This window comes from Oryctolagus cuniculus, chromosome 18, assembly GCF_964237555.1.
Source record: "Oryctolagus cuniculus chromosome 18, mOryCun1.1, whole genome shotgun sequence".
Taxonomy (NCBI): Eukaryota; Metazoa; Chordata; class Mammalia; order Lagomorpha; family Leporidae; genus Oryctolagus; species Oryctolagus cuniculus.
The window spans coordinates 67,580,434-68,120,433 of NC_091449.1; the positions used below are offsets into that span (position 1 = coordinate 67,580,434).

General features: G+C 62.8%; 6 protein-coding genes, 4 long non-coding RNA genes and 2 other non-coding genes across 43 annotated transcripts in view; 5 read left to right on the forward strand and 7 right to left on the reverse strand.

Annotated features, from left to right (window-relative positions):
• LOC138846376 (uncharacterized) overlaps positions 1–28,885 on the reverse strand; it is a 72,486-nt gene extending 43,601 nt beyond the window's left edge. For all 5 annotated transcript variants that reach the window (XR_011383860.1, XR_011383861.1, XR_011383862.1 and 2 more), the window contains exon 1: positions 28,251–28,885. This is a non-coding gene — a long non-coding RNA (uncharacterized lncRNA). The remainder of the gene's footprint in view (positions 1–28,250) is intronic.
• Positions 28,886–65,075: 36,190 nt separating this feature from the next.
• LOC138846377 (uncharacterized) lies at positions 65,076–71,103 on the reverse strand. Of its 2 annotated transcripts, XR_011383865.1 has the most exons (4): positions 70,736–71,103; positions 69,139–69,306; positions 66,999–67,237; positions 65,076–66,841 (listed from the first exon to the last, which is right to left on the reverse strand). It is a non-coding gene; the product is annotated as an uncharacterized lncRNA (long non-coding RNA). The 2 variants fall into 2 exon arrangements; XR_011383864.1 differs by lacking the exon at positions 70,736–71,103 and having other exon boundaries at positions 69,139–69,822.
• A 43,364-nt stretch (positions 71,104–114,467) lies between these two features.
• Positions 114,468–252,574, reverse strand: C18H16orf95 (chromosome 18 C16orf95 homolog). Of its 16 annotated transcripts, none has more exons than XM_051840319.2 (9): positions 252,323–252,535; positions 252,063–252,178; positions 248,213–248,270; positions 246,075–246,215; positions 242,520–242,666; positions 241,793–241,829; positions 236,854–237,043; positions 235,771–236,158; positions 234,544–234,773 (listed from the first exon to the last, which is right to left on the reverse strand). In XM_051840319.2, the coding sequence occupies exons 1-8, from the start codon at positions 252,518–252,520 to the stop codon at positions 236,101–236,103; spliced, it is 945 nt and encodes a 314-aa protein (XP_051696279.2). In that variant the 5' UTR covers positions 252,521–252,535; the 3' UTR covers positions 234,544–234,773; positions 235,771–236,100. The 16 variants fall into 16 exon arrangements, with proteins under 16 accessions (XP_069917982.1, XP_069917975.1, XP_069917976.1 ...); XM_051840324.2 differs by having other exon boundaries at positions 236,854–237,092; XM_051840329.2 differs by adding an exon at positions 246,952–247,045 and having other exon boundaries at positions 234,635–234,773; positions 252,063–252,392.
• A 2-nt stretch (positions 252,575–252,576) lies between these two features.
• On the forward strand, positions 252,577–255,437 carry LOC127489213 (uncharacterized). The gene is made up of 3 exons (XR_007917148.2): positions 252,577–253,149; positions 253,475–253,663; positions 255,164–255,437. It is a non-coding gene; the product is annotated as an uncharacterized lncRNA (long non-coding RNA).
• A 5,265-nt stretch (positions 255,438–260,702) lies between these two features.
• On the reverse strand, positions 260,703–307,165 carry FBXO31 (F-box protein 31). 3 transcript variants are annotated; one of them, XM_070061883.1, is made up of 10 exons: positions 306,381–307,165; positions 292,338–292,409; positions 290,280–290,366; positions 280,428–280,504; positions 275,340–275,507; positions 273,016–273,090; positions 266,654–266,763; positions 265,299–265,452; positions 264,124–264,464; positions 260,703–263,039 (listed from the first exon to the last, which is right to left on the reverse strand). In XM_070061883.1, the coding sequence occupies exons 1-10, from the start codon at positions 306,982–306,984 to the stop codon at positions 262,817–262,819; spliced, it is 1,911 nt and encodes a 636-aa protein (XP_069917984.1). In that variant the 5' UTR covers positions 306,985–307,165; the 3' UTR covers positions 260,703–262,816. The 3 variants fall into 3 exon arrangements, with proteins under 3 accessions (XP_069917984.1, XP_069917985.1, XP_069917986.1); XM_070061885.1 differs by having other exon boundaries at positions 262,823–263,039; positions 264,333–264,464; XM_070061884.1 differs by lacking the exon at positions 290,280–290,366.
• MAP1LC3B (microtubule associated protein 1 light chain 3 beta) lies at positions 301,800–327,407 on the forward strand. Of its 3 annotated transcripts, XM_070061887.1 has the most exons (5): positions 301,800–301,804; positions 314,780–314,840; positions 319,680–319,735; positions 325,062–325,168; positions 325,936–327,407. In XM_070061887.1, exons 2-5 carry the CDS (start codon positions 314,801–314,803, stop codon positions 326,114–326,116), a joined length of 384 nt encoding a protein of 127 aa, XP_069917988.1. In that variant the 5' UTR covers positions 301,800–301,804; positions 314,780–314,800; the 3' UTR covers positions 326,117–327,407. The 3 variants fall into 3 exon arrangements, with proteins under 3 accessions (XP_069917988.1, XP_051696272.1, XP_069917987.1); XM_051840312.2 differs by lacking the exon at positions 301,800–301,804 and having other exon boundaries at positions 314,628–314,840; XM_070061886.1 differs by lacking the exon at positions 301,800–301,804 and having other exon boundaries at positions 314,713–314,840; positions 319,581–319,735.
• Positions 307,133–307,205, reverse strand: TRNAM-CAU (transfer RNA methionine (anticodon CAU)). The gene has a single exon. It is a non-coding gene; the product is annotated as a tRNA-Met (tRNA).
• Positions 327,408–328,403: 996 nt separating the features above from the next.
• On the reverse strand, positions 328,404–395,125 carry ZCCHC14 (zinc finger CCHC-type containing 14). Of its 6 annotated transcripts, XR_007917147.2 has the most exons (16): positions 394,125–394,734; positions 364,671–364,794; positions 353,134–353,265; positions 349,411–349,560; positions 349,144–349,217; positions 341,221–341,292; positions 338,321–338,430; positions 337,654–337,748; positions 337,520–337,574; positions 336,131–336,416; positions 335,210–335,301; positions 334,861–334,988; positions 334,024–334,164; positions 332,479–333,942; positions 330,073–331,638; positions 328,404–329,977 (listed from the first exon to the last, which is right to left on the reverse strand). XR_007917147.2 is itself a non-coding variant. In XM_051840306.2 (15 exons), exons 1-15 carry the CDS (start codon positions 394,665–394,667, stop codon positions 331,583–331,585), a joined length of 3,522 nt encoding a protein of 1,173 aa, XP_051696266.2. In that variant the 5' UTR covers positions 394,668–394,734; the 3' UTR covers positions 328,404–331,582. The 6 variants fall into 6 exon arrangements, 5 of the variants coding, with proteins under 5 accessions (XP_051696266.2, XP_051696267.2, XP_051696268.2 ...); XM_051840306.2 differs by having other exon boundaries at positions 328,404–331,638; XM_051840307.2 differs by lacking the exon at positions 341,221–341,292 and having other exon boundaries at positions 328,404–331,638; positions 394,125–394,735.
• Positions 380,379–380,485, forward strand: LOC127489215 (U6 spliceosomal RNA). Its single transcript, XR_007917149.1, has one exon. It is a non-coding gene; the product is annotated as a U6 spliceosomal RNA (small nuclear RNA).
• A 39,782-nt stretch (positions 395,126–434,907) lies between the features above and the next one.
• Positions 434,908–436,235, forward strand: LOC138846378 (uncharacterized). Its single transcript, XR_011383866.1, has 2 exons — positions 434,908–435,270; positions 435,502–436,235. It is a non-coding gene; the product is annotated as an uncharacterized lncRNA (long non-coding RNA).
• Positions 436,236–450,784: 14,549 nt separating this feature from the next.
• JPH3 (junctophilin 3) lies at positions 450,785–509,508 on the forward strand. The gene is made up of 5 exons (XM_070061888.1): positions 450,785–451,532; positions 469,769–470,546; positions 500,309–500,433; positions 504,634–505,487; positions 508,409–509,508. Exons 1-5 carry the CDS (start codon positions 451,151–451,153, stop codon positions 508,487–508,489), a joined length of 2,220 nt encoding a protein of 739 aa, XP_069917989.1. The 5' UTR covers positions 450,785–451,150; the 3' UTR covers positions 508,490–509,508.
• Positions 509,509–515,579: 6,071 nt separating this feature from the next.
• The window catches only part of KLHDC4 (kelch domain containing 4), a 41,579-nt gene continuing 17,158 nt past the window's right edge, over positions 515,580–540,000 (reverse strand). For all 3 annotated transcript variants that reach the window (XM_070061890.1, XM_070061889.1, XM_070061891.1), the window contains 7 exons: positions 534,586–534,678; positions 529,063–529,222; positions 521,227–521,302; positions 519,232–519,440; positions 517,944–518,352; positions 517,186–517,296; positions 515,580–515,915 (listed from right to left, as the gene is read on the reverse strand). In XM_070061890.1, the coding sequence (XP_069917991.1) occupies positions 515,815–515,915; positions 517,186–517,296; positions 517,944–518,352; positions 519,232–519,440; positions 521,227–521,302; positions 529,063–529,222; positions 534,586–534,678 (1,159 nt within the window). In that variant the 3' untranslated portion in view covers positions 515,580–515,814. The remainder of the gene's footprint in view (positions 515,916–517,185; positions 517,297–517,943; positions 518,353–519,231; positions 519,441–521,226; positions 521,303–529,062; positions 529,223–534,585; positions 534,679–540,000) is intronic.

Here is a 540,000-nt window from a genome sequence, read left to right on the forward strand (position 1 = left end):
CCCGCTAAGCCGGGCCCCTGGACCCTGTGGCCCTGGCAGGCGCTGCTGTGAGGAGACGCAGGGCTGCAGGGCCCGGGGCCTCGAGGGTCGCCTTGGGTCAGTTCAGGGCGTGTCTTCCGGAAGTGGGGGCAGCAGGGGAGGACGAGCGTTGCTCCAGGTGCAGCGGTTCGGGCAGAGCAGTAGCCCTGTGGGTGCCCAGGACCCTCTCGGCTCTCATCACCATGGTCCTCAGTGCTGGGCACTGCAGGGCCCTCCCAGTCTGCAAGAGGAGCCTCAGGGGTCAGAACGCGCTGCCCAGGGCCTGGCCGCCAGCTCCAGAGCCCGATTCGCTCGGGTTTGTCTGTGCTGCATTCCTGGGTGGGAGGCAGGAGAGGGGAGGGGCCCATGCTCCTGAACCTGACCAGTGACCGCACAAGTGCACCGCCCAAGCAGCTGGCAACGCACCCTGGAGGTGCCACAGGACACAGCAGAAGGGGGCATCATGCCCCGGGCTCGGAGGGGGCGCCGTCAGGCCCGGGCTGGAGCCGGGGACACGCTTCCTCGCTGGGAAACGCGGCACCACACCCCCAAGGGGGCGGGCACACACCTGGGGAAGCCAGCGCGGGACGGAAGCTTCCAGAAGAGCTGCTGCTCCGATGACAAAGCTCACTGCAGACCCCTCATGGTGTGCACCTGCAGGCCGCCCTCCCGAGCCTGCGCCTTGGGAGGCCGGGCAGCCAGGTGTCCCTGCGCTACCTGGAGCGCGCTGGGCCTGACCCCACGCCAGCCACACCAGCTCCCTGCGCCCCCCGGGAGGCTTCCCCAGGCCAAGCCGAGTGGGCCATCACCTGGCCTGGAAGATGCGAGAGAGCGCAAAACGCTGACGGCAGGCGGGCTTCCTCGGGGTGCAGGTGGCCTGGGCGGAGATGGGGTCCAGCACAGGCCCCCGGCCGGCCGGCCTAGACGCAGCCAGGCGGCTGTGAAGGGCCCCTAGGACGCTGTGGACAGTGCCTTGAGGTAACGGACTGGGACGAGCGCGGGGACACAGCCGCTGCAAATTCAGGCCGCGCTCAGCCTTGGCTCCACCGTGAGCCACAGGCCAGGGAAACGGCTTCCCAGGGCACCCAGAGGGAGCAGGGACGCCAGCACTGGCTTGGGAGAGCCCTGGCCTGCCGTGCCCGGGTGGCCGCCCAGGGGAAACACACACGCAGTACAGGGCAGGGCCCCTGCCCGCCCTCTGCCCCCGCCTCGGGGTCTCGCACGCAGCAGCCCCTCAGCCGGGAGCTCCTGCTCCAGGTCCTTCCTGTTTGTATCGCTTTTATCTCAAAAGTCACCTGCTCCGGCAAGGCGCCCTGACAGCACCCCCACACACACACACATGTGCACACAGACATGTGCACACACCCACCTGTACACTCACAAGCTCACAGGCACACACATGCACAGTCATGCATAAGCACGCACACACTCTCATTTACATGTACACAGCTGTGCACACACGTGCCCCTGGGCCCATGTGTGCACACCGTGTACCATGGGGGTCGGAGATGGGCTTCAGTGCACACCAGCCTTGGCCACGTGACCCGGGCTCGCTTCCTCCGGCCCCTCCTCCCTGCCAAACCAGATTGTGTGCTTGCTGGCCCAGAGGCCTGGACACTTCTCCGTTCCACGTGGCCAGTTCTGGGTCCCCACTCAGGGTCCCCGATGCCTGGGATGAGGGAGGGTGCCCGTGATGCCCAGCCCCCCCCCCCCTGCTCACCCAAACCCTCTGCCTGGGCCGCCTCCCTGGCACATGCGCTTCTTCCCTGCGAATGCTCCCTGGGCGCTGGCTGTGGCCAGGCTTTGTTCTTGATACTTGACACGTGAACCCACAGCCACCCCTCGCCACCCACAGCCACCCCTCGCCACCCACAGCCACCCCTCGCCACCCACAGCGGGGACACGGAGCCAGCTGCTTGCTTCCTCGACCACAGTGGCCCCCCTGCAGCACAGGTGGCGCCGGCCAGGTCACGCACTTCTGTGGGGAAGCCCCCCGGGGGCGAGGGCAGCCCCACATTAGTCAGCCCTGGTGCAAGCGCTGAGCCTGTCCCCTCCCGGCACCTGCAGGTTCTAGCAAGTGCCTGGCATTGACATGAAAGCACGCCAGACGCAGCACGGTCCCCAAGGGACGGCTCACCTGCCCCCATCGCCCCTGTGGGCTCCCCGCCAGCCTCTGGCCCTGGCATGAGATCCCTCAGGGCAGGTAATGGCCTTCCCGGGGCTGAGTCCACAGGCCCAGCTCCTTCCCTCAGCCTCCCTGGCGGGAGTGGTGCAGATGGCGGCCCCACCCCTCCCCACGCTGGCAGCCTCTGTGCCCCCTGCACGGCACTACCTGGAGCTGCTGAAGAAGACACAGCGACGGCGACGGCAGCGACCGTTCAGGGGTGCACCTGCGCCCTGCAACACTTCTGTCTCCTGGGAACGCGACGCACGTTAGGGGGACCTGGAAATCCCAGGTGACCACACGCACACGCGTGTGCAGGTGCGTATGTGTCAGCAGGCACACACACGAGCCCCTGCCCCACGTGCACAAGCCCTCTCTGCCCGCGGCCTTGGGTGAATCACCCACCCACTGGGGGCTTCTTGCCAAACCATGGCAAGGACCCTGCAATGCACTGTCTTCAAGGTGCATGGAGGGAGGGAGGAAGGGTGGGAGAGAGGGAGTGAGGAAAGGTGGGAGGGTGGGAGGGAGGGAGAGAGGAGAGAGGGAGGGAGGGGGGAGGGAGGGAGGGAGGGGGGAAGGAGGGAGGGAGGGAGGAGAGAGGCGAGAAAGAGGACAAACCCCCGCTATGCCATGAAGCATCTCCAAGACGCCGTGAGCTACGTCCAATCTGTAAAACGTCCGAATGTCAGTGGTGCAGTTACTCCGCCCATGTCCCATGTCAGAAGGCCTGGGGGTCACACCCAGCTCTAGCCGCTGACTCCGGCTTCCTGCCAGCGCAGACCCTGGGAGATAGCAGGCAGCAGCTCAAGTACTGGGGTTCCTGCCCCCCGAGAGGGAGGCCTGGACTGAGCTCCCGGCCCAGCCCAGCCCAGCCCAGCCTCAGCCGTTGCTGGCGCTTGCGAGCGAACACCACTGGGAACATTCTCTGTCTATCTGCTTTATCTCTGTCTGTCTAACACTTGTAGAGCACTTTAGAGCGAGCATTTCTTATCCGTGGAACAACGCACTGCCTCTTCCTTTGGGGGGGTGAATGAGTCACGGCCTGGGGTGCAGGGCAGGAGCCCGCCAGCGTGGGCCACGACCAGCATCACCCGGCTGCCCCGCCCCACCCTGCCCAGCCCAGCCCTGCCCAGCCCTGCCCATCATCACCCGGCTGCCCCGCCCTGCCCCGCCCTGCCCCGCCGTGCTCAGAGGCCGCCTCACCCACCTCTGTGGTTCTCACTCGGCCCTCTCCCATGGACACTGGTCACTGGGCCCAGCCAGGAACCCAGGACCACGGCACCTGGACACCCTGCACCCGACCACTCCTGCAGAGGTCCCGGCTCCCACCAGGTTACCTGCGGGGGGAGGGCCTGACGGTCCCTCGGGGGCCACCCCTGGGAAAGGAGAAGGGGACTGGGGCAGGGGTGAGCACCCCTCCCAGCTCCGCCTCGTCCTGACCTGGGCTCCTGGCGCCGACCCTGTCCTCAGGGAGAGGGACAGAGAAGGCAGAGCGAGGGCTGGGGCGGGGGTGAGCACCCCTCCCAGCTCCGCCTCGTCCTGACCTGGGCTCCTGGCGCCGACCCTGACCTCAGGGAGAGGGACAGAGAAGGCAGAGCGAGGGCTGGGGCAGCGCCCTTGGGGAGTGTCTGAGGAGCAGCCAGGGGCTGCGTGGCTGGAGGGAGGAGACGCAGGAGGTGGGGTCAGGGATATGGCTGGGGGCCTGACCACACGGGGGCTGGGCCCCTCGATCTCCTGGGAGTGGAAGCAGATGGCAGGTTTCTGGGAAGAAGCAGCGCGGCTGGGGGAATCTTGGGAGCCCTGCGGATGCTGTGGGGAGGGGCTCCCAGCAGGTGGGGCGGAAAGCTCCAGACAGGGCTCTAGTCTTCCTTCTGGGCCAAGACCGTTCTTCCTCTCGGTTCTCTCAGCCATGAAATGGGGCAGGGAGCAGGGCTCTGAACCGGAGCACCAAGCCCACCTGGGTCCAGACCGCTCTGCCCACCCCAGCCGGAGCCCACCTGCCCTGCCCTGCCCTGCCGAGGCCGCCACAACCACAGCTGTGTCGAGACGCCGCCAGGCCACGCCCAGCCAGGAAACCCCGTGCTGGGGTCACACGTAGGCCTGCGTTCGCCATCACCCTCTCGGGGCTGCCCCAGGCCCCTCGATGCCTCCTGGGCTGGGGTGAGGAGAGGCAGCCATGGGCTTGGACCCACTGGGCCAGGCGCCAGGACTCACCTGGGAGCCCCCTCCTCACTCCCAGAGCGGCAGGTGAGGGTCACGGGCACCACCTGCCCCCTCTGAGGCTGCGCCCCTGGCCTGGCTGCCTCCTGCTGCGTCCCACTGCTCTCTGAGACGCCCTTGCTGTTCCTCGGCGGTGTCCGGTGTTTGACCGGGAGTGGCCGGTGGGCGGCGGCCGGGCTCTGAGGGTTGGCCAGGAACGACAGGCAGACCTGTTTGCGCTGCCTTATCGGAGTGCTCTGCACCAGCAGCACGTGCCTGCGTCCCTGGATCCCTCGATGGGGGTCAGCAGCTGCCACCCACGCTTCCGCTCCACAGGCGAGGCCCTGCAGGGGGCCATGCCCACGCCCACCGCCTGTGCCCGGGACCAAGGGCTGGAGCCCTGCTCCTCTGGACAGAGACCACCCCCCTTCACATCAGCTCTGTCCCCACGGCATCGGATCCAGGACTTCAGAGCGGAGCCGGGAGCCCGAGACCGCCTCTCTCTAGCCGGCAGCACACAAATCCACCATGCAGGAGCCCCGGGCACTGTACCCCTGCAGCCCGAGACCAGACGGCTCAACACCCGGAGCCGAGCGCCTCACGGCTGCAGGCCAAAGCCCGAGACCAAGGCATGAGTGGGGCTGGCTCCCAAGGGCCCTGGGCAGCCTGTGCCCCTGCCTCTACCCATCCCTGTTGGGGGAGGGAGGACGAGGCCCCCGCAGCTCCCCTGGGCTGACCTTGTAAATCAGGCTCCGAACCTGCGCTCCAGGCTAGGGTCCGGCCGTGCAACCCCAGGAGGAGCGTGGGCCGAGCTGTCCCATTCTCTCCAGGGGGAGTCCAGGCCCAGACAGGTGAGCAGGCAGGGTGGGAGTGGATGGGAGGAAGGAGTCCAACCCGCCGCCTGGTGAGAACCCCACACGACACGTGTCCTGATGGACGGTGAGGACGGCGCTCCTCGGGGGGACGGGGACCCTTTGTGAGGACGTACAGAGTGGCGGCTGACCCGCAGTGCAAGCCACGTTCTCCCTCTGTGGCTCAGGGCCCCCACGTGAGGGAGGGGGACCTGCCCTGTGGCCTGGGAAGGGTCAGCGGTCACTCATTCTCCAGGGCACTTCAGCTCCGGCAGAGGCTGTGCTCAGCTCTCCCGCAGGGCTCGCTCGCTCCTAATTCATGTTTGAGCTGTGCCCTCGTCCCTGTCCCTACTCATCTGTACACACACACACCCCCACTTACTGGACACCTGACAGCTTACCGACAGCCCCAGCCCGCCCGCCTCCTGCCCGGCCCGAGCCATTGTGTCTGTGTCCAGCCGTGAACTCAAAGCCCAGCCTGGACCACAGTCATGGGCATCTGCACCCCACACCGCCTCATCTGATTGGAAGCCAGTTCCTGCAGTTCCCGCCAGGGCCCCAGGGGAGAGTCTTACAAAAAAGCAGCTTTGCTGATTCTAATCTGGAGCAGACCCCCGGAACCGGCAACGTGCAGCAGAGGGGCCGGGTGTGAGCTGGAGTTGGCACCGCCGGAGCCGGCAAAGGGGGAGACAGAGGTGAGTGGGTGCAGACGCATGTGTGGGCCTAGCTCTGCCAGGGCCCCCACGTGGGGCTGGCATTCCTGTCCCGTTCCTCTGACAGGACGGCCCCAGGCAGGCGGCAGGCTCCAGGTACGGCTTACTCCGGGTTCAAAGTCTCCAGATGCTACCTCCATCTCTCTCGGCTGCACCCCCTGGCCCCCTCTCCCCTGCCTCTGGCCTCGGCAGGTGGTCAGCAGGTGCTGCCAGCAGCTCCCGCACAGCCTTGCTCCCGGGTCAGCCAACCAAGCGTTTTCGCCCTGAACCTCCGCCCGGGGACGCTGTTTGCTGGGCTCGGACGAGGTCGAGCTCTGCGGCCTTGGTGGTCTGGGAGCTGCAGGGCCCACACAAAGAGGACGAGTGCACCCCCGGGCTGGGTGCTGGAGGCGGGAGCGGCAGGAAGGCCGAGGCAGCCGCTGCTCGTCACCTGCCAGGAACTGCGCCCTGCAAGTCCTGTCACGGTCCCGAGCGGCACACACGCCGCCCTCCCAGCTCGCAGAGGGCAACAGCGGGGCCGAGTGCACCTGCCACGCTCACGGCGCCCCCACACGATGCTGACCTGGAGGTCAAGGCTGTGCTGGAGACACACGATGGGAGCCGTGTGCTCGCGTTATGTGAGCTCCCGGGGGCTGCTGGGACACATTAGCCCAGCCTGGGGCTCGGAACAACGCGAATCTCCTCTCCCAGTCGGAGGCGGGCGTCAGCAGGGCTGGGCTCCCTCTGGAGGTTCTGGGGGAGGACCCCTGTGCCTCTTCCAGCCTCCAGGGGCTCCAGGTGTCCCTGCGCCCCCCATAGCTCAGCCTCAGCCACCTCCCTCCCTGCTGCATCTGTGTCCCGAGCCCCCCGCCGCCTCTTCCTCACGGTTCCGGCAGCCCTGAGGGTCCCGGCTGCAAAGGCCCCTTTTCCAGCCAAACTGTGCCCACAGGCTCCCAGGACCTGCCCTGCTGCGTGGGAGTGGACGGGACATGTGCTGCCTGCTCCAGGGGAGGACATGAGGGCTCTACCCGGAGCACCTCCCGCCCCGAGGAGCAGCACGTGTGGGCTCAGAGCACCCAGTGGGTGCCGGCCATGAGCCGCTCCGGCCCTCCCACCTGGCCGCAGCCCCGTGTGCCTGACAAAGGCACTACGGCTCCGAGAACTAACCTGCGCGTCCCAAGGCAGAGCAGGGGCCGAGCCAACGTCGCCCGACTGCAGAGCCTGGGTTCTCCCCGGCACCCCCGACTGCTCTCGTGTTGGGAAACCCGTCAGCGGGGGACGAACTGCTGGCCATGCCACACGTTACCGGCCCTGGGTGCCTGCACCTGCAGGGGAGGGATGGGAGCGCCAGCTCGTGTCCTTGGGAGTGACGTGCCAGCAGCATGAGCTGCTGCAGCAAACCCCCCACGTCACCGGCTGTCACCTCCTCTCAGGTCAGGGCCAGCTCGGCCAGGTGCCGCCGAGGGCCCCTGTATGTGGTTGGCCGCCATCCGGCCGTGTCCTCGTACGGCTTCTCACCTGTGTGCTCACGGGAGAGACCGGGGAGGCAGCTACTCTCTTCCTCTCCTTGGAGGGCCACTAATCTAACCGTGGGGCCCCCACCCCCAGGATGTCTCTGAGCCCCAGGACCCCACCTCTAGACCCCTCCCCGCTGTGGGGTTAGGGCTTTGGCAGAGGGATCCGGCAGGGGCACGGTTCGGCGCACGGGAAGCGGACGGCACTGTCCTGACGCAAACCCACGGATGTGCACGGAGGGAAGAGGAGGCGCCAGCGGCTCCCCAGGCAGGGCTCGGGCGGGGGAGCAGGAACGCTGCGCGCTGCGGTGACGGTGGGCGTGCCTGGAGCTGTCTTCTCCATCAAACAGCCCCTACCAGGTGGCCCCTCGCAAATGGCTTTTCCACTCAGCACCGACGGAGGAGGGGGCCAGACGTGGACAATTACGGGAGCCTTCAGAGGAGCCGACTGGAATCCCCACCGCTGAAGCCACCAGCCACCCTGTGACTGACAGGCCGACACGTGGTCCCATCCATCACGCGGGCCCGACTCGGGGAAGACAAATCGCTGGTTGAGCTGAAACAGATGTCGGGCGAGTGGGAGGGGTTGAAGGGGGTGCAGGGAGCGAGCCCCGGGCCCGGGGCTCAGCGCAGGCCCTGGCATGCGCACACAGGGCTCTCCCAGGCAGCCACTTAGCTCTGCGGGTCCCATGCTCAAAACCAGCGCCTGAAAGCCGAAATGGCCCGGCATCCAGCAGCGCTAAGAAATAAATCCAAACTCTGCAGAGAAAGGAGAGATGGAGTCTTTGTCGTCCAGGTATCTGGGGTCCTTTACCATGGCAACGGAGCTCACGCACCCCCAGCAAGCCTGGCGACTTCTCTCCTGAGCCTCAGAGGGGACCCGCAGCCAGGACACCGAAATGCCAGCCGCCTGGGGAGCCCGGGCCCACGTCCCTGCAGCGGTGCCGTGGGGTGCCCAGGCCACGTCCATAGGCCTGGAAAGCCAACTTTGGGTTTTCAAGGCAAAGCGTCCATCGCACGGAAATCCCATATGGGCAGCCATGCCTCAGCTCGGGACGTGGGGTGGACGGCCATCGGCCCTGCAGGTCAGGAGGCTCCTAGAGGCGTCACCCACAGGCTGAGACTACCACCCTGAGACTGGAAGCTTCGGCGCTGCCGGGACACGCCCACTTTCATGGCAGCACGGCCAGGCCCCGCCCAGCCACAGCTCCAGGGCTCCAGCTCGGCACCCCTGGAGCAGGTGGGGACCAGCCATCTGCTCTCCTCTTTGTTTAAAATGTCTACTTGCAAGGCAGAGTGACAGAGAGAGATTTTCCATCCACTGGCTCACCCCTCACAGGCCTACAATGGCCACGGCTGGGCCAGGCCAACGCCAGCAGTCCACAACCCTGCCCGGTCTCCCGTGTGAGTGGCAGGCAGGGACTCTGGTACTTGGGCCATCTTCTGTGCCGCCCGGGGCCTAGATCACTGGGGAGCTGGATCAGGGGTGCAGCACACGGGACTCGACATGGATAGGGCCACCCGAGCAGCGGCTCACCCGCAGTGCCACGACTCCAGCCCCGTCTGTATTGTCCACATGCTCTCTGGTTGGGACGGACATCCAGGTGGGCAACCTGAACCCGGCCCACCGGCCTGACCTCAGATGGGGACGGGCACAGGGAGCACCCACTGGCTGTGGGTGGTCCAGGCCCACAGAGCACAGAGAGAACCCTGGAGGTGTCTGGACACCCAGAGGACCCGTAGCCCCTCACTCCCCTCCACGCTTGGCAAAGCCATTGAGTGGGATGAGCAGAGAGAGAGAGAGAGAGAGATCTATGTTGGGGTCCCAGCCCCGGCGCCTGCGACTGTTTTTGTTAACAGGATCTGCGCAGACGTCACTGGGTGGTGGACCCCCAGAGAGCTCACCTGGGCTCAGCGGAGAAGAGAAACGGACCGGCCACAGACACTGAGGAGGAGGCGCTCGGAGACACGCAGGACCTGGGAGATGCGGCCATGAGCCGGGCGTGCCCGGAGCCACCAGGAGCCGGCGGAAGGCGAGGGGTCCGCCCCGGAGGCGCCGATTCCAGCCTGCAGCCTCTGCTGCTTCCTGGCCCCAGCCACGGCAGTCACCCCCTCCCCACCTCCGAGAGACCACATAGGCTCCCCCGCCCACCGCCCGCCCTGGATCTGAGGACACAGGAGGCTTCAACACGGCGGGGAGGGGCTTTGACAGGCGCTACCTCCCACCGTGGGTACAGTGAGACCCTCATGCACACACCTGGACTGGGCACCATCTGGGAGACGCCTGGGCAGGCTGGCTTGGTTGTCTCCACCACAGGCCTCTCTGCGCAGGAGCCCCCCCCACCATGGCCCCCGGGCTGTGAGGGTGCTAGGGATCAATGCAGAAGGACCAGGCCAACGTCTCCTCCTCCTGCACACTTGCTGTCCTCACCCGCGGGGGTCCCAGGCCCCAGGCAGACCACTGCCTCCACTGAGAGGCACCGTGTGACAGTCACAAGCCAGGGCCCAAGGCCACAGCCTCCACCTCCACCCAGGGGCGGAAACCCCACCAGGCCCTGCCACCTGCATGGGCACCCAGGGGGCCGGGGCACTCGTTCAGCTCCCGGGGGCTGGGTCCCCTGATCCTCTGCTCCTAACGCTCACTGCTTGCCTGAGCGCCACATGCTCACTGCAGCAGAGCTGTGGCACGGTCACGGTCATTCCTGGCGCTGGTCTCCCTCGGCCACGGCCCAGGTGTCTGGCTGCCTCTGGGCAGTTTGGACAGAGGACAAAAGGCCTTTGGAAGCTCCGCGGAAGCAGGAAGCAGGAAACGGGCAGCAGGCTGAAGAGAGAGGCCTCAGAAGGGGGCCTGCGCCCGGCCACTGAGCAGCCAGCAGCCAGCCGGGCAGGAGCACCTGCTGCTCAGGCCAGAGGGAGCAGCGAGGAGGACTGAGGTCCTTGGGGCCCCACTGCGAGCCCCTAAACCTATCTCAGAGGGCCCCGGCCTGCTCTGCCCTGCTCCCCCCAAACCCCACGCTCGGATGGCCCAGGCCCGAGCTTCTGCACACTTGTCTGCCACTGCCCGCCCCCGACTTGGCCTCTAGGCCGCAGCGCGGACGCCCCAACCCCGGAGCCTTCCCCCTTCCTCTCTGTTCCTGTGGCTCAGGGCTCGGCCCAGCGCCTGGTCACAGCAGGTACTCAGTGAGCGAGTGCAACGGCTGGATTTAATTACGCTGAACCACAAATTCCTCCGGGTGCCTCCTGTGGCCCAGGCTGCTATACGGGGTCCCCTGTGTGGCATGGCAGTGGGTGAAGGGCGGATCCAAGTGCGCTCAGGGCCAGGACAGCAGAAGTGGGAAGGGACACGTGGAGCGCTGGGGCCTGGGGAGCTATCATCCTGCGGAGTGGACCAGGAAGGGCCTCGCTGAGACAGCGGCGTCCGCGTACAAACCTGAAACAGGCAGACGGGCGGATGAACCAACGGGTGGAGACAGGCGGATGGATGGACGGACGGACAGAGGGGCAGATGGACAGATGGAGGATGAGTGGCAGGGGATGTGACAACCCCTGAGGACGGGAGTAGGTAAGCTGGGCTGTGCTAGGCTCAGGAAGGTGCCCCGGGGCCACCCCCACGTGCACGAGTGGCCACAGAGCAGTGTCACGACCCCAGCCCAGGCTACCCCACCAACCCCTGCCCTGGTACAGCACACGAGCCTAGCACCTTCTTTACATAACTGAGCGATTTCAAGAGGAGCAAAACAGAGAGTAGTTCCCGACGTGTACAGTACCTGAGTTCAGATCTCAGCGTCCACACAGCCAGGCTCCACTGCTGGCTTCTCATCTACACAGCTGAGCGGACCCAGCAGAGACCCAGGTCCCCCAGGCTGAGTGGTTTCCAGTGGGTCCCTTTCGGAAGCACTGTGTGTGCGCAGGCTCTGCTCGGGGGCAAGTCCTCTTGCTGGACTGGACAGCCAGGGACTGTTCCAAACTGACCAGCGTGGAGACAGCCCTGGGCACCTGCCTAAGTTCCTCAATCTCTGTGATACAGTCTGTTCCTCCAAGTCGTAAGCACAGCGGCAGCGCCTCACGGTTGTTCCCCAGCCTAGCGTCCACACAGCAGGGGACCAGCTGTTTCGGGCAGGGGTCGGTGACGCTGGTCAATGCACAGGGCTGTGCGACCCCCTAGTCTCGAACATCCGCATCTCCCAGAAGGAGCCTCGCCCCTCGGGCCCTGTCTGCCCAGCCCAGCCCAGCCCGGGGAGCTGCGCCTTCAGCTCTGAGAACAGCTCTGCCCTCGACGCATCTTTCAGGAAGCTGCCTCCAAACCGCTCCCGGCAAGCCTCTCTGGCCCTCGGCAGGTGAGGCCTGCACTCCCGCCCCAGCCACCCCTGAGCCCAGGCCCAGTGCACACGTGACGCTGTCCCCCAAGCATGGGCCCCGCGGGGCCGTTCCCTCCGAGGGTCGGCTGAGCCCAGAAAAACTACATTTCCCAGCATCCTCCGCACGAGATGTCATGTGACTGCTTTCCAGCCAATGAGAAACGGTGGATGCAACTCCTGGGACAGATCCTTCACAGGGAGGGGCTGTGGAGGGTGACCAGGAGCTGGCGTGGTCCCTCCCACACCTCGACGGCAAGGCCAGCTCCCGGGGCCCTTGGCACCTGTGCCCATCTGGCTCAAACCACAGTCATGCTGAGGCCGGAGCTCTGTCCCCAGCAAAAGACCCCAGCTCAGGTGGACAGGCACCTCCTGACACACGTCAGCTTACTCACAGCTCTGAGAAGTGGCCACACTGCCCGTGAGCCAGATCCCAAAACACCTGTGCCTTTCGTGGCTGCTCATGTAACAACACGCATGTGCACGCACACACACACACTCGCGGGAGAAACTCGGGACTTCCCATCCGACACACAGAAACGCTGCACATAGGTCAAAAAAAAAAAAAAACACAACAACAACAACAACAAAAAACAAAGGGCTGGGGAGCTACTGATCTGCTGCGAGGGAGGACCCAGGACCAGGGTCCCGGGGGTCCTGCAGGCGGTGGTCCCACACCCCCTCCCAGGAACACGCGTCAATCTGCAGCTCCTGGGCAGCCGCCTTCCCCCAAGAGAGAAGCCACAACCGTGCGCTCGCCTCCCGTGCTGCAGGAGCTTCTGGGTCCTAAACAGAATCCCGCGCTGGACGTTCGGCCGGGGGTGTCTGGACCTCGGCTGCCCGGCTTTCCCGCGGCGCGACAGCGAACCCAGTAGCCACTCTGCTTCTCGCGTTCGGCGTTCCAGTGGTACCCGGTAGATGACGGGGACGCAGGCTCTGTGTGCTGGGCACTTTGCCCTGAGCACGGTCAAGGCAGTTCGGCTCAGCCCAGCTGTGGTGTCCGGCAGGTTTAGCTAGGGGAGCGTGAAGCGGGTTTGTGGCTTTACTGCGGGTTTACCAGGACACAGCCAAGAGCCCTGCAGGACGTCAGAGGGAGGCCTTGTGGTTGGCTCCACGCCTGTTTTATCTACACTTACCCACCTGCACCAAGCTGCCCCGTCCCACGGCCTCGGAGTCGCTGAGCCGACATGACCCGGGAGTGCAGAACCTATCTCTCCTTTCCTCCTACGAGAGAGGGCTGTGTGCTCAGAGACTGACCCCTGCGTGGGAGGAAGTGGTGACTTCAAGATACAGATCGCGGCTCTCAGAGCGGGAGTGACCCGCGCCTCACCTCTAAGTGGGGGCAGCGTGTCAGTCCAGGGTCGTGAGGTGGCTGCGAGTTCAAGTCTGCGTCTGGAGTCTCCCCAGCTCGGGACAGTGCACCGCGGCCACACAGCACCATCAGGGGCTCGGGTCCCTGAGAGCTTGTGAACAACGGGAGTGGTACCAGTCACACCCAGGCTCGCAGGCCGGGTGAAGCGGGCCCACGGCCGGCCCTGCCCCCCAGCCCTCGCTCTCCTGCCTGCGAGCGCAGAAGACGTGGGAATGGAGCCCGTCCAACACCCAGGTACCACGTGTTCAGACAGCAGCACCCCGTAGCAGATGAGCCAGCCGTGTGACGGTCACCCGACGGCGGAGCGAACGCAGTGAGAAGGGACAGAGCATTGCCATGGAAACAACTAGGAGACTCCCACCCCAGCACAGGCGAGCAGCACCCAGCCCCAGGCTGACCAGCCTGTGCTCCCCCGGAACCATGTGTGTGCCCCACTGGAACCCCACGTGTGCTCCACGGGAACCATGTGTGTGCTCCACTGGAACCATGTGTGTGCGTGTGTGTGCTCTCCTGGAACCACACGTGTTCTCCATGGGAACCACGCGTGTGAACTACAGGAACCATGTGTGTGCTCCCCTGGAACTCCATGTGTGCTCCACGGGAACCACACGTGTGTGCCCCACTGGAACCATGTGTGTGTGCTCCACTGGAACCATGTGTGTGCGTGTGTGTGCTCCCCTGGAACCACACACGTGCTCCACTGGAACCATGTGTCCTCCACAGGAACCCCACTCGTGCCCCCCTGGAACCCTCCTTGCCTCACTGGGACCCACAGTGGTCAGAACAGCGCCACCCGCTGCTGGTGCCAGAGTGAGCCTAGAAGACTGGCGAGGACTGGCGAGGATCCCCTCCGGTCGTGGGCGTGTCCAGTGTGTGCACGTTTACACGGGGAGATTAACCTGTGAAACTTCAACGAAAGTCCACCCGTGAGGTCCTGCCTCCAAACAAGGCGTCTCCGTCCACTCTGACACACACCCCCTGCACGCCAGGCCGCTGTCCTTGCACAGACGCAGGTGCTGCGTCCAGTCTCCTCCGAGCCAGGTGCAGCGGGTGTGGGGCCCACACGGGCTCCAGCAGGAGGAAGCCAGGCAGGGGTGGGAACCACATCTGGGATCCCCAGGCCACGTCTGAAGGAGGCCAGGGGCAGGGAGAACACAGCACATGTGTGTGTGTTCACACACGTGTGTCTCTCAGTGTGTACACGTGCATGTGTGTGACATGCATCCTTGCACGTGCACGTGTGTCCTCACAGGAGCGTGTCTGCAGGTGCACGCCTGTGTCCTCGTGTGCACATATGTGTACATGTGTTCACGTGTGTGTGTGTGTGTTGGAGGTACTGGGCCAGTGCTCAGGGCTCTGGGACCGGAGGGCGCATCGTTCCTGAGGAGAAGTCACACTGTCTCAGGAGCCCTGGGGCCCGGAGCCTGCCCTGGTGCCCCCCTGCCCTGCTCACGGCCCTCGCTGGGCTCTAGGGGTCCACGGCGTCGGGAAAGCAGCAGTGGGGAGGGCGACCCGTGGTGGTCAGTCTCGGTCTCGGCAGCCGGCCTGGCGAGGCCGTGGTGCCAGTCTTGTTCAGACAAGTCCGGTGCTGCTGCGAAGGTCCTGGTGATGAGATCGACATTTAGCCGACTGGACTTTTCAGTACAGCAGGCGACGTGCGAGGCCGCCGGCTGAAGCCCCCCAGAAGACAGAGCTCCCCAGTAAGGCGATGGACGCCCTCGAGACTCCAGCCCCACGGTCAGCTCCCCTGGGTGTCGCCTGCCAACCCTCCTGCAGATTCGTGCCAGCCAGCGCAACCACGTGAGCTGATTCTTAAATAAAGAGACGCACGTTTATGAGCCCTAGAGATGTGGATCTCACGGAGAGAGGGAGGCAGAGAGGAGATGCAGAATTAGGGACAGAGAGAGAGAGGAGGGAGAACGAGACGAGGGCTGGGTAGGGCGGATGGAAGGAAGGATGGGTGGGGAAGCAGAAATGAACGGGTGGTGGAGGCTTCCGCGCGAGCCCCAGCTCTGCTATGAAACCTTGGCGTCTGCTGGAGACTCAGAGAGGAAGAGAAACCGCAGCAAGATGGAGCTAAGCTGGACCGGCAGCCGCGGGGCCGAGTCCCCTCGTGGGGGTGGACAAGATCCGAGGAGAGAGCATGGCCCCGTGGACTCCTGCGGCCGGGCAGCAGCTGGCCGCTCCCTACCAGAAGGGACAACCTGCTTACTGTGGGTCCTAGGACCCCACGGCGCCTGGCACACGGGAGGTGCTTGGGAAACCAGCTGACACGCAGACGGCTCCCCTCGGGCCTGGGCGTCTCCAGAGTGGAGTGTGGTGCTCCCCGTGGCTCCCCTCGGGCCTGGTGTCTCCAGAGTGGAGTGTGGTGCACCCCGTGGCTCCCCTCGGGCCTGGGCGTCTCCAGAGTGGAGTGTGGTGCTCCCCGTGGCTCCCCTCGGGCCTGGTGTCTCCAGAGTGGAGTGTGGTGCACCCCGTGGCTCCCCTCGGGCCTGGTGTCTCCCACGAGGGCCTGGGTGCACACAGCGACGCAGCACGCTGGGGCTTTGTTCCACCGTCACAGTTCAGCGTCGCTCTGGGGGTGACTTCCTGGAGGTGCACTAAGACTACGCGTCTCCGTGGCAGGCAGGGGAGTGAGTGTCCCGTGGACAAGCTGCGATCACATTTTTAAAACATTTTTAAAAACAGATTTTCCCCGGAAGTCTCCTGCAGTGACACGCTAAGGGCCGAGCAGTAAGGAGGCCTCACGACGGTCCCCTAAAACACCTGTCGCACCTTGTCCCCGGCTGTCCTGCTGGCGACGGAAGCCAGAACCGGGGAGATGCGGCGAGGCTGTGCTGCCAGGGGTCGGTGGGGGGCAATCCCACAGAGCCTCCCTGGCGTGGGCAGGGGTGTTGGTGGAAGGCAGGGGGCTGCAGATTCAGGGAGCCCGGGTGTGCAGCCACCCCCCCGGGTGGTCCTAGGGCTGCCCCCGTCGCCTCCATGCTCCTCATCTCTTGGAAAGTGACGCAAGTCAAGCCAGGTAACCCACCCGGGCGTCCACCTGAGCCGTAACCCACCTGGGCATCCACCTGAGCCGTAACCCACCCGGGCGTCCACCTGAGCCATAACCCACCCGGGCGTCCACCTGAATCTTGCGGCCCCCACAGTGCGCATCCCCTGGGGCAGTGAGTGCAATCCCCGAGGGCTTCCTGCACACTCACTCTACGCACACAGCTCACAGAACTTCTGGTTTTCATCAGTGGGGAAACTGAGGCACAGGGCTGGCACGTGGTTTGCTGCAGGCCACGGAGGAGGCAGGGCCTGAGCCGGCTGGACTGGCTCCGTCCAAGCCGCGCCCGCACCCAGGGACTCGGTCGTAAAAGCAGCCATGAATTATCCGATGACGGATGGGGACCGTGTTGGGGGAGAAGTCCATCTCCTTTACAAGTGTCCTGACGCGTTTATGGATCTGGACCTGACGCCCGGAAGGGGAAGGGCGGCCTGGGGTCTTCCGGCCGCCCCTGGGCCTGAGGGACACCCCTGCCTGGGAGGGTTTGTAGGAAAGGCCAACCTTGGCTGCGTACACCACCCCGGGCCCAGCCGGCTCTGTAACTCGGCCTACAAAGCGGAGCAAAGCAGGCCCCTGTGAACTCACAGGGTGCTCGGGCGCCCTGTGCTTGCCCTGGGGCTCCTGCACCCCCTCGCCCCCCAGGGAGGTCTCTGCCCCTGGGGCTCCTCTCTGGAGGTGGGGTGGCGGCGCCCTGCTGCTTAGAGAGGAAGCACCCGCGCTTCTGGCCCCTGAGTTCAAATTCGAGGCTCGCGCTGGGCCAGAGGAAGGTGGGGCCGGGCCGGGACGTGGAGGGAGCCGGGGCGGGGGCGTTCCGACCCCTGACAGCCTCGGTCCACCCCAGAACGGCCTTGTTGATGGCAGCGGCCGCCCAGGCAAGCTATTTATAGACCTGCATCTGGAAGTGATTGAGGACGGAGGGGCGGCCGAGGCCGTCAGAGCCTGGCACCCACTCGGGTCCCCGCGGGAGACGTCAGGCGAAGTGTCAGGGAGCCTGGACGCAGCCGTCCCCCCACGCAGGTGATGCTGATTTGCAAAGACATTCTGAGCGCCGGGGAGGACGCCACAGCTCCAGAGGCAATTACCTGCAATTATTATGCAAGCTTTTAATCAGGGCCTGTCAGCTAATTACTTACAAATTGCAGAAAGACCTCCTCTCTGGAATGTGGGCTGGGGAGAGTAGGGAGGTGGCCTGGCCAGGCCCCTTGCCCCGGGCCTTCTGCAAGGCTCTGAAGTAGCAGGGCCCTGTGGGGAAGGGAGGGGCTGAGGGAGCCCCGGCCCAGGCTCGGAGGCTGCAGCGGGCGCTCAGGAAGCCGAGCACCGAGCTGCACGGAGCAGAGCGACCCCCCACGTCCTGCGCTGGGCGGGGGCTCACAGGGGCTTCCCATCGCGGCTGGAACTCCCCAACCCTCTTCCAGGCGGCCGCACCTCCCCCTTCCCTGAGGGCTGGCTCGAGTCCTCGCTCCCGGGACCACTCCAGGGCAGCCGCACACCGGCAGCACCGGGCAGCCTATTGGAAACACCGGCGCCCCAGCCCAGAGCCTGACCGGGTAGCGCCTGAGCCCTGGCGCCGAGAGGCGCAGAGAAACCGCCACATGCTGCTGCCACGCTCCTGGGATTTTTTTCTTTTTTTTTGGGGGGGGGGTTGCTGTTTTTAAACTTGAGGCAGGGAGAGAGAGGGCTCCCATCCGCGGGTTCACTCCCCCAAATGCCCCCAGTGGCCAGGACTGGGCCAGGCCACAGCCAGGAACTCAATCCAAGTCTCCCCCACGAGCGGCAGGAACCCAATTACCTGAGACAGCGCCGCTGCCTCCCCGGGTGAGCAGGGCAGGGAGCCGGAGTCGAGAGTGGGAGCAGGGGGTCAAACCCAGGTACCCTAACCGCCTGGCGCCTGCTGCCCACAGCTCTGCCTGTGCGCTGGACAACAACACGTTCCTTCGTGTGCACCCACACAGCTGGGTTCTCTGAGCCGCTGAAAACAACAGAAAACGCGCTGCCGCAGTGGCATTGTGGGTAAAGCCTACTGCAGGGCCGGCATCCCATGTGGGTCCTCCCGCCTGCCTGTCCCGGCTGCTCCACTTCCCATCCAGCTCCTTGCTAATGCCCCGGGAAAGCAGCAGAGGACGGCCCACGTGCTGGGGCCCCTGCACCCACGTGGGAGACCTGGAGGAAGCTCCTGGCTCCCGGCTTCAGCCTGGCCCAGCCCTGGCCGTTGCAGCCATTTGAAAGATCTCTCTCTTTTTTTCTTCTCCTCATCTTCCTCCTCCTCCTCTTCCTCCTCCTCCTCCCCCTCCCCCTCCCCTGTAACTCTGCCTTTGAAATAAATAAAAATAGATCTTTAAAAAAAGAGAGAAACAGAAACCAGGCCACCAGACAGTGCACTCCCCGAGCCGGGAGACCCGGCTGCCGCCAACGGCGTGTCCCCAGTGCCAGGACTGTGCCTGCTGCGTGCAGGCACTCAGAACGAGTCGGCCGAGCGTGCACCAGCGGAGACGTCTACGGCACGGTTGGGGTTCAGGGTCAAGTCCTGAGGTCGGGTCACTGCTGTTCCTTACGCCGACCCGGAGCAGCGGCTGCGCGAGTGCTCTGAGGGGAAGCTGGCTTCCCAGGACGAGCCTGGATTATGCTGAAGCTCTGAAAAAGCAGACGGCTTCGGCTTCGTGTCCTTCCCTCCCGGTCTGCACCGCGCGGCGGGGTCCAATCAGGTTCCGGGGACGGGGGACGCTGCTGTGAGACCCGGGAGGGCAGGGGCGGCGCGCTCCGCTGCTGAACCTCGGAGAGATTGGCAGCTTGAACTTTTGAACTTGAGCTGTGCTGAGAAGGACTCCAGGTCCACGTAAGGCCTGGAGCTGCCTTCCCTTCCTCCACACGCGTCCCCCGGCCGGTCCGCGCGAGGGCGTGGCTTCACGGCACTCACCGCCCCCCAGAGCCCAGGCTCAGGGCCCCGGGGAGGCTGCTCACTGGCCGTGCTCTTGACCCTGCTAACACAGCTCAGCCACGGCTCAACAGCCAGAGAGGGACCGACACCCACCCACAGTACCAGCAGGAGGTACTCACCCTGCACCCCCAGTACCCAGCAGGAGGTACTCACCCTGCACGCACAGTACCCAGCAACAGGTACTCACCCTGCACCCACAGTACCCAGCAGGAGGTACTCACCCTGCATGCACAGTACCCAGCAACAGGTACTCACCCTGCACCCACAGTACCCAGCAGGAGGTCCTCACACTGCACTCACAGTACCCAGCAGGAGGTACTCACACTGCACCCCCAGTACCCAGCAGGAGGTCCTCACCCTGCACCCACAGTACCAGCAGGAGGTACTCACCCTGTACCCACAGTACCCAGCAGGAGGTACTCACCCTGTACCCACAGTACCCAGCAGGAGGTACTCACCCTGCACCCACAGTACCCAGCAGGAGGTACTCACCCTGCACCCACAGTACCAGCAGGAGGTACTCACCCTGTACCCACAGTACCCAGCAGGAGGTACTCACCCTGTACCCACAGTACCCAGCAGGAGGTACTCACCCTGCACCCACAGTACCCAGCAGGAGGTACTCACCCTGCACCCACAGTACCCAGCAGGAGGTACTCACCCTGCACCCACAGTACCCAGCAGCAGGTACTCACCCTGCACGCACAGTACCCAGCAACAGGTACTCACCCTGCACCCACAGTACCCAGCAGGAGGTACTCACCCTGCATGCACAGTACCCAGCAACAGGTACTCACCCTGCACCCACAGTACCCAGCAGGAGGTCCTCACACTGCACTCACAGTACCCAGCAGGAGGTACTCACACTGCACCCCCAGTACCCAGCAGGAGGTCCTCACCCTGCACCCACAGTACCAGCAGGAGGTACTCACCCTGTACCCACAGTACCCAGCAGGAGGTACTCACCCTGTACCCACAGTACCCAGCAGGAGGTACTCACCCTGCACCCACAGTACCCAGCAGGAGGTACTCACCCTGCACCCACAGTACCCAGCAGGAGGTACTCACCCTGCACCCACAGTACCAGCAGGAGGTACTCACCCTGTACCCACAGTACCCAGCAGGAGGTCCTCACCCTGCACCCACAGTACCCAGCAGGAGGTCCTCACCCTGCACCCCCAGTACCAGCAGGAGGTCCTCACCCTGCACGCACAGTACCCAGCAGCAGGTACTCACCCTGCACACACGGCAGTAACAGATCCTGTCTAATGATCCTTCTCTTTGCACTCAGCGGCCTTCCAGGCATGCATTGGAAGACTCAGCTCCTTACAGTTACGTAGCAGGTCCACGATGTAGGTATTGTCTTGTTCCCATTTCACAGAAGGGAAAATCGAGACATTCCATGATGGAAGGGATGCGCTCTGCCAACACCCCTCCTGGCCTCCGTTTCCTCCTTCAGAAAACGGGACAATAAGAGCTGCCCGGCTGCCTCTGACCGCAGGGAGCTGGGCTGAGTCGGCTCCTGGACCCTCAGGGCCTCAGGCGAGACCACGGTCACAGCCGGCGCTTGCAAAGCCTCCGCGGAGGAGACACCGCATTTTTAATGGCTGAGCTGCCCCCCGTCCTGTCCAGGACAACCACGCCACAGTCACCGTTCCCGGCTTGCTCAGCCCTCAGAGTGAGCCCAGGGGCGCGGCTGCTGCTCAGCTGTGGGGGGGGACTGAGGAACGAGGCCCCGGTCACCGCGGGACGTGAGAACTCCCACAGCCAGAGCTCGGAGCTCCGCTCACGTCCACCTGTGAGACGGGGAAGCGGCACGGCCCACGAGGGAGAGCCGCCCCGCCCCGTCCACGGCAGCCCCACCCCAGGGCTGGCACCGCTGGGCACTCCTCCTGTCCCTCTTGTCACATGTGCGGTGACCGCAGACACCACTCAGTGGCTCGGACAGCGTCTGTGGAGCTCCAGGCAGTACCCAGCCCACGGCCCCTCCCCGCCCCGCGCCTGGGACTCGCCCTGCCCCACGTGCGCCTGGAGCCTGCACCGCCGAGAGCCTGCACCACAGAGAGCCTGTACCGCCGAGAGCCCGCTTCAAGGAAGGGCCAGGCCCCCCTCAGTCCTCCCGCCTGCCCGTTGCCTCGCCGTGGCGCGGGCTGCTGGCCTCCCCGGCATCTCCATCTCAGAGGCCAGAAGCCAAAAAGACTTCGTTTCGGGGCCCCTGGGGTGTGCGCAGGCTGAGGGCACGGGGCCCAGGGGTTGCTGGACTTACGGTTTCCCCGGCCTGATGGCCGCTTCCCGGCCTACGCCCCAGCTTCCTCCTCCTGAGAAAGGGGAGCACAGAGCATGCACGGGACTGCAGAGCAGAGCCCCAGACTCGCCCCAGGACGCGTCTTCCTGAGAGGGTCTCGCAGGGGTGACCCGTCACCAGGAGGCCACGCCAGGGGAGGCCGGGCCACGGGCAGGGGTGACCCGTCACCAGGAGGCCACGCCAGGGGAGGCCGGGCCACGGGCAGGGGTGACCAGTCACCAGAAGGCCACGCCAGGGGAGGCCAGGCCACGGGCAAGCCAGGCGACGAAGCCTCTGGGTACCAGCAGAGGCAGGAAGGAGAGGGATCCGTCCCCAAGGGCCTTGGAGGGCGCAGGCCCTGCTGCCGTCTTGAATTTGGCCCCAGGGCCTCCAGACCCTGGGAGACTGACATTGTCTGTTCTAAGCTCAGCCGGTCACTGGTTACAGCACGGAAAACTGATCCCAGCTCAACGCTCCCAGTCATCCCAGTCACTGCTAGTTCCTGCCCCATCACAGGAGCACCCACCCGCCCAGCTGGGAAAGGAAGAGGAGCCCCCCACGGTCTCGGGGCGTCCCCCACGCCCAGGCCCCAGGCTGTGGTCACTCCCGTGGACCCTGCTCCCTGGGCACAGGCCACGGCGGCTCAGCGTGCAGCAGACCCCGCCCGGGGCCCTGCCCCCACACTGCACTGCTCTGCTGTTTGGGGAGCAGGACCTTGCTCCCCCCCTCGAACCCAGATGCAGATGTGCAGGGGTCAGGGGCCGGCACTAATCAACTTAGCAGGACCACATACACTTGACCGGGCGGCAGGGGTCGTTGGGAGACCCCGAGATGGCCCTGTGCTATTTTTAGCCCCAGGGCACGTGGTGAGAGCACGGCTCCAGTGTGACTGCATGGCTGGGCCCAGCCAAAGACCGCGGCGGGGAAGGAGGCGCCGGGCGTGCGGCGGCCGCTCCACCGGGAGAGGTGCTCCAGGGACACGGTTGTGCGGCGTGAGCTCAGCGTGGCAGGGGACACGATGGCTGGAGCGCCAGGTCAGCGCCGGCTCCGGCTCCACGCTGGAGAAGCTGGGGCACAGGTACAAGGCGGCGAGGCAGTGAGGTGGCGCACCCACACAGCCTGGACAAACGGCAGCAAGGGGCGCAGAAGCAGGCCCTGGCCCTGCAGACCCCCGAGCTCCCGGGAAGTCATGCCTGAGGATAGCCGGGGGTCCTGTGGAACTGGAAAATGTACCCCTGGTGCGGGACGTGGGGCGTGTGCAGGTGCAGGAGAGGCTAAAGGGACTCCCGGGCCCTGCTGCTGGAGGAGGAGAAACGAGACAGGCTTGGGCACCTGCAGGGCGTGGCCCCGGCTCCCTGGGGCTTGTGAGCCACCCTGGCCACCGCAGGGTGGAGGCCGGGAGATGGTGTGCAACTGTCCACCAGGCCAAGAGGCAATGGAGAGGGTGGCCCCCGGGACGGCTGAAGGGGGAGTCTGGGGGAAAGGGAGGCAGGCGGGGGCCGGCCGGGTGCGCTGCAGGGTCCTGCCGCCGCCTTAGTGGTCAGCCTGCGGGGCTCTGGCCCTCTGACTACACGGAGACGGGGCTCCTGAGGGCCTCCACGGGCCCCCGTGCAGGATTAGTGTTTACTACACCCTGAATTCGCTGGCAGCAGGTGCGGCTTCTGTGGAGACGCCGGCGGAGCCAGGAGAACTGAACGCTCCTCTTACTGCTCCGTGAGCCCCGGCTGGGCCGCTGCCCTCTGCCTCCCACGCAGGCCGCAGCCCCGTCTTCCTAAGCCGTTTAAACCTTTCGTCAGAGGCAAATCGCGCAGAGCGATCGCAAGTCCCCTTCAGCTCTGCTCCCTCAGACCCTGGGCCTGGAGCTGACAGCAGCAGCGAGGGCCAGGGGGCGGTCCAGGCACTGTCGCACTCGGCCTTCTGAGGACACACTGGACACCCCCGGCCGAGACGCGCCTCCCGGCACAGCGAGAGGGGTCCCTGCTGCACAGTCACAGTGCACCCCTAGCCGGAGCCCCCACCAGCCCCAGCTCCGCAGCCGGCTCCCGCCGCGTACCACGCACAACCTGTGTGGCCGCACGGGCCAGCCCCTGCAGGCACCGGGGAGAACACACTCGGCCCTAGTGGCCCGCTGCAGAGGGTCGCGGATTTCTGCCCCAAGGTTTCCCTCAGTGTTCGACAGTTTTCCCACCCCAAAGTGGCCTGCAAACCTCATCAGGCCCAGCTCCAAGTGCATGGTGGCCATCGACACTGTTAACAAGGCGGCTATGACCAGTCACCACACCAAGACACCGAGAAGCTGGGCCGAGGGCACAGGGCCACCCCCAGCCCGCCGCGTCTCCCCTCCCCAGGGCTCAGCTACCGCTGGCAACCTGCTGCCAATCCAGACTGCAGAGTGGGGGCCCAGGGGGCGCAGTCCCCATGCCCACAGAGCACGTGGGCAAACTCCCTGCTCAGGACCCGCCCTCCCCCTTCCCCCAGGCACCCGCTGGCCTCACCTGGCCTGCTGCTCCCAGCAAGCTGCTCCCACCCACCAGTCCTGCAGGACAACAATGGCCAGCCCCTCCCAGGAACCTAACTCCATACTGAACGATGGAGTTCTAGAAGAATCTCAGCTGGTAAGCAGCAAGAATCTGGCATGGGACCAGGGGGGCGGTGTCATGGTGCAGGTCACACCGCCACCTCTGACGCCGGCATCCCATGTGGGCACCGGTTCACTGGCTGCTCCACTGCCTATCCACCTCCCTGCTGATGGCTGGGACGATGGCAGAAGACGGCCCCAGTGCCTGGGCCCCTGCTCCCATGTGGGAGACCCGGATGAAACTCCTGGCCACCGAGGAGCACCTGGAGGAACGGGAGTGTGAAGTGGTGTGGCCAGGTTGGGAGCGGATGGGTCTCTCCGACAATAAAATGTACACAGCGCCGTCCTCCCCACAGTGAGTGCTCCAGAAACGAGAGCCTGCACCCCGTGTGCTCACGGCCGCAGCACCCAGGGTAACCGACAGCGGCGACGAGCGCGGCCCACGTCCACAGGAGTGGCCACCAGGGGGCCCGGCCACACGGCAGTGCTCCCCCCCTAGCAGGTGACAGAGGGGCCTGGGGGCCGGCGGCTGCCGGGGAGGCCACGGTGTGCTGCTTTGTTGCCATGGACGCCGTGCAGCCCCGGGTCCCTGCGCCGTCAGACTCCGGCCGCCCCGTTGGCTGCACTGCAGGTGGGAACTTACCGTCCCCAGCTGTGGACGGAGCAGCCAGCACCCGCCGCGCCCAGGGTCCTGGCGTCCCCTCCAGGGTTTTCGCTTTAAGATTCTGCACCCTACGTCGGCCGAGAGTCCGTGGCTCCCAGCAGCTACTAAGGAGCTGCACTGACACAGGCTAGCGGGGTTCAGTGGCTCCCAGAGGTGGGTGGGCTCTGCACCCCCACCCCTGGCACGCCCACCCCTGTGCATTCTCAGCCCCCGGGAGATGTTGATGCCCCGCCCCCCATAGAAATGACCCCAGTTCTCCAAGGCACCCCTCCCTCCAACTCCACCAGGAGGGAGGGAGCTGAGAGGCCCCAGCGGCAGCGTTGTCCTCTGGCATGTCCCGCGCTGAGGACTGGGACCCCGGCACACGCCGCTCGCACAGCACGCCCCGGGGCTGCTGCAGGGGCCGCTGGAGACAGACTTCTGTGGACACACCGGCCGGCCGGGGGCAGTGTCCTGCCTGCAGGAGAGGCACGGGGAGGGGGACCTCAGGGACAGGGACACAGGAGCCGGGCGCTCCAGCAGGGTGCCCGCGTGCAAGGGAGTGCGGGACTAGGCGGGCTGCACACTTAACCAAGGCGGCCATGGCCCAGGGCACTGGGTGCCCAGCAATCAGAGCTCTGGGGCCTTGCTCCTCTGAGGGCCTGGTGCAGGCCTCAGCCCCTGCCCCCTCCCCAAGAGAGGCTGGAACAAGCCCCCTGTGCCCCCTCCCCGAGAGAGGCTGGAACAAGCCCCCTGTGCCCCCTCCCCGAGAGAGGCTGGAACAAGCCCCCTGTGCCCCCTCCCCGAGAGAGGCTGGAACAAGCCCCCTGTGCCCCCTCCCCGAGAGAGGCTGGAACAAGCCCCCGCGCCCACTTGCTGAGCACGGACCCTCAGAGCCCCTGCTGTGTGCCCGGCACGCCCTCGACTGTGAGCAGGATGACGGTCGAAGTCTCTGATCCTGGGGCCTTACTTTCTGGCTCGGAGTCGATGAACGAGTCACATGCCGGGGGCTGTCCCTGCGGGGGCACTGTGACAACGCTGTGGGGGCCGGGGTGACGGGGGGTGGGGGGCACCTTGAGGTCTCGCTGCCTGGCCTGAGCAGACGAGAGGCACAGGCCGGCCCACGCGGCTTTCCCTTCTCTGTCACAGGGAGATGAATGTGACTCAGAACCCACACTTGACAGGATGCTGAGCGCCTCCCCCCAGGCCCACAGCACCCGGACCCTGGGTGACGGGCGCTGCAGCTCAGTGCAGTGGCGGCGGCCACCCCCGTACCCTCAGCCCCTGCGACCGCCCAGCGACTGTCCCTCCGGACCCACGTCCTGGGCACTTCCTGGAGACGGAGCTGCAGCGGGTGGGCTGCCACGGCCGGCCTCCCCCCCGCAGCACCCGTGTGCAAGGCTCACCACGGGGGAGCAGTGCCGGGGCCTCAGCCTTTCCCTTGGCCGAGCGGCGTCCACCGAGGGAGGGCACATGCCAGCAACCTCAGCACAGAACAGCGGATCCCACGTTCCCGCGGAAGGCCAGCGACCCAAGTAACCACAACACCGGGGAAAGACGACGGGAGACTCCCTCCCCGACTTCCAAAGTGCGTGGAAAACACGTATTATGGCAAAACTACTCAAGTGGCTTTTTATTTTCCACCAGAATAAACTTATCTTTTAATGCCAGTCTTCCACAAACTCGTCTCGAGTGCCGCTGTGTACAAGTGTCGGTCCCACTGTCCGCCCGCCCGTCAGCGTTCACTGAGCCGGGACCGGCTCGCCGAGCGAGACGGCTGACCCTCGAGCCCCAGCTGCCGGCTCGTCTTCTGACCCAACACCAAGGAGGTGAAGACCAAGGAGGTGAGAGCCTCTGTCCCCACGAGGGGCGACAGCACAGAGGCCCAGAGAGGCGGCTCCCCGCGTGCCCAGAGACAGGTGGCGAGGGGCGGCCGCGAGGTGACCCCAGGAGCCACGCCCCGTCCGTCTCCCTCCCCACGGTGGGGACGGCCCCCAGCGCCCGGCCCGCAGCAGCGGGGAGCACGGTGGAAGCGTGGGCAGGGCCACGCCAAGCCGCGGTGAGCCGGTGCCTCCGCGCCGCCATCTCGGGCCCCCCATTCCAGACAAAGACTTCATTCTGTGCCAGCCCCTCCCCCACAGGAAGACGCACTTTGATCCCCCGGCTGCATTCCCGCGGGGCTCACGGAGGGTGACTGCTGTCAGGCTGACGAGTGTCCCGTCCAGGGAGGGTCCTCTCCGGAGCCCGCTCCGACGGCACTGCCGGTGACGGGCCTTTGACTAACGGCGTGTAAGAAACTCGACTTCGGCACGGCCGACCAGCTGACGCCCCGGTGAGCGACAGGTGGGAGCCTGCCTGGACCTGGGCGCCCGCAGCCCACCCACTGGAGGCCCCTGGCACAGCCGCTGTGTCTTTCGCAGTGGCACGGCGGTTGCCCTGGAGCAGCCCGGCACGGATCCGCCTGAGCGAGGCCCAGCAATGCCGGAGCTGTGGGGCCAGCGCTCCCACTGCGTGAGCACCCAGGGAGAGCAATGTGCCCTTGCAGAGGCGGAGCAGTGGGAGGGGCCGGCCTGCACGGAGGGGAGTGGGGGCAGCCGCGGGGAACCACCACACACCCAGTGCGAAGCCCCGCCCCGTCACCTGGGCCCTGACCCTCCAGACCCACACCCCAGCCACCATGGCTGCAGACGCCTCCTCCGCCCCACCCCCGGACACAGGTGTCTCGAGCCCCACAGGTGAGGCTGCCGCGACCCTCAGCCTCAGGAATGGGATGCACCTGGCGGCCTGTGGGGAGGCGGAAGGGGCGCCCCCCACCCCATCAGTCTTGTAGCCAGGAGTCACTCGCAGCCCTGGGTCAGACTGTCTGTGAAGGCCCTACCCCCCACGTCCCAGAGCTGTGGGGACAACAGTGATGGCAGCTCTGCTGTGCTACACCTCCAGGAGCTGGGGAAGGAGGGCAGCGTGGGGCAGCAGCTCAGGCAACCTGGGGCCCAAGCCCACAGCCTCAGGTCTCCAGGTGGGGAGCCCACCCCAGCGTCACAGGCCCTGGACAACCAGGTGGGTAAGGGGCTGACACCCAGTCCCCCACTTGAGGAGGACAGAGCGAAACTGTCACGGCCTGTCCTCGACACACGAGGGCCACGTCCCGGAAGAGCCCTAAGTCAACAGCACGTTTCATACCCTGACCCACAAGGACCTGAGCCCCGCGTGGCCCCGCGGGAGCGCCATGCGCAGCGGGAATGGGTCTCACCGCCCACTGCCAGCCCGGGGCCAGGCCAGACTCCAAGACCCCCAGCACAGCCTCTGCTACCCACCCCTCACTCCTGTGCTGTCCTAAAGCCAGCTGAGCCATCGTGCGTCAGGACCTGCCTGGGCAGGAAGTGGGGGAGGGGGGCTGCGGCCGGGGCCCCCCACCTCGTGGGAAAGCCGGGCAGCGGGCAGGCTCAGCCCATCCGAGCCCAGGAGTCAGAACAGGAAGGGGGGGAGGTGCAGGGAAGCGCGTGGGCACTCGGTCAGACACGCCTGGCCGGCCCTGGCTCTGCGACTCACCATGGGTCCTCGGATGAGGCGCGTGGGCACTGGGTCGGACACACCGTGGGTCCTCGGACGAGGCGCGTGGGCACTGGGTCGGACACACCGTGGGTCCTCGGACGAGGCGCGTGGGCACTGGGTCGGACTCACCGTGGGTCCTTGGACGAGGCGCGTGGGCACTGGGTCGGACACACTGTGGGTCCTCGGAGGAGGTGCCGCTTCCCGGGGCCTCTGCAGTGTGGGTCGGCACCTTGCCTGCCTAAGGCCGGGCCATCAGCCAGCAGCCAGAGCCGATGGGAAGAGGCTATGCGTTCTCTGAGGGGGGCGGCTCAGAGCAGAGAGTTCAGGTGAGGTTAGGAATCCTCCCACGAGGCGCCAGCGTGCGCAGCATGAGGTGAAGCCGCCGCCCACGGACGGCACCAGCGTTCCATAGGAGCCCCGGTTCGAGTCCCGGATGCTCCACTTCCCATCCGGCTCCCTTCTAATGCCCCTGGGAAAGCAGTAGAAGGTGACCCAAGTGCTTGGGCCCCTGCACCCATGTGGGAGACCTGGAAGAAGCTCATGGCTCCTGGCTTCCCCCTGGTCTGGCCCTGGTGGTTGGAGCCATTTGGGGAGTGAACCAGTGGATTGAAGACCTGCCTCTCTGTAATTCTCTGCCTTTCACATACATAAATAAATGCTTTAAAGAGAGAGAGAGAGAGAGCGCCTCTGATGAGCACCATGGTTGTCTTCCCGGTGAGCTGGTGTCCAGAGCAGGGACACGGTGGGACCAGGGCATCACTAGGTCTTTCTTTCCATATCTTCTATTGCAAACGCCCGGGCCAGGTAGACATCAATGTGAAATACTGCTGAGATACGTAGTTTCCTCTAAATGTATCAGTCTGCGACAATGAGCCACGAGCTTCTCATTGTATATTTTCCTGGGTCTTTTCATGACAAAAATAAAAACAAAAACAAAACAAAAACCTGACGAACTGCCTGCTGTTACAGTCTCACATAACTTGCTGCGAGGTAGAAAAACCTGAGATTTCAGAATTGTGATCCGTTGTTCCTGAACCGCAGGATCTCCGAGCTGAACAGAGGGGCCCTCGCGGGTGAGCAGGTGGACGCGCGGCCCAGCACAGGGAGGCGCAGCGAGACCGGGCCCACAGCCGGCTCCTGTGCTTGATTCTGAAGACGTAAAGCAAGACTGGGCGGTGTTCGGGCCCAGAGGGTCCTTGTTGCCCTTCAAGCCCAGCCTCGACCCGGAGCTCCCAGACACAGAGGCACTGGTGGATGCGGGGGGCTGGGGGGCGGTGCAGGGGGCGTGTCTCTAGGCCACTAAGGCTGTGGCAGGCTGGGCGGGCGTCTGGGGCAGCTTGATGCGCCCCGGTTCCACTTGGGATGAGGCGGGTTCCGGATTCACTACCTGGCCCCGCCAACCGCTGAGACGAGGTTTCCTGAGCCAGCGAGACGCCGGGTGGCGCCGGTCACGACATGGCCGTCGGGGAAGAGTCCTCGTGCTGTCAGGGTGTGGCCGAGGCAGCCGCCCTCACGCCCTGCTCTGGGGTTCCCGCGCCTGGCAGTGGGGCAGCTGGACGTCGCCCTGGGCAGGTCAGCCTGGGAGCTGTGCTGTCCCTTTCCTAACAATGGCGCGGAGGTCAGAGCTGGGAACGCGCTCCGGGCCACACAGCTGAGGAACAGCAGAGCCGGAGCGGAGCCCTGTGCGGGGGACTCTGAGCACACGGCGAGCTGGCGTGGGCCGGAGCCTGTCCCTCCTTCCCCCATGCTGCCTCCCGGCGCCAGGACGCGAGCCTGACCCTGGAGGCCCCTGGCCCGGGCTGGGCGTGGTCTGCGGGTCAAGGGCAGCCTCGGGAGCTGGTTCAGGCCCCTTCCCTCTGCTGCCCATCCAGCCAAGCCCCTGGGGAAGCCCTGTTGTTCCACTGGGTCCTAATGGAGACGTCACCTCCTGAGGGAGCTCCCCCGGACTCCGCGGCTGGACTCCTCAGGAAGCTAAACGGAAAAGGGGCAAACGGCCCAGCAACCCCGCCCCCGGGCAAGCACCCGAGAGAACGCAACGCAGGCAGCACAGGTGCACGCAGGAGCGTGTTCACCAAAACGGGTGACAGCCCGTGTGTCCCTGGGCAGGCGGACCAGCAAACCGCAGCTCACCACGCGATGGAATACTACTCAGCTCTGAAAAGGAGCGGTGCCGTACGCAAGGAAGAGCCTTGGAGATACCACACTGAAAGGCAGAGAACACAGGGGCTCCACACACAACGACATCCCAGAGGAGGGGTGCCAGGGCCACAGAGAGCGGGGAGGGGACCCGGAGCGGTGCCAGGGCCGCGGAGAGCGGGGAGGGGACCCGGAGCGGTGCCAGGGCCGTGGAGAGCGGGGAGGGGACCCGGAGCGGTGCCAGGGCCGTGGAGAGCGGGGAGGGGACCCGGAGCGGTGCCAGGGCCGTGGAGAGTGGGGAGGGGACCCGGAGCAGTGCCAGGGCCGCGGAGAGCGGGGAGGGGACCCGGCTGCTCCCTCTGCAGGGAGGAAGCCAGCGCTGCATGGAGGCGGTGTTGGCACACAATCCTGACGGCTGCTGAACCGTATCACATGAGCTTCAGCTCAGTTTGGGAAAGGGCAGATCGGCGCTCGGGATGAATGTTAGTGCCGGGGGAACTGATCACGCCACGCGTCAGGACGTGCCCGCATGCGCTACTGTGAGCGCAGAGGTCCTGGGCCACAGCTCTAGGGCGCAAGCCAGCAAGTTCCGCCCTTGTGCAGGAGGGGCCTTCTCCCTCAGCCTCTCGGCCACCATCACGGGAGCCCCTGACCGAGACAGCAAGAAGTCCAGGCAGCCGAGCAAAACACCCTGTCCGGTCTTTCCGAGCCACAGCCGGGCACCACCACGTTTTGCTCAGAGAACCCAGTCGGGAGACGCGGCTCAGGAAAGTGGGAACTCACGGCTTCCCAGTCCCACAACGACGCCAGCAGGCCTCAGCCTTGGTGCAGTCCCCAGCCGGGCAGGCGAGGATGGCACTCCGGCCATGATGCCGACGCAGCCCGCCCACTTCCTAGTGCCCCGGGAAGGAGAGCAGCTCCGTCTCTGCTCCGTGTGCAGCTGAAAGCCCCGGCAGGCACCCGTGCGCCCTTCCAGCCTGCCCCACGCAACCCCCCCAGCACGCCCTCCTCGCCCCCCGGCCAAACAAGGGCCAGGGAGGAGGGCCAGGGCAGTACTGAGCAAGCCAGGAAATCACGCACTGCAGCCGGGGAGCGTCCGGGGCGGCCGTCTCACACCGGGAGCATCCAGGGCGGCTGATTCACGCCGGGGAGCATCCAGGGCGGCCGTCTCACACGGGGCCGTCTCACACCGGGGAGCGTCCGTGGCAGCCGTCTCACACTGAGAGTGTCCAGGGTGGCTGTCTCACACCGGGAGCGTCCGGGGCAGCCGTCTCACACCGGGGCCGTCTTACACCGGGAGCGTCCAGGGCGGCCGTCTCATGCCCGCCCTGGGGAAAGGAGTCCTTTCTGTGCCTCCGACCACCACGATTGCACCACTGAGACGCAAGCCGCCCCCTCCACGAGAGCTAACGCAAGGTCCACCTGCCGGGTCCCTCAGTGATCCAGAACTCAGGCCTGCAGGCCTCACCTGTGGGCAAGGAGGTTGCTGGGTGCCTGAAACACTCGCAGTGAGCCTACGACATGGGCAGCATGGCTGACACCCACACACACACCTACGACACACACAGCACACCTACGACACACACACACCTACGACACACACAGCACGCCTACAGCACACAGCACACCTAGCACATACACAGCATGCCTACGACATGGACAGCAAGCCTATGACACACACGGCACACCTATGACACACACACAGCATGCCTACAACACACAGCACACCTATGACACACACAGCATGCCTTCAACACACATACAGCACACCTATGACACACAAACACCTATGACACACACAGCACACATAGCACACACAGCACACCTAGCACACACAGCATGCCTACGACATGGACGGCAAGCCTATGACACACACAGCACACCTACAACACACCTATAACACACACAGCATGCCTATAACACACATAACACCTATGACATACAGCACACCCACGACACACACACAGCACACCTATAACACACACACCTATGACACACACACACACACCTATGACACAGCATACCTAGCACACACAGCATGCCTATGACATGGACGGCAAGCCTATGACACACACACAGCACACCTACAACACACAGCACGCCTACGACCCTGGAGCCTGCGTCCTCCCCCAAGGGTTCTGAGTCAGACAAGTTCTACCACAACCCGCCACTCTGTCCACAAGCAGCCGAGCGTGGCCATGGCTGTGGCTGCAGCGCCCCAACACATAAACAACAAGAAAGGCCACGGGGCCAAAGGGGGCACAAGAATGGCAGCTGGGAGACTCACTGGGGCGAGGGGTCCTCTTGAGCTCGGCTCCCAGAGGCACCAGGGCGCTCAGCCCCCAAAGCACGCGCTGGCCAGGACTGGGGGGAGGGCACTTCCTGTCGTGTGTGCACAATCACGGCCGGCTGCCTGGCCACGAAGCAGGCACACGGGAGCAGCTCCCTGGGGCCACGTTAGGGCCACAGAACAGAACAAAGGAAGGAATCCTGGCTCGTCCAGGTCCCCTCAGACACGAGCTCCTCTCCAGGACATGCGGGGGAGCAAGCTGTGGACATGCGGGTGAGCAGGCTGTGGACACGGGGTGAGCAGGCTGTGGACACAGGGGGTGGCTGTGGACATGGGGGGAGCAGGCTGTGGACATGGGGGGGAGCAGGCTGTGGACACGGGGGGCGGCTGTGGACACGGGGGGCGGCTGTGGACACGGGGGGAGCAGGCTGTGGATACGGGGTGAGCAGGCTGTGGACACGGGGAGCGGCGGCTGTGGCTCACAGCCCGGGGACGCCAAGGATGGCTCAGAACAGCTCAGAACTTTCTCCACAAGGATCAGGAGTCACTTGAAAGAGAAAGGACGTGAGCCGTGAGCCTTACAGCCCCAGTGTGGCCGTCAGCTGTGAGCCTACAGCCCCAGTGTGGCCGTCTGCAGAAAACTTGAACCCCGCTACAGGCAGGAGCAAGGCAGGAGGACACGACCAAGCTCTCCAAGGGGAAAATAAAAAAAGAACCAACGTGCAACGGCCTGCTTCAAAATGAGCCTCTCCCAGGGCACGGCTGACTGCGAGGTGACAAACGCCCCAGGGCCTGTGTCAGGTCAGAGGGCTGCGCCGGGGACAGGCACAGGGACAGGCACGGTGACAGCAGGGGACGCACCACGGGAACGAGCAGGAAGCTTTCAAAACCCCCTTCCACTGGGCGCGGGGACAAGACAGAAACGCCGAGCTGAGGGAAGGATCGACCCACGGAGAGACACCCGGAGAACGGCGTCGTGAGCGCGCGGAGCGGCACCAACACAGAGCTCACCGAGACGTTCCTGGGGTCACACGTCTGCAGCAGACCGCATGCCCGGTGACCGCGGCCAAATGAGAAGCCCCTGGAGACTCGGATTTGAAAACGCTTTAGAGGAAAAGACAGGACGTTTGCCAGCCAGGCAAGAAGAGTACGGGACTCAGAGAGAGAGGAGCCAGAGTGGCCGGAGACCGCGGCTGAGGGGAGAGGAGCCAGAGCGGCCCGAGACCGCGGCGGCAGCACCGTCACGCAGAGGGAACAGCAACGAGCTTATGAAGTTGAAGAAAGAAAGTCGGGGCCAGGCGCTCACCGCGCTCTTTCTGACGGAGGGCAGGTGAACTGAAAGGGCCGCAGCCTCACGCACTCGGGGAAGACGGAGCGGGCGGCTGGGGAGCTGCCTGCCGGCACCACGCTGCTGCAGGCCTGGGGGGAGCACAGGGAGGAGCACCGGGGGCTCCGCCGCCGCAGCCGGCACGCACCGAGCACAATCCAGCTGTGCGGGGGGCTGCTAATTGGCAGTGGCAATATTAGTGTTGCCATTTTCAGATTATTATAGTGCAAAGTTGGCCGAAGCGAATTAGCAATTATGGAATATTCGACTGCTGTCAACTCCTATTTCCACAACAACCAGAATTCTCAGCGTAGGAAAAACAAGGGATCTGTGGAGGAAACACAAGAGATCAAGCGAAAACTCTGCCCTGGCCTGGAAAAGGAACCGTCAGTGTGGGCTCGGGCGGCGCCCATCTGGGAAATAGCCCCGCGTGCGCCCAACCCAGGAGCCAGGAAGGTTCCGGACCCGGAGAGGAAGCACTGGAGGTGAGCCTGCAGCGAGGGCCACCGCCCTCAGGGGCCACGGGACGGCGGGGGAGGACCCGGGCCACACTGCCCGCTGCTCAGCACGCGCAGAGCTGGGCGGCGGGAGCGATGCGACCACGACGGTGTCTCATTGACCACGTCTGAGCTTCAAGTTCACGGCGATCGGAAAGCACAAGACACAGGCGTTTGTCTTCAGACGAGGTGGGGTGGGGGCTCAATGCATCATCCTGGGAACTGAGCAGCTGGGGGCTAGTGCCCCCTCCCTTCCCGTGGGAGCCGGCACCGGGCGACCCTGTAGCTGAACGGGCACCCCGCTCTGCCTAAGCTTCGCCAGCTGACGAGTGACAACAAAACCGCGGCCCTGGGGTGTCGCCGTTTTGCAGCTCCCACTGGGAAGACTAAGCCTTGAACAGCTGCTAACATCAAAACCAGGAAAGAAAGAAAGAAAAAAACAGCACCACCACCAGCAGGCGGGGCCGACACCGACTGTGGAAACGCCGACGCGCCCGCAGCGGTGGTTCCGACGCACGCACACACCTGTGCCGGTGCAAACACTACGGTGGTTTTTGGTGGAGGTAAATCAGCTTTTCTCACACCTTGGAAACAGAATTTTTCAATCACCAGAGAGGAAATAAAACCTCTGCCATTAATCTGAAAAATCTCTGCCCATTTTCCTAACAGTCGCCCACCGAGCATGAATTGCAAAGTTGCGCTTATTCCTGTCTCTCGCGGCCAGAGCGGCTCCATCGTCCTCTGCGTCTATTTTTGGTTTGGATCCTTGAGGCAATGAACATTCCTTTCCAGGAAGCAGGTCTATGAAAATGACACCAGCTTGTGTGCGAAATGCAAAGCGAGTGGGAGCCGGCCGGGGCTGCTCCCACCGGGCGAGAGGCGCCCGGGGTTCCTCGCCCGCGTTCCAGCATCTGTGGGTCCGCAGGAGAACCGGCGCTGCAGGAAGAGGCCCCCGCCCTAATCAGATTTTACCTGGCTTGTTAGTAAATCTCGCTGGCCGACCTAATGAGAAACAAAAGCCATGTGATGCAAGCGTCCCCGGCGATGAATGTGCACTAAATTTATACAGCAGACGGCCTGAAATTTTCCCTCTGCAGCAGCAGAACTGAAACCCACAGTGGGAACAGGAATTGCTAAAAATGGCCTCAGACCCAGGCAGGGGGACCTTTTTACATTCAGGATGTGGCTCATTCCAGAGAGCACACAGAGTGTGGGCCCTTAAAGCGCCAGTGCCGCGGCACAGGGACTCGGGATTGAAGAGGTCGGCTAGCATTCTTCACCGTTGGGCAAACCCAGCATAAAGTTAAGGGACCTGGGACTGGCGCTGTGGCATGGCCAGTAAAGCCGCCACCTGTGATGCCGGCATCCCGTATGGGCACCGGGTCAAGTCCCGGCTGCTCCACTTCTGATCCAGTTCCCTGCTATGGCCTGGGAAAGCAGTAGGAGATGGTCCAAGTGCTTGGGCCCCTGTACCCACGTGGGAGACCTGGAAGAAGCTCCTGGCTCCTGGCTTCAGATTGGCGCAGCTCCGGCGATTGTGACCATTTGGGGAGTGAGCCAGCAGGTGGAAGATCTCTCTCTCTCTCTGTGTGACTCTGACTTGCAAATACATAAATAAATTGTAAAATAAAAAAAGAAGTTAAGGGAACCTACCTGAGGTTCCTCAGAACGTGATGGGCAGAGGGTCCAAGCTTTGAGCCAAGACAGCTGGACCCTGGCATTCCCACAGCTTCTCACATTAAAAAAAAAATGAAAGGGATGAATGATGGAATAATTAAAAAAAGAAAAACCTTCCTGGAGGGGTGCGGGGATGCCCAGCGACACCAGCTGAAACCTGAGCCTGCTCTGGCCGGCTCTTCCTGCTGCGTTTGTCACCATGTTTGATTCTGCGATGAACCCACGCCCAGCGACTGAGGTTCTCCTCGTTTCCCAAAGGGGGGCATGGCTCTGAAAGTGAGGCGCCCATTTCAGGGTGGGACGCATGATGCCCATGTTCGGGCGGGACTCACAGTGCCCACGGCTATCAGGGAGCTGCATGGCCGCTGTTTGGACGGAAGTTGGAAGTTGAAGTAACTGGGCTGACGCACCTGCTGAGCTGTGTTCCAGTCTGTGGCCTCAGGAATGGCATCACCATGGTCTCATTTGACTGGAAAGACTGCCCGAGGCAGAAGGGGGCATCCAGGTCCAAGCTAGGACCCTCAGGGGGAGCCACACTCACAACCCATCTTTCGACTCCAAGCCTGACGATGCTTCTGCTGCCAGGAGCCACCCCTCTACCAAGTTTCTGAGCGGAAGTCCTCCAGGCATGCTCGTCCAACAGACAGAAAGGATGTCCACTGTCTGCCCCACGCCCAGGCGCCCTGTGTGCCCAGTCTGCCCCCCCCCCAGTGCCCTGGGCCCTCCCCCTGCAGCAGGTTCTGGAGCACCAGGCACCCCAAGGGCTGGGCCAACCAGTGGTTTCTTCCTGGAAGGCAGCATCAGCGAGGAGACCCACGGAAGCCACTGTGTGGACAGCCACACACAGACAGCCACATGTGGAGCCAGCACACGGAAGGCCACACGTGGATGGCCACATGTGAGAGGGCACCTAGGGCCCCGCACACAAATGGTCACACAGAGAAGCCGGCGTACGGAAGCCGGCACGTGGACAGCCACCCACGGATGGCCGTGGCTCTGCTTCCCTGGACACGCCGCGGTGCCCCACGCAGGCCAGGTCCCCAGCTCCCTGGGGTCTGAACTCAGCTCCTCCTTGGACTCTGTCTGCCCCCGGCATCACCCTCGTTCTTGTTTTAGTGCAGGCTGGGACTTGCCTGAGAGGGCTGTTGGTTGGTTTCCTAAACCCAGGGTAGGCCTGGCCTCGGGCCTGGGCTCAGGGGCGCAGCAGAGACGCCAGGAACCCACTCTCCCGCCATCTGTCTCTCTGACTCGATTTTGTCTTTGGCAGCACAGCTCATCTTCACCCATAAACCTGGGGCCGCAGAGCAGGGGGCACAGCTGTCCCCAGAGTCCTGGGGCAGGCTGGGGAGGCCAGGGGCTGGCCGGGGCCGGCCCCACCTGCTCTCTGGCTCTGCTACCACGGAAGGGGAGAGAGCCGCAAGGGACCAGCCCCAGGGCCGACCCCTCACTGACAGAGAAGTGGGCCCATGTGATGCCCTCGGATTCCCGGGAGCTGAAGAACTGGCCCTCCGGGGGAAGTGACACCAAACGAGTGCCCCTCAGTCGCTGCTCGGCACAGCCGGGGGTCCTGTCTGAGAGCAGGCAGAGTCAGCCCCAGCCAGCACACACGCCCAGGGCCTCCCAGGATGCCCGCCCACGGCCGTGGAGGGACGGCCTTCCAGGCCCCTGGGGAGCCGGAGGAGGGCACTCGTGGGTTTGGGGCCACCAGCAGGGGCACCTGTGTTATCCCTGGAGGAGAGCAAAGGGCCCCAGCTCACCCGAGAGCAGGGCTCCCCCGGGAGTCGTCCCCACAGCCTCGGGCAGAAAGAAGAGTGCCGTGGCTCCCAGGGATGGGGTGCAGGGGAGGCGCGGGAGGGGCCGTCTCGCCACACACCTGTGCCCCCTCAGCGCAACTCAGCTCCAGCCTGGGACACAGAGCCGCCCACAATGCCCTGGCTCTGCCCGGCCCCTCTGTCCACCTCGGCGCAGCCACCGGCTCCTACAGAACTGCACCTTCCCCCGGCTCCAGCCCAAAGCTGGCGGGAAAAGCCGAGAAACCACGGCTCTCGCGAGCCCCCCACTCTTAGGTCTCGTGCCCCCACCTACGGTCACCCCACTCCAGCCACAGGGACCCCTGTCTCCCCGTCCCAGCCCTGAGACTTCCTCCTAGTCCACACTGGGCACAGGTGCAGGCGTCTGGAGCCCACCCTCTGGTCCCCCAAAGACACCCAGAGAGACACGCCCAGGCTGCCCTTACCCACACCCACTCCGACCCCTCCCCTCCTCAGGGAGCCCCCGGCCCCTCCCCCAAGGTTTGGGTGCCTGGCTCAGACTCTGCTCCGGGAAGCCCCACAGGGGTGAGTACGACTGCCCGGACCCCCAGACCCACGCAGGGGCTCAGCCTCGCCTCGTGAGACTCAGGCCTCGTCCTGTAACCCAATGGGCCAGGCCGCGTGGTGGGCAGCCGCTGCGGCCCAGGCCCTGTGTCCCGTGTCAGAGGTCCTGGCTCCCACCGGGCGGGGCCAGAGGTTCACAGGGCGCTGGCTAAACCCCTGTGGCCAGAGTCACAGGAGGAAGCATCAGCCGGGCAAGCAGCTGCCCCCTCCCCCGGGCGGCCTGGGAGGCAGGATGGCCGCCCGAGGCCAGGGGAGACCTGCGGCTGCCTGGCGGGAACCCACCCGGCCCTGCCTGGCTGTCGCTGGTGACTCCGGGAGACGGAGGAAGGGGGCCCTGGCCTGCCGGCACTGGCCGTGCTCTATTTCTGGAGCCAGCCGACCGGCCCGGCTGAGGCATGGGAGGTTCCACCGGGAAGGGGCCCTGGCCCGGCAGAGCGAGGCCAGGGGCAGGAGTCACAGGCCGGCATTTTTTGGGCAGTGATGTCAGAGCGGAGTGGGCAGAGACCACCCTCGGAGGAAGAAACCAGTCAGAGGAAGCGCTGCGGGGGCCGGGGTGTGGCGGGCCGGGGCCAGCAGCCCTCCGCTCGGCGAACTGGACAAAGTCAGGACCGGAGCAGTGTCTGGGCGTGCGTGGAGAGGCCGCCCCTGGCGCGGGCCCCTGGCTGGGCAGGAAACGCGTCCTTGCCCTCCACGGAAGGTCCTGTTTCACTCCCGCTGTGCACACAGGGATGCTGAGGCTGGCGCAGGCCACCCGGCTGCCCCAACGTCTCTCACGCCACAAAACCCAAGCCAGAACTCCAACCCAGGCTATCTCCAGATGAGCAGAGCCGCCGGAGGGTGGACGGTGATGGTCCCATGCAGGGGCTCCTCCCTCCGCCACAGAGGTCAAGGGCGGGCTCCCCGGCCCTGACTGCAGGAGGTGCAGCACCCCGAGCCCCCTTCATTCTGTGCTGCCCCTCCCCTGCCTGCTCCCCTCCCCCTCCCTCCCCAGCCCTCCTGCCCTCACCCTGCCCACCAACAGGTGCCCCCCAACCGGCCTGACTTTGCCAGATCCACTGCCACATCTGGGGGCCAGGGTTACGCCTGCCAGAAAGGGCGGGTGAAACCCCGCCACCCTCCCCGCCCCGTGGAAGGCGCCTGCAGAATTCCGTGCGGTCTTGGGTGGGAGGGGGGGGCGCCTGCGTTTCTGAGACTGAACAGCAGCTGGCAGGCAGCACCCCCAAACGTCAGCTACCCAGACACCTGGACTCACCACCCACCGGCTCGCCAACAAGGTGCCTGCGCACCTGCAGAAGCCAGGCCGGCCTTCGTCCCACTGTGAAGCCAAACGTTTTCTGCTCTGACAAGGCGGAAAATCTGCTCACTCCAAAGGCCAAATCCAGTTTAATTCTATGCCCCTTTGTTAAGAATACTCTCTTTAAAAAGAAAAAAAAAACCTCATGCTTCTTTCCAACTTTTCAGAAGTTAATTCACGTGGAAAGAAGAAAAACAGATGAAGACAAAATTTCAAACGTTAGATTCAGACGCAGGATTAAGGGCTTTTACTGCCAAGGCCGCGAGGTCGTGTGGAACTTCAGCCGTTTCTAGGTGGTCAACACCGGCCATCACCAGACACGGCTGCGTTGTGGACGAAGGCGGCACAGAATCGGCCCCTTGAGAAACCACATCCTTGTCTCCGGGAGACCAACGGTGCCCCTTTCCCAGCACCCACCTGCCACGTCCAACACGAACTCCGCACCGTCGGCGTTCCGGCCTGGCTCCCCCTCCCCCACGCACACCTGCACGGGCGCCCGGGGAAGAGCGTCACAGGCGATGCGCCACCTAACTGCGCCTGGACCCCAGCAGCGTGGAGGAACCCACTCGCGGCCCTCGCTGGGTGCTCCCTCCGGCCCCCGAGCACAGGCTCGCCCAGGAAGGACAGGGCGTCTGGTGATTGCCCAAGCCCACGGAGGAGCCTCACAAAGGGTGCGCCTGCAGGATGGACGTGGACAGTGGGGAGGCGCCGGTAAGTGAGGCCCTGGGCCGTGGCGGAATGAACAGAAAGCTCATGAAACCCATTCCTCACGCATCCCTGGGAAAACAACTCCACGTCCAACACGTTTGGGAGACACTGTGTGCTCTAAGACAGGGGCCGGCAAGCATCAGCCCTCCAGCCCAGACCAGCCCACCACTTGCTTTTGTTAAGTTTCATCGAGACACAGCCGTGCTCGTTCAGGGCCATGCCGTCGGAGGCTGCTTTCGGGCTCCACGGCCGTGCTGGGTGCCTGAGAGACCTCGAGACTGCGAGCCCAAGGCCCTCGCAGGTGCTGCTTCCGGACTCCGCTCTGTGCTAGGTCCTGGGAGAGTCACACAGCGCACCAGCACCCCAGGGGCCGGGAAAGCCTGCACCAAGGAAATTGGCTCCCCCGATCCCTAGAGAAACGTCTACCGGGCTGGGCCGTGCATCGCTCCTTCTCCGGGAAGCACCCCCTGGGCTGGGCTTGGTGAGCGGCAGGAGGGAGACATTAAAACAGGGGCGCCCAGGACAACGCACGCAGCTCCGGCTCCACCCGGCCTGGCGCAGGGACGCCTGACACTGCCTCGGCCACACAGCCTCATGAAACAGATCACCGGCTCGGAGGAAGAGAAACGGATGGATCCCAGAGGGTCCGACTGCTTCCAGCACAGACAGCTCTGGCACGGGGGCGGGGTCTGTGGACACACGAGGGGAAGGCAGACACTGCCAGTCCACCTGAACCGCGGCCGGCCCAGGTCCACCCGCCGAGGTCCCCACGCCTTTAAGTGACGTCATCAGGGCCCTCACAGCACACGGCTGGTGCCCTCATCGGAAGACGAGAGGACACAGGCCTGCCCAGAGGGAGAAGTCGGAGACCCCAGGAGGAAACGGCCCCACGCCCACCCGGACAGGACGTCAGCCTGCAGGAGAGGACCGCGCTGTGCCGGGAAGCCGCCCATGCTGCTTTTCGGCTGGGGCCCACGGGACATGCTGGATACAGCACAGAAGGTTCATGCCTGCAGCTGGACCCGAGCTCCAGGATCAAGCCCCGGCTTAGCCGTGCAGCGTGGGCCACGCGTCCCACCTGGACTCTTCCTGCACGTGAGCCTTCCTCCCGGGCTGCGTGCGATGCAGGCTGGGCAGGAGGCGCTTCCCGGAAGCGAGTTATGAAACAGCCATGCACGGATCCCGGAATGTTTTGCACCAAATAAAGTCATCTTTCCATGAACTTTTGGAAGTGCCTTCAACACAGCAGGTGCACAGAGGGCCCCCGGCGAGTGCACGGGGTGCTACCCCCAATGGGCGTGTCCTCCAGCCTTGGGCGACGTTGGTGGGGGACCCCCCTTCGGCTCACCCAGCACTGGTAGCACAGCTGAGCCAAGCTGCAGGGACACTCAGCCCTGGGGTGGGGGCGGGGGCACGGAAGCAGATTCCTTGGCGTCAGGAAAACCTGAGACGGAGCCGTGGAGACGGCGGGCACTGCTCCCAGGGAGGGCTGTGCACCCTGCACGTGGACACCCATACCTCATGCATCCCGGACCCCGCACGCGGGAGCAACCGACGGGGCCGGGGGCTGAATGACAGCACCTGGCCCACCTCCCCCCCCCCCCCCCGCCACCTCCGTGCCTGAGGGAAGGAGGCCCCGGGGCTAGAATGAGTCTCTCCAGAGATTCTGCGGGGTAAAACCCTCAGGGATGCCCAAAGCAAGGATTCCTGTTGATTCTCTCAGATATCTGGGTTTTTGCGGAGAGAGGAGAACCGAGCAAAGTGAGGGTGGCACGTGGTTTTTCTGAGTCCACGCCTGGGAGATTTTTGCCACGGGTGGACTGTGGGCGGCCGTGGCTCCAGGCCACGGTGGGGGAGGGCGGCCACCTACTGCTTATACACCCAAAGGATTGAAGGCATTCCAACTCCCAAGAACACAAAATCCTCATTGAGATTCCGGGCACACAACACAGACCCCACAGGGAAGGGGCACGGAGTCGGGCAGGGCGCCGCGGCACCAGGCGGCAGGGAGAGCTGAGCCCGGCGCCGGCACAGCACCGGGCAGAAGACAGATCCAGCACGGACGTTTCTCAGAGGCGCACTCGGGGGGCTCCTCGGGAGAGGCCAAGACAGGACTGAAGGCTTTGCGACAGACACCCAGGGAGGCTGAGCGCCGGGGACACCCAGCACGGCACCAGATAAAGCCGTGTCCACTCCTCCCCCGGGCAGTGGGGGCTGGTACCGGAACCCACTGGCCGGCGTGTGCCCCGCCAGCCCACGGCGGGCACCTGGGGAGTGACGGCTCCCGTCACCCTTGTTGCTGTCGCAGAACAAGCCCCTCGCTGTCCGGAGGGAGCCGCTTTCTGAGCCCGGAAGGAACCAGCACTGCTTTACTGCGCCCTTCGTCAGCCAGGATCCCTCCAGGAAGGGGGGCCGAGCGTGGTGATGGCAAAGGCAGCGGCCACGCCCCCAGAGAGGCCCCGACTGCTGGGTGCAGGAGGCAGAGCCAGGCCGGTGCTGCCCTCACAGTGCAGGCCAGCGTGGCCTGGGCAGCCAGCCCGTGTGGATGACGCGTGCCCTGGACCTAGGAGGCTGGAGAGGCGCTCGGGGCAGCAGAAGTCGGCCGGGGCCCAGCGGGAACCACATTCCCACGGGGGCCACTGTCAGCACACCAGCAAGCCAGGGGCCGGGGCTGACGCAGGGGAAGCCTGTGTCGTGTCCGTGCGCTCCCCCGGCCTCAGGGTCGCAGCGGCTGGAACCCACCAGCGTGCCTGGAGCCACCGGCTTTCAATCTGTCATGATTCCCCAGGAGAAAGTGCAGGGAAACACTGTTTGTTCACCCCTTTCATTGCCCTAACAAGACTTAACCTGGAAGCTGCCTTGGCAGTGAATGAGACACAGCCCGCAGGGCGAACGGGGGCAGCTGTGCCAGTGGCAGGTCCCGGAGGCCCAGGCCTCGCACTGGGCATGGCCGGGCGTGCAGAGGGGAAGCCGCAGGACAGCGTCCTGCCGACAGCTTTATGGCCCGAGGCTGCTCCTGTAGAATCTCCGGGCAGTGACACCACCCTGGCGGGCGGGGCCGCGGGCTCTGCCACCCAGAACCAGGAAGTCCGTGATCCAGCTGCAGGGGGCTGTCACCCTGGGGGCGGAGTGAAGGGGCTGTCCAAAGCCATGCCCCCTCCTCCCCCAGCAGCAGGTCACAGCCCCCAGCCTCGTCCCCACCCGGGAAGAGCAAAGTCTTCGGACAGCAACACCGGCCCGACAGTGAGCTCCAGTGCAAAGGCTCCTGGGAGCGGACAGTGGGCACTTGTCAGCCGCTGACCTCCTGGTATCGGAGGCGTCCCACCACCTCCCAGTCCTACCGGGGCCAGGGGGGCAAGGGCACTGCAGCTGCCGGGGCCTGAGACCCCAGTGCACCCCAACGGGTGTCGAGGACACACAGTGCAATGACTGCTCTGCACCGGCCCCCCAGGGATGCAGCTGCTGCCACCCCGGCTCGGCCTCCCTGTCCTTCGCCCCTGTGAGCCCACAGCCCCAGCAGGAAGCAGCTGCGGCCCGGGCAGGCTCCTCCTTGAGCACAGCCTGCAGATTCCCGTGGTGGGGTGCAGGGCCCGAGAGGTCTGGGAGAAGGGCCTCGGGACAGCTCAGGGCGCTGGGCGAGCCCTCAGCACCAAGGGGTCCAGGCTTTCATCCCAGGAGGGAAATCCCAAGACAGACGCCCTTGGGGGCCTGGCTGGGGGTGGGGAGCAACGCCACTCTCTCCCCGCGGCTCTGCACGGGGCTGCTGCCCGGGGTCCCCTGTCCTTCCTCCTGGCAGACTTGGCCAAGGCGGTCATGTCCATGGCCTCGGCCGTCCCAGATCACGGTGCAGGAAAGTGCCTCTGTGGAAGGGGCCACCGGCTACCCAGAACAAGGAAGCGGGTCGCCCTGCCCGGCATGGCGGAGCGGGGTCTGCACCCCACTCGGGGACTGTTCCCGGTCTGGGAACCTCCAGCTCTCTTGCCCACCGCAGGGCAGCACCAGAAAGAAACCAAGCGCCCCCAAGAGCAGGGGTCTCCGGCAGCAGCAGGTGGATCCATGACAAACGCCCAGGGAAGCCTGGAGGGTGGGGCCGTCCCGGCAGGAGTTCCGGGGAAATTTGCAACCGCCCTGCAGTCCAGGATGGCCCAGGACAGGGTGACGGGAATCCCGCCGACACTGGCTCAAGCTGACGAGCTGATGGCCAGTGCCCAGGACGGACGGATGGAAGAGACCAGGATGCAGGGCCTTTCCGTCTCGTTCTTGGCCACGGGCCGCCGGCATCCACTGCCAGCCCTGGCCACAGCAAGGCGGCACACTTCCATGCCTCCAGTGCGCACCCCAGTGAGCGGGGAGAGGCGGGCGGGCTGGGCGCCCGGGTACAGAGGCCCCGGGCAGGGACTGCACAGCGCTGGGCGGGAGCAGGGGGCAGGCACAGTCCTCTCTCCACACCTCCCTCGCTCGCGTAGAGCTGAGCTCGCGTGCAACGGCTGGGGCCGCCCACTCACCTCTGTGCCCGGCTCTGACATTTACCCGCCGTGAGCCCAGGCAAGCCCCAGGCCTCCCGTGGCTCTTGGGAAAACGTGAAGTTCCTAACGTGACCTGGAAGCCAAGAGTGCTGGCCCCGCAGGACAGAAGCCCACGAGGCTCGGTGAGGTGAGAAAACCACGGTAGAGACGTCGCCGGCCGTGGCACTGGACGCGGGAGAGCTGGACGCCATCTCCTAAAGTGTGCCAAGCATCTGGGGCAGTGCAGAGTTCCCGACCACTGCCTGCAGCCCCACCACGAGGCAGAACGTGGCTCCAGCTGCACGTGGCAGAATCCGTGGCTCGGACAAGATGCTCCTGGGATTTTTCTTGCCCACTGGTCTGACCCCGCTCACTGTGAACCGCCGTGTCCATCCCCGTGAGCCCAGATGAGTGGACCGTGTCTGCACGGAGACGTGGTGGTGGGGAGGCTGGTCACACGCATTCCCGGCTGCAGTCGGGGGACGGAGCAGGCGGGGTAGACGGGGGCTGCCTCCCGTTTCTCTGTGCTGTTAATGGAGCTGTCCCCTGCCTGGGACACCCTTCCTGTCCGTCTGCCCCAGGCCTCCCTGTGCCCAGCGCCCTGGCCTGGCCTCTTGCAGCACCTTTCGGTTTTCCCAGGATCCCTTTGTGATCATTTGACGGACAGAGCCTCGCCCCATGGTGCTGCCAGGGCTCAGAGCTGTGTGCGGAAGCAAAGCTGAGCCAGGACACGGCGAGGGCCGGCATTAGAGGCTGCAGGGCGGGCGCTGGCCCGTTTACCTCTGCTCTGCAGCCCCGGAAGGTGGCTTTGTATTTGTTCGGCAGCCCGGGAGGCGGGTTTTGCTTTGTCCCCGTCACACAGAGGGGAGAAGCCTGCGGGCTAAGGGGGAGTCTGGGACCAAACCCGGCTCCGGAGCCAGCACCCGCCAGGGCTCTGCAAGCTTCGGCCCAGGCAACCTGAGCAGCTCACGCGCCCTACAGATCAGCGAGGGGCCACGGCCAGCGGACGCCAGTTCCTCTCCAGGGCCCCTGTGTGTCCCCGCCCCAGGGAGGACGTGCGCTCTGCAGATGTCACCAGGACCCCACCAAACAGAGAACCACTACTACTGCACGCTGCAGGGTGTGGCTGCGTGGCCGATCCTCGCGTGGCTCCTGGGGACCTGCAGCCAGATGACACAGCCGTCCCCACCGAGGCCTAAGGCCCAGCGGAGCGGCGAGTGCCCGTGAGGCCAGAGAGGTCGCAGAATCTGCCTGCGGTGACTCTGCCAACTTCCACGGCACTTGGCTTTGTTTTTTAAGAAGACAAAGGCCTGTTCTGTGATGGACAGACGGGCACTGCTTAGCAACGGGGCCATGAGTCCCTGAACAGGAGCCAGAGGAGGCTCACCCCCACCCTCCCTCCAGGGTGCACCGGCAGCTGCCTCCTGCCGCGCTCGGCCGAGAAGCCAGACTGGGGACCACGCAGACCACCGGGCACACACGGCTCTTACCTGAGAACAGCCCGCGTGCACGGTCTCCTCCCCACCGGAGGTCTCCACGCCTCCTGGGCACTGTGTGCCCCCAGTGGGGTCTCCATGCCTCCTGGGTACTGTGTGCCCCCCGCAGTGGGGGTCTCCATCCCTCCTGGACACCATGTGTGCCCCCCGCAGCGGGGGTCTCCATACCTCCTGGGTACTGTGTGCCCCCCAGTGGGGGTCTCCATACCTCCTAGGCACTGTGTGCCCCCAGTGGGGGTCTCCATACCTCCTGGGTACTGTGTGCCCCCCAGTGGGGGTCTCCATGCCTCCTGGACACCGTGTGTGCCCCCCGCAGCGGGGGTCTCCATACCTCCTGGGTACTGTGTGCCCCCCAGTGGGGGTCTCCATGCCTCCTGGGCACTGTGTGTGCCCCGCAGCGGGGGTCTCCATACCTCCTGGGTATTGTGTGCCCCCCAGTGGGGGTCTCCATGCCTCCTGGACACCGTGTGTGCCCCCCGCAGCGGGGGTCTCCATACCTCCTGGGTACTGTGTGCCCCCCAGTGGGGGTCTCCACGCCTCCTGGGCACTGTGTGCCCCCAGTGGGGTCTCCATGCCTCCTGGGTACTGTGTGCCCCCCGCAGTGGGGGTCTCCATGCCTCCTGGACACCATGTGTGCCCCCCGCAGCGGGGGTCTCCATACCTCCTGGTACTGTGTGCCCCCCAGTGGGGGTCTCCATGCCTCCTGGGCACTGTGTGCCCCCCAGTGGGGGTCTCCATACCTCCTGGTACTGTGTGCCCCCCAGTGGGGGTCTCCATGCCTCCTGGGCACTGTGTGCCCCCCAGTGGGGGTCTCCATACCTCCTGGGCACTGTGTGCCCCCCAGTGGGGGTCTCCATACCTCCTGGGTACTGTGTGCCCCCATGGGGGGCTCCACCTCTCCTGGAAACTGTGTGTGCCCCCCGCAGTGGGAGTCTCCATACCTCCTGGGTACTGTGTGCCCCCCAGTGGGGGGCTCCACCTCTCCTGGACACCGTGTGTGCCCCCCAGTGGGGGTCTCCATACCTCCTGGGCACTGTGTGCCCCCCGCAGCGGGGGTCTCCATACCTCCTGGGTACTGTGTGTGCCCCCATGGGGGTGAACTGTGGTGACCGTGGACCAGCAGGGTCTGCCCCCTCACTGGAGAATTCCTGGGGCCCCAGAGTTGACCCAGGCTTCCAGCATGTTCCACGAATGGCTCCACTACACACACTCACTCGGTGGACACTACCTTGGGAGGGGGGATGGGGAAACCAAGGCCCAGAGAAGCCAAGCCAGTTGCCCGAGGCCCCACAGCCCAGGAGGCGTGGAGCCTGGATTGGAGCCCCGGCCTCTGTGCTGTGGGGCCCAGACTGCCAGCCACGGAGGCCCAGCCTAACCACGAGTGCAAGGACCACAGCGGAGGGTGTCACCGCGGGGCAGGGGCTAGGGCAACATTCCTGCCAGACCCTGGCCAGGGCCGGCCCCACCTGTGGCCCACGGCAGCAATTCTCTCCATCTATGTGCACAGAAGCCGCCTGGGGGCCACGGCCAGGAGCCACACCCAGCCCCAGGGCCAGCCCCATCCTGAAGGCTTCAACCCTGGGCCTCTGAGGACCGACCGTCGGCCTCCGGAGCTCGGACAGCCGCTGCACCTGCCGGGAGAGCTCTCGCAGCCCAACGTTTGCCCTCGCCGAGGCCCCTGGACGAGGGGCAGTGAGGCACAGCCATTTTGAGGGAGCCGGCTCCGGGGTGGCCAGGCCAGGTCTCCGAGGCCGGGCCTCCCCGGGGCCTGTCCCCAGCTCCCTCCCGGCTCTGCGAGGGTTAACCGGGAGGTCTCTGGCGCTGGGTGGCTTTGCTGCCCCCAGACCTTCCTTCTCTCACCCCTGCTGGAGAGCTCGAGTTTCCCACTTAATTACTCCTCCCCAGTCAGAAGAGATAGCCGGGCCTGTGTGGAGGGCTGCAGCTGTGAACTGTTTATTTACTTTTCCTCCGCCCGGGACTGGCTGCAATTTAAAGGTTCATATCTCAGCTACCCTGCCTGTGCGAGCCCGCTAAACTCTTCCACATTGCCCGTGCACCTCGCCGGAGCCCGGCCGCCTCCCTTCCCCGCAGGGCTGCTGGGAAGGCAGGTGTCCCGGCCATGGGCCGGGGCGAGGGGGGCGCACAGCACGGCCTGGGAGCCCCGGGCAGGGACGAGCACCAGGAGAGGGGCCCCTGCCACCATGGCAGCCCGGCTCTCACCGACGCCCGCGCCAAATGGTGCAATTACCGCGGAGGCCGTCAAATGGCATCCAGATGGTCTCCCTCCCACACCAGCGGTGAGCAAGCTTCTCGGTGTGACCTCTGCCGCTTGTCCTCCACCTGCCCGGGCCGGTGTGTGAAATCCGAGCCCACAATTAGATCTGATGATGAGAGCAGAGGCGCGCCCAGCCTTGAACTCCGCGAGCCCGCTTCCAGGGGTGCCCAGCGAGTCACCCCACACCGCTGACAAACGGCAAGCGTCCCGGCACAAACGGAGGGCCCCACGCGTAGCCGGGCCATCCAGGAGTTCGTCCGGGGCCAGATGGCTCTGCAGGCTGCGTCGTGGCCCAGGCCGCGGTGGGGGCAGCCCTCCGGGCAGGAGTTGCTTCAGTACTGCCGTCCCCACCAGCACCCCAGAGGGGCACCCAACACGTGACCACAGGGGCTCTCGGTGCAAGGGGACAATGACCTTGCCTTGCAAAGCACCAGTCCCCATGTCCCTCTTGGAAAAGCACGTATTCCTTCCGGGGGTCGGGGAAACCTTCCGGCCCCCGTGGCACCAGCACGCGCCAGGCGACTTCCATCCGGGCCCCGCTGAATCCTCGCAATGCCCCAGTGCTGAGGCACAGAGGGTGGGGCTCCGTCCCAGGTCACAGAGCTGACCAGTGCCGGGGACAGAATGTGAACCCAGGTAAGGAACCAGGCGTTACACAAGCATGCAGCTGGGGCCCGTGCTGGGGCACAGCAGGCAGAGCCACCACCTACAAAACCAGCATCCATGTGGGCACCGGTTCAAGTCCCGGCTGCTCCACTTCCAATCCAGCTCCCTGCTAATGGCCTGGGGAAAGTGGCGGATGGTGGCCCATCTAGCTGGGTCCCTGCCCCCCACATGGGAGACCAAATGGAGATCCAGGCTCCTGGCTTCAGCATGGTCCAGGCCCGGTGGCTGGCACCACTTGGGGAGTGAACCAGCAGATGGAAGATCTCGTTCTCTCTGTAACTAACGTGCACAACTGTGGTCCCACTGGGTATAAGTAGGAAAAATTTAATTAAAAACATATTGTCCACACGCAGGGTAACAGGATACATACACAGAGTTTATGGGTTTGTGCAAGGATTTGGAAAATGCCAGATAGATTGAGAAGAGCCCCGTACACAGACAAATGGGTGAGAACGGGTGGATGCCAGGGATACGGGGTCCTCTCCCCTCGTGGGGGCCGGGGCCAGGGTGGAGGGGCCCCTCTTCTTGGCCAGGCACAGACGTTCCCACGGGAGAACCTTGGCCCCGATCTTTGCCAAGAGAAGATTCTAGTCAGAGAAGCCAGAGACCAGAGAGCTATGGAAGCCCAGGCCAAACGTCTCCAGTCCAGCTCTCCCACCGCACTGCACTCCTGTGGAGGGAGGGGACCAGGACGCTTGTCCCCAGCCTCGCCAGAACCCTGGGCCCCACGGCCTCTGACTGACACTGACACTGACACCCCCGCCTGCAGAGTGTGTCACCATGTGTCACCGAGGGCCAGACGACGTCACCGCAAGTTCAACTGGGGTTTTCAAACACGAGCCTGTGAGAAGACCCCAGATAGACAACACCGCGTCCACCACCGCCATCTTTCGCTAAGGTAACGGCGGCAGGGCAGCAAGCGATGGCTTTGAAAAATAAATCCGCAGGGGCAGGCGTTTGGCACTCGACACTGGCTGGGTTCCCCTCATTCCACATCGGACCTGGGTTCGACTCCCAGCTCGGGCTCCTCACTCCAGGCCGCTGCCAACACAGTGTGCAGACAGCAGTGGTGGCTCATGGGGCTGGGTCCTGCCACTCGTGCGGGGGACCTGCGCTGGGTTCCTGGTGTCTGACTTTGGCCTGGCCTAGCCCTGGTTACTGTAGACATCTGGGGAGGGAACCAGCAGATCCAAGCTCTCTTCTCTAAAAAATTAAAAATAAGACAAATCCCCATACGATAAGGCGTGCAAGCAAAAATTACGCAGGATTTTAGTCTGAGAGTGGGAGAGGGCTGTGGCTCAGGCCGGGGCCCTCGACGCCAGCGTCTTCAGTGAGTGGCAGAGACCGGGCACACTTCAGCCAGCCGCAGTGTTCCAAGGAGGGGCCCTAGGGAAGGGGGCGGCTTGGGCGGGGTCGCGGGCTGGGGCACCCTGATGGCTTTGTCAGCCCTGTAGACGGCTGTGGGGCAGGCTGCAGCCAGGGGTCACTGAAGCCTCGGAGCAGGACATCCGAGGACAAGGCGCCATGGTGTGCTGCTGTCCAGGGAGCCCTGGGGGACCTCGAACTTTGCAGGCCAAAATTAACCTTTTTTCTCTATACAGCAGCCTGTCTCGGGTGTTTCCTCATAGCCACTAAAAGCTGAATAACCAAGTAGCAAGGCCTCACGGCGTGCAAGGGTCTCAGCCCGTCGGCGACCTCACTGGCAAGCAGCCAACGTTTCGGCATGAGCTGGGGACCCCCGGGATGGTGACAATCCCAAGACGGAGGCAGCCCCAGTGCTGAGGTCCCCACACAAAGTCAATCTTGCCTTGGGACCCTCCCACCCGGCCCAAGCGTTCATTAACGGGAGATGGTGGCAGGTCTTGGCATCCAGGGGGCTCTCTCTGAGCCACGGTCACCACCCGCCGCCCCTCACCCATCTCGGCATCGGCCACCTCTCTGTTCAACAGCTCCTTGTCCCTTGCCTGCCCGGAGGACTCCTGCTGAGAGCTACAGGAGCCATCACCTCTGATGTGGCCGACCTCACGGACCGCGGGGTTGGAGCCGTCCAGCTCACCCCCGCCCTGCCTGCTCAGTGCCAGGATGGCTAACCCATCTCCCATTTCCTCACGCCCCGTCCCCCTGGAGGGAGACTTCCCAGCGAGGCGGCACTGCCAATCATCCCAGTTTAACTCCGCAGGACCCTTATCCGCAGCCCTGTCTCTGAGACCCTGGGCCCAGCCAGGAAGTTAAATGAGGCCACATCTGTTACCTGGGGCGTCTTGGGAGAGAAGGCAGGCCGGGGAAGGTGGGGGGGCCACGTCCGAGACGGTCGACCCCTCCCGCGCCCAGCGCCCTCCGCCCCGAGGATCCCAGGCCAACAACTTGAGGCTCCTGGACACCAGACAAAAGCAAAGCAAGCGAATTCCCACGTTCCTGCCAAGGTTGGAAATTTTCCGGTGGAAACAGCCGAGGGCCTGGCACGGGGCCCCGGGGGTGCTCCACGTCTGGCTGCACGGAGAGGAGGCTGGGCTGCGAGAGGCTCCGGGGCCGGGGTGAGCAGCAGGGGCGGCCGTGCAGCTGCAGCTGGCGCTCTGCTGGCGTTTCCCCAGCTGTGCCAGACCGGGGGCGGCCTGGGGCCCGGTGAAAACCCCCGCTCGTGGGTCCCTCCCCAGTTCCGCTGAGTCCGCTGCGAAGCTGGGCACCTGGAACAGGCACCCCTGAGGAAACGCTGCCCACAGCCCCCGGAGAATTAGGCGGAGGGCCTGTTCCCATCAGACATGCTCCCAGGAGCGCCTGGAAGCTGGTGTCCACAGCCTGCGTGAGCACGGTCTTGCCTGAGCAGCGCCCCTACAGGCCGTGCTGGGCGTCCCCGCCGCCCTGCCTGGCTGGGAACCACCCACTGCCCCTGCACAAAGAATGGGCGGAAACCGGAGTTCACCCCCTGCCATTTCTCAGCGGCCATCTGCAGGGACCGGGCCTGCCGAGGGGGTCCCAGACTCAGAGCCGCTGGGAAGGCCAAGGGCACGGGCAGGGGGGCAGTGGAGAGAGCCCGGCAGTGGTACAGAGGGGCCTGGGAAACAAAACACGACCCCCCCACCCCCCGCAAAGCTGCTGGAGCAATCTCCCGCCGAAATCTGCAAGCTCATCACCGCGCCTGGAATCCTCGCCGGGCACTCGGCACAGGACGCATCCTGCTCGGCAGAGATAAGAGAGTTCCCAGGTTCTCACCAGCGCGGGCGCGGGCCCGGGGGGACGTGAGAAAGATGCCCAAAGCAAACACGTGGGCAGGGAGGCACCGCGGCGCACAGGCGGAGCCTGCCGTCCCCTTGGCCTTCCAACACCATGGACACAGGGCCCCCGCGGGTCCCACGCTGACCCTGGGGCTGGCCCCACGCCCACCCTGCCACACCCTGAGCAAGCGGCTGTGCCGCTCCGTGCCTCAGTTTCCCCAGCTGCAGAGTGGAGCATGGGGCCAGAAGCCATGCCTCCTTCCTAGCGGGAGCGGAGCAAGCCCACAGTCGGCGAGCACCGCCTGGCGCATCCCAGTCCCCCCTGACGCCAGGGGCCCACGCTTGTTCAGTCTGAAAGCCATGTCTCTGGGCTGCGTGCGCGCATCAGCAACTGGTCACGGGAGCAAAGCTCACGCTGCATGACACACTGTGACCGGCATGACCCCTGCACGGCCACACTAGGCCCTCGCCGTGGCCTGGGAGGGAGGCGGGTCGCTACCCGCTCCACAGGTGGCTCGCTGGGGGCACCACGAGCTCACCCTCCTGGTCCAGGGTCCTGGGCATTGGGTGGGCCCGACACCCAGAGCCGCTTCTCTGCCTGCGCCCCCCCCCAAGTCTCCTGCATGAGAGGCTCTACCTGGCCCCCCCAGGAGCCAGCACAGCCACTGGGGGCAAGTCCAAATGAGCCCCTGTTTGCCTCCCAGACGAGGTTTGACATATGGGGCGCCTCAGGGGCTGGGAGAGGGGCCCTGCTGTGAGTGCCGTGGGCAATCGGGAGGGGTCCCTGGGGACTCCACAGGGTTCCAGTAGAGCCACTGTCTCAGGTCCATCAACCCCCAGGAGCTCTGAGGCTTGCCCTGGGTCTCTGTGGAACACAGCCTGCCGACGCGCTGCCAGCCCCCAAGGGGGCCGCGCTCCCTGGTTAGGATAAAGTATGCCTGAGAATGGGAGCCACAGCCCCTTCTGTGCCGGCACAGCCACCCGGGCCACCCCAGCCCACACGAGCCAGGGGGACCCACCTGGGACAATCCAACCCCCACGAGCCAGGGGGACCCACCCAGGCCGCCCCAATCCACAAGAACTAGGGGGACCCACCTGGGACAATCCAACCCCCACGAGCCAGGGGGACCCACCCGGGCCGCCCCAATCCACAAGAACTAGGGGGACCCACCTGGGACAATCCAACCCCCACGAGCCAGGGGGACCCACCCGGGCCGCCCCAGCCCACAAGAGCTAGGGGGACCCACCTGGGACAATCCAACCCCCACGAGCCGGGGGACCCAGTCGGGCCACTCTAACCCACCTCCGCCATCTGAGCTGGGGGGGGGGGTCCACTTGGGCCGCCCCAGCCCACCTCTGCCACGTGAGCCGGGAGGACACCGGTGCACTGCTGGGTACCGACCAAAGCCCAGATGTGTCAGGTGCCCTGTACATCCTTACTCTGCTTCTCCAGGCAAGAAGACGCGAGGACAGCCGTGCCATTCCTAAGCCCACAGCCTCTCCCACAATTCCAGGAGGAGGGTCTAGAACCCCCTCCCCAGACTCCCAGAGTGCCCGTGACGCCCCACGAGGGAGCCACTGCCCCCGCCCCAGGCACCCGCGGAGCAGACGGAGCAGCCCGAGCCGAGCCTGCTGACAGCACTGCACACGACGCCTCCACTGCTGCCTCCTGGCTCAGCGGCCAGAAGACAACTGGGCCTTCCCCCAGCAGCCTCTTCAGCTGGACATGGCCCAGCAGCCTCTTCTGGCCGCGAGGTGCAGCGGAGGCTGAGCACTCCGGGGGGCCTGCTTTCCTGTTTGTGGCCTGAAGCCCCACCTTTGCCCACTGGGTCAGCGGGAATTGAACCAGCATCCGGAGGCCACAGGGACCAGCGTGCGGGAGGTCCCCTGCAGCCTGCAGACCTCAGCGGGGCCCTGGGGACCCTGCTGGGGGGGGGGCGTCAGAGCACCCGGCATCTCCATCACGCCAACACGATGCAGGCGCCGTCCAGTCAACGTGTACTGGATCATGAAGCTGACCGAGCGGAGGGGCGGCTTTGCAGGCGTCCTGGCTGCTGCACGGTGGAGCGGGGCCTGGGACAGCCCCTGGCTCCTGCCCGGCCCTGCCCGGCTGCCATGACACTGTGCTCCCCCGAGAGCAGGTGCCCCGCAGCATGTCTTGGCACGAGCTCGGCAGGCACCGTCCTCCTACGGGACCGCGGCTCTGCTGTCTGGCCCCTCCCACTCCCTGCCCCAGGTGGGGTTCCGGGGCAGGGTCTCAGCACAGCCGTGTGAGGGAAGCCTTCTCCATGGCCCCACCCACACCTGCCAGACAGCAGCCGCTGGCCAACGACACCGAGACGTGGTGCCCCATTGGTGCCCCCCAAGAATCAAGATGCCAAATGGGCAGGCCCTTCGTGCTTTGGATGGGATGGCAGTCCCGGGGTGTGGCATTCACCTTGTCACCATGAGGTCACAGGCGTGGAGACCAAAACCTGGGGAGAGCCAGGCTCCCCGCCTGATCACACTCCCCTGGCCCATACCTGCCAAGCACAGTCCTGAGAGGGGAGTCTGGGGAGGGGGTTCTAGACCCTCCTCCTGGAATTGTGGGAGAGGCTGTGGGCTTAGGAACGGCACGGCTGTCCTCGCGTCTTCTTGTCTGGAGAAGCAGAGTAAGGATGTACAGGCGCCCTCATCTTGGGAGGAGTGAACCCAGATGTGCTTGTCTCCATGGCAACAGCTCTCCACGCTTTCCTACTGAGATGACTGACAGCAGTGCCATCCAATCAGAATATCTTCTCTCCTGTGGGGTGCTGGGGGCAGGCTGCATTTGTGTTTTCTTCACTGGTTTATTTTTCGACTTATTTCACTTCGGTTACTCACCTACGATCTGTCGGCTTTCTCAGGGCATAAAGTCTGACACCCAGGCTGCAGAACCCCAGGGCTGGCTCCCTCCCTCCCCTGAGACCCCAGGGGCCTCCCACCCAGCGGGGCTGCGGCCCCGTCTCCCGCACTGCCCACGGGCCCTGACCTCAGCCTCTCCATCCGTGAAACGTCAAGGGCACAGCCATTTCCTGCCTGACTTTCCTACCCACACAAGGCCCCGTCCCCTGGCCAGGTCCCTTGCCCTCTCTGCCCTGGCCTGGCGTTCCCCGTGGCCACGCCGGGCCACCCCCTCCAGTCTTGATACAATGCTCTGTCCCGACAGCCTCCCCTGAGACTCTCCCCGCACCGAGCCCGTCTCACGCGGGATGGCACGTGCCGGAGTCCATGGCTGGCATCCTGGGGTTGCTCCTGAGGGGCTGGCCAGCCGGCCGCCCACAGCACACACACGGCCACGCAGGCCCCAGCCGGGGGTGTGTGGTTGCCGAGCCTCACTTCACCACACCGGGGCCCCTCGACCACCAGGCCCCGCCCCTCCACCTCGCGCCCCAGGGTTCATCGTGTGGGTGATTGTGCACCCACAGCCACAGCGACCAGCAGCCCAGGGAGACGTGACACACTAGCTGCTCCCTGGACTCCTGCAGGGCATGGAAGAGACGGGAGGTTCGCCCACTGTCCCCAGCCGTGCCGGGCCAGGGGCGTCTGAGGGCGTGGCTGGAGGCGGGCGGGGGCTGTCAGGGAGCGGAGGGTGGAGGCGAGCTGTCATCAGGTTTGCTCGTACTTACGAGGTGGGAACTGTGTTCTTGATCCCTGCCAGGGAGGTCCCACAGAGGACACAACTGAGGCCCACAGAACCCAGGGACCGAGAGGAAGTGGCCACGTGGGGACGCAATGCTGGGTCTCCAAAGCGTGGCTACTCACGCCCTGGGCCCTGGGTGCAGAATCGGCGGCTCTCGCCACGCGCCCTGGCCCTGGGTGCAGAATCGGCGGCTCTCGCCACGCGCCCTGGCCCTGGGTGCAGAATCGGCGGCTCTCGCCACGCGCCCTGGCCCTGGGTGCAGAATCGGCGGCTCTCGCCACGCGCCCTGGCCCTGGGTGCAGAATCGGCGGCTCTCGCCACGCTCCTGCTCCCGTGCTGTAGGCCTGCAGGGCTGACCGCGACACAGCTGCGGCATCCACGAGAGCCTTAGTGAGCAGGTCAGTGCTTCTCCCAACTTCTGCTGACCTCCTGGCCGGAGCAAGGGCCAGGGCAGCCTCAGAGTCGCTGGGCAAAGGCTCCACGTGCAGGGTGGGGCAGACGCCAGGCTGTCTGTGCCGTCCACGCCGTGCACAAAAGGAAAGCCCCAGAGGGGCCCACAGAAGCCACAGATGGGCATGGGAGCCACCTTCGGAAGCAGGATCCATGGGACTTGGTGGCCCATTTGACCGTGGGCCACAGGACATGGAGGACACTGACGAGCACGGGCCGACTTGGGGCCACCTGGCTCCCACGTGTGATCCCTGCCACTGCACCCAGGTCCCCTCCCGGGAGGACGTGCAGCCAGCAGGCTCCCAGCACGAGACAGTGGGGAGCTGGGGTCCTTGCCCAAGGTGCCGGTCCCAGGGACCCTGCCCCTCACAAGTCCCTGCTGCACTCAGCCAGGAAAAGTGGAGAGAGCGCTGAGACAGGATCTACTACCAGGACTGGCTACCCTGTGATGGAGAAGCTGAGACGCCAACCAGCCGTGCACAGGGACAACAACGGCAGGAGGCACTCGGACCTGGGACTGGGGCGCAGAGAGGGACCCCCGTGGCCTGCCCAGCGGGAGCCACAGCCAAGCCGAGGAGCAGGAGAGGACCAGTTTCTGCCGCCCTACGGTGGCCTCCAGGGTCCCGTGGCCGTGCGCCCACGGAGGGCACAGAGCAGGGCTGCAGTGGAGCGGGAGGATCCTGCAGGCCTGACACCCACCCGGATCTCTGCAGGCCACAGACCGGCCACTGCCTGCCGGCTGCCTCCTCAGATCCCCATGGTCACAGTAGAACGTGCACCATGGCCATGCCTCAGGCCCACAGAGCCTCTCAGGCCTGGGTGGGGCCTGGGACTCTGCACTTCAACCAGCTCCCAGGAGGTGCCAGGGCTGCCGGGCCACACCCCCCACAGGCCAGGATCCCACCACACCACACCCCCCACGGGCCAGGATCCCACCACGTCACACGCCCACGGGCCAGGATCCCACCACGCCACACCCCCACGGGCCAGGATCCCACCACACCACACCCCCACGGGCCAGGATCCCACCACACCACACCCCCACGGGCCAGGATCCCACCACGTCACACCCCCACGGGCCAGGATCCCACCACACCACACCCCCACGGGCCAGGATCCCACCACACCACACCCCCACGGGCCAGGATCCCACCACGTCACACCCCCACGGGCCAGGATCCCACCACACCACACCCCCACGGGCCAGGATCCCACCACACCACACCCCCACGGGCCAGGATCCCACCACACCACACCCCCACGGGCCAGGATCCCACCACGCCACACCTCCTATGGGCCACAGTTCCTGGGGCAAGTGGTGTGTGGATGCTACAAGTGACCCTGGGAAGAGCCCGTGCGTGGTGCTTACCCTGGGCCTGGCTCTCCTGCAGAGTGGCCAGCCGGGCAGCCCTGCCCCCACAAGCTCCAACCCTCGCAGCCAGGACTGCCGGCTCTGTGCTGCCTAGGGAGAAATCAGCAAGGCTCTGAGAAGCCAAGGGCTTCGCCGGGTCTGCAGGAGGGGCCAGAGCCCCATGCACTCACCCCTGCCGCCGGCCCACTGCTCGTTCCGCGCATGCAGCCCACAAGCACCACGGGGCCTGGCTTGCCACGGGCGCCCCAAGGTCTCCGCCTCGCCCGCTGTCGGGAGTCCACAGGACCGTGTGTGAGGACCCACCTCGGCCAGCACTTGGAGCTCTGGACAGGCACCACGGGGCCTGGCTTGCCACGGGCGCCCCAAGGTCTCCGCCTCGCCCGCTGTCGGGAGTCCACAGGACCGTGTGTGAGGACCCACCTCGGCCAGCATGGAGCACCAGTGCCAGGACAGCCCCCGGGCCGCCCAAGGGCCCGGCACGACAATCGCGACCCCCAGACGCCACAGTCAATGAGCGAATTAAAGACCAGGGAATGCGTGGAGTGACGGAAGGCCTGAGACGAGGGCTCCAGGCAAGGGCGGGGTGCTGCGAGACCCCCAGGAGAGCCACGCCCCAGCAGCCGTGGGGGACTGTTTGCCAGTTCTCCCAGGTGGGTGCAGGGTCCCCCTCCCCCGCACAACCCTCTCTGAAGCCCGGGAGGCGCCTGGGCCCCCTGACCCAGGAGCGGCAGCAGCAGCGTCCCCTGCACCGGACGCCCGGCCAAGGAGCCATTGCCCACGGTGGCACCCGAGAGAGGGCCAGGGAGTTGAGCACGGAGGATCTCAGCCTGACGCGCGGCTTCAGCCCCTCAGCGGGCCCTCGTGCAGAGCCCCTCAAGGCCCGTCTCCCTCCTGAGCCCCTCACGGGGTGGGGAGCCAGGGCGGGAAGGAGGAAGAGCGCAGGGCCTCTGCGCTGGGCCGGGCCGGGCACGGAGCTGCAGCTGCCCTGGAGGCCGCGCGTCCGGTCTGCACGTCTCTCCTTCCTCCTGTGGCCGCACAGCCCCAGACCCCGCCTGACTGCAGTCAGCTGAACAGGGCTTCCAGAGCCCCGCCCACACACCCACCCCCCACAGACACACACCCACACCCACACAGACACACACAAACCCCCACAGACACACACACCCACACCCACACCCACACAGACACACCCACACATACACAGACACACAGACACAGACACCCACACCCACACCCACACAGACACACCCACACATACACAGACACACAGACACAGACACCCACCCACACCCACACACACCCACACTCCCACACCCCCACACCTCCACACACACCCACACACACACACACACAGACACACACACCCACACACCCACACACACACACACACACACAGAGACACCCACCCACACCCACACACACCCACACCCACACAGACATACTCACACAAACCCCCACAGACACACACACCCAGACACCCACCCACACAGACACACACACCCACACTCCCACACCCCCACACCCCCCCACACCCACACACACACAGACACACACACACACACACACCCAGACACCCACCCCCACAGACACACACACACACACAGACACACACACACAGACACCCATCCCCACACACACACACACACATCCACAGACACACACAGACACCCACCCACACCCACAGACACACACACCCACACACACACAGACACTTTGTCTGCAGAGACTGAACACACCTTTTCAGGGAAGGGGGAACCTCAGGAACGCAGGAGCCGATGTGCGAGCCGCCGAACCAGACGGGCGAGCTGGCTGCGCCCCGGACCCCAGGACCCCCCGGACCCCCAGGACCCCCCGGACCCCCAGGACCCCCACGCACAGTCGGCCCAGAGCGCCGGCCTGGGTCCTAGTAGCTTAGGTCTCAAATCCAAATCTTATTTATTTATTTATTTTTTTGACAGGCAGAGTTAGACAGTGAGAGAGACAGACAAAGGTCTCCCTTCCGTTGGTTCACTCCCCAAATGGCCGCTACGGCCGGCGCACCGCGCTGATCCGATGGCAGGAGCCAGGTGCTTCTCCTGGTCTCCCATGGGGTGCAGGGCCCAAGGACCTGGGTCATCCTCCACTGCCTTCCCGGGACACAGCAGAGAGCTGGCCTGGAAGAGGAGCAGCTGGGACTAGAACCCGGCACCCACATGGGATGCCGGCGCCACAGGCAGAGGATTAACCGAGTGAGCCATGGCGCCAGCCCCTCGAATCCAAATCTAAAAAACGATTCAGGCTGAAATTGATCAAACGGGCCAGCTGAGTTTTTTTCTACATCTTCCAGACCAGTTTAACTAGAGGCAGAGAGTGAGGGCTCCTGGGCCTTGCTCGGTTTCTGAAACCGAAATATCCTCAGCCAAGCAAGGACGGGCGTGAGAAGGCTGCCGCCAGCAGCAACGGGACGGCGCTAAGTGGCAGCCTCACTCAACTGCGCTCAGAGCCGAGGGGCCCCGTGTTTGTTCCACTCAGGTCGCCCGCACGGCTGCACAGACACACACAGCCGCACAGACACACGGTCTCACAGAGTACAGCCGCACAGAGGCACAGCTGCACAGCCTCAGAGTACAGCCACACAACTGCACAGACACAGACACACAGACACACGGCCGCACAGACACACAGACAGACACACAGACACACACACAGCCGCACAGACACACGGTCTCACAGAGTACAGTCGCACAGAGGCACAGCTGCACAGCCTCAGAGTACAGCCGCACAGCTGCACAGACACACACACACATAGACACACGGCCGCACAGACACACACACAGACACACAGACGCACAGACGCACAGACGCACAGACGCACACACAGACACGTGGCCGCACAGACGCACGGCCCCAGCAGCTCTGCCGCCGTGGTGCCCAGTCCACCTCGCTCCACTCTGTGTGCGGCGTGGAGCATGCACGGGCCAACCCCGGTCCCCGGCCGCGGCTCCCCCTTCCCCGGGTCGTTTTACAGAGGTGCCCCCGCCACAAGCGAGCGTCCACAAGCAGCGGTTATGTTTTACAGTTAGGATCCTGCACTGGAAAGCCAGAGCTGCGTCTCAGGAAGGTTTATTTACACCCTATTGTTCGCTGGTCGCCGCCTCTCAGTGCCTATTGGCTTTCTCTAGAGCAGAACAGAATTTATTTGAACAGCTGGGGTTTTCTACACAGTCATTTCACACAGTCGTGAAGGTGGTGAGGGCCACGAACACCGTGAAGGTGGTGGGGGACCTGCCACTCAGACCCGTGAACACGCACAGGCACGAAGGCCGGCGTGTCGCCCCAGCGCCTGTCTAAGGAAAGACACAGGTTTAACGGCCGCCAGCCGTGACGGGCTCGCTTCTCCTCTGCGTCCGTGCCAAGTCCGCAGGCAGCGTCTCCGTGAGGAGGGCGAGTGAGGGCCCTCAGCGCTCGGCCCATGCGTGAACGACAGCCCCGTTCTTCTGAGGTGTCCACTTCTGCTGGACAGCTGAGTTCCAGGTTGTTCCGAGCAGCTGTGAGCGAGCCTCTTTCTAAACGAGCAGACGACGTGGCAAATCCTCCCATCAAACACGCACAGTCAAACCGCCGGCGGCTCTGGCGCTTCCCAGCCAGCTTCGTCTCCAACGAGACCGGCCTGGAAGGGCCTGCTCCTCGTTGTTTGGGGCTGTGCCGAGCAGGAGCCGGGGACAGAGTGGGGCTCCTCCCCGCGGCCGGCCGGGGAGGCTGACGGCCGCAGGTGCAGGTCCCCGACCCCCTGGAGGCAGGCACTTCCCTGGGCGGGGGGGCCGTGGTGACCACTGCACAGGCGTGGGCCTCACTGTACCTGTCCGCACCTTGTCGCTCTGGGCGACCAAGGGGAAGTGAGGCATCTTTTCTGTCTTCAAACATAGACAGGCAACTGATAAAGGGGGGACATGGCTTAGGCCCCCCACAAAACAGGGGATGTGGCTGAGGCCCCCCCATCCACCGATAAAACATGGGGAAGTGGCTGAGTTCCCCCACCCAACCCTGATAAAACACAAGGATGCATTGAGCCCCCTACCCAACCCCCTGATGAAACACAGGGACACGGCTGAGGCCCCCCCATAAAACACGGGGATGCGACTGAGCCCCCCCATAAAACACAAGGACACGGCTGAGCCCCCCATAAAACACAGGGATGCAACTGAGCCCCCCCCCCCCCCGATATCTCTGCCGTCTCTGGCAAATGCTTCTTTGAAAGCCCAGCCGGACACGGTCCCGGCCATCCTGGCAGAGAAATTTGGTGACTACCATTTGGCTTCAGTACTTCAAGCTCCCTGATAGCCGGGCACAGGTTGGGGTGCCCTCTGGGGAAGTGACAGGGTACCCCCAGGTGATCCCAGGGAAGCTCAGGATCTGCCCCACCCCCACCCCAAGCCCCGGGGTCACTCTAGAAGTCACAGCGCCACCTACTGGACAGCAGGCAGACCTCCCTCAGAGGGGCCCGGGTTCGGCTGCAGGCCGACCACGCTAGAGAGCTTGGAAGACCAGCAAGGACGTGGAAGGCCACAGTTCCGGGGACAGAGGACCAGGCAGCAAACGCTCTGATCCACGGCTCAGGGGACAGGAGGAGCCGGGCTGGCACGCCGCTGGCTGAGCCATTTTGCAGACCGCGGCAGCCCGCCGCCCACTCTGCGATCACTTCCCAGAGACCAGGAGAGAGCAAGAGCTGCCCTCCGAGCCGCTGGGCCCCACGAGCTACCTCTGCAGCGAAGTCCTGTCCCCGGCAGGCGGCTTCCTCCCCATGTTACCTGGGGCTGGGATAGAGGGGTGACATGTCCACACATGTCCACACATGTCCACACAGGTGCATGCACACACACGGAGATATGTACACAGAAACCCATTCACACACACAGGAACACACAGCCACACAGAGATATACCTACACATATGCACACACAAACACATGCAGAGCTATGCACTCAGATTCACACACACAGGCAGAGATTCACACACACACAGGCACAGACGTGCACACTCAGGCACAGGCGTGCACACAAAGCTATACACTCAGATTCACACACACATGCACATACATGCACACACAGGTACACACGTGCACACACAGGCACAGACGTGCACACAGAGCTATGCACTCACACACAGGCACAGATTCACACACACACACAGGTACACACGTGCACACACAGGCACAGGTGTGCACACACAGGCACATACGTGCACACAAAGCTATACACTCAGATTCACACACACACAGGCACAGGCGTGCACACACAGGCACGCACGCAGGCACCCGGCGCTCCCCCAGAGATCTTGAATCCCGAGCCCAGCAAGGTTCGGAGAGGCCAGCACACGAAACAGGAGCAGCCCAGACACCATCCTCAGCTCCCTCAGGCCCTGCGCTGAGCAGCTTTCGTTTTCACGCCGATGAACGCTTCCTCCAGCCAGGCCGCGCTGCCGCCTCTGCCCGCCACCGCTCCCCGGGTTTTCCTGCGCGGTCGCGCGTCCTGCCCTCCTCGGCCTTCGCGCCCCGGACGCCGCCTTCCTTGAAATTCGAGCGCTAATTGCTTTCTCTCGGTAATCAAAGGCAGGGTGTTCTGTTGCACAAGGGAATTCTCGATTGTTTTACAGTTTCCCATGCTGGCCGGAGCCGCGTCGTGGGAAGGAAAGAGTCCGACTGTGGCCTGGAGCTCTAACATGTGTTTTCTATACAATGCCGCTAACGCTCTGACGAGATGTTCAGGAGATTAAAACATATAGACAACTTACGTTGAGAAATGAAAATTGCAATTAAATTTATTGAGTCTCACCATTCGCCTTTTGTAAAAGAGAAAGCCTTTTTTCACTGAGTCTTATTTCTCTTTATTGCACATCATAAAAACACGCGTAGGGCCCGGGGAGCCCACAGCCGGAGCCCGCGATTGCATTACAGTCACAAATTGCTCCGTGTTGTGCGTGTGTGCAACCAAGTATTTACATTCTGTAACTTGATTTCGCACTCAATAGAGTTTGAGAGATCTGGACATCATAAAGGCAGACTCGCTTTCTGCTGGAATGAAATGGGAAAATGAAAATTTAAAAAATTCATTTTATTAAGTAAATTCAGTAGGGACTCACCGTGAGCCCCTGAAATAAACCAGCCGGCTGTGTGGACTTTCTCCGGCTTTCCGAGCCTTAAAATGAAAACTGAAGTCACTCCCCCGCCCCCGCCCGCCTTCTGATCCGTGTTTGTGTAGAAATCCGAGAGTTCTCTTCCTAAAAGTCGAGCGGGGTGCTGGGGGCTGGCAGAGCGGGCTCGGGGCGCGCAGCGCCTCGGACAGTCACCCGGACGCCAAAGGCAGGGGTCACAGGCCCCCGCCAGACACGGAGGCGACAGAGGGGCCGGGGAGCCTCGGGTGGTCGGGTGGGACTGAGGGACTCGCAGGGTGGGCACTCACTCCCTTCTGCCTCCGGGTCCCTGGCCGTGACTCCAGAGGGGAGCGGGGCTCCTTGGAGCGAAGCAGCAACGCGTATCCAGGAAGTCGGCAGAGCCACGGGGCAGCACAGCAAACAGAAAACCCAAATGCAGGGTTTGTGCCAGAACGGAGAGACAGCGGGGGTGGGGAGAGGACGGAGAGGGTGGCTTTTACTTGGCTCCCGTGACCTGGGCTGGGCCGCCGTGAACCCCAGGCCCCACCATGGATCTGAAACGGCGACCCGCACCCGGCACAGGCGCGACCCGCACCCGGCACAGGCCCGCGAGGACGGGACACGCATGCGGCTGAAGTCGTGGGTTCTGAGCCGGGGACCACAGCCTGCATCCTGAATTGAGCCTCGAGCCCGAGGCCGGCTTTGCTCTCGGCTGTCCCCAGAGCCGGCAGAGCTGCTGGCCGCAGGGCACCGGGTCTTGGATTCCCTGCCCGGCGGCGGCCGTGGCGGAGATCGCCCGGCGGTGGCCGTGGGGAGGCGGAGCTGCTGTGTGCTTTCTCAAGCAGGGAAACTCGAGTGCTCCCGCATCAGCTACACACCCCGGGCGAGCAGGCTGCTGCCCTCAGACCTCCGTCGAGGGCTTCGTTGTGCAAAGTCCGCTCTGACCAAAAGGTGGCAAAGGGTACCATTCTCCCCGTTCTGCTGGCCCCAGCTGAGTTGCAGCACACAGATGCCGGCATGAATGTGCCTCTCAGTTTGGGCGGCTGGAGGTGGTGGGGGTGGGGGGGCAGCAGAGCTTAGGGGGAAGCCGAGACAGTGAGAAGCCGAGGGCAGAAAGTGTGAAACCCCCTCCACCTCCACGCACCGCGCCTGCACGGCGGAGCTGCTCCAGGGCTGCCGGAATTCTGCCTGGAAGATGAATGGCCCACTTCACCAGCCAGTGTCAAGTCGGAAAAACGAAACAAAACAAAGGCCCTTCAAAGTCAGTCTGGGAAGATAATGGGCTGGGTGGGTGGGAGGGGTGTGCGGGGGCCGGGGTGGGGGTGCTGGAAGAGGCAGCCCGGGCACCTGGGGACAGCCAGCCCGGGCGCGGGCCACAGACCTGCTCCCTCCACACCGCTGCCGGCCTCCCCCACTGGGATTCCAGCCCCCAACAGGGTCCCCGGTCACAGCAGAGCACACAGCACTGGGCTGCACAGTGGGGGTTACGGGGGCCCTCCGAGGCCACTGTGGGGACCATGCAAGTTACACCAAGTCTCTCCCCTTGCGGGACACAGGAGGTGCTGACCGAGTCCAGCTGCCCCATGGACATGCCGCCCAGCCCCTGGGCCTCAGAAAACTTCCCAGAACCCTCCTCTCACCACGCACGCACAGCCGCCCGGCTCTGCCCCCGGCAGTCCGCACAGGCTCGGCCACTGGTGTGCAGTTCGGGTGGACACGGCGGCAGAGCTCGGAGGGGACGCGCCAGGACAGCGTCCACCTTCCCCCCAGGCACCCTGCAGCTGGAGGGGAGGGCAGGGGCCCCCAGAGCGGCGCCCGCCCGGCCTCGGGGAGTGCTGTAAGCGATCGCACACCCACCAGAGCCAGGAGTGCAGCTGTGATACAAGGGGCACTCTCTGCAGGCGCAAACCCAGGGAGGACGCGCACACGGATTCCAAACGCTGCCGGCCTGGCTGCCTCTGGACCGAGGACCCCCCAGCCAGCAACCGCCTGCCCATCACAGCCCCCACCCGCCAGCTCGGGGTCTCCACCCCCGAGCTAATCAACGTCCCTGCAGTGCCTGCAGCTGGCCAGGCCCTGACAGCCCAGGCAGGGGACACAGGAGGGCGACGAGGAGCCCCTGCACCTGGAAGGAGGCAGCGTCCACTCTGGGCCCTCGGTCCTTTCTCTGAACGAGCACACGGGTGTGCACCAGGCGTGGAGGCCCCGCTTCTGTGTTTTATCTTCCTGCCTCTCAGAGCCAGACTGCGACCGAAGGCCCTTCCTTGGACAGTCCCCTCTTACTCCGGGGGGCAACCGTCCTCGGCGTCGGCAAAGGCGCTCCCCGCGGCTCTCTTGCTGGATGTCTGCAGAGCCGGCACCCACACATCTGCTTCACTTTACTTCCAGGGTGCACGGCAGGCAGGCAGGGGAGGGGTCCGCTACCGAGCAGCCCCACGCGCTGTGGCCCTCCCGCGCTTCCTGGCCAGGGACAGCTGAGCTGGCTGAGTCTGGAAGCCGCGGAGCTCCTGTGACGGCTGGGCCGCCCGGCAGTGAAACGCACGGAGGCCAGGGTTTGTTAACCTGATCAATCAAAAACACAGGGTGCACTGTGAGCTGGCGGCCGAGGGCGCGGCCCAGAACCACGCCGGTGGCTCCCCAGGGACGGATCCCAGTGACTGGCCGGCGGCACCCCAGGGCCGTGCGAAGAACCCCAGTGGCGAGCTGTCCCTGCCCTCACCTTCCTGTCGGGGCTTGCGAGGTGGCGTCTCTCATCTGGACACGGAAGCCGAGGCCCGCGAGAAGGGAGCGTGGCGGAGGTGCCGGGGTTCCTGCCCCGGCTGTCGGTGGACTCAGGGACGGGACCCGGAAGGCGCGGGCGTCCTGGAGGCTCCTCCACCTCCCGTTTGCCGCAAGCTGGGGCTGAGTGAGCCGGGGCTGAGCGAGCCGGCCTGAGTGAGCCGGGCTGAGCGAGCCGGGCTGAGCGAGCGTGAGTAACTCAGGCGCGTGCACACAGGCAGGATTCCTTCATGCACGGATTCCCCCCGGAACCTCAGCTTTGCAGCCCAGCGGGCAGTGAGCGCCTGTCCCGGCCCGGGCGCCACGTTCAGTGGGCCCTGCTCACTTCACCTGACCCCCCCAGGAAGCAAGAGGGCAACTTGGAATCTGGGGGTCCTGGGCTAGAGAAAAGGGCGCAGGAGAGGGGCTGCTTTGCTGGGGCTCCTCCCTAGCTGCAGCCCAGCCTCGGGGCCGGCCCCACCACGGTCCCCAGAACCACAGGTCCTCGGGCCCCGCTCCCACTGACGCCCAGGGCAGCAGACGGAGGAAGGAGGGGCCGGGCTCCCGCCTCCCCGAGGGCCCTCCCTCTTCCTAAACAACAACAAAACTACATACAAAGGTAGTCCACTACATTTGCGGAAAAAGGAATTGAAAGATAAGCTTTGGTGCAAAAAATAAAAATGTGAAATCCGTGTATGTAAGGAGATTTTTCATAATGTCTGTGAAAATGGAAAAGTATGCACGGATTTCAGAATATTTGTGCACAAAAATGAAGCACCTTTTCACTCCATTTTCCCAGGGGGTATTGGCAGCGGCTCTCGTGTGCACCCAGGTCGCCCTCCGAGGCCTTCTCGGCCATGCCCTGCCCTCGGTGCCACTAGCATGATCACAGGCAGGGTCCTGCCGAGCGCGGGTCTGTGTGCCTGCCTGTCCGTGTGCCTGTCTGTGTGCCTGTCCGTGTGCCTGTGTGCCTGTCTGTGTGCCTGTGTGCCTGTCTGTGTGCCTGTCTGTGTGCCTGTGTGCCTGCCTGTGTGCCTGCCTGTGTGCCTGTCCGTGTGCCTGTGTGCCTGTCTGTGTGTCTGTGTGCCTGTCTATGTGCCTGCTACATGCCTGTCCGTGTGCCTGTCTATGTGCCTGTCTGTGTGCCTGTCTGTGTGCCTGTCTGCCTGCCTGTGTGCCTGTCCGTGTGCCTGTCCGTGTGCCTGTCTGTGTGCCTGTCCGTGTGCCTGTCTGTGTGCCTGTCTGTGTGCCTGTCTGCCTGCCTGTCTGTGCGCCTGTCTGTGTGCCTGTCCGTGTGCCTGTCTGTGTGCCTGTCCGTGTGCCTGTCCGTGTGCCTGTCTAGGTGCCTGTCTGTGTGCCTGTCCGTGTGCCTCTCTGTGTGCCTGTCTGTGTGCCTGTCTGTGTGCCTGTCTGTGTGCCTGTCCGTGTGCCTGTCTAGGTGCCTGTCTGCCTGTCCGTGTGCCTCTCTGTGTGCCTGTCTGTGTGCCTGTCTGTGTGCCTGTCTATGTGCCTGTCCGTGTGCCTGTCTGTGTGCCTGTCTGTGTGCCTGTCCGTGTGCCTGCCTGCAGAGGCCCTGGCCTGCACAATCGCCAGGCTCGCAACTCCCAAGCTGCCGTGCGGTTCCCTGAGCACGGACAGCCGCTGTTGTTTTTTTTTTTTTTTTTTTAAACTTGCTCTAAAATTCCATCGCTACAGGGGATATCTGGAGCAGCAACAGTATTCTGTATGACACTCGCTGTAAAGACAGACACATGTCAGATGCCTCAAACAGTGTGGAAAATGACATCAGAGATATTTACTGGGCTGCAAAACAATGTTTGAAATCCATGCCTGGACTTCTTCATAGCGCACGAGTCTCACGACTCCCCGCAGACCGTCTCACACATCTGTGCAAACCCACAGAGTGTCCTGTCACCCGCGCTAACACGTAGCAAGAACCCATCAGTATTGGCTCATTGATGCTGACAGACAGACCACACCAGGGCCAAATAACAGCAACAGGGGGGCCTGGGAGTGGGGAGACAGAGACAGCGTGATTCTGCCTGGTTCTCAAGTCTAACATCACCCTCAGAAAATACAGCCTACTATGGAAAAACACCCACCGTTGACACAAGAGACACTTCTCTCTGCACACTGTCTCCTGTGTGTGTCCCCTGGAGACGACTTTCAGAAAGCAGAGACGCTCGGAACAGAAGCTCCCACCGGTGAGTCGCTGCTCCCGGGCCAGGTGCCGACTCCAGGGACGGATTCCAACCCAGACTGAGGCCGCCCTGAGAGCAGTGACAAGGCCCCTTTAAACGGACCGGAAGGCCGCCTTCCCTGCAGCCGGGATCAGAGGGTGCCCGCCTGCGGGGCTGCACGCCTGCCCCAGTCCACCGCCGGGGGAGGCGCCTGCCTTGGCAGCTGTGGGGGCGTCTGGGAGCCCCTGCCACGAGGAGTCCTGAGACCCCAGCTGAGCTGCCCTGCACTCGGACCTTGTCCCTGGTCAAGGCAGCGGAGGGAAGACAGAGCAGGAGCAGAGCAAGAGAGAGAGAGACAGCTTGACGGAGGGGAGAGGAGAGGGCACCGCCGCCTTCCCAAGTCCTCCCTGGGGAGAGGCCACGCGGTGGACAGGCAGGTCACACCAGGGCCACTGCGCCCTGTGCCCACCGAAGCCGAGGTGGCGCCACCAGGTGGCAATGGGTGAGTCAGGTTCCTGCAGGTGGATGGGGGCGGAGGTCCTGCGATTCCAGAGGGTCATGCACAGAGCCGGGGGCAGTGAGCGGGGTGGGGGGGTGAGCGGGGCGGTGAGCGGTACAGTGAGCGGGGAGGTGAGTGGGGGGGGGTGAGCGGGGCGGTGAGTGGGGCGGTGAGCGGGGCGGTGAGCGGGGCAGTGAGTGGGGGCGGTGAGCGGGGCAGTGAGTGGGGGGGGCGGTGAGCGGGGCGGTGAGCATACCGGCTTCCGTCGTGCAGGGAGCCGACCACGCGCAGCACCACCAGGCCGGCAGCAGGGGGAGGTGGGAGTGATCCTGCGACACGTTCCCCTCCCCCGGTCCACGGGGGCCACGAGGAACTTGTGCCACTGCACTGACTCCCAGGAGCCCCCCCCGCCGCCTCAGCCTCCATTGCTGGCACCACGCTGACCACACAGGACTATGAGGAGGACCGGCGGCAGAGAACACAGATAACCACCTTGGAAAGTGGGTGATGCTAATCCGGGGGAGGCCGCTGACCATCGCCGGGTACGCACCACCCAGGCGGGCCTGGTGGGTGCCCGGGGACAGCCTCCCGCCACGCCCCTTCCCCAGGGCTGGAGGGCGCTCCCTAGGTGGTGGGGGCACTGAGGATACACTCGAGCTCGCGCAAGCTCCAGCAAGCAGCGGCTGGCAGGGCCGCGCTCACAGGGTGCCCCACACCTTCCACGCGCTCGCACCCACAGCCTCGCCACGCCCACCAGGGTCCCGTCGCTCAGATCAGAAGGCCATGCGTCTGCCCACAGCCGCAGAGCTGGGGTTTGAATCCCACAGCCGGCCCCATAAGCTGAGGCCTGTTAGAAACCCAGAGCTAAGGAGGCAGGAAGAGGGGAGGGGAGGTACCAGGTCAGGGCCTGTGTGCTGAGGGCTGACGGGACAGCACCCAGAGCCCGGGAGGACAGCGCGGTGGCCCCGCTGTGTCCGAGCTGGAGGCTTCCAACCGGGGAGCTCATCAGACTCGGCCCACCTGTCTGAAAGAAGCCATTTGCTGCCAGACGAGAAGTGAATGAGCAGACGCAGAATGTGGCAGGGCCGCAGTGGCAGCGCACGGAGGCACCGGAGAACCGGACACAGATGGAGCAGAAAGGACGGCACGAACAGGAAGAGGTTCCGGGAGCGTCGGAGCGTCGGGAACTGTGGCTCCAGCGTCCACAGCAGCTGCCCCACGTTGCTCCCTCCCAAGTGCACAGCGTGGTATGTAGCCATGAGCAGGCTGCAGGCCCTGCTCCCCGACACGCCCGCTGCAGGGGACCAGTGAGCCTGAGCGTTTCTGCACCCGCGTCAGCCCCAAGGCTCCCGTCTGTACCCCCAAGGCTCCCGTCTGTACCCCCAAGGCTCCTGTCTGTATCCCCTAGGCTCCCGTCTGTACCCCCAAGGCCCCCGTCTGTACCCCCAAGGCTCCCGTCTGTACCCCCAAGGCCCCCGTCTGTACCCCCAAGGCTCCCGTCTGTACCCCCAAGGCCCCCGTCTGCATCCCAAGGCTCCCGTCTGTACCCCCAAGGCTCCCGTCTGTACCCCCAAGGCCCCCGTCTGTACCCCCAAGGCTGCTGTCTGTACCCCCAAGGCCCCCGTCTGTACCCCCAAGGCTCCCGTCTGCATCCCAAGGCCCCCGTCTGTACCCCCAAGGCCCCCGTCTGTACCCCCAAGGCCCCCGTCTGTACCCCCAAGGCTCCCGTCTGTATTCCCTAGGCTCCCGTCTGTACCCCCAAGGCCCCCGTCTGTACCCCCAAGGCCCCCGTCTGTACCCCCAAGGCTCCCGTCTGCATCCCAAGGCTCCCGTCTGTAGCCTGAGACAAACAGGAACCCCTGCTTCCCCTCTGAGCAGCTCTGGCTCCAGCTCCCTCTACCTGTGGACAAGATCGGTGGCTAACGAGGTCGCCCAGCAAACACGTGGCCCCCTCCCCCAGCCCTCCTCCCATGGGGGATCCATGGTGGTGGCCTTGAGCACCCTGGGGCTCTTCCAATGAGGCTCCTCCCACCCCACTTGTCAGACCACAGCTTCAGGTTCTCCCATCCCAAATGAAGGCCACCAAGTCCACTGCAGAGGCCGGACATGCTGCGGGCTTGGGACGCTTTTGCCCTGAGTGGGCTGTGTGCTAGAGCCCTGGGAACACATCCAGGCCTCACAAGACCCCAGGAGCAGCTGCTGGGTGACGTGGTGACGGCACACGCTCCAGGCACTGCTGCTCGGGGTAAGGCAGGCGGGACCAGGCCACGGCTGACTGACGAGTGCGGCGGACGTGCGATGGTGAAGCCACACGCGTGGATTTCCCACTCCCGGGGAATGCAGCCTCCAGGGCGAGGAGGAGGACGAGGAGACGACCCTGGAGGATGGGGTGGGTCTTCGGCACAGACCCTTACCCGCGCCCAGACGGCCCTGGAGGACAGCGCAGGTCTTCGGCACAGACCCTTACCCAAGGCCAGCACACCTGCGACAAGATCTCCTGCTCACACAGGCACCACAGCCTGCACAGCCACGTCCCCGGCTCCTCCGTCGCTGTGCTGGCGGCTGCCCGTCGCATGCCCTACGTCCACGAGCGACAGGAAGCCGCCGTGCGTGGGCAGCCAGGTTGGCTTTGCACCGCAGGGTATCTTGGAGCATTTAGACCCAAGACAAATAAACACCGTGTCCATCCTCATTTTTACAGTATCTGTCACTTCTCACTTCTTTATGTAGACAGAAGGTGCCGACTGGTTGCATTCACTTTGCCAGATGAGCACACTTCAGCTTTTCCTGTAGTGCAAGCCATATGGTAACAAATTAGCTCATTGTGTGGCCTGAAAAAAATTTCTCAGGCCGGCACTGTGGCGTAGCAGATAAAGCCTCCGCCTGCAGCACCGGCATCCCATATGAGTGCCGATTCAAGTCCCGGCTGCTCCACTTCCGATCCAGCTCCCTGCTAAAGCGCCTGGGAGAGCAGTGGGAGGTGGCTGGTTTGGGCCCCTGCACCCACGTGGGAGACCTGGACGAAGCTCCTGGCTCCTGGCTTCACATCAGCCCAGCTCTGGCTGTTGTGGCCATGTGGGGGTTGAACCAGAAGATGGAAGATCTCTCTCTCTCTCTGACTCTCCCTCCCTCTCTCTCTCTGTAACTCTGCCTTTCAAATAAATAATAAATCCTTTAAAAATTTCTCCTTTTTTTTTTTTTTTTTGATTAGTCAGGCTTTTTTCCAATTTTCCAAAATACTTGTTTACTTGGGAAGCAAACAGAGAGAGAGAGCGCCATCTGCTGGTTCAGTCCCCGAATGCCACTCAGTCCAGGTCTCCCGTGGGGGTGGCAGCGGAGCCGTCGCCACTGCCTCCCTAGGTCTGCACTGCAGGAATCTGGAGTCAGGAGCCGGGGCTGGGTGTGGAACCAAGCGTTCCAGCGTGGGCTGTGGACGCCTTAACCAGCACCCTAACCACCAGGCTACACTCCCACCGCCTGCCGTGTTTCTGGAACAGAGCCGTCCCTGGGAACTCCTGACCAACGGGGTTTTATTCGAGTGCTCTAGATGTCCCTCCACTGACCCACAGTGCCCATAGTTCCGGGTGGAAGTCGGCTGTGACTCCTCGCTCTGAATACTCGGCTTTATCTCTGCCTGCCTTCAACGTTCTCGCTCCACCCTCGGTCTTCAGCTGTTCAAGCACTTGGTACCCTAACTTCAGAACACAAAATTTAGAATGCAAAGCATGGCCAGTGCCACGGCTCACTAGGCTAATCCTCCACCTTGCGGTGCCAGCACACCAGGTTCTAGTCCCAGTCAGGGCACCGGATTCTGTCCCGGTTGCCCCTCTTCCAGGCCAGCTCTCTGCTGTGGCCCGGGAGTGCAGTGGAGGATGGCCCAAGTGTTTGGGCCCTGCACCCCATGGGAGACCAGGAGAAGTACCTGGCTCCTGCCTTCGGATCAGCACAGTGCGCCAGCCATGGCGGCCATTGGAGGGTGAACCAACGGCAAAGGAAGACCTTTCTCTCTGTCTCTCTCTCTCTCACTGTCCACTCTGCCTGTCAAAAAAATAAATAAAATAAAATAAAATGCAAAGCACTTGGATTTGTCCTCAGTGTTCTCGGGGCGTCTGTGATTTGTGGTCATTCATTATTTTCCTGCTAAGTCTGGACCACTATCTCCTGAATGTCTTTGCCCTCTTGCCTCTCTCTCTCTCTCTCTCTGCCCTCTCTCTCTCTGCCTCTCTCTCTCTCTGCCTCTCTCTCTCTCTCTCTGCCTCTCTCTCTCTCTCTCTCTCTGCCTCTCTCTCTCTCTCTCTCTGCCTCTCTCTCTCTCTCCCTCTCTCTCTCTGCCTCTCTCTCTCTCTCTCTCTCTCTCTCTGCCTCTCTCTCTCTCTCTGCCTCTCTCTCTCTCTCTCTGCCTCTCTCTCTCTCTCCCTCCCTCCCTCCCTATCATCTCTTCCTCGTGGGACTCCACTAACTTTTCTCTTGGATTCTTCAACACTGTCCCATAGTCCTTGCTTTTGCAGCTCCCCCTGTGGGCACTGGTTCAAGTCCCGGCTGCTTCACTTCCAATCCAGCTCCCTGCTAATGGCCTGGGAAAGCAGCAGAGTATGGCCCAAGTGCTGGGGACCCTGCACCCGCGTGGGAGACCCGGAAGCAGCTCCTGGCTCCTGGCTTCCACCTGGCCCAGCCCTGGTTGTCGCAACCATCTGGGGCGTGAACCAGCAGATAACAGGTCTCTCTCTCTCTCTCTCTCCCTCCCCCTCCCCCCCCATAACTATTTCAAATAAATAAATAAATCTTTGATTAAGAAACAACCCGACGGACATTGCTTCTCCCTCTATCTGGGGCTGGTCTCGGCTGGACCCCAGTCCCGGCTGGAGGGGCAGCGGGGGCTTCAGCCTGCTCTTGCCGTGAGCGGCAGGAGCGAGAAAGACCAAGCAGATTCTCGGGGACCCGGGGCCCCTCTGGGAATTATCACTCGTGCTGCTTTCCTTCTGTCGAAGTGAGCGCAGTCGGGGTGGGGGAGGGCGCTCCCCCCGGGAACGGGGCGGGGCGGGGGGCTGCAGTCTGGGAGCACCGGCTGAGCAATGCCCATCTGGTGGTCTCTCTCCTCCGGGAAGCAGAGGCGAGCCCACCTCGTGCGTGTAGGGAGGCAGGAGTCCCGTCTCGAGGGTGGGCAGGGTGTGGAGCAGAGGGGAAACACTGTGCACTCCCCAGGCCGCTCCCAGCTCAGGGCTCCTGGCTCGAACTTGAACTCCGCTTAGGTGCGAACCCCCTTCCCGGGCCGGCTTGCTCTGAGGCAGCGTCGCACCGTCTCCACGGGGAAGGGGCGCACCAGAGGTGAGGGCACGCGTTTATCACGGCTTCCATGTTCGGTTTACAACCGTGAGGACACACTGGAACTGTGCGTCCACAGCAGCTGCTGCGGCAGGAGGCACCCGCCCCGGCCAGTCACCAGGGGGCTCCTCCCCGGGTTCCACCGCGAGCACTCGGCCAGGGCCTGAGGCAGCCTGCAAGCCGGGACACCCAGGGGGCGCAGGGGGCTGCTGCAGTTGCTTCTGATCTGGGCTTTGCTAGAACATTCCAAAGGACACTTCAGGCTATTTTCATTAGAGTCAAACGCACTCTGGCGTCCACTTCCTGTAAATGTTCAGGTCTCATGGAATGCAAGAGAAATTCAACGCCAACGCCACTCATTTAACAGAAACCCTCAGGGTGCCAGTCTCTGGACTGTACAGAGCCCCCCCCCTCCCCATGGCCAGGAAGCACCAGGGAGAATTCCAGAGCTCTCAGGGCGGACAAGGGTGCTGGGCCCACTCAGGCAAGCCGAACCCTCCTCTCCATGTCCACACACGCGACCGTGTGGCCACCGGCTCAGCCACCTTGAACCCGGATCACAGAAATGCACTGGTGTCCAGGAGGCAGCCAGCGGTCACCCCGAGGGCGAGGGCAGCGTCTGAGCTCAGGTCGGAGAGGAGTGGCCGAGCCGCCGACGGCAGGCGGCTGCCTGACCACAAAGGAGGCCCTGCTGCGCGCACGCCAGCTGTGCGCCACCCTGTACCCAGAAACCGTTTCCTGGCAGGCGAGCGTGTCCACCCTGCGCGCAGACCTCATTTGACTTCAGGGCTCCCCGGCTATCTGAAGGCCAAAACACCCGAGGCGGCGGCGCCCACTGGGAGTCCAGCTCCCGGCAGGGAAGGGGAGAGTGAGACCTCGCCGCCCTCCCCACCCACTGGCGCACAGGCAGGGCCTCCACCAGCTGGACGCCGGCCAAGGGATCATCTGCAAACTCACAGATGGCCCCAGACAGTCATGAATGGACTGCTTCCAGGGCTACTTCCCTGCCGTGGGGAGGAACCCCGAGTTACCAGAGCTTCGCAAATGTGGCATTCAAGGGGCCGCAGGACACGTCAATCACAGGATTGCCCTGCCCACAGTTGCCAAGGCAACAGCTCCTTGCCCTGCAGTGTGGAGGCACAACCTTGGGGGCTGTCACTGGGCTGTAGGGTGAGCACGGCCGTTCCCAGCAGGCACCCGAAGGGATGCTGCGCCCACAGAGAGACAGGAGAACCAGTCAGCTGCCACAGGAGGCCAGAAGAAGCAAAAGCCCCGAGCTGGCAAACCCCCGGAGACGGGAAGGCTGGGGGCGAGAAGGTGGGAGCTCCCGTGGGTAGGAGCCAAGGGGTGACAGGCAGGGCAGCCTCGTGCCCCCCGCTCCGCAGGAGCACAAGTAGCACCGCGCAAAGGCAGGTCCCTTAAAAGTGGTACCGAAACAGAGGGGGCGGCCCTTGCCTGTCGTCAGTCCACCACCAGGGCCGGGCTGGGGTCCCAAGGCCCCGTCATCGCAGCCGCGCCGGATCACCGCTGTGCTGAGAGCAGAGAGCCGGGCTGTGTGTGAGGTCCCTGCCTGCCCTGCCGAGCCGGGGAGCCCGGCGTGGCTGCAACGCGGCTCATCCGGCAGCCAGGGCTGAGGTGGCTTTCACAGCAGCGATTCTGCTGGGTCTGGGCGGCCCCCCTGCTCCTCTTGGCCGGCTGTCTGGCGCTTCCTCACACCTGACCCTGCAGACCGGGTTCCTGTCAATCACCCGGCTCTAAGAGGCCTGTGAACAAGAGGAGCTTGAGACGGTGGGTGTCAGGGCAGCGGGCTGCCAGCGGCCACTCACCTCCGCCCAGCACAGAGCTAGTCCCCCACCATTTAACCCAGCGGGGGCCCCGCGCTCAGCACCCGCAACGTGCTGCTGGAACAAGCCAGGCGTGGCCGTCAAACGGATGCGGTGAGCTTTGCCATTGGTAAGAGACGGATTCGGCGCCGTCGGCACAGAGTTGGTCTCCCCGGTGTCGGGTGCCGATGTCCACTGCTCAGCGCTTTCGGAAATGAACGCGTGCAGGGCCCTGTTCTCTCAGGGAGGAAGCTGACCCAGCCACGGCGTCACTGAGCGTCCAGTCCTGGTCAACACCGCCCAGTCAGAGGAACCAAGACCACGTCTGAGGGCAGAGGAAGAGGAGGTCTAACCCACGGGTGGACGAAGGCGGCAGCAGGCCCTGGTCTAGAACGTTCCGCTCTGCGGCTCTCAAGGGCTGCGGAGAGGGGTGGGGCCGCTGAGCCAGGTGCTGAGGACAGCGGATCTCCTGGGGCCCACATCGTGGTGGACGCCGGCCTCCCGCATGGACACCGGTTCTAGCCAGCTCCCTGCTGTGGCCTGGGAAAGCAGCAGAGGATGGTCCCAGTGCTTGGGCCCTGCACCCACGTGGGAGACTGGGAGAAGCTCCTGGCTCCAGCCTGGCCCAGCTCTGGTTGTTGCGGCCATCTGGGGAGTGAACCAGCAGATGGAAGACCTCTCTCTCTCTCTCTCTCTCTCTCTCTACTCCATTTGAAAAAAATAAAATCTCAAAGAAAAAAAGAAAAGCCCAGGCGACAGCGAGGCCTGCGAGACAGGGCCCGGCTCCCGGGAGACTTAGATGCGCCTCCAGGAGGAACACAGCGCGCCCTGCTCAAGGCTGCCGGGTGCTCCCGGCAGAGCGTCGGGGCAGCGGAGCAGTGCGCCAGGCGACTTCCGCTCTGGAAGAATGTGGTCGCCCCGCCCCCACATTCCCCTGTCCTGAGCGGCCGCCCAGCTTAATCTGCAGCTTGAGCTGGCCTTGTCAAGGCCGGTTCCTGGAAGTCACCTTCTGTCTGAACAGCCACTCCGCTTTGCCACGGGCTCAGCCATCACCTTAGAACGTGGAAGGAGGAAGAAAAAGCACTTGGCCTGGTGACGGCGGGACCTGCCCAGGACCTGCCAGCGGCCGAGGGGCTCAGACACGGACAGCTTCAGGACCCCCGTGGGCTCGGCCCGGGAGCTAGACCCTCTCAGGATGCGCACGTGTCTATACAGATTCTTGACAGAACCCGGGGCCCTGCGCCCCTCAGAACGTAAGAACACAGGGAGGGAGACGGACTTGCTAAACTCCGAGTGTCCCACGAGAATTCCCTCTCACAAAGGCTCGTCCCTTCCCCCCGGTTTTGATCGAGTTCTTTTTTTTTTAAGATTTTAATTTATTTATTTGAGAGGTAGAGTTACAGTGAGAGGAAATGACAGAGAGAGAGGTCTTCCCTCCGTTGGTTCACCCCCCAAATGGCCGCAACAGCCGGAGCACTACACTGATCCGAGGTCAGGAGCCAGGTACTTCTCCTGGTCTCCCATGGGGTGCAGGGCCCAAGCACTTGGGCCATCCTCCACTGCACTCCCGGGTCACAGCAGAGAGCTGGCCTGGAAGAGGGGCAGCCGGGACCAGAACCGGCGCCCATATGGGATGCCAGCGCCGCAGGTGGAGGATTAACCTACCGCGCCACAGTGCCGGCCCCTGCTCGAGACATTTTCAGCAAGCTTTCGTCTTTGGGGAGCAGCCTGAGGACCTGTGCCACGTGGCCTGCAGAGCCACCCGTCACACCCCTGTGTGCACAGAACCTCAGCTATGGGACACAGAGCTCCTCCCCCAGGGCAGGGGAGAGGCGCGCTCAGTCCTCGTCACACGCAGACAGCAGGAGGAAACAGCCTTAGGTAGCGGGCTTCCGCCACGCTGCTTCACAGCGCCAGTCAACACCCAGGGCCATCCTGACGACACTCATTCCGGCGTCCCTCACTCACGCGCTCACGAACCCGAGGCACCGCCCACCGTACACCAGGAGCGAGACTTACGTCGACTGAGCCAGCGGGGCCACGTTTACACCGAGGGGGACCCCGAAGGTGGCAGGCCACGCAGACATTAAACGCCAAGTGTCCCCACTGGGAGCGAGTGTGAAATGCTAACAAAACATCCCAAGCACTGCACCGCTGTGTGCTTGGCACAACCCGCCCCGTTTACATGGACAGGCGAGCACGCGTGTTGCGTCACGTGTTCATGTCTGGAACATGCGTGTGGCACACAGAGGGGCTGGGGTGTGCTTCCCTGAACATCACTGTGAGAGGCCTCCACGCTCCTCTGTGTGCGTTTGTCTTCCTGTGTTCGCCGACTCTGCACCGTCTAGCAGGAGGAACAGCACAGGGAGGCAGCGGGAAGACAGATGATGGGACAGAAGGTGGGCGGACAGAGGGAACGATGGGCGGGTGGAAGGCGGAGGGATGGACGAGACGAAGGCTGCCGTTCTTGGCAGGAGCCACCTGGGAGAGGCCGAGGCCTCCCCGTGCATCCCAGCAGGCACACGACGCCACCTGCCCACGACGAGGATGTGAACTCTGACCCCGTGGTAAGGCGGGGCTCCCCTGGGTCCTGGCCCTTCTAGCGAGCAGCTGCGGGACTTGCCCTGCGCCCAGTACACTCCCACCCCGGTCTCGGCAGCATGCATGGCTGCTGCCCGAAGCAGCGGGATGCTTTCCCTGAACAGGCTCACTCTCTGCTCAGCTGTGTCCAGGGGAAACGCCACAGCCCACCACGAATCGGCTGAGCGCGAGCTTTCTCGCCTTCGGGGCGGGGGCTCCCTGGGCAGGAAGCTGCAGGGGCCCCGTGTCTGGGAGAGCCAGGCTTCTTCCCTGCCACCTCCGACACGCAGCCCTGGCAACCGCACCTCCCAGCGGCACTGGGGTACACACCGCGAGTGCCCACGGCCATCGGTGAGAGTGGTGGACGGGAAGCGAAGCAGCCGGGACTCGGACTGGTGCTCCGCCTCTGCGTGCCAGCCCTGCAGGCAGCCGGCTCAACCGCGGTGCCACACGGCCAGCCCAGACGCTTCCAACCCACTACACAGATAGGGAATCGAGTCTCAGTGAGCGGGAGTAACTCCCGACGTGAGACGGCGGGCTTCACACAGACCTGGAAGCCACGCCTCTCCCCCCGTGCTCACTCCCCTCACCTGGGTCCCCCGAAGCCAGAAGACGCCAGCAGTGGTCCACGGGGCCGCGCCCAGCCAGGCTCAGCCATTGGCGAAGGCACTCTGGCTCCCGGGAAGTCTCCTCGGGAAGACGCGGATTCTGCGCTGGGGGCGTCCACTCTAGGAGCCCACCCACGTCTCCCCTTCCCAGCGTTCCGCTCCACGCCGCTCAAAGCAAACAAGCAAAACCCCACTGCACAGAAATGCCACAGCGGCTCCTGTGTTCATCCGAGAGCCCTCGAGGGGAGAAGGACGCGTCTAAAGGACGCGCTGTGAACCCTGGAGACGCAGGCGTGAGCCAGAGGACGCGGGGGAGGGACAGTGGGCGAGAAGGCGACGCTGGCCGAGGCGGGGCTGCCGGCAGTGCCAGCTCCCCCAGTGGGGTCATGGCCACTTTGAAAAGGGATCCAAAGTTAGGGACAGTTAGGGAAAAGCGCGTGACCAAGACCTTCACGGACCAGCCGCGCCTTGACTGCCCGCAGTAACGGGGCAGGCTAGAGGGTGGGGCCGGCACGGCAGGCGCCGTTCACTTACGAGCTGCACACGTGGCCTCGGAACTGTACTCAGAGCAGGCACAGTCGACGCTTCGCTCCTTCTGCTTTCTGTTTGCTTGTGAGCACGACGCAAACGGACAAATCCCCCAGGCATTAGAGCCTTCCTGCTTCCTTAGGTCGAAGTCCAAGCAGGGTGTGCGTGCCCATCATCAGCGGCCCCTCTAACGCCACCTCCCACGTGCACACCGTGCTTGCCTTCTGCTGTGGTCCCTTCCTGCACGGCCTCCCCGATGTTTCCAGTGTCACGGTGGCCCCTGTGGCACTCAGGACACGGCCGGCCAGGCCGTCAGGACCACCCCAGCATGGCCCAGCTGGAGGACACGCCGCGCCACAGACACACCTGCTTCCCACATCCGCCTGAATGCTTCAGTCACCCACAACGTCCTTACAAACAGGTCACCACGGTGCCTCTTGCTTACGCTCTCGCTTTCTACAGTCAACCGACAGCAGGACAGCAGGCCTCTGTGTGCGCGCGCGTCTGCACACGGCCCAGCGTTCTCGGCCCCGGGGGCCTCCTGTCCCGGGCTCTGTACTCGCACCTCGACCCCAGCCCCTCACCCCCGCCAACCATCCTGCTGGTTCACTCCCCAGACAGCTGCAACGGCCAGAGCTGAGCCGATCCGAAGCCAGGAGCCAGGAGCTTCTTCCGGGTCTCCCACATGGGTGCAGGGACCAGGACTTGGGCCATCTTCTACTGCTTTTCCAGCCACAGCAGAGAGCTGGATCGAAGTGGAGCAGCCAGGACTCAAACCAACTGGCGCCCATATGGGACGCCGGCGCCGCAGGCTGGGGTGTTAACCCACTGCGCCACAGTGCCGGCGCCTAAACCTCTTTCATGAGACACCCCCTCAGCCACCAGGAGAGGCTCACGGGGTGGACAGCCTTGGGGAGGCTCACAGGGGTGGACAGCCTTGGAGCCACTGCAACTCCTGCGTGGCGAGCACAGATATGCGCCCGGAGGCCCTCAGAGCTGCTGGGGGCTGGAGGGCGGGGGCACCGAGGACTCTGGGGGTGGGCGTTTCTCTTCCACCCTCCCTGGGGCCCTTGGTCTGGCTCGTGAGGAATCCAAGGCTTAGAGGGCTGAATGCACACCCCAGGCCGTGCCACACACCCCGCCCCAGAGCCGTGCTGACTCCCTCCTCCTCCGGGTGCCCTGGGGTGAGGCCTCGCCTGTGGGCACGGGGACACCCACACTAAGAAAGTCCCCGGGGCACGAGCAAAGCGCAGAGCACCTGTGTCTGGAGTCCTCCGCCTCTCTGCCCTCCCAGCGTCTTGCTTGCATTGGGATACGCCGGCCGTCTCAGCCTGGCTGACCGAGAGTGGGGCGCGTTAATGTCAAGGCAAATTAATTAAAATGCAACCCAAGCTCTCTGGAAACCACAGAGCCGCGGTCTTCAACGCCTGGTGCCCCCCACCCCCGCCCCAAGAGCCCGGCCCAGCCCCTCCCCTGCACCGGAGCGCGTCTGTCTCACTTCCCTCCTGGACTTTGGATCACGTCCTTCAAGGAACTCGGCTTTGGGTATCACCTAGCGTTTCTGTACCTAGAATTCCAGTTTTCCTTCTTTTCAACAAACATTAAACAGAGAGACTGCTGAGTCCAGCAGTTATTTCGATCGGGGCCCAGCGAGAATCAGACGGTGCACATTAAAACGAGGGGAGTCTCACAAAGAGACGGCCACCAGGGAGCGGGCAGAGCCCCCAGTGGCACCTGCAGAGGGGAGAGGCGGGCCGGGGCAGGACCAGGGAGCTGCAGAGAGCGCGTGTGGACCCGCAGCTTGGCAGGACGGAAGCCGCCCCCCCCCCCCCCCCAGTTTCCCATCACTAAGTTAGAGTGCCGCGGCGGGCTCACTTTATACAGAAAAGAAGTTTCTTAAGCTCACGGTTTCCGAGGCTGGAGGCCCAGTGGCTCTGGCCAGGCTCTGAGGGGGCCTCCTGGGCCCCCTCCCGGCAGGAGTGCATGGGGGTGGGGAAATGTGCCAAACAGGAGGCAGACAGAGGCTGGGGGCAGGGAGGCGGACTTGGGCCTCTACCACAGCCTTCCAGGAACACTAACTAGGGTCCCCCAGGAAGCACCTTGGCCCCTCCTGAGGACAGCACCCCAGGGGCCCCACCCCCTTCAAGTGGCCACCGTGGGTCCCAGCCTGCAGCACGTGGGCTCCCAGGGTACAGCGCACACCCAGAGCATGGCAGTGGCTGAGCGGGCTGCTGGCACAGCCCGGTGGGCAGCCCTGGGACCCAGGCCGTGGGATGCAGAGGGGACTCCAGTGCAGGGGCCTTGTCTTTGTCCACTCTTGACCGCGGGCCCCTGACACAGGACTCGGCCTCTCTACACCTCTGTCTCTGGGTCTGGCCTCGGCTCTGGCAACCCCACAGTGCCAGGGCCGGCCTCGGCCAGCCACATATGCTGCCAGCGCCTCTCTGGGGGGTTCCTGGGAATCCAGGGGTTGGAAGCCCCAAGACTCTGCCGTTAAAACAGACCTCACGCCTGGACGCCCTGGTCACGGTGCTCACCTGAAATCACCCGAGGTCTCAGAACCGCATCACCCGGCCCTCGGGGGGATGAAAGCAGGACAATCTGCCGTCAATGACACAGTTCCCCGCGGTTGCCGCAAGGGTTCCGTGAGCCCAGCAGCGTGTGAGCCCAGGTCCACGTGAGCCTCTGAAACACACGGCCCCCAGGTGTCCCACCTCCAGAGACGAGATGGCGCAGCTCCTCTGTGAAGACACAGTCCACGCCCCCACCCCACCAGGCTGGCCTGTGACGGCTCCGGCCCCTGTAAAGTACCCGACGTCATGATGCAAGTGTTGCATCCGGGCCTCCCGGTAGAACCCGCTCTGCATGAGGCCACGCCCACCTGCTGGGGGCTGGGGTGGGCATCCACACTGAGGTCTCCCCTACCCACACCACTGTGCAGGTCCCTCAGACGGCCACAGGCGCCTCAGGGAGCAACAGCGGAACCAGCCAGCTGGGCCCAGCCCAGGCTCCGCAGAACTCACGCAGGCACAGAGCAGGCTGGCAAGGGGGATAGGAGGCCCCGGCCCCTCCCTGCAGCCCTGCCCGTTCCCGGGACACTGCTGCTCAGACTGGCCCAGCCAGAGAATAACTGACGTGGCCGCCACTGCACCCCCACCCTCAGAATAAAGTTACGTGGCCGACACGCCTGCTCCCGTCATGCACCTGACGCAGTGACACCTGTGGGATATCCAAAAAGCGACAAGGAAATGGGCAGTACTCGAGCCCCACCCAGAGCTCTGCCCCATGAATATTCAATTAAGCCCCACCCCCATGCGTCCAGATCACACTGAGGGGGGACCCCCAATGCCATGGAGGGCAGTTCACACTGGGGCTGCCCACGCTGCCCACGCTGCCTCTCGTGGAGGGATGCAGCCTTTTACCCACGTCTCACCCTGGAATTCTCTCCAGGCCCCTCGCAACACCGCCCCGTCTCTGGGAGCTGGAATCAGAGCAGGCGACCGTGGCCGGGGTCCACAGAAGGAAAGGGTCCCCCGGCTCGCTCAGGACAACGTCGGGCGGAACGGCCAGCCTCGGGACGGCCCACAGCGCTCCAAGGCAAAGGACTAGCCTGGCCATAGCACACAGATCGGGATTGTGCCAGACCCGGCGTAAGGGGCAGGACCGGGGCAGTGACGGGGGCCGTGCCAGAGCAGGTGGTGCACAGGTACTGCAGTCCCCCGCCCCGACCCACCTGGGACCCAGAGACCCACGGGGGAAGTGAGAGAGAACGGAACAGGTGGGAGGGGAAGGACACGAAAGCCCGGGTCGGGGAGGAAGCCGCCCCCAGGTCCCCGCCGCCCCCAGGTCCCCGCCGCCCCCAGGTCCCCACCGCCGTTCCGTCCCCGCGCTCGGCTCGCCCCCGGGAAGGGGGTTCCTGTGGGTAGGAGGATCTGCCCCGTGTGTCTCCACTCTCCTCTGTCCTGCGACTGAGGAACCCCGCGCTCTGCCGTGAACCCCCCGTCTGAATGACATCCTGGGATGGGGCGTGAAAATGGCCACCGTGTCCCTCAGGCAAAGGTCGTCCGTCTCCTTGGTTCTTTCCACGAAGCGTTAAACTACAAATGATCGCATTAAAATCGATCCTCTCCTTTGCTCTTCTCGCTGCTTATGTTACAAACAGAGTCTGAGTCGGCCGTGGCTCAGACGCACTTCGGGGAAACCTGACAGCTTCGCGCTCCACGTCTGCAAATGGAGCAAACCCCCCTCCCAAGGACTGCCACCGACGGATCCAGCTTCCAGGGGAGGCGGGAGCCTCACCGGCCGCACGAAACCCCTAGACCCCGCTGCCCCGGAGCAGCCCCCACTGAGCTCCGACGAAGCCACCGTGCCGAAGTCCCGAGGCCGCGTGGCAGTGGCGGAGGAAGGAGTAAGCTGGCTCGGCCCTCGACGTGCGTGGAGGCCGCAGGGGACCACACATCGAGATCAGTCACGGGCGAAGACGTCCTGGACAGGCGCGCAAAGCCCAGCCAGGAGGGGAAACCTCAGTGACCGAGCTGCAGCAAAGCTCACAGCTCTTGTGCCTCAAAATTCACCGTTTCACCAGGAAAACAGAGAGCCACGAACGGGAACCCACGCCGCCGGGAAAGAACGCACGTTAGAGCACACCGTGTGCTTCCACGGACCGCCAAGGAAGCGTTCAGCCGAAAATGAGCAGAAGCCTTCAAGAGGTGGTTCACAGGGGAGAGAGAGATGCCAGCCAAGTGGGGCACTGTCAGCGAGGGGACAGGGCCCCTGAGACGGCAGCAGGGCCCCCGGATGGTGAGGGCCAGAGACCCACGTGCCAGCTGCCCCGAGGGGACCCCACTCCCACAGTGCCCATGGTGCCGCCGGTGTGGCTTACTGCTTGCCAGTGCCTGGAAAACCAATCCCCCAGCCACCGTGTGACCCAGGCACTCTGCTCCAAGAGAACACGCCCGAGAAACGACACCGGCGCAGGAGCCATCTGCGGGGGACGCTCTCGGCACCTCGGTCACAGCTGCCACACTGCCGTGACGGGCAAACGCGGGACACCAAAACAGACGGGCAAGGGGAACGACCCCCTCAGAAACGGTGTCCAGCCAGACACAGGAGCAGGTGCTCACGGGAAGTCCTGGGAGCACCGGAGCACAGCCGGGGAGGGGCGGGGCCGGGTGACACCAGCCCACCGCCGCGTCTGGGAGCTGCTCTCCGCTTGTGAGAAATCGTGAGCTGCAGTTGCATACTTAAAGTCACGTGAGCTGCACACAGTTCACCGTACACTCATTACACTTCAGAAACATCAAAAAAACCCAAACAGGTCCCTTGAACAGCAAGTTGAACCCCCCCCCCCAGGACAAAGGAGATGACCCATGCCCACGTCCACTCGTGCGCGGAACTGTGGCAACCTCCCTCAGAAATACTCCGTGTGCACCTACGGGTCAGACCTGAGTGGAGATGACAGCGTGGAGGGCCTGGGTTGTTAACACGTCGGATTTCCTTTGTGCTGACGTTTCAAACCGATGTGGGCTGGGACGGAGCAAGCCAAGAGGAACAGAGTGGCTGGCACCCGTGCTCAGCTCCATGTGCGGCGCCCCAGACCCCAGCCCCGTATGTGCGGACACAGCTGCCAGGGATGTACTGGCTGGAAACATCCGACACGGCTGCGGGACGGCTGCTCGGGATGCTAATGAAACTGTGGTGACCGGCAAGCCCACTCCCATCATGCCCCGGCACCATGACATCCCATCATGCCCCTGCACCATGACATCCCATCATGCACCTGACACCATGACATCCCATCATGCTCCTGATACCATGATATTCCCATCATGCACCTGAACCATACTCCCATCATGCCCCTGACACTCCCATCATGCCCCTGACACCATGACACTCCCATCATGCTCCTGATACCATGATACTCCCATCATGCGCCTGACACATGACATCCCATCATGCCCCTGCACCATGACATCCCATCATGCTCCTGATACCATGATATTCCCATCATGCACCTGAACCATACTCCCATCATGCACCTGACACTCCCATCATGCCCCTGACACCATGACATTCCCATCATGCCCCTGACACCATGACATCCCATCATGCCCCTGCACCATGACATCCCATCATGCCCCTGAACCCCACTGCCATCACACACCTTATAACATGATGCATCCATGATGCACCCACATTCCGAGATTTCCAAAGAAGGGAGTAGAAAGGAGCACACTCAAGCTTCGCTCCAAACGCTGCCCCAGGTGAGTTTCCCGTGCAGCCACCCAGCCCCTCCCGCCCACACTTCCTCCTGGGAGGGCCTTTCCCTCTGCCTTTAACCAGTCTTCCGTTCCTGCTCACCTGGAACAAGCCGTGCCAGGGCCCCCCCACAGCACAATGACCGCACACCCTGTGGCTCGAAACAATAGAAATTTATTCTCTCATCGCTCGGAAGGCTGGAAGCCCAAAATTCCTTTCTCTGACCAAACCCAAGTGTCAGCAGCGTCCGCTCCCCCCGGTGGGTGTCGATGGCTGTTGGCATGTGGCACCTGCACACCCCCAACCACCTGCAGCGCTGCTCCTCCTCGGGTTGCTGGACCTCTGCTCATGCCCAGCACCCCCACCCCCCGCCACACACACACGGAACTTCCTTCTCCTGCCCCTGCTGGGCAGGCCAGCCCCACTCCGCAGGTCCCACGGGAACACCAGCTCAAGGCGGTGGGTGGTCATGGGTCACCATCCACAGCTTACAGTAACAGCACGAGGTGTCAGGCCCCCCTCCCCCCACTCACCCAACTCTCCCTGAGAGCAGGTGCACAGCCAGCTGTCTCTTACACTCTACACAGAACCAAGCAAGAGACAGGACTGAAGAAACGGTGCTGGGTGTAAGCATGGCTAAGAGGAAGGACGGGGAGCAAAGTGTGTCAGCTCCGCCCAAACCTGCCTTTCCTCCGAGCCGAGTGGCGCCAAGCTGCCCGGGGCTGCCGGCCTCTCTGTGCCGTGGCTGCCATCAGCCACCAAGCTTCCCACTGGTGGGGGACGTGGATCACGTGTCAGCCTCTCAGCCAATCATGACAGCCACAGACATACCTTACCAGTCAGCTCACGGCTGGTTCACTCCAAGGCAAGCGTGGTGAGCCATGTCAACCGGCCGAAGCTAACCAGGATCCATCCTCCAACAAGAGGTGCAGAGCAGGAATATTCTCAAGTTGCATTTCACACGAAACTACTCCAATATTTAAAGCACCACACGTTTAAAACAGGATGTAAAATAAGGGGTTTCCCCTTGAAGTCTTGTGCATGCCAGTCATTTATTTTCCACATGAACAGTTTTCATAATAAATTTTCCATTTTAGAGTCATTTAGACTTACAGAAAAGCTGCAAAGAGAACGAAAATCTCTGTATACCCTCAACCTATTTCCTTGGCCATCAACATTTTATGCCGCCCCGGTGCTTCGCCCCAGCTCAGGAACCAATGATGCGCTGCTTAAACCCCACCGGGGGTTCTGAGCCCTGCTCCCCGTCATCCTGGTCCCATGATCCAGCAGGACCAGGCACGGAATTCTGCTGGCGCCACACCTCCCCAGGCTCCTCCCACCTGTGCGACTGTCTTCCGTGTTCCTGACGACTGTGGGAGTTTTGAGGAAGCCGGGTTGGGTGTGCCGTAATCGGGGTTTGTCTCTCTTTCTCTCGTGATTGGACTTGAATGATAGCTGTGTGCACGAAGAACACCAGGCAAAATGTCTTCACCACATCACAGCAAGGGTGCGGGGCCAAGACTCCACACACGTCGCTGCTGACGAGGGACTGGACCCCGTGTAGACAGGCCCACCACTGCTGATGTCAACCTGGACCCCAACACCAGACAGTCCCACCACTGTGGAGGCTGGCCTGAACCCCAACACCAGACAGGCCCACCACTGCTGATGTCAACCTGAACCCCAACACCAGACAGGCCCATCAACCTGAACCCCAACACCAGACAGGCCCACCACTGCTGACGCTGACCTGAACCCCAATACCAGACAGGCCCATCACTGCTGATGCTGACCTGGACCCCAACACCAGACAGGCCCACCACTGTGGATGTGCACTTGGACCCCAACACCAGACAGGCCCACCACTGCTGATGCTGACCTGGACCCCAACACCAGACAGGCCCACCACTGCTGATGCTGACCTGGACCCCAACACCAGACAGGCCCACCACTGTGGAGGCTGGCCTGAACCCCAACACCAGACAGGCCCACCACTGTGGAGGCTGTCCTGTACCCCAACACCAGACAGGCCCACCACTGCGGAGGCCGACCTGAACCCCAACACCAGACAGGCCCACCACTGCTGATGTCAACCTGAACCCCAACACCAGACAGGCCCACCACTGCTGATGTCAACCTGGACCCCAACACCAGACAGGCCCACCACTGTGGAGGCTGGCCTGAACCCCAACACCAGACAGGCCCACCACTGCTGATGTCAACCTGGACCCCAACACCAGACAGGCCCACCACTGTGGAGGCTGGCCTGAACCCCAACACCAGACAGGCCCACCACTGCTGATGTCAACCTGGACCCCAACACCAGACAGGCCCACCACTGCTGATGTCAACCTGGACCCCAACACCAGACAGGCCCACCACTGCTGATGTCAACCTGAACCCCAACACCAGACAGGCCCACCACTGCTGATGCTGACCTGAACCCCAACACCAGACAGGCCCACCACTGCTGATGCTGACCTGAACCCCAACACCAGACAGGCCCACCACTGCTGATGCTGACCTGAACCCCAACACCAGACAGGCCCACCACTGCTGATGCTGACCTGGACCCCAACACCAGACAGGCCCACCACTGCTGATGTCAACCTGGACCCCAAGAGCCCACCCCCGTCCACTGCTGGTGTCACCCCACCCCCTGGAAGAGACCGGGCTCATGTGGGGCCCCCTCACGGCTGCTGGCCTCTGTGCTCGGTGGAGGAAAATCCCGCAGCTCAGCCGCATGCGGTGGGGAGCCTTCCCTCAGGTACTTGTTCTTCCGTGAGACTGTGTCTTCTCATGTGTTTTTTTTTTTTTTTCTGTAGATTTTACTTATTTATTTGAGAGGTAGAGTTACAGACAGAGAAGTGGGGGGACAGAGAGAAAGGTCTTCCATTTGCTGGTTCACTCCCCAAAGGGCCGCAATGGCTGGAGCTGGGCCAATCAGGATCCAGGAGCTTCTTCCAGGTCTCTCACATGGGCTCAGGGGCCCAAGGACCTGGGCCATCTCCTACTGCTTTCCCAGGCCACAGCAGGGAGCTGGATTGGAAGTGGAGCAGCTGGGACTTGAACCAACGCCCATATGGGATGCCGGCACTGCAGGCAGAGGATTAACCCACTGTGCCACAGGGCTGGCCCTCCTCGTGTGTTTATTTAGTATTTGTTCACATCACTATGGACTCATGAGTACTTGCTTACATGTTGGGTTTTAATCTGACACAACATTTATCTTGTTGGTCAAATCGCTCCGGCTTTGGCCACTGGCAGCTTTCAGCCTGACCCCCGTGTCCGTCAGACAGGCCCTCGCACTTTATTTATTTATTTATTTCAATATGTGACTTTCTGGCATAGACGATGCTCTGTTCTCATCTTGTAGATTCCATGACCAAGCTCTAAAACCAGCCATTTCTCAAAACCCTTGGTTCCCCTTCCTGACTGTGGTGCTGGGCGGGAGGCGGGCGTGACTGTACCACGTCACGTGTGTTCCACGTGCGTACCACGTTGCACACCCGAGACCAGTGACATGACTGCACACGCTGCCATGGTGATGTACACGTCATTCCCACTCACAACGCGGCTCAGAGTGCGCCACCCCCGCCCCCGCGAGGTTCACAGGGCAATGGTGCGGTCAGGCGGGGCTCCAGGCGGCCACCGTGATTAGCTGGGCTTGTGAGGGTGGGGCCCCTTGACGCCAGCAGTGGCTAAGGTGAGGGAGGGGCCGGGCTGCCTGCCTGGCTGGGTCTCACCGCAGCAGGTCTACGCCGTGTTGTGGTACCACTCGGGTTGCCGGGCCATGGCCTGGTACCTCCCAGTCTCCACGACTCCGTCCAAGTCAACTTCTGTTCTCCATACATCGCCTGATCTTGGGCGTCTGGTTAGAGCAGCAGCTGTAACACCCCCCCGCCCCGCCCCCCGCCTGCCGTGACCAGCTCCTCTGCCCGGTGGTCCCAGGAAGCCGTACTGCGGGCCTGGGCTCCGTCCGCTCCGCCGGAGGCTCTGCGTCTCAGCACGCCTTTCCCGCGTCTTCCTGTGACCTCCGCCCCACAGAAGGCGCGAGTCCTGGGCGCCCCGCGCTGCTCTCCCTCTCCCACCCCCTTCCACCTGTGGTCTCGGGAGTCCACTCATGCTCCCAGCCCCTGCCTCGACACCGTGAAACATCTGAAAAGGAAAATAAACTCTCAAAGCCACATGCAACTCTTTGGTTAATAAATGCTTAGACACGCACCAGATTCTTTAAACTCTATGTAAGCGCTGTGTAAGCCCAGTCTTACAATGGGGGACACCTGTTGAAACGTGCACACTGATAATTCCCACCCTACGTGAACAGCAGCTCAGGCAGTGAACGGCCGGGAAACACAGGACAGGGACGCCCTGCTGGCAGCGGCCTTGCTCAGCCGCGCCGGGCTGACAACGTGACGGCCAAGCCGGGGGACTGGAGGGACAGGACACTGCTTTCTGGCTCCGGTCACCAGCCATCCAGCCATGACACTCGCTCCCTTCTCTGAAGGCCACCCCGAGCCCTGCAGCGCAGCCTCCTTGGAGGAGGGTCAGTCTTCTGCTGTCTTCTGTCCCCGCTTTTCTCTGCTCACTCATCCCAGATCCTGCACCTGAGTGTGGCCCAGGGGGAGGCCCAGGGACTACCGATGGGTGAGCGACTCGGGACAAGATGGCCGGGCCCGGCGCTGTGGCGCAGTGGTCTAGGCCTCCACCTGCAGGGCCAGCACCCCCATGGGAACCAGTTGAGTCCTGGCTGCTCCGCTTCCCATCCAGCTCTCTGCTGTGGCCTGGGAAGGTAGCAGCAGATGCCCAAGTCCTTGGGGCCCTGCACCCGCATGGGAGACCTGGAAGAAGCTCCTGGATCGGCTCAGCTCCGGCCATTGCGGTCATCTGGGGACTGAACCATTGGATGGAAGACTCTCTCTCTCTCTCTCTCTCTCTCTCTCTCTCTCTGCATTTCAAATAAATAAATAAATCTTAAAAAAAAAAAAAGGTGTTGCTGCCGTCTTGGGCCCTGCTGAGAAACCCAGCCCGCTGCACTGAATGAGGAGAGACAGGCCCAGGCTTCCCGGCCCCATCAGGGTCTGTTCTTCCTGCTATTTTGGGTGCAACTCTGAGCAAGCCCCTCATCTCCTTGGAAGCCCCCGCACACCCAAAGGCTGAGAGCAACCTCCCGCAGAAACAGCACAGGGCCAGGTCCGCTCCTGCAGGCACAGAGGGAAGCGGGGTGAGGGCGGGGGGCAGGGGGTTACGGCTGCAGCTCGCTGCTCACTGCGAAGAATCCCCAGAGCGAGGCATTCTCTGGGCACTGGGCGGGCCCGAGGGACAGAGGGTGCTTGGGGCACCAAAGGGACAGAGTGTGTTCTGGATGGTCTGGGCCGGAGCAGCCAAGATTGGGGTGCAGGCGGGGATGCCCAGAGGCCAGGAGAGAGGCAGCCCCACCCCAGCCCCCAGACGCTGTCGGAAGGGCAGGGGTCCCGGTCTGCTGGGCCAAGGGCTGTGCCCCGGCTCAGAGCAAGCGAAACTCACACAGCCACGTCAAGTGGTGCGGCGGCCACGGACCCTGCCGTTTTGTCGCGTCGTCTGCGTAATTAGTGAGAGCTTTGGCGATGGTTTTTATTTTTTAAATTAATTGACTTGTAATTACTGGAGAGGCAGAGAGACAGAGCCCCCATGTGCTGCTTCACCCCCCTAATGGTTCATTCCCGAAATGCCCACAACAGCCGGGTCAGGGCCCAGCCAGGAGCCAGGAACTCAACCCCGGCCTCCCACACGGCGGCCAGCAAGGGGAGCGCCCACGGCTGCCTCCCAGGGTTGGGAAGCAGAGCCGGGACTCATGGCCACTCTGGTAAGGGATGCAGGTGTCCCTGGCGGCATGGTCCCTGCCGTGCCATGGGCCACGCCCCTGCATCCCTCCCCTGCGGTGCCGTGGGCCACGCCCCTGCATCCCTCCCCTGCATCCCTCCCCTGCCATGCCATGGGCCACGCCCCTGCATCCCTCCCCTGCCATGCCGTGGGCCACGCCCCTGCACCCCTCCCCTGCCATGCCGTGGGCCACGCCCCTGCACCCCTCCCCTGCAGTGCCGTGGGCCACGCCCCTGCACCCCTCCCCTGCCTGTCCGTGAGACCCAGTGCGGGTTCACGTCGCAGGAACGGCCGTACCTCCAGCTACTCCCAGCAGAGACGGCGGCCGGCACCTCGCAGGAGGAGCAGGCAGCTGTGCTCTCGGTCCCGGCCAGCTGCCACTCCTGGGGAATTCCTGGACGTCTCCTGTTTCACCCCAAACGTTTGTGCAGATTTTACGTTCTACATCCCTGTTTGTCTGAATACTGGAAATGTTTGGGTTACCTTGGCGTCTAGGAAACATCAAAGCTTGGCGTGTTTACGTTGCCACTCTGCCCCTGGCGGAGGGGGGTGCCCCAGCGTAAGGAGCCTGGGGTCCCTCGCTCCACCAAGCTCCCATCCCGTCCTGGGTGCACACAACTTCTTTACGTAACTAATCGGTTCTCCTGCACGAGCCCGTGAAGGCAGCTTTCTACGGTGCGTTTCTTCCCATCCCCGTTCTACCCGGGGCCAGCTCAGCAGCCAAAGGCCCCACAGGGCAGGTCCTCCGGCTCTGTCCTGTCATTGCCAATAACACTGCCCGTCTGCTGGGAAAAACCTGCAGCTCCGACCACGCCGCCGCGGAGCGGCCCCTGGAAGCTCCCCCAGAAAACACGGAAGATGGATTCATTTATCAGAGAGGCAGAGTCGATCTTCCGTCCACTGGTTCACTCCCCAGATGGCCACAGCGGCCAGGGCTGGGCCAGGCCAAAGCTTCTCTCTCTCTCTCTCTCTCTCTCTCTCTCTCCCCTTCATCCGGGTCTCCCACATGGGTGCAGGGGCCCCAGAACTTGGCCCATCTTCCACTGCTTTCCCAGGAGCATTACAGGGAGCTGGATTGGAAGTGGAGCAGCCGGGACTCGAACCCACAGCCACATGGAACACTGGTGCTGCAGGCAGCGGCTGAGCCCCTCACGCCATGACCCGGGCTACGGCTCTTACTGAAGCTACTTACTTAGACATACTTATTCAGCTACATATTTAGACAGACATCCCTACCATTACTATGATTTCTTGTCTTTTGTAGAGACAATATATTACTACTAATTAGTGGTAAAGGTTATGGCTAGGATAAAATGCTTTATGTATAAATAAAAATGTATTTATGCTAATAAACATGTGCTATAAATGATAAACATAAAACATAGTGTAGTCTATGTTTTCCATAATGATAAAATTGTGCAGATAAAACTGATATAGAAATTTTATTACAAATAGATAATAAAACATAGTTATACAGAATAGCTATGTATATGCAAACATATTATAACTGACATTGAAATTGTTTTGAAGATTAGCGTTAATAAGGATGCGGGGTGGGTATCTAAGAAGCCACTTGGGGTGCCCACCTCCCACCCTGGAGAACCTGAGACGGAGTCCCGGCTCCGCGCCACAGCCCCACTTCCTGCAAAGACAGCAGGCGATGGCTTAGTGCTAGCCCCGACCCTAAGCCTCCCACGTGGGAGGCACAGATGGAGGCCCTGGCTCCCAGCCTGGCCCACCCCAGCTCTTCCAGGCATTCAGGGAGTGAACCAGTGGATGAGGTCAGTCTCTCTCTCTCTCTCTCTCTCTCTCTCTCTCTCTCTGGGGTGGCGATGACGGACGGGGCCCAGACAGCACGCAAAGCGCGTGGTCCCAGAGGGGCCGGCCCGCGGCAGCACCCCTCCCGTGGAGCTTTCTGGACGCTCCCCCACCACGTGGAGGGTCTGCGTCCCCTCCTCTGAACCTGGGTTAACGAAGCCAGCCCTGAGCCCAGCGGCGAGAGGTAGGACGGCCACGCAGGCCACACGCTCTGCCGCCAGGACAGCCCTGAGTCTCATTCCCCAGGCCCAGCCAGGGCCCCGCAGGGCTGCTAATGACATACGGTGTTAGCGCTGGCTCAGCATCGGAAGCCCACCAGGCTCTGCATTCTGAAATGGATCCAGCCCCCAGGGGCTCCGCTCAGGGCCCCGCGCCCAGCAGTGGAAACGCCAGGGCTGGGGGGGCGGCCCTGGGGCTGAGCTAGGGTTTCACGTGGACGTTCCTGCACTCCCACAGCTCCCCAGGGCCGGCCGGCCATGCCCAGGGGCCACGGCGAGGCTACCCAGCCCCCGGCCCCGCTCAGCACTGCTGGCCGTGGCAAAGGCACCTCCCAGCCTTGGCACGATCGCGTTTCCTGACGCCAGCATCCCTCGCGCGGCTGCCGGCAGCAGGCTCCGCATTAAACACCCGATTAGAGCCGTTTGCCGTGGGATTTACAGGGATTTTCCCCAGCGCCCCAGAGATCCCCATTTCCCTGGGACATTTAACACAGCTGTCAAGACTCCCTCCAACCTAGCTCCGGCTGAGGCTCAGGCCGGGGCTGCAGAGGACGGGGAGTGGGCAAGCCCAGAGCCTGGGGGCCCACAAGGAGGAGGCGTCCCCCGATATGGACAAATGTCCCGAGTTCTGAAACCCTGCGCCCTTCCCCAGGCCACTGCCGAGATGCTGGGCCCTCGTGGACCCCACAGAGTGCCCACAGCTCTGCCCCCAGCCACACAGCCGCGTCTGATGCCGGCCTGGCCCCTGAGTCTGGGGCTCTGGCGGATGCACAACACCGTCTGTGCCTCAGCCTCCTCGTCTGTGAGCCCCGCTCCCGTCATGTACCTGAACCACACTCCCATCATGCCCCCGACACCAGGTTGGCACCTGTACGCAGACATGAGACTGCCCGTGTGTGCCGCGTGTCAGGAGCCCAGCTAGCATTAGACTTGTGCCAGAAGGTTCATAACAGCTTTATTTGTGGTGCCTGAAATGAAATCCACGGTGGATAAGCCAACCAGGGCGAGTCTGCAGGGCCTCTGCACGGCGACACACGCAGGCACACACGGGCGACTCACAGATCTTCCAAGGACGCACGAAGCCGTGGAGAGCCAGGCACACTGCGGGGGGGGGGGGGGGGAGCCAGCAGCCACGGAAAGGAGCAGTGGCCGGGGGCCGGGGAGCCCCTGGGGAGGTGCAGGGCCTGCGCCCGGGCGGGGGGCACAGCCAGGCACGCAGCTGCACCCATGCACCCGGCAAGTCATCGTGGCACCACGTCGCCCTGAAGAGAAAGGGGAACGGGCGGGCGCCGCAGGGCCCCGAGTGTCGGGAGCGCAGCAGAGGCTTGCGTGTGGCCTGGCCCACGGCGCCGGCCGCCTCCACAGGCCCAGCTCCGCGCCCTCGGCAGCTGGCCACTTGGAGGCCCCGTTCTTGTCGGCTGATTTGGTCGTGCCTGCAGGCTTCTCTCCGGTTAGGACATTTTTGTCTTTTGAGGGGGAAAAAGCAGCGTTGGGGCGGGGGAGGCAGCGTACAGAGGCGCGCAAGGGGGAGCTGGGCTGGGGCCAAAGTAACCAGCTGCCTTCCAAGACGGCTGTCGGTTACGAGCCCAGGAATTTCCTGAGCGTGTGCTCCGGGGCCCAGTTTTTCCATGAAGTCCCACGATCCAGAGGGGACTCGCAGCCCCCAGAATGGAACCCACGGTCAAGGGCAGGCCCGGCAGCTGCCTGCCATCGCCAGACCCTAGCGAGGGCTGAGGAGTGGCCCTGAGACTCCGAGGACTTGGCTTGCGTCTGTCCTGGGAACGGGCAGGTCCCGGCTCAGCTCCGAGTGAGGCCTGGAGCCGTCCCTCCCCCAGGCGAGCACACCTCCCCGCGGAGTCTTCAAACACGCCCGTGTTTATCTGGGCGGCCGGGGCCGACGTTCCCAGTGAACTTGTTCCTCACCTCCCGCGCAGGGGCTCTCTGTCCCTCTCCGGAGGTGGGCTTGGCAGGGCAAGCAAGAGCCTGGGGCCCTGGACGCGCCGCGAGGGCAGCCCCAGCCGGGGCTCCTGGCCGTCCAGAGAAGGGCACAGGCAGCAGGACGTGGCCGCTGGGCCAGGCTCATCAGCATGCAGGCCGCACACCCTGGGCCCCCTCTGCGCCAGTCTGGCTGCAGCAGGCCGACTTGGAAGGGTCCGATTACAGCACAAGCTTCCCGCAGGGCGGCCAGGCCCTTCCTGGCTCTCAGGAGCGCTGAAGGGGCCGGCAAACCCTTCCAGCACCCCCACAACTGCTGGCTGTGCCAGGTCAGCGCCCCCATCACCTCTGCGTGCTCGCCCAAACCTTGCACCCAGCCTGTTACAGTCTAGAGAGCAGGGTAGGGCACAGGAACCCCTTCACTGTGTCCTGGACCCCTCAGCTGAGGGGCACCGCCGGACAGCCCCAGCCCCAGCCCGCGACTCCCGGTGCTCTCCGCTCGCTGGGCCACACCGGGCCCTCCTCACTGCGCATCCAGGAAGCTCCTTCCACCCCGCCCTCCCGGGGACCACCGCGGTGCAGACCCACAAACGTGGCGGCGTCCAAGGCCGGACCTCGCGGACTGAAGGCTGAGACGAGGCAAGCAGGGCACGCGGCGCTGTCGGAACGTCAACATGGCCAGGAGGCGGCGCGGCGCTGGAAAGCCGAGGCCCAGCGCCGGCCACACCGGCCTCTCAGTGCCCCTCCGTGTGCTGACCCTCAGCACCGCCCGTGCCCTCCCTCCCACTCACGCTGCCCGGGCCCCCCTCAGGCCGCGCACTTCTGCTCTGCTGCCCCCGAGCTCTGCCCACCACGCCCCAGGGGCCACACGCCTGCTCCCCGCGCCCCTCCAGCTGCCTCCCCACGCCCCTTTCTGACACCGTGGGGCGGAATGGCGGGCTGGGTGGCTTCCTGTGGCGAATGCTCACTCCCAGCCACGCAGAACAATGGCCCCCACACGCATTCCTGGAGGTTGGAGGACCGCCGGTGGGAACAGAGGTGCGTGCAGGGCTGGGCTCCTCGTGGGCGCACCTCGGGCGACCCCACCCCTCACCTGCGGCCCGGTCTCCCAGCTCTGCTTCCGCCCTCACACGCCCTCCCCTCCCTCCATCTCCTGCCCACCTGTCCTGAGGACCCCGTGATGACCACAGCCGTCCAGAGAGCCGAGGGGCATGTCCCCCATCAGGATCCCGCCTCAAAGACATCCGCAACAGGGTGACCCTGTCCCGGGCCCCAGGGTCAGAGGGTGTCTGGGATGGGGGACCTCATCCCGCCCACCGCCCTGGGTGTGCCCAGGCCCAGATCACGCAGCGTGGTCAGCCCGAGTTCACTTGCTCTCCAACTGCAGGACGCGGGGTCCCCGTCTCCCACCTCCCTTCCTTTCAAACCCACTGCCTTCCCCGCCCCCAGGAGCCCCGTCTCCCCAGACACCTCGGCTCCTCCGAGACCTGGGAGGTGCTCTGCTGGAGAGCACGCGGCTCCACACAGGAACAACGCGGGCCCACGGCTGGTGAGTGCACCCTGGGAAGACCAGCCCACTCCACCTCCCCCCCTCCCCCTCCCCCGCCCTCTCCCCCTCCCCCAGCCCTCTCCCACTCCACCTCCCCCCCATCCTCTCACACCTCTCCCGCCCTCTCCCCCCTCCCCCAGCCCTCTCCCCCCTCCCCCGCCCTCTCCCCCTCCCCCGCCCTCTCCCACCTCCCCCAGCCCCCTCCCCCCTCCCCCGCCCTCTCCCACCTCCCCCCGCCCTCTCCCACTCCACCTCCCCCCCACCCTCTCCCACCTCCCCCGCCCTCTCCCCCTCCCCCGCCCTCTCCCCTCTCCTGCGGCCTCTCCCCCCTCCCCCGGCCCTCTCACACCTCCCCCAGCCCTCTCCCCCCTCCCCCACCCTCTCCCACCTCCCCCAGCCCTCTCCCCCCTCCCCCGCCCTCTCCCCCCTCCCACACAGGAACAACACGGGCCCACGGCTGGTGAGTGCGCCCTGGGAAGAGCAGCCCACTCCACCTCCCCCCCTCCCCCTCCCCCGCCCTCTCCCCCTCCCCCAGCCCTCTCCCCCCTCCCCCGCCCTCTCCCCCTCCCCCGCCCTCTCCCACCTCCCCCCGCCCTCTCCCCCTCCCCCGCCCTCTCCCCCCTCCCCCAGCCCCCTCCCACTCCACCTCCCCCCCACCCTCTCCCACCCCCCCCCGGCCCTCTCCCACCTCCCCCTGCCCTCTCCCCCTCCCCCACCCTCTCCCACCTCCCCCGGCCCTCTCCCCCCTCCCCCGTCCTCTCCCACCTCCCCCGGCCCTCTCCCACCTCCCACTGTCCTCTCCCACCTCCCACTGCCCTCTCCCACCTCCCCCTGCCCTCTCCCCACCTCCCACTGCCCTCTCCCACTCCACCTCCCCCCCATCCTCTCCCACCTCCCCCTGTCCCCTCCACTCCACCTCCCCCGGCCCTCTCCCCACCTCCCCCAGCCCCGTCCCACTCCACCTCCCCCCCCCCCGCCCTCTCCCACCTCCCCCCGCCCTCTTCCACTTCCCCCAGCCCTCTCCCACTCCAGTGCCTGCAGCCCTCTCCCACCTCCTCCCCTGCTCACGGGCAGCACTCAGATGGGTGCTGGTTGCCTGGCTTCCTGCTGGGCCACACACAGAGGCCCTCTCTCTCCTGGGCCTCCACGGGTCAGCTGGAGCCCTCACCAGGCCCATGGCTCCTAAGTGCCTGTCCCTCCCTCGCCTCTGGGGACCCCGCTGCGCTAGCCCTGCACCACCCACGCGGCAGCCTGCAAATGTGCACCACCGCTGAACTCGCCCTGGTCGGCCGGGTCGCCTGGGTCACCTTTGCTGCCCGATCGCTGACCTCGGCAGCCACGGAGAGGAAGCCGGCCAGCTCACAGGGCCAGCATGGACGGGCTGGGGGAAGGGGGAAGGCAGGGCCCCACGGGGAGGGGGTCGCTGCACGGTGCAAAACAAGCAGCCCCACGGCAGTCGTTTTAGGAACTTTCCACCGCCACGGGCAAGTGCGGCCTGACAGCAAATGGTCCTCACATGACGACACTTCAGGACGCACCCAGAGTCCTCACATGACCGACTCACTTCAGGACGCACCCAGAGCCAGTCCCCGGCAGCCTACCCTGCGCCCCTCCACACTCCCGGCAGCCTACCCTGCGCCCCTCCAGTCCCCAGCAGCCTACCCTGCGCCCCTCCACACTCCCGGCACCAGGCTGAATCACGCCCCCCCCCTTCAGGGCCTCAGGTGCCCACTGCCTATGGATGGAGTCCATGTCCTCTGTGGTCCAGTTCCTGAGGGCACTGTGGTTTAGGATGCCATTCCAACGTCCCTGCCTCCACCCACATGCCCTCCAGCCACAGGGAACTTGTTCTTTCTTCTGATGCCTCCTTCACCTGATGGCCCTGGGTCCCCCTTTCACCTGATGGCCTCTGGCTCCCACTTCACCTGATGGCCTCTGGTTCCCCCTTCACTTCATGGCCCTGGCTCCCCCTTCACCTGCTGGCCTCTGGCTCCCCCCTCACCTGATGGCCTCTGGCTCCCACTTCACCTGCTGGCCTCTGGCTCCCCTCTGGCTCCACTCCCTGAGGTCGCATCTCAGATCGGGGCCCGAGTCCACCGGCTGGAAAGAACCACTTGACAGGAGAAAACCCGTGCAGCCCCTGCCCTTCTTCCTCAGATACAGAGTACCCGCCGTCTCGGCCAGACGCCCACGGGACCTCCCCAGGCGTGCCGGCTCCGTCACCCCTCAGATGACGCCTGGCTCTGGGCGAGCGTGACAGAGGCTGCCGACTGCACCCCAGACGCCTTCCCTGAAATGGGCTCTGCCCACAAAGCACCCCCAGCCCCCAGTCTGCTGGCCCCTGGGCGTCCCAGCAGGGCATCTCAAGCCCCACCAGCTCAAGACCGGCACTCGCGGGGTCGCTGTGGGCCCCGTGGCGAGGTCTGGCACCACGACCGGCAGCGGATTTGGTGTGCGTCGTGGGAACTCGGGCCCCGAGCGGCACTGGCTTTCTGGCTCGGAGTCCTCCGACTGCTCGTGAGGACAGGAGTCCTGCAAGGACCCCTGCACGGAGGCCCCACGTCCCCGGGCAGCCCCGTCATCACCGTGGTTACCTGCTAATGATTACGACTCCTGAAAAATAGTTCACGTCTGTCCTACACTCAACAGCAGTGAGGCCGCCCTTCCTCCAAGGCTGACAGGGTTTGGAACCAACTTCCTGTGGTCAAGCAGTGGCCACCCCGTGGCCACCTCTGTCTCTGCCTCTCTGTTTAAAGTGGTCACGCAAGGGGGCGGGCATGTGGCAGACGGCTGAGCCCAGCAGACACCACGGACGGCCCAAGGTCACAGCTCAGCTCGAGGGCACCAGCACCGGGGGCTCCACGCTGTGCCCTGTGAGCCGGGGACCGGAGTGTGCCCGTCCACAAAGGCAGGCACTGAGGCAGAGAGGCCCCTGGAGGACGTGGCAAAGTCCACGCTCCAGCCAGGGTCAGGCTCCCGAGGCTGCAGCTCAGCCCACGCCTGGCCGAGGGAGGGGCAGGGGAAGGGGGAGGCGGTGGCACAGGAGGCGCAGGGAGCAGCACAAACCAGGCAGAGCAGAGGACGCTGGGGACGCTGAGGGCAGCCCCTGCACCCCACCCCGCCTTAGAAGCACCCAGGGGGCGGGAACCCAGGGGGCGGGAAGGGTCTGTCCTGCAGGGCAGCCTGGAGACACTGCTGAGCTGGCCCGGGGGCAGGGACCTCTGCCTCCAAGGGCATCCTCCCACGATCGGGGACAGGAGCCACCGAGGTCAGTCATGGCCGAGGGGTCCCCCTCGCAGCGGGATGCCCCCCAACCCCTCAGGCTCCCTCCCCACATCCAGCTCGAAAGGCGAAAGGCGAGCCCGGCCTCTCGGGCCTTGTTCCTGTCTCACAGGGAGGCTGCGGCTCGGAGCAGAGGGCACGCGCAGCCATGGGGGGTCAGAACCACACACGGGGGGGGCAGAACCACACATGGGGCAGGGGGGTTCAGAACCACACGGGGGGGGTCAGAACCACACGGGGGGGGGGTCAGAACCACACAGGGAAGCTGCGGCTCAGAGAAGAGGCACTAGGCCCAGGGCACTTGCAGTCATGGGGGGGGGGGGGCGTCAGATCCACAGGGAGTGGGGGTGTCAGGACCACACGGGGCGGGTCAGAACCACAGGCGGCCTCCCCGCCTCGGCTCCCTTTCCTCTCAGCTCCCCTGGGGACTTCGCCAAAGCACAGACGCAGCACGAGGGCAGGCGGCCCGGCGGGTGCCCGGGTTCCCCAGGAGAACCCACTGCCTCCCGGGAAGCCGGGCACGGGCCCCGCCTGCATTGTGTTTCTAATCCCCACGCAGGGCGAGGCGGCCCCGAGGAGCACGCGCTGGGCACCCCCGTGTCTGGGGCGGCCGCGGGGAGCCGGGACAACACGTTCCATTGTTCCCCGCCCGCCACCCCACGCCCTGGCTGGCAGGAAGATGCCTCTGAGAGATGACGGAAAGAAAACATTCCAGCCTCACCTCCCCCCGCCTGGCTGGGCTCCGCGGGCGCCTGGGGGGCATGAGATCTCTGCCCCCTCCCTCATGGGTCCCCACGGCAGGGTGGGCCCCTGGGCCCGCTCCCCCAGACGCCCCTCTGCCTTCACCTGCCAACACAGTCCTGCCTGTCACACGTTACCCGTGCTGGGCACGTGTGTCCCATCTCCTTCAGCAACCACGCCACCATGCGGCAGGCACTGCTGTGGGTCCCATTTTATGGATGGGAAGACTGAGGCTCACAGAAGTCACTTCTTTAGCTGGTGGGTAACAGAAGCCAGATTTGAACCCAGTTCTGTCACGCTCCGTACTCACTACAACCCCAAAACCCTCCAGCTCCGGCGCCCCTGTGTGTCGCCTCTGCCCCCGTCCGTCTCAGGGCTGTATCCAAGCCTGCCGCTCTGGGTCCGGTGCACAGCACACAGGTTCAGCTCCCAGCTCTGGGGTCTGCGCATCCAAGGGCACGGAGGCCCGGCATCTGCTCGGCGGCTGGTGAGGGCCACCAGCTGCAGCACGCCACGACGGCCAGCCTCCTGGGCGCACGGGAGCCAGCCGCCAGCTCCATGTCTCCTCCCCTCCTCACAAAGCCATGAGCGCCACCGGGGCCCCACCCTCCTAACGCCCGCCTGAGGGCCAGCCTCCAGGCGCCAGCCCCGCCCCAGCCACAGCTCTCCCTGCTCCTCAGCCTCGCTCGAGAACGAGACTGACGGCCAAGGACGTTGCTACAAGGTCACAGGCAGCAAAGGCTCAGCGTGACAGGCAGCAAAGGCTCGGCGTGACAGGCGTGGCTCGGCGTGACAGGCGTGGCTCGGCGTGACAGACGCAGCGGCGTGGGGGGCCTGTGGAGCGACCTGGGAAACCAGCCCCGTGACCACCACAGGCACCCGACTGCAGCAGGCCCACCCACGGAGCCTCCTGGGGCTGCAGGAACAAAACTGGGGTGGGGGGTCTTTAAGCAATGGGGCTGCTCTCTGCCAGTCCCAAATCAAGGGTGCACAGGCTCCGCCCCTTCTCCCCAGGGTGCAGACTGCATCACAGGCACTCGGACCTCCAGGGTGAGCCTCGTCAAGGCTGCAGGGACCCTCAGGTCATATTCGCAGGTTCCCGGGGTCAGGACGCGGGGCAGCAGGGACGCCGGTCACCCCGGTACACCTGCCAGCAGCCAGCCAGCCCCCCACAGGCTCACCCTATGCCAGGGCGCTGTGTGTTTCAGAGCCTGGAAGGGGAGCCGACGGGAGGGGCTGTGGAAACCCAGTGAAGAAACAGACCCCTTGTGCCTGGGGAGAAGGGGACAGCTGGGTGCCGGGTCCTGGAGGAGCAGAGAAGTGTGCTGTGTGGGCCCGGCAGCGGCTGGGAGAGCAGTGAGGCACCCCCAGCGAGGAACAGCACGAAGGTGGTGGTGAGACCCTGAGCCTGGACGGCCACAGCCACCTCCCCGTCGTCACCCACACCCCGCGGACGGCTCCATCCGGGACCTCCGGACCCCCCTCCCGCGGACCACAAGGCCCCCACGGGAATGCCCACGACTCACGGAGGCCCTTCATCCCCAGCCTGGGCCTAGGAGATGCCAGGCGGGCACTCGTGGTATTTGCCGAAGGCCATCAGCACGCTCAGGGCAGGCCGGAGCCAAGGGCAGAGGCAGGGCAGCAGCAGGCTGGACCACAGCAGGAGCTGGACAGCCACCTCTGAGAGCCCTGCCTGTGGCACCTTCCCACCCCACGCGGGACCTGGGGCTGGAGGAGGCTCGGAGCCGTCCAAGGCAGCGGCTCAGCTCCCTGCCCCTCCACAGCTCCAGACGCGTCCACTCCCCGGCCTGGAACTGAGACCTGCAAGCAAGCACGTTCCCGCAGCCTCCGAGGCACAGTCCCCTCACCCCCGTCGGGATCCCCGCATCCCGCAGGGCGCGGCCCGCAGGTCCCTGTTCATAGAGGGGTCCCGGATCTCGCCGGCCCCTGGCCCACTGCTGTCTACCAGGACCCCGTTCCCACGAGAGCACGCACTGCCATTGAGCACGTCTACTTGTCTCCACTCCCCTCGCCCGTCTCCCCACTAAATCCACGCGCCTGAGCACAGCTCTTGGGTCTGCCCAGCACGGAGCCCCGGGGCTCTCCATGTGGCAAACGAGTGAACGAACTTGGACTCTGAGGCTCTCTGATTCAAGCAGGCGCCAGCGACACAGAAAATGTTTCAGGCCCAACACCCATCGCAAGGGCCACTGCCCCAGACACCCACGGCTCAGGGAATCGAGACCCCCAGAGATGTCCGCATCCTCACCTGTAGCCCTCCACCAGCTTTGCCTCTGTGCAAAGGGGAGCTAAGGTTGCAAATGGACTTAGGGTTGCTGATAGGACAACTTAATCCTAGCGAGGGGACCGTGGGTTGTGGGGTGGGCCACAGGCAGTCGCCAGGACCCCTAAACGTGGAACGAGAGTTGGAGAACGAGAGGAGATGCACAGGCAGGACAGGGAGGCAGCAGCGCTGGCTGTGGAGACGGGAAGGGCCGGGAGCCAGGCGCGCAGGGGCTCCACCGGCTGGGAAAGCAAGGGCCGCTTCTCCCGCGGAGCCTCCGGGAGGAGGCGGCGCTGCCCACAGGCCCACGTCAGCCCTCTGGCCCTGAACGGCGCTGTGGTGAGCCGCTGGATCTGGGCACGAGTTCTCGGGAGCGACGCGTTCCCACGCAGGTGGTCATGGCTTGGCGCTGGCGGCACCCCATCCGAAGGGTGAGGCACGGCGCAGGTGCCGCAGGCTATCCGCGGCTGACGAGTGGCAGAGCAGAGATGGCCACCAGGATGGGCGCCCGTGCCGGTGCCTGGGATGAGGCTGTCGGAGCACCTAGCACAGCACCCGCCCACAGAGCCAGCTCCTCTCGCAGGGCCAGTCCCCTCCCCTTCCAGAATGATCTCCTGTCACTTTCCAAGGCCGTGCGTGACCTCTGGGGTGGGCACCAAGGGGCAGCCTAGGCGGGTTCCTGGCATGTGGACAGCCTCACTCTCACAGAAAAGCCGCTGGGGGCAGAAATCCTCGGTTAGGGCAGCCTTGGCTGAGCATGCGTGCAGGTGACCCCTGCAGATGGCCTGGGGTGGGGGGTGGGGGCCGTCTTGCTCCTCCCCCACGCCAGCTCATGCCCACGCAGCAGCAGAGAAGCCGACAAAGGGGTGGGGTTGGGGGGTCGGAGGGCTGTGGCTTTCCTTCCTCAGCCCCCACGTCTGAGGGCAGCACACATGTGGACGGCAAGATGGGTTCTCCGCTGAAGCAGGAGGGCAGGCGCGGCGCTGTGGGAACCAGCTGTGTCCTCGGGGAAGAGAAGGGCGGGCAGCCACGGCAAACAGCCCTGCCCTGCTCCCTCCCGGGCGCCCACCCCGCCGCTGCCTGCCTCCCTGGGACCCTGGCGCCAGCTGCACTCGGCCTTGAAAACCGAGAAAGGGCTCGGGTGAGGAGCAGGAGGCAGCCGGGGTCTGAGGAGGGGACGTCAGCGGCTTGGAAAGCAGCGGCTCTCTCTGACCCAGGAGCTGCTGGCCTTAGCGGGACCTGGACGCCTCCGCAAGTCGTGCGAGGCCAGGGAGAGCCTTCTCAGAACTCACTGCAGCCATCGTCCTGAAACAGGCTTATCAAAACGTCACATCGCGCCGCAGCCAGACGCGGGCTTTTCCAGAAGCGCGGACCTCACAGAGCCCGGCGGCTCCCTTAACCCAGAGGAGCACGCACGGAGCTCAGACTGTTTGTGGAAAAGGCAGCTGCAGCTGGACCGTGATGAGAAGGTATCTGTGGTTCCGCTGGTGACAAAGTGACAGATTCCGCTCCTGCCCCTGGCCGGCCGCCTGTGTCCACAGTGGAAGGAAATGCTGGGCTTCAGTCACCGTGCAGAGCAGAGATGGCGCACGCGTCCCCGCGGCTCCACGGCGCCCTGGGCTGGGACCCCGGGGCCCTCCTGCAGCTCCCGGCGCACCCAGCTCAGAGCCCCTTCCCCCCGCTCCCAACGGCTCTCAGCGGCATTTCCTGCCAGCACACAAAGCCTTCAGCACTCTGGATTTTGTGTTAGAACAAAAATCACCCTCAGAGAAGGTAGAGCCTTGGCATAATGTTGGGGCTACCTCTAGGTACAGGGCTGAGGGGGGTCCTGGCCCTCACCTGTCGCACAGAGACACGCATGGGATGTGTGGGCATCGCCTCTCTACTATTAAACTCGCATGCTAAGGAGGCCTTTGCCAGTGCGCGAGGCCCCAGAGGTGGCACTGCCACCCCAAGTCCACAGTCAGTGCCGCGTGGGTTCTCCACCAGGGCCGCGTATCGCACGTGACACACAGCGGCACAGCGGCCTCCCCCATTGCAGATGCCAGTCACAGGCAGCGGGTCCCCGGCTACCTACGGACCCCGGGCCCACACAGCCCCCTACACAACCTGACTCATGAACACAGTGAGGTACGCCTGTGCATGCCTCCGGTGGACGGACTCTCCCAGGATGGTGATGGCCGCCGCGAGGGGTGTGGGACAGGAGCTCTCGCCCCCGCTGCTGGGTGTGCGACAGCTCACCACTCCGGAGTGAGTGTGAACTAAACACGGCCTCGCCAGACGGTGCACCACTCGCGAGCCCAAGATGCAGCCGTACAGAGCAGTGCTACTCGTGATGGCCAAGAGTCCGGAGCGAGAGAGCACACAGCACACGCGGGATCGGAGCGGTGAGCGGCAGACAGCGCGCCTGTCCCTGTCCCTCAGGTGAATGAATGAAAGGCGTCACACGCTCCCGTGCCTCCTCCCAGCGCTGGTGCAGAGTGGGTGGGGAGCAGCCGCCGTGGCGCGTCCTCCCTTCAGAAAGCGCCACGGCGTGGAACGCACGGCGACTCAATTCCCTGACCCGTCGCTGCCCGAGTGGAATGAAGCACTCTGCTCTGATCCAAGGAGGGGGCAGAAAAGTCATTGATAGCCTTTGAGTTACACACTTAACCAGATGAACTGCATGGTGTGAAAGTTAGGCTCCTGCCGGCGCCGCGGCTCACTAGGCTAATCCTCCACCTAGCGGCGCTGGCACACCGGGTTCTAGTCCCGGTCGGGGCGCCGGATTCTGTCCCGGTTGCCCCTCTTCCAGGCCAGCTCTCTGCTGTGGCCAGGGAGTGCAGTGGAGGATGGCCCAAGTGCTTGGGCCCTGCACCCCATGGGAGACCAGGAGAAGTACCTGGCTCCTGCCTTCAGATCAGCGTGGTGCACCGGCCGCAGCGCACCAGCCGTGGCGGCCATTGGAGGGTGAACTAACGGAAAAAAAAAAAAAAAAAAAAAAAAGGAAGACCTTTCTCTCTGTCTCTCTCTCTCTCTCTCACTATCCACTCTGCCTGTCAAAAAAAAAAAAAAAAAAAAAAAAAAAAAAAAAGAAAGTTAGGCTCCAATACGGACCAGGAGCTACCTGGTCAACCAGGCCGTATGGAGAACAATGCCGGACCCTCGAAACAGACGCCACAGCGGCCACTGGCGGGTGCCTTGTTTCACAGACAGGGCCCTCCAGGGGACAAGGGTCTATCTGTGTCATTTCTGACCGTCACGTGGAGAGGAACAAGCATGCTGACGTGAACGGCTTAGCCAGCGGGGGAGCAGACCGCGTGTTTCAGACAGGCGCTGAAATAACTGGGGAGGAAAAGACGCGGTGTCGGGGATTTGCTTCCAAACGACCCTGGCTTCGGGCGGGGGTGTCCAGGGGCAGAGCCGGGCAGCTGTGTGGGGGACCCTGGGTGACGGCCCCTGGAGTGCGTTTCACTGCCAACCGGCTTGCGGATTAACCGGACAGGCCGTGACAGAGAGAACCCCACGGGCGATCAGGCTCCCAGAAAACAGAACGTCTGCTTTGAAAACAAGGGAGGGAGAGCTGTGCCGTCCCTGCTCTAGGCTTTCTGAGCTGAGTGAGCTTTTAAAGGAGAACGAAGGTGCTTCCGGCCATGAACCAAACCAGCTCCAGGGTGGGGAGCAGTCCAGCCCAGCGTCCCCCTCCCGCGGGGCGGGGGCCCCTCCCTGCCCCCCAGAGTGAGGGGTCTCACAGCAGAGGGAGCTCTGGGCGGTCTGCTCCATGTTTACATGGGCGCTGAGGAGCAGGGCCGGGCCGCAGGCCACCGTCCATCACCCAGCTCTGACACGGCCCGAGGAAGTCGTGGCCCCGCTGCTTGCAAAAACATAGCACTCCCGCCCGCGCCGTGGGCCCAGCTGGAAGGCCGGTTGAAGGTTTCCACACAGTGCCCCCCTAGGGCTGCAGAGGGCCAGGCCGAGGGCATTCCCAGGGCCAAGCGCGGAGGGTCTCCGCACTGGCCAGCAGCCCACACGCCTCGCCCTGCCCCGCCTCCCGGCACCCTCTGAGCACTCCGTCAGCTTGCCAGCTCTTCCCGGGGGGGTGTGGCCTGGGACACTGCACACCCAGGGGACCTGGCGGCAGCCAAGACCAACAGGGCTTCAGGGCAGTCGCCAGCTGGCCACGAGGTGTGGATGAGCACGGAGGCCTGTGGAGTGCCCTGGACCCTCTCGGGTGGCCCAGATGGACACCCCAGGCCCTCAGGCCCCCACTCCAAGCTGTGCTGGCAAGGCCCACTGAGCTTTCTTGCCTACTCTCAGGAACCCAGAGCTGCTACCCCATTTGGACTCCAAACCACGTGAACCTGAAGTGGACCCCACCCCGAAGCCCCCTCCTCAGGAGAGAGGATCCTGCAAAGTAGACAACATTACAGAAAAGCTCTGTGGCCACACTGGTTTCAGAGACGCCAGGAGCAGCAGCCGTAGCCTGTCTTCCACGGGGCTTCTCGGGGCCGGCGCTGCAGGCCTGTGGACGTGGACCAGAGAGAGGCGTCTGGGGGTGCCGGATCGTCCCCACTGCCTGGACCCCAGAACGTGAGTTCTCCCGGGCACCTGTGCGACTGACAGTCCGTGCCTGAGACCGCGAGCCTTCCCGGCTCTCTCAGGACGCTCGGCGCACACCAGGCGTCGACTGTGCCCCAGTCAGCCCCGCGCGCCCTGAGGCTGTATTTTAGCAACGGACCTTGTCACCCTAAACGCGGCCTTCGCGGCCGCCTATACGGATGCGCCTGGATTCTGACTGGTTCACTAACGGCCACACTCGGACACCAAGACGCAGGGTCAGGACGCTCATCCGGATGGACTAGAGACAGCTGCCAGTGAGCTCACAGCTCGCAGCCGGCCCAGCCAGCAGTGCCACGGCGGCCACGGAACCACTGGGACATGGGCCACGGAAGCCCAAGCTCACAGAGCCAGCAGACAGAGGGGGAGGGGCTGCCCTGTCCCCACCACAGGAAGGGCGACAGCCCAGGGTGGGCCGTGCTGAGGACGAGCGGACCTCAGAGCCACTGTGTCCGTGCGGCCGGAGAGCCACTGCCGTGACGGCGTCCACGGGCTCCCTCCAGACTCTGCTCCGACCCGCGCACCCTCACTGTGCAGGTTCCCATCACCACGCGGCACAGGCCCTAAGTCCTCACCCTCGCTGGGGAGCAAACATGGCCACCGTGGGGCTGGAGAAAGCCAAGGCCTCGAGAGCCACGTGGCCCAGTGTGGCTACAAGACCAGACCAGGGGGCACAGCCAAGAGCCCGGCGGATTCTCTCCAGAAAAGCCAGCATAACGCTGGACGAAATCGTCACAAACAGCCGCGGCAGGGCTCTGGAGACCGGCCCACAGGCAGAGGACACGCTGTGCAGGGCAGACTCCTGACCGGCAGCCTCAGCGTCGGGCGAGGGCTCCGCGAGTCGGCTGCCTCCGCTGCCGGAGCGGCTCCCGCCTGCACAGCCTCCTGCTCCGCTATCGGTGCCGGCCCCCAGCACAGGGCTGGCTTTGGAGCCCAGCTCGGGCCGAGGGTGGAGAAAATCCAGCGCTTGGTCGCTGGACGAGGGCGAGCCACGAACGAGCAAGGAAAACCCACGGCCTCGGTGGCCAGAGGCCAGAGCTCGGGGGGATACGCAGGGGGCAGCGGTGACCCCACAAAGAGAGGGGTGCAAGAGGACACAGTGACCTCCCCTCATCCCGGCTGAGGGGCAAAACAAGAGGCCCTGAGGAGTGAGGGCAAAGGCAGGTCTGCAAGCTGGGGAGTGGGCGTTGGGCCCCCAACTCATGGACAGGCCCACCTGCGCGGCACAGAAGCCTCTGCCCAAACCACTGGCCGAGCACAAGGAAGCCAGGCTACAAACAACCACGGAGTCACGCACACCTAAGCAGAGACCGCACACTGCCAGGAGGACGGACTCCACTGTGAGTCCAGCGAAGTTAACTGAAAACTCGATAAATCGCTCAGAAATACCACTGGACGTGTGGATCTCCTGCTAATGTGGCTGAAAACCCAGCACTGTGGGGAAGCCACAGGGCCAGGAACGAGGCCTCCTGGCCCCCGGCGCGCAAGGCGCCATCTCGGCAGCAGACCCTGCACCCCGAGCCTTCGGGCCAGGCTGCAGCCCAGCTGCCATCTTGTATTACAGCCTCAGGAGAGGCCAGGGCCCGGAGCAGGGGCTGCTGGCTTCGGCCCCTCAGAAGCCCCCAAGGCCATGAGTGGTCACTGTTGTCTGAAGCAGGACACTTGGGCGTGGTTTGTTGTGTGGCAAGAGGTACCCAACACCCAGCTTCCCCACCCCCTGGGGCGGGGGAGGGCTGAGCAGGGAATCTGCAGGAAACGTGAGCAGGGGTCCACAGCACGCGTCAGCGCCCGCGGGACTCGGCAGGTGAGCGCGACCCTGCGCCTGTCTGGAAGAGTCTCCTGCTGCCAACACGACCGGTTCCGACAGATTTGAAGGGTTTCTGCAGAAACCGGCGACGCCAGCAGCCCCAGGAACCCCCTCTCAGGGAAGGAACCAGCGGGCTGTGGGGTACAGGGAGGCGCGCGCGGGCTCGCTCTGTTGTCCCTGCGTGGAATGAGCAGGGCCCAGCCCTGGGGATTCCACGCTTGGGCGGCAACTGGAAAATCAAACAGAGCCGCACATGTTCCGGGAGGGGCGGCCGTCGCAGGGAGGTGCTAATGAGCTCCCCCGGCCAGTGAGGAAGCAGCACCTGCTGGGGGGGGGGCAGGGCCCCGTCGCACAGCTGGCCCGGGAGGGGGCGTTCCCAGAAAGAGACTCCCCACCCCAGCCCAGCCCAGCCCGGCCTCGTGAACTCCACAGGGGCCCCAGGCCTGCACCTGGCCCCAGAAGAGGCTCACTGCCCACACTGCACCCCTGCCTGACCACGATGTGAGCGACGTCTGTGTCGGGGCGGACACACCAACCCGACCCGGGCCCGACCGCCAGCTGTCGCCAGCTTCACCATCCCCACGGCCGCTGCGGGCACTGCAAGGCCTTGTCTTCCCGATGAAGGCGCTGGGGACAGAGACGTGGCCTCGCTTGCCCAAGGCCGCATAGCTCGTGAGTCTCACAGAACCGGACTCCAGGCCAGGCCCCTGCGCTACCCCATGGGTGACAGCTGGGGACTAACACGCCAGGAGGAGCGCCCGTGCTCACAGCTGAGGCCCAGCCCTGACCGCTCGTGCCACCCTGCAGTCCAGCAAGGAGTCCTCAGGGACACAGGGTCCCTGCAGGGGCGGGGACGAGGCACCCTCCCCCTCTCCCCTCTCCCTTTCTGTCCAACTCCCCTGCCTGAGGGGGAGAGGACGTGCCCCCTGGGTCCAGCCAGTCGGCTCAGACGAGTCACGTCCCCATAACCACAGCGTGCGTGCCTGTCTCAGACACGGCGCCACTGCAGTGGGACGCAAACACGGCGCCCGTGCACCGGGTTAGGCGCCTGACTCGCTCTGCCGCAGTGTCCGCCTCCGTGCGGGGTCTGGAAGCAGAGGCGCAGGCCCCCGAGGGGCTGTGGGAGACGCTGCTGTGGGCCAGGTGCTACCTCTGGAAGGAAACCGTCTCAGCACCGGCACCGGCACCGGCACCGGCACCGGCACACAGCTCCCAGCCTTCTCAGCCACACGTGCCCGCCACTCTGCTTCCCAGGTGGCGTGACTGAGCCACACAAGGTCCGAGACCTGTGCCCTCCAGGTTTCCACCAAGGAGCCTTGGGACAGAAGACAGAGAGGGACCACAGAGCACAGAGCGGGGACAGCCCCTCCCTTCCTGGGCGGAAGCCCAGGTCATTCCTGGCTGGCACCCGGCTTCGCTGCCACTCTGCTCCCGAGGCTGCCAGTACTGGCTGAGCCGCAGCCGCCAGGGCAAAGGCCATGTGGGGAGACGCGGGCGGCTCCAGACTCCTCTGTGACGTGGATGGATGGCTCCCCGCGGGAGTCGGCACGGGGGCCAACCACAGAGACGTGCGAAGGCGAGAACAGAGGGAGCGGGGGAGTGGCCCGGCACACACGGGGATCCTGGCGCCCAGATCCCAGCTCCCAGACCTCGGGGACAGTCGAGGGTCGTGGCATCCCCACAGCCGGCCCCAGGCTACCCCCCAGGCCTGCCCTCTCCTGGGGTCCTTACGAACACTTGTTCACGCTCTGGAGGGCGCATTTCCGGTGACCGAGGCAGCGGTAGGGGCAGGAGTCCGCTGTGCCTTGGGAGGGCAGACAGGGAACGCTGTCCAAAGTGTGCCGGCGCGGGCACCACAGCCAGGCCCAAGGGACCACGGGTGCTTCCGGGGGCTGCACAGTTGCCCTGTGGGCCCCTCCTAGGGCGGCCCTGCCGCCATGCCAGGAAAAACGCCAGTGGCACTGGGCACCGTGGCATCTGGTCGGCGGGGGAGGCCAACCGGCATTTCTAGAAGGCAGCGGCACCGCCGAGCCCAGGCTCTGAGTGCCATCTCGAAAGCCGAGCAGGACTTGGCTCCTGACACGCTGGGGTCCTGGAGCGCTATTGCCACACTCCCCACCTCCTCGGAAAAAGGCCAGAGGAGGCTGAGCACGAACACACCCGGGAGAGCTGGGCGTGCACCGCAGGCATCCCGCTCAGACGGCCAGCAGAGAAGGCGAACGTCTGCCGAACCCAGGCGGCTCGGGGGGAGGCGGCCAGGTTCCGTGGGCAAGGCCGCCAGGCAAGAGCGGTGTCTGTGGCACTGGGGTCCCAGGACACCAGGAGCAGGCCTCACATCAACTGCAAGAGGTGGTCTGCCCAGCCGTCTCCTGGTCCGGGGCTGGAGTGACGAGGGTTTCGGTGCCGGGAGGGAAGCACTTCCCCAGATTCCTATATTAGGGGAACGAGAATGCCTGGAATGCAGGAATGCTGGGAAAAAGGGAAAACCCATCCCAAACCGGGCCGTTCCAACAACCCCACGCCAGAGAAGACGTGCGTGGACACAGCCACGGGAGGGGGAAGGCAGACGCAGACACAGCACGAGGCCGAGGGCGTTAGGCGAGGCACACCCCCAGGGAGCAGGCGGTCATGGCCACAGGCGAGCCCTGCTCCTGACTTTGCGACGCAGGCTCAGGACGACGCAGTGGGGAGCAGACCGTGGGCGAGGCTCTGCCTCTGTCAGAGGCCAGCGGGCTGCCCGGCCCACGAAACCCCGCCCTGAGAAACCCCGCCGGAAAGGGCAGAGGCGCACAGGAGGGACGGGAGGGGCACTGGCCCCCGCTAGCAGCCGCCGCCCCAAGATCTCTCACAGAGCCCCTCTGGGGGCTGGGGAAGCCGGAGGTGCCCTGGGCAGGTGTGCAGGCGTCTTCCTTCCCCATGGCTGCAGGCACAGGCAGAAACGGGCACAGACCCGGCTTCTCCAGCAGTGAGGAGGCCAGGAGTCTGAAGTCCAGTGCAGCAGGGCCGGCTCCCGGGGGGCCAGGAGAGAACTGGCCCCAGCCCTCAGCCCGCAGCCCCTACCAGCTCCCACTGCCCTTCCGCCTTCTGCTCGGACTTTGCCCCTCGTACCCCTGTTACAAGGACCCCGTGACCTCGTCGGCCCGGTTTGCCCAATCTCCCATGTGTAGCTCCCTGGCCTGCAAAGTCCCTTCTGCCGCGTAAGGTGACACAGCCGCGGGTTCTGGGGTCAGGATGCGGACGCTTCGGGGCGGAGCCGGTGCTCTGCCGACCTCGGAAGGCGCCTCCGCGGGGAAGAGGCCGGGACGTCCTCCAGGTCACCCGAGTGCTCTGGGCTCAGTGATGCTAAGAGGCTTTGGCGGGGGGGGGGGGGGGGGGGGGGATGGAACACCTCCTTGCAAAAGCAGGAGGCTCTGGCCAGGCTCTCACGGAGCTGCCCGGGGTCCGCAAGCCGCCTGCCCGTGGCCTCAGGACCTCTGCACCCCTCCTCACCCTGCAAATAAAGGGGATGAAACCGCCCGCCTGGGGGACGTGGCCTTGCACGGAGGAGGGCGTGGGAGCCTGGCACACGGATCCTCTGCTTCTGACATGTGTGTAAGTGTGCCAGGTAAATAACTGATTCTTCCCAGTGACAGGCGCTTACCTGTTCACTGCGTGTTCCTGAACTCACCACGTCGTGGGACAACTCGCGCATTCTCGGGGGTCCGTGGGCACAATGACGCGCTCACTCCCACGTGCGCCTTGCACGCATCCGCACTTTCCGGTGAGGGCTTCCGAACCCTCCTTAGCTGTCTGCGGAAACACAGGCACTGTGGTTAACCCCACCCACCCTGCTGTGCCACACAACCCCAGCACTCCTTCTCACGTCCACCTGTGACACGGCGCCCACGGACCCACGCCTCCCCACGGCCAAGCGTGCAGCTGATACGGCGGCCGCCACACAGCTGGCACCCGCGGGGGACCAGGAGGGCAGTCACGATACAAACGCTGCCCCACCAGAGCCCAGCTGCACCCGCTTGCCTTTCCCGCACTGGCGCACAGACTACCCTCCCTGGCCGCTGACGGACGCGCTCAGAGCGCCTCGTCCGCTGAAGCGGCTGGACGGGCCACAGTTGGCAAGCAGACCGAGCCTGACCCCGGGAGCCCAGCCCAAGCCTGTAATGAGCAGGGTGGATCCTTCCAGAAAGAGCCTGCATGGCCGCCCTGCTGCCCCTGGCGACATGGGTCACTGATCCCACAGACTCTGGGAACACACAGACCCCATGTGGGGTCACAGCCCCTCTGGGACACTGACTGCCCGTTCCAAACGAACCTCAAGGCCCCGGGCGCATGTGGCAAGGGAGGCTGCCAGCTGCGGCACGACAGGCACCCCGCCCCCGGGGGGAGGGCAGCACCTCGCCCTTCCCAGCCTGTGCTGTCCACAGGGCAGCCGAGCCTCGGTCCCGGGACCTGCCGCGCAGAGCTGAGACGCTGGGCCCTGCGGCTGGAGCTCCCAGCAGGCAGGGAGCCACGACACCGTGTTTACCACTCTGGATTCACGTCCCCACCCCACCCCACTTTGAGGAGACACCATTCGCAAGGGACGGAGGCCGCCCTGGCGTCTGCCCCAGGGCCCGGTGCCACCCCCTCTCTTGGCTGAGCCTAAATTGTAGGTTGGGTAACTGACGGCCACTGGCCTGTCACAAAGACGCTGTCGGAGGAGACGGGCGGGCGGGCCCTTGGCCGTCTGCACCGCCCTCGGCGAATCCTGCCCGCCCTGGAGGCAGTGAGAACCGCCCAGGGGCACAGCCGCCTCCGTCCACACGGAGACACCTTTTTTTTTTTTTTTTTTTGACAGGCAGAGTTAGACGGTGAGAGAGAGAGACAGAGAGAAAGGTCTTCCCTCCATTGGTTCACCCCCCTAAATGGCCGTTACAGCCGGCACACTGCACCGATCTGAAGCCAGGAGCCAGGTGCTTCCCCCTGGTCTCCCATGTGGGTGCAGGGCCCAAGACCTTGGGCCATCCTCCACCTCCCCCGCCCGGGCCACAGCAGAGAGCTGGACTGGAAGAAGAGAAACCGGACAGAATCCGGCGCCCCAGCCAAGGCTACAACCCGGGGTGCCGGCGCCGCAGGCGGAGGATTAGCCAAGTGAGCTGCAGCGCCGGCCATGGCGACACCTTCTCACAGGTGACATGAAGGGACACATCATCACGCGCTCCGGCGAGGAAGAGCCCAGCACGGCCCTGAGAGAAGCCAGGCACCGGCCACGCACCCGTGACCTGCCCACACACACGAGAAGTGCACTGGTCCTGCTCCGTGTGGGGCAGAGGGGGGCAGGGGAAATGGGGGGCTCAAGAGCACAAGCTGCTTGCGGGTCGATACGCAGGTTCTAAAATCGGCGTGCGATGGCTGCGGGGCTCTGACAGCCCACAGGGCAGGCGCCGCTGCTGCGGCAGCCACTTCATCCCGAGGGAGTTGGAGAAGATTCACGTGGGAGCGCCCAGCGCGTCTGTAAGGCCACACTCCCAAGCGGGCCACAGGCCGGGCCCGGGAACACCATCTTGGAAGGATGAAACCTTGACGGGCGCGTGGACTTCCAGGCCGCTGCAGGTCGCGCGTGCGCAGTGCAGAGAAACCGTTGTTTCCAGTTCAGCCCTAGGGACAGCCCAGGGCCCTGGAGCCCGCACGGGGCTGCTGCTTCCTTCCCAGCGCTGGCGCTTCCAACCCACACCACCCAGGAGTGAGGCACCCGATTCAAGACACAAGATAGTCACGTGGGGCCTGTAGGATTAGGATCTTTCTTTAAAAATATTTATGTATTTTCTTATTCGAGAGGTAGAATTGCAGAGAGACAGGCCGGCAGAGGGAGGTCTTCCATCCCTGCACTGATTCACTCCCCAGATGGCCACAATGGCTGGAGGTGGGCCTGGCCAAAGCCAGGAGCCAGGAGCTTCTTCTGCGTCTCCCACGTGGGTGCAGGGGCCCAGGCACTCGGGCCATCTCCCACCACCTTCCCAGGCCACAGCAGGGAGCTGGATTGGAAGAGGAGCAGCCGGGACTCGAGTCAGCGCCCGTCTGGGATGCCGGTGTTGCAGGCAGAGGCTGAGCCCACTGTGCCACCGTGCTGGTCCCTAGGATTATGGTTTTGAAACTGGTGGATGACATATGTCTATGTTCATCTTGGATCCACTGGAAGTTTGAAAACTTAAGGTCTAAAGTGCCAGTATTAAACGAATCCCCTCCCAGAACTAATCTCATTTTTAAAAGCCCTGTACGGTGGTCTGGAACTCCCTTCCCACGGTGCAGTGACCCCACCCCTTGGTCCTGGAAGCCTTTCTGTCCGAGCCCAGGCAGGGGCGCCCACCTCGTGTCTCTGAGTCTGCAGAGGCCCAGGGAATGCGGCTCCCCCGCCACGGCCCCCGGGGGTCATGCTCCCACGACCAGCTCAGGGTGCTGTGCACGGAAGTGGCTCGGGGATGCCGGAACCACACGGTTTACTATGCTAAACGTTGCCCTTCCGTAAAAAAACAGCTCACGGTGCAGCAAGGCCCAGAGTGCCGCGTGGGAGGCCCTGAGCAGCGAGCTCCCACTCCCCGGGCGCCAGGTCGGACAGCCAGTGGCCCGTGCGCAACGTCTCCAGATTTTCTTCCCGGTGAGAACACAGCAAAGTTTTAAAGGGGTGGGCGCCTCACACAGACGCCGGGAGGCCTGGTTCAAGGCACAGCTCGGCTTCCTGCTGGCGCACACCCTGGGGGGCCGCGGTGACGGCCCAGGAGCTGGGTCCCTGCCCGCCATGCAGCGGCCACAGACTGAACTCCTGGCTCTTGGCTTCAGCCTGGCTGTGTGGGCATCTGGGTAGTGAACCAGCAGATGAAAGATCATTGTCTGTCTCTCTGTCTTTAAAATAAAATGAAAATGCATACATAATCATTCTAAGTTTGAGAGTTCCTCCCCCAGGAACCCAAAGGTTGGCCAGACCGCATCAGGACCGGAGCTCCGCAGGCCTCAACGCAGCTTCCCACGGGGCCTCCGGGGCACAGAAGGTTCCTGCCGAGCCGGCAGGCCGGGGGCTGGGAGTGCGCGGGCCCTGGGGGCGTCCTGCGGCACCGCGCGTCAGCCGGAGAAGCTGTGCAGCTGTCCTATTGCATTTTTGAATTTTTAACCAACATAAAAATTACACAGATTTCTGGGGTAGATGTTTGTGTACATGCACACTCGGCACAAGGTCCAACCAGGGTTAACCCTTCTGTGTCCTCAAGCGTGGCCATTCCCCACAGGGAACACGCTCAAACCCTTCCTCCCGGTGTTTATGAGGAATGTGCGCTGTCCACCCTACGGCGCCGTCAACCCGGAACTGCTCACGCAACCTATCCGTCCCGTTCTTGCTAGTCAACCCTTCCCCGCCCCCCACCCCGCCTCTGCTGACCACTGTCCTCTCGACTGCCAAGAGCACGGGACTGAGCCGGACTTCCCAATTCTGGCCCCAGCGCTCCGGTTGCTGGCTGTGTGGTCGCGGGCAAGTGACCGTCTTAGCGACCCGGCGGTGCTGTTGTCTACCCGGCCGCATCTGGAAACGCGAGGCCGGCCCAGAGGCTGCCCTGCCCCATGACCCACACAAACACCGCTCCAGGCGGGTCAGGAGCAACACCAGCACGCGAGACGCCTGACGGAGCACGGAGAGACACGTGTGGGCCGAGCTGCCGGGTGCCACAGCCTGCGATCGGGACCCTGCCTCTGTCCACAAAGATGCCAAGAGCGCAGCTTTTGACCTTTCGGGTTATGGCCGAGGGGCACTTGCAGCGAGCCAGAGAACACTGAACAGGTACACAAGGCTCCCTCTCCCCCGTGAAGCGGGGGGGGGTGTCTGGTGCAGCCCCGGGCAGTCCCGCGGGGGCTCTCAGCTGAACACAGGAGGGGCTTAGCAGAGAACTGCGGGGCTGTAGCAGGCCTTAGGGCTTTTATGTGATACTTTACAGCCTGCACGTGCAATAAACGTCAAGGTTACTTAAGGACCTGCTGCTTGCCCACCCGCCATTCTTCCCCCGCAGGAGGACTATCAGACGCCTCCGCCCAGTCAGCAGCCCACGTCCAGGACCACAGAACGTGTGTGAGAGGCCATCCAAGGACAGAGGGTCTGAACATGGACTCCCAGCTGAGCGAGCGGTGAGGGGCTGACACCAGGACGCACCCCTTGGCAACCTCAGCGTGCGTTACACACAACTGTAACGGGAACCGTGCAGTTCCCAGCACACACGACCGCCTGGGTCATGGGTGTCACCAAGTTTTCTGAGCCCTTTACCCTCCCCTATCAAAGGACCTTGTGTCCAGGGCTCAGTGTGGAGCCAGGAACCGGAATGGAATGTCCTGGGTTCAAGTGTAGCCACCACACAAGTCTCAGGGGCATCAAAGTCTCGTGGCCAAGTCCTCCAGGTCCTCCAGGGACTTCAACGTCTCCTGTACCACCCTCCCTGCTGTCCACTGCCACCCTAAACCTTACCCTGTACCCTAGCCCTAACCCTAACCCCTACCCCTAAACCCTACCCCTACCCCTAACCCTACCCCTAACCCCTACCCCACCCCTAACCAAGCATTCCAGGCCCTCACTGGGACTTCAACATCTCCTGTACCACCCTCCCTGCTGTCCACCGCCACCCTAAACCTTACCCTGTACCCTAGCCCTAACCCTAACCCTAACCCCTACCCCTACCCCTACCCCCGCCCCTACCCCCACACCTAACCGAGTATTGTGGGCCTCACTGGGACTCCATCTCCCGCTCCACCTCCTTGCTGTCCACTGCTAAATCCTAACCCTACCCCTCCTTGCCGTCCACTGCCACCCCACCCCCACCCCTACCCCCACCCCCACCCCTACCCCCACCCCTAACTCTACCCCTACCCCCACCCCTACCCCCACCCCTAACTCTACCCGTACCCCCACCCCTACCCCCACCCCCACCCCTAACTCTACCCCCACCCCCACCCCTAACCGAGTATTCGGGCCTCACTGGTTCTCCACCTCCCGCTCCACCTCCCTGCCGTCCACGGAACATCCCAGGCTTCTGTCTGCGCCAGGCCTCCGTGCTGGCTGCTTTGGCCTTGGTGTGGACTCGCACCCAGGTTCCACATGGCTCCCCGTCTGACCCCTTTCTGGAAGGTTCTCAGATGTCGCCTTCTCAGAGGGAACTCTGGGCAGCCATCCTGTTTGAAGTCCTGACTTCACCGCACGCCTACAGTCTCTCCACTCCCACACTTGCTTTCTGGCTCCGGTCACCAGCCATCCAGCCATGACACTCGCTCCCTTCTCTGAAGGCCACCCCGAGCCCTGCAGCGCAGCCTCCTTGGAGGAGGGTCAGTCTTCTGCTGTTTTCTGTCCCTGCTTTTCTCTGCTCACTCATCCCAGATCCTGCACCGGAGCGTGGCCCAGGGGGAGGCCCAGGGACTACCGATGGGTGAGCGACTCGGGACAAGATGGCCGGGCCCGGCGCTGTGGCGCAGTGGTCTAGGCCTCCACCTGCAGGGCCAGCACCCCTATGGGCATGGGAGACCTGGAAGAAGCTCCCGGCTCCTGGCTTCGGATCAGCCCAGCTCCTACTGTGCAGCCGTTTGAGGAATGAAGCAGTGGATGGAAGATCCCTCTGTCTCCCTGTCTGTAACTCTGCCTCTCAAATAAGTAAATTTTTATAAAGAAAGAAAGAAAGAAAGACAAGGTGATGGAGCTCAGACAGGGTGGCACATTCAGCAAACTGAGTTCCGCTCCCCAGGTGTGCAAGAAGCCTGCTTCCCAGCCTCCCTTGCAGCTAGGCTGGGCCACGTGGCTGCCTTCTAAACAAGGGGTCCGGGCAGAGCCTCCACCCCCAGCTCTCGCCTGAGAAACACCCCTGGGGCGCTCCCGGTCTCACGTCCACCGTGTCGGGGACGGTGGAGGCCGCGTGGCGAGAGGACGCGGCTCTAAGTCGACACGGCTCACTCCCTTGTGCAGCCGGCAGCCGGCAGCCTGGGGCGGCGCTGACCTGGACAGGGCCTTGCACGAGGGAGAGCTGGACCCCGCAGGGTGCAGCTGCTGAGCTCCAGGCCGTGCTGGTCCCTGCAGCAAAGCTGCCCATCCTGACCAACCCAGGTGGGAACCACCACCCTGGGGTCCAGGAACCAGCAATGCACGAGGCAGGGGTTCCATGACGGGGCACACGCGTGTTTCTTAAAATCACTATGCTGTCAAAACCAGGAGCACAGCTCTCCAAACTTCAAAAGACAAGTGAGTAGCAACACGGCACCAGCTGCAGGTGCATCGAACAGTCGGGGGAGACACAAAGGCTGCACCGCACAGTGCTCAGGCCCCGACCACACCGCGCTTGAGGGGCACAGCCCCGGCAGGGCTGCGGTCACGAGTGCCTGCTGGCGGCGGGAGGCACTCACCTGAGACAGAGAGGACGGGGTGCCCGTCAGGATCCACGGCGCGTGCTGTGTGTGCTTGTGTGTGCTGTGCATCCGTGTGTTGTGTCTGTGCACCTGTGTCTTGTGTGTGCTGGTGCACCGATGTGCTGTATGTGTGTACGCCTATGTACCTGTCTTCTGTGGGCTTGTCCACCTCTGTATGAGTGTGCTTGTACACCTGTGTGTTGTGTGTGTGCCTATGCATGTGTTGTGTGTTTGTGTACATGTATTGTGCTCGTGTGTGCTTGTGCACGTGTGTTTGTGTGCATGTATATTGTACACGTGTGTTGTACAACTGCATATTGTGTGTGTGCACCTGTAAGTACATGGGTGTGCATGGCACATGTGAATTGTGTGTGCATGTGTGTGTGTGCATGTGCTTGTGCTGGGTGTGTGTGTGTGCATGTGCATGGGTGCATGTGTGTGTGTGTGTGCTTGTGCTGGGTGTGTGTGTATGTGTGGGTGGGTGTGCGTATGCATGTGTGTGTGCATGGGTGCATGTGTGTGCGTGTGCATGTGTGTGTGCATGTGCGTGTGCGTGTGTGTGCGTGTGCACGGGTGCATGGGTGCGTGTGCATGGGTGCATGGGTGTATTCCATGTCTTCCTATACAGCATGCTTCACCTGGTACTCTTGTCTGTGCTGGTCCTGTGGTTCTCCTAACAAAACTTCCTGAACCAACACAAACTCACGCCATGTCCAACTTGCACCCGCTATGCTAATGGCGGCAGAACAGATCCACATCTCCAGAACCAACCCCAGCAGTAGGTGCCACGCACTGGACTCTGCCATGGACACCAACCAGGCAGTGTGCACTGTACCAGGCAGTAACACCACACCAGGCAGTGACACCACACCAGGCAGTGACACCACACCAGGCAGTAACACCGCACCAGGAGTGACACCACACCAGGCAGTGAGCACCACACCAGGCAGTGTGTACCACACCAGGCAGTGTGCACCGTACCAGGCAGTGTGCACCACACCAGGCAGTGACACCACACCAGGCAGTGACACCACACCAGGCAGTGTGCACTGTACCAGGCAGTGAGCACCACACCAGGCAGTGACACCACACCAGGCAGTGTGCACCACACCAGGCAGTGTGCACCACACCAGGCAGTGACACCACACCAGGCAGTGTGCACCACACCAGGCAGTGAGCACCACACCAGGCAGTGACACCACACCAGGCAGTAAGCACTGTACCAGGCAGTGAGCACTGCACCAGGCAGTGTGCACCGCGCCAGGCAGTGTGCACTACACCAGGCAGTGTGCACTACACCAGGCAGTGTGCACCGCGCCAGGCAGTGTGTATCACACCAGGCAGTGACACCACACCAGGCAGTGACACCACACCAGGCAGTGTGTACCACACCAGGCAGTGACACCACACCAGGCAGTGTGCACCACACCAGGCAGTGACACCACACCAGGCAGTGAGCACCACACCAGGCAGTGTGTACCACACCAGGCAGTGAGCACCACACCAGGCAGTGTGTACCACACCAGGCAGTGAGCACCACACCAGGCAGTGTGCACCACACCAGGCAGTGAGCACCACACCAGGCAGTGACACCACACCAGGCAGTAAGCACTGTACCAGGCAGTGAGCACTGCACCAGGCAGTGTGCACCGCGCCAGGCAGTGTGCACTACACCAGGCAGTGTGCACTACACCAGGCAGTGTGCACTACACCAGGCAGTGTGCACTGTACCAGGCAGTGTGCACCGCGCCAGGCAGTGTGTATCACACCAGGCAGTGACACCACACCAGGCAGTGACACCACACCAGGCAGTGTGTACCACACCAGGCAGTGACACCACACCAGGCAGTGTGCACCACACCAGGCAGTGTGCACCGCACCAGGCAGTGACACCACACCAGGCAGTGACACCGCACCAGGCAGTGTGCACTGTACCAGGCAGTGAGCACTGCACCAGGCAGTGTGCACCGCGCCAGGCAGTGACACCACACCAGGCAGTGACACCACACCAGGCAGTGACACCACACCAGGCAGTGTGCACTGTACCAGGCAGTGTGTGCGGTGCCAGGCTGACCTTTGCGAAGCCACACAGAGCCCAGGTGCCCCCACACAGCCAGGAGGCCAGAATCACCCGCAGGGCATCGAGAGGGCGACCCCAGAACCCCTGCGCTGGGGCAGCAGGTGACGGAGTGCGGAGGCTCCTGGGAACAGGACGCCCCCTGACTTCTGCTCCGTGCTGGGAGGGCCTCTTCCCGGAAGCGCAGCGTCACAGCGTGGCCTGAGGAAGGACTGCCCTGCTTATTTGACCTCAGACTACCACAGTCCTTGCTTGACGTGCATTTGGACCTCACGCGCACTCCATTCTGAGAGCGGCTCTGTTCCCAGCCCTGGGCCCCGGGACCCCGGCGTGAGGACCCGCGACGGTGCCGTGTGGCTGAGCGGGACATGTGTCAGCCTGGGGCCCTGCACGCGATTTCCGCTGTGACACCCCCCACACACACACCCCCGCCGGGTTCAGGAAGCCGTGGTGAGGGAGGATCCCCCGCGCGCGCAGCTGAATGAACCAGACGCACATCAGCTGCCGCCGCTGGACAGGGCGCCGAGGCTAAGGCAGCTACAGCGTTCCTCCAGCACAGGTCTGTCTGGCTGCAGAGGCTGGGCCTGGAACCCTCGTGTGGCGGGATCACGCCGAATTCTGTGCGAGTCCACGGGGACCTGCAGTGCCTTGAACCAGGGACACCCTCCTTCTGCCCTCCAATTCCGCGTGTGTGAGCCGTGCAGCGGCAGAGCCGGCCCTGAGAAGGCACGGCCGTGCGCTCATACCTCCACGACACCCAGGGCAGAGCCAGCAGGGGCGGCTGCAGGGTCCCTCACCTCATCCTAGCTCTGACCCCTCCTGCGTGAGCAAGCGGGCGGTGCAGGCACACGAGTGTGTCCACTCACACCGCCCACACTTGGACGCTCCCGACCCGAGGCTGCAGGCGGCTCTACCCTGCCCCTGGGTCCCATGCCCATTGCGGGGGCGGCCGCTTTCCCCACCCCGCCCCACCCCGCCCCACCCCGCATGCCCACAAGGGCTGAGAGGTGCTTGGGCTGAACTCTCCATTTCCCTTCCTCCTGGGGCTGCAGGGGAGGCCAGAGCCTGCAGCCCCCCCAGACAAAACATGCGGAGTGGGCCCTGCGGAGATTAAGTGGACAGCAGACTGCCCGCGGGCACAGCAGGACACAGGTGGGCCTCTGCCCCCAGGGCACGCGGACTCCCCTTGAGAATGGACCCTCATCCCCAGAGCAGGGCTGGGACCCCACCCCCAGGCTCAAAGCCTGCGTTGCCATGGGCCTCGACTGGGTGGAGTCCTGGGGAGGGGCAGCGTCACCAGCGGCATTGCCACGGGGCATCCGGCGACCATTCGGTCTGGGGCGACTGAGAACGGAGCCTCTTCCTCCTCTCAGTGCCCAGCCCCAGCCCCTCCGAATCCTGCCGGCTCCTGCACAGTGCAGCGCCCCCCGTGGACCCCACGGCCTCCCAGAGCGACCCTCTCAGGCCGCAAGGCAGCGCCGAGCTGTGGACGGGGTCAGCGGGGAGCCCGGGCTGCACACGTGCCCGCCCTGTGTTTCCTCGCAGGGAGCACGAGTGTGAAACGGGTGTGGAAGCCCTCAGAGACCGCCCCCCGGCTTCCCTCAGGGGTCCCGGCCCCCACGTGGGGAACACCCAGCCAGAGGCCTTCACCGACCCAGGCGCTCCTCCAACGGCCCGCGACCCTTCACCCCGCTGACCAGAGGGAAGCCCACCAGGGGAGCTGAGGTCAGCCAGCGAGGGGCCGGTCCCGGGAGGGTGATGGCATTTCCAGGAGGGGAGATTCTGGGGGGTCCGCGGTGGGGGGGCCAGGGCGGACAGGAAGGGCGGAGGAGGAGAGGCGAGGGCAGCGGGGCGCCGGGGCACAGCTGGGAGGTCGCGGGCAGGGGGCTGGGCCGGAGGGGCTTCCTTCCGTCTCTGCTGTTCTTTTGTTTGAGGAAAAAACAAGAAAAGACAGACATGGAGACAGGGAGGAAGAGAGGAGAGAGCAGGGCAGGGGCGTGGGGGGGAGGCACGGCAGCAGCAAAGGGTAGGGGGACATGCAGGACGCAGGGGTGGGGCACCGGAAGGAAGCAGCCCCCTAGCTGGTGCCTGGGCCCAGGAGGAACCGTGGGGCCACTCTGCTGCTGCGGCTCAGAGCCCTCCAGGGGCTCCCACGGCGGAACCCAGGGGCGCGGGAGCCTGGACAAGTCCAGAACGCGCAAGCTCTCCTCTGTGAGGGACAAAGCAGCCGCCAGCACGCAGAGGCTCCGCCCCGCGCCCTGCCCGGCCTCCCTCTCTGTCTCCGTCTCCGTCCCTCCTCTGTTGGACCCTCCAGGTGAGGGGCAGGGTGGACACCCGAGGGCAGGAAGGTGGCACCTGTGACCGCTGCTCCCTGGGGCCGGCACGGGCTCCAGCCCCACGCTGCGTGTGGCTCGGTGCACCGAGCTATCCTGATGTACACTTCCTGTCTGGAAAACAGACGGCAGCGCTGGGCCCCGGCCAGGACAGAGGCCAGGAGGCCAGGGCAGGAACCTGCCCCGTCCCTGAACAGGGCCCTGCAGGAAACAGGAACTGTCCAGGGCGGCTGAGCTGCAGGCCCACCACACACACACTCCCTGAGTGTCCACAGGGGGAGCCGTGCTGGCCTCCACCCTGCAAGAATCCAACCTCAGAGACCCCCCCAGCCCGGGGCGTCCGCGAGGCTCCCACCCTCCCAGCCCAGCCCCGCTGGCCTCTGCAAACGGGAACACGTGGGATGTACACACACAGCCCCAACACAGCAGGCACACGCGTGGGACACACAGCCCCCGACACAGCAGGCACACGCGTGGGACACACAGCCACCGACACAGCAGGCACACACGTGGGACACACAGCCCCCGACACAGCAGGCACACGCGTGGGACACACAGCCCCCGACACAGCAGGCACACGCGTGGCACGTACACACAGCCCCGACTCGCTCACACAGGCATGGTTTGTTTCACTGCCACCTTATTCTGGCTTCCACTTCCCAGCAGGAGTGACCAGGGCTGTGGCGACACAGCAGGTGGGCAGGAACCTGAGCTCTGCGCTCCGCTCAGAATCCAGTCTCCTGCACTGACGCCCACTCAGCGTCCTGAGCTCGTGGAGCAGATCCACCCACGCGGAGGGCCTGCACCAGGCCGGCATGAGCGCTCGTCACGTCCTTTGACTGTCGTCCCTCAGCCTCCTGCTGCCTGGGCCACTCTGCTCAGACTGGGCCTCGGAACGCCCAGGCCGGCTGCTTTCTCTGCTCCACGCCCCCCAGAGTCGGGGGCCTCAGGACTGACCGTGTCTGAGCAGACAAAGCCAGCCTCCCCCGCCTCCCCACCCACAGGAGTCCCTTCTCAGAATCCCTGGGACCCTGCGAGCCGGGCGCTGGGCGGGGCTCGTGGCCGGAACGCAGCCCCGACCTCGCTTTCCATAGAAGCCATGATCCCAGACGGGAGCTCTGGGAGGACAGGCCCGGGGGCAGCAGCAGGCGCTCCCTGCGCGCCCTCCAGGTGCCTGCAGGACCACCCAGCCGGGTGCCGGGCGTGGGGAGGGACGGAGGCCACAGGCCCTCCGCAGGGGCGGAGCCCACGACTGGGACGCAGGGCGCTGAGCGACGTTGGGCTTCGCTGAGAACGCGTGTGAGTGCAGCAAGGAGGTTTCTGTCTCTCTGTCCTCCCGGTCACACAGCCACGGGCGCGGGAGGCAGGACCGGCGCGGGCCGCTGGGTCCTGGGGGAGGGAGGCCCCTGGAGTCTGGGGACCATGACGCTAGGTCCTCATGCCGCCCAGCGAGGAGCAGGGTGAGACAGCCGGGACAGGAGAAAGAACATGAAGAAGTGAATTCCTTCTTTTTTGTGGACATGAGACTCACACACCGTAAAATTTGCCCTTTTAAAATACGCGATTGGGGCGCGTGCCGTGGTGCAGTGGGTTAAGCCACTGCTTGGGACACCCACATCCCATATTTGCACGTCAGCCCAAGGCCCAGCTGCTCCACTTCCAATCCAGCTCCCTGTTCATGCACCCTGGAGGGCAGTGCTTGGGCCCCTGCCACCCACACCAGAGACCCAGATGGAGCTCTTGGCTCCTGACATCGGCCCAGCCCAGCCTTGGCTGCCGCGGTTTTTAGCAGACTTAGAAACCGTGCAACCATTATCACCGCCCAGGAGGAAGGCCCGCACCCACTGTCACTCCCCTCCCCCAGCGCCCGCTCGTCTCCCTTCCTTCTCTCCGGATCTGTAAGCTGGCCTCTCACAGAGCCAGAATCATGTGTGTCCAGCTTCCTCATCCGCAGGCACTCAAGTTCATCCGTGCAGTGGCGTGGGTCAGTGTCACAGCCTGTCGTGGCTGGGTCACATTTCACAAGGCGGCACCTCAGCCTGCTCCTGCTGGTATAACCAAACGGCTGCACTGAGCAGAACAGACACGGATCCACGCGGCGCGAGAGGGTGGGCATGCAGGAACGCGAAGCCAGTCGATTCTGTGCCTGCTGAGGGCTCAGACTCTGCTTCCAAGATGGCGCCTTGAACGCCGCCCTCACAGGACAGGAGGGACAGAAGGGGCGAGCGCAGGCGCACAGCACGCCTCCAACCTCGCCCCAAGACGCTCTTCCACCCCGAGAGCTTAATCTGCTCCTAAAGGCCCGTCCCTTAGAGCACGGCACCGGCGCCGAAGCGTGAGCCAGCCCCAGCACCTGGATGCACCTGCTGACAGCTGCGCGGCGCGTCTGCCTTGGGGCTGCGGGAGTCACGTTGCTGTGAACGTCTGTGCCCAGGCTTCTGTAGACTTCTCCTGGGTCCTTAACTAGACACGGATTTGCTGGGGGACATGAAGCCGTGGCCGAAGGTTGGCACCTCCTCTGAAGAGAACACTTTTCCAGGGACACACACCGGTGGTGGGCTCGGGGCGGGGTGGGGGGGCACCCTGGCAGCGGGGATTCCAGCCGACGCCCTGGGAGAGCAGAGTTGGGACTAACAGGCGTTCCCAAGGAGGCCCGGCCCAAAGCCAGACCCCACGGCGAGCACGTGCAAGGCCCCAGAGACCTGGAGACTGCAGGGGGCGCACTTGGGCCACAGGTACTGAACACCCAGCCAACCGCACCATCTGACGTCCACCAATCAGGAGACACTTGGTAGTGACACCGGGAAGGCCCAAGTAAACTGCCACACGTGAGAAGTGAGGCCCCAGGTGCGAGTCTGAGGGGACATCCAAGCGTTTTCCTCTCCAGTTGCAATGAGACTACTCCAGGAAAGAACCAGACTCAAAGATCCGCCCAACTGGGGCCGGCGCTACGGTGCAGTGGGTTAACCACAGCCTGCAGCGCTGGCATCCCATGAGGGCGCCGGTTCTAGTCACCGCCGCTCCACTTCTGATCCAGCTCCCTGCTAACACACCTGGGAAAGCCGCAGAAGACGGCCCAAGTGCTTGGGCCCTGCACACACACAGGAGACCCTGATGAAGCTCCTGGCTCTGTCTGGCCCAGCCCCAACCTGCTGTGGCCATTTAGGGAGTGGACTAGTGGATCGAAGATCTGTGTGAGTGTGTGTGTGTGTCCCCCTCTCTCTGTAACCTCTACTTCTCAAATAAATAAATTCTTTTTTAAGATTTATGTATTAATTTGAAAGTCAGATTACAAAGAGAGGAGGGGGGGGGGTTTCCATCCGATGGTTCACTCCCAAATTGGCTGCAACAGCCAGAGTTGTGCCGTGCAAGTCATGACAGGTGCTGGTCAGGCACTGGACAGGATGCGAAGACAGAGACAGCTCCAAGAAAGGGGAGGACCCGCCCTGGCTGGGCGGTCAGGGAAGCCAGGGGGGCAGGGATACAGCAGGCAGCACCCAGGCGGAGGACAGGGCGTGGAAGCCCAGGTGGGAGAGGCTGACGAGGGAGGGAGGGAGGGAGGAAGGCGCAGACGACACTTGGGGGACTGCTGGGGCTTGGGCTGGCCTCCTAAGGATGAGACGAAGCCACAGAAACCCCCCACCCACCAAGGTAGGAGGTCTGGGGGTCGCAAGTGGTCACCTGGCTGCCCCGAGCAGCATCCTCAGAGGACATGACGGGGGGCCAGGGAGGGGCGTTGGCACAGCCCCGGTGGCGCAGCAGCGTGGGGAGACCTCGTGACGGACCTGAGATGGACTGTGGGGTGGGGAAGGTGCAGGGTCTCCACTGAGGGCTGCTGGGGGGGCAAGAAGACAGCTCCAGGTCTGGCAGAGCGCAGGCACGGGCCGCCTCTGGAATCAGGCAGACTGGGCCCAGGTGCCAACCTCCTCCTACGCTCCCTGGTCAACCCGAAGCCGGCAGCGAGTCCGTGGAAACACAGCCCAGGCCGAGGTCCCGCGGCCACGCAGCCGGCCCTCCCGCGAGCACGTGGCACGGCCCCCCACAGAGCTTGAATGGGGGGGCGGGCAGCACTGGCTGTGGGGGGCAAGGATTCTGCTCCTGGAGACGAATGAACGTCCAGCGACCAAGACGCTCACAGGATTCAGTCTGAAGTGTTGGAGCCACACGTGACTTTTATTTTCTTAGAGATCGTGTTCTGAGTCGTCCACATTTTCTGCCATAAACATGTAATTTGTATGGACTAGAAAGAAGCAAATGAAAGGTTTGTGAAACACAAGTTTACTGCAGCTGCCTGGGCCGGGGAGCAGGCGGCTCCACTGAGGGCCCCAGGGAAAACCGTGCCTGGAGGCGGCCCACACCGCCATGAGAGCCGTGTCACTCCGTGTGGGCTCTGCCGGGGAGGCTCGGAGGTCGGGGCTGACATCCACCTACAGCAAAAGCCGACACCGACTGGCACCGGCAGGCCCACCCAGGAGGGGCTGAGGCCAGGTCAGCGCAGCACCGCCCACTGCCGGGTCACGGGCACCCCGACCCCCAGCACGCGGCTCCCCACTAACAGGGCCACAGGCACTCAGGGAGAGCCCCGGACAACCTCGCGGGGCTGGGCTGGGCTCGGGGCCGCGGCTGTGACTATAAAACCCGCAGGGGCTCTGAGCGCTTGGTCTCCACGTGTGTTTTACCAACCTCGGACTCCCCTGCCCTCCGAGGCGGTGCAAGGATCCTTACCGAAGCTATAAATTGAATTAAAAGCTCAGATTTAATGTTCAGTTATGGTGTGGTTAGCGGCTTTATGGCCAGGCCGCTGCCTTCCTATTTGCTTACAATGTTGTCCTTGACGTTGGCCAAACCAGGCTGCTGGAGTGACGAGGTGGACGCCAAGTTATTAACAATTATTACATTTTACAGGCATTTTTGGACCCAGCATGCTTTTTTGGTGGTCTCATAATTTCCACACAGGGACCTTTGAAATCTTAGCCCAAGACTAACCAGGCCTGTGGACAGCAGTTCCTCTCCCCCGGCTGAGGCTGCCCGTCGCCCACTGTGAAATGCTTTCCTGCCCACTGAGCACCAGTCGGCGGGCGCTCGGGGCCCGTGCTGCAAAACCATCTTCCTGGGACGGAGCCTCCCCGAGGGCCGGCGCCTGCTGACGGTGAGCGACGGTGAGCAACGGTGAACAGGGCAGAACAAGCCGCTCCACTCCCAGAAGACCCTGGTCTCACCTGCAGCGAGGCAGGTGGCCTGTGCCGCATCACCCAGGCCCTGAGCTAAGCTATCGGCCTCGGTGCCCCATGGCCAGCAACGGCTCCCAAAGAGCTTTTTCTAGGTTTGCAAATCTGGCCGGATTGTTACTCACATAATTATACCCATGTGATCTTAACCTGTGGGGTGCACGCATGTGCGGGTGCATACATGCGCACATGTGTGTGCAGGTGCACACATGCCGTGCTCACCAGCGTGTGTAGAGACGGAAGACAGAAGCAGCCCATTTTGGCTCACCACCTCTCAGTTCTCAAAGCAGCCCGACGCAAGTACGTCTTCCTTAATAACGGGCTCTGCTCGCTTAAAATGCACACGAAGGTAAGCACTGGGTGTCTGTTATAATTACACGCATGACTGGTAACACACGTGGACGGTGCTTTGGGCCGCACCCCCTCGGAAATGAGACTCTGCTCTGACCCTTGAGTGACGGGAGCGGGCGCGAGCTGCACGGGCCGAGAACAGGGCGTCCCCAAGGACCGGTGTAGGCACCGTCATCTCTGCACTCCTGGATCCGACACGGGCGTCCGGGAGGCTGGGGCTGGGCTGCCTCAGGGACTGGGTGACTGGGTGCTCTTTCTCACCTCGGCCTCCATGCCCCCGCCTGTCGCTCCCCGTCTTCATGGAGGAACGACACAGGACCCTGCGCTGCTCTTTCGTCTGCTCGGCCCTTCCCGGGTTTGCTGCTGGTTCTTCCTGGGTTGGCTACCGTCCCTTCCACCTCCGTGGAAGGGCAGTTCCCCCTGCCACTTTCCCCACTTCCGCAGGGGAGCGGCACACCGCCGGCCGGCTCCCTCGGGGGCTGCACAGGTGTTCCTTCAGATAGATGTTCCTGGTGCATGTTGTCTCTCTCCTCCTTTATAGTCCTCTTCCACCAATCCTAACTCTGCTACCCACACGCCGAGTACGCTGCTCTCCTCCAATCAGGAGCAGGTCCTGCTGTTTATTGGTTGAACTGGAGGCAGCTGCGTAGAAGCTGTTTCTCCCTTCTCAGCGCCATATTGTGGGAGAGCAGATGCATAGAATAAGTCTTAATTCCAGTAACTTAGTCTAGTCCGAGTTGCTCCCAGTTGCTCCCCACACCCGCCCACGGTGGGGTCCCAGCAAGTGGCCACCCCTCAGGACATCCCAGCCCGCTGAGGCATGGACAGAGGAACCCAGTGCGGCACAACCACGTGGAACAATGTGACAGCCATAGAAGGAGTGGAGTCTGACCCTGCGGCCACGTGTCCAGAGGAACCCTGACTGCTTCTCGGCCTTTTGGCCAAGACCAAGGAGAGAGGGGCCCGGGACTCAGGACGCTGGGTGAAAGGGACTCAGGACGCTGGGTGAAAGGGGCCAGTCCCAGAGGGCCACACAGTGCCTGACTCCGTTCATGGAGCGTCCACAGTGGAGAAGGCCACAGGAACAGAGTTGACGGCGGCTGCGGAGAGGGAGGGCGGGGGGGGGGTCTTTCTGGGGTGGGGCTGGTGCTCTAGGATTACACGGTGGGGACGGCTGCACAAGTCCGCGGATGCGCTAGGAAACCACTGGCTTGTATACTGCAGACGGGTCAGCCGCTCGGCAGGTGAGCGCGACCTCACACAGCTGTTGCTCAAGAGTCGCCAGCTGCCCGGCCTCCCAGCCTCCCCCAGGGGCTCCTCCGCTCCGGCCTGGGAGGCCCACGGTCAGCCCAGGTTTCCTGGGAGGCCCTCACCCTGCCAGAGTCACATCGGACTCCCAAGAGACACACAGGGTGCAAGGGGCTTCTGGAACGTGTGGGTATTTCTCTCCCGGGGTCCCAGGAAAACCTCTTCTCCCTGGGCCCGGAGCCCCGGTGCCGTCGGCACCCTGCAGTGAGGCTCGCCTCTCTGGTCCAGGCCCAGCACGCTGAAGCTGCGGCCTCAGGACAGACCGGAAGGCTCTTTCCACCTGGAACACAGAACACGGGTGCGAGCCCCAGGATGGGCCCAGAAAAGCCGCGTGCAGTCTTTGCCTCTGTCTTTAAAGGCTAAGCGAGTCCATTTGCATCTGTGTTTGGCCCAGCCCCTAAAGGCCGCGCTGAGGAAAGCTGCCACACTGCACAGAGATGGCTCAAAAGAAGAGGCCGTGGCCCCTCGAGGACGGGCAGGGTCCGCTCCTTCTGCCTCCTGAATCCCGGCTGACCCCAGCAGCTGCTTGTCCAGCGGGTGGCAGGCGATGCGGCCAAGGAGAGGTTCTGAGAAACCGTCCAGCCTCTTCCTCTTCTCTGGGACATAGTCCAGGAGCCTTGACCGACATGTGAGAAGGCCAGCCCCCCCACAGAGCCCCGGAGGTGACCATCCCTGAGCCAGCCTCCCAGCCCCCACGCCACGGCGGCAAGGCACGTGGGTGACACTGACTGGGAGCCCTCAGAACGGCCGCCACCAGCTGCATGTCACCAAGCGGCCTCACAGAGCAGAAGAATCACCGAGCTGAGCCCTGCCCCGTCCTTGAGCCACAAAATCAGGAGTCAGAATCTGACGTTCTGGGCCTAACTCCTGTTACCCGCACTCCTACCACGGCCAGACCGCACTGAAGTTCTCGGCATGGTTTGAAAACAGAGAGATGTGGGCGAACTGCTTGCCGGCGCTGCTGGCACTTGTAAGAGGGGTGCAGGAAGGGCTCCCCACCATCCTGCCCCAGGCACTGTAGCCTTGTCCCACCAGGTCCTGCCCACAGCCTGTGCAAGTCCTGATGTCTGCAGACCAAAGTTCGCTGTGTGGTGAGCGGACCTCTGAAGCTCACCAAAACGGAGCTCCGAGATGAGCTTACTTGGTGGCAAACGTTTCTGAAATCTGTGAACATTATAAAAAAATTACACATGAAATTCAAAAACAGTTCTGCATCAGAACAAACCTATCTTTGATTCCACTTCTCTAGAAATTTTTTTTAAGGTCACTTCTTTTTTTAAGATTTATTTGAAAGGCAGAATTATAGACAGGCCGAGGCAGAGGTCTTCCTTCCACTGACTGGGTCACTCCCCAAATGGCCACAACGGCTGGAGCTGCGCGGATCCGGAGCCAGGAGCCAGGAGCCTCCTCCAGGTCTCCCACGCAGGTTTAGGGGCGCAAGGACTTGGGCCATCTTCCACTGCTTTCCCAGGCCACAGCAGAGAGCCGGACCGGAAGTGGAGCAGCCGGGACTCGAACTGGCACTGATATGGGATGCCAGCACTGCAGGGGGCGGCTTTACCGGCTACGCCAGAGTGCTGGCCCCCTAGAAATGCTTTGACGTACTCTCCTCACTCGGAATCTGGAACACAGCTCCTTTGATGTGAGAAGCACAGCATCTTTTAGATGATTTTTAGCACACGCTGACTCTTCCAACACAACTGTGCAAGTCAAAGGACGACTACAATGTGCTCGGCTCAAAAGCCCAGGAGAGCTGCTCAGCCAACCACAGCGCGCTCACGGGCACCTCATGGGATCCAAGGCACCCGCCAGCACCCAGATGCTCCTCCAAGGCTGCCGCCGGCGAGTCCTCGTTTCAAAAGACGCACTATCCAAAGAGGGGCTCGACCACCTGCCGCCTGGTAGGGTCCGCTTGCAAACCCACACTCGCTCACGCTGAGTGGGTGGAAGCCAAGACTCCCAGGCCGGCGACCCGCGGAGCCCACAGATGGAGACGCGGATTCCACATAAGCCACTGCCCTCTCTCGCTCCCCCACGCGCGGTCACGGCACGGCAGCCACGCTGCAAGAATCCCACTGCAGAACGAGAAAGGGTCGAGGCTGTAACCACAGGGTTTGACGGGGTGGAAACCCGGAGCACCACAAGGACGCGCTGGAAGGTTCGGGGAGGCCTTTGAAGACCTGCCGACGCCACCGCCCTCCTGGGCTGCAGAGACCCAGAGGTCACCAGGAGAGGAGGAGGCAACGCCCTGCCGGGTACCGAGGACGAGGGACACGCACAGAGCAGGCTGAGCCGGCAGGCAGTGTCCCGGGCCTCCGCGGAACACACCAGATCTGTGCCCCACTGCCACTGCTGGCTGACCCTGGGCAAGCCGGCCCCCTCCGGGCCCCGTCCTTCCTGTCTGCACTAGAAACCCGGAACCCCCACGAGATCGCTCCCTTCCACAGCCGGAGTGAGGCGCGGTCCCAGGGCTGGGGGCAACAGAGAGAACAGCCTCCCAACTCCGCGGGAGTGTCTCCCACGGACCCCGTCAACGGCAGGAAAGCAGAACGCGCCCCGCGCAGGCGCCCCGCGAGAGGCACAGCAGGGCCATTTCTGGAGAGAAGGCGTGGAGGGGAAGCAACAGGGCCTTCCAGCCTGGAATCAAAGTGTCCTCAGCAGGCGATGACGATACACAGGAAGGCAATTAACATTTTAATAATTTAACTACCTTCCTGCCAACCCACCAAGAGAAAACAGGGAGTGGAAACGCGTCCGCGGGCCAGCGGCCTCAACACAGCCGCCGCTGCCGCACAGAGCTCGGGGAAGCTGTTTCCGCCGCGGGGCCCACAGCGTCCTTGATGCCTGGCGCTTCGGCAAACACAGCCGTGGCTTCTCCCTGGCAGCCAACCTTGTTTTCTCTGGACTTCCTTTGGCTTGAGACGGGCCAGGGCCTCGGAGAGAGGGCTCCCTGCTCAGGCTGCCAGTCCAGAGGCTCCGCGAGGAGATCCTGACATCAAAGGAAGCTGGGCAGGCACAGCCAGGCACCGAGAGGCCAGCGCGGCCCGGGCCAGCCACGCGGCAGAGACGGCCTGCGAGGCCTCCCGGGCTCGGCCATTCCCTCGGCCCCTGGGGTCACGTCTGCCTGCAGAGCGCCCCCATCGCTGTGTCAGGCTGGCACCATCTCACACTCACCGTCATCCCTGCGGGAGAGTGACGACCCGGCGGCATTCAGTGCACTGCGGCGTGGGGCCATCAGCTCCCGTCATCCCCGCGGGAGAGTGACGACCCGACGGCATTCAGTGCACTGCGGCGTGGGGCCATCAGCTCCGCCCGCCCAGAGACGAGCCACTCCTCCCCCCGCGGCCCGGCTCCTCTGCCCTCCACCCCAGGATCTGCCTCCTCTGGACATTCCCCACGCATCCTGCGTGGCCTTCTGCGCTGGCTTCCTTCACCCATGACTTTTTAAACCAACGTGCACGTATCTGCAAAGGAAATCGTGTGACCACCACCAGTGGAAGATCTGCATGGCTCGCCGGAAACGGAAAGGAACCATAGCAAATCGACACACAGCAAGACGCAAGCCCTGCCCCAGGCGGGCTATCCCTGTGGGTGGCTGGGAGCCGAGCCTGCCGCTTGCCTGAGGAACTCTGAGCTGCCCTCGAGTGACCGTCCGTCCCCTAACAGGTGAGGGTCACCTCCCAGGGCGACTTCCCTCCCCAGGCCCCTGGCTGTGGCTTTGGATAAATTAAAAGGCTCAGGTTCTGAGGAGGGGGCGGTGGGCGGACCAGAACCGTCCTGCACTACCAGCAACAGGACAACGCAGGCGCGGGGTCCGCCCCGTGGGAATCACCTCCTGTCCACGTGCATGGTTCTAGAACATTCTATGTTGAGTCACATGGTATCTCGCTGTGCCACTAAACCAGCAGTTACCAACAGAAGGGCTTCCTGATGTGCCTGTTTTGTTCTGCTATTCCAAACAATATCAAAATTGATCTCTGTAATCACTGCATCTGTGTGCATACATTCTTAGAAATCTCTGGAGCTGGAATCCCTGGGCCGTAGGACCGTGCACCGTACATTTCAGTGGGTATTCCCCAGACGTGATCTCCCCTTGCCCTCCCACCAGCAGTGTGTAAAACTGCTTGCTTCGGGGCCGGCACTGTGGCGCAGCGGGTAGAGCCACGCCCACAGTGCCAACATCCCATATGGGCGCCAGTTCGAGTCCTGGCTGCTCCACTTCCAATCCAGCTCTCTGCTGTGGCCTGGGAAAGCAGTGGAGGATGGCCCAAGCTCTTGGTCCCTGCACCCCATGGGGGACCCGGAAGAAGCTCCTGGCTTTGGATCGGCATAGCTCCGGCCCTTGGGGAGTGAACCAGTGGATGGAAGACCTCTCTCTCTCTCTCTCTCTCTCTCTCTCTCTCTCTCTCTGCCTCTCCTTCTCTGTGAAACTCTGACTTTCACTGCAGGGTGAGTCGCCCCATCTCTAGTCCCAGGCAGTCTGCCAGTGAGACGGCACACGCCCACGGGAGTTTGGTTTGCATTTGAGAGGAGGATCCCTCTCCCCATTCTGCAGACGGGAACGTACTCAGAGAAGTGACACAGTTTGCCCAAAATCACGCAAGCGGGACCTGAAGCCGGGTCTGACTCTGCCCCGGGCTTGCCTCCCGTGTCTCGGACGTACTCTGTCCCCTGCAGGTGTGGCCCTTCCCACAGACGGGGCGGAAGCTCCCTGGTGGGCCCGCATCCCTCACTGTGCAGGCTATGAGCCTCGCTGAGTATTTCTGCTGGGTTTGCTGAATCTGAGTGCTGGGGCTGCACCCCACAGAGCCTGGCATCAGGGAACCCGCAGGAGCCAAGGGGGAGCTCTGGGCTGGACTGGCCGGAGAACCCCTGTGTGAAGGGACCCGGGGTCTCACCGACTGCCGGCTCCCCGAGCCCCATTCTCACAAGGTGGCCGTGGCTGGGCCAGACGGTTTGTGCCACTGTCTCAAGGGCCTCTCCAAGGAAGGGACGATGGGAGAGGGAGAGCTAATGGCCCAGGACTGGGAAAAGCAGCCGGGACCACCTCCCCCCCCCCAGCATGCTCGGGTTCCAGCCAAAGTGAGACTGTGCCTTTTTCTGGGTGCCGGTGCCCCCCGTAACTTCGTGTGAGCCCTTACCAAGCCTGACCACAGAGAGTGCGCCATGCCCCGGGAGGGCTCCTGGCAGAGCCATCTCGGCTTGCATGCTTCACCCAGGGGTCAGCGTGGTGGCTCCACTGTACCGGCAGGAGTGGCAGGAGTACCTGCATGAGGTCCTGTGGCCGGTGCTGGCACACCCAGAGTGGCTTTGAACAACTTCCCAGAGGTCCCTTCCGCTGGACGCCCCTCTGGGACAGGCTGCAGCCAAGAGAGGGAGACGAGCATCCCAGAAACGCAAGTGGGTGGTGCTGGCGGTCCCTCCGCCAGGACCCCCCGGGGAAGCTTCCCCATCACGTCCCAACACCCCTGTCCAGGGGCCAGGAGGTCCACGGGCCTTGCTGTTCCCAGGGACAGCGCCAGGAACCTCCTGTTGCCACGTCTCTGCTGAGGAGAACCTGGTGCCCAGCAGCAGGGGCTCTGAGGCTGCCCCCCGCCGCCCCCCCCCCCCCCACCGCAGCCCCGCTCCCGCAGCTCCGGGGCCTGCAGCACGGCTTCCGAGAGCTCACACACCGTGACCACGAGATGCTCTGTCAGCCCCCGGCTCACTCCCACCCCACCACGCAGGTCTGGGCCCCGTGAGCTCCCACCCCCGCAGACCCAAGCCGCTCTCCTGCCAGCCCCCTTACAGCCGCAATGGCAGGCTGCCTGCCACCGGGTCTCCATCTGTGAGGCGTGGGCGGGCGTCAGTGAGCAGGGGAGCCCTCCCAATGGGACCTAGAGTGCAAGAGAGCCAGGGGAGGGGCCGTTAGCTGGGCAAAGCCCACTGGGTCTGTGGTCTCCTACTGCAAGCACCAGTTCTCCCTGCTTGGCGCAATCCACTCCCGACTTCCTCCAGGAGATGGTCTCTCCCCGGCAGGCGGTGGGTTTGCCAGCCATAGGAACACCCAACCATTCTGATTGGCCAAGGGAGGGACATGTGACTCAAGCTAGACCAATCATGTTTTTCCCTGAGATTTTTTCCACGTGGGTCTGGAGAAGAAAAGACTCCTATCTGGTAGTAAGGTTGAGCCCTGTGGGGACAGGTGTCCTGGGAAGGAACAGGACCGATGCCAAAACACAGGAATGGGAGAAGAGACACAGACACACCTGGTGGGGCTGGAATCTTGCTCTGGATACACGAAGCTGGCCCCCGCCCTGCCCTTCCAAAAAGCCCACAACATCCCCTGCTTGGCTCTTATGACATCAGTGAGAAGTCTCCCCATTCTTACCACCCTCTGCGCCCCCACCTACAACTGGTGGAAGGAATCACAGAGCCCACGCGCACCTGCTCGAAGGAGGGGGGCCCACGGCTGTGGAGGCCGAGAAGTCCCACGCGCTGCCATCAGCAAGAGGCAGACCCAGGCGGCTGCGGTGTGGGTCACAGGCTGAAGGCCGGGCAGCCCACGAGATAGACGCCAACCCAGCATCAGGCAGACGGCTACTCCCACCTGCTCTGCCCATCCCCCTGCCTGTTGCCACCCACCTGGGGAAGAGCCCCCTGTGTCACTCATGCCACCAACACCCAGAGCTGGCCTCTCCCATCCCACCAAAACACGAAGAGCTGTTTCTAAAAAGTGGCGGTGCCAGTGGCCAGGCACGGGCTGCATGCCGACCGCGCGGTGAGGGCACCCCAGCGGCACACGGAGCAGAAGAAAGCCCAGAAAATGAAGGCAGGACTTCGTGGCCCAACAGTTGCTCCTCTCTCAGGCCCACACACCTGGGACGACCCACCTGGGGCCGAGAGCCAACAGGGCTGCACCGGGACTACAGCGTGTGTTCGGAGCACAGTTCGGAATGCCCCGGATCTGGAATCGTAAAACCCAAGTCCAGGCCGAGGCCTCGCTTCTGTGCCTCCCCAAGCTTCCACTGCCCTGTGTCGAGTGAGGACAGGGTACCCTCTTCCCAGAGTCTTTGACGGCCCCTCCTTCCTGCCCGCTGACTCCCACCACCAGCCACCTGGTGTCCCTGGGCCTCGCTGCTTCTTCCAGTTTCTTTGCCCCCTCTTTGCTGTCCTCTCCGGGTGAGAACCACGACCGGTGGGGCTTCCTGGGTGAGCCCTGCTCAGAGGACAGGAGGGCGGAGCCTGGACTCAGAGGACAGGTGGGCGGAGCCCGGACTCAGAGGACAGGAGGGCGGAGCCTGGACTCAGAGGACAGGAGGGCGGAGCCCTGCTCAGAGGACAGGAGGGCGGAGCCCTGCTCAGAGGACAGGTGGGCGGAGCCCTGCTCAGAGGACAGGAGGGCGGAGCCCTGCTCAGAGGACAGGTGGGCGGAGCCCTGCTCAGAGGACAGGAGGGCGGAGCCCTGCTCAGAGAACAGGAGGGCGGAGCCTGGACTCAGAGAACAGGTGGGCGGAGCCCGGACTCAGAGAACAGGAAGGCGGAGCCTGGACTCAGAGGACAGGAGGGCGGAGCCTGGACTCAGAGAACAGGTGGGCGGAGCCCGGACTCAGAGAACAGGAAGGCGGAGCCTGGACTCAGAGGACAGGTGGGCGGAGCCCTGCTCAGAGGACAGGTGGGCGGAGCCCTGCTCAGAGGACAGGAGGGCGGAGCCCTGCTCAGAGGACAGGTGGGCGGAGCCCTGCTCAGAGGACAGGAGGGCGGAGCCCTGCTCAGAGAACAGGAGGGCGGAGCCTGGACTCAGAGAACAGGTGGGCGGAGCCCGGACTCAGAGAACAGGAAGGCGGAGCCTGGACTCAGAGGACAGGAGGGCGGAGCCTGGACTCAGAGAACAGGTGGGCGGAGCCCGGACTCAGAGAACAGGAAGGCGGAGCCTGGACTCAGAGGACAGGTGGGCGGAGCCCTGCTCAGAGGACAGGTGGGCGGAGCCCTGCTCAGAGGACAGGAGGGAGGAGCCCTGCTCAGAGGACAGGTGGGCGGAGCCTGGACTCAGAGGACAGATGGGCGGAGCCCTGCTCAGAGGACAGGAGGGCGGAGCCCTGCTCAGAGGACAGGAGGGAGGAGCCCTGCTCTGCCCTGCCTGCCCCCAACTCAGCACCTACATCCGTGTCCGGCTCACAGCTCGTGCTCCGCCCACCTCGGTGGGGTTGGGGACTGACCCCCGACTTCCAAGGGTGCATCTGGGGTGGGGGAGAGCCTGCATGCACAGGGACAGGGGAGTCACTGGGTTGGCCTCGGAGCAAGCGGACAGGGAGCGCGTGCTGCCAGGGCACCAGGGCCGGCTGCTCAGGGCATCTCCCCGGCTTCCCAGAGCAGGAGCTGGCCAGGGGGAGACGCACGGCACTGCCCGCGCTCAGAACCCAGGGGAGCCCGGATGCTCGCTGACCGAACACTCAGGGCTCAACCTCAGTTTTCTCAATTCAGACGCCGAGCCCAGGGCTCCCGCTCCAGCTGGGATTCCTCTCGCACAGAAAGCACCAGAAACGAAACCAAGCTTGCCCACGCATCTCACCACGCCCGCTCACCACGCCCGCTCACCACGCCCACTCCCCACCCCCGCTCCCCACACATCTCCCCACCCCCCCACACATCTCCCCACCCCCGCTCCCCACAGGTCTCACCACCCCCACTCCCCACAGCATCTCCCCACAGCATCTCCCCACCCCCGCTCACCACGCCCGCTCCCCACACCTGCTCCCACACATCTCACCACCCCCCCACGCATCTCACCACGCCTGCTCACCACGCCCGCTCCCCACGCATCTCCCCACCCCACTCCCCATGCATCTCCCCACCCCCCATGCATCTCCCCGCACCCGCTCCCCACAGCATCTCCCCACACCTGTTCCCCACGCATCTCCCCACCCCCGCTCCCCACACATCTCACCACCCCCACTCCCCATCTCCCCACTCCCACTCCCCACAAGTCTCCCCACCCCCCACGCATCTCCCCACACCTGCTCCCCACAGCGGCCCCACAGCCTGCTCAGTGGGACAGGGTCTCCGTCTGGTGGCCGTCTGAGCCCCCGCGTGGAACTGACCTTCAGTGCCTGAACTCCACTCGTCAGTGAGATGGGGTGAGAGTCATGTCAACCAGTCCCTACAACAGCGTCCGGCACCCAGCAGGCGCTCGGTGGACGTCACCTAGAGCAGCAGCTCTCCAGCGTCTCTGAGCCTCAGTCTGCTGGTCTGCCGAATGGGCAGAGCTGTCCCTTCCTGCTCGCACAGTCAAACCAGACTGTGCCTGGAACGTCCCTGCTCCCAGGGAGCGCAACCCGCCCACCCCAGCGCCTGACGAGAACTCAGAGGGGCAAGTTCTGCCAGGAGCTCACAAACCAAGAGCCCGGGCAAACATGGGGAGGGCTGCAGTCACCAGGGACAGGAGGACGGCGCAACAGTGACTGGGGACTCCAGGTTTCCTTCTGCAGGGACAAAGACGCTTTGGGCTAAGCATCGAGAGGTACTGGGTCCAGCACACCACGCGCTCTGAAGTGGCTAACTTCGTGCATTCCGATGAATGGCATGTCAATCTCCAAAACGCTGCCGTAGCTACATTTTGGACAGCGGATCAGGGGCCCCATCCCTCACGCTACAGGGCACCTAAGCCCTCATAGGGAAAGGGAAGGAGAGGGGCACAGAGGAAAGACAGAACTTCAAACCAGAGGTGACGGATCTGCTGGGCACAGGCAGAGCTGGCCTTCCGGTACTGCGCGGAACGGCAGGGCAGGGGGAGGGGCGCGTCTCGGGACATAGGCTTGATCACAGAGAAGCACCTGTGCTCACCTGGCCAGGTGACCCTGTGCACACCTGGCTGGGCGGCCGGGAGTGCCAGCGTCTGAGCCACCTGCCATCTTCAGTCCCGTGGTCTCAACAAGGAGTCCAGGACTTACCTAGGGCCCGCAGCCAACACCTAGCCTGTGAGGCTGGGCAGCCTAATCCCAGAGCCCTGGCTGTCCCCACAGCCTCTGCCGCCTCCCAGACAAGGGAGCATCGGGGGGGAAGGGTTCAAACAGAACACCCAGTGCACAAGCACAGGAAGCTGTGCACTGGCGGTGGTGACATTGACAGTGACGGTGACGGTGATGGAGATGAAGATGACGGTGACAGTGACGGTGACGTTGACAGTGATGGTGATGGTAATGGAGATGAAGATGACGGTGACAGTGATGGTGACGGTGATGGAGATGAAGATGATGGTGACAGTGACAGTGATGGTAATGGAGATGAAGATGATGGTGACAGTGACGTTGACAGTGATGGTGATGAAGATGACGGTGACAGTGACGGTGACGGTAATGGAGATGAAGACGGTGACGGTGACAGTGGCAATGACAGTGATGGTGACAGTAATGGAGATGAAGATGATGGTGACAGTGACGGTGACGGTGATGGAGATGAAGATGATGGTGACAGCGGTGATGACAGTGACAGTGATGATAATGGAGATGAAGACGATGACAGTGACAGCAGTGATGACAGTGGCGTTGACAGTGCCAGTGATGGTAATGGAGATGAAGATGATGGTGACAGTGACAGTGACAGTAATGGAGATGAAGATGATGGTGACAGTGACAGTGACGGTGACAGTAATGGAGATGAAGATGATGGTGACAGTGACAGTGGCGATGACAGTGACGGTGACAAAGCTGACAGTGATGGTAATGGAGATGAAGATGACGTTGACAGTGACGGTGACAGTAATGGAGATGAAGATGATGGTGACGGTGACAGTGGCGATGACAGTGACGGTGACAAAGCTGACAGTGACGGTGACAAAGCTGACAGTGACAGTGACAAAGCTGACAGTGATGGTAACGGAGATGAAGCTGACGGTGATGGTAACAGAGATGAAGCTGACCGTGATGGTAACAGTGCTAACAAAGACCTCCTCAGTGACCCTGGACGCCGTAACTCAGTACCACAGACGGCGAGTGTTAACAGAAATGTGTCAGACTCTCAGCTCATTCCTGGCTTTAACTAAATAGCCCCCCCACTGTGTGCGCACGCGGGGGCGGGGGCGGGGGTGGGGCAGACAGAACATTCTGGTGCCTCTCCTCGCAGCGACACTGAGCCTATCACGGAGCTTCTGACCTCATGTCATCCCTTTTCTCTCCCAAAAGCCTCGTGTCCAAACACGATCACTTCGGGAGTACGAGCTCAACCCGCGACTCTGGGAGGTGGAGGAAAACCGCTGCATCGGTACCGGTGATGACGATGACTCAGCAGACACCGCTGTGGACGCGGCGCAGGGCGCACTCGATGACTTACTCGGGGGAAAGACTCCTCAAGCCCTGTATGACTCCTGGCACAGATCATCCTCTGTACACGCTAGCTGCCGCGTCTGCTCTCATCACAAGACTGGTCTATCCGACCTCTAAGCCATTCTAAGTAGACTACAAGCTTCTCTCAACATATGACTGCTTTAGTTAAGATGTTTCAGGCTGCAAACAACAGGCCCATTTCAAGCTGTCTCCTGCCAGCCAGCTGGGACTCACGGTTTCTCTCAGCGGGAGGGCTCCTGCTTCAGGCAGCACGGGCCAAGAGGCTCCCGGTGTCTCCAGGCCTCGCTGCCCCTCTGCTGCTTGCCCTGTGACAGCTCAGGTGGATGGACTCTCCCACAGGGTGGCAAGGACCTTCTCGAATCTGCACGCTCCAACCCTCACGGCTCAGCACCTCCTAGACAGAGGGAGCTTCCTTTTTGTTAATACACATCTTTTACTATTTATTTGAAAGGCAGAGTGGCAGAGACAGAGGGGTGGGGAGGGGAGGGGAGGGAGACAGGGAGAGAAGGAGAGAGGAAAAGAGATCTTGCATCCACTGGTTCACCCTCCAAATGGCCGCGACAGTCAGGGCTGGGCCAGGCCAAAGCCGGGAGCCTGGAATTCCACCCTGGTCTCCCACGTGGGTGGCAGGGGCCCAAGCACTTGGGCCACCTTCCACTGCTCTCCGAAGTGGAGCACCTGGGACTCACACTGGCACGCGGATACGCTGCTGGTGTTGCAGGCTGATCCCTAACCCGCGGCGCCACAGCACCGGCCCCAAGAGCTCCTCTGTGTGTTCCAGTGGAAGGCACGCAGTGGCGTCGCGTGGGTCACATGACATCTCTGGGCCAATCGCCACGAGCGGAAAGGTCGCAGCACCCTCAGGGCTAAGCCTGGGCTGCACAGCCGCCCGCCCCAGGTGGACTGGGACTGGTTCCCTTGAGGGAGACCCAGGTGCTGCGGACAGAGGGAGACCTGGGTGCCGAGTGGGCTAAATCAACAGATGGCCCCACGAGTCCCCAGCACGGGGAGCTCCAGGCTTGGGCAAGGCTGTCCACTAGGGGCACCCATACAACCGGCGTTTAGGGGGGCTTGCAATAAACCAGCGAGGCTCTTGCACTCAGAAGCCTGACTATTTCCTGTGGCAGCCCCGGCAAGAGCCGAGGAACCTGACCATCCCACCGGGACCCCAGGAGTCAGGCGCAGAACCCCTGCAGCTGTGCATGGACTTGGTTCGTGCATTACAGGAAAGGGTTAAGACTGAGGGGAGGAACTGCCCAGTGTGGGCAGCCCAACGGGAGGAAGCCCACCCACGACTGTGGAGATGCAACCAAGGGCTTCCAGTGGGGAAGAGGAAAGACTGGGTGGCCCGCAGGCAAGGTATGCCGGGTGGGTCTGGTTACTCAACAGCCCCGAGCCAGCCAACTGCCGGGTCAGAGTGCGCCCCTGAGAGTCCTGGGGTTGAGCTCATTCTTCTGGGCTGATGTCACCAGGCACCTTCGTCCTGGAGGGGGAAGGAAGTGGTTTTCTCCAGAACGCTCCGCCAAGAGGTCGTTCCCAGGGTCAGGCTGATCACAGGAGCCCGGGACCTGACCAGGGGGTGCGTGAGTGCGGCGAGCGTAAGGAGATGGGATGTGGCCTCCGAAACCGACGACGGTGGCAGTGAGCACTGCCTGGGCACTGGTGCCTGGGACAGCCAGGGAGCTGAGTGCAGTCCACGCTCCGTCTCCTTCAGTTCAGGGCAGCCAAACGCAGTGAGTGAGGTAGGGACCAACGTGGGGCCCATTCAGATGCAGGGACCGCAGCTCACAGACGCTGACCAACTTGGCCCACGCTGCTTCGCTGGACTCAAACCTGCATCGGAGCCACAGCCCCCACGCACAGCACAGCCTCCCCACCCGGCCGGGGCCTCTCTCCATCGCCTTGCCCGGGAACAGCAACACCGCTGCGAATGAAAACACAACCTCCTAGGCCAGGAGGTGCAGGCTGGGTTCGCAGCGCCGGGGCTTCCCGTTCGGCCTGCACCTTGTTGTGCAGGAATCCGGGTGCGACTGCTCCCGGGAGCTCAGCGGAGTCACCGCCCTGCGTCTCCTCGCACCTCAGATTCCAGCCACGCATGTGCTGCCGGCTGCATGGGTGCCTGAGTTCCTGACCACCGCTGGCGCTACGCGGCAGGCAGCTTCTGTGAACGCACCCTGTCACTCAGCCTGCCCCGACTCCCTTCTCCCCGTGCACAGTGTCTGACCCGTCTTCCCTGACCGTGCTGCGGTGACAGTGACGAGCGTGGTCACGACGGGGACAGCGAGCCCAGTCATGCTCACAGCAGTGAGGAAGGCGATGGGGGGTGACGCTGGTGTCGGCCACGACGGTGATGCCCGCGGTGTGGAAGGGGCGGCAGTGAGGATGGCGATGGGGGGGTGACGCTGGTGACGTCACGATGGTGATGCCCGCGGCGATACTGACGGCAGTGAGGATGGTGATGGGGGGTGACACTGGTGTCGGCCATGACGGTGATGCCCGCGGCGATACTGACGGCAGTGAGGAAGGCGATGGGGGGGGGGTGACACTGGTGACGTCACGATGGTGATGCCCGCGGCGATACTGACGGCAGTGAGGATGGTGATGGGGGGTGACACTGGTGTCGGCCATGACGGTGATGCCCGCGGCGATACTGACGGCAGTGAGGAAGGCGATGGGGGGGGTGACACTGGTGACGCCACGACGGTGATGCCCGCGGCGATACTGACGGCAGTGAGGATGGTGATGGGGGGTGATGCTGGTGATGGTCACAATGGTGGTGCCCGCGGCGATACTGACGGCAGTGAGGAGGAGGAGAATGGTGGATGGTGATGATGAAGGTATATGGTGCTGAGGATAGTCAAGACGGAGAGGCGGAGACGGTGGAGACGGTGGGCATGGGTGATGGTGATGGTGATGGTGATCCTGTATCCGTTAGGCCTTCGATCACAGAAGTGGAAACTGGGAAGACAGAGGGCCCCACTGTACGCGCTCCACACTGCACAGCCGTGGGAGCTTCTTACGCGGTCCATGGAAGGCAGAGGGCCCCACTGTACGCACTCCACACTGCACAGCCGTGGGAGCTTCTTACGCGGTCCATGGAAGGCAGCGGCTGTGTCTGGTGTTGGGTCTGCAGGCAGGAGGGCAGCCAGCTGGTAAGAAGAATATGAAGGGGCTGGCACTGTGGTGTAGTGGGTAAAAAAACCACCGCCTGCAGTGCTGGCATCCCATATGGGCGCCAGTTCAAGTCCTGGCCGCTCCACTTCCAATCAGCTCTCTGCTGTGGCCTGGGAAAGCAGTGGAAGATGCCCAAGTCCTTGGGCCCCTGCACCCTCGGGGGAGACCTGGAAGAAGCTCCTGGCTCCTGGCTTCAGATCAGCACAGCTCCAGCCATTGCAGCCATCTGGGGAGTGAACTAGTGGATGGAAGACCTCCCCCCACCACCACCTCTGCCTTTGCCTCTGCCTCTCTCTCTCTAACACTGCCTTTCAAATAAATAAAATAACCTTTAAAGAAGCAGCAGCAGCAGCATATGAGCAGGGCAGAGCTCCGACGGCCGTTCCCCATCCGCCTCCTGCAGCTGCTCACCTCCGGCCTTGGGTTTGGAACCCTGCGGGGCGGTGTGGCTTGCCGAGGGCGGCAGCAGGTGGGCCGGGATGTGCACGCGCAGCAGTAGCACCTGTCTGACACCTGCCTCCGGGGACCTGGAACAACGCACGGAAACCCGGGCAGCGCAGCTCCACCGCAGGCCCGGCAGCACCAGAGGCGGCCGTGGGGACGGGGTGTGGGGCTCAGTCGCAAGTGAGCGTCATCTCGCTTAATCCCAGCTCGCCTGGAGCTCTCCTGGCTGAAGGGGCTCCAGCGTCCGTTGCACGAAGCAGCGGTTATGACTCGCCCCAGGTGCCGAGGCTGGAGAACACCTCCCGGGTCCCGCCATCCGCGGCTGGCGTCCGCTCATCAGGTCTGCAGAGAGCTGCCCGGCCTGCCACGGCCTTCCTGGAGCAGCCACACCCAGTGAGGAGAGGCAGGGTGTCTGGGGGCCCAGCCGACCACGCCACAGCTCCCCTTCTCTGTCCACCCAATCCTGTGTCTGCTGCCCTCCTCTTACGGGCATTGATCCCAAACTCCCTCATTCGCCATCAGACTGTCTCAGGCCTGTTCCCAGAGCGCTCGCCCGGGTGCAGAGCAGAGGAGAAGGTGTCCCTCCCTCCCTCCATCTCAAGGCTTCCAGACCTACCCCCTACCCCCAAGCCCACAGCTGAGACCCCACTTCTCTGATCACAGCTGGGGGAGGGAGGGAGCCAGCGCCTCCTGCGCCTCCCAGGGGCCCTCCTGGCTGAACAGGCAGGCCCTCAGAGCACACGCCGCTCTCCAGGCCGGGAGTCGGGGGGCTCTCTGGGCTTAACTCACAGCTGACCCACAGCCTAGGAAGGGTCACCCCGGATGACCCTCAGCCTCACCCCAGGAGGTGTCTCCACATGGCCCTTGGGGCCCTGGGTCCTCTCCAGTCTAGAAACTGATGGGTACAGCCACCGTCAACTGCAAACTGGAAGTTCAGGCAGGAGGGGCCGGGCCCCCGGGGACAGAACAGGAAGATGGGCGTCGCCCCGTGAACAGGTAGGGGGCACCTGAGAGGTGAGACTCGTCTTACAGGCACGAAATGTGACCCACACCCCGAGAGACGCGTCCACCCAGACGCCCCACAGACAACCCAGGGGCAGAGACGGCAGCTACTCAGCAGGGCCTTTCAGCTCCAAGAAACCAAAACGTGCCCAGGGTACGCACACCTCCTGCACACGTGGGTGTGCCCACGCAAGCACACGTGTCTGGCCCACACCTACTCTGCCCTTCTGTTCAGTGAGGCTGGGGGCAACAGGCCCGAGAATGCAGAGAGCACACATCTGCCGGCCCGGGAGCGTCCCGGGAGGCCGAGCAGAGCCATCTGTGTGGTCAGCGAGCAGGCGGGCCCCCGGCGCCGACGGCAGGACAATGTCCGCTCTGTTCTTTGAGAACGCGGACGCCAGCGGCGCTTCTGACTTGTCCTGGCCTGGCCAGTGAGAGAGGCTGAGTAAGAGTGGGCCACGCCGGAGCGGAGCGGCCTCCCACGCGCGGCCGGGACGCGGCCTCACCGGCTGCAGCCACCACCAGACACGCAGGCGGTGTGTCCGGGCCGAGGCCGAGGCCCGAGCGGCTCCGCCACCCCTCAGCCTGCAGCCAGCTCGTAAAACCCCTGCGGACGGACGGAAAGACACCGCGCTCCTGCAGAGCCGCCTCCCGCAGGGGAGCCTGAGGTCAGACTGACAGCCCGCAGCATTGAGTTTCACTGGGCGAGTCACTGTGTGGTCTGCGCAGAGCCCAGACTTTCCAACCCTGCATTTCAGCGGCGGTTACTCAAGTTTGGGTAAGAAAACACTTACCCAATTTCCGAGCAGCCTGCGAGCCGCGGGGCCTGGAGCCCGGGCGGGAGCAGGAGCACTTCCCGGCAGCGCGGGCGCACGTCTGCGGGGCTGCCTCGGGGAGGGCTCCCGCGTGTTTCAGAGAAGTCGCAGGGCACCGGCGCCCAGGCAGAGGGGGCAGGCCCCAGAGGAAGCTGGACCGCGGGCTGGAAAACGGGAACACGGCGTTTATGAGCCGTCGGAGGCGACCGGAGACACCAGGGTGGGAAGGGGTCGGCAGAGGTAGAGGGGCGACCTCTGCGGCCTTGTCCATGAAACAGGGGGGCCAGGGCCAGGAGCAGGGCAAGCCCAGGCCACCCCAGCTCACCCCCACCCAGGCACTTCCGCCAGGTCAACTGCCCACCCTCAGCAGGGCCCGGGGAAGCTGCCCGCGGCAGGCAGCACGCTGTGGGGTTTGTCTGCTCGGGCACCCGAGGCACAGGGCCGGCCAGCAGTGGTACAGCACCGAGCACCGAGCACCGAGCCCCGGGCCCCGGGCAGCCCGCGTCTGGGTCCTCCCCTCATCGCACACGACCTGTGCCACACACCATGCCTCGCACTTGCGGGGGAAGGGAAGGTGGTGTGTGAGGGGGAGGGAGTGAGTGTGAGCGCACCAGAGTATGTGAGAGTGTGAATCTGAGCGAGCGTGTCAGAGCATGTGAGTGTGTGTGAACAAGCGTGTCAGAGCATGTGAGAGTGTGTGAATCTGAGCGAGCGTGTCAGAGCATGTGAGTATAAGCGAGCGTGTCAGAGCATGTGAGAGTAAACAAGCGTGTCAGAGCATGTGGGAGTGTGAATGTGAGCATGTCAGAGCATGTGAGTGCATGTGAACAAGCGTGTCAGAGCATGTGAGAACGTGTGAATGCCAAAGTATGTGAGCCTGTCAAAGTATGTGAGTGTGTGTAAACAAGTGTGTCAGAGGGTGTGAGTGTGTAAGTGTGTCAGAGCAGGCGAGTGTGATGTGAGCATGTCAGAGTATGAGAGTACATGTGAACAGAGGATGTGAGAGGATGTGAGTGAGTGTGGCAGAGCACGTGAGTATGTGTGAACAAGTGTATCAGTAGGTGAGAGTGCGTGTGAATGAGTGTCAGAGCATGTGAGTGTGTGTGAATGAGTGTAAGAGCATGTGAGGGTGCATGTGAACAAGCGTGCCAGAGTGTGTGAGCACGTGTGTCAGAGCATGAGAATGCGTGTGAATGAGTGTGTCAGAGCATGTGGGAGTGTCAGTACTGGGTGTGGGTGGACTGTGAGGAAGTGAGTGTGTGAGTGTGACGTGGAGCTGTCAGAGTATGTGAGAGCGTGAGCAGATGCGTGTGTGCACGTGTGGGATGGACGAGTGTGGGGTGGAGGCACATGTGTGAGTGTGAGTCTGGGGTGGTTACGTGTGTGTGATTGAGTGTGGGGCAGCTGCATGTGCATGTGAGCAGGTGGGGTGGATGCACGTGTGTGAGTCTGAAGGTACGGGGTGTGTGTGTGTGTGTGTGTGCGTGTGTGACAACACATCAGCGACGAGCTACTGAGCCCGCCCACTCCCTCCCAGACAACCTGTGCTGGGCACAAGGGGCACAAAGACAACTCCTGCCCAAGTCACCGCCCAGCTGAGCAGCAAAATGAGGTGTTCGGGGCAGGACGGCTGCCCTTGCGCCCCCCACTGGGCTCTCCCCGGACAGAACGTGTGCTCTGCCCCCAGCACCCAGCGCTGGGCAGACCACATGCAGCTGGTTAGTGGGTGCGTCGCTGGCCGATTGTTGGCTGCCTGCTGTGGGTTGCGTGGAAGGGGTTTAGTCACTCATGGGTTAGCTGACCAGTTGGCTGGCTGAAAATAAAAACCCGGTCTAAAGCAGGGTGGTGCCCTACACAGAACACAGCCCTGGGTCAGAGAGAAGGACCCACTCCAGCTCTGCCCCTCCACGCCGCGAAACCCAGAGCAATGCTCTCCCACCGCCGCCCCCCAGCCTTCAGTTTCTCATCTGAAACGGTGACGGCCGCAGCTCTGCAGGGAGCACGCATCAAACGCCAGTCGCCAGGATGCGTGGACGCGGGGCAGGACCCAGGCTGGGAGGCGTGGGAGCCTCTCCCACACCCTCCACTCACGGGAGAAACAGGGTCGGCGCTCCCACTCACGAGCGAAGTGCACAGAACCTCGGAGGAGCTCCAAAGGCCAGGGATTCCAGACGCCCTCCCTCGGCATTTGGGATCAACAGCCTGCACCGGACACCAGCATCTGATGGAGGTTCCTTCCCAACGGCCACCTACAGTCGGTCTGCAAAGCACACTGCCCCCTGTTACGTCCACGGCCACAGCCACCCCCAGGGGCGACGGCTCAGGCAGATGAGCGAAGTTACACTCACGGCAGAGCTGTCACTCAGGCCGGCGACACAGCAGAGCCCAAAGGCTCGGATCCTGCAGTCGTCCAGTACCGGGCGTGTGTCTGAGTCCCCAGAGCAGGAATCCCGGGTCCCAGAATGTCGCTCAAGTTGACATCCGATGGTTTAACCCAAGGCGAGCGCTTGTGTCAACGAACGTTCCCAGGAAAACTCCCTGCTCAAACACAGCAGTGTTCTGAGCCACGGCCCTACAATCCCAAAGGGCTCTACATGAAAAGTGAATCCCTGGTTTTGCCATTCAATCTGGGAACTGTCGGAGTGACCCAGGTGCCGCTCAGGAGAGACTGCGCCGGGGTCCAGCCCACCTCGCCAGGACTCGGCTTCTTCCGAGCCACGTCTGGCTCCGCGTTCTGCCCTGCGCTGACGTTTCTCCACTTACATGTCAAGCCCGTGCCCGTGAGCGTTCCTGAGCCGCTGGCCAAGCACGTTGGACCCGGCAAAGGAGCGGGTTCGTGAAGGAGGCGGAGCTGAGAGATCACACAGGAGCAGAGGCGGAAACCGCGAAGAAGAGACGAGAAGTATGGACAACCGTTCAGTGAGGCTCCTAAGGAGGGCAGAGAGCGAGGGGAGGACCGTAGAACAACGCCCCGGCTGAGCAAGGCACAGGCGCTCAGACCGGGCGGCAGGGCACACGGGGAGCCTGGGACGGAGGCGGGATGGGGGACAGTCGATACTCCAGCAGCTGACACCGTGTCTGCGGGGACGCTGAAAGGTGAACAACACACTCCCGATTCTCCTGCTGCGGGATTCATCTTCCAGATGGCAGAACGAGACCTAAAACCTGGAAAATCCTTCCAACCAACCAACAGAACCGAAGGACTTCAGCAAGCAGCAGAGCGGTAGGAATTCCATCACCCAGTAACGAAAGCGGAAGCCCTGCCTCGCCTCCGACACAGACGTCAACTCCAGGGGCAGCCACTGGACCTCGCAGAGCAGACACCTGTCACGGGGGTGGGCTCGGGTGCAGCCTGCAGCTACGCCTCTCCCCAGTTTCCTGCCCGTGCAGCCTTGGGAACGTGGACTGCGATCCTCACTCCTGGCCTAGGCCCCAGGCCCGCCCCAGCACGGTGGGAATCTGGGGAGAGAACCAGCCAAGAGGACCTCTCTCTCTCTCTGATCTCGGCATGTGTCTCTGTTTCTTAAATAAATAAATTTCTTAGAAGCAAAGTCCAGATACATTACATAGTTAAATATGCAAGTCCACACATTAGAATGTCTGAGGGATAATCGAGACTAGCTTACCAGCGTGGCATTTCTCAATGCCAAGACAGAAACCCTGATAAATTGGGAGATTCTGAGAATACGGCAAGACTGAGTCCCAGGGAGTGACTGGTCAGTGTCAAAATCTCCGTGAAGCACAGGGAACACCTGGGAGTGCTGGTTCCTAGGGGGCGGTCCTGGAAAGCAGCCGCCTTAGTCTCCAGACTGCAGACCCCAACAAACACTTATCATCATCACCACCACCATCACCGTCACCACCACCGTCATCACCACCACCGTCACCATCTTCATTACCACCATTGCCAACGCCATCATCACCACCACCACCATCACCATCACCACCACCGTCATCACCATCTTCATTATCAACGCCATCATCACCACCACCACCATCACCGTCACCACCACTGTCATAAACACATCACCACACCACTACCATCACCATCATCATTACCACCACTGCCAACGCCATCATCATCACCACCACCATCACCGTCACCACCACTGTCATCACCACCACCGTCACCATCTTTATTACCACCATTACCAATACCATCATCATCACCACCATCACCACCATCACCATCATCAATACCACCATTACCAATACCATCATCATCACCACCACCATCACCACCATCACCATCATCAATACCACCATTACCAATACCATCATCATCACCACCACCATCACCATCATCACCACCTTTGCCAACGCCATCATCATCACCACCACATCACTGTCACCACCACCACCATCACCGTCATCAATACCACCATTGCCAATGCCATCATCACCACTACCACATCACCGTCACCACCACTGTCACCACCACTGCCATCACCATCATCATTACCACCATTGCCAACACCATCATCATCATCACCACCACTGTCACCACCACCATCATAAACACATCACCACACCACTACCATCGCCGTCATCACCATTGCTACAACCATCACCACCACTACTATCACAATCACCATCACATCACCACCGCATCACCGTCACCACCACTGTCACCACCACCACCATCACCGTCATCACCACCGCCATCACCATCATCATTACCACCATTACCAATGCCATCATCATCATCACCACCATCACTGTCACCACCACCATCGCCGTCATCACCATTGCTACAACCATCACCACCACTACCATCACAATCACCATCACATCACCATCATCACCACTGCCATCACCATCATCATCACATCACCAATGCCACCATCACCAGTCACATCACCATCATCACTACCATCACCATCACCAACACGATCATTACCCCCACCGCCATCACCATCATTGATACCACCATCATCATCACATCACCACCACCACCATCCTCACCACCACGTCACCATGTGTCTAGAAACAAAGTAACCAGCGCGCACTTACTACCACCATGCACATTCACTCTGACCCCTCTTATCTGCACTCACTCATTAACTGTCAGGAAAGCACTCAGAGGCATGGGTGGTGTCACTGCTCCCATTCTCTAGGTGAGAAGCTACAGCTCAGAGAGGGATGAGACCTGTGCCCTCCCCCATCGCTGGAAAATCAGGTGTGATGCAGGGCTGGCCTCTTCCCACCACCCTGTCCTGCCTCTCCCTTTTATAAAAAAGATTTTATTTATTTATTTGAGAGGTAGAGTTACAGACAGTGAGAGGTAGAGAGAAAGGTTTTTCTTCTGTTGGTTCACTCCCCAGATGGCTGCAATGGACGGAGCTGCGCCAATCCAAAGCCAGGAGCCAGGAGTTTCTTCTGGGTCTCCCATGTGGGTGCAGGGCCCAAGGACTTGAGCCATCCCCCACTGCTTTCCCAGGCCACAGCAGAGAGCTGGATCGGAAGGGGGCAGCCGGGACTAGAACCTGTGCCCATATGGGATGCTGGTGCTGCAGGTGGAGGAGTAACCTACTGCGCCATGGCACCAGCTCCCTGTCCTGCCTCTACACCCGGCTCACGACTGCCAGGCTGATGTCCGTCCACACCAGACGTCTCCAGATCTGCCGCCAAGAGGCCCACCATCCTCACATCTCACAGGAGGCTGCCACGACCCAGGCGGTCCCAGGGGTTAGAGACCCCTGGGAGGCTGAGCGTCCGGGCACGTGGCTCACTCCACTGCAGACCAGAGGGACAGCCCAGGGAAAGCTCTCTTTGAGTTTAGAAAAACAAACAAACACGTTGAACATTGTGCAGGGGCCCAGCCTCTAAGCCTTGATGTGAGGGCGGTAAGCCAGTGTTCCTCTAAGACGCAGGCCAGAGGGGAGGGCGCAGCCACTCCCGCCACGCCCAGCCTCGCCGGGAAGCTGTTTTTGCAGGTGGAGAATGACTACATTTCCAGCAGGATCAAATTCAGGAGGCTTTGCCAGTGCTCACAAGTGCCCACATGGCGCAGGGCCCCGGCCTGGCCACCTTCCTACTCAATACCCTGCTTCTGCGAGTCTCTGGATATTAAAAAATATATATAAAATACAAGATAAACTCAGCTGAAACCAAAATGAATGGATTGGTTCCCATTTTAATGCCATTTGGGGGTGTTTTATAGGCTGCGCTGTGTGTCTTTTACACATCTATTTTTAAATACTGCAGGCTTAATGAGCATGATAGAACGCATAAAACCGTTATGAAATTCCACCGGCAAAATTACAGTGAGATCCAGGAGGTAGAAGTGTGTGGTTACCGCTGGTGGGCAGTGGCGGAGAGGCTGGGACCAGACAGACTCGGCCCCTCTGGTCGCTGTCACTGCTTCGCAGATGTGCACCCGCGGCACCGGCGGGCTGCCCGACACACCCCAGAGGTGGCAGACCCAGAACTCAGACCCAAGCCAGCCGGCTCGGCCGCCCGCCCGTGACCCTGCGGCCGCTGCTCCTCGGGGCACCTCTGCAGCAAAGCCGCTCCCGACTGTGGGTGCTGTGCTGGAGCCCTGAGAGCCCCACGGGGATAAGCCGCCACCCCGTCCCACAGCACTTCCGCGTGACAGAAGGCGGCGCCCTTTCTCAGTCTGTCGTCTTACGTAAAACGCGTTTCCTCCCGGATCAGCCACTTTCCTACCACCTGCGGGAAAGATGCCACACAAGCATCCGGATCAGTGAAGTCTCGGGTGTCAACGTAGCCTGTAGGGCTGCTCTGTGCACAACCCGAGCAGCGATACACCGAGGCCCTCCCCGCACCACCCGTCGGTCAGAACAGTCGCAGTTGGGAGGCTGTCCCTGCAAACCCAGGTGGGTAGAACTAGGGACCTGGAGTGTGGTCCCTGGGCTCTCGCTCACAGAGCCACTGCCCTGGTCCAGTGAGCGACTAGAAGCTGCCGAGCAGACGTGAGCCACGGCCCCCATCCGTCCGCTGAGCCCACCTCCTCTTCTTCCCCATCCCCAGGTGCAGCCCCGGGCCTCACTACAGAGACCACACACTTCTCCTCCGGGACGGGGGTTCTCAGCCCAGGCCGTGAGGCCCCCGAGAGCTGAGTTTGGGGGCGGCGGCTCTGCCCCCCAAACGCTTCTCCACGCTTCACCAAGACCTCACGAGGCCGCGTACATCATCCCCAGCACCAGCCTGACCACCGAGGCTCTCCGAGGCAAATGGCCCCAGCCACACGGCCGCTGCACGGCAGAAGTGGGAGTGAGCCAGGGTCTGCCGGAGTCCCGCCCCCTGCGTCACTTCCTGCTTTCTCTGCCAAGGGTTGGCAAGCTTGGGGTGTGTTCCAGAGACGGCAACGCAGACACAAACGCTCGCACGGGGTCCCTGCCCCATCCAGCTCCTTGGGTGGGAAGTGCGCCCGCGGCTAGGAACAAGCGTCACACAAACCAGCGTAGCTCCTACGTTTCCCTCTGGTTCTTGGGCGACCGAGAGGCACAGCCGTGTCCCTGCCTTCGGAGGGAAGTGAGCGTGCAGCAACTGGAGTCCCCTGGGGTCTTCAGCCGTGTCCCAGCCTCCTCCTGCCGCGCGGAACAGGCGGCCCCTCACCGGAGCCTGCTGTCAGAGCGAGGGCAGCGTCAACAAGGACCCAGACAGGGGCCGGCGCTGTGGCACAGCGAGTTAGGCCATCCCCTGTGATACCAGCATCCCACAGGGGCGCCGGTTAGAGTCCCGACTGCTCCACTTCTGGTGCAGCTCCCGGCTAAGGGGCTCACACAAACAGTGGAAGATGGTCCCTGCCGCCCATGTGGGAGACACGGACCTGGCCCACCACTGGCCATGTGGCCTTGTGGCCAAGAACCAGCAAGTGGAAGATCTCCTTCTCTGTAGCTCTGTATTCAAATAAAGAAATAAATCTCTTTAAAAAAAAAAATGAGGAGGAGGAGGGGGTGGAGGCGGCGGCTAATTCTACAGTCAGGGCTGGTGCTCGACTCAGCGATGTCGGCCGTGGCTGGGCCGGGGGCTCCCCCAGAACAGCTCCCGGGACCGGCCCCCAGAGCGGGGAGGCTACGGTGTGTGTCGGAGACTCTCCAAAGGGTGAGGCCTCTGGTAAGGCGGTGCCGCCATCAGCCATCCCGACAGGAAGTGTTCTCTGAACAGGGTTAACCTGTACACGTGCCAGGGACCGACCACCTTCCACGCCTCTCAGCCCCACACCTGCGCCCTCCCGACCAGGCGGCTCCCATCTGATCCGCGGGCCTCCTCCTGCTCCGAGCAGGACACGCAGACGGCGGTCTTCACGCAGTTCCGCAGCTCACACAGAACAGGCCCGCGGAGCTGCCCGGCGGCCTGGAGGCTGCTCTCCGGCCAGAGCTCCCGGGGGCCTGCAGCCTCCAGCGGCCGAGCTGGCGCGCCTCGGAAGGCCCACATCTGCCGCCCTGGCCGCAGCGATTTACGGTCCCCACCGCCGAGGCTCGCGGTGCCAGCCCCACGCCGAGCACCGGATTGCGGTGGTCTGTCTGTGTTTGTTGAAATTGGGCAAGACTCCCTGGAATGTGCGCAGACAGCTCTGTCAGCAAGCTCAGGAAACGGCTGGAGGGCGGGGCGGCCTGGCCGGCCCACAACGCCCCTGGGAGGGAGCTGAGGGGCAGCCCGCGGGGACAGAGGCCCCCTTTGTGCGGAGGCTGTTCCGCCCTCTCCTGGCCCCCTGACCTGGGCCGAGCAGGAACGCAGGTGGGAGGCGCTGAGTCTCCTATCTGATGCCTGGACTTTTTCAGAACACTCTTACTGCTTTCCCGGGCCAGCATCTGGACCCCGACATCCACTATGGGGGGGGTGGGGGGGCGCACTAGCTAAGCACTTACCTCCGGCATGGAGAGAGGGCCCTGCGGCCGGCACACACTGGGACTGGCCGCCATGTCAGGTGCCACTCCCTTCCTGTCCGGATCACAAGGACACTGTGAGGTGGGCCCTGGGGTGTGAAAAGGAGGGAGCTCTGTGTGGCAGATGTCACCACGGCCCCAGGACTGGTGTCTCCTGGCTCAGCACGGGCCAGGAGCAAAGGGCTTGCACAGGGTGCTCTCCACTCTGCCCGCCGGTCTCCCGGACCTTCCTGAGCCGGCAGGTGCTCAGCTGCTAGAAAGAACACGGAGCAGGCAAAGCTGGGAACCTCGAGCCCAGGCAAGGAAGAGCCGGCAGGCGCAGCTCCCTCCCTCTTGGAGTCCCACCTAGGAGGTCACAGCCACCCTGGGGGACGCAGCAGCCTGGGAGGCCTGCTCGGAGGCCGCCCGGCCCTGGGGGTGCCTCAGGGAGACCACCGGAGAGATCCAGGGCGGGCAGAAGAGCTGCTGGCTGCGCCGGCACAGGCCAGAGAGCCGTGAGCAGGCTGCTGGGAGCCTGGGGTTTGGGAGTGGCTGGCCAGCAGCAGTGGCAGCAGCCCGTCCACGCCTGACGTCAGCTCCCGTGCCCCGTCTCTGCGGCCACTTCACAGATGCCAGGGGCTAAGGAGGGAGCCTGAAACTGCAGCACACAGGCGAGACCAGCTGGGTGGGTGCCCTGGCCCCCACACCGTCCTCCCTCGTCCTCTCCCCAGACTCAACCTCCAGAGTCTCGGAGACAACGCTTGGAACCCTGTCAACACTCTCGGCCCCAAGTGAGCATCGTCCGTGTTGTCAGGAGAACCAGCAGAGCCCCCGCTGCTGCCCAGGGCAGGGTCACCCGCCTCCCCGCCCCCCCCACCCAGAACGAGCCCCCGCTGCTGCCCAGGGAAGGGTCACCCGCCTCCCCGTCTCCCCGCCCGGGACGAGCCCCCGCTGCCGTCCCTGCACCCCAGCCCCACCCGGGGGGAGAGCCGTGCTGCGGTTTCTCCGCCCGGCCGTCCTGCTCTGAGACGCGGGGTCACGGCCATGACTATCCCTGCTGCTGCTAACGGAACGCTTCCTGCTGCAAAGTACTTTTCCATACTTCTCCGTCTTTGTTAGGGAATCTCCCAGCTAAGTTAGTTAATTATTCAAAACAAAACCTCCTAACAAACCGCATCCATCCCCATGGGGGGCCAAGGGCTTCTGCTCCTGCTGGGCAGCTGTTCACCCCCCTGCCCCCTCCCCTCCCCCACAGCCCTCGTTAGGGCGATGGTGCCCCGTGTGACCAGCGACAGGCAGGGGGGAGGGTGGGTGCCACGGCGCCCGTCCCTCGTGGTCCGGCTAGCTCTGCTCTGCTGTCACCTCTGCCGGGAAGCCCGGGGGGGCTCTTCTCTCTACATGGAACCTCTTTTAGGCCTTGTCGTCACAGCTGGATCTGGGCTGCAAAGCTCCGCCTCCCGCACGTCTCCTGTGGAGGACGCCACGTCCTCACAACTCAGCACCACCCTGCGCCGACGTCCTGCCCAAGAAGCCCCGTGGACCGTCTCGTTTCGTAACGGATGCAGAGGCCTGGGCTCAGGGCCTGTGTCGCTTCCCTCACTGATCACCACCGATCAGGACAGAGAAGCCGAAAGAGCACGCCTTCCTGCGCACGGTCGGGAGGGGCGGGGACGGTGCTGCCACGGTTAACGCTGAAGCCCCGACAGGCACCTGCCGCACCCGCAGAGCCGGGACCCTCCACGAGCCGGCAGGTTTACTCGGTGACTCCTGCTCTAGGGACTGCCCCTAAGGAATGTGCAAAATGCGGACGACTGAAGCGCAAAGACATGCACAAGACATGCACACAGCACAGCTGCCCGCAGCAGACACACGAGGCCCCTCCTGCACGGCCGTGGGGGGGCGTGGGAGCGTGGCTGGGGTTGAGCGGGGAGGGTGTGGGAGCGTGGCTGGGGCTGAGTGGGCTGTGTGAGAGCGTGGCTGAGGCCACAGAGGGCTGTGTGGGAGCGTGGCTGGGGCTGAGTGGGCCGTGTGGGAGCGTGGCTGGGGCTGAGTGGGGAGGGTGGGAGCGTGGCTGGGGCTGAGTGGGGCCGTGTGGGAGCGTGGCTGGGGCCACAGTGGGCCGTGTGGGAGCGTGGCTGGGGCTGAGCGGGGAGGATGTGGGAGCGTGGCTGGGGCTGTAGTGGGGCTGTGTGGGAGCGTGGCTGGGGCTGTAGTGGGGAGGGTGTGGGAGTGTGGCTGAGGCCGCAGTGGGGCCACGTGGGAGTGTGGCTGGGGCTGAGTGGGGAGGGTATGGGAGTGTGGCTGGGGCTGAGTGGGGCCGTGTGGGAGCGTGGCTGAGGCCGCAGTGGGGCCACGTGGGAGCGTGGCTGGTGCCGCCTCTCCTGTTTCTCCAGACCCCTTCGTCATACATGTGCCACTGAGAGGCTCAGGAAACACAGAGACAGTCACCGGGCGGGGACCCGGCCGGCCCCTTGCTGCCGGGAGACGATCCCTGCAGCACGCGACCCAGCTCGGGGATTCTCCTTCAAGGGACTCCCCCGACATAAATCCTCACACACAGGCGCCCAGCAAAGCAGGAGCTGTCACAGGCGCACCTGGGCCTGGCCGTCTCCCCACCGTTAGGGGACACCCACGCAGAGGAACACCGCGGCGTCAGGAAGGGAGCTGTCCACGCAAGACGGGAGTGAAGGAGGGCAGCGCGAGCCCACTGTGCGCAACCACAAACACAGGCGAGTGGGCGAGGCGGAAGGACAGGCGCCCAGCCTCCGCCACGGCCACCAGCGCGGGAACCAGCCCGAGCTCGAGAGACCTCGATGTTTCCCTCGGCTTTTATGTTGCTTGGATCGTTTCCAGCACTGGGGCTGCTGGAGGCAAGTAAACACAGGCCTTCTTTGTTGTTGTGGGAGAATTCAAACACAAGTAACGGCAGAAAGAACCCGACAGCAGGCCCTCCACCCCCTGCCCAGCCCCCAACACATCAGCCATGCCCATCGCCTGCTCGTCCTCTCCACCCTACCCCCACCACACCTAACAAAGCCTGCCCAGCTCCCAACACATCAGCCATGCCCATCGCCTGCTCGTCCTCTCCACCCTACCCCCACCACACCTAACAAAGCCTGCCCAGCCCCCAACACATCAGCCATGCCCATCGCCTGCTCGTCCTCTCCACCCTACCCCCACCACACCTAACAAAGCCTGCCCAGCCCCCAACACATCAGCAATGCCCATCGCCTGCTCGTCCTCTCCACCCTACCACCACCACCACACCTAACAAAGCCTGCCCAGCCCCCAACACATCAGCAATGCCCATCGCCTGCTCGTCCTCTCCACCCTACCACCACCACCACACCTAACAAAGCCTGCCCAGCTCCCAACACATCAGCAATGCCCATCGCCTGCTCGTCCTCTCCACCCTACCACCCCCACACCTAACAAAGCCTGCCCAGCCCCCAACACATCAGCAATGCCCATCGCCTGCTCGTCCTCTCCACCCTACCACCACCACCACACCTAACAAAGTAACTCCCTACTGCCATCGAGTACCTGACCAGTCCCAGTCTCCAAGTTCTCACAAGGCTATAAATTAGGTTTAGGTTTGAAACCGAATCCAAAGATGGCCACAAATTACAATAGTGGGTCTAACTTCCAAGTCTGTCTTTACACAGTTATTCATTCCCCCCCCCCAACACACACACACACTGGGAACTTCAAAGTGTATAGGAGATGCACATTACGAAAAAAATGCACATATTTTAAATTTTTTATACCAAAATAAATCTAGCTTTTAATTCCATTTTCTGTGAACTTCTGTAAGGCCCCTCAAACATGCAAGTGCACACACATATCCACACAGATACATGTATGTATGATATGTATGTGTGCACGCACCGCCATGTGTATATGGGTGTGCATACATGTGTGTGTATTTGGGGGGTCAGGGTGAACACAGGGATGGGAGGAGACACCACGGGGTCTGGCACGGCCTGGGCTTGGCTGGCTGCACCGCCGTGGTGCTGTTCCACCTGTTCTTCTGTCCCTCCTGGTTCCTGAAAACTGGGGAGGCCTGATTGGGCCAGGACAAGGCCTCGGGCAAGACTACGGCCATCAGGAGCCTCCCACATCCAAGCCGCTGTGACTGACAGGCCCCTAGGCGTCGCTCCCACACACTGCGCAGTGTGACCCAGCCTCCACTGAGCGAGGGCTGAGAGGCAGGTGCACACGGGGCCGCTGCGGTCACAGGCAGCTCCCTCAGCTTGGTTATGTGGCACCCCTCCTCCACCGTCGGCACGCTCCTCTGCCAGCCACTCGACCCACGTGAGCCTCTGTAGCTCAGAGCAGCCCCTCGTGCGCACCCTGGGGACACGCTGTGCAAGCTGAGATGCAGTGGGGAGTAGGGGAGGGGGTCTTATTTACACAGGTGCCTCACTCCACGCTCCGGGCAACTCCGTCACATGGCTACGCCCCCAGACCCTGAGGCAAAATGAAAGGCCACCTGGCCTCTCCACGACTCCCTCTTTCCGATCAAGTGGTCCGGGAGGTTCCCTGCCTGCCTGTCCCTCAGTTTCTCTGCTGTTGACCAGTGAGAACGGCATCAGCCACTGGCAGGGTGGCAGGCAGACGGACCGGGTGACCGCACAACTTCTCAGACCCTGCAGGGGGACATGGCCCAGGGAGTACATCCCAGACTGAGGCTCCGCGTGGGGACAACAAGCGGTCTGCTCTGGAATCAGCCAGCTGCGGCAGCACTGCCTCCTAACCCTATAACCACCGAGTTACTTCCCCTCTCCCGCCTCAGCTCTGGGATCTGCAAAACGGAGCGGTGAGAGCGCACAGGACTGCGCGCAGGGGCGCTGTGAGCTGCGGGACGCTGAGCGCCAGCACGGGGAGAGCCACCTCCCCACCCCCTCTCCTGCGCCTCCTCTGTTGTCCCACGAGCCCCAGGAGGCCTGGCCCGTTCTTATCTGTGTGCGGCTTTCAGCACCAGACCACAGACGTGAGACTACACACACCACACGCCCTCTTGGACCCTCCGGGACAAGGCACGCGTCAGAATTCAGAGTTGGGGGTTTCAGAAAGGCAGGACCCCAGCAAGGTCTGGGCAGCACCATAGCCACACGCGTTCACGCTGCCGCAGGAACCACGAGAGCTCCCTCCGCTGACCAGGATGTAGGAAGACCTGAGCAGACCACGGTGCAGTGGACGTGTGCCATGCAACAAGCTCACACAAACCTAGCAGAGGTGCTTCAGGTCTGATCTCTGAAGGAGAGGGAGGGAGGCTGAGGGTGGGGAGCCACGGGTGAGCTGCGGTGACTCACCCACCAGGACCCGGTGACCAGAGTGTCGGGACAACACGAGCCTCAGACGCTTGGGCAGCCGCTGGACCGCGGGGAGGGCTGAGACGGGGATAGCGATAAGCCCTCCACCACCCGCAGCCCATCCACACCCTCACCTGGGCTCCCAGAAGTTCTCCGGGATCAGGCAGTGGCAGGACCTGGTTCAGGCCATGAAGTGGACTCTCATCTGGTCACCGCGTGTCCCTTTCTTCCTGGTACAAACTGTGCATCCCCCCTCCTTTTTTTTTTTTTTTTTTTTTTTTTTTTTTTTTTGACAGGCAGAGTGGACAGTGAGAGAGAGAGACAGAGAGAAAGGTCTTCCTTTGCCATTGGTTCACCCTCCAATGGCCGCCGTGGCCGGCTCACTGCGCTGATCCGAAGCCAGGGCCAGGTGCTTCTCCTGGTCTCCCATGGGGTGCAGGGCCCAAGCACCTGGGCCATCCTCCACTGCACTCCCGGGCCACAGCAGAGAGCTGGCCTGGAAGAGGGGCAACCGGGACAGAATCCGGAGCCCCAACCGGGACTAGAACCCGAGAACCCGGTGTGCTGGCGCCGCAAGGCGCGTTTTTTTGTGTTTTTTTTTTTTTTTTTTTTTTTGACAGGCAGAGTGGACAGTGAGAGAGAGAGACAGAGAGAAAGGTCTTCCTTTGCCATTGGTTTACCCTCCAATGGCCGCCGCAGCCAGCGCGCTGCGGCCGGTGCACCGCGCTGATCCGATGGCAGGAGCCAGGAGCCAGGTGCTTTTCCTGGTCTCCCATGGGGTGCAGGGCCCAAGCACTTGGGCCATCCTCCACTGCACTCCCGGGCCACAGCAGAGAGCTGGCCTGGAAGAGGGGCAACCGGGACAGAATCTGGCGCCCCGACCAGGACTAGAACCCGGTGTGCCGGCACTGCAGGCAGAGGATTAGCCTAGTGAGCCGCGGCGCCGGCTCCCCCCCTCCTTCTGCCAACACCACCTTCTATAGCGGGAGGCCATACTCTTCCATGGCTCCGCCCCCACAGTCACAGCTCATTGGCATAAGCCAATCGGAGTCATTCCCTGAGACTTTTCACAGTCTCAGAGGAGAGAGGCAGTTCCTCTCGTGGCGGCCATGACTTGCTGGGAGGCAGGCGTCACGTCTGCTCTCGCGTGGGAGAAGCCGGTTGTGAACGGGCAGCGGAGTTGGCGGGCAGAGAAGTGGGTGAGAGACGGAGACCTTTCTGATCAAAACGCCGCAGAGCCCGGTCCACCCCTGCCCTCCCCGGGGCTTGGGTTCAGCAGGGCTGGGCGGGGAGCAGGGTGAGGGGAGTGTTCCGGAGGCCGGCGGAGGCAGCGGCCTCTCTCGTAAAGGGAGCTGTGCGGGAAAGCAAGCGCCCGTGCAGGGCAGTGCCCCGACACCTGCTGAGAAGCACTGACCCCACTGCCGAGTCTGCGTTTACACGGCTCCATCTGACACCTTGTAAAGGAGGCCACGGTGCAGATGAAAGAGCGCCGTTAAGCCGGTTGCTTCGCTGCTTCTGAGACCGAGGCGAAGCTGAAAGCGTGCTGGGTAACCCCACCGAGCTGTTTACTCCGTGCCTGGGGCCCGTGCCTGGCCGCCCCAGAGCACCCCGGCCGGGTCACGGCGCTGCTTTACAAGGTGTCGGTGTTGAGGGAGAGCCAGGCCAGTCACGCGGGCCGGGATGGAAAGCTGGCAGCAACAAGAGCTCACGGGGCAGCCTGGCGTCCCAGCCTGTGGGACTGAATGAGGTCTATACAGCTCCCGCGTGCCCCAGGTCCCTGCTGGAATGCGTGGCAAGACCCTGCCCGCCTGGGCTGCCCGCCGCTTTATGGAGCTCTGCAAGGCCCTCTTGGGGGCTCGGCGCGGCTGCAGCAGGGAGAAAGCGGCCCCTTTCACTCCTGGCCGCACAGGGCACACAGGAGAGAGGACAGCCGTGTGGAGCTGACCACAGCACCCCCACCTGAGGCGCCCTGGGCTCTGTCCTCCCCTCTTGCCGGCCCTGCTCAGCTGGCCTTAGGGAAGACGTGGCCTTGCTGCAGGCTCTCGGGGCACTGGGGACAGGAAGTGCCCTGAACGGGTTTGCACCAGTGAGAGGAGCTGGGGCTTAGGCGGCACGGGCGGCAGAGGGGTCTGAGCCTGGAACCAGGGGATGAGGCCCCCAGGAACCAAGGCCCAGCCAGGCCCCTGCCTCCGTCCCTCTCTGCCTCTGGCTGCCCCCCTCGCCCCACACACACCGGACGACCCATCCATGCGCTCCCACGTGCACCTCCCGCCTCGCCCCACCCCACACCGGTCTTCTCGGTCTCTGCATGCTGCAGCACACGACAGCCCCACGGCCAAAAGTGCAGTGCCTGTGCCGAGAGCGGCGTCTCCGAATCCCTCATTCCTAAGTAAGAGAATCTGAATCCATCGCCAGCCTGACTCAGGGTGGTCAGGGGAGGGGCACACAGACAAACGCCCCCTGCCCCTGCGCAAGGCCATCGCATTTCCCAGCAGCCAACAAACTTGCTCTGAGCACCTGCTCCACGCCGGGCTCGGTGCTGGGCGGGAGACGCCCGGAGAGCCGCAGGAAGCCTGGCCTCTGCCCTCCGGAGGCCGCCAGCCCAGCACAGGAGGCAGCTGCGTACGGCTCGGAGCCCGCACCGGCCGCCAGACCGTCCTCCAGGTCTGACCCGGAAGCTGCGGCATTCCTGCTTCCGGGAGCACCTTGAAAGCAGGGACGTGGGGAAAACACTCTGGGAAGCCCGCAGGCTACCTGGGAAGGAAAATTATCCACCACTTAGGACAACTGCGCATCCTCCCCCTGGGCAGGCGGTCACCCACCTGAGCCTCGGCTTCCCCGGGGGGAGCGTGCGTGGGCTCCACTTAGCATCAGCTTGGATCTCACGCAGCTCTGCGAGGGGTGAGCCGAACCTGAAAGGAACGCGGAGGGGCAGCACTGGCGTCCCTCCTGGCACGGAGGAACCTGTCAGCAGGCAGGCAGTCGGAGGCCACCGCCGTGAGCGGCTGCAGCTGACCTGAACCGGGCCTCCACTCAGCATTGAGCATCTCTGTCGACGGCACGGCCCAGACCTCACTCCTCCGGTTTGCTCTCGCCGGTGCCTTAGGCGGCCTCTGGCAGGGTTGTTCCCTGTGTTCCTAGAGCACCACGTTTTTGTTTTTGTTTTTGTTTTTGTTTTTGTTTTTGGACAGGCAGAGTGGACAGTGAGAGAGAGAGAGAGACAGACAGAAAGGTCTTCCTTTACCGTTAGTTCACCCTCCAATGGCCCCTGCGGCCAGCGCGCTGCGGCCGGCGCACCGCGCTGATCTGAAGCCAGGATCCAGGTACCTATCCTGGTATCCATGGGGTGCAGGACCCAAGCACTTGGGCCATCCTCCACTGCACTCCCGGGCCACAGCAGAGAGCTGGCCTGGAAGAGGGGCAACCAGGACAGAATCCGGCGCCCCGACCGGGACTAGAACCCGGTGTGCCAGAGCCGCAGGTGGAGGATTAGCCTAGTGAGCCACGGCGCCGGCCCAGCGCCACGGCTTTAACTCTTCAAACACTGTCCTTTAATGAGTGTCATCTGAGGTCACACTCGGGTTGGGTCTTCACGGAGGGCTGAGGTCGCTGGGGTGGGCGGGCTTGCCAGGCAGGGCGGGGCCGTCGTCTCCCCCAGCACGGCTGTGCCCGGGTGTCTTCGTGGGCCGGGAGCAGTAACAGAATCCCACAGAACAGGGTGGCTCGGACAGGAACCACTGGTCGCAGTTCCGGGGTCCAGACATCCGGGACCACAGTGCAGCCGCTGAGCTCCCAAGGAAGGCTCTCTCCGCACTCAAGGTCTCACGCGTCCCACGAGGCGGAAGGCAGGGGAGCACCAGTCTCTCCCAGGCCATCAAGTCCCCGCCCTCCTGACCTCAGCTCGCCTGATCACCCCCCTGGCACCGCCACCCTGGGAGGGCTTGGGCACGTGGATTTTGAGTCTGTGACAGGACCTCTAATTCGGTGCCGTCACTGGGCAGACGTGCCAGTGCGTGGAGAGGCAGATGAGCAGGAGCGGAGTACTCTGGCTTGGGCAGGGGCGAGCGCTCGGCAGCAGAGCGGGCGGGAGAGACGTGCAGCGGCACATCTGGGCTGGGACATCCTGTACCTGGGCCTGAGCCAGCGGCTGCATCCGTGCCTAGCGGCCCAGCCCGTGGTGTTAAATACGTCCTGTGCCCACCACTGTCCAGGATACGTCGTCCACGTGGACAAACAGCACCTCAGGGCTGGCCGGCACCCCACATGGGTGTCGGCTTTTCTCTCGGCTGCAGCACTTCTGATCCAGCCCCTGCTAATGGCCAGGGAAAAGCAGTGGAGGGTGGCCCCAGTACCTGGGCACCTGCTACCCTGTGGGAGAGCTGGAAGAAGCTCCTGGCCCTGTTTCAACCAGGCTCAGCCTCGGCCATCTGGGGAACAGCCAGTGGGTGGAAGATCTCTCTCTGTGTCTCTGCCTCTCTTTCTGTAATTCTTTCAAATAAACAAACAAATTCTTTAAAAAAAATAAAAATAAAAAGGCAAGCACCAGAGAGCGGGAGAGGCAGAACGCTGACACAGGCGGCAGCTAAGGGCGGGGAGGAGCGGAGGAGCCAGCGCCCTCCTCCAGCTGCCCCAGCAGCTCCGCGTGCGACGCCCAAACCCCGCCCATCCGTGCAGATGCAGCTGCCTGGGCCCCACCAGCTGAAAATATCCAACATGGTGGCAGGCCGGGCACACCCACTCCCCGCCGTGCACCTGACACCGTGACGCTTCCCAGATTCCCAGCAAGGGGGCAGGGAGGTGGGCAATACCCAAGCCCCGCCACAAACTCTGCCCTTATGGATATCCAGCTAAGTGCCGCCTCAGGCTGAGGCCCTGTCCCGGCAAAGCACAGCCCCAGCCTCGGTGGGGGTTGCCGGCATCTCACCTGAGCGTGCCTCCCCACCGCCCCCACCAGCATCCCGCCTGAGCGTGCCCTCCCCACGGCCCTCCCTACGGCCCCCACCGGCATCCCGCCTGAGCGTGCCCTCCCCACGGCCCCCACCGGCATCCCGCCTGAGCGTGCCCTCCCCACGGCCCTCCCCACGGCCCCCACCGGCATCCCGCCTGAGCGTGCCTCCCCACGGCCCTCCCCACGGCCCTCACCAGCATCCCGCCTGAGCGTGCCTCCCCACGGCCCTCACACAACACTCGCCTTCCCACTCGACTCTATCATGGAGACAAGAACGTGGCCGAGCCTGGCCAGGGGTCTCCCCACAGCACTACCATGACCGTGTGAGGTCTGTGGGTGTAGACAGCACCGGGGGTATGAGTTCCTAGGGAGGCGACCACAGACCGGTCCCACACCAGGTCTGGGAAGGAACCTCCCTGTCGGACGCTGTCCCTGGCTAAGGCCCTGAGCAGCTCAAAAGCAGGACTGTGACCCCTGTGTACACCTGTGACCCCTGTGCACACCTGTGACCCCTGTGCATGCCAAGACCCCGAAGCACCTTTGACCCCCGTGTACACCTGTGATCCCTGTGTGCCAAGACCCCGAAGCACCTGTGGCCCCTGTGTACACCTGTGACCCCTGTGTACACCTGTGACCCCTGTGTGCCAAGACCCTGAGGCACCAGGCATTCTCCAGTCATCTTCCCGGTTTTCGGCCCCGTTTCAGAGACAGACGCCAGCCCCAGCCACCCTGGCCTGATCCAGACACTGCAGCACAGGCGGGTCAGAAAGGGTGCCAAGGCCATGGTAAGGAGCTGGCCCCGCGTTGCCGCACCCCACAGCCTGCGTGGAGCCACTGGCACCCACGAGAACCCCCTCAGAGATCATTCTTCCTGCAGTGAGGCCCCCGCTGCCCCTGCCGAGAGCCACCGCTCTGGAAATGCGTCCCTGTGACATCCGCTGCGGATACATCACTCTGCCCGCCAGAAGAACCCTCCGGCAGGAGCTCACGGTTTCAGGGGGAGGGGGGCAAGGCCCCTGGGGAGGAGCTGCAGTCTCGGATAAAACGCTTCAGTGACTTCCAGGTCGTCCTGCCAGGAGCGACGACCGGCGGCCAGCGGCTGTTTCTTCGCCCCGCGCCCGGGTTGCTGGCGGCTCCGTCCCGCCACCGCCCTGGTTTGTTTCCTCTGCGGGTTGACCGTATGTCATGCCCGGGCAGTGGAAAGGCTTCAGCGGCACGAGGAAGTGTCTGGAAATCACCGCGCCAGTTGTGGGGAGCCATGAGAGGCGCTGAGCCAAGAACTCCCCGAGCCGGGCACAGCTTTCAGAAACTTCGCCCTGAACCAGCCATTCTCCACCCCCGCCTCCTGAGCGGCAGAAGCCGTGGTCCTCCACTTGAACACAGGACACACGGAAAGTGAATGCTTAAAAAAAAAAAGGTAAAACAGCTCAAAATGGGCAAAAAAAAAAAGTGATTGTCTTTGGAATCAATGACACTGACTGACTGAATGCAGTTACCAGTGGATATTCCACAGGCTGGGAATCGTCCAGCAAGCCCTGGGGTCACTGTGCTCCTTGTCCCAAGCAGCCGCAAAGGACCCTGGGCCACAGAAACTCAAGGCCCTGCTTCCCTCGCAGCACAGGCGAAGCTGCCTCCGAAGACCTCGCCCCAGGGAGGAGGCGGGGAGCGTGCCTGGGGCGACGCCTGCCCTCTGCAGGTCCGGAACGTCTGGGTCGCGTCTGAGTGACCAGATGCAAACCTCTCCCGTGTGTGCTTTCTGTCTGCAGGAGTCGCAACTCTCCCTTGCGGAGATGCCAGGTGTTAGCCTGACCAAGCCACCACGGGAGAAGGGAGGCGACGGCGCCGCCCCACAATCCCCTATGGCAGAGGCGAATGAGAGACAGCGGGAGCCGGGGGCTGACCCGTTTGTGATCGGGCACGTCAGGAAGTCGGGGCCGGAAACAGCGGCTCAGGAGTCGGCCGGGCGTGAAGTGGCCGGAGGGGAGGAGAAGGCTGGCGAGGGACGTGCAGGGACTGACAGCCGTGTCTCTGTGACTGCGCCATGCTCAGCGGGACAGAGAAGAGAGAGAAGAGCTGGGGCCGGGGTGGGAAACTTGTTATTCTCGAATCTGAACAATGAGGTGTTTTCTTAGGAGACGATCAGATAAGGGAGCCGGGGGAACTTGTTCTGAGCTGCACCTCAGCTGGGCTCCCACGGTATGCACCCCAGGTTCAGCCTCCACGGCGTGACAGGCAGCGCACCGGGGAGGGGGAGTCCTGGCGAGGAGATGGTCTTGTGGGCAGGTGACCCTAATGAGGAGGGGGGGGGCGCGCTGCACTTCAGCGTGGCCTTGGCAGTCGGCAGGGGGCGTCTGACGTCCTGGTCAGTCCATGCTGGACAGAGTGCTCACTCCACGCCCTCGCACTCCATGAGAAAGGAGGAGCCTCTCTCGCAGGGTCCTGGGAGGGCAGACGAGACCCTGATGTCGGACTTCAGCTCCCTGCCTCTCTCCTTTAAACAACGCAACTCCCTTGGAGTCACCTAGGAACGTGAGCGGCTCAGTCTTGCAGCTAACCCCGGGGGTCTGACTGGGGCCTGCCCGGTGACCTGGGGCGGCCCGACTCTGAATCGCTGTGGCTCACCTGGCTCCCGGCACCTGCAGAAGCACACTGAGGCCCACGGATGCCCTGCCGGCCCTGAGCCCGAGCGCGTATCAGCTCCGTGACCTCCCGCGGGGTCCTGCGGTCACCCCATGTCTTCCCCCTGCACTCGCGCACAGACCATAGGAAACCCCACCGCTGTATGTAGAAGGAGCCCTGGCCAAGCCGCTGCTGCAGCCACTGTGGACACAGGGCCAGAGTTCTGCCAGGACAGACGTCTGGTCTCCTGCGCAGGGAACGCCCACGCCGGCCCGGCCACGTGGGGACCAAGCCATGAAGTCCACTTGCCAGGCCTCCCCCGCAGAGGCAGCTTTGGCGTGCAGACAGATGGCGGTGGCGAGGTAGGGACTCACGGGGGTCCCCTCCACGCCTCTGCAGGGGGACGCTCGCTGCCTCGCAGGCCCACGCCCGCCCGGGCGCTTGGGGAGACAGGCAGAGTATAAAGACGTCCCCAGAAGGCCGTGTCTCGGCATAGAAACCGCCCTTCTGCGGCGGCCTCAGCGCGGGCTAACAGAGAGACCTTTCACAGGCTCTCGGGAGACGTTTCAGAAAAAGCCGAGAAAAGTAGAGCCTTTCAAAGGGGAAAGTCAGCCCTCAGCAAAACTGGGTTTAAAATTTAATCAATTTTTGTGGTTTCAATAAAAGCAAAGGATTTTGAGGTTTTTCCCTCGAATTTTTTCACCGTTTTCCATAACAACAAAAGCTAATATTTGCAACCATTCCCTACTACGACCCTCCCCCCACCATGAGAGTGGCCACGTCCCTCGCAGGGACAGCCCCGCGCCAGCCCCGCGGACGTCCGCCTGCAGGCCAGGGTGTTCGCCTCAGACCAGGAAACGGGCGTTGGGGGGAACCTTGTCCTCCGTAGAGGTCACTGAAGAGGGGCAGCTTCACTCCCCAGGAGCAGGGCGAGAGGCCCCCCACCCCCACCCCGAGCCAGTCTGAGCAGAGGGGACGGACACAGCCCCCTCCCAAGACCCCCCACAGGCAAATGAGCAGAACTAGTTCATTAGTTTTTTTTTTTTTTAAGTGTTTTTTATTTGAAAGACAGAGTGACATGGAGAGAGGGAGATACAGAGAGAGAGAGTTCTTTTGTCCACTGATTCACTCCCCAAATGCCTACAGTGGCTGGGGCTGGGCCAAGCCAGCGCCAGAAGCCAGGAGCTACATCCCTGTCTCGCATGAGGATGGCCGGGGCCATCAACTACTACCTCCCAGACACGCAAGCAGGAAGCTGGAACTCAAACCAAACCTCCAACCCGGGATGCCGGCGTCGCAGCTCAGCCTGCCGCAGGGACACCTGCCCCTGTGCTGGTTCCTAACTCCCACGACAACGGCCGTCACGTTCACTGACTACCTAGGGCTGAGGCTAAACAGCGTTCAACTTCTTGCAGCGAGATTTCAGCGTCCGCAGAGCACTGCTTTCAGAGTAGTCACGGCTGCCCAGGACTGCTCAGGGCGCATCACTGGTGAGCCAGCCTGGACCACGCCCTCTCGCCATCCCCACCCCACAGCCAGCATCGGCAAGAGCCTGCCCTAGTCCTGCTCTTGGCTCCGGCTGCTAGGAGGCGCAAAGCTAAATTGTGGCCGGCGCCGCAGCTCACTAGGCTAATCCTCCGCCTTGTGGCGCCGGCACACCGGGTTCTAGTCCCGGTCGCCCCTCTTCCAGGCCAGCTCTCTGCTGTGGCCCGGGAGTGCAGTGGAGGATGGCCCAAGTGCTTGGGCCCTGCACCCCATGGGAGACCAGGAGAAGCACCTGGCTCCTGCCATCGCATCAGCGCGGTGCGCCGGCCGTGGCGGCCATTGGAGGGTGAACCAACGGCAAAAGGAAGACCTTTCTCTCTGTCTGTCTCTCTCACTGTCCACTCTGCCTGTCAAAAAAAAAAAAAAAAAAAAGGTAAATTGTGTTCTTCATGGCTACCACCTTCTTGAAGCCAGATCTTTTTTATGTGCCTCCTACCTCTGCCCCTTTATTCCAGATTAATGCTTTAAAAATTATTTATTTATTTATTTATTTGAAAGGCAGAGCTACAGAGAAAAAGGGAGAGACAGAGACAGAGAGAGACATACACAGAGAGAAAGAGGTCTTCCATCTGCTGGTTCAGTCCCCAGATGGCCACAGCCAGGGCTGGGCCAGGCGGGAGCCAGGAGCCGGGAGCTCATCCAGGTCCCACGTCGGGCAAGGTCCAAGTATTTGGGACATGCTCGGGCTTTCCCAGGCGCACTAGCAGGGCGCTGGATCAGCAGTGGGGCAGCCAGGAATCGAACCAGCACCCACGTGGGATGCCGGCGTCACCGGCAATGGCCTAACCCACTACACTACACTGCAATGCTGGCCCCAATCTTAATGCTTCTTTACACTTTGTGTTTTCAGTAAATAATTTTCTTTTGCCTGAAAATTAGCAAAAAGTAAATACTAAAACAATAAACACTGTTCTCTCGATTCCAAACCAAAATAAGCGACACAGTGACTCAATCCCAAACAGCAGATTGCATGAGAAACACAAAAAATAAACAGAAAAAAGAACTTTCCCCACGAAAGTCAGCCAAGAGAACACGTATGTCAACGGCCGGCCTTCCGGAAGCCACGGGTTGCCATGGTGAGCCTTGGGCTTGATCACCGCCGGCGGAGGCAGTGAGGCACCGCGCAAACCCCTCTGGCCACCCAGGGTGCCAGCACCCGGGGGACCCCTGAGGGCACCCACTCCGGTCCCACCACGTCCACATCACACACGAGGGCGAGCGAGCGAGCGACCAAGCCAGAGCCACGCGGTGGGCCGTGGTGGCTGGGGGCTCTGCTCACGCACCCCCACCTCCCCACCCCCATCTTCTCCTGCCTGCCTCTTCCTGCCCTGGATCCCAGACAGGTTGGAGGAGTTAAGTCCCCAGTGGTGTCTCTGCTTTGTTTTCAGGCCAACCCAAAAGCAAAAAGGTCGTTTCTACTGATTCACAGCAATCAAAAAGCTGCGGCTGTGTGAGCATGTGTGCACGTGTGTGTGTCAGTGTGCATGTGTGTGCACGTGTGTGTCAGTGTGCATGTGTGTCAGTGTGCGTGTGTGCACATGTGTGTGTGGAGTGCATCAGTGTGCTTGGAGTCCGCCTCCCCCAAAGCCACGGTGCCCCCTGGCTGTGCGCACACCAGGTCTCGGAAAGAAGAGAAGCCGGCGGTGGAGAGAGCAGACTGGTGCCTCCCACGGAGGCGGCGGCGGCGCGGGGCGCGAGGCACAGGCACGGGGCGCGGGGCACAGGCGTGGGGCGCGGGCCCGCGGGCCCAGGTCCCAGCCTCACGGCCCTGCAGGTGGGCTGCCGTGTGTCCCCCGCCTGCCCGGCCAGAGTGTTCCAAACAGAACCCGCTGCGCTTGGAGGGGGGCCCCAGGCGTGGGGCCTGCACCCCTTCTCTCCTGAGCACGGATGAGAACACGGAGCTTGGAGCGGGCGCCTTTCCTCTTGGGGCTGCAAGTGAAATCGGAGAGAACCCCGGCCTGACGCGCTTCGCAGGCGGGGGCAGGAGGCGTCGGCCGTGCATGGCCCCAGCTCATGCTGCCTAAACAAGCTGCTCTACTTTCAGAAGCGCTCAGACAAGCGTCCTAGGACGACTTAGCAGCTCTCGGTGTTTACCTTGGACCTGGAGCGCACGTCCAATTAAGCGAGTCTTCAACAGGCCGTCCGAGCGTGCAGTGACCTGCCAAATCTCACACCTACAGGGAAAACGCTCCCAATAAAGCCTTCCTCAGAGAAGTCGCTCACTCCACCACGAAGGCGCTCTCGGCACATTTCAATCAGCCCCTCCCACCACCTCGGAGAACGGCCTCCGCTCCCCGGGCCTCTCCGGGGCCCCAGGTTTCCGGGAAGCCGTTTTCTTCAACGTTAAGTTTCCAGCAGACGCTAAACCAAGTCTGAAGACTGCAAGGAGCAGTGCGTGAGCGTGCACATGTGTGTGAGCGTGCACATGTGTGTGTGCATGTGTGTGCATGTATGCTTGTGCGCGTGCATGTGTGCTTCTGTGCACACGCGTGTGAGCATGTGCGTGCATGTGCGTGTACACACGTGAGCCTGGCCCGGGGCCGCTGGTGCTTTCCGGGCTACAGCGGACACTCCTGTGACGCCCAGCCTAAATGAGGGCACCGTTTCAGTCACCTCCCAGGACAGCTGCCCAGAGGAGCCCGGCTTCCTGCCTCTGTGCCCAGAGAGCCGCGCCTCAGCCACAGCTGGGGCTTTCTCTGCTTGAGCCCATGCGGGTCTGGGGGCTGGGCGTGAGCTCCCTAGGGGCTCACAATTCTGGGGTGTGTGTGTGTTTTTGCCAGACTGGGTACCTGGTAAGCTCTTGCTGGATATTTATTGAATGTAACAAGGTCACTGAGTGAGCCTGATGGCTCGTCTCACCGACAATCTGCTGAACTTTAGCTGTGTAGATTCTAGGGACTTTCCTGTCACAACAAGGACAGCTGTGCACGCACACACCCACCTGCTCACACACCCGTAAGAAGGGGTGCAGGCCCCACGCCTGGGGCCCCCCCTCCCAGCAGTAGGCCGGCTTCTGTCTGGAACACCCTGGCCAGGCAGGCGGGGGACACACAGCAGCCACAGGCTGGGACCTGGGCCCGGCTCCAAGCAGCCCTGGGGGCCTCTAGCCTGGACACGGCAGCTGTCCTCCCAGGAAGCCGCTGCGTCTCTGCTGGGCGCCCTGCAGTGGCCAGGCAGCAGTCTGCCCCGGGGCCTCCACTTTCAGACCAGCCCACTGAGGCCTGGGGAAGCCCAGCGCACGGCCCTCCAACCCTGCAGCGAAGCAGGCGGCCCTGGAGGGTCTGCCTGCAGTGCCCTGGCCCAGCAGGCCACTGTCCTCATGGGAGCAGGCTCCCTGAAGCACGCGTGGCCACGCGGGTCACGGGGAAGCAGAGCCCTCAGCCTCGCGCTGCCAGCGAGCAAGGTGCAGACAAGCAAGCCCAGGTGCGAGGCGCGATTCTGGGGAAGCCAAGCGCAAGGGGCAGCTTCTGAGGTCGGGACCCTAAAAGAAAACCCAGCCAGTTCTTCAAAAAATGGATCAACAAGAACTGTCGGGGGGTAAGAGGAGATCTCCCCACTTCTGAGTGCTCTACCGGGGACCACCACTGCCCCAGGCCAGCTCCTGGATCCGCTACTCGATTGCAGTTACATGAGACGGCACCGCCGACCTTGGGGCGGGGGTGACTCTAGATACGCTGGAGTGTGCTGTTTCTGCAACTTCCTGTGAACTGTCATCATTTCTCTCTCTTTTTTTTTTTTTTTTTTTTTTTTGACAGGCAGAGTGGACAGTGAGAGAGACAGAGAGGAAGGTCTTCCTTTGCCGTTGGTTCACCCTCCAATGGCCGCCACGGCCAGCGCGCTGCGGCCGGTGCACCGCGCGGATCCGATGGCAGGAGCCAGGTACTTATCCTGGTCTCCCATGGGGTGCAGGGCCCAAGCACTTGGGCCATCCTCCACTGCACTCCCTGGCCACAGCAGAGAGCTGGCCTGGAAGAGGAGCAACCGGGACAGAATCCGGCGCCCCGACCGGGACTAGAACCCGGTGTGCCGGCGCTGCAAGGCGGAGGATTAGCCTAGTGAGCTGCGGCGCCGGCCTGTCGTCATTTCAAAAGCAAGACTGAAACGTACGATCCATGATCCCTTTTCTTCTGTCCCCACGAGCTTCTTCCTACTTATCTGGGTCGCACTGTGTCTAACACACGTGAGACCACTTTGCCACCAGAAGCTCAGTTTTCCAGCACGTTGCAAGAGGTTCCCTTTGGGGAGGGGACACAGGAAGTGCTCCCACGCCCTGCCAGCAGCTGAGACTTGGCGAGACCCACCCACAAGCCGGAGCCCTCGGGAGGGGCTGTGTGGACCCTGCTCAGCCCTGAAGCGCCTGCCCACCCCTGCGACCGGCACCCAGTGGACTCCGCATAGTTTCAGGGAATGAGGGAGCAGTCAGTCAGCCATCCCTGGGGCAGGCTTTGGGCGCAGCTTGGGACACCTGCCTCCCACAGGAGAGCGCCGGGCTCGAGTCCTGGCTTCACTGAGATCCAGCTCCCCGCTAGCACACCTGGGAGGCAGCAGGTAACAGGCTAAGCACTTGGGCCTCTGCCACCCATGGGGGACACCTGGACGGACTTGCACACTCCTGGCTTCAGCATGGCCCAGGCGTATGGGGAGTGGACACCTGGTTACTGCACAGGTGGGCAAAGGCAAGGCAGCCCCAACAGAACCAGCAGGGGATTCCGGCCACCAGCTGCCCCCGAGAGGCCGGTGGGAGGGATGCAGCCTGGGCCGCTGCAGACCAATCAGAATCGCTCACCCTCCCGCGGCAGACTCGGCCACTCCTGACAAAGCAGCTGGGCTGCCGGCTCTGCGCAGCGGCCGGTACACCTGCCGCCTGCGATGCCAGCATCCCGGCTGCTCTGCTTCCAAGCCAGCTGCCAACTAATGCACCTAGGGAGGCAGCAAAAGATGGCCCGAGCGCTTGGACCCTGCACCGCGTGGACGCCGGGTGGACTTCCAGGCTCCTGGCTCCAGCCTGCCATTGCAGCCAGTTGCAGGGTGAACCAGCGGACAGAGGATCTGCGTGCATCTCCTTTTCCGCCTGTAATTTTGCCTTTCAAACAAAATAAATAAACCTCTGAGAGAGAGAGAGAGAGAGAGGACCTGTGCACGCATCTGCAGAGGCGGACAGAGAACACGGGTGGAGCTCTTCCATGGCGTGACCCAGACGTGGCGTCCTGCACACTCACGGAATCCCACAGGGGGATGCGGTCTCTGACGTAGACCTAACAAAACAGCAGCCTCCGTGGGAAGAGAGGGACGCTAATGCTGACGACACAACCAAAGTGAAAAGGCTAGCAGACAGCACCAGCTAAGCAGACTCCAGAGCAAGCCCTCTCCAGGCAGTGCCACGTGACCACCACGACCACGGGGGTACCCCCCACAGTGCCACGTGACCACCACGACCACAGAGGGTACCCTCCACAGTGCCACGTGACCACCACGACCACAGAGGGTACCCTCCACAGTGTGACGTGACCACCACGACCATGGGGGTACCCTCCACACAGTGTGACGTGACCACCATGACCATGGGGGTACCCTCCACGCAGTGTGATGTGACCACCATGACCACAGGAGTACCCTCCACGCAGTGTGACGTGACCACCACGACCACAGAGGGTACTCTCCACACAGTGTGATGTGACCACCATGACCACGGGGATACCCTCCACAGTGTGACGTGACCACCATGACCACGGGGGTACCCTCCACGCAGTGTGACGTGACCACCATGACCACAGAGGGTACTCTCCACACAGTGTGATGTGACCACCACGACCACGGGGATACCCTCCACAGTGTGACGTGACCACCATGACCACGGGGGTACCCTCCACAGTGTGACGTGACCACCATGACCACGGGGGTACCCTCCACACAGTGTGACATGACCACCATGACCACGGAGGGTACCCTCCACGCAGTGCAACGTGACCTCCATGACCACAGAGGGTACCCTCCACACAGTGTGACATGACCACCACGACCACGGGGGTACCTCCATGCAGTGCCACGTGACCACCACGACCACGGGGGTACCCTCCACGCAGAGTGACATGATCACCATGACCACGGGGGTACCCTCCACAGTGTGATGTGACCACCACGACCACAGGGGTACCATCCATGCAGTGCGACATGACCACCACGACCACGGGGGCACTCTCTATGCAGTGTGACGTGACCACCACGACCACGGGGGTACCCTCCACAGTGTGACATGACCACCACGACCATGGGGGTACCTTCCACAGTGCCACGTGACCACCACGACCACGGGGGTACCTCCATGCAGTGCCACGTGACCACCATGACCACGGGGGTACCCTCCACGCAGTGTGACGTGACCACCATGACCACGGGGGTACCCTCCACAGTGTGACGTGACCACCATGACCACGGGGGTACCCTCCACAGTGTGACGTGACCACCATGACCACGGGGGTACCCTCCACAGTGTGACATGACCACCATGACCACAGGGGGTACTCTCCACGCAGCGTGACATGACCACCACGACCATGGGGGTACCCTCCACACGGTGTGATGTCACCACCATGACCACTGAGGGTACCCTCCACAAAGTGTGACGTGACCACCATGACCACAGGGGTACCCTCCACACAGTGCCACGTGACCACCATGACCACGGGGGTACCCTCCACGCAGTGTGACGTGAACACCATGACCACAGAGGGTACCCTCCACGCAGTGTGACGTGACCACCATGACCACAGAGGGTACCCTCCACGCAGTGTGACGTGACCACAATGACCACGGGGGTACCCTCCACACGGTGTGATGTGACCACCACGACCACAGGGGTACCCTCCATGCAGTGCGATGTGACCACCATGACCACAGAGGGTACAGGCCTCAGAGGCAGGCGCTGCCCAGGGCCAGTCTTAGAGCACATCTCCCGGAAATGGTCAAAGCACGACCCTTGCGGGCCTACGAGAAGAGGACATGAACACAGCCCAGGCTTAGTGACAAAAACTAAAACAGGAACAACAAAAGAACCAGGGACCCCACCGAGGTACAGCTGGAGCTGCCACTCGCGACACTGGCATCCCACGTCAGAGCACCGGTTCAAGTCCCAGCTGCTCCACTTCTGATCCAGCTCCCATTGATACGCCTGGGAAAGCAGCGGACGACGGCCCAAGCACTTGGGCCCCCACCACTCACACGGGGGACCAGGATTCAATTCCTGGCTCCTGGCTTTGGCCTGGCCCAGCCCTGGCTGTCACAGCCTCCCTCTCCCTCTCTGCCCCCTCCCATCATCCTACCATTCAAATAAATAAATAAACACATCTTTTTTTAAAAAAATCTGCAAGTGCAATGTGGCAGAGCGGTTACAACCACGGCCTTCGGCGCTCCAGGCGTGGGCTCAGCGTCCAGTGCTGTCACACTGTGAGGCACGGCTCTCCCTGGCCTCGGCTCCATCTTCCGGAGACACGGAGCTCAGGGGTGAGGTGGTGCTCGGGCAGAGAGCACGCGGGCGTGCCCACGACACCAGGGAGCAGCCGCACGGCCACGGTCTCACGGAGGCCAACACTGCCGTGGTGCACGAGGCCACGGTCTCCTTGCTCGCTCTGGGTGACGTCGTCACGCCCTCTCTCCCTGGAGGCGGGGCACACAGCCCGACCCCACTTTCCCGTTCTTCCCGGGGTTGGGAAAACGCTTGTCCCTGTTGAGCCGGCGTCCTGGGGCCCTCTCTTATACCAAGGCACCCAGCTCGGGGAAAAGGGCCAACAGTCCCCATCCTGGACCCCCAAGAGCCAGGACCCAGTGCAGCCCCCCACCCAGGGAAGGCGCAGAGCACAGAACACCAGGCTGCTCGGGGCCGGCGTGGCCTTCCCAGAAACAGGACCACGGAAGACCCCGCTCAGATGTCCACAGCCCAGCGGGGGAGGGGGGATTCGCCCCTCACTGAGGATGGGCAGGCCGACCCCGGGAAACCCGCCACAGCTTCCGGCTGCGCTCGGGCTGAGACGCGGCCACAGGACGCCACACACTCGATCCCCGTTCTGTCCTCGCGGCACTTCACGTGAGGGTACTTCAAAAAGTGTGCGGAAAAATGGAATTAAAAGATAGGTTTATTAAGTATTTTTAAAAAAGTTTAAATCCAGGCAGTTTTTCTCTCGTAACGCACGTCTCCTGTGAAATCTCTGAAGCTCCGTCCCCCGTGTATTCCAAGGGCCGCCACGCACACGCCGCCCGGCCCGCCTTCCTGAAGCAGGTGCGGGGTCTGCCCTCTGTCCCTCCTCCTGAGCCTGACTGCTCCCACCAACAGAACGTCAGGCAGGACCACGTGCCTCACGGCTGGGCCTGCGCCCTGGCCCCCGGGGAGACCAAGCCCCTGCTCTCAGCCTCGCTCGCAGAACGGCCTCGGCACGGCTCCCACGCAGAGCTCGGGACGGCACGGCACCCCGGCGTGAGACGCGCCAGCACGTTCCACTGAGCAGCCACTTAGTGCGGATTTCAAATATCCTTAGATCATGCCTAATGCAACGGGTAAGTCCAGCTTTTACGGTGGTGTGTTCACTTTGTATTAATTTCAAATACACACGTATGCCAAACGTATTATGAGGTTGAGCCTTCCGTAATCTGGAAAATTCTGGACCCCTGAGCGCCTTGGGTTTGTTTATCTTCCTTCGGCCAGCACAATCAGCTTGTGGGGGAGGGGCCCGTGTGCGTGCTGGGAAGTCCCCAGGACAGCAGCGACCTTGGACGCAAGGCTGGGCCCGCGCCCAGCAAGGGAGAGCTGCCGCGGTGGGGCGAGGGCAGACGCACAAGCCCTCTCCCCTGGTCGTGCCTGGTCGTGCCGCACACACTCCAGGAGTCTGGAGCTGCCGGAGGCAGGACCAAGTCAAGACTGTCGCTCCCCCTCTTCGTGGAGGAACGACACAGGACCCTGCGCTGTTCTTTCGTCTGCTCGGCCCTCCCCGGGTTTGCTGCTGGTTCTTCCCGGGTTGGCTACTGTCCCTTCCACCTCCGTGGAAGGGCAGTTCCCCCTAGCCACATTCCCCACTTCCGCAGGGGAGCGGCACACCGCCGGCCGGCTCTTCTCGGGGGCTGCACAGGTTCCCTTAGATGTTCCCCATAGATGTTCCCGGTGCATGCCATCTCTCTCCTCCTTTATAGTCCTCCTCCGCCAATCCCAACTCGGCTGCCCACACGCCGAGTACGCTGCTCTCCTCCAATCAGGAGCAAGTCCTACAGTTTATCAGTTGAACTGGAGGCAGCTGTGCGGAAGCTGTTTACTTCTCTCCCAGCGCCATATTGTGGGAGAGCAGATGCATAGAATAAGTCTTAATTCCAGTAACTTAGTCTAGTCCGGTTTGCTCCCCACAAAGACGACCCTGAGGAAAGCCCCTCGAGGGACACCGTGGTCTCCAGGAGCCCACAGCACCGAGCTCTGAGGGGAAGCCAGCCCCGACGTGGGGGCTGTGCTCTGCACGTGCAGGCTGGCGGGGGCAGGGCACCCTGGGCTGCCAGCGGGGTCTGTGCCGGAATCTCCGCTCCCTACAGTGCCCTGGAAGGCCACAGCTTGAGAAGAGAGGGCAGAGGCTGAGCACATGGTGCAGTCTCCAGGAATCGGAGGGCGCAAGGACTGGGAAGAGCAATGAGAGAAGCCACAGCTTCGGCGGAGCTCTGAGCGCGGGGCAGGTTCAAGCTGAGTGGGGAACGTGCAGGCAAACCCAGGAGGTCTGCACGTGGGCACTAACGCCTGGGGCTCAGTGTCCTCATCTGTGAAATGGGCACAGTCATGCACTTACTGTGAACACACAGACCTTAACACAGACCCCGGCATGTTACACGTGCTCCACGGGCTGAGACACGGACATTAACACAGACCCTGGCGTGTTACACGTGCTCCACGGGCTGAGACACAGACCTTAACACAGACCCCGGCGAGTTACACGTGCTCCGTGAGCTGAGACACGGGCCTTAACACAGACCCCGGCATGTTACATGTGCTCCACGGGCTGAGACACGGGCTTTAACACAGACCCCAGCGTGTTACACATGTTCCGTGAGCTGAGACACGGGCCTTAACACAGACCCCGGCGTGTTACACGTGCTCCACGGGCTGAGACACAGACCTTAACACAGACCCCAGCATGTTACACGTGTTCCACGGGCTGGGACACGGGCCTTAACACAGACCCCGGCGTGTTACACGTGCTCCGTGAGCTGAGACATGGGCCTTAACACAGACCCCAGCGTGTTACACGTGTTCCACGGGCTGGGACACGGACATTAACACAGACCCCGGCGTGTTACACGTGCTCCGTGAGCTGAGACACGGGCCTTAACACAGACCCCGGCGTGTTACACGTGCTCCACGGGCTGAGACATGGACATTAACACAGACCCCGGCGTGTTACACGTGCTCCATGAGCTGAGACACGGGCCTTAACACAGACCCCGGCGTGTTACACGTGCTCCGTGAGCTGAGACACGGACATTAACACAGACCCCGGCGTGTTACACGTGCTCCGTGAACAGTCGCTAACGCCGTTTCTCATCTCCTTGGGGGAGGCAGTAACATCCCAAGGGACTGGCCCATCAGCGTGGCCTCCAAACCCCAGCGCTTCTTTGGGGAACTCAGTCCCGAGATGCGGCCTCCAAGGAGGAGGAGTCACACACAGACACCAGCCGCAGTCGGCTGGGCGCACAGCTGGAGCTCAGCCATACGGAGCGCGAGGCTCCACGGAGACTCGGCCACACAGCCCCACTCCCAGGCCTCAGCCAGGGTCGCCCTCTTCATGAAATCACCATCGTCATCGTCGTCTTCATCAAAAGCCACAGGCACAGAGGGAAGGGGCGGGGCAGAACAAAGCACGGGGGAGGGGCCGGGCACGGGCACGAGAGGGAACGTCCCAAGAGGGAGGCCTCGGCCACGCGACCGGGCGTGGGCCGGCTCTGCACCTGCTTCTCCGTGGCTGCAGTGCGCGAAGCAGGACCTGCCTGTCCCGGCCAGGGACCCACGGGAAGAACCACGGCACCAGGGCGCTGGGAACCGCGGGGGATGAGCGGGGGCGGGGGGGTCCCGGCCTCTGGAGCTGCTGGGATAGACCACGGGTGGGGCAGCCCCCGAGGAAGAGCAGCCGGAGCCAGAGCCCTCACATGGGTCAGTCACACCGAAGGGCCAGGGAGGAAGAGAGCGGGGTTCTAATTCACTGCTGTCCAGCCCACTCCCCCAACAGGAACCCGCTCAGGACCCGCTGCCCTCTTGCTGGGCCCCGCCTCCCAGCACGGCTGCCCTGGAGACACAGAGCTGTGAGGGACATGTCCAGACCACAGCGCCTGGTCGCACACCCAAGCCTTGCAGCCACAAGGAGAGGGGTCCCACCCCTCGTTCTGGGGTGACCCCAGCAGGAACAGGACAGATCATCACGATGAGGCTGGAGCAAGTACGAACGCTGCGTCGGCTCCTCTGGTGTCCTCTGGTGTGTGCTCCCCATCCCTGCCCTCTGGTGTCCCTCTGGTGTGTGCTCCCCACCCCTGCCCTCTGGTGTCCCTCTGGTGTGTGCTCCCCGTCCCTGCCCTCTGGTGTCCCTCTGTGTGGGGAGCAATCCGGACTAGACTAAGTTACTCGAATTAGGACTTATTCTATGCATCTGCTCTCCCACAATATGGCGCTGGGAGAGAAGTAAACAGCTTCCGCACAGCTGCCTCGAGTTCAACTAATGAGCTGTAGGACTTGCTCCTGATTGGAGGAGAGCAGCGTACTCGGCGTGTGGGCAGCCGAGTTGGGATTGGCGGAGGAGGACTATAAAGGAGGAGAGAGACGGCATGCACCGGGAACATCTATGGGGAACATCTAAGGGAACCCGTGCAGCCCCCGAGAAGAGCCGGCCGGCGGTGTGCCGCTCCCCTGCGGAAGTGGGGAATGCGGCCAGGGGGAACTGCCCTTCCACGGAGGTGGAAGGGATAGTAGCCAACCCGGGAAGAACCAGCAGCAAACCCGGGGAGGGCCGAGCAGACGAAAGAACAGCGCAGGGTCCTGTGTTGCTCCTCCACGAAGACGGGGAGCGACATAATGGTGCCGTGACTCGGATATGAAGCCTAGGCAGGGTTTAGTGTCGTTCCCCCATGAAGACGGGGAGCGACACCTCTGTGTGTGCTCCCCATCCCTGCCCTCTGGTGTGTGCTCCCCTGTCCCTGCCCTCTGGTGTCCTCTGGTGTGTGCTCCCCGCCCCTGCCCTCTGGTGTCCTCTGTGTGTGCTCCCCGTCCCTGCCCTCTGTGTGTGCTCCCCCGTCTGCCCTCAGTGTGTGCTCCCCCGTCCCCGCCCTCTGGTGTCCCTCTGGTGTGTGCTCCCCGTCTGCCCTCAGTGTGTGCTCCCCCACCCCTGCCCTCTGGTGTCCCTCTGGTGTGTGCTCCCCGTCCCTGCCCTCTGGTGTCCCTCTGGTGTGTGCTCCCCGCCCCTGCCCTCTGTGTGTGCTCCCCCACCCCTGCCCTCTGGTGTGTGCTCCCCGTCTCTGTCCTCTGTGTGTGCTCCCCCGTCCCTGCCCTCTGGTGTCCCTCTGGTGTGTGCTCCCCCGCCCCTGCCCTCTGGTGTGTGCTCCCCCGTCCCTGCCCTCGGTGTGTGCTCCCCATCCCTGCCCTCTGGGACAGAGGGAACAGGAGGAGGCACGGTGGATCCCGCAGGGCAGGAATGCCCAGCCCCTCTGCGAGCTTGTTGTCAACTCCCGGCTTTCTAGTCGTGGCCATGAAACAGCTGCCACTACGGCAGGCTCACGTGACCACCCAAGGCAGGAGAGAATGGGGCCAGCCGGGCTCTTACGTGGCTCCCTCTCTTATCAGGAGACCCAGAAAACTTCCTCCCAGGTGTCCGGGCCTAGTAAACGGCTGCCCGTCCACTCCGAGAGCACAGGGGAGGGTTTCAGCAAGTGCCTAACACCATCCATTGCCTCGGGCCAAGAAAGAGGACGGCTCTCATAGACCAGAACACCGTCAGGGTCCATGTCTGGAAAGAAAGGCCGGCGCTGAGGGGGTGCACAGTTCCCAGGGCCTTCACGTCACCCGGAGGTCTGGGATGGGTGAATGGGGGACCCCCACTTGCTCCATGTTTAGTAACTGCCGGAGCGTGGGGTGGGCAGGTCTCGGCACCTGCAGGAGGGGCACCAGCTGTGGAACGTGGAACAGGCAGGGACGGGGAGCACATACCAGAGGGCAGGGATGGGGAGCACACACCAGAGGGACACCAGAGGGCAGGGGTGGGGAGCACACACCAGAGGGCAGACAGGGGAGCACACACTGAGGGCAGGGATGGGGAGCACACACCAGAGGAACACCAGAGGGCGGGGGTGGGGAGCACACACCAGAGGGACACCAGAGGGCAGGGGTGGGGAGCACACACCAGAGGGACACCAGAGGGCAGGGACGGGGAGCACACACAAAGGGCAGGGACGGGGAGCACACACAGAGGGACACCAGAGGGCAGGGACGGGGAGCACACACAGAGGGACACCAGAGGGCAGGGACGGGGAGCACACACAGAGGGACACCGAGGGCAGGGGTGGGAGCACACACCGAGGGCAGACGGGGAGCACACTGGAGCACCTCAGTCAACACACTGGAGCACTCCCCAGCCCCTCAAGGAGGACGCAGACCACTGGAGAGAAGAATGACAAGCCTCTTCCGCCCAGTGCCTGCCCACACCTGCAGCTCCGGGATGCCAGACACACGAGCTTCACTCACAAGTGCACACGTGACGAGGAGGCCGCCCCCGCCGCCCCTGGCCTCACGACATCCTCAAACCTCACTGCCCACACAGCAGAGGTGTGGGCACGGGCTCACCGAAAGGTGCTTCCTGGCTGGGCCTCTGCAATCGCCAGGGTGTGGGCCAAACGCAGGTGCACGAGGCCCTCCCCGCGGCATGGCTGCTACAGCACGACTGGCCCACTGCACACGCCCCCCAGCAGCAGAGAGAACCATCACCCCGGGGGACACTCTCCCCACAGGAGGCTACGCAGCCAGGAGAAGGGACAGCCCACAACACACCCAGGAGCACAGAGGAACCCCACATGCGCTGCGGGGTGAGGGCCGAGAGACCCGGAAGATGCACAGACAGGCAGGACCGTGGGGCGAGGCGTCAGGGGAGCTGGCCTCTGGCGGGGGCTCCTGGGAAGGGACAGGAGTCCTCCTGGGGCTGGCCGCTGGCTGCTCTGAATCTGGGGCTGACCTGCACGGTGGATGCACTTCTCTGCACCTGGGCTGTCCTCGCCAAGAGACACGGGAGAATCTTACATACAGAAGGGGGCCTAAGAATCCAGCCTGAGGGTCTTGGCACTCAGGATTCTGGGAGACAACACCCCGGAAAAGCACAACCCTGAAGGCAGCACCAAGCCCCAAGATTGCCAAGGGCTGGGGCAGGGAGGGGAGGCAGGGGGAGGCAGGGACAGGCAGGCCCAGAGGGTTTCGGGCAGTGCAGCTCCCGGGTCCGACTGTATAATGCTGCGGCTAAGCTGCCGGCCATCACACTTTGGCCAAAAGAACTCAGCCTAATGTAAACCAGGGACACGGCCAGCAACAATGTGTCAATATCGCTTCAGCAGCCCTAACAGATGCCAACACACTCACCCCAGACACCAACCGAGAGGTTGGGAGGGGCGAAACGGCAACTCCATTCTGTCTGCCCAATTCTGCACAACTCAGACTGCACAAGAAAACAATTTGCTAACCTGGAAGCTAAAATCTTTCCTGGTCTGTTCTGGATCTTAAACGAGCGAGACCTCATTCATGACCTCAAAAAGCATCAAAAAGAGGAAAAAACGATGGAAAAGAACAGGCACAAGGGAGACACACGAGTGGGTGGGGGGCGGGCACACAGGCAGTGCAGCACGGGCGCCCGTCTCACAGCTCCGGGAAGGAACCAGGACACCAAGGGGACGTCCAGAGCGGCCCGAGCAGGCCTCCTTCCTCTCGCCCCTCAACATCGTCCTCGGTCATCTTGGTATCGGGGACTCCCTGTCTCCGAGCTGCCCTGCGTGTGCCCCGCTTTGCCCTGTGCGCGTGCAATGCCCACACATTTATTCAGAATGCTTTTTATAATTTTTTTTAATTTATTTGACAGATAGAGTTAGTGAGAAGAGAGACAGAGAGAAAGGTCTTCCTTCCGTGGTTCACCCCCCAAATGGCCGCTACGGCCGGAGCTGTGCCAATCCGAAGCCAGGAGCCAGGTGCTTCTCCTGGTCTCCCATGTGGGTGCAGGGCCCAAGCACTTGGGCCATCCTCCACTGCACTCCCGGGCCACAGCAGAGAGCTGGCCTGGAAGAGGGGCAACCGGGACTAGAACCCAGCGCCCATATGGGATGCCGGCGCCGCAGGCGGAGGATTAACCAAGTGAGCCACAGCGCCGGCCCCCAGAATGCTTTTTAGTGTCACCGCCCTCAAGTGCTAGCCACAAGCAGAAGCTGGGGACGCACTCCTGCAGCCGGGGACAGCAAATGCTCCATGGATTTCCAGCTGTTATGGGGCGACGTCCATGGGAACCCGTCAGCTTCTCACCTGAAGAGCCAGACCAGCACCCGAGGCAGGCAAGTAAGTGGGCATCACGGGCCCTGGGCAGCACACGTCCTGGTGACTGTGCACTGCGGCCTCAAAGGCGCCGCACTGGAAGAAGAGGAGACGGGTCGGGCAGCAGAACCCTGCGGTCAGGAGCGAATGGGCTCGCCCTTGTCCCGGGCCAGCAGCCTGCGAGCACGGGCGTCGCGCCGCTGCCGAGCCCCACGGCACGCCCCTGCCCCAAGCTGGCACTTCCTCCCTGCACCCCACTTTCTCCGCAGTGAGTGGAAACGCGTCCTCCTAGCAGACGTCCGAGTCCCAACCCCAGGACCTAGGAGAGGGCCTTCCTGGGAGTCGGGTGGGCCCTAACCCCTGACTGACATCCTAACCAGACGCAGATGCCCAGGGGCGAAGTCTGTGACGACGGAGGCAGAGACCACAGGGCCACAGCCACCCACCAAGAATGCCAAGCACCGCCAGCAACACCATGAATGGAGAAAAAGGAGTGGGTCCCATTTCCCGGCGAGGTTCTTGGACACGGACCCTGCCCACGCCCCAGCTTTGCTAGCTGCAGCCCCCCGCCCTGGCTTGCAGCACTGTGTGGTGCAGCCACAGGTCAGGAGCCCACCCCGAGCAGGACTGCCCACCGCTAGTGTCTGTGGGAACCTGGCCCCAAAAGGCCACCTGATACGTCCAACACGGGAGAATCCCCGGGAAGGCAGCACACCCTGTCCCGAGCGCCACGGTGGGGTGGGGTCCCTGCTCCCCCTCCGAGCCTCCTCAGGACCCAGGCCAGCTCGGCAGCCCACAGGGCGGCACCTCCCGCCACACACAGGCGGCAGGGCGGCGGCCAGGCTTCCTGTCCCCTCTCTCTGTTCATGTCCTCCGCAGCTGACCCGCTGTGCCCTGGAAGCACCTCTGCCTCAGGGGTGCAGGGAGAGGGGAGGGAGAGCAGATGGAGCGTTTCCCTGAGGTGCCAGAGGGAAAAACTGAGAAACAAGCAAACAGGGACAGCCACCACCTAGGCTCCCGGCACCCCGTGTGGGATGTGAGTCCCGGCCGCTCCACTTCCAGCCCAGCTCCCCGCCAAAGCACCCGGCAAAGCAGTGGGAGACGCCCCAAGCACGTGGGCCCCTGGACCGCGTGGGAGACCTGGAAGAAGCTCCTGGCTCTTGGCTTCCGTCTAGTCCAGCTCCGGCTGTTGCGGCCATTTTGGGAGTGAACCAGCAGATAGAAGATCTGATCGCTCCCCTCCCCTCCCCTCCCCTCCCCTCCCCTTCCTTCCTCTCTCTCTCTCTCCCCCTCTCCTTCTCTGCAACTCTGACTTTCAAATAAATAAATCTTTAAAAACAAAACAGCAAATGTGAATTCCTCGCGTGCAGCCAGTCCAGGGCAGGGCCTCAGCTGTGACCACCGACGGTCACTCTAGTCCCGCTCCGAACCTGCAAAAAGAACGCCTAGGACACAGCCCTATTCTGAAAGGATCAGAACCGCCGGGAAGCAGCCCCGCGGTGGGACCCCGGCCCCCAGGGTCTGGAGACAGTCAATCCCTGCTGTTCTCAGCCCCCCAGGAAGCCCAGACGACCCCCAGCACCTCGCAGGCCCAGCACCTGGCCCCTTGCTGGGCCTCCCCCAGAGCAGCTCCTGTCCACAGCACGCCCAGCGAGTGTCAGGGAGAAGCGACCCCGACTCCAGGCACACACGCCAGGTCACAGCGTCCCAGACTGCAACCTCAGCCCTGCCCGAGCCCGACCGGGGCTGGGTCCTCACCTGGGTCCAGGCGAAAACCCAGCTGGTTAACGCTGGAAAGCCCGAGCAGAGGGCCCGGCCGTGGCGACAAGCACAGCTGCCTCTGTACCTCCTACGATTGCTTTCAGTCCCGCTGTTACCTTCCAGCCTTGAAGACGCGCGGTCTTGGACCCACGTGCTCTTGGGAGGATCTGTCCCTGAGAAAACCACCCACGACGCAGTGCGAGGTGTTTCACACAACACCATCGATGGCTGGATTTTAGTGAAGACAATGCAGCATGATTAATGAATCCAACTCTCTCAGTGAATATTTAGATTTTGAAACCGACAGTTTTCTCATGATGTGCATTTTCCATTAACCTTCCCGGAGCACCCTCCCATTATACAGCCACAGAGATAACGCACACCCCAGAACTCCTGGGGATATGCTCATGGCATGACTTTAATTGAAAAAAAAAAAGGCAAAATCGTAACTACACGCTGTATCTGGGACACCTGACAATATATACGCACCTGAAGGAAATACATCACAGGAGTGTGTTTCTCTGATAACTACAACGCTTTAAACCAAGAAAGTCTGGTGTCAGTAAGCTACGTCTAAAACGGATCTGAGTCAGCAGTGCAGCCTTTGACAGCCGTCTGTCTGCACTGAGAACACGCTGACTGTCAGAGAACGTGGAGACAGCTACCACACGACTTCCTGCACCCACAGCACGCGCAGTCGAGTGCAGAACCACCAGACCTGAGTTCTCACGGTGAGGCCGCGGCCGTCTCAGCTGGCAGACACCACCCACGACGCTCGTGCCGTGACAGAAGCCCCCGATGACGCGTCCCAGAACACATCACTGCTGTCAGGTGGCATATGACAACGCACACGTAGTTCTACACACTCTGAGGGATACACGCAATCACACACACGTGTGTGTGTGTGTGCATCCACCATTGTTTCATTTCTCAAAGAAAGGTTAAAAACCTTGATTTGATTGGGGAGAAGGAAACCCTCGAAGGTGGGTTGCAAATGATCTTACGGAAACAGCTGAGCAGTGAGGTTCATGAACACATGATGCAGAGAGGAACAGTTCACATGAAGGGTTCCTGGCTAAGTGTCAGCTACACATTTCACAATTATTTTTTCATTAATTTTAATAGTGAAAAAGAGAAGTCACTGGCTAATTAAATTCCCTGCCTCTAAGCATTTTCACTGAAAGGGATCCGTTTGTTGGCCAAGAATGTGAGGCCTGAGCCGGCAGCCTGGGAGGCTGGGTGCCGCTCCAGGCCCCGTGCTGCCTCCCGCGGGGGTCCTGGGCGAGCTCAGCTCTGTGCAGGGAGCTGGAATCCACTGAGCTTCTGCTGGTGGCACGGGGCCCTGCACGCAGCGCCTGCTGCAAACCCCTCAGGCAGGGTCAAGGCCCCACAGACAGCTCCCGCCTGCTGCTCACCTGGGGCCAGGGGACAGAGAACGGCCCCCTCCCAGCACCGTGTCACCATGAGAACGGCGGCAGCGGTAACAGCATCTGCCTCGTCCCGGACCCAGGGTCCACCACGGGACTGGCCGTGCAATGGCGGTTGCTTTCTCCCTGACAGCTCTGATATCTCAGTCACCAAATGGCCGCATCAAGCTTTGTCCCCCCGTGGCAAAGGCTGGTTTTGCAGGGCACTTTCTAGGTGCCACGCTCTGACCCCACCATCAGCTCAGGAACCCGCCCAGGAGCCCCAAGAGTCACCGCATCACTCCCCATTAGCCAGGTCAGAGCAAGGCTCTAAAAGCAGACCTGGGGCTCCAGCCCCGCAGCTCAGCTCAAGCCCCCAAGCACACCCCCCACCCCCCACGGGTCTCCTGAAGGCACCGGCAGAGTGGGCTCGTGCTCCAAGGCGGAGGCCGATCACAGGCAAGACTTGGAAGGAATCGGTGGTGCGGCCGCCCTCCCGACGGCTCTCTCTGGCCTGGGTTAAGATGCGGATCAGGGAGCAGGACAGGATTCAAACCCCGGGGGTGCTGGGTACAAGCTGGCACCCCTGGGGGGTCACTGGGCCTCTCAGCTCTGCGAAGACGATGGCACCCACATGGGCTGTGCAAGGGTTAACAGGGGTGTCGGGATTCAACGTCCCCCAACCTGGGGCTGCCACCAGCTGCCAGAAGGCGGGGTGACCACCCCCGATCCTCAGGCTGGGCCGAGCCCTGCAGCCAGCGAACTTCTGGGACGGGCCAGGTGCTGGCTGTCTTGGCCTTGGTGGGCGACGCAGTGTCTGTCACAGCCGCTCGGCTTCCCTGCTGCAAAGCAGCGACAGGAGATCCAATGGATGGTGTGGCCCTCGTCCTGTCAACCTACTTAGAAAAGCACCAGCAGCCCAGGCTGTGAGGCCACGTCCTGGCATGGACAGGTCAGGCTCCGTCCCCTTTCTGACTCAAGCAGAAAGGAAAAGGAGGGATGGGCCCCAGTGGGAAAGGCACCGCCCAGGCCAGGTGCCAGAGGCGCAGCAGGAAACCAGGAGCCAGGCTGTGGCCCAGGCAGGACCAGCGTGTGCCAAGTGTGGGGCACTCACCAGGACCGTGTGGGAGGGCACCTCTCGTGCCGCTCCCGGGGCGCCCACAGCCCCAGCTCCACATCCACGGCCCGCCATGGAAACTCACCTGGGGTCCACCAGCAGAGCGCAGTAGCACACAATCTGCCCTCCGGGGAGCCAGGTGGAGACGGGGTCCCCGTGGCCGGTGTCGCCCACGGGGCACACAGTGGCACACAGCCTGCCCTCTGGGAGGCCAGGTGGAGACGGGGTTCCCGTGGCCGGTGTCGCCCACGGGGCACACAGTGGCACACAGCCTGCCCTCTGGGAGGCCAGGTGGAGACGGGGTCCCCGTGGCCGGTGTCGTCCACAGGGCACACAGTGGCACACAGCCTGCCTCCGGGGGGCCAGGTGGAGACGGGGTCCCCGTGGCCGGTGTCGCCCGCAGGGCACACAGTGGGCACACGTGGGCACAGACCTGAATTGAAATCTCCACACGCCTTCCAGCCTCAGGGACGCGGCACACCTTCTCTACCTGGCCAACTCCCTCCTCCCTCGGGTCTCAGGAAAAGTGTCCGCCCTGTCAGTATCAACCCACCCTCTTCTAGCCAAGGACCCCTACAGGAACGGCCAGGCCTGCGCCCCCCACCCTGCACCATGACTGACCCCACTGTGGTCCTGCGGTCTTCCCCCTCTCCCCTGCTGGACACAGAGACCACACTGCCCTCGGAGGTCCCCTGGCACAGCATCTGAAGCCTGTGTGTGTGGAATACATGAGATAATACAGAGAATAAACTGCACGTGGAGTTCCCCACCGCGAAGGCACTGTTAGAGCTCAGGGGCCTCACGTCGCCAGAACAAGCAAGATGGCGCAGGTCTCTTCTCAAATTTCCCCACTTCCCAAATTTATAAACTGAGGCAAAGTGAATTCACAGAAAAGACCAAGCTCTTTAAAAAAAAAAAAATGTTTTAGGGCCAGCGCTGTGGCACAGTGGGTTAAAGCCCTGGCCTGAAGCGCCAGCATCCCATATGGGTGCCGGTTCTATTCCCGGCTGCTCCTCTTCCGATCCAGCTCTGCTGTGGCCTGGGAAAGCAGAAGATGGCCCGAGTGCTTGGACCCTGCACCCACGTGGGAGACTAGGGAGAAGCTCCTGGCTGCTGGCTTCAGATCAGCGCAGCTCCAGCCGTTGCGGCCGTCTGGGGAGTGAACCAGCGGATGGAAGACCTCTCTGTCTCTCTCTACCTCTCTCTGTAACTCTTTCAAATAAATAAAATAAACCTTTAAAAAAAAGTTATTCAATAACTGATGCACTGAATTAGCATCAGAAAACACAGTTGTGTTACAGATTCTGTACATTTCATAAACTACCCCGCCACACGCGTGCTATCCGCCTCTAAGCAAACGTCGTCACCTGCTTTCAACATTTCCCCGCTGTCCCAAAGCAATACGTTTGCTAGTAAAACTATAAAGCTCTCCGGGGAGAAAAAAAAAAGCAGGGTCATTCTAGCCAAGTAAACCAAGCAACCAAGAACTTACAAAACCTCTTTCCTTTGTCTGATGAGCAAAGATCTCAAATTAATTTTACCTCCCAGTTAAAAAAAAAAAAATCCTGAGATAGCACTAAGCAGCCTCAAACGGAGCTCGCTTGTCACCTGCTTCAGCTCTCCTGCAAAACCAGGAGGGCACCCACGCTGCTCCATGAGACACAGGGCTGTGCAGGGGGGCACCCACACTGCTCCATGACACGCAGGGCTGTGCAGGGGGGCACCCACGCTGCTCCATGAGACACAGGGCTGTGCAGGGGGGCACCCACACTGCTCCGTGACACGCAGGGCTGTGCAGGGGGGCACCCACACTGCTCCGTGACACGCAGGGCTGTGCAGGAGGGCACCCACGCTGCTCCGTGGACACGCAGGGCTGTGCAGGAGGGCACCCACGCTGCTCCATGAGACACAGGGCTGTGCAGGGGGGCACCCACACTGCTCCGTGACACGCAGGGCTGTGCAGGGGGGCACCCACGCTGCTCCATGAGACACAGGGCTGTGCAGGGGGGCACCCACACTGCTCCATGAGACACAGGGCTGTGCAGGGGGGCACCCACGCTGCTCCATGAGACACAGGGCTGTGCAGGGGGCACCCACACTGCTCTGTGGACACGCAGGGCTGTGCAGGAGGGGCACCCACGCTGCTCTGTGGACACGCAGGGCTGTGCAGGGGGGCACCCACGCTGCTCTGTGGACACGCAGGGCTGTGCAGGGGGGCACCCACGCTGCTCCATGAGACACAGGGCTGTGCAGGGGGGCACCCACACTGCTCCATGAGACGCAGGGCTGTGCAGGGGGGCACCCATGCTGCTCTGTGGACACGCAGGGCTGTGCAGGGGGGCACCCACGCTGCTCTGTGGACATGCAGGGCTGTGCAGGGGGGCACCCACGCTGCTCCATGAGACACAGGGCTGTGCAGGGGGGCACCCACACTGCTCCATGAGACACAGGGCTGTGCAGGGGGGCACCCACACTGCTCTGTGGACACGCAGGGCTGTGCAGGAGGGGCACCCACGCTGCTCTGTGGACACGCAGGGCTGTGCAGGGGGGCACCCACGCTGCTCTGTGGACACGCAGGGCTGTGCAGGGGGGCACCCACGCTGCTCCATGAGACATAGGGCTGTGCAGGGGGGCACCCACACTGCTCCATGAGACGCAGGGCTGTGCAGGGGGGCACCCATGCTGCTCTGTGGACACGCAGGGCTGTGCAGGGGGGCACCCACGCTGCTCTGTGGACATGCAGGGCTGTGCAGGGGGGCACCCACGCTGCTCCATGAGACACAGGACTGTGCAGGGGGGCACCCACACTGCTCCATGAGACACAGGGCTGTGCAGGAGGGCACCCACACTGCTCCATGAGACACAGGGCTGTGCAGGAGGGCACCCACGCTGCTCTGTGGACACGCAGGGCTGTGCAGGGGGGCACCCACGCTGCTCCATGAGACACAGGGCTGTGCAGGGGGGCACCCACGCTGCTCCGTGAGACACAGGGCTGTGCAGGAGGGCACCCACGCTGCTCCATGAGACACAGGGCTGTGCAGGGGGGCACCCACGCTGCTCCATGAGACACAGGGCTGTGCAGGGGGGCACCCACGCTGCTCCGTGGACACGCAGGGCTGTGCAGGAGGGGCACCCACGCTGCTCCGTGAGACACAGGGCTGTGCAGGAGGGGGCACCCACGCTGCGTCCGCCTGCTGCTGCTGACTCAAGGGGCGATGTGCGGCGCGCACGCTGCCCACAGCCACACAAAGGGGCCTTGACTGTGTCCAGCTCACAGGGTGGACTGAGCTCAGGGATCCCATGTGACGGAGCCCAGAATCTCAGCCCAGCCTGCGGCAGGCAGCAACTGCTCCACAGAGCGTGGGTTCTGTTGCTGAGTGGACACCATTTCTTGGCAAGTGTTCCAGTAGCAGCGGGATTCTGGATCCTGCTAATCTCTGGGCCAGGCGAGCACAGGGAGCCTCAGGGACAGCGCCGCGCCAGGGTCCCGCAGATTGGGGGTCGGAGGGCGGGGAGCCTGCACCATGAAGTAGAGCACAGGGCTCACGGCTGGAGCTGAAAGGCTTCGGTGCTGGTCCCTGCTCGCCCCCGTGTGATCTGGGGGAGCAACGGAACCCTCATCTGAACAGAAGGGAAGTGGCCGTTCCCAGACTCGCAGAGTTTGAGAGGAAAGCAGAAGGGTGCATGGCTAAGATGGAAGAACCCAAAAGTTGGCCAACAGGCGGTCCAGCCGCCCACTGAGGCAGCACGGACACAGAGCATCCAGGGAGGAGGGACTCAGGGGCGCGGGGAGTACAGCACAGCCCTGCGCCCACCAGCACCGGAGACGCAGCGAGAACCGAGATGCGCCCTCAGTGTCAGTCACACACGGGAAAGAGCCAGGTTAACTATCCCGCTGACATTGTAATGCAGGCTGCCTTGAAAGGACAGCGCTGCGAGTATACTGGGTTCAACACAAGGGCAGCAAAACGAGCTGCCCTCATGCTTTATGAGGTGGCTACTGGAAAACTAGATGGCACGTGTGGCTCGCCATCGGTTCCTGCTGCACACCAGAGCGGGGCCTGGATTCCAGTCCACTCCTGTGCGGTGCCAGTGACTGCACCGCGGCTGCCTAACCAGAGCTACTCCCGCACAGTGACTTCCACTCACACCGGCCCCTGGACGGCCTTCCCACTTGTCCCCTGGAATCCCCTCCACTTCCCTTCAGCTTGGCAGGGCTGCGACCACACAGGCTTTGTGCGGGCAAACGCAAAGGCAACAGGGCCTCTGTCCCTGTGGTTGCTGAAGGGCAATGCCGGAGAACAGGAGAAGAAAGAATACAGAGAAGGCTGAGTCGTTCATGAGGCACCTTTAGGACTCCCCACACACACTCCAGGGGGGAAGGAGGGAGAGCCAAGGAGAAGCAGGTGGAGGAAGGGGCTGGGGGGAGCGGAGGGGCCCGGGGAGAGAAGGCCCAGGATGGGGACGTGGACGCAGAGCCCGGGTGGACGGGAGGAAGGCAGCTTCCATGCGTGGATGTGATTCCTCAAAACAGCCCCCGGAAGCCTCCAGCTCGGAACCCTCTGCATTGCCGGTGGCAGCTCTGCTGGCCCCTGAGCCCAGCTGGCCAAGAGGGGCCTCCAGCATCAGCTCTATCAATCCACAGGAAAGGCCGGCGCCGCCTGTGGCACCAGCACCCCGGTTCTAGTCCCAGTTGGGGCACAGGATTCTGTCTCGGTTGCCCCTCCTCCAGGCCAGCCCTCTGCTGTGGCCCGGGAGTGCAGTGGAGGATGGCCCAAGTGCTTGGGCCCTGCACCCCATGGGAGACCAGAGAAGCACCTGGCTCCTGCCTTCAGATCGGTATAGCTCCGGCCACAGCAGCCATTTGGGGGGTGAACCAACGGAAGGAAGACCTTTCTCTCTGTTTCTCTCTCTCTCTGTCTACTCTGCCTGTCAAAAAAAAAAAAAAAATACAGGAAAACATCTCAGTCCGAGGCTCGGGGGACATTCCATGGGGGCCCTCCACAGGCTGCCCTGGGCAGGGGCCGCGAGCGGAACTCATTCACCAGCCACCAGACAGACGGTGGATGATGGCCAAGAATCTGCCTGTGGCCTACGTCCGGGGGCAGGGCTTGTGCTTGAGGGTCCTTGTGTCCTCTCACTCAAGGAGGGGACGCAGCTGGCTGAGGCCTGGTCAGGGGCACTTGGGATTTGCCGACAAACAGGTGAGAGCTCTGGCTTTGTGACAAGAGTCCTGCACCTGCGGTGTCAGCAGGGACGTCTCCACGCCAGGCTGCATCTGCAAAGCTGGATCAGAGCTGCTGAGCCTGGTCAGGGGCACGCACTCACCTGGCCTGCTCCTACGAGAGCCCGAGCCACACTAACAGACGTGGGGCGCCTCCAGCCCCTCGGGAGCTCCGCCCTGACCAGCATCTCCAAGGGGACGATGACAAGGTCCAGAGTTTCCCAGGCCGCACACCCGAAGGTGCCCGTCGTCAGCAGCCTCCGGCAGCAGCTGGGTCTCCCCCTCCTGCCCTGCAGGGAAGCCTGGCTCTCTCCTGCAGCCACCTGTACACCTCGAGCCATGGCTCCCCCGCTTCTGCACGGGGTGCTGCCCCGCCCTCTCTGCAGCACGGCCGTTTACCGAGCGCTTCCCTCCCACAGCTGGCTGCCAGCTCCCGGAGGACCACGAATGCCCACCTAAACCATCCCGGCATCCGCACGCTGCAGGCACTCAGTGCAGACAGGGAATCACACCATGGAAACCAGTGCACACGGCTGCTCGGGACACCGCCCGTTTCACAGGGAGCACAGGGCCCAGCAGCGCGGATTCTGTCTGATGTCGAATCCTCCACAGTGTGACCCCTCCAGCGTCCCCTCCACAGTGTGACCCCTCCAGTGTCCCCTCCACAGTGTTACCGCAGGAAAGTTACTGACCATCTCCACACACGTTGACAGTAACCACCCCATAGTGTAGGCGCACTTACAGCAGTGCCAGACACACAGTAGGACCAGACCTCACGGGGTGGGGGCACTTACAGCAGTGCCAGACACACAGTAGGACCAGACCTCATGGGGTAAGCGCACTTACAGCAGTGCCAGACACACAGTAGGACCAGACCTCATGGGGGAGGCGCACTTACAGCAGTGCCAGACACACAGTAGGACCAGACCTCACGGGGTAGGCGCACTTACAGCAGTGCCAGACACACAGTGGGACCAGACTTCATGGGGTAGGGGCACTTACAGCAGTGCCAGACACACAGTAGGACCAGACCTCATGGGGGAGGGGCACTTACAGCAGTGCCAGACACACAGTAGGACCAGACCTCACGGGGTGGGGGCACTTACAGCAGTGCCAGACACACAGTAGGACCAGACCTCATGGGGTAAGCGCACTTACAGCAGTGCCAGACACACAGTAGGACCAGACCTCCCGGGGTAGGCGCACTTACAGCAGTGCCAGACACACAGTAGGACCAGACCTCATGGGGGAGGCGCACTTACAGCAGTGCCAGACACACAGTAGGACCAGACCTCACGGGGTAGGCGCACTTACAGCAGTGCCAGACACACAGTGGGACCAGACTTCATGGGGTAGGGGCACTTACAGCAGTGCCAGACACACAGTAGGACCAGACCTCATGGGGGAGGGGCACTTACAGCAGTGCCAGACACACAGTAGGACCAGACCTCACGGGGTGGGGGCACTTACAGCAGTGCCAGACACACAGTAGGACCAGACCTCATGGGGTAAGCGCACTTACAGCAGTGCCAGACACACAGTAGGACCAGACCTCCCGGGGTAGGCGCACTTACAGCAGTGCCAGACACACAGTAGGACCAGACCTCATGGGGGAGGCGCACTTACAGCAGTGCCAGACACACAGTAGGACCAGACCTCACGGGGTGGGCGCACTTACAGCAGTGCCAGACACACAGTAGGACCAGACCTCACGGGGTGGGCACACTTACAGCAGTGCCAGACACACAGTAGGACCAGACCTCACGGGGTGGGCGCACTTACAGCAGTCCAGACACACAGTAGGACCAGACCTCATGGGGTGGGGGCACTTACAGCAGTACCAGACACACAGTAGGACCAGACCTCACGGGGTGGGCGCACTTACAGCAGTGCCAGACACACAGTAGGACCAGACCTCACGGGGGAGGCGCACTTACAGCAGTGCCAGACACACAGTAGGACCAGACCTCACGGGGGAGGGGCACTTACAGCAGTGCCAGACACACAGTAGGACCAGACTTCATGGGGGAGGGGCACTTACAGCAGTCCAGACACACAGTAGGACCAGACCTCATGGGGTGGGGGCACTTACAGCAGTCCAGACACACAGTAGGACCAGACCTCATGGGGGAGGGGCACTTACAGCAGTCCAGACACACAGTAGGACCAGGGAAACTGAGCTGTGTCGTCTATGATTCGTCCACTCGCACGAGGAACACGAAACCAAATGCTTTTTAAAAACTCTGACACCCAACCACATCCTGACACTGAAAACAGGAGACAAGGAGTGAAAGCCTTCAGCCTCAGGAAGTGCCTGTCAGCTACTCAGCCTCTGCAGAGAGGAATACCCTGAAAGATCGACCATGTGGTGCACACTCCAGGGCCACAGCGCGGAGAAGCGGCCGCTGCCACCCCCAGCCAGGACAGGGGCTGGAGGTGAACTTTCTGCAGGTGGTCTGGGCCGGAACCCCTGGAGGCCAAGGGGCAAGCTCACAGCTCCCGGACCCCACCCCAAGCCCCTGCCAGGATCTAGGGTGGGAAAGCACTTCTGAGACCTGAATTTAAAAACCGAGGGGCCGTGTGCCCTCTGCATGCTGCTGAATTCCTGGTCAGCGACAGACACATCGAGAGCTGCCAAGAGTGACAGAGCTGCTACGGCCGACGCGAAGTGTCCACCATCAGGAAGAAGATTCAGGCGGAGTTGACACGTTCCTGACAACAAGACTCAGGGTGTCTTCCCTCCTCCGGAACCTTCTCCTCGGGGTCAGGGCGGTGGGAGGCATTTCAGGGGACACTGGGGCTGCTCATTCAGCGAGCGACCCACCACCCCCGGCGAGAAACAGCGCAGGACAGCAAGAGGACAGGAGGACAGACGGCACTTTGGGCTGAAGGCTGTGGCGCGAGTGCAGGCTCCCCACTCCCAGCGAGGCTGAGACAGCGCACAGGCCAGGAAGCCAAGGCTCGGCTCTGCCATTTCCGAGTGCAGGGACCCTGGGCTGGGTTCTGGCCCGACTCTGGTCTCCTCGTCTGTAACACACGCCCCGGGTTTGCCGTGAAGGCTCCCTGGGCCCCGCACCTGACCCACCCAGAAATGGACTCACTCTTCCCCTGCAGTGGGGAAGCGGGGGCCGCCACTCCTGCAGGCCCCTGAAGGACCCAGAATCACCAGTGGTCGCTCGCCGGCTCAGACGGCAGCGGTGAGAGCGCTAGGCAAAGTTCCTCTCCACAACCTGCCCGGGGGTGCCCTCTCAGACAGATCCGGGCCCGCCCGCCTGCGCCAGGGACTACAGCGGTCTTTTCAAATGCGGTCATGAGCCGGGTTTGAGGCACGGACTCCTCCTCTGTGAGCTGCTCATCAGATGCACACCCCACCCGCCTCCCCACCAGGCTCTCCATCACCCCGGGCCAGGCACCAGTCCCCAGACCCCAGAGTCTACGAAATTATTAAAAGTAGCCAATCCCCGAGAGCCCAGAAACCAGCTGCCCCCACCCCACGTGCCACAGCCGTCTTGGGACAGCCCGCGGCACAGCCTCCCGTGGCTGTCTCTCCTCGGGAGAGGTACGTCACCAGGCTCCCGCCTTTCATCTGTCTGCGTGTTGTGTCCTGCCATCAAAAGCTCTTCACATCTTAGAGAACACCCAGGCACTCAAAGAGAGAGCAACAAAGACTTCCGTGGCTTCGTTTTTCATAACGGCAAATCACCTGGAGATCAATTCCACGTCCACCAACATCCAATGCCACCCCTGGAGGTTGGACGGTACGAGTCCAGGGCTGCCGTCCAAGAACGGGCGTGAGAACGCGCGCGGGCAGGCGGCCTACACCCAGCACCACAGGCCCGCGGTCGTGGGCTGAGCGCCGGCCGGCTGCGGGGAGCCTTCCCGCCTCCCCCAGTGCTGCGTCACACGACACACACACAGCGGGGTGCGTGTGAGGCCCGGGGGCCAGGGCGGCATCCTGCTCCCTGCCCTCCGGAGTTCCGGCCTCTCTGGACGTGCACTCATGCATGACTTGTGCAATCTACGAAGTAACCGCAAAGTCATCAAAACCCCAGCCCCCCAAAACAAAACCGGGAAGAGTCCCTGGTGACCCACACAAGGAAGGGTCACAGCACTGCCCCCTGTTCCAGGACTCCACCAAGACCGGGGATTAGCAATACTTAGTATTACTAAGGAATGAACTGAGACTACAGACAACAGAGCCGGGGCTGCAAATCAGACCACCCCAGCCTTGGCCTCTGTGTCAGTAACCACATCACTCTGGTTAACAGCAGCAGGCTCCAAACATAGGTGAGGACCACCCTGGCCCGGAGCCCCTACATGAACAAGGATGGGGATGGCCCCAGGTCTCCTTCGAAGCCCCCAGGTCTCCTTCAAAGCCCCCAGGTCTCCTTCGAAGCCCCCAGCTCTCCTTCGAAGCCCCCAGGTCTCCTTCGAAGCCCCGCCTACAAGGAGAATTCAGGGAGACAGAGAAGTGATGTCCGTCCTCTCGTCCTCTCGTCCTCCCCAGCAAGGGCATCCTCACAGCGCAGCGAGGGCAGCCCGGCTAGCAGTGGGTCTCGTAAGAGAATGACGGATTTCCTTCCTAGTGTTTCTGTTCTGGCAAGTGTGTACACGCGCGCACGTACACGCACACGCACACACACACATCACTGCTAAAATACATTCATCCCAAAGAAAGGTTGGGGACGAACTCCCCCCAGCACTCCCCTCGTGTTTGATGTCGGTTTGTCGCTTGTTTTTGAGCCCTCCCGACTTGTTTCCTTCACCGTGGGTCAAACTACGCTTTGGGATCGGGCAAGGAGATCTCCCACCAGCTCGTGGTCAAAAGCTGAGCACAGGTTCCAGTCGCCGCGACTCCTGGTTCTGCGGGGGCCTGGAGCTTTGCAGACGCGGTGCCACACACCAGCCTGGGCCTGCTCGGTGGTGCTGCTGCTCCAGGTGTTCACCACCATGTCTGCGTGGCCCGGGGATACCCGTTAATTGCCCAGCTCTCCCCGGAAGCCCCTGGGTTGCAGGGACTGCTCCCGCGGGGCTGGGTCCCTTGTCATGCCACAGCACGAACAGTCAGCAGGAGGGACCCCAGCAGCTGCAGCCTGGGCTCCATCTCAGAAGAATCTCCCGGTGGCCCCAGCCCAGGCCCTGCCTCCCGCGACACTGCCCAGGTGCACCTGATCCCTATCTGCCCCTCCCACTCCAAACACTTCCCGCGAGGGGGCTTCTGCGCCTGTGCTGAGGCTGCTCCTGTCTGCAGGAAAGTGATGCTTCCTCTAGGAGCCTGAAGAGGATTCCCGTGCAGGCTGCGACCAAAGACAGCGGAGACTCACACCCAGAAACGCGGACTCCAGCCCGAAACGCGGCCACGAGGTCAGAGAGGGACACGCGCACAGCCTCGTCCTTGCAAAGTGAGGGCGAGAGCGCAGCCGTCGGCAAAGAGAAACTCGGCACGAAGGACAAGCAGGCAGCCGCGTCCTCCTGAGAAAGGCACGCACGTGCCCGGCAGGGCTCGTGTGGCTGCTGCCGAAACGGGGGAGAAGCCGCAAAGGCGCTTTTCACGGCGGCTGCAGGAATGGAAGAGGAGTCTACCTGGCGGGGGCGGGCGGGGGGCTCTCGGTTATGAAACGGGGGGGAGGGGGAGGGAAGGAAACACGCGGGACTCACACCGCCGTTGGAGTGGCACAGCTGATGAAAGCCAGGAGTTCTGAACCTGAGCTGCAAGGAGCCGCCGCGGGGACCGCGTGCGCGGACCCTGAACAAAAGCCACGCTGTGCGGCGCCCGGGAAGGCCCGCAGGTCTCCTTTCACGTTAATGACGTCTCAGCAGCCAGTGTGAAAGCCCGAGTGTTGTTCTGGGGGCAGAGCTCGGCCCCGCCCCCGCCCGGCTGCCCCTCCTGCGCCTCAGACATTCAGACTCAAGGGTGCTCCCACCAGCACCCCTCACGCTGCCCCGTGTGCACAGGGACAAGCAGCGCCACGGCCCCAGGTCCCCAGCCCATACGGTCCTGGCCCCGGTCCCGTCACAGTGAACCCAGCCCAGCACGGCTTGGTGGCCTTGGGACGGAGAGCCAAACACACACCAGCATGCAAAGAACCAGCCCTGGAGGGGCCTGCTCACTGACTCACAGGTGTGCAAGTGTGTGCACACGTGTGTGTGCGCGTCTTGAGTCAGAGAGGCCCTCAGAATGGCGGCCACTGTTCGTGACTCACGCTCTGTGGGGAACGGCACGGACCCCTATCTATGTACCAAACCTGGCCACCAGCTGGGGAGAGCGAGGCCGGCCCCTCTGATAAGGCCCGGGCAGGTTCGAGGGGGGCTTCTACAAACGTGCCGTGCCCAGAAGTGGGGCAGCGAGCAGGGAGGCTAGACAGGATGGCACGGGAGGGCCGGCAGCGCGGGACCACCTCCCCCCAAAGTCTGCCGCCCGAGCCCTGTGCCCAGAGCCCTGGGCTCAGGCGTTCACCCAAGTCCGGAGCTGGAGGGGTGCTGGGGGGGGAGCAGTGTCCAGGCTCGAGAGGAGAAACCCTGGCAGTGCCGGGGGAGGGGAAGAGCTGGGGCCTGCTGAGCCGGGCTCTGGGGCACCTCCCGGGACCGTGGGCCACGCACACCACGTCTCACAGCTCAGCAAACACCGGAGCCATCTGGCTCTGCCCTGGTTCGAGGTCCTCCTGAAGACCGGACCCACAGCCAAGGGCCCTGAGGTGAAGTGCACGCCCAGCACCGCCGGCCCGGCCTCCACCCCACGCCCTACGGCCCCACGGCTTCCCTCCCTCTGTGCTCAGCCCGGTGCCCTCCACAGGCCTTCCTGGGGAACGAGCTGCCCCACAACACCCAGCGCAAAGGGCCGCCTCTTCCGGCGCCCCCAGCAGACGCCTCCGTGTGGTTCTCAGAGCACCACGGGCAGGACTTCCAGGGAGAGAGACGCTCTAGGGCCATGGCAGGGCCGCGCTGGCCGGAGGTGCTGCACCCGACACGGCGGGGAGGGCGGGCCCTCACCCCCACAGTGCCAGGAGGGCCGTGTCAGTGACGACGCCTTTCAGAGCCGCCACCAGGACGCCCGCTCTGCCGCAGGCCCCGGGCAAGCCCTCCGCGGTTACGGGCTCAGCTCGGCACCCCCACGGCCCCGGATCCCCGGCTTCCCTCTGCAAGCAGGGCTCAGCGCGCTGCTGCCGGTGGCCGAGGGACACAGAGCCAGCAGGGCTGTGCACGGCCCAGAGCCTGTGTCCCACCCATGCAGAGAACAGGCAGGGCCACAGGAAATACCCCTCCAACCTCTAATGGGTCCTCAAACTCGGACAGAGGGCCCGGACGCAGCCCTCAGATTCTGTTTCCTCGACTTCTTTTCTTCCAGACGCTGTCCGAACCCCCACCGCTCCCCCCAGCTGAAGGCAGCCCTGGGGCATGAACGGATTTCTCTGTTCCAGGACCTCCGGCCTCCATAGCGTGTGGGGCAGCGCCACCTTCTGGCCGGCAGGCGTGGGGCGGCGGTGTCCCACTTGGCACTGTCCGGCGACCTCCTGAGCTGTTCGGCCTTCTCCTTTCCAACCCAGAGAAGAAGCGACTGGGGGCACGGGGTGCTCGAGCCGGGAGGAGGCAGCTCGGCCTCCTGGGCTTGCCGGTCTGCGGCAGGAGCTCAAAGGAATGCAGGGTTCAAAGGACAGATGCCAGACTGGAACCTCCTGGTGGCCGGGAGGTGGTCAGCATGGCCGAGCAGAGCCCAGGGCAGAAGGCAGCAGGCCTGGAAGACGCTGGAGGGGGGCGAGCAGGCCTGGAAGACGCTGGAGGAGGGCGAGCAGGCCTGGAAGACGCTGGAGGGACAGGAAGACAAAACCAGGAGAGGTGGACCCTCAGCACTGAGCACCAGGCCAGACACACACAAGAGATTCGGTAAATACGACTCGAGGTAGCTGAGCCAGGCCCATCCACAAGCACGCCTCCGGCCTGTCTGTGTCAGCCGCCCTGTACACACGGGGCCACCCACAAACAAGGCAGGCTTAGGGGTGGGGGGCACAAACAAGAAGCCAGCGTCAGGGCCGAGGCGTTCCTCACAGCTGCGTCCTAGACGCCTGGTTAAAGAGCGAGCTGGGGTCCCACAGGGACAGAGGCCGCTGGAAGCTTCCATTCTCTCGCTTGCCCACTCACACATCTGCTCGACGGCACCATGGCAGCACGCGACCTGCACGGCGTCACCACCTGTTCCACCTGTCCTGCAAGGCGGCAGTCAGAGCCGGGACACAGGACACGCCACTCGACTCCTCTGCGGTCACGGCCTGGCAGTGACAGGCCAGAGCCGGCACCCAGGCGGTGAGTGTGCCGAGTCTCACGCCGGGAGGCCGTCACTGGCGCCTGTTACGGGGCAGGCAGCTGAGCAGGCTCAGGGAAGAGCAGAGCTGCACACCGACGGGGCTCACAGACGAGAGCAGGCGGCGGCCCCGGCTGGGCAGACGGCTCCCCGGGGCTCCTCTGCCACCCTCGGAGCCTCGGCTTCCCCGTTTGTGAAACAGGAGTCAGGACGGAGCAGACGTGACGGCTAGCAAAGGCCCGGCACTGGGGCGTGGCAGCCCTGTCGCCCCGAGGACCGCAGCATGGCGGTGCTCACAAGAAGCCACTCTCCTCTGCACACCAGCAAGTTCGCTTCGACAGCGGCGTTGCTATCTGCTCCACCCGTCTCCTCGGCTTCTCCCACTGCCCCAGCCACGCAGTGTGCGCCCGGCGCGTCCCCGCTGCCCATGAAGCCAACTGTCCAGCATCGATGGGGTGTCTGCCCACCCCCCGCAGAGCTAACACTGTACAGTGCGGTCAGCATCTCGTGGGAGGGTACGATACCACGTACACATCCTGTCACTCCAAAGGTGCCTGCCCACTGCTGTTAGCGCCGAGAGCGCCAGCGCCCACCATCAGTTCCTCTCAGTAATCACTGGTTGGCTGCCGAGCAGAGGCTGCAGCAGTTGGTGCTGGCCCTTCTTTTCTCAGAAGCAGATTACCACGCAAGGGGGGAATCACGCACGCCTTCTGCGTTACCTCTGCAATCTGCTCTCCAACGCTTGTCCGCAGCGTGAAGGGGGTTCCCTCCTTCCACCATGCGTGAAAGATTAACACAAAATAAATGACGCACCTGCCCGGAGGAGCTGAACATCGATGCTTTTACAACACGGGGTGAACCTCCATGATCCTGACTTCCCAGTGGATTCTTAGATCAACACCAAGAGCACAGACAGTGAAAGACAGAAGGAGGGAGACTGGGTTTGATCCAGCGTAACCAAGGACACACGGAATGGGAGGAACTGTTGCAAGGGGGTTAGATCTAGGATACACGGAGAACACCCACGACGCGGTGATCAAAGAACAGGCGACTCAGGATCTGCGAAACACAGCTCGCGCGTCTCCACAGCACACGCGCGGACGGCCCACACACCACGGCGTAGCATCATGGGGGCAAGCGAACCACGAGGAACCTCTGCACACCCCTCGGGCTGGCTGTCCTCAACCAGTCAGACAACAGCCAGGACTGGTGAGCACATGGAGAAATCAGAATCTCGTGTGTGCTGGTGGGATGCAAAATGGTGAGGCCACTGGAAGATGCCTGGCGGCAACTCGGAGGTCACATGTGGGAGCAGGCGCTGTGGCGCAGCGGGTAAAGCCGCCCCTGCGACGCGGCATCCCATATGGGCGCTGGTTCGTGTCCCGGATGCTCCACTTCCAACCCAGCTCCCTGCTAGCGTGCCTGGGAAAGCAGCAGCAGATGGCCCACGTGCTTGGCCCCTGCACCCACGTGGGAGACCCGGAAGAAGCTCCTGGCTTTGGCCTGGCACAGTCCTGGCCATCACAGCCATTTGGGGAGCAAACCAGCAGATTAAAGATTTCTCCCTCCCTCCCTCTCTCTCACTGTAACTCTGCCTTTCAAATAAAGAAATAGAATTGGGAGGAGGGGCGGTTACACATGGTTATGGCCTGACCCAGCAATTCTGCTCCTACAAACGAAAACTAGTCCACTCTGAAACTCGTACACAAATGTTCACAGCGGCCATATCACCGATGGCCCCAAAGCGGAAACAAGACAAATTTCCATCAGCTGAAAGGGGTGAACAAAACGTGACCTGCTGTACGACAGGACACGACTCAACAGGAGGAGGGAGCTGACACCTGCCACCACCGGGGCGAGCCTGGAGAACTGAGGCTGAGTGGGAGAAGGCAGACTCAAAGCGCCACACGCTGCACGACCCGTTTCTGTCAAACGCCCAAGGGGCTGGCGCTGTCACGTGGCAGGTTAAGCTGCAGCCTCCAACGCCGCCATCCCATCTGGGTACCAGTTCAAGTCCCAGCTGCTGCACTTCCAATCCACGAGGCTGGGAATGCAGCACAGGATGGCCCAAGGCCTTGGGCCCCTGCAACCCATGTGAGAGCCGGAAGAAGCTCCTGGCTCCAGCCCGGCCCAGCCCATCATTACAGTCATTTGGGGAGTGAACCAAAGGATGGATGGATGATGTCTGTCTCTCTAACTCTGCCTTTCAAATAAATCAATCTTGAGAGAGAGAGAGAGAGAGAGAGAGAAAAGGAGGGGGGGGAGGGAGGAGGGGGAGGGAGGAGGGGAGGAGGAGGGGAGGGGGGAGGGGGTAGGAGGAGGGGAGGGGTGGGGGAAGAGGAGGGGAGGGGTGGGGAGGGGACACAGGAGAGGAAGTTTCCCTCGGGGGGATGAGAAGACCCCAAACCCACTCTATCTCTGCAGCAATGTTGAGCCACCACCAGCGATGCTGGCATCCCAGACAAGCACCAGTTTGAAAACTACCAAAAACTACCCGACTGGACCCTTTTTTAGAAAAGATTTATTTATTTATTTGAAAATGTATTTATCTGAGTTAGAGAGAGCAGGGGAGAGACAGAGAGAGACCTTCCATGCACCGGTTCACTCTCACGGCCACAACAGCCGGGGCTGGGCTAGGCTGCAATCAGGAACTCCTTCAGGGTCTCCCGTGTGGGTGCAGGGCCAAGCACCTGGGCCACCTTCACTGCTTTCCCAGGCGTAGCAGGGAGCTGGTGGGCGTGGAGCAGCGGGGACACGAACTGGTGCCCATACCGGATGCCGGCATTGCAGGCGGCAGCTCTACCTGCTGCACCGCATCAGCCAACTGGACACTTAGTGGGTAAGTTTTGTGGTACATGAATTATACTTCAATCGAAACTGTCTTGAAGAGACAGCGTACGGCAGGACACAGGGTTGCACTTAAGGGCTACTTCCGAGGAGCAGGCTGGGGCAGTAATGAACGGGGAGGAAGCTTAGGGGCCCTTTAAGGAGAGACCAGCAGCCCAGGGGCTCTCCGTCCACCAGACTGCGGCGAAGGGGGCGGACGCCCCCGGGGCCTCAGGTGACGCTGGCTGCTTTCCCCTGAACACCCTCACGGTCTGTCCAGAGCCCACGCGAGACCCATTCTCTGCCCCGTAACCAGGAGAGCAATGGGAGCAGGCAGCCTCCAGTGAACACTGCTGCTGGCCCAGCTGGCCCTCACGCCTGAGGCCCACACTGCACAGAGCGTGCTCTCTCCGGACACACGAAGCCCGTGCTCACCCACACGCCGCCTTGCTGACTGTGCTGAGCAGGCGGAGCAGCTCCGACGCTGGCATGTGTGTGCGTCATGTGTATGTGTGCATCACATGTGTGTGTGTCGTGTGTGTGCACGTCACCCAGGGTCTCTGTCACTGACCCTGGACGTGCGTGCATCATGTGTGTATCACATGTACATCGTATGTGTGTCACATGTGTCGTGTGTGTCACATGTGCGTGTATCATATGTCTGTGTGTCACATGTGTGTATATGTCACCCAGGGTCTCTGTCGCTGACCCTGGACATGTGTGCATCGTGTATCACATGTGTGCCACGTGTGTGTCATGTGTGTCGCATGTGTACGTCGCATGTCTGTGCGTCGCGTGTGTGTGTGTGTCGCCCAGGGTCTCTGTCGCTGACCCTGGACATGTGTGTGCATCGTGTGTGTGTGCGTCACGTGTGTGTGTGCGCATCACCCAGGGTCTCTGTCGCTGACCCTGACTCACAGGCTCTGGGTGCAGCTGGGCTTCTGCTGGCCACCCTGCAGTCCCCACACTGCCCATGGCCTCGGAAGGGCCGCCTCTCTATGGCCTCGGAAGGGCCGCCTCTCTCCGCAGGCGGTGCAGGATATAGGATCTGTGTCGCACGCTGGAGGGGCCGGGACTGCAGCAGAGTCGCCCCCACCCAAAGCGTGTTCTCTGAGGAGAGCGCCCGGGGACACACGGCGCAGCGAGGCTTGTGCGGCGGGATGCGGGCGCACGAGGGCGCACACCGCGCGAGCGAGCGGGCTGAGCGCAGGGGAGCGGGCTCCCTCCTTGGCTCACGTCCGCCCACATCCTCACCGGGCAGCGGGCTCCCTTCAGAGCTGGCCAGGGCCCTGCCCGCCTCTAATGGCACCGCAGGAGAGACGGGGAGGGGGCTGAAACAGGGAAGAAAACGGGAAGAAGTCGCATTTGGGATCCTGCTCGGTGTCTGGTTCTCACTCACTCTGGGCGCCAGCCCTGTAACAACCGTCGTCTCCTTTCTACGAAGGAGCCGAGCTCAGGGGAGGTCACAGAACGTGTCGGTGGCACCAGCAAGCCCGCTGGAAGAGTGACTCCCTCACCCCTAAGTCAGGCTCTTCGCACTGGACTGAGCTGAGCATGGACCAGGTGACACTGCGGCGGCCCCAGCACCCCCGGGAAGCAGCCTGGGCCTGGAATGCCCCGGCTACGCCTCACCAGCTGGGCCCACGAGTCCACAGCGTCGCGGGGGAAGGAGGGACCACGTGGCACCAGCCTGGGAGAACGCCACACAGGCTTTCTACCGAGCGCGCCGTCCTGAAGTGGAGGAGTCGCGGCCCGACGCTCCCCGGGTCAGGGGCCATCTGTGTTCACAAGCACAGAAGGAAGAATGCACATTATGGGATGGCAACTGCAGAAGTCCACCTGTCCACTAATTTAAAAGTGCGCTGGACAAAATAAGCCTTTTACTGAAAGGGGGGAGGCAGCAAAATTGGTGGTCGGGGAAGAAGACTTTTCCAGAAAGAGGATTTGAAGGGCTGGAACGGATGAGTCACGGCTGCTTGGTCGCCTACTTATTTAATACACTGGGAGTCTAGAAAGCTCCCGCTCACTCAAAAGCCATTTCGCGAGCGTCTGTTCCGTACCAGGCCTGCGGCAAAGGAGAGAGAGATCACCGGGGCTCACTCCGTGTCCCTGTGACACGCGTGCGGCATCCCCTCCAGCAGGAAAGCAGGGCTCGCGAGGCCAAGCAGGCGCCCAGCTGAGACGTGACGCCAGTGCCTGTGGCCCAGACCAGTCGCAACTGCACAGGTCTCACCTCCTGCCTCAGAAGCAGCAGGGCCGACTCCCTCCGAGCACACAGACGAAGCCCACACCTGACGTTTTCTCGGTGCTGGCCACGGTTTAGAGAAACCCAGTTCCATCTCCCGATCCAAGCAAGTAGGAGAAGCAGACCTTAAAGACACACACGTTTCAAGTGAAAGGTTTGTGCCGGCAATGACAGAGCAACACACGTGTGCCAGACTTCTCTCCCGATCTTACACAAAAGATAAAGAAAGGTGTGAAACGAACATCAGTTCAGGATACGCACAGCTGAAGAGAGACACAGGGAGCCCCGCAAGCAAAGCTCACAGTGACGGAGACAGAGCGCACCTTCCCCGGGCCCCTCAGCCGCTTACCGAGGGACCGAGGTGCACAGAACCCCCCCCACCCAGATGGGGGGAGCACCAAGGCACAACTGTGAGGAGTGTCTAACTCTTGGGACGAGATGAATAGTATGAGTGAGACTGAAATCCCCGGAGGAAGAGGCAGCAGGAGCAGCATAAAAACACACTCACAGAGACGATGGCTGAGCACTGGCAGAACTGATGGAAAATCCAATCAAACTCCAAAAGGGGGCTGTGCTGTGGCAGAGCAGGTGAGGCCGCCGCCTGCAGGGCCGGCATCCCACATAGCGCTGGTTCGAGTCCCAGCTGCTCCACTACCCATCCAGCTCTCCGCTGTGGCCTGGGAAAGCAGTGGAAGGTGGCCCAAGTCCTTGGGCCCCTGCACCCCCATGGGAGACCCGGAGGAAGCTCCTGGCTGTGGGTCAGCACAGCTCCAGCTGTTGTGGCCGACTGGGGAGTGAACCAGCAGGTGGAAGACCTCTCTCTCTCTCTCTCTCTCTCTCTCTCTCTGTGTCTGTGTGTGTGTGTAATTCTTTCAAATAATCTTAAAAAAAAAAAATCCAAAAAGATCAAAGAACCCCAAGCAGGACTCTTTTAAAGAAAAACAAAAGACGTCATAGTCAAACTACTGAAAAATAAGGAGAAAGAAGAAATCTTAAGGGCAGCCAGAGAAACTAAGGAACAAACACAAGACCAACAGTGGACTTCTCATCAGAAACTAGGCAGTCCAAGGACAACGAAGCACCACCTTCCACGAGCTGAGAACTGAACACAGGATTCACCCCCAGCAAGAAATACCCTTCATACGTGAAACCAGGCTTCTCAAAGTTCAGATAAACGTCACCTGAAAGACTGTGCTAAAGCAAGTTATCCGTGTGGGAGGAATACGAAGACCAGACAAACTTGCAACCACTCAGAGAAAGCAGCTGTGGAGACTGTTAAAACGCAGGTAAATGCAAACGACCTTTTTCACCACTCTAAAATGTTGAATGTCTAGGACAAAACACAAGCAAAGGATCATGGATTCGTAGCACAGATGAAAGTGGACAGCAGCCAGCACTGTGGCACAGCCAGTTAAGCTGCTGCCTGCAATGCTAGCATTCCACACGGATGCCAATTCGAGTCCTGGATGCTCCACTTTTAAAAAAATACATATTTATTTTATTTATTTGAAAGACAGAGTTACAGAGAGAAGCAGAGAGAGAGAGAGGTCTTAAATCCGCTGGTTCACTCCCCAGTTGGCCGCAATGGCCAGAGCTAAGCCGATCCGAAGCCAGGAGCCAGGAGCTTCTTCTGGGTCTCCCAGGTGGGCACAGGGGCCCAAGCACTTGGGCCATCTTCTACTGCTTTCCCAGGACATAGCAGAGAGCTGGATCAGAAGAGGCGCAGCTGGGACTAGAACCGGCACCCATATGGAATGCCACGCTTCAGGCCAGGGCCTTAACCCATTGTGCCACAGTGCTGGCCCCAGAGATGCTCCACTTCTAATCCTGCTCCCTGCTGATGGCCTGGGAAAGCAGCAGCAAATGGCCCAAGTGCTTGGGCCCCTGCACCCACAGGGGAGACCCAGATGGAGTGCCTGGCTCCTGGCTGGGCCTGACCCAGCCCTGGCTATGGCGGCCGTTTGGAGTTAAACAAGCAGATAGAAGATCTGTGCCGTTCCCTCCTTCTCTGCATCTCTGCCTTTCAAATAAATAAAAATAACTCTTTAAGAGAGAAAGTCACTAACAGCAGCAGCACGAGAGACACAGGGAGAAGCAGGAGGCAGACTGAAGCTCCCCCATCACAAGGGAAGCGGTAGGACTGCTTGACAGCAGGATGAACAATAAAAATTTAGACTGTAAATCCTAGGACAGCCAGTAACATTTCCTTAACTGTTCCAAACAAATGCAATGAGAATGCATTTTGGGGTTTATTGCAGATATAAAAGTAGATGAGAAAATACCACAAAGTAGGAGCAGGGGAAATCCTGACACGCATCCCCTGGTCAAACCACATCTGTGAGATGAGCCTGTCACCCCCAGGGGGTTGTGCCGAGGACCAAGGGAACTCCCGTGTCAGCATCCAGCGGCACCTGACAGCCCCAAGCGCTGGGTAAATATTTGCTGATGAACAGGTGAATTGTTCAGTGTCACGCATTGTTCACTGTGACAGGACTGGGTTCCCCCGCGGCACAGACCCCAGCCGGCGGAGTGCAGGTCTCCTACGCGGCGCTCACGGGAAGTTGGTTAACTGCCAGCCAGCTCTGCATCTTCAAGTCCTGGTCTGGGAGGCATCTACAGTCGATCCACCGCCCGACTCGGCCCCTCCCGGGAGCTTGGGAGTGAGGCGGGCGGCGCGGTGCAGAACGGCAGTCAGGAAAATAAACTCACCTAGGAAAAGGACAGAGAGACTCTGGGCTGGCGTTGCAGAGAGGAATGTTTTAATCTCCCCACCATCTGCAACGCACATCTGCCCTGTCATGAGCATTCGCACTCCGTGTCTGACCTCGCGAAGACCCTGAGTGGTCTGGCTGGTTTGGAGATGAATGTGCAAACCACACACGCGCTGCGGCGAGCCGGCCAATAAATACTCTCCAAGCTGCCACTGACACGGAAGCACCACCAAGAGCCCCAACACTTGACACCCACACCCCAGGCGAGGCGCAGTCAGTGCAGCTGCTGGGGCTGGTCACAGGAAAGACCCACTCTCCATCTGCCTGGGAGACTCGGAACCCAGCTCGCACAGAAAGGGGAGCTCCCTCTGCCAAGGAGGCGGGGGAGAGCCCAGGGCACGCTGGGGCAGCGCAGTGACCCTGAGGCTGCGTGCCGGGCCTTCCACGACCCTCACGCTGTCCTCTCCGCCCCCCACACTGCTCCCCTTGGCTGCAGCACGCAGTCCCCCTCCCCCCTCGGACAGCCTGCAGACGCGCATGCGGCGTGGAGAGGCCCTCGTCTCACCTGCACCCTGCCTAGGCACGCTCTGCGCAGATGCTTACAAAGTCCCCAAGAAAACGGCTCTGACCGCCCCCTGCAGAGCAGCGTCCACTCAGTGTCCCTCCACCCCCCCACTTCCCCCAAGGGGCCCTTCTCCTGACTGACCGGCTGGCAGAATTTGCCACGTGTAACTTACCAGAAGTCTGTTCTACTGTGCTGCTTTTATACGAGAGGGAGGGAGAAGTCAGACCGTCCCTCCACTGGCTCACTCCCAGCTGCCAACAGCCAGGGCTGGACAGACTCAGCCCAGGTCTCGCGAGGATGGCAGGGACCCAGGCTGGACCCACCACACTTCCTCCCAGGGCGTGCACACATCTGGGGAGGGAACCAGCAGACGGAAGACCTCGCTCTCTCTATATATAACCCTGCCTCTCAAGCAAATAAGTCTAAAAAAAAAAAAAAAAGCTGGAATTGGGAGAACCAGGATGCCAGGGTGTGAACGGAGGTGTTCCAGTACAGAGCACGGGCGCCCCAGCTGGCTCTTAGCCTCGATGCCAGATCCCCACTCCAGCGTCACCTTTGTAACGTGTACGGCGATTTGTGTTGGGCTGATGCTTTCCACATATTTTGAATATTTCTGCAGCAAAACTCTGTGTAACTGATTTTTTTTTTTTTAATTTTACCTTCATGATAGCAGTTTTCCCTATCACGGATCCCAGGGGGATATGGGGAATCAGTGAGCCGGCGTCAGGAGGAGGCTGCCACGAACCCCGGCGTCCTGCACCGCCACCGCCACCCCAGCATCCTCTTCAGCCAACACCACTTGCAGACTGGCAGCCTGTGTCCTGTGGCGCCTGTGTCCAAGAGTCAGCTCCAGCCTTGGTGGCTCTGAGGCTCTGAACAGGAACACAGGCTTCCAGCCAGGGCTGCAGCACCCACCCGCAGCGGCAGGGCTGGTGAGGGTGAAAGCAGACGCCCCACGGAGTCCGACCCCTGCTGGGTGCTTTCATCATGCAAACGCTGCAGAGGGAAGTGGCTGGAAGGCGTCAGATTCCTCTGGAGACCCGCTTCTCTCCTCCAGAGAGTGACAGTGTCCCCGGCTCACAGGGAAGAGCCAGTCTAGGTTGCCTGCCAGGAGCACACCTGACCACATTGCCGCCTGGACTCTGTGTGGCCACTCACCAGCTCACCAGCACCAGCCTGACTGGGTTTGGGCTCAGAACGTGCTGCCACTGGTTGTCTCTGCCCCTCCCTGGCACAGGAGGCCTGAGCTGAGAAACGGCAACAGGACAGGAGGTTCTGGGTTCTCCCTAAAAAGCTCAGACAGCCCAGAGCCGCCGTGCTGAACGGCAGGGCAAAGCTGAGACAGGTGAGGGAGGTCCCGGGCACGGAGGGAGGCCCACCCGGGTCCCCGGACAAGCACGAGGAGCGCGTGCAGCTTCCTAACTGAGCGTGGACGACACGGGTCCCACCCAGTCACCGTGGGTGGAAAGCTGCCTCCCGAGGGCCAGGCGTGCAGTGGACAGAGAGGCGGCAGTGAGGTCACTGCGTGCTGGCCTGCTGGGCTCACACTCTGGGGCAGGGAGACCCTGCTGCTGGCAAGCTGTGAGGGCGCTGGGGCGCAGCACGTGGGGGACACTGTTTGAAACACACAGAGGCCAGTACAGGCCCTACAGTGGGGTGGCAGCAGAGCCAGGGCCTGCAGGAGGGGCTTATCCCAGCTGAGACCACCGCTGTGAGTGTGCCTGCGGCTTAGGCATACCCTGCAAGGTAGGGCAGCAGACTGGTGACCCCGAGCAAGGAGTGACCTGGTCTGATGTCTAGTATAATAATAAAATATAACAGCATGGAGCCAGTGCTGTGGCATTGTAAGCTAAGCCTCTACCTGAGGCTCCAAAATCTATACGGGCACCAGTTTGAGTCCCGGTTGCTCCTCTTCCAGTTCAGCTCCCTGCTGTGGCCTGGGAAAGCGGTGGAGGATGGCCCAAGTGCTCGGGCCCCCGCACCCGCGTGGGAGACCAGGAGGAAGCACCTGGCTCCTGGCTTCGGATTGGCTCAATGCTGGCTGCTGCGGCCATTTGAGGAGTGACCCAGCAGATGGACGGCTGCTCTATCTCCCTGTCTATAACTCTGCCTCGCTAACAACGTAATAACAACAGTAATTCATAGTAATAACATAGTAATTCATAGTAATAACACAGTAATTCATAGTAATAACATAGTAATTCATAGTAATAACATAGTAATTCATAGTGGGACTCGAAGGCAGCAGGAAGACCACTCAGGAAGCTTCTGGATGCCTCACAGAGACGCAGGAAGGAAGCGCAGCGGTGACCGTGGCACCACGGCCCCTGCCAAAGCTCCTCCATCCCCCTTCATGCTGTTCTCCTCGCTGTGTCGCCCACAGGCTGCGGCCCCGACGGCCACCACACGCCTCCCTGCCTGCATCAGACCCCGCCTCCTGGTTCAGCACACACAGGGCTCGCTGTGGGCTGTGCACAGTCCTAGGAATCATCAGTCTATCCTCACTGAACCCTCACCTTGATGCCAGGCGGTTGGTGCTGGTGTTAGCTCCATCTGATGGGAGAGGAACTGAGGCTCAGGGCGCATGAATACGCCACCTCAGGCCTCACAGCAAAGCAGCAGCCGAGCTGGGGTTTGGAGCCAGACAGCACAGCCCTGGAGTCCATGGAGGACCTAAGTTGGTCACCACAGCTGCACGTCTCGCGTCTGACAGACCGTGCTAAGCTGTAGACTCCTTAAGGGACTAAGTTCTCATCTCTTCCTTGTTACTATTGGTTCACTTACTACCTGGGAGGCAAATGAATTAATATGTAAATGTGTGGGTGGATGGACGGACAGATGGAAGGAAAGAAGGGAGGGGTAGACGGATGGATCTATAGATGGACGGTAGATAGGTAAACGGATGGATGGACGAACAGGAGAGGGTAGATGAGTGGGTGGATGGACGGATGGGAAGGTGGGTGGGTGGGTAGGCAGATGGGTGGACAGACAGATGGAGAAGATACACGGGTAGGCAGATGGGTGGGTGAACAGGTGACTGGATGGGTAGATGAATTATGGATGGATGGTGGGTGGGTAGAGCGATAAGCGGGTAGGTACATGAGTAGGTGACGGGATGGATACATCTGTGGACAGATGGCAGATAGGTAGGTGGGTGGGTGGGTGGACAAATGGCTGGCTGGCTGGATGGGTAGATAGGTGGGTGGGTGGTTTATGAAGAGGTTAGAGGAAAAGGTTCATGTTCTGTTTGTGATGAGCCCGACTCCATTTGTTACAGAAAGGGCTGGACATTTGCTCATTTGCTCTCCCCAGTCTTTGGCAAATGTTCCACAGAACATGGTTTGGCTGTGAAATGCCTCTTCCCTTCCTGGGGAAAAAATGACCTCTCTTTTTTTTTTTTTTTTTTTAAACTGATGCAAAACATCTCACATGGCTCCAAACAGACCCAGCACCTAAGGGTCAGGAGCTGGGAACACACATCATTAACATTCCCCAAAATTAATGCTACCCCACTGCGTGCCCATGAATAAGGCAGTAAACAAATCTGGGGACGGAGGGAGTTCATCATCCAACTCCTCGTTAAATGGCTTGGGGAGACAGCAGCTGCATTTGAAGCCAATTTGGAGGTGTCACACTGGGTGTCAGGAGTCCACAGGGGCTACCACCCCTGGCACAGAGCAGGCACCTGTGAAAAGAACCCACGGGGCCGCCACTGTGGCATAGCGGATAAAGCCACCGCCTGCAATGCCAGGGTTCAAGTCCTGGCTACTTTACTTCTGATCCAGCTCTCTGCTGTGGCCTGGGAAAGCCGTAGAAGATGGCCCAATCCTTGGGCCCCTGAACCGGTGTGGGAGACCTGGAAGAAGCTCCTGGCTCCTGGCTTCGGATCGGTGCAGCTACAGCCACTGTGGCCAATGGGGAGTGAACCAACAGATGGAAGACCCCTCTCCCTCCTTCCCTCCTTCCCTCCTTCCCTCCTTCCCTCCTTCCCTCCTTCCCTCCTTCCCTCCCTCTCTCTCTCTCTCTCTCTCTCTCTCTGCCTTTCCTCTCTCTGTGTAACTCTGATTTTCAAATAAATAAATAAATCTTAAAAAAAAAAAAAAAGAGTGCACCATCCTGCCTAGAGTCGTACCATCCACCATCCCCAGACCCTGGGTGACAGGACCACAACAGAGTCGAGGACAGCTGTGGACAGACAATGGACACCAATGCTAATGCTAATGGTTGCTAAACCATCCCGTGCTTTGTTTTTATTTAGCAAGCACTCCTTTGCACACTCCTGCTCAGAGTGCTTCAGAAATATTTTTTCTGAGAGGCAGAGAGAGAGAGAAATCCCCCATTTGCTGGTTCACTCCCAGATGCCCACAACAGCCAGGACCCTGGAATTCAATCTGGGCCTGTCACAGAGGCACCAGGGACCCGAGTGCTGGAGCAGACAGCGGGGATCAGCAGTGGAGCTGGAACCTGGCCAGGGACCGCAGCACCCAGGACGCAAGGATCCGAAGTGGCATCTTAGCTGCTAGGCCAGCTGCCCTTCCTGCTTTATGGTCAGGAGTCATTAATCACCACAGCAACCCAGCAAGTGGTAGCTATTATCATCCCTGTCTCACAGAGTGGGAACCGAGGCACTGGGAGGCAACGCATGGTAAACTGCAGAACCAGGATCTGCACCAGATCCCCCAGGGCACATCTGAACCAAAAGGACCCCAAGAAGAGCCAGCGTGACAAGTGCTGGCTTCACCGCGGATGCCTGGTCCGTGCCTTCAACAGACGTCCACCTCGCCCCCGAGAAACCTGCCCAGGAACGCGCCTTAGTGAGAGGTCCAGTCTGGACTTCAACTGAGGAGTCCCAGAGCATAGGGCCAGAGCGTTCCCACCCCTCCCCAAGGCCTGGGGCCCAGAGCCCACGGTTGATGGGCCAGCCGTTAGCCACTGGTGGCCAGGGAGCCCGGACGTGTGGCCGCAGCCCCGTGTCGGGATGACGTTTCGCAACAGTTGAGGTAAGATGTATTATTAAAGTCAATTCCACCTGCTGCTTCTCGCTTTTCTAATGAACCCACTGGGGCCCTTTGGGCTGCATGTGGGCTCAGGTTATTCTCGATTAGACACCTGAGGACAGAGCAGAGACAAGCAGAGGGGGTTCCTCACGGCACAGACACGGGGCCCACCTGCTGGCCCTGCTCTCGCTCACGCAACCTTCCTTCGTGACTCCAGGTCAACAGCTGGTGCCCAGAGCCCCTGGGCACCTGAGGGCCCACAGCACGCTCTAACGGAGGGGTCTGCAGGCCAGAGGGCTCACTGCAGGGTGACTCCTCCCCTCACAACCCACTGCTCTCAGACTCAAGCGACAGCCCTGTCCTAATCTCCAGTAAGTGTTCTGCACACAGACGCGAGGCACACGCCCTGAGCAGCAGGGGTGTGTCGCTCCCCCTCTTCGTGGAGGAACGACACAGGACCCTGCGCTGTTCTTTTGTCTGCTCGGCCCTCCCCGGGTTTGCTGCTGGTTCTTCCCGGGTTGGCTACTGTCCCTTCCACCTCCGTGGAAGGGCGGTTCCCCCTGCCACTTTCCCCACTTCCGCGGGGGAGTGGCACACCGCCGGCCGGCTCTCTCGGGGGCTGCACAGATGTTATCCGGATGTCCCCTTTAGATGTTCCTGGTGCATGTTGTCTCTCTCCTCCTTTATAGTCCTCTTCCACCAATCCCAACTCTGCTACCCACACGCCGAGTACGCTGCTCTCCTCCAATCAGGAGCAGGTCCTGCTGTTTATTGGTTGAACTGGAGGCAGCTGTGTAGAAGCTGTTTCCTCCTCTCCCAGCGCCATATTGTGGGAGAGCAGATGCATAGAATAAGTCTTAATTCCAGTAACTTAGTCTAGTCCGAGTTGCTCCCCACAGGGGTGAGCAAACAGAGGCGAATCCACGCCCGGAACGCCAAGAGAACCCAGACCGGGGAGCCAAGCTGGGGGACAGCGAGGCCTTCCCCAGTGCATGGCCCTTGCTGGGCAGAAAAGTGACCAGCACAGATGGGAGGGCAAGGGGTGCGGCAAAGGAGAGTGAAGAAGAGGGTAACGAAAAGGGGGCAGGCCCATTACTGGTTACTGGGTGCTCCCTTCCTGCCGGCCAGCCCCGTACTGCCACCTGTGCCACCACCAGCCCCCGACCACCAACCCTGTACCACCACCAGTCCCCGACCACCAACCCTGTACCACCACCAGTCCCCGACCACCAACCCTATACCACCACCAGTCCCCGACCACCAACCCCGTACTACAACCTATGCTACAACCAGTCCCTGACTACCAACCATGTACTATAACCTGTACTATAACCAGTCCCCAACCACCAACCCCATACAACTACCAGTCCCCAACCACCAACCCCGTACTACAACCTATGCTACAACCAGTCCCTGACTACCAACCATGTACTATAACCTATACTATAAGCAGTCCCCAATCACCAACCCCATACAACTACCAGTCCCCGACCACCAACCCTGTACCACCACCAGTCCCCAACCACCAACCCTGTACCACCACCAGTCCCCAACCACCAACCCTATACCACCACCAGTCCCCGACCACCAGCCCCGTACCACCTCCGGCCCCCAGCTCTGCGTGGAGAGCCTGGCTCAGGGAGTTGTCTCAGCTTACACAACCCCAGAACCTGCTTTCCACGGTGTGGGGTCCACGTGCAGTCATGCAGGAAACACAAAATTCTCACAGTAGTGACCAGGGCAGCAAAACAGGTGGTCCCTGTGGTGTGGGCTCGGAAAGTCTGCCATGGGAACTCCTGACTCGGGAACCACCCGGCAGCTGGCAGAGGGTGGACACAGCTCTCCCGCCCCTCAGGGCCCACCTTCCCAGTCCCTGCTGTCCCATGCCCACTCACTCCCCTGGTGACTGCCCGAGCCAGATGGTGGCTGGGGTCTGCCCGGCAAGCCCCCACCTCCCCTCCCACTCAGACCTGCTCCTTCCCCATCCTCCAGCTCAGACCTCCGGGGCACCCTCCTGCTCCCCAGGCCAGTCAACCCATCTGTGAATCCGGCCCTGTCTTCCTCAAAGCCCAGGCTCTGGGGCCAACCCACCCTCCCCTCCTCAGCCCCCTGGCAGGTTCTTGGCATGGCCGCCAGAGGGAGCCCGTCTGACGCCGGGAGCCTACAGAGCACAAACCCCAAGCCCTTTGCCTGAGCTGACCTCTGTGCCCAGTCTCTCCTCCAGCCTCATGGGGCACCTGCTGCTCCTCAGTCTTGCCTTCCCCTTAGGCTATCTGCCCCAAGCTGGCACTCTCTCCCCAAGAAACCCAGCTCTTTCCCTCCGTCCCTCCAACCCCCTGCCCAGGGTCCCTCTTCAGAGGGGCAGCCCCATGCTGCGCCCTCGCTCTGTGTGGCCTCTCTCCCCACCCTGTCGAGGCCTAACGCCCTACCTAGGTGGTGACATGTGGATCCGTGACCGCTGTCTGCCAGAGCTCGGTGGGGCTGGACCTGCTGGGGAAGAAGGGGCGTCCGCGCGTGGGCACCCCTGGACCCTCCGCTGTGTCCACTGAGACAAACAGAGGCACAGGAGGACTTGGCCACAGCTTTGCTGACTCGTAAAAGTTAATGACTCACAGGCCCACGTGTGTCGGGTGTGATGTGTTTCACACCTTGTTGACTTTCCACGCTTCACACAAGCCGGCGCCCATGACCTCAGCCCTCGTCACATCACACCCCAAACAAACACCTCCTCAGAGCACGCGAGGGCCAGGGGCTCCCATACAGACAGCCCTCCTCTGCAGATCTTTCTGCCCGCCTTCTCTCCAACATGCTGACACGGCTGGGCCATGTGAGACAGCAGAGGAGCGGGCACTGCCGTGGTCAAGCCAAATGCCACAAATGCGTGAACGGTCGCTCACGCCTCCGTTGTATGCAGCACATTAAAACGACTCAGCACCACTGTTTACCTCTCAGGCTGGTGAAGATGCCACGGGGGAGTGGTGCCGAGCACAAGCCAGGTGGGGAGGAACCACACGCACCAGCAGCACCCTAGAAACACCCTGCACGCGTGTATTTCTGGTGAAACTCGGAACTCACTACAGTCTCTCACTGCAGTAACTCGGACTCCAGCCACAAGCACACCAGCACTCATAAACACCTTCCGCGCATGAGCCAGACTCCCGGATGCAGCGGGCTCAGTCCCAACAGCACCTGACCACGAAGCCCTGGGCACACTCCCACAGTGAGAACAGATCTGGGCCCCAGATGGCCCCCTGTGACCTCCTGTGACCCTGTATGGCCCCAGGAGTGCCCCTCAGCCAAGACCCTACTCCCTGGGCATCAGTGTCCTTGTCTACCAAAAATGGGCACAATCAGGGCCACGCTGTGGCACGGTGGGCTAAGCCACTGCCTGACGCCAGCCTCCCCCATGGGTGTCGTTGGAGCCCCGGCTGCTCCACCTCTCGTCCAGCCCCTGCTGTGGCCTGGAGAGGCGGCAGAGGACGGCCCAGTGCCGGGGCCCCGGCACCAAGTGGGAGACAGGAGGAAGCTCCCGGCTTTGCAGAAGAGCAGCCAGTGCTTGCGGCCACTGGGGAGTGAGGCGGCGGGTGGGGGAGCTCGCTCGCTCGCTCTCTCTCTCTCTCTCGCTCTCTCTCTCGCTCGCTCTCGCTCTCTCTAATTCTGCCTTTCAAATAAGTAAAACAAATGCTTAGAGAAGCACGTGCGTAACAATCATCTTGGCTGTAAGAACTAAACGGCGTCTGGGGTGAAAGTACGGAAGGCCCCTAATTCTTACAAGGTTTGCTTTTTCAAAAGGCAGAATGAAACAGAGAGCACATACAAGCAGAGACAGAGCGAGATTCACTCCTGTTTACTGGGTCACTCCCCGAACAGCCACAACAGCCAGGGCTGGGCCAGGCTGAGGCCCGGAGCCAAGAGCTCGCCTGGTCTCCCAGAGATGGGGGGGCCCAGTGCTGGGGCCACCCCCTGCTGCCTCCCCCAGCGTGCACCAGCTGGGAGCCGGACTAGAAGCTGAACAGCCACTCTGACATGCCGGCATCACACGCAGCGGCCTAACCGCTCTCTGGATCACCAGGCAGCCCCCAGGACCCTCTCCTCCAGCCCCCCCTACGGAGCAGCTGGAACCTGACATCAGGGATGCCAGAGCCAGTGGGAGCAGCTCACTGAGGTCAGGCTGGCCCGCGTGGCCGCACCTAAGACAGGAAGCAAGACATCAGGAACTCCGGCTCTGACCCCGGGGACTCACAGACCAGCCCGGGTCACGTCACTAGGTCAGCGGTGAGTTTACAGGAAATGAGGAGCGAGAATGACAACACATTGTGCTCACATTTTCTTCAAGTCTCTGCCCTTCTTAAACAAAAGGCAAGCCCCAGCCTGGCCCGAGGCAGACGTCACTCCGCGCTGCACAGCTTTCTTGTCAGGGGCCCAGGCAGCCCAACTGCCTCCACGAGAAAGGAATCCACCTGCCGGCCCTCAAGGGGGAGATGGGAAGAGGCTCCAAGTGCAGCAGCCCAGGGCCGCATGTGCAGAGGGCTGAGGCCACGCTGGCCACACAGCTCTGGGCGTGGCTGTGCCCACTCCGGCCTCAGCAGCACCCTACCTAGGAAAGCAGTGGTTGGACTAGGTAACCCTGAGAGTCAGCACACAGCCAGGGGAGAGCTCAGCAGTGCAGAGAACACAGGGCGCCCACCACGGATAGGGGCTGACCTGCTAGGCAGACCACCAGCGTCCCCACACTGCCGCCGAAGTCCAGCCAAGCTTCCAGGGCTCTTACCTGCTCCCAGTCCCAGCACCCGGACCCCAACACGGGGCAATCCCAGGTCAGCCTATAAGTCCCAGGACGCCAAACAGGAGGGTGGCGAGACAGGGCAACGGGAACAGTGGAGCGAATGGCCAGTCGCCACTGCCCGTGCTCCCCACAGACCCCCCCCAGCCCGCAGGTGCAGGCTGCCCTTCCAGGGCCATGCGGGCCCCTGATCACCAGGCACCTCCACAGACAGGCACGTGATGCTTCTTGGCACATACTGGGGCTCCGGGACCCACTCATTCACTCAACACAGCAGCTACTGAGTGCCTACCGTGTACCAGCGTATGCTAAGCGCACCTTCACCCAAGGCCCAGCAGGTGGAGGGAGAGCGGTCTCAGTGAACAGAGATCACCCCTCACACCCAAGACGGGACACAAAGAGGGACACGTGTGAGGACAGGGACGGGTGCCAGGCCAGGCAGTGTCGTCAGACACTGAGGCTGCGCGATCCGCACCTATCAACGCAGTTCCCGACAAGCGTGCCGGGAATGGGGTCCCGTGGGAGCGCGTTAGATGATCTGGGACCAGAAAGCAGTTCTGAATCCCAGCGCCACCATCCACTGTGCAACAGAAAACACGTTCCTGGACCTCTCTGCGCTGCAGGCGTCTTGTCAGACATGCTACGAGGGCAACAGCAGCATCTCCCTGAGGGCTGGGTGGGCTGAAACGCACAAGACGTGGTCCGGCTCAGTGGAAGGGACAGGCCTCCGGACAGAGCTGCGTCCAAGTCCCTGTCCCGCCTCTGACCGCCTCGGGCTGAGAAAGACGCTCAGCTGCTCCAGGACTCAGTTTCCCCTTTTTAAAACAGGCACGATGAAGTGGCCAGGCTGCCAGAGCACACGGTGGACACCGCCCACGGCCGGGACCCGCTGTCTGCTAGGACGAGGTGGCCTCACTGAAGTTGCTGGCCTCCCTCACGGCAGGTGCAGCCACAGCGCGGTTCTGGTTTAGAGTGACCTGAAGAGCCACCTCAGGGAGCCGACTGTCGGGCTTCCCCAGGATCAACGGCCCCTGAAGATGGCCCCACGCTGAAACCGGCGGCGGCGGCGGCGGCGGCGATCACACACGCCGTGAACAGAGAAGCAGGCAAATGGCCGAGTTCCATTTGAAAAACATTTGTTCTCTCTTGACCAGAAACACCTACTTACAGGAAGTTACCAGGAGCAGCGCTGGGGCGCAGTGGCTAAGGCCTGTGGGCGTGCGTTCCGTGCGGTGCCGGCTGGAGTCCCAGCTGCTCCCTTACCGATCCAGCTCCCTGCTGGTGCGCCTGGGAGGGCAGCGGTGGACGGCTCAAGCGCGTAGGACCCTGCCAGCTTGTGGGAGACCTGGATGGGGCTCCTGCCTCCCAGCTTCAGCCTGGCCCAGCCCTGCCTGGTGCGGCCATTCGGGCAGTGAGCCAGCAGATGGAAGCTCTTGCTCTCTCCCTCCCTCTGCAACTCCGCTTTGCAAATGAGCAAAATCAATCTTAAAAAAAGAAAAAAATAGCCAACAGTTACCGCGCTCAGCATCTTGAATGAGTTCCCAACTCGTGCTTCTCTAAGACCTGGACACTGTCTACTTGCCTTGGCCAAGCGTCGAGCGGTAGCACTTGGAGTCCAGTGCTAAGCTGACCTCCACCGTGGACCTGGCAGCAGCCAGAGACCCTTCTTCCCACAGACCGCCACACACGCAGGCTGCTTCGCTTCCGCTGTTAGCCCCCTGACCTCCTGTCCACCCCTGGGGCTGGAAAGCACGCAGCTGCTCCAGGCAGCGCGGCACCAGGCAGGCAGACAGCCGGGCCTGCAGCTCTCCCGAGAGCTGAACCGAGCAGCCCTGGACGGGAAAGCAGGCCACCCACACCCCGAGGGACAAGGGGTCTGCTCTGCCAGGGCCCCGCAGGGACCCAGCAGACGCGTTTCTAGCAGGACGACGCCAACCAGCTTTTCTCAGTCAGAGGACTTCTTCCGGAAGGAGGATTGAGGGAATTCCCCCACGAGAGGCTGAGTGAGGTCCTCCTGCGACGTCCTCCCTGGTCCTAGGACCCTCATCTGGGAGAGCAGTTCGGGGCTCGCTCTCTCCCAAAAGGTGCCGCACCGCCCGCCAACGCCACTCGGGTCTTCCCTCTGCGCAGAACTGCTCCCACCTGCTCCTCTGCTGGCCCCCAGCTGCCCTCGGCCAGCTCTCCCGCGGGCGCCCCCAGGACGTGTCCCTCTCTCCAGGACTGCCCTACCAGGACTGCCCCAGTCCTGGGACGCTGCAGCCATCCGGGCAGGGGTCCACGTGCTCCTCCCCTGCACCTGAACTCTGTGATGGCTTCCCCTGGAATGTGGCAGCAGCGGAGCTGGCCCAGCGCCTGGGCCCAGCTCTGGCAGCTTCTACACCACCTCTGGGGGACACTCACTCTGGCACTCAGCTGCCATGCTCGGGGGCCACCTGGGCCCTGGCTGAGCTCCCAGCTGCCAGCCAGCACCCCCTGCTAGCCGTGCGCCTGCGCCGCCCTGGAAGAGGGTCATCCTGCCCCCAGCTGAGCCCCGGCTGACACCTTGCAGGGCAGTTTTCTCCACTGGGTGTTGTCTAAACTGCAGATGTATGAACCAAACAACGAAACAAACGCTTGTGTGGCTTAAAGGCTTGGCTGTCACGCAACAGTGACGACGGCAGTGGTGAGCAGGTGGCCTTGCCTCGGCCCCAGTGAGAGCTACAGGGACAGGCGCGTGGCCTTAGGGGTCCCTGGGCGCTGCCACAGCTACTGCCAGGCTAACAGTGAGAAACAGCGTTTCTCTTTCCCTCCGAACTCGGCCTATTCTGGAGTAAACCCGGAGATCTTCAAGCTAAGAGCCTCTGAAAGTGATATGGAGGGTGCCAAGTCAAGACGCAGGGAGGAACGGGTCCTGGGGCATCACTTGCATTTCTGGACCACGCTGATCCTGGAGATGGCCATCGCCCCTAGACTTCAGCCTAGCCAGCGTGAGTCAGCTATTCTGCCCCCTGCATCCCCACACAGCAGCACCAGTAAGAGGGAAAACATCTTCAAACACACTGAGATGGCGGCCGACGCCCCCCTCCATGGTCTACAAGGAGTGACAAATGTGCCAGCCCCTGTCACTCACTTCACAAAGGGCCCCAGGCCTGCTGTGACCAGTCCAGCCGGGAGGCAGCCTGGGTCTAAAGAAAGAACTGAAACGACCCGGAGGCCCCACTGACCTCGTCACCTGGAGCTGTGGGCCGGCCAGGCTGACCGAGGACACTGAACTGCCTGGACCTCCGGGGCCCTCAATCCCAGAAAGCCCGGTACACACACCCCCCGCCCCTCCCCACGGCAACCCAACCACTTCCTGCAGTGCAGATGTCAGCAGGACCGTTCAGTCCTAGCGACACCCACCCTGCTGTCCTCTTAGGCCTGGAGAACGCTTTGAAAAGCCCCAAAACCACGTAAGCGCGTCTGAGACGCCGTCAGTACTCCACGCTGACGGACAGACCTCACCGCCAAGGGGCGGGCGCTGAGTGGGGAGGGGGCCGCCTGCCGCGGGCTCTCTCAGGGACAACGCAGGCTGTAGCACGATTTATTTTTATTGCACGGTCAGCTGACAGCACACAAATTCCAAGTGACATCACAGTTGTTTGTGCAGCTAAATGGCTGTCCTATCCCTGCACGGGCTGCTGGCCAGGCCCGGGGACAGCTGCTTGAACTCAGCATTGTAATAACGGTTGACAAGGCCCCCAGAAAGCTGCCGCTCCCCGCTGTGCCCCGGCAGCCTCGGGCCCAGGATCAATCCCATCAGCCATCTTATCTGCAAGGAAATGACAGGATCCCAACTCCCTGCTCTCAAGAAGGGGTCCCTGGGGCAAACGGCGCAGGAGTTGGCTCTCTGAATCAGCGTCGGTGATGGAACGTGGTCCAGGAAGAGCTGGTAGCGGCCCCGGCTCTGGCTGGGAACTGGAAGACAAAGACGACAAATCATGCGCTCTCTGGGGTCCCACCCTCACTGTGTCCTTCCCAGGGCCTGGGGAGCTGTCATCTTGCAATTAAAACTTGGTCACTATGTTCCCGGAAGGAAAATGCTTAAGACAAACAAGAGACGTCAGGAACCGTGTTGACACAGCTATGTGCTCGGTGCATCCGTGGGGCAACGGTGACTTGTCACGTTTCAGAGAGCTGAGGCTTGCCGGTGACACGAGCTCCTTTAACAAGATTTGGTCTGTGCCCCGTGCGTGCACCAGGAGTGGGGACCCCCAGGACAGAAAGGGCGGCACAGCGCCCCAGGCGAAGTCGGGGGTGCCCTGGAGGCCTGGTCCACACAGGAGCAAGCGGGGAGACGCAGGCAGGACGAGGAGGCAGGCACCTGGGTGCATCCTGCCAGCTCTGACACGCAAGGCAAGGAGTGGGTGGTGTAACAGAAGCCGCGATGGAGGAAGCAGCAAAGGGACCGTGTGACCCCCCTGAGGCGCCCCCACCCCTCCCAGGGTGACCCTTCTCTGGGGAGGGAAGCATCTGGCAGCCCAGCTCAGCACACTTCCTGCTCAGCCCCTCAGCCACCCCCCATGGTGCCCCAAACACCCACAGGCCTTGCCCCCCCCAGAAGTGCCAAGGTGCCGGATGCCCCAGGAGCAGTCCAGGTGGACACGGTGCCGTCTCCTCCCCCGCTGGGCTCTGACTCCCCTCCACCACGCCCGTGCCTGGCCCAGGAGCAGGTGGGCAGGAGAGTACAGACCGGGGCCTGGGCTCTGGACGCAGCCTCTGCCTGTGTGAGCCCCGGGGCCGCAGGCAGCTTCCTGACCGCGCCCTGCTCCTTGTCCGGAGGGAACAGGGCAGGAGGACCAACCCTGAAGAGCACTTCGGAGGAGCAAAGGAGCCAACTGAGGTCGGGGGTGTGAGCTTCCTGTCACTGAAACACAACACCTGAGGCAACTAACTATCAGCAGGGATGGCGGGGCTGGCGCCATGGTGTGTGGGGTTGAACCACGGCCTGCAGGGCTGGCATCCCACAGGGGGACAAGTTCAAGCCCCGGCTGCTCCACTTCCAAACCAGCTCCCTGCTAATGCACCTGGGAAAGCAGAAGGTGGCCCAGGTGCTTGGGCCCTGCTCCCACGTGGGAGACCCAGAAGAAGCTCCTGGCTCCTGGCTTCATATCAGCCCAGTTCCAGCCATGGTGGCCACCTGGGAAGTGAGCCAGTAGATGGAAGATTCATTCTCCCTCCCTCCCTCCCTCTCTCTCACTTTGCTTTTCAAATAAACTTTTTTAAAAATTAAAGCGAAATGGCTCCTTTGGCTCACAGTTGGGAGGCCCAAGTCCAAGACCAGATGGCCCCACTGGTTAGGAATCTGCTGAGAGGGGAGGGAGGAATGACCACACACGAGCCAGGAAGCAGAGAGCAGCTGGGCCAACGCAGGCTTCTGTGATGACCCTCAGGACAGCCTCCCTCCCACGCACCCCACGCATCCCGACCTGAGAACCTCCCACCGGGCGCCACCTCCGAGCACGCTGACCAGACCCACTGTCCACCTTGGAGCACCACTAACTGATGACTCGGGGTTAAGTCCTGCGAGTTCAGGGCGAATCCCATGCGAAGCCCCGTGGGAGAGTAAAGGTGGGCACCGCCACCGCCACTGCCACTCGGCCTCCCACTCTGAGGGCACCAGCAGCAGCAGTGACCACAGTACTGACCAGCTGCACAGCACCTGCTGTCCAACCCATGCACACATGCAGGGGGAGGTAGCAGAGACAGAGAGCAGCATATGACCCAGCCCGCAGAGGTGCAGAGGTCAGCGGCCCTGCTCCCCAGCCTCCGGTGGGCTTACAAAGCCATCCCCCTCCTGCAACCATCAGCCTGCGTCCCAGCACAGCGGCCCCTACTGCCCCGGGGCAGAGCAGCACGGGAAGGCCAGACAGGCGTGCCCGTCATCACACTCAGGGCCGGATGTGGCTTGGTCCTCCCCCGTGATTCTGCCACAGGACAGTTTTCCTCCAGTGGCCCGGTGTCTTCCGTCCCTGGGGGAGAGCAGACACACCGTCTTCCCCGAGACGATGCCTGCACACAAGGGCACCAGGGATAGCAAAGTGCACAGAGCATCAACTTCCATCCACTCGCGGGCCTGGGTCTCCACGCCTGGACAGGGAGCAGGCGTTGCCCACCAGGTGGGCTGTCGGAGGGTCCAGTGTACCAGGGACAGACGGAGCACTCAGGACAAAGACGAAGAGCCCCTGCCCACACTGCACAGCCATCCCTACCACCCCTGAGGCGGAGGCGGGAGGTGGCCAATGTGCTCGTCCCACAGCTCTGCCAGTTCACAAGTGCAGGGCAGCCGCTGCCCCTCACCCCCGCCGCAACCAGATTCGGAAAACCGTGTCCGATACACTGGCCGCTGGGCACACGGCAACGCGAGCGACTGAATCCTGAACGGGAATGTAGGTCAAGGGCTCTGGGCAGCACAGAGACACCATCCCAGGGCCAGAGAGAGCTCCACAGGGCTGGGCTCCGTGCTCACTGCTCATTGACATGTGGGAATGGGTGGGCCGGCGCGTGGCGCACTAGGTTAACCCTCCCCCTGCGGCGCTGGCATCCCATGTGGGCACCGGTTCTAGTCCCGGCTGCTCCTCTTCCAGTCCAGCTCTCTGCTGTGGCCCAGGAAGGCAGTGGAGGATGGCCCAGGTCCTTGGGCCCTGCACCCCATGGGAGACCAGGAGAAGCACCTGGCTCCTGGCTTTGGATCAGCGCAGCGCCGGCCATTGCGGCCATTTGAAGAATGAACAACAGAAGGAAGACCTTTCTCTCTCTCTGTCTGTAACTGTACTTGTCAAATGAATAAATAAAATCTTTTAAAAAAATAAAAATTAAATTAAAAAAAGTACCTGGGACTGGGGACGGGATGTGTTCCTCCAGTTCTCTCAGTGGAGTTCTGGGTACCACAGCAACAGACGCCTCCCAACCAGCGTCACCCAGAGTGCAACACAGAGCCCCCTTCTCCGGTCTACCCAGGAAAGCTTTTCAGACAGTGCCCTCTTGTGGCGCCTACGCTAAGCTTCCAGAAGACGCTGGAAGGCAGAGGAGAGCCCCAGTCTGTGATCCCGACACGGCTACGCAACACCCAGTGTCACCAGGACAGCACAGCCACAGGACAACGGGGCAAATGCTCCAAGAACAAAACCTCCGTCGCCAAGGTCCAGACATCAGCCCTACCAGGTTTTCTGCTGTGGCCTCCAAGTGGTCCCCTGCACCCACTCCAGCCTGTCTGCCCATGCAACTCGTCTGAGCCAGGGAGGTTTCTCTAAAGCGCTCACCGCTTTAGAGGTGACCTCCTAACGGCTCCCGAGGGCAGCCAATGCCTGCTCCACCTCCTTCGCTCTCACGTGGCCAGAACGCCCCAGACCTGCACACCTGCTGTGCCCCTGCCCTCACTCTCTGCTGACAGGTTAGCGGGACGTCTTCAGCTCTGCTCCCGATGGCCCTTCCTACAGGAAGCTTCTCTGAGCCCCAACACCAGTCTGCACACCGTGTCTTACCTTGAGCTCCTCTCAAAAGCACAGCCGGAGGCAAGCAGAGTTCAAGAGTTTTACTGGGGAAGGGCTCCAGTGAGCCCGGGACGGAAGGGGTCAGGACACAGGGGGTAGCGAGAAGGTGAGCACGGAGGGCAGCCGGGCTCATCTGCGGGGGAGGGGCTGAGGGGGCCGGGATGCTGTCACACCTACCCATCGCCGGCCGAGGGCATCCAGCCTGTCCCTGCCGGGGCTCCTGCACCCAGAGAACAGCCTGGGCAGGAGCCGCTGGTCCTGTGGCAACACGGCAGAGGTAGGCAGGAGGTGGGCAGTGCCCCAGCCCTTCCCCCAGACTCACACACACCCCCTCGCTGTGCGCATCACCGCATCCCTGCAGCCCCAGGGCACGTGGGCCCAGGGCACCGGCAGCCCTCTCACACGTCCCAGTGCCTGCCCCACAGCAGCACCCAGCAAGCGCCTGCGATTCAGCCACGTTGCCCCAGGAGAACATGGCTTCCACTCCCCGGGAAGACGACAGGGCCCCCCGGCGGTCATCACAGAGGCCCCAGGTCCCCTGAGGGCCCTGCCGCAGGCCACGGACTCAGCACCTCTGTCCTGTGCACCTGGACTCCCACCTCTCTTCCTTCCCCCTCCCAGCGCAAGCCCTCTGGAGTCTGGCCTGTTTGCCACTTTAAATCCTCCCTCCACTCACCTCCGTGAGAACCCGCCCATTGCTTCCTGCCTCGGCAGTGGTAACGGGTTAGCTCAGGTGAAGAGTGGGAGTGGTTTCCGTTCCTCCTGGCCCTTCCCTGTACTCTGAGAACCCTCCCCAGTGACCTGTATTGCTTTTTCAATTAAATTTGTATTTCGAGGTGATTACAGATTCACCGCTTCCGACTCAGGCACCGAGAGATCCCGTGTCACCCTGCATCCAGCGGCCCCAGCTGGCAACACCCGCAAAACCACAGGATGGGTCACAGCCAGGACGCCCCCAGGCAAGTCAGGAGCACGCGGAGGCCCCGTCGCCTTTCCTGGCCACAGCCTCTTCCCTCCTCAGCCTCCACACCCACGTCTGCTCTCCACTTCCGCGACCACGTCACTCCGAAACGTGATGCGGGACTACTGGATACTCACAGGCGAAAGAACGACCCTGACCGCTGCTTCTCACGCCCTCTACAGAAACAAAACTCAACCCTAAGAGCTAAAAATCTAACGGCTAGAACTACAGAAGCTTGGAAGGAAACACAGCTGTAAATCTTGTGACCTTGGACTAGGCAATGAGTCCTTCCACATGACCACATGACCTAAATCACAGACATAAACAAACTGGATTTCATTGAAAACCTTTGTGCTTCCAAGAACACCAACACGAAAATGAAGAGGAAACCCACAAAACGGGAGAAAACATTTGCAGGTGGTCAGATGAGTGTCCAATATCTGGACTACCTACAGATCACACACAACTCAGCAACAAAAGGAACCCAGAGACAGCAAGCAAACTGCCGCCTGCAGCACCGGCATCCCATTTGAGCGCCAGTTCAAGTCCCGGCTGCTCCACTTCTAACCCAGTTCCCTGCTAACGGCCTGGGAAAGCGGCAGAGCATGGCCCGAGTGCTTGTGCCCCGGCACCGACGTGGGAGGCCCGGAAGAAGCTCCCGGCTTCAGCATGACCTAGTCCCAGCCATCGCAGCCATCTGGGGAGTGAACCAGCAGATGGAAGATCTCTCTGTCTCTCCCTCTCTCATTTTAACTCTTTCAAATAAATAGATAAATCTTTGAAAACAGTCAGTCTACGCAGACACTTCCCCAAAGCACACACGGGAGGGCGCCCAGCAGCAGCGGCCGTCGGGAAGCACGAGTGAGGGTGCAGCTTCGGCTTCCCACGTGGAGACGGCTGCTGGCAGGACAGACACAGGCGGTGGGCACACAGCCCCCCACGGCTGCTGGGAACACACAACGGCACAGCCAGCACACAGCAACTTGGCAGGTCCTCAAAACAGTCGTCAGTCACCGCCTGACTCCACGATTCCACACCTACACATCCACCCAAGGCAAAGCCAAACACCCACCCAGGAAAACGCTAGCGCGTAAACGTTCAGAGGGCCGGAGTCACAGCAGCCCAAAGGTGGAAAGAAGCCCCCGTCTATCGGGTGCTCACACACTCGTCCATCCACACCCAGAGCCACTGGACTAAAGACTGACGTGTGCCTCAACACGGATGCACCTTGAACACGCGCCATGGGAGAGAAACCACAGCATGTGCAATCCCTTCGTTAAAAAATGTCCAGGGTGTGGGGCTGGCATTGTGGCATCGTGAGTTAAGCTCCCACCTATAACACCATGTGGTTCGAGTCCTAGCTGCTCCCCTTCCGATCCAGCCCCCTGCTGATGGCCTAAGAAAGCAGCCGAAGATGGCCCAAGTCCTTGGGCCCCCACACCCATGTGGGAGACCCAGATGAAGCTCCTGGCTCCTGGCTGTGGTCTGGGACAGCCACGGCCACTGCAGCCATTTGGAGAGTGAACCAGGAGATGGAGATCTCTCGATTTCTCCCTCTCTGTAATTCTGCCTTTCAAATAAAAATAATCTTTAAAAAAAATATCCAGAATAGGCCAATCCAGACATAAAAGTAATTAGCTATTGCCAGGCACCGGGAAAAGAAGGAAGACGTGGCGGCCTAATAAGCACACACCGTCTCTTTTGGTATGACGTCCTCTGGCGTCAGACAGTGGCAACAGCTGCACAGCTGTGCAACTATGTTCTACACTTCAAACACATGTGACTATCTCAGTCTCCAGCCGCCCCCTCTTCCCCAAACAGCCGCTGGGGTCACTTCAGGGCCCTGCTCCAGCGATCTGACGACCCTGAGTGAGAAATGACTGCGCGTGGACCCAGCACCTAAGGACAAGACCCGTCAGTGAAGGAAACGCGAGGTCACCAGGTGGAAGCTCACAGATAACATTTATTGACCTCATTCATGGCCGGCTCTCGCCGCACTCGCACGGCTCTGCTACGCTGGAGTCGCCTGATGGCCAACAGCCCAGCTCGAATCTCGGTGCGAAACGGCCGGCACCACAGGCTGCTCCTGACCTGAGGCCTTGATTGTGACTAACGGTTTCATGGAAGTGCTTGACAAAGCTGAAGGTTCCAACTTCAAACCCAGAAAAACTGGCTGGAAAGCAAAGAGAAAGAAAGACAGTTACCGAGCCCTCAGTGCCGGCCTGCCCTTGTGGGAGAGTGGGGACCCCACAGGGCTGGGAGCGTCATCTGGTTCCCCACCGCGCGGGGCGAGTCCCTGCAGGAAACGGGCTGAGGCGCCTTCCAGCTGCTGCAGCCACGTGGGGAGTGACCAAGCAGAGGGAAGATCTCTCTCTCTCTGCCTTTCAAGTAAATAAAAAGACCTTTAAAATAAATAATAAAAGAAAAGAAAAGAACTGAGCTAGGATCTCTTTTTTTCTTCCTCCCTCTCTTCCTCCTTCCCTTCAAACTCACTATGTGGTTTAAACACAAAGCTGGGGCTGGCGCCGGGGCTCACTTGGTTAATCCTCCGCCTGCAGCGCCAGCATCCCATGTGGGTGCCGGTTCTAGTCCCGGCTGCTCCTTTTCCAGTCCAGCTCTCTGCTGTGGCCTGGGAAGGCAGTGGAGGATGGCCCAGGTGTTTGGGCCTCTGCACCCACGTGGGAGACCTAGAAGAAGCCCCTGGCTCCTGGCTTCGGACCAGCACAGCTCCGGCCGTTGCGGCCATTTGGGGGGTGAACCAGCGGATGGAAGACCTTTCTCTCCACCCAGACCCCTTCCTGTGCACATGCCCAGAGAGGCTGCCATGGTCCGTGTGGGACTCCCGCACAGCTGTTCTGCACAGCACTACTGGGACCACACGAGTCAGAGGCCATATGCGTGTCCCACTCCAGAAGGGACAAGCAGACCCACAGCGGAGAGGGACTCCCACTTCCAGTCATGACAGTGACAAGGATGGAGTCCATCTGCCATGACCAACCAGAGGCCAGGTAAAAGACGCCTGACAACTGTGTTCAGATCCTGGACATCTAGAATATTCCTCCCACACACGAGTGGGGCTGACAATTATGGAGCCAACAGGCACATATATGTACACCAGACCTGTGTGTTCTGTATGTGAGTATGCACTCACAGGCCTCCTACCGACGTACGTTTATGTGCACAGATCCACAAGGACTCATTTGCACAGAGGTCTCTCGGAAGCGGCTGAAAGAGAACGAGCTGGCCGGGGTAATGGTCAGAGAAGGCGGCCAAGCGGAGGAGAGAGCAAAGGACAAGGAGACAGCCGGTAGCCACAGTCCCAACATGAGCCCAGGGATGGCCCTGGGGGCTTGGTCAGAGGAGATCGTGGCAAGAAATGACGGCTGTGGGGCTCGAGGGTTCCAGGTGCGGCACGCAGAGCCTGGCAGGTCCCCAGCTGGACAGCAGGGAAGGGATTTTCCAACACGGAGCCTTAGCAGCAGGGAAAGGGTTGGCGAGAGCTAGCACTGGTCTTCTTCTGACAGCAGGGCGATTTTAGAACTCAGCCATAGTCGAGTGCTGAAAGACAGGCAGGAGGCCTCAAGATGCGCCAACTCCCCAGCAGCCTGCTGACCTCTCCGGACTGTTCCCGGACTACATGTCAGGAGTGAGCAGGGGGCGGGGCTGGGGCACAGCGGTCAGGTGCCACCTGCGACACTGGTATCCCATATGAGCACCAGTCTGAGTTCCGGCTGCTCCACCTCCAATCCAGCTCCCTGATAATACACCTGGGGGAAGCAGATGGCCCAAGTACCTGGGTCCCTGCCACCTCCTAGCTTTGGCCTGGCCCAGCCCCAGCTGTTGAGGCCACTTGGCGAGTGAACCAGCAAATGAAAAACCTCTCTCTCGGTAACTCTCCCTGTCAAGGAGAAAGCAGCAGCAGGTCTGAGTGCTGTGTCACGGCTGCTCTGAGCCCGGCTCTCCCAGGCCCTGAGGCTCTCCCAGCCCCTGAGGCTCTCCCAGGCCCCTGAGGCTCTCCCAGGCCCCTGAGGCTCTCCCAGGCCCTGAGGCTCTCCCAGGCCCTGAGGCTCTCCCAGGCCCCTGAGGCTCTCCCAGGCCCTGAGGCTCTCCCAGGCCCCTGAGGCTCTCCCAGGCCCTGAGGCTCTGAATCCTGACGGCCCTGGGACGGGAGCTTTTCTACACCCGTTTCTTGAGGGGTCAAGAACCTGAGAGACCAGAGCCACCCAGAGTCCCTCACTCCCCCACCTGCTCACCGAATGGCCCCGATGGCCCTCAGGACGGTCTGGAGGAGGGTCAGCAGGGAGTCCAGGGAGCTGGCCGTCCTCCCCGGGGCCGGCGGCTCATCCTGGCCAACGGCCTGGAGCTGCTGCCACTTGAGCAGGAGGCGCCTGTCGCAGCAGACCCGCCAGCAGTTGTAGTGCGCACGGGAGTCCAGGGGGCGCTCTAGGTGGAGAAGCGCGGCAGTGAGGACGGCCGTGATCCCACGATCCTCCTGGACACAGAGGCCGAGACGGCCCAGGGCCTCTGTGAAGTGGGACTGGCAAGACCCTCACGGAGACCAAGGAAGGGCTGCTGGCCGACTGCCCCTGGTTCCGTCTCTTCCAAAGCGCACCCTGAGTAACTCTGGGTGATACAATGCTAGCTGGGATTCCCATCACAATCCTGTTTGGGGGCCAGCACTGTGACGCGGCAGGCTAAGCCTCCACCGGGGATGCCAGCATCCCAGAGGGACGCCGCTTTGAGACCTGGTTGCCCCACTTTTGATCCAGCTCCCTGCTAACAAGCCTGGGAGGGCAGAGGAAGATGGCCCAAGTGCTCAGACCCCCGCGCCTGCATGGGAGACCCAGAAGAAGCTCCTGGCTCCTGGCTTTGGCCTGGCCCAGCCCTGGCCTTGCGGCCACGTGAGTGTGAACCAGCAGATGGAGGACTGGCTGATCGCCGTCTTCCCTCCTAAAACACGTAATTTTAAGACCCTGTGTTCTAGAGATGGGGGAGGGAGCAGGCGCCACGTCACACTGGGGCCCACCCAGCGCTTCCATCTCCTGTCTCCCTCCAGACTCCTTTGGTCAACCTGTGACCATTCCGTGTTCTACTCTATATTATTAATACACTACAGTATAAATAAATCTCTATTTAGCATTAATGTAAGAATGCACTATTAGTGTACAATGCATAACGTTTTCCTCACGAAACAACGTGACCGGAGGCCAGCACTGTGGGACAGCCTGCGACGCGAGCACCCTGCTCCAGTCCCACGCAGCCCCCTGCTGGCGACCCAGGGAGAGCAGAAGATGGCCCAGGTGTCTGGGCTCCTACCGTCCATGTGGAGACCTGGGAGATTCCTGGCTTCAGACTGGCCCAGCCCTGGCTGTGGGGCCATCCAGGGAGTTAAAGAGCACATAGAAGTTCTCTTTCTGTCTCTCCCTCTCTCTCCATAACACTTTCAAATAAATAAATAAATGAATCTTTTTTAAAAAAATTCTGCTTCATAAACAAAGCGGACAAGCACCGTGGAGTAGCGGGTAAAGCTGCCGCCTGCAGTGCATCCCATGTGGGCGCCAGTTCTAGTCCCAGCTGCTCCACTTCCAACCCAGCTCTCTGCTGTGGCCTGGGAGAGCATAGGAGACGGCCCAAGTGCTTGGGCCCCTGCGCCCGTGTGGGAGACCTGGAAGAAGCCAATTATGGCCAACTGGGGAGTGAACCAGTGGGTGGAGACCTCTCTCCTCTCTCTGCCTCTCCTTCTCTCTGTGTAACTCTTTCAAATAAATAAACAAAAAATCTCATATGTGAATTTGCTCTTTAAAAGGGAAATCACTTGGGCCTGAGGCCAAAGATGACATCTCGGGTCCTAAACTCTCTCTGAGCTCCGGGCTGTACGATGGGAAGGACCTGGCTCTCCTGGGGGCAGTGAGACCTGTCCGTCAAGGCCTCTGGTCTTGCTTTCACGATAAAAACTGTGGAGTAAAAATTAACCCTGGTTTTTAAAAACCTATCAGATGACACATGTGATTCAACAATAAACTAAGCTTTTAGCTTTTTTTTTAAGATTTTATTTATTTGAGAAGTAGAGTTACAGACAGTGAGAGGGAGAGACAGAGAGAGAGGTCTTCCTTCCATTGGTTCACTCCCCAAATGGCTGCTACAGCTGGAGCTGCAGAGATCTGAAGCCAGGAGCTTCTTCCTGGTCCCCCACATGCGTGCAGAGGCCCAAGGCCACAGCAGAGAGCTGGGTTGGAAGAGGAGCAGCTGGGACTAGAACTGGCACTGATATGGGATGCCGGTGCCGCAGGAGGAGGATTAACCTACCGCGCCACGGCGCCGGCCCCAGCTTCTAGCTTCTTAAAGATGAAAGTATCGAATGCCTAAAACAGCCCATGAAAATGAACCAGCAAAGCTGTGCTGGCCCAGCGCAAAGAGCTCCTTCTCCAGCTGCTGTCCCCGCTGCCAAGGAGTGCGCCACCGCCTGGTCCTGGCTCTCTCACTGCCACTTGAGCTGTGTTTACTGCTTTCTCTGATTTACAGGGTCTACACAGGCCCCTGTGACGCAGGTCCGAGCTCCAGGCAGGGCCCCGGCTTTTCTCACGGACACGAGCACCCAGCAACGGCTGCACGGCGCTTGCTTCCCGCACGGACAAACGTCTCAGGGACGGCCCGTCACCTCAGTGCATGTCCCTGCGCCTCCCGGCTGCCACCCTGACACCCTGCGCCACGACTCACACACAGCCCGCCTGTGTCCACCCTCCGGCCGGCCGAGGGATGCTCAGGTCACTCCGGTGTTTGCTGAGAAAACTACCGCTACGACAGGGGTGCTGCAGGAGTCTGCGCCTCTCACCGAGGCGTGGGCCGGCGCGCATTAAGGGAAGACACACTAAACTCTGCAAGATCCCTCCACCCCCCGCAACGGCTATGACCATTTACACCAGGATAAAGTCCTCACTTCTCTACCATGAAGAGGCAGGTGGGGGCAGCTATTCATTTCCCAACCATGCCCCCAACACTGCCTCTGGAAGCTCACTCAGAGCCCCGCCCCCAGACCCGCCTCTGTCCTAGCTCACTCAGAGCCCCGCCCCCAGGCCCGCCTCTGCTCCTGGAAGCTCAGAGCCCCGCCCCCAGACCCGCCTCTGTCCTAGCTCACTCAGAGCCCCGCCCCCAGACCCGCCTCTGTTCCTGGAAGCTCACTCAGAGCCCCGCCCCCAGACCCGCCTCTGTCCTAGCTCAGAGCCCCGCCCCCAGACCCGCCTCTGCTCCTGGAAGCTCACTCAGAGCCCCGCCCCCAGACCCGCCTCTGCTCCTAGCTCAGAGCCCCGCCCCCAGACCCGCCTCTGCTCCTGGAAGCTCACTCAGAGCCCCGCCCCCAGACCCGCCTCTGCTCCAGGAAGCTCACTCAGAGCCCCGCCCCCAGGCCCACCTCTGTTCTAGCTCACTCAGAGCCCCGCCCCCAGACCCGCCTCTGTTCCTGGAAGCTCACTCAGAGCCCCGCCCCCAGACCCGCCTCTGCTCCTGGAAGCTCACTCAGAGCCCCGCCCCCAGACCCGCCTCTGCTCCTAGCTCAGAGCCCCGCCCCCAGACCCGCCTCTGCTCCTGGAAGCTCACTCAGAGCCCCGCCCCCAGACCCGCCTCTGCTCCTGGAAGCTCACTCAGAGCCCCGCCCCCAGACCCGCCTCTGCTCCTAGCTCAGAGCCCCGCCCCCAGACCCGCCTCTGCTCCAGGAAGCTCACTCAGAGCCCCGCCCCCAGACCCGCCTCTGTTCCTAGCTCAGAGCCCTGCCCCCAGACCCGCCTCTGTTCCGATCCACTCGTTCCTGTTCCTACAGTCCCCAAGGACTCAGTGCGAGGTCACACGGCACACCAGGGGAAGGACATGGCACGGGCCCAGGAAACGAGCCGGCAGTCAAGTCCACCCCACCCCACCCCGGGTGGGTGAGACGCCCCTCCTAGTGCTACATCAGGAGAGTGTGACTACCCGTGCTGCGTCACCAGCACATGACACACACACACACACTACCTCACCAAGCCCTCGGGCAGAGTTCAAGGCTGATTCTGGTGACGACATTTTGAGATCCGTGCGTGGTCTTTTCATAATGCACAATTTTCCATGGACTTCTGAAGGCCCCACTTAGGAATGTGCCTGGCGTGACTAGGAACCCCACTGCTCTGTGAGCGCAAGGGAGTCACTCCCTGTCCATCACGAGCCACGAATGCACACGTTCTGAAGCCACCAACACCCGCCGAAGGTGCCAGGGAACGAGCATACACGTGTATGCTTCCATGTTACACACGTGTAACAGGCCAGAGCCATGAGCATGTGAGTGTAGAAAAGGACATGTGTAGGAATGCACACCGTAGCGTTACACATATAAATGCACACACACATGTACACGTGCCATAAATATGTCTACGTTCCTTCAGAAGTTCATAGACAATGTATATCATGAAAACCTATGCACGGAGTTCAAAATTTTGCACCAAAATAAACATCTTTTACTTCCATTTTTCCACGAAATTTTGGAGGTATCCTTATAACCCAGACACACACACACACAGACACACACAGACATGATACCATGAATTATCAAAGATTAGGGCTTTGGGGGCCAGCCCTGTGGCACAGCAGGTAAAGCCACCACCTGCAGGGCCAGCATCCCATATGAGCGCCAGTTTGAGTCCCAGCTGCTCCACTCCCGATCCAGCTCTCTGCTGTGGCCTGGGAAAGCAGCAGATGGCCCAAGGCCTTGGGCCCCGGCACCCACATGGGAGACCGGGGCTGGGCGGGGGGGGACTCCTGGCTTTGGATCAGTCCAGCTCCGGCCATTTGTGACCATTTGAGGAGTGGACCAGTGGACAGAAGACCGTCGTGTCTGTCTCTGCCTCTGCCTCTCTTAACTCTGCCTTTCAAATAAATAAATAAATCTTAAAAATCACAAATATCAGAGCTTTTTGAACCAGCTACAACGCCGTCTACGTCATCTAACCCCCACTGCGAGCTGGTTTCATCCGAGAGCCAAAGCTCACAGACCAACCGCGCTGAGCCGCTCAGGGGCCATCGGCACGGCAGTGCCTGAAGATCGGGGTGGGGACGCCACAGCTGTGTTGCCAGGCGTGGTCTGCGCGGTCGGCACCCCTCCCTGCTGCAGTGGCTGTGGGGCCCCACCTTTCTTGGGGAGGGGATGAGAGGGAGCGCGTGCAGTGTTACCTTGGAGGCCTCTAAAACTCCGCTGCCTTTTCACCGTCTAAAAGACAAGAATGTGGGTGGATGGTCAGCCCTGTCCCAGCAGGGGGGCCGGATGGCTTGCATTCAACCCTGATGAATCCCTGGCCATCCCACATGCAAGCCAGGGTCTCCTCAGAGGTTCACTGGGTCGTGACTCTGGGGCAGTTTGCTGTTCAACATTAGGAGCCAGCATGGAGCTGTGGGCGAGGGAAGAAAGGGAGTCTCTGACTTCCACCCGGGACGCAGCAGAAGTCGGGAGAGAAGGGGCCGCGGGGCTGGGAGGCGGTCGGGCGAGGCAGACCCCCAGCAGGCACTGCCTGGGCACCAGGGCAGTGGGGACGGCAGACGGGGCCCAACAAGGAGGACAGCATCTGAGGGTTGGTCCCTCTGGGCACCCCTCTCCCTCTGCCTCCCTCCACGCCAGCTGGAGCCAGCGGACCCTGGAGAGACGGAGGAGGGGGACCAGGCGAGGTGAGGCCGAGGCCGAGGGATGGAGAGAGGTGGCAGAGGAGAGCAAAGGAGAGGAAGGGGGGGGGGGGGGAGCGGGCAGCAGTGAGTGCAGCAGGCCCTGAACATCAGGGGACCAAACTGGCCGTCCCCCGCGTACCCTGCCTCCTGCACTCAGCTGCCCCCGGTCACGGCCAGCAGGGGCCTTCCGTGGACACCGGAGGCCTCTGTGCCCCCCTCACTGCTGTGAATCTCCCCTTACCTTCTTCGGAGACCTCAGGACCTGGGGCACCCAGTAGGGCATCATCGCCTGACTCCTAGGCACCGGGAGGCGGCCCCTAACGCAGTGGCACAGGCAGGGGCACGACTCTGAGGCTTTGGGGACATGAAACCGCACCGTCCTCTGGCTCTGACAGAGAGGAAGGGAAGAGTTCAAGAGGGAACGGAGCTGTACCCTCAACGACCCCACAACTCAGCCTGGGACCCAGGGACGGCCTGGAGGGGCTCCTCTCCGCATTCCCCTCCCACAGACAGCCCCACCAGCCCTGCGGGGGACACAGTCTCCCCTTCATGACGACCCAGAGGTGGGCGCATGAGGCCCAGCCCCCAGTACCTATCTGCACAGATCCACGTGGCTCCTGGCGGCAGGACAGTGGGCTGGGTTAGGAGGCCCGGCTCTGTCCTGAGCCTCCTGGCCCCCGCGGAGGCCGCTGGCCCCAGCACTTGGCCGGTCTGTGCCTCAGTGTTCTGCCAGCATCCTGAAAACCAGGTTCTGAACGGACCCCGCCTCCGATCCAGCACTTCACCCCAGCACTGTATCGTGTGACGACACTTTCGCACGCGGCAGTCCCTCCCCCGCTCCACCCCCACTTTGGCCAACAGGATAAGGAAGAAGTGGCCTTTGCCAGTCCTGGGCCCACAGGGAGGGAGCTTTAGGAACTGGGGAGAAAACCAAAGCCACTGCTCCTAAATCAGCGAATCCCACGTCCAGCTGGGAGAGGTCCCCGGGCGCTCCACGGAAGAACACTCCCCCCTCCCCCCGGAGTCAGCCGTTGCTTGTTTGCCCTCCCCTGGCGACCACCCTCCTGGTGACCTGGGTCTGGGAGGTACTCTCTGAGCCCTGCCGTCATGTTTCTCTCGGGGCAGCTTTAAGGCTGGTGGCCAAAGTCCACACTCACTGACATCAAATCGGCTCCGGCCCCAGGGCCCCACTCAAACCCTCCCCACCACCACGGGCAACAAGAACCAAGGGCTGACCCCTCACCCGTTCCCTAGCACCTGCACGTCCTGTCCGCCCAGTGAGCCGCCCCCCCTGGAGTCCGTGGATGACTTCACCCCAGCACAGCCGCTGCAAACCACAGGTGACCACCAGCCACCCACCTCCCAGCTCTCTGCCATGTGCCCGAAGCCTCTTGTAAATCCCACGTCACGGACAGCAGCTCTTGGAAACACAGGAAAGCAAAATGGTTCCTACCCCTCACTTCCAGAGCCACTGACACTGGCACAGGGGCCCTGCGACTCCGCCGACACTGCCCACCTGGACAGAGCCCGCAGCGGGAGGGCTTGGCCTGCAGGATGTCAGTCTCGGGCCCCCCATTTTCCCTGTGCTTTCTCATCGCTGCCAGCTGAGGCTCCCAGCAGGCTGCCTGCATCCCACTCAGCTGTGAGGGGGACTCAGACTCCAGCAACGCCTGCCTGCTGCTCGCCCGCTTCCCGGGAAGGCTGCCGGGAAGGACAGCATCAACAGCCAGATGGAGCACGGCCCGGTGCAGAGGGTGGCCAAGGGGCACGCGCTTCCACCCTCCGCACGCTCTCAGCCCTGCCCCTTTGGGCTCTGTGGCAGCTCCAGGACGCAGGCTCGCTTGACGGCATCATGGCCACTGGTGGTCAAGCTCCACCTGCAGCCCCGGAGCCCGGGGTCACTCAAAGCTGCCATCTTTGGGCCAGAGCTGCCTTCGTCCTGAGGCTGTCCTAGGGCCTGCCAAGGCACAGGCCTGTCACCAAGGACATCACACAGGTCTTGGGAGCCCTGCACGGACGCGACGACCGAATGCCAGAGCAGACTGGCCTGGCGCCTCACGCGAGGATTTCAGGGGCTCTGAGCCAGGAATGCAGGGAGGCCTGTCTCCTGCCCTCACAGTTCCACAGACCCGCGGCTCCCGTGTCACCTCCGTCATCACCATTAGAACACGCCTGGGCCAGCCACGGCTCTCACGGCACACAAGCAGGGCGGGCCTGCTCAGCTGGGCCCAGCCCCACGCAAGTGGCAGGAGCAGTCAGTGGTCATTCCGAGCTATCGCACCCGGGGCAAGTCGTCACCCACACGCGCACATCTCCAGGACGCCCGTGAAGCCTGGAGGGCGGGGCCGGGCAGCGGGGCCGACTGAGGGAACCGTGCCCACACACCTCCCGGTTCCCTCAGAAATGGTCCCAGCTCCGCGGGACGTCTTCCGGGACACTGCAGCGCAGGGGACTTTGCGATGCATGCTGGGGCCAACATCACGCTGATAGACCAGCAGATACCCTCAGGAACACAGACCCAGAAACAGCACACCAAGTCCAACAACACACGGCAAGGTAACACGACCAAACCAGTGCAATTCATCGCAGCAACAAACCGACCAAGAGACAGCCCTAGGACAGCCACGCACACTCCACACTCCGCACTGGCTCCCAAGCTCTCAGCAAAGCAGGCCAGGACGGGCTCCAGCCCCACCGCTCGCAGCTCCCGACGCGGAGCCCGGAGCCGTCCAGGGCCGTGGGCGAGGCCAGCGCGGTCCTCTGGGCTCCACGCACCGCGCGGTCGGTGACGGAAGCACGCACCGCTGTCGGGAACGTCCAGCAAGGCAGGCGTTCTGCCGAGGAGCTGCTGGCTTCGTTTCCCGTCTTCAACGCACACACACCGCCTCACCCACCACCACTCCTGCGTGTTTCAAGAAAAATTGAGGCCTAGGTCCATCCAAAGGTTTGCACACACACACACGCAGCAGTCTCGTCTGCAGACGGAAGGCAGACAGAACGCAACCGCGCACCTGGAGGGGAAGGTAACACGGGCCTCAGTCATCGACACTCGGCGGCCGGTGTGCGCGGCCCGGGGGGACCTCGAGACACTGGCCCTGAGTGGAGCAGCCGGACAGAGAACAGCGCCTTTGTTTCTGTGGAATCCTCAGACCGCGGGTAACCCACAGTGCCAGAACGCGGCGGGTGCCAAGGCCGGGTGATGGCCTCCCCGGGGAACACGCACACCGAGACTCCCCAGCGCGGCCACTCGAGACGTGCAGTTTTATGCTACGTCTACCGTACTTCCCTAAACAGCTTTACACGTGCGCTTTAAACACACACACAAACCGTCTACCAGAAACGCTGAAGCAAGGCGTCACCCGAGGGCCCTGACGCTCACCCAAGACCCCGACCCAGGGCGTCACCCGAGGGCCCTGATGCTCACTCAAGACCCCGACCCAGGGCGTCACCCTGAGGGTCCTGAAGCTCACCCAAGACCCCGACCCAAGGCGTCACCCAGACCCAGGGCGTCACCCGAGGGCCCTGATGTTCACCCAAGACCCCGACCCAGGGCGTCACCCCAGGGCCCTGATGCTCACCCAAGACCCCGACCCAGGGCGTCACCCGAGGGCCCTGACGCTCACCCAAGACCCAGACCCAGGGCGTCACCCGAGGGCCCTGATGCTCACCCAAGACCCAGACCCAGGGCGTCACCCGAGGGCCCTGATGCTCACCCAAGACCCAGACCCAAGGTGTCACCCGAGGCCCCTGATGCTCACCCAAGACCCCGACCCAAGATCCGCTGCTCATCACCCACCTGTTCCCGGGGTCTCAGTGAGGAAGGCACCCAGTAAGGCAGCGCCGCCTCGGCCCGGGGCACGGGCAGGCGGCCCCCGAAGTGGACGTGGCACTCGCAGCAGAGGGGCTCTCGGAGACCATTTTGGGCGCCAGGGTACATCTGATCCAGAAAGGACAAATTCAACGTTTTACTGCATGTGCAGTCACGGGGAGGGGCCTTCCAGAACCCGAAGTGCTCAGACGGACGCGATCCATGGACAGGGCCGGGGTCCTGCTTCCCACAGCGGCCCAGAGACAGACGGACGCGATCCATGGACAGGGCCGGGGTCCTGCTTCCCACAGCGGCCAGAGAGAGACGGACGCGATCCATGGACAGGGCCGGGGTCCTGCTTCCCACAGCGGCCCAGAGAGAGGCCGGCTACCGTGACTGCCAGCGAGGGGCAGCCGGCACCTGCAGACCAGGTCCACCGGCACCTTCAGCCGCCCACTGCGCCGTTACCCTCTCCAAACGGCAGAGGCCCAGGGGACAGCAGAGCTGCTCTGGGGTCCCCGCGTCACTGCCCAGAGCACGTCCTGGTTTGCAAGGCTGGAAGCCCCACGGCCCCCCAGGTAGAAGAGGGAGGGCCGTCAGCACCTCTCGGGACTGAAGAAGAAACTCAAGTCCAGAGTAGGTAAGTGGGGGGGTCCCACCGCGTCCCCCGGGCTGACAGGTGTCCTGCGGCCCCGAGGGGAACTGGGTGCTCTTACACGGAGATCTGGGGGCCCCGCGGTGGCCCTGCTACCACAGACTGCCATGCCTGGCATTCTCTCACGCTGTCTCTGCACCCAGTTCTGCACCTGCCGCCACCCCGAGGGGCACGTGGGGGTTGGGAAGCAGCGAGGACCCGCTTCCTTACCAAGCGATCTGAGAGGCACACGTCCTCCCCGGAGGTCCGAAGGCTGCTCTTCCTAGGAGGGAAGACCCCACTCAGAGCTCCGGGGCTGTGGAAACTGAGGCAGGGTCAACCTCTCGGACCTGAGTCGGCATTAACCCCAGGGACGGAAGGGTCACCCCTCTGGGCCCAAACGGCCTGGGGGGACTGCAACAACAGGGGCGCGGCCAGCCTCTGGCCACTCCCGGGTGTTGGCTGTCCCGAACGGCTCAGCTCGCTCCAGGTCCGATCCAGGTCGCTCCAGCTGGACCCGCACGTGGCCCAACAGGAGTCAGGGGCACTCTCACTGGGGAGAACCCTACAGCACACGGAGCTGCCCACCAGGCTGGTGCGGACCCGAAGGAGAAGGCCCTCCCGTGTCAAACCCTGGGTGCCCCCTCTCCGACATCGCCGGGCCCTGGGCTTCCCCCTCCTCCCCCGCAAACCGCGGACGGTGGCCGCACGCAGCCTCCAGGAGCGCTTGGCCGCCGGACAGGCACGGTGGAGGCGCTTCTAACAGGACACCACTGAGGAGGCCGCGGGTGTGCGCTGCACAACATGTCTGCCCGGGAGGTCCTTGTGACCAAGGGAGACCAGCAGGAGGGGAGGGCCGGACAGGGGTGAGGGGTGGGGGGGCAGAGGGGAGAGAGAAGGCGGGCCGGGGTCGGGCCGCAGTCCCGCGCACCTGGTTGCGGCCATGCCTGAAGGCCCAGTCCTCCTGACATGTGCCCGAGGGCTCAGGACGCCCGCAGGGAGGCCGGGGCCGCCCGCCTCCGGGGCCCTTGGGTCGCCCGGCCCGCCATGGTGCGCTCTGCCGTGCCTGCACCCTACGGAACCGAGCCCAGCCCGAGAGCCCGGGCCCGCACACGCAGCGGCATGGCGAGGACAACAGCCACGGAGCCAGCGCCGCCTCGCACCCGGCTCGCGGCCGGCCGCCCAACAGCCCAGGGCGCGCCTCACGCCGATTGGCCCGCGGGTGGCCAATCAGGCACTGCTCTCTAGGCACGTGCGCTCCGTCGGTGGCTGATTGGTTCCTGCGGCAGCTCGGGGTCCGCGGGCCGCGCTGAGGGCGGGGCGGTGCGGGGGGGGGGGGGCGCTGGGGGCGGGGCTGCGTTTGGGGGCGGGGCCGCGCCGGGGGGCGAGGCCGCACAGGTGCGCCCCCCCCCCCCCCCGCCAGGTGAGCCCTGCCAGCCCCTCCCAGCCCGGCCACGCGGGCGTGGCCCCCGCAGCCCAAGTCCCCACTCACCATTTCCAACGAGCGGGCCGGTGCGGCCGCGGGACGCCCCAGCCGGCCTCTCTGCCCACTGTCAGGAGAGAGGCGAGAGTGAGGCAGTGTCCTGGTCACCGCATGTCCTGCACCGCGTGGGAAGCGCGTCCCGAGGTGCAGTTGTAGCTGGTGCTCAAGTTGCTGCCCCGCCCGGGGGCTCAGGTGGAGATTTTTTTTTTTAAGATTTATTTATTTATTTATTTATTTGACAGGCAGCGTGGACAGTGAGAGAGAGAGACAGAGAGAAAGGTCTTCGTTTGCCGTTAGTTCACCCTCCAATGGCCGCCGCGGCCAGCCCACCGCGCTGATCCGATGGCAGGAGCCAGGTGCTTCTCCTGGTCTCCCATGGGGTGCAGGGCCCAAGCACTTGGGCCATCCTCCACTGCACTCCCTGGCCACAGCAGAGAGCTGGCTGGAAGAGGGGCAACCAGGACAGAATCCGGCGCCCCGACCGGGACTAGAACCCGGTGTGCCGGTGCCGCAGGCAGAGGATTAGCCTAGTGAGCCGCCACGCCGGCTAAGATGTATTTATGTATTTATTTTAAAAGCTGAGAGAGATCTTCCATCTGCTGGTTCCACAAATGGCCACCAGAGTCGTGGCTGGGCCAGCTCAAGCCAGGAGCCAGGAGCTTCTTCTGGGTCTCCCACGCGGGTGCTGGGACCCATGCACCTGGGCCGTCACCCCCTGCCTTCCCAGGCCACAGCAGGGAGCTGGATCCGCAGCAGAGCAGCCGGGACTGGCGCTGGCGCCCAGCATGAGAGGCCAGCTGCACGGACTGTCGCTTTAAGGGGCAACCTGGGCCCAGGGTCCTGGAGTCCAGAGTGGCTGTGACCCCCAAGCGCTGTGTCCGGGTCCCTGAGTCTCCCGCACTGTGTGCACTGAGGTGGAGACGGGATGTGTGGCTTCCCTTCATGCCTCTGCCCCTGCAGGTAGGACCCTGAGCGCCGTGCACTAGTCTGTCTTACAACAGGCCTCCCCCCACTTCCCAGCCTTCCCAGCACCCTGCACCCCTGGTTATAAATCGGGCCGTCATGAGCAACTCGAACCCTGGTGGGTGACGCCGCAGAGCGACCACGTTGTCCCAGGCACTGCTGGGGTCGTGACCTGCCCAGGGCTGCACTGGTGGCCCGTGCACACGCGTGTGCTCCCCACCGCCGGCAGCATGCAGACAAGGCTGTGCCCTGCCGTTTGGGCGGTTCAGTAGCCCAGAAAGCCCGTGTGCACACATGTGTGTGCGTGTGTGGACGATGTTAGCCCTGGTCTCAACGGTGACGGCAGCATTACCCAGTGATCTCGCCACGAGCCTCACGTTGGACCGTGTCCGTCCATGTCTTCCCACTTGGGCGTGCTCTCGGCTTCCCTGCCGCCTCCACTTGCTTCCTGAGCCCACGGAAACGTGGCTGGAGGCCCAGCGAGACCCAGGACCGACTCCTGCCCCTCCCCAGCCCCAGAAGCTGTGGCCCCCACCACCGGGCTGCTGTCTTTAACCTCAAGAGTAGCTCTTGGGGCAGCGCTGTGCCACGGCAGGCTAAGCCTCTGCCTGCAGTGCCAGCATCTCATTTGGGCACTGGTTCGAGTCCCGGCTGCTCCTCTTCTGATCCTGCTCCCTGCCATGGCCTGGGAAATCAGGGGAAGATGGCCCAAGCGCTTGGGATCCTGCACCCGTGTGGCAGACCAGGAAGAAGCTCCTGGCTCCTGGCTTCAAATCCACTCAGCTCTGGCCATTGGAGCCATATAAGGAGTGAACCAGTGGATAGAAGACCTTTCTCTCTGCCTCTGAAATAAATAAATATGCCGGCGCCGCGGCTCACTAGGCTAATCCTCCACCTTGCGGCGCCGGCACACCGGGTTCTAGTCCCGGTCGGGGCGCCGGATTCTGTCCCAGTTGCCCCTCTTCCAGGCCAGCTCTCTGCTGTGGCCCAGGAGTGCAGTGGAGGATGGCCCAAGCGCTTGGGCCCTGCACCCCATGGGAGACCAGGAGAAGCACCTGGCTCCTGCCATCGGATCAGCTCAGAGCGCCAGCCGCAGCACGCCGGCCGCGGCGGCCATTGGAGGGTGAACCAACAGCAAAGGAAGACCTTTCTCTCTGTCTCTCTCTCTCACTGTCCACTCTGCCTGTCAAAAATCAATCAATAAATAAATCTTTAAAAAAAAATAGCATCTCATCACTGCTCCCAGCCACCCAAGAATGGCTAGAAAGTAAAAGAACTGACGACGCCGAGTTCCAAGGCCGACAGCTGAAACTCCGACTTTGTTCATAGAATTGGCACAGCCAGGCTGGCAAACCGGCAGTGGTCACAAAACCTGCACAGGAAACAGCCAGAGCCAGCGGACTCCTCGCCTCACTTTGCACCCACAGCAGCTTTCCCACAAACAGCCTCAGACTGGAACGACCAGGTTTCCATCCCCAGGTGGAAAGTTTCAGAAGAAATTAAGGGCTACTGACACAGAGCGCCGACACAGAGCGCCGACACAGAGCGCCGAGCGACTGCGCAGAGCGAGCCCCAGCGTGGGTGAAACCGCCGGAGAACCAGCACCACAAGGTGCACACAGTCCCCGTGCCGGTCGACACCAGGAGAGCAAGTCCATGGCCACACGGGCTGCTGACCCCACGCCCCGGCCCGGCCCTGGCCCCAGTCCTCGCTGCCCCTCGCAGCCCTGTCACACGCCTGCCTCACTGTTCCGAGCGTCAGCTGTGTCTGCCAGTCACCCCACCCCAGGCAGTTTGAGCAGGCGAGACGGCGTGCCGCGCGGCGAGAGGGAGCCGGCGCTCAGGCGCCCCTGTTGCGGGTCGGTGGCAGGCCGTGCTTTCCTCCCCGTCTCCCTGGCTCGCTGCCACCGTGCCTCGGGAGCAGGAATCAGAACAGCACATCCCGTGGCTACCAGTTTCTCCTCCTGGGCCCCAGGATGCGAAAGGAGGAAGACCGAGGGCTTTGTTAGCCCCAGAGGTTGGACAGACACCAGGACGGGCACCACCTCAGGCCGTCCCCGCACCGGCCTCGGACAGTGCGCAGAGCAGGGCCGGATGGCGGGGGTGGGGGGCTCAGCAGCCTGGCTCAGTCCTTCCCCGGAAGCGGCCCTTCCCCTCGGCTGCTGCTTTTCTCTCTCTGAACCGCAGAAGCCCACATCACCGCCAAACCAGCAGAGGCCCAGGTGTATTTTTGGTGGATTGTGGTTCCAGGATGATCTCGCCTGATTTGACCCACGAGAGGCAAAGAAAAGGAGTTCACCAGGCCAAGGCCAGGGCTCCGGTGAAGATGTGCAGTTTGTAAAGACAAAATCTGGGGCGGCCCAGTGGTGCAGCAGGCTGAGCCAGTTCCAGCGAGACCGGGTCCCACGTGGGCACAGCTCGAGTCCCGGCTGCCCCACTCCTGGTCCAGCTGCCTGCCGAGGCACCTGCCAAGCAGCAGTGATGGCCAAGGGCCTGGGCCCTGCACCCCCAGGGGAGACCCAGAGGAAGCTCCTGGCTCCAGGCTTCGGCCATTGCAGCCACTGGGGAGAGAACCAGTGGGTGGGAAATTTCTGTTTCTCCCCCTCTCTGACGTTGCCTTTCAACTAAACAAACAAACAAAACCTGAAATCCAAACCAAAATCACAGTTTAAAAATCTCGTGTCCCTCCGGGGGACACTCTGGGGTCTCTCTGAAGCTCAGTGAGGCTTTCCCAGGCCAATTTCCCAGCAGCCAGGGTCAAGTTCACCCCGGGTACCCTGACTTCCGTCAGCCTGCCCTTTGTCTCAAGCGCCGTTTCCCGTCCAGAGGCCCCGTGTCCGTGACTGCCCCCTGCTGCTGGGTGGCACGGTGTGCGGCTCTGCCGGGCCAGCCCTTACCTCTTCCTCGTGGGATCGCTGGAGTCATCAGCGCCCTTACTGTCCCCGGCTCCGCGGAGTCGAGATGGAGTGGCTCTCTCTGCCAGGCCGCGGGCCCTCCTGCACCCCCGTGCCGTCTGTGGGGACACGGGACCATTGTCGCCCTCCTACTGCCAGAGCACTACGAAGAGGGGCCCGGCCACCCGCGGAAGACAGCTGGTGCCGACGGTCCCCACCCGCCCCCGCCGGCCCCGGGGACACATGTCCCAGATCACAGAGACCTTGCCCGGGACACGCTGCCCGCTGCCTGTGCCCTGTGCCCGTGGCGCCCTGGTGGGGGCTCGCCTCCCTGTGGAACTGGAATGTTGGGGACAGAGGAGAGAACCTGTGATGTCATGAGGTCTGTCCGCCTGCGCCCGCTCTGGGGTCCTGCGGGGCAGCAGAAATTCCACTTGTGTCCTTGTTGGGGGTCCAGCCATCCCCACTCCTCACCCACGATTCCCGCTCACTCAGCGCCACCTCCACGGCATCTCCCACGCCCGCCTTCCTCACCGGCAGCCAGTCCGTTCTCCACGTGGCGCCGACTCTGGTCTGGCTGAGCCTGGTCAGACAACTGCACGCGCTCCCACGGGCTCACGGCACCACAGTCCTCACAGCCCACGGCACTGTGCGAGATCTACAGCGTCACGTAGGGCATGCACACCTGCACACACGCATGTACACACCTGCACACACGTACACACCTGCACTTATGCACACATCTACCCACACACATGTGCAACTGCATTTACACACTCCCCACACACCCGTGTGTACACTGCACACACACCAGGTCCCAGCCTCCTCTAACCAGGCTCCTCCCCACGCCAGCACGTGCTCTGCTGTTCTGCACCTCCGTGCCCCCTCCCTGCTGTTTCCTCCGCCCGGACCCTCCTCTGCGTCTGCCTCGCTGCCCCAGGCGTGGGCGCGGTGCCGCTGTCTGAGGAGCCCGCAGAGCAGACCTGGGGAGCACGGCCGGGTTCTCGGCTGCTGACGGCGGCTCGCAGGTCGGGGGGGTCTTCGTGCTCTCCCTACTTGACGCGTCTCCTGACGGCAGCCTGTGGAGCAGGTGCTAGAACCATCCCCGTCGGCACGGTTTGGGTTAAACTCACTCACTGAAGGGCTCTCAGCTCCCAGCCTCTGTGGGACCCTGGCAGGGCGAGGAGCTGTGCTGGACTTGAGGTGGGGCAGGGATCGGGACTCACGCAGCCCTGGGAGGCACTTCCCCAGCTCGGTCGAGCCACGACGTCCAGGGAGGCTGACGTCTCGTCCTCCGGCCCCCTCCGGCCCGGGCTCCCCGCCTGACCCCGCCCTTTCTCCTCGCCCTCTGGCTGCCCACGTCCTCCTGTGCCTCCTCCCAGCACGCACACCCCTCTTCCTCTCCTCATGCGTAGTTTCCGTCACGGACGTGCAAAGCTTTGAACAGAAACACTGCCCGATGCCGACAGTAGGTGAGCGCCCTGGACACAGAGTCCACCGGAACTGCGGCTGCAGCACCCGTCAACACGGCCAGGAGAAGGCCCTCCGAGCCCTAACAGCCTCCTGAACTCATGCGCTCCCCTAAGTCTCCAAGCCTTAGGTCGGTAAGGTGGTGCACACGGAGCCATGGTGGTGTTTACCAGGTGGGCCTGCTAGGGGTCCTGGGGTGGCTGGGGGCGCCCTCAGAAGGAAGTTTTCCCAAGAGGGCTGTTTTTGAAAGCCTGGGTTGGGCCCAGCTCTGCTTCCTGGCCCCACGTGTGTGCACACTCCAGGCTGGGCCACCACGGCTCTCACCAGATGCCACAGCAGGGGCCTCCCGACCTCGCCCGCGCGGCCCCGTGGCGGTGAGAGGAAGTGGGCAGGCGCTCACCTAGTTACACAAGGCTCTGACGATGTGGGATCGGGGCACCCTCAGCCATCGCTGGCGGAAGAGAACGGTGCGACCCCCAGAAGACGCTGGCCAGCTGCCCGCCAGTCACGCGTGCGCTCGCCATCCGGCCCCACAACCCAACTCTGCAGCTCAAGGGACTGAAAATGCGTCGGCGCCCAGAAACCCCCGCGCAAGCGGTTGCTCTGGTTTACCCACGGCATCCAGCCGGAAGCAACCCCGAGCGCCCTGACGGGGGACGGGCGAGCCGGCTGGGGTGCACCTGTGCCCGGCAGAGCGGCGCGCACTGTGCTGGGTCATGGGTCCTCAAGACAGGGGAGGGGGTGCAGCCAGCCCGGGGCAGAACGTCAGTCCTGCAAAGGCTCCTGGGAGAAGGAGAGTGATGACCACACCGGCTCCCACGGGCTGTGCCGCGGGCACACAGCCAGGCCGCGCGAGCTCCCTCCCGGAGCAGCCGTGAGCTTGACCTGGAAGAGGCAAGGGCGGGAATGCAGAATGAGCTGTGGCCTCCGGGGCGCAGGAGGCGGGGAGGAGGTGTGTGACCGGGAGCGGTGACAGAACCGAATCCTGACCATGGTGCAGCTTCACAGCCGTGGCTGTCAATCCCAGAACCATGCACACAGAACTCTGCCGTGCAGAGCTGTACCTCGGGGCGGGGCGGGGACAGCCCGGCTCTTGTCGCTCCCCAATTCGCGGAGGAACGACACTAGACCCTGCGCTGTTCCTTTTGCCTGGCCCTTCCCGGGTTAGCTGCCGCCCCCCCACCCCGCCTCTGTGGAGGGGCGGCACCCCCACCGCTTCCCCCGCTTCCGCGGAGGAGCGGCACACCGCCGGCCAGCTCTCTCGGGGGCTGCTCAGATGTTTCTCAGATGTCCCTCGGGTGTTCCTGGTGCATGTTGTCTCTCTCCTCCTTTATAGTCCTCTTCCACCAATCCCAACTCTGCTACCCACACGCCGAGTACGCTGCTCTCCTCCAATCAGGATCAGCTCCTGCAGCTTATCAGTCAAATTGGTGAGGCAGCTGCGTAGAGGCTGTTTGCTCCTCTCCCAGCGCCATATTGTGGGAGAGCAGATGCATAGAATAAGTCTTAATTCCAGTAACTTAGTCTAGTCTCAGTTGCTCCCCGCAGTCTCTCACTGAGCCGCAGAGCACCACTTGCCAGTCACCAAGACCGTGCAAGTCCTTCAAGAGTGTTCTCCGGAACCTTCTTCTCAGGTGGCGCCGGAAACGGAGAAGCTTCCTTGTGCAACCACAAATGGTGGCATCAGAATCCTCGGAGCCCTAGGGCCGATGCGACATAGCCGGCATCCCACGTGGGCGCCAGTTCGAGTCCCGGCTGCTCCACTTCCGATCCGGCTCCCTGCTGATGTGCCTGGAAAGCAGCCGAGCTTGGCTGCAGTGCTTGGGCCCCTCCCTGCCCCCATGCGGGAGACCCGGAGGAGCTCCCGGCTTCAGCACGGCCCAGCCCTGGGCCCAGCCCTGGCCGTGCTGTCACTTGGGGAGGGGGCCAGCATAGATCTCTCTCTAACTCTGCCTTTCAATAAATAAATCTTAAAAAAAAAAAAAAAAGAATCCTTGAGAATCCTTGGAAACCCACAAATGCTCACACCGTCCCCCGGATCGCAGGCCAGCAGGTCAGAGCGGGGGCGGCATTTTCCCGCAACACACGGAGCTTCCCGCCCACCGTCCGTGGTAAGCCATCCAGCCCGCCCACGTGGCACACGCGGACTCAGGCCGTCGCCTCTTCCCAGTCACCTGGCCCCCAGCTTTGCTCGGGAACGCAGGACTGTGCCAGGGAAGGCGGACACGGCAGAAGCCCCGCCCCTGGGCCAAGACTGGCTCCTGGAGGGTGTGGGTGCCGGCTCCAGCCAGTGCGCACCAGCCCCGGCGGAGGATGCCGGAGACAGTGCTCCTCCCAAGGAAGAGACTGGAGAGCTAGGCACTGACTCGGCTGCCTCAGCCCCGCTCAGCACCATGGAAAGCTCCGGGCTCGGATGATGGGCCCCCAGGGGCCAGGTTCTGTCCCATGCCCACCACGAGGTGCTGGGAGACCCCAGGCCTCCGGCTTGGCCGCCCTGTGCCTTCTGGGTTTCCACAGGGAACTGGATCACAGGCCGCAGCTGGCTCCACGCAGCAACGCCGGCTGGCCGAGCCCAGCTGCACCAGCCCTGCCTCAAGCGGCCGTGGCCGTGGCGTTCTGAGCCGGGCTTCCGAGTGCAGCTTTCCTTTGCTGGAAAGGACGAAAGAAACCGCCAAGCGAGTCCCTTGTAGATCAGGGGGTGGCGACAGTGGGCCTGGAGCCCCGGACCCCTGCTCTGACACGTCCTGGCTCTGTGCCCTGGGCACATCACCCGCCTGTCCGAGCCGCGGCTCCCCTCCAGTCCGGGGGACTGATCTGACCACACCTGTGAACCGCGTGTGACACGCCGGCCACGTCCGGCTGGCCCTGGACTCTCCTTCCTGAACGGCTGCCAGGACCCCAGTGTCGGGCAGGGGTAGCGCAGGGCGCGCGGGGTGACGCGGTGCACTGGGCAAGCAGCACAGGGCAGGCCTTCAGACCCGGCTGATGGTGTAGAACGACCTGGAGGCAGGTGCCCCCCCTTGGGAAGAGGGGGGCGGGGACAAGGGCTGTGGCCAAGGACAGCAACTCCTCGGTTTGAAAACTTCCTGCAGCTGGCTGGGGTCACGCCTGATGCAGTGGCCCTGAGTGTCCACAAGAGGTCACACTTCTAAAGAGACTTGCCCTGAAGAGCCGGGACAAAGGGAAGACGCCAGACGCTGGAGCCCCCGCCAGCTCTGCTCTGCGAGGCAGAGGATGGGCCGTGGTCCTGCGGCCAGGCCGCCGCCATGCCAGGCACCTACCCAGAGGAGAAGTGGGCGCCGGGTGGCGCCGTGTGGCCCAGCAGCTCTGCCCTGTGGGAGGGGCCTCGCAGGGTGGCTCAGCCCACGTGTCCTCTCGCTGCCCACGCTATTCCTCGGCCCCAGCACCAGAAGACAGCAGAGAGCAGAAAAGCAGCCCAGCTCAGAGACCCCGGGAGGGCGCCAGCGTCGGGCAGAGCAGGCGCAGGTGCAGCCCCCAGCTGTGCGGCCGGCGTCGAGGAGCAAGCTGGGAGACCCCGGCGTCCTAACGACTCGGGCACCTGCTGATCTTGTCTTAAAGCCAAATGTTGGGGCCGGTGCTGTGGCGTAGCAGGTAAAGCTGCTGCCTAGGCCGGCGCCGCAGCTCACTAGGCTAATCCTCCGCCTAGTGGCGCCGGCACACTGGGTTCTAGTCCCGGTCGGGGCACCGGATTCTGTCCCGGTTGCCCCTCTTCCAGGCCAGCTGGGAGACCAGGATAAGTACCTGGCTCCTGCCATCGGATCAGCATGGTGCGCAGGCCGCAGCGCACCGGCCGCGGCGGCCATTGGAGGGTGAACCAATGGCAAAAGGAAGACCTTTCTCTCTGTCTCTCTCTCTCACTGTCCACTCTGCCTGTCAAAAAAAAAAAAAAAAAAAAGCTGCTGTCTGCGGTGCCGGCATCCCATATGGGTGCTGGTTCAAGTCCCGACTGCTCCTCTTCCTGTACAGCTCTCTGCTGTGGCCTGGGAAAGCAGTAGAAGATGGCCCAAGTCCTTGGGTCCCTGCACCCATGTGGGAGACCAGAAAGAAGCTCCTGGCTCCTGGCTTTGGATCAGTTGTGGCCAATAGGGACATGAACCAGCAGATGGAAGACCTCTCTCTCTCTCTGTCTCTCCTCTCTGTGTAACTCTGTCTTTCAAATAAATCTTTGGGAAAAAAAAAAAAGTCAAATATCACAGAGAGGCGTACAGAGGCTGCCGCCTCCAGTCTACTACGCTGCACTGCTGTGGCAGGTGCCGTCCTGCTTCCAAGGCCTCCACAGGGCAGGGCCACAGCCCCCCCCCCCCCCCCCCCCGCGAAGCCTGGCCCCAGCAGGTGCTTGTGGCAGAAGCAAGTGCCAGCTGCCAGAGGCCACGGGTCCCAGCCCACACGGGAGAGCAGCAGGGGACGGCGCCAGGCTGGGGCTCCGAGTCCCACACGAGCGATCCTGAATCCCAGGGAAGACGCAGGGCTGTAACCAGCGGCATCCGCGTCCTGCTGTCTCCTGAGCACGACTTGAGACGCAGGGACAGGGGCTGCGGGCCCGGGCTCCAGCAGCGGCACCTCGTGGCCGACAGCCTTCTGCACTCACGGGATGTACACGTGCGAGGATAAACTCGGCATGGCTTCGGCTTTACGTCTTACACAAATACCCACCGCTTGCTTTATCCAACCTTTCCAATGTAGTGAAGTCGCGTGCACACCGGTTTGGGACTGCCAGGGCTGACTCCGCCCTCATCCAGCACTGCCTGTCCCCACGTCCCTGCCGATCTCCCTATCGGCGACACAGCTTGGCTGCATTTCCACTAAGCCGCCTTGGGGCTCACCGCCGTGACCAGCGGGCCTGGCTCTGGGGCTCAACAGCTTTCCCTGGCCCACGGAGTTCTCAGTGCACAGGCTCGTCTGCTTGCCCTTGCCCTGGCCTCGGGAGACGCAAACTCACTCTGGATTAAGCTAAGCAAATTCTCTGGCTGCCCACGCCCCTGGGGGTGCACAGGATGCCAGGGTCAGAGGGAGGACTGCAAGGACCAAATGTGGTCCAGGTGCCAAGGGCCCACATGGACCCCGCCCTTGGACAGGGGTGTGGGCCATGCAGCCGGGGCTCCTGCCACACCCGCACACATCCCCACAGCCACAAGGCGGCTTCAGGGGCAGGTTAGCTTCAACCTAAAAGGAGAAATCACCTTGCACACCCCAGGGCGCGAGCCCTCCAGCATCTGCTTCTGGGGTCAGGCAAACCCCAGCTCGGACCACGGGGACCAGCGACTCTTCCCCTCCAAGTGTCACCTCCCCAGTCAAGGCCTTGGAGCTCAAGACCAAACAGTGTAAAGTTTTTCTTCTCCAAGTCGACGGTGTGACCTCAGGCGCCCAGAGGTACGTCAGGCTTTCAAGGACACGGTCTGATCCTCCGGCTGCCCCTCCCCCCGCAAGCCCCCAAGCACGCTGCGCGGGCCTCTGAGCCACAGTGACACAGGCCTGCAGAAACCTGGTGCGGTCTCAGTCCCAAAGCACCCAACCCAGGGCACAGGTTGTCTCCTGCTCAAAGGGATTCCAAAGACACAAGGTTTCATTCCTGGCCCCCACCTGCCTGTGCGAAGCCAGGACCTGATCCTGGCCTGGGAGTGGCTCTCAGGCCAGGTGAGCGTCCTTTAAGAGAATCAAACACGATGGGGCCAGCGCCGTGGCACAGCAGCTAACGCCACCGCCCGCAGCGCCAGCCTCCCACATGGATAGCAGTCCCAGCTGCCCCACTTCCGACCCAGCTCCCTGCTGTGCCCTGGGAAAGCACCCGGAGACAGCCCAAGTGCTCGGGCCCCTGCACCCACGTGAGACCCAGAGGGCGCTCCTGGCTCTGGCCTGGTCCAGCTGTGGTCACTGTGGCCATTTGGGGAGTGAACCAGGGGATGGAAGACCTCTCTCATCTCTCTTCAAAAAAAAAAAAAAAAAAAAGCATCAAACGTGAAAGTGAGAAGGGGAAGAGGGGACAGGACGGACAGGGCCTCAGCGTTCTCAGGCTTTGTCTGCCACGTCGCCTGTCTCCCCAGGAGCCGCCGAGGTCCCGGGGAAGAGGGCAGCGGCAACCAGGGGACACCGAGGGACCGCGAGTTCATGAAGCCCAAGGGAGTGAGCCAGCTCTCACCCTCCCCCTACCACCTGCGAGCACTAAAAACCGACCTCGCAGTGGCGAGAACCTGGGCACCCACAAGCCACGCCCCCCGGAGGCGCAGCTGCGACTCACGGACAGGGAAGCCGTCCACTCCGCGGCCAGGACAGACAGAGGCCCAGCGTGCAGACCCCACGTGTGAACGGGACAGAGGCCCAGCGTGCAGACCCCATGTGTGAACGGGACAGAGGCCCAGCGTGCAGACCCCACAGACCCCACGTGTGAATGGGACAGAGGCCCAGTGTGCAGACCCCACGTGTGAACGGGACAGAGGCCCAGCGTGCAGACCCCACAGACCCCACGTGTGAATGGGACAGAGGCCCAGTGTGCAGACCCCACGTGTGAATGGGACAGAGGCCCAGCGTGCAGACCCCACAGACCCCACGTGTGAACGGGACAGAGGCCCAGCATGCAGACCCCACGTGTGAACGGGACAGAGGCCCAGTGTGCAGACCCCACAGACCCCACGTGTGAACGGGACAGAGGCCCAGCGTGCAGACCCCACGTGTGAACGGGCCTTGCCCAGGGCGGGCGATGGCAGCGAGGGCAGGACATCTGGCCCGAGGCCCCCCGGAGCGCCCCCTTCTGCCAGGCAGACTCCAGGACGCAGGCACCTGGTGCTGGCACAGGGCCGTGAGCGCCCCGAGCGGCCAGCAGCCACGGTGACGCAGGCAAGGCCAGCTGGGTGGCTGCAGTCCGGATGACGGAGGCGTCTGAACCCCCCCCCACGAGCCCCCGCCTCCCTCCCTCAGCAGCAGACGCCGAGGCCAGGGCCGGTCCCTCCCGGGTGAGGGACGGTCCCAGCCTAGGGGCAGCTGCCAGTTAGGAATCTGTGGCTGTCCCTCCGGACTGAGTGACTTCTCGTCACAGCCGGGAGGGCCCAGCCCCACCTTCCCGGCTGCTGCCCACGCCCTGCGAGAGCGGCCCGAGACCGGTCCAGCTGCTCCCAGGAGGCATCTGTGTGCCCAAACACGAGAAGCCGGTCCACGAGGTGTGGGATTTTGTTTTAATCAGAAGTATTCTCCTCGACCAGTGTGCTCTACAAAGCGGAGGCGAGGCCCCCTGGAGACGGGGCGGGTCCCTTAGAGCGGGCCTCTGTAGAAACTGCCTTCTTGGCTGTTTCAAGCAATGGCAAACCTCGGAGAGCCACGGCCCACAGCCGGGGGTCCCTGAGGCGTCGTGGCCGGCTCCCACCGCTCGGGACTGCCTCATTTGGCACAAGAAAGGTCAACAGCTGGGGGGGGGGGGCGACGACAGAGCTTTGGGCTCCACCCTGAAGGTGCCAGAAACCAGGACCCAAACCTGAATGCCGCGGCGCGTGCTGCCAAGACCTCGGAGGGGAGCCAGGGTCTCCGGCACAGCTGTGGGGGGCCGGGGTGCCGGCTGTGGCCCCTCTGCCTGAGCCCCAGCAGATGCTGGGAGGGCCTGCACCGCTCAGGGATCACCCTCGGACGCCAGGCGTCCTGAAGCCTGTGTCTGGTCTTCAAGGCCAGTCAGGAAAAACGTCCCCGGATCTCTCAGGTCAGCGCCCCCTCGGACGCCACCACCTGGGGTCCCCGGCCAGCAGGACGCAGCCCAGCACCTGACAGCACTCAGAGCCGCCCAGCCCGTGAGCCTGAGCAACACAGGCAAGATGTGAGCACAGGCCGCAGGACGGGCACGCGGGCTCTGCAGAGGCCCCCGGGGACAGAGCGGGACGGGCACGCGGGCTCTGCAGAGGCCCCCGGGGACGGAGCAGGACAGGCACACAGGCTCTGCAGAGGCCCCCGGGGACGGAGCGGGACGGGCACGCGGGCTCTGCAGAGGCCCCCGGGGACGGAGCGGGACGGGCACGCGGGCTCTGCAGAGGCCCCCGGGGACGGAGCGGGACGGGCACGCGGGCTCCACAGAGGGCCCCAGGGACGGAGCAGGATAGGCACACAGGCTCTGCAGAGGCCCCTGGGGACGGAGCAGGCCACAGGATGGGCATGTGGGCTCCGCAGAGGCCCCCAGGGACGGAGCGGGATGGGCACGCGGGCTCCACAGAGGCCCCCGGGGACGGAGCAGGCCACAGGACGGGCACGCGGGCTCTGCTGAGGCCCCCGGGACGGAGCAGGACGGGCACGCGGGCTCCACAGAGGCCCCCGGGGACGGAGCAGGCCACAGGACGGGCACGCAGGCCCCGCAGAGGCCCCCAGGATGGAGCGGGACGGGCCTCCGTATCTGACACCGACGGACGTCACCGAATGCAGGTGACACAGCATGGCGCAGCGCGGGCGAAGCGTCGGTGCTCGGGTTCCCCAGCGGGGCCTGGGCTGTAAAGCACCCCCACGTGTCCCCGCACCTGCAAGGGGCTCCAAGCCCACCCACTCTGGACACTCAGCACCTTGAGAGCGCAGCTCGTGGGCAGTCTCTGTGGACCTGCATTGCACAAGGGGCGGGCAGCCACGCGTGTGTGGGAAGGGGGAGGAGAGGGCCTGGACAGCAAGGTCCCGCCCAGAGCTGGCCGCTGGGGACGACTCCAAGTGAGCCCAGAGCAGGCAGGCACACGGGCTGTATCTGCAGTGACCCGAGTGGCGAACTCCCCGCCACTTCCCAGAGGAACCAAGAACAGCAGCGGAGAACTTTCGTCCAGAATCCAAGCAAGCCAGGAGGGAAACGGGAAGCCGGCCCGGCCCTGCCCCACTTCCTGGCCACGTCCAGGGGCGCACTGCTGCCCAGACAGAGTCCGTCTCCTCTCCCTGACCACGCGGGCCGCGGGCACTGGGGCACGGCCGCGTCGGGGGACAGGTACCGCCGGCTGCAACTGCTCTATCTGCTCCCGGGAAAAGCACAGCCCTCCCTGGGGGGCGTGTTCCCCCCGGAAGGCACAGGCAGCCACGCGCATGCTGCCCTCTGCAGTTCAGTTCTCTGCAAGCCCCTGCGGCCCCGAGTTCTTGTGGTTTTCCTAAGTCATGCTCAGCTGCTTCCTGCATGGCTACCGAGGACGCACGGGGACAGGCTACACGCTATACAGAAAGTGTTGGGGGCGGCGGGCTGGGACCCCGACAAGCCACGAGTTCCGGCCAAAGGGCCAGACTTGGAAGTGCTGCTGCTGCCCACGGGCCGGGTCCCGGGCCGACGCCGGTCAGGACGCGAGCGACTGGATGTTCTCGAGCATCTCGTCGAAGGCCTGCGGGGACGGCGCGTCGGCGTTGCGGAAGGTGGCCTGCACCCGGCTGTACAGGCTGAAGGACTTCAGCTCCAGCCAGACGAACCCAAAGCGGTCCTCGTCAAATAGGATGAAGGCTCCGGGGGTGCGCTCGGGGCTGGTGAAGCCATGGCCGGCGATGAGGCCTGTCCCGTAAAAACTGAACAGACAGGAGCGGAGGCGTGAGGGGGGGGAGGGGCCCCAGCGAGCGCGCCACGCCCTCACACCACGGTCACCAGGCACCAGGACAGGATCAGCAGCCACGCCCTCACACCACGGTCACCAGGCACCAGGACAGACTTGGCAGCCACGCCCTCACACCACGATCACCAGGCACCAGGACAGACTTGGCAGCAGGGACACCAACAAGGGCCCAGGCTCTCCCGAGAAGGCACCAGGTGAACTCTCCACGGCTCTGGGTGCGAGGTGGTCTGGAGCTGGGAGACTACAGCCTGGCGAGCAGGGTCGACCTGACCGTGACCCTGTGACCTGGGAGACTGTGGACTGGGTTCTCGGTGATGGGCAGCGTCCCAGCTCTGCACTGTCCAGGACAGCAGCCGCCAGCCGTGTGGGCCAGGGAGACCGAGGACCTGGACTTCTCCTTGGGCCAGTTTACATTTAAATCGCCCTGGAGGGCGAGGCCAGGACGGGGGCCGTGTGGCCTGGATGGTGGCGAGGGCCTGGCATGTGCTGTCAGCAGCCGTGGCCAAAGTGCAGCAAAGCACCAGCCGGCGCCCAGGCAAGACCTGCACCGGTTAGGGACCAGGGACCCACGCCCCTCGGGGAGGACAGCGGCCAACAGTCCACTCCACACGCTGTTCGAGGGCTGCCAGGGGGCGGCCCAGCACAGCAGGGGCAGCGGAAACTAACAGAAGAGTGGGGAGGCGGAGGGGAAGACTCCAGGGGCAGTGAAGGGCCGCCTGTGGTCACCGAGACGCACACCGCTCCCCTGGGGTGCAACCAGGCAGGCGGCCAACTCGGCCGGGCGAGAGGGAGAGGAGGCACTGAGCACTTGCCACACTTTCCAAAGCCGTGACAGTGAGGTCTCAGGATGGTCACCTCAGAGGCCTCCCGTCCGGGAAGCTGACGCCCTAACAGCACCCGACGGCAGGAGGCCGGGAGCTTTCCCGCGAGAGCGGCCGCGAGGCCCAGGAGGCAGCGTGGCCCGCTCGGGTGCCTGGGGCTGCAGCTAACGTGTCGGAGCCCCCCGGCCCGCCCTGCGCACCGCGGCCGGCAGTCCTTACCACATCCTGCACGTGCGGGGGTAGTCCTCACTCCTCGAGCTCACGCCTACGGGCAGCACGAAGGGCTGCCCCTGCCCCGACTGGCCGGGCTGCTCCGCCGCCGTGGCCGCTGCGTCCCCAGGCTTCCCCCCGTCCTCCGCGGGCACCGGGTCCGGCCCGTGTTCCGGCCCCTCGGCCTCGTGCCTGCCCTCCTGCTGCTCCTGCCGCACCTGCTCGCGGGCCTCGAGGACCAGGCGCGAGAGCTCGTTGAAGTTGCGCAGGTTCTCCACGTCGGGCAGCTGGATGCGGTGCCGCAGGTCAACCTCGACCGTCTGCTGCCCAGCGGGGATGTTGGGGTCACCCTGCAGTCGGGGTGAGGGGCAGACAGGGACATGCAGACCCGCTCCGGGCTCCCAGCCCAGCGCCCCACCGCCTGAGCCGCAACCCTGGGAAAGCTGGGCGGGGGGCGGACGAGGTCTCCACAGACAGGAACGGCAACAGGTGCTTTGTGGAGTCCACAGACAGACACCGACACACGTGTGCTCGGCCGGGAACGGGCCCTCTGGCCTGGAGGGTCCTGCCCCCTGCAGCTCAGAGACTGCAGACAAAACCCGGGGCGGGGTCGTCAGAGCCGCAGGTGCCTGCTTCTGGCCCTGTTCCACCAAGCTCCACAGGAGCTTCCCCCACCGCACAGGGACCGACAGGGACCCTGCTTCTTCAGGGCTGGTCAGTGCCACCCACCAGACACCCAGCCAAGCCAGCAGGCACGGTGTGAGCGGCGGCCCCTGAGCCAGCCGTGAGCCCCGCTGCGTGGCAGCCGGGCAGGCCCAGGAGGAGCGGGGACGAGGCTCGCGGGGCAGCGCACCCCTGGCCGGGCTCTGCTGAGCCGCTGGCAGCCGGCGCCAGGGGCCGCCTGCTGACACACAGGCCCAGGTGTGGCTACGTCTCGGCCTCATGCAGACAGCTCGGGGGGCCTGTTCCCAGGACACGCCCAGTGAAATCCGGACTCCGGGGGTGGGGTCTGCACCAGGGTTCCCGGGGCGGCCGGGGCTGAGCACCAGTGTGGCACAGCCGACTGGACGCACACAGACCCGGCTCAGTGGGGCTGGGTCCAGGTGCAGCATCTGCCTGCCCGGCACGGTGCACCCACAGCCATCTCACGGGAAACGCACAGCGCGGGCCCGGGCGCCCCTCACCGTGATCTTGGTGCCCCTGGCCACGCGGCCATGGAAGCTGAGCATCACGACCTCCAGGCCGTGGCTGCCGTAGGTGCCTTTGAAGAGGCCGGGCTGGATGAGGTCGTCCGGGCGGCTGGGCGGGAGGTAGATGCGGCGGTAGGTCAGGCAGTTGCTGTGGGCGGAGGAGGCACAACTCGCAACCCATCCTGGCTGAGGCCTGGGAGCCACGGCCACCCCCACGGCCTGCGGCACAGCAGAGCCGGCACCGCTGTCCACAGCCCCAGGGACTCAGCAGGGCAGGGCCCCCAGCACCCGAGTGGGAGGGAAACGCGGCTCCTGCTCCACCTGCCTGGAGAAGGGAGCCCGTGTCACCTGGGGCACCCTGCAGCGGGCTGAGCGGGAGCGGGACAAGAACCTGGCCTGGCAGAGCTGACGTGGTTTTGACACGCAAGTCACAGGAGTGTCTGTGCCAAGCAGACAACACAGACCCCCAGGTGGGGACCAGGACCAGGGCTGTGTCCCCAGAGCCCTACGGGACAGGGCTGTACCCCAGAACCCCCGGGACAGGGCTGTACCCCAGAGCCCTACGGGACAGGGCTGTACCCCAGAGCCCTACGGGACGGGGCTGTACCCCAGAGCCCCCGGGACAGATCTATACCCCAGAACCCCCGGGACGGGGCTGTACCCCAGAGCACTCAGGGGTGGGGCTGTACCCCCACAGCCCCTGGGGCAGGGCTGTGTCCCCAGAGCCCCTGGGACAAGGCTATACCCCAGAACCCCCGGGACAGGACTGTGCCTCAGAGCCCTACGGGACGGGGCTGTGCCCCAGAGCCCCCGGGATGGGGCTATACCCTCAGAGCACTCAGGGGTGGGGCTGTACCCCAGAGACTGGCTGTGCCCCAGAACCCCCGGGACAGGGCTATGCCCAGAGCCCTACAGGACGGGGTTGTGCCCAGAGCCCTACGGGACGGGGCTGTACCCTAGAGCCCTACGGGACGGGGCTGTACCCCAGAGCCCCCAGGACGGGGCTGTATCCCAGAGCACTCAGGGGTGGGGCTGTACCCCCACAGCCCCTGGGGCAGGGCTGTGCCCCAGAGCCCCCAGGACGGGGTTGTGCCCCAGAGCCCCCGGGACGGGGTTGTGCCCAGAGCCCTATGGGACAGGGCTGTGCCCCAGAGCCCCCAGGATGGGGCTGTGCCCCAGAACCCCCGGGACAGGCTGTGCCCCAGAGCCCCCGGGACGGGGCTGTATCCCAGAGCACTCAGGGGTGGGGCTGTACCCCCACAGCCCCCGGGACAGGCTGTACCCCAGAGCCCCCAGGATGGGGCTGTGCCCCAGAGCCCCCGGGACGGGACTGTGCCCAGAGCACTCACTCGTACTGGCTGGTGTAGATGAACTTCATCAGGATAAGTTCTTGCATGTGTTCGTGGAAGATGTCCTCCAGCGTGCGGCCCCATTCCTCCCGCAGCCACGTCCGAAATTCCTGCCACGAGAACGCAGGGCGTGAAGGTGACCACGACACAACGGCGGGAGGTGGTGGCCCTGGCGCTATTCCACGCGTGGCGCATCTGCACCCAAGGGCCGTCCCCATGGATGCAGCGGGGACAGCCGGGGAAGACACGGGGGCTGCTGCGTGTCGTGGGCTCCAGCCCAGCCCACGCTCAGTGGCGAGCAGTGAAGCGCCCGGGTCCTCACCTGCCCGGGCACACGGCCCAGGCGCCTCGGGGCACAGCAGGAACCACGGCAGCTCCTTCAGGCCAGGCTGGGCCACAGCCTGCGTCCAGGGCCTCCCCGTGCAACCCACAGGGGCCTCACTGCCGTGGGGAGGAGCCCACCCACACAGCCCCCGCTCTGTGCCGCCAGCGAGGCGCGGGACAGCCAGCCAGGCAGACTGTGGAGACGAGTCCACTCTGAAGCTGTCTTCGTAGTTCGGCTGAATATAAAGTAAGTATATTTACAAAAGGGGGCTTTCATAAACACCCGTTCCCCAAAGCTCGATAATTCATATGCAGTTTGCATAATGCTAAGGATGTTTAGTGCTTAATAATTTGATTCTATACAATTAACAGGATTTATTCAAACTCTCATTTCCTAATTGAATATATGAATATACCGTTTCTAATGATGATCTAGAATTAGCTTTACAGAGGTTAAGAGCCATTTAGTAAAAAAAAAAAAAAAAAAAAAAAAAAAAAAAAAAAAAAAAAAAAAAAACCCTAAACCTATTAATTGCTTTAATATGTTACTGTCCCCGAACACTGTCCCCAAACTCCCACAAAAACCAGAAATCACAGACTATTAGCACTACACGACCAATAAAAAAAAAACTGAATTTCTATGTACACTGGTAGCACAAAATTGCAACATCCTCTAAACACAGAGGCCCTGGGGAGAAACGTTAACAACATCGGCTAAGACCTCTGTCCCGAGAACCAGACCACTGCTGACCGGGCTAAGGAGGCCCAGGGAGCCTGTCCACAGCCGGGACGCCACACTCTGTCCACACGATCTCCAGGCCCATCATGCTGGCCAAACACCCCCAGGCCCTGGGCAGGCACAGCAGGCAGATTCTGAGATCCACACGCAAATGCGTAGAAATCAGACACGCAGAAATCCCGAAAACACAGCACCGAGGCCACGGCGCCGTGGGCTGAGCCGCCGCCTGCAGTACCGGCTCCCATACGGGCGCCGGCTGGACTCCTAGCTGCTCCACTTCCAATCCAGCTCCCTGCTAACACACCTGGGAAAGCAGAGAAGACGGCCCAAGTGCTTGGGCCCTGCACCACGTGGGAGACCTGGAGGAAGCCACTGGCTCCTGGCCCCAGCCTGGCCCAGCTGTGCAGGCCATCTTGGGGAATGAACCAGCAGATGGAAGACCTCTCTCTCTTGCCTTCTGTAGTAGCTCTGTCGTTCAAATATATCGAAAAAGGAGGAGGAAGAGAAGGAGGGGAAAGGAAAGGAGAGGGAGAAAAGGAGGAGGAAGGGAAGAAGAAGAAAAGAGAGAAGAAAGAAAACAAAGAGCCAAGCTAGACGCCGGCGAGCTCCTAGTACGCCCTGGCGACGGCAGGACGGCACCAGCCTGGCACCAGAGTCCAGAGGCAGACCCGCGCGGATCCGGCCCTGGCGACAGCAGGACAGCACCAGCCTGGCACCAGAGTCCGGAGGCAGACCCGCGCGGATCCGGCCCTGGCGACGGCAGGACGGCACCAGCCTGGCACCAGAGTCCAGAGGCAGAGCCGCGCGGATCCGGCTGAGTGGCTCCCAACAAAGGTGCCCTCCCCGGGCCCTGGGGAAGGTGCTCCATCAGCCGATGCAGACAGAACGAGCGGTGGGGCCCACCTCACACCACGTGGAGGAGACACTCCCCACGGAGCAAGAACGGGACGTAAAGCAAAGCCAACTTTCACTGAAAATTGGAGGGGCCGGTACCGTGGTGCGGCGGTCAAGCTGCTGCTCGGGATACCTCACTCCATGTCAGGGTGCAGGTCTGAGTCGCAGCGGCTCCGCCTCCGACCCAGCGCCCCGCTAACGCACCTGGGAAGGGCCCTGCCAGCCACACAGTGCGGCTCCCGGATCCCGGCTTCAGCCTGGCCCGGACCTGCTGCCGCAGCCACTGGGAAGGAAAGCAGCGACGGGAGATGTCACTCTGCCTCCTGTGAATGCACCCCTAGAATCAGACTCCACCAGAACGAAAACCTTCCACTAAAGTGCTGCACTCATGGAGCGAAGGCGCTTTCAAGTCAAACGCAGCCAGCACTGGCGCAGCCTGGTTAAGCCATCACCCGTGGCGCTGGCATCCCACTGGGCGCCGGTCCAACTCCCAGCTGTTCCTGCCATCCAGCTCCCTGCTGATGCACCTGGGACAGCAGCAGAAGTCGGCCAAGGTGCTTGGGCCCCGGCACCCGTGTGAGAGGCCCAGATGGAGTTCTGGGCTCCTGGCGTCAGCCACTTGGGGAGTGAACCAGTGGATGGAAGATCTCCCTCTGTGTCTCCCTCTCTCTCTCTAACTCTGCCTTTCAAATAAATAAAGTATTTTTAAAAACACTGAATGCAGGGCCAGTGCTGCGGCACAGTGGGTTAAGCCACTGACCCCATGCCAGCATCCCATACGGGCACTGGTTTGAGCCCCAGCTGCTCCACTTGCAATCCAGCTCCCTGCTAATGTGCCTGGGAAAGCAGTGGAGGACAGAACAGGTGCTTGGGTCTCTGTACCCAGGTGGGAGACCTGGAAGAAGCTCCTGGCTCCTGGCTTTGGCCTGGCCCAGCCCCAGCCATTGCCATTTGGGAAGTGAAACAGTGGAAGGAGGGTACCTCCCTCCCCCTCTCTGTAATTCTGACTTAAGGTAAATATTTTTTAAAAGTCCAATGCATAAGCAACAGATGAAGACGGAAGTGAGTGTATGTAACGTATTCCTGTTACCATGGTGAATAATCAGGAAGATGACCCGGGCGCACTGGGATCTGACTCACTCCAGGAGAAGGTCGCGCTCGTTAGGAACGCCCAGACGCCTGGTGACTCAGCACAGCACCCTCTGGAGTCACCGCAGCCTGGCGCACGGGGCACCAGCCTCCCCAGGGCTCGCACGCCGCACGCCTGGCACACCACAGCCCCGGGAGCTGGGCCGGGCGAGGTGAGGGTGCCGGCGGCTCTCAGGGAAGGCCCAGCGCGCCCAAACTCCCTCCGGCCCTCCCCACCTCCGCAGGCACCTCCATCCGGGGAAGGGCCACGAAGGCCCAGCCCAGCCGTCACCCGTGAGGAAGCAGCCCGGCGGGGCCCACGCGGGAGTGACGCCGGGAGTCGGGAGGGGGGGTCTGAAGGACTCGGGCCGGGGGAGACGGGAACCGTGTCCTGCGTCGCGGCAGACCACGCCAGAAGCCGGAGCCCGCAAGCCTCACCATCAGCGCTGCTTACTGCCGAGCGCCCCCCACTGGGGAGCCGCTGGCCCCTCCTCAGCTGCAGGAAGCCCAGGGTCCCCAGGCCCTCACAGCTCAGAGGGCCGGCGCAGGGGCATCCATCGCAACACCCAGAGGAGCCAGAGGAGGGAACTCTGTGTCCCAGGGGCCCCCCCGGTGCCTGTGGTGGCCGTCTGCCCACAGCCTGTCCCGTGCAGTCGTCCTAAGTACCCTGGGAAGCGCCGCGCTGGTCTAGAATCCCGAGCAAGCGTCCACCGTCAGAGCAGGCGGCAGCCCTGACCTCCCTCAGTTCCCCACACCAGCAGGATGTGTCTGGGTCAGCCGGACGCCCATCACGGCTCCCCGGGGACGGAAGCGGCTGTGGGGTCACGCTGAGCTGGTAACAGGCCCACCCACAGGAGCACTCTGTCCCTGAAGCTGCCCACACTGCCTGAGACACTAGAAGCCACGTGGTGGACAAGGGGCCAGTGGCACATTCCACTGGAGAGGCAGCCACGCAGCAGCTGACAAGGACAGCTGTCAAGAGTCCACAGCAGATCCCTCGGCCCCTCCAAGACCCCACCCCATACAGTCCTGGCCTGGGCAGGGGTCCCGAGTCCTGTGCAAGGCATGCACACGGCCACGTACAGATGGAGGCTGAAAGAGAAACCAAGAGAGGAGCGCGGGCGTCTGGCGGCACAGAACGCTGACTTGGAAACCTGCAGGCCATGCTGAGGGGCTGGGTGCGGCACCTGCCACACATGCGGGGGACCCGGCCCCGCTCCACTCACCGTGGTCTTTGGGGAGCGAAGCGGCGGATGGGGGCTCCGTCTCCACACACAATGAAGAGTGGGAGGTTCAGGGTACTGTGGCACGGCGGGTTACGCCGCCGCCTGGGACACCTGCCTCTCACAGCGGTGTCTGGGATGGAGCCCCCGGTGTTCCATCCATCTTCCTGCAGCACACGGGGGCCTAAGCATCAGGGTTCCTGCCACCCGTGGGCAGTTCTGAGTTCCTGGCTGTGGCCTGGCCTAGCTGTGGCTACTGGCATTTTAGGAGTTAACCAGGGGATGAGAGATTTCTCTCTGTGTCTCTCCCTCTCTGTCACTCTGCTTTTCAAATACATAAAATTTAGGGAAAAAATTGGGGGGGGGGGGCAGGTGTCTGGTGACACGGTTCAGCTGCCAGGCACCCAGCACGTCACGGGGTTGGATTCCTGGCTCCACGTCCAACCACAGCTGCCGGGAGGTGGCAGGTGATGGCTCAACTACTTGGGTCCCTGTCACACACGTGGGACACTCGAGACTCCCAGGTTAGCCTGGCCCCAGCCTGGCTGTTACAGGCATTTGGGGAGTGAATCAGCAAATGGAAGAGCTCCCTGACCAGCCTCTCAAAAACGAAACGCACGGGCATTTGGCCGAGCAGTTAAGATGCCAACTGGTTGCTTGTGCCGCGAGGTGGAACGCCTAACGAGTCCTGGCGCCATTTCAACCCAGCTTCCTGCTGACGCACAGCCGGGGAGGCAGCAGGTGACGGTCAAGCATCTGGGTCCCTCTGCCACCCACACGGGAGAACCAGCCTGATTTTCTGGCCTCTGGCTTGGCCTGGCCCAACCCCAGCTGTTCAACAATTATCTATGGAGACAGCAGATGGCAGATCTCTATCATTCTGCTTTTCAAAAATAAACAAATAAAACTTAAAAAAAAACAAAATCACATACAATGCAAAAAATCAAATAGGTGGGACCAGCGCTGAGTCACTGCCTACAGCACCGGCATCCCTTACGGGCACAGGTTCAATTCCCAGCTCCGCCACTTCTGATCCAGCTCCTTGCTAATGCACCTGGGCAATCAGCAGAGGACGGCCCAAATGTCTGGGCCCCTGCACCCACGTGGGGGACCTGGAAGAAGCTCCTGGCTTCAGTCTGTCCCAGCTGTGGCCATTGTGACCATTTAGGGAGTGAACCAGCAAATGAACGCGCTCTCTCTCTCTCTCTGCCTCTCCCCCTCTCTGTAACTGCCTTTCAAATAAATCTTTAATAAAAGTCAAACAGGCATTCAGTCTCTCTGGAGGTACTCCAGCCTGCAGGACAGTGCCAGGAAGCAGGGAACTGTGGCCGCGTCTAGAACCTGTCCCAGATGCTGGGCTCACCTCCTGCCCCCCGCCGGGCTCACCTATTGCCCCCGCCGGGCGCCACTCTCCTCCTGCCTCCTGCCAGGCGCCCGGGCTCACCTCCTGCCCTCCGCCAGGCGCCAGGCTCACCTCCTGCCCCCCCGCCGGGCTCACCTCCTGCCTCCCGCCGCGCACCAGACTCACCTCCTGCCTCCTGCCAGGCGCCTGGGCTCACCTCCTGCCCCCCGCCGGGCACCAGGCTCACCTCCTGCCCCACGATGGGCTCACCTCCTGCCCTCTGCCAGGCGCCAGGCTCACCTCCCGCCCCCCCGCCAGGCTCACTTCCTGCCTCCTGCCAAGCACCGGGCTCACCTCCTGCCTCCTGCCAGGCGCCCGGGCTCACCTCCTGCCCCCCGCCGGGCACCGGGCTCACCTCCTGCCCCCTGCCGGGCACCGGGCTTACCTCCTGCCTCCCGCCGGGCAGCAGGCTCACCTCCTGCCCCCCCGCCGGGCTCACCTCCTGCCCCCGCCGGGCACCAGGCTCACCTCCTGCCTCCTGCCAGGCGCCCGGGCTCACCTCCTGCCCCCCGCCAGGCACCGGGCTCACCTCCTGCCTCCTGCCAGGCGCCCGGGCTCACCTCCTGCCCCCCCGCCAGGCACCGGGCTCACCTCCTGCCTCCTGCCGGGCACCCGGGCTCACCTCCTGCCCCCCGCCAGGCACCGGGCTCACCTCCTGCCTCCCGCCGGGCATCCTGTGGTGGTCCGTCTGGTTGCACTTAGTGGAGAACTCGTCCTTCTTCACAATCTTCAGTGTCCACGACGGAGGAGAGAGGAGGCACAGAGTGAGTCCAGGCCCCCTGAGCCAGCCCAGGTCCCCTTGCCCTCTCCTGCTTCCCCCAGACCCGTCTGAGGTGCCGAGACGGGGCCGGCGTCGTGGCTGACGAGGCGGAGCTGCTGCCTGCAACACCAGCGTCACAGATCTGGTCCCAGAAGATGCAGCTCCTGCCACTGCGCCTGGACAAAGGTGGAGGATGTTCCGGACCCCTCCTGCCCAGGGAGACCTGCGTGGAACTCCTGGCTGCCGGCTTCAGTCTGGCCCAGCCTGGCCCGGCCCTGCCTACCACAGCCTTTTGGAGAGTGAACCAGCAGATGGAAGATCTCTGTCACTCTGCCTTTCAAATAAACAAATAAAAATAAGAGGCCCAAGATGTCCCAACACAGGGCCGGCCGAGCACAGGGCTCAGCTGTCCCCAGCAGGACTGGATGGCAGAAAGGGGTGTGGCAGGTGCCTGCTGACCACGGCGCGCAGGGGCCCTCCTCAGACGGACATCAGGAAGACAGCATTTACCCCCACCCATTCTCCCCGCAATGGACAAGATGGCAGAGAAGCACAGCTGCGAAGACCCCAGGGCTCCAAGTGGACGCACAGTCGAGACAGGGTCCCAACACCGCCAGCGCCACGAGACAGCACAAATACCACCCAGCTCCCGTTCCCGCCAACCTGTGTAGGCCCCGGCCTGCTCAGAGTGCCGGGAGCCCTCGCAGGATGGCCCCGGGCCCTCACCCGCACACTGCAGACGCCTGCCGGCCAGCCCTCGCCCACCTGGATGGCCCCGGGCCCTCACCCGCACACTGCAGACACCTGCCAGCCAGCCCTCGCCCACCTGGATGGCCCCGGGCCCTCACCCACACACTACAGACACCTGCCGGCCAGCCCTCGCCCACCTGGATGGCCCCGGGCCCTCACCCGCACACTGCAGACACCTGCCGGCCAGCCCTCACCCGCACACTGCAGACACCTGCCAGCCAGCCCTCGCCCACCTGGATGGCCCCGGGCCCTCACCCGCACACTGCAGACGCCTGCCGGCCAGCCCTCGCCCACCTGGATGGCCCCGGGCCCTCACCCGCACACTGCAGACACCTGCCGGCCAGCCCTCGCCCACCTGGATGTGGCCGTTGTGGGGCCCTCACCCACACACTGCAGACACCTGCCGGCCAGCCCTCGCCCACCTAGATGGCCCCGGGCCCTCACCCGCACACTGCAGACGCCTGCCGGCCAGCCCTCGCCCACCTGGATGGCCCCGGCCCTCACCCGCACGCCGGCCAGCCCTCGCCCACCTGGATGGCCCCAGCCCTCACCCGCACACTGCAGACACCTGCCGGCAGCCCTCGCCCACCTGGATGTGGCCGTTGTGGGGCCCTCACCCGCACACTGCAGACACCTGCCGGCCAGCCCTCGCCCACCTAGATGGCCCCGGGCCCTCACCCGCACACTGCAGACACCTGCCGGCCAGCCCTCGCCCACCTGGATGGCCCCGGCCCTCACCCGCACGCCGGCCAGCCCTCGCCCACCTGGATGGCCCCGGCCCTCACCCGCACACTGCAGACGCCTGCCGGCCAGCCCTCGCCCACCTGGATGGCCCCGGGCCCTCACCCGCACACTGCAGACACCTGCCGGCCAGCCCTCGCCCACCTGGATGGCCCCGGCCCTCACCCGCACACTGCAGACGCCTGCCGGCCAGCCCTCGCCCACCTGGATGGCCCCGGCCCTCACCCGCACGCCGGCCAGCCCTCGCCCACCTGGATGGCCCCGGCCCTCACCCGCACACTGCAGACACCTGCCGGCAGCCCTCGCCCACCTGGATGTGGCCGTTGTGGGGCCCTCACCCGCACACTGCAGACACCTGCCGGCCAGCCCTCGCCCACCTAGATGGCCCCGGGCCCTCACCCGCACACTGCAGACGCCTGCCGGCCAGCCCTCGCCCACCTGGATGGCCCCGGCCCTCACCCGCACGCCGGCCAGCCCTCGCCCACCTGGATGGCCCCGGCCCTCACCCGCACACTGCAGACACCTGCCGGCCAGCCCTCGCCCACCTGGATGGCCCCGGGCCCTCACCCGCACACTGCAGACGCCTGCCGGCCAGCCCTCGCCCACCTGGATGGCCCCGGCCCTCACCCGCACACTGCAGACACCTGCCGGCCAGCCCTCGCCCACCTGGATGGCCCCGGCCCTCACCCGCACACTGCAGACGCCTGCCGGCAGCCCTCGCCCACCTGGATGTGGCCGTTGTGGGGCCCGCGGTGGCCGTACATGCACTCCACGGTGGCAGCCTTCCTCTCCATCAGGTGGATCCTGAACAAAGGCTTGAACCTCATGGGGTCGTCCACATGCGGGTCGTGGGGCGGCAGGTACATCCAGCCGATGATGAACAAGCCGTCCACCTGTAGCCGGGGAGAGGACGCGTCCACGCACGCCTGCACCCGTGGCCCCAGCGTGCCCACCCACCCGCACCACCTTCCTCGTGGCACCGCCAGCCAGGGGCAGGGAGATACAAGACCCTCCTGCCAAGGGCCGTCACCCCCAACTAGCCCCGAATCTGCGCGAGCACCCGCAGGCCGCCTCCCGCTCCAAAGGCAGTGGGGGTGGGGGTGTCAGGGGGTGGCGAGGAGAAGAGTCCAGAAAGTGAGCCCAGCCACGCATCGGCCCAGCTGCGGTGGGCCGCAAATGCCTCCACCGGGCCCAGGGCGGGGGCCGTGCTCGGGCCGGGGACCGCAGCAAGGAAGGGACGACGCCTGCCGTGTGGGCGTGACACCGACACGGTGGTGCCACGTGGAGTGGGAACAGGGCAAATGCCAACAGCCGGGGTCTGCTCTAGAAGACACGGGGGAGGGGGCTGCCTCTGGACGGCCCGCACAGGTGCCCACTCTACCGCTCTCTGTCCTTGGGCACTTGTGGTGCAGGGCGAGGAGGCAGGGCGGGGCACAGCCAGCAGTCACCCCACCCCCGGGGCTGCCCTGAGGGGAGGGGGGCCCTGGAAGGCCTCGCACACACAGCCCTGAGGGCCCAGCGGTCACCCCACCCCCAGGGCCGCCCCGAAGGGGGGGGGGAGGCCTCACACACACAGCCTGGAGGGCCCAGCAGTCACCCCGCCCCCAGGGCTGCCCGGGGGGGGGGGGGGGCGGAAGGCCTCGCACACACAGCCCAGAGGGCCCAGCGGTCACCCCGCCCCCAGGGCTGCCCCGGGGGGGGGGGGGAGGCTTCACACTCACAGCCCGGAAGGCCCAGCGGTCACCCCGCCCCCAGGGCTGCCCCGAGGTGGGGGGCGGAAGGCCTGGCACACACAGCCCGGAGGGCCCAGCGGTCACCCCGCCCCCAGGGCTGCCCCGAGGGGGGGGGCGGAAGGCCTCGTATACACAGCCCAGAGGGCCCAGTGGTCACTCTGCCTCCAGGGCTGCCCCGAGGGGGGGTGGAAGGCCTCGCACACACAGCCCGGAGGGCCCAGCGGTCACTCTGCCTCCAGGGCTGCCCCAAGTGGGGTGGGGTGGAAGGCCTCGCACACACAGCCCGGAGGGCCCAGCGGTCACCCCGCCCCCAGGGCTGCCCCGAGGTGGGGGGCGGAAGGCCTCGCACACACAGCCCGGAGGGCCCAGCGGTCACCCCGCCCCCAGGGCTGCCCCGAGGTGGGGGGCGGAAGGCCTCGCACACACAGCCCGGAGGGCCCAGCGGTCACTCTGCCTCCAGGGCTGCCCCGAGTGGGGTGGGGTGGAAGGCCTGGCACACACAGCCCGGAGGGCCCAGCGGTCACTCTGCCTCCTGGGAGGGCGGGGGCCACGGCTGTGCTCTCACCATTTCGGTCTGAGAAGAGGGGCCAGGTGGTAGCTCCACGGACTCCACTTTCCCTAATCACCCCTGCTTTCAGAAGCGGGCTTCTCTTCCTTCTCACTCTCCTATTCGCTGTGGTAAGAGACACGATTATCCCCCCACCCCCAACTGGGAAAGAAAAGGAACCTGCCCACGCTGGCAGCCTGGCTCAGCCCCGGGAGCAGGCGGACCCACAGGACTCACAGCCAGCGAGCGCCGGCGGCCTTTCTTAACAAACAGCAAACTGCGGAGATTAAGTATTTATCACTACCCAGCACCCCGCCTGCTGGACAGAGCACACAGTGACACCAGGCCCTGCAGAACCAACACAGGCTGCCGGGCCAGGCCAGAGGCACCTTGGGGGCACACACACCCACCATCATTGATTACAAACACAGCTGTCCCTGGGGCCAGCTTCTACTCCGCTGGCGGAGCCCACAACAAGGGAGCAAAGTCTAACCACCAGTTTGGGGCCCAGCACTGTGGCTTAGCAGCTAAAGCTGCGCCCTGCAGTGCTGGCATCCTACACGGATCCTGGTTCGAGTCCTGGCTGCTCCACTTCCGAACCAGCTCTCTGCTAATGGCCTTGGAAGGCAGCAGAAGACGGCCCAAGGATCGTGGGAGACCCAGAAAAAGCTCCTGGCTTCAGACCTTCCCAGCTCTGGCTGCTGCAGCCATATGGGGAGTGAACCAGCAGACGGAAGACCCCCGTCCCCCATCTCCCTGCCTCTCTGTAACTCCACTTTTCAAATAAATAAACAAATATTAAAAAAAAAAAAAAAAAAAAAAAAAAAAAACAAAGAACACTGAGCTCCAGCTCCCCTGCTGCCCGGATGCTCACTGCTCTCACACACGGCAGGGGCAGCCCTGGAAGGCCCAGCCGGCAGCGCCAGCCACACGCCCAGGCCCAGGCTTCTGCTCTGGACTCCAGCAGCAGGAGGAGGTCCCGCAGGGGCACCTGCCGGGCACAGAACCAGCGAGAAGCTCACTCGCCCAGACTGCCTACAGGATGCCAAGAAAGTCAAACCAACCGCGTACTCACTTCTCACAGGAAGACAGGCAGGTGACCAAAAAGCGTGTAAAAATCAGACCTACAGAGGGCAGACGTGGCGCAGTGCGCTCCGCTGCCACCTGGGACACGGGCATCGCCTGGGGAGACCAGTTCAAGTCCCAGCTGCCCCTCCCCCGACCCAGGCCCTGCTAGCACCAGGGACACAGTGGAGGACGGCTCAAGCGCTTGAGCTCCTGTCCCCTGTGGGAGACCTGGATGGAGGTCCCGGTCCTGGCTTCAGCCTGGCCCAGCCCAGCAGCTGCAGCCATCGGGCAGCAGATGGAAGACCTCGCCCACCCCGTCCCTCCTCCTCTCTCTCCCGTGTGTGTGTGTGTGTGTGTGTGTGTCACTCAAATAAATCTTAAAAAAAAAAAAAAAAAAAAAAACCAAAACAGAACCATAAGAGTTCTGCCTGCTCTCACCACGGAGCTGTACCAGACCCACGCTCCGACCAAGCCCCACCTCAAGGGCCAAACCCCCACGTGTTAACACGCTATCTGCAGACACCAGGAAGCAGCTGGGACGGCCGGAGACCCAGACCCGAAGTGCCGAAGAGGGGCAGCCAGAGGGGGCCGAGGGGAGCCGTGTCAGCTCCACTCTCCCAGGGCCACTGACCACCGAGCTGGGCAGAGGGCGGCCCAGGAGGCCACAAGTGCAGAGGCGCAGGCCAGGGGTGCGGCTCAGTGCAGCCAGGACAGAGCTGCCCCATCCTGGAGAAAGACGCGTGGAGCGCCGAGCCCACTGGAGTCCCAGCTTTGGCCCCTGGGCACTGGCTGGACGCTGTGTGGGGAGAGAAAAGCGAGCAGCAGGAGGCTTCCAAGAGCTAACACCCAGCGACACTGCACACCCGGAGCTGGGGACGGGAAGCAGGCCACACAGTGTTCTTTCCTCCCCACGCTCTGAAGAACACGACCTCACCGCCGAGCTGCTAACTGGGGCACCGATCCAACTCACGGACAATGCTTGCTTGGAAACTCCAGGGGTCGGCCGCTCCACTTCCGAGCCAGCTCCCTGCTGGCCTGAGACAGCAGTGGAAGATGGCCCAAGCCCCTGGGCCCCTGCACCCGTGTGGGAGAGCCGGAAGGAGCTCCTGGCTTCAGCCTGGCCCAGCCCCAGCTGCTATGGCCATTTGGGGGTGAACCAGTGGATAGAAGACCCCCTCTCCCTCGCTCGCTCGCTCTCTCTCTAACTCTGCCTTTCAAAGAAATCTTTTTTAAAAAAAAGGGAGGGGGAACAAAAGAAAATTTCAGAAACTAGCCTCGGAAAGGCGGCTGGCCCTCCCTGGTCAGCGTGACGAGAGGCCTGGGGTCAGGACCGCAGGACTGAAGTAGCCCCCAGGACTGCAGCCAGCGCCTGATCAGCTGTGGCGAGGGGCGGGCACGCGGCCGGCGCTGGCCTCTGCCCCGCCCCCGGCTCCCTCTTCCTCCCTTTGGCCCCGGGAAGCCCCGTCGTCCCCCTGAGCAGCCCGGCACTGCAGACTGGCCTGCCACCTCCTTGTCTGCGGTAAGATTACACCTTCCCTTTGCCTCACCGACAGCACCAGCCAAGGACCACGCTTCGGTTACAGAGCCCAGCCCCTAGGCAGGATGTGGCAGCGGGGGCTTGGCTGACACCATGAAGAACCGCGCTGTGGGGACAAGCCAGTGTCCCAGAGGGCGGTGCCCTCGGCGACCCTGAGGCGCGGCGCGCACCCTCTGGGCCTTGCTGGAGCCAGCATGCCGGCCTCGCTACCCGGAGGCCAGAGCCAAGAAGCTGCCTGGGAGACCACGTCAGCCTCACGCAGGGCTGGGGGAGGTGGGAATCTCTGCAGCAGCCCGAGCCCAGGACGCCACGCTCCTGCCCTGCAGGCTGTGGGAGAAAGCGCCCCTGCTGTGTGACAGCCGTGACGGCAGCAGCACGCGGAACGGTACCCGAGGGCTTTGTGGGAGAGGCTCTGTGCGTGTGGAGACCCCGGAACCCTGGCTTAACTGCAGCGTTGCCATGAAGCCTGCAAAACCTCCTCCCCCGCTTCCTACAAGAACGCACGCATCACACGGGGCCCAGCAGAGTCACCTCCCAAGTCCGCTGCGGGGCCCGCTGTCGTGGGCAGCCACTACACGGCTACGCCCGGCCTCGGCCCTACAGCGCTACCGGGCCATCTGTGCCCCAGCGGCTGGACGGCGCCTCGTTCAGAGCCTGCACACACAGTGGGGGCAGCAGTCACAGCTGGGCACCAGTGGCCTGTGCCACACGGTCCTCTAGGGAGGGGCTGAGGGCCAGCGGTGTTGGGGCTGAGGGTCCCGCGGACATACTCCGTGCTCCCCGGGTGCCTGTGTCCGGCAGCTGAGTCTGACAAGGAGCCCCTTCTGAGTCCCTCTAACGTCCCTGGTGGAAGAGGCCCGCAGGCCCCCCGGTGGGCGGCAGCCTTGCCCGCGTCCCCAGCAGCCCGCCGCCAGGCTCTCAGACTCACCACCACATTCAGCAGTCCTCCATAGGGCCCGATATCTGGCTGCCACAATCCCAAAATGTGTCTGTACCGGTGCAGCACTAAGGGAGAGAGAGAGAGCAAGGCTTCATTTCAGACCTGGCTGCACGCGGGAGGAAGGGGCGGGGGAGGCCCAGGCTTCGGACACAGCCAGCAACGCCAGCGCAGAGCCCGCCCCTGCCCCCAGCAAACGCCTCTCACGCCTGGAACCTCTGCACACGTCGTCTGGTGTGGGGAGCAAGCCAACGAGCAAACAAGCTACCTTAAGAACAGAACCAGCGCCCGTGGGGCACGGACTGCAGGTGCAGGGTCTGGGGTCTGTGCACTGATCACACCAGGCTGAGGGAGGGGGCTCAGGCCCAGGCAGGCAGCTGGGGTCACCCCCTGGGTCTGGGCTTCGGGCAACAGGAACCTTCCCAGCCCCTGGGGCGTGCAGAGGTGGGAGGCAGAACAGGCACCACCCCGGGGTGCCCCGTGAGACCACCCTGCAGCTGCCTACAAGGCACCGGCTCTGCCGGGTGTGTGCTTGTTAAATAACAGCGGTTAGCAGAGTCAGGAACCAGAGACTGAGCGGGACTCTGGGGTGAAGCGCGCACTCCCACGCCAAGAGCGAAGCACCAGCGTCTGCCACTTCCTCCCAGGCCGATGAGGGCAGGGAGGCCAGAGGACCAGGTTTGGTTGTGAAATCCAGGTGGAGGAAACAGGGCTGCCCGCATAATCCTTCTTCTAAGATTTATTCACTTGATGGAAAGGCAGAGCAACAGCGCAGGACAGTGACAGCGAGGGCTCTTCCCCTGCTCGTCCAATCCCCAGTGGGCAAACAACAGCCTACGCGTGCGGCCACGGCCACGAAAACGGGGATCTCTGTGTGGCTGAGTGAGCAGAGGCACAGGGGCCAGCCGTGGGGCCCTGCCAGAGGGCGGCGTCTCGGCGAAGGACCCAGAGCCCACTCTGCATTCGCCCGTCCTCCGCCCGCCCCGCCCACCCTGTCCCCCCCTCCTCCCTCTGGGGGCTGCTGGGTGGAGGGCTTCCGGGTGTGGAATTCCCAAACCCCTCCCAGGACCGTATCAGCAGTGTGGTGGGACCAGACAGGCAGGGCAGGGGAGCTTCCCCGGGGACGACGCCGGCGCCCACCTCTCGAGGTGACTGAAGAACGCGCTGTGGGAAGGCAGCTGCTAGCCAGGCTCGCTTCCACACCCTCCCGTACCCCCCACAGGAATCCCCGTCTCCTTCGTCCCCTCTTTCATGTAGACTAAGATCTACGTAGCTGCCGTGACAGCAGCAGCCCGAGCTCTTGGGCCGTCCTCCGCAGCTTTCCCAGGCACGTGAGCAGGGAGCCGGATGGGAAGGGGAGCCGCCGGGACGCGAACCAGTGCTCTGCCACGGGATGCCAGTGTAGCCCCGCTGTGCCACAACGCCAGCCCACGCTGCGTAACCTTCCACCTTGTTACGTTTGCATGATAAATGCCGTAATAAAATACTAGAAAAAGTAACACTGTTCCCCAGGGCCCCTCCTCCCCTCCTCATCGCCCAGCTTAACTGCAAGCGTTATCTAGATCTTTCCAAAATCAATCAAAGCCCCTTGACCGGCTAAAAGGACGTGTGACACACCCTTGACAACTCCATCCCTTCGTGAAGGGCCCCAGGCCTGATGGGAAGTGCCCCCCATCACTGCAGCCCTGCACCGAAGTCGGCCACGCCACCGGGCTCCAGGAGCAGCGGCTCCAGAGGACACGGTGCTGGCCAAAACATCACCAAGGCAGGTCAGAGAGGTGGTGTGCACGCCACCCCGAGGCAGGGACGACGCCGGACGCCAGCAAAGGCCCAAGTCTCCCCGTCAGAAGTCTGGTTTGAAAAAGCAAGCACCTCCACTCCAAAGGAAGAAACCCTGAACTCCAGCTGGGGTCACGTGGCCATTCAGAACCCTCAGGCCCTGCCACTCCGTGTTACCAACGCCTCATCTGGCCAACCGGACACGGCTTCCCTGGGGGGCAGAGCTTGGCCTCCGCCCCAACCCTGGGAGAGCCCTGCGCCAGTTCACTGGCATCTCAGGGCGACGGCAGCTGCACAAGGAGTCACCGCCGCTTGTCAGCACTTACGGCTGCAGAATGGAAAGGTTAGAGAAAGCCCACTTCAGCCTCACACCCGCCCGTGCCGCGGGTGAGGACGGGACAGCAACCTGAACCCCATCCGGCGGCTTCCTAAGTTACCAGCAACTCAGCAGAGGAAAAGCCCGTTTCCTTCCCCTCCAACTTCCATGGAAACCAAAAGCACCCGGGACTCGGAGGCGGAGCAGTTAGTGCGAGAAGCGAGCGCTGCAGACGGGAGAAGCCTGCTTCTCCAGCAGCCGCCACGGGCGTCTCACAAGCCCACTTCCAGACACAGCTCTCACACAACTCGGCAGTCTCGGGGTGACACCCTGCAGTGCAGCCGAGCACGGGGCCAGGGGACGTCACTCGGCAGCAAAACAAACGCGCTGTCGGGCCACGGGAGACACGGAGCAGCCTTAAACGCAGCAGTCAGTGAGAGAGCCCGCACGCTGCCAGCCCACCTCTACATCGTTCCAGGATCAGAGTGGAGAGGTCAGGGGTTTCCGCGGGCCGGAAGGAGGGGGCAGAGGATGCCCAGAGCAGTGAAACTACCTCGTGTGACAGCAGAGTGGACACAAACCCACGGGACGCCCCACAGCGGGCGTGAACCCTGATGGAAGACACATGCGTCTGCCGGTGTGCGCTCACCGACCCTACAGAGGGAGGGGCAGGTGGCCAGAGCGTGGGGAACCTTTGGACCTTACGTCTGACTGTGAACCTAAAACTGTTCTTTTCAAAGTCCTTAAAAACAAAAACTGCTGCAAAAAGATCTGTCTTGTGTTGAGAGCTGTCTTTGGGGCCGGTGTTGCATAGAGGGTAAAGCCGCCATCTGACGCCACCAACCCATTTCAGTGCCGATTCAAGTCCCGGCTGCTCCACTTCCGATCCAGCTCTCTGCTATGGCCTGGGAAAGCAGTGGAAGACGGCCCCAGTGTTTGTGCCCCTGCACCCCGTGGGAGCCCCAGAAGAAGCTCCTGGCTCCTGGCTTTGGCTTGGCCTCGTGCTGGCCACTGCAGCCACCTGGGGAGTGAACCAGCTGGTGGAAGACTCCGTTTTCTTTCAAATAAATCAATCAATCTTTTTTTTTTTTAAACGTCTTCCTTGCACAGTAACTCTCCATCCTGGCTATGGGAAGAAAACCTGCCAGCCCAGGCCCCACGTCAGGCGCACCCTCAGCAGTCAGTGGGACGGGGAGAAGACCCCAGCTGGCTGTTGAAGTGCAGCCACAGCAAGAACCAGTGTGAGCTACCGAACACTGCACCCGGGGCCGGCACCGCGGTGCAGCAGGGAAGCCGCCGCCTGTGCCACCAGCGTCCCACAGAAGCACCACTGCAAGTCCCAGCTGCTCCACGTCCAATCTCGCTCCCTGCTACTGCACCTAAGAAAGCCACAGAGGATGGTCCCAGCACTTGGACCCATGTGGGAGACCGGATGCAGTTCCAGACTCCCGGCTTCGGCCTGACCCAGCCTTGGCCACTGCAGAATCTGGGAAGCGAACCAGTGGACGGACGCACATGCTCGCTCGCTCTCTCTCTCCTTCTCTCTTTGCCTTTCAAATAAATCTTAAAAAAAAAAAAAAAAAACGTACCCGGGGCCGGCACTGTGACATAGTGGGTAAAGCCACCACCTGCAGCGCCAGCATCCCATATGGGCACCAGTTCAAGACCTGGCTGCTCCATTTCCGATCCAGCTCTCTGCTATGGCCTGGGAAAGCAGTGGGAGATGGCCCAAGTCCTCAGGTCCCTGCACCGCATGGGAGACCTGGACTGCATTCCAAGCTCCTGGCTTCAGCCTGGCCCAGCCTTGGCCGTTGCAGGCGTTTGGGGCGTGAATCAGCACAAACAGATGACATCTCTCTCTTTCAACTAAATTAAAAATAATAATAATAAACTAAGTGCTCCCTTGATACTCTACAAGGTTAAATCACCACAAAGAAGGAGAAAACAACTCCACTTCCGCTGTGTTTGGGTTCCGGCTGCCCTTTACAGCTCCCAGCCGGGTGTGCCAAGGCCCTGGGTGTGCCATGGGCCCCTGCCTGCCTTGCCCAGCCTGCCTCCCGGCCGCGGTGGCCCAGAGGGGCTGCCAGGGCCCCTGCCTGCCTTGCTCAGCTCCCACACTCTGCTGTCCTGCCTCACTGCCAGGACAGGCTGCCGCACACACACTGCAAACTTGCCGCTGCTCAGCCACACCCAAAATCAAATGCGCGACTAGCAGGAGACGAGCAGTGAACAACCGAATGGGAAGCACCAGCTCCTGCTAAACACCGCTGTAAAAGCCGGGCAGGTGCCAGCTCTTGGGACCGCTGACGTTTTAACGGAAAGAAAACAAGCAGTGCCAAGGTCCACAGGCGCAGGTGTGCGGAGGCCTGGGGGTTCGGCCGAGCAGACTGTGGAGCCGGCCAGCCTGCCCTTCCAACGCGTTCCCAAAAGAGGGCGACAGCCAGCCCCAGACCCCTCTCCAAGGACTACAGCAGAGCTGGAAAATGCTGGGAGAGCCCCCGGGGCTCTGCGGGGCGGGAGGGAGTTGCTTCATGGGGAGAGGGCTGGGCAGGGTCCCCGGACCCCGCCTGGGAGCCCAGCCCAGGCACTGCGGCCTCAGCGGCTCTCTGGTTTCTGCGGAAATCTGGTCTGCAGCCTCCATGACTGCAGGGGCTGGGACGGGTCCAGGCGGCCAGGGTGTACGTCAGGGCAGAGGGGCGGGCGGTTCTACCACAGACAAGTGCTGTGTGCCTTCTGCAATGTCCTTCGCCCTGGCCCACTGCGGGCAGATGACGGGACCCCAGCCGCACTGGATGGGGGCATACCCCAGGACTCCTCTGCTCAGGAGGTGCCCCCACCCTACACGGCCAGTGGGAGGGTTGACACCACGCGAGACTTGCGTTTATTCAGAGAGCCAGCGACAGCTCAGAACGCTGAGATAATCACCCCACTCAGGGCTGAGGGCGCTGTGCCCTGGACAATGCCAGCCTGGATCTGGGTTTTATTATTTATTTACCCAGACAGGGCGGGAGTGAAGGGCAGAGGCAGCTCTGAGCCACCGGGTTACCCAGAACAGCCTGTGCTGGGCACAGGCCACAGCCAGAGCCAGGAACTGACGTCCCCCACGGAATCATCGGGGCTCAGCTCCCAGCCGAGCTCCCGACCGTGGCTTCCCGCTAACGCAGACCTTGGCAGGCACCCACGAGCACGGAGCTCCTGGCTGCCACTCCAGCCTGGCCCAGCCCTGGCTACTGCAGGCCGCCGGGTAGTGACCAGCAGACGGGTGCCCTCCCGCTCTCTCTGCCTCTTAAATAAAAAATGGAAAAATAAAGAAAAAAACAAACCATGAAACTCTGAGCCTCAGACAAAAGCACACGGTGGAAAGGCGGCCGCGGCGTGGGGCGTGGCCTCGGCAGCCTCCCTCTGGCTCGCTCCCAGCCCAGCAGGGGACGCCCCCAAATTGCCCGGGGTGTCTCTGCGCGGCTGAGGTGTCAGGGGAGGGTGTCCGATGCTCACTCTGCAGGCTGACAAGCCCACTGTAGGCTGCACAAGCTGACACCTCCACTCGCCCGCGGGCAGGACCAAAGCACAAAGCCCTGCAGGGGAACCGCCGCGGGCCGACGAGGCCGATGCTGGACCTGGGGCTTCCGCAACACCTCCGGGCCAGGGAAGGCCAGGCTGAGGCACCTGCATGGCCGCCGGTCACCATGACGACAGCAGTGGACACCAGCTGGTGCCTCAGCCAAGGGCCTCACTGCCCCCCCCCCACGGCCAGCACCACCCCACAGGAGCACCTGTGAGTGCTGAAGCTCTCCTCCCCACTCCCACCCCACGGTGTCCCTGGCTCCGTGTGGCAGGCTGCAGCCTTCACGGGGCCTTCCCCTCAGACCCCACCTACACAGGGAACCCCCCTTCATCTGAGACCGCAGGGCTCCCAGTGGCCAGTTCCTTGCACTTGCTGAGAGCGGTCTGGAGCTCCGCCCCCAAGCCCCAGGGCCCTGCAGCGACCACCCCGGATTATCTCCCGGCTCCTCCTGGCTCAGAGTGTGGATGGCAGAAGGTGCTAGAGCCAGCAGGACATTTCCCCTGCCCGCCACGTGCCTCCCACACCTAATCGGCAGGAGCACCAGACACGCACAGGTCAGAGAAACAAGCGAGACGTGCAGGCGTGGCCGGGCTGAGGCCAGAGCACGCTGCCCCAGAGCGAGCCCGCAGCCTTCCGCAGGGCTCTCCTGCACCGCGGCTGCACACGCCCTCCCCCGGCCACAGCTCACGGCCAGGGAACAAGGCTTCAGGGCTCAAAGAGGACCCCGAATACCCAAGGTGGGGGGCACGGCAGGAACAACCGCACAAGGTCCCCCAACGTTCAAAAGCCAACGGGCAGAGCGCACGTTCCCAAGAGGCTTGGCTGGGGTTAGAGAGCGAGTCCGAGCCCTCCCCACCAGCCAGCGCTGGCGCTCACAGGCCGCCCACTGAGCAGGCTGGAACTGGCTTTCTCCTGTGCAAGACAGCGCTTCCCCGACATCCTCACAGGGCTCGGAGCCAACGAACAGCTAGGAGAGGGGCTGGCGCTGCGGCGCAGTGGGTGACGTCATCGCCCGCTATGCTGGCATCCCGTCCCCAAGTCCTGCTGCTCCACTTCCGACCCAGCTCCCTGCTGTGGCTGGGAGAGCAGAAGGTGGCCCACGTCCTTGGGCCCCTGCACCCACGTGGGGGACCCACAAGCCAGCTAAGGACTCCCGGCTTCAGCCCGGCCCAGCCCCAGCCATTAAAGCCATCTGGGGAATGAACCAGCGGATGGAAGATCTCTCTCCTTCTCTCTCCAACTCTGCTTCCAAATCCCTTCCACGTCAGCTGCAGAGCGCTCCTACACGCGCCACGGACAAGCGGAACAGTCCCCGACACACGCCGGGCCGCCGGGCTCAGCTGCCAAGACCCCGGGGCTGGCTGCAGCTCCATCCCAGCTCCATGGAGACCGCTGTCCAGAGCCCGAGAGTGGGGGGAGGAGGCTCTGAGTGCTGTCCGCCAGGCAGCTCCAGTCAGCAGTGGACGATCGACTGCTCTCAGTTCTCGCAAGTCGAGGGTTCCCTCCCACCGGGCAGCAGCAGGATGCTCTGCTCAGCACCTGCGCAGGCAGCCGTGGCCTGGCAGTCCCGGGCACAACCTTCTAGGAAGCTGGCAAAGCACGTCCTGCCTAAGAGTCACCAGCCTTCCTCACAGCCTCAGCCCACCCCAGCGCTGCCTCACTCCCGGCTCACACAGGGTCGGGACGGGGCCTGCCACTCAACAGCTCACCTGCGCACCTGTTTCTCAAACAAGGCAGGCTCACCAGCAGGTGCACAGCCCCGCCCCCAAAGCATGCCAACAGACCCAGGCACCTCTGTACCCACGTTGGGAGTGTCCCCTCCCAGGGCCCCGTGGAACCAGCCATCTGACCAGGGTCTGACACGTCCCCTCCCAGGGCCCCGTGGAACCAGCCATCTGACCAGGGTCTGACACGTCCCCTCCCAGGGCCCCGTGGAACCAGCCATCTGACCAGTCTGACACGTCTCCTCCCAGGGCCCCATGGAACCAGCCATCTGACCAGGGTCTGACACGTCTCCTCCCAGGGCCCCGTGGAAGCAGCCATCTGACCAGGGTCTGACAGGACCCCTCCCTCCCAGGGCCCCGTGGAACCAGCCATCTGACCAGGGTCTGACACGACCCCTCAGGGCCCCATGGAACCAGCCATCTGACCAGGGTCTGACACGTCTCCTCCCAGGGCCCCGTGGAACCAGCCATCTGACCAGGGTCTGACACGACCCCTCAGGGCCCCATGGAACCAGCCATCTGACCAGGGTCTGACACGTCTCCTCCCAGGGCCCCGTGGAACCAGCCATCTGACCAGGGTCTGACACGTCCCCTCCCTCCCAGGGCCCCGTGGAACCAGCCATCTGACCAGGGTCTGACACGACCCCTCAGGGCCCCATGGAACCAGCCATCTGACCAGGGTCTGACACGACCCCTCAGGGCCCCATGGAACCAGCCATCTGACCAGGGTCTGACACGTCCCCTCCCAGGGCCCCGTGGAACCAGCCATCTGACCAGGGTCTGACACGACCCCTCAGGGCCCCATGGAACCAGCCATCTGACCAGGGTCTGACACGACCCCTCAGGGCCCCATGGAACCAGCCATCTGACCAGGGTCTGACACGTCCCCTCCCTCCCAGGGCCCCGTGGAAGCAGCCATCTGACCAGGGTCTGACACGTCTCCTCCCAGGGCCCCGTGGAACCAGCCATCTGACCAGGGTCTGACACGTCCCCTCCCAGGGCCCCATGGAACCAGCCATCTGACCAGGGTCTGACACGTCCCCTCCCAGGGCCCCATGGAACCAGCCATCTGACCAGTCTGACAGGACACTGTGAAAAACTTCAGAAACTATTTGTATTCTCTGTGCCCTCAGTGGGTTTGGTTGGAAACTGGCAGAGTCTGCCCCAAACAGGCGGCACCAAAGTGTGGGCACGCCGACGGAATGGAGTCAGCCCTGTGAGCTAACAGAGTGGATCCCGCACCACCTGAGGCTACAGCTTGGACTTGCAGAGCTCAGCTAGGAGGAACTTGGTTCTAGAATCTGCACACACGACCTTTACCTCACACCGCCATCAAAGTGGGATGGGGGAGGAGGCTCAGATGTCACCAACTCCCACCTGGCTCCAACAGAACGCTGGAGGGCGTCTACTCTGTCCCCCCTCCCCAGGTGTCTACTCTGTCCCCCCTTGCATCTACTCTGTGTCCCCCCCCCGGTGTCTACTCTGTCCCCCTCATCCACTCTGTGTCCTCCTGGGCATCTACTCTAATCCCCTCCTGGGCATCCACTCTGTCCCCCCTCCCCAGGTGTCTACTCTGTCCCCCCTTGCATCTACTCTGTGTCCCCCCCCCCGGTGTCTACTCTGTTCCCCCATCCACTCTCTGTCCCCCCCATCCACTCTGTCCCCCCCCAGGTGTCTACTCCCCACCCCCCCCGGGGCACCTACTCTGTCCCCCCTTGCATCTACTCTGTCCCCCCCAGGTGTCTACTCTGTCCCCCCATCCACTCTGTGTCCTCCTGGGCATCTACTCTAATCCCCTCCTGGGCATCCACTCTGTCCCCCCTCCAGGGTGTCTACTCTCCCCCCTCATCCACTCTGTGTCCTCCTGGGCATCTACTCTAATCCCCTCCTGGGCATCCTCTCTGACCCCCCCCCAGGCATCCACTCTGTCCCCCCTCCAGGGTGTCTACTCTCCCCCCCCTTGCATCTACTCTGTCCCCCCCAGGTGTCTACTCCCCACCCCCCCGGGGCACCTACTCTGTCCCCCCTCCCCAGGTGTCTACTCTGTCCCCCCATCCACTCTGTGTCCCCCCCAGGCATCCTCTCTGACCCCCCCCAGGCATCCACTCTGTCCCCCCTCCAGGGTGTCTACTCTGTCCCCCCTCCAGGGTGTCTACTCTGCCCCCCCCAGGGCACCTACTCTGTCCCCCCCACAGGTGTCCACTCCCCACCCCCCGGCCACAGTGCAGATTTCTGCAGCAACTTCCTTGGCCAGCAGTACATGTGACCTGCCATCGGCACCCAGACCCGGCACCCAGCCCCTGGGGCCGCAGCTCAGCCGGGGTCCCCGTCACAGCCACACCGAGGAGCAGCGCCGCAGCCAGGAGGGGGACAGCGCAGGGTGTGAGCTGGTGGCCCTCCCAAGCAGCCGCTCAGCCGAGCCCCCGCTGCGCAAGCGAAAGCCACGGGGGAGTACGTACGGCAGGTGTACACGTCTCTGTACTCCATGTGCTCGTAATCGGGGAGCAGTTTCATAAAACGTCCCGACTTCACGCGCGGGTTTATACCTGAACAGACACAGCGGGGAGAGCACAGGATGGTTGCACTTTTCACGACCGTGTCGGGGGTGTTCCTACCACCCAGCACCCTCTCCCTCACCTACGCGGCACGCCGGGAGGGGAGCTCGGGCCCGAGCTGACAAACCCAGTGGGGAGAACGTTCGCGGCACCGCTTCCTTCTCATCGGGGGACTCGCACCAGAAACACACGCCGGCAGCAAGCTCGGGGTCCCGGCCGGGCCCACCTCGTCTCAGGCTGCACACTCGCAGCAGGCCCCAGGCCCGGCTCCGTGGGACTCGGGAGGCGGGGGACGGGGCCCTGGGAGACCCTCGCTCAGCACAAGCCTGGCACTCCCTTGTCTCCGTGGACTCAAGTCAGACCTGGTCACCGCGAGTCGGGTTGGCCACCTGTTCCCGCGCCCCAGGAGCACACTCACAAGAACATGAACACGGACACGGAGCTGGCGTCAGGGCCGGCGGTGAAGCCACCGCCTGTGGTGCTGGCGTCCCACAGGGGCACCGTGGGTGTCCCGGCTGCTCCACTTCTGATGCAGCTCCCTGCTAACGTGCCTGGGAGAGCACTGGGTGATGGCCCAAGTGCACAACCCTGCAGGAGACCCAGTCAAAGTCCTGGCTCCAGCCCAGCCCTTGCCTGGCCACTGTGGCTCTCTGGGGAGAGAACCAGGGGATGGAAGACCTCCCTGACTCAGCGTTGGAGATAAATGAATAAATCCCCCACAAGAAAGAATGACAGTGACAATGACAATCGAGGAGCCGGCGTGGCGGCACACCTGCAACGCGAGCATCCCACGCTGCGTCGGTTCCCTCCCTGCCCACCCACTTCCGATCCAGGTTCCTGCCCACGCGGCGGGCGCTGGGCCAAGTGCTTGGGCCCTGGCTTTGGCCTGACCCAGACCAGCTGTTGTGGCCACTGGGGAATGAACCAACAGATGGAAGAAGTCTCTCTCCCTCTTTTTCTCTCCCTTTCAAATAAATGAATAAGTAAATTTTTTTAAAAAAAAGAAATTGAAAAGAGAAATTCGTCTTGGCCGGTGCAGACTGGACAGAGTATTAACTATTCTCACATTCTGCGAACATCACCAAGGCATCGAATTGGCAGTGCCCCTGAGGGCCTCCCTGTCACGCCCACTGCAGCCGACCTGCCCACCCGTGCCCAGACAGGCGCTCCCACAGGTGTGTGCAAAACACACGGCACCTGGGCTGGCACTGGGACAACATCCCTGCCAGGCTGTGACGCTGGCATCCACAACTCTCAAAGAGGAATCTCTCCGTCTTGCTCTGGGATGGCACACGGGACAGCCCAGCGAGTGGCAAGACCTGGGCCACGACGCCATGGCAGAAGCCTGCCTCTGTCTTGCTCTGGATGGCACACGGGACAGCCCAGCGAGTGACAAGACCTGGGCCACGACGCCATGGCAGAAGCCTGGGGGCCCGTGGTCCCCCAAAGCCTCCGACGGCTTCACCCCAGGAGACAGATGCGGGACATTCCTGGCACTGGGGCGAGACCGACTGGGAAGCCGGTGTGGGGCCCGGAGACTGAGCGCTTGCTGAAAGTCCTGGTGACTTGGGGAAGCGAGGAAATCAGAAAATAGGAAAGAGGGAGGCCGAGGGGCCCTGCCTGCTCACAGACGAGCGCGGGAGGTGTGAGGCAGGGGCCAGGAAGGCACCGATCCCCACGGCCGTCCACACACCCCTGCAGGCTGCACGCCCCGGACCGAGACACAGTCTGGAAGCACCGTCGGGCTTCTTCCCACACACTCCCAAGGCCTGGAGGGCCCCGGGGCCTGTGAAAAGCGCCTTAGCCACCAAGGGCGGAGGGTGAGGTTAAAGACACACCCAGGCCAGGAAGAAGACGCGGCTGCTGCCAGTGCTGTACCTAACCCCTCCGCTGCCCACGCTATGTGCCTGACTCACCGCTGACGGTCCCTGCCCGGGCATGGAAACAGAGAGAGGAACTCACGCTTTGCATAGACGTCCCGACAAGACACACCGGTGATCTCCAGCTTCCGCAAGTTCTCACAGACGCCGTACTCTGCAACGAGAAACAGGCGCCAAGGTTTTAAAGGAAGAAGGCACCCAGCAGCAGCAACACGTAGGCTGTGGCGGGCGGAGCAAGGCCCGGCCCTGCCACGCAGTGGCCTCCCATCGTGGAGACCGCTGGACTTGCGCACGGCCACGGCCCTCGTCCAGCAACAAGGCCATCACCCCGCCTCGGCAGCGTGACCCTCGTCTGTCCACCCAGTGAGCTCCAGCAGCCCCAGACACAAACCACAGTCAGAGGCCCCGGCAGAGACTCACCGGCCTGGTGGAGACGGCGCCTGTTCCCACGGACATGAGAGCAGCGCCGGTGTCAGGGTTCCAGACGGCCAGAAAGGCCTCGTGAGACCCCAGCATGCCTCCTGCTACCGAGCCGACACGTGGACCCGCTGACACGCCCACCTGCTCCCCCCCCCCCCCCAGTGACCTCGGCTCCACAGCCAGCACCCCTGCACACCGCCACGCAAGCCCCAGGAGCGCCGGGACAGGTCTCAGCTCTGGAAGGAAAGCCCTGGGCCGACGCAGCCCGTGCAGGCCAGCAGCTGCCCGGCACGCGGGAGAAGCACTCTGGGTGAGGGGATACCGCCACTGGGGCCCTGCTTCTCACGGCGCTCCCCGGCCTCCCGGCTGAACCAGAGGCCCCAGCGGAGCCAACGGCCTCAGCAGCAGAGCGTGTTTTCTGCCGGAGCTCGGACCAGGGCTCTCGGACCGCGGGCCCCGCTGCAGGGCATCTGAGCAAGGGGCGTTCTCAGCCTGGCAAGCTCCGGGCGGCTGTCCAGCGGCTCCACACCCGAGCAGCGCCGGCCAGAAGCCATAGTCTGGTTCTTAGAAGAGCCAGACTGCAAGCACAGTGGCTGCCCCGGCGAGTCCTGTGTGCTCTGGGCCAGAGCTGCCTACCAGAGCTGGTATGTGTGCGCGTCCCAGTTTGGCCTGGCCACACTGCAAGCCCCATGGCTGGGGCTGCCATGGTGGACGGCACAGACCTAGACAGCACAACCAGCCATCCCCTGCGGCTCGCTCAGCTCACGGCACACTGCAGACCCCTCTCTCTTAATCACAAAGGACCCCCAAAACTCAGACATCAACTTGTAAAACCTAACAATGCGCAGCCACTCTTTGCACTCCTAAGAGAAACACAAACACACAAAGCACAATCCCCACTCTGGAGGCATCTGCCCCGGATTCTCCAAACATCCCGAGCCCGGCTCTCACTTCCCTCCCGCCGGGCCCCACACCTCACTAAGCACCAGGGGCGGACCTCGGAAGACTCAGTGGTGCTCCCTAAACAGAGTTCCGGCATCCTAGACAATGGTTTTCAATTTTTAAACATGAAACGTTGGTAAGGTTTACTTTTCCGTCTGAAAGGCAGAGTTAAACAGAGGGAGAACGAGAGACTGAGAGCGAGATCTCCCCTCTGCTGGTTCACTCCCCAAACGGCCGCGCTAGCCAGGGCTGGGCCAGACTGAAGCCCGGAGCCTGGAGCTCCATCTGGGTCTCCCACATGAGTGGGGGGGCCCGAGTACCTGAGCTGTCCCCTGCTGCTTTTCCAGGTGCGACCGCAGGGAGCTGGACGGGAACAGGCGCGTCCCTGGGAGGCTGGTGTCGCCGCCAGCGGCTGCACCTGCTGTGCCACACGCCGGCCCGGAAACTTCCAGCAGCGAACCCTTGAGCCGGACACCAGCAGCAAGGCAGCGGCAGAGCCGCCCCAGGTGGGTCGGGGTGCTCCCTCCCCAGCTCCAGGCCAAGCCTCTGTGCTGGGCTCCCCGAGGGAGCCGTGGCCACTGGACAGGGCCCTCCCACCGGGGTGCCTACTGACAGCACCAGAAACCACAAGTGACGAGAGCTGAATGCGCTTTTTAAAAAATACTGCTGTATTTATTGGAAAGGCAGAGTCCCAGAGAGACAGACAGACAGAGAGGGAAAGACAGAGACCAAGATCTCCCAATCACTGGTCCACTCCCCAAATGGCTGCAATGGCCAGGGCTGGGCCAGGCAGAAGCCAGGAGCCAGGAGCTTCTTCCAGGTCTCTCATGTGTGTGCAGGGGCCCAAGGACCTGGGGCAGCCTCCACCGCTTTCCCAGGCCATGAGCAGGGAGCTGAAACAGTGGAGCAGCCGGGACGTGAACCGGCGCCCATGTGGGATGCTGGCACCGCAGGCAGCAGCTTTACCCGCTACGCCACAGCGCCGGCCCCTGAATGCACGTTCAAACAGGGCAGAACTGGCACTCCATAATAATCAGTTTCCAGAGTTCAACTTTACCAAACACAGGAAGGAAAGGAAAACACTGGGGATAGGTTAAATCGACTAACTAGAAATGGGAAGTTAAATTTTAGAAATTAACTGTGCATCGTGTCCGTGTGGAAAAGCTGAACTTGGAATCTGCTTGAAAGCCTTACTTACTAACTTCATTTCCAATTTTATCCCTAGACCCACGGGGTGGGGACTTGTCCTCTCTACAAATGGGCCCAGGGTTAAGGACACGGAACAGAGCAGGCAAAGTCCCAGGCCTGCCGTGAGCCGGCATCCGGGCCCGCCGTGAGCCGGCATCCGGGCCCCTGCACACGGCACAGGTAGAGTGAGCGCCGCAGCCCCTTCATGGCTCCCTGGGGCCTCCCTCCCGGTGAGCTGGGACGCACGACGTCCGCTGGCCACGAAGCCCCGGAAGGACTGGAGGAACCCCTGGTGGCACCTGTCACACCACAGCGCAGCGCTCCGGGAGCTTCCTCCAGAGGTCAGCTGGGGGAGAGCTCTCCAGGGGTCAGAACGGCAGGAATGGAAACGCAGCCGGGTCTCGGAGGGGAATGTCGTGGCTGCGGGCCGATCACAGCGCCGAGGGGAGCACACTTGCAACTACAGCGAAACTCTCGGTGTGCGTGACAGGCCCCTGGAGCGCCGGTGCCGTCCGCCTGTAGACTCCACCCCCACAACGCAGGAGCAGGAGACGCGCAGTACGAAGGGCAGGAGGAGGGCGGCAGGGCCACCCCGCTGGAGCCGCGCCACCCGCTCCCAGGCCCAACCCCTGCACGGCCCGGTACACACCGCCCGCTCTTCCAGGCGATGACCACAGTCAGCCGAGGAGAACAGGCTGCAGAACAGAGCACACCGTGGGCCAGACCAAGCCCAGAGCTCGGGCCGCGGAGGCCACGGGGTCCAAGCCAGGAGCTCGTCACAACGAGGCGTCCGGCTGCAGCTCGGGCCGCTCCGGACACCCCGGCAGGCACGGGGTGGGGGCTTCTGCGCCCACTGAGACTCCGCTGATCCCACCCAGTCCTGGAGGTCCTCGGGGCAAAGCGGCAACTCCCCGGTGGCGAGGACCTAGTGCTGACCCAGAGGCTGGGGACGCTAACTGCTCAGCCGTTAGGCCGAGGGATTCGCCACTCCAGGGCGCAGCCCTCGGTGACAGAGTGCCAACAATCAGATGTGACACGCTACAGCTGGCTCAGAGACGAAACCTGACCACCAGTATCAAGTCGACTTCACCTCTGCAGACTAAACACACAACCCACAAGTGTGGCAACAGCCACAGGCCAAGCCGTGTACGTGCCACGAGACGCACACGGTGACCCAGCCCGGAGAGCTCACTTCCCAGCACTGTAAGGGACGCACCGATCTCCGAACGGCCACCTGGAAACCGCCCCAAGCCGGAGCCTTCGGTCACCAAGGACTGGCACACTGCTTTTCACTTTTATTGTCATCTTTTTAACGAACAATCGCTGCTTTAAAAAGAGTAAGTCTAGAGACAAGGCGAGAAAGCAGGCAGTGCTGTTCTGGGGAGAATGCAGCTGCCCCTGCAGGGGCTCAAAGCAGGGAGCCAGGGGAGGGCGAAACCCAGTCTGCGGCCAGGGCGGGGCTTGCGCTGGGAGGGGAAGAGGGGGAGACTGGGCGGAGCCTGGCCACCAGGCCCAGGGGCAGGGCTGACTGTGGCGGCTAGAGCAGCTCTGAGCTGATGCGAGGCCACGAGAGGCCACGGCCACCGAGGTCCGTGCCAGCGCTGCCTTCCACACAAGTGAGTTCCAAACCTTCTGTGCCACGCTCTGGGCACAGATCACCATCTCCCAGGCGACAGTCTGACAGCACTGTACCAAAACACTGGCTGCAAGTGGAGGTGGCCCCACTGAAGGGTCTCAGGCCTTCCTCCCTGCAGGGCACCTGGGAACCGCGCGGGACACAGGGCAACGCTGGACGCCCCCTGCGCTGCCCTGCTCCGGCTGAGCCGAGGGGCTGCACAGGGACCGCCCTCCCACGGCCCTCCCCTGTTCAGTGGCTCTCCAAGGCTGTCCCCGCTTCTCTGTGCAAATGACCACGTCAACATTACGGCAAAGGCCCAGGTGCTTCGCTGGCCTTGCGTGTGGCGTGGGCGCCGGCAGTGCCGCCTCCTGGCAGCCCACAGCCCTTCCTATACGCAGGCGAGCCGCTCCCAGGCTGGTGCCTAGGGCTAGATAAGACCTCAGCCCTAGCAACACCCGCTTGCTCCGCCCTTCTTATCTACCACGCCTGAAGTCAAAGCCAGCCTGGCCTGAAGCCTCGGGCAGCTTCTCTCCACTTGGCCAAGTTGAGAACTGCAACAGTTTGGGGCTGGCACCGCGGCGAAGCGGGTAAAGCCGCCACCTGCAGCGCCAGCCTCCCGCATGGGCTGCTCCACTTCCGATCCAGCTCCCTGCTAATGTGCCAGAGAAAGCAGCAGAGGACGGCACAGTGCTTGGGCCCTACACCCACGTAGGAGACCTGGAAGCTGCTCCTGGCTCCTGGCTTTGGCCTGAGCCCAGCCCTGGCCGTTGCGATCATTTGGGGAATGAACCAATGGATGGAAGATCTCTCCCTCTCTAACTCTCCCCTTCAAGTGTAAAAAAAAAAAAAAAAAAAAAAAAAAAAAAAAAAATCATTAAAACAAAAAAACTGTGCCGGTGCCGCAGCTCACTAGGCTAATCCTCCGCCTGTGGCGCCGGTACACCGGGTTCTAGTCCCAGTCGGGGCGCCGGATTCTGTTCCCGTTGCCCCTCTTCCAGGCCAGCTCTCTGCTGTGGCCAGGGAGTGCAGTGGAGGATGGCCCAAGTGCTTGGGCCCTGCACCCCATGGGAGACCAGGAGAAGCACCTGGCTCCTGCCTTCGGATCAGTGCAGTGCGCCGGCCACAGCGGTCACTGGGGGTTGAGCCAACGGAAAAGGAAGACCTTTCTCTCTGTCTCTCTCTCTCACTGTCCACTCTGCCTATCAAAAAAAAAAAAAAAAAAAGTGACATTTTTCCTTCCAGGCAAACTCTCGCCTGAGAGACGGTTACTCCTTTTGTTAACTGTGGGGATTCTGAATGACTCCTCAGCCCGAGGCCCCTCAGTCTCCACATGCGGCACCGTCAGCTGGCGCTGCCGGTGTGACACAGGTGATCGGCTACACAGCCTGATGCACCACCCACAAAATGCCATTAAGACCTAGAGGGGGGGCTGCGGTGCTCGGGGCTAAGCTGCCCCCGGGACGGCACATGCCAACCGGAGCGCCTGGCTCAGTCCTGACGACTCGCCTGCACACCCAGCTTCCTGCTCGCCATCCCGGCACAGATGGCAGCCCAAGCACCGGGTTCCTGCCACCCACGTGGGACCCAGATGGTCTCCACCCGACCCAGCCCTGGCTACTGCAGGCCTGTACAGAGTAAACCAGCAGGTGGAAGACGCCTCTCTCTCTCTCTCTCTCTCTCTCTCTCTCTGCCTTTCAAGTAGATGAAAGTAAGTAACATTTTTCTAAAAGATTAAAAGAAAAGCAAAATCATCCTATCGTGCTAACAAATAAAGAAATCCTTAGCGAGTTTTTCCTAGTTTTCCCAAGTCATAATAAAACACACCAGAGCCATTCTGACCCAACTGTTCCACCAAAAAATGTTCAGTATTTTCCACATGATGGAAAATTTTTTAAGATTTATTTATTACTTATTTGAAAAGTCAGATTTACAGAGAGAGAGAGAGAGGGAGAGACACAGAGAGAGGTCTTTCATGCAGAGTCACTCCCCAAATGGCCACAACGGCTGGGACTGGGCCAGGCAGACGCCAGGAGCCAGGAGCTTCTTCCAGGCCACCCACGTGGGTGCAGGGCCCAAGCCCTTGAGCCAGCCCCCACTGCTTTCCCAGGAGCATGAGAGGGAGCAGAGGGACTCAGACCAGCGCCCCGTGGGACGCCAGCGCTGCGGGCAGCAGCTTAATTGGTTACACCACAAATCCTTTTTTTAAGCAGTGGCTAAGAACAATTCCACATCCTCCTGCTGCCGTGTGAACCTTCCCATAGTCATCAGGGAAAACTGGCCTCCCCCCTTCCAGGAAAACCGAGCCACCTCCTCCCTTCCACGCGTCCTTCCTCACCCAGATGATCTAGAGCCAGCACGCATCTCTGCTCCTTTTCCCCTAAGATTTACGGGTTCATCTCAAAGGCAGCGCGACCCCACCCGCCGCTGCCGCTGCCGCTGCTTCCCGGTGCACACTAACGGAGCTGGACTGGCACTCGGACATGGGACGCCGGCATCACCAGCAATGGCTTAGCCCCCAATCCACACCGGTCCCTCTGCGGCTTTTTACGTCACAGATTAACACTGCAAGCTGCCTATTCAAGTTTCCTTGCTAATTTTTTTTAACTTTCCTTTTTATGTGAAAGGCAGAGACACAGCCAGAGAGGGACACTCAGTCCCTGGCCACTCCCCGAATGCCCACAACAAGCAGGTCTGGGTCTGGCCGAAGCCAGGCGCCCGGGGGGGACAGGGACGCAGCTCCCTGGATCGTCACCCTCTAAGGGTGCACTCTCGCAGGAAGCCGGATCTGAAGTGGAGGAACTGGAAGTGGAACCAGACTTCAACAGGGGATGTGGGCATGCCAAGCGGGGACCTCGCTGCCCCCCAAAGCCTGCCCCATTCCTCTTCACCTTGCACCCCTCACAAAATTCTTTCCGAAAGTGTCTACTCCACAGGTGCAACTGAGCAACAAACACTGGCAAGGGGACAAAAGGGGCGAGCTGAGAACAGCAGGGGGCGCCTCAAAAAACGAACTCCAATTCCTGGGGCACAGCGGGCTAAGCCGCCACCTGCAGTGCCTGCACCCCATGTGGGTGCCATAACGTCCCGGCTGCTCCACTTCTGACCCAGCTCCCTGCTGTGGCCTGGGAGAGCAGCAGAGGGCGGCCCACGCGCCTGGGCCCCTGCACCCCTGTGGGAGACCCCCAAGAAGCTCCGGCTTCCACTGCAACCATTTGGGGGGTAAACCAGCACACGAAGATCTCTCTCTCTCTGTCTCTGCCTCTCACTCTCTGCAGCTCTGCTTTTCAAATAAATAAATAAATCTTTAAAACAAACAACTCCCACGTGACCCCATGTGACCCCACAGTTCTGAGTGCACACCCAGGATAACTGAACACAGCTCGCAAGCACTGCTGAGGCTTCCCCCGCTCACAGCGGCCAGAAGTGCAGACAAACGCAGAAGCAGATGCGGACGTCCACAGTGCGATACTGTGCAGCCTTGAAAAGCAGGGAGGGGCCGGCGCTCTGGTGCAGCAGGTGAAGCCGCCGCCCGCAGTGCCGGCATCTCATATGGGCACTGGTTCGCGTCCCAGCTGCTCTACTTTTGATCCAGCTCCCTGCTAATGTGCCTGGGAGAGCAGTGGAGGACGGCCCAAGTCCTTGGGCCCTGCACCCACGTGGGAGACCCACATGGAGCTCCTGGCTCCTGGCTTGACTGGCCCAGCTCCAGCCACTGCAGTCATTTAGGGAGTGAACCAGCAGACAGAAGACCTCTGCGCCTCTCTCTCTCTGCCTCTGCCTCTCTCTCTGTAACTCTGCCTTTCAAATAAATAAATCTTAGTAAAATAAAATAAAATAAAAAGGAGAGGGGAGTGCCGGGCAGGATGAGAGGGGAGATGAGGACACCCTGCAGACGGCTGGCGGGGAGAGCTGCGCGCAGTGTGGATGGGATGTGCTTATCCCACTGAGCGCACGCTGGAACAGGGTCAGCCCCAGCCCTGGCCCCCTCGGGCCCTGAGCAGCGCCTCTCAGCGGCTGCAGGAAATGCCTGCGGCTTCTCCGCCTTGGAGAAGAGCTGGGAAACCCTGTGCAGCCAGGAACGGCTGGTGTGAGCTGCCCTCGGGCAGCGCGGTGCCCGCAGAGAGCCGGGCCGCCGGAGCTTCCCCTGCAGCAGGAACGTGACCCCTGGGGCGCCCCCACCTGTGCTGACTGCAGCACCGCCTCACCCAGGCCTCTGCGCCCTCAGACACCTACTCAGCTGCTGGCAGGCAGGCCCGGGGTGGGGCCCTCGCTAATGCTATCTTCACCACCTGGAGGGCGCCACACCCCTCTACGAGGAGGCCCAGGGCCCGTCCAGGGTCCGTGTGCCAAACCCAGGTCCTCAGACACTGGACGTAACCACTGCTCACACACTCACACTGGGACCGGCCAGGCTTCCAACCAGCCATCGGCCTGCCCCGGCACAACACCAGGGGCCGGCCCCCTGCATACGGTAAAGGAGACCCTCACTCGTCACCCTCTGGGAGCAGGACTGCTTTCGGGCTGGCTTTTTTAAAGTTAAAAAACAAAGTCTCCAAAGGATTTTCCTTCAGTCTCCTGCTGCTTCTCCAGGAGGACCAGGCGCTCAGCGCGGCCGTGCCCAAGAGCCACCTGCAGGAGCCCAGCACGGACGACAGGGGCTTCCCCGCAGCCCCCAGTCTGTGGGCAGCCGGGTGCCGGCAGGCGCTGCGCCGTCCTGCTCCGGGCAGCCTGTCACCCACCCACAGGCTCCACAAGTGTCCTTTCTCCCCTGGCACATCGGAGACCAGAGACAGCAACTGCTCGGACACGTAAGGCCCACATTAAACACGGGGTTTCCAATTCCCCACGTTCATTGTAAGGACCAGGCGTTCCAGGAAGAGCACTTCAAGTCCTGACGCACACATTGTACAGATGCCACCCCAGCGAGGTCAGGGCCGCTGAGGGTACACAGGAGTTCACGCGCTGTCGCGGGCAGGTAGAAAGCTGAGTCACCCTGGCCACGGTCTGCCTCCTGCCGTCCGCCTATCTGCACCCTGCAAGTTATAATTAGCACGGGCCTGGGGCAGACGCACGCAGCATCTCACAAACAAACAGTCAGAACTGGCGGGCACCCCTCCCGGAGCTCCCGACTCAGCAGGGAGGCGGTGACCAGGCGACAAGACGCCTCACGGCTCAGAGGCAAAACACCCCCCCCCCGGCCCGGCACAGAGACGCAGGACTTACAGCCCCACACCAGCAATGCGGGAGGCCGGCGGCCAAGGGAGTGACGCATCAAAACAGTGCCCTCCCTCACCCCACGCGCCCGACGACGCGGCGTCTGCCTGCTCCCCGGCGGCAGAAGCACAGACCTGCCAGTCAGGGGCTTGCTCTCGCCTGCCCCGAGAACACCGCACCCCACGGTGAGCCGAGCCATGCGCGCTCCACGCTGCAGGGGCCAGCAAAGCCGAGGGCCTCTCCCCAGACAGGAAAACAGCGTCCTGTCGGGGTCTAGAGTGCGCCCCACCCCGCCACACATGAACTTGGACAGTGTGCACCCCTGACGCCAACCAGGCCCCAGCATCACCAGAAGCATCAGAACCAAGCATCAGCGCTGTGCCCCACTCCCACAGAAAGAGAGAGAGACCCTCCACCCACCGCTCCACCCCCCAAACGGCTGCCACAGGCAGGGCTCGGCAGGCTGAAGCCGGGAGCCAGGAACCCATGTAGGTCTCCCCCGGGGGCGGGGGGGACTCCAGCACCTGGCCATCACCTGCTGCCTCCTGGGCGCATTAGCAGGGAGCTGGACAGGAAGCGGAGTAGCGGGGCTGGAGCCAGCACGTTCACACGGACACACGGGATGCAGCACTCCAGGCCTAGCCTGCTGGGCACACGCCAGCACCCTACTCCCGTGTCTGTGGCTGGCTTTTCTCTTCTGGAAAATCCAGTGATTAGAGACAGAGAGCAAACATTAAACACTGAGGAGTAAACACACACATCACTCTTTTTTTTTTTTTTAAGATTTATTTATTTGAAAGAGTTACAGAGGAGAGGCAGAGGCAAAGAGAGGGAGAAGGAGAGACCTTCCACTCGCTGGTTCACTCCCCAGATGGCCACAGCACCAGGGCTGGGCCAGACCAAAGCCAGGAGCCTGGAGCTTCAGGTGGGTCTCCCATGTGGCTGCAGGGGCCCAAGCACGTGGGTCATCTGCTGCTGCTTTCCCAGGCCACTAGCAGGGAGCTGGATCAGAAGTGGAGGTACAAACCGGCGCCCACATGGGATGCTGGCGCTACAGGCTGTGGCTTTACCTGCTCCGTCACAGTGCCGGCCCCACCAATCATTCTGACTTGTCCCAACACACTAACAACGGAGCCACCCCCCCCACTGCTACCAGGACACTGGACCGGCCAGCCCAAGCCCAGCCTCCTGCCGGCCAAGGCTGGGGGGACCAGTGCTGGTTTTCACCTAAGTCAGCTTCACTTCGGCCTTACTAGCATCCTCCATAAACAAATGTCAAGTTCAGAAAAGAAGCAAGCGCAGACCTGCCTGTGCACAGCACTGCGACACGTCTCCTACCACAGCCGCTGCAGGTTTGAGCCGCCTGTCAGCGCCATGCTTGGTTGCCAGCCGTCCCTCCCCTGACCTGAGGAAGTGGGGTGAAGGCTGCCGGGGGGCTGGCGCTGTGGCGTAGCAGGTAAAGCCGCCACCTGCAGTGCCGGCATCCCATACAGGTGCTGGTTCAAGTCCCGGCTGCTCCTCTTCCAATCCAGCTCCCTGCTGTGGCTTGGGAAAGCAGTGGGAGATGGCCCACGTCCTTGGGCCCCTGCACCCGCGTGGGAGACCTGGAAGAAGCTCCCGGCTCCTGGCTTTGGAATAGCCCAGCCCCAGTCACTGTGGCCATTTGGGGAGTGAAGCAGTGGATGGAAGGCCCCCTCTCCCCCACCTCTCCATAACTCTGCCTTTCAAAATAAATATTTTTTGGAAGCTACACAAGGAGGAGACGTGACGTGGGGGGAGGGGAAGGGGTCCTCCACCTGCTGGTTCACTCCCCAGATGGCCACAGTGGCCGGAGCTGCATCGATCTGAAGCCAGGAGCCAGGAACTTCTCCTGGTCCCCAAGCACATGGGCCCTCTCCCACTTGCAGAGCAGCTGGCTCTCGAATCAGCGCCCATAGCGGATGCCTGCACTGCAGGTGGCGGCTTTACCCGCTGTGCCACAGCGCTGGCCCCAATAAACAGATCTTAAAAAAAAAAAAAAAAAAAAAAGCTGCCAGGACGAACGCACACAGGCTCACTGGGGACCCAGCTGTGGACCTGTTCGTGCCCTGGGGATGACAAATGATTACCTAAGCACAAATGTTTCATTCAGTAACTTTCATTACAGTTGAAAGTGTTGCAAAATTCACTATAAATTAAAATTGAATACAGACCCTGAGAAAGTATTTACAATATGTTGAAATACCGGCCGACTGTATAAATAAAACACACAAGGGAAAAACAGAAAGAGAGCACAAAGGTTACAGATAAGCAGTGAGAGGAACCTAAAGACCAACAAGCACGTGTCAAATGCGCGTGCTCGCCAGTTAGCAGGTTAAAAAGGACGACACCAGTGCTGCACCCACACTGGGCCAACTGTCAGAGAGGGTCATCCGCCAGAACTTAGCGGACCCAGGACCAACTGGGAAAGTGAGCGTGCTGGGTCGCCGTGGCGGCTACTTGGTGACCACGCACCTGCCCGCCTAGGGTCCGCCCTGTCGCCCACGCACGTCCTGCGGCCAGGTGTGCAAACAGGCAACTCTCCCCCGGGAGCCAGCCAGCCCTCACAGCCGTCGCCCCAGCAACACCACTTCCAGACACAGTGCGACTTTCCTCTCCTGCTACGATTTTGTAAGATACACGTATTCACCTGAAAGCAGGAAGACAGAAAGAGGGGGTAGACGGGGGGGGGGGGGGGATCTTCGGCTGCTGGTTCCACCCCCAAACGGCCCAGGGAGCAGGGGCCATCCGGGTCTCCCACGTGGGTGCAGGGGCCCAAGCGCTTGGGCCGTCTCCCCGGCTTCCCCCGGCGCTTCGACAGGGAGCTGAACTGGAAGTGGGGAAGGCAGGAGTCCCGGCACACACGTGGGACGCCCGCATCGCAGGCAGGCGCCACCGTGCTGGCCCCACAGCGGAGTTTCCAAACAAATACGCATCCAAAGATTATCAAGTTGTTGAATGTCATACTGTATACAATGAAAAAAATAAGATAAGCTAATTTAAAAGACCAAACTAAATGTAATAAAATGGGCAAACACAAGTTGACAGAGGCTAAAAAAAAAAAAAACAAACAGGCAGAATGACGCCTACAGTGTGATCTCATTCCACAAATTAAAGGACCATCATCACAAGTGACAGACAGCATCCGCACCACCACAGGCGACGGACAGGCGTGCGCACCATCACGGGCGACAGACAGGCGTGCGCACCATCACAGGCGACAGACAGGCGTGCGCACCACCACAGGCGACAGGCATACACACCACCACAGGCGACGGACAGACGTTTGCACCATCACAGGCGATGGACAGGCACACGCACCATCACAGGCGATGGACAGGTGTGCGCACCATCACGGGCGACAGACAGGCACACGCACCATCACGGGCGACAGACAGGCGCACACACCATCACAGGCGACAGGCGCACACACCATCACAGGTGATGGGCAGGTGTGTGCACCATCACAGGTGATGGACAGGCGCACGCACCATCACAGGTGATGGACAGGTGTGCGCACCATCACGGGCGACAGGCGCACACACCATCACAGGTGATGGGCAGGTGTGTGCACCATCACAGGTGACAGACAGGCGCACGCACCATCACAGGTGATGGACAGGCGCACACACCATCACAGGTGACGGGCAGGCGCACGCGCACATGGCCTGGAACCGCTCACAGCACCCAGGACAGCGGTGATTCCCGGAGAGGGAAGGGAGGCAGTGACACGGGACCTGGGCACGGGCGGAGATGGCTGCTGGCAGGAAGGAACTAAGCGAATTCGACCGAAGGCCCCACAGGGCTTGGATGCTGGGCTGCACCTGCTCCTCACCGGTGCTGTTCCGCTCCCTGGCTGCCTGGCGACGGTGTCCACCAGGGCCCCGCGTGTCCCCACTCCTCTACTTCCGTTAGCAATTCTAAGAATTCCCCCAGCCGCAGTCGCAGCTCAGCTCCCCTGGCTGAGGACGCGGAGTCCACACAAATTCTGCCGTGCACTGTCCCCAGCGTGGAGTCCCGGACGCCACAAGTCTCCAGACAGGGTCGGGGACGTCACTGCCCAGGCCTGGGGGCCGAGCGGCGCGTGGGTGTCAGCGGGGACAAAGTGCCGGGAGCGAGCAAGGCGGGGCTCCCGAGAGGAGCACGGTGGGACCTCTCCGCCCCCACCCTAGAACGCTTAAAAAAAAAAAAAAAGCCACTTTTCCTGCCACACCAGTGTCACGGACATTCAGAGTTCCTACAAATCTGCAACACAACGCCCCAACAGGAAAACCACAGAAAAAGACCACCAGGGAATTCTCAAGGAGTGCGACCCACGCGGGAGCCACGCCTGCGCGGGTGAGGCCTTGCCAGGGCCCGGGGCCCGCACCCGGCCGCCCGCACTCCCCACGCCCCCCGCCCCCCGAGGCCAGGCCGGCCGGCCCGGCGCGGGGCACACGCCAACAGCGGACGCGAGGCCGGGGAGCCTGCAGAGCCGCGCGGGGACGCGCCAACTTCCGAGCCCCGCAGCCTCGCACGCCGACAGCGCCGGGTGGAGACGCACGCGTGGCTCGCGCGGGAGTGGGGCAGCGCTGCCTCCGGGGCCGCAGGGCGGGCGCGCGCGCGACGGCGGGAGCCGCTGCGGGACGTCCGCCCCGCGCGCCCGGGGCCGGCCGGAGGCCCGAGCACGCAGCCCGGCTCGGCCGGCCCCGACAGAGCCCCGGCCCGGGGCGCCCGCGCACTCACCCTCCCGGCAGCGCCGCCTCCAGATGGTGTCGGTGTGCAGGATGCGGCGGAACTTGGTGCAGACCTGGGCCAGGCTGGGCAGGTCGGTGCCGGGCAGCGAGGCGAAGATCTCCACCAGCAGCTCGGGCGGCAGCTCCAGCAGCGAGCAGCGCGCGGGCGGCGGCGGCGAGGGGCCGGCGCACGGGCCGCCCCCGACCCCGGCCAGCGGCGCCGCGCACGCCTCGATGCGCTCCTCCTCGGGGTCCGTGTCCGGCTCGCTGTCGGCCGCCGCCGTCTCGGCCGGGCCCCGGCGCTGCTGGCGGCGCCGGCAGCCGCGCGACGGGCCCACGCCGCAGAGCCGAGCGCACACCGCCATGCCGCCGACTGACGGTGCCGGCCGGACGCCGCGCGCCTGTGCGCACGCGCGGAGGCCCCAGCGAGCGAGGCACGCAGACACCGCCCCGCTCCGAGCCGACCCCGCCCCCGGAGCCTGGGAACGCCCCCTTCTGGGCGGAGCGGGGCGCCGGCCACGCCCCCGCCGGGCTGAGCTGCGCCGCAGAGCCTGGCCACGCCCCGTCGGGCTGGGGTACGGGGTGGAGCGGGGCGCCGGCCACGCCCCCCCCATAAATCAGACTGGGCAGACCAGGAAAACGGCGACCCTGCGAGACACCCCGCGCGGCTACCCGGGGTGGGTGGGGTCTGCGCTCTCCCGAGGAAAGGACTAGAAACCACCATCAAGACAGCAGCGCATGCTGGGAACAAAACAATGCGGATGCCCCGTGTGAGGATCGAACTCACGACCTTCAGATTATGAGACTGACGCGCTACCTACTGCGCTAACGAGGCTCCTAGGCAACCGGCTGGCGCGCGAGTCTTTGGAGTGGCTCGCAAGCCTCGCCTCGGCCCCCGCCGCGCGGCCAGGGTTTCGGTGTCCATGCGTCCGCCGTACGACCGCGTGCGGCTGCTTGGGCGTAAGACCGTGCACACTCGCAGCGCTCCACGCACGCCAGGGGCACCGCCGACTGCTCCTGCGAGGCGGGCGCTCATCCCGCCCCGGCCTCCCGCCCGCCGCCGGCGCTCCCAGGAGCACGGGGAACCGGAGGCTTCCCTGCTCCGCACACCCTCCGGAGCCTGTGGCTCTGGGAAACCTGAAAGTCACCAAACGAGCACTGTGCGCCCGGCCCGAGGGCCACACCCCGCCTTCCGCCGCAGGTACGCCGGCCTCCCAGCCCGCGGCCGGCCGACGACCCACGCCCCGCTCCTCGTCCCGAGGGCCCCTTCCAGGCAGCGGCCCCCCGCTGTCCCCCGGAGGAGCGTGGCCCAGGGCGTGGTAAGGCCCAGGAGCTGTAGGACTCGCCGTGCACGGGGACCCCGGGCTGTACCCCGACAGTGGCAAACCCCCAGGCTGTACCCCGCAGTGGCAAACCCCCGGGCTGTACCCCGCAGTGGCACGGCCCTGGAGCTGTAGCACCCTCCGTGCACGGGGCCCCTGGGCTGTACCCCGACATTGGCAAACCCCCGGGCTGTACCCGGCAGTGGCACGGCCCTGGAGCTGTAGCACCCTCCGTGCACGGGGCCCCTGGGCTGTACCCCGACATTGGCAAACCCCCGGGCTGTACCCGGCAGTGGCACGGCCCTGGAGCTGTAGCACCCTCCGTGCACGGGGCCCCTGGGCTGTACCCGGTAGTGGCAAACCCCCTGGGCTATAGCCCCAGCAGTGGCACCTGCCACGGCGTTGCCTTCCCCGGTAGCAGCCTCAGGTGCACGTCGCTGTCACGTGCGGTGCTCACACCCACACGACCCGGGAATGTTTACCGACCACAAGTTGGCTAAGTGGGAAACAGGACGAGCCCACACGCTGAGAACACGCGCGGATTTTCAGCGCGAGCCTGCAAGCTCCAGTGTCTCACCCAGCAGACACAAGGGCAAACTCCCCAAAGACCAGGGGCTCCAGAAAACAAGGGCAAACTCCCCAAAGACCAGGGCTCCAGAAAACAAGGGCAAACTCCACAAAGACCAGGGCTCCAGAAAACAAGGGCAAACTCCCCAAAGACCAGGGCTCCAGAAAACAAGGGCAAACTCCCCAAAGACCGGGGGCTCCAGAAAACAGGGCAAACTCCACAAAGACCAGGGCTCCAGAAAACAGGGCAAACTCCCCAAAGACCGGGGGCTCCAGAAAGAGCTCATGGAAAACGGGTTTTCTGAAGAAGCAATGCGTGAGGTCGGAAGTTCTTGCCCCTGCTACATGGATTTTTTTCACTCCATTTTCCCAGAAGCTTTTTGAAGGACCTTGGCACTTACTTAGTCGGCCGTGGGCTGCGTTCTGTGGGCATCCGTGGATTCCTTGCCACACCTGCACTTCAGTTTATCACAGAAAGAAGTCTGCCCCTTCTACACTCTGCTAGGAGCCGGGTATACAAAATCTAACAAAATACGCTGTGCTCCCGGCCAAAGGAGCTTGGAGTTTACGAAAGGCACAACACAATCTGGCTAAACTTCCATGTTTAGAATAGCTGTGCTAGCCTGTGTGCAAACTTGATTATGCAATTAAAGGATCTATATGTCCTATAAACTATATGCATGTCTTAAGATTTTATTTGTTTGATAGAGTTACAGAGAGAGGGAGAGGGATATCTTCCACTTGCTGGTTCACTCCCCCAAACAACCGCAAAGGCCAGAGCTGAGCTGATCTGAAGCCAGGAGCCAGGAGCCTCTTCGAGGTCTCTCAGGCAGGTGCAGGGGCCCAAGGACTTGGGCCATCTCCTGCTGCTTTCCCAGGCCACAGCAGCGAGCTGGGTCAGAGGAGGAGCAGCCGGGACACTAATGGGCATCCATATGCCGGCGCCGCAGGTGGAGACTTAACCTACCACGCCAGCCCCCACTTTACATATATGCATACATATTTGTCTTATAAATTAAAGCAAGGACTGGAGTTAGCCAGGACCTTGAGGGAACAATGTTCTGCACTGGCAGGACAGCTGCTGTCCCGGGACACTGAGCAGGCGAGGCACGGGAGCACTTTCCACCAGGCACGGCGTGGACAGGAGGGGCCTGGCGTGCTGGGCACCCGGGCCTCAGAGGCCGCAGGGCACTGGAGCAGTCCTGGGCCCGGAGTGGGCGGGCGAAGGGCAAGCACAAGCTGGGACAGAGGTGGAACCCCTGGAACACGGGAGGCGTGACGGGCTGTGCTCACCCAACACGTGACGGAAAGAACAGACCGGCTGCGAGAGCCTGTGCCCCTCGTGCGGAACGGGACTGTGCCGTGGGGCCGTGGGAGCTGGATTCACACGCAGACACCTTCCAGTCCCTTAGGGAGCGCTGTGCCCCCACAAAGCGCAGTGCGGAGGGTGTGTGTGCTCTAGGACGAGGAAAACCGGACCCAAGACAGCCTTGGCTTCAGCACCCTGCGTCCCGGGAAGCTCACAGCTAAGGAAACCACCAGAACACAGGGCAGGCTTTTCAGCTGGCGGCCGCAGAAGTCACGGTGTTGGGCGCAGCGGGGTAAGCTGCAGCCGTGACACTGGCATCCCACAGCCGAGCGCACGTCTGACTTAGCCCAAGGGCTTGGGCCCCTGCATCCACAAGGGAACCCAGAGGGAGTCCAGGCTCCCGGCTTCAGCCTGGATCAGCCCTCGCCATGCAGCCATCTGGGGAGTGACCCGCCGGGTGTCACTCTGCCTGTCAAAATAATTAAATCGTAAAGAAAAATCACGTTAACTGTAGCCACACTAGTTCTCAGAATGCAGATGTGAAACAAATGACATCTTCCCACCACTCAGAAGAAACGGAGACCCTTTACCGGGGAGGGAACATCGTAAAGCTGAGAGAGGTCCCCCGGCCGCACCAGGCGCACCCCGTATGGGCAGCATCTGCACAAACAAGCAAAGCCCGGCCGCCCCACCGGCTCCAGAAGTGACCTCGTGCCTTGTGAGTGGCTTTCAGTCTCTCCCCCGCCCTGGCTGGCTGATTCCTGAGGCCGTGCAGACGCAGGGCGGCACTGGGCAGGGGAAGCCGGGAGCCACCACAGCTTCCGAGGCCCCGGGAGGACACTGCCCATCTAGGGAGAGTCCACTCTGAAACCCTCCTGGCCCAGGCCTGAGAATAGCTCCCGGCACTCCCCGCCCTCCTCTGGAGCAAGACTTGTTTGTTTACTTGTTCTAAAGAGCAGAGATGACGTCAGGAGTGATTGGATAAGTGGCCAATAGAAGCCCAGACAACAAAGACAGGGGACTGTCTCCACCAATCGGAAAGAGGAGAGGAGGGACCGTCAGGGCAGGCCAGGGCCCAGGGCCAGCTCCCTGTACAACCTGCCCTCCATATTGAGTGTGGCAAATTTCTCTGATGTTTATGCTGTGCCGTCAGCGTCTCCTGCGCCATCTAAGAGCCTCCCAGGCAGGGCGAGACGGGAAGACGGACACCGTTCACCTCTGAGCAGCTACATCACTGCCCCACGGTGCCAGCCACTTCACGGGGCGAAAAAAAGGAACAGAGTGGGAATTATTTATTTAAAACTGCCAGCCCCCGGCTTCCAGAATGCCTGCTACTTTACAAGCACCTTGGAATTCCTGGAGGAAGCATTGAATACGTTAAAATAAAACTTTTGGCCGGCGCCGCGGCTCACTAGGCTAACCCTCCGCCTTGCGGCGCCGGCACACCGGGTTCTAGTCCCAGTTGGGGCGCCGGATTCTGTCTCGGTTGCCCCTCTTCCAGGCCAGCTCTCTGCTGTGGCCCGGGAGTGCAGTGGAGGATGGCCCAGGTGCTTGGGCCCTGCACCCCATGGGAGACCAGGAGAAGCACCTGGCTCCTGCCATCGGATCAGCGCAGTGCGCCGGCCGCAGCGGCCATTGGAGGGTGAACCAACGGCAAAGGAAGACCTTTCTCTCTCTCACTGTCCACTCTGCCTGTCAAAAAAATAAATAAACTTTTTATTTTATTTTAAACAGGCAGAGTTAGACAGTGAGAGAGAGGTCTTCCCTCCGTTGGTTCACTCCCCAAATGGCTGCTATGGCCGGCGCTGCGCTGATCCGAAGCCTGGAGCCAGGTACTTCTCCTGGTCTCCCATGGGGTGCAGGGCCCAAGGACCTGGGCCATCCTCCACTGCACTCCCTGGCCATAGCAGAGAGCTGGCCTGGAAGAGGGGCAACCGGGACAGAATCCAGCGCCCCGACCGGGACTAGAACCCGGTGTGCCGGCGCCGCAGGCAGAGGATTAGCCTAGCGAGCCGCGCTGGCCTAAAATGAAACTTTTAAAGAATTATTTCAGGAAACACTATTATTTCCATTGTTTCTGCTACACAACGCCTATGTGAGTCGTCTCCACATGATTCATGAGCAACACTCACTCGCCGCCCTGCACGGCACTCACTTCGGTAAACTGATCTGGGTCTCGGGCAACGTCTGCCCGTCCTGTGGACGCGGGTTAACAATCTGCGTTACTCGCGTGGAGACAATGCTCCGAGCCTCCGTGGCAGCCACAGCTTGGGGTCAGGGATGTGTGGTTTTGGGTTCGAGTTGGCAGGAGAAATTAGGGGCACAACTGCGGCAGCGAACACAGAGCGGCAGGGAGGCGCCGGCGTGGGGCACCGCGGCAGAGCCTCTGCACGCCCGAGCGGAGCAAGCGTGGGCGTCTGCGCGCCCCGTCCACCTCCGCGTGCCGGGCACGGAGTCCCGCCCTCTCCTCGCATTCGCACAGTCCCCCACGGAAGGGGTGGACCCGCCGGGAAGGGCACTGAGGATCCCAGGTCCCTGAGGAAGGCGGAGTGCAAGCCGCGCTCCGGAGCTCTCAAAGCGGGTGCTGTGTTTGGCAAAAGCGTGGGGACATGAGGGCTTACTGAAAATGTTTCTCCCAATTTCCAAAGAATTCACAACACCGAAATGGCAAACGTCAAACACTGCAGGCTGCGAGCTGGAACCCAGAGCCCCCAGCGTTTCCTGTGGGACTGCCTGGACCACACACGCTGTTCAAGGACTCTGCCCACCGCATGGATCAGAGATGTGTCAAGGTAAACCTGTGACGGAGGCCGGAGCTGCGGCGCGGCGGGTAAAGCCCTGGCCTGCAGTGCCGCCATCCCATATGGCCACAGGTTCGAGTCCCGGCTGCTCCTCTTCCGATCCAGCTCTCTGCTGCGGCCTGGGAGAGCAGTGGAGGATGGCCACAGTGCTTGGGACCCCGGACCCACGTGGGAGACCTGGAGGAAACTCCTGGCTCCTGGCTTCGGTTCGGCGCAGCTCTGGCCATTGTGGCCAACTGGGGAGTGAGCCAGCGGATGGGAGACCTCTCTCTCTGCCTCTCCTCTCTCTGTGTAACTCTGCCTTTCCAATAAATAAATAAATCTTCGGGGGGAAAAAAAAAAAAACTATGACAGAAAGAGAAGGAAAAAGCAAAGAGGCTCGTGCGAGGGAGGCTGCCGTGTGACAAGCAAGCAGAGCCCAGCGCCAGCTACCCAGGCTCCGCCGGCCGGCAGCGCCCAAGGACGCAGTGCAAGGCTGCCCGGCCTCGTGGCCTTCACCCTCCGCAGCACCGGGCCAGGCGTGGAGGAGCCGCCGGGTTCAGCCTCCCTCCTGGGGGAGCGCAGCGAACAGCAGAGCGGCGGGCCGACACCGGCGGCGCCCCCCCCCCGGATCATTTCAGGCAGCCCCCCACCTCTTCCCCCCTCAACACCTCCCCCCCCTTCCCGATGGCTCTGGGTGGTCTCCCCCCATTCCTCCCCCCCCCCGCCTCTTCCCCACGGCTCCGGGCGGTCCCCCCCCACCTCTTCCCGACGGCTCCGGGCGCCCCCCCACCTCTTCCCGAGGGCTCCGGGTGGTCTCCCCCCCCACCTCTTCCCCCCTCAACACCTCCCCCCCCTTCCCGATGGCTCTGGGTGGTCTCCCCCCATTCCTCTCCCCCCCCCTCTTCCCCACGGCTCCGGGCGCCCCCCCCACCTCTTCCCGAGGGCTCCGGGCGGTCCCCCCCCACCTCTTCCCGACGGCTCCGGGCGGTCCCCCCCCACCTCTTCCCGACGGCTCCGGGGGCCCCCCCACCTCTTCCCCCCTCAACACCTCCCCCCCCTTCCCGATGGCTCTGGGTGGTCTCCCCCCATTCCTCTCCCCCCCCCGCCTCTTCCCCACGGCTCTGGGCGCCCCCCCCACCTCTTCCCGACGGCTCCGGGGGCCCCGACGCCTCTTTCCTGATGGCGCCTGGCGCCCCCCCCCTTCCCGGGATCATTTCAGGCGGCCCACACACACACCTCTTCCCGGCTCCGGGGGGGTCCCCCCCTCAACACCTCTTCCCGACGGCTCTGGGTGGTCTCCCCCCACACCTCTTCCCCCCCACACCCCTCCTCCCGACGGCTCCGGGGGCCCCGACGCCTCTTTCCTGATGGCGCCTGGCGCCCCCCCCCTTCCCGGGATCATTTCAGGCGGCCCCCACACACACCTCTTCCCGATGGCTCCGGGGGCCCCGACGCCTCTTCCCCCCCCACCTCTTCCCGACGGCTCCGGGCGGTCCCCCCCCCCACCTCTTCCCGGGATCAGGTCAGGCGGCCCCCCCACCTCTTCCCCGACGGCTCTGGCCCCCCCCCCACCTCTTCCCGGGATCAGCTCAGGCGGCCCCCCCACCTCTTCCCCGACGGCTCTGGCCCCCCCCCACCTCTTCCAGGGATCAGCTCAGGCGCCCCCCCCCCACGCCTCTTCCCGACGGCTCCGGGGGCCCCGACGCCTCTTCCCGGGGTGAGGCCAGGCTGTGTGCGGCTCCCAGGTCCAGGGAGCGGGAAGCACGGCCGCCTGGTGGGGGTGGGGGTCGGGGCCGGGGGCGAGCCGCCTGCGGCCGCCATTCCCCCTTCCTGCCGCTCAGCTTCGCCCGTGAGCCTACGCCAGTCACCCTGTCACCTAAGAAAGGTCAGATGGAAGCCTGGGGCCAGGGAGCGCTTCCAGAAGGTTCCAAACGCGCGCCGCGGCCTCCTCAGAGGGGACACCCGGCGGGAACGCGTGCGCGGGGCCAGCGGGGCACGCGGCTGACCGGCCGCGCGCGGTGCGGCCCTGACGCGGACGCGGACGCGGCCCCGCGCCACGAGGCCCGGGAGGCAGGGGCGCGCTGTGGCCCCGAAGCAGCGGTCGGGTCCCCGGGGCCCGGGCCGTCCGGTCCCTCCCGGAGGCCGCGGGCGGCACCTCCCGGTCCGCAGAGACCGGGCGGAACCGCACGCCCCGCCGCCGCCCGTCCCGAGGGCTGCGACCGCGCACCGCGCCGCCCTCCACGCACGCGCACGCGCAGGCGCGGCCCGGTTCCGCCACGCCCGCCATGGCGGAGGCCTCGGCCGGCTCGGGCTCCGCCCCCCGCTGACGCGCTGCGGTCACCTGACCCGGCTGCGGGCTCAGACACAAGGGAAGTCGCTGTCGCCGGAGCCGGAGCCGCCGGGACCCTCCGCCTGCCCCGCCGCCGCCCCGCCGCCCCGCCGCCCCGCCATGCCGTCGGAGAAGACCTTCAAGCAGCGCCGCACCTTCGGTGGGTGTCCGGCGGCGCGCGGACGGGGCTGGGCCGCGGGGCCGGGCTGGGTGCGGCGGGGGCCGGGGCCGCGGGGCCGGGGCCGGGCTGGGTAGGGCCGGGGTCGCGGGGCCGAGAGCGGGCTGGGTAGGGCCGGGGTCGCGGGGCCGGGACCAGGCTGGGTACGGCGGGGTCGTGGGGCCGGGACCAGGCTGGGTACGGCGGGGGACGCGGGGCCGGGACCAGGCTGGGTACGGCGGGGGACGCGGGGCCGGGACCAGGCTGGGTACGGCGGGGGACGCGGGGCCGGGCTGGGCTGGGTACGGCGGGGTCGCGGGGCCGGGACCAGGCTGGGTACGGCGGGGGACGCGGGGCCGGGGCCGGGCTGGGTACGGCGGGGGTCGCGGGGCCGGGACCAGGCTGGGTGCGGCGGGGGCCGCGGGGCCGGGGCCGGGCTGGGTACGGCGGGGCCGCGGGTCCGGGGGTGGGAGGAAGGCCGGGGCCGCGGAGGGCTGGGACCTCGCTGGGGACGGCCGTGGAGGGCTGGGGGCCGCGGGGGCCGGGGGTGGGAGGAAGGCCGGGGCCGACGAGGGCCGCACCGTGAGGGCTCGGGGTACCGGCAGACGCGGGCGGGCCGCGGGCAGCCGACTCCCGCGCGCGCTGCGGGGCGGCGGGCCTGAGCCTGCGTGGACCCGGGCGGCTGCGGGCGCCGTCTCCCGAGTCGCAGCCCACCCTAAGCCAGCGGGCCGGCGCTGGGTTGCTTCCGTCGCGGGATCTGCCCCGCACGAGGGCGAGGCGGGCAGCTGTGCGGTGGCCGCCGGCGGGCTGGGGAGCGCTCCGGCCCCGCAGGTTACAGGTGCGTGGGGGGCCCCCGCGTGCCTTCCTTTGGGTGTGGGTTTTGCAGATTTCGTTATTGACAGGTACTTGATGGTGTCGTGTGGAAGAACCAGCCGGGGATGCCAGACATCTTTGCCAGGAGCCTCCTGGGCGGGCTAGCCAGACCTGGGGGGCCTTTTTTGGTTAGAGATTTCCTCATCAGTGACTTAGCGAACTCCGAGCGGCCTGGCTCTGCTGGAAGCCTGCGTTCTGTCTGGCATTTGGGAGTTAACTGGGGTCGTTGTGGGGGGAGGCACGCCTCTGGTCCTCTGGGACACTGCCTTGTCTTCTGGTTGCTTATAGTGTTTTTAGAGCCTTCTGGAAAAATGCCTGCGAAGACTGTGTCACGGTAGGAAAAGTGAGGTCAGCACGTTGGAACGGGAACTGCCCTGGACCCTGAGTGGCCCTGGCCGGCCCTGGCCGTGGGCCAGCTCGTCTGCCCTATCTCCCCCTCCAGTGTCTTACGCAGCATTTCCAGGTTTCCCCTAACTCACTGCTCGCTGCCCCAGGGTCTCTGTAAGAGTCCCCTTGCAGGGGCCGGCGCGTGGCTCACCTGGTTAATCTTGCGCCTGCGGCGCCGACATTCCATGTGGGCGCTGGTTCTGTCCCAGTTGCCCCTCTTCCAGGCCAGCTCTCTGCTGTGGCCCGGGAGTGCAGTGGAGGATGGCCCAAGTGCTTGGGCCCTGCACCCCATGGGAGACCAGATAAGTACCTGGCTCCTGGCTTCGGATCAGCACAGCACCAGCCATAGCGGCCATTTGAGGGGTGAACCAACGGAAGGAAGACCTTTCTCTGTCTATAACTCTACCTGCCAACTAAAAAAAAAAGAGCCCCCTTGCAGAGCCGTGTCAGTGTGCAGCGGCGTGGCTGTCCGTGCCCTCGCCTTGGGTGACTTGGAGAGAGTCGGAGCCCACGTGGAGGAGCAGCCCAGGGGCCTGCGCTCCCTCTCCCCAGGCCCTGAGTTGGGCGTCAGGTCAAGCTGAGTGTGGCTCGGGATTGCCGGATTCGGAGAGTGGGATGGATTTTAGGGCTGACTCCAAACAGCTCCTCCTGTTGCTGGGGGAAGCCGGGGGGCGCAGGGGTGAGACCCCCGTCCGCCTAGCGGCAGAGGCTGCCCCCGAGCCTGAAGCTCCCCGGTGCTGCAGTCTGGTCCACTCCCTGCTCCAGTGCCCGCGTTACACTGAAACGTAACTGAGGATGGTGAACAGGCTGTCCCAGGCCTCCTGTGTGTGTTCTGGGAAGTTTACTCTTTTTTTTTTTTTTTTTTTTTAAAGACTTAATCATTTGAGAGGTAGAGTTACAGAGAAGGGGGGACAGAGAGAGAGGTCCTCCACCCGCTGGTTCACTCCCCAGTTGGCCGCAACAGCTGGAGCTGAGCCAATCCAAGCCAGGAGCTTCTTCCAGATCTCCCATGTGGGTGCAGGGGCCCGAAGACTGCTTTCCCAGGCCACAGCAGAGAACTGGATCGGGAGAGGAACAGCCGGGACAGGAACCAGTGCCCGTATGGGATGCCGGCCCTGCAGGCGGAGGCTCAGCCCACTACACTGCAGTGCCGGCTCCTGCAAGTTCACTCAAACAGCGCCAAGTGCTGTGACACAGGCTGGAGAGTGAGACTTGGGGCGACACCTGGCACCGGGAACTTGGACGGTGCCAGGCGTCGATGGCATGGAGATCACAGTGACCGCTCACAGGTGGCGGCGGCTCAGCACTGGCCCAAGTGGAGTGATCCTGGACAGTGTTTAATCAGCTTCCCTTTAGCTGTCCTAGGCTATCACGAAGCGACTGCGAGTGATACGCCGCTAAGTAACACGCCGTAGACCAGCTTTTTAAATTGTTTTTTTGAGAGCAAAAGCGAGGTTCGTGTGCTCGTTCATTCCCCACATCAGGGCCTTCCCAGGCCCAGAGCCGGGAGCTCAGGACCCCCAGACGCGGCACAGCGGGGTCTCCGCTGCATCTCACCCGCTGGACAGCAAGCCCTTCCTGCCCTCCAGTTCTCTGTCTGAGGCGTCTCAAGGTTCTTGGAGGCCGAGGGCAGGGACCTTTGTCCAGCAGCTTCATTGGCCGTGGGTGAGCCTGGGCCCTGAGCGGCAGGGCAGTCTGGAGGTGGACGAGCAGCGGGGAGGGGGCAGGTGCTCCCCTGAGCTCGCATCCGTGTGTGCCGTGTCTGCTTAGCCCCAGAGTGAGCTGCTTGCTGGGAAAGCACACACACCAGTTACTTGTTTTAGAAAGTGACACATTAGCATGCCATAGTAAGGCTTCCGAAAGTTCATGGAACTAAAAAATGTGTACACGTGTGTGTGCATGGATGTATGTGAAAGGTGGAGTGAGGGATCTTCCATCCACTGGTTCGTTCCCCAGATGGCCACAGCAGCCAGGCTGCCGGCCCGGTCTCCCACGTGGGTGGCAGGACCGCGAGCTCTCGGCCGTCGTCCACTGCTTCCCGGACTCGTGAGCAGGAAGCTGGCTCCGGGAGCAGAGAGGCTGGGACTGGAACGGGCACTCCGGCAAGCAGTGCCGGCATCGCCAGGGGTGCCTGCCCGCCCAGCACAGCACCTTGAATTCTCTCCCGCGGTGCCCTGGGCTGCTCCTGTGCAGGCCGAGCACTGGGCCCTCTGGCTGAGCAGGTGCCAGCCGTCCTCGGGACCCGTGCTGTGCCACTCTCTCTCCGCCTCAAGGGACACACTTGTCTGCTCTGCACGGCAGTTTCTCTGCCTTTTTCTTTTTGAAATTTTTATTATTTATTTGAGAAAGATTTACAGAGATGGAGAAACAGAAAGGTCATCTGTCCACTGGTTCACTTCCCAAATGGCTGCAGGGGCCCAAGGACTAGGGTCATCCTCTACTGCTTTCCCAGGCCACAGCAGGGAGCTGGATCGGAAGTGGAGCAGCCGGCACTCGGAACCGGCACCCATGTGGGATGCCGGCCCTGCAGGCAGAGGCTCAGCCCACTACGCCGCAGCGTCGGCCCGGCTTCTCCACCTTTGATAACTGTTTTGTCTTTTTCTTTTGGGTGTATTTTGAGGATGAATAGGTAGGGCTAAAGATATCTTTAACGCTATTGTTCTTTACTTCGAAACCTTACATTAGAGCCTTTTGATTTTTCCCTTCTCCACTTACCAAAATAAACCTATTTCCTTGAGTGAAAAGTCTCTTTCCCCTCTGCCCAAATGTCCAGGTACGCTAGAGTTAGTTAGAGTAAATAAACAGGGTTGCAGTTTCCTCTAGACATTAAAAAAGGCAGACAGGTCAGAAGCTACGTCTAGATGCTACAGCGTTTTTCCCCGTAAGATTTATTTATTTGAAAGGCAGAAGGACAGGAAGAGTGGGAGAGAGGAGAAGGAGATCGGCCCCTGCTGCCTCACTCCCCAGACGGGCGCAACAGCCAGGGCTGGGCCAGGCCAAAGCCAGGAGCCACAGGCTCCCTCCTGGCCTGTGGGTGGGGGCAGGTGCCCGAGTACTGGGCCGGATCTCGCCGCCTTCCGAGGTGCTTTAGCAGGAAGCTGAATCGGAAGTGGCTCCTGGCTGCGGACTGGCGCAGTGCCAGCATTTGCAGCCATTTCAGGAGCGGATCAGTGGGTGGGGGACCTCTCTCTCTCCCTCTCTCCCTCTCCCCCTCACCCCTCTCTCCCTCTCTCCCTCTCCCCCTCCTCCCCCTCACCCCTCTCTCCCTCTCTCCCTCTCCCCATCCTCCCCCTCCCCCTCTCCCCCCCCGCTCTCCCCCTCCCTCTCTCTCTCCCCCCTTCTCCCTTCCTCTCCCTCCCCCCCCTCCCTCCCTCTCTCTCCCTCTCCCTCCCTATTTCTAACTTTGCCATTCAAATAAATAATCTTCTAAAACATTTTTCTGGGAAAAGATGTTCTTTCTCTAACTCTACCTTTCCAATAAAGAAATCTTTAAAAAGAAATCCTAGAGAAGGATGCCGCGGTCACCGTGCAGTCTGGGAGCGCGCGCCTCCTGCCCTCACGCTCACGTGTCCTTCCCTGCAGAGCAGCGAGTGGAGGACGTCCGGCTCATCCGGGAGCAGCACCCCACCAAGATCCCGGTAGGTGGCTCCCGCACTCGTCTGCTGGCTGAACAAGCCGCATGCACCACTTAAAGGGACGGGGCACGGGGCTGTTGGTGTTTTACTGCGGAGAGAAGCAGCCACACAGGCCAAGTCGGTAACGAGCAGGGCTGCCCTTCCCGGCTGCGGTGCCGCGGAGCGGTCCTGGCGTGAGTGAGGACGGGAGTGCCGGGCCCAGGCGTCGGCCTCTGCTGTGCCGCGTGCGTGGTGCCTGATCTGAAACGGGCTTGCTGAGGCATGAGGGGTAGGAGTGGTTACAGACCATCCCGCCCTGGTTCCTAGACAGCCTCAGCTCCAGACCTGGGTCGAGGTTTGCCAAGTGATGGTGCGCCGGCTGCTAACACTCGGAAAGGAGTTGGGCCCTCTGAAAGGGGAGGGGCACCCCCCTCGTGTGCTGCAGCCGGGATTCGCAGAATTCTGAGCAGGTGGCAGCCGCCTCGTACAGACTGAGCCCGCCTCTCACCAGCCCCGCAGGCCGCCCGGAACACCTGCAGCCCCGCAGGCCGCCCGGAACACCTGCCCCCGCTCTGCAGCGTCCGTGTTTGGCTTGACCCGCAGTTCTTGCCCAGGGTGGAAGTGAGGGCTCCCGGGTGCACACGGGAGAGAGGTGGGCACCCCCGCGGAAGACACGCCGGCTTGTCTGCCACACTGAATCCTCACTCTGGGGGGGCCTGGCCACCAGGTGAGCCGCCGCGGGCCTCTCCGAGGCAGGGCCGTTGTGGAGCGGTGCCCGGCTCTGAGTGCCTCCTGGACCTCTGCTGGCCACCGGCAGCCCGCCGGGACCTGTCCCCCAGACTCCCGCCGCGGCGCCAGCCACCTTTCCGCAGTGCTCTCGGGTTCTCAGCACCTGGGGTCCCCGGCGCTTCCTCCATGAGCAGCCGCCAGGGCCCTCACGCAGAGGCTTCCGGGCGCGCTTCCCTCCTCTCCTGCCGCCCGAGTGGAACGTCCCGCAGGACACGTTCCAGGTGGAGCCGCGCATCCTGTCCCACGTAAAGGAAAGCAGATGGAAACTCAGAAGGGAGGCGTCAGCCAGGCGCTGGGGGTGGGGGGGGAGGACTGGACAAGAAGCAGTCGCCGGGCCCGCTGGGAAGCGTGCCCCCGGGGACCAGAGCGGCGGACGTGAGCAGAAAGTTGCCGCCCAGGGTCATGTGTGCCCTTCACCGAAGGGTTCTGAGGTCTTGGGTTTTTCTGTCTGGGTCTCTGACCTCCTCGGCGCCCTCCTGGGCCAAGGACCCAGGAGTTGTGACCTCTGATGTTCGCCAGGCCTCGTGGATGGCAGCTCTGAGCACGCCCAGTGTGTCCCCAGGGACGCCGAGCGCAGCCTGTCCTGCCCTCGGTCTCCCTGCAGCAGCAGCCGCCTCGACAGCACAGGGGCCCTGCAGACGGCGCACACGCGGGCCGCGCCCTCTGCTCAGATCCCACGGGGCCGAGCACGGAGACAGGTTTCTCCGTAGTATGGCAAGGAGTTAGTGGATTTAATTCGTGATGTGGGAATATTTTTGTTCCGTGTGGAATCAAGGGACTCGCTGATAACACCCGTTAGAGGAACACTGGGGATGTCTGTCTAAAGCCAAGGCCCTGGAAGTCGTCCTCCGGACGTCTGCTTGCTCTCGCGTGTCCACCCAGCGCTTTCTGTCGGGAAGAGAAACGGTCCCTGGTGCCGGAGCCGAGCTCACCGAGCCTCACGATTTCATGGACGCACACACTCGCCGCGTCTCGGGAGACGGTGGTGCTGGAGCCGACAGTCGGCACCGCCTCTGCACGGCTGAGTTAGCGACCGGGTGCCGGTGACCCCCTGTGGCGGCAGAGCTGTCCCACAGTCCAGGGCGGCACAGAGCGGAGGAGCACGAGGCCGGCCGGGTGCCGCGGGCCATGCCACGGCGGACTCCACGGAGCCTTCCCCACACTCATCACCCTCTCCCAGTGTTTTTTTTCGATGAGATTTTGCAGGCACTTGTTCGAGTTTGCCTTACGGGCAAAGCGTTTTCCACTCACGTTACACCCACTAGGGTTTCCTCCGACAGCCTTTGGGCAGTACACTTTTCCTTTTTTAAAGATTCGGTGATTTGAAAGGCCGAGTGACGGTGTGAGTCAGTCTCCATCTGCTGGTTCACTCCCCACGGGGCCTCGACAGCCGGGGCTGGGCCAGGCTGGAGCCGGGGCTTCCTCTGGGTCTTCCATGTGGGTGCAGGGGCCCAAGCACTTGGACCATTCCCCACTGGTTGCCCAGGATTAGCAGGGAGCTGGATCGGAAGAGCAGCAGCCGGGACTGGAGCCGGCGCCACGTGGGATGCGGGCGCTGGCTTCAGCCCATTCGCCGCAGTGCCGCCCACTGAGTGTCTCACTTCTCCTGGCTCCAGCTGAGCTGAAGAGCAGCTCTGGTAAAGGGGCTCTGCTCTGAGCGCACGGACAGACGGGGCGGAGGACTGCGTCCTGAGCCGGTCCCCGGGCTCACGGACAGACGGGGCGGGAGGACTGCGTCCTGAGCTGGTCCCCGGGCTCACGGACAGACGGGGCGGGAGGACTGCGTCCTGAGCGGGTCCCCGGGCTCACGGACAGACGGGGCGGGAGGACTGCGTTCTGAGCTGGTCCCCGGGCTCACGGACAGACGGGGCGGGAGGACTGCGTCCTGAGCGGGTCCCCGGGCTCACGGACAGACGGGGCGGGAGGACTGCGTCCTGAGCGGGTCCCCAGGCTCACGGACAGACGGGGAGGACTGCGTCCTGAGCTGGTCCCCGGGCTCACGGACAGACGGGGAGGACTGCGTCCTGAGCGGGTCCCCGGGCTCACGGACAGGCGGGGCGGGAGGACTGCGTCCTGAGCTGGTCCCCGGGCTCACGGACAGACGGGGAGGACTGCGTCCTGAGCTGGTCCCCGGGCTCACGGACAGACGGGGAGGACTGCGTCCTGAGCTGGTCCCCGGGCTCACGGACAGACGGGGAGGACTGCGTCCTGAGCGGGTCCCCGGGCTCACGGACAGACGGGGCGGGAGGACTGCGTCCTGAGCTGGTCCCCGGGCTCACGGACAGACGGGGCGGGAGGACTGCGTTCTGAGCTGGTCCCCGGGCTCACGGACAGACGGGGCGGGAGGACTGCGTCCTGAGCTGGTCCCCGGGCTCACGGACAGACGGGGCGGGAGGACTGCGTCCTGAGCTGGTCCCCGGGCTCACGGACAGACGGGGCGGGAGGACTGCGTCCTGAGCGGGTCCCCGGGCTCACGGACAGACGGGGCGGGAGGACTGCGTCCTGAGCGGGTCCCCGGGCTCACGGACAGACGGGGCGGGAGGACTGCGTCCTGAGCGGGTCCCCAGGCTCACGGACAGACGGGGAGGACTGCGTTCTGAGCTGGTCCCCGGGCTCACGGACAGACGGGGCGGGAGGACTGCGTCCTGAGCTGGTCCCCGGGCTCACGGACAGACGGGGAGGACTGCGTCCTGAGCTGGTCCCCGGGCTCACGGACAGACGTGGAGGACTGCGTTCTGAGCTGGTCCCCGGGCTCACGGACAGACGGGGAGGACTGCGTCCTGAGCGGGTCCCCGGGCTCACGGACAGACGGGGCGGGAGGACTGCGTCCTGAGCTGGTCCCCGGGCTCATGGACAGACGGGGAGGACTGCGTCCTGAGCTGGTCCCCAGGCTCACGGACAGACGGGGCCGGAGGACTGCGTTCTGAGCTGGTCCCCGGGCTCACGGACAGACGGGGCAGGAGGACTGCGTTCTGAGCTGGTCCCCGGGCTCACGGACAGACGGGGCAGGAGGACTGCGTCCTGAGCTGGTCCCCAGGCTCACGGACAGACGTGGCCGGAGGACTGCGTCCTGAGCTGGTCCCCGGGCTCATGGACAGACGGGGAGGACTGCGTCCTGAGCTGGTCCCCGAGCTCACGGACAGACGGTGGTGGAGGACTGTGTGTTCTGAGCTGGTCCCCGAGCTCACGGACAGACGGGGCGGGAGGACTGTGTGTTCTGAGCTGGTCCCCGGGCTCACGGACAGGCGGGGCGGGAGGACTGCGTTCTGAGCTGGTCCCCGGGCTCACGGACAGACGGGGAGGACTGCGTTCTGAGCTGGTCCCCGAGCTCACGGACAGACGGGGAGGACTGCGTTCTGAGCTGGTCCCCGGGCTCACGGACAGACGGGGAGGACTGCGTCCTGAGCGGGTCCCCGGGCTCACGGACAGACGGGGCGGGAGGACTGCGTCCTGAGCGGGTCCCCAGGCTCACGGACAGACGGGGCGGGAGGACTGCGTCCTGAGCTGGTCCCCGGGCTCATGGACAGACGGGGAGGACTGCGTCCTGAGCTGGTCCCCGGGCTCACGGACAGACGTGGAGGACTGCGTTCTGAGCTGGTCCCCGGGCTCACGGACAGACGGGGCGGGAGGACTGCGTCCTGAGCTGGTCCCCGAGCTCACGGACAGACGGGGAGGACTGCGTCCTGAGCTGGTCCCCAGGCTCACGGACAGACGGGGCCGGAGGACTGCGTTCTGAGCTGGTCCCCGGGCTCACGGACAGACGGGGCCGGAGGACTGCGTTCTGAGCTGGTCCCCGGGCTCACGGACAGACGGGGAGGACTGCGTTCTGAGCTGGTCCCCGGGCTCACGGACAGACGGTGGTGGAGGACTGTGTGTTCTGAGCTGGTCCCCGGGCTCACGGACAGACGGTGGTGGAGGACTGTGTGTTCTGAGCTGGTCCCCGAGCTCACGGACAGACGGGGCGGGAGGACTGTGTATTCTGAGCTGGTCCCCGGGCTCACGGACAGGCGGGGCGGGAGGACTGCGTTCTGAGCTGGTCCCCGGGCTCACGGACAGACGGGGAGGACTGCGTTCTGAGCTGGTCCCCGGGCTCACGGACAGACGGTGGTGGAGGACTGTGTGTTCTGAGCTGGTCCCCGGGCTCAATGACAGGCGGGGCGGGAGGACTGTGTGTTCTGAGCTGGTCCCCGGGCTCACGGACAGGCGGGGCGGGAGGACTGTGTGTTCTGAGCGGGTCCCTGAGCTCACGGACAGGCGGGGCGGGAGGACTGCGCGTTCTGAGCGGGTCCCCGTCTGCTTCTCTAAGCCGTGGTCTTCTCATGGGGGAGCATGTTTTTCTGGGTTTCAGATTCCAGCAGCACAGAGACACACGGCCAAGTAGCTCCCCCCAGGGCACATCTCTGGTGCAGCGCTGTGCTCGCGCGCGGTTCTGTGAGAGCCGACAGCTGGTGGGCGCGGATGCACGGCAGAGCCGTGAGGATGCAGCTTCCCGCGAGCCGGGACGGTCGGGGCCGCCGCCTCTCCGCTGCGGAGCGCTTTACTCCTCTGGCTTCTTCCGTAGGTGATAATAGAACGATACAAGGGTGAGAAGCAGCTTCCTGTCCTGGATAAAACCAAGTTCCTTGTACCCGACCACGTGAACATGAGCGAGCTCATCAAAATCATCAGGTACACACCTGTGTCCGCCCCCTCTCGGGCGCGCCCGTCTCTCGCGGCTGACCAAGGCTTGCTGTCCGCCTCCTCGGGCGCGCCCGTCTCTCGCGGCTGACCAAGGCTTGCTGTCCGCCTCCTCGGGCGCGCCCGTCTCTCGCGGCTGACCAAGGCTTGCTGTGTTCCTTCCCGCCGCGGGGTCCCAGGCCCCTGCCGACTGTTTGGTCTCGGCAGCTGGGGTAGGCGTTTCCTTTAGAGCAGCGCGGCCAGTGAGCGGGTGCGGGCGCGGGCGCGGCTGCGGCAGCTCAGGTCTCAGGACGGTTTGCACCGTTTGGAGCTGTTTTCCTCACATGAGACCCTAACAAACAGCCGTACAGACCAGCTTAAACCAGCCTCAGGAATGATTCTAACCTTTTTTTTTTTTTTTTTTTTAATTTATTTGGAAGGCAGAGTTACAGAGGGAGGGAGGGAAGGAGTCAGTCTCCCATCTTCTGCTTCACTCCCCAGATGGCCGCAGTGGCCGGGGCTGGGCCAATCCAAAGCCAGGAGCCTGGAGCTTCCTCTGGGTCTCCCATGTGGGTGCAGGGGCCCAAGCACTTGGGCCGTCTTCTCCTGCCTTCCCAGGCCACAGCAGAGAGCTGGACCGGAAGTGGGGCAGCCGGGACTCGAGCCGACCCCGTTTTAACTAGTGTCGATCATGAACATGATCCTGGAGAAGCCCCGATGCCGTGAGGCTGCCAGCCCCCCCTCCTGCTCTGCCCCCTCACTGTGATGTCACTCCGCAGGAGGCGCCTGCAGCTCAACGCCAACCAGGCCTTCTTCCTGCTGGTGAACGGGCACAGCATGGTGAGCGTCTCCACGCCCATCTCCGAGGTGTACGAGAGCGAGAAGGACGGCGACGGCTTCCTGTACATGGTGTACGCCTCCCAGGAGACGTTCGGGGCGAGGCCGCCGCACGGCGTCTAGTCCTCCCGAGGGAGGGGATGCCACAGGCGCGACCGACGTCCACCCAATCAGTCCATTCAGCTAGTGTTCCGCCTGGGCAGGTGTAGGAAGTCGTCTTTGTCTTTCAAGCAGAAAAACAGCTCCCAGGGAGTGCATTCAGCATTGGAAAACTATGGTTTAACCTAGGCTGTTTTGTTTTCAAATTTCAGGAGTTTAAAAATAAAATACTTTGCATTCTGAGTCGCCAGTAAAATAGGCCGCCACGTCTTTCAGTGCTCTTCCGTCCCGCGTCCCAGCGCAGTCGGGCGGGCAGTCCTCGCCCAGGCCGCGACCCTGCTGTCCTCGCTGTTGGAAGGGGCTCTGCCCGGCAGAGCTGTCTCCCCGGGGACCCCACGGGCGTGGCTGTAAGCACAACCCCAGAGCCACACTGGCCGTGACAGCGGGCGCCAAGCGGGGTCAAGACGTGCGCGACGGCGGCTCTGGTCCCCGACAGGCGCGCACCGCAGCCCCGGCTTCCGCGGGGGCGCGGCTCTTGCTGCCGTCTGGAGCTGCAGACGCTGCTCGGCGGGCCCCGGAAGGGCTTTGTTTTAGTCTGGTTTCTCAGAAGGCCCCGAGAAAAAGTGACGTTGCTTCTGCTCTGAATTTTTCAAAGAATCCAAACTCAGGCTTGCTTTGGTCATTTTTTTGGGACAGTGCTAGAGACCACAGATTCGTGAAACGAAAAACATTCAAATTCAGATGTGCCCCCTCCCTACTTTTTGGCTTAAAGCTGTACGTGATCTATGGTTTGTGTTTTGCTGTTGTTAAATGTGTAACGAGAAGAGTAGTTCAGTGGCGCCAGACCACCATCAGGATTCTCTGTGCGTGTCCGCGTCAAGGAAAGACCAGCGGAAGGGAACGTGCGGCTGCAGTGTTTCTGTCAAGTTCAGCATCTTCCAAGCCAGTGCTTCCTGCCACCTGCGTGGGGTCCACCGTCTGCCTTTGCCTCGTGTGCCGGCGCATGTCGTTGGAGCGGCAGCGTCACCGCGTCTGGCCCGGGACGGATCCTCGGAGGGGCTCCCGTCACCTCCTCTCCCGCTGCATGCCTGTCCACATGGCCGGCTTCCCACATGTACGTTTTCACATGACGTAAACTCTTAGCCGTGTGTCCTTCGGAGTGTGTGTGCCATTGTACCATTCTTGTACCACTGTGAGCACAGACTCCTGCAAGAAGCTGCTTCTGAAAGAAACAGCCTTGCTGCGGGGTGGCCTGCACCCACAGTGGCGGGCATTCTCACCCCGCGAGGTGAATAAAGGCACCGCTCAGAACGGACTCGATGTGCAGACCCGTCTTTGACATCCTGACTGCGCGTGTCTGGGTACTTGACCACAGCAGGTGGCTCTGGCTTCCCAACAAGGAACTTCCAGGCTGGTTTGCTGTGCGGGGGTGGGGGTGGGGGGACACCTGGGGAGGGACACCCCTCTTTGTTGTGGGCGCCTTTCTCACCTAGGCCAGTACCCTACTCCTAGGTCTTCCTTTGTAAGTTCAACTCCCTTGAGCGCTTGGAGACCGAGGGCAGCTGTGAGGCGCGGGTGTTTCCTGGGAGTGGAGCTGGCCGGGTGGCCGGTGTGCGCAGGGTCCAGCTCAGACTCCAGCAGGCACTTAAGTGTTTCCTGGAAAACACGAGGGAGGGGCGGCAGCCGTGGCTCACCCCACGGCCTGCAGTCGGGGTGCCAGGATCCAGAACCACTCTCTGCTTCTAAGCCGGCATCCTGCCGGCATGCACCCTGGGGTGCGGCGCAGCAGGTGACGGCTCTGTTACTTGGGTTCCTCCCCCTGCTTCAGCCTGGCCCAGCCTGGTGCTGGATGTGGGGGAGGGAACCAGGCCGTGCAAGATGGCCACCTGTCTCTGCCTTTCAAATAGCAATGAGCTGCTCACACGCGTGTCCGTGTTCCCTTTCTCCTGTTTTCCAAGTTCCCACCTGGAAGGTCAGAGGGGCCGCTCCCGGGTGCCCACCTCCTGATGTGGGAGCACGCGACGCGGGCGGGTGCGCTCGTTCCACTGTCGCTGGCTGGGCCCGGGCCGGCGCATGTCACCACGGCGCCCTCTCACAGCAGGGTCGCACCACCTCCCCACGGTGCCTCAGCCCCACGCGTGTGAGCTCCACTCTGACAGCACCTAGAAGCCTGGGAAGCTCCGGGAGGATGAGACGTGGCGTCCCCGTGTCAACACGGGAGGAAGGCGGAAAGCGGACGGAGAATTCTGAGCTACGTGAAAACACGCGTGCTTCGTGTCCCGAGAACAGAGCTGAGGAAGGCAGGCACGGGTCCTTTTTTAAAATTTTTTATTTTCAGTACATTAAATTTACTCATAAAAACATTCTAAAAATGTACAATTTTTTTTCTTTTTAACAAAGTATAATAAAACATAAAAACCCCAAAAACAGAATACTTGACATTTACAATTCAAAATCAAATTAGCGGAATATTAAATATTTACAAAACTATATCTTTTAAAAATATTTATAAAGTTACATGCAATTTTGTAGAATTGACAAAAGAATGGCTCAAAATGAGAATTTTCCTTCATTCCTAAAAAGAAAATCTGTCCAGCAGAGGCTGGGAAGCCTTCTGTGTGCGCCCGGAAGCAGACACGCGTGACGAGGGGAGGGTGAGGTGGCGCTGGGCGGGGGCCGCTCCGCCCTTGGGCAACAGAGCAGGGACCTGAAGCTTTGGCCTCCACCAGCACAGTATATGGTTTTCTAGAATATTGCGAGTTTGGGTTAGCGACGCTCACTTCTATTCAGACCCCTGGGACCTGGAACGGTTCCGCCTCTCCAGAACCCCTGGCTTTGGAAGGACAGCCAGCCCTGCCCAGGCCCCCGGCCCATCCTCGGGGACGGGGGCTGAGCCACGCACGGGGTTTCCCCAGCAGCCTGTGAACACCTCCAACAGAACCCCAGGAAGAGCGGGGAGCTCGGAGGCCAAGAGCCCAGGTCCCGTGCGGAGAGTGGAGGCCGGGGCAGCTGGCGAGTCCCTGCCTCCGCGCTGCGCCACGGCACGGCGGGTGCAGTGCACCAACTACGCTGACTGCTCGCAGGACGGACCTAGAGTCCTAAATACGAATGAGAATACAGAACCTATGACTACGGTATGAACAAGCTGACCCTGGGGTCTGCAGGGGACGGGGGCGGCCTTCTGAACACCACGCAGAGATGCGTTGTGAATGGTGAGTCTATTCTAAGTGCTAGCTCCCATCTCTGCTCTTAGCAATCAGGAGTTTAATGTTAAATACTTTCCAATTTTGATATTATCATGAAATAAACATTAGAAAATAAGGTAGAAAACGAGTTTTTGCTTAAAAAAGAGACTGAAAGGTTAAATAGTTCTTTCTTCCCCAACGCTGCACGTCCTCTCGCCCCAGTCTCAGAGATGGAGAAAACGGGGCCCAGAAGCTAAGACACGACAGACCCCAACCGCGCCAGCCGCCTGCGCCTGCGGCCGCACCCCGGCTCTGGTGCCCAGAGCGCTCGTCGGGCTTTGGTTGCTTTTGCCCAGGACTCAGAGACGCCGCCGCCAGCAGACAGGCCCAGTCCGAGGCTGGCGCCCCCAGGCCGAGCTCTCATGCCGGGACCTCGTGAGCTGCGCTTCGGGAGACAAGGGCAAGTCCTCCCAAGCCCTCGGTGAGCAGACACAGCCCGGCGGGGCCGCAGGGGCCCTGGCTGCATGCTGAGGCGCGCGTTCCACGTGGATCTGGCGCTGTCTGCAAGGCTCACCTCCAGCGTTCAGCAAACACAGCGGCCGTGGGGCAACAGCCGGCGCTTCCACTCACCAGGCTGAGCACCGGACAGAAACGGAGCCGGGATTCCACCTTGGCTAGGAGACTCTTGTCCACAAACCCACTGTGGTGAGAGAGGATTCATTTAAAACAGCTTTTTTTAAAAAAAAAAAAAAAAAAAAAAAAAAAAACTTTAAAAGTTTGGCTTTCAGCACATACGCAGGCCACTGTCCACGGCCTCCAGGAACGGAGCGAGCGCCCAAGTCCTCCGCGAAGGTGAGCCCCAGCCGAGTGCTCCTTAAGGCAAAGTCGTGTCAGCTCCCACTGCTGTGACACGGTGTAGTGTCTGAAGGAAGAGATTCACGTGACAGCCCCTCGGCCGCTGCTGGAACGCGCGTCGCCGGCCCGTAACACTGTACCAGGAACAGAGGAGCGAGGGCCGCCCGCTCCGCATTGCATAGAAATCAAAGTCAGCTGACGCCACGCCACAGGCCTCGGCTGGAAGCCTCCTGGAAGCCTCCCCTGCCTGCCCAGGGCCCCACGGAGTCTCCGGCGGAGGCGGCGCTGGTCCTGCACTGGCTGATTGTCCCATTCTAAGAACGGTCTGGAAAATCCCCGGCACAGCCTGACCCCATCAGCATCAATATTGATTGTAAGTGACATTACTGGAGTGGAAAAACCCCTTTTGCGTGGAAGGTTCAAGTCCCTAAACTCCAGACCCAAATGCTTCCGTTCCAGTGGGTGGAGACGCGGAGGCTACAGCGAGGACTTCCACTTCCTGCCTGAAAAGACAAACACGCACGCGGGAGTCCGCACGCCCTGGCGCTCTGGGGAGAGGGTCTCTCTCACCACGCTCTACTGAAGCTCTCCAGGTCACTGTAACGGAACTAACCGTCAGCACACAGCCTAGCACGAGAAGTCGACAGGAGGAGACGTCAGACCTCTTGCTCACGACTTACAGGGCCGTGCGGCTCCTGGAACGTCCATCAAGTGCGACTCGGCCGGCGTCCCACAGGCGCTGCCCAGGGTGGAGGCGGCAGGACCGCGCGCCTCGACGTCTGCACTCTCCGGGACTTGGACCCTCAGCAATCAGCCTGTTGTGCGTCAACTACTTCTACTTCGTAACACAGCTAAATTTATTTTCAGGAAAAAAAATCGAAACCTGGAACTGCTACAAGTGTTGGGCGGAGGGAAAAGACTAGGATCTGCCGTGGACTCAGCACGGGGTCCCACAGGTCTCGGAGGGGCTCGAGCCGGCGAGCGTACATTCTTCCGTAGTGCAATCCTTCAAAATCCCAGAGATTAGTGCCTCATCGCTTTAGGAAAGAAACGAAACGACACGAAACACAGCCGCCGATTTCCCTACCCCGGGGGCGCCGAGAGTCCGCTGGGGGAACTCCACCCTCAGTCCTCGCTTCCGCGCGCGCATAGCTGCCCTGGAATTGCGTGAGAGCCGCGGCGGGCCACAGACAGCAGTGCTCTTCGGGAGACGTGCGGCCTCTGCACTGCGGCACGGGGACGCCTGCTAGGCGAGTCCCGACGGCGAGCTCCCGTCTAGGATTTGGCAATACATCGAGCTGGATGCACGTCTCGCTAGGTCTCTACCAGTCTAGGAGAGTGAAGCACCTTTGGATCAGACAGTAACTCCACAGCGACGAGACTTCGCAGTCTGCTTGAATGTTCCTCGCGTCTCCACCACTCAGTCACGCTCTGTTGCCAGACAAAGTCATCAATCTGTGGAGTCCAGACTTTCTGCGGGGGGGGCATACTTCAACCTGAAAGTACCTGGAGGGGAGAGAGACATTACGTTTGCATCGCTCGACTGCCGCCCACCGGAGCCAGCCTGCTGCTTCCTGCCACGGCTCACGCTTCTGGGGCTCGGGGTGCCCTCCCCCACGCTGGCCAGCACGCCGAGTGTATGCATCCTGGCCAGGGGTGGAAGGACCGGCGGGAGCTCTAGGCCTCGGCTCCTGCACAGGGCAGGTGGGCGTGCCGCGGCCACCTTTGCCAACCTCAGGAGACCCAGCTACGTGGGAGGGCTGCAGCCATCACGCCTCCTGGGTCACAGGAGCTGCTTTCCAGGCGACGCCGAGACCGGAGCCCCACACAGCCCTCACGGAAGTCATGGAAGTCCACGCAGAGACCAAGCGGCTTCAAGGGTGGCACAGGGAGTGGGCACAGAGTCAGAGCCAATGTCCCCATCCCCAGCAAACAGCAGTCACGCACCTGAGCTCAGCCCTGGTGGACAACAAAGAGCAACGGGGGGGGGGGGGGGGGAGGGATGATATGATGCACACAAGACCACAACCACGCGGGGCACACGGAGGAGGCAGTGAGCTCCATCCTGTGGGCTCTCAACTGCCAGGCTGCACTCGGGGGCCGGAGGCGGGCAGGTGGCACGAAGCCTCCCACACTGGCTGCCCTGGCCCCACCCACAAGCAGCCCATGCCCTGAAGGGAGGGGCGTACGGTCACCGAGCCCCTGGCAGTCCCGGCGCAGACTTCCAGCCTCGCGTTAGGATCTTCCTGCTGTGTCAGAGAACGCCTGAAAAACTACTTCTTGCTTTACAAAGGAGGAGGTTCGCTACCGTCCGCACCCACAGCGTGCGCGCAGCAGCCCACTCACCTTGCCGGTTGAAGTCCATGGACGGCTGCTTGCAGTCCTGCGCGCGGTGCCCGGTGGCCCCACAGTTGTAACAAGACAGATTGCCGCTCTTTTTGTGGCTGGAGCCGTTGCTGCCGCCCACCAGCCCCTGGGTTTGGTACACCCCGGCCGGCCCGGCCATGAAGTTCTGCATGGGCGGCACGGCAAACGAGGACTGGCCACCCAGGACGGGCTCGGCGGCCACGCTGCTGCTGTAGGGCGCGTGCACGACGGGGAAGGTGGAGCCGCCGCCGTACTGCTGGGTGCTGACGTAGCCGCTGCTGCACATGGGGCTGAAGGGCAGGAAGGGGAACGTAAGCACGGACGGCCCCGAGAACGGGTGCTGGAAGTAGCTGGCGTAGCTGACGGTCAGGCCGCTGGAGCCGCAGCTACCGCTGCACCCGCACGACGTGCACACCATGCAGCCGGGCGGGGGCGGCGCGGGCTGCGGGGGCGCCGGCGGCTGCTGGTGGTGGTGGTGGTGGTGGTGGCTCTGACTCGAGGCAGCAATGTTCCCCGTGGAGCCGCCGCCGCCGCCGCCGCTGCTGTAGAAACTGCTCTCGGGGACGGAAGCAAGCGCAGGACTCGAGCTGGGGGCCGGGCAGCTGGGCAGCGCGGTCACGTTCGCGAAGGACGTGGAGGGGAGGCTGCTGGAGGAGGCAGTGTTGCTGCTGGCGCAGAAGCCGGCCTGCAGGGGGCCCACGGGCATGCTGCTCACTGCAGGGAAGGCAACTTTGGTGCTGGCGGTGTAGAGAGCAGTCCGGGGGCTGATCACCGCGGGGGGCACGCTGATCTGCACGCTGTTGGGACAGGACGTTGGCCCCGAAATGGCGGGCTCAGCAGGCCCCGAGGAGGAGAGCAGCAGCTTGATGGGGGGCCGGGCCACATGGAGGACCGTGCTCGGCGTGCCCGCGGCGGCCGTGCTGCTCTCCCCGGCCAGGGCCGGCTGCTGAGCTGTCTTCAGCACCCTGTCCAGCGTGGATGCGTGCACGACCTTGGCCCGGGGCCCGAAGGAGACCGTGGGTGACATGGAGCTGCTCTCCGCAAGTCCGGAGAGGCCCTGCACGGGCTGATGGGGCGGGGCTGCGGGCAGCGCGTCCATCACGGCGCTGCCGAAGCTCTTGTCCACTCTGATGCTGCTTCTTGGTCCAGACCCTTTGCTCCTTTCTTCCAGAGACAAGAGCGAGTGCACGGAAGACGAGAGGAGCTTCACGTCCGAGGCCCCCCTCTCCGCCTTGTGCACGGAGTTCAGCATGCGGAGGGGTGCCAGGTGCGAGCCGGCGGGCATCATCTGCGGGGGCACAGGGTGGTGGCCTGACGGGCTGGAGCCGGCCTCGTTCTGCACGGGCAGAACCTGGGCCGTGGGCCGGGCCGAGCCTGACGGGAAGTGGTTCAGCAGCGTGACGGGCTTCTCCTTCTCGGGCCCCTCCAGGTGCAGCTCCACACCTACAGGGGCAGAGAGCGCGTGAGCAGCGCCGGGCGCCGGGGACAGCGGGGCAGCACGGCCACAGCCCCCAGCGCCCTTACGTCTGTCGTTCTCCTCGGCGCTGTCAGAGCTCTCCTCTCGGGCCTGCGCGCCCCTCGGGCTGGAGGAGGAGCTGGAGTACTCGGAAGAGCTGCCTTCCCGGGGCATCCGGTGAGGGGGCTGCTCCACTTCCACCCGCAGCTCTGCAGAGAAGGGACGGGACGGTGTCGCGGTGCCCACTGTGATGGCGGCTGCCCCCTGCTGGGCGCCAGCACCGCTTCCCAGGGTCAGAGAAGGCCAAGGTCAAAGGCCAATCTCAGCGGAGATTCTAACAGCGCCCGGGACTGAGAACAACACTCCCAGCACCCCCACACCAAGCCGAGGACAGAGGCTTCGCAGCCATCCTGCGTGGGCACTCCTTAAACTGCGCCGAGCCCCGCCACGCCCACACGTGACGCACAGCCTCTAGTCAAGCGGCCGCTCAGAGTGGACCCTGGAAGGCTCCTTCGTGGTCCCCGGCACCCTTTCTGTTCCTGTCACGGAAGGGAGGGCCTGTCCTACCCTGGGAGAAGACAGCTGTCTCCACTCTCTTCCGCAGGACACGGAGAAGGCAGGGAGGAGAGAGTCTCTGGGACTTCGCGTCCCTGAGGGTGGGGAGGTGGGCCGGGAGCCAGGGCCGCTGGGGCTGGGGCTGGGCGAGGATGTGGCCACACAGCCACGCACCCCCAGCCCCGGGCCCCTCGCCCCTCGCACTCTCCCGGTGCCCAGCCCGCAGCTGCTGACCAACTGTCCACGCTCCCCTGCACTGGAGGCTGCCCGTGTGAAAACCGCAAGCTGAGTAGAGTGCAAACTACAAACGGCCAGAGCGCGAGCTGAGAAGGAACACCCCGCCCCCGTACCTGCCGTGTGGCCGCTGCGCCCCGTCTGCACGGGCCCCACGTGGCTGGTGGGGGGCACACGGGCCACCCCACTGCTGGTGACCAAGGTCGGGGCAGAGGGATTCAGGCACCGTCTCTCCGATTTCTCCCTGTGCAACACCAAAGCACAGCAGCAAGTCAAAGCCTCCTCTTACTGTTTCACAAACGTTCAGTACAAAGCGGCTCCCAGCCCCTCGGGGAAACCCGACTCATCAGTGCGCCGCAGCCGCCCTTCCTGGCTGGGCCGGCGCCACGTGGGCAGCACGACTGCGCTGGCCCCGGCTCCTGAGAAACCAAGTGGAACACACGCTTGACACACTCCCACACTCACTTTTCCAGCTCCAGCTGAGTCTTCAGCTTCCTCTTCGCTCCCATGGTGAGGGACTCAAACTTGTTGAGATCCTCCTCAGTGAGGCTCAGGAACTGCCCGGGGAGAGACGAGGCACAGAGTCACTGCCCGAGGGGGGGCTCTTCCCTGGGGCTGCGCTCACACCACCCACCTCTGGGCACGCAAGCACATCAGGCTACCCTGACCTTGGCACGGGGAATCGTCCACCTGCTGACTGACCTGCCGTCTGAGTGTGGGCTGCGCAGGCCTCGCGGGGGCCCCCTCCCCAGCACCACCCTTCTGGGGGGGGGCAGCCCCGGCAGGCAACAAAGCAGAGGTCGCCGGGACTGAAGGGGAAGCCAGCCCAGAGGCGGGACCCCGGCAGGCAGCGGGTGCTTCCGTGTGCACAGCACCCATGGCACCGAGTTGAGCGGGGCACTCACACATGGTGACTTGGCATTACACACGTGCTTCACGTTTGCTCTCTACTATGAAGCGAAAGCCTGACTTGGGGCTGCATCAGCGACATCTCTGTAGTTAAGGCCACCAAGCCATGCCGTCCAGCAGGGGGAGCTCCAGCCTCCCGTCAGGGACATCACGGCTCAAGCAATGTCAGCATTTTAATGAAAGCAAAGCACTCCCTCGCTGCGTGCGACTGCCCCGGGTGTGTGCTCTGCACCCTGGACGGCAGCCGTGCCATGGTGTGGAGCCAGCGCTCCACAGGCTGCGCCGAGGGGGCGTGGCTTGGGGGAGGGAGACCCTGCTGCCCCATTAGCGTCCGTGCACTGTTTCCTGCCAGTACCAGGTGGCGCTTTTCCACCCTTAGTTCTTGTGCCTCCCAGGTATTCTGGAAACAACTCAGTTCCTCAAGAACTGAGGCCAGAAGAGAGGCGGCAGAGAAGGCCTGTGCTCGCGCCGACGCACCTTCTCCATGGTGAGCTGCTTGAAGACAGGGTAATACTTGTGCAAACGCAGCTTCCTCAGCCAGTCCAGAATCCCATTTTGCTCCTGGGTCTGAGGGGCCTGCAGACTGGAAGGCATCAGGATGGCGGGCGAGGCGTCCATCTGGGCCCGGTAGGCCAGCGCCGAGCCCGTGGGGGCCCCCGAGTGAGAGCAGTGGGGCAGGGCGGCGGCTGTGCTGGCTGCATGCTGCAGGTGGTGCTGGGCGCCGCTCTGAGCCGAGGGGATGCCGGCCACTCCGCACACGGGTCTGTGGGACGAGGGGGGCGGGCACAGACGGGCTCCACCGAGGATCACGCGCCAGGTTCTCTTCCTGGACTGCCTCCCGCCTCACCACCCTCTTCCACTGCTGCCCCTCCCCCACCCCAGCCTGCACTTCCAATCCCTAGCGATGGCCCTTCCTGCACACACGTGTGCCTGCCATCTGTGCATGCTCGAGGCAGGCGTGCCTGTGCGCACACATGTGCGTGTCTACCTGTGTGCACACATCCGCAAGTGAGGACGCACTTGTGTGTGCATGTGGATGTATACACAGTGGTCACCCAAGGCTTCTGTCTGAGCTGCCTGATTGCTTTCTGTTACTTTTGTTCTTTATTTTTAAAATTATTTATTTACTTATTTGAGAGACAGAGAGTGAGCACCTCCTCTGCTAGTTCACTCCATAAATGTTCACAAAAGCCAGGACTAGGCCAGGCCAAAGCAGGGAATTCAATCTGGCTCTCCCAAGTGGGTGGCAGGAAACCAACTACGTGAGCCGTCACCATCGCCTCCCAGGGTCTGCATTTACAAAAAGCTGGAACCGGGGCCCAGGCAGTGTGCTGTGGGGCGTGGACAGCCCGGCTGGCATCTTACCTGCCAGGCCAATGCTGACCCTCAAGTCACAGGGTGAACTGAGAAATCATTAAAACTGGCGACGGAATCTTTAATGTTCAAGCTGTCATTCTGTGAAACGTGAAGCCCAGGCTCCTCCCACCTCAAGCTGCAAGCCCACACACATATCTCCTGGGTGCTTACCGGGGCGCGGGGGCCAGGGGGCCAGCACGCCTCAGAAACCTGGCACCCAGCCAGCTATGCGGGTCAGTGTCACTCCAGACGGGATGCCTCTCAGGCACTGTGCTCACACCCCCACGGCGATGCCGACGGAAACAAGGCTGAGCCCAGCCGCGCACCGGCCCCGAGTCCCCGGGAATCGCAGCTCCAGGGGCACAGAGAACTGCTCGGGGATGTTACCCGCACCATTCCCGCTCCTCCACCCCTGCCCCAACCCTGCCCGGCACAGGTGACAAGGACGGCAGAAGCAGTGACCGAGACGCAGCTGGGAGGGCCGTGGGGGCTGCAGAGCCCAGTCCTCACCTTCCAGACACGCCCATCATGGCACCCACTTTGGAAAGGGAGGGGTTCCCGGGACCTGCAAAGTAGACAACGGGCAGCACAGAAGCTTGCGGACCGAGCGCCTCCCTCGCGGCGGCCCAGGGCCCCAGACTCACTCGCACTCTGAAGCTGCGGGCTGGGGGATGCAGTGCTGAAAAACTTCTTCACGTGGTCATTTTTTAACACGTGAGACGGTAACGCAGCCAGGTACCTAGAGAGCAAACAGGGGCTCTGTCGGCATGGAAACGCACCACAGAGAAGGGGGAGGACACGCCAGCAGTCGGGAGACGTGCACATCCCAGACAACGGCACTCGAGTTATATGCCCCTTCGTTCTTCCTGCTCCGCCCCACTCTCCGTCCGTCTGTCCTCAGTCTCCTCCCGTCTCCTTTATGCTGTGTCGGTCACATCTTACAGGGCCGTGAGCCAGGACCAGAACACGAGAGCAGCTGGGGTCACCCACAGGCGCTCAAATGCCAGCCCAGGACCCTGGCAGCAGGGCTAGTCCCCGCCCACGTTCCCAGCACCTGTGCGCCATGTCGCAGTGTGGGCAGAGGCCAGGCCATGGTCACTGGTCCCTGAGAAACTGTTTAGGAGGCCCTAGTGTAACCCTGGAGCAGCCTCAATCTGGCTCACAGAGCAGCGATGCAATGAGCCTTCTCAGCCCCCAAGACCCTCCTTCCCGCTCCGCAGCCGCTGAACGTCCCCGAGGCCACGTGCAGACCCACCCCCAGGCGACCTGTGTGCCCCCGCATCAGCCCGCAGCTGCCCCGTGTGGACTTACCTCAGGCCTGCTTCCAGATCCATGTGGTTTCGCTCTGCATAAAATGGATCTGGGGCGGCGAGGCAAGGAATGAGTTTCTCCAAATTCTCCTCAGGGTGGAGCTGCGAGAGCTGAAAGAGAAGGAGAGGTGCAGGAAGCGCGTCAGAGCAGGAGCCTTCAGCCAGGACGGCCTGGGCGGGCCCGCTGCTGGCATCCGTGGCTACGACGTGACGTGACACCGCTCCATCAGCGAGTCCGGGGCGCCACAGCCCTAGCGTGGAGACAGCCACAAGAGCAGCAGCCCACCGTCAACACTGAGAAACAGCTCGCCAAGCTCCACGGCCCTAACCCACCTGCGGCCACCAGACACCACGTCGCAGGCCACCACAGGAACTGGGTTTCAAGCAGGGGCCGAGCCCTGAGGGCGGACACACAAGCTCACACCTGCGGCACCGCGTGAGGAAGAGGTGGCCGTCACACCGTCAGGGCAGGACAGAAAGCTGCTCCGCACATCCCTACAGGCTGAGCAAGGCCCAGTTCCAGGCAGAAGGACGTGCCCACCTCCCCAGGTGCCTGTGCCGGGCGCAGCGGCCGAGACCCACCCTGTGTGCTCCCCAGAGACCTTCCCAGTCTGAAGCAAAGCCCCAGTCATGGCGGACAGGCAGGGGCAGTATTTCCCGCTCTGGCCCAGGCCATGGAGAGACCCACCACTTCTGTGAGAGGGGTAGGGCGAACACCCCCGGCCCAGGGAGAGGCATGAAGCCCCCTTGAGACCAAGACCCTGCACCGACACAGAGCAGAGGTCAGTCCTGCAGTGCCGAGAAAGCCTCCCCAGAAGCCCCACAGAGGCCTGCCTGGGAACAGCGCCCACAAGTCGAGGCGCCTCTGCTCTGGGCCACAGGCATACAAGGACTGCTAGAGCAAGCACAGCAAGACCCCAGGACCCACCTACCCCAGGGGGCACTTCCGGCCCGGGCAGTGGCAGCCGTCCACTCGGGTGTGAGTGGGTGACCAGGGCCACACACCTCCGAAGTCCCCTCCACTCCAGGACCCCACTTGGCCTGAGAAGCATGCGTCCACTCCCAGCAAACACTGCTCTCCACAGTCTTGAGACTCTCCCAAACACGACATCTACCCTCCAACCAGAATGTCCCAGACACACTGCCAGCTACCATCGAGACACGTGGGAATGGCCTGGAGCCTGCAGGTCTCAGGCAGAGACTCCCAGGAACCGCGATGGACACAGTAAATTCAGCAGGGGCGCCAGTCCCTTTGCAAGGCCTGAATGCTCACGCTTGCCTCACTGCTGGCTGACCTGGTTAGAGCGGCACACAACGGGCAACACTGGTGGAAAACGCTCGGAGCAGCCATCCGGAATGCAGCGCACTCAACAGGCTCCCCGGCAGCCTGGGCAGAGGAGGGGGAAAAGCCAGCAGGGGGCAAATGATCCCAGCTGAAGCCCAGAGTGAGAGGGAGAGAGGCCCGGCCCCAGGGCTGGGCACTTTCTCATGCGCCCCTGCCCGCACACGCAGCTGCAGGCCCAGAGCGGGGACTGGGGAGGAGAGAGGGCTGAAGCGACCAAACAGGGACTCTCCAAGTGATGAGATGACAACTCAGATACCCGAGACGGGCAGGCTGAGCAGCAGCCAGGGGACACCTGGGCAGACAACCAGTCTGCGGCCAGAGCTCTGGCAGGCATCTGTGGGATCCGGAGAAACTGGTTCTTGGACACCAAGGAGGCAGCCGGGAAGGGGAGAAAGGCGGTACTGCAGGTGGATTCCTGGAAGCTATCTGTAACCCCAGGAGCTGTTGGATCTGGCTTGTCCTCTCACGCCCGCGAGGCCAGGCCAGATCCGACACCATCGCCCACGCCGAGGCCACGTGTCCACCCACAGCTTTTCTAGGAAAACCACGAGACTTGGCAGAGGCCAGCGTGCTGGCGTGAGTGCACACACGCGAGTGCACACGCAGAGCTGCTTCCTGAGGTGGCCGTGCCTGCACATGGTGCCTGCCTGCTGTCTCCACTCCACGAGCAGTCCAGGGGGAGCGCAGGCTCCGGGCCGCACCCCTGCCACGGGCCGCACCCCTGCCACGAGCAGTGCATGGGGAGCGCAGGTACCAGGCCGCACCCCTGCCATGAGCAGTATAGGCTCCAGGCCACACCCCTGCCATGAGCAGTACAGGCTCCAGGCCACACCCCTGCAATGAGCAGTGCACAGGGAACGCAGGCACAGGGCTGCACCCCTGCCACGAGCAGTACAGGCTCCAGGCTGCACCCCTGCCACGAGCAGTGCACAGGGAGCCCAGGCACAGAGCTGCACCCCTGCCACAAGCAGCGCACAGGGAGTGCAGGCATCAGGCTGCACCCCTGCTGTGAGCAGTGCACAGGGAGTGCAGGCTCCAGGCCGCACCCCTGCCATGAACAGTGCTTTGGGGAGTGCAGGCTCCAGGCCGCACCCCTGCCACAAGTAGTGCATAGGGAGTGCAGGCACCAGGCCGCACCCCTGCTGTGAGCAGTGCAGGGGGAGCGCAGCCTCTGGGCCACACCCCTGCCGTGAGCAGTGCACGGGAGCGCAGGCTCCAGGCCGCACCCCTGCCATGAACAGTGCTTTGGGGAGTGCAGGCTCCGGGCCACACCCCTGCCGTGAACAGTGCTTTGGGGAGCGCAGGCTCCGGGCCGCACCCCTGCCGTGAACAGTGCTTTGGGGAGCGCAGGCTCCGGGCCGCACCCCTGCCATGAACAGTGCTTTGGGGAGCGCAGGCTCCGGGCCGCACCCCTGCCACGAGCTGGCCTTGGACTCACGCTGGCACAGGCCTGGCGCGGCTGCCCAGGGAAGGCACCTATGAAGTTACTCCACAGAATGAGCACCACCTGCGAGTGTGAACCTTGTAAGTCTTGGAGGATCCCTTAGTCACCTTACCTTTGAAACAAAGTCAGTCACTTCAGAGGAAGATTTGGTTACTGATGTTACTGAAGAATCAGACCACAAGACCTTAAAAACAAATAAACAAACAAACCTTAAAAACAGACAGCACATACTTAATTCACAGCACACACGTCCAGGTGTGACTGCCCTAGTGTGCGTGCGCCTGGGGAGTGAGCATTCACACGTCCTGAGCCTGGTGCCTGGGAGCCGTCCCTGTGTCTGAGAGCGCAGCCGTGCCAGGTGCGCCAGACGCACTGCAGCGTGGGCTCGCCACAGCGCACGCGCGCCTCCCAGCGCGTCCACATGGACACAGTCGATCTGGGGCAGAAGCGTGGGTTGGCCTGAGTGACTCTGACCACAGGACAGCAGTTCTTCCAAGAGAGGAGGGCTTGGGGCGCGGGAGGACTGCGGCCAGGTGGGGAGAGTCAGGAAAAGCAGAGTGAAGCCAGGTGAGGTCTGCTGTGGGGTGTGCCAGAGCTCCCAGGGCACGACAGGGTCAGCGTGTGAAGACAAGGGCAGGGCCGCATCAGGGAGGGACAACTACCACATAAAAGCCAGAAGTCAGCGGAGGATTCCAAGTCAGGAAACGAAGTGACCAAACGCTTCTTTCCACCCACAAGAGAGGATCACACCCAGACTTGCTTAAAGACAGCCCGGGGATAACAGAGCCACACCAGGTGGCAGATGGCTGCCTCCGTGCCGGCCAGGGGTCGGGGGCACTCTGGGCTGCTCAGAGTCAGGCCTGCATCCCACGCAAGCTCCACCTTGCAATTCCCAGATCTCTCGAGACTCCCTCAAGGCTTCTGGGAACATGCCTTGCCGCCAGTCTACCTGCTCTACAATGGAAACGCCCCCACTGCTGCTCCAAAAGGCTGCTGGGAGCAGACGCCCCAGGCCTCGGGGTCGGGACACGCAGTGTGCACCCAAAGCACTGCTGACAGCTGGTACCCCGCCAAGTAAATGTGTAGAGGGAAATGTCACTTCCTCACAGCCCCCCACCTGTTCCCAGCTGGAGTACTCTCTCTCTCCTTCCACATCGACATCCCATGAATGCAAACACAGATCACGCGATGCCAACACAGACCACCTGCTTCACGTGTGCGCAGCTACTCACGACTCTGTTCACTTCCCTTAGTGCACAGAGCTGGCGACAGAAAGGCCAGCCCTGGGCACCAAGTTCCCTACAGTGGGCTGCAGTCTGCCTGAGCCTGCAGGGGGCGCCAGTCCCTTTGCAAGGCCTGAACTCTCATGCTTGCCTCACTGCTGGCTGACCTGAAGCACGGCTGGGAGGAGTGGCGGAGGGGAGAACAGGCCTACACCCTGCTGGCCTGAAACATGCTCTAGACTTGTGTGTTACCCAAACGCAAGTCAGCTGCCACCAGGAAAAGCTGCTAAGCAAACGCTCACACGCGGCTCTCCTGAATGCGCACGGCGGTCCTCGCGGGCACAGTGGGGTTCCTCCGGCTCCATTTCCGCTTGACTCTCCATGGAAATGTTCTCCACGTGGCATCAGCGCTGGAGCACGCGATGCAGCAGGTGCCTCATCTGAACCCAGAAGCAGCCTACCCTGACATCTCGGGCTAAGTCCAAGGCCAGGGCTCACAGGCAAGGGGCAGGCAGCCCAGGACCCCTGAGCCTCCCCAGACCAAGGCTGTCAAGCACAACCAACCAGCGGTGGAAGCAGAATCCTTAGCTGGCACGAGTATTTCGGGAGCTAGAGACACATCCAGGACAGGATGCTACCAAGGAGGAGCCGCCAGACGCGCGCTCTCCGGGAGGGAGCAAGGGCGCAGCCACGCATGGGAGGCGCCAGGCCATCCTCCACACGACGCGCGGGCCTGTTCCGGAGGAGCACGCACACAGCAAGAGCTTGCAAACAAGCAGACACAGATCGAAGGTCAGCGAAGAAATAATTAGAGAGAAAGCCCCCAGCTGGACAGACACAAGTCTTCACACTCACAGCATCCACTGAGTCTGAGCGCCCTGGGAAATGCAGGCTGGTACCACGGCACAGCTCAGAGGGACTCCCCAAACCTCATGTAGGGCACAGCAGGAGGGCGCAAAGCCACACGATGTGGTGTACCCCGACCGCTGGGGAGACAGGGCTCAGCCCAGAGCCAGCACTGCGGCTGTACCCCCCGAGACATCTCCAGGCACCACAAGCCTCAAAACTGCGCCTCCTACATACCCTAAACACCAGGGCAACTCCCAGAACAAGGACGAAGGACAACACACAACCCAACAACAGGGGGTCCGAGCTGGCGACGGAGAAAGGCCGCAGGTTGACGACAGAGAGACCCCAGGCTCAGGGGTGGCCTGGACAAGGCCGCCAAGTACAGGGGGCACCGGCTGAGGCGCTCCACGAGCCACAACTCCCAAGATAGAGCTGACAGGAAGACCTCAGGGCAGCCAGGTTTCCAAGCTCTTGTTAAGAAACACGAGGAACCGAGAGAGACAGAGACAGAGAGCAACCAAGCGAGAGAACACCACGGGGAAAACAGGCCAGTGAGTGGAAGGGAAAGGTGCTAAGAACACGCCGCACGGACCAGCCACGGCTGCCGCCCCAGGCACGCCACACGCACTAGCCACGGCTGCCGCCCCAGGCACCCATGCACCACATAGCCACCAAGCACGCACTCCCGCTGCCGTGTGCCAGCTTCCTGCGCGCGCGCGCACACACACATGTGCACCCGATCAACACGGACAAGCCCCAGGAATGCCTTTGCTCACAGAGACACAGTCGTCACAGCAGGAAGGTAACACTGGTTTAGATTTAAAAATCAATGTTTAAAATGCAACACTTAAAAAGTGTCATGTTTGGAAAATTTTAAGGAATAATGGCTCAAAAAGAGTTTTTCTTGTTGCTCTACAATTCTTAAGCCAACACAACCACAGTCACCACAGGTGGGGAACTTGATGTTTCCTTGTTTCCTGACTGTGATAAGAAAACACTGCTAATTAAAGTATTTCCCTTTCATAAATGGTTAAGTATTATTTATTTGAAAGGCAGAGAGCCATCTGCTGGTTCACGTCCCAGCTGGTTCAGCTAGGGCTGGACCAAGCAAAGCCAGGAGTCAGGAACTCCATCCTGTTCTCCCGGTGGGCAGCAGGAACGAGTTCTCAGGCACCATCTGCTGCCTCCCAGGCTCGTCCGCAGGAAGCTGGTTCAGAGGCAGAGGTGGGACTTGATCCCGGCATTCTGATACGGCATACAGATGTCCCACTGCACCACACAGGCAGCCAGAGAGCGCGCGTCATCTGCTGGCTCACTCCCCGAATGCTCACAACAGCCAGGGTTGGGTGAGGCTAAAGGCAAGAGCCCGGAACTCATCTGGGTGTCTCCTACAGAGTGGCAAGGATCCGAGTATGTAAGCCATCGCTGCTGCACCCCCAGAATGTGCACTGGCAGGAATCTGGAGCAGAAGCAGAGAGGGGCCGGCCCTGTGGCGTGGCGGGTAACGCTGTCGCCTGCAGGGCCAGCATCTCACGAGGGCACCAGTTTGAGTCCTGGCTGCTCCACTTCCCATTTAGCTCTCTGCTAACGCACCTAGGAAAGCAGTGGATAAGCCTCGGCCCCTGCGCCCGTGTGGGCCCTGGATGATGCTTTTTCAGCTTCTGGCTTCAGCCTGGCCCAGCCCTGGCCATTGTGGCCATTTGGGGAAAGAAGCAGCAAAAGGAAGACCTTTCTCTCTGCCTGTCACTCCTCCTCTGTAACCCTTTCAAATAAATCTATCAATCTCAACAAACAGCAGCAGAGAAGTCGGGACTTGAACCAGGCAGGTGCCCCAAGTGTTGTGTGTGTGTGTCTGGGCCCCACAGCAACTCGAGCCCTAGGGCCGCCCTCTACTGCTTCCCAGGTGCGCTAGCAGGGAGCTGGATGAGAGGCAGAGCAGCTGGGACTCTAGTCAGCACTCTGACACGGGATACCAGCGCCACAGACCCTTGTAAGCCACCAAGCCACAGCCTGGCTCCCTCCAAGCTGTGTCTTAAGCCCTGCGGCCAACAGTCACTCCAATTTAGTTTCTTAAGAGTGAATTTGGAAAAGCTGGTAAAATGTAGGCATACCCCATGCACACAAATACTTCCTATTTTAACAAATTCTAGCATCTGCTTTCTGCATACTGATCTATGGCCTCGGGAACTCGTTAGCAGCAACTGTAATTCCAGCCCAAGTGAACGACTCATGAAAGACGACAGGGCTCCTCTCCTCTGCAGACTGTGCACCCGGGTCGCTACGCAGTTCCTCACACCGTTCCAGAGCAACAACAAACTCGCTCAGCACTAGACGGAAAGCTCAGAGAGAAGCACGCCTGGAAACTGAGCGAGGCGGGGAGAAGCCACCTCCTTGTCCGAACCCCACAGCACAGCCGGGGCAGCCACTGCTGCTGCCGCTGGGCCTGCGTGATTCCGCCCACTCACAAAGGACAACTGACACCACTTCACTCCCTCAGTCGAGGTTCCGCGGATAAGAGGAAAGGCTGACTCCAAGCAATCTCCTTTAAAAATGAGTTTCCGGGCCGGCGCCACGGCTCAACAGGCTAATCCTACACCTGCGGCGCCGGCACACCGGGTTCTAGTCCCGGTCGGGGTGCCGGATTCTGTCCCGGTTGTCCCTCTTCCAGGCCAGCTCTCTGCTGTGGCCCGGGAGTGCAGTGGAGGATGGCCCAAGTGCTTGGGCCCTGCACCCCATGGGAGACCAGGAGAAGCACCTGGCTCCTGCCTTCGGATCAGCGCAGCGCCGGCCGCAGCGGCCATTGGAAGGTTAACCAACGGCAAAGGAAGACCTTTCTCTCTGTCTCTGTCTGTCCACTCTGTCAAAAAAAAAAAAAAGTTTCCGGGTTAAGCCGTAGCCTGACATGCCAACCTCCTGTATGGGTGTTGGTTTGAGTCCCGGCTACTCTCCTTCTGATCCAGCTCCCTTATGCGCCTAGGAAAGCAGCAGAAGATGAGCCAAGTGCTTGGGCTCCCGCACCCATGTGGGAGACCGGGAAGAAGCCCCAGCTCCTGGCTTCAGCCTGGCCCAGCCCCAGCTACAGAGGCCTTTTGAGGAGTGAACCAGCAGGTAACAGTGCTCGTGCTCTCTCTCTCTCTCTCTCTCTCTCTCTCTCTCTGCTTTTCAAATACACAAAATCTTTAAGAATGAATGAGTTTCTGAGTTACAACTGCACCTATGTGAAGTGTACACTCTGATCTCCTGACACATTTCTACCCAAGGAAGCACCTGCTGCCCAGGAGCCAGCCATGCCCACCACCCAGCCTCTCCTGGCTTCCGAGGGCCTCCCCTGGCCTCCCCAGGGCAGCACTGGGCTGCTTTCTGCGGCTGTGGGTTGGGCTGCGCTTCCTAGAACCGTGTGTCGGACTCCTCTGCGTCTGGGGGCGGCCGCATCTGTCCCATGCATGGCGTCTGCGCACGTCAGCGTGGCCTCCCGCGGGAATCCAGGTGTGGTACTCAGGCGCACCTCTAACTTCTGGAGCAAAGTGAGAGCCTCCAGGTCCTCGTGCCCGTGCGTGCGATCTTCCACAGGGGTCAGCGGCCGCCCCTATGTCCCCCGTGGTCAACTCTGCAAGTCTGGTGCTCTTTGGCCTCTGCACCGGATCCGTGACTTTGCCTTCTCCTCACGGTGCCTTCCCAAGAGTGAGTTCCTCGCTCTGCCGGAGCTGCACTGCAGGGCTCCCTCCAGCCCCGCGCCCTCAGCGCTGCACTCAGGAAACCCTGGCCTAGGAGGGCAGCTCACAGCCCAGCCGTGGGCCTGCTAATGCACACAGGCAGCGAGGGTGGCTCCGCGCCTGGGCCCTGCACCCCCGTGGGAGACCAGGGTGCGCTGTGGGCTGCTGCAAGCCTCTGCAGCACAGACCAGCAGACAGGCTGGTTCCCTGCCTGTCTCCTGTCTCTCACAGTGCTCTCTGCTTAGCTGCAGTCACATCGCTTTCTCCTCTCTCCCAGTCTGAGGCTTTACAGTGCGGTCTGTGGTCAGGTCTGAGTCCGTTTTGCACGGGGCGGAGGCACAGGTGGAGGCCACTGCTCTGCACCTGGAGGTCTGTCCCCAGTGCCCTGCCTGCAGCCAACACGGAGGGGGACACAAGTCCGACCCCAGTCTCCCAACAGCAGCACCAGCGCCCGCACCCTGTGCCAGCACCCAGGCATCCGGCAGCCAGGGAGTGCGACGCCTCCAGCCTTCCTTCTTTTCTCACTGCTGTGAGCCCCCTAGCTCCTTCCATATAATTTTTGGAATCACCGTGTTAATTTCTGAAACAGAAAACCTCCCCTGGGAGGTGGAGGGCAGGCCACGTAAGCGCACGGCAAGCTGCTCTCCATGTTGATGGCTGCGCCTCGAGTCACCACTGCACCTGGCATGGGCACTGAGAGCCGTGCCTCCCTTCGTGCCTATCAAGGAAGCAATGCCAAAACCATGCTGTGGCACCGCCCGTCTCCTAAACACACAAGTACAACTGGGATGCAGGGCCACGTTCTGGTCGCCTTCAGACACGTCCCTGTCGCTGCGTGACAGCTGACATCCACCAGTCTTCCTTCAGGAAAAGCAGGCCTTGTCGTGTAAGTGGCACTTCTGCTCCACGTCCTGGAACTGCCCTGCTAACCGTGTGGGAGCAAAGCCGGTGACGACCAGGAACACGTGGGGACTTCCAGGGGCCCCGTCCCAGTCAGGACTCTCCTCCGGGAAAGCTGGGACAGGCCCAGGCTTGTTTCTTCAGGGAAAAGCCACGAGCAGCATGGGGTCCAGAGCTAGGATCCATCACACCACATGGCCCTGAATTCCTTACCGCCAATAACTGGACCAAGGCTCCGGGCAAAGCCATGCCCACCAGAACCAGACTGGGCCGCCCACCTCTCTCCAAATACCACCTGTCCGGTCCTGGTCTATCACAAGAGCCCCTGCTGCAGGCTGGCACAAGCCCCCTCGCTGAGAAGGCCTGGGAATGAGAGCAGAGAAAGGAGAAGCCACGTGGAGCCACCTCCCCAGTGACGGCAACACCAGGAGCACCGTGGCCATCGACCTACCCACAGTGTCCACAGCCACGGCAGCACTTCCCCGGGCAGCCTGCACTCTGGCACCCAGCGCCCCCCAGTGCCAGGGCCCGGCATCACCACCGGCAACCATCTCCACACCCACGCCACGCAGCCCTGCGGCACGAGGAACCGCAGCCACGGAGCAGCAGCGGCCCCCACGGCGCAGCACCTGCCAAGCCAGGCGAGGGCCTCCTCCACTCAGCAGCACACAGCGTGCACGCCAGACAGGAGACTGCCGCCGAGCCGCCCGCCGACGACGCCGGGGGCAGACATGCAGGCAGCAGGTCGCAGAACCTCATCTGGCAGGGCCACGGCAGCCAGCCCACACCCCTCCCCGGCCTCTTCTGCAGCCAAGAGGGACAAAGAAACTACACTCTGGCCCACAAAGCTAAGTAGAGGCGTCTGGTGGCTGCTTTCAGCGATGCTCGTCATCAGACACAGATAAAAAGCAGCCCTTCCCTTCTCTCCGTCCACAGGCCCGGCTGCAGGATGAGAAGGGGAGCAAGGGTGTGGGGCTCACCCAAGCTCCCTGGGCTCTGCTGGAGCCCTGTGGCCAGCCCAGCCCAGCGCCCCGCACTCCGACATCAGAGGACAAACTTCTGCCTGGTTTCAGCCACTGCTGTGGAGGGGTCACAACAGCAGGCCTCGACTGTCACGACTTCACAGTTCCCAAGCAGGGGAGCTGAGCCTCTGTCCACGCAGCCCAGGGAGGCTGCCCCCGAGAGTCCCGAGGACTGTGACGTCTTCCCTCCACACCCGGCGGGACGCCACTGAGGCAAACACGGCCGAACCGTGGCCAGCTGGCGTAGCTCTCCTCGGCAGCCAGAGCGTCGACACAGCGCCAGTGTCTCCTTCCCAGCCCCCAGGCCAGGGAAGACTCTGCATCTTACCTCAAAGGAGCAGTCCACAGTTCTGTCACTCTTTGTGTGTGACAGTCCCTTCAGGTCCACTTTCTCAACACTCACTGCAAAACAAAAAAAAAAACAAAAATAAAAATGAAATAAGACCCTCGAGTGTGGCCGTGGTTATTTAGCATTTGACAGTTAAGTCACTTTTTTAAAAAGATTTACTGATTGATTTTGAGAGTCAGAGTCACAGAGGGAGGGAGGGAGGGAGGGAGGGAGGGAGGGAGGGAGCTCTTCCATCCCCTGGCTCACTCTTCAGATGTCCACGCTGCACAGGGCTGGGCCAGGCTGAAGTCAGGAACCAGGAGCTGGCAGGGGCCCAAGCACCTGAGCCATCGTCTGCTGCTTTTCCCAGGCCATTAGCAGGGAGCCAGATCTGAAGAGGAGCAGCCGGGACACCACCTGGAGCCCACACAGGATGCCGGCACTGCAGGTGTCAGCTTAGCCCACTGTGGCATAGCCCGGTCCTTCTTTCTCAAGCCTGCTGCTCACAGTCACGCCCCACACTGCGTCTACACCTGCAGCCCTGCACAGCACGTCTGCCGAATGCGGCTCTACACCACCTCCACGGCTCACTCACCAACAGAAGTTCGCAAGGTCCTGCCTTGCCAGGCCACACCGAGTGCGGAGCGGGTACAGTCGGCCCGGGGGCGGGGAGAGAGCCTTCCCGGGCTCCCTTCCTCCCTTGGGAACCTCCTGCCTTGGGTGACACGCACCTCAGGAGATGCTGGAATCCATGCGGTTTAGGGTGTTTTCATGCTTAAAATAGCACCTTACAGGAAGGGATAACTCTAAAACACCAGCCATGTTTACTTCCTCTCTGGCCAGAGCACACACACGCGGAGGCCGTGCACCGCCCCCCTCGTCCAGCCACTCCCGGCTCCCATGTGACCTCCAAGTCGGACTGGCAGCACCTACTGAGCCTTTATGCTTTCCAAGCTACCGCAATGACATCATCACTGCAGCCCACGTCCTCGTGGCTCTCGGACGACGGAACACGGTGTCCGTGAACACAGGAAAGCGCGGCCAGCGCCTGCCCTGCCGTGAGCGGCAGCGGGTACCCCGGCGTCGCAGGACGGAGTATTAGGGTGCGAGGACAAAAGGAAAAAGGAAAAGCCGCATCCGGACGGAGAGGGGAAGTGACTCATCCCTGGAAGGAGGACGTGAGCAGCAGATGCCTGTTCCTCAGAGGTTTTCCACAAGTGAGGCCTCACGGTCCTGGGCTGCCTGCCCTGACGCCGATGGCTCGGCCGCTGAGGGCACCGTGTCCAAACAGAAGCAACACGACAAATGCCGACACCGCTCACCGGAAAGTATTAATGATACACACGACACAACTGAGGTTCTGCTCAGAACGTAAATCAAAACGCTGAAGGGAAACGAGAGGAATAGGCTGGGGCAGCTGCGGGCGGTGGTGGGGTTATGGGTGGTCTCTGCTCCGACACCGGCTCACTGCTGTACAGAGTCCCCACACCTCACTGCCTGCAGGATCTACTCATAGGCCACGCAGCAACCACCCTCGATGGAGGCCCCAAGAGCATGCTGGGGGGTGGGGCCGTACACACCGTGAATGAGAGATGTCACCCCAGGGCAGCTCCAGCACCGAGGTCTCGGGACACCACTCGCAGCGAGCAGGCCCTCCAAGAACCCATCCTTCAGGAAGGTGCTGGCCAGGAGAGCCCCGCATGTGGCCACGCCCTCGAGGTGCCCGACCACATGGTCAGTCCCTGTTCTCCTCACGTGCAGCCAAGTCTGGACACCAGCCATGAGCAGTCACGAGGGAAGACTAACAGAGCCACCTATGTTGTCATCATTTCAAGTCATAGGAAATACTCTCTGTCACTCCAAACACCTGCTCTCCCCAAAGCCTTCCCTGGGGCTGGCGCTGGGGCACAGCCTGCAATGCTGGCGCCCCTGTCAGAGCACCGGCTCCATCCTAGTTGTTCCATCTCCAATCCAGCTCCCTGCTAACACACATAGGAAGGCAACAGACGATCCCACGTCCTTGGGCCCAGTCACCCCTGTGGAGGACCTGGATGAGCTCCTGGCTCCTGGCTTCAGGCTCAGCCTGGGCACTGCAGCACTCTGAGGGAGTGAGCCGGCCACTCAAAGATCGCTGTTTCTCCATCTCTCTGCCTTTTTTTTTTTTTTTTTTCAAAGATTTATTTATTTTACTTGAAAGTCAGAGTTATACAGAGAGAGGAGAGGCAGGGAGAAGAGAGGCCTTCCATCCTCTGGTTCATTCCCCAATTGGCCGCAACGACCAGAGCTGCGCCGATCTGAAGCCAGGAGCCAGGAGCTTCTTCCAGGTCTCCCACGCAGGTGCAGGGGTCCAAGGACTTGGGCCATCCTCTACTGCTTTCCCAGGCCATAGCAGAGAGCTGGACAGGAAGTGGAGCAGCCGGGTCTCGAACCCATATGGGATGCCGGTGCTTCAGGCCAGGGCGTTAACCCACTGTGCCACAGCGCCAACCCCTCTGCCTTTCAAATAAATAAATAAATTTTTTTTTTTAAAGTGCTTTTACCTGAACTCCTTCTTACGACACAGTAAAGCTGGTGGTGCATCCTCCTGCTCTTTTGGGCAACCTGGGTTTCAGGAAAAGCCGACTGAACACTACCAAGAGAAACCGAGTGGGAGGCTCTGGCCCAGCAGACGCAGCAGCGAGGGAGGCCCCACGACGAAGCCCCCTCTAACCCTCGGCGCTGCTCCTCCACCTGTCGCACCATGAACACAGGTGCCGTTGTGGGCGTCCATGCACACAGGGTTCTCTGGCTCAAGGGCCAGAAGCGGAGCTGCAGGGACAGGTTCAGGAAGCACCGGCGCAGCTCAGACACGACGCCCCACGGCCAGGCGGTCCTCGTGAGACGCAGAGGGCAGAGAGGCTGGGCAAATTAAGATGTCAAGAACCAAACGGACATTTTGGAACTGAGAAGACAGAACAGAAAATGAAACTTGGAGGGTGAAAAACAGCTGAGAGAGTCCCTCAGTTTGGTGAAAGACAAAGCTCTATTCGCTAGAAACCCACCAAACCCAGCCATGATACACCCAGACATCAGCACCCACTACGTCCTACTCAAAATGCCGAAAATTAGAGTTAAAACAGATCTTGAAAGTAACCAGACCAAAATAATAGTCATTGCCTTGCAGGAAAAATACCCCCAAATGACCTCACGAAGGCCGGAGGGAAAACTGAAGGAGCAAAACCCCATGTGTGAGACTGTAATCCTCTCGTCTAGGAAGCTGGCGGGCTCCCGCGATGCAGGGAAACAGCAGCTGCGTGCGGAAGCAGCGGATGGGAGAGTGTCTCAAACACAGGGGACTGGCCTGGGCGGCGGACCCTGAGCAGAAGGGGCTGACACTGAGAAGGGGGAGGACCCTGAGCAGAAGGGGCGGATCCTGAGCTGAAGGGGCGGAGCCTGAGCAGAAGGGGCTGACACTGAGAAGGGGGAGGACCCTGAGCAGAAGGGGCGGATCCTGAGAAGGGGGAGGACCCTGAGCAGAAGGGGCGGATCCTGAGAAGGGGGCGGAGCCTGAGCAGAAGGGGCTGACACTGAGAAGGGGAGCTGAGGCTATGGAAAGGTAAAGACTGCGACGCTGCTTCCAAGAAGCTCACCCTTTCTTTTTTCTTTTCTTTTTTTTTTTTTTTTTAAAGCAGGCACTCAGGAGTGAAAGGAGCCTCTGCCTTCCTGGAGACGGACAGAGTGTGAGTCCTTCCCTTCACCAGCCGGCAGAGGTCTGGCCCAGCCGGGAGTGGGCACTGATCCAAGTTAGGAAACAGGCTAGCAATCAAGGAGCCAACTGCTCACATCGGAGAAGGGTTTCCAGCCCAGGAGAGCAAAGCAGAAGGAGCCCGGCAGTGACGGACATCCCACCGAGACGCAGCCGAAATGCAAGTTAAGTGTCTACACGGGCTCACACTCACCCCGCACCAGATCCCAGAGCCCGATACCCACTTCCCACTCACTCAACCCCACCTGCTTGTGAAGCACATTTTAGGGTCAGGGCAGGGGCACCAGTCTCGAGCATCCTGGTCGAGAAAGCATCTTGCGAGACATGAGAAGTCAGCTTGGGGGGCTCCCAGCAGCAAATGTGGGGTAACATGAACCCTGAAGCAAGACAAGACAGTAATGGATTACAACCTGCCGAATAAAACAGGAAACCCTGACTTCACCGGAGACATAAACAGACAATGATGCTGAAAGACTGATAAGAATAGGCCATTTACCTGGCTAGAAATTTTTAAAGGGGATGATGCTGGCAGAGAGCGTAAGAACTACTCAAGTGATCCCCAGCAGTAACAGGGCAAGCTGACAGGGCCCAGCCCAACAGGTGCCCATCGGGGCGGCCCCAGAGGCTCACTGCCTCCCACAGCGGCCAGGCCGGGAGGCAAAGGGCAGGTGGGCGCCTGCTCGTGCAGGGCCGGCAGCCATCTCCCTGGGGCCCCGTGGAGGTGCACTGAGACACAGCGTGCGGAAAACTCACGGTCCACAGCTGGGGTGCCGGGCCCCAGGCCCACTCTCAGGCCTCACCGAAGAGATCTTTACCACAGCTGGAGCTTTCCTGTATGTGACTTATTTTTTCAAAGTAATCTATTGTGAAAGACACAGACACGTTCCAACTGTATACACACAAAGGCACAGTCAGTATTTTTTGGTTTTTGGTTTATGATGAGAGGATGAATTTATTTTTTCTAGAGTGTGTTATTTTCTTGTAGTCTGCTTTGACTGGGATGCTGATCGGTTCTGCCAATCATCTGGAGTCACCAGTGCAGGGTTTCCAGGAGGCGTGTGTCACACACCTCTGACGCTTCCTGTGGCCCATCAGTACCAGAGACCCCCAGGTCAGCACACGCTGGCTCCACAGGCTGAGAAGTAAGAGCTCAGGATGGGTCGTGCTGCCTGTTTCAACACCAAATCCCAGAATAACCCAGATTAAATAAGGACTGTAACGGGGAAAACAGGGTGAGAAGGAAGCCGGCTCTCACTGCTGAGGCAGTGCGGGCCAAGCCTTGCGGGGCTGCAGCCACTCTGCCGGGGACTCAGGCAGCAGGGACGGCCGACCACAGCCCCAGATCACACTGGCCTGCTTCAGTGCAGGCCCAGAGTTACGAATGGCTTCACACTCGAAGAGAAGAGAGAGCACGTGACCACAGAGACACAGCAAAGGCTTCCAGCTCCTCCATCAGAGGAGCGGCCCCAGCACAGTCAACAGACTTCACCGTCCTTGGTTCTCACCACAGGGCAGAAAACTCACAGCACGTACGGAGAAGACGTCGTGTGAGAACCTCCACGTTCGGAACACGAACAATGTCATCTAAGACTCAGGAGAGAAACATCCTGCCCACTGAGTAGGAAAGACGTCACCAAAAAGACACACCGTTCTTTTTTTTTTTTTTTTTAAGCTTTATTTATTTATTTGAAAGTTAGAGTTACACAGAGAGGAGAGACACAGAGAGAGAGAGAGAGGGCTTCCATCCACTGGTTCATTCCCCAACTGGATGCAACGGTTAGAGCTACATCAATCCAAAGTCAGGAGCCAGGAGCTTCCTCCGGGTCTCCCATGCAGGTGCAGGGGCCCAAGGACTTGGGCCATCTTCTACTGCTTTCCCACGCCACAGCAGAGAGCTGGATCAGAAAAGGAGCAGCCAGGCCGGCGCTGCGGCTCACTAGGCTAATCCTCCGCCTTGCGGCGTTGGCACACCGGATTCTAGTCCCAGTCGGGGCGCCGGATTCTGTCCCGGTTGCCCCTCTTCCAGGCCAGCTCTCTGCTGTGGCCAGGGAGTGCAGTGGAGGATGGCCCAGGTGCTTGGGCCCTGCACCTCATGGGAGACCAGGAGAAGCACCTGGCTCCTGGCTTCGGATCAGCGTGGTGCGCCAGCCGCAGCGGCCATTGGAAGGTGAACCAACGGCAAAAGGAAGACCTTTCTCTCTGTCTCTCTCTCTCTCTCTCACTGTCCACTCTGTCAAAAAAAAAAAAAAAAGAAGAGGAGGAGCAGCCGGGTCTCAAACCGGTGTCCATATGGGATGCCGGCACTGCAGGCGGTGGCTTTACCTGCCACACCACAGCACCAGACACTACACACCATTTTTCAAGACTGGGGAAACAGACCCTTAGCCACATACTGAGGGCCGAGAGCAGGGGCTGAAGCCAGAGACCCACCAGCATGTCAGGGGCCCTGTGAGAAATGGGGGACGGCCCAGCTTTATATTACAGACTGATTTTTAATTTGAAGTGAAACTTATACTGAACACAATGCAGGGATCTCAAGTGTACAATTCAGTGAATGACAATAAATTTAAATGCTCACAAAACCACTTGCCTAACAACCACAGCCAATGTGGGCACCGGTTCCAGTCCCGGCTGCTCCACCTCCAATCCAGCTCCCTGCTAATGCGCCTGGGGAAGCAGCAGCAGAAGACGGCTCAAGTGCTTGGGCCCCTGCACCGACGTGGGAGATCCACATGAAGCTCCTGGCTTTGGACTGGCCCAGCTCCAGCTGTTTAGGCCACCTGAGAAGTGAACCAGTGTATGAAAGACCTCTCTTTCTTGTCTCTCCCTACCCAACCCCTGCCCTGTCACTCTGCCTTTCAAAGAATATTTTTCTTCCTAAATAACTTTTGCAGAAAAGATGAAAGGAAAAAACACACCAATTCCCTGGCGCATCCAACACTGACTGTTTCCCTTCCAACCTAACTGGTCACTCAGCTGGGGGTGGTACTTCAGAGGCCGCCCAGGATGCCCGGTGCCTGCTGGCAGCATGGAGTCTCAGACCTGACTCTGGTCCCCATGCAGGGCACCTTGGACCAGAGGGGCACCACACACCCAGGCCAGGCTGGGACCGCCCCTTGCCATCACTCGGCTCTCGCGCGTAGACACCAAGGGAACCGTCTTCCAGCCACACCTGGTAAGTTCCATTCCTCTATTTTCTTTCTGAACAGTGCTGTGTGGCTGTCTGATGTGAACCCCCTCAAAGGATCTTCCAGTCCTTGTCTTCTCTTGGTCTTGCTGGCGATCCTCTAACACTAGGCCGTTTCTGACTGCTCTAGAAACCACCTCGAATCCATGACCTCTCTCTTGTTTTCCATGGCACTGGGCCCTCCACTCACAGATGCAGCATCCACATAGCCCCGCTTCCCTGTTCCTGGGTCCCACGCCCATCCCGCCTCCCTGTGTGGGGGTCCAAGTTCCCTGACAAGCCCCTATGACAGCCAGCCACAGGGTGGGGAGTACTTTCCTATCCTTGAATTTGGGCGTGGCACATGGCCTGCCAACAGAATGGGGCAGAAGTGATCTGTGCACATCAGAGTCCAGCCGTAAGAGGCACCCTCATTCCTACCTGCCCCTGCTGGATGGCTTCAAGGAGGGTGAGCAACACACCCAGGTATTACCAGGCAACTCATGGTGACGGGTGCCCCCGCCGCCACAGCCCTAAACAGCCCAACCAGACCAGCTCCCCTGCAAGCCTGCCTGTCCCTAAGGAAAGACGCTAATGCTACCTCCCTCTGTGCTGCAGGGGCCGGCTGGTTGCCACCCAGCAGCAGCTGACCTGTGCGGCCCGTGCGTCTCTTAACCCTATTGTGTCCGAGCTTCTGTAGGCTATCCTAAACCCTTCCTCTGGAGCCAGGCCCCGTAAAAAGAGTAACTGGACACTTTGATTTCCATTCCCACAAAACTCTGGAGGGAAGAGAGAGGGGACAGAGACAAAAGCTGCAGGTCAGGAAGGGTTTCTGGCCCATCAGTCACGTCAAGTGCTGGGGATGTGGGATGGGGCAGCGTCCACTGGCACGGCCACCCTGAGCAGGCTAAGCAACCAGCCCTCCACCCACAGCAGAGGCCTGCAGCAAGTCAGCCTCGTGGCCGTGCTTTCCACCAGGACGCCGAGCCCCCAGCGGCACCACAGCCCCTGGCGGCACCGCGCTGGGCAGCACTCACAGAAAGCCGAAGCGCCGCCGCTGGAAGGGACCAGGCCGTGCAGCCCCAACACTGAGGCTATTTTTATTTGCAGTCTTGTTTTTCAGGCACCAGTAAATGCAAATAAAATTAGTCTGGAACCAGCACTGAGAAGGCCACGCACTTCACCTAACTCAGCAGCCTGAAGACTACAGAAGGGCTTCCCGCACAGCCTGCGCTGCACTCCGGGGAGCAGACCAAACACTCAGGATGAGGAAGAAAGATGAGTGAGACGGGAAAGCCCAGGGTCTGCCAGGCCCAGGGGCAAGGCGCCAGCACCGAGTCACAGACATCAGACGGCCAGGGCTGACCAGAGGCCTGCGAGGAGCCACTGGTGCGCAGCCTTGACCTCAGCCCGGGATCTCTCACCGAAACCACTGCAGGCCAAGGGTCATCATCACTGCCCGGGTGTTTGCAGATGACCCCAAAGGGATGGCGGCCACCTCAGTACTCATGCAGTAAGACGTCTACAGACGGCGAAGGTAACGTGGCCCAGGGACAAGCCACTCCTCTGGAAAACGCTGCAAGGTGCTGAGTGCACGCAGCAGCTTCGTTCCGTGTGCTCAGTAGCGAGGAGCCACCTCAGCAGTTACAGAACAGTCACAGCCGAGGCCACATCACTCATGATGGAGGAAAGACGAAGACAAGGCCACCTTCCAGCTCTAAGACCCCTGCCGAGTCCCCCGCACACAGCCAGAGCCCTGCACGCCGGAAAACGCAGCTGCAGCGCGGTCACGTTTCAGACGCTCCCTGCTCCCACGTTTTACTGCTGAAAGTCAACTTTCACTTAAAATCCAACAGCCGCACGCCGGAGTCTCAGCTGGACAACCACCCTCTAAGCGCCGGCCCACTCTGCACTGCCACTCAGCGTCTGCAGCACTGGGAAGGAGTCTCAGAATTGCGCTCTTTTCGTCGTTGTGGTCAGAGCTGAGCCTCTGAGCTCTGCCGCTGCCGGTTTCAGCACCAGCACATCCCAGGCACCAGGCTCACGTCACCATCATGTGCAGACGAAGGGCCCGCTCTGGACGGGGGATGTGCAGGCAGGCTCGGGGCAGCACAGCACAGGGCCCGGGGCCAGCAGCATGCAGCCGAGACAAGGGCTCTGCACCACCAGGCGCAGATGACCAAGTTCAGGCCTTTCCCGCAGGCCCAGACAGTGAGCATGGACTCTGCACTCCCACGGCGGCACTGGGAACCCGACGCTTTCTAGCTCACGACTGTGGGCACACTCACGGAGTCCCTCTCAGCCTCATGTCTTCACCACGAGGCGATCACACACTCTGAGCTGCCCGACCCCAGCTCCCATTCTGCCTGCCATGGCCTGGTCCTCACCTGGAGGGACTGGAGCAGCCAGACCAGAGCAGGAAGGACCCATGAGGCAGCCAAACGAGAGAGGACCTTGTGCCGATGCTACAGGGCCAGACCCACCCAGCGGGGGTTGAGGGGAGGGGTGCTCATAGTGCTGAGCACTGGTGTCGCCACAAATGCTGGCAAGTCCACTTTCTTTTTTATTAATTTCAAAATCAGAATTACAGAGGGCGGGGGGAAGAGAGGGAGAGAGAGTTATCTTCCATCTGCTGGTTCAGTCCCCAAATGTTCACAACGGCTGGGGCTGGTCCAGGCTGAAGCCAGGAGCCAGAGGCTTCTTCCGGGTCCCCCACGTGGGTGCAGGGTCCCAAGCACGTGGTCCATCCTCCTCTGCATTCCCAGCTCATGACAGGCAGCTGGATGGGAAGTGGAGCAGTCAGATCTCGAACTGGTGCCCATATGGGATTCCAGCACTGCAGCTGGCCACTTAACCAGCAGAGCCACAGTACCAGTCCCCAAGTCCATTTGCAACACAGAACAGAAAAGTACCCTTAGCTGACTTGCAGATGTAGCAAATTTCACCAGGCCAACAGGATGTGATGGAGTGGCCACCTCACAAGAGGAAACAAAGCACAGAGAAGGAAGGTGGGAGGCGAAGACTGTGCAGCCCAGGGTACTCAGCCAGGAGGAGCCGGGGACGGCCCGCGTGCTACTCAGCCAGTGAGGAGCCGGGGACGGCCCGCGTGCTACTCAGCCAGTGAGGAGCCCGGGGACGGCCCGCGTGCTACTCAGCCAGTGAGGAGCCGGGGACGGCCCGCGTGCTACTCAGCCAGTGAGGAGCCGGGGACGGCCCGCGTGCTACTCAGCCAGGAGGAGCCGGGGACGGCCCGCGTGCTACTCAGCCAGGAGGAGCCCGGGGACGGCCCGCGTGCTACTCAGCCAGGAGGAGCCGGGGACGGCCCGCGTGCTACTCAGCCAGTGAGGAGCCGGGGACGGCCCGCGTGCTACTCAGCCAGTGAGGAGCCGGGGACGGCCCGCGTGCTACTCAGCCAGGAGGAGCCCGGGGACGGCCCGCGTGCTACTCAGCCAGTGAGGAGCCCGGGGACGGCCCGCGTGCTAGGCTGCGAAGGCTCAGGCGTGCCTGCTCACTGGACACCCCTTCTTGCAAAACCGCTCATAAAGTCTCCCTTTCACTGCACTTCCTGAGTCCGTGTCCATCTCTTGAGTGGACAGGTGAGGCTACTTTCCACAGCAACACACTTCAGGGCTGGTAGCCAGAGACCGCTGCAAGTGGCCCGGGTGGAAAACGATTCAATCACCAGAGGAAGAAGAGGCAGGAGGAGGTCCCCGCAGAGTCCCAGCAGAGCAGCACCAGCTGCACCCAGGACAACGCGGCACGCAAGACTGCTTGGAGACAGCGCTGGGGCCCAGCAAGGAGCTTTCGGGACACAAGAGGGAAAGGGGATGAGGCCGTGGTCAGGAAGCCAAGGGGACGGGGCCTCGCGACACGGACCCACCCTAAAATGAAAGCTGCCAAGGACGTGGGTGGGTGATCACAAAGGCCAGGGGCACCCAACAGTCTGTCAGCCACAGTCATTCACCGCTCAGAGGCTAGGGCTGCTGTCACGTGTGAGCACTGGGACGGGGGAAGCCGAGTGTGCTGCACACCGGCGTCTGAGCACAGGATGGAGATGGACCTAGAGGAAGCTGAGGCCTTGTGCAAGCTGACAACGGCCTCGGAGAGGGGCGACCATTCCTGCATCTGCCCTGGAGCTGGGGGCAGAGAGGAGAGGACGAGCTATGAGCCAGCTGCAAGCAGGAAGGAGGGCTGCTGGAAGGTGTGGCCCTTGTGTGGACACTGTCCTCATGGAGCAGGACCAGGCTGTGCAACACGCAGGGCCTCAGAGGGTCAGCCCACGGTCACCTGGTGCCTTTGTGAACTCAGTCGCGACACAGGCAGCTCATACTGCACCAACAGCAAACACAAACTCTGGGAAAAACATTTCTGCAAAGAGCACCCGTCCGAGGCCCGGGTGGGACGCTCTGCACATGGGAGCTTCTTGCTGGGGAGCGGAGCGCCTCCCAGGAGCCTGCAGCCTGCCCGGCCGCAGGACAGGACGGCGAGCAGAGGCAACTCAGGCAAGGAGCCACAGGCAAGACCAGCAGATCCTGCAAGACCTCCGTGGGAAAGACTGCAGGTACACAGGGTACACTCCAAGGGGCCGGCGCTGTGTCGCAGTGGGTGAGGCCGCCGCCTACAGTGCCGGCATCCCAGGTGGGCGCCGGTTCAAGTCCTGGCTACTCCACTTCCGATCCAGCTCTCTGCTATGGCCTGGCAAAGAAGTGGAAGTTGGCCCAAGTCCTTGGGCCCCTGCACCCTTGGAGGCCTGGAGGAAGGTCCTAGCTCCTGGCCTCAGATCGGCTCAGCTCCAGCCATTGCAGCCTCTGGGCCTCTGTCTCTCTGTAGCTCTGCCTTTCAAGTAAATGAATAAATCTGTTGTTTTTTTTTTTTTTTTTTTTTTTTAAAGGAATAAAAAAAAGCTATCTGTTGAGCTGCAGACCCCAGAGGGGGGTCTTGATCTTCTCTAGCTGACACCTGCATTACACAAGGAACAAGTCTTCAGAAGAACGTAACGAGTTCAGAATCCCCACAGTCTACCAAGTGTACTCATGTAATCTGAATGTAGATGTTCACTAAAACAGACAAGACGAGGGGAGGGTATCCAAGAGACAAAGCAAAAATCACTAGCAAGTCTCTGATGACCCAGAATGAGATCAGCAGGCCAGGCTGCGAGAGCAGTTACTGCAGCTATGGCGAGGATGTGAAGACAAAATATGCCCACGATGCAACAATGGGTGGGAACTCGGCAAATAAATAAATGACAGAAAGAACCAACCAGAAATTCTGAAACTGAACAACGCGGAGTCTAATACGGAACGTCCACAGGACAAGCTCAGCCGCACACTGGAAATGACGGACGTCTAAGTGAACAGTGAACTTAGAGAGGGAGAAACTGGAAACTGAACACATCTGTAAGGACCCGTGCAACCAGACTGAAGGCTTTACCGCGTGTGAAACACTGGAGTCCGGGTGGAGAGGACAGCAAGAAAGAACATTTTAAAAATGGCTGGGAGTGGCCAGCACTGTGGCATAGTGGGTAAAGCCACCTGCAGTGCTGGCATCCCATAAGGATGCCGGTTCACGTGCCGGCTGCTCCACTTCCGATCCAGCTCCCTACGAATGTGCCTGGGAAGGCAGTGGAAGGTGGCCCAAGTCCTTGGGCCCCTGCACCCACGTTGAAGACCTGGAAGAAGCTCCTCCCTCCTGGCTTGAGACTGGCCCAGCTCTGGCCATTCTGGCCATTGGGGAGTGAACCAGTGGATGGAAGACCTCTCTCTATCTCTCTGCAACTCTTTCAAATAAATAAATCTTTAAAAATTGAATATTTTAAAAATATGGCTGAGAAAAAACAAATTTGGTGAAAAACAAATTAACAAACTTAAGCTCAGAGAATGCTTAAAAAAAACGCGGACGCTCAGCAAATGAGCAGCATGGTAAGCACAGGAAAGGCAGCCAGAGCTCCGGCCGGGGGCGGCGCTCAGGACGCCCACACGACGCGGCAGGCAGCACCTCCTCTCCCGGCTCCTGAGAGGCTGCTACGTGGAGTGAGTTCCAGGCTCTCGGCTTCGGCCTGGTCCAGTCCCAGCTGTGGTCAGCATTTGGTGAGTGATGAACCAGTTGACGGAATCTCAATCTCAATCAATCAATCAATCTCTCTCTCTCTCTCTCTCTCTCTCTCTCCCCACGCCCAGTGCCTTCCAAATAAAATGGACAGAAAGGCAGCCAGCCACATCTACATCACAAAGTAGTCCAAACCAAAGACAGAGAAGGTGGCCCACAGCACAATGAAACAGATGTCCAGGTTAGGTACACAAAACCCCTCCACCAAAAATTCCCTAACCACTGAGAATGAAGGTGAAACACACTTTCAGGTAAATAAAACGAGGCAAACCCAGTGCCATCCGAACTTCATGACAGGACACGAGAAGATGGAGTCCGCTTCCAGGAAGAGGCAGCAGGGACAGGGACACGCACACGCACACGCACACGCACAGGGCATGAACTGAAAGCCTTCCACTTTCTTCCTATCACTTCCTGGAAACAGGCGCCAGAATCCTAACTGGCTCTCAGGAGCTGCTGCCCGCTGACCACTCAACAGAGCATCCCAAGAGTCTGCTATGTACCCTGCCGTGGCGCTCCCAGACGCCACCCCTCGTCCCATGGACACCCCCACCGCGTGACGGAGTGCCTCAAAAATAAAACAACAGTGAAATCAAACTGTTCCATCTAGTGAGTGCATCTGAAACGCAGTCCTGAGACCACAAGGTTTGAGAACTGCTTGGTAAATAAAGTTTAATCAAGTTCTACCACTTTCACTGCCTCACCAAAACGGAACTTCCAGAAAGTGTAATTACTCAAGGTCCCAAGAATGAGGTCACAGAACTTCAGAACGATAGCGAGGGGCCAGCATAACATGACACAGCAAAGCCTGCGCTTGCAGCGCCAGCATCCCATGTGGGCGCAGGTTTGAGTCCAGGCTGCCCCACGTCTGACCCAGCTCCCTGCTGTTGCACCTGGAAAAGCAGAGGAAGATGGCCCAACTGCTTGGGCCCCTGCACCCATGTGAGAGACCCAGAAGTAGTTTCTGGCTTCAGCCTTGCACAGCCACAGCCACAGCCACTGGGGAGTGAACCAAAGGATCGAAGATCTCTCTCTCCCTCCCTCCTTCTCTCCCTCTCTCTGTAACTGTGTCTTTCAAATAAATGTTTAAAACTCTTCAAAAAAATAAAAGAGCTACAGCAAGTGGGTCTAGGGGAACTGTGCTCTCGGCCTGCATAGCAGGCTGCCTGTTGCCAAAAAGCCACAGGCCTACTGTGCTGTCATCTCTGCTGTGCCCTGGGGAAAGCTCACAGCAAACAGCCGGGAAGAGCCGCATGCCCACTCTTTAGTGCACACTTTCAGCACTGCCCTGTTACTCACGAAGGGGGCAAAAGCCTCAGCTCTGGGTTTGAAACTCCGCTTATCTTAGGAATGCTACTGGGGCCGGCGCTATGGCACAGTAGGTTAATCCCCCACCTGCAGCGCCAGCATGCCATATGGGCGCCGGTTCGAGTCCCCGCTGCTCCTCTTCTGATCCAGCTCTCTGCAGTGGCCTGGGAAAGCAGTAGAAGATGGCCCAAGACCTTGGGTCCCTGTACCCACATGGGAGACCAGGAAGAAGCACCTGGCTCCTGGCTTCGGATCGGCACAGCTCCAGCCGTTGTGGCCACTTGGGGAGTGAACCAAAGGATAGAAGACCTCTCTGTCTCTCCCTCTCTCTGTAACTCTACCTCTCAAATAAATAAAATCTTAAAAAAAACAGTACGTTACTTATCTGTGACTCAGTTCCCCCTTCTATGAAATGGGGATTGTTGTTAGAATTAAACAGGGACAGCCAGACCCACGGGGTCACTGGGTGCTGACAGAAGCCACAGTCGGAAGCCTGGCGAGTGAGGCAGGGCAGGGTTACAGACTCCACCGCTGTTGCTTCACGAGTTCCATCACCGTAAGCCTTCCAAGGAGGCAGAGGCCGAGCAGACGCTGGACACTGCGGAAACGCTGCGATGCCCGGACCTCCTGCTCAGCCACGGCTGGCGCCCAGCGCAACATGGAAAGGATCGTCAACAACTGGGACCTGCACAGTCAAGTGAGCGTGCCTGCCGCTTTCTGGACAAGATGGGCAAAGGCTGCAAGTGGTCCCCGAGGTGATGGCTCGGCAGAGGGTGGCTGTCCCGTTACGAGCAGGGCTACGACTGCTCATCTGTCTCCCTGGGCACTCACCTCAGCCCCACACAAGGAACCGGATAGGACCTACCACGCCTTGCAGAAAAGCCTAGGGGAAGAACTGGGAGGGACACGGGCCCCAGGCAACCCAGCAGTCCAAAAGCAGTCCCTGCTCTGCAGCTGGCGCCTGCACCCTCAGGGCAGCCACGTGGTCGTCAGGCCACCAAGAGACCACTCCCAGGGGAGCACTGAGTGCTGCAGGGAGGGGCCTGTCTGCACACACAGGTGGCCTTGATGACCTCTGTGTGGGGTTTTCTGAGCACCAGTGAGGTGCAGCACCCGAAACCTGCAACAGGGGAAGCCGAGACGGGCGAGGGCGCCCTCACTGCCAGTCCCGGCGTCCTCACGGCTGGCCCGCGCAGCACTCACCTTTGCTGTGCTTCCCCGGCGGCCTCTTGGGCAGCGCCTCGTCAGCGGAATGTGCGGGCGTGTGCAGCGTGCTCTCCAGGCTGCTGCTGGCGCTGTGCACCGGGGTCTCCGTTCTTGGAGTGATCTGAGGGGACAGAGACATCATCATCTTTCCTTCTATGCAGTTGCTAGAACGAGCTCGTGCACGGCGCTCTTGGCTCAGATCTGTCCACACGGTGCTCACTAGTGCAAGCACTTCCTGAGGTCAGCAAAAATTCCGAAAGATCAGAAACAGCCGATGCCTTGACCCCACCGGGAGCTTCTGCTCACGCCAGGCGCTCAGCAGCCTGCACAGGCACTCTGCGCCAAGCTGGCTTCTCCTAAGGCACACGTGAAGCTTTACACTTCAAGTCCAGCAGCTGCCACAACCACACGGCAGGATTTAATGCCATTCTTCTGTAATCCTTGACTACACCATAAACCCCCCCAAAACAACAGTAAACAGAGTATACCAGTGGGCCTGTTTGTGCACAGTTTGACAAGCACATTCTTAAATCAGAATTCCGCTTCTAGGAATCCACCCCGCAAAGCACAGCTCACTACAGTGTCGGTCACAGGGAAACGTCTCTCAGCAGAGGCCTGACCGGATCAACCACAGTGATGCCGCAAGGGGGGGCCGGCCCGTGGCCTCCGACACCAGCCGGAACTCTCACACAGTACCAGGGTGCCTGCATTCAAGGCCCGGCTCTGGCTTCTGATTTCAGCTTCTTGCTAACGTGGACCCGGGAAAGCAGCTTGACGGCTCCAGGAGTGGCGCCCCGGCCACCACGTGTGAGACATGGCTGAGTTCCCAGCGCCTGGCTTGTGCCTGACCCAGCCCCAGTCTTTGCAGGTTTTGAGAAGTGAACTAGCAAATGGGGCTCTGTCTCACAACCTCTCAAAAACAGGAAAAAAGAATCGAGGGCGGGTCTCCTGACAAAGAAGCACAAGACAGACGGGGAAGCCGGAGTCGGAGTCGTGGCTGTGATTTAAACCAAGGGTGAGCGCAAAGGGGCTGGCAAGACGGGCAAACCCTTCGCGACCAGGATCTCTGCAGAGGGCAGACGGGGTGGGCTGCAATACTTTCTTTTTCCCTCCTAATCAATATTTCAAGGCTTTACAGCCAAAATATACCTATTACTTATAGGATTTAGAAAAATAAAAATCCTAAGTGCTTTAACCTCTTTACAGTCTCAATTTAGCATGTTTCAAACTTTCAAACAACGTTAGAGAAGGGCATGAGTTTGAAGTTGATGGGAAGAAGCCTGGGTTTCCAGGCTGACAAACACTGCCTGGCAGTGAGGGCAACGCCCAGGCAAAGCACCGAGCCGAGGCCTTGCTGATCCCAAGCAGCTGTCCCTCCACCTCTCCAGCCTGCACACTCACGACTTCCTTTCATTGCAGGACAGTAGGTGCAGGCACGGCTCACAGGGCTGCGTCTCGGGTGGGCGTGAGAGGTGGAGGTGGCCACTCCTGCGGGCTGACCCCAGCCTGCACAGGGACAGCTCACATAGCCACAGCAGATCTGCCCCACCTCCAGCTGGCTAAAGCGGCCTGAGCAGAAGGCCATGCCAGGTGGCCCACAGATTGACAGGTCAATGGGAACTCAAGAGACACCTCCTGCGGACAACCGCTCACAGCAAGGCTGGTCAATCTGGGGTCTGCGTAACAGGAAATCGATCCTAGCTAACCAAGATGTTATCTTCATTTAAATTAATAAGATTAAATAAATTTTAACTTAAAGTTACAACTGTAATTACCTATATTTATAACAACTAAATTGGACATTTTCTTTAGCTTTAACAGTTTCGTCATCCAAAGTATTCCTGAAGTGAACCTTAATTTATTTGAAAGGCAGAAAAGACACACACACACACACACACACACACACACACTCGGACCTTCCATTCACTGCTTCACTCCCCAAAAGCCCACAGCAGCCAGGACTAAGCCAGGAGTCTGGAACTCCATCTGGATCCCGCACAGGAGTGACAGGGACTCAAGAATGTGAGCCCCACCTCTGCCTCGCAGGCGCTCAGTGGCAGAGCCATCAGAAGCCAGGGCAGTCTAAGGGCCACAAGAGGTACACACGCTGCCTGTCTGAAGCTGTCCCCATTGGAAGGTTTGCGGCTCACAGAAGTAACAGCTAAGCCGGCGCCGCAGCTCACTAGGTTAATCCTCCGCCTTGCAGCACTGGCACACCGGGTTCTAGTCCCGGTCGGGGCGACGATTCTGTCCCGGTTGCCCCTCTTCCAGGCCAGCTCTCTGCTGTGGCCAGGGAGTGCAGTGGAAGATGGCCCAAGTGCTTGGGCTCTGCACCCCATGGGAGACCAGGATAAGTACCTGGCTCCTGCCATCGGATCAGCACGGTGCGCCGGCCGCAGCGCGCTGGCCATGGCGGCCATTGGAGGGTGAACCAACGGCAAAAGGAAGACCTTTCTCTCTGTCTCTCTCTCTCACTGTCCACTCTGCCTGTCAAAAAAAAAAAAAAAAAAAAAAGAAGAAGAAGTAGTAACAGCTACTCTGGGAACAGCTCAGGAGGCTGGCGTGTTTAACCGCTCCTGTTTGGGCTGACTCATCAACTGCAGATGTCCACAGCTCCTTCAGCGTGTGACGCCTGAACCGGTCCTAGGAGGAGACAACGAACTCTCTGGACCCACAGGCAGCCCGGCCTTGCTGCCGACAAAACACGCATGACCCAGCAGCTCTCACACACGTGCCACCTGCCCAACCCGCATCTCCCCCAACAGCCACAAGGAATGGCAGCCTGACTCTGGGCCTTCAGGAGAGCGGAGTGGCACGAGGGACACAGCTTGCCAAACAGGAGAGCTTCGGGAAAGGCGCTGCTCCGCCGGCCTGCGCACAACCCCCCGGGGCCAGGCCCAGCGCAATCAGCTTCCTGAAGGAAGCCCTTTCTCCTCTCTCTGCATGAGGCTCCCTCCCAGTGATTCTAATCCAAGTCCAGGGTCTAAACTGCAACATCACATCATCCTGAAAAGACAGGAAGTCTTCTCTGTGGACGAGCAGGAAAAGCTCCAGGCCTCAGCCACAGACAGGGCAGCTAGGAGCTGCCCCACCAGCCCATGTCGCACCCGCCACATTCTTCACAAGGGCAACTACTGGACACACACACTTGTTTTCCGTAGGGTTTTCTCTTCTCACTTCTCCCAACCAAGCCTCACCTTCACTCGCTCCTCTGTTACAGTGAAAGCCAACTTAACTGCGTTTCCCAGAAATACTGTTTGGGGTTATTTCTGGCCAAGTTCACTTGCCCACGTGAGCCTCAGTCCCACTCCAACACGCTCTGACTCACCCTGAGCCGCAGAGCTCCCGGTCCTGCTCGCAAGTGCTGGGAACAGACTCGACGGGCTCCAGCTGCCGCCTTCCCTCTGTGAGGACGGCAAGCAGGAGCTCCCTGCTCTTCACCCTCAGCCGGAGTCCCCGCACTGGCCCTGCCACCTGACGACCCCAGCTTCACCTTTCTTTCACCTTTCTGCTCAGGCCCCAGCCCACAGGCACAGCAGCCACAGGGGGCAGGGCTTTGTCAGTCTCCTCTGCCCACTGCACGCAGAGCAGCCTCAGGCAGAAGCAGGTACTTGCTAAGTATCTGGGAAACGCATTAACTATGTTACCAAATTCTGATGAAATTCAGGATTAAATGAATTAAAAAGCCCCTCCGTCTCAAAGTAAAACATTCACAATCTAAATTACGTAGCAGGCAATCAGATCTCAGCACTGGCACAGAGTGGCCCTGAGATCCAACACTGAGACAGCTGCGGGTGGTGAAGGGCACATCCCATGCTTTGTCCTTCCAGCCGATCTGGATCAAGGTCTGCTGCACACGTGAGGTACAGGCACCTGGACGCATCCTGGCTCCTACTGAGTCAGCCTTTCTAACTGATAGGGCTGTCTAAATAGGGACCAGGCCACTGCTTCCAAACCTGAATGTGTAAAATGCCTCCGGAGGCCTCCTATGAGAATGCAGGTTCTGATTCAAAAAGCCTGGGGTACACTGCATCTCTCACCAGCTCCAGCTGCCACCTGAGACCCCCCCATCTCACCAGCTCCCAGCTGCCACCTGAGACCCCCCCCCCATCTCACCAGCTCCCAGGTGCTGCCGGCACTGAAAGGAGGTTTCAAGGTAAAGCAGTTCTCCATGGCCAGAGGATTCAGAGGACCAAGCTCCTTTCAGAAGGGAGGGGAAGCAAATCCGGGCACTGTGCAGAACAAGACCCCTTCCAAGGAGAAGACGTGGTCGCGGAGTGCATAAAGCATGCCCTAAAGGGCCAGCCCCTCCATATCCTGCCTCTTGCTGTGTCCCTCAGATGCACACACTTCAGTCAAGGCACCTGACCGGAAAAGCCCACCAAGTAACCAGGCTTTTTGCAGCCCAGAACCACAATTTTTGAAGGGCTTTAATTACTTAAACCTATTTCATTAAAAACCATCCACGGACATCCCCATGGGATGCTAGCACGCAGTCGGACTGCAGCAGAGCCCGGAAAGAGTCACAGAGAAGCTGGCTGGGGCGGGGCATCCAAGGCCTTACCCCCTCACAGCGCAAGTGCCGTGACCACGTGCGGTGCCAGCGACCCCTTGGGTCCTGTGAGAACCACTGACCCCTTAAGTACATTTGAAACACATGAAATACACAGGATTGCAACAGGCCCATCACATCACAGCCAGTTATCAGAGGACTGACACACGCATTTGTCCAGCAGTGCTTGGCGGGTATTTTGAGATACTTCACACAACCATGATTTGAAGGTATCTGACTGTACTGGTGACAAAGTCGCGGATTTTGTTAATGGCTGTGGGTTTCCATCTGCTTTCAGGTGGCAGAAAATCCTAATTTCCAGTTAGAGGCCAGAAGATAGAAAGCTGCTCTGGCCCCCAGCCCCCGGCTCAGAGCCCCTGCTGGGGACAGGCCGCTCATTCAGCCTCCCCCCAGAGCCAGAGAGGCCATAGCAGGGGTGGCCTTGGACAGCAACCCCCCACCCAAGGTCCCACAACAACCGGCTGTGCAGAGTGCTGCCGGGCCCGCCCCCACCCCCTCGGCGGAACAAACGATGGACTGGCCCTCCTGAGCCCAGTGGACAGAGCAGCTCCTCCTTCGCAGGGACACCAACCCCCCACTGCCCTCCTTACTTCCTCCTGAGCAGATTAACAAAAGCATGGCCACAAAATCCTCGTGGTCACCTGAGTTCAGGTGTTTCAAGGGGGAAGCAAAGGTGCTGTTTTTTTCTGATAGCTGCAAACAGGTCTCAGCAGGCTGCAGCCCCTGAGGGAATGCTGGGAACACTTCAAAGTTTCTACCCTTAGTTTACTCTGACGCTCTTACTTCCAACTGTTCCCTAATTGTAGGGTCTCCAGCTGCACAGGGGGCGGCCACAGCACCAGCAGTGCTGGGCGACCTCTCATCTCCCACTTGCAACCCCACTGGGCTCGACACACTCGGCAGTCAATCACCAGTGCACGCAGTGCTTAACTCTGACTGGCACTGCAGGTTCTTGAAGGTGAACCCAGCACTCAGCACACCCGCCCTGCCCATGCCACAGTCAGCACACCCGCCCTGCCCATGCCACACTCAGCACACCTGCCCTGCCCATGCGTGGAAGAGGGCAGGCGCGCATGTGCTGACACACAGCAGGTACACGCGGCCTTCGAGAAGAACCCGGGAAAGCAAGTTACCTTCTCAAGAAACCAAAGCCTCGCCATGCTGTGTCTCCAACAAAGAAGGAGTCAGGATCAGGGGGGGACGCGGAGGCCACGCAACCACCTGGGGAACACTCCCTCACTCGGGATGGCACAGGTTCCAAATTCTACTCAGATTCACCCTCGTTCAAAGCGACCGAATATAAGGTCACTTACTGGAAACAATTGTCGTTAATACAAACATAGGACTGGCCAAACAAAATGACGGACCCCTGAGCCAGAATACCAGCAGCTGTCAGAGAGGGAGTCAGTCGGAGGCTGCAGAGAATGCAAAGATTCTAAGGTGAGAGTCTGCTGTTGTTCTGAGATCTGTTTGTTTGAAAGGCAGAGTTACAGAGAGGGAGAGACAAAGAGACAGACCTGCCATCGCTGGTTCACTCCCCAGAGGGCTGTAATGGCCAGCACTGGCCAGGAGTTTCGCCTGGGCCTCCCACAAGTGGCAGGGGACGAAACACGTGAGCCGTCTTCCGCTGCTCTTCCCAGGCTAGTAGCAGGGAGCTGGAACAACGATCCACACGGAACGCCAGCATCCCAGGTGGCAGCTTTACACACTACACCAAAACACCAGCCCCAAGATAGAAGCTTTAAAAACCAGGAGCAGGGACTGGTGCTGTGGCACAGCAGGTTAACGCCCTGGTCTGAAGCACCAGCATCCCATATGGGCGCTGGTTCAAGACCTGGCTGCTCCATTTCCAATCCAGCTCTCTGCTGTGGCCTGGGAAAGCAGTAGAAGATGGCCCAAGTCCTTGGGCCCCTGCACCTGTGTGGGAGACCTGGAAGAAGCTCCTGGCTCCTGGCTCCTGGCTTTGGATCGGCGCAGCTCCGGCTGTTGCAGCCAACTGGGGAGTGAACCATCGGATGGAAGACCTCTCTCTCTCTGATTCTCTCTGCCTCTCCTCTCTCTGTGTAACTCTTTCAAATAAATAAATAAATCTTAAAAAAAAAAATGGTGCAAGGGGCCAGCCCTGTGGCAGAGTAGATTAAGCCGTTGCTTGCACTGAATCCTGGCTATTCCACTATCAATCTGGCTCCTGGCTTTGGCCTACCCAGGACCTGGTATTGCAACCATTCTGCAAAAGGAACATGGACCTCTCCCTCTTTCAAATACACACATCTTTTAAAACAAGCACACGCTGAGTGCCCAAGATGCAAAGATACATTCTGCGAAGCCAGAGATTAAAATAATGGAAAATACTAGCATAACAACACTTTGTATAGATTCCTTATCATGTATCCATCACGTCTGTATATGCAATTGGAGTCAAGTTTAGGTACACAGATCAAATTATCTCCGTATTAAAAATAAGAAAAAGTCAGCTCCTAATGCTGACTCCAGGGTCCCCCGCCAGCGGGGAATGGACCAGTGTCAATGTGCAGCACTGGGCTTCACAGGCTGGGGCACGAGTGTGGAGTCCACGGGGGCTGATGCTGCCAGGAGACCGCCTGTCCCCGGCCTCAGGCTGCTCTGCTGTGACATGGAAATGACCGCACCTGTACTTTGGGGGTTTCTGTGAGGATTAACTAAAATACACGTGCAGTATTTCAACAACTGGAAAAACAGCAAGCGTTCAATGAGATGGCAGGCACTGTCACTGCTGTGGCACTCAGCGTCACCAGGCTGGCTCACAACTCATTCAAGCGTCCTCAGAGACAAGTCCGGCAGCCACGGGCTCTGCTCAAGCCCAGACTTCCCAAGGGCAGGGCTGGCATCTGTGGGGTGTGCACTGGCGGCAACAGGGACTGGGGAGACCTGCAGCAGCTGCCCGAGTTTGCGTGTCTGTCCAAAAGAGGCTGAGTTAAAAATGGACTCTCCCATGGCAGCAGATCACCTGGTCTAAAACCAGCTCATGACAGCTTGAAAAATATTTCATTATGTGAACTACAGTTAAACAGAACGCTTTTATGAGTCCACACTCTCACACCGTCACAAGGGAAGTGACCACGTCCTCAGCACGCAATGCAAACTGCAGAGCTGTCTGCACGGCAACCAGGCAGGAACAGGCTTCCTCCTCGTGTCCCTTTCCATCCGTGGATCTCGCTTTCAAGAATCCATTCTAAAGATATCATCGGTCAATGATGCAGTCAAAGGTTTGTGTGCAAGGAGATTCACCTTGGCTCCACAAGGGCAACAATGGGCCAGCGTTGCGTCACAGTGGGTAGAGCCGCTGCCTGCCCCATCCACATCCCATATGGGTCTGCTTCTGATTCAGCTCCCTGCTGATGCGCCTGGGAAGCAGCGGAAGATGCCTCAAATGCTTGGGTCCCTGCATCCACGTGAGACGGGGATGGAGTTCCAGGTTCCTGGCTTTGGCCTGCCCCAGCTCCAGCCATCAGGGCCACTGGCAAACTGAACCAGCAGATGGAAGATGTATGTCTTCCACTCCGCTAACTCTTCCTTTCAAGGAAATACATCTTTAAATGGAAAAGTTTCAGAAAACAAAAGGTTTGGGGATGCTCATTTAGATGAGTTAAAAAAGAATATACATCAGCAAGCATTGAAAAAAGACAAGAGAGAATACACCAAATACTAACAGTACTTGTCTCCAGGCAGGTCTGTCTCCCATCTACCTGCATTAGCTGGGCACTATTCAAAGGGCAGCTAACAAGCCAATAAGCCAGACACCTGCAGAGAGGGGGCGGAACGAGACGCAGGGGTCAGGGAAACCACAGCGGGGAGGACCTGCAGGAAGGGCCTTCCAGGTGCAGGGAGCAGAGTGTGCGATGCCCGGAGACTGGGCACCTTCCTGGCTGAGGCTCAGAGAGCCTGGAGGGGCAGGCAGGAGGCGGGGACCCTCAGGTACAAACACAAACTCTCAAGTACCTACCACCCAAAGTCTAGCCAATGGAACAGTCCTTGGTTTTCAACTTCCTTCTAAGTAACCTGCCTCTACAAAGGATGGAATAACCTCTGTTAAAATACTTTTAAGTCAATGTAAAAAAAAAAAAAAAGGCAGAAAATGAAAAGTGATTTGCAAGCATTTTACTAAAATAGTCATTACATTTCTCTAAAAACCAAAACGAGAAAATGGACAGTGTGACAGTCAAAGCTATTTGCTGACTCAGGACAGATGAAAGCCAGCACTAACCAAAAACCATTCTCCACATAAAAACACTGCTCTCAACACCCCTCGCCCCAGGGCTCTCCTGGGTCAAAGCAGAGCACAAGGCCCAGCCCTCCCAGAAGCACACAGCACAGGAGGCTCGGAGCAGGAGGGCCTCGGTGGCCATGCCAGGAGCCCTGGGCCAAGGGCGCCCCAGAGACCACACTGTCCACATGGGCTCTGAGGAGGCCTCAGCACACAGCACCTGCACCAGAGCTGAACCTGCAGAGACAAGCCGTGCGTGCGCCAACCCCATGTCCAAGGAGTGCAGCCCTGCCGCCATGAGATCCCAGAGTGGGGCGGAGATGCTGCCTGTGTGCACCAGCAGCCACACGCTTCTCACCATCTCCTTCTGGCGGGGGGCTAGCATGCGGCGGTGACATCGGCAGACAATGACATGCACGGTATCTGCTGTGGATCACATCTGTCGAAGGAAAACTACGGAACTACAGCACACACAGCTCACCTGTACACACAGTGCACCTCCCTACAGCTCACACAGCTCACCTGTACACACAGTGCACCTCCCTACAGCACACACAGCTCACCTGCACACACAGTGCACCTCCCTACAGCACACACAGCTCACCTGTACACAGTGCACCTCCCTACAGCACTCACAGCTCACCTGTACACACAGTGCACCTCCCTACAGCTCACACAGCTCACCTGCACACACAGTGCACCTCCCTAAAGCACACACAGCTCACCTGTACACAGTGCACCTCCCTACAGCACACACAGCTCACCTGCACACACAGTGCACCTCCCTACAGCACACACAGCTCACCTGCACACACAGTGCACCTCCCTACAGCACACACAGCTCACCTGCACACACAGTGCACCTCCCTACAGCACACACAGCTCACCTGTACACACTGCACCTCCCTACAGCACACACAGCTCACCTGTACACAGTGCACCTCCCTACAGCACTCAGAGCTCACCTGTACACAGTGCACCTCCCTACAGCTCACACAGCTCACCTGTACACACAGTGCACCTCCCTACAGCACACACAGCTCACCTGCACACACAGTGCACCTCCCTACAGCACACACAGCTCACCTGTACACAGTGCACCTCCCTACAGCACTCACAGCTCACCTGTACACACAGTGCACCTCCCTACAGCACACACAGCTCACCTGCACACACAGTGCACCTCCCTAAAGCACACACAGCTCACCTGTACACAGTGCACCTCCCTACAGCACACACAGCTCACCTGCACACACAGTGCACCTCCCTACAGCACACACAGCTCACCTGCACACACAGTGCACCTCCCTACAGCACACACAGCTCACCTGCACACACAGTGCACCTCCCTACAGCACACACAGCTCACCTGCACACACACAGTGCACCTCCCTACAGCACACACAGCTCACCTGTACACACAGTGCACCTCCCTACAGCTCACACAGCTCACCTGTACACAGTGCACCTCCCTACAGCACACACAGCTCACCTGTACACAGTGCACCTACCTACAGCACACACAGCTCACCTGTACACACAGTGCACCTCCCTACAGCACTCACAGCTCACCTGCACACACAGTGCACCTCCCTACAGCACACACAGCTCACCTGCACACACAGTGCACCTCCCTACAGCACTCACAGCTCACCTGTACACAGTGCACCTCCCTACAGCACTCACAGCTCACCTGTACACAGTGCACCTCCCTACAGCACACACAGCTCACCTGCACACACAGTGCACCTCCCTACAGCACTCACAGCTCACCTGTACACACAGTGCACCTCCCTACAGCACTCACAGCTCACCTGCACACACAGTGCACCTCCCTACAGCACACACAGCTCACCTGCACACACAGTGCACCTCCCTACAGCACTCACAGCTCACCTGTACACACAGTGCACCTCCCTACAGCACTCACAGCTCACCTGTACACAGTGCACCTCCCTACAGCACACACAGCTCACCTGTACACAGTGCACCTCCCTACAGCACTCACAGCTCACCTGCACACACAGTGCACCTCCCTACAGCACTCACAGCTCACCTGTACACACAGTGCACCTCCCTACAGCACACACAGCTCACCTGTACACAGTGCACCTCCCTACAGCACTCACAGCTCACCTGTACACAGTGCACCTCCCTACAGCACACACAGCTCACCTGCACACACAGTGCACCTCCCTACAGCACTCACAGCTCACCTGTACACACAGTGCACCTCCCTACAGCACACACAGCTCACCTGTACACAGTGCACCTCCCTACAGCACACACAGCTCACCTGTACACAGTGCACCTCCCTACAGCACTCAGAGCTCACCTGTACACAGTGCACCTCCCTACAGCTCACACAGCTCACCTGTACACACAGTGCACCTCCCTACAGCACACACAGCTCACCTGCACACACAGTGCACCTCCCTACAGCACACACAGCTCACCTGTACACAGTGCACCTCCCTACAGCACTCACAGCTCACCTGTACACACAGTGCACCTCCCTACAGCACACACAGCTCACCTGCACACACAGTGCACCTCCCTAAAGCACACACAGCTCACCTGTACACAGTGCACCTCCCTACAGCACACACAGCTCACCTGCACACACAGTGCACCTCCCTACAGCACACACAGCTCACCTGCACACACAGTGCACCTCCCTACAGCACACACAGCTCACCTGCACACACAGTGCACCTCCCTACAGCACACACAGCTCACCTGCACACACACAGTGCACCTCCCTACAGCACACACAGCTCACCTGTACACACAGTGCACCTCCCTACAGCTCACACAGCTCACCTGTACACAGTGCACCTCCCTACAGCACACACAGCTCACCTGTACACAGTGCACCTACCTACAGCACACACAGCTCACCTGTACACACAGTGCACCTCCCTACAGCACTCACAGCTCACCTGCACACACAGTGCACCTCCCTACAGCACACACAGCTCACCTGCACACACAGTGCACCTCCCTACAGCACTCACAGCTCACCTGTACACACAGTGCACCTCCCTACAGCACTCACAGCTCACCTGTACACAGTGCACCTCCCTACAGCACACACAGCTCACCTGTACACAGTGCACCTCCCTACAGCACTCACAGCTCACCTGCACACACAGTGCACCTCCCTACAGCACTCACAGCTCACCTGTACACACAGTGCACCTCCCTACAGCACACACAGCTCACCTGTACACAGTGCACCTCCCTACAGCACTCACAGCTCACCTGTACACAGTGCACCTCCCTACAGCACACACAGCTCACCTGCACACACAGTGCACCTCCCTACAGCACTCACAGCTCACCTGTACACACAGTGCACCTCCCTACAGCACACACAGCTCACCTGTACACAGTGCACCTCCCTACAGCACACACAGCTCACCTGTACACAGTGCACCTCCCTACAGCACTCACAGCTCACCTGCACACACAGTGCACCTCCCTACAGCACTCACAGCTCACCTGTACACACAGTGCACCTCCCTACAGCACACACAGCTCACCTGTACACAGTGCACCTCCCTACAGCACTCACAGCTCACCTGTACACAGTGCACCTCCCTACAGCACACACAGCTCACCTGCACACACAGTGCACCTCCCTACAGCACTCACAGCTCACCTGTACACACAGTGCACCTCCCTACAGCACACACAGCTCACCTGTACACACAGTGCACCTCCCTACAGCACTCACAGCTCACCTGTACACAGTGCACCTCCCTACACACACACAGCTCACCTGTACACACAGTGCACCTCCCTACAGCACTCACAGCTCACCTGTACACAGTGCACCTCCCTACAGCACTCACAGCTCACCTGTACACACAGTGCACCTCCCTACAGCACTCACAGCTCACCTGCACACACAGTCTACGTGTTAGTAAAACTGGGAACATTCTTAAAGAAATATCAATATGAAAAAATCAACTTGCTCTGTTGATATCAAATGCTACTCTTAGCTTATGAGACCCTCATGAAGAATCCTGACCCTTTCCTCACTAGTCACGTGACTGGACAAAGTCTTCTGACCACTCCAAACCCATGTGCTCATAAGTAAAGTAGGAAGAGCCACACCTTCAAGTCCATACTGAAACCAATCAGCCCATGCAGAGCGACCCCCAGGGAAAGAACCTATTATACATCAAGTGTCCGATCCACGGCCACATGACCCAGGTTGGTGACACTGCAAGGACACAGCAAGCAGGGAAAGCCTCACCTTAGGGCTCTGTTCCAGGTCTTCTCCCACACAGAGCAGGTGAGGGCTGCACACTTCGGGTGCGGGGTGCGGGGGGAAGAAGGCAGAACTCACAGTGGCTGGAGAAAGTCCAGCAGCAGAGTCAGGAGCAGCGGCAACAAACCACGCAATCTTCATAAGCTCCGGCTGCAGCCGGTCTGAAAACCAAGTGGTCCCCTCACCGTCGAGAGAGGCTTCGCGATGTGACGCACGTGGCCTCAGAGGTGTGAGAGCTGCAAGGCCCCAGGGGCAGGGCCGCAGCTGCAGGGGCGGTCACTTCCATGGCCAGCACTTCTGGAAGGGTGGAGATGAGACACCGGCTCCAAGTGATTCTTATCTAGGTTTCCAACATTAAGTACAATCCATGCACGTACTGTGAGCATGCATGCTTCCCACAGGGGTTTTCTTTAAGAAACTGTTCAACATCTCATCATAGTAAATACGCTGCTGCTATGGTGGCCATCCTGGTTCCCAGCGATGCCCACTGCCTGCTGTGGACCGCACAGTAAAGCCACCGCTCACAGCCCTCTGGCGATTGCTGCATGGTGCAGAGCTCTGGTGGACATCACATCGGCACTTCCAAAAGGAGGCGTCTCAGAAGGGACACCAAACTCTGCATGTCCCCTCTGCCCACATCTCTGTGTGAGCCTGACACATGCAGGCCCAGGCAGGCTCAGGAACACTCGGACTAACTAATGAGACCAAGCAGAGGATTCACTCCCGATCACCATGGGAAAGGGGACAAGTCCCGCCAACTCCCTGGCTGCCGAGACTCACGGCAGCGTCTGCAGCCCTCGGGAGGTAAGGACAAGCAGCAGAGCGCCCAGTGTGCTATCCACACACGCCAGTCAGCAGGCCATAATTACCCGACACGCGAAGACAAACACCCGAGCCAGCCACAGAGGCAAAGCTGCTGGTGGAGCAGCCCTGGAGGAGTCACGCGGGGCCCAGGCAGCCAGGGCTGCTCCACGCGGCTGCAGGATGCTCATGATCACGGAAGAAAACACCCTGGTGTGAAACAGTCCAAAAAGACAGCAAGAGGAAGAGAGAAAACATTTAAATGAAAATTCCAGAACTAAAAACCCTCTATTCTTGAACTATAAAAAACAAGAAGAAAAACTCAGCAGTGACAGGCTGAACAGATGGGCAGCACGGGAAGACTCAGCCTCCAATCTGAAGAGCAGGAGGGAAAGGATGCAAAAGTCAAAACTGAGACCAGCCTCTGGACCCCATGGGACAGCAGCAGCCAGTTTAACAACCCGGCAGCTGGAGAGGGGTCCCACGGGAGAGAAGCACCAAGACGGGGGGGGGAAAAGGCTGAAAATTTCCCAAATTTGGCAAAAGTGCACAGCTCTGGTCTGTTCAGAGAACAGCAAACAAGATGACCAGAAAACGCTGGCACACATCATGGTCCAACACCAAAGTCCTAAGAGACAGCCGTGAGACCAGCCGGGACTGGACTGTGGCAAAGCGTGGGAGGAGGAAGCAGCCACAGGGGTCCACAAGGTCCCGGCAGCGAGCCCCGTTCTCTAACAGCAAACACGAGAGCTGCTGCCGGCACAGCACTCTCCCACGCTCCCACACCACTCACACGACAAGGTAACAACCTGGCCCTTCAGCAAGAATTGAAAGCAGCCACACGGCAACCACGTGGCTAAATAGGAAGAACCACTATCCTCTGCATTACAAACACACTGCAGCTGATGGTGTAGCCAAACAGGTCAAGCTGCTGCCGGCAGCGCCAGCATCCCATAAGGGTGGCGGTTCAAGTCCCAGCTGCTCCACTTATGATTCCAGCTCTCTGCTACTGGCCTGGAAAGGCAGTGGAGGACGGCCCAAGTGCTTGGGCTTCTGCCCCTGCATGGGAGACCAGGATGAAGCTCCTGGCTTCAACATGGCCCAGCGCAAGCTGTTGCAGCCATCTGGGGAGTAAACCAGCAGGTGGAAGATCTTTATCTCTCCCTCTCTGTAACTCATCCAAATAAATAAATCAATCTTTAAAAAAAGAGGGGAAAGGGGACGGGAGGGCAGTGGAGGGCAGGGGAGGGGAAGACAGGGGAGGGCAGGGGAGGGGAGGGGAGGAGGGAGGAAAGGGGCTGGCGCTGTGGCACAGCAGGTTAAAGCCAGGGCCTGAAGCGCCAGCATCCCATATGGGCGCCGGTTCTAGTCTTGGCTGTTCCTCTTCTGATCCAGCTCTCTGCTATGGCCTGGGATAGCAGTGTAGGATGGCCCAAGTCCTTGGGCTCCTGGCTCCTGGCTCCTGGCTCCGGATCGGCACAGCTCTGGCCGTTGCGGCCATCTGGGGAGTGAACCAGCGGATGGAAGACCTCGCTCTGTCTCTACCTCTCTTTGTAACTCTGTCTTTTAAATAAATAAAATAAATCTTTAAAAAAGAAAGAAAAGAAAAGAAACGTGCTCCCGGGCACACAGTGACATGACCGTGCGTGGTGGATTTCGGGTGCTGCAGCTCAGCTGCCAGCACTGCTGTGATGGGAAGGGGCGAGCACCGTGCAGCCAGAGCCTGCGTGGTGAGGGCACACCACAAGCTCTGGGTTGTGCCCCAAAGCCATGCTTCCAAGGAAGCCAACGGATAAAATGAAATTCCAGGTGCTCGCTTCGGCAGCACATATACTAAAACTGGAACAAGTCAGAGAAGATGAGCATGGCCCCTGTGCAAGGACGACATACAAATTCGTGAAGTGTTCCACATTTTTAGAGAGCCACGTGTTGTCACCGAGGAACCACCCGTGGGAAATGGAGCGAGCTAATAAATGTGTTCCACAATTGGAAAAAAGAAAGAAATTCCAGGATCCTACCCCAACGAAGTTTTAGAATAGGCAAAACTAATCAGTGATGGAAAAGAAACAGAAACAAAATGTCTATGTAGAGAGGAAAGGCTGGGGTGCTCGGGCAGCGTGGGAAGTGCCTGGTGGCGGCGGCAGTAGCAGCAAAGCCTTCTGGGTGACAGCCACAGTCCCCACCTTCACAGGGGTCTGTGCAACACAGTCACTCTTTTCTCAAAACCAAGCCGTGAAAAACACAACTGCGCACTTCCGTGAACGCAAGCTCTACTTTTTAAACGAATGACAACAAAGCCCAACAAAATACTGGACTGCAGTACCCAGGAACACCAGCTCAAGGCGTTGCACCGGCTGGGGCGGGACAGGAGGGCAAGGACCACAGGGCGGCAGCAGCAGGCGTCCCTCCAGCGGCAGCAGTGACTGCAGGGAGCTGGCAGGGCCGGGGCTGTGAACTCCACGTCCATCTCCACCAGACACCAGGGCCTAAGGGACGCTTCCTCCTCATTCTTTCTCTTGTGGTTTTTTTCTCTTTTTCTTTTTTAAAAGATTTATTTATTTAATTTATTTGAAAGGCAGAGTTAGAGAGAGGGAGAGACAGAGATCTTCCATCCACTGGTTCACTCCCCAAATGGCCACAATGGCTAGAGCCAGGAGCTTCTTCCAGATCTCCCACGTGGGTGCTGGGGCCCAAGCACCTGGGTCGCCTTCTGCTGCTTTAGGGAACTGGGTTGGAAGTGGAACAGCCAAGACTCGAACCCACGCCCAGATGGCATGCCAGAGTCACAGGCAGTGGCTTTACTTGCTTACCCACGACGCTAGCCCCTTTTCTCCTATTTTTAATGGTGAAATCAAAACAAAACAAAATTTGGCTGCACATAATAAAAACAGCCACTTACTAATGTCACCTTTAGTGAATGACTGAAATTTAATCTCTGCCTGTTTCCTGTCTGCTAAAATGGGAATAAAAAATAGAAGTTAACTCACAGAGCGGTTATGAGGATTACACACACACACACACACACACACACACACACAGAAGCGCCCAGAACAACGCATTCCACACGGTGACTCCTGAAACCTGATCACCAGCATCACTCTCTTCCTACGGCTTCCTGTCTGTATTGATGACTCGGAAAAGCCTACATGCTGGAGCTGGGCCTGGCACAAGGCCCACACTAGTGGGCGACTTCCGCCCCGCACTCTGACACAGAACTGCATCAGGAGCATGCACATCACACAGCGTTTCCCGCACAACTGCAATTCCTGGTACCTGCACAGTGTCTTGTCAATTCTACTAACGCTGTCATAGTTATCTACTTGGCATTATTCCCATGCAGTTACATTGTTAAATTTTATTAAACTGCCTCCCCCCACCAAAAAAAAGTTGAGTCCCAGCTGTTCCTCTTCTGATCCAGCTACCTGCAAAAGGCCTGAGAGAGCAACAGGTGGCCCAAGTGCTGCCCAACTGAGGAAGCTGTCACACTGCAGGACACTGGGGTGACTGTCACACTGTAGGACACGGGGGCAGCCATCACACTGCAGGGACACTGGGGTGACTGTCAGACTGCAGGACACTGAGGTGACTGTCTCACTACAAGACATGGGGGTGACTGTCACACTACAGGACACTGGGTGACTGTCACACTGCAGGGACACTGGGTGACTGTCAGACTGCAGGACACGGGGGTGACTGTCACACTGCAGGGACACGGGGGTGACTGTCAGACTGCAGGACACTGGGGTGACTGTCTCACTACGGGACACGGGGTGACTGTCACACTGCAGGACACGGGGGTGACTGTCACACTACAGGGACACTGGGTGACTGTCTCACTACAGGACACGGGGGTGACTGTCACACTGCAGGACACGGGGGTGACTGTCACACTGCAGGGACACGGGGGTGACTGTCACACTGCAGGGACACGGGGGTGACTGTCACACTGCAGGACACTGGGGTGACTGTCTCACTACGGGACACGGGGGTGACTGTCACACTGCAGGGACACTGGGTGACTGTCACACTACAGGGACACTGGGTGACTGTCACACTGCAGGGACACTGGGTGACTGTCTCACTACAGGACACGGGGGTGACTGTCACACTACGGGACACGGGGGTGACTGTCACACTGCAGGGACACGGGGTGACTGTCTCACTACGGGACACGGGGGTGACTGTCACACTACAGGGACACTGGGGTGACTGTCACACTGCAGGACACTGGGGTGACTGTCTCACTACGGGACACGGGGATGACTGTCACACTACAAGGACACGGGGGTGACTGTCACACTGCAGGGACACGGGGTGACTGTCTCACTACGGGACACGGGGGTGACTGTCACACTACAGGGACACGGGGGTGACTGTCACACTACAGGGACACGGGGTGACTGTCTCACTACGGGACACGGGGGTGACTGTCACACTACAGGGACACGGGGGTGACTGTCACACTACAGGGACACTGGGGTGACTGTCACACTGCAGGGACACTGGGTGACTGTCAGACTGCAGGACACGGGGGTGACTGTCACACTGCAGGGACACGGGGGTGACTGTCTCACTACAGGACACGGGGGTGACTGTCACACTGCAGGACACGGGGTGACAGTCACACTGCAGGGACACTGGGGTGACTGTCTCACTGAAGGACACTGGGGTGACTGTCTCACTGCAGGGACACTGGGTGACTGTCACAAAGCAGGGACACTGGGGTGACTGTCTCACTACAGGACACGGGGGTGACTGTCACACTACAGGACACGGGGTGACTGTCACACTACAGGACACGGGGTGACTGTCACACTGCAGGACACTGGGTGACTGTCTCACTACAGGACACGGGGTGACTGTCACACTGCAGGGACATGGGGGTGACTGTCACACTGCAGGGACACTGGGTGACTGTCACACTACAGGACACGGGTGACTGTCACACTGCAGGGACATGGGGGTGACTGTCTCACTACAGGGACACAGGGGTGACTGTCTCACTACAGGACACGGGGTGACTGTCACACTACAGGGACACTGGGGTGACTGTCAAACTGCAGGGACACTGGGGTGACTGTCTCACTACAGGACACGGGGGTGACTGTCTCACTACAGGACACGGGGGTGACTGTCACACTGCAGGGACACTGGGGTGACTGTCTCACTGCAGGACACAGGGGTGACTGTCACACTGCAGGGACACTGGGTGGCTGTCACACTACTGGACACTGGGTGACTGTCACACTGCAGGGACACTGGGTGGCTGTCACACTACTGGACACTGGGTGACTGTCACACTGCAGGGACACTGGGTGACTGTCACACTGCAGGACACGGGGTGACTGTCACACTGCAGGGACACGGGTGTGACTGTCACACTGCAGGGACACTGGGTGACTGTCTCACTACAGGACACGGGGGTGACTGTCACACTGCAGGGACACTGGGTGACTGTCACACTACAGGGACACTGGGTGACTGTCACACTGCAGGGACACTGGGTGACTGTCTCACTACAGGACACGGGGTGACTGTCACACTGCAGGGACACGGGGTGACTGTCACACTGCAGGGACACTGGGTGACTCTCACTACAGGAGATGGGGGTGACTGTCACACTGCAGGGGCACTGGGTGACTGTCACACTGCAGGGGCACTGGGTGACTGTCACACTGCAGGGACACGGGGGTGACTGTCTCACTACAGGACACGGGGTGACTGTCACACTGCAGGGACACTTGGTGACTGTCACGAGCTTCCATGCCTTGTACCCCAGGTTCAACAGATGCTCGCAGGGGGAACCCGACTAAGTGGCATGGCTGCCAGGCTCCAGCAGCTCGAAGATTGGCCTCTGCTCCCCTAGAGCTGCAAGCGCTGTGACAGAAATGTAAAGTGGCTCAGAACAAGCACAGTGGGTGAGGTCCATGAAGGACAGCTCGGGAGTCTGGTGTGTTGGACCTAGAGGCAGGGCCTGGCGGGCATCAGTGTGAGAACACATCTGAGCCCCAGGCACAGGGGGAGCACAGTAAGAGGAAGAACTGCACACACACAGAGGTGATCAGACAGGCAACGACGTGTCCCACAGGCCACAGCACGATGCCAACAACTGCAAGCCAGGGACCAGGAGTTCTAACGGCCTCTCATACAGACCATCAAGTCACGTGTGTGAAATGGGCCAGGAGAGCCTGTTCCCTGGAGACACCAAGGGGTCAAACGAACAGACCCAGGGCAGAGTCAGGAGCTGGGCACGCCACCGCTATTTCTAAAAGAGCGGAGTATCAATGTCTGTGAATGGAAATCAAGAAATAAGATGTAATAGCTATAACACTGCTTCCTATAGACTTGAAACAAGGACTTCAGCTTCTTTTTTTTTTTTTTTTTAAGATTTATGTATTTATTTGAAAGTCAGAGTTACAGAGAGAGAAGGAGAGGCAGAGGCAGAGAGGTCTTCCAACCGCTGGTTCACTCCTCAGATGACCACAATGGCCGGAGTTGTGCTGATCCCAAGCCAGGAGCCAGGAGTTTCCTCCAGGTCTTCCCACGTGGATGCAGGAGCCCAAGGGCTTGGGCCATCCTCTACCACTTTCCCAGGCCACAGCAGAGCACTGGATTGGAAGTGGAGCAGCCAGGACTTGAACCGGCACCTATCTGGGATGCCGGCACTGCAGACGGCAGCTTTACCCGCTACACCACAGCACTGCCCCGCCCCCCACGTGCACTCCAGCATGGAAGGTTCTGAGAGGAAGTGTGGTTTGCTAAGCTAGGTCATGTGTGTCTCACAGACTATCCTAATCTATGCTCTGGCTCCCTGGAAAACCGCCCAGTCTCAGTGTGCCTGCCACACATGGGCCCATCACACCAAGTGAGGGAGGGAGAGGCAAAGGGGCAGCAAGAGGGCTGGACGGGGGGAAGCAGACAAAGAGGGAGGAAGAGAGAGGGTGGGCCCCCAAGAGAACACTGGCCTGTGGCTATCGAGGACATGCTACCCAAGGGGAGATGACGCACCTGAGAGGCTTGGGTTCCTGGCTTGCGCAGGGGGCAGGGGACCGAGACCAGACAGGTCAGGCAGCGGAGAAGCACGCTCACACACATGCGAAGCCAGCACCACCTGGAAGCCTCACCTGGAGCTCGACGTCTACATGGGCAGGGAGACTGACAGACCGCAGTTGAAAATGTTACCAAAAAGAAGAGACAGAGAGAGAGGGAGGAAGAGCTGGCACCATGGTGTGGCAGGTAAAGCTAACCCCTGCAGTGCCAGCATCCCATATGGGTGTGGGTTTGAGTCCCGGCTGCTCTACTTCCAACCCAGCTCCCTGCTAATGCACCTGGAAAGCAGTGGAAGGTGGCCCAGGTGCTTGGGCCCCTGCACCATGTGGGAGACCTGCAGGAAGTGCCTGGTTTCCAACCTGCTTTGCTCTAGCTGTTGCAGCCAGTTAGGGAGTGAACCAGCAGATGGAAGATCTCACTCACTCTGCAACTCTGCCTTTTAAATAAATAAATCCTTATTTAAAAAAAAAAAGAAAGAAAAACACAGAGAGAGAGAGAGAGAGAGAGAGGCGAAGTCTGAGAGACATCATGATATAAAGTGCAGGAATGCAGATGCAAACTGGAAAACCAAGAACCGGAGAGAAGCTACAGTGCTGGAGAATTCGCAGCCACAGCAGCCACACAGCATCTCCCCAGCCACCATCCAGGGTAGGTGTCCTGGCAGCTACATTTGTTAAAAAACAAACAACAAACAAAAAGCCCTCCCCTAGAGCCTTTCCTGCAGAGCGCAAGGACTGAGAGCACCCAGTGAGTCACCCAACAAGGCACGGATGAAGTGAGGTCAAACCCAGAGCGGCACAGCTGGAAGGGCACGGATGAAGTGAGGTCAAACCCAGAGCGGCACAGCTGGAAGGGCACGGATGAAGTGAGGTCAAACCCAGAGCAGCACAGCTGGAAGGACAGAGCACGGGACACCGGGACTGTCACACGGAACAGAGAAGCCCTCACCCCACACAAGCACGCTCCAGATGGGTCCCTGTCGCGTAGCAAGGCAAACAGCACTGCAGGGGAGTGTCTACAACACACACCACAGCTGTGTGCAAGTGGACACAACGCGTTCAGACATGTAAGATGACAGCACACCACATCTGTGAGCACATACCTGCATTCATACATGTAAAATGCAATGTACACCACACCCATGAGCACACATTCACATGTGTAACATGTACAAGGTACACCTCATGAGTATATGTGACACACTCACATGTGTAACATGTACAGACTATACCACATCTGTGTGCACACAGACACGACGCATCCACACGTGTAACATGTACAGAAGGCAAAGCAGGGAGCGTCTCTACAGTACACTGCGCAGTCTGCACACGGACGGACACAGCCACACACACGGTGTGCACCATGCAGTAAAGCTGCCATGCACGATGGCTTTCTAATTACCACACAAAATGTAGCAGTCACACAAAAGACTGATGCACACAATCAGGAAAATGCAGGACTGTAGAAGCGGGCACTTGGCCAGCAATGAGACACCACTTAGGACACCCACGTCCTGTATCAGCACGCCTGGGCTCCACCCCGCTGCGCTCCTGCTAACCAGGACGCTGTGAGGGAGCAAGGATGGCTCAAGCAGCTGACGTCCGCCGTGCGTGCTGGAGACCCAGACCACGCTCCAGCTCCGGCCCAGCCCAGCCCCGCAGGCGCTGTGACGCAGAGCAGCAGACGGATCCAGCTCTACCTCTCAAATACACACATCTGTGAAAAAGTTAGTCTTTTTTAAATGGAAAGCAAACACTTCCCACTCCTACTAACGACACTTTTTGAAACTTGCAGAGCTTCTGTCAAAAGGCAGAGAGCAGCAGAGGAGACAAGGACTTGCCCACGTCAACGGCTCACTCCGGTGCTCATCCTCACAGCCCGCAGGCTCCTCCCCAGCTGAGCGGCAGCAACCCGCGCTACAGACGTACGGCCAACAGGCACAGGCACAGCACACCGCCGTGGGGATTTTAAAAGGCAGATCTAGGCAATGTGTAAAAGAATCCCCAAAGCCAGGCCATCTCACCCAACCGCACACCCGGATCTGTTCTGGATACACTCAGGGGACACAGAATGACAGGCTCCGTCTGTTGGCTGTGACACGTAGCTCATGCGTATGCAGTATGTAAGCACAGTGTCTGTACCAGTAAGATGGAGACAAAAGGTCCCTCAGTAGGGACAGATGAAGTGACACATTCTGACAGGACAGGACGTGTCACCAGGAATACAGCCAGGAAGCTCCTTCTGGACCGACTCAAACCCTCACTGAGCCTGCCGAGGACACCAAGAGAAGCCGGCCCCCTGGGGAAGCACCCTGTTGCCTGCTTGTAAACCCAGCCACAGGCCCCCTGGAAGGTCCCACAAAGAACTGTTATCCGCAAAGGAGGGACTGGATGGCTGGGAAAGTAGAATATGAACATCTCTGTTTATTTTTATTTATTTGAAGGAAAACAACAGAGACAGAGAGAGAGAGTCCATCCTCTGGTTCACATCCCAAAAATCCTCAACAGCTGGGCTGACGCTGGGCCAGGAACCCAGTCCAGGTCTCCCAGGGGTGGCCTGAGACCCCAGCACTGCAGCCCCCAGGGTGCGCACGGCAGGAAGCTGGCATCAGAGGCAGAGGTGGGCCTGGGCCCAGGCCCTCCCATACAGGATGGAGCTGTTCTAAGCAGTATCGTAACCACTGCGCCCAGTGCTTGTTAGGTGCGAAGTAAGTTACTGACACCCAGGGAAAGGAATGCCCTGGCGCCCGGCCTGCCCACAGGGAGGCGGACTTCCCCTCCAACAGCCTTTTTCACTTTTTCTGATATTATGTTACAAATCTCATAGCTTAAGAAATTACTGAATTTCCTTTAATCAAGATTGCTTTAGGGGATGGCGCTGTGGCGCAGCGGGTTAAAGTCCCAGCCTGCAACGCCGGCATCCCATATGGGTGCCGGTTCAAGTCCCAGCTGCTCCTCTTCCAATCCAGCTCCCTGCTGTGGCCTGGGAAAGCAGCAGAGGATGGCCCAGGTCCTTGGGCCCCTGCACCCACGTGGGAGACCTGGAAAAAGCTCCTGGCTTCGGATCGGCTCAGCTCTGGTCATTGTGGTCACCTGCGGAGTGAACAGCGGATGGAAGACCACTCTTTCTGGACCTACCTCTGTTTGTAACTCTATCTTTCAAATAAATAAAATAAATCTTAAAAAAAATATATATTGCTTTAATCAAAGAAGCTGGAGGCGCAGAGGCAAAGGCAGGCTGCAGGAGGCTGCGGAGCTAGAGAACGTTCAGCCCTGCCACACTGCAGCCTCCCGCACCCCCACGCGCCTGCCTGGGGCTCTCTCGGTTCTGGACACCTGGTGGTGCACAGGCGGGGAGACAAGTGGCTGACAGAGGGGCACCTCCGCAGAGGAACGATTTTGTTACAACCCGAGAACCACGAACATGGTTATGGACCGAATGGAAAAAGAGTGGCAGTCACAGACTGGTGGGAGGAGGGGGGAGACAGGAAACAGCAGAGTCCAGACACCAGACCCCACGGCGACCCTGGGGAACCAGAGAGACTGAAGCAGAGGGCACAACACAGAGAGGGGCGGCAGAGACTGACCGTGGCGGCAGGTCTAGGCAGCCGCGTTCAGGGCTGGGATTCCTCTATGAATCTGCAAAGTGTCCGGCGAGTACGCCCAGAAAGCCGCCAGGCCAGCTTGCCAGTGTCAAGTGTGGCTCCCGTCCTGGCAACGCTCTCACCTTCCAGGCAGGCCTGTGACCGTGCACTGGCTGTCACAATTTCAATCGTCTGAAAACCATTTTAGTTTCTATTCGCTTTAAGGAACTTCAGGCCCTTTAACCCAAAGCAAAACAGAGAGCTGTGGTCCTGCCTCTTGGCCCTCTCTCCCTGCGTGTGACAGGAACGTTTCCACGGCGTGTCGGGGCTGTCGGCAGCCTGAACATCAGCAGGAGCAGGCGCTGGGGTGCACAGGGCCAAGCTGCAGGACACCTGCATCCCATAATGCAGTGGCAGCCTGAGCTCCAGCTCCCCCACTTCCAACACAGCATCCTGCAAACGCACACATTGGCAGGCAGCAGGTGACGGCCCAAGTCCTTGAGTCCCTGTCAACAAGGGAAGACCTAGTTCCTGATCCTGGCTCCAGCCCGGCTCATGCAGCCCTTTTGGGAGCAGACCAGCTGAGGGAAGACTGATTGTGTCCGCCTTTTAGATAAACACTTTTAAAAACTTAGAGACTGGGCCGGCGCTGCGGCTCACTAGGCTAATCCTCGGCCTTGCGGCGCCGGCACACCGGGTTCTAGTCCCGGTCGGGGCGCCGGATTCTGTCCTGGTTGCCCCTCTTCCAGGCCAGCTCTCTGCTGTGGCCCGGGAGTGCAGTGGAGGATGGCCCAGGTGCTTGGGCCCTGCACCCCATGGGAGACCAGGAGAAGCACCTGGCTCCTGCCATCGGATCAGCGCGGTGCGCCGGCTGCAGCGCACCAGCCGCGGCGGCCATTGGAGGGTGAACCAATGGCAAAAGGAAAACCTTTCTCTCTGTCTCTCTCTCTCACTGTCCACTATGCCTGTCAAAAAGAAAAAAGAAAAAAAAAAAAAAACTTAGAGGCTGGAGGGGGAAAGTACTGAGTCAAAACTATAATTTTTTTTTTTTTTTTTTGGACAGGCAGAGTGGACAGTGAGAGACAGAGACAGAGAGAAAGGTCTTTCTTTTGCTGTTGGTTCACCCTCCAGTGGCTGCCACGGCCAGCGCACCGCGCCTATCCGAAGGCAGCAGCCAGGTGCTTATCCTGGTCTCCTATGGGGTGCAGGGCCCAAGCAGGGAGCTGGCCTGGAAGAGGGGCAACTGGGACAGAATCAGGTGCCCCGACCGGGACTAGAACCCGCTGTGCCGGCGCCGCAAGGCGGAGGATTAGCCTACTGAGCCACGGCGCCGGCTAAAACTAGATTTCTAAACTGCCTATGTCGAGGTTAAAGTGCACAGTCAGAAACCCTTCAACAAACCAGCTCACGACCTTCCGCCTGTTCTCACCCACAGTGAGGAAAGGCCTGTCCCGGCTCCATTTCTGCTGGGGAAGAGGCCTGCAAGTGGCCATCACTGCTCCCCGGCAAAACCAATCCTCTGTCAATCCTGTCAGTCTCCGAGGTCGGCAGTCACCAGTCCCACAGATGCATACGACAGCCTGGAGATTTGTACACGAATTTGTTGGAAAAATATGCATTAATCCCAACATTGCCTTAATCAAAAAAGAAGATGGCCGAAGGGCAGAGGACAAGGAGAGCACAACTCACAGGAGGCCCAGGTCAGCACGCGCTCAGACACAGCAGCACCCGGGGGACGGCGGTGCTCATCCGCCGTGGGTCGGCCAACTGCCACACTGCACCCCGCAAGAGAAGGTAACACAGGAACACCAATGCCCAGCGAGTTGAATGAGACACACGTGAGCTGGCCCAGGTGGAAGCGGACAGCCTTGGTTTAGAGGGCAAAGGGCAGGAGGAAGGCAGAGCCGCACAGGCCAAGCCACTGCCCAGCAGACACAGGCCAAAGAGCAACTCTGGCCGCACCCACATCCCCAAGCCTGTGAGTCCTGCCCTTCACACACAGACATGCGTGGCGTGGGAACCACACATGAGGACAGGCGGCAGGGCCCTGGGAGACAGCAGGAGCCACTCCAGACCAGTTCTGCCATGGGGCATGCCAGGTTAGGGTCAGTGTGTGGAAGGCAAAGCCACTCACCCCGACACCACCACCCCGGGGCCGACGTCTGGGCTCCTGAATCGTGGCGACTTTGCACACTTACAGAAAGCACCAACAGACTCATTCTCAGTTCAGTGTGGACCCCAAGTCTCCCCAGCGCCCACTCCAGGCAGCCGCGTGTAGACACAGCAGGTGACCGCAGAGCTGCAGCACAGGACACGCACCAGAGGAAGACACCCACCTCCACCCTGCCCTGCACACCCCAGCCTCGCCCAGAGCAAAGGCCAGCCCCGAGCAGCGCTTCTGCCACCACCCACACGGGCGGGGTGGGTGCTGAGACCCAGAGGTCAGCCACGTGTACCTGTGTGACCAAGCCCCACGGCCCCGAGACCCCCAGTCTGCAGGGCTGTGCGCACGCGGCTAGGAGGTCCCCGGGGACAAGCATAGTGACAATGAAGCAGATGCATTTGAAACCCAGCTGTCCACCCACTGACGGATGGATAAACAGCCCAGGGTCTGTGCATGTGATGGAGCATTACTCAGCCACGAAGAAGATCCAGGTTCACACACGCTGCCCCGAGGAGCGCTGGGACCATGGTTCTGAGCGGCTACACAGGTGCCATCTGCGGCAACGTCCAGAAAAGGCAAACCCCGGGACAAGGGGGCGGCCAAGGGGTCGCAGGGCGCTCGCGGCCGGCAGACGCGGAGGGGGCGTCTCTCGTGGTGACGAGCATGCTGAGTCAGACGTCAGCAGCAGGTGCACAGCCTTGGAGAAGGGTGCCCTGCACAGCTCGGGAGCTGCAGCTCCGTGAAGCCTCAGTAGACAAAGACGACTCACGTGCACACACCACAGCCTGCCGACGGGACAGCCCCCGGCACAGCCGCCAGCCCACAGCATCGCCTGTGCCCAGCAGCCGACACGCAGCACTCGCCACCCTTGCCACCGTGGACAGCCGCTCCTCCAAGTAAAATGCCCGCTTCACTCCTCACTTCCCGTCCCGAGACTCAAGGTCTTAGAGCAGTAAGAATTTTAAAACGAGAACAGGACTGGGCACTTAGCTTAGCAGTGAACACACCCGCTGCCCACACACCGGAGCCTGGCGCGGGTGCCCGGCTGGCTCCGACTCCCGCTTCCTACGGATGTGGACCTTGGGCCACCCAGGTCTGTGCCACCCACGTGGAGACAGGGATCAAGCTCGTGGCCCCGGCTTCACCACGGCAGCCATCTGGGGAGCGACCCAGCGGGAGGAAGTGTGCATTCGCTCGCTCGCTCGCTCGCACTCTCTCTCTTTCTAATTAAACAACAGAGGAAAAACAGGGTTTGGAGAAGCAACTGCAAATGATAACTATTTCACAAAGCTATAAATAAAAAAAAATTTTAAATAGCGAAAACTTTTAAAGTCACGGACATCTTCAACACAGAAACACGAAGTCCCTGCGCTCAGAGGCGCAGGTGTGCAGACGTCAGTGGGCAGGAGGCAGCTCTGCAGGGCAGCGCGCCCGAGTCGCCGGCCCAGCCGTCAAGCCTTCGCCTGAAGGCAGCAAAGGCAGGAAGTTCCACTGAACCGAGCAGGGCGCCCACAAACGAGGCTCTCCACATGTTCCAAAGACAAACCAAAAACCTGGCAGTCTCAAGTCAACACTCCAAAATTAATCTCACGGCCACGACATAAACACTGCATAAAACAGACGTGGAAGCCAGCGTGGCCACCGGGGGAAGCCGGCTCGGCTGCGCGCCAGCGGGACGCTCTGCCTGCGCCCTCCCAGCCCTCAGAGTAGGGGCACCGCACCCCCCCAAGGTCACACCGCTGGAGACCGTGCTGCCCGCGGCCCCCAAGGGCATGGGGCCAGAGACTGAGCAGCCCCTGCGCCTCACCAAAGCCTCCTCCACGTGACACTTCTGCTGGGGATGGAGCCCTGGCACGCGGGACCGACCCAGGGCCGCGCGCCCACTGCTCCTAACAGCAGCTCCGCTCCCAGGACCCGGCTCCTGTTTGCAGAGGAACGTGTCTCTGCCATCACACAAGATGGAATCTAGAAGGAACTCAACTGAATGAAGAGAAAACCGCAGTCCTGGGCCACGTCACCCAGAGACACCCGTGAGAAACCCACGCAGGCTCCACGCCGCGGCCCAGGCAGCGCCACACCACGCCACTCCAGCCGGGGCTCTCGCGTGCCGACAGCGTCCCCGCGTCCCCACGTCCCCAGGAGCCAGCCTCACACACACCATTCCCCTGCTGGGCTCCCGGGCGCTGGGGAGAGGCTGACCCCAAGCCCTCGGTGTTGACACAGTTGTGCAACACTCAAAGTTCACGTTTCCACACGGAGCCCGCGGGCCCTTCCGGCTTCCTCGGGCCGGCCCGGCCGCCGACCCCAGGGCTTGAACGCCATTTGTGCCCACAGCAGCCTGGCTCTGACATCACTCGCTCACACACACGTGCACATGCTCACGCCTTCACCACACAGCACGCTCACGCACACACATGTGCACACTTTCGTCACACAGCACACGTGTGTGCGCACCTTCACAGCACACGTGTGTACGCACCTTCACAGCACAGCACACAGGTGTGCACACCTTCGTCACACAGCGCACGTGTGTGCGCACACCTTCGTCACACAGCGCGCACAGCTTCATCACACGCAGCACTCCCGCACACGCGTGCACCGCCTTCACCGCACGCAGCGCTCCCGCGGGCCCGGCCCCCGCCCCGGTTCCGGCGCCCGCACTCCGTCCCTTCCCGGACCGGGAGAAGGCGGGAGCGAGGCCGGCGCGCGCGCGCCCGCCCGGCCCCGGGGCCCGGCCGCGAGGCCGGCGCGCACGCACCTTGTGGCAGGCCGGGCAGGCGGGCGCGCTCTTGCCGCCGCCGCCGCCGCTCAGGCTGCTCTGGATCTGCGTGAGCTCCTGGCGCAGCACCTGCTTCTGGTGGAAGCTGAAGGCCGGGTGGTTGGAGGCCATGGTGAAGAGCAGCAGGAACTCATCGCCCGTGCGGCCCTCGTTGAGCTGCAGCCCGTAGTTGTGGATGATGGAGTCGATGTGCGTGAGCGTGCGGTACAGCACGCCCGCCGCCTCGCGCTGCTCCGAGCCCAGCAGCGCCAGCGACACCAGCAGCTTGCTGCGCACCACCTCGTCCGTCAGGTTGGTGAGGCTGCCCAGGTCGGCCGGGTTGTTGGCCTTGATCTCCGAGTCCCGCAGCGAGTGGTAGTCCTTGCGCGCCAGGTCCTCGAGGCACGAGCCCAGGAAGCGCAGCTCGAGCGGGATGCACAGGTCCAGCAGGCCGCACAGGAACTCCACGCGCTGCGGCGACGGCAGCTCCGAGAACCAGCGGTACACGCCGTCCCTCTGCAGCGGGCAGCGCTTCTCCACCATGCTGCCGCCCGCGCCGCGCCGGGGCCCGGGGGCCGCGCGGGGGCGGCCGGCGGGCGCGCCGGGGCCCGGCGGCGGCGAGGCCGCGTGGGCGCCGCCCGCCAGGGGCCGCGGGCGGCCGGGCGCGCGCGGGGCGGCCGGGGGCGGCGAGCGGCCTCGGGGCCCCCGCTCACGAGGAGGCGCCTTCGCCGCGCCCGTCCCCAGCGGCGGCCGGTGCGCGGCGGCGGCGGCGGCTGCCGCTCGTCGTCGTCGTCGTCGTCGTCGCCCGGGAGGCGGCCGCCCCCATCTCCCCCCGCGCCGCAGGGTCTGTCACTGCGGGCCGCCCCCCGACGGAGCCGCCCCGGCCATGCCGCCGCCCAGGCCGGCCGTTAGCCGCGGGCCGCCTCAGGAGCGCCGGGAGCGGCCGCCTCAGGGGCGCCGGGAGCGGCCGTGGAGGGACACGCGGCGGCGCGGAGGGATCCGCCGGGACTCGCCCTCGGCCTGCCGCTCGACGCTGGCCGCGCGCGCGCGGACGGATCCGGGCCCCGAGCGCGGCCGCCGGCGCCGTCCGAGGAGCGGAGGGATCGCCGCGCTCGCGGTGACGGGAGGCCGGGACCAGCACGAGTGGGCGGGGTGGCGGCCTCTCGCGACAGCCCGGGCCGGCCGGGCCCGCCCCCGCCGCTGATTGGCCCGGGCCGCCCGTCCTCGGCCCGGGATGGTGCCGGCTGGCCGAGGCGATTCGCTCGCGCCGCGGCCACGCCCCCGCGGGGGGCTGTCGATCACGTTGGGGCCGCCCCCTCCCGCCCCTCGGCGGCCGGCGGGACGCGATTGGTCGGCGCGGGCCGGCGAGGCGCAAAACCCGGGGTGGATTTCGGGCCGCTTTTGTTCCCGCAGATGTGCGTGGAGCGTTGTTTTTGACATGGAAGCCGGGCGCTCGGCCGGCCGGCCTGCCTGGCTCCGCGTCCCGGGCGCCGCCGCGGGGCGGGAGCGGCCGTCTCCGAGGAGCCGCCGGAGCGGGCCCCGGCCCCCGCATCCCGGGCCCGGCCCGGCCCCCGCCGCGCTGTGTGACCTTGGGCAAGTCCCTCGGCCTCTCTGAGCCGCGGGCGCCTCCCCGGGGAGGCTCGGGTGACCGCCGCGGCCTCGGGGGCCTGTGAGCGGACGCTGAGCTCACAGAGGCCCGGCGGCACGGAGCAGGCCCGGCGGCGGCGCCCGGACGCCCCTGGCTCGGCTCGGGAGCCGCCTGAGGGCGCTGGGCCCGGCGGGCGCGGGCCGGGGTCTGCTCCGTCGTAGCCTTCGGCGCTGACCGGCCGGCCGTGCAGCCTTCCGCCTGCTGCGGGGCGCGCGCCGCGGACGGCGGCCGAGGGGAAGGCTGCGCGCCTGGGGGGAGGGGGGACAGCCGCGCCGGGGGAGGGGCGAGCGTGCTGCCACCCACCCGCGCCCCGTCCCCGCGCCCCCCGGCGCCCTCGGGCCGGGCCAAGGTCAGGGCGGTCTCCTCCGGTGCAGACTGATCATGGCTGATCGATATCTGAAGACGCTCCTCCCCCCGGGACCCTCCCTTCTCCCGGGTGACCAGGAAAGTGGCCGCGGCCCAGGCAGCGCGCAGTCAGCGGGGGCGGCCGCTTCTGCCTCCCCCCGGACGGTGAGCGCCTCTGCCGGGTCTGGCACCACCTGGCTGTGGAGTCCGCTTCCAGCTCGCCCAGCCCCGTGACCTTGGCCGCTCCGCCAGCCCGCCGAGCCTCGGTCTCCTCGTCCGTGCGAGCTGGCAGCGAAGGTCACCTCGGCGCTGGCCGGGCCGCCCCCGCAGCTCCCGGCCGCCTTCCTGGCACTGCTGTTTGCTAGTTAATGTCCGTTCTGGACTGAACAGCTTGGCCCGGACGTCCACGTCCCCCTGGCCCCTGGGAAGGTGCCCTCACCTGGAGCTAGGGTCTCTGTGGGTGTGGTCCAGGTACGCAGTCAGGAGCCGCCCGCAGTCCAAGGAGATGGAGAATCCCAGAGACTGTAGAGAGGTGGCGTCCACGGGGGCAGAGATGGGTCCAGGGGCAGCGCCCGGGGCCAGGCAGGAAGAAGCCCGCAGAGGGAGCGCAGCCCCAGACCTGGGCGGGAGTAACTCCCTGTGGTTCACAGCACACACACACACACACTCCGTGTGGTTTGCAGCCACAGGAAACCAATACAATGCCATTTCCCCTAAACCAGATGCCAAGGTCTGGAGGCCTCGGCCAGGGAGACCCAGCTCCCGACTTGAAGGGGCTGACAGCCTGGGCGCCCCACCTGCATGGGGGGAGAGGAAGGCAGAGGCTTCCCAGGCTGCCCAGGGCGCTGGCATCCCGGCCAGCACCTGCCCAGCTCGCAGGGCCGTTCCCTGTCTGCTCTGGCCCAGGGGGACCCGGCTCCAGCTCTCCTCCTGGAGGCGCAGCCGCTGAGGGACCCCAGCCCCAGACCTTGTCCCGGAGGGGTTGGGGGATCCTGGGCAAAGCCCCCCGGGTGTTGGGCCTCCACGTCGCCGGTGCTGTGGGGAGGCACCCTGGGAGGTGGGACCAGGATTCTGTCTGCATTTCTGTCCCTGCAGATTGCTCCCCTCTGTGGGGGGCTGGGGAGGAGACAGCGCTGTCCCTCCCGCAAGGCTGCAGGGGGGGCACAGACTCTGAGACAGAGAGAGGCTCAGATTTCACCACAAATTCCCCCGATTTCGCAACGAAGCCGCGACATGCCTGGGGTGCTGCCTGTGTCTGAACCAGTGACACAATCGAACGGGACCTTGGTGGGCGGCGGCCAGGGAAACACTGGGACCCAGTGCAGCACCCTCTGTCCCCCCAACACACGCCATTGTCGTGCTGTCTGCTGTCCCTGAAGGGCGGCCAGAGGCCACTTGTGGTTAACACAATGAAGACAGAATTAAGGGCCAGCACTGTGATGTAGTGGATAAAGCCACCACCTGCAGTGCCAGCCTCCCATACAGGCTCCGGTTCAAGTCCTAGCTGCTCCACTTCCAATCCAGCTCCCTGCTGTGGCCTGGGAAAGCAGTAGAAGATGGCCCAAGTCCTTGGGCCCCTGCACCCACATGGGAGACCTGGAAGAAGCTCCTGGCTCCTGGCTTTGGATCGGTGCAGCTCCAGCCGTTGCGGCCATTTGGGGAGTGAGCTAGCGGATGGAAGACCTCTCTCTGTCTCTCCCTCTCTCTGTCTGTAACTCTGCCTCTCAAATAAAGGCAGGTGTGGTCCTCAGTGTGACAGTGAGTTTCATCTTTCCCTGGGGCTCTCCTGAGGTTGAGAAGGTGCCGGGCCCCCAGCGCCCCTAATGTGGAGGCCATCATGATAGTGGGCCCCTAGACTTCTGGGGTCTTGAAAGCCCTTGGTGACCACACAGCCTGCCACCGCACCCTTTCACAGATGCGAGTCGGTCACGGCGTCACCCCGGCCGCGCTCGGTGGGCAGATTCTGACCTAAGTCAGCTGCCCACAGACTGTGCCCGTCCCAGGGAGAAATTACAGGTGCCACCCATTGTTTACCCCCAGTGGGGACGGGCTGCATGCCTGTCCTGCCTGGCCGTGGCCGCCCACAAAGGCCATCTGTGGCCATGGAGGGGCCGGCCCTGCTTTGTGCCTGGAGACGCAGGACGTCTGTGGCATTGGCTTAGATGCGGTGTTTCCCCAGTGGGAACTCCCCAGCCTCCGTTTAAACTGAAAAAGGCCAGGCCTGGCTTCAGAAACCGAGACTGGGAGCCCTGGGACCTGCCCGTTGCCGGCCACCCTATGACAGCACCGCGCACTGTATCTGGCCACCCTATGAGGGCACCACACAGCAGCATCGAACCCTGAGTGCGGCTCTGGCTCTCAGCCCTCCAAGGTGCTCCTCTGCATTGAGTGACAGCAGCCACAATAAACAGGGTGTTTTTTTTTTTTTTTAATTAAAATATGTTTACTTGCGAGACACAGAGACGGGCAGGAAGAGAGCTCCCTCCCTCTGGTTCACTCCCCAAATGCCTGCACTGTGCAGGCCTGCGTTGAGGTCAGAGCCGGGAGTTGGGAACACACAGGCCGGGTCTCCCAGGTGGGTGGCAGGGGCACGACTCTTTGAGCCGTCACCACTGCTTCCTAGAGTTGGCATTGGGAGGAATCAGGAAATCTGATGTGTGACGTGGGTATCTTTTTTTTTTAAGTTTTATTTATTCATTTGAAAGGTGGAGAGACAGATTCTTCATCTGCTGGCTCACTCCCCAAATGGCTGCAACGGCCAGAGCTGGGCCAGGCCAGAGCCAGGAGCCAGGCGCTCCATCTTGGTCTCCCACGTGGGTGGCAGGGGCCCAGGTACTTGGGCACCTGCTGCTTTCCCAGGCGCATCAGCAGGGAGCTGGGTGGAAAGCAGAGTGTCCGGGGCTTGAACCGCACTCCACTGCGGGATGCCGGTGCCACAAGAGGCAGCTTAACCTGCCGTGCCGCGCGCGGTGCCGGCCCCAGGGCGCTGCGTCCTACCTGCTTGGCCAAAGGCTGCCCGGGCACTCAGGGCTCCCGGGACTCGCTGTGCATCCACCACACAACAAGCGCTCTCCCTGTCTCGCGGAGGGAGCTGAGGCTTGCCAAGGACGGGCCCTGATCCGAGGTGCAGCCAGCGGCTCCAGGTGCTGCTGGTGCATTTGTGCCGTGGGTTTGTTTGCTTCTGCGCTCTGTTCCTCACCCGCTGCAGCGGCCCGGGGGCCGGCGATTCACTGCTGCTCTCGGTGTCGCCCGTTTTTATGTTGTAATACCGAGATTCTCAAACGTACCGCAGGATGGAAAGAGCAGTGCGCCGGCGTCGCGGCTCACTAGGCTAATCCTCCGCCTAGCGGCGCCGGCACACCGGGTTCTAGTCCCGGTCGGGGCGCCGGATTCTGTCCCGGTTGCCCCTCTTCCAGGCCAGCTCTCTGCTGTGGCCAGGGAGTGCAGTGGAGGATGGCCCAGGTGCTTGGGCCCTGCACCCCATGGGAGACCAGGAAAAGCACCTGGCTCCTGGCTCCTGCCATCGGATCAGCGTGGTGCGCCGGCCGCGGCAGCCATTGGAGGGTGAACCAACGGCAAAAAGGAAGACCTTTCTCTCTGTCTCTCTCTCTCACTGTCCACTCTGCCTGTCAAAAAATAAAAAAAAAAAAAAGAGCAGTGCGGGGATTCTCCCCCCACTGCCCCGCTGGCTTCAGCACAGGCCCGTGACCGAGCCCATTCCTCAGCTCCCTCCCACCCCAGAACACACACAGCTTCCTTTTTTTATTATTTATTTATTTTTTTTTTGACAGGCAGAGTGGACAGTGAGAGAGAGAGACAGAGAGAAAGATCTTCCTTTGCCGTTGGTTCACCCTCCAATGGCCGCCGCGGCCGGCACACTACGGCCGGCGCACCGCGCTGATCCGATGGCAGGAGCCAGGAGCCAGGTACTTTTCCTGGTCTCCCATGGGGTGCAGGGCCCAAGCACCTGGGCCATCCTCCACTGCACTCCCGGGCCACAGCAGAGAGCCGGCCTGGAAGAGGGGCAACCGGGACAGAATCCGGTGTGCCGGCGCCGCTAGGCGGAGGATTAGCTTAGTGAGCCGCGGCGCCAGCCCACAGCTTCCTTTTTTAAGGTTTCTTTATTTGAAAGGCAGAATGAGAGATCTTCTATCTGCTGGTTTGCTCTCTAAATGGTTGCAACCACAGGGACTGACCCAGGCTGAAGCCAGGAGCCTGGGATCCTCCCCGGCCTCCCACGTGGGAGCAGGACCCCAGGCACTGGGGCCACCCTCCGCTGCTTTCCCAGGCCATTGGCAGGGATTGGAAGTGGAGCAGCCGGGTCTCACATTGGCGCCCATATGGGATCCCGGCACTGCAGGCCGTGGCTTAACCCGCTGTGCCGCAACACAAGCTCTTACCCATTTTCTTTGTATTTCCAAGCAGATAAATTGGGGATATAAATATGTACACACGGGGCCCGCGTTTGGATGCAGGTGATCTCGGCATCCTATATAGGTGCCAGTTTAAGCCCCTGCTGCTCCACTTCCAGTCCAGCCCCCACCCCCACCCCGCTAATGGCCTGGGAAAGCAGCAAAGGGTGGCCCTAGTGCTGGGGCCCTGCACCCAGGCAGAAGACCCAGAAGAAGCTGCTGGCTCCTGGTTTCAGCCTGGACCAGCCCCGGCCAATGGCCGTTTAGGGAGTGAACAAGCGGATGGAAGATCTCTCTCTCTCTCTCTCTCTCTCTCTCTCTCTCTCTCTTTCTGCCTTTCAAATAAATAACAACATATTTAAAGGAAAAAAATACAAAATGACATCCTACAGGGTTCAGTGGCCCTGCTGGACTGGGGATGCTGTTACAGTTTAGCACATCTGCGATCACTCACAGCAGAGGTTTGGCCAAGTGATTTTCCTTGTCAGCAACTCCGCTCGCTCGGAATCAGGGCTCCGAAGGCAGCGCAGACTCCGGCTGTTTGCAGCGCTGTGGTTCCTCCAGAGGCCCTGGCTGTCGGGTGCCCGGCTTCCTCCCGAGCTGAGGGAGTTTCAGAGGCAGCCCATCCCTGCCGCGCTGGCCTTTGCTGCTGCCGGCCGGGCCTGGAGTTCAGAGAAGAGTCCGGAAGGCTGTGGAACGGTGACGCTTCCCGGCGCTGTCCATCCCTGTTCTGTTTGAAGCGAAGTCTGGAGCCGCGAGATGGCCAGCCCCAGTGCGGGGGAGTCGGGCGCTGCAGAGGCCGGTGAGGGGACGCGCGGTGGGGGTGAGGACCCGTGGTTCTCCAGTCACCGGACGTGGCAGCGCTGGCCCTCCCGAGGGCTTGTCCCCGGAGCGAATTCGTCCTGTGAGAGTGCGATCATTTGGAAAAACACAGGGAACGCCCTCCAGACGGTGCCCACGGCCTGGTGCGAGCAGGCTGCGGACTCTCCACACTTCAGGGTCAGGAGACGTGGGACAGCCGGGACCACCAGGTAGATGGCGAAACACCAGCTGCACCACGGCAGCTGCTGGCAGGAGCAGATGTGCCCACAGCAAGGGTGGCCCGGGCCTGGCAGGGCCAGCCAACCAGGTGGGCACCATGTTTGTCTCGTCCTATAAATTGCCCGTGCATGGCTGGTTGCCCATGACTTTCTATTAGACTTTTAGCCTTTTCCCCCTCAGTTTTGAAGAGTTCTTTATATGTTGTTATAGCCATTTGTGACTGATGGTGACAATATTTTCAGTATTTTGACTTTGTTTATTTTTTTATCATGAAAGCGTATCTTTTACTGCTCTGCCATTGAATGCATCGACCTCGTCTTTTCTTGCCGGGCTCTGAGTCACGGTGAGGGATCTCTCCCCACACCCGGGCTGTAAAGAAGTAGCTCATCAGCTTCCCTTCACGTGGAGATCCGTGGTGCGCGTGGAGTTCGCGGTGACGAGCGGTAGGAGGCGTTTACTGCTGAAGTGCAGATGGGATCTCGGGCTGCTGCCGAACGTCCTTAGAGAGCCCGGCAGGAAGCACACGGATGAAGCTGGGAGCTGAAGTGGGACAGGGAGCGGCTGTGGCCAGAGACCAGCACGCTTCCTCCCCCAGAGTGCCCTGGGGCTGCTGTGCACCGGGGAGCACCAGGGCGGGGCTCCCGGTGGCAGCAGTGGGCGGCCGAGGTGGCGGCCGAGGCAGGGCTGCGGCCGTGGAGGCTCTGAGGGGGGCTGTGGTCCCGGGCCCCCAGCATCGTGGCCACGGCTCTCAGGCCTCTCCTGGGTCCGCATGTGGCCGCCAGCTCTGCGCGTCTGGGTCCAGGCAACCCCGCCCCCACCCCCTCAGCGAGCCGTTTGCCCCCTCTGAAATGGGTGCGAAATGTCCCCGGCCGAAGGCGGCAGCGAGGGTTGCACGAAGCCCCCCGGGTCCGTGCTTGGCGGGCGCTCAGAGCGTAGCAGCTGCTGCGAGTGTCCGAGGCGTCCTTGTCCCCGGGCTGGGATACAGGCAGGGATTCCACGGAAGGCTCGCTGACCCGAGCAACAGGGACACGGTCAGCGTCACTTCTCACCTGCACTAGAGCCAGCTCGGACACCAGTGAGCACTGGGAACTCCGTGTGTGTGTGTGTGTGTGTGGTCTCCATGTGACCTCTGTGTGGGATGTATGTGCCCGGGTGTATGAACCCGTGTGATGTGTGCAGTGTATACATGCGGGTAGGGTTGTATGTGTGGTACATGGTGTGTGTGTATGTATACATACGTGGGTGTAGGTGTGTGGTACATAGGGGTGTTTAGGGTGTGTGGAGGCACTGCGCGTGCTCATGTGTGTGCATGTGTGCATGTGGGGTGTGTGGGGTGCACACCTGAGCTGGGGAGCCGAGTCAGAGGGTTGTCGTGGCGACACCCACGACAAGCACCACCTCTCCCCGGGGACTCTGAGGCCGAGGGGGCCGTGCGAGCGCTAGGCATGTGGTGGCGCTTCCGCCCGGTGCACACTCTGGGTGAGGACACTCCGGGTGTCAGCGTCATTTTGCAGATGGAGAAACAGGACCAGGACGGTTAAGTCATCCACCAAGGTCCGCCGGCTGCAAGGGCCAGGGCCAGGGTCCAGGCTGAGGCACCACGGCACCTGCTGTGGCTGGGAGAGCAGGAAGGGCAGGCGGGCCGCGGACAGCGCCTGCACACCTCACTGAGCCCCGGGCGCTGTTCTGAAACCAATAGATGGTTATCTTCCCCTGCAGAGGCGGAGCCGCAGCCCTGGGGGCAGCCACACTGTCTGTCCCTCACCGTGGCTAGGGTGGCGGCCGCGCAGGTGGGCAGGGTGGCCACAGAGCGAGTCTGGTGCGCGGGACGCTCGGCCCGGCTGGCCTCCTTGGCTGGGTGGACACTCGGCCCGGCTGGCCTCCTCGGCTGGGTGGACGCTCGGCCCGGCTGGCCTCCTCGGCTGGGTGGACGCTCGGCCCGGCTGGCCTCCTCGGCTGGGTGGACGCTCGGCCCGGCTGGCCTCCTCGGCTGGGTGGACGCTCGGCCCGGCTGGCCTCCTCGGCTGGGTGGACGCTCGGCCCGGCTGGCCTCCTCGGCTGGGTGGACGCTCGGCCCGGCTGGCCTCCTCGGCTGGGTGCTCACACGACCTCCCGAGCAGGACATTCACAGAGGAGGGAACACAAGCTCAGAGGGCCCTGCCCAGGGACGACAGCGAGGACGCCCGGAAAACCCCGTCTCTCCTCCAGGGGACTCCAGCACGCAGGGTCTGCTGACCAAGTCGTGGGCTGCGCCCTGACGTGGGAGCCACAGCAGCTGTACCACGTATGTGCAAGTGTGTGTGACAAGTACATGTGTGTATCAGTGTGTGTATGTGTGTACAAATGTCTGATACTATGTATGTGTGTAATGTAACATGCACACGTGTGTGTATAAGTATGCATGTGTAATATTTGAATGTATAAGTGTGCATAGGTGATGTACTCATATATAAACACATATATGTGTGAGCAAGCATATGAATGTGTAATATATGCATGTAACAAATGCATGTATGTATATATGTGTGTAATCTATGTATGCATAAGATCGCACATATGTGATGTATGCATGCATAAATGTGCAATATGTAACATGCATGTAAGTGTATATCAATGTATTGTGATGTGTGTATGACATGCATGTATGCATGTGTGACATATGTATGTGTAATATGTGCACATAAGTGTGCAATATAATGGATGTCTAAATGTGTATATGTGTGATGTACATATAAGTGGAATGTGTGCATGTACACAGATTGTGTGACATGCACATTCATGAATGAATGCATGTATGTATGCATGCGTGTGTGTAATATATGTATGTGCGAGTGTGAATGTAATGTGTGCACCTGAGTGTGTAAGGTGTGCGTGCATGCATGTGTGTTGTATGTAACGTGTATTTATGTCTAAGTGTGTGTACGTGCATTGTGTGGCTTTAGCCGAAGGCTTTGAGGAATTTTGGGGGGAGGACGTCCTTGAAGCCCACGTGTGTCTGATTCCCCTCAGGCCCTGGTTCCTGTGCTCCGGGGCCCTGCTGCCCAGTGGCCTGTGGGAGGCGGCCCGGTTGGCACCCGCACACCCGAGGCACCGTGAGACTCTGGTTCGTGGAGGGCAGGGCCAGGTCTGACACTCGGCGGCACTCGGGCCTCAGGTCAGGCGGTGCCGCTGCAAGGTTGGTCCGCGGTCGCTCTGGCCTCCTACCCAAGTTCTGCAGGCTTCTCCCAGACAGGAGTGTTTGCTGTGTGCGGTCATGCTGCGACGTTTGATTCCTTCCACTGGCGGACAGCTCGGCCCTCCTGCAGGTAGGACTGGCCGCTGTGCCTGTGGTTTCACCTGAACACTTATCAAATGGAATTTTTTTCAAAATGCAGTAAAAATTTCCATATGACATGGCGCTAATTCCAGGGTGAGAGACTCGAATGCGAGAGAATGCAGTGGGTTAGCTCTTTTTTTTTTTTTTAAAGATTTATTTATTTTTATTTGAAAGTCAGTTACACAGAGAGAGGAGAGGCAGAGAGAGAGAGAGAGAGAGAGAGAGAGGGAGGTCTTCCATCCGATGGTTCACTCCCTGATTGGCCGCAATGGCCGGAGCTGTGCCGATCCGAAGTCAGGAGCCAGGTGCTTCCTCCTGGTCTCCCATGGGGTGCAGGGGCCCAAGGACCTGGACCATCCTCCACTGCACTCCCGGGCCACAGCAGAGAGCTGGATCGGGAATGGAGCAGCCAGGTCTCGAACCAGTGCCCACATGGGATGCCGGTGCTTCAGGCCAGGGCTTTAATCTGCTACACCACAGCGCCGGCCCCAGCTCTTTTTTTTTTTTTTTTAAGATTTATTTATTTATTTGAAAGTCAGAGAAGGTGTGTGTGTAGGGGGGGTCTTCCATCTGCTGGTTCACTCCCCAACTGGTTTCAATGACTGGAGCTGCGCTGATCCGAAGCCAGGAGCCAGGAGCTTCTTCCGGCTCTCCCATGTGGGTACAGGGGCCCAAGGACTTGGGCCATCTTCCACTGCTTTCCCAGGCCACAGCAGAGAGCTGGGTCGGAAGTGGAGCAGCCAGGACTCAAACTGGCGCCCACATGGGATGCCGACACTGCAGATGACGGCGTTACCTGCTGTGCCACAGCACCGGCCCCTGGGTTAACTCTTTAATTAGCAAACTGCTGGGGAAAAGAGGTGATTCGGTTTTCAACATCGCTAGGTTTGCTTGTTTTGTTTTAAATATTCCTTTATTTGAAAGAAATAAAGGGTGACAGGGAAAGACAGGTTTTTCATCTGCTGGTTCACTCCCCAGATGGCCACAATGGCCAGAGCTGGGCTGGTCAGAAGCCAGGAGCTTCTTCCTGGTCTCCAAGCACTTGGGCCGCCCTCCGCTGCCTTCTCAGGTGCGTGAGCAGGGAGCCGGGACTGGAGCCAGCCCTCTGGTGTGGAGTGCTGGCATCACCAACAGCGGCTCAACCAGCGACACAATCATGGCCCCCACACCCGGGTTTTGTCTGTCATGTGCTCGTCCAGTTCTTCTGTGAGGTGGATGGTCTTTGCTCGTGGTAGCTATGTGGCTGCTGTAGCTCCAAGCATCACGTCCTGCATTCAGTGCAGGAACAAGGGAGGGAGGGATGCCACGACCAGACGCTCCCAAGGTGAGGCTAAGGGAACAGCCCCTGCGCCGGGAGTCCTCTGATAGATTCCTGCTTAGAGCTCAGCTCCCAGCCCTGTGTCGTCTGCCACACCCCTCCACACTGCAAAGGAGAAAGAGTGGGCAGGGTCTGACCAGGGCTTTGTGACCAGTGTGCTCCGTGGGCCTGCGCACCCAGCTGGTCCCGACAGAAGGCTGGGCCGTCCGCGCTGAGCCCAGCCTGCTCCAGGCTCGGGGGACCCCGGGGTGGGTCCCGAGCCGCCTGCCCGAGGCCAGCCTCCGTCAGCCGCCCTCGGCTCCCCGCAGAGGTGACAGAATTACCGTTGTTCTGTGGTGCTTTTCTTTCCTTTTCTTTCCGATTTGCTGATTTGAAGGCAGAGTGACAGGGAAGGAGGGAGGTCTCAGGCTCGCCCTGTCTGTGCATCCTGCCCTCCTTGGCCGGCGTGAGGCGGGCTCCTCGTGGGCCCCGAGCGACCACAGCTGTTCCGGACATCACAGCCAGCACCCAGCAGCCGAGGAGAGACCACAAGCGTCACTTCCGAGAGCAAAAACGCAGCGTTTCCCTTTGGTCCCAGGGAAGACCCCCGCCCCCCCAGCCCTCTTCCTGGCCAGATTGTGGCACAAGTCCATGCTGAAGCTAACCACGGTGAGCGGAGCGGCCCCACAATCGCTGTGCCAGTCAGGACTCGCCATCTGGGCCGGGGCCAGCCCCGGAAGCCCTGGCTGGGAGTGACGCTGCAGCCGGAGGGCTGTGTGGGCTCATGCTGGTAGGCCTGGCGCCGGCCAGCTCTCTCGCTCTCTTTCTTCTTCTTCTTCTTCTTTAAGATTCATGTTATTTGAAAGGCAGTATTAGAGAGAGAGAGAGAGAGAGAGAGAGATCTGCCATCCACTGCTTCACTCCCCAAATGGCCGCAATGGCTGGAGCTGGGCTGATGGGGAGCCAGGAGCCAGGAGCCTCCTCCCAGTCTCCCTCATGGGAGCAGGGGCCCAAGCACTTGGGCCACCTTCCACTGCTGTCCCAGGTCATAGCAGAAAGCTGGATCAGAAGTGGAGCAGCCAGGACTCGAACCTGCGTCCACATGAGATGCTGGCACTGCAAGCTGTGGCTTTACCAGCTACGCCACAGCGCCGGCCCCACCAGCTTTCAAAACCGGATCTGTGGGACCCCGGCCCTCCTGGCACCAGACAGACCCGCCGCTTTCCACGGAGGGCAGGAGGAATTGTCCCAGGGCCTTCGTGCTCTGCCACAGCCACCCCTCACTGGGCAGCTGGGCAGACGCCCCCAGCCCTGAGCCACCACGTGGGCTCCCTCCAGCATCGCCGCTACAGACCGGGGCCACCAGGCAGTCACCCCCACAGCCGGTCAGTGTGCCTGCTTCCCGCTCGTTCGCCCCAGGTGGAGAAGGAACGGGCAGTGGGCCGAGGCCGGGCCGGGGAAGGAAGCTGGTCAGTCTGCTGGAGAGGCTGGCGGGCCGCGGCCGACTGTGTGCAGCCTGGGCTGGCCCAGGCCCAGGGCCCCCAAGAGCAGGTGTGTCGGCAGCGGCAGCATTGGCAGCAGTGCCCCGTCCTCCCCTCCACACCTGCGCTGCTGTGGTCGCTTGGTGAGCTCGCATGCCCTGCCCGTCCTGGGAGGCTGTGCTGGCACTCTGTCCCATCTGGGGACTGTTGAGACGTGAGAGCTGGCCCCTGAGTTCCCTGTGGGCACCACCGCTCTCCCTCCGCCTTGGTTTTCCTCCCTGTGCCGGGGTGCTGCCTGCAGCGTCGCCTTGTGCCTCGGCGACATGAATACTGAGTATCCGAGGCATTGTTGGCCTGCCAGAGCGGTGGGTGCTAATGTCATTATCACTGCGCGTCGGCCAACAAAATTAGCACGGAGCGCAGCGCCAGCTGCTTACGGCGCTGGAGTGAGCGGCTCTCCGGTGGTTACCTGGTGTCTGTGCACCCTGCCAAGTGTGAGTTCGCCGTCTTGTGGGCCTCCCTGCTCGGTCCAGGGAGCTGGGAGAGGTCCAGGGCTCTCTGCTTCCTTATGGCTGAGCGCGGGAGCTCGGCAGGGCTGCTGTAGCAAATCACCCGACACAGCTGCTGCCCACGAAGCTCAGGCGTCCTCTCACAGTTCCAGGGGTCAGACGTCCAGGCCGAGTTCGGTGACCTTCACATCCAGGCACCAGCAGGGCAGGCTCCTCCTAGAGGCTCCGCTGAGGACCAGTCTCCTTGCTTTTCCAGCCTCTCAAAGCCGCCACCTCCCTCGGCTCCCGCCTCCTTTCTCCACCTTCAAATGGCATCGCTCCAGCCTCTGTCTCTGCTGTCCCATCTCCTCTTCTCTCTTTGACTTTATTTTTTAAAAAAAGATTTATTTATTCGAAAGGCAGAAGCAGAGAGAGAGAGAGAGAGAGAGAGAGAGAGAGAGAGGTATTCCATCTACTGAGTCACTCCCCAGAGGCCTGCAACAGTCAGGTCTGGGCCAGACAGGAATCAAGCACTTGGGCCATCATCCACTGCTTTCCCAGGTGCATCAGCAGAGAGCTTGATCGGAAGTGGAGCAGCCGGAACTCGAACTGGCGCCCAGATGGGATGCCAGCACTGCAGGCGGTGGCTTTACCCGCTACGCCACAGTGCCGGCCTCTGTGTCTGACCTTCTGATCAGTTTCTCTCTCCTTTCAGATGACAGAGGACAGAGCTCCTGTCCTCTGGTTCACTCCCAAAACACAACAGCCAGGACTGAACAGAGCGAAAGCCGGAGCCGGGAACTCCGTCTGGGTCTCCGTGTGGGTGGCGGGGACTCAAGTACCTGAGCCGTCACCTGCTGCTGCCCAGGTGTGGAGCTGGACTCGGGGGCAGAGGGGGACGCGGGTGTCACAGGTGGCGTCTTAACCGCAGCACCAGCGGCCGTCCCGGCACGGGGATTCTTAACAAGGGACGGCAAGCAGAGCTCGGCTCCCTGGACTCACACAGCCTGCGTGGAAATGCCCGTGACCATCTGACCATCTTTTTAAAAAACACTGAATGTAGTGGCTGGCACTGTGGCGTAGCAGGTAAAGCCACCGCCTGCAGCACCGGCATCCCATATGGGCACCGGTTCCAGTCCCGGCTGCTCCACTTTTTTTTTTTTTTTTTTTTTTTTTTTTTTACAGGCAGAGTGGACAGTGAGAGAGAGAGAGAGACAGAGAGAAAGGTTTTCCTTATGCCATTGGTTCACCCTCCAATGGCCACCGCGGCCGGCGCACTGTGCTGATCCGAAGCCAGGAGCCAGGTGCTTCTCCTGGTCTCCATGGGGTGCAGGGCCCAAGCGCTTGGGCCATCCTCCACTGCACTCCCGGGCCACAGCAGAGAGCTGGCCTGGAAGAGGGGCAACTGGGACAGAATCCGGCACCCTGACCGGGACTAGAACCCGGTGTGCCGGCGCCGCTGGGCGGAGGATTAGCCTAGTGAGCCGCGGCGCCGGCCTGCTCCACTTCTGATCCAGCTCCCTGCTAGTGCACCTGGGAAAGCAGCAGTGATGGCCCAAGTGCTTGGGCCCCTGCACCCGTGTGGGAGACCAGGAAGAAGCTCCTGGCTCCTGGCTTTGGCCTGATCCAGCCCTCGTCTTTCCAGTCATTTAGGGAATGAACCAGGGGATGGAAGATTCTCTCTCTCTCTCTCTCTCTCTCTCTCCACCTCTTCTGCTCTCTGTGTAACCCTGCCTTTTGGATAAATAGAATAAATCTTTTTTAAAAGGCAGAGTGTCATTTTCACCAGATTCCTGTTGGGCTCCGTGGGTGTGTCCGTGGGTGTGTCCACGTGATACGTCTGGGCCCTGAGGCTGACCGAGTGTGGCTCCAGTGTCCATCTCCCACAGCACGACGTGCGTCGTTTCTTCATTTTTTCTAGGCTGTGCCTACTTTGGACCAGGCATGATATTTACTAACCCACTTTAAAAAAAAAAAAAAAAGCTTAAAAATACATTGAGAACATTTTCTCCGAGTCGTTTTTACCATATGCATATTTTTCCACATTTTAAAGTTTCTGAGAAAAGGACGTGTTTTAGAATCGATGTCAGAAGAAACGTGCCAGCTAGCTCTTCTTCCTCCTCACCCTCTAGCGGGGCTCGCGGACCGGCTGACACAGCCACGAGCGACAGCGTCTCAGGCCCTTAGGAATGCAACGGCCCACAAGACGCTTCCTCGAGCCCACGCCGTGCTCCGTGCGCCGTCATGCCAGCGTGATCCACGCTGCTGTCGGGCGTCACGGCTGCCCCCGGGTTTCCGCTGTGAGGCACCACGCAGCACCAGACCAGCTGTGGCAGGAAAGGCGCTCAGCTGGGTACCCGACCCCGTGGGACAGAGGCTGGGTGGAGACCAGACCCAAGACCACCAGTCCAGGTCACAGCCAGCTGGGCTGACCTCCCAGGGAGGAAGCCAGAGCGGTGGGCACCCGGCCCCCCCCACTCCCACCTCCCCCCGTCTCAAGGCAGGGGTCCCCAATGGCCAAAACCAACAAGACACAGAAGGCGAGGAAAAGGTGACACAGTGCTTCGGGGTGGGGGTGGGGGCCGGCACATGGGGCTTTCTCTTCGCTGAGCGGCACAGAAGGCACCGGGCCAGATTGCCGAGAGCCTGGGCGCTCCCAGAACGGCAGGCCCCTCTCCTTTTCTGGAGTTCCGTTCCTCGCCTCCGTCTCGGGGAGGATGCTATTTTTAAGCGACTGGCACCGCGGATCTGCGCACTCGGAGGACAGGCGACTTCACGCCGCGGGGCTGGGCCATGGCGGGCTGCGGTGGGGGCGGAGGGCTGGCTGCTGTCGCAGTACTGCCAAGGGTAATCATATCCTGCCTCGTAGTCCCGGCAGCTCCGGCACACACGGCCACACCCGCCTCAGAGACGCCCTCCTCGTGGGCTGTGCCGGCTTTGTCCCGGAGCCGCCGCCTGTGCTGGACCCGTGCCCCCCGCGTGGGCTCCTTGTGCCCAGCTCTGGCTCTGGGAGGCCCAGGCCACCGAGAGGAGTGGGTTCTCGTGGCTCCCATGGAACGCGGGAGGCTTGGGGGTGGCTGGCCGACACAGAGCGGGCTCGGTTACTGCAAGCAACAGAAACCGGATCTAGCAGATCGGGCTGGGGCTGGGGGTGTCCCAGGGAGGAACCGAGTAGGGGCACAGATGAGAGGCAGGCTTGATTCCGGGGAGGAGGGAGCAGGCCAGCGCCGGGGACCTGGGAGGTGGGGCCTGAGGAGCAGCCGGGTGGCTGGGGGAGCTGCTCTGCCAGTCAGAGAAGGGGGCTTCCGGGTCACGTGGCTGCTGGAGGCACCATCAGCCGCCCCCATCCCCCCTCCCAGGCCCTGAGCCCTCAGGCCACGCAGCCCTGCTGCTCTCTGGGCACCGGGCAGCAGCCGCCTGCGCCCCAGGCAGAGGGTGGGGAGCCCAGGCGGGACTGGGGAGTGTGAGTCATCGCCTGTACCCAGCCAAGCGGCAAACACCAAGGCTGGCAGGCAGGGATGGCCCGGGGCCACTGACCAGCAGCCCACACCCTGCTCAGGGCGCGCAGCCCGGGCCGAGCGCGGAGCTCGCTGAAGAACGGCCCGGCCTTGCCTCTCCGGCCATCGGCGGCCACTCTCGAGCCACGCCCCACCCCCCACCCCCCATCCCCACTCCAGCCTCCCGGGGCTGGCCACCCCGCTGCGGCTCCTGGAGCCGGGCCCTGTGCCTCAGGTCCCCAGGAGCTGGGCATGAAGGCATCCGGGTTCTGAAGAAGACCACAGTCCTGCTGACAACTCGCTGGCCATGGACCTTGGGCCGGTCACCTCTCTTAGCCTCGGTCCCCTCCTGTGTGACGCGGAATCGACGCCAGCTGCACAGGCATCTTCCGGGGACCAGGCTGGAGGGTGCCCCGGGCCGGCCCCCAGGCCGCTCTCCCTCTCCCTCTCCTTGTGCATCACCTCCACCTTGGCCACCGAGAGCCCCCCTTCCCGGATGCTGTGTGACAGACGCCGCCTTGTCCTCACGTCAGCCGGGGACCACCTTGGCTGCTTCCGACTAAACCAAACAAAAACTGTCGCCAGTTCTCGCTGGGGCTGTGGCCTAGCGATTCCAGCTGGCCAGAGCAGAGCCCGTGGCTGCCCCATGCCCCCGAGACCCGGCGTCCCACAGGACCGGTCCCGGCTGGCCGAGCACCGCGGGCAGCTCACGGTCTGTGCATCTCTCAGGCTCCCTTGGTCACCGATGACAGAAATCCAACCCAGAACACTGGAACACAAATAGTTTCTTTTGGCACTAACTAGGATTAAAAATCCACACGAGCCTGGCTTCCGGCACAGCCAGATCCAGGAGCCGGCTGGAGTCGCCCTCCCCTGCTCTGCTCTCCCTGTGTGTTGGCGTAGATGTCCTCACCTGTTTGAGGATAGGTGATGGCGGCGCGGGGTTCTCTGTGGCAGGGTCCACATTTGGCCACGTCAACGTGTCCAGCGCTGTCTGCCCTTCTAAACTGCCGTCAAGTGGTCGGGTGGGCGTTCCTGTCTCCTGACCTTGGCTGTCCTTTGCAGCCGACCCCCAGCGGAAAATGGTTGATGCGACTTGATTTCCACAGCTGATTCTCAAAACGGACTCCAGCGCCCGGCCGGCTCGGTGTCTTTGGAGACCCCACGACCACGCTGTGAGGAAGCCCAAGCCGGCCATTGCCGGAGAGGAGGCCCACGAGAGGGAGGAGCTGAGGGGCCGGCCTCAGCCACCAGCTGCGCCACAGCCGAAGGTCACCCTCCCTGGGACCCGCGGAACCCGGGAGCCCGGTGCGCAGAGGTTTGACGCGGCTCAGCTTTGGGGCAGTGGTTACCACGGCAACCGTGCCCTCTCAACCCCCCCACCCCGGTTCCTGGGGAGGAGTCCCACTGAGCAGCCTGGCCGAGGGTCTCGTCCCTAATGCCACCACTGAGGCTGGACGGCTGGAGAGCCCTGACCTTAGGCTGCTGGGCCCTTGGGCCGGATGACGGGTGGGGACACAGTGACCCCCTCAGGGCCTCAGAGCACCGGCCAGGTGAAGGGAAGCCAGGCCGGCCTGCATCCAGGGCTGCCGGCAAAGGCAGGGCCAGAACCCACCGGGAGCTGCTCCGCCCATGGGACAAGTGCGTCTGGGTAAAGGCGTGGGTGACCGGGGCCAGCACAGGGAACTCAGGCCAACAGCATCGGGAGGCTTTTCCAACTGCACACGGGCAGATTTGGAGAAAGCCCAGGAGACAGGCGAGGAGCTAAGGCTGGTGCCGCCTGTCGTCCCGGAGGGAGCCGACGCCAGGGCGGGGCCCGCCGCGCACTCATCCTCAGGGGGCGTCTGAGTTCCCAGAGAGTGAGCCCAGGGCAGCACCCGGAGCGTTAGTGTGCGGATCAGGGGGACTACCTTTTGGCTGCTAGGACAAAGGCCAGAATAATAGTGGCTTACACGAGAAAGAAGTTTGTTTCTTGTAAGAGGACCCAAGAGAAAGTCACTGAAGCTGGCCTGGCACGCTGGGTGCCCCTTTATATCCGTCTTGTCGGTCCCCCGACACCAGCGTGGGGTTTCTGTAGAGGGCGCAAGGTGGCTGCTCCAGCTCCTGCCAGCACGTCTCCATCCAGCCAGGGCATGGAGGGGCCCCTTCCTGGTAAGAGCAGAGCCCGGAAGTTTGAGTCCTCTTCTCTGCCTACGTCAGCGGGCACTTTGTCACACGGCCACCTCCAGCGAAGGGGAGGCTGGGAGATGCAGCTTTCAGCCAGTGGTCAAGTGCTCCAGGGAGACTGCAGGGTTCTGAGGCTGCCTTGGGGTGGGGAGGGCTGGCACGAGTCAGGGGGCGCCCCGGGCCACCATGGGAGGGGTGTGGCCTGCGGTGAGGGGCCTAGAGTCTCATGTACCTCAGCTCTGCCCTGAGTAGCGGTGTGACCTAGCCTGATAATGCTAGATTTCACTGATCCCAAGACTCATCTTACATGTTTCATTTTATTTTTAATTTGCAAGGCAAACAGACAGAGAAGAAAGATCTTCTGTTTGCTGTTCACTCCCCAGAAGCCTCTAACAGCCAGGGCCGGGCCGGGCCAAGGCCAGGAGCCAGGAGCTCCATCCAGGTCTCCCTTGAGGCCGCAGGGACCCAAGGGCGCATCAGCGGGAAAGTGGGGCTGGGGAGGGGCCAGGGCTCGGGCCCAGGCGCTCCCGTATGGGGTACGGGCGTCCCAAGCGGCATCCCAACCTCCGTGCCCATGCCCACTCCTAAGATCCACACTTCAGCGTTGCTGAAATTGGAATGTGTTCACAAGAAATGACGCGTGTAATAGTTTTTTTTTTAAATAAACAACAGCAAAAAAAAGATTTCTATTTTTTTAAATTTATTTATTTGAGAGGTAGAGTTACAAACAGTGAGAGGGAGAGGGGCCAGTGCTGTGGTGTAGCGGGTGAAGCCACCGCCTGCAGTACCAGCATCCATATGGGCACAAGTTCGAGTCCCAGCTGCTCCATTTATGGTCCAGCTCTCTGCTGTGGCCTGGGAAAGCAGTGGAGGATGGCTCAAGTCCTTGGGCTCCTGCACCCACGTGGGAGACCCAGAGGAGGCTCCTGACTTCAGATCGGCACAGCTTCAGCCATTGCAGCCAACTGGCGAGTGAACCAGCAGACGGAAGACACCTCTCTCTCTCTCTCTCTCTCTGCCTCTCCTTGCTCTGTATAACTCTGACTTTCAAATAAATAAATACATCTTTAAGAAGAGAGAGAGATACAGAGAGAGATCTTCCTTCCATTGGTTCACTCCCCAAATGGCCACAATGGCTGGAAGCTGCACCGATCAAAACCGGGAGCCAGGTGCTTCCTCCGGGTCTCCCACGTGGGTGCAGGGGCCCAAGGACTTGGGTCATCTTCCACTGCTTTCCCAGGCCATAGCACGGAGGTGGATCAGAAGAGGAGCAGCCAGGACTAGAACCAGTGCCCATATGGGATGCCGGCGCCACAGGAGGATTAACCTACTGCGCCACGGCACTGGCCCATAGCACTTATAGTCAATGAATATATTCATCCTTATTGTCAATGGAATGCATTCATTGTTTTGAAGATGGCATCACTCAGAGAATACACGTATTCTAGTAAGATCAGTGATGCAGAAGAGACTACAGAATGTTTCGTTGGTATGAGCTCATCTGAGTCTTCCCGGGGCACAGTGAGGGCTCGGTCATTGGCAACCGGGGTCGCTCCCACCAGGTGCCCCTGTGGGGAGAGGAAAGTGACTGTTTCGTGGGTGCCGCGAGAACACCCAGGGCTCGGCAGTCTGCAAGTCGCTGAGAGGCAGGCAGGTCCTGCTCCGCCTTGCAGAGGGGGCCGTGGGCAGGTGGGAGGGCGTGAGCGTCTCCCATCTTCTGGGTTTGCCCGAACAGTCCTGACATGCGGCGACCACACCCTAGGAGGGCAGAGCCATAGAAACATGTCCTCTCTCCATGTCAGAGGCCACAAGTCCAAAATCAAGGTGTGGGCAGGGCCAGGCTCCCCCCGAAGTCCCCGGGAAAATCCTCCCTGGCCTGCACCAGCTCCTGCGGCCCACGGGCACATCACCCCAGCCCAGCCTCCGGCTTCACGGCCATCCACCTCTCCTCTCTCTGCTCCTCTCCTCTCCGACACCAGCCGGCTGTTCCACGCAGTCGGAACAGGTGGCGCCCGACCAGAACGTTCTGTGGCTGTGGTTAGAACACTGTCGGTTTGAGAAGAGACGTGGGGAGGATTAACCGGGAGAAATCATTAACAGGAGAGAACGTCACGCGGCACGCGCTCGCTCGAGCACATCAGAGTTTGTCACCCAAGGCTTCCGTCTTATTTTTCGCCTGCACACTGGGCAAAGCACAAAGATCACCAAAGGGAGAGTTTCGGCTTTTCCTGTTTGGAAGGAATGAAGCGGGCGGGTGCACGGTCTGGGAGGGTCTCGAGGAGCTGGCTGCTCTCTGGGGTCTGAGGGCCTGGCTGGCGCTCACCGTCTCCAGCGGCGCGGGGACCGAGCTTCGCAGGAACCGTGCGCTTGGTTTGCTCGCACTATGGGCAGGGTTTCTGAGGCTGCGCGGAGCACTGGAGAAGCCGGCAGGTCCGCAGGAATCCCGCGGCTCTGTGCTCCTCAGAGCTCTGGCTGTCTCATGACAGGGGTTCGTGCTGCTGCTTTTATTGTTCTGAAATAAAAAGTACAGAAAGCACAATCCCGGGGCCGGCGCCGTGGCGCAGTAGGTTCATCCTCCACCTGCGGCGCCGGCATCCCATACGGGCTCCAGTTCGAGTCCCAGCTGCTCCGCCTCTGATCCAGCTCTCTGCTGTGGCCTGGGAAAGCAGTAGAAGACGGCCCAGGTCCTTGGGCCCCTGCACCCACGTGGGAGACCCGGAAGAAGCTCCTGGCTCCTGGCTTCGGATCGGCGCAGCTCCGGCCATTGCGGCCATTTGGGGAGTGAACCAGTGGAAGGAAGACCTCTCTCTCTGTCTCTCCCTCTCACTGTCTGTAACTCTATCTCTAAAATAAAATAAAAAAATAAAATAAACTCACAACCCCACCAATACCTGTTGCACAGGAAAAGGTCAGCATAACACAAAGAAAAAGTTTTCTAAAAAACAAGAGGAGAATCAATTGTCATCAAATCATGTGAATTTCCAAAGGTGACTATTCGGGTCTGACCGTGTTGCACACATGATAGTGGCCTGGTGCTTGTGCCCAGAGAACCACGTGAAGGTGACAGCCGCAGGTGTGTCCTGTGGAGGGTCAAAGGTCGGCAGGCATGGCTGCAGGTGCTGAGACCTTCCAGACACTGAGCGACTGCTGGGGAAGTTCCAAGCACAAGAACTCACGACCCCCCCGTGACCCCCAGAGGTTGTGCAGATTTAGCCGATGCAAAAGCCGGACAGAGAAGACCGAGTCAGGTCAGAGACCGTAATCTGCAGCAGGCTCCGGCGGGCAGGGGCCTCTGCCGCTTCGCCCGCGCCGCGCCTTTCCTGTGAACACAGAGAAGCAGACCCCTGGCGGCTCTTGGTGGTCCTCGGCGGCTCCTTCCGCTCAGCACCCTGCTTTCTGGGGCGTCCACACCGTGGGAGTCCCGGCTCCTCCCTTCCGTGGCGGCTGGGGCCCTGGCAGCCTGAAGCCGGCTGGAGAGAAGGTTCACCTTCACCACGGGGCGGCTCCGCCCCCGAGCCAGGTGCCCTCCCCGCCCTCGCGCCCCCCGCAGGCCAAGTGTTAACCATTCACCAGCACGCCATGTGCTCCCGTCCTCGTGGTCCGGGGGGCAGCCGGCCAGGGAGATCCGGAGAGGGTCAGGCAGGACGACCCTGGGTTGAGCTGGAGGGAGGGGGGCAGGCAGTGCCCCGCCCACTGCCTGCCCCAGCCCTGCTCTTCTGCTCTCCCACAGAGCCGGAGCCACGGCCTAGGGGCCTGGGGGGAAGGCCCCTCCCCAGTACAACGATGCAAGGGAGGCGGGACCACCTGAGTGGGCGTCTTCCTGTCCGTCATGCCGTGCCATTGCTGTGGTCAGGACATGGGCTGGGTGTCCCCACAGGTCCATGGCCCAGGGCTTGGGGAGATGGTGGCACCTGTGAGGTCAGGGGGCGTGCCCTCTGGAGACTTCTCTCTGACTTCCTGTTTGGTGATGATAAAGCCGCACACGCACACCCCTCCGTGTCTGCCACTGTCCACTGCCCCCGTCAGAGGCCAGCCCAATGCTCCCCACCCCGACCTTGGGCTTTGAAGCCCCAGAACTGTGAGTTTAACAGACTTTTTCTCGTCATGAAGTTGGCTGCCTCGGGAATTTCGCTAGAGTGAGGCGAAGCTGACCAGCGCACGTGTGGAGAGGAACCTGAGTGACCGGCGATGTGCCGAGGTTGGGGGAACACAGGGCACGACTCAGGGTCTCACCAGTGTCCTCGGGCCTGAACCAGCCCAGAGCTGCCCGCAACAGGACCGCCCGCGGCGGGTAGCCAAGGCGCAAGGTTGCCCAGGCCATGGCTGGACAACTGCCCAGTAACTTAGGACCTGAACAACCCTGACGCAGGTGCAGCCTGGCGGGGGAGGGTGGCAGCAGGAGCTTGGGTTCTGGAGAGCGCAGCGCGCACCTGTCCTTTCTCGACTGTCTCTCCCAGACTGTTCTGTGTTAATGTGCACAGATCCGCTGCCCCCTCTGCCTGCCTGTGTGCCAGCTCCAGGCGCGTGGGTGCCACGTGGTACTTGCCCGCTGCTCCTCATCGATAGGCTGTTCTCGATCTCACCGTCATAGGCAGACCTGCCCAGGACTGGCTGTGCACGTGGCCTTGGCACACCCGTGCCTGAGAGGCTCCTCCTGTGGGTAAACTGCACTCCGGGGGCTGCACCTGCTCACCGTCCTGCCCAGGCAGGGTCCTCACACCGGGCAGCCACGAGCCAGGACCCCTTCCTCCCAGGCACCCATCCAGGGAGCACTCGTCAGAGATGGCAAAGGCACCAAATGGACTTGATGTTTAGCGACTTGGCCACAGCGTCCGCCTGCTTTGGGGAACGGGAGCTTCCCTGGGAAGACGGTCAGAGAGAGAAGCCGGCGCTGGCACCGGCACAACAGCTGCCTGCAAGCAAGGAAACCAAACGGATGGGAGTCCGGCCCCTGCGGGCCCTCTGTCTGCAGAACTCACCCGCAGAGCCGGGCCCTCCTCCTCCTGAGCCCAGACCTGGGCGTCACCAGCACCCCCGCTATACCCTCCTCAGTCCCGAGTCACCAAAAGGGGTCTTTACCTCCCTCCCCCTGCCCCGGCCCGGGGAGCCAGCACGGATCCGAGGGAATCTGAGATCCATGACAGGTGCATCCTCCGGAGCAGGCACTGCTGTCGGTCCCGGCAGGCAGAGCCTCGGCCTGGCCACGGCCACCGCGAACCGCCCTGCGGAGCCCACCCGTTCATGCAACCACAGCTGATCTAGAAATTATTTATAGACCCGAACGCCGCAGAAGCCACGTCTGCCGTTGCCGTGGCAACGGGGATGCGGCGCTGGCACCAGGCGTTGAGGACCTGAGGAGCCAGCACGGGCGGTCGATGTCCACCCGGGAGCCCTGGACTCACGCGGCCTGCAGAGGCCGCCCAGGATGAAGCAGCTTCTCCCTCCCATGCCCCTGGGGCTGGCTCACGTCGGGACCCAGCCCCGTGGGGTGCTCAGCTCCAGGCCACTTGCTGTGTTTGTGCAAACCGCTGGCTGAGACATCTAGAACCACGCTGAGAGCCTGGCTGTGTGCCTGTGGCCGAGGGCCCCCGAGACTCAGCTCTGGCTGTGCACCCAGGCTGGGGGCGAGACCCCGCAGGGCGGCTCAGGAACCTGGGCCTCAGTCTGGGATTGGTGCACACTTGCATGAGCCGAGATCCAGCCGCACAGAGGCCGGGGACCGTCCCCGCCGCTCCTGGGACCTGAGTGTCCACGGCCTCGTGCGCTTCCCGTTTTTCCTCCTGCTTGTCTTCTAAATCAAGATTTGTTCCTTTCTTTGAAAGGCAGAGTGATGGAGACAGAGAGAGACACAGGGAGAGAGACATCTTCCTACACTCTGGTCCACTGCCCCGAGTGGCCACGCAGCCAGGAACTCCATCCGTGTCTCCCTCGGGAGTGCCGGGGCCCTGGCACTTGGGCCATCCTCCGCAGCCTTCCCAGGCTGACTCCGAAGTGGAGCGGCCGGGGCTGTTTGAGACGCTGGAGTCCTTTCTCATCTTCACAGAGAGTAAGCAGGGCCACGTGTCTCCCCTCCCCCGAATACGCAGCCAGTCTGCACCCCTCGCGCCTTGCCTGCCTCGCTCGCGCCATCTCCTCACGGTCTCCCCACAGCCTCATGTCCTCTTCGGGCCGCCCCGAGCGGCCTCCCCAGACCCTTCTCAGAGCACAGGCGCCCAGAGGCAGGCCCTGACACGAGGCCACATTTCCCAGTGGTTATTAAGGAAAAGCTCCCTGGGGACCCAGGAGTGAGCCCACCAGGGAGCCCTGGCGTGCAGGTGCACTGGACCCCAGGGGACCAGCATTCAGGTTCCAGCTCATGCAGACCCTACCCCGAAGCCTCTGCTGACGGTCAGTGGGTTACCAGTGGCCTGGTTAAGCGTGGCCTGACTCCGTTAGTGTCCAGGCGAGGGGCCCGGGGTGAGGTCTCCCGTCAGGGGCTCGGCCTGGGGAGTCTGTACTGCGAGGGGTCGCTTTATCCAAGCGGAGTGTTCCGCCTCTCTCTCTCTGCTTCAGGGCTTGCCACAGCCCCTGTACACGGCCTACCCCACATCACCCTTGCCAGTCACCAGACCGGAGAGGGCACCAGACTCCTCGGGGGTCTGTTGGAGGCCCAGAAAGCTGACAGGTCCAGGGGGTGTGGTGTGCAAGGCCCGGCCGAGCCCCTGGCAGCCCGTGGAGAGCGGGTGGTGCCCAGGGACAGCTGGGCCTGGCTCTCACACTGCCACGCTGGAGCCGCCTGTGTTTGGCTCTGGGCCCCGGCAGCGCCCTGACCCCCAGGTGTTGCCGCTTAGGAGGGCTACTGGCGCTCGGAATACAGCCCACCTGCAAATGCTTGGACGCCCGTGGGCAGCGGGGTGGTGGGGGCGGCTGGGAGCGGCCGAGGAGCCCTGGCGTGCGGGCGGGGGGAGGGGACGTGAGCGCTCCGTGGGTGGGCAGCCCCGGGGGTACGGGTCCTGCCCCACTGAGCCTGAGCAAGGGGCGGCGAGCAGGCCTGTGAGAGACCACGGTGCCCCCACGGCTGGGCCCCAGATCTCGGGCCTGCTGTCGCTTCCTCAGCAGGACCCGGCGCGGGGTGGAGGTGAGGCCTCTCGGAGAGGCGGGACCCCTGGCCGTGCTGGCAGAACGCTGCGCGTGGCTGTCAGTCACTGCGCACGAGGACCCCGGGAGAGCGGGACGCTGGGGGCTGCAGTGGTTCCTGCCTCAAAGTCGGTGTCCTGTCCCGAGCGGGCACCGGGAGACCCCAGCTGGCCGGCAGCACGGGCACGCGGTAAGTCCCCGCGTGAGCTCAGGGACAACCTGGGAGCTGAGTGCCGCTGTGTGTGGGGGAAGCAGGTGCCGTCTCACAGGCCGGGAGCACTCGGAGGGATCGTGTGTGTGTGTGTGTGTGTGTGTGTGTTTCTGTGTTTCTGTGCTGTGCCACCAGCGACCACAAACCCTTAGCAGGCGCCGGAGATGTGGTGACGTAGCTGGCAAAGCCGCCACCTACGATCCCAACGTCCCATGCGGCACCAGATCGTGTGTCGGTTGTACCACTTGCTCCACTTCCAGTCCAGCTCCCTGCTGCTAGCATGGGAAACCAGCAGCAGGTGGCCCTGCCACCCACGAGGGAGACCCAGATGAAGCGCCTGGCTTCCACCTGGCCCAGTGCTGGCCACTGCAGCCGTCTGGGGAGCGAGCTGGCAGGTGGAAGATCTCTCTCTCTCTTTCTCTCTCAATCTCTGTCTCTCCCCCTCTCTCTCTAACTCTGACTTAACAAAAACCTTAGCTGAACACAACACATGCGTGGGCTCCTGCGTTCCTGGTGTCTCTGGGCTGGCACGCAGCCAGGCTGAGCTGGGTCTGCCGCTCGGGTCTCACGCACGGCAAGTGAGGAGGATCTGGCTGGACGGCGTCTCACCAGCAGGCTCAGCCAGGGAGTGGCTGGCAGGCCTTGCTTCCCGCGGCCACACGACCGAGGGCCTGGTGTTTGCTGGCCGTCAGCCGCGGGCCACCCCAGGTCCTGTGGGTCGGGGAGGCTTCAAGGCAGCAGTGTGTGTGTGGCAGGCGGCTGTGGCAGGTTTTACGGTTGGCGCTGGTGTCAGGCTACAACACGAGGCCGAGATGCCCACGAGCAAGTGGTGGAGGTCGGCTCAGGCTGAGACCCTCCGCCCCCCCCCCAGCACCTCCAGGGAGGGGGAGGGTGCTCACTGACACTGGAATTGCCTTTCCCTGGCGGGAGCTGGCGCCTGCTGTCCTGGGAGGAGGTGCAGGGTGGGGAGGTGAGGCCTGGAGGGGAGGGGAGGGGGTGGGAGGAGCCACGCGAGGGCAGGAGGCGGCGGTCCGGATCTGACCCGGAGGGTCGTTAGATGGCGGGCTGGCTTCTGTCAGCAAAGAGGTCCCTGAACACGCAAAGCAAAACGCGTCCCGCTTTGGGGGCCGTCAGTCTCTGACTTTGGGGTGCGATTTCTTTAAGGAGACCCCCAAAGCACCACCGTGGAAGAGGACTTAGACGTTCTCATCCGTAAAGCAGACTCGGAGCTCTTTGCAACGCAAGTGACAGGCGAAGGCTGGGGTCCCAGACCACGGAGGGGCTCCCGCGCGCCCCCCAGCGTATGGTGACCGAGCGAGTGCGGGGGAAGGGGTGAACAGCGAGCAGGAGACTTGATGGGCGTGCGCCACGCCGCAGACGCAAAGCCCGAGAACAAGGCCACCGCAAGCGAGTGAGGGAGGGAAGCAGGCCCAGCCCTGCCGGAGAGAAAGCTGGTGTGCGACGTCCAGCAGAGGGCGTCCTGCACGGCCTGAGGCCGCTGTTTGAAGTACATGGACACTCGCGGGGCAGCGCTTACGGCAGCAGCAGCCTGGAGCCTCCTCACAGCACGAAGACCTAACCCAGGTGGACACGGAGCCACCACACGAGAGCTCAGGCTGTGCCGTGCACCGAGGAGCCGCTGGGCCGGTCACACCCGGTGTGGGAGGACGCTGTCCACCGAGGAGCCGCTGGGCCGGTCACACCCGGTGTGGGAGGGCGCCTGCACCTAGGAGCTGCTGGGCCCGGTCACACCCGGTGTGGGAGGGCGCTGTCCACCAAGGAGCCGCTGGGCCCGGTCACACCCGGTGTGGAAGGACGCTGTCCACCAAGGAGCCGCTGGGCCCGGTCACACCCGGTGTGGGAGGGACTCTGTCCACCGAGGAGCCGCTGGGCCCGGTCACACCAGTGTGGGAGGGCGCCTGCGCCAGGTGCCCCAGAGCTCAGCCAGGACCGTGATGGCCGGGGCGAAGCCAGCACGGGTGTGAGCATGTGAGCTTGTGCCAGCATGCACGTGCAAGCATGGAGTACGCGTGTGACTGGGTCTGGGTGATGGGCTGTTCTCGCAGGGCTGTGAGTGTGCACACGTACAGGTGAGTGAGGGGTCAGTGTGAGAGGGCATTGTGTGTGCGTGGCTGTGAGTGTGCACGTAGGGATGAGTGTGTGCGTGGCTGTGAGTGTGAGAAGGTGTGAAGGTGACAGAGTGTGCGTGGCTGTGAGTGTGCACACAGGGGTGAGTGTGAGAAGGTGTGTGCATGGCTGTGAGTGTGCATGTAGGGGTCAGTGTGTGCGTGGCTGTGAGTGCACACAGGGGTGAGTGTGTGCTTGTGTGTGTGAGTGTGCACGGGTGTGAATGGGTGCAGTGTGAGAAGGTGTGCGTGACTGTGAGTGTGCACACAGGGGTGAGTGTGTGTGTCTGTGAGTGTGCACGGGTGTGAATGGGTGCAGTGTGTCTGTGACAGGGGTGGAGCAGGTGGGTGTTGAGATCGAGGCCTCTCTGGGCTCCCTGGATGCAGGTGCTGTCCTTTTTTTTTTTTTTTTTTTTGACAGGCAGAGTGGACAGTGAGAGAGAGAGACAGAGAGAAAGGTCTTCCTTTTCCGTTGGTTCACCCCCCAGTGGCCACTGCGGCCCGCGTACCATGCTGATCTGAAGCCAGGAGCCAGGTGCTTCTCTTGGTCTCCCATGGGGTACAGGGACCAAGCACCTGGGCCATCCTCCACTGCCTTCCCGGGCCACAGCAGAGAGCTGGCCTGGAAGAGGGGCAACCGGGACAGAATCTGGCGCCCTGACCAGGACTAGAACCCGGTGTGCCAGCGCTGCAGGCGGAGGATTAGCCTAGTGAGCCACGGCACCGACCGCAGGTGGTGTCTTGAGTCACCACCCAGGCCCCTCTTTGACCTGGGCGCCGCTGGCCGTCCTGGCCTGAAGGCCGGCACGGGTGGATGGAGGATAAAGGGGGTGCTGGTCTCTTGCCCCCCCCCCAGGGGAGGGTCACAGGCAGGGAGCTTACTGGGGGCTCCCTGAGGGCTCCTGGGAGAACGTAGGCACCTGTTGTGCTACCCTGACTGCCCAGCAGATGGCGCCACACAGGCAGTTTGCTACCAGATTGTGGGGATCCTGGTGCAGCCCCTTTGGCGCAGGCAGGAACCTGGGGCTCCAGGTCTCTATCCATGCCCTTGCCAGGGCGTTCGTCCGGCCCACAGTTACAGCTCTTGCTCTGGGCTAGGGGCTGGGAACCGCGGTGAGCCGGACACACCAGGTCTCCCTCCTGAGCCCACGCATCCATGGGAGTGGCTGGTCCTGACCCAGTGCTGTCTCCTCTGAGCCCCTGAGGCTGAGGCGGGTCCTGCTCCGCCCCCTAAGGGCCCCTTACCCTCCCCTCCAAGCCTGGAGACCACTGCAAGGGCCCCGCCCACTCACCTCTGCCTGCTTCGGGGGTGGGATGGGGGCCTGAGCCATGAGGCTTGGGTGAGCAGCTTGGCTTCTTGGGGTCTCCCTGCCTTCACGCAAAGCCAGGTAGTGGTTGTCACCACGCGAGGGTCTGTGTTTCACATGGTGTGAGTCTGCCCTGGCCAGCCCTCCCCGGCCTTCGGGGGAGGGTGTGGTAGGTTGCATTGTGTCCCAGACATATGCTCAGGCCCCGAGCCCCGGAACCTACCGAACCTACGCGGGAGACCTTCCCCAGAAAGAAGGTCTCTGCCGAGGTCATGAGTTACGATGAGGCCGCGCTGGAGCAGGGTGGGCGTGGAATCCGAGGTCAGGTGGAGCTAGGAGAGGAGACGCCCTTGGCAGAGCCTGGAGTGAGGCGGCCAAAGGCCAAGGATGCCTGGAGCCCCCGGAGCCTGGAGAGGCAGGAGGGGCCCTGCCCCGCAGCCCTCGCAGGGGGCACAGCTGCGCTGACGCCGTGAGCTGGGGCTCCGGCAGGCGGGACAGCCTGCTGGTTGCCACGGCCACAGGGGCCAACGCCGAGGGTGGTGTGCCCAGCGTGGGGCCGTGACAGGAGGGTGCGTGTCGGGGCATGAGATCATCAGGCGACACGTCTCGGGGCTCCCCATCCTAAAGCCTGTTTGTGCCGAGAGGAGGGGCCGACGGACCCTTTGCCTCCAGCAGGCGCAGGTGGGAGCGAGGACCTGAGCCCGAGGAGGCAGAGGCCAGCCCTGCTTCCACAGCCCCGACCGCTCGCCCTGGCTGGGGGAGGAGCAGGAGGCAGCAGCCGCGGCCGCGAGGGAAGATCCGGCTGTCTCGCTGCTGTGTTTTGGGGTGAGCGTTTCTGGGGACCGCCAGGAGTTGCTCTTGCGGGGAGAAGCTGCAGTACCAGGGCACACAGGGGTCCCACCGCCCGCCCATCTGTGCACCCAAACCTGGCGCCTGCTGGGGTCGGGAGGTGGGGGGTCCTGGAAGAAGGCCCCGGTCAGGCGCAGGGACAGGTGGAGCTGACGCAGGGCAGTGTCTGCGTGTGCTAGCCGCTGGCCCGCGGCGCTGCTCCAGAGCTGTGTGCATCGACACCCAGCGCCAGGACAGGGACCCAACACGCCCCCACCCGAAGACCCCTGTGCGGCGTCTCGGGGCCACTCCAGGAAAAGCAGCCGACCGGGAAGAGTCCCCAACCTACAGAAGCTGCATGCACAACACGTCCCCTCCCCGGAATTCATGATAGAACATTCTAGAACAGGCCGGCGTTGTGGCGCAGCGGGTTAAGCCGGCACCTGTGACACAGGCACCTGCCACCCACCTGGGAGACCCGGACGGAGCTCCTGGCTCCTGGCCTCAGGGTCAGCCCTGCCTGCTGTGGCCGTGTGGGGAGCGAATCAGCAGATGGACCATCTGTGTGCATGTGTTCCTGTCTGTTGAATCTTTTAAAACAGGAAGAACCGGGAATGACGGACAGCCCGACAGGGATGGCAGAACACGTGAGGTCACTTCCTGTGGGTGCGGGGACGTGGCCGTGCCTTCCGGAGCCGTCCCGGCGGCAGGCCCGGGGCAGGGAGGAGGGGAGCAGGGCAGGAGCTGCCTCGTGGGCACTCAGAGGACACTCGGTGGAGTGAGTAGCAGCTCGCATGGGGCGAGCCCCTGCTGTCCTGGCTGGTTCAAGGCCTCACTGAGGGACAGCTGGCGGCGGTCAGGGTTTCAAGGTGATTCCAAGGACGCCCAGACGCCTGGGGCCTGGAGCCAGCACCACCAAGCGAGGCTGAGGCCCTGGCGGGAGAGGGTAGCCTTGGCCACGCACACGGGCCGGGAGGGAGGGAATGTCTCAGCTCAGTGTCTTCAGGGAGGCTGCGTGTCCCGTGGGGAGGCTGCGTGTCCCGTGGGAGGCTGTGTGTCCCGTGGGGAGGCTGCCTGTCCCGTGAGGAGGCTGCGTGTCCTGTGGGGAGGCTGCGTGTCCCGTGAGGAGGCTGCGTGTCCTGTGGGGAGGCTGCGTGTCCCGTGGGGAGGCTGCGTGTCCCGTGGGAGGCTGTGTGTCCCATGGGAGGCTGTGTGTCCCGTGAGGAGGCTGCGTGTCCCGTGGGAGGCTGTGTGTTTCATGGGGAGGCTGCGTGTCCCGTGGGGAGGCTGCGTGTCCCGTGAGGAGGCTGCGTGTCCCGTGGGAGGCTGCGTGTCCCGTGGGGAGGATGCCTGTCCCGTGGGGAGGCTGCGTGTCCCGTGGGAGGCTGCATGTCCCGTGGGGAGGCTGCGTGTCCCGTGAGGAGGCTGCGTGTCCCGTGAGGAAGCTGCGTGTCCCGTGGGGAGGCTGCGTGTCCCGTGGAGAGGCTGCGTGTCCCGTGAGGAGGCTGCGTGTCCCGTGGAGAGGCTGCATGTCCCATGGGGAGGCTGCGTGTCCCGTGAGGAGGCTGTGTGTCCCATGGGGAGGCTGTGTGTCCTGTGAGGAGGCTGCGTGTCCCGTGGGGAGGCTGCATGTCCCGTGGGGAGGCTGCATGTCCCGTGAGGAGGCTGCGTGTCCCGTGGGGAGGCTGCGTGTCCCGTGGGCCATGCGGGTCGGCTGTGCTGTTGGCTGAAGCTGGTGCTCTGAGCGTGTGTAAGTGAGGTCACGTGTTCTGAATGTAGGAACGCATTTTCAACTTGGGCTATTTTGAACATGGGAAGGGTTCATTAGGTAGTAGCACCTGTGTGTGAGATGTGCACGTGCCTCTGTGTGTTTGCACACAGACCAGGGCTCTTCAAAACCTTCACAGAAAACTGCGTGGATTAAGAAAATTTTGGGGGCCGGCGCCGTGGCTCACTTGGTTAATCCTCCACCTGCAGCGCCGGCATCCCATATGGGCGCCAGGTTCTAGTCCCAGTTGCCCCTCTTCCAGGCCAGCTCTCTGCTGTGGCCCGGGAGTGCAGTGGAGGATGGCCCAAGTGCTTGGGCCCTGCACCCCATGGGAGACCAGGAGAAGCACCTGGCTCCTGCCTTCGGATCCGCACAGCACCGGCTTTAGTGGCCATTTAGGGATGAACCAACGGAAGGAATACCTTTCTCTCTGTCTCTCTCTCTCTCTCACTGTCTAACTCTGTCAAATAAATTTAAAAAAAAAAAAAAAGAAAATTTTTGCACCAAAATGAGCTTGTCGTCTAATCTCGCTCCGTGGGCTTCTTGAAGCACCCTTGTCCATGTGCCACACAGTGTGTGTGTGTGTGTGTGTGTGTGCACGCACAGCTTCCTGGGCGGGACTGAGATCAATGGCAGCTTTGTTGTTCTCTCCCTCCTTGCACTTTTCATTTTCTGAATATTTTGCAAGGAGTAGGAATTGCTCCTTGCGGTTGCAGTAAATACATGTGATCACAAGGAGACGCGGTGTTTCCCAAGATTGTGAAGCAACACAGACGCACACTTGCCATCAGGCGTGAGGTGGGCAAGGGGTCGGGTTCTGCACGCCCGTGTTCGCTCTGTGGGGTTAGGTCACTCACGGGCGGAAGCGGCCTTGCCAGGGGCTGTGACACGCGGCGTCTTCTGCACGCAGAACCAGGCGAAGGGGCTTTGACAATCATTTACTTGTTTGTTTATTTCTGTGGGCCAGGGCATCCCAACTGCTAGCCTGGGCTGCTCCCTCTACTCCCTGCCTTGGAAAAGTTCTTTTGAGAGGCAGAGAGGAGACTCGGAGAGGCTCACCTCCCAAGTGCCAGCAGCGGTGGGGCAGCCAACGCTGGGAACTTGACCCAGGTCCCTCGTGAGGGCGGCAGGGCCCAACGCCTGGGGCATCACCGTGGCCTCCTGGGGTCCATGTTAGCAGGAAGTGGGCGTCGGGAGCCAGAGTCCATCTCCAAAGTCAGGAGCTCCAACGCATGGGACCCGGGGGTTGCCCCTGTGAGGCCAAACGCCTGCTCCCCGAAATGGGCTTCAGAAGGGGGCAGGGAGCTCAAAGCCAGGAAGGAGGGGGCTCTGTTTCCAGGCAGGAGGAGAGGATGGGGTCAGATCTGGAGTCCTTCTCACCCAGTTCACCCACAGGGAAACTGAGGCCTACAGGGAGCTCCCACCGCTAAGGACAGCTAACGTCGGCTCCTGCAGTAGCTCCAAGGACAGATCGCCCTCAGTTTGTCCATCTTGGCAAAGTGACAGAGGACAGTTCCGCGATGCCCGAGCCCCACGGTGGCCAGCCTCATGCTCCCGGGCCTCTGGGGTACCCTCCTCCCACCCGGGGGCTCCCCACGTTGCTGAGAGCAAGGACTTGCCCTCTGCCTGGCTGTGCCTCTGGCCTGCAATGCCCTCTCTCCACCTCTGTCCAGGGGCAGGCGTGGCTGGGCCCGGTGCCAGGGCCCAGGGCAGGGGGGTGAGTGGGCACTGGTCCTCCCCAGCCCTCCCCACCCTGTGAACTTGCCGGCTGGCTGCAGTCCCCCACTGGCCGCCAAGGGCCGTGATGACTCACAGCTGGGCGGTCCCCATTCTGCCAGGACCTTGGGGAAGGGAGTGGGCTGGCTGGTGGCCCCTTCCTGGTCAGCGGGACCTCACTTCCCCCCGGCGGCCGGGACAGAGCTCCATGGCTGCTCAAGGCTGGGAGAGCCCCCCAGGCCTGGGTCTTGGCTGGCAGGAGCTGGGGTGGGGCGGGTGCTACTGCCGCCTCAGCTTGCTCACTCCCGCAGCTGCGTGGGCCAGGCGGTGGAGCGGAGGCTGCAGCGTGGCAGGCGGATGCCCCGTTCTTGCTCTCGTCTGAGTGGGGAACCCCATGGGGTCCCAGGGTAGACTCCAGGGGTCTGTGAGCTTAGGAAGAACAATTTAGGTCCTTGTTTTCCCCAGACTTTATTTTTTAAAGATTGTATTTATTTATTTGAGAGGTAGAGTTACAGACAGAGAGAGGGAGAGACAGAGAGAGAGGTCTTCTATCCCCTGGTTCACTGGCTGGAGCTGGGCTGATCTGAAGCCAGGAGCCAGGAGCTTCTTCTGGGTCTCCCACATGGGTGGAGGGGCCAAAGGACATGGGGCATCTTCCACTGCTTTCCCAGGCCACAGCAGGGAGCTGGATCGAACGTGGAGCAGCCGGGACTCGAACCGGTGCCTATATGGCACACCAGTGCTACAGGTAGAAGCTTTTGACACCACAGTGCCAGCCCCCCCCCCCTTTTTTTTGTAAGATGTGTTTATTTGAAAGTCGGAGTTGCAGAGAGATCTTCTATCTGCCGGTTTACTTCCCAGATGGCCTCAAGGGCCAGGGCTGGGCCAGGTTGAAGCCAGGAGCCAGGAGCTTCCTCTGGGTCTCCCATGCGGGTGGCAGAGGTCCAAGCACTTGGGCCGTCTTCCGCTGCTTTCCCAGGTGCATTAGCAGGGAGCTGGATCAGGAGTGGAGCAGTCAGGGTACAAACTGGTGCCGTATGGAACGCTGGCATCACAGGCAGGCTTTACCTGCTATCCCGCAGCGCCAGCCCCTCCCCCGACCTTTAACACAGGCCCCAGACTGCAATTTCCCATCCTGGGACCTTGCACCTGTCACTCCCCCTCTTCGTGGAGGAACGACACAGGACCCTGCGCTGTTCTTTTGTCTGCTCGGCCCTCCCCGGGTTTGCTGCTGGTTCTTCCCGGGTTGGCTACCGACCCTTCCACCTCCGTGGAAGGGCAGTTCCCCCTGGCCACATTCCCCACTTCCGCGGGGGAGCGGCACACCGCCGGCCGGCTCTCTCGGGGGCTGCTCAGATGTTCCTCAGGTGTTCCCCTTAGATGTTCCTGGTGCATGTTGTCTCCTCCTTTATAGTCCTCTTCCACCAATCCCAACTCTGCTACCCACACGCCGAGTACGCTGCTCTCCTCCAATCAGGAGCAGGTCCTGCAGTTTATTGGTTGAACTGGAGGCAGCTGTGTAGAAGCTGTTTCTCCCTTCTCAGCGCCATATTGTGGGAGAGCAGATGCATAGAATAAGTCTTAATTCCAGTAACTCAGTCCAGTCCGGGCTGCTCCCCACAGTACCCAGAAAGCCCTCAGATAGGGTCCCGGCACCCCGTCAGGGTGGGTGTCTGAGGAAACACCACTCCAGCCCAGCCTCCCAGGCAGGCCAGCCATCCCCGCCTCCAGGGGAGAAAGCCGAGGTCAGTGCCCGGGGAGGGGTACACCTGGGATTTGAGCCCAGGTCTGCTGACCCCTGGGGCTCCTTCTCACATCCCACAGCTGCTCGCGGCCTGTTAGGGGCTGCCCACGGAGTTGGGGGCGCAGAGAGAGCCCGGTGGTGAAGGTGCGAGAAGCGCCCAGCACCAGGCCCCGTGACGCCAGTCTTGTTGCCCCCCATGCACTTCATCTGTCCGTGAAAGAGGCCGTTCTGAGAAGGGCTCAGAGCTCCACCAGAGCACGGCAGGGAGTCTGCACAGTCAGGTCCGAGCCCTCATCACCCCTTAATCCCCCGCTCATCCGTCCACACTCCCCACCCATCCACCCACCCACCAACTCAACCATCCATCCATCCACCCACCCATCCACCCACCCACCAACTCAACCATCCATCCATCATCCACCACCCACCTACCCCTCCACTAACTCAACCATCCATCCATCCACCCACCCACCTACCCCTCCACCAACTCAATCATCCATCCATTACCCATCCATCCATCCACCCACCCACCCACCTACCCCTCCATTTCACCATCCACACATCTACTCATCCATGCACCACCCACCCATCCACCCACCCACCTACCCATCCACTAACTCAATCATCCATCCATCATCCACCCACCCATCTACCCACCCACTAACTCAATCATCCATCCATCCACCCACCCATCCACCCACCCATCTACCCATCCACTAACTCAATCATCCATCCATCATCCACCCACCCATCCACCCACCCATCTACCCATCCACCAACTCAACCATCCATCCATCATCCACCCACCCACCTACCCCTCCACCAACTCAATCATCCATCCATCATCCACCCACCCATCTACCCACCCACTAACTCAATCATCCATCCATCATCCACCACCCACCTACCCATCCACTAACTCAATCATCCATCCATTATCCACCCACCCATCCACCCACCCACTAACTCAACCATCCATCCATCACCCATTACCCATCCACCCACCCACCTACCCCTCCACTAACTCAACCATCCGTCCATCATCCACCCACCCATCTACCCATCCACCAACTCAATCATCCATCCATTATCCACCCACCCATCTACCCATCCACCAACTCAATCATCCATCCATCATCCACCCACCCATCTACCCACCCACTAACTCAACCATCCATCCATCATCCACCCACCCACCCGTCTACCCACCCACTAACTCAACCATCCATCCATCATCCACCCACCCATCTACCCATCCACCTACCCCTCCACCAACTCAACCATCCATCCATCATCCACCCACCTACCCACCTACCCATCCACCAACTCAACCATCCATCCATCATCCACCCACCCATCTACCCCTCCATTTCACCATCCACACATCTACTCATCCATGCACCACCCACCCACCCACCCATCCGCTACCCCATCCATCCATCCATCCACTCAACCATCTTTCCATCTACACATCCACTCATCATCTCTCCACCCCCTCCACCCACCTCCCACTCCCCATCGTTCGCACACCCACCCATCTGTCTACCCATCTACCCACGCACCATTCCACCTGCCTACCTACCCACCCACCCGTCCGCCCTCGGCCCTCCCTCCTGCTGGAGAGTGGATCGCAGGAAGTCATCCAGCAGCTGCCTGGCACAGGCACGTGCTCCCCTTACTCACCCACAGTAACCGACGTTTCTGTTTTACTACCAGCTGGGCTTTGCACGTTGTGTGTGAGACTCTTTGATAGTATATAAATCAATAAATAGCCCCGCCCACACCCTTGTCTGATGCCTACCAAGCCCTGCCCGCTTCCTGCCCCTCCACACTCTTACCCTGCAGCTCCAGCCTGAGAGAGCCCAGGTCAGCAGCCCCTGGCTGCGGGGTTCCCAGGCTGCAGTCCCCCTTTCCTACAGGCTCTGAGTGAGCCCTCTGCTCCACCTCCCCCTGGATGCTGCCAGCTCTGCCCCCCACCCGGCGGGGCCAGTCACCCCGAGCCAGCTGCCCCCCATCACTGCAGGCGGCTTAACCAAGACCAGGGGCAGGAGAGTGCACGGAAAGGATTCACACCCAGAGCAGGGGTGAGGCTCCGCAGGTGTCGCAGGCTGATGTGCGGGGCTGGGCTGACCGCAGAGGGCGTTGTGGTCTCAGTCTCCAGAAGCCAGGAGCACCCCCACCCCTGCCCCAGCTGAGAACTTCTGAACTGGACGAGTGCGGATCCCGCGATGTGCCCACTCCCAGGGTACCCCCCCGCCTGTGTCCTTCCGTTGTTCTGGGAACCAGGGGGTCCTTGGTCTCCTTTTCCCTTTGCCCTCCTCGGGATGCGTGCTGAGCCCGGGGAGCACTGGGGCTGACGGGGTTCAGGGAGAGGCTGCCAGGAACCCAGCAGCACAGGGCCAGCGCAGGGTCCCCTCAGCTCTTGGGGGTAGGCTGCTGCCTGCGGAGGTGGAGCTGACTCCTGGCAGGCACAGGGCCGGCCTTCTGGGCACCGCAAAGGTGGGCGGGTGTGACGTGAGGTGGAGGGTTTGAAGCAGGGGTGAGTGGCATATTTGGGAGACGGAAGGAAGTGGGAATGAGCGCTGGGAGACTGACAGGATGCCGATCAAAGCACCCAGGAACTAGACAGGGAGGGCTGGACCCAGGGATGACAGCCACAGGACGGACTGGGCCCAGGTAAGCAGAAGAGCGGGGGCAGAGCTGGGGCCCAGACCTCGGGGGGCGGGGCCAGTCCTCCTGGGGGAGGAGCCAGGCTTCCAGGGGGCGGGGCCGCGATGGGGGTGTGGGGAGAGCCACACAAGGCCAGTGGTGACACCAAGAAGAGTAGAACCAGACCTGTCAGGGGCGGGGCTGGGTGCAAAGTGGGGGACCAGTCCAGGGGTGAAAGTCTGGACAGGGCCAAGCTCAGGGCCATGGCCAGGCCACTGAGTGATTGGACGAAGAAACTGGAAAACACTCCCTCTGGCCTCTGGCCGAGCCTGGGTTTCCCGAGGCCACCTCTGCCTGTGCATCACCGTCTGCCAGTCACCGTGTGGTGGTGTGGCAGCGTAGAAACCACTGGAAAGCAGTGGGTCCTGAGGCCACAGCCACAGTGGACGGCCCCCTCTGGGAGCAGGACTGCCGGCGTGCCCAGGTGAGAGGACAGAGCCTGTGCTGCAGGGGAGGGGAAGCCAGGATGCGGGCTGGTCGTCTCTGCACCCCGTATTTCTGCAGATCCCCGGGAAGTGGGCACGGCGCCTGCTTCTGTGGAGCCCGTGAGCGGGGACAGGGCCGAGGAGACTTCTCACTGCGTGAGCTGCAGGTCGAGAGCCAGACTGGGGCCTCCCCGGGGACACAGCCTGGCGGGGGCAGCAGTGACCTCATCCCTGCCCTCTGCCAAGGTCGCGAAGCGCTCCAGGCTGCCGGGGGAGAGGTGTGCTGTGGAGATGCCAGCTGCGTGGGGCGGGGCTCTGCCCACCGGCGGCCTCATGGTGCTGACTGCACAGCTCTGCCTGGCCGGGGCAGTGCCGCTCTCTGGCTGCGCCGTGGTGCTGGGGACAGAACCAGAGCTCTGGTGGGCAGGGAGGAAGCGTGTGGAGCCGGGTCTGGCGCCTTTGGTTTTGGTTCTGTTACCTGTCCAGTCAAACGGCGCCTTCCGCCCTGAGCCGGGAGCCCTGGCTGCTCCTCCACCCCACCGCCCCCGGCTCATGCTGGTTGCCAAGCCCCGGGGCCTCAGGGAGCAGGTGCAGCCGGAGGGAGGAGGGTTCGGGACAGCAGGGCCCCCCTTCCTGCTGGTGGGAGGCTGGGGACATGCCCAGTGACAGGTGAGATGGCAGATGGTGGCCGAGGGGGGTGTCAGTCTGTAAGGTAATGAGGTAGCTCATTACCGGGCGATTTGTGTTCGCCTGAAAACCCAGCCCCGGCCTGACTCACTCGGCCGCTGCTGCCGCCCGCGTAGACAGCTCAGCCCTCTGCAGCCCCTCTCACCCAGCCCTGGGGGGGCCTGGAGATGCGTTCAGACAGCACCTGCGCCACCACCAGACAGCCGTGGGCCTGCAGGGGCCCAGCGACCAGCGCTGTAGCAAGCATCCCGGTGCTTCTCACACACAGAGCCCCGGCTCCGCAGGGCGTGCATGCGTGTACATGTGTGTGTGTGTGTGTGCTCGTGTGTGTACAGGAGGGAGTCTTCAAAACATGGTGGAGAGTGCATATAATCAAAGATCCACGCATGGATTTTGAGGTTTTTGTACCAAAACAGACTTACCTTTTAATCCTATTTTCCACAAACCTTTTGCAGTACCCTGACACGTGCATATGTGTGCAGAGAGATGTGTTTTAAGGAGTTGGCTACAGCGACTGGGGAGGCGAGGGGGAGTCCGCGCAGGCCACATGCTGCACCCCACGCACCCTGGTGTCTACAGCTGACTCCTCCCCGCCCCGGACGCTCCAGTGAGCTGTGGCCGGAGGAACCGCAGCCCCGCGTTCCCAGGGCCCCAGGGAGAAGGCGTCCGCAGGCCTGCAGGGGTGGCCCGTGACGGCATCACGCACGCCCCTCGGCCTGGATGGAGGCCAGCTTCCCTCAACCCCCACCCCCTTGCTGGTACCACGGATGATGGCGGTGACGGTTCTGAGAACGGAGCCGGTGCCGGAGCGCGCACAGGTGCATTCTGGGAGTCTGAGCTGGGACGGGCAGGCCCGGGTCCACAGCAGCCACTCCCTTCTCGTGCTGGGCTCACACGACACTGATGGGGACGCTCGGGGACTCTTGTGGTCACCTTTCACTGTAGCCTGCAGCCCAGTGACAGCCGCTGACTCCCAGAGTGCGTGCAGCCACCACCACTGTTTAATTCCAGAACCTAACGTTGCTGTTCTGTGTTTTCTCCTTTTAAAGATTCCTTTATTTAAAGGCAGGACTACAGAGAGCGAGAGAGAGAACGAGAGCGAGAGAGAGAATCTTCCATCCGCGGGTTCACTCCCCATCTGCTGCAACAGCCAGGGCTGGGCCAGGCCGAAGCCCGGAGCCAGGAGCTCCATCTGGGTCTCCCACGTGGGTGGCGGGTGACCCTGACCCTGACCCTGACCCTGCTGGGCCATCCTGCGCTGCTTTCCCGGGCGCATTAGCAGGGAGCTGGATCAGAAGCTGAGCGTCGGGGACTCCACCTGGCGCCCACATTGGAGGCCAGCATCGCAGGGGCCGCTGAACCCACTGTGTCATAGTGCTGGCCCCTACCTCCAGACTCTCTCATCACCGGAGGGAAACCTGTCCCCTGCCCCCTGCTCGGAGCCCCTGGGGACGTTCAGCTACTTTGTGTCTCTGGATTTGCCGGCTAGATGCCTGGTGTCAGTAGAGCTGCCCAGCAGGCGCCAGCCCCCAGTCTCTGCAGTGACGCTACCCACGCCCGTACCAGGGCCACCTGCCGGGGGCTCCAGGCACACGAGGCGTCGGCACGGGCAGAGGCGGAGACGAGAAGCCGCCTGCTTGTGGCTCTCTGGGAGCGAGGTTTCCGCCTGGGTGACGGGAGATGAGAGGCGGTGGTGCACAGCTCGGGACCACTCACTTGCCCATGGTTGGATGACACACTCTGTTACCTGAATTTTACCTGAATAAAACCGGGAGTGCGCAGGGCTGGGGGAGACACCAGGCAGAGGGAGCGGTGTCGCTGGCTCCGCCCAGACCCTGGGGACGGCCAGCACGGCCGGAGTGCGGGGGGGGGGGGTGCACGGGGGCCACTGCTGCCCCTGGGCTCCTCCCCCTGTCACCCCAGCAGCATGTGGCTCTCTGGGGGAGCTGCCTGTGACCCCAGGTCCCGGGCCTCCTCTGGCTGCTGGCCTAAGAAGACAGCCAGGGCCACGCAGCCGCGTGCCGAGGGCAGACCCTGTGGCCTGCGTGTCCGAGCGTGGCTTGTCCCGCCTCCTGGACTCTCCCAGCCACCCTGGAGGAGACTGTAACTGCAGCCCCCCGCCCCCGACAGCTGAGGGGAGTGGAAACCTGCGTCCCTCTGACTCACTGGCCTTTGAGGCCCGAGGTGAGGGCTGCTGGACTCTGTGTCCACAGGTTGTGCTCAGAGAGCCGGGTGCGCATCTCCCGTGGGCGCCTAGGGCTGCCGAAGGGGCCTGTGTGCACGCTATGGCTGCATAAGAAACCTTGGGGGCAGAGTTTGTCTCTCGGCTTCTGAGATTAGGAGCCTGGGGGCTGCCCGAGGGAGGGGGCCTGGCTCAGTCTCTCCTGCGGCTGCTGCCGAGCGTGGCTGGGCCTCCAAGCTCACGCTGGGGTTGCTGGCAACCTCTGATCCTGACTGGCGGCTGGCAGGAGGCCTCCGTGCCTGCTACATGGGACTTTCCGCAGGGCGGCTCACCGCGTGGACCTGTCCCAGAGGTGGGAGGGGAGCGGGGAGACGGGGGCGCGAAGGGCGGAAGCCACGGGCTTTGATGACCCGATTCAGAGGTGGTGCTGCACCACTCCTGTCGGCTGGAGCTGAGCGCCGGAGTCCGGGTTTAGGATCTGCCTCGGGACGGGCAGTCTCCTGGAACCTGTGGCTGTGGCTTGACAACCGGCACAACCGGTAGCCTCAGCTGGGGGCTCTGCAGCTCAGCTGGGGAGCTGTGTGCAGGGCTCTGCTGCTGACCTGGACGGAGTGGCCGGTCAGGGGCCTGCACAGCCTTGCGCCAGTCATGACCTTGAATTCCTGGCCGAGTGGTCACCCAGTAGGTGCTGGCGTTGTGGCACAGCCGTGTAAGCCACAACCCTCCCTGCTCGCGTCCCCTGTCGGAGTTCGAGTTCGAGTCCGGGCTGCTCTTCGTCCAGCTCCCCGCTAACGCATCAGGCGGCGGCTCAAGTGCCAACGCCGCTGCCACCCACGTGGGAAACCCAGATGGAGCTCCTGGCCCGTGGCTTCCGCCTGGCCCAGCCCTGGCCGTTGCAGGGTGGGGTTGGGGTCATTTGGGAGTGTACATGTCGCTCCCCCTCTTCGTGGAGGAGCGACACTAAACCCTGCCTAGGCTTCCTATCCGAGTCACGGCACCATTATGTCGCTCCCCCTCTTCGTGGAGGAACGACACAGGACCCTGCGCTGTTCTTTTGTCTGCTCGGCCCTCCCCGGGTTCGCTGCTGGTTCTTCCCGGGTTGGCTGCCGTCCCTTCCACCTCCGTGGAAGGGCGGTTCCCCCTGCCACTTTCCCCACTTCCGCGGGGGAGCGGCACACCGCCGGCCGGCTCTCTCGGGGGCTGCACAGGTGTTCCTTCAGATAGATGTTCCTGGTGCATGTTGTCTCTCTCCTCCTTTATAGTCCTCTTCCACCAATCCCAACTCTGCTACCCACACGCCGAGTACGCTGCTCTCCTCCAATCAGGAGCAGGTCCTACAGTTTATTGGTTGAACTGGAGGCAGCTGTGCGGAAGCTGTTTACTTCTCTCCCAGCGCCATATTGTGGGAGAGCAGATGCACAGAATAAGTCTTAATTCCAGTAACTTAGTCTAGTCCGAGTTGCTCCCAGTTGCTCCCCACAGAACCAGCTGGTGGAAGATGGCTCTTTCTCTGTGTGTCCCTGCCTCCGCCTCCCCCTCACCATGTCGCAGGGCCTTTCAAATAGATGAAAGAAGCAACTAAGCATTAAATGCAAACAGCGGCCGTAAGCGGAAGTCAGTTACACAGCACAAGGACACGGAGCACCGCGGGAGCTGCATGGATCCACACTGCCAAGCCAGACCCCGGGTGGCCTGAGCCGTGGGAGGTTTCCATGCGGAGGCTGTGGGTGTGGCGTGTGCGGCAGAGGGAGACGCCCAGGGACGGAAGCCCTTGCCCCTGGGGCGGGGGAGGGGAGCACGCAGGCAGAACTTCGGCTCTGGCATGGCTCTCCTTAAACACCGGAAGGCAGCGTGGAAGAGGTGAATGCCTGGGACTGGGACGGGGTGGAGTGGGTGTCGAACCCCCCACTGCGGCTTCCAACCGCGTGAGGGCTGCAGGGCCCTCGGGAGCCTGCCGGCCTCACAGGCATCGCCACACTCCCAGCTGAGTCCTGAGTGACAGGGCTGCGGTGCACGGGGCGGGTCCTCCGAGGGTGGTTCCCGCCAGCTGGGCCTGCGCACTCTCCTCGGGGCCGTCCGCCGTGGCCTCCCCCGCCCCCGCCCCCGCTGCCCGGTCTTGGACTTCAGCCTTCCTAACTGGAGCTGAGCCATCTTCCATGAAGTTAGGCTTCCTCAGGTGTCTCGTTGCAGTGCCGAGAACGGACACCAGATGGCGCAGGCGCATCCTGCGTGTCGCTCAGTCTCGCCTCAGGTGGCCACCTGACGCCGGGCAGTGGGCCGGGCAGTGTGTAACGGGTCTGAGTCGGGCTGCTCCTAGCCTGGGGACGCTGATGAGAAAGGCCTGCAGCTCCCTCGGCAGGGGGTCCCAGCCACACCCTCGCCTGGGCACATACCCGTGCAGGAAGCCCCATCCACCTGCTCCCCTGCCCCGAGCCCCCTCAAGGCGCCGTGGCCCAGCTTGGGAGGCCTGTCCTGCTCCTGACAGCAGCACCTCTGACACTGACCTCTGGGTGAGTGGCAGTGTCACTCACCAGCTCTGGCTGGGATCCATGCTGCTTCCTGTGTGTGTCACCGCCGAGGCCTCAGGGTCGGGGCAGCAGGCTCAGCTCCCCGGCTGCTGGCACCTGCGCCTCCTGGGGTCACCACCCTCGTATGCCTGGCACGCTCCGCCTGGCCTCCTTCCCCACCCCAGGACTGGCCCTGGCAATGCTGCTGGGAGGAGGGGAGATAGTGACGGCTCCCACTAGCTGGAGAGACGCGGCCATGGGGTGGGGGCCCCCCGCATTAGCCACCCTGCACCCCGGCACAGCTGCTCTGAAATTGGGGGAGAGGATGTCCTCTAAGATGCCCAGCACTGTCAGGGGACAGAGGGCCTGGAGCCTCAGGAAGCCCACGGAACGTGGAAGGGCCACGGGCAGCTTGTGCAGACGTGGGCGTCCTGTGTCCTGGGGACCAGGGGAGGTTAGCACCAGCCCAGGTGTGCCGTGAGTGTCACCGCTGGGCCCGTGACGCTGCCTCGGCAGTGGAAACGGCTCACAGGAAAAGCAGAGCCACAGGAGTGTCTCGAACCCTCCCCCACTTTCACCTGGAGACTGTTGCTCACACCCCCCACCAGCCGGCCCCCGGCCCCAGGGATCACCAGCCCTGGGAGGCCCTGGGTCCGGCGCATGTGCAGTCTGCGCCTTCGCGAGGCAAAGCGACCGGTGGCGGCGCTGCATGCTCGCTCCCGGCCAGGTGGGGTCTCCCTCGCTCTGCGGTCCCCGCAGGGCCGGCTGGTCCGGCGGCGCGGGCAAGGCCAGGGCCAGGGCCTGGACCTCTGTGCAGGGGTCTCCCGCCTCTGCTCCTCTCTGGGGGCTGAGGTGTGCAGGAATCGGCCGCGCGAGCGTCCCGGCGGGGCTGGCGGCTGGCGGCAGAGATTCAGGCGCCGGGCAGCGGGCAGGAGCCGAGCCCAGCCGGGCAGCTTCCCAAGCACGGGCTCAGCTCCGGCCCTGCCCACCACGTGTCTGCCTGGCCATTAGCACAGTGCCCTGGGCCGTCACCGCCAGCAGGTTTCCTGCAGAAGTGAGGGGAACAGGGCGTGCACACCTGGGACCCAGCTCCTCGGACCCGCAGGGCCAAGCCTGCCTTGGACACGCGTGGTGCAGGGCCCAGGTGGGCCGGCCAGCAGAGCCCAGGGGTGGGCTGTGCGTGTGTGGCAGGGTGCGCTGGGTTGCAGCAGGTTTGCTAGACGCCCGTGCCCTCCGACCTTGCTGCTGGCCTTTGGGAATTTATCCAAAGGCGGCAGTCGGGTCTGGCCGGTGCCTGGGTGCTGACCGTGGGTGTCCTGCACCAGCCCAGCGGCTGCTGCTACTTCATCATCTCAGCGGCGGGGGCGGGGCTACCCTGAGGGAGGCGGAACCGCGGCTCTGGCAAGGTAAGGACCCCAAGGCCGCCCGGCCAGGATGTGGCAGAACTAGGAGCTGGTCTCCAGGCTGCTTGCCCATGCCAGCCTGGTCCTCACAGGGTCACGTACAGCACGAGGGCGCAGCCGGCACGTGTGGCCGTCCACACAGCCGTGATGCCTGCCCGGGGGACCCTCGTGCGCGCTTGAAGAACCCCTCTGTCCATGCCCTCTCCCCCCTGTCCCTGCAGGAAGTCCCAGGGCACAGCAGCTGTGCGGCGCCCTCTGGCTGGGGCCGGCGCTGCTGGCTTCCACTGGTCTCCAGGCCCGGTGAAGCCCCTGTCTGCACTGGCCCCAGCTGGCCTCACCACGCCAGCCTGGGGCAGTCCTGGGAGCAAGAGGCTGGGGGCTGGGGGGCAGAAGAGGATGCCCCCACCCCAGGTCACCGTCCCTGCAGCCGCAGAGACTTCGTGTCGGAGGGCACACACATCCGTCCACACTGCCAGCCCTGGGAAGTGGGTGGCTTGAGGCGCAAGATGACCCAGCAGTGGCTACCTGCAGCGCCCAGAGCCCGCTGGCCTCCTGCCACCTGTCTGTGTCCCAGGGCTCCAGAGAGGAGGGGCCCGGGCTGCGCAAGGCTGTCCCTGTCCCTGTCCCTGTTCTGCCCGCTCTGAGGGTGTCTGAGCGGCCGTGTGGACGCGGTCATGGCCGCATGCTGCCTTCACAGCCGGCGCTAGGACACGGCGAGCACTGAGAAGCGTGAGCCCCCCGGGAAGCACTCGGCGAGCAGTCCCAGCCTGCGCACGTCGGCCCGGCTGCAGCCGGCGAGGGCTCAGCGACTGCAGAGGAGGATCTGACGGAGGAGAGGCCTGGGTCGGGCTGCGGGCGGAGATGGAGCCTTCTCCGCGCCGTCCCCAGCTTGTCCAGCAGAGCTGCGCCAACCGCTGGGGGACAAACAGCCGGCACGAAGCAGGAGATGGACAGACGGGGGAGCCGCGCTTCTCGGTGGTTTCTGTGCTTTGTAAATTCCCGCAGCAGCTGTGAGGGGCAAACGCGCTTCCCAAGGCTGCTCTGCAGAGCCGAACGCCGTAGTTCAAGGGCTTCCGGGGCTGTTGCGCACGCGGCTCCGTGCTCCAGGGACAGGCGGGGCTCCCGGGCCCGCAGCACTGCCTCTCGTCCTCTCGGGTTCCTTCCCCGTGGCCGGGGCCGCCTCCCCAGTGGTCCGATGGGGTAACACTCGACCCGGGTCCTGCGCAGTGTCCCCAGCGGGTGGGACTGTCACACGCGCTGGCACCGACAGCCACTGGCAGGGAGGGCCCCGTGCACCGGGCGCCACGCTGTTACCTTCTTCATCGACAGGCGCTGACTCAGCGACTTGCCCCGGGCCACTCAGCTAGCACCTGCCGAGGCAGAACTGGACACACATCGCCAAGCCCCCTGCTGACCTGCAGTTTTTTTTTTGTTTGTTTGTTTGTTTTTGTTTTTTTGACAGGCAGAGTGGCCAGTGAGAGAGAGAAAGGTCTTCCTTTTGCTGTTGGTTCACCCTCCAATGGCCGGCGCACCCTGCTGATCCGATGGCAGGAGCCAGGTGCTTCTCCTGGTCTCCCATGGGGTGCAGGGCCCAAGCACCTGGGCCATCCTCCACTGCACTCCTGGGCCACAGCAGAGAGCTGGCCTGGAAGAGGGGCAACCGGGACAGAATCTGGCACCCCAACCGGGACTAGAACCCGGTGTGCCGGCGCTGCAGGCAGAGGATTAGCCTATTGAGCCATGGCGCCGGCCCTTATCTGCAGTTCTCTTGTTCTTGGTTGGCCAGGGAGGGGTCCCTCACTGACCTGTTCCTTGCCAGCCCACCCTGGCTGCAAGTGTCGTCAGCCGGACCCGCCCAGCTCCAGGGTGGGACAGTTCCATCCTGTCCATGGCCTCTTGTTTCCTGAGTGGGCTGCTGAGTGCTCAGGGAGAAGGGCTCATGTCTGGGGGTGGAGGGGGAGGCTGGGGGAGGCGGGAGGAGGAAGGCAGGAGCCCAGGGCGGACAGCTCCTGGCAGCCCGGGCCAACGTGTGCTCTCCAGGAAGGGGGAGGCACCCAGCCTCAAGGAAGCTCCAGGGTCCTTGGTCCCAAAGGGTGGAATCTGACCTGAGCTCCCTCTGTCTTCCACCTCCAGGAAGCCCTCACCCATCCAGTCCCTCGGGCGGCAGGGTGGGCACGAGCACCTGGTTAGATATCCACGAGCATGTGGAGGGGGCAGGGCAAGACTGCAGACACGCCCCACGCTCGGGCCCCGGGCTCCTGCTGGAGACCACGGTGCTGCCCAGGAAGTGGCACAGTCACTGCGCCCTGGATCCCCTGGCCTTCCAGGGGCTGCAGCACACGGGACGGGGGTGTGGGGTGTGGAGGTCCCTTGGCAATGACAAAGAAAGAGGAGCAAAAGGGGGCCGGCACTGTAGCAAAGCAGGTAAAGCCGCCACCTGCAGTGCTGGCATCCCACATGGGCGCTGGTTCTAGTCCCAGCTGCTCTACCTCCAGCCCAGCTCTCTGCTGTGGCTGGGAAAGCAGTAGAGGATGGCCCAGGTCCTTGGGCCCCTGCACCCGCATGGGAGACCCGGAAGAAGCTCCTGGCTCCTGGCTTCGGATCGGCACAGCTCCAGCCATTGCAGCCATCAAGAGAGTGAACCAGCGGATGGAAGACCTCTCTCTCTCCCTCTCTCTCTCTTTCTCTCTTTCTCTCTTTTTCTCTCTCTGCCTCTCTTTCTCTGTGTAACTCTGACTTTCACATAAAAGAGCACTCGGGGGACAGAAGGAAGTGCTTGGAAGTCCTGCGAGGGACAAAGGACCTCGTGATCAGAGCACACGTTTTAAAGGGACAAAGGCACGTGGGGCCAAAGGGGAGACAAGGACACCACTGCCCGTCACAGCCACCCGGACGGCGTCACCACAGCCAGGCCCAGCAGGTGCCAGGGAGACACGGACTCGGGGTCGACCCGGCCGTCCCGCTCTGGGGTCTGTACTGAGGAGCATGGAAAACAGGGGTCCCGGGGGCCGGCACTGGTACGGCGGGCCACGGCCACTTGTGTTGCCCGCACCCCACACTGCAGCGCTGGTTCAAGTCCCAGCTGCTCTGCTTTCTTCCCGCTCCCTGCTGTGGCCTGGGAAGGCAGTCGGGGATGGCCTGAGTGCTTGGGCCCTGCACCCGTGTGGGAGGCTCAGCCGGAGTCTCCAGCTCCCGGCTGTGGTTCGGCCCTGCCCTGGCTGCTGTGACCACTTGTGCCAAGTACGTTATGGATGCTAGGGTTGGGAGCACAGCCAGGATTTGAACCTGGGCCTTCCAACACGGGGTGCAGGCATCCCATGTGGTGTCACCCACTGGCCCAGGCGCCTGCCCCTGCACTGGAGACTAAATTGTGAACTGTGTGGTGTGTGGACGAAGACTCAAAAGGCTGATGCTTTCAAATGCTGAAAAACCCAGCTGACGGTGATCTGGGCGTTGGGGAGCCTGTTCGTTGGCAAGGGAGCGAGTGCGGGGGTGGGGGCTCTGGCTCCGGGGATGCTGGCTCGGTGGGGAGCAGGTTGTCCACACCTGGTGAGCTGCATCCAGCAGGTGGGCTGCGCTGGCAGAGAAGCCGCAATGCCCTGTGGAGTGGACGATCCCGGGCTGCCCGATGTCCATGGCAGGCCCTGGGTGGGGAGGGGCCCTCCGGCCCAGGCAGCAGGCAGCAGGCAGGGAGGCCAGGCAGGCGGCAGCGGCTTCCAGGGCTCATCATCCACTCTCAGCCGCTCTGTGGCTGGGAGACAGACTTCACCCCCGAAGCACCCCCTCACCCTCCCGGACTCACTGATTCATTTTAAATGTATTTACATGTTGGGGAGGCAGAGAGCTTCCATCCGCTGGTTCACTCCTCAAATGCCCACATGAGCGGGAGCCGGGAACTCCATCCAGGTCTCTCACGTGGGTGGCAGGGACCCCAACACCTGCACCCATGACCACTGCCCCCGGGGTCTGCACCAGTCGGGAGATGGCTCTGCCATGAGACACGCGTATCCTAACCAGAGTCCTTCCAGCTGGGCCACACCCCTGCCCCCAAACGCATGTCTTGAGCGTGCCTGGTCCCCTGGCATGTGGCACCGTGTGAATGTGCCAGACCTGGCCCCTGCCTACAGCAGATGCTGGTGCCGAGACACGCCCAGGCCGAGTGGCATGCCACTGGCCATCATGTGGGCAGTCCGGGGGGCTCTGGGAGCACAGAGTGGGAGCACCCTCCCTGGCCTTACTTGCGGAGTGGGGGCCAGGTGGGCTTCCTGGAAGAGGAGGCTACCAAGCTGGTATCTGAGAGATGGCAGAGCAGGGGAACATGGGAGACACAAGCCAGCCTGAGCCGGGGGCGCAGAGGAACTGAAGGGCTGAGTGGAGTCAGGAGGGCCCTGCGACGCCAGGTCCTCGGTGGGACAGGGGCGGGCTCCCCTGCGTGGGGGGCACACGAGTGAGGCTGGTCTCGTTCTGGATTCCTCCCCCCAGCCCCGGAGCCGTCCCTGCTGGCTCTGACCTTGGGATGCACCCACCAAGCTGGAGTCGCCGACTGCCTACCCCAGTGAGTCGTTGCCCAGCCTCGCGACTTTCATCATCTCTCTGAGGCCCACGCAAGTGCCCCCCGCAGCCCGCCATGCTTGGCAACCTTCCCCCAGGGATGGACAAACGGCGCACACGGTGGGCAGGAGCCAGGCACGGGAAAATGACCGCTGCCTCTGCCGAGGTCCACTCCCAGCGGAGACACACGGGGTGGAGGCTGTGAACAGAAGTGAGGGCAGCGCCGGCCTGGACCCTGGACGTCTTCCTGTGTTCGACTCAGCACCAGCGGCGCAGGGAGGAGCAAGCCACCCTCCCTGGGCCCGTGGCTGTGTCCCCAAGTGCCATGTTGGTGACACTGAGATCAGCTGGTGTCACAAACAGCCACAGCCCGGTGCACGCCCTTCTCTTTTAGTGCTGAGTTGGATGGCCACTGGGGCACGCCCACTGTGCGTGCTCCGACCCACGCCCTCGTCCCCACTGTGCGTGCTCCGACCCACGCCCTCGTCCCCACTGTGCGCGCTCCAACCCACGCCCTCGTCCCCACTGTGCGCCCTCCGACCCACGCCCTCGTCCCCACTGTGCGTGCTCCGACCCACGCCCTCGTCCCCACTGTGCGTCCTCGGACCCACGCCCTCGTCCCCACTGTGCGTGCTCCGACCCACGCCCTCGTCCCCACTGTGCGCCCTCCGACCCACGCCCTCGTCCCCACTGTGCGTGCTCCGACCCACGCCCTCGTCCCCACTGTGTGTCCTCGGACCCATGCCCTCGTCCCCACTGTGCGCCCTCGGACCCACGCCCTCGTCCCCACTGTGCGTGCTCCGACCCACGCCCTCGTCCCCACTGTGCGTGCTCCGACCCACACCCTCGTCCCTAACCCCCAGTGCTCTGCCCTGCTTCTCCCTCCCCGGGCGAGCGCCTCCACCAGGCCATGGATGACAGAGTGGGACGAGAGCACTGTGGAAAGGCCGTGGACACAGCGCTCCCCAAAAGCCTTTGTGTGGATTTCAAGTGGCTTTGGTGTTTTTGGTGCCGAACAAACTTCTCTTTCAATTCCAATTCCAAGAATTTTCTGATGCGCCCCTGTGTTAGTCGGGCTCTTCCTCTATGATCAAATGCCTGAGGCAGGAAAACTTCCTGAAGGGGGCTTGTTTGGAGGTTGGAAGTGCAAACAGTGGGGTGCACACCCAGGAGACGGTGTCACAGCGTGACAGCTGCCCACATCTCCGGGAGCTCTCTCTGCCTGTCCTCATTAGCCACTAGGATTCAGTCACGGGGGACCCACTCGAGTTCCCCAATCTAAGCCCCTCTAGTGCTGTAGTCACACTAAGCTTTCACCCTCTTAATATCAGTAAGACAACACTGTGGTGATTCACCTCCTGCATGAGGTTCAAGGACAAAGATCACAGCCAAACCATGGCATTCACCACCACCATCACCATCACCATTACCATCACCACCATCACCATCACCACCACCACCATCACCACCATCACCACCACCACCATCACCACCACCATCACCACCACCACCACCACCATCACCACCACCATCACCACCATCACCACCACCACCACCACCACCACCATCACCACCATCACCACCATCACCACCACCACTGCCATCACCACCATCAGCACCACCACCATCACCATCACCACCACCATCACCACTGCCATCATCACCACCACCATCACCATCATCACCATCACCACCACCATCACCATCACCACCACCACCACCACCACCACCACCCTCATCACCACCACCATCACCACCATCACCACCATCACCATCACCACCACCACCCTCATCATCACCACTATCACCACCCCCATCACCACCACCATCACTATCACCATCACCACCCCCATCACCACCCCCATCACCATCACCACCACCACCACCACCACCATCACCATAATGAGCACCAGTCTTGTCCCCGCTAGCGGAACCCGCCCCGTCATCTGCAGTGCCCCCCACCATGCTTCCTCCACCTCTCTTTTCATGGCCGTCTGTGCTACGCGGACACGTGTTGCATGACCCACGCCGGTGCCCCTGCAGGCATGGGTAGCTCTTGGTAAATAAGGGAGTAAAACACGCCTGCCATTTTTTTCACTCTCTCCATCTTCAGCCTCGAATTGGATGCCCCACTGACAGAACCCACACAGCAATGTCTGGCTCAGAATCTGCTTCCTGGGCTTGCTCTAGGACGCCAGCCGCGTCCTCTCCCCGCTCCGCAGGGCAGGCTCCCACCGCCGCCCAGCTCACTGGGTCCTCTGACACAAGCCCCACCTCTCCCCCGGGAGTCCAGGGCAGTGACTTTCAGCACGGAAAGCGCAGACTGCAGCAGCGAGGTCCGTGGAGAACAGGAGCTGGGGGGGGGGGGCGCTGGCCGCAGGGCTCAGGGAAAGAGGGAGGTGTGGGCCCGACACCGCAAGGCGGCGGCCATCTGCAACAGCGGAGAGCCCTCCCCGGAACCTCGAGCCTGGACTTCCTTGTTCAGAGGTTGAAAGTATGGCCAGACGTGAGGGGAAGGCTCGTGTGGGCTCCACGTGCCGTCACTTCAGGGGCTGGAGGATCTCAGAGGGAGCCGGCCACTGCCTCGGAGTCCAGCTGGGGCTGTGGGCTGCAGGCCCATTCCTGTCCGTAGGAAGGGGCTTCTACACGGCACGGCGACTCTGCCCGAGCTGCGGCATCCCAAGTCCGCTGCTGCCTGTGAGCTCAGCTGGGCGTCACACTCGTCACTTCTGCTATGCGGAAAGCCAGCCCAGACCCAGGGCCGGGCCCACAGGGCCTCCCTCTCGACGGTGATGGCACCCGTGACGGCAAGTGTTGCCGAGAAAGCGCGCAGAGTTGTGGTGAAGAGGCACGGGCGAGAGGGTGAGCGCCGATTGCCGTGAACTGCGGCTGGCTTTTCTGCTTTTTAAGATTTATTTATTTGTAAGGTAAGGCTGAGTTACAGGGAGAGAGGGAGAGGTCTTCCGTCTGCTGATTCACTCCCCAGATGGCTGCAATGGCTGGAGCTGGGCTGGTCTGAAGCCAGGAGCCAGGTCTCCCACGTGGGTGCAGGGGTCCAAGGACTTGGGCCTTAGCCGAGAGCTGGATCAGAAGTGGAGCAGCCAGAACTCAAACAGGCGCCCATATGGGATGCTGGCACTGCAGGCGACAGCTTTACCTGCTGCGCCACGGCGCCGGCCCCTGCAGTGGGCTTCTCTCAAGGAGAGGGAAAGGGGCTTCCATGATATGGTGAAGTCAGGAGCCCTCCCCAGAGCCGAATCCGGAAAACTTCCCAGTCATGGAAAAGAGGCCAAGCAATGCCAACAGCCAACGCCCGAGGCCAGCAGGGGCCCATGGACCTGGGCTCCAGTCCTGCCCAGCCCGGGCCCTCGGCAGGGGCTCTGCAGCGGGTAGAGGAGAGGCTACAAAGCCACATCACCGGGGGAGGACCCAGGCCGCCCAGCGCCGGCTCCCAGGCCTCGGAGGCGGCTCTTGGGCTACAGTGAGTTCTCCTGCACCCCTGACTGCCCCTGGTTTTTGTTTGTAAATCGATGCTACCAGCCCTACTTCACGGTAGAATGATTCCCAAACGCCGCTGATGTCTGCCTTTGCGAGGGCGCAGGGAGTCACTGTGGCCGCGGGAGGCAGGGCAGGGGGCGTCGCATCAAAGGGCGAGCGGCTTGCCCTGGCCGGAGGACGAGGACCTGACCGGCCACTGCTGGGAGCCCATCACGTTTCCAGCCATCCGCGGCTCGTGTGCGGAAGGGCTGCTGAATCAGCAAAAGGCTTGGAAGGAAAATGGCAGAAAGAAATTGCAGGCTGCACGAGGAGGTGGCCACGCCCACTGCACGGCGCTGGGGGCCGCCGAGGCTGGCTGTCTCCACGCAGGAGTTCCTCATCTCAGAACCCAAAGCAGAAGCAGCCCCTTCCACTCCCCAGTGCCTGCCGGGCGCCGGGTGCCCGGCCCCTGCCTCCTCACGCAGCCGCATGGGAACTGCTATCGAATTATCCCGGGCTCGCTGGAGCCGGGCCTGAGACCCGACTGGACCGGCCTGGACCTGGGGGGATGTCTGCACTCAGGCCGTTTCCATGTATGCCAAACAGCCCCCAGACGCTATTCTGTACCCACTTGCACAGAGTAACCCAAAACATGTTCGGAAATACCACGTGCGGCCCCGGAAGTGGAGGACCACAGACCCAGGCCCGCCGCAGCGCGACAGGTGACTCGCTCCAGGTGTCCTAGGGAGCGATGTGGCAACTCCAGCCCAGTCCAAGTTGCCAGCCCCAGGGCAGGTGGAGGAGTGGCCTGGCTGGCAGGGGCGCGCAGGGGCGCGGTCATCGTAACCGCACTAGGCGGTCTGGGGTCTGGCTGGAGGTGCTCCGGGCGCGGGGGCGGGGCGCGTTGGCGTCCAAGGCAAGAGGGACCCGGGTTCCTGCGCCAGACCCTGAGCCGCCTGGAGCCGCAGGGATCCCCGGGGGCAGGGCCCCTGGCCACCTGGAGGCTGCACACTGCGGCTCTTCCGGCCTCCCTCTGGGCTTGCTGGCCTGGCTCGCGGCGTCTACCCTCCCGCCAGGCGGGACCCCGCAGCGGCCACCCATCCGCAGCCCGTTGCGCCCGGCTGCGGCCCTTTGCCGCACACATTCCGGGAGAGCCAGGCACACGGGCTTTTGCCTGCGCACTTACGGTGCAGGAAATGCATTTTAAATCGGTCCCAGGACGCCCGGATCCAACACTCAGACACCATCTTGAGGGGGAGGGGAGCGTGTGCACAGACGCGGCCCCCCTCAGAGCGCGACCGCCTCGGAGCCGGGGCGGGGTACCTGTTGGCCAGGGCGCAGGGCGCACGGAATTCGGGTGACTTCGGGGTAGCCCCGCTTGCGCTTAATTTACGGGGGAGAGGGCGGGATTCGCCAAATACACATTTTTCCGAGGCGAGCGCCCCTCTGCCACCACACTGGGGCCGCAGCTGCCCGGGAGGAAGAGGCTTGGGTCGTTTGTCTCGGCGAAAAACCACTTGTGTCTGCAACTAGCCTCTGCAGCGAGTCCGGTCAGGGGCAGGCGGCGCGGACGGGAGCCCCGAGGAGCGGCGATGCGCGGGGGAGGCCCGGGGCAGGGGCTCCCCAGGCAGCCCGACTCCACCTCCCGGCTCCCCGTAGGGCGCACAGAGCGCCCTGGGTTACGCAGTTCCTGTCCCTTTAAATCTAAGTCCCGGGAAAGCAAGGCTGGGGCGCCCCGGCTGGACCCCTGATTCCAGGCCCACGGCGCCCCTGGGGACTCAGAGAACAAGCCGGAGGGTGGGGGCTGCGGAGGGCGGGGCGCCCCGCGGCCCCCGCCGGCGCGCCGCGCCCTAGGCCCGGCCGGGCAGCGCCCCTCTCCGGGCCGTGCGCGCGCGGGGGGCCGGGGGCCGGGCCGGGGGCGCGCGGGCGGGCCGGGCGCGCGCGAGCCGGCCGGAGCGCGCGAGCCGGGCCCCGAGCGCACGCCGCCGCCGCCGCCGCCGCCGCCGTCGTCGCCGCCGCCGCCGCCGCCGCCGCCCGGGCCCGCCGCATTGCTGCTGCCGCCGCGCCCCGCGCCCGGCCGCGGCCCCCGACATGGTGCAGCCGCCCGCGCCACCGTCCGTGCCGCCGCCCGTGCCGCCGCCGCCGCCGCCGCCGCGCGCGGGCCCCGCCGCCGCCCCCCGGCGCCCGCAGCGCGGCAGCCGCAGGTGGGGGGCCGCGGCCCGGGCCTGAGCCCGCGCCCTCCCCGCGGCCCGCGGGCGCGGGGCCCTGGCGCTGAGCAGAGCCGCGGGCACGGCCGCGGCGCTCCTGCCCCCTCCCTGCGCCGCCCGCCGCCCCTCCCCCGCCTCCGGTCCCGGCTCCAGCGGGAGCGCGAGACGCCGGCCGGGCTCCGCGGCGCAGCTCGGGGAGCGTCGCCCCCGGTGACTTAGAGCCCGCCGGAGCCCGCGCCGCGGCCGCCGCGCGTCCGCTCGCCGCGCCTCCCCCACGCCGGGTCGCAGCACAAAGCGGCGGCCGAGACTCCGGGCTGGGGCTCGCCTCGGGCTTTTTCACCGCGTGCGGCTCCGCGGACCGAGTTTCATGCATGTCCAGTGGGGGTAGGTTTAATTTTGACGATGGAGGGTCCTACTGCGGAGGCTGGGAGGACGGCAAGGCGCACGGCCATGGCGTCTGCACCGGCCCGAAGGGCCAAGGCGAATACACCGGCTCGTGGAGCCACGGCTTCGAGGTGCTTGGCGTCTACACCTGGCCCAGCGGCAACACGTACCAGGGCACCTGGGCGCAGGGCAAGCGCCACGGCGTCGGCGTGGAGAGCAAGGGGAAGTGGGTGTACAAGGGCGAGTGGACGCACGGGTTTAAGGGGCGCTACGGGGTGCGGGAGTGCACGGGCAACGGAGCCAAGTACGAAGGGACCTGGAGCAACGGGCTGCAGGATGGCTACGGGACGGAGACCTACTCGGATGGAGGTGGGTGCTGCGGGGGCTGGGGGAGGGCGCGGTGTGCGGGGCTTGGCCCTTCTGCTGGTCTCCGTGGAAGTTGAGCTGCACCCTGCGCATACACCCACCCTCGGGGTTCCCGAGGGCTTGGCGGCCCTTGGCTACAGGTTGCCCCTACGCCGGGTGGGGGGCAGTGCCCCCGGGCCAACGGCCAGGTGCTGGGTGCACGGAAGCTGGCCTGGGGCTGGGAGCTGAGCCGTGGCTAGGGTGCATCATCCAGCAGCAGGCCGGAGCCCTGCGGAAGGCCCGCTGGGGCCTGGCCGCCCCTGGGCTCCACCGAAGGCTGGGCCGGGGGCGGGGGGCTGCGCGAGGGCCCCCTCCCCTGCTGACGTTGCCCCTTGGTGTGTGTGGGGGGGTCAGGCCCCAGGCTGCTGCTTGTTTTCCTGCCGCCCCGGGGCCGCCCTCAGCCCTGAATCAACCCAAGCCAATGAGAAGGGAGCGGCGGGGGGTGCCAATCCCAGCCCAAACAGCAAGGCAGTAAACTTCCAGGTGGTTGGACCGGAGCTGCCGGGGGAGGGGAGGCCCATCTGTGTAGCCGAGCCCAGGGATCTCGCCTTTCAGCGGCTGAATCATGTTCCCTGTTGAGGGGACCGCGCGCTGTGCCTCAGCTGGGAGATGCCTCCACATTCCGGGCAGAGCCTGGTGCCGGAAGCCAGGGAGCCGCCTGCGGGAGAGGGTTTCCAGGCCGGGAGCCTCTGGCGGCTCTGCAGCTGCCCTGGTGTCTGGACACCCCAGCCTGCGCTCCTGCCAGCCCCGCGTCTGCCTCCGGGGAGCAGTCTGTTCCTGGAAGCCAGACCCCACACCATCCCGCCTCCCAGATGTCCCTCCCCCATTCCGGAGCGCTGCCTCCCTCCGGCTCTTTCTCAGGCACGGGTGCCCGGGAAGGCAGTGAGCGCGGCCATGGCCTGTGCTGCCACCGCCAAGCCGCGAGATCCTGGGCGTGCATGCGGCCGCCCTGCCTGTTGGCTGCCTCGGAGCCTGGGGTGGGGAGCACCGAGCACCTGCTGCCCGGCCACGCCGAGTGACGGAGGGCCACACACTAATTATTATTTTGGCTTATGCAACTGAAGGCAGGTTTGTTATTGCCCAGAGCGGAGGCGGAGTCTGGGGCAGTTAATTATATAATGCTCCTGCCTGTCAGAGCCGTGCCCAGCCCCGGTCCCAGGCGGCCTCTTCTCTGCTGCCGTTGTCTCTCGGAGCTTCCCTCACCCCGGGGTGCAGGGCCAGGCGCAGCAGAAGGCCCTGCCTGGGATGCAGGCGTGGGCCTGTGCGTGCGCGCGCGCGTGTATGTGCGTGTGTGTGTGTGTGTGTGTGTGCGTGTGCTCGCACATGCAGGCACAGCGAGGCCCAGGCAGCAGCTGTGGGTGGCCGAGGCGGGCGAGCAAGCAGCCTGGCGCTCCCAGCTGGGCCAGTTGGCGCCCCTGGGCTGTGGCCTCGCTGCTCTGCAGAGCCCTCCTGCATGGGGCTCCCCACTGAGCCTGCCCGGGCACCTGCGCACCCGCTTCGTGGCCTAGGAACCCACAGGGGGCCTGGGGAGGGGAGGGTCTCAGGCCCAGCCCCCTCCAGTGTCTGTGTGCACTTGAGAGTGAGAGTGAGTTCCTAGTGACCTGAGGACTTCTTTCCTTCATTCACAAAATATTGCTTGAGCACTTACTGTGACCAGGTGCCCCCATGCCCTGGGAGAACGGCCGGGAGCAAAGCGGATGGTGGAGAAGGGGTGTGGCCGTCCGCCAGGGCGAGCGAGTCTCTGGTTCTGGGGCCAGCCGTGAGCCCAGGGCCTGACGTGGGGACTTGGGCATTGTTCCTTTCCATGGATGGACTCCCTCGGGCTGCTTCCCCCTCCCCCAGCCAGCCCCAGGAACGTTCCTCTTCGCAGGGCACTGTCGTCCGCACATCCCGCCGGGTCAGGTCCATTTTGCGAGTGAGCCGGGGACACGTGAGCCAGGTCCCCCATCTGCCTGAGGCCTCCTGGCTCAGCACTGCCCCTCCCGGGGCAGGGGGCAGTGCACAGATTGTCACTGTTTCCCCGAGGGACCGTGGGCCTCTGCTGTCCTGGAGGTGCAGGGAGGCAGGTGCTCCTGCATGGCTCCAGCACGGGTCTCTGCTGGCGGGCGATATGGCGCCGTGGACCTGGGACGGTCAGGCCCAGATGTCCCGGGGCTTTTCTGGATTGTTCCCAGCTTCTCTCAGGAAGGAGGTGACTTGGAACATGAGCCCTCAGGGTGTGGCATTCGGCCCGGGGGAACAGGGGCTCGGCCGTCTCCCCCGTCCCCTGGGGGGCACCCCAGGAAGCACGTTCCTGACTCCTGTCTGACTGTCCCTTAGCTGGAGAGGGGCGTTCTGGGCCGGCATCGGTGAGGCTCCCGAGTTCCCTCAGCCCGGCTCCCAGCACTGACGTGGGGAAGCGGAGCCGCGCGTGAGTAACGCGTGGTGGCAAGTGGAGTCTGCGTTCGGCTGGCATCGGAGCGGGGTCTGGGCTCCTCCCCCCGCCCCGGCTCACCCTCCCGGGGCACGGAGCACAGAGGAGTTGCTTCCTGGTGTGTGCCGAGCCTTCCGGTCTGTTGATGAGGCCTCGGGGTGTGGCGTGGGTGCCAGGTTTGGAGCTGTGGCCCTGGCGTCAGCCCGCGTCGTGACCCTGGGTACGTTCCGGAACCTCGTCCTGAGCTGCTGTCTCCCCACTTTCACAAAGGCCTGGCGGTCCTGGTAACGTAGGTGAGGGCGGAGAACGCAGCACGTGGGAGCCCGGCCGTCGTCCACCATCATGCTTAGCCCGGCCGTCGTCCACCATCATGCTTAGCCTCACGTTCAGTGAGCCTCGTTTGAAACGGTGGTGATCATGGGGATGAGAATACCTGGAGGTTTCGGCTGCTGTGTGCCGGGCAGGTGCCAGGGTGTGCGTGAGCCGAGGCACTGCATTCTTAAGCTTCCGCGGGACTGACGGCCTCATTCTCCCATTCGCACCCTGGGAAGCGGAAGCTGCCTTCAGATGAGCCTGGGTGGAACCGGCTCAGGCTCCAGGGAGCAATTCCAGTCTTTGCTTCCTGGTGTCAAAGATGCTTCTCCCACTTCCTACTCCCTTCTGGGCTCCGGGAGCGGAGTTGTAGGCACATCCACGCACAGATGTGCAAACTCTGGGTCCCTCTCTGGCTGCACCCCCACCCCCGGACCCCTGTGCTGTGCATCTCCGGTCAGTGCTTCCCCCCGAGGGCTTGGACACAGAACCCCGGGGACCAAAGACACCCTCTTCAACACGCGTCTGCCCACACCCCGAAAGACTGAGTCATCACGCCCCGGCCTCGCCCCCTCACATGCAGGTCCCGCTCACCGGCCCAGATTCCGCAGCCCACACACATCGCACACACCCACGGCGGGCTGCAGAGCCGCACAGGCGCCTGCGCACACATGCGCACGACACACACCTGCCGCACGGCGACACATCCCGTGCAGTTGCCAGACCGGCCTCGCACACCCCTCAGCTCTGTCCAGCCTGCGGTGCGGGGAGCAGTTGTGGGCTCTGCTTCCGTTTTAAACACACCGTGCCATTCGTCCGGTGCCACCATCCAGCTGAGCGCCTGCGCCCCGTGTCCTGGTGGTGCTGGGGGGAGCAGTGGACCTGTGTAAATGGAAACGCCTAGGAGGAGGGTGCAGTCCGTGGCGCGGCAGAAGTTCGCCCCTGGCAACCGGAGGCAGAGCGTTTGCTCAGCCCGGCAGCCGCTGGCAGGGGGCTTGGAAGGGAAGAGCAGATAACCGGTTACAGTAGAGCAAGAGGTGCCGCAGGGATGCCCTCACCCTACTCGCCCCTCGTGTGGGAGGAGCCTGGGGCGAGCTGGTGGGGAGCGAGCAGCCCTCCCTGAACCAGCGGTTAACACGCCCACCCCAGGGGAGAGAGCTCTGCACCCACCTTCTCTGAGGACCCTGGCATAGGGCAGGGTCCCCTTGCATGAGGGTTTTGTTTCCCCCAGGCCTCTAAGACGCTAGGTGTAGCCAGCTGTCAACTGTGGGCTGATGGTTTTATGTGGCCGGGTCTTTGTGGCCTCACATGATAAAGATAGTTAACTTCGTGAGTACGTAGAGGGGCGTGTTGTGTGAATTGCCCACTGTGGTCCACCTCTCTCTGGGCCAGCCACTAACTCAGCTGCTGGTTTCCTGGCTCGTTAGATGGAGCCCTGCGTGGGGGTCCTGGATTTGGCACCAGGGCTGCGTCTCCTGTCTTCACCCAGGAGAGCGGCGAGGCGGGATTTCAGCACCTTGGACAGCACTCCCGGCCCCGCCTGGCTCACATGCTGCCAGCCTGCAGCTGATCGGGTCTCTTTAAGCCAGACTGTGCCTCCCTCTCGCCCTCGCCTGTGACCCCTGCTCGGCAGAGTGCTTCACCGTCAGGCGTCTGCCTGGCCCCCTCTGTTAGTGGGTGGGATCCAAGCTCCAGGAAACACCACCACTTGGGGTGCTTGTTTCCACCCCGAGACCGTCAGTCGTTCCTGGGAAAGGAAAGGCCTGCTGGCACCCCCTGTCTCCTGGTCACTGAGAGAGCAGCTCCCAGCGGAGAGCAGAGGGCTGGGGGCGGGGCCAGGGCTGGGGTAGGAGTGGGGGCTGGGGGCGGGGCCAGGGCCGGGGTAGGAGTGGGGGCCGGGGGCGGGGCCAGGGCCGGGGTAGGAGTGGGGGCCGGGGCCGGGGCCAGGGCTGGGGCTGGGGTAGGAGTGGGGGCCGGGGCCGGGGCTGGGGTAGGAGTGGGGGCTGGGGCCGGGGCCAGGGCCGGGGTAGGAGTGGGGGCTGGGGCCGGGGCTGGGGCTGGGGTAGGAGTGGGGGCCGGGGCTGGGGCTGGGGTAGGAGTGGGGGCCGGGGCCGGGGCTGGGGGCCGGGGCCAGGGCTGGGGTAGGAGTGGGGGCCGGGGCTGGGGCTGGGGTAGGAGTGGGGGCTGGGGCCGGGGCCAGGGCTGGGGTAGGAGTGGGGGCCGGGGCCGGGGCTGGGGGCCGGGGCCAGGGCTGGGGTAGGAGTGGGGGCCGGGGCCGGGGCCGGAGCCGGGGCCAGGGTAGGAGTGGGGGCTGGGGCCGGGCTGGGGCCAGGGTAGGAGTGGGGGCCGGGGCCGGGCCAGGGCTGGGGTAGGAGTGGGGGCCGGGGCCGGGGCCAGGACTGGGGTAGGAGTGGGGGCCAGGGCCAGGGCTGGGGTAGGAGTGGGGGCCGGGGCCGGGCCAGGGCTGGGGTAGGAGTGGGGGCCGGGGCCGGGGCTGGGGCTGGGGTAGGAGTGGGGGCCGGGGCCGGGGCCAGGGCCGGGGTAGGAGTTCTAGAAGACCTGTGGAAGTCGCTGTGAAGTCTGAGGTTTGCAGTGCCTCGGCTGTGTCCCACCGAGGGCAGACAGAGGAACGGTTTTGTCTAGAGCAGAGATGGGGATATTCCCCTCCGTTCTTTATTAAGATTTTTTTAAAATTTATTTGAAAGGTGGAGTTAGAGACAGAGGGGGAGAAAGATTTCGCTGTATCCTCCATCTGCTGGTTCACTCCCCAGATGGCATCAATGGCTAGGGCTGGTCCAGGCCAGACAGGAGCCGAGAGCTCCACCAGGGTCTCTTGTGGGTGGCAGGGGCCCAAGCACTTGGGACATTCTCCTCTGCTTTTCTAGGAGCATTAGCAAGGAGCTGGATCAAAAGTGGAGCAGCCAGGACTTGAACAGCACTCCTACGGGATGCTGGAGTCACGGGCAACAGCTTAACCTGCTGCGCCTTGATCCCGGCCCATCCCTCTAGTCTCTACGTTGGCATCAGTGGACTTCTCATCTGGTCCAGCCTTTCCCAGCACAGTGGCCACTTGGCTGTTTAGGTTAAAGTTCATTAAATGCAATGCAGTGTAGAAGCCAGCTGCTTGGGCGCCTGCACCCGCATGGGAGACCAGGAAGAAGCACCTGGCTCCTGGCTTCGGATCGGTGTGGCTCCGGCCGTAGCGGCCATTTGTGGGGTGAACCAAATGAAGGAAGACCTTTCTCTTTGTCTCTCTCCCTCGCTGTCTAACTCTGTCTGTCAAATAAAAAAAAAGTCAGCTGGTTGGCTGCACCACCCACCTTCCATCGCTCGATATCCTTGGGTGATTCGCGGCTGCCACATTGGACAGCACAGAGCTAGAACGTTCCATCATCCTGTGCGCTCGGCTGGATGCCACTCGGACGGGAGGGTGCGCGTGTCTGCTGGTCCTTGCTGTGTGCCCGGGGACTGCAGCAGGCTGGCGCTCGGTGAGTGGGGTCACTCAGTGGGTACCTGTGGTTGGATGCGTCCTGCAGACATGCGCGGTGGGGTTTGGCGGTTCCACTTCCTACTGTCATTTCACACATCCCATCACGGTGAGAATGTCACACTGGACGTAGTTAAAGGGCGGTGCCTCCCCGAGACCCTCCTGTCCACAGCCGGCCTCAGCTTCGATGTCTGTGAAGCGGCTGTGTGGTCACTCCCCGGTCAGCTTTACTGTTGCTGGAAGGGACAGCCAGGTCTTCCCTGAGCACGGCGGGTGGTGGTGAATGAGCTGCAGGCTGCCGGGGTGCCCTGCTGTGAAGCAGGCGGGACACGGGGTCATATGGGGACCACGTCTTAATGAGTGGCGTCCACTGCAGAGCCGGGAAGGACACGCCAGGAGGCGGGGGCCTCTCGCCCGTCTATGCTGCTATGATTTCCCTGGCTCGACTCGCAGTGGCCAGAGTTCAGGCACAGCACGGGGGCGCTTGGGACGAGCCCGGCGAGCGTTGCTGTGGCTTCCAGTCACGAGGAAGACCGGGAGAAACAGACACAGCAGATAAAGTCCAAGACACGGGAGGCACAGTTTCCACCGAAAGGAATTACACAGCCTGGACGGGGACGGGTGGGAGACGCAGATCTGAGTCGGTGTCCTCTGGTCGGCCCCCGCGCCTTCCACGGTCAGGCGGGCGAGGGCTCCAGGGAGGGGAGGGACACGCTGCGTCCTGGAGGGGAGAGTTGAGTCTGGGAGGGGAGGCAGGGTGACTGGCATCCCCAGACTGTTTCTCCCCTTGTAGGAGGCGTCTTCACCCTCGGCCTCAGTCTTCCTGTTACCAGTTTTCCTTCTGGACACATGCTGTAATCCTCTCCTCCCCCAAGAATGTCACAGGTGTCAGAGCCAGGCAGGGCTCCCTGGTGCAGGAGTCACCCTGCCGGAGCAGCCCTTGGGCCTGTGCAGTCTCTGGCTAGCGCTGGGCCCCTGCTTCCCCGACGGGTGTGTCAGGACGGAGCTGGCCCCGCCCCTCAGCTTCCAGGTGTCAATGTTTCTGACCAGTTTCTGGTGCTGCCGCCTGCCGATCCCAGCCACACCTTAGGGTCCCCAGATCCGATCCTGCCCACCCAGAACGTGGAAATGAGGCTCTTAGCTCCCCACCCCCGCAGACCCCAGGTTGGAATCTGCGAGACGCCCGTGGTCCCTGCATGGGGGAGGTGCAGGGCACCGTCCGGTGACTGCTCTGCCCAGCGTGCTGCTCCAGGTGGTCTGGGGGCAGCCTGGCCTTGGGATTCTCTTTTTGGGTTTTTTAAAGACTTTGTTATTTGTTTTTATTCATTTGAAAGGCGGAGTGGCAGAGAGAGAGAGACAGAGATCTCTCGTTTTGCTGGTTGCTCCCTGGACGCCTGCAATAGCCGGGGCTGAGCCTGGCTGAAGCCAGGAGCCAGGAACTCCGGCCAGGTCTCCCACGTGGGTAGCAGGGACCCAGGCGCTGGCGCCATCACGCGCTGCCTCCCAGGGTGCACGCCAGCAGGAGGCTGAGTTGGAAGTGGAGTCGCCAGGACTCAAACCAGGCGTCCGGAGTCCCAGATGGCAACTTTTGAGATCGCTGTAGATGCCCCGGCAGCCACGAGAGACTGCCAGTGGGGGTGAAGGCGTCACCCGGGTGCCATGATGCTGACACGGACACGAACGGGGCATGCGGCACCGGTCCCTGAGGCCCCCTCCCATTGCCTTTCTGCTAGCCGTGCCGACTCCCCGAGCCCGGCGCGGCCGAGCTGCGCCCAGTTCTGCGTTTGTCCCGTCGGGGGTGCTCTGTGGGTGGCTCACAGGCGCGTGGTCTTCGGGGCGTGGCTGTGCTCACCCATCCCGGTTCTGTGCAGACTCCTCGGCGGTCTGTGCCTCCGTGTCGGTCTTTTCATTGCCGAGTCATTCGCGGTGTGCAAGGACCTCTCGGGGGGTTCCCGCGGGCGTGCTTTTCTGAATGGGGTGCTGTGAGCTGCCCTGTGCCAGGTGCTGGGTGGCCGTGAGCCTGCGTCTCTGTGGGGCAAATGCCCAGGAGCCCGTCGCTGGCCCGCAGGGTGGCTGCTCTGGCTGCTGGGAGGGCAAGGAAGCGGGGCCCGAGCGGCTGTGGGTTGGGGCAGAGGCCAGGTGAAGAGATGGTGGTGGATCTGCCGGGCAGTGGAGGCGGGAGGGATCTGTTCTGAGGGTTGCGGATGAGCCGAGAGGGAGGGCAGAGTCCTGGCTTTGGGGCTGGTGCTGGGGTCTCATCTGACAGAGGAGGAGCAGGTGCAGGGCCCGAGTTGCGCTGGGGCTGTGTTTGGTGTGAGCAGCCAGGACAGAGCCCAGAGGAGCCCGAGGGCTGCACAGTGTGGCCAGGGAGGGCAGGGCTGGAGACGCTGCACAGGTGCCCGATGGGCAGGCTGTGGGCAGCCAGGGGAGCCGGCGGTGCCCTGCAGGCCAGGGACTCTGCACTTGCTGGTGCCGGCCGTCCTCCCGCTCCCGCTCCGGTGCCTGGCGCTGCGAGGGTTCCAGTCACCGCAGCCCTGGTTGCCACACTTTCACTCCCCACTCTGCGTCTGTGTCGGGCCTGCTCCCTGGGAGGTGACGGGTGGCATGGGGGTGACATTTATCTCTGGGGAGTACAGTTCACAGACCATGAAGCACCTTCATTGAGGTGTAAGTTCAGTGGTCTTCCGGATGCTTCCAGAGTTGCGCGCCATCGCCCGATCTAAATGCAGCCATCTGACCACCCCAGAGAGAAGCCCGGCGTTCCAGCCGCTGCCCGACCCGGCCGCCCCAGCCCACGCCGCCCCCCCGCCCCCGTCTCCTCTCTGCCTCTCCCCACTGCGGACATCTCCCGGGCAGAGTCAGCGAACGCGGGGCCTGTTGTGGCGCTCGGCGCCGCTCCCGGGTCGGTCCGCAGCAGCTTGGACCGGAGCTTCCTCCTTGTGGCTGAGTAATACCCGGCCGTGTGGCTGGACCGGGCTTGTTATCCACTCGCCTGCTGATGGGCGTGTCGGCGGTGCAGGCGGTGCGCTGGGAGCATCTGCACGCAGCCCCCCCCCCCCCGGGGACACTGGGTGGAATTGCCAGGTCAGGCGGGGACCCTGTGTCACCTCTGGGGACCCAGCAGGCCGCTGTCCATGGCGGCTGTGTCGTTTTCTGCTCCCTGGCGGTTGTGAGTGCCGGTCTCTCCGAGCCCTTGCACCCCCTGCTGCCGACAGCCTGGCGGGGGCATGGGGCATCGCCCCCCCTTCTTGCTGGCTGTGTGCATCTCTCCTCCGCAGCAACGTCGCTCGGACCCCTGCCACCTAACACCGGGGTCCCTTGTCATCTCGTTGCTGAGCTGTGAGCTTTTCTGGGCTGGGAGACCACGGCGGGTGCTCACCTTTCTTCTGCCCCCAGGGCACCCAGTGGGTGCTCACTGAGTGCAGGCCAGCTGGAGCCAGGTGGCTGCCACCTGTTCGAGGAGGCTGGGCTCAGCATCCCCGTCCTGCTACTCCTGAGGAGGCTGTGGTCACTGCTTTCAGAGGACAGCAGGAGGCCTGGGGAGAGGCGGGCCCACATAGGTCTTCTATTGAGCACCGACTGTGTGCCCGGCCACAGGCTGGCAGAGGGCCGAGGGCCTTGTGATGCTGTTGGACTTGCCGGGGACTGTGTCCATCAGCCCGGCTTCCTTGTCCAGCTGATCTGATGGGGCGAGGAGGGGGCCGGAGAGAGCAGGGGTGTGGCTGGGGCCTGAGGGAACCTTCTGGGGGTGACATCTGAGTGGAGACAGGTGAGATTGGGTGGATGGAGGAGAAACCAGGGTCCCCTCCAGACTTTAGGAGAAGCTGGGTCACCGGGGCACAGGAGCACAGGGGTGCGTGAAGGGGCCAGACCCCGAGACCCTCCGCTTCACCCCCTGGGGTACACAGACCAGTCCAGCTGTTAGAAAGCGAGAGCCAGGTCTTTGGCCACGGCACCCTGAACACGCTGATCTCACCTGCAAACAAAAGCCGGGAGGCAAAGCCTCCAGGGAACGCCCAGCTGCCAGCCCGGCCTGGAGGGAGCCATGCCTTCATCACCTGCAGCTCGGCCGGCAGTGGCAGCGGGGGCCTGGGGTCCCTGCCCGGGGCTGTGTCCACACCGCAGGGCTCAGCGGGTGTGGCTGGGCTGTGCACCCCTGGGGACCTCAGAGGGGTCAGCTGCCAGGTGCCAGTGACCGTGAAGTGCTTACAGGGGCGGGCTGAAACCGAGAGAGCGGGGGAGCTGGAAGACAGGGAAGGGGTGGGAGACGGAGTGGGATGGGAGGGGGAGAGGGGAGTCTGAGTGGGAGGGGTCGGGGCCACAGCGGCTCCCTTCCCTCTCCCCCCGTGCGTTCAGGCTGCCGTCTGCACATTTGCGCCCTAGCAGGGGCTGCACTGTGTGCATTTTGCACCCTTGGGTGCCCTGGGCATCTCTCCAGGCCGTGGCCTCGGCATCCTGGGATGTCTCCTGCTCCAGGCTGGGCACGAGCCTGGCGCCAGCGTCCAAGGGGCCGCAGGGGCCGGTGTGGGGGTGTGGGCGCCGCAGCCCTTCGTCTGCTCTACCTCCACCCGCTCACGTCCAGCTGGGTGGGCCTGGGGTTCATCTGGCCCAGGACTGTGGCTGTGCCACGGGACGCGTGCGTGCACCGTGCTGCACCTGCTGCTCCCACAGCGACCACAGCGCTGACACCTGCTCTAGTTTAAGGAACGCTGGGTTTCAGGTAGCAGTTAGTGGATGTCTCCCACCACACTGAGTCTGTCACGGAGCCCTCGGAGTCCCCAGAGCCCAGGTGGGGGCCCCTGCCCCTCCCCCTTGGGCACAGGAGCTCCGTGGGCCATGGCCTGCCCCACTGCATGGCCCTTCTGGGCAGACTTTGGGGCATTCTTTGGAGGTTCGGGGAAGAGCAAAGCTTTCTGGGAAACCCACATCCTGCCAGAGCCCCCCGCAGTGGGACGGAGGAGTGTGGTCATTGACGGGGCTCTCGGTGTGGACAGTGTACCTGTGACGTCAGCAGCAGGATGGGGACCCCCACTCCCCTCCCCGGGCAGACGCAGGGGAGGCCCGGGCTGGAGCTGCCCCTGCGGCCCCGTTGGGAAGGGGCTCCGGTATCTGACAAACACGCACACACACAAGCTGTGTTGATGTGTATCCACGCGGTCACCCCCTACCAAAAGCGTCCGATTCAGTGGCTCCTGGGGCTGTGCAGCCGCCACCACGTGGACTTCAGAGGTTCTCAGAATCTCCGTACGAAACCCAGCCCGTGCCCACCGCCCCCAGCCCGTGCCCACCGCCCCCAGCCCGTGCCCACCGCCCCCTGCTTCCTGGTCTGGCTGAGCCGCTCCTGCTCTCTTCCGAGCCCGCGCCCCACCCCCCGGCTGTCCCCAACACCAGGGGTGGGCATTCGGTCGGCCCTCGTGAGGGCTCTGGGGCACAGGTGCAGACGGGGTTCTTGTTTTTAAAAGGTCTATTTATTTCCAAGAATTGAGAAAGAGAGAGACAGACAGACAGACAGACAGAAAGGTCTTCCATCCTCTTTTTCACTCTCCAATTGGCTGCAATGGCCGGAGCTACGCCAATCTGAAGCCAGGAGCCAGGAGCTTCTTCCGGGTCTCCCACGTGAGTGCAGGGGCCCAAGGACTCAGGCCACCTTCTACTGCTTTCCAGGCCATAGCAGAGAGCTGGATTGGAAGTGGAGCAGCCGGGACTTGAACCAGCCTCCATATGGGATGCGGCGGCTTTAACCGCTATGCCACAGCAACAGCCCCCGGGGAGCTTCTAAGGCCCTGGGGTGCCCAGGCCTCCCGCAGCCCAGGGTAGTGTCCGGGCTGGGTGGTGTCAGGGGCTCACACGCTGAGTTCCGCAGGTGGTCCTGGGGGAGGCTCTGCTCTGCCCGAGAGCCGTGGTCCTAGCCTGGAGGGGCATCGGCCTCCCTGAGGGGCCAGGGTGAGGTCAAGAACCTGCCTTTCAGCCAGTTTCAGGCAGCCACAACCCAGCGCCCCAGCCAGGCCCCTAACTGGCAGGTGAACTATGTGCGGGCGTCAGCCACGTGCTTTGCAGGCAGGGGTCCGTCTGTGCCACACAGTGACCCCGCCCCAAGCAGATGCTGTCATCGTCCCATGTTTCAGGAGAGACGGAGGCCTGGCAGCTCGTCTGACGGCAGCGAGGGGCGGGCAGCCTGGCTCCGGCCGCCCGGCTCTTCATCCCTGGGCTCGGCTCTGGAGCTTGGAGGGAAACCATTCCCATCCGCATGTTGTAGGTCTGCAACTCTGCCCAGGGTCACGGCCAGGCAGCCGGGGAGCAGGACCTGAGCTCAGACCTGCCCACTTCTGCCTGCTGTGGCCAAGGGGCTTCTCCTTGGAGAGGTGCCCGCCCCCGGGGGCTGTCTCTGCACGGGTGTAGACCAGCAGCACCGGGGAGTAATGCAGGCCACCTGCCGTCCCCGCCTCCTGCGCCTCAGAGGCCGCCCTCAGGCAGGCGTGAGCCCCTCGAGCTGGGCGCAAAGCATTTGCCACAGACGTGTTCCCAGAATGCACAGGGGCAGGCAGTGTGGATCCAGGAAGGGCAGGGCTGGGGCTACCCCGTCCTGGCCTCCCCCTGCCCCGCCCCCCTTCCTCGCCCACAGTGAGAACCAGCGGGAGGTGGTGGTGGGAGGAGCGGGGTGGGGAGCCGAGGAGAAGTCCGGGACGTGTGCTCACAAGGCCTGGCTGGACGTGCAAGGGGCCGGGACCCGGAAGCCGGCCGGACGCCCAGGTCCTGCACACCTGAGCCGCCCAGCGGCTCCCCTGCCCCAGGACAGGACTGCGTGCGGCGAGGGAGCCCCGAACCGCCGACTGGGTGCCTTTGTTCCGGTGAGCCCTCCTGCCAGTGTGCCTCTGCATCCCGGGCGCGTGAGTGAGGGCCCCGCGGGGGATGCCGAGACCGGAGCCGGAGTCTGCTTCCCCTGCTCGGAGTTTCCGTGGGCTGTGAAATCACACACCTGCTGTGGGTGCTAGCGCATCAGGTTGTGCCTCAGTGTGTGCATCCCTAAAATGGGTGACAGCGGAGCCGTATCTGCTGGGGTCAGGTGGGAACCGGGCCAGTGGCCCACAGAAGCCCTTAACTCACAGGTCGCGCTGTGATCCGTGGGCAAGTCTGCGGGGCTTGTGCCCCCCTGGGTGAGGTTGGGAAGATCGCGGGCGGCCAGGGAGTGTGGGAGGGGACAGTGTGGGGCCACCAGCCCTCGTAGACTGCCCTGGGCGTGCCCTGTCAGCCTGCCTCTGTGTCAGGGAGGCGAGACAGCGCCCGTGGCTGCGCCGAGCTCTGCAGGTGGCCGAGTGGGGAAGAGGTGCGTGTGGCCTTGGCTCTCAGAGCCCTGTGTGCCGTCGGGAAACCACAGCGCCCGGCGCCGGCTCAGTACCGGGGGCACCGCGCTCCAGGTTCTTGGGTTTGTCTTCCAGCCCTGCCTGCAGCCTTGCTTCAGCCAGCTCGCTGCTGCTCTGCGGGCACTCGCTGGTTCTGCGGGGGGGGGGGGGGGGTCTCGTCTCCCTGGCGACCTCAGCAGTCCCCTCCCCGTTTGGTTGCGTCGCTGTCTCTTCCCTCTGAGGATTTCTCCGAGGGCCCTTCGCTGTTCAGGGAGCAGGAGGCTGTTGGGGGCTGCGTGCGTGCCCACCTCTGGCCGGGTCCGCATCATCAGGACTCGGGGCTCTGCACCGTCTCCCTCCTGACCCCTGTGGCTCGTCCTCAACTTGGGGGGGGGCACCTACTGCTCAGCCCTGTGCTTGCCCTGCCTCCCAGCACCCTGTGGGGGTTCCTGGTGCTGTTTGCCCAGGGGGTTCTGCAGGAGGGGTCTCGGGAGGGAGGGTCACTCTCTGTCCCGGCTTCGATGTATCCTAGGGCTCCAGCGTCCCTGGCCAGAGACCGAGGATCCCGTGTGTCTCCAGGGCCACCGTGAACTGGTGCTGCCCGTGGGGTGCAAACAGCAGGGGTCCAGTTTTTGGCGCTGCAGACCCCAGAGAGGTGGCGCCTGTGTGCAGCCCTGGGGTCCCTTCTTCTCCCAAGGGTGGGGGTGTAAGGGGGGGCTCTCCAGCGGCGCCATCACTGCCACTGCCTCTCCAGAGACCCTGCCTGCAGGTCCTGGCGGGGTCGGGGGGAGGTCGGCAGCTCAGCCCGCATCAAGTGGGGCAGATGCGACTGTTCCGAGCCCGGCTGGAGACCACAACGTGGTGCTCTGGAGCTGCTGGCGATGGGGGGGCGTCGTCCCTGCCCTCTTTCCAACGCCAATTTATCAGAAACTCTAAAAAAAAAAAAAAAGCCTGCTTCTGACCAAGCAGCAGTTCCGCTCTGGGACGTTATCCCCAGGCCGGAGCCCCACGCCGTGTGCGAGGATTCGCTTCGGCAGTGAGAAATGACTTCGGCTCCCGCATTACAGGCTTCGCTGTGATTTATACACTCGTGAAAGATTCATGCCGCGGACTATTACGCAGCCATTATTAACGAGGGAGGAAAAACTGGGGAGAGGATCATGATTATTTAAAGAGAGGAAGGTTCCGGAACACGGCCCTGCTGCACGCGCTCTGACACCCGCTTGAAACAGTGCGTTGCCTCCCTGGTCCTCTGGGCGGCGCCTCCCTGGTCCTCTGGGCGGCGCCCAGGGCACGAATCTCCTGGGGCTGTGGCAGGTGCAGGTCGCCGGGTCGGAGTGTGACATAGGCACCCCCAGGTGCAGCCTGAAAGCCGGCGCTGGGCAGTCCCCCGCCCGGCCCAGGCGTGTGCATCAGGGGCCTGTGTCCCGCAGGCCGCCTGTTCTCTGGGGACAAAGGTGGCTTCAGAAGGGGTGGGGAGGCCGGGCTGTGGGCGTGTCCTCCTCCCAGGGTACTTGGGCTTAGGGCGTTGTCACCACCACCGTGAGACCCTCTTCCTCCCGCTGGGTGTCACTGACAGCTGACGAGAAAGACAGCTCTGTGAGTTTCCCCGTGTGTTAGGTGGGCACAGGGAGGTGCCCACAGGAACGGGAGGTGCCTCCCGATGGGGCCTCCGGGGCTGGCTGGGTCTTGGCCCTCCGAGGAGGGAAGCCGAGTGAGGGAGGTGTGCAGGTCCTCCTGAGACTCAGTGGCTCAGCCAGGGCCACCTGCCCCGATGCCAGCCCCGGGGCTGAGCCTCGGCCGCCTGGGGGTCAGCTGCCCCTTCAGCCCTCGCTGTAGTCCGCTTCTTCCTTCTGGGGTGGCTGTGGGGCCAAACCCACGTCCCTGTCCTGGACTTGCCGCAGACCGTGGCCGCCCCACCCCCTCCCCAGGACCAGGGTTGGAGCTGGGCCCCGCCCTCCCCCAGTCCCTTGCTCGGCTCCGCCCCCTGCCCGCCCGCCCTCCTCACATTCCCCCTTTTCCTGGACCCCCCCCCCCCCGCAGTGGATCGTGGTCCCTGAGTTCCAGTCTGATTCCAGCGGCCTTTTAAACTGCTGCTGCAGTGTGTGGTACCCACTGCCACGCCTTGGGGCCTGGGAGCCTCAGGACCATCGTGGCCAGGCCCCAAGTGGGGTGGACGCTAAGGTGCGGTGACATTGGGAGTCCAGCCCTGGCTCCATCTGCAGGTGTGGGGCGGCTGGCCCCTGTGTGCAGCATGTGGAAGGGGGCTTCAGCAGGGCTGGATCAGGTCGGATTGAACTGGTGGAGAGGGGGCGGGGGTGCTGGGCAGGGGGTGGTGGGCAGAGGCTGCAGGGAATGGTGACGGGCCAGGGCCTGGGCTCTCTGTGGGCCACGCTTGGGGTAGGAAGTGGCAGTGAAGGGACCAGCCTGGGTGGCACAGCAGAGTGGGGGCAGTGAGGCGGTCCGGAGAGGTGTGCCCTGTCCAGCCCCTGCCCCACCGCCAACCCCACCTGCGGAGACACGAGAAGCCGAGCGTTCACGTGACATTGCCTGGCTTTGAGACGGTGGCGCTGAGTCAGCATTTGGTGAAACCTCCATGCAGGGCAGGTGGAGCTGGCCCGGTGGTGAGTCCCAGCTCCCGGGCTGGCGGTCGGCAGTGGCCACCACAGATACCGTCTCCCCACAAAGCCGTCGGCAGGGCAGAGCGTCCCTCGGTGTGCTCAGTGCGGGTGCTCACGTGGGCCAGGCTGGGCTCACTCACTGTCGCAGAGACCGGTGTCGTGAGTTTTGGTCCTCGGAGGCTCCTGGTGGGTCGGCGGCTCGCCTGCGGTGTGATGGGAGGGGCGGGGCCGTGTAGCCACGTCTGGTAGTTGACCCTCTGCACCCCGCTGTGGGGAGCCGCAGGTGATGAGAGGTTGGCCCGTTCAGCCACGTGCAGGTGTGTGGCGTCCGTGTGTCCACGGCGCTGTCCAGCGTCCCAGCTGCTCCCAAAGTGCGCCCGTTCCCTGCCATCCCAAACAAACTCCGTGCCCTGTGTGTGCCGACTCCCCGTCCCCGCTCCTCCCTGTCTGTGCCTCCCAGCCTCTGGGGGTGGCCTGTCATGCTCAGGTGGCCGAGTGCTGGCTGGTGCCGGGAGCCCTCATCACGTGGCTGGCGGGTGTTGCCCTGGGCGGCTGCTGCCAGGGGGCGGGGTGTGTGAGCTTCCATTCCAACCTCTGCTGCTTGGGTTTCTCAGCTCTGCTGACTGTGGTGCCCGGGGTCAAGGGTCAGGGGTCACGGGCCACGGCACCTTCCCCACGCCACCACGCCCCCAAGTAGTCTTGCGGACTCTGCCATGCGGAGCTCGCCACCTCCCGAGCCCACACCCGCGTGCCTGTAGCCGCCCTACAGCCTGTTTGGGGGTCACTCGCCCAGGGTGCCCGCCCCCTCTTCTCTCTGGATTGTGTCTGCCCCATACACTGCACCACAGACCCTGGCCCCTCCTGTCCCCTCCCAGCCTGGGAGACGAGGAGGGAATCTGGAGGGGGGGTGGCAGTGCCCTGAGCTAGAGAAACACCTGGGGCAGCGCCTGCCCCTCCTGTCCCCCACCCCTCCCCTTCTCCCCTCCTGTCCCCCACCCCTCCCCTTCTCCCCTCCTGTCCCCCACCCCTCCCCTTCTCCCCTCCTGTCCCCCACCCCTCCCCTTCTCCCCTCCCCCTCCCCTCCTCCCCTCCCCTTCTCCCCTCCTGTCCCCCACCCCTCCCCTTCTCCCCTCCTGTCCCCCACCCCTCCCCTTCTCCCCTCCTGTCCCCTACCCCTCTCCCCTTCTCCCCTCCTGTCCCCCACCCCTCCCCTTCTCCCCTCCTGTCCCCCACCCCTCCCCTTCTCCCCTCCTGTCCCCCACCCCTCTCCCCTTCTCCCCTCCCCCTCCCCTTCTCCCCTCCCCCTCCCCTCCTCCCCTCCCCTTCTCCCCTCCTGTCCCCCACCCCTCCCCTTCTCCCCTCCTGTCCCCCACCCCTCCCCTTCTCCCCTCCTGTCCCCTACCCCTCTCCCCTTCTCCCCTCCTGTCCCCCACCCCTCCCCTTCTCCCCTCCTGTCCCCCACCCCTCCCCTTCTCCCCTCCTGTCCCCTACCCCTCCCCTTCTCCCCTCCTGTCCCCCACCCCTCCCCTTCTCCCCTCCTGTCCCCCACCCCTCCCCTTCTCCCCTCCTGTCCCCTACCCCTCTCCCCTTCTCCCCTCCTGTCCCCCACCCCTCTCCCCTTCTCCCCTCCCCCTCCCCTCCTCCCCTCCCCTTCTCCCCTCCCCCTCCTGCCCCTCCTGTCCCCCAACCCTCCCCCCCTCCTCCACTCCCCCTTCCCTTCTCCCCATCCCCTCCCCTTTCCTCCCCCCACCTCCCCCTCCTTCCCTTCCCCTCCCCCACCCCCTTCCCCTCCCTCCTCCTCCTCCCCCTCTCCCCCTTCCTCCCCCTCCTTCCCTTCCCCTTCCCCTCCCTCCCTCCCCCTCCTTCCCTTCCCCTCCCCCTCCCCCACCCCCTTCCCCTCCCTCCTCCTCCTCCCCCTCTCCCCCTTCCTCCCCCTCCTTCCCTTCCCCTCCCTCCCACCCCCTCCTCCCCCTCCCCTCCCCCTGCAAGGTCCACCCGCTCACCCCCGCTCTCCTTCGTCTCCCCAGGCACCTACCAGGGCCAGTGGGTCGGCGGCATGCGCCAAGGCTACGGCGTGCGGCAGAGCGTCCCCTACGGCATGGCGGCCGTCATCCGCTCTCCTCTGAGGACGTCCATCAACTCCCTGCGCAGCGAGCACACCAACGGCACCGCGCTGCACCCGGACGCCTCCCCGGCCGTGGCCGGCAGCCCGGCCGTGTCCCGCGGCGGCTTCGTGCTGGTGGCCCACAGCGACTCCGAGAGCCTCAAGAGCAAGAAGAGGGGGCTGTTCCGGCGCTCGCTGCTGAGCGGGCTGAAGCTGCGCAAGTCGGACTCCAAGAGCAGCCTGGCCAGCCAGCGCAGCAAGCAGAGCTCCTTCCGCAGCGAGGCGGGCATGAGCACGGTGAGTTCCACGGCCAGCGACGTGCACTCCACCATCAGCCTGGGCGAGGCGGAGGCCGAGCTGGCCGTGCTGGAGGCCGACATCGACGCCACCACCACCGAGACCTACGCGGGCGAGTGGAAGAGCGACAAGCGCTCCGGCTTCGGCGTGAGCCAGCGCTCGGACGGGCTCAAGTACGAGGGCGAGTGGGCCAGCAACCGGCGGCACGGCTACGGCTGCATGACCTTCCCCGACGGCACCAAGGAGGAGGGCAAGTACAAGCAGAACCTCCTGGTGAGCGGCAAGCGCAAGAACCTCATCCCGCTGCGCGCCAGCAAGATCCGCGAGAAGGTGGACCGGGCCGTGGAGGCGGCCGAGCGGGCCGCCACCATCGCCAAGCAGAAGGCCGAGATCGCGGCTTCCAGGTAGGACGCGCGGCCGTCGCCTGACCCGGGGCGGGCGGGGGTGGGTCTGAGGGCGCCGTCGCGTCTGTGCCGCGCGATGGCACTCGAGGAGGTGGCTGTGGTGTCGGCCGCGGGCTCAGAGCGAGGGCTGATGCCCACGCCCCCGGGCCCGCGGCCCAGATCCCCGTGGAAGCCCCGGCTCTGAGCGAGCCAGGTTAGGAGTGCCGCGTGAGACGGGCTGTGTGGATTGGTGGCTTCCCCGCCCGGGCTGTGGGAGGCTGGTGGCTGTGGGATGCCGTGTGGCTGCGGGTGGGTGCCAGGTGGTGTAGGCTTCCCTGGGTAGGCCAGGCTGCAGGTGCACACTCCTGGGCTGCACCATGACCAAGTCCCCTCACGGCTTTGCCAGGAAAGCTGAGAGCCCCGGTCACGTGGGGCCCTTGGGGTCTGCCCTGAGTGTTCTGGCGTGGGGCGGGCAGCTGGGACCTGCTGTGGAGGCCAGGACATCCCCAGGTCTTTCTGGATGATTCTGCACCCCCAGCTCAGGGCAGCTCAGCCCCCCGGGCCCCGGTGCTGTTTCACAGGAAGCCTCTGTGGCTCCTGGTGGGGATCTTGGACCCCCAGTGAAGAGCTAAGGTGGGGCCGAGGCCTGGGGTTGGGGGGAGCCCATTGCTCTCAGCGTCTGTGGTGCTTGGGCGGAGCCGGAGCCACCCAGAGGCTGAGAGAGAAGCGGAGTTGCTCCCTGGGCCTCGGGCCCCTTTGCGTCCCCCAGGGCTGTCCAGACAGGAAGTTAAAGGTGCAGCCCTTGGGCCCGGGCACCCGGCGTTTTAAGAACAGGTGGAGTCCGTTGTTCTGTGCCTGGGAACGTAAAGCCTGTTCCGGGTGGGGAGGGAGGAAAACAGCGCCAAGGGAAGAGGCGCGGCGGCCGTGGCCGATCCACGTCCCCGACGCTCGCCGCCGTGTTCCCGCGTGACCCTTGGCCCAGCTGTGGCCCTCTGAGCGGTCGATGGGGTGGGGGCCAGTTCGGGACTGAGTGCCTCTAGTGAGTCACCAGCCCCGCGGGGCGCTGGCCAGCAGCCTTGGGGTGGCCGGTGCACCTGTGCCTCCTGGGACACCCGGGCCAGGTTTCTACCAAGTGAACAGAAGGGCAGGCGAGAGGGGGTGGGGGTTGAGCACGAGCCCAGGCTCGTCTTCTGCACAGATGGGGTCGCCAGGAGGGGCCAGCGCTGAGGGTGTTGGGAGTGTCAGGGAGTGCCGTGGACCCCTGGTTCCAAGGACCCAGGAGTAGGACACAGCTGTGTCCTGTGGCAACGTGAGGCCAGGCCTCCATTCTGAGCTGCAGACTGGAGCTGTGTTTCCTGCGTTTTCTCAATGGGTTTAGAACACAGCACAAAAAAAAAAAAGAAATAAAAAAAAAGCCAGGCTGGAACCGAGGCCGCCGTCCTCGGGGAAGCCGGCAGCTGAATGGCTTCGTGCACATGGCCTCAGGCCCCCCCCTCCCCGCCACTGGAGCGTGAGAGCCGCGGCCACGTGGGGCTGCAGAGTGGCCAGCCCTGGGCAGACTGGCCCCAGGCGGACTCTGCCACTGTGCCGGCCTGGACATTGGGTGTGGGGGGCTGGGCGAGGCGTGCAGCGGTGAGCTGTGACCTTGTCCAAGCAGCCCAGCAGAAGTGGCTGAGTGGGGTCGGCCCTGCGCCTTCCGGCGGGGGTGCGGCGGGCATGGCGCTCTCGTCCTGAGAGCAGAGCTGCTGACCACCAACCTGTGTCCCGTAGCCAGGGCAGCGAGAGCCGGGGTCCTCCCCAGGGCCGGGGTCCGAGTCCTGAAGATCACATGATCCATGAGGCCCGCAGGGCTTGTGGGAAGGCAGTGGCTGCCCTGCCCCCCAGACTCTGCAGGGGTGGGGGAACCCAAGAACCTGTGTCCTCTCCCCCAAGCTCCAGATGCTGGTGCTGTCATCAGGATCCCCAGGCCGGCCACTTGGCCGAGGAGACATGGGGCAGGGTGGGTGAGGGAAGCTGGTCCCAGGCAGGGCAGGGGTGGGTGAGGGAGGGTGGTCCCGGGAGGTGGGCGAGGTGCAGCAGCAGCCCCGGGGGCTCCTGCTTTGCTAGAGCCACACGTCAGACACTCAGCCCCCCCCCCCACCGCAGCCCCACGCCAGCGCCCAGCTGCCCGGGCAACTCGCCGACCCCAGTCTCCTGGCAGCTTGTCCCTGCTCCAGGCTGGCCGGGCACGCATGGTCTTCCCGGGCCCGGCTCTCATCCAGAAGGTGCCCAGGTTGCCCGGCTGGCCGTAGAGCAGGCTCAGAGAACACCTGGCCTGCGTGGTGGCCACACTGCGAATGCTGGCGCCAGAGCCCCCGAGCCCCCGGCCCAGACAAGGGCATGGATGCCCCCGGGGTCTGACTGGGGGAGGGGGTCTGTCGTGGCCGCTTTGCCCCCTGCTCTGCTGGCTCCAAGTTGAGGAGGGGTCTGGTGCTGTGACCCCTCGTCATGTGTGCAGAAGATGCAGGAAGCCAGGGTGCCTCTGGGGTCCCACAGGGGTCTGGTAAGGAGACCCTGCCTGGCCATGACGCCGCCCACAGACCTGTTGCTGGGAGGAGAGGCGGAGGAGGGTGGGCTCTGTCTGCGGGAACAGGAGCCCCACGAGGCTGGGGCTGCATTTGCCCTGGGCCCGCGGTGTCTGCTCCATCGCTGTTCCGTGGGCGAGGGACCATGACCGCCGAGGCCCACTTCCCCAGGGAGCCGCGTCCCTTCCTGGAGTACCGGGGACCAGGAGGTGGCCCTGGCTGTTGTGATCGAGTTCACAAAGGACCGAGAAGGAGGTGCCCACACCACAGCCACGCCCCATTCCTCCCCAGAGCTCGCCAGGCCTTCTCCTTCTTGGGCTCACAGATGCCCCAGGGTGCCAGGTGGACGCTCCTGGGCCCGGCAAGCTGGGCTCCTGGTGGCTTAGCCCGGTGTGGGTGGGCGGTCGCTGGTAGCAGGTGCTGGATCCCTGTGTGGCCTCCACAGCTCCGCCCACGGCATCAAGCCCACAGCCAGGAGCTCAGTCAACTGTGTGCCTGGCCTGGGGTGGCCAGGAACAGCGCTGGAGAGGCCGGACGTGCCTGGTGTGGGCAGGTGGGCGGGAGCGCGTGGAGTGGCCCCGTGGGTGATGGTACTCGCAGCAGACCTGCGTGCTCACGTCTGGTGGTGCTTTGCTGAGCGCGCAGGGGCCCAGGTCCCCGGCGCCTCCACTGCCCCCAACCCACGGAACACATGGGTGATGGACCAGCCGCGTCCCTAGGGCACCACGTGGGAGGCTGTGGACGCCGCCTGTTTGCGGCTCTAGGAAGCGGGGCCGTGACTGATGGCCGTGCTGTTGAATTTCTCCCGAGCAGACTGGATGACGACCCCCACAGACCAGGTCCTGAGCCTGGCGCCTCGTGGGCAGAGGGGGCTTTCCCTGTGGGGTTGAGGATTGTTTGTGGGGCCCGGCATCGTCCCAGGGTCCCACAGCAGGGGGAGATGGCACAGCAGAGGCTCCGCTGCTGTTGCAGGTGGAGGAGGGGCGAGTGCGCAGGGGAAGGCCAGGAACTGCCAGGAGCCTCTGGGAGCCGGCCTGCCGCGCCCAGCGGTGCCCAGCCCTCAGCCCAGTGAGGCTCGGTTTGCACCTGACCTCTTGGTGTCCAGGAGAATAAATGTGCGTTTCAAACCAGTAAGGTCGAGGCCATTTGTTCGGGCAGCTGCAGGCCACTCAGGCTGGGGACGGCGCCTCCCTCCTGGCCCCGTCTGGTGGCCGCTCAGCTCCCAGGCCCTGCAGCTTCCTACCTCCACCGGAGCGCAGGCCCATCTGTCCCGCCACAGCCTGGGGACGGGCGCAGGAATGCTGGCAGTGACGGGCCCGAGGCCTGCCCCCGGGGTTGTGCCTCGGAGTCCCAGAAGTCCAATTTGTTTGTTTTTTTCCAAGAGTGAGAGATCTTCCATCAGCTGGTTCACTCCCCGATGGCTGCAGTGGCCTGGGCTGTGCCAGGCCAAAGCCAGGAGTCCAGAGTTCCCTCCGAGTCCCCAGCATGACCGCAGGGACCCAGGGACTTGGCCGTCTTCTACTGCTTTCCCAGGTGCGTTAGCAGGGAGCTGGATCGGAAGTGGAGCAGCCGGGTCTCAAACCGGCCCCATATGGGATGCCAGTGTTGCAGGTGGTGGGTTAACCCGCTGTGCCACCGCCCCAGTCCCATGATCCAGTCTTGACGTGGGGTGCGTATTTGGTGTCTCGGAGGCACCCCGTGGGCTGGCAGGTGTCGGGGGCCCTGGGGAGCCAGCTCCTGCCCCCACGTCCTGGCCCTCGCCGGGGGTCTGGACCGACCTCATGTGCAGCTGCCCGCCAGCCAGCTGGGGCACCAGGCCTCTTGCCTCATCCCGGGGCAGCTTGCACCTGGGACGAGAGGCAGGCAGCCATGTGCAGCAGACCCGGGCCTGGGGGTCTGGGATTCCCCGGGCCCGGGGGATGGGGTCTTCCCAAGAGAAGCTGCTGGCGCTGTAAAGCCCCCAGGGGAGACCCTGGTGCCCCGGGGCCTCTCCCCCAGTCCAGCCCCCAGCCTCTCCTGGGCTGGAGTCCGTTCCTGGCCGCTCCACTCCTGGGAAGCAGTTCAGCTGTTTGCTCTCTGGCCACGAGCGAGTGGTGGTGCGTGCCTGCGGGTCACAGGGGGAGGGTGTGGTCAGGCTGCCAGCTCAGGCCCACGCACCAGTGTCGCTGGTCACTGTGGCCATCGCCAGAGCCTCGGCACAAATCGCTGGGCACCGATTACTCAGCACCCTTGGACACGTGCACTCCTGCTCCCGCCTGCAGGTCCCAGAGCCCAGACTTTGTGCCCCGCTGTGCCCAACCCATGGGGCGGTCAGCAGGTGCTTCTCCCTGCACGGCTTCTGTCTGTCGTGTGCCTTCCCGAAGTTTGTATCTATTTTATATATAATATATATGCGAAGGTTGTTATCTATGTGAAAAGTTTAGGTACATAGAGATTGTTATTTATTTGAAAGGGAGAGAGGGAGAGGAGGAGGAAGAGAGGAAGAGAGAGAGGGGTCTTTCATCTGCTGGCTCACTCAAATGGCTTCAACAGCCAGCGCTGGGCCCGACTGAAGCCGGGAGCCAGGAACTCCGTCCTGGTCTCCCCTACGAGTGGCAGGAGCCCCAGCCCTTGGGCCGTCATCCGCCGTATCCCGGACTCACTAGCAGGGAGCTGGATCGGGAGCCGAGCGATTAGGACTTGAACAAGCACTTGGCTAAGGGATGCGGGCATGCCGGGGGGCGGCTTTGCCGTCTGCACACCCCCACCTGGCTCTGTGTGGGACATGGCCCCGGTCCCTGGCCTCCAGGGCCCCCGTGGCGGGGGTTGGGGGGACGCTGTGCTTTGCTTGTGACAATGGTGCTGGAGCGGGCAGGGGAAGCCTCGACGGCCTTGGCGGTCACCGAGCTCAGTTCTCGCACCCGAGGGGAGCAGTGTGCCCGGTGCTCCTGGCTGGTCTGAGACGTCTGCTTGATGCCAGCCTGGCGTGGATCCCACCCGCACCCTCTCCCTCGACTCTGGTTCCTTCCTCTTGGCCAGGTGGCACGTGCGGTCAGTGGCATGGGCTGGAGGGGCCCTGAGAGGCCACGGGGTCTCCTCAGCCCCGTGAGAACGCACTCCCGGGAGTCCCGGGCGAGAGGCCCCCAGGCAGGAGGGAGAGTGCAGGGTGACTGAAGCCACGTGCGGTTTCTGAGGGGTGACCGCTCCAGGTGGCAGTGCCGGGAGCTCACGGACGTGGCACCTGTGATGGTTCTTGAAGGCGGGAGCATCAGGCCCGCTCGTTCCCCACGCACTACAGCCCCGGCCACCAGGGGCGCTCCTGACCCTGCCTGCCTGTCCTGCAGCCGCTGGACAGTGACGCGGACGAGGTGGCCGAGGCTGAGGTGGCTCGCGCGCTCTCTGGAGACCAGAAGCCCAAATCAGGGTCTGGGGGGGAGGACCCCTCCCCTCCTCCCCGCTCCTGGTGGCCCCAGCTGGCCTTGCTGTGGCCGCGTCCCCTGGTCTCTGCCGCCTGTGAGTGCACGGGTCACTAGATCTAGCCCCACCCCCGTCGGTGGTTAATCCGCACATCTGCAAAGTCCCTGTCAGCAGACGCCTCCAGGCTGCAGGTGGAGTGGCTGGGGGCGGGGACGGCGTTCAGCCCGCCCACTCCGGAGCGCCCTGCGTCTGGTCTCGGGGTTCGAGCCCCGTCCTCACCCTCACCTGGTGCGGCGCGTGCCCCGTGCACTGTACCTGCGTCTCACAGCAGGTGCCGGGGCCCAGGGCTCCAGTGTGGGAGGCGCACCCCCTGCTGTCAGGCACCCCCAGGCTCCGCCCTGGGCGCCTTTCTGCAGAGTCGCTGGGGAGCCCTAGAATTTCTGCACTTCCCACCCGGAGGCGGGAGGAAGAAGCGGGCAGGGGCCGCCCCCTGTGCAGCCGCTGCTTCACAGCAGAGCGCGCCGCTGTGCACGGCCACTCGTGAGGCTTCCTGTGTGCCCACGGCCGCGTGGCAGGCGGCGGACGTGGCTGCGCCATGATGGACGGACGGGGCTGTGCTGTGGTGGGTGTGGCAGTGGTGGGCGTGGCTTCCTGTGAGGGGCGTGGCTGCGCTGTGGCGGGTGGGCGTGGCTGCGCCATGATGGACGGACGGGGCTGCGCTGTGGTGGGTGTGGCAGTGATGGGCGTGGCTTCCCTGTGAGGGGCGTGGCTTGCTGTGGCGGGTGGGCGTGGCTGCGCTGTGACAAAGGCACTCCGCCACCTGCGTCAGTCCCATCTAACTGGCGCCTCCTTGGACCTCGCTCCCTGGGTCGGCTGCAGGCACAGCTGGATCCAGCGACTCCAATGCCGGCAGGGCTCTGCTTTCTCCTGTTTCTTTTTTCTTAACACTTATTTATTTAAAAGGCAGAGTTACAGAGAAAGAGAGGCCTTCCATCCCCTGGTTCACTCCCTAAATGGCTGCAACAGCCAGGGCTGGGCCAGGCCGAAGCCAGGAGCTTCTTGCTGGTCCCCCACGTGGGTGCAGGGGCCCAGGCGCTCGGGCGTCTCCCACTGCTTTCCCAGGCCACAGCAGGGAGCTGGATCTGAAGTGGAGCAGCCGGGACTGGAACCTGCGCCCATGGAGGATGCCGGCGTTGCTGGCGGCGGCCTTACCTGCTGCACCACAACACCCCCGCATCTTGTTTTTGGGCACGCATCCAAGAGGGGCCGATGCTGGCGTGCGCGTTCGTGTGTGGATTTCCACGTGGACGGACGTCTTCGGTTCCTTCAGGAGTGGGATGCTGGGCTGCGGAGCCAGCGGCCGTGGCGTGGGTCCCGGTTCTTGCGTACTGTCGGCTGTCTGATCACCTTTGAGTGGGCGTGGGGCGGGGTCTCACCGCGCTGTGGTCTCCACCTCCCCAAAGGTGAACAGCATCGTGCCGTGTGCTCGTGGGCTGCCCGGTGCCTTCTCTGGGGGTCGTCTACAAGTTGGGCCTTTGGTAAATACTTGTGTCCCGTGCTGGCGGCCTCCACGCCCGTGAGCTCCCTGGGGGCAGGAGGCGCCCGGTTCTGCTCTGTGGCCACTGACACAGCGGGCACCAGGAGCACACCGGTGGGGGCTGGGGCAGGGTATGTGGTAGACCCTGGGGGGGCTCCCTCACGTGGTACACCCTGGGGCACGTGGTAGACCCTGGGGGGCTCTCTCAGGGGCAGGACCACGCTGGCCCCAGGCGCAGAACTGGCTCTGACCCTCCCTCAGCCTAGTCTGACCGTGGCTTTCGTGGCTGTGCCCAGAGGCACCCTCTGATGCCGGCTAAGGCCTGAAAGCCCATCAGCTCCTCATGGTGGGGGTGGGGGGAGTCCCCGCTGTGCCCCTCGGGCCGCGGTCCCCCGAGGAGGGGCCCTGTTCTTCAGGGCTGGGGAGGAACAGAGTCCAGAACCAGCCATGGAAAAGTCTGTCTCACTCTGCCTTTCAAATAAATGAAAATAAGCAAACATTAAGAAGGAGACACGGTCCCTGGAGGAGCCCCGTGACAACAGAGGTGGAGGCTGGCGCTGCAGCCGCGTGCACGGGACACGCGGAGCCCAGGAGCTGGAGAGGCAGGGGGTCCCCGTCCCGCAGCCCACACGGGGCCTGCAGCCCTGCCTGCAGCTGGACTCTGGGGCTGTGGGAGAAGAAACTCCCAGGCCGCGGCCTCTGACAGCAGCAAACCACACAGCCCTCGGCCAGCGGTCCCCACCCGGCTCCTCCCTCCCAGGCTGCCTTAAGTGGGAGTCTTCCTGGCGCAAAAGGAAATTGGGACCCGAGCAAGGCCAGGGGCCCCCTGCCCAGCTGATGCGTGGCGCAGGGTGTCCGAGGCAGGAGCGGCCAGCTGCTCACCCACCTGCCCACCTCCTCTGCTTCCTGGGTGCACCGCCTCCTGTGCAGTGGGAAGTGACCCTCCCCGTGAGGTCCTCATGCCAGCCCCTACACAGACACCTGGGAGCCAGGTGTGGCAGGTGGAGGAGACGGAGCCCCGCCGGGGTGAACCCTCGGAACCCAGGCCCGCCCTCCCCAGCAAAGCCCCACATCACCTTGCAGCCTCTGCGGGACAAGCGTAGCTCCTGTCCTAACAGCCCCGCGGCCCCCGTGTCATGATCCCACCTAGAAAGTAGCACCACACCCGAACGCGAACCTGAACCCCCGGTGCTCTTGGCTTCCTGCATTAGCTGAGCTGATTGGCGTGGAGCGAGACTCGTGCCTGCGTTTCTGTGAGGGCTGAGTGGTCTTGAGTGTGGGGGGGGTGACTTCTGTGAGGGCTGGAGTGGTCTTGAGTGGGGGGGGGTGACTGCGGCTCTTGCCCGCCTCCCTGGGAGACCTGCTTCCCCCCAGCGCCCCTTCTGCGTGTCGCCGTCAGCTTCCTCCTCTTACTGCATGATCGGCTCTGAACCCCAGTGCGGCCGATGGGGTGTTGGGAGGCTGCTTCCCAGGCGAGCTCGGAGGGTGCGTGTGAATCCCCTGCCACCGTCTGCCACAGCGGGGTGTGGAGACCAGATTGGCCCCCTCCGCCATCCCGGGCGAAGCCGCAGCCACGGTGAAACCTCCGGGTGCAGGAGGCCCTGAGACGGAGACTTAAACGCGTGTCCCCTGAGTGATGCGATGCTGGGCCTCGGGGGCTGTTTCCAAACCCCCCTCCCCCTCGCCTGTGACGCTGCGTGATGTGTCCGCTGGGCTGACAGGTGCAGCTGCATCGTCTGGGGGGACAGAGGCAGCTGCGGGGCTTCTTGGCCGCAAAGTCCCTGCAGCGGGGGACCAGGAGGCCCTCGGGAAGGGCCCGGGTGTTAGCCGCAGGCCCCCTCGAGTCAGCAACCTGCCCTGTTCTTGGTTGACAAGGCCGGTCTCAGGGGTCTGGGTGTACAGAGGGCCGCTGTCCTCACCGCGCCAAGAGGAGCTAACAGGGAGACGGGCGCCCGATTCCTGCCCCGTGGCACCCTCCTCTGGGACAGCCCACAGCTGCCCACCATCCTGCCTCTGCCGCCGTCTCTGCAGTGGACAGACCGGCCAGGCGGTGGCTGAAGGAACAGCAAGCCGCCCTCTCCATCAGTCAGGTTCCTCGGAGAAAGGCCAGGCTACCCCGCACGGCCTCCCGTTCCCCAGTGAGTCTGGCCTCGTGTCCTGCCAGCCTCTGGCCGGCGGCCTGCGCTGCCACACCCGCCCCTGGCCATCCACGCACGCCCCGGGCCGCCGCCTTTGCGCCTGCCGCTGCCCCTCCTAGGAACACGCTTCCTTCCCTGCTCTGCGAGCTCCGATTCAGACGCACCTCTCTGAGCTCGCCCCGCCTCCCAGAGGGACTGGGCACTCCTTTCTGTGACCCCAGGCCCTGACTCTGCCCCTGCGTCCGGCTCTAACCTCGGCACTGTTTTTATTTACTTGCCTTCTTGGTACGCGGCAGGTGCGGGAATGGGGGAGGGAGAAGTTGGTTTGCTAACAAAGATGGACGCACCCGAGCAGGTACAGATCATGGTTGCCAGCTCGGCCCACCTGTGCCGTGCAGGGTCATGAGGGGTCATGGGCTGCCAGCTCGGCCCACCTGTGCCGTGCAGGGTCATGAGGGGTCATGGGCTGCCAGCCCAGCCCACCTGTGCCATGCAGGGTCATGAGGGGTCGTGGGCTGCCAGCCCAGCCCACCTGTGCCATGCAGGGTCATGAGGGGTTGTGGGCTGTCAGCACGGCCCACCTGTGCCGTGTGGGGTCATGTGGGGTCATGTGGGGTCATGGGCTGCCAGCCCGGCCCACCTGTGCCATGCAGGGTCGTGTGGGGTCATGGGCTGCCAGCCCGGCCCACCTGTGCCATGCAGGGTCGTGCGGGGTTGTGGGCTACCAGCCCGGCCCACCTGTGCCGTGTGGGGTCATGTGGGGTCGTGGGCTGCCAGCCCAGCCCACCTGTACCATGCAGGGTCGTGTGGGGTTGTGGGCTGCCAGCCCGGCCCACCTGTGCCATGCAGGGTCATGAGGGGTTGTGGGCTGTCAGCACGGCCCACCTGTGCCGTGTGGGGTCATGTGGGGTCATGTGGGGTCATGGGCTGCCAGCCCAGCCCACCTGTGCCATGTGGGGTCATGGGCTGCCAGCCCAGCCCACCTATGCTGTGTGACCTCACACAAGCCTTCGCCTCAGCCATGATTTTCACGTCTGTCCGTCAGGTAAGACAAGCAGAGGACTCCGCCTCCAGGCACAGCTGGGCGGGCCCCGCTGGAGGACCGCTCGGTACGCCCCGGCCTCCCCAGGGCCCTCGGGCGTTGCAAGCACCTGTGTTGCTGTGTTGGCTATGGTGTCCATGGGGCAGGTTGCCCTGCGCCACCAGCAGGCTGCACAGGGCCCCAGGGGACTTCTCAGCACAGAGATGCCGCTATGGCTTCTGCTCACCGCTCGGCCTCATCCTGTGGGAGCCAGCAGCCCCCGGCCCGAGTGTGACCGCACCGTCCACTGGCCACCTGCCGTCTACTGGCAGAAGCGCCTGCAGCCGCGCCTGACCCGTCACCGCCAACAAGCCGCTGGCGGCCGCAGTGTCCACAGGCCCTTCCTCAGCCTGGGCTTCCCATCCGTCCACCTGGGCTCACAGGGAGGCGCGGGGGCGTCGCAGGGCCCTGCCAGGCTTTTCCCTGGAGGTCGGCTGCAGCTGGGGCAGACACTGCCTCGACAGAGCCCGCAGAGGCGGGGGCCCAGGGCCCTGGCGGCCCTGGCGGCCCTGAGCCCTTGCTGCCTTCTGTACCGTCCGAGAATCAGGCCTCCCTGCTCGGCTACCCGGGAAGGAGGTCTTGCTTGGCTGGGCCTCGACTTCCTGGTGCTTAGTCTCACCTCCCGTTTCCCTAGGGAGTCACGACAGCGTGGCAGGAGCCGGTGCCCTGGTTGGCCGAGCCAGGGCCACGCTGTGCTCCCGTGACGTGCTGTGGTGGCACCAGCTGGCACCACGTGCGTCGGGGGTCTCAGCCGCCACCTGCTGCTGTTTCTGGGGCCCTCCCTCCAGCCCCCTGCCAGGGTTCCCACGCATCACCCTGGGTGTGGTTGCCCAAGGTGGGTGTCGCCGCGGAGCAGTGTGGCCCAGCCATGGATCTTTCGGGGGTGCCGGCTGCCCTGGCCCTGAACCTCCCTCCCGAGCTGGTCAGCCAAGTAGCCACTGTGAGCCAGGCCCCTGCCAGGGTCTCTGTGCACCTGCCTCCCAGAGCCCTGTGGCCATGCAGGCACCGTTCCATCCGGTTCCGGAAAGAGGAGGTTGCGCTGTTCTGTGCAGTCGGACCCACAGCAGAAGCGGTGGCAGGGACGTCTCTGGAAGGTTCTGCCCCTCCCCACCCTGAGCTGGGCAGCTGGGTTCCAAAGAAGGAAGCCCTGAGCTTCAGGGCAGACAGCTGGGGGCTCCGGACGGGGGGCTGTGGATTTCTCCCTGGGCGTGGGGTCTGATGGCCAGCTCGGGCCAGGCCTGGCTGCTTGCTCAGCACGCGCTCGCTTTCTGTGTTCCCGGCAACGACCTGGACCTGGACAGGTGGTCAGTGCCGGGGGAGACCCGCGGCTGGCCATCACGGAGTGCCTCGGATGGGGGCAGGGACCCCACCAGTGCCTCGGGCCCTCGCTGTCCTCTGCCGGCAGCACGTCTTCTCCGTGCCCGGTGTCTTGGCCCTGGCTGCCGTGTCGAACACCGCGGACTACGCGGTTTGTGCAGCAGGCTTGTACTTCTCACAGTCTGGAAGCCTGCATGCGTGGGACATGGCGGCAGTCCGGCTGGGCCCTGGTCGGGGCCTCACCCCACGTGCCACCTGCTGTCCACCGTGGCTGTCCTGAGGCAGGGAAGCCGCCTCCTCCTCCTCCTCCTTGTAGGCCGCCAGCCCGGGGCCCTCAGGTCTGAGCCTGCAACCTTGCTCAACCTCAGGTTCCGGCTCCAAGGCCCTGTCCCCAGGCACGGTCACCACAGGAGTCCAGGGGCCCCCAGTTCCGTCCACAGCGCCTGGTGAGAGAGGAGGACACAGCCAGGCCACACTCCATGGCCGGTTAGGGTCAGCCCCACACCGCACACCCAAGCCCTGTGCTCGTCTCGCTGAGGGGAAGGGGCAGACACGAGGGCACGCGCCTGATCTGATTCCCTGGTGTGAAGCTTCTAGAACAGGGACAGGGGCTGGGTGATAGCAGGAAACCGACAGTTCCCGGGACAGGTTGCCTTTAGGGGCATGACGGTGGCACTGGGAGCGGATGCGTGGTGTCACCCGTGTGCCGAGTGTCACCGGTGGATGCGGTCACATCAGGGGGCGGCGGGCTTGGCACTGTCCCGGCTGTGCTCTCAGGAGAGGGGCACTGGCTGAACCAGGAGAAGCCTGAGCCCCCGCCACCCCCGGCCCCAGTCCCCATGCCTGCGGGACAGGGACAGCTGTCCCTTGGGAGTCACCTGTGGAACTCGCGCCACCCCTCCCCCCATTGGTCAAAACCCCATCACGTGGCCCTGGCTGCAAGGCAGCTTGCGAATGGAGTCCAGTCTGGTGTCCACGTGTGTAGCCACGGTCGGGGCTTTTGCGCTGTCGGGGAGGGCACCACTGGCTGCCGGGGAGAGGGGCCGGCGTCCCTGCTGCACTGGCCACGTCTCTGTCCACCTTTGAACTCCTCTGATGTGGGCCTAGGGGATGACAGGGGACGGCCACAGAGAGGGAAGGACCCAGACCATGTGTGGGCATTTGGACAGTGTGGAGGCCCCAGACAGGTGGACGGGGACACAGCTGCACCTCCAGGGCCATGGAGCCTGGGCGGGTGGGGCAGCGGCTGGCCACTCTGCAGGCCGCCTCCTCCCTGACTCAGGGTCTCCCCTTGGTCACTTGCCCAGTGGGAGGCCCTGCTGCCTGGTGCCCCATGGAGTAACCACGGGAGGACTGAGCGCCAGTCTCCATGACCCGCTTGTCACGTGGCCCCACCTGGCGTCCAGTTGTCCGTGAGAGATCAGCGCTTGGCGTTGGCAGCAGCTGCCGGGAGTCAGAAGGGTCCGAGGCTGAGCTTGGCTTGGCGCGAGCAGTCGATTGGTGGTGTCTGTCCTGGGCGGGCGAGGAGTGTTGCCGGCCGGGCTGTCTGGGGTCCCCCGCTCAGCTCGGTCTGCAGGGTGTCCCTCGGCAAGTGGACCGCACTCTGTGGACCTGAAGGACCGCCCGGGCTTCTCTGGCCCTCGTTCTTTGTCACTTTTGGGAAGCGGTGACAGAAGGTGCATGCCGTAAACGTCACGTCTCAGCCGCGTTCAAGTGCCTGGTTCAGCCATGTGCACCCGACCCCTCCCTGTCCAGGCCTGTCCCCCAGCCCAGAGTTGAGTCTGGGGCTCAGTCCCAAAACTCAGCTTCATGCTGGCAGCTGATCTGCTCCTTGGTCTCAGTGGGGAGGGGCGCTTCAGGTCCCTGCCCCACCCCGGCTGTCCCCAGACCCTCAGCGTCCTCCTCCGTGAAGTGGAGCGGACACCAGGCCCCGGCTCCAGGCTGTGGGGAGGCTGAGGCCGAGTCCGCGGTGACCGGCCCCTGGCGGTGATGGGGAGACAGGCGCTCCCGAGCCGGCTGCAGGCACTGCACCTGCCGCCTTTGAAGTCCCTTGCAGGCCCCGGCGGTGCCTGGGTAGGCAGGAGGACTCTCCCCAGAGCAGGGCCTCACGGCACAGAGCCAGCAGCCCCCAGAGGCTGGACGTTAAAGGAGGTCCCAGGGCTTCCATGGGCGGCCAAGCTGAGGGGTTGTGATGTCGATGGCCAGCAGCCCCAGGGGCTCTGGGTGGGGTGGGGCGCCTCCACCCCCTGTGCGGACCTGGAAGATGGGACGACAGGATGGCAAGGGCCCATGACCTGACACCACCAGGGTCTCCTTGGACCAGGCGAGGCCGACCTGCGTCCGGTCATCTTTGGCTTTCCCGGGGTCTGAGAGTGGAGCCCCTGCTTGGGGGCTGTGGGACCAGTGGCTCTGAGCGTATCCACAACATCCGCTGGACAGGGACTGCCTGGTGGGTGGCAGCCACTGAACAAGTGGCCATCTTCGGTCAGCCAGTAGAGGCGAGGACCCAAGGGGTGAACCAGGCCTGGTGCTGACCACTCGCCCTCCTGCCCCCAGGGCCATGGTGAGATGGGTGCTGTGACCTCAGGTTACACTAGGGAAACTGAGGCCTGGGGTTCCCTGGCTTGTCCAGGGTCTGGTGGGAGATGAGAGGGCTGGGCCCAGGCCCAGGTGCCTGTGGGGGCGTCTGAGGCCCTGGGGGTGAGCCGCACCCTGAACTCCAGCGCAGGCCACTTAGCATCTCGACTGCCGGACCTCTCCGGGGCAAGTTGCCTGCTGGCTCCTGGCAAACAGCCGGCACTCAATTGTAGCTTCTTGAATGCAGACACTGAGAGCTGCCTAGTCCTCGTCGCACACCATCTCTGAGACTCGGGGAGGGAGACGCTGGGAGCTGTGTCCTCGGTGCGGAGGGGCTCCCCGCCTGCCATGGACTAGACCTCCTGCCGCCGGCCGACTGCGGCCCAGGCTCACCCTCTGGCTTCAGCGGTGACCCACCCAGGCCAGGCTGCCATGGAGAACCTGGTCCTGGAGGTGACATTGGCTCCTTTGCGCCTCCGATGTCCCCCCCGCCCCCGGAGGCTGCGACAGGCCTGGAGGGGAACCCCACCCCCTCCCCATGCAGCCCTAGGCCTGGACCTCCCCCTTGGGAGGGCTTGGGCCTTGCAGGGACACACAGTGCCTGTGAGCGTGCCCCTCCCCGCTGTCCTGAGACCCCGCCTCGCTCCCCGCCCCTCATTGGAGTGCTCAGGCCGCCCCAGGATGTTCTGTGCCCAGCTGGAGTGCTGGTCATCATGATGCCATCCTGTCTGGGCTGGGCTGGGCACTGGGAGCTCAGCACTGGCCTCCTGCCACAGGCCGGCCCCTCCCAGCAGGCGCGTCCCACCAGTGCTGAGCCGTGCAGGTGCCTGGGCAAGCCAGCAGGGGCCCGTTCTTAGTCAGTGTCCACGGTGACCATGACGGAGCCTCAGCATAGCCCTGGAGCTGGAGGTGGTACTGCCTGCAGAATGCCGATGGGGAAACCGAGGCGGGCGGGGTTGAAGGACCTGTCCCGGACACCCTGCAATGCCTGGCCTGGGCGGTCAGCGCCAGGGCCCGCAGGCCTCCCTCATGGCTGTTGGGCCAGGACCGTGGGCTGGGCGCGTAACCTCAGAGGTCGGCCCCTTCTCAGTCCAGTAGGGACAAGCAGGGAGGGCCGTGCTGCGGCCTGGTCACACCTGCAAGTGCCCCTGGCTGCAGACCGCGGGGGGAGGCAGGGCACTCACCCCTCTGCAGGCCAGCCCGTGGCACCTGCCTGTCAGGTGACCAGAATCACGCTCTGCTGCTCCTCCCCCGCCCTCCTGGAGAGGAGGGGCTCCTGGCCACCCCCACGCCGGCCTTGGCAGCCACGGCTGGGTTCACGGGCATCGCCCTCGCAGGTGGCAGCCCGGGGCTCGCCCACAATGCCACCCAGTCGGGCCCCTGAGATGAAGCGGGCAGGCACCGCGGCTGAGTCTCCTGGCTCTGGTTTGGGGTCCCCCCTCCAGGCCCCCTTCTGCACAGTGCTGGGAGTGGTTCCCACGCCTAGCACATCGCCTCTCTGGAAATGCCCTTTCTAGAACCTTCTCAGCTTGGCTCGGTCCCTGAGCCCTGACCCTGGGTGTTAAGTGAGGGAGGCGAGGACGCCTCCTGGGGTCGGGGGTCCCCAGAGAGGGTTCACTCGGCACCGGGGCCCTCACACCAGTCCCGTCTCCGTCACAGTTCCAAACGCCTCAGGTTCCTCTTCTGTAAAACAGGAGAACACCCGCTGTCCTGGCCAAGCGTCTGGGGACAGTGACAGGAGCAGGTTAGACAGCTCAGGTGCTGCCTCCCCCACCCTCCCCATGGTGAGGACAGCAGGGACCAGGCTGCCCCCACCCCCAGCTGCTCCCGCCCTGGCCGGGTCTGGCCCCCAGGGAGCCGCACAAGGTTACAAACATCTCATTAATGCTTTCCCCGCTCCCCCGAGGGCAGGGCTCCTGCAGCTCTGCCTTCTGAGAACTGAAGTTAGCAGCGCGGTCTAGCAGGGCCGCTCCAGCCGGGCTGCCATAGCCGGGCCGCCATAGCCAGGCCGCTCCAGCCGGGCCGTTCCAGCCAGGCTGCCATAGCCGGGCTGTCATAGCCAGGCCGCTCCAGCCGGGCTGCCATAGCCGGGCCGCCATAGCCGGGCCGCTCCAGCCGGGCCGCTGCACACCGCTGCAGGAAGCCTCGGGGCCGGGGGCTGCCTGTCTTTACCTCTGCTGGCTCGGACCCAGAAGAGGGGCAGAAAGCAGCCGGCTGTGGGGCCGGCGTTCACAGCCCCGGTGCCCCTCCACCCTGCAGGAAACCCCCGTGTCTGCCCGGCCCGGTGGGGAAGGGCACCGCTCTCCCCGTCCTGACCCAGCTGCCCGTCTGTCACCTGGGCAGGTGCTTAGCCTCCCGTGCACCCCCGTGTTCTCCTGCAAAGTGGGGGTGCCAGGGACCTGGTGCAGGGCTCGCCAGTGCTAAACCCGGGCACGGAGGCTATGAAACGCACCAGGGCCCTACAGCAAGTATCCAGGTGGGACCGGCTAACCAGAGTCCTGGGGTGGCCACGCCTGCCTGCCCACCGCGCACCTGCACCCGGGGCCATGGAGCTGCTCCTGCCTCCCTGTCTCCCGTCCCTCCCGCTGGGCAGCTTCCTGTGGTGCCCGGCTCTGGGCGCAGCTCTGCCCAGTCCCAAGGCCCTGAGTGAGGCTGGCGTCTCCTCTGGAGCAGACTGGTGTCTAGCCGCTGCACCCCAGGGGCCAGCAGCAGGGTCAGGAGCTCCCTGGGTCAGCACTGGGCCTTTCTGAGCCGGGGTTCGTGCAGCCCGGCCTGTCTCATTCCCTGTGTCAGCCGCCGGCCAGCTTCCCGCTCAGGTCCCTCTGTGCCCGCGGCCATCCGGCCGGTCTCTCCTGTACCTGCGGCCACGGGGGCTGACTTAAGGAGCCGGTGGACAGGAGGCAGTGTGTTCAGGCCCGGGGTGACGAGAGCCTGTGTGGGGCTGCCTCGTGCCCGACCCTGCCCCCCAGGAACCGATCTGCTTGGGTGTTGGGGGTGGGGTGTGGGTGTGCAAACCCGGATCGCAGTCTGAGAGCTTATCTGGGGAGGGGACCGACCGTAAGGACTACTCAGGAGTGGCCAGGAGCAGGAATTTCTCCGCGGAGCCCCAGTGACCAGGGATGGAGAGCTGGGCCCATGGGCGGTGCTGTGGCCAGAGGGAGCCCAGAGGACTCGGGCTCTTGGAGCCTGGGCTCACATACAGGCCCCCTGTCCTCCCCTTCACCCCCACCCCGAGGGGTCGCCGGCTCCTGTGGGCACAGGGGGTCTGCCACGGTGCCCTCTGCCCCAGCGGGGACCTGGTGCCTGGGGGGTCGGAGCGGGCCCCGGCAGCACCGCCCACCTGCGGGAGACCGCTGGGAGTCCCCTGGCCGAGTGCACAGCGGCGGGGGCCGGGTGCGTGGACCGCCTGGCCTGTGCGCTCCTCCGCGCGGGACCCAGTGCCCCTCCCCTGGGGGTCGTGAGCCCGCCCGGGCACGCCGGGCAGGGTGTATCATGGAGGCGGGATTGTATGAGTGTTTATTTCTCCGCCCACCCCCACGCGGCTGAGGCTCACAGGGCACCCCCGCCTCCAGAACGAGAGAGGACCCGCCACGCATGCTCAGTAGGGTGGGGTGGGCTGGAGCCGCCGCGCATGCTCAGTAGGGAGGGCTGGGCTGGAGCCGCCGCGCATGCTCAGTGAGGTGGGCTGGGCTGGGCTGGGCTGGAGCCGCCGCGCATGCTCAGTGGCTGGCTGGGCGGCCTTCTCTTTCTGGTGTGCGGGGGCTCAGGGTGTGGGGTGAGGGGCAGAGGCGGGGGCGCCGGGTCTGAACATAGACGCCCGCTGAGCCCCTTCTCTGGGAGACTCCGGTGTCTCCTGAGCCGCGGTTGTCATGGTAACCGGGACGAGGCGCCCGAACCGACCTGGCTGCGGGGGTCGTGGGCTGTTCCGACCCGGGTCCACCGCGGCCACTGCAGCTCCTGCGAGGGGGCCCCGGCTGCCCTGGCCGCTGGCGGAGCTTGGTCCCCACGAGGCGGACCAGGGCGTCAGCCCGCTTCTCACCCTCCCCCACCGGGACGGGCCGAGGAAGACCCCAGGCACCCGGGGGTCCGAACGCTGGGGGTGGGCGAACCGCGCAGGTCCGATCCCTGCCTCGGGTGGACAGCGCGTCCACGCACAGTGTCTGGCACAGGCTGTGCAGGGGAGTGGGCACGTGGCTGGCCGTCAGGACCCCCGCACCCCGAGTCACGGTGGGTGCGCAGCCCCCAGCCCCGGCCGGCGCAGGTGCCTGCGGAGTGAGCCTGCAGTCGGGCCCTGGTGTGGCCCCTCTCCGTCTCTTGGCTTCTCCAGGAATGTTTTTTAAAAAGCAACCGAGAAAGTAAAAATCAGCCAGAAAGTAAAGCCTCACTGCTCATCACAGATTCGCAGAATGAAACTGGAATGAGAATCCATTCGGAAAGAATGCGTTTCGGGAGCAGGGCCCTCCCAGCTCGGGGCAGTGCCCGTCGGCCCAGCTCCCTGGGGAGCAGGTGGTTCCTCCATGGCGCGAGGGACCATGTGAACACTGACCCTGCCGGCAGCCACTGCACTCTGGACGCAGGTGTGCGGGGCGGCCACAGCCAGGCCATGACCCCTCACGGCAGGTATGTGGGGCGGCCACAGCCAGGCCACGACCCCTCACGGCAGGTGTGCAGGGGTGGGGCGGTCACCGGCAGGCCACGGCCCCTCACAGCAGGTGTGCAGGGCAGCCACAGCCAGGCCACGACCCCTCACGGCAGGTGTGCAGGGCGGTCATGGCCAGACCACGACCCCTCACAGCAGGTGTGCAGGGCGGTCACAGCCAGACCATGATCCCTCACGGCAGGTGTGGGGGACGGCCAGACCACGATCCCTCACGGCAGGTGTGGGGGGCGGCCACGGCCAGGCCACGACCCCTCACGGCAGGTGTGGGGGGCGGCCACGACCAGGCCACGACCCCTCACGGCAGGTGTGGGGGCGGCCATGGCCAGGCCACGACCCCTCACAGAAGAAGGCAGCCCCGACGGGTGTAGCTTAGTGTAAAGCGGTCTGGAGTCCGTCCGTGGCTCCCCCAATACGCGTTCCGCGAGCTGCACACTTAGTCACGGAGGACAAGAAGGCTGTGTGCTGGTGAGCAGCGTGTGCGTGCCGAGCTTCCCGTGGGTGGGTGTGTGGACACGGACACACGTGTGCCACGCCACAGGACCCGGCTCCTGCCTGCAGCCTCCTGCCTGGGGGTCCTGCTCGCCCGCTCTGGGCTCTGGCCCGGCCAGGCCTTTTCCTCGTAACAGGCAGAATTGTCACAAACGGACGATGTGGGAAACCCCTAAGGGAGGTGTCTGGCTAAGGCAAAGACTAAGATCCAGGCCGAGCCCGGCCCAGCGCCTGTGGGCTCCTGGGGCCCTGGGAGCGCTGCCAGCCCAGAGCTGGAAGTGGGTGCCACTCCGCACCCCTGCTCCTCACTGCCAGCGCAGCGCCCTGGAGCTGACCTGGGCCCGAGGCCCCTTGGTTCTGGAGCTGCCTGGCTGAGCCCCGGCTCTCAGGCCTGAGAGTCAGACACCAGAGGGTGGGCCCACGGCGGCTGTGGCTGTAAGGACGTGGTGTCCCCGCCCTTGCCCCCAGGCCACCCCCACCCCAGCTGCCAGTTCCTTGGGGTCCCCAGCGGGTCCTAGGAGGGTGACGAGGCCCGTGGCGCAGCCCCCAGCCCAGCCTTCTCTGCTCTGGCCGTGGGGCACACACTGACCTCCAGCCCCTGGAGGGACCACCTCAGGTACCACCCGGCACCCTCAGCCCTCGCATCTCGTGCAGCCTTCAGATTCCAGCTCGTGTCTGCCTCCTCCAGGAAGCCCTCCCTGACCAGGTCAGCCTCTGTGGAGGTGCAGGCAGACCCTCTGTTGGTTGGCTAAGGCCACCCTGGCTTTCTGAGCTCCAGGGTTGCTGGCTGGGTCTGTCTCTCATCCCCAGCTGTATCAGGGGCGGAGGGAGGCAGAGGCCAGGTCCCTCTCCATTCCCAGCTGTAGCAGCTGGGGTGGGGCTCCGAGCCGTTGGCCTGGGGACGGCGTGGACTCCCCCAGGCTGGAACGTGGAGGGGGGGAGGCTGCGCTAGCTGGGGCTGAGGACGCCCGCTGCTGCTCCCCGCCAGCTCGCTCCCCGTGCCTAATGGGCAGTGGGACACGTCCCCTGATTCCCACGTGTGAGTGCTGCTGCTTGGGGCGGCGGCCAGCTCCCCACCCCTGCCTGGAGGCCTGGACGGAGCACCTGGAGGGCTGGATGCGAGGACCGGGGGGCCCCTGGCCTCTTGCGAACCCCTGTGCCCTTAGGCAAACCCCCAGCGGCTGACGCAGCCTCTCCCTGGGCCTGGGAGGGCCGTGGCTGGTTTCTCCTCCCTTTGTCTCAGCGAAGGGGCCCCCATGCTTCGGGGTCCACAGAGCCTGCTCCTCCCATGCCCCCAGGTTCTGTCCAGTCAGGCCTGCGGTACGGGGCGGCCCTCTGTGGCCTTGCCGGGGCACCACCTGGGCACCTGCGGCTCTGATTGCTGGGCCTGCTTAGCGAGGGCCCCCTCCCCTCTCCTCCCCTCCCCTCCTCTCCCTCCCCTCCCCTCCTCTCCCCTCCCCTGCTCCTGCATCGGCCAGGCAGGTGGGCGGGCTGTGATGGCTTTCACCGCGGGCCGCCCGCCGCCAGCCTCAGTCTTCCTCTGCCAGTCCGACCCGCGCTCGCAGCCTGGCCTGGGCCCGGGTTGGATCTCAGAGCAGTGTGCTCAGCACGGGCCCACAAGAAGTCCGGGTCCCAGCGGGGGGGCTCGTGTAACTCCCACGGGGGCTGTGGGCTGTGCCGGTGCAGTGCCTGGCACACGTGTCTCCTCTCTCCGGGTTTGCCAGGGTGAGACCTGGGAGGAAGGTGGCCTGCCTGGAGCAGTGGCCAGAGACTGGCGCCAGGCTGCCTGCAGACTCTGCCCGGCACTGGGCACAGGGCCCGGCGGTGCCTCCTCCAGCTGCCCAGCCTGTCTGCTGCGGGCGGGAGGGGGCCCTGGGTCCCGGTCCGCCCGCTGCCTCCCTGGAAGAGGCGGGGTTGCCTTGGCAACGGTAACCAGGGAGAGAGGCTTGCTCAGGCTGGGCCGCCTCCCTGGGCTGGCACAGCCACCGCAGGCCTGGCTTCCAACACACCGTGCCAGGGGCTTTCTTCCATGGATTCCAGCAGTCCCGGCACCCCCGGGCCCCAGCGTAGTGGGCTGGCCGGAGTCAGGGGCGCGAGTGTGACTCCAGGGTGCCTGACTGGCCAGCAGGCAACGCTGCACACTGGGACGTGGGCTGCAGGACGTTCCATCTCCCAGGCCCGGAGGATAAGGGCAGAGTGTGGGCGGGGCCACACCGGGGCGGCTGACGCGAGGGGCTGCCCCGGGCCTCTGGCCTCTGTGTCCTCACAGCCCCTCCCTCCGCGTGAGGCTGCCTCTGCGTCCCAGCCCCCACCCCTTATTTTAGAGAGAGAGAAGCAGAGGGACCACGCTCTGCCAGCCCCCGGTTCACACCCCAGTGCCTGGGGCCGAAGCTGTGAGCTCTCCCACATGGGGGGCAGGGCAGCTCCTGAACCACCTGCGTCTCCCGGTGTGCGTTGGCAGGCAGCCGGCGTCGGGGTCGGAGCCAGGACTCACAGCCAGGCTCTCCAGGGCGGGATGCAGGCGTCTTGGCTGCGAGGCCAAGCCCCACCCCCGACTCCCCTGTGCCACAAGGGGCACCACGCAGTGGGTCAGCGCGACTCGTTCTGATGTGACGGCCTGGCGCACACCCCAGCTCCAGCAAGGTCACAGGCACCAGGGGCCCCAACATGGGTGTTTCAGGGCCATGGTTCACATGTGTGTTTCAGGGCCATGGTTCACATGTGTGTTTAGGGGGATGTGGTTCACATGTGTGTGTTTCAGGGGCCATGGTTCACGTGTATTTTTAGGGGCCATGGTTCACGTGTGTGTTTCAGGGCCATGGTTCACGAATGTGTTTAGGGGGCCATGGTTCACATGTGTGTTTCAGGGGCCATGGTTTACATGTGTGTTTCAGGGCCATGGTTCACATGTGTGTTTCGAGCACCATGGTTCACATGTGTGTTTGGGGGGCCATGGTTCACATGTGTGTTTAGGGGGATGTGGTTCACATGTGTGTTTGGGGGGATGTGGTTCACATGTGTGTTTCAGGGCCATGGTTCACGTGTGTGTGTTTAGGGGCCATGGTTCACATGTGTGTTTAGGGGCCATGGGTCACATGTGTGTTTCGGGGGTCATGGTTCAATACGCAGCGCACATGAGACATATAACACGTAACACACATGTACGTTGAAATGCTTAAAATTCTTCCCAGGAGTGTAAAAGAAAAAAAAATTTAAAAAAAAAGACTGACTGACTTTTTTTTTTTTTTTTTTTTTTGACAGGCAGAGTGGACAGTGAGAGAGAGAGACAGAGAGAAAGGTCTTCCTTTTGCCGTTGGTTCACCCTCCAATGGCCGCCGCGGCCAGCGCTGCGACTGGCGCACCGCGCTGATCCGATGGCAGGAGCCAGGAGCCAGGTGCTTTTCCTGGTCTCCCATGGGGTGCAGGGCCCAAGTACTTGGGCCATCCTCCACTGCACTCCCTGGCCACAGCAGAGAGCTGGCCTGGAAGAGGGGCAACTGGGACAGAATCCGGTGCCCCGACCGGGACTAGAACCCGGTGTGCCGGCGCCGCAAGGCAGAGGATTAGCCTAGTGAGCCACGGCGCCGGCCTGACTGACTTATTGAAATCAGAGTTACAGAGTGAGGGGGAGAGAGGGGCCTTGATCCGCTGGTTCACTCCCCAGACGGCCACGACAGTCAGAGCCGGGCCAGGCCGAAGCCAGGAGCCAGGAGCACACACCTCACGCACACACCACACACACCTCACACACCACACACATGCACTCCCTCGTGGGTCGGGGGCCCAGCACTGGGGCCAGCACTGCTGTTCTCCCAGGGGCATTAGCAGGGAGCTGGGTCAGAAGAGGAGCAGCCGGGACTGGAACCGGCGCCCACGTGGGATGCTGGCGTCACAGGCAGCAGCCTCACCCACGGTGCCACGGCACCAGCCCCAGGAAGCGGGTCTTTACAACAAGCAGAGGCTTCCTTGCTTAGGGTGGCCGCCACTGGGCTGCCCGCTGTGTCCCTGGGGCCGTGACCCTGGCCCACTGCTCACCCTGGACGTGAGGCTGGCGAACCCTCTGCCTCCCCGCAGCCTCCATGTTCTCATCTGTGCAATGGGCTCCTGCCCCGGACGTCAGCTGGTGGCTCCGTCCCTCCGTGTGCTGCCCTGACTGGCGTCTGGCTCCTGGGAGACGCTCCCTGCAGCTCTGCAGTCCCTCTGTCCCTGGCCCTGTGCGGCTCACAGCCCTGGAGACGCGGGGGACAAGAAGGGGCGGTCCCAGTGCCAGGGGAGGTAGGGGGATGGCTCTCCTGCTGAGGGCCCCCACTGGACCCAGAGGCCGTGAGAGGGTGGGGCTGTCTTGTGCAGGGGTGGAGAAATCAATCAGTGGGGACCTCTGGCCCACCCAGGCTGCAGGCCACACCCCGGGCCCGGGCCAGTGGCTCCACCTCTCTGGCCTCAGTGGGACCTGCAGACCTCACAGGGCTGTGGGCGCACCAGGCAGGAGTGAGTGTGCAGCCCTGAGCACGGCGGGTGCACCTGCAGGGCCTCGGGGGGGGAGGGGGTCCTGATGGGGAGAGAGAAGGAGCAGTCATGTGACATCCAGACGTGTGCAGACACACACATCACACACACATCACACGCACATATACACACACCACACAGATACACACACCACACAGATACACACACCACACAGATAAACACACCACACACATGCACATCACACACACATACACCACACACATCAACGCACATATACACGCACCATATATACACACATGACACACACCACACAGATACACACCACACACATCACACGCACATATACACATACCACACATGTATACACACAACACACAACACACATCACACACATACACACACCACACACACATCACACGCACATATACACACACCACACATATACACACGACACATCACACACACATATACACACCACACATATATACACACATACACCACACACACTCACCACACACATATACACACACGACACACACATACCATGCACATGTACACCACACACACACATCATGCACACATCACACACCACACACATCACACGCACATACACACCACACATATATACACACATAACACACCACACAGATACACCACACACATGCACATATATACACATGACACACTCACCACACACACATACACACACGACACACACATACCATGCACATGTACACCACACACACACATCATGCACACATCACACACACACACACACACACCACACACACCCCACCCCACCCCCGCCCAGAAGAGAGCAGCAGACGCTGGTTTCTGGGCGCCCAGCAGAGCCCAGGACGTCTGATTCGGTCCCTGTCCTGGGGCAGGCCCCGGGCTCCTCTCCGTCCTCGTCCTCTGCAGGCAGTGCCCTGAGGCTGCCGGGCCGGGCCGGGGAGGGGAGGGCCCTGCGCTCGCTCGGGGAGTCCCCCTGCCGTTGCTCCCCTCCGAGTCCAGGGCCCTCTGCCAGGGGAGCCCGGGGACGCCGGAGCCGGAGGGGGTCTGTGGCGGCATCTCGAGGGCTCCGGGGCTGGGCCTGAGCCCTGGGAGGAGACGGGTGACCCGGGCACCGTGAGACTGGGGGAGGGGGGTGTGGATTCGGGGAGCGAAGAGAGCCAGAAGCAGCCCTGAGGTGGGGAGGGGCCATGCTGTAGGTGATCCGCCTGTGTGCCGAGTCAGCGCCCGTCCTGAGGTGGGGGTGGTCCCTGTACTGCAGTCAGAGGCGGGACAGGAAGTGGGGGTGCACCGCGCCGCCATGGAGGACGGGACCCCCCAACAAGTGCACCCCCTGAGGCTGCCCCCCTGTGAGCACGGACGGTGGGGGGGGGGGTACAGGCGGAGCCGAGGCTGCCAAGCTCCTGGCGACCGGCTCGTCCTGCAGAGCAGGCCCTGGGCGTGTCGCCCACAGGAGGCCCTGGCCCCTCGGCCTCTGCCCCGTGGCGGCTGCGTCCCGTGGGCCTCCCTGCGGCTCCTCCGAGGACTCCAGTCAGCAGGGCCCAGCCCCGCAATGGGCAGAGGAGGACGGGGGAGCCGGCCAGGGTCTCCACCACTGAAGTACAGTCCTGTGGGGTGGGCGTGGCTGGGGCTGCCCAGGGCGTGTCTGTGGGGTGGGCGGGGCTGGGGGCTGCCCAGGGCGTGTCTGTGGGGTGGGCGGGGCTGGGGCTGCCCAGGGCGTGTCTGTGGGGTGGGCGGGGCTGGGGGCTGCCCAGGGAGTGTCTGTGGGGTGGGCGGGGCTGGGGGCTGCCCAGGGCGTGTCTGTGGGGTGGGCGGGGCTGGGGGCTGCCCAGGGCGTGTCTGTGGGGTGGGCGGGGCTGGGGGCTGCCCAGGGCGTGTCTGTGGGGTGGGCGGGGCTGGGGGCTGCCCAGGGCGTGTCTGTGGGGTGGGCGGGGCTGGGGCTGCCCAGGGCGTGTCTGTGGGGTGGGCGGGGCTGGGGGCTGCCCAGGGCGTGTCTGGGCAGGGACTCAGTGTGGCCTGGGTGGGAGTTTGTGCTCCCCCTGTAACCCCACCCCCAGCCACCCAGCTGCCTGTGCCCACCTGAGGGCAGCGCTCAGGACAGCCAGCACACAGCGCCACAGTCGGCGGCTCAGGGCAGCCAGCCTGGTTCTGGGGTCGGCGTCCTCGCATGGGTCTCACCAGGGTGGAACGAGGTGCGGACGCGGCCGGCGCCTCCTGCAGGTTCTGGGGAAACGTCCTCCCCTTCACCTGTGCAGCTTCCGACCCAACACCCGCCCCCTCCCCCTCCCCGGACCCTGTGAGATGCGGGCGCTCGGTCCCGCCCAGACCTGCCCATCAAAACCCTGGTGGGGATGGGCCCGGCCACCTGGGCGCAGCACCTTGCAGGGGGTCCGGCTCATGCCTGGGTTGGGTGGCTGGCTCTGCCGTGCTGGCGTGGTGATGCCGGCCCAGCCGCCCGCCCGGGCCATCTCGGGGCTCTTGGCCTGGGGTTTCCCGGGCTCCCGCCGCGGCTGTCTCTCTCGCCGTGTGTTTGCGGCCGTGTAGTGTGGCTGGTGCCTCCTCTCTGGCACGCTGGGTGCCCGGAATACGACTCACAGACCCCTCGGGGAAGGGGCCAGAGAACCCACTCCTGAGCAGAGTTGTCGGGGTGTGGGGCCTTCTGGGGACCCAGGATCTCCGGGTCTGGGGGCAGGGTGGGGGCTATTCTCAGACCGCAGTGACCTGTGCATGGCCGATTCAGATTGCATAAGCTAAGTGCATCCCACCAGCCCCTCGACCTGCTGTCTGGAACCTTCTCCATGGCCCTCTGCGGGGACCCCGGCCGCCCGCTGATGCAAGTAGCCCCTGGACAGTGGGTCGTACCTGGCCTTGGACTCCCTTCCTCCCCCCAGCCCCGGCCCCTGCACGGCAGTGGCCGCCTCTCCTCCCTGGGTTGCTGAGCCCGCCATGGAAGCCGGCCAGCGGGCGCCCGGCTGTGTGCAGGTGCCACCCGCCCATCACGGAGGCCAGACCCTCCGCAGGGGTGAGGCAGAGCCGCGAGGACCCTGTGGAGGGCCTCAGCCTCAGCCTGGAGAACTCCCTGTCACGTGCTGGGCGGCTCCTGTTCCGCTGCAAGCACTCGTCGGGGTTTATCTTATTTCAGGGCTGGTGCGCGTGCCATTTTATACGTGCGTGAACATCCACACGCAAACGCGCGCGTGCCACTTTCATGCGTGCGTGAACATCCACACGCAAACGCGCGCGTGCCACTTTTATACGTGCGTGAACATCCACACGCAAACGCACGCGCGCCAGCGGGAGTGAACGCGGCGCGGCGGTGCTGTACTGAGCAGGGGCGTGGGCGCCCGGCAGGCCCGTGTGTGCTCGCGCCTGCTGCTCTGGTCCAGGTCCAACACTCGTGAGAAGTCGCCCGACACGGGGTCAGGTCCACACAGGTGTCTCCAGGGTGCGGGTTCAGCGTCAGGCTGGGGGGCCGTCCACAAGCTCGCGGGTGGGACCCCTGGCCACGCCCCAGCCCGGGCTCTGAGACGGCGAGACCCAGGCCTGGTCAGGTGGCTTTGTCCGTCACTGTGGCCATGAAGGTGGGCCCGGCACGTGCTGTCCAGCGGGAACCGTGGCCGCTTAGCTCAGGCTGACCGGCTGAGCCCCGCCCAGCAGCCCCTCCTCAGGGAACCCATCGCCGCGGCCCCACCCTCCCTGCCCAGAAGTGGCCAGGCAGAGGGCTCGGGGCAAACTCGGGGGCCTGTGTTGCAAACACTCTGTCCGTCCTGGGCCAGGCCGTCTTACATGTGTCCACACGGACAGGAGGGAGCTGGAAGGGACATGCGTGTTCACCACGTGCCCTAGGACACGCATGTGCTTCACGGTGACTGGGGGGGACGTGGGCCGAGTTCTGGGTCCATGCTGGTACTGACCACGGTGCCGTGAGGCAGGCACTGTGCACCCCGCACCTGGGCGCCACCTGTGTTCAGAGCCCAGTGTGGGGCTGGGGGCGTTTGGGAAGATGCCCGGGGCACCCAAGCCCCTCCCCAGGGGACCCGAGACAGCTTGGCGGGGTCTGTGCTGGGGCAGGCGGCCTCCCGGGTGCCTGCATGGGGGGGGGGACAGCCCCTGCGGTCCCCTGCTGGTGTGCCGGCCCGGGGCGCCCCTGCCCTGGGCTCACGCAGGCACCCAGGCAGCCCCTGCCCTGCCCTGCCGGGCCCTGCTCTGTCCCCACCACCGCCAGCTGCGCCCCGGGTGGTCAGACCGCGGCTCCCCTCCTCCGGGAGGAGCTCACGCCACCTCTCTGACCGACCACCACGGGGGGGGGAGGGGGGGCGTCCCGGGGGAGCTGCAGGCCGGGAGGCGCCGGCTGCCTGGGGGCTTGTGGGCGGGGCCTGCGGCGCGCGGAGTCTGGTGCTGGTCGCCGCTGTGCTCATGGGTTAGGCCCCCACACGCTGCCTCTGCTGTGACTGTGGCCACCAGGCTCCGAGGAATCTTCCAGAAGGAATGTTCTCGTTTTACACGGCGTGGGGCGGGGCCGCAGCCGTGCTGGTGGCAGCTCTTTTTCCAGTTTTCAGGAAGTTGTGTGAAGGGCAGAATTTTCTCGGGATCAGCGCGCACCAGGGGCCTGGAGCAGGAGGTGTGTGTGGCGACACCTGGTGGGGAACCTGGGAACTGCAGGGGCATCCTGGGACAGGCGTTCAGGCTGTGGTTAACGGGACTGTGTGTGTGTGTGTGTGTGTGTGTGTGTGAGTGTGTGTGTGTGGGGGGGCACGGGTTTAGTTTTCCAGGTAAAAGTGAGCACCGTGGGATTTAAATACAGGAGACTCCCGAGCAGCTTGGGGGTCTCACTCTAACTCGCGGCCTCAAGTAACTGCCCCTGCGGGAGACGGAGGGCCGGGCGGCCTGGTCGTGTGTCCCCGGGGTTCACGGCTGAGACTCCCGCGTGCCGGGGCCTTTGGGGGGTGCTTGAGCTGTGAGATGGTCGGGGGGATGCAGCCAGGAGCCATGACCAGAGTGCGTCCCCCAGACCTGCCGCTGGTGCCCTGGCCCCAGCCCGCCAGCTCCAGTCCCACTGCCCGTAGCCACCGGCCGTGGTGTTTTGCTGCAGTAGCCAAGCAGACTTTGCCAGGGTAGGCACTCTGCCTCAGCTTTCCCGGCGTCGGGACAGCGGTGCCCACGGCCCCTGCACGGCCGCGTGGAGCCAGCGTGGCAGCCCTGCCCCCACCTCCGCCACCTGCTGGGGACGGCACAGGAGAAGCAGGAAGGCAGTGCGTCCCCTCCCGGCTCGCCCAGCAGGGGACAGCCCGCTGGCCCTGCCCCGGGGCCGGGGCGCTCACACAGCGTGGTCTGGGCTCCCGGAGCACGCGTGTGGGCTGTCGGCTCGAGAACAGACATGGTCCACACGGGCAGGTGCCGTTTGCTGGAAGCACGGAACGAGAAGAGGCAGGGGGCGGGACACGCGCGGGCGCCTGCCTCCGGTCTCAGCCCAGCCCTCCCCCAGGCTGCTCTCAGACCCCAGCCCGTGGCTTCCTGCTGCCCTCACCACTGCCCCTCCCCCCAGGACCTCCCACTCCCGGGCCAAGGCCGAGGCGGCCCTCACAGCGGCTCAGAAGGCCCAGGAGGAAGCACGGATCGCCAGGATCACTGCCAAAGAGTTCTCCCCCTCCTTCCAGCACCGGGAGAACGGTGAGTCTGGGGTCCCCGGGGCGGGGCGGGGCGGGGGGGAGGTGGGTCCTGGGCCAGACCTGTCCACGCTGGGCCCTGCGCCCTGACCTGGGCTCAGACCTGTCCACGCCGGGCCCTGCGCCCTGACCTGGGCTCAGACCTGTCCACACTGGGCCCTGTGCCCTGACCTGGGCTCAGACCTGTCCATGCCGGGCCCTGCGCTCTGACCTGGGCTCAGACCTGTCCACGCCGGGCCCTGCGCCCTGACCTGGGCTCAGACCTGTCCACGCCGGGCCCTGGGCTCTGACCTGGGCTCAGACCTGTCCACGCAGGGCCCTGCGCCCTGACCTGGGCTCAGACCTGTCCACGCCGGGCCCTGCGCCCTGACCTGGGCTCAAGCCTGTCCACGCCGGGCCCTGGGCTCAGGCCTGTCCACACTGGGCCCTGCACCCTGACCTGGGCTCAGACCTGTCCACGCCGGGCCCTGGGCTCAGACCTGTCCACGCCAGGCCCTGGGCTCAGGCCTGTCCGCCATGGCTGGCTGGGTGCAGACAGCGGGACTCTGCCCCAGGAAGGGGGGTGACTGTGTGGGGCCCTCTACATGCATCTCCTTCCGACACGCATGTTGGCCTGTGTGTGGCTGCGTGTCCCTGCGTGCACAGGAGTGTCTGTGTGTGGCTTTCCTGCTGTCACCAACGTGAACACGCACTTGCTGGGCACGTGTGCATCTCCCGCCACCTTTCCCTGGTGTTCTAGAATGTTCTGTGACAGTGCACAGCCTGCACGCTTCCCCGGTGTTCTAGAATGCTCTGTGACAGTCCCCAGGGCTGTTCTGGAGTGTTCTATGACAGTGCTGCGTGTTTCCCTGGAGACGATGGATTTCCGCGGCAGCCGGAGCCTGTGTGGACTGAGGAGTGGAGTCTGCCCTTCCATTTCCTCCGCCCCAGCCCGTGTGCAAACGTGAAGTGGACACGTGGGCAGTGGCTGCACGGTGGACACAGCCCTTGTGCCGTGGGTCTGGAAGGACCTGGAACACCGGGCGGGGAACGAGGCTCACGAGTGCCGTGTGCTTCCTGCTGGGCGCCAGGGCCCACGAGCCGACCGCTTGACCCTGGGGGCGGCAGCACAGCCCGCCCCGCCTCCCCAGTCTCTCCCTGCCTCCGCCCCCCTCACCTGCACTCCCAGGCAGTGGCGGTGCCAGGTAAGCGTGCCGAGGCCCCGGGGTTGGCACCTGCCGCCTGTAGTGATGTCACAGCCCGAGCACACCCAGGCCCGCAGCCCCGGCCTCGGGGAGGCGGCCAGGAGCCAAGCCTGGGGGAGGGGGGAGTGGCCGACTGCCCGCTGCCCTCTGTTTCTGGCACAGGCTCGGACGGCGGCTGTAGTTCCTGGCTCCAGATCTCACCTTCGCTGGCTGAGGGCGCTGTTTGGGGAGCCTGCTGCCCCCCGGGTGTGGGCAGGGTGGGCTCTGTGAGACTGTGGGCACGCTGGAGAGGCCTTGGCTGTCGGGCCAGGGTCAGCTGTGCACTTCCCAGCGTCCTTGTCCTCTCGTGTCACCCTTCTCAGGCCACAGCAGGCTGAGGTGTCCAAGCTGCTGGGCACTGGGGCCGGCGTCTCCTCCTCCCCGGAGACCTCGCCTGTCTCCTGGGAACCGGCAGGCCAGATGCACTGTGCCGCGGGCACAAGGAGGCAGGGGCGGCCCTGCCACTGTCTGCCGACTCCTGCACCTGCTGCAGATGGCCGTGTGCCACGGGGGGACCAGGGAAGGAGCCAGCGTGGTGCCGGGTGCCTCCCACCAGGCCGGCCACACGCAGTGGGTGGGGGTCACTCAGGCAGCCACGGACGGCGCCCACTGCCTGCTCAGAGCCTCTGTGCTCCGGGTCTCTAGCAGAAGGGAGGGCGCTGGCCATGGTCCTGCCCTCCACTCCCCTGCGTGCTGAACGGTGGCCCCAAGAGGCGACCACGGGGCCTCCGAGCATGGCCTGGTCTGGGAACACAGTCCACACAGACGAGCTCGTCCTGGGCCAGGGGAACCCCAGGTCCAAGGACAGCCCTGAGACGGGAGAGGAGGCGCCGACGCTGGGACGAGACCCGGGGAGAGGCTCAAACGCCCCGGAAGGCACCGGCCCTGCTGGCGCCCGGTCCCCGAGCCGGGAGAAGGACTGAAGGGGCCCAGTGCGGGGTGGCAGCGGCCCCAGGACACTCCGGCCCTGGCGACCGAGAGCCAAGACCCTGCGGTCAGACGCCGCCCAGGCCAGGGCTCCAGTTCCCTGGCCAAGGCCTCCTGGCGGAGCCGCTTCTGGACTCTGGACCCCGTGGCAGAGGTGGGGCTGCAGTGCCCAGACCTTGTGGGCTTAGTGAGTGCATGGGCTGCACCCCCTGGCCGCAGCACCCGGCTCCTGTGTGCTCCCCCAGGGACGTGCAGTCGTGCGGCGTGGGCCCTGGTGTTGGGCTTGCTCTGGGATTTGTCTCCCAACATCAGGGCACTTCCTGTTTGCACCTGCAGTGTGTTAGAGGCGCCGGGAGTGTGCAGACAACGGCTGTGTGGGCGAGGGGGACATGGGTGTTCCCATCGTGGCCGGGCCTCGTGGGCAGATACCAAAGCAGAGGGGCAGGGCTTGCCCAAGGCCTGGGACACCACGAGGTGGAGTTGATTTAAAATGAGGCCGAGCCCCGAGCCTGTGCTACCCCTGCTGCGAAGGAGTTGCAGCTGGGAGGGGCTGGTCGCCTCCAGTGTCCGGGCAGGACCCGTGGTGGCCTCTGGGACACCGATGTTGCCTGCGGTCATTGGCTCGGGGCAGGGGAGGCAGAACCCAGCGTCCACCCGCCCCCCGGAGCTCGCGAGGCTGGGCTGAGCAGCTGTGGTCCAGGACTTGGGCCAGAGCGGGCGCTGGAACGGAGCCGCCTCACACGCTGGCACGGGTGCTTCCGGGAGCCCTGCGTGCTCTGGGGGCTAATTTTAGCTGACAGCCACCTCCTGCTGTGGTGGTGCTGACGGGGTGCCAGCTTCCCTCCTGGGTGGGGGGCTGCTGGGCCAGCCTCGCGGGAAAGGCCACGGGGCCACCTCGAGGGTCGAGTCCTGGATGGCCCAGCCCCTGGTCAAGGGCAGGAGTGCCGGCCCTGGGGAGCGCAGGCCCAGCCGAGGGTGCAGAGGTGACGGGGCTCAGGGGTGCCTGGTCTCAGCACAGCTCCGCCGGGACCCTGCCTGGCCTGTTCCCTCTGCAGCAGTGCGTGACAGCCTAGCGTGCACCCCTGCCCTGGAATGAGACCTCTCCCCACGTCGCCTGGCCACATGCGGTGCGCGCTTGCAGGGACCTGCCCGCCTGCCCGAGCCCGGCACCATGGCTGCAGCCCAGCCCCGCTCGCTGCTGCACATCTAAACCCCTAGAGACGGCACCGGGCGGCTGAGCTGTGTGGACATGGCTGTCACTTTATAACCGCTGGCCCAGCCGGCTGGAGGGCAGCCATGTCCCTGATGCCGCCTCTCCTGCCGCAGGCAGAGGCTCGGTGCAACCCGGCAGAGCAGCCAGGTGCCTGGTGGCCGGGGCCGGGGCCCTCTGAGCATTGCAGCCCGGGCAGGGTGGGGGGCGTCCCCCGGCTGAGCCTGGGGGTGCACTTGGAGACAAAGGTGTAGGGATGAGAAAGGCCGCGTTCTCGTGTTCCTCCCACTGCGTCCAGCCTGGGCCCGCTGGTCAGTGGACATGGAACCTGCCCTTCGGGGGTGGGGGTGCGCCCCTCTTGCCCAGGCTCGGGGAGCTGCAGGGGAGTCGCAGCAGCTGGGCCCTGCCATCCAGGCCTTGGGGGTCCTCAGGGCGCTGACTGCTGCTCCCACCCCCCAGGAGCCCCCTGACCCTGCCAAGCGGGGAGCCACGGCCCCAGGAAGAGGCACGGCTGGGCTGCCTCTGGGTCCCGGTGGGCAGACGGGGTGACCCCTCTGCGATGCGGCTTGGCCTCCCCAGTCGGGGGACGCTTCGTCAACCCAGGAGGGCCCTGCTGGTCAGGGCTGGGGTGCACGCGGGGCCACCCAGCCAGGCCAGGCCAGGCCAGCGTCCTAAGACTCCCATCCGCCCCTGCAGCCCAAGGGCCCGGGCTGGGAGCTGCCGCCCGCTGCTCTCCATCCTCCAGGCGCCCATGGGCGGGGGCCGTGCCACGGCCTCTGCTGCGCGGGAACGAGGCCCAGCCTGGCGCCCCGGGTAACCGCGCTCTGCTTCTTCCCTCACCAAGGGCTGGAGTGCCAGCGACCCAAGCATCAGCTCTCCTGCGAGGAGGACATCGAGGTGCTGTCGGCCGGGGCGCCCCTGCAGCAGGAGAGCCCCGGGCTGTACCGCAAGGGCACCACCCCTTCCGACCTGACCCCGGACGACAGCCCCCTGCAGAGCTTCCCCGCCAGCCCCGCGGCCACCCCGCCCCCGGCCCCCGCCTCCAGGAACAAGGTGGCCCACTTCTCCCGGCAGGTGTCGGTGGACGAGGAGCGAGGCGGGGACATCCAGGTGCTCCTGGAGGGCCGGGGAGGGGACTACGCCCGCGGCGGCTGGGGCGAGGAGAAGGCCGGGGGCCCCCGGGGCGTGCGCGGCGGCGCCCTCCGCAGCAGCCAGCCCGCCGAGGACCTGCGCGCCCGGGGCTCGGGCCACAGGCAGCCCGGGAACCCCAAGCCCCGGGAGCGGCGGACGGAGTCCCCCCCCACGTTCTCGTGGACGCCCCACAGCGCGGCGGGCGGCAAGCTGCTGGAGCGGGACGAGGAGCGGCTGAGCAACTACAAGCTGGAGATGAGGCCGCTGCTGAGGATGCAGGCCCCGCCCCAGAGACGACGCTGCGGCCGGGGCGCCGCCGGGGAGCCCCGCCCCGACGACCGGGGCTTCGGGGTGCAGAGGCTGCGGCCCAAGCCCCAGAACAAAGAGAGCCTGAGGCCGGCCTCCGCCGCGGAGCCCACGGTGCAGAAACTGGAGAGCCTGCGGCTGGGCGCCCGGGCCGAGCCCCGGCTGCTGCGCTGGGACCTGACCTTCTCGCCGCCCCAGAAGTCCCTGCCTGTGGCGCTGGAGTCCGACGACGAGAACGGGGACGAGCTCAAGTCCAGCGCGGTGAGCGGGCGGCCCTGGGCTTTCTGCGCGTTCCCTGAGGCTGCCGCGTGCCCCTGCTGGGGGGGGGGGGGGCAGGCGCAGGGCTTCGGGCGCCCCCTAAAGGAGAACGGGCATCATGGGAGCCCACCAGCTGCTCCTGGTCAGCAGGTGCTGACCGCCCAGGGAGCATCCCTGCTCTGCAGGGGGATGGCCGAGGACGAGGGCTTGTGCTCGGGCAGGGTCCCTCACCGTCTAGCGCTGTCACCCTGTGGCAGGCGCCCATTGGGCCGATGTGGGTCCCACCTGTGGCCTAGGGGAGCAGCGGTTTCCCCTGGCCCACCCAGCAGGGGCCCAGCTCCTGCCTGAGGCCACGGTGACCTGCAGCCCGAGATCAGCCCTGAGGCCGGCTTGCTCGTACAGCTTTGTTTTGCCCGCCACGGTCGTGGGCGGCTGTGTGGACGCGGCACGCGTGTGGGGCTGTTTCAGGTGCACGGGGTGATGGGCAGGCGTGCAGGTTCTATATTTAGCTGAGCCGTGCTGGTGACCAGTGTGTGAGCGCGGGGACAAGCTTGACTGGGTGGTGGTCCCAGGAAGCACTCTAGCTGGGGCTGCTGATGGAGACCCTCCTCCGACCCCAGGGAAGCCAGCCAGGCTGAGTGGTGGGCGCCAGCCCCCGCCCCCGCCCCCGCCTAGGGCCAGGATGCCATGCTGGGGTGCGGTTTTTGGTTTTCTTTTCTTGTTGTTCAGACTACGATTCTGACTGTCGCGTGAGCTTTCAGGGTGAGGCCGGGGCAGGGTCTCGTCCCTCCTGCTGGGCCCGAGGGGAGATGGGGTACAAGAGCCAGTGGCCTCCGGTGCTGTCCCAGACGCTGGACTGCGGGAGGGGAAGGGGCTGCTGTGTCCGTGGTGGGAGGGGCGCCGAGGCTCAGGGGGCTTCCCGGGCCACCGTGCAGCCTGCTGCCGGCACTGGTGGTCCCACGGGCACGCTCAGCGTGCAGGACTGAGGCTCTCACGGGGTCCTGGACGCCCTGGGTGTGGTGTATGTGGGGCGAGTGTGTAGTGCCGTGTAGACGGTGTGCGTGTGGAGGTATCCAGTGGTGGGTCACGGCCTAGCGGGTGTGCAGGTAGTGCTGGAGGCTGCTAGGAGACCCCGGCCAGGTGGGCAGTGCCGGCGGGCAGCCAGGGACTGGTGCTTGTGGCCGGCCGGTCACGGGCAGCAGCTGGGCTGTGCTGGCTGCCCCTGGGGAGGACAGGGTTGGGCCGCAGCCGAGTGGAACCGCGGCACGGGGCTCTGTCCAGTTGCCATGGCACCATTGGCAGGGGCACACCTCGGTGCCCACGTCCCTCCCTGGTCCTCGACCCCAGCTGGATGGGCTCAGGGCAGCTGCAGCGCAGTGCCCAGGGCCTGGGTAGGACGTGGCCGCCGAGGTGTCCTCCCCGCGAGCAGGCCCCGGCCGTCTCTAGTCGGACTTGTTGCTGAGCAAGCCTTGTTCTCCCTCGAGTCTCTCAGGTGAGGCTGGGCCGACAGCCGATGGAGTGGCCCAGGCTGCAAGCCGGAGGGGGCGTGTGGTGGTCAGACTGAGGTGTGAGGGCAGGAGCCAGGCAGCCTGGGCAGAGTCCTGCGGGCTGCATGAGCTCAGACCTGTCTCCGAGCCCCATCCCGCACCGCAGGCCGTGCTCACGGGACCGTTTGGTTCACGCCTGAGACGCTGTGATGGTGCCACGGCACTCATCAGCGCCACGCTGAAAACGCCCGTGGACAGGGCACGGTGGAGGACAGCGCGGGACGGGATCCCAGCACCCCCAGGCTCTCTGGGGACGGGAGCGGGAGGCGGGCACAGGCCTGCTTGCTCAGGGCTCGCCGGGGCCCACCGAAGCCCAGCAGGCCCCGTCTTTCTCGGAGCACCTGCTGGGTTAGGGGAGGTAACGCGCAGACCCACAATGCACCAGTCTGAGTGCCGGTCCGCAAGCTCTGCTGCTCCTTTATTCTGGGAACCCCCCTCCCACAGGTTCCCCTCCCCCAGCTGCCCTGACCACTTTGACCTCTGGGTTGGCCTGCTCTGGACAGGTCATCAGCAGCGGTAGTCCCTGAGCGTTGTGTGGCAGGAGCGCCGCTGTGGGGTCCAGCATCCCCCGCCCGAGTGCTTGGGCCCGGCTCTGCGGGTGCCGGGTGGGGTGCAGGACGACAGGGCGACTCCTGTCCTAGGGAGCTGCCTCCCTGGAAGACTGCAGCCACCGGGAGCTCCTGGGAGCCAAGGACCCGCCCCTTCCTGCAGAGTGGGTCCAGGCCTCACACCCTGGGGGCTCCTGGGCCGCCATCGTGTTCTGAACCTGCAGAGGGGCCAGACTCGGGGTGTAAAGGAGCCTCCCCAAAACCAGTCCGTGATGACGGGTTGGGGGACAGTGCAGCCCAGATGAAGCTGGGCCGGCCCGCCTGCCCGCCCCGGAGCAGCAGTCTGGGACAGTCCACACAGCGGCTGCTTTCCTGGTCAGCCTGTGGCCAACCAGGGCAGCTGTGGGGACAGCAGGACGGGACTGTGTCCTGGGCAGGGCTGTGGTGGACGCACCACACCTGGTGCTGCGGCGTCACTGTCCTGTTCCCGAGGTCCAGCCAGAGCAGCCTCACGGCTGGGGCAGTTGGCCGCCAGGTGTGGTCTGCAGGCTCACCACAGCCGGGCGACAGCCGGCACGAGGAGTGGGGACCCTGACAGCCCAGCAGTGGGTGCCAGCAGGCTAGATGGTGGGGGGAGAGGCACCAGCAGGAGGCCCGGCCGCAGCCATGCGGCAAGGGGAGTCTGCCCCAGGGACCCCGGCTACCCCGCGGGGCGCCACCTGCACGGCGGGGGTGGGCGCAGTCACTGCTCTCTCCTTCCCAGTTTGGTCCTGGGGAAGTGGGTGGGGGACACCGTGGAGGCCCCCACTCATCCCCCCTTCCGCTGCAGGGCTCGGCGCCTGTCCTCGTGGCCATGGTGATCTTGCTCAACATCGGAGTCGCCATCCTGTTCATCAACTTCTTCATCTGAGGGGACCGCCGCGGCCAGGAGCCCGCCCCCCGCCGCCCGGGACGGCCCCGCGGACAGGACTGGGATTACTCACAGTTTGCCTTCTTCCCTGGGTGAGGTGTTAGATTTTAGCCAGGAGCCTTTGCCTAACACGGCGCTGTGCGGCGTGGCAGAGGCCGGCGCGCCAGCCTCCCACGTGGGGAGAGAAGGGCCCGGCCCCCAGCGGCGCGAGAGGCCGAGAGTCCCTGGCTCTGTTCTTCCTGGCCGGAGGCGGGCAGCAGGGTGTCCCAGCCCAGGCCTCGTCCGACTCTCAGTCCGCTGCGTCAGGAAGGGGAGCGAGCCCGCCTTCTCCCCTCGGCACTGCCCCTCGGCCCTCCTCGGAGCCGCCTCCCCACTCGGAGTCTTAAGCAAAGCCCTCGTCTCCCCACCGTCCACCGCCCTCGCCGCCCGCCCCTCCCCGCACCGCCGCCGCGCCTGGGCGCTGACGCCGAGGGGCTGCCGGGCACAGAGCCCACTGCGCTGCGGCCGGCGTGACAGCGCGTGGGCCCTGTGCTCCGTGTGCCGGACGTGTCCCGATGCCCGGTTACTGACCTCCACGGGTTCTCACCTGTCTGTTCTGTGCCTGCCTCGACCCCCCCCCCCGACAGATATGCATTGTGCCCCTGCTGCTCACAGAGGGTCTGGCCCAGGACGGCCCGAGACGCTGTTGCATATCAAGCCCTCCCCGGTGTACGGCGTTAGCTCGTTCAGTCCCTCGGAAACAGGTCCCCGTGTCTGCCTTCTCTGCAGGGCTGTCCCTCCAGCACACGAGAGACCAGGGGTGGGGCGCGCCTGGGTGCCGCGGCCCTCGTCCCTGTCAGGGCCGTGTGCGCGCCCGCCTGGGGGCCCTGGAGCCCTCCCGCCTCACGGACTCGGCCTTGCTTTGCTTATGTTTAGCTGTTTCTCTGCTCCCTTTCGAGCGGATTTCTTTACTACACTGCACTGGATTGCTATATTTTTAACCAGAAATAAACGAAAGATTAGAGCATGTTCCAGTTAAATCCAGTTTTACTGTTTTCCCTTTGCCACTCCCCGTCCCTCACGGGCGGCTGGGCTGGGGGACGGGGAGGGGCGGGGCATTTCCGGTAGGCTACTTCCTAGGGACACAGCATGTTTGTACGTCCTCCCCGGTCCTTTTCTAACACGGAGCGGTTGCCACAGACCTGAAGTGAGCCAAATAAAGACCCTGCCCGCAGCCGAGGCTCCTCGCGCTGGGGGCGCCGTCCCGTGGTCTGCCTGCTGCTGGGCCAGACCACGCTGACCACCGGTACGTGCCAGCAGCTGCACGGCAGAGGCACAGGTGTGCCCACCGCTGGGGTCTGCGTCCCGTGGTCTGCCTGCTGCTGGGCCAGACCACGCCGACCACCGGTACGTGCCAGCAGCTGCACGGCAGAGGCACAGGTGTGCCCACCGCTGGGGCACACTCCCCCGTGCCCGGGCAGGGCCAGGGGTCCCAGTGGACTCGATGCAGCCGGGGCGACTGCCTGGAAGAGCCCTGCAGCCTCCCACCCTGTCCTGCCCTGGACAACAGGCAGGCCTCGACATGGATGTGGACCGCCAGAGCAGAACCGTGCATGGGACACGCTGGCACCGAGCGCCAGACCAGTGCCATACGGCAGCGAGCTCTTAAGGACTTTCCCTCCCAGACAGCCGCTTCAGGCTCTCAGTGCAGAGACACTAAGTGACAGCCGAGAGCCTGCGCCCGGTCCCGCCCGCCCCAGGCACCACGGCACCCTGTGCCTGTGGGGACCTGGGTGCCCTCCAGCCCCGAGGGACTCCTCCCCGCTCCCATGAATCCTGCATCTCGTCACCTACCACGCGGGACTCCCAGACACACAGAGGAAGCAGACGGTGAGCGCGACAACAGTCGGGGGAGCTGTGACACCACAGTGCCCGCGACTGCACAGGACGGCAGCCCAGGGCAGGAGCCGCTGCGTGCCTCCCTCCACGTTCTGCACACCTCGGCAGAGGGCGCCCACACCACCTGCTCAGCCCTGCTGGCTCTCAGAAGGGTCCAGTCCAGAACAGGAGTTGCTGAGCCACGGGGGAGTGCCGGGCGTTAGACTTAAAGTGGATGCGTGTAGGGGCGGGGTAGGTGAAAGGCAGCCGTGTGCGTCCTTAGGTTGCGGTTCCAGTGTTTACCTGGTGATAGCGCCAGCACGGCCCCTCCGGACAGGACCTGCTGGGCGTGGACCCCGGGGACAGGAGAGGCAGAGGCCCAGCCGCCCCCAGGACGCTGACAGCCCCTGCTCCGGCGCGCCCGGGACTGGAGGGTGGAGTCCCTGCCGGGGTCCGTGTCTCGCTCCTCTCACGCTCACCGTCAAGGCACCTGCTAGACTTGAAGACGTCCATTTCCACAGCTGACCACGATCTCGACCCTCAGGAGGAGGCACGGCCACCATTTTCATCCGGGATCTTAGGGCTCGGCTGCAGGAGCCTGAGCCGGCTCCCGGGCGCTGCCGTTGCGGTGCCGGGCGGTGCAGCTGTCTCGGCTCCGTCCTCTTGCCCAGGCCCAGCAGGTGTCAGGGGATGCTGTCAGTCAGCCAAGGCCACAATGACCTGTGCCCAAGCGCTGGGAAGTGCCACTAACTCAGCCTGGAGAGACGCAAACAGAGGACAGTGCCTGTTGTGTTTTTTTCTTCAAGCCAAGTTGTGTCTTGCCCCCTGCCAGGACACGGCGAGCTCAGCAGCAGCGGGGTGCCGGGCGCTGGGAGAGCGCAGGCCCGGGGCAGGAGGGTGGTGGGACACTCCCCAACCCTCCCGTCCCTACCCTGGGAGCAGCGGGCGCGAGGCTGCTGCCCATGGCGCGGAGTGCCTGCGTCCTGGGTTTCAGGGACGGGGCAGGGGCGCCCCTGGCTACCTCACCTCTCCTCTCTGCCCCGCCCCACCCACTCCCCACCAGCGAAGACGCACGCCTGCACACGTGCTTCACTGCGTGCAGGCTGCCGGCTCGGGCGGGCACTGCAAGCCTGCCCTCACCTCTGCCACCTGCACGTGCCGGCTGCCAGCCACACCAGCGCTGCTTGGTGACAGCCACCGGCCAGCCCGGGGAGGCCACACTGCGTTCTGCCCTGGTCACCTGCCCATGAAAGCCACACCAGCGCTGCTTGGTGACAGCCGCAGGCCAGCCCGGGGAGGCCACACTGCGTTCTGCCCTGGTCACCTGCCCATGAAAGCCACACCAGCCCTGCTTGGTGACAGCCACAGGCCAGTCCAGGGAGGCCACACCGCGTTCTGCCCTGGTCACCTGCCCATGAAAGCCACACCAGCCCTGCTTGGTGACAGCCGCAGGCCAGCCCGGGGAGGCCACACCGCCACACCGTGTTCTGCCCTGGTCACCTGCCCATGAAAGCCACACCAGCCCTGCTTGGTGACAGCCGCAGGCCAGTCTGGGGAGGCCACACCGCATTCTGCCCTGGTCACCTGCCCATGAAAGCCACACCAGCCCTGCTTGGTGACAGCCGCAGGCCAGCCCGGGGAGGCCACACCGCGTTCTGCCCTGGTCATCTGCCCATGAAAGCCACACCAGCCCCAGGGGCAACACCGTGGCCAATTCCACCCAAGGTCATGGCTGTCTCAAACCCATGGCTTCCTGCATCACATTGCCCAACCCCCGATCACCCACAGCACCCACAGAGCCCGCGGCCTCCCCCTCGCGCCGTCAGGAGGCGGGGCTCCCAGATCACCTGGCTGTGAAAAGACAGAGGCCAGTCTGCACGGGGGCTGGCCATCCCCAGACAGAGGGTTCAGGCTCAGGGGGAGGTCAGCGTAGGGGCGCAGCAGGGGGAGGCGGAGACGGGGAGGCCTCTGGGTACACCCACCCTTTGAGCACAGCCTCACCAGAGCGGCTCTGCCTTGTGCCTCCCTGGGCTCCAGGTGGGTGGGGGTGCCTGACCCCCACGCTGACCCCAACCCCTCTGGCTGGACTCGCAGCCACCCGTGACCGAAGCCACACCGGCTGGGGCCGCCCTGCCTGACAGGGAGCTGTGACCCCAGTGTAGACGCCACCTTGCAAGTTCTGATGGGAATCAGCCGTAACCAGCCTTGCCCTTTTCCTGTGCGTGTGAACAGCTGACAGTGCGGCCGTCCTGGGCACTGACACGGGATGGGGACCGTGTTCTGACTTAGATTAGCAGCTAAAACGCTACCTCGGCCTTCTTTCCTCACAGCTGGAAAGACAGCTCCGTCACTAACGAAAATAAAGTCGTTTTCTGTAACCAACGTCCACTCTCTCCGTCATTCCATTACCACACACCTCCCTTGGAACCAGGGGACACGGCTCGAGAACAATTTTGCTCCTTTTGGTAATGAACTCCATCATCTCAATCTGGAAAACGTGTTGAACGTGCTGCCGTCGGTCTTTGCCGGCAGCTCCTCCCAGCCCAGTGGGATGCAGAGGACCCCGCCCCCACCCGCATCTCCTGCACCACGAGGGCGCCACGGCATTCACCACGGGGAGAATGGCTCTCCCCTTTCCACCTGGTTCCTCGCTACCAGGTGAGCAGACGGAGCAGAGGAAGGCGGGCCAGGCTCCGGCTCCAGCCGCACGCCTCCCGGAGCCCGTGCTGGCTCCCCAGGGCCTCACTGCCCGTGTCCCCGCAGGCGGGGCGCCCAGCTTCTCAGTGAGGCCCCCTCAGCCCGCGCTCCCGCCTGGCTGAGTCCCTCTGAGCACTCCGCTCCTTCCAAGTCCTCTCTCTGAGGGCAGAGGGTGAGACCGGGTACGCAAACCCCGGCCCTGCCCCAGGGCCACCTGCTCACCAGCAGGCCTCCTGGCTGTGCTGGCGGATGCAAGGGTCCCCCCTGAGGGACCAAGCAAGGCCTGGCCTCCAGCGCTGCCTCAGCCGCTGTACGCAAACACGGAAGGGCAATGAGATGGCACTGGGCTCCAGGACCTGCTTTCTCGTGTCACCCACCTGGGCCGCAGCCGACACTGGGATCTCCTGTCCCTGCACGCGGAGCCACGCTGGGGATGCTCAGCAGGGTCAGAGCCCCAGCTGTCTTCCTGGCGGGCAGCTGCCGCCACACCCCCACTCCCAGCCCACGGGGCAAACCCGAGCGAAGTCACCAACCACAGGGTGTCACTTTGCCACTGCCACACACTGCACTGGTTTCCAGGCACGGCTCTCACCTGCACACGTGAACACAAGGTGTGCCAGCTCCTCACCTGTCCCAGGTGGTCCACGGAAGAGGGCCTCCTGCTGCCACAGGCCTTGGACACGCACAGACGGGCACCCACCACTGACTTCCGCCTGTCACGTCCAGGACCTGTCAAACCACTGTCAATGCCACCGTCGCGTCTGAAACAAAAACCCTCGATGTCCAGGATTTAGAAACCAATTGCTGATTTCCTGCCAATTCAGCCCAATCCAACCCAAGAAATCCAAGCCTCTGCCCAGTTCCTTCACACGAGTGGACCTCCACAGGCAGCCCAGAGAATGGAGCCCTATTCAGAATGCGGGGGACCCTGGTCTGCAGGGCTGGCGTCGGGATGCGGGGGACCCTGGTCTGCAGGGCTGGCGTCGGGATGCGGGGGACCCTGGTCTGCAGGGCTGGCGTCGGGATGCGGGGGACCCTGGTCTGCAGGGCTGGCGTGGGCAGAACCCACAAGTGGGCGGGAAGAAGGGGCTCATCACCAGGAGCCCTCACGCCAGGGCAGCAGTGGGGGGGCGGGAAGAAGGGGCCCATCAGCAGGGGCCCTCAGCACGCCAGGGCAGCAGTGGGGGGGCGGGAAGAAGGGGCCCATCAGCAGGGGCCCTCAGCACGCCAGGGCAGCAGTGGGGGCCTGCGCACCAGCTCAGACATGGCGTGCGGCAGCTCCGGCTGCTCCCGCCCCAGCAGCTCCAGGCGCAGAGGCGTCAGGGGCATCGGGCCCGGCGGAGCGCCTGTGCCAGGCTGCGTCACGGCACCCCGTCTCGGGGAGCTCCTCCCGTTCCTCCTCGCCGACTCGCGACCGCCTCCGGCACCACGCCAGTCAGAGCGGCAAGGGCCTCAACCCAGTGCTCTCCGTGTGGGAAGTTTCCATTTCTTTGAGGCTTCTGCCCTCTTGCTTTGGGTTATCCAAAATATATCTTCTTCCTTCAAACTCCGGGTCCCGAAGGGTCCCTGCTAACAGCCAACCGTGCTGCAGCCGGCGGGCGTGGACAGCAGCAGGCAGAGGCCGCCGGGCCCGCGGCCCCCACGACGCCTTCACCTGGCTTCTCAGCCATCCTGAGCAGGGTGGCCAGCTCAGCCGGAGTGCCACCCAGAGCCCCTGGCGGGCCAGCGCTCCAGGGAAAGCCAAACTCAATCCCCCACCCGCCCCACCGCACACAAACCACACACACGGCCGGAGCCACACGGCGGCCGCCACTGGCTCTGCGGAGCACCAAACTGGCAGCCTCCCTTGAGCCGCACGCAGAGCCCTCCTGCCTCTGGGCGCTGTCGGGTCCCGGGAGAGGGCCCGGCGGTCAGGGCTGCTGGAGCCCGGGGCCGCGCCAGGCCTGCCCAGAGGCACGGAGCGGCTGCAAAAGCTGCAGGCACCTTCAGCGCTGAGGCCTGCGGCTGGGGAAGTGACGGGCTGCTCCCAGCCAGCTGTGGCTCAAGCCCCCCACCCCCAACTTCCAGGCGGTGGTCATGGTGTGTGAGGGAAGTAAGAGCTATCCTCACTGATGAAGCACTGAACATGAAGCGGGGGACTGCGTGAACTCGAACCCCAACTTCTGGCCCCAATCACGCAAACAGAAACCAGGGTTCTGCCGTTCCCAGGCACCGTCACTCCCAGGCCCCCACAGCGATGGGGCAACGGGTGCCCTGCGTGGTGGGCAGGCGGCGCTGGGCGGAGGACGGCACAGGCCTTGCGGGTCAGCTTCCCTTCCTCCCCGCGTGCCCACGGGCTAAGCTAGAACAGGTGCAGCACAGGAGCTGCACTCCACCCAGGCGGCAAAGACCTCCACCCCGAGACCCAGAGTGAGCCCCGACAGGGCCGAGAACCGAGACAGTGCCGCGGGCCCTGGGCTGCCCTCGGCACCACAGCAGCAATGCCCCGCTCAACCACGTGCCCTGGCGGAGCCGTGGAAGGAAAAGGCCCACAACACGCAGCTCAGCCGCTTTTATTAGAGCAGAAACACTGGCTGTGCCGGGCCGGGCACGGACGATGAGCCGTGCCGCTCCCTCAGGTCCAGCTTTACCTCGATGACACCGGGACGCCCAGGGGACTCAGCCGCACCTCAGTCAGTGTCACGTGGGGCCTTTAACTGCATCCTCAGCTTCCGCCACGGCCCAGGCGTGCAGCACGGCCCTGTGCAGTGAGGGCCATGGCCCGGCGGCCTTCACCTGGCGCCGCAGGGAGCCGGCGATCTCCCTTCCGCCGGGCGTTGCGCCGCGTGCTGTCCGCGTCCTCTCTCTGTCGCCACCTCTGAGTGCAGGGGCTCTTCTCACAGGCCGAGAAAGAAACAGCGTCAGCAGGGAAGGCCTGGGCAGGCGCTCGCCTACACCACAGCCCCAGCACGTGGCCAGGCACGCTCTGGAGGGCCATGGGCTGAGAACTGAAGCCCGGGCCGGCTGTCGTGGCGCAGCAGGACAGGCCGCTGCCTGGGATGCACACACCCCTGTCGGAGAGCAGCTTCGAGCCCCGGCTCCACTGCCAATCTGACTTCCTGCTAATGCTCCTGGGAAAGCAGCGGGCGATGGGCCACGTGTCTGGGTTCCTGCCACCCACGAGGGAGAGAACTGAGCTCCAAGCTCCTGGGTTCGCCTCGCCCAGCCCGGGCTATTGGACGCATCTGGGCAGTGAAGCGGAGATGGATGATCTCTGTCACTCTGCCATTCAGATCAATCTTTTTTTTTTTTAACAAGTAAAAATTTAAAACTTAGGCTTGGGACAGACGATGTGGCACGCGAGATTAGGCTGCCACTAGCGACACCACAACCCATGCCACGGTGCTGGTTCCGATCCTGGCTCCTCTGCTTCTGACCCAGCTCCTGGCTGTGCGCCCTGGGAGGCAGGGGATGAAGGCCAAGTACACGGGATCCTGCCCCCATGAGGGAGACCCAGGTGGAGCTCCTGGCTATGTGCACCCTGGGAGGCAGGGGATGAAGGCCAAGTACACGGGATCCTGCCCCCCATGAGGGAGACCCAGGTGGAGCTCCTGGCTCCTGGCTTCGGCCTGGCCCAGCCTTGGCTGTTTGGGGTTTTTTGGGGAGGGAATCAGCGGAAGGAAGCTATCTACATATTTCCCTGCCACTCTGCCTTTCAAATAAGTAAAAAGAAGATTTATTTTATTTATTTGAAAGGCAGAGTGACAGAGAGAGGGAGAGACAGAGAGAGAGCTCTTGCATCTGCGGGTTCATTCCTCAAATGGTGGCAAAAGCCAGGGCTGGGCCAGGACGAAGCCAGGAGCTTCTGGTCTCCCACGTGGGTGCGGGCCCCAGCATTCGGGCGTCTCCACTGCTCTCCCAGGTGCACTAGCGGGAGCTGGATGGGAGTGGAGGAGTCAGGACTGAACCAGCACCGGTCTCCCACGTGGGATCCGAGCACTGCAGGCCGGCCCCAGCTTTAAAAACCTCCACTGCCTAAAGAGGGCGTCTGCAAAACGACACCCAATTTTACTAAACAAGTGATGAAGATACAAAGCCTCTCTCAACAGAGAGGCCAGGGAGGGTGCTGGCCTGTGTCCAGCCCCCATCCATCTGCCACTCACCTTCCTCCTCCTCTTCCTCTCCACTGTTCTCGTCCTCGTCCGAACCATCTGCACTCTCGGCTTCCTCACTGTCCTCGTCCGAGTCCGTCTCCTCCAGCCACTCCTGAGTTTCTTTAAGACCAGAGCAGACACACAGGTTCCTAGTGTGCCAGGACGCCAGGGATGCTGCCCAGCGGTGCTGCGCCACTTCCTCGGAGGCTGCCTCTTCCTGTCCGCGATCCGTGTGTGCCAACAACTCCAGCCCTTGGCAAAGACACAGTCTGCAAGCCCCGGTCTTAGAGCAGACGGGGAACAGTGGCAGGCTGGACGAGCCCCGCGTGGCACGCCTGCTGGACACAGGGCGCCAGTGCAAGCCCGTGCCTGCGCTGCAGCCTCGGCTCGCGGGCCGCTGCTCCTGTTGACGGCGTCAGTCCTGCCCCGGCGGCAGGCGCCCTGAACGGCAGGCTCTGGGTCACTTCCCATCTCAGCTCTTAAAGGCACAGTCCAGCAGCAGCTGAGGATGACAGCCGCGAAGCTGGCGTCGGAGCGAGCGGGGAGACGGCTGCGATGGGGGCCCGGAGGCCTGGGCACTGTGGACCAGCACTGGCCTTGCCCCGCAGCAGCGGGCACAGAAAGGCCGGAGCAGGGCCCTTGCTGGCACACAAACTGCTGTGCCCCCGGCAGCTCGGGCAGACGCCACCGAGCCTGGCTTCCTACCACCACCACCACCACCACCACCACCACCACCACCACCACCACCACCCCTGCCACCAGCTTACCCGGGTCCACGTCCACCAGGACCTTCCACTCCTCCATCCTGTGCAGGTCCAGGCAGTACAGGTCCCCGAGGGTGACCTGGCGGTCACCAGCCTCAAACATGCCCCCGTAGAGGTACAGCAGCCCATGCTTCACAGCCAGCATGGCGTGGGAGCGTGGGCTGGGCCCGACCTCAGGCCCGCCGGCCGCCTCAGCCCCGTCCCGATCTTCGTCCTCCTCCTGGGGCTGTCCCACCGGGCCCGGGGCCGCGACCATCTGCTTGATGGTGACCACGGTCCCATCCTCGGTCACCACCTCGCTGACCACCTCCAGGGGCTGCGGGGCACTGGCTCCCCGGCTCTCCGGCTCACAGGCCCCTGCCAGGTCCTCCTTCTTGCCCCGCCTCCGTTTCCTCTTCTCTGATTTGGGGCCCTATCGACAGAACAAGCACGGGCAGTGAGCTGGACAGCAGCCCTGACAGGCGGATCTCAGGACGCAGGAGACGCCATGCGCTCAGCCCTGGGTGGGGAACCCTGCACCTCACACGGGGCGACAGGACGGCCCTGGGGACGCCAGGCAGTGCTCTGCCCTCAGTGGAGAGGCCTGTCCTGAGGAGGTCCATCCACCCCCAACTGCTGCAGAGCCAAGACGCTGCCACACCGGTACCCTCCGCTGTCAGCAAGAGGACGAGGCAGGCCGCAACCCCGCCCAGCAGTGGACCTGCTCCTGCCCAGCACGTCACGAGGGCCCTCCTGTCAGGGCACTGCCTCCCACTCCAGGGCAGAGCAGGTCAGGCCCCTGCCATCCCGGGTCCCCTCCTGCCTCTCGTGAGATGGCCCCAGCCACACCTTCCCCAACTTCCCAGCCATCACCGCCATGCCCGAGACAACGAGGGCCCCTCGGCCTCTAAGCCTGGGCCACAGTGGACTTGACCCCCCCACCCCCCCAGGAACGCGCAGAGGCCCCGCGATCGCAGCCCAGAACTGCGACTGCACCGCTCCCAGACGCTGCACGTGGGCAATTCCCCGCGGGCCTGATGGCCGCCAGAGGCCCCGGGCAACCGGCTTCACTTTCTTGCCGGCAGGGACCCTCAACCACACCCTGTGTGGGCAGAGCAGCTGGGGAGGCTCCGAGCTCATGCCGGGCAAGCTGAGGGCTATGGCAGGGACGGGGATCCACCCCCCACCCCAGGAGCGTAAGGCTCCAGGCCACAGGCCCCTGGCTAAGGAGCAGGCAGCGCTGCCGTGCCAGGGCCTGAGGGCTCGGGGCCCCGTGGAGCCATGGGACGCACAGCCCTCAGGGCCTAGCTACCTTCAGCTGCCCCGCAAACCAGCGGTTCCTGGTGGCGTCGTAGAAGTGCAGGTCATTGAAGAAGTCGCCCTCCAGGCGCTCCTCCTCTTCCTCGTCACACACCCCCCCGAAGAGCAGCGTCTGCTGATTTGGGGCCACAGCCACTGAGAAGCCAGACCTCGGGCTGGGCTTGACTCCGGAGGGGTGAATGCGGGCCCACGTCCACTTTCCTGTGGGAGGCAGGAAGACGGTGAGGGCCGCGAACAGGCCGAGGTCAAGGTCAAGGGGCCAGGCCCACCGCGCCCCCTTCCTGAAGGCTGCCTGTCAGCCCCACACTGCTCCACCAGGGCCGGACCCAGACGCGGCTGGGAGGCGGCCCCTCAGCCAGGAGCAGGCAGCGCGCAGGGGAGGCCTGAGAGGCCGTCCTGAGGTGCAGCCCCTGACCAGGGAGCAGGCAAAGCCCCGGGCGCGGCCCCTCTGCCCTGCTTCTGGGCCCCGTCCCAGACCCCCGCGAGGTCTCTGTTGTTTCTCCTCGGCCGTGCTCCAGTGCGTGGCAGCTCCCAAGGTCACCTGCGAGGCTGTGGGACAATCTCCCACCACATCCAGAACACTGAGACCAACACACACTCAAGAAACACGTTTCAAACAGCTTGGGGTGGGGGTGGGGCTGGAGGTGCAGAAGCCAAACCACGGCGTGGGCCGCCCCAGCCCACCTGGGAGCTCAGGTGCGAGGCCCGGCTGCTGCCCCTGGGAAGGAGGCAGGAGGTGGCTCGGGTACCTGGGCCCTCACTTGGGCGTGGCCCAGCCCCGGCCGTGTGCACACGGGGAGCGAGCGACCCGGCAGATGAGGCTCTCCTTTTCTTTCTTCCCTCCTTCTCTTTTAAACGGATGAAAATAAACATTTTTTAAGAAAACCTAATGGCAAGCAGTGCTGTCCAGCAGCACACAGCCAAGCCACCAACAGGCCGTGCGTCAGCTCCTTACAACGTCACCCCAGCACCCCAGGAGCCAGGGAAGGAGGAGACGCCAGAGCACCACACACAGGCCAGGACCCACGTGCTTCCAGCCCCACCAGCACGTGTGCTCACACGGCACGACGTCGCCCTGCCACCCGAGGCAGCCCAGCCACCAGCTTCCATCTCGATGAGCCCCACCCAGGTCACACCCGTCCTCCTGGGAAGCACCGGCACAGGCATCCGAGCCCCGGCTGCAGGAGCCTTCAGCAGGGCAGTGGTACGGCGGTACGCGGCCCCGGCGTCATAGCGGCCGGCCTCGCCCTATTTGACAAACCAGACATGGCCGGTAGGAGAGGCCCCTCGCTCCCCACCCCCCGGGCCACACCTAGGCAGGGCTCCTGTGACGTCGGGGGCCTTGAGAGCCTCTGAAAGGCCGCTACCGAGAAACAGCCAGTTACTCGAAGCCCGGCTCCACGCAGGAGCACAGAACACCACAGAGCGCCTGGGCCGTCCAGGGTCAGGCTAAGGCCTCACCCACGGTAACCCCACTTCGGCTTTTAAAGAAGCCCACGAGACCATCACCGCTGCCCTGCATCCCACTAGGAAACGGCGTCCTCAGGCCCGTCAGTGCCGGTGCTGGGGGCGCAGCAGCCGCGAGGCGCCGAGGCTGCTGGCAGAGCTGCACCCAGCGCCGACTCCGCCCTGGCTCCTCGGGGCAGGGGCCCACAGCATCCTGGGCACGTGTCCTGGAACTCCCCTGTCCACACACGAGCCCTTGCCTGGCCAGGCTCTGGCCTGCCGACTCTCCAGAGCCCTGCCCTGCGTGCTACTGCTCTCACGAAGATCACCCGTGGAGGCCACCTGCACTGCCCAGGGCACACCCGTAGGCCACTTCTGTGCAGACAGGCAGGCACTTAGGGAAACGCACCCCTGGACGAGCAGGCTGGCCCCCAGCTCCAGGCAGTGTGCAGCCAGTCCCCACCCGTCCACCAGAGCAGGGCGGGGGCCTCCCCTCTGCCCCGGATGAGGCAGAGGCCAGCCCCCTGTGCCGTGCCAGTACCTTCTCTCCCGTCCTCGGGCTTCAGCAGGAACATGTCTGAGTGCTGGGTGCCGTGGTCCACGTCCTTCTTGACTCTCTACAAGACAAACGGAGTCGCGTGAGAACCGTGCTGCCACAGCCCCCAAGCCTGCGGGCGCCCCGGGAGGACCAGGAGGGCCCACGTCAAGGAGATGCCGAGAGGTGACAGCTCCAAGGTGCTGCCAGCCGCTCCTCCTGGTACCCCAGCAGGTGTGATTCATCAACTAGAACGGGTGAACCTCAAAGTCTGCCATTCCAGTGACCATCGACCATCAGGGACGGAACACTCCAGAACTCGGCTGCTGCGTAGAAGGGGCTGTGCCGGGAGCCGCCCGGGACGTGGGGCTCGCCCACTTGAACTCCTGTGTTCTCCAGTCCCATCGTCCTTCCAACGGCTCCAGCCTCGCACAGCGATCTGCAGGTGCCACTCACTGCCCACTTAGGCTGTCCTGGGCCTTGAAAACAACAAAAGCCACTTCTCTTCCCCTTGGTCTTCTGCTTCAGTGGGTCTCAGCACCCCCACCCGTCTTCTGTGATGCCCATGTGCCAAGGCACCCGGGGCGTCCGGGAAGGACTCGGAGAACGCTGGCCCGGGGTGGGGAGCACGGCCGTCCCCTCGAATGCCTCCCTGTGTTTGCACCATGAACTCCAAGTGGAGGGGGGGGACATCTACCACACCTCCCAGATGCGCTTGGAGGCCAGGCTCACCAGGCTGAAGCCAGGAGCTCCACCCTGGCCTCCCGTGTGGGTGCTAAGGACCCAGGTACTTGGGCCATCTCCTGCTGCCTCCCAGGCCCAACAGCAGGTAGCTGGATTAGAACCCAAGGAAGGGGCTGGTGCTGTAGCACAGCAGGTTAAAGCCTTGGCCTGCAGGGCCGGCATCCCATATGGGTGCCAGTTCGAGTCCCCGCTGCTCCACTTCCAATCCAGCTCTCTGCTGTGGCCTGGGAAAGCAGTAGAAGACGGCCAAGTCCTTGGGCCCCTGCACCCACGTGGGAGACCCAGAAGGAGCTCCTGGCTCTTAGCTTCACATCAGCTCAGCTCTGCCCATTGTGGCCATTTGGGAAATGAACCAGAGGTTGGAAGACCTCTCTCTGTGATTCTGTCTTTCAAATAAATAAAACTTAAAATCTGGAAAAAAAAAAAAAAAAAAAAAAAAGGCAGCAGCAGCAGCAGCAGCCAGGGAAGGCCCCGGAGGTGATGCACCCTAGATGGTGCCCGACTCACCACAAAGACCCCAGCTGGGATCACCCCTCAGGGCTTTCACTGTGAAGTCACCGTCCCTCTCCACCGGGCCCTACTCATACGGGCGGGGGGACACTCGCCTCCCCCAGTCCCCTCCTGGGAGGAACAGCACTCGAGCCAGAGGGTCACTCCTCAGGCCACGCTCCTCCTGGCCCTGCCCCCACAGCCCCACTCTGCTGCACGTGGCTGCCGTGTGACCCGGGCAGGGCTCCTATGCCGCACACCCTTCCTACCGACCACCACGGCTCCACCCTGGCTCTGCAGCTCATCTGGACACGTGCGCACTCCACTAGACTAGAAAGGAAACGACGCAGGAAACCAGAGGTGTCGCGCCTCACCCAGAGCCTCCGCGCCGTGACAAGGCCACTCTGCTCTCTAGGCATGAGCCCCCGAGGCAGCTCAGGTGAGGCGTCCGGAGGCTACAGGCACACGCTCAGAGACGAGTCCTCCGGCCCAGCACCAGCGGTGTCTCCACAACACCCCCGGCTGAGACACGGCAGCCAGAGCAGCCGAGATGGGAGGCTGGGAGACACTGGCTACCCACGATGCTCCCCAGAGCGTCTGACCACCTGCCTCGGCCACACGTGCCCTGGCGGCAGGCCCGCTCACCTGGCTCCAGGACCTGTCATCTGCTCGGCTGGTCCCAGGGCCGGGCAGCGACTGCCAGGCAGGGGGCGGCACTAAGGGAGCAGGGCCTCAAGGCAGCAGGACGGGCCCAGGCTGCTGCTGCTGCCCCCGGGGCCTCCCCACGGTCACCACCAGGGGGCAGAGACGGGCTCCACAGAAAGCAGTTTCAACTCGGCCAAGAAGCAGAATGACAGGAGGAGGCTGCAGAGGAGAAGCCGCCCTCACTGATCCGGCCACGGCCTCAGCGACACCTCAAAACCAGACCCGCCATGCGACTGCCCCTCCTGAGGGCTCCAGCGGCCCCAAGGACCTGCACGTGCTGTGGGCGGTGCACAGAGCAGGAGGGGCCCCAGCCGCTGGCTGTGTCCCCTCGGGACGGCTTCCTGATAAAGGCCCTAAGACCCTCTGTGCGGAGCCCTGGGACCACCTCCTGGGGAGCTGCTCAGCCTGACCTTCTAAATAAGCCTTGATGGGCTTTATCTGTTTCTGCTGATGAATTAGAAAAATGAAGGCCATGTCCCCGCAGCTGCGAGACCAACCACGCGCAAGGACCAGAGAGGAGAAGGGCGTCCCCACCCGTTTCTCCTGCAACAGTCGCGGCAGGCCCCCACAGGAAACCCAGCACGGACGCGCCCACTGCTCAGGCGCACCCAGGGGCGGAAGGGGGTTTCCCCTGGTGTCCAGGGCGCAGCGGCTGGCTCCCGACACAGCCAGCGACACCTGCTTCCTTGCACACGGCACAAGGCCGAAAGGAGGAAATGCAAATGTCTGCAACGGTGACAGCAAAGTCTACAAGCATCTCAGGGAGGAGCTGCCTGAACAGCCGCGCAGCAGGACGGGCGCAGCTGCTCAGCGCACCTGCAGCAGGTGGCTCTCGCTCAGCGGCACCGGCCAGAAATCCCTGGCAATAGACAGGCAGGGAAGCCCAAAGTACTCAGAAATCACACAACACTCTTAAGTAAGCCACAGTTCAAAACAAGAAACGGAGGGGCAATCACAAAATACGAATATTCCTAACTTGCTGATAAAATTCAGAGTGTCATTCAAACAACCTGCATTAGGAGAATCTCTGACTTCAAACACTTGCACTCAAAAAGGACCTGACACTGGCTCAGGGCGGGCGCTGTGGCACAGAGGGCGAAGCACGCCTCACAGCAGGGTGCCCCCTTCCAGTTCCGGCTGCTCCACACTTCGTCCAGCACCTGGACACCAGCCTCCCACGGGGCAGATCCAAGCGCAATTCCTGCCTCCTGGACTCCTGGCCAGCCCTGGCTGTAGCAGGCACGTGGGGAGTGAACCAGTGGATGGAGGATCTCTCTCTCTCTCTGCTTCCAAGCCCGTCCCTCAGAGGTGGCCACAGGAAGGGAGGCGGAAGCTCCTCAGACTGGACACACGCTCACCACTACCAGGAGAACACCGGCGAGGCCGCAGCCCCACAGCTTTAAAACAGAAGCGAACACTCCAACGATTCTCCACCGACAAATCTGGCGACAAGACGAACCAGGCAGCTCACTTAAAAACCTGGCCAGTCCCAAACCCACTGAAGAAACGGCACAGTCAGCACACGCCTCTGGATAGAGACCTTCCAGGCAGCTGGCTGCAACGGTGAACGCCATGGGGCACCCAGGGAATCAGCACCAGCCACCTGACAGCTCTGTCCCCACAGGACCCCCGCCCACCCAGGGAATCAGCACCAGCCACCTGACAGCTCTGTCCTGACACAGGACCCCCACCCACCCAGGGAATCAGCACCAGCCACCTGACAGCTCTGTCCTGACACAGGACCCCCGCCCACCCAGGGAATCAGCACCAGCCACCTGACAGCTCTGTCCTGACACAGGACCCCCGCCCACCCAGGGAATCAGCACCAGCCACCTGACAGCTCTGTCCCCACAGGACCCCACCCACCCAGGGAATCAGCACCAGCCACCTGACAGCTCTGTCCTGACACAGGACCCCCACCCACCCAGGGAATCAGCACCAGCCACCTGACAGCTCTGTCCTGACACAGGACCCCCGCCCACCCAGGGAATCAGCACCAGCCACCTGACAGCTCTGTCCTGACACAGGACCCCCGCCCACCCAGGGAATCAGCACCAGCCACCTGACAGCTCTGTCCCCACAGGACCCCACCCACCCAGGGAATCAGCACCAGTACCTGACAGCTCTGTCCCCACAGGACCCCCACCTACCCAGGGAATCAGCACCAGCCACCTGACAGCTCTGTCCCCACAGGACCCCACCCACCCAGGGAATCAGCACCAGCCACCTGACAGCTCTGTCCTGACACAGGACCCCCACCTACCCTCGTGGGAGGCAAGGAGAGCCCAGTGAGTCCTGCCAGGAGCATCAGAGACACCCCCAGGGCAGGCCCTCACTCAAAACACCAGCGGCCCCAGACGGCAGTACCATGGACCAAGGAGGGCCGTCACACCAGCACAAGCTCCGCCTACCGTGGGGAAAGCAGCCAGGGTAAAGACCAGCCAGCACACTGCCGACCCTCTCGGGAAAGGCAGACAACAGACGCGGCATGGTTCAAGATGAATTCCCAGCACGGACCTTGGGGCCTGCAGGACGTCTGTGCTCGGAGCAGCAGCGCCATGGCGTGGGGCTGAGGGCGCAGTTTGGAACGCATGGCTGCCATACTGGAGGGCTTGGGGTCGAGTGCTGCTCTACGTCTGTCCCAGCTTCTTGCCAGTGCAGGTGATGATTCGAGTACTTGGCTCCCTGCCACCCATGTGGGAGACCCAGAGTGCGTTCCAACTCCTAGCTGTGGCTTGGCCAGCCCTGCCTGCTGTGGGTATTTGAGGAGTGAACTGGTGGATGGAAGATGTCCCCCTGTCACTCTGCCTTTTAAATAAATCAACAGAGCGTGGCACGGTGCCCAGCTCCTCCTAAGGTGGAGAATGGCCTGACGTCCACCCTGTGCATCTGTGTGCTGTGCCGAGGCCTGGCCAGCAAAGCTCACAACCACAAGGAAGCTGTCTCTGCACACTGCTCTCAAGGCCACAAGACCACAACCTACACGGTGAACACACGCACGGTAAAATGTGCTTGCACTGGCAGCAACCAACTGGAAGGTGCTACGCCCATCAAGTCCTCTCACATCTGCATCCACAGGCACAAACCTAACCAAACGGGCATAAGACACAGCCACAAGAAACTAAAGAAAACCAAAACAAATGAAGACGGTCAGTGTTCGACAACTGGGAGCGTAGACATCCAGGCCCCACAGCCACGCACAGTTCTCAGACAGCCCTGGCCTCCACTCCCAGCAGGCTGCAGGGTGCTGTCTGTCCTGACCACCACTCCCGGGGCAGAGACCGACAGACCGACACTCAGCATTCCGAAGAAAGGCTAAGAGCCTGGAACAGCGGGACACAGAGAGGCTGGCTGGCTTCCCTGCCCAACTCAAGACGTCGCATCAGAGACTACGGGGGCCAGTGTCCATGCACGGCAGGAAGACGGGCAGAGAACCCAGACACTGACCAACACTTCATCTGCCTTTCACACTGGTCGCCAGAGCACCCACGGGGAAAGGTGACAGCAAGCGGCCCTGGAATAAATTACCGTCTCCAGGGCAGACCCAGGCAGCTCAGCGCCTCCCTGTGCTACCCATGGAGATGAGCTCGAGGCAGCCTACTGACCACAGAGCTAAAGCCAGACGCCTGGAGAGAGAAATCTCCATCACTCCAAGTACAAGGTCTCCTCAGGCAGAACAATCATTAGAAGGCAAGGGGCCGGCGCTGCAGCTCACTAGGCTAATCCTCCGCCTGTGGCGCTGGCACACCGGGTTCTAGTCCCGGTCGGGGCGCCGGATTCTGTCCCGGTTGCCCCTCTTCCAGTCCAGCTCTCTGCTGTGGCCCGGGAGGGCAGTGGAGGATGGCCCAGGTCCTTGGGCCCTGCACCCTCATGGGAGACCAGGAGAAGCACCTGGCTCCTGGCTTCAGATCGGCGCAGCGCACCAGCCGTAGCGGCCATTTGGGGGGTGAACCAACGGAAGGAAGACCTTTCTCTGTGTCAATAACTCTGCCTGTCCAAAAAAAAAAAAAAAAAAAGGAGGAGGAGGAGGAGGAGGAGGAGGAGGAGGAGGCAAGGGCCTCTGAAACCTGGCTGCCAGCTGGGAGGAGAGACTGACACACACCCCCCGTAAAGGACCCCTGCAATCCAGGAACAAAAACACAGCCCACTGAGCACAGCCAGAGACAGGAAGACACACCGTCGACCAACAAGTGCCTCACATCAGCAGAGATCGGAAAACCATGAATGCGAGCCACAGGGAGAAGCTCACTGCCACAGGACGGCCAACGCGCACACGGAACAGGGTGTGGAGCCAGCGGACACTCAGGGACCTTCTGTGCAACCTTCTGTGCCTCCCCCTGCGGCGCCGGCACACCGGGTCCTAGTCCCAGTCGGGGCGCCGGATCCTGTCCCGGATGCCCCTCTTCCAGGCCAGCTCTCTGCTGTGGCCCGGGAGTGCAGTGGAGGATGGCCCAAGTGCTTGGGCCCTGCACCCCATGGGAGACCAGGAGAAGCACCTGGCTCCTGCCTTCAGATCGGTGCAGCGCCAGCCGTAGCGGCCATTTGGGGGGGTGAACCAACTGAAGGAAGACCTTTCTCTCTCTTGCACACGCACATGGGGCCTGTGGGGCCGCTCCTCGGTGTTCACCGGCAGACAAAGCTGCAGCCACGCAGAGGCCTGGAGCAAAGTGCACGCAACAGGCAGAGGCTGGCCACGGCCCGGGTGCGGCCCAGGAAGGGCGCCTGCCGAAGCCTGCCATGGAGCAATCACACACAAGTCAGGACAGATGTGTTCCACAGACCACACGTGTTCCACAGACCACACGTGTTCCACACAGACGACGTGTTCCACAGACGTGTTCCACAGACCACACGTGTTCCACAGACCACACGTGTTCCACACAGACGACGTGTTCCACAGACCACACGTGTTCCACAGACCACACGTGTTCCAGACGACATGTTAAACACAGATGACATGTTCCACGGTCCACACGTGTTCCAGATGACGTATTCCACAGATGACGTGTTCCAGACCACACGTGTCCCACAGATGACGTGTTCCACAGACGACATGTGTTAAACACAGACGACATGTTCCATGGACCACACGCTGGACCCCACGTCCATCATCAACTCCCTCACAGGCAAACCCAACACAACAGAAAACCACAACAGCAACTGCCCCTGAGCTGCGGCCTGGGCTGACTGTGCGTCTGTGACAGCCACCAGCAAACACCCAACAGGAGGCTGGGTTTACACCAGCGCACACCTCAACCTCTACGTCTGAGTTCAGGCCCAAGTTCAGACTGTGCCACACTGAGGTCCCCCGACAGTGAGGACCCACACACAGCACTGCCCACGCTCAGTCCCCGACAGTGAGGACCCACACACAGCACTGCCCACGCTCAGTCCCCGACAGTGGGGAACCACACACAGCACTGCCCCCGCTCAGTCCCCGACAGTGGGGAACTACGAGGTAGTCACTGCCCACGCTCAGTCCCCGACAGTGGGGAACCACACACAGCACTGCCCACGCTCAGTCCCCGACAGTGGGGAACCACACACAGCACTGCCCACGCTCAGTCCCCGACAGTGGGGAACTACGTGGGGAACTACGAGGTAGTCACTGCCTGCTCGGAGAGCACTCAGTGGTGAGAAACCACCAGCAATGACCACCCTCAGCTCAGGGTCCTGGGTGGCAGAATCCACACAGCAGTCCGCCCCTGGCTTAGGAACAAAGACCACCCAAAGGCAGAACCACTCCTCCTACAGGGCTCCAGGGGACGCGGGTCAGAGGTGGGGTGCTCTGTAACACCCTAGAACGTGCAAGGAGAACACAGGGACACCACTTCCCACCAACACCACGAGACTGCTGAACCTGCAGATGGCAGCCTCCTGCCTGGCCCACGTCCCAGCTCTCACCTGCTTCGAGTAGCCCCCATAGACGACAATGCCGCCCTGGGGGGTGACGGACATCTGGCAGCCTGACCTGGGCGAGGGCCCAGTTCCGGAAGGGCACAGCTTGCTCCACGTGAAGGTGTCCAGATTAAAGGCATACACGTCGTTGTAGTAGATGTAGTCCCTAGTCAGACAAAGAATACAAGCCACCAGGGTCGGTGACAACGGGAAGACACAGCGACAGGAGGACAAAGTCTGCGGTGCTAGTGGGGAGCCTGGTGGTTAAGATGCTGGGGGCCATGGCCCCACCCTGAGACAGTGGCTGGATTCCAGGATTCCTGTAACCCAACCCAGGGAGGCAACAGTGGGGGCCACTGGGAGACACGGCTGGCACTCCCAGCTCCCGGCTTCCGCCTGGCCCAGGCCCACCCGCTGTGGAGTGGGGGCCACTGGGAGACACGGCTGGCACTCCCAGCTCCCGGCTTCCGCCTGGCCCAGGCCCACCCGCTGTGGAGTGAGGGCCACTGGGAGACCCGGCTGGCACTCCCAGCTTCAGCCTGGCCCAGGCCCACCTGCTGTGGAGTGGGGGCCACTGGGAGACACGGCTGGCACTCCCAGCTTCAGCCTGGCCCAGGCCCACCCGCTGTGGAGTGGGGGCCACTGGGAGACCCGGCTAGCACTCCCAGCTTCAGCCTGGCCCAGGCCCACCCGCTGTGGAGTGGGGGCCACTGGGAGACCCGGCTAGCACTCCCAGCTTCAGCCTGGCCCAGGCCCACCTGCTGTGGAGTGGGGGCCACTGGGAGACACGGCTGGCACTCCCAGCTCCCGGCTTCCGCCTGGCCCAGGCCCACCCGCTGTGGAGTGGGGGCCACTGGGAGACCTGGCTGGCACTCCCAGCTTCAGCCTGGCCCAGGCCCACCCGCTGTGGAGTGGGGGCCACTGGGAGACACGGCTGGCACTCCCAGCTTCAGCCTGGCCCAGGCCCACCTGCTGTGGAGTGGGGGCCACTGGGAGACACAGCTGGCACTCCCAGCTCCCGGCTTCCGCCTGGCCCAGGCCCACCTGCTGTGGAGTGGGGGCCACTGGGAGACACGGCTGGCACTCCCAGCTCCCGGCTTCCGCCTGGCCCAGGCCCACCTGCTGTGGAGTGGGGGCCACTGGGAGACACGGCTGGCACTCCCAGCTCCAGGCTTCAGCCTGGCCCAGGCCCACCTGCTGTGGAAATCTGGGGAAGAAACCAGCGCACAGGAGAACTCTTATCTTCTTGCTTCTCTCTTCCTCTTAAAAGAATTTTTAAATAACTTAAAAAATTAAAAAGTAAACCTGATTTAAATTAAAGGCAAGCTTTCTATCATTTTTCTAAGTTATCTGTTTAAACTCACATGAAAGGCGGCAAGCACGTGCAAGCCTGCACTGGCAAACTAACAACCGCGCTCGCTCACGGGGGCGAGACCTGAACCCGCAGTCCCGCGGTCCTCACTACCGACAGAGCCGCAGCCTGCAGAACGACGCTGGGACTCCCCGGGCGCGACTGCCGACAGCAGGGAGGCACATGACGTCAGTGCATCAACAGAACACACCCACAGGGTGCCAACAGGCCAGACCGCGGACAGGACTGGAGGGACGGCAAGGGGCCAGAGCGAAGCAGAGCCCACGTGTGCCCCAGCACAGCAGGCCAGGGCGGCGTCCTGAGGCTCCCCAAGGCCGTGCTCTGCGACGCACGCCAGAGGACTCGGGCTCTAAGGGCACTCAAGAAAGGCGCCAGCACACGGGCCGCGGGACTCGGCTGTCCCAGGGAGACGCACAGAGCACATGGCTGCCGCCGAGACAAGGAAACAGACCACTCTGTTCACGCTGCACCCGAAACACCCCAAGTCTGGGCTCGGGGCAAACCCACACAGAGCCCACAGCCACGCAGAACAGCCACACGGCCGGCCTGCACTCTGCTGAGCTCACCCAGTGCCACAGGCTTGCCAGTGTCATGAAGACATTTATTTACTTCAGACGTCGAGTTACAGAGACAGGGAGGGACAGAGATCTTCCATCTGCTGGTTCATTTCCCAAATAGCCACAACAGCCAGATCTGGGCCAGTCCAGAGCAAGGAGCCAGGAGCTTCTCCGGGTCTCCCATGTGGGTGCAGGGCCTAAGCACTGGAGCCATCTTCCACTGCTTTCCCAGGCCATAAAGACAGATGGATCGGAAGAGCAACGGCCAGGACACAAACTGGTGCCCATACGGGATGCCGGCGCCACAGGCAGAGGCCTAGCTCACTATGCCACAGCGCTGGCCCCCGCTCCACGTCTGATCCAGCTCCCTGCTATTGCACCTGGGAAAGCAGTGGAGGATGACTAAAATGTTTGGGCCCTGTACGCACATGGGAGACCCGGATGGAGTTCTAGGCTTCCGGCTTTGGACTGGCCCAGCTATCTGGGAACTGAACCAGTTCTCCGTGTCTCTTCCTCTCTGTCTTTCCCAATCTGTAACTGCCTTTCAGATAAGTAAGTCTTTCAGAAGGAAGAGAGGCAACTGGCCCGCAGAGCGCCGCTCGTGCCCCCGCACTTCTTCCAGGACGCGCACTGCTCACCCACAGCCGAGGGCCTGTCGGAAAACCGCTTTGAAAGCCTCGCTGCGTTCCGTGCTGCTCGGGCTCAGCTTCACACTGCAAATTCTCAGTAAAGAAACCCTGTCGTGCATGTAGATCAACAGCAAATGCTCTGAGGACAACTCGGGAAAGCTGGCATTTAAAGGTCAGGCTCGTGTTTAACAGACGGTGACTGCACGTCTTCCAGGAGCTTCGTATTTTCTGTTTGAAATATTCCCTCAATAATTTTAAGATAACAGCTGCTTTGCAAAACACTGATCTGGGCAGTGGGTTAATCCTCCGCCTGCAGCGCCGGCATCCCATACAGGCACCGCTTCCTGTCCTGGCCGCTCCTCTTCCGACCCAGCTCTCTGCTATGGCCTGGGAAAACAGCAGAAGATGGCCCAAGCACTTGGGCCCCTGCACCGACGTGGGAGACCCAGGGAAAGCTCCAGGCTCCTGGCTTCGGATCAGCCCAGCTCCAGCCGTTGTGGGCACTTAGGGGAGTGAACCAGCGGATGGAAGACATTTCTGTCTCTCCTTCTGTCTGTAACTCTACCTCTCAGATAAAAATAAAAACAAAAACAAAAACCTGTGGCACTGGGTGAGTTTAGCAGAGAGTAGGCCAGCCTTGTGGCTGCTCTGCGTGGCTGTGGGCACTGTGTGGGTTTGCTCCCATACGGGCACTGGCTTGTGTCCCGGCTGCTTCTCTTCCGATCCAGCTCTCTGCTATGGCCTGGGAAAGCAGTCGGAGATGGCCCAAGTCCTTAGGTCCCTGCACCCACATGGGAGACCCAGAAGAAGCTCCTGGCTCAGATCGGTCCAGCTCCAGCCGCTGCGGCCACTTGAGGAGTGAATCAGCAGACAGAAGACCTCTGTCTGCCTCTGCCTCTCTGTAACCCTGGCCTTTCAAATAAATGAATAAATCTTTTTAAAAAGAGAAACACTGATCCTAAGACAGCTGGAAGTTTAAACCACTGCAGCTTTGACCTACAGTTGCAAAGCCTGGAGTGCCCACCGTACCACAGGCCCGAGTGAGTGCACTGACGCACTGTGCCTGCGTCCTGACAGCTGCTCCTCACGCCACACGCCTGTCCCCTTGTCATCTGTCAGCACATAATGCCTGTCTCTTTCTCACGTGTCAAGTCCTCAAGAAGTCCAAACTCCTCCAAAATCAACACTCAACCAAGCACCTGGTGGCAGAAAGAGGCACACCGACGGAGAGCAGAGAAAGGACCCCGGCCAACCACGGCCGACAAGGCCGACCATGGCCGACCACGGCCGACCACGGCCGACCAGCGGTGTCGGGACGGCTCTGCTGCTCCTCACCTTCAACCTGAGACGGTCGTCCGCGCCACTGCAGCCTGGTCTTGGCAAAGTGCAGAAACACTTGCTACACTACCCAACAACACACAACGGCAGGACACTGCCCACCCAGGCGGGAGCCTTCAAGGATATAAACGTGTTCCTTATTTAAAGTGAATTACACTCTTCAGTCACTCCCTCAAGAAGCACTTCAGAGTTCAGATCTCCTGGGCCTGGTGTGGCACGGCGGTTAAGCCGCCCTTCAACACCAGAATCCTGTACTGCCGCGCTGTTTGAGGACCCACTGCTCCTCTTCCAATCCAGCTCCCTGCTAATGCCAAGAACAGGCCCACCCCCACGGTGGGAGACCTCTGCGTGGAAGTCTAGGCTCCTGGCTTCAGCACGGGGTGTTGCAAGCATCTGGGGAGGTACTCACAGGGTGACAGATCTCCCTCTCTCACCCTGCCCCTCTGTCACTCTGCCTTCCAAATAAATAAATCTTTAAAAAACAAAGTGTGAACTCAGATCCCATGACGAAAAGCCGAAGTCTGAAATGCACCCAAACTGGCCCTCTATCTCAGCCCTCCTCACCCCAGCACCGCCCTCCTCATTCACCCCCAGCACCGCCCTCCTCACCCCAGCACCGCCCTCCTCACCCCAGCACCGCCCTCCTCATTCACCCCAGCACTGCCCTCCTCATTCACCCCAGGACCACCCTCCTCATTCACCCCCAGGACCACCCTCCTCACCCCAGCACCGCCCTCCTCCCTCACCCCAGCACCACCCTCCTCACCCCAGGACCACCCTCCTCATTCACCCCCAGCACCGCCCTCCTCACCCCAGGACCACCCTCCTCACCCCAGCACCGCCCTCCTCATTCACCCCAGCACCGCCCTCCTCACTCAACCCCCAGCACCGCCCTCCTCACCCCAGCACCGCCCTCCTCATTCACCCCAGCACCGCCCTCCTCATTCACCCCAGCACCGCCCTCCTCATTCACCCCAGCACCGCCCTCCTCACCCCAGCACCGCCCTCCTCATTCACACCCCAGCACCGCCTGAATGCATTTTTGTGGACCAAGAGTTACCAGAAAAAAGCCTGTGCAGGTGGATTCACAATGTGAAAGTGTGTGTGTGGTGCCACCCCAAGGAGAAATGAACTTCTGCGATGTTTCACCAGAAACAAACAAGGGGGCAGGTGGGGCCCTGAACGACAGCCACCTCTTGGACACGTTTGGGACGTGGGCAGTCACTGCTCTCCCCAGCAAGGTCTTCACGGGGGTCCACAGGAGGCTCCCCGGCGAGCAGCACCGGCGTCACCAGGGAACTTAGGGAAGTGCAGAGTCTAGGCCACCTCCAGGCCCACTGAGCCCGAGCTGGGCAATCAGTTTCAATGAGCCTGACCCCAGCTCAGGGCCTGAGTCCCACCTCAGACAGGACCCTTGTTCAGCTACGATTGAGAACGTCAAGGAGAAAGCAGAGCCGCGAGGCCCTCCCAAGTGCACAGCCCAAGTCCAGGGCCTGGGTGGCTGCCAGGCTGCCCCGCAGGAAGCCGGCCTCGGGCGGGGCGGGCATCACCCTCCTGGGCACGCACACATCCTCCCCCAGGAAGTCCACCCCGCTCTGCCCCAGCAGAGAAACATTTTCCTGATCACACCAACCTTGCACTCTCATGGAAGCCACCGAAAAGGATCAGGTGCCTCTTCCAGGCAACCATCCGATGTCCGCTCCGACCCGATGGACCCCCTGGGGCTCTAAAAGGAAGGGAAAAGATTAAAAAGGTGTTGAATCTCTCGTCGTTTTTACTTTTTTAACTGTTGTAAAATCTTTTTTTTAAATAAAGATTTATTTATTGAAAGGCAGAGTTACAGAGAGAGAGGTAGAGACAAAGAGAAGGGGTCTTCCATCTGCTGGTTCATTCCCCCAGTGGCTACAACGACCAGGGCTGGGCCAGGCCAAAGCCAGAAGCTTCTTCAAGGTCTCCCACGTGGATGCAGGGGCCCAAGGACTTAGGCCATCCTCCGCTGCTTTTCCCAGGTGCATTGGCAGGGAGCTAGATCAGAAGTGGAACAGCTGGGACTTGACCGGGTGCCCACATGGGATGCTGGTACTACAGGCCTGGGCTTTAACCCGCTGCACCACAGCGTCAGCCCCCATAACATCTTTTTATTTATTGGACAGTCAGAGACAGAGACCGACAAAGTGAGCTCCAGTCCATTTGTTCACTTCCTTAATGCCCCCAGTAGCCGGGACAGGAGCCAGGAGCCGAGACCTCGTCCAGGTCTCACAGGTGAACGCTAAGACCCCAATCAGCTGAGCCCTCACCGCTGGCTCCCAAGGTCTGCACCAGCAGGAAGTGGCACGGAGGAGCCGGAGTCAGGACCAGCCAGGCACTTGGTCTGGGCGCCTGTGCCTTCACCATCAGGCTAACACGCCCACTTTCCAGTCACTTCTCAAAAAGAATTTTCATGCTGATTTCTGTTTTACAAGCACTTACAAAGCCATTCTGTTAAAAGAGTATAGCTACTTTAAAACTTCTAGAAGAAAACAAGATAAAGTTTCTATACTCCCAGAGCTAAGGATTCTCTTAGCAAGCACAAGACAAACCAGAACCCATCAACATAGGAAATCTCGAAACACCACTCACAAGTAAGACAGGATGGGGCAGCGCTGTGGCGCAGCAGGTAAAGCCGCTGCCTGCAGTGCCGGCTTCCCATCTGGGCGCTGGTTTGGATCTAGGCTGCTCCACTTCAGATTCAGCTCTCTGCTATTGGCCCCTGCATCTGCGTGGGAGACCTGGAAGAAGCTCCTGGCTTCGGATTGGCGCAGTTCCAGCCGCTGCAGCCAACTGGAGAGTGAACCAGTGGATGGAAGACTTCTCTCTCTCTGCTTCTCCTTCTCTTTGTGTAACTCTTTTTTTTTTTTTTTTTTTTTTTTGGCAGGTAGAATTACAGAAAGTGAGAGAGACAGAAAGGTAGGTCTTCTTTCCGATGGTTCACTCCCCAAATGGCCCCCACAGCTGGTGCTGCGCCGATCCGAAGCCAGGAGCCGGGTGCTTCCTCCTGGTCTCCCATGGGGTGCAGGGCCCAAGCACTTGGGCCATCCCCCACTGCCTTCCCGGGCCACAGTAGAGAGCTGGACTGGAAGAGGAGCGACCGGGACTAGAACCTGGTGCCCATATGGGATGCCGGCACCGCAGCTGAGGATTAACCAAGTGAGCCACAGCGCCAGCCCCATGTAACTCTTTCAAATAAATAAATCTAAAAATAAATAAAAAAAGTAAGAAAGTCAAAAAGTCAAAAAAAGTAAAAAGTCAGAGATGGGGAGAAAACAGTTTCACACACAACTGACAAAGACTCGTACCCAGAATGTACAAAGACTCCTACCTCACCAGTAATACAGACAATTCAATGAAAATACAGACAAAAGCTTTGAACAGAAAGTCAGATACCAGAGAGTGGAAAAAAAACAAAATGGATAAAAATATGAAAATATGTTCAACAGCCCCTCTCAGGGATGTACAAACTGGAACCACGATGGGGAGGGAGGCGGTTGCACGGGGGTCAAGACACCACCTGCAGCCCCTCCTCTCCAGGCAGGGCGCTGGGTGCGATGCCCGGCCCTTCCTCTGCCGACCCAGCATCCTGCTGGTGTGCACCCTGGGAGGCAGCAGGTATGTGGGTCCCTGCCACCCCCATGGAAGATCTAGAATGAGCTCCCCTCGCCTGGCCAGCCCCAGCTGCTGGTGTCTGGGGAGTGAGCACTCTCTCCCCCTCCTTTTTGTGATACTCTTTCAAATAAAATAAAAATAAGTTAAAGACTTTTTAAACCACAGTGAGTTCCCACCATATGTTATCAGAGCACCTAAAACAAAGACGCCAGAGATGACGGAGACATGGCACAAATGGAGCCCATGGCACCGGTCAGAATGAGAAACGCTACAGCCTGGCCTCACGCCAGCCTCTCACCACAGGAAACATGGACTCAGTGCTGCACACGTGCTTGGCGATCTCTGAGACCCCTCCGAGACAGGGAACACAGCAACACGCTCAGAGAATCCGCACGCACTTCAGAAGTTTATCACAACTGTCGAAACGAAAAGCAAGGGGCAGGCTAGGAGACCCCCGACTCCAGGCAGCAGCAGTGAACACAGCCTGAACCACACGCTCAGTACGCACTTCTGCAACACAGGTTCTACCTTGCCATTTATTTGCAGGCATGCTAAACCACTTCCCCCAAAACTCACTTGCAGGGTTGATATAAAACCCCACAAAGGGTGGGCACCCTAAAAAGCACACCCACACACATAATCTCAGAATGAAAAGGGAGCTGAGCCTACCCACTCCAAACCCCTCCCTGCTCCCAGATCCCCGGTCGGGGAGTCAGCACACGTCACCAAGGGGGCGCAGGGTCCTTCCCCTGCTCCAATCCGGAGTGAGCCCGGTGCTTCCGATCTTCCCTCCAAGGCGACATCACACTCTGCTACTGTCCCTTTCAATGCGCCACTCGCTTGATCACCACGCTGTCCAGAGAAAGCCAGCGGAGGCCACCAGCACCTTTCTCTAGTGACTCAGCCTCCAGGCCTAGCCTTCTCGGCGGCCTCGGCGCACGCAGGTGCCTGCCGGGGTTGCAGCTCCCCCGCTGCTCTGATCTCTCAGCAAGTCATACCTTGGCCCTAGATCCACGTGCGCCCTGCGAGGGAGAGGTAGCCCACTCGAATCCCATCTAGCTGCATTTGGTTCACGGAAATACGTTAGTCTTGCATGCACTCACAAATTTAACAGCCACACAAGCTCGCCAAAAATCCCAATTTCAAACACTGTGACATGGCTTAAAAGGAGGCTCAAGGAATCCCAGGACCCCCTGCCCACAGTGCGAGCTGTGAAAATCCCCAGGATCGTGCTGGGGCCCACCCGGCTGCCCACCTGCACGGGGAAGCCATCTGCACGAGCTGCCTTCCCAGCGCTAGCAGACAATTCATCCACCATGCCCTCTCCACCGGAGCCAGGAAACAGAAGCCACACACCCAAGCCTGCACAGGAGCTTGCACGAGAAGAAACCCACCACCTGTGTCGGCAGAGGCAAACTGCTATTCTGCGAAGCTTCCTCACCTACGACTTCACGACTGCGTGTGCTGGGGATGGGAGGGCACAGTGACAGCGGCGTGAGCCCCGGCCTGCTACACGGCGTCCCACATCAGGGTGCCTCACTTCCGATCCAGCTCCCGCGATGCACCCGGGGAAGCAGCGGAGCACGCTACCTGATGTCCCCCTCCCTCACCGGATCTCCACAGCAGGAGGGACTGGTGCCGGCTGAAGCCAGGAGCTGGGAGTCACACCCATGTCTCCCATGTGGGGGCAATAACCCAGCTAGCTGGACACTCACTGCTGCCACCCTGCCCACTCCAGAGTCAGGACCCCTGTGGCTCCAACAGAGAATCCCACCCGGCTGAGGAAGGCATGGAGCAGACACTTCACGTGTGTGGCAGCAGCCAGGCAAGGCACCACCGTCTCTGTAACTGGAATGGAAAATCTCTCTTCAAGAAGATTCCACTCCCCTCTAAAGAAATAAAACCACGGGGAAAAGCCCACGTGTATCTGAAACTCCACCAGGCTCTGCCAGTGCTGACCTCCAAACAAGGAATCTGACAAACCAGCAGGTCCCACTGTCAGAGGCCTGCACGCGGCACAAATCCACCAGTGTAGTGCCGGGCACCCCCACAGGCGAGCAGCCAGGTGGGGTCCCACGGCTCTCCCAGGACCCCGGGCTGGCATGTGCACAAGACCCGCAGGCTGCCCAGTGCCAGCTCCAGAGGCTCTGCAGGCGGTGGCTTCACCTGCTACGTCACAGCACCAGCCCCAAACGCCACGCTCAAAAGAAGCACTTTCGGGGCTAGCGCTGTGGCGTGGCAGGTGGAAAAACATATGTGTCCCATATGTTAGGAACAAGCAGCCCACAGGAGGGAAGCCTCTCTAAACCACAAGAGGTGCGGGTCCCCGATGGCGGCGCTCCGCCTCCCCTGCCTTCCCCACCCTGGCCCCTCTCAATCCCAGTCCTTCACGTGGGAAACTGATCCTGCGAAGGAGTGGAAAACGCTAAGAACCACGTGCAGAGGCAGGATCTGAACAGCGCAGCCACACTCAGGACGCCACGCCCCCACTGGAGAGCCCGGCTCAAGTCCTGGCTGCTAGCTTCCCATCCGGCTTCCTGCAGGTGGACTCCTGAGAGGCACGATGCGCAAAGTACGTACTCGGTGCCTGTCACTCACACGAGACCAGGACTGCGTTCCAAGTCCCGGCTTCGACCGGGACTGCCCTGGCTGTTGTGGGCATTTGGGGGGCGAACCAGCAGACGGAAGTGCGTGCTCACTCACTCGCGCTCTCTCCCTCCCTCCCTCCCTGTCCTCTGCCTTTCAAATGAAATGAAAATGACTTAAAAAGCGAATGCACCGCGTGGGGTCAGAACTCCTGTGCTTCTCCAGCGATCTGAGCCACGGAGTCATCACCAGAAACAGAAGTCCATCTTAGTTTTGCCTTTACAATTTCCTTACCTCGTCTCAAAGATCTGCTTTTAAAATTAAAGAGGAGAATGCACCAGCAGTTCTCTCTCAGGAGCGGCCATTACGTCAGCACGCCAGTAACCGAGTCCCTTAGAGCAGCGCCCCTCGGCCTGGCCCTGACGTCCGCAGTCCCACTGCACTCTCCTCCGCGCTCAGACACGTGGGCTGAGCACTGCCAGACAAGCGAGGTAACGCTCGCACGCGGAGGCATCAGTAAATTGCAAAAGCAACACCCACGCTGTTTTAACCGCTCCGGATCCAAGAGGCACTGAACGCGAGTCTCCCTTCTTCAAAGGCGCAGCTCACTGTGTCCAGGTCAGGGAACAGCACTCAAGACCAGCACGCCACCCACCAGAGGCCCAGCACCAGAGGACCAGGACCATGGACACGTTCCCCACCTTAGGCCTGCTGAATGGACGGACCTCCGGCACGGGGAAGGCTGGGGTGTCCGCTACATGACCGCCAGAGGTGCCCTCTCCAGGCTGGCGGCACTGCGGGTCACTGTGCCAGAGGCCAG

Excerpts from the sequence above, each read along its gene's own strand:
- C18H16orf95 (XM_070061874.1), bottom strand. The coding sequence starts at position 252,520 with ATGGCTGGACCCCCAACAAGGACACAAGTGGAATTTCTGCTGCCCCGC. Across the intron at positions 246,216-248,212 it reads CGGCCCGCTCGTTGGAAATG|ATGTACCCTGGCGCCCAAAA; the intron begins GTGAGTGGGGAC and ends TTTCTGGATCAG. Across the intron at positions 241,830-242,519 it reads TCCTGAGGTCTCCGAAGAAG|ACGGTGAAAAGGCAGCGGAG; the intron begins GTAAGGGGAGAT and ends CTTGTCTTTTAG.
- FBXO31 (XM_070061883.1), bottom strand. The coding sequence starts at position 306,984 with ATGGGGGGGGCGTGGCCGGCGCCCCGCTCCACCCCGTACCCCAGCCCG. Across the intron at positions 290,367-292,337 it reads TCGGGACGTCTATGCAAAGC|GTATAAACCCGCGCGTGAAG; the intron begins GTGAGTTCCTCT and ends GTGTCTGTTCAG. Across the intron at positions 275,508-280,427 it reads GAGGACTGCTGAATGTGGTG|GTGGACGGCTTGTTCATCAT; the intron begins GTGAGTCTGAGA and ends CCCCGGCTACAG.
- MAP1LC3B (XM_070061886.1), top strand. The coding sequence starts at position 319,610 with ATGCCGCGGTCACCGTGCAGTCTGGGAGCGCGCGCCTCCTGCCCTCAC. Across the intron at positions 319,736-325,061 it reads AGCACCCCACCAAGATCCCG|GTGATAATAGAACGATACAA; the intron begins GTAGGTGGCTCC and ends CTTCTTCCGTAG. Across the intron at positions 325,169-325,935 it reads GAGCTCATCAAAATCATCAG|GAGGCGCCTGCAGCTCAACG; the intron begins GTACACACCTGT and ends GTCACTCCGCAG.
- ZCCHC14 (XM_051840306.2), bottom strand. The coding sequence starts at position 394,667 with ATGGTGGAGAAGCGCTGCCCGCTGCAGAGGGACGGCGTGTACCGCTGG. Across the intron at positions 349,218-349,410 it reads GCAGCGTGGACATCTGAAGA|TGAGTGTTGAGAAAGTGGAC; the intron begins GTGAGCCAGGGG and ends TTTGTTTTGCAG. Across the intron at positions 341,293-349,143 it reads CTGTGGACTGCTCCTTTGAG|GTCTTGTGGTCTGATTCTTC; the intron begins GTAAGATGCAGA and ends TTTGTTTTTAAG.
- JPH3 (XM_070061888.1), top strand. The coding sequence starts at position 451,151 with ATGTCCAGTGGGGGTAGGTTTAATTTTGACGATGGAGGGTCCTACTGC. Across the intron at positions 470,547-500,308 it reads GCCGAGATCGCGGCTTCCAG|GACCTCCCACTCCCGGGCCA; the intron begins GTAGGACGCGCG and ends CCCTCCCCCCAG. Across the intron at positions 505,488-508,408 it reads ACGAGCTCAAGTCCAGCGCG|GGCTCGGCGCCTGTCCTCGT; the intron begins GTGAGCGGGCGG and ends CTTCCGCTGCAG.